At 39.8% G+C, this 502,718-nt stretch overlaps 2 protein-coding genes across 10 annotated transcripts; both read left to right on the top strand.

The window, feature by feature from the left end:
• The first annotated feature begins 88,494 nt into the window (after nt 1–88,494).
• On the top strand, nt 88,495–483,601 carry NCKAP5 (NCK associated protein 5). 9 transcript variants are annotated; one of them, XM_064661543.1, is made up of 22 exons: nt 88,505–88,621; nt 113,473–113,594; nt 114,436–114,551; nt 133,813–133,941; nt 235,917–235,990; nt 277,600–277,663; nt 302,495–302,628; nt 346,566–346,656; nt 361,728–361,877; nt 383,244–383,312; nt 389,508–389,546; nt 395,960–396,079; nt 417,881–417,985; nt 421,452–421,643; nt 422,147–425,991; nt 426,690–426,867; nt 431,142–431,220; nt 450,131–450,445; nt 452,616–452,752; nt 454,822–454,951; nt 457,612–457,799; nt 481,979–483,601. In XM_064661543.1, the coding sequence occupies exons 4-22, from the start codon at nt 133,873–133,875 to the stop codon at nt 482,258–482,260; spliced, it is 6,261 nt and encodes a 2,086-aa protein (XP_064517613.1). In that variant the 5' UTR covers nt 88,505–88,621; nt 113,473–113,594; nt 114,436–114,551; nt 133,813–133,872; the 3' UTR covers nt 482,261–483,601. The 9 variants fall into 9 exon arrangements, with proteins under 9 accessions (XP_064517614.1, XP_064517613.1, XP_064517615.1 ...); XM_064661544.1 differs by lacking the exons at nt 113,473–113,594; nt 114,436–114,551 and having other exon boundaries at nt 88,495–88,621; XM_064661545.1 differs by lacking the exons at nt 88,505–88,621; nt 113,473–113,594; nt 114,436–114,551 and adding an exon at nt 93,796–93,956.
• Nucleotides 483,602–486,092: 2,491 nt separating this feature from the next.
• On the top strand, nt 486,093–502,098 carry LYPD1 (LY6/PLAUR domain containing 1). Its single transcript, XM_064661552.1, has 2 exons — nt 486,093–486,312; nt 500,211–502,098. The coding sequence occupies exons 1-2, from the start codon at nt 486,108–486,110 to the stop codon at nt 500,444–500,446; spliced, it is 441 nt and encodes a 146-aa protein (XP_064517622.1). The 5' UTR covers nt 486,093–486,107; the 3' UTR covers nt 500,447–502,098.
• The last annotated feature ends 620 nt before the right edge of the window (nt 502,099–502,718 follow it).

The raw sequence follows: 502,718 nt of genomic DNA, 5'->3' as shown, positions 1-502,718 counted from the left end.
TCTTACAGGGCGGTTGCCCCGCTCTCCGGGCAGCCAGAGGAGCGCGATGGCAAAAGGCCAACGCCAAGCAAGGCAAAGGACCCAGCCCTGCTTACAGGGAGGTCGCCCAGCGCCAAGCCGGCGGGCGCAGCCGGAAGCTGCCCGCCGGACTCTTAGGGATCCCTGCCCCGGGGATGCCGGGGAGGGGCCTTTGCCCAGAGGGCCTTTCTCCCGCCCCCTCTTGAGCGCGAAGCCGACGCTCTTCTTCTCGCTCTTGCCTCGCCGTCCAACTCCGCGGCTCCGCTTTCTTCTCGGAGGGCTCCTGCCAAGGCAGGAGGACGCGGCTCGGACTCCGAAGCTCCGAGTCCTTGCACCGAAGGAAAGCAGGACCCAGAGGCAGCTGCCCCAGCCACCGCCCGCCCGCCCACTCGCAGGACCCCCACACCTCCACACCACCCCCCCCGACCTCAGCTGCTCTCACCGCGGCGTCTTCCCGCGTCGGCGCTGCCGTCCCGCACGACGCCTCCTCCGCTGTCTTCTCCGACGGCTTCTGCCAGGGCGGGAGGAGGCAGGTGGGCCCGAGAAACACCGGCTCCTCCGTACGCAGGCAACCCGGACCCCGCGCCCCCCGGAGGCACATCTCCAAGCCCCTCCCCGCCCACCCACAGGCCCCCCCACTTCCACAAAACTCTCCAAGCTTCACTTGGACTCACCACGGCGACGCACGGCGCAGTCCCACCCGCTGCGGGGAGCCGGGCCCTCTGGGCAAAGCCAGCTGGGCAGGCGAAGCAGCGGCCAAAGAGGCTGCCGCCCTGCTTACAGGGGCCTCCGGCCGCTGCCTGGACCACAAAGCGCCCGGGACACCAGGGCACTGGCCCCGACTTACAGGGGGGCCCTGGACCCAAAGGCCTACGGAGGCTCCTCCTCTCCGCTTCGGGGGCACCTGACCCGCTCCCCGCTAACGAGGCGGTCGCCCCGCACAGGCTGCCAGCTGAGGGAGCGCAAAGGCTCCCAGACCCGGTCCCTGCTTACAGGCGGGTCCACGCCCAGGGAGCCACGGTCTTCCCCCGAGGACAGGGAGGGCACACGCCCAGCCCCACGCCTGTGAAAGGGTGGGGACCCCACGGGACACCCGCCTGGTTACAGGGGTCCCTCCAACCGCCCGCCGGGCACGGGGACGCACAAAAGCCCCACTTACGGGCCGCCCCCGAGGCCCGGCACTCCCAACAGTGGCCTGACGGCCTAGGCCGGGGGTACAGGGCCCCAGCCCTGAGGACGGGCTGGGGGGGATCACGCTGGCACATCGCCAGCAGGACAGGCAGCCCCGCAGCGCAGGCACACCGCCCAGGCCCCTGGCTACAGGCGGGTCACGGTGCCTGCACCGCCACTAACGGGCTTCGCTCTGTCCTGGGGAAGAAGGGGCAAGGCCGGGCCCCCTCTCCGCCCGCCGGCTTCGAGGGCGCCTCCCGGTTGCTGCACAGAGCCCCCTCTTTCCCTCCTGGGAAGCCTAAGCTACGCTGCCTACATCTCTACGGGGGCTACAGGAGGGACCAGCTCGCTCGCTCGCTCGCTCACTCACACCGACAAGACAAGGACACAAAGGGGGAACGTCCCAGAAGAGGGAGCAAGCTCTGTGCGCCCAACCCGTGTGGGAGCCAGCCCTGCCGCCGAGCAGGAGAGGAGAGCCTCGGGCTTGCCCCCGGGCTGGTACTAATCGCACGGGCCAGAAGGGCCTCAGCGCGCTGAGGGGCAAGGGACACGGGCTGTGACACGCCCCGACTACAGGGGGTCACTCTGGCCAGGGACCGCCAGCAGGCACCGAAGGTGCCAAGGGAAAAAGCCCTGCCCTGCTTACAGGGTGGGCTGGGGGTCGGGAGAGCTCCGTTTCCCCCCTCGGCGCGGAGGCGGGCACTCTCACCCTCCTTACAGGGCGGTTGCCCGCTCTCCGGGCAGCCAGAGGAGCGCGATGGCAAAAGGCCAACGCCAAGCAAGGCAAAGGACCCAGCCCTGCTTACAGGGAGGTCGCCCAGCGCCAAGCCGGCGGGCGCAGCCGGAAGCTGCCCGCCGGACTCTTAGGGATCCCCTGCCCCGGGGATGCCGGGGAGGGGCCTTTGCCCAGAGGGCCTTTCTCCCGCCCCCTCTTGAGCGCGAAGCCGACGCTCTTCTTCTCGCTCTTGCCTCGCCGTCCAACTCCGCGGCTCCCGCTTTCTTCTCGGAGGGCTCCTGCCAAGGCAGGAGGACGCGGCTCGGACTCCGAAGCTCCGAGTCCTTGCACCGAAGGAAAGCAGGACCCAGAGGCAGCTGCCCCCAGCCACCCGCCCGCCCGCCCACTCGCAGGACCCCCACACCTCCACACCACCCCCCCCGACCTCAGCTGCTCTCACCGCGGCGTCTTCCCGCGTCGGCGCTGCCGTCCCGCACGACGCCTCCTCCGCTGTCTTCTCCGACGGCTTCTGCCAGGGCGGGAGGAGGCAGGTGGGCCCGAGAAACACCGGCTCCTCCGTACGCAGGCAACCCGGACCCCGCGCCCCGGGAGGCACATCTCCAAGCCCCTCCCCGCCACCCACAGGCCCCCCCACCTTCCACAAAACTCTCCAAGCTTCACTTGGACTCACCACGGCGACGCACGGCGCAGTCCCACCCGCTGCGGGAGCCGGGCCCTCTGGGCAAAGGCAGCTGGGCAGGCGAAGCAGCGGCCAAAGAGGCTGCCGCCCTGCTACAGGGGCCTCCGGCCGCTGCTTGGACCACAAAGCGCCCGGGACACCAGGCACTGGCCCCGACTTACAGGGGGGCCCTGGACCCAAAGGCCTACGGAGGCTCCTCCTCTCCGCTTCGGGGGCACCTGACCCGCTCCCCGCTAACGGGGCGGTCGCCCCGCACAGGCTGCCAGCTGAGGGAGCGCAAAGGCTCCCAGACCCGGTCCCTGCTTACAGCGGGGTCCACGCCCAGGGAGCCACGGAGCTCGGCCTTCCCCCGAGGACAGGGAGGGCACACGCCCAGCCCCACGCCTGTGAAAGGGTGGGGACCCCACGGGACACCCGCCTGGTTACAGGGGGTCCCTCCAACCGCCCGCCGGGCACGGGGGACGCACAAAGCCCCACTTACGGGGCCGCCCCCGAGGCCCGGCACTCCCAACAGTGGCCTGACGGCCTAGGGCCGGGGGTACAGGGCCCCAGCCCTGAGGACGGGCTGGGGGGATCACGCTGGCACATCGCCAGCAGGACAGGCAGCCCCGCAGCGCAGGCACACGCCCAGGCCCTGGCTACAGGCGGGTCACGGTGCCTGCACCGCCACTAACGGGCTTCGCTCTGTCCTGGGGAAGAAGGGGCAAGGCCGGGCCCCCTCTCCGCCCGCCGGCTTCGAGGGCGCCTCCCGGTTGCTGCACAGAGCCCCTCTTTCCCTCCTGGGAAGCCTAAGCTACGCTGCCTACATCTCTACGGGGGCTACAGGAGGGACCAGCTCGCTCGCTCGCTCGCTCGCTCACTCACACCGACAAGACAAGGACACAAAGGGGGAACGTCCCAGAAGAGGGAGCAAGCTCTGTGCACCAACCCGTGGGGAGCCAGCCCTGCCGCCGAGCAGGAGAGGAGAGCCTCGGGCTTGCCCCCGGGCTGCGCACGGGCCAGAAGGGCCTCAGCGCGCTGAGGGGCAAGGGACACGGGCTGTGACACGCCCCGACTACAGGGGGTCACTCTGGCCAGGGACCGCCAGCAGGCACCGAAGGTGCCAAGGGAAAAAGCCCTGCCCTGCTTACAGGGTGGGCTGGGGGTCGGGAGAGCTCCGTTTCCCCCCTCGGGCGCGGAGGCGGGCACTCTCACCCTCCTTACAGGGCGGTTGCCCCGCTCTCCGGGCAGCCAGAGGAGCGCGATGGCAAAAGGCCAACGCCAAGCAAGGCAAAGGACCCAGCCCTGCTTACAGGGAGGTCGCCCAGCGCCAAGCCGGCGGGCGCAGCCGGAAGCTGCCCGCCGGACTCTTAGGGATCCCTGCCCCGGGGATGCCGGGGAGGGGCCTTTGCCCAGAGGGCCTTTCTCCCGCCCCCTCTTGAGCGCGAAGCCGACGCTCTTCTTCTCGCTCTTGCCTCGCCGTCCAACTCCGCGGCTCCGCTTTCTTCTCGGAGGGCTCCTGCCAAGGCAGGAGGACGCGGCTCGGACTCCGAAGCTCCGAGTCCTTGCACCGAAGGAAAGCAGGACCCAGAGGCAGCTGCCCCAGCCACCGCCCGCCCGCCCACTCGCAGGACCCCCACACCTCCACACCACCCCCCCCGACCTCAGCTGCTCTCACCGCGGCGTCTTCCCGCGTCGGCGCTGCCGTCCCGCACGACGCCTCCTCCGCTGTCTTCTCCGACGGCTTCTGCCAGGGCGGGAGGAGGCAGGTGGGCCCGAGAAACACCGGCTCCTCCGTACGCAGGCAACCCGGACCCCGCGCCCCCGGAGGCACATCTCCAAGCCCCTCCCCGCCCACCCACAGGCCCCCCCACTTCCACAAAACTCTCCAAGCTTCACTTGGACTCACCACGGCGACGCACGGCGCAGTCCCACCCGCTGCGGGGAGCCGGGCCCTCTGGGCAAAGGCAGCTGGGCAGGCGAAGCAGCGGCCAAAGAGGCTGCCGCCCTGCTTACAGGGGCCTCCGGCCGCTGCCTGGACCACAAAGCGCCCGGGACACCAGGGCACTGGCCCCGACTTACAGGGGGGCCCTGGGCCCAAAGGCCTACGGAGGCTCCTCCTCTCCGCTTCGGGGGCACCTGACCCGCTCCCCGCTAACGGGGCGGTCGCCCCGCACAGGCTGCCAGCTGAGGGAGCGCAAAGGCTCCCAGACCCGGTCCCTGCTTACAGGCGGGTCCACGCCCAGGGAGCCACGGAGCTCGGCCTTCCCCCGAGGACAGGGAGGGCACACGCCCAGCCCCACGCCTGTGAAAGGGTGGGGACCCCACGGGACACCCGCCTGGTTACAGGGCGTCCCTCCAACCGCCCGCCGGGCACGGGGGACGCACAAAGCCCCACTTACGGGGCCGCCCCCGAGGCCCGGCACTCCCAACAGTGGCCTGACGGCCTAGGGCCGGGGGTACAGGGCCCCAGCCCTGAGGACGGGCTGGGGGGATCACGCTGGCACATCGCCAGCAGGACAGGCAGCCCCGCAGCGCAGGCACACGCCCAGGCCCTGGCTACAGGCGGGTCACGGTGCCTGCACCGCCACTAACGGGCTTCGCTCTGTCCTGGGGAAGAAGGGGCAAGGCCGGGCCCCCTCTCCGCCCGCCGGCTTCGAGGGCGCCTCCCGGTTGCTGCACAGAGCCCCTCTTTCCCTCCTGGGAAGCCTAAGCTACGCTGCCTACATCTCTACGGGGGCTACAGGAGGGACCAGCTCGCTCGCTCGCTCGCTCGCTCACTCACACCGACAAGACAAGGACACAAAGGGGGAACGTCCCAGAAGAGGGAGCAAGCTCTGTGCGCCAACCCGTGGGGAGCCAGCCCTGCCGCCGAGCAGGAGAGGAGAGCCTCGGGCTTGCCCCCGGGCTGCGCATGGGCCAGAAGGGCCTCAGCGCGCTGAGGGGCAAGGGACACGGGCTGTGACACGCCCCGACTACAGGGGGTCACTCTGGCCAGGGACCGCCAGCAGGCACCGAAGGTGCCAAGGGAAAAAGCCCTGCCCTGCTTACAGGGTGGGCTGGGGGTCGGGAGAGCTCCGTTTCCCCCCTCGGGCGCGGAGGCGGGCACTCTCACCCTCCTTACAGGGCGGTTGCCCCGCTCTCCGGGCAGCCAGAGGAGCGCGATGGCAAAAGGCCAACGCCAAGCAAGGCAAAGGACCCAGCCCTGCTTACAGGGAGGTCGCCCAGCGCCAAGCCGGCGGGCGCAGCCGGAAGCTGCCCGCCGGACTCTTAGGGATCCCTGCCCCGGGGATGCCGGGGAGGGGCCTTTGCCCAGAGGGCCTTTCTCCCGCCCCCTCTTGAGCGCGAAGCCGACGCTCTTCTTCTCGCTCTTGCCTCGCCGTCCAACTCCGCGGCTCCGCTTTCTTCTCGGAGGGCTCCTGCCAAGGCAGGAGGACGCGGCTCGGACTCCGAAGCTCCGAGTCCTTGCACCGAAGGAAAGCAGGACCCAGAGGCAGCTGCCCCAGCCACCGCCCGCCCGCCCACTCGCAGGACCCCCACACCTCCACACCACCCCCCCCGACCTCAGCTGCTCTCACCGCGGCGTCTTCCCGCGTCGGCGCTTCCGTCCGCACGACGCCTCCTCCGCTGTCTTCTCCGACGGCTTCTGCCAGGGCGGGAGGAGGCAGGTGGGCCCGAGAAACACCGGCTCCTCCGTACGCAGGCAACCCGGACCCCGCGCCCCCGGAGGCACATCTCCAAGCCCCTCCCCGCCCACCCACAGGCCCCCCCACTTCCACAAAACTCTCCAAGCTTCACTTGGACTCACCACGGCGACGCACGGCGCAGTCCCACCCGCTGCGGGGAGCCGGGCCCTCTGGGCAAAGGCAGCTGGGCAGGCGAAGCAGCGGCCAAAGAGGCTGCCGCCCTGCTTACAGGGGCCTCCGGCCGCTGCCTGGACCACAAAGCGCCCGGGACACCAGGGCACTGGCCCCGACTTACAGGGGGGCCCTGGGCCCAAAGGCCTACGGAGGCTCCTCCTCTCCGCTTCGGGGGCACCTGACCCGCTCCCCGCTAACGGGGCGGTCGCCCCGCACAGGCTGCCAGCTGAGGGAGCGCAAAGGCTCCCAGACCCGGTCCCTGCTTACAGGCGGGTCCACGCCCAGGGAGCCACGGAGCTCGGCCTTCCCCCGAGGACAGGGAGGGCACACGCCCAGCCCCACGCCTGTGAAAGGGTGGGGACCCCACGGGACACCCGCCTGGTTACAGGGCGTCCCTCCAACCGCCCGCCGGGCACGGGGGACGCACAAAGCCCCACTTACGGGGCCGCCCCCGAGGCCCGGCACTCCCAACAGTGGCCTGACGGCCTAGGGCCGGGGGTACAGGGCCCCAGCCCTGAGGACGGGCTGGGGGGATCACGCTGGCACATCGCCAGCAGGACAGGCAGCCCCGCAGCGCAGGCACACGCCCAGGCCCTGGCTACAGGCGGGTCACGGTGCCTGCACCGCCACTAACGGGCTTCGCTCTGTCCTGGGGAAGAAGGGGCAAGGCCGGGCCCCCTCTCCGCCCGCCGGCTTCGAGGGCGCCTCCCGGTTGCTGCACAGAGCCCCTCTTTCCCTCCTGGGAAGCCTAAGCTACGCTGCCTACATCTCTACGGGGGCTACAGGAGGGACCAGCTCGCTCGCTCGCTCGCTCGCTCACTCACACCGACAAGACAAGGACACAAAGGGGGAACGTCCCAGAAGAGGGAGCAAGCTCTGTGCGCCAACCCGTGGGGAGCCAGCCCTGCCGCCGAGCAGGAGAGGAGAGCCTCGGGCTTGCCCCCGGGCTGCGCATGGGCCAGAAGGGCCTCAGCGCGCTGAGGGGCAAGGGACACGGGCTGTGACACGCCCCGACTACAGGGGGTCACTCTGGCCAGGGACCGCCAGCAGGCACCGAAGGTGCCAAGGGAAAAAGCCCTGCCCTGCTTACAGGGTGGGCTGGGGGTCGGGAGAGCTCCGTTTCCCCCCTCGGGCGCGGAGGCGGGCACTCTCACCCTCCTTACAGGGCGGTTGCCCCGCTCTCCGGGCAGCCAGAGGAGCGCGATGGCAAAAGGCCAACGCCAAGCAAGGCAAAGGACCCAGCCCTGCTTACAGGGAGGTCGCCCAGCGCCAAGCCGGCGGGCGCAGCCGGAAGCTGCCCGCCGGACTCTTAGGGATCCCTGCCCCGGGGATGCCGGGGAGGGGCCTTTGCCCAGAGGGCCTTTCTCCCGCCCCCTCTTGAGCGCGAAGCCGACGCTCTTCTTCTCGCTCTTGCCTCGCCGTCCAACTCCGCGGCTCCGCTTTCTTCTCGGAGGGCTCCTGCCAAGGCAGGAGGACGCGGCTCGGACTCCGAAGCTCCGAGTCCTTGCACCGAAGGAAAGCAGGACCCAGAGGCAGCTGCCCCAGCCACCGCCCGCCCGCCCACTCGCAGGACCCCCACACCTCCACACCACCCCCCCCGACCTCAGCTGCTCTCACCGCGGCGTCTTCCCGCGTCGGCGCTTCCGTCCGCACGACGCCTCCTCCGCTGTCTTCTCCGACGGCTTCTGCCAGGGCGGGAGGAGGCAGGTGGGCCCGAGAAACACCGGCTCCTCCGTACGCAGGCAACCCGGACCCCGCGCCCCCGGAGGCACATCTCCAAGCCCCTCCCCGCCCACCCACAGGCCCCCCCACTTCCACAAAACTCTCCAAGCTTCACTTGGACTCACCACGGCGACGCACGGCGCAGTCCCACCCGCTGCGGGGAGCCGGGCCCTCTGGGCAAAGGCAGCTGGGCAGGCGAAGCAGCGGCCAAAGAGGCTGCCGCCCTGCTTACAGGGGCCTCCGGCCGCTGCCTGGACCACAAAGCGCCCGGGACACCAGGGCACTGGCCCCGACTTACAGGGGGGCCCTGGGCCCAAAGGCCTACGGAGGCTCCTCCTCTCCGCTTCGGGGGCACCTGACCCGCTCCCCGCTAACGGGGCGGTCGCCCCGCACAGGCTGCCAGCTGAGGGAGCGCAAAGGCTCCCAGACCCGGTCCCTGCTTACAGGCGGGTCCACGCCCAGGGAGCCACGGAGCTCGGCCTTCCCCCGAGGACAGGGAGGGCACACGCCCAGCCCCACGCCTGTGAAAGGGTGGGGACCCCACGGGACACCCGCCTGGTTACAGGGGGTCCCTCCAACCGCCCGCCGGGCACGGGGGACGCACAAAGCCCCACTTACGGGGCCGCCCCCGAGGCCCGGCACTCCCAACAGTGGCCTGACGGCCTAGGGCCGGGGGTACAGGGCCCCAGCCCTGAGGACGGGCTGGGGGGATCACGCTGGCACATCGCCAGCAGGACAGGCAGCCCCGCAGCGCAGGCACACGCCCAGGCCCTGGCTACAGGCGGGTCACGGTGCCTGCACCGCCACTAACGGGCTTCGCTCTGTCCTGGGGAAGAAGGGGCAAGGCCGGGCCCCCTCTCCGCCCGCCGGCTTCGAGGGCGCCTCCCGGTTGCTGCACAGAGCCCCTCTTTCCCTCCTGGGAAGCCTAAGCTACGCTGCCTACATCTCTACGGGGGCTACAGGAGGGACCAGCTCGCTCGCTCGCTCGCTCACTCACACCGACAAGACAAGGACACAAAGGGGGAACGTCCCAGAAGAGGGAGCAAGCTCTGTGCGCCAACCCGTGGGGAGCCAGCCCTGCCGCCGAGCAGGAGAGGAGAGCCTCGGGCTTGCCCCCGGGCTGCGCACGGGCCAGAAGGGCCTCAGCGCGCTGAGGGGCAAGGGACACGGGCTGTGACACGCCCCGACTACAGGGGGTCACTCTGGCCAGGGACCGCCAGCAGGCACCGAAGGTGCCAAGGGAAAAAGCCCTGCCCTGCTTACAGGGTGGGCTGGGGGTCGGGAGAGCTCCGTTTCCCCCCTCGGGCGCGGAGGCGGGCACTCTCACCCTCCTTACAGGGCGGTTGCCCCGCTCTCCGGGCAGCCAGAGGAGCGCGATGGCAAAAGGCCAACGCCAAGCAAGGCAAAGGACCCAGCCCTGCTTACAGGGAGGTCGCCCAGCGCCAAGCCGGCGGGCGCAGCCGGAAGCTGCCCGCCGGACTCTTAGGGATCCCTGCCCCGGGGATGCCGGGGAGGGGCCTTTGCCCAGAGGGCCTTTCTCCCGCCCCCTCTTGAGCGCGAAGCCGACGCTCTTCTTCTCGCTCTTGCCTCGCCGTCCAACTCCGCGGCTCCGCTTTCTTCTCGGAGGGCTCCTGCCAAGGCAGGAGGACGCGGCTCGGACTCCGAAGCTCCGAGTCCTTGCACCGAAGGAAAGCAGGACCCAGAGGCAGCTGCCCCAGCCACCGCCCGCCCGCCCACTCGCAGGACCCCCACACCTCCACACCACCCCCCCCGACCTCAGCTGCTCTCACCGCGGCGTCTTCCCGCGTCGGCGCTGCCGTCCCGCACGACGCCTCCTCCGCTGTCTTCTCCGACGGCTTCTGCCAGGGCGGGAGGAGGCAGGTGGGCCCGAGAAACACCGGCTCCTCCGTACGCAGGCAACCCGGACCCCGCGCCCCCGGAGGCACATCTCCAAGCCCCTCCCCGCCCACCCACAGGCCCCCCCACTTCCACAAAACTCTCCAAGCTTCACTTGGACTCACCACGGCGACGCACGGCGCAGTCCCACCCGCTGCGGGGAGCCGGGCCCTCTGGGCAAAGGCAGCTGGGCAGGCGAAGCAGCGGCCAAAGAGGCTGCCGCCCTGCTTACAGGGGCCTCCGGCCGCTGCCTGGACCACAAAGCGCCCGGGACACCAGGGCACTGGCCCCGACTTACAGGGGGGCCCTGGGCCCAAAGGCCTACGGAGGCTCCTCCTCTCCGCTTCGGGGGCACCTGACCCGCTCCCCGCTAACGGGGCGGTCGCCCCGCACAGGCTGCCAGCTGAGGGAGCGCAAAGGCTCCCAGACCCGGTCCCTGCTTACAGGCGGGTCCACGCCCAGGGAGCCACGGAGCTCGGCCTTCCCCCGAGGACAGGGAGGGCACACGCCCAGCCCCACGCCTGTGAAAGGGTGGGGACCCCACGGGACACCCGCCTGGTTACAGGGGGTCCCTCCAACCGCCCGCCGGGCACGGGGGACGCACAAAGCCCCACTTACGGGGCCGCCCCCGAGGCCCGGCACTCCCAACAGTGGCCTGACGGCCTAGGGCCGGGGGTACAGGGCCCCAGCCCTGAGGACGGGCTGGGGGGATCACGCTGGCACATCGCCAGCAGGACAGGCAGCCCCGCAGCGCAGGCACACGCCCAGGCCCTGGCTACAGGCGGGTCACGGTGCCTGCACCGCCACTAACGGGCTTCGCTCTGTCCTGGGGAAGAAGGGGCAAGGCCGGGCCCCCTCTCCGCCCGCCGGCTTCGAGGGCGCCTCCCGGTTGCTGCACAGAGCCCCTCTTTCCCTCCTGGGAAGCCTAAGCTACGCTGCCTACATCTCTACGGGGGCTACAGGAGGGACCAGCTCGCTCGCTCGCTCGCTCACTCACACCGACAAGACAAGGACACAAAGGGGGAACGTCCCAGAAGAGGGAGCAAGCTCTGTGCACCAACCCGTGGGGAGCCAGCCCTGCCGCCGAGCAGGAGAGGAGAGCCTCGGGCTTGCCCCCGGGCTGCGCACGGGCCAGAAGGGCCTCAGCGCGCTGAGGGGCAAGGGACACGGGCTGTGACACGCCCCGACTACAGGGGGTCACTCTGGCCAGGGACCGCCAGCAGGCACCGAAGGTGCCAAGGGAAAAAGCCCTGCCCTGCTTACAGGGTGGGCTGGGGGTCGGGAGAGCTCCGTTTCCCCCCTCGGGCGCGGAGGCGGGCACTCTCACCCTCCTTACAGGGCGGTTGCCCCGCTCTCCGGGCAGCCAGAGGAGCGCGATGGCAAAAGGCCAACGCCAAGCAAGGCAAAGGACCCAGCCCTGCTTACAGGGAGGTCGCCCAGCGCCAAGCCGGCGGGCGCAGCCGGAAGCTGCCCGCCGGACTCTTAGGGATCCCTGCCCCGGGGATGCCGGGGAGGGGCCTTTGCCCAGAGGGCCTTTCTCCCGCCCCCTCTTGAGCGCGAAGCCGACGCTCTTCTTCTCGCTCTTGCCTCGCCGTCCAACTCCGCGGCTCCGCTTTCTTCTCGGAGGGCTCCTGCCAAGGCAGGAGGACGCGGCTCGGACTCCGAAGCTCCGAGTCCTTGCACCGAAGGAAAGCAGGACCCAGAGGCAGCTGCCCCAGCCACCGCCCGCCCGCCCACTCGCAGGACCCCCACACCTCCACACCACCCCCCCCGACCTCAGCTGCTCTCACCGCGGCGTCTTCCCGCGTCGGCGCTGCCGTCCCGCACGACGCCTCCTCCGCTGTCTTCTCCGACGGCTTCTGCCAGGGCGGGAGGAGGCAGGTGGGCCCGAGAAACACCGGCTCCTCCGTACGCAGGCAACCCGGACCCCGCGCCCCCGGAGGCACATCTCCAAGCCCCTCCCCGCCCACCCACAGGCCCCCCCACTTCCACAAAACTCTCCAAGCTTCACTTGGACTCACCACGGCGACGCACGGCGCAGTCCCACCCGCTGCGGGGAGCCGGGCCCTCTGGGCAAAGGCAGCTGGGCAGGCGAAGCAGCGGCCAAAGAGGCTGCCGCCCTGCTTACAGGGGCCTCCGGCCGCTGCTTGGACCACAAAGCGCCCGGGACACCAGGGCACTGGCCCCGACTTACAGGGGGGCCCTGGACCCAAAGGCCTACGGAGGCTCCTCCTCTCCGCTTCGGGGGCACCTGACCCGCTCCCCGCTAACGGGGCGGTCGCCCCGCACAGGCTGCCAGCTGAGGGAGCGCAAAGGCTCCCAGACCCGGTCCCTGCTTACAGGCGGGTCCACGCCCAGGGAGCCACGGAGCTCGGCCTTCCCCCGAGGACAGGGAGGGCACACGCCCAGCCCCACGCCTGTGAAAGGGTGGGGACCCCACGGGACACCCGCCTGGTTACAGGGGGTCCCTCCAACCGCCCGCCGGGCACGGGGGACGCACAAAGCCCCACTTACGGGGCCGCCCCCGAGGCCCGGCACTCCCAACAGTGGCCTGACGGCCTAGGGCCGGGGGTACAGGGCCCCAGCCCTGAGGACGGGCTGGGGGGATCACGCTGGCACATCGCCAGCAGGACAGGCAGCCCCGCAGCGCAGGCACACGCCCAGGCCCTGGCTACAGGCGGGTCACGGTGCCTGCACCGCCACTAACGGGCTTCGCTCTGTCCTGGGGAAGAAGGGGCAAGGCCGGGCCCCCTCTCCGCCCGCCGGCTTCGAGGGCGCCTCCCGGTTGCTGCACAGAGCCCCTCTTTCCCTCCTGGGAAGCCTAAGCTACGCTGCCTACATCTCTACGGGGGCTACAGGAGGGACCAGCTCGCTCGCTCGCTCGCTCACTCACACCGACAAGACAAGGACACAAAGGGGGAACGTCCCAGAAGAGGGAGCAAGCTCTGTGCACCAACCCGTGGGGAGCCAGCCCTGCCGCCGAGCAGGAGAGGAGAGCCTCGGGCTTGCCCCCGGGCTGCGCACGGGCCAGAAGGGCCTCAGCGCGCTGAGGGGCAAGGGACACGGGCTGTGACACGCCCCGACTACAGGGGGTCACTCTGGCCAGGGACCGCCAGCAGGCACCGAAGGTGCCAAGGGAAAAAGCCCTGCCCTGCTTACAGGGTGGGCTGGGGGTCGGGAGAGCTCCGTTTCCCCCCTCGGGCGCGGAGGCGGGCACTCTCACCCTCCTTACAGGGCGGTTGCCCCGCTCTCCGGGCAGCCAGAGGAGCGCGATGGCAAAAGGCCAACGCCAAGCAAGGCAAAGGACCCAGCCCTGCTTACAGGGAGGTCGCCCAGCGCCAAGCCGGCGGGCGCAGCCGGAAGCTGCCCGCCGGACTCTTAGGGATCCCTGCCCCGGGGATGCCGGGGAGGGGCCTTTGCCCAGAGGGCCTTTCTCCCGCCCCCTCTTGAGCGCGAAGCCGACGCTCTTCTTCTCGCTCTTGCCTCGCCGTCCAACTCCACGGCTCCGCTTTCTTCTCGGAGGGCTCCTGCCAAGGCAGGAGGACGCGGCTCGGACTCCGAAGCTCCGAGTCCTTGCACCGAAGGAAAGCAGGACCCAGAGGCAGCTGCCCCAGCCACCGCCCGCCCGCCCACTCGCAGGACCCCCACACCTCCACACCACCCCCCCCGACCTCAGCTGCTCTCACCGCGGCGTCTTCCCGCGTCGGCGCTGCCGTCCCGCACGACGCCTCCTCCGCTGTCTTCTCCGACGGCTTCTGCCAGGGCGGGAGGAGGCAGGTGGGCCCGAGAAACACCGGCTCCTCCGTACGCAGGCAACCCGGACCCCGCGCCCCCGGAGGCACATCTCCAAGCCCCTCCCCGCCCACCCACAGGCCCCCCCACTTCCACAAAACTCTCCAAGCTTCACTTGGACTCACCACGGCGACGCACGGCGCAGTCCCACCCGCTGCGGGGAGCCGGGCCCTCTGGGCAAAGGCAGCTGGGCAGGCGAAGCAGCGGCCAAAGAGGCTGCCGCCCTGCTTACAGGGGCCTCCGGCCGCTGCCTGGACCACAAAGCGCCCGGGACACCAGGGCACTGGCCCCGACTTACAGGGGGGCCCTGGGCCCAAAGGCCTACGGAGGCTCCTCCTCTCCGCTTCGGGGGCACCTGACCCGCTCCCCGCTAACGGGGCGGTCGCCCCGCACAGGCTGCCAGCTGAGGGAGCGCAAAGGCTCCCAGACCCGGTCCCTGCTTACAGGCGGGTCCACGCCCAGGGAGCCACGGAGCTCGGCCTTCCCCCGAGGACAGGGAGGGCACACGCCCAGCCCCACGCCTGTGAAAGGGTGGGGACCCCACGGGACACCCGCCTGGTTACAGGGGGTCCCTCCAACCGCCCGCCGGGCACGGGGGACGCACAAAGCCCCACTTACGGGGCCGCCCCCGAGGCCCGGCACTCCCAACAGTGGCCTGACGGCCTAGGGCCGGGGGTACAGGGCCCCAGCCCTGAGGACGGGCTGGGGGGATCACGCTGGCACATCGCCAGCAGGACAGGCAGCCCCGCAGCGCAGGCACACGCCCAGGCCCTGGCTACAGGCGGGTCACGGTGCCTGCACCGCCACTAACGGGCTTCGCTCTGTCCTGGGGAAGAAGGGGCAAGGCCGGGCCCCCTCTCCGCCCGCCGGCTTCGAGGGCGCCTCCCGGTTGCTGCACAGAGCCCCTCTTTCCCTCCTGGGAAGCCTAAGCTACGCTGCCTACATCTCTACGGGGGCTACAGGAGGGACCAGCTCGCTCGCTCGCTCGCTCACTCACACCGACAAGACAAGGACACAAAGGGGGAACGTCCCAGAAGAGGGAGCAAGCTCTGTGCGCCAACCCGTGGGGAGCCAGCCCTGCCGCCGAGCAGGAGAGGAGAGCCTCGGGCTTGCCCCCGGGCTGCGCACGGGCCAGAAGGGCCTCAGCGCGCTGAGGGGCAAGGGACACGGGCTGTGACACGCCCCGACTACAGGGGGTCACTCTGGCCAGGGACCGCCAGCAGGCACCGAAGGTGCCAAGGGAAAAAGCCCTGCCCTGCTTACAGGGTGGGCTGGGGGTCGGGAGAGCTCCGTTTCCCCCCTCGGGCGCGGAGGCGGGCACTCTCACCCTCCTTACAGGGCGGTTGCCCCGCTCTCCGGGCAGCCAGAGGAGCGCGATGGCAAAAGGCCAACGCCAAGCAAGGCAAAGGACCCAGCCCTGCTTACAGGGAGGTCGCCCAGCGCCAAGCCGGCGGGCGCAGCCGGAAGCTGCCCGCCGGACTCTTAGGGATCCCTGCCCCGGGGATGCCGGGGAGGGGCCTTTGCCCAGAGGGCCTTTCTCCCGCCCCCTCTTGAGCGCGAAGCCGACGCTCTTCTTCTCGCTCTTGCCTCGCCGTCCAACTCCGCGGCTCCGCTTTCTTCTCGGAGGGCTCCTGCCAAGGCAGGAGGACGCGGCTCGGACTCCGAAGCTCCGAGTCCTTGCACCGAAGGAAAGCAGGACCCAGAGGCAGCTGCCCCAGCCACCGCCCGCCCGCCCACTCGCAGGACCCCCACACCTCCACACCACCCCCCCCGACCTCAGCTGCTCTCACCGCGGCGTCTTCCCGCGTCGGCGCTGCCGTCCCGCACGACGCCTCCTCCGCTGTCTTCTCCGACGGCTTCTGCCAGGGCGGGAGGAGGCAGGTGGGCCCGAGAAACACCGGCTCCTCCGTACGCAGGCAACCCGGACCCCGCGCCCCCGGAGGCACATCTCCAAGCCCCTCCCCGCCCACCCACAGGCCCCCCCACTTCCACAAAACTCTCCAAGCTTCACTTGGACTCACCACGGCGACGCACGGCGCAGTCCCACCCGCTGCGGGGAGCCGGGCCCTCTGGGCAAAGGCAGCTGGGCAGGCGAAGCAGCGGCCAAAGAGGCTGCCGCCCTGCTTACAGGGGCCTCCGGCCGCTGCTTGGACCACAAAGCGCCCGGGACACCAGGGCACTGGCCCCGACTTACAGGGGGGCCCTGGACCCAAAGGCCTACGGAGGCTCCTCCTCTCCGCTTCGGGGGCACCTGACCCGCTCCCCGCTAACGGGGCGGTCGCCCCGCACAGGCTGCCAGCTGAGGGAGCGCAAAGGCTCCCAGACCCGGTCCCTGCTTACAGGCGGGTCCACGCCCAGGGAGCCACGGAGCTCGGCCTTCCCCCGAGGACAGGGAGGGCACACGCCCAGCCCCACGCCTGTGAAAGGGTGGGGACCCCACGGGACACCCGCCTGGTTACAGGGGGTCCCTCCAACCGCCCGCCGGGCACGGGGGACGCACAAAGCCCCACTTACGGGGCCGCCCCCGAGGCCCGGCACTCCCAACAGTGGCCTGACGGCCTAGGGCCGGGGGTACAGGGCCCCAGCCCTGAGGACGGGCTGGGGGGATCACGCTGGCACATCGCCAGCAGGACAGGCAGCCCCGCAGCGCAGGCACACGCCCAGGCCCTGGCTACAGGCGGGTCACGGTGCCTGCACCGCCACTAACGGGCTTCGCTCTGTCCTGGGGAAGAAGGGGCAAGGCCGGGCCCCCTCTCCGCCCGCCGGCTTCGAGGGCGCCTCCCGGTTGCTGCACAGAGCCCCTCTTTCCCTCCTGGGAAGCCTAAGCTACGCTGCCTACATCTCTACGGGGGCTACAGGAGGGACCAGCTCGCTCGCTCGCTCGCTCACTCACACCGACAAGACAAGGACACAAAGGGGGAACGTCCCAGAAGAGGGAGCAAGCTCTGTGCGCCAACCCGTGGGGAGCCAGCCCTGCCGCCGAGCAGGAGAGGAGAGCCTCGGGCTTGCCCCCGGGCTGCGCACGGGCCAGAAGGGCCTCAGCGCGCTGAGGGGCAAGGGACACGGGCTGTGACACGCCCCGACTACAGGGGGTCACTCTGGCCAGGGACCGCCAGCAGGCACCGAAGGTGCCAAGGGAAAAAGCCCTGCCCTGCTTACAGGGTGGGCTGGGGGTCGGGAGAGCTCCGTTTCCCCCCTCGGGCGCGGAGGCGGGCACTCTCACCCTCCTTACAGGGCGGTTGCCCCGCTCTCCGGGCAGCCAGAGGAGCGCGATGGCAAAAGGCCAACGCCAAGCAAGGCAAAGGACCCAGCCCTGCTTACAGGGAGGTCGCCCAGCGCCAAGCCGGCGGGCGCAGCCGGAAGCTGCCCGCCGGACTCTTAGGGATCCCTGCCCCGGGGATGCCGGGGAGGGGCCTTTGCCCAGAGGGCCTTTCTCCCGCCCCCTCTTGAGCGCGAAGCCGACGCTCTTCTTCTCGCTCTTGCCTCGCCGTCCAACTCCGCGGCTCCGCTTTCTTCTCGGAGGGCTCCTGCCAAGGCAGGAGGACGCGGCTCAGACTCCGAAGCTCCGAGTCCTTGCACCGAAGGAAAGCAGGACCCAGAGGCAGCTGCCCCAGCCACCGCCCGCCCGCCCACTCGCAGGACCCCCACACCTCCACACCACCCCCCCCGACCTCAGCTGCTCTCACCGCGGCGTCTTCCCGCGTCGGCGCTTCCGTCCGCACGACGCCTCCTCCGCTGTCTTCTCCGACGGCTTCTGCCAGGGCGGGAGGAGGCAGGTGGGCCCGAGAAACACCGGCTCCTCCGTACGCAGGCAACCCGGACCCCGCGCCCCCGGAGGCACATCTCCAAGCCCCTCCCCGCCCACCCACAGGCCCCCCCACTTCCACAAAACTCTCCAAGCTTCACTTGGACTCACCACGGCGACGCACGGCGCAGTCCCACCCGCTGCGGGGAGCCGGGCCCTCTGGGCAAAGGCAGCTGGGCAGGCGAAGCAGCGGCCAAAGAGGCTGCCGCCCTGCTTACAGGGGCCTCCGGCCGCTGCCTGGACCACAAAGCGCCCGGGACACCAGGGCACTGGCCCCGACTTACAGGGGGGCCCTGGGCCCAAAGGCCTACGGAGGCTCCTCCTCTCCGCTTCGGGGGCACCTGACCCGCTCCCCGCTAACGGGGCGGTCGCCCCGCACAGGCTGCCAGCTGAGGGAGCGCAAAGGCTCCCAGACCCGGTCCCTGCTTACAGGCGGGTCCACGCCCAGGGAGCCACGGAGCTCGGCCTTCCCCCGAGGACAGGGAGGGCACACGCCCAGCCCCACGCCTGTGAAAGGGTGGGGACCCCACGGGACACCCACCTGGTTACAGGGGGTCCCTCCAACCGCCCGCCGGGCACGGGGGACGCACAAAGCCCCACTTACGGGGCCGCCCCCGAGGCCCGGCACTCCCAACAGTGGCCTGACGGCCTAGGGCCGGGGGTACAGGGCCCCAGCCCTGAGGACGGGCTGGGGGGATCACGCTGGCACATCGCCAGCAGGACAGGCAGCCCCGCAGCGCAGGCACACGCCCAGGCCCTGGCTACAGGCGGGTCACGGTGCCTGCACCGCCACTAACGGGCTTCGCTCTGTCCTGGGGAAGAAGGGGCAAGGCCGGGCCCCCTCTCCGCCCGCCGGCTTCGAGGGCGCCTCCCGGTTGCTGCACAGAGCCCCTCTTTCCCTCCTGGGAAGCCTAAGCTACGCTGCCTACATCTCTACGGGGGCTACAGGAGGGACCAGCTCGCTCGCTCGCTCGCTCACTCACACCGACAAGACAAGGACACAAAGGGGGAACGTCCCAGAAGAGGGAGCAAGCTCTGTGCGCCAACCCGTGGGGAGCCAGCCCTGCCGCCGAGCAGGAGAGGAGAGCCTCGGGCTTGCCCCCGGGCTGCGCACGGGCCAGAAGGGCCTCAGCGTGCTGAGGGGCAAGGGACACGGGCTGTGACACGCCCCGACTACAGGGGGTCACTCTGGCCAGGGACCGCCAGCAGGCACCGAAGGTGCCAAGGGAAAAAGCCCTGCCCTGCTTACAGGGTGGGCTGGGGGTCGGGAGAGCTCCGTTTCCCCCCTCGGGCGCGGAGGCGGGCACTCTCACCCTCCTTACAGGGCGGTTGCCCCGCTCTCCGGGCAGCCAGAGGAGCGCGATGGCAAAAGGCCAACGCCAAGCAAGGCAAAGGACCCAGCCCTGCTTACAGGGAGGTCGCCCAGCGCCAAGCCGGCGGGCGCAGCTGGAAGCTGCCCGCCGGACTCTTAGGGATCCCTGCCCCGGGGATGCCGGGGAGGGGCCTTTGCCCAGAGGGTCTCTGTCGTGCCCCCTCTTGTACTCGACGCCGCTGCTCTTCTTCTTGTCTCTTGCCTTGCCAGTCTACTCCTGTCTTTTCTTTCTTCTTCGACAGCTTCTGCCAAGGCAGGAGGACACATTTGAGCCTGAGAAACATCAGCTCCTCCCCAAGAAGGAAAACATCCCTACACCCTCAGAGGGAGATCTCCAAGCCACTTCTCACCCACCCACAGCCCCCCCCCACCTCCACAAATCCCTCCAAACTTCACTTGGGTTAGGGCACCAGCAGCAGCGTCAGCTGCAGGGGCTCCAATGGGGGGGCAATGGATAGACTGCTGTTGCGGGGTCAGGGGCGTCCAGTAACTCTTTGGCCGTGCAGCAGCCATGAGACTTCTGCAGAACAATGGACACAGCCAGCTTACTCCTGTCATGAGGCGGAAGTGAAAGTGCCTCTTCCGTCACCACCAGTTCAACCAACAGACAACAAATGCACAATAGTTAAAACACCACCGTGGCACTCCTACCAAGAAACCAACCCACAGCCCTCACCAGCCTCAGAACAGCTTCTATGCCAAAGATGGCCTGATGGAGGAGGAAAATTAGAAATTGACACCCTAGAAATCTTAGCTGAGCTGTGGCAAATTGAACTCAGCGTGACGAGAGAACCAGAAAGAATATAAGCAGTTTTGGGTCCTGCAGAAGAGGAAGAACAGCAAACATGGCTACAGCTACTACTTCAGCTCGAAGAAGAGAATATGGACTGGGAAAGCACACAAAACATATTCCTGCCCAAGCCAAGACCATCAGTGAAGTCAAAGCTACCAATGTTAAAATGGACAATATATATATTGGCTACATTGCTAACAATAGCAGCTGGAACAACACAGTCCACCTACTGACACAACCAACAATCTAAAGGTAACATTGCAAAACACAGCAGACATACAACTATCAGCTCCCATATTTAACTTACTAAGTCACGAAAGGACAACTTTACTAATTGACAAATTATCTACTATTATAAAAGGTTCTTTTGTGTTACAGGGGGGAAGCATAGAAATACTAGGAGGGACCCTAAATTGAGTATTTGCTTCTCACTATTTTAAAATGCTGTTAGACAGTATGCCATACACAACATGGAAAGCCAAACCTAAACAAGTAGCAAAGAAACAATCAATTACAATTTCAACTGCAGAAACGTATAACCCTTTACACACAGTCACTGCAAAAGCCTTGATAAAGCAAAACAAACAAATTCCTCATACAACACAAGCCCAAAGATGCCTCACAAGGCTGCAACATACAGCAATACACACCTCCACATCCATTCAAAACACAAACATGCATAAATTGGCCTATACTCAAATTAAACAATTAGAATGGGAGGCAAAGACAGCAGTATCAAACATTTTTAACAACAGAACAGATGTAACCTCACAATGGCTCTTAAAAAACATCCAAACCTGTTTAAAAAGTTTTCTAAAACTGCACCCCCCAAAACAAAACAGAGACATCATAACCAGCAATAGCCCAGACATTAACCCTGTTTTCATTGGCCAGCACTGAAATCACTCATTCTGTAGAACAGAGGCTGCCTCAGTCAAAGAGGAAGTCAATTAACAGCTGATTTTTCCCAAAGGCAGTTTCATTGCAGCTAAATCACAAGTGGCCCAAGAAACAAATAGCCCTAAATCTGTGATACAGTGGCCTTTCCTTAAAACAGAGATGATGCATTTACACTAGAAAACCATATAAACACAGCCTTGCTAGTACAAAACCCCTTTCACTAATCTATCAATCTCTCAAAGTAGAGAAAAATGGATTTTCATACTTTTTACCCCTGTCTCAGAGTGTAAAAAGATTAGAATTTTTGAAAACCAAGATTTTACAAATGACTTTTTAGTTAAAGAAAAGGATAAAAAACACTTCTTGCATAATTGCCTTTGCAAAACAAGAAATAATGTGTTGCCCCTCAAACATAACAATGGTTTACTGCTTAACAACTGGGTGGAATTAGATTTTGTCATCTTCTACCGCTATTCCTGTTCCTATAAAAACTTTCCTACTAACTCTTTCACTAAACAAACAAGTGACTTGCCTTTTGGTGAGGAAAATGACAAGCAAACCCCTCTCATTTCTCACTCAAAATCTCCTTTCTTACATAATATGGGAAAAAGAAAGCAAAACATAGCAAACTAAAACTTTATTAACTATTCACTCATAGCACTGCATTTTACATTTTCAAGAAAATATAAATTTTACTTCTAACATTTGTGGGTTTTTCTTTTTTGTTTTCAAATCAGTTTTCTTAAAAGTACTGTAAATTGTTTTCTTAACAATAGAAATAAAGGGGAGAAAATAGTTTAAAAACATTTACACATGGAATAAAATTTAGCATCTCACCAATTTAAAGCCCAATATATTCATTAATTCATATTTTTTAAATATAAAACTGGCTGATACAAAACTTTCATTAGGTTTAGCAGTTTCATATTCTTCTAGCTATGTTAAAGAATACAAGATAAACCTTTTATCAATCAGCAAACAGAATTGCTACACATATTATAAAAACTGGAGCAATATAAGCAATTTACTAGGGAGATAAATTTGAATTAAATAAATTTACCCACAGATTGTTTCAGCATAGATTGCATGCTGATTACCAATCAGTTCCTGGACTCAAGATGAAAAAGAAGATTTTAAACCTTCTGTTTTAGTGTAAAGAGAGAGAAAAATTCTCTTTGTTGCCTAAAAGCTCTTGCTATTGCCTTTCACTATGTAAATTGGTGTCATTTTAACCAAAAACATTTAAGTTTATTTCCACAAAACCAGAACACTACAGCTTTAAAAATTTTTTCCCTATTTTTTCATTAATTTCCCAGTAGCTTTATTTGAATTATTAAAAATAAAAGCTATTAGAAGTTATTAAATTCTCAAATACATCCACATACATGCAATTACCATAACAATGTTATTCAAATAATAAGTATAGAATCTTAAACATCCCCATATTTGTTACATTCAAACATTCTCAAAACATTTTGCAATCACAGAAGAACATACATAATGTCAACAAGAGTGCAAAATAGCTGCTTGTAAATTGCAACTACCTGAGAGACTGAATTAAACCTGGTTACAGTTGCTCTAACTGATATTATTAAGAAATGGGGACTGTAAAACATTCAAAAAAAAATTTAACAGGACCAGCAATGGAATCTCCAATACAAAGAAAACTACACAACGAAAGATGTAGTAAGTAAATGGGACACTAAGACCATCTACATCTGGTCAAACTAAAGAAGACAATGTAACAATAAGGTACAAACCGTGGACCAGGACTCTAAATGCTTTACAACTTACTCATATACGCAAGACATTTAAATTGTTTTGTAATTAACCTATGAAAGTTATAACTGATTCATGCTATGCTACTTTCACATCTCGAAGCCTCCTTCCTTCGAGATTTCACTAACCCTCACTTATCTGGAAAAATACACACCACATAATTCCTTGTTAATCACACAAAATTGAACTCTTACATAAGACACATCCATTCACACACATTCCAGATAGAATAACACAACACACACTAGAAAAAGGCAAAAGATACTACCAAATACTAATTTGTTTTGCAATTTCAAACATTCCAAAACCCATAAACACAAACAATGATCCTGTATGTTATTCAACAAAAGCTAAAACACATCTCACAAATCAGAAGATATTGCATTCCACAAACGTGCTGCACTCACCCACAGAACAACTGTAAAAAGAGCACACTGCACACTAAAAGAAATGCTTCAAAGGCAAAAAAGAGGGGAGTTGGTATATAGCCCCCAGGAACGCTTATGGAAAGCATCATATGTTCTAAATTTCTTAAACTGTGATGATACAAACCATAGCAGGTATGAATACCAACATAAAACTCAAATACTTTCATCTTCCAAAGCACCAGTTATGACTAAAAATCTAATATTTAGGCAATGGTCAGGACCAGTAGATCTCAGAACTTGAGGGAGGATATATGCCTGTGTATCCAAGGGTACCAAATTACAAAGCATCTCTTCTAAATGTGTCAGGCCTTATATTAGCCCTCCTTCACAACAGAAACAATCACCAGAAAAAATGATTGAAGAAACTGGATTTGAAGAAACATAACCAACAACAGTAAAAGGAACACACCACACATTGAGAAACATGCTATAAAAACACAAAAAAGGAAGGGAAAGAGATATGGGTCTGGTCCCTATATGTGTAAATCTACATTAACACTTCTTCAAAACAGGAACAATCACAAAGAAGCAATAAATAAACAGAACCAAAACAAACACACAAACAGTAAGCAATACAAAACCAAAACTCCATGATTCAAACACAATAAAGGGTTTAAGAATGCATGTGTTAGCAGGGAATGAAACAGTGGCCACCGGAATGTGAATGAAAAAGTTGAGTGGAGATATGTATGTGTGTGAATGCAAATACACTTTACAGCAAGATATCTTAAACACTCATTCAACAACACTACCTCAAACAACACTACTTCAAACACAACATCTGCAACCCAACACATTTCCCTTTCAAATAAAGACGATGCCTTTACCCAATCACACAAAATTACCCTCAGATAAAAGGTTCTACACATCTACAAACCCTGGGTAATTCAAGGTTGCTTGAATATTGCACAAACCAATAAAGTTGTAAACAGCTCAATAAAGGCCTTGTGATGATAGGCCCTGGTTTTCATAAACAGTTAAGATAAGATTGGTTACATTAAGGATGTTTAAAAAATGTATTGTTTTACAACTTGTTAATTATTTAGAGAAGGGGGATATGTGGCAAGGAATTATGGGAGTTGTAGTTTTCCACGTTCTCACGCATGCTCAATCAATACTTGATTGTCATTGTTTGGAAGATCATGTGACATGTTTAAGCGCTGTATTTAAACCAAACTGTTTTGTAATAAACCTTAATTCTGCCCTGGCACTTGATTGTGTCACCGGCAAGGTTTGTGCCTTATTCACCACCTTACTCACACTTCACCTCACTCATGCTTTACCTGAGATCTTCCCTCAAGACATCCCCTGCATGTGCTTTCCAAGTTCCCTCAGCTTTACCTCTGTGAAACTCTCAGTCCCCTCTGTGTTACCTCACCAAGGGTGACGGAGTTCAAGAAGCTTTTTCCTCAGTAACTCCACTGAAACACCCTGCTGCCCCTGCTGCTCAACAATCCTTATCTCTGTAACAGCCCAAAATCTGCTCTAGAGCGACTCCACAACCTTTTATCGAGCTTCTCTAAAGCACCTTTCACCTGCGCCCGCCTCACGGACCGGGGAGTGGCGGGACACTACGGCTGAGGGGGCTGAGGGGGCTGAGGGGGCTGAGGGGAGGGCGGGAAAAGCAGCGCAGCCTCGGCGACCGACCCGCCCCGTCTGGTCTCCCTCAGGGCACCCTCAGGGATCCTCGGTGACCCTTCAGAGCACCCTTTTTGCCCTGTGTCCCTCACAGCCCCTAAAGGGACACAGGAGACACTCGTGTAGCCGTCGGGGCACCCTCTTCCCCCTCAGAAATCCTCAGGGACGCATCGGGCACCCGCCTCCCCCCCTCAGCAACATGCGGGAAACCTGCTTCCCCTCAGTGACAAATAGCACATCCTCCTTCCCCTCAGTAATACCGGAGGCACCAGCCTCCTTCTCTTGTGACCCTTAAAACCCTCAGTGACACTCAGGACACCACATATTTTAACCCCCAAAATGTCCCCTACTCAGCTTTTCCCTCCAAGATTTTCAGTCTGTCCCCCTCACATTTTACCTGACATCTTCCCTCAAAACATCCCCTGCATGTGCTTTCCAAGTTCCCTCAGCTTTACCTCTCTGAAACTCTTAGTCCCCTTTGTCTTACCTCACTAAGGGTGACGAAGTTCAAGAAGCTTTTTCCTCAATAACTCCACTGAAAGTCCGTGCTGCCCTTCTGACGCTGCTGCTCAGCACTCTGTATTACGTCTGTAATAGCCAAAAATCTTCTCTAGGGCGACTCCACAACCTTTTACCGAGTTTCTCCAAAGCAACTTTCACCTGCGCCCGCCTCACGGACCGGGGAGTGGCGGGACACTACGGCTGAGGGGGCGGAGGGGGCTGAGGGGGCTGAGGGGGCGGAGGCGGCTGAGGGGGCTGAGGGGAGGGCGGGAAAAGCAGCGCAGCCTCCGCGACCGACCCGCCCCGTCTGGTCTCCCTCAGGGCACCCTCAGGGATCCTTGGTGACCCTTCAGAGCACCCTTTTCGCCCTGTGTCCCTCACAGCCCCTAAAGGGACACAGGAGACACTCGTGTAGCCGTCGGGGCACCCTCTTCCCCCTCAGAGACACGCAGAACACCCACCCCTCCTCAGTGATACAGGGCATACTCAGGTCCCTCTCAGTGAGTCAGGCAGCTCCTCAGGGGTACACAAGGGACACAGGGACACAAGGGACACATCTGTCCTCAGGGACACAGATGGCACCCACTTTCCTAAAATAATTTTTTTTTCAAATGATCAAGTTGGGATCATTCACACCTGAAAGTCCTTAAAAAACCCCTCATTTGTCTAAGGCACTTCACACACACTAACCAGCTTTTGAGATTCATTTTGGAATGCTCAGAAAATTACAGAAGCATGAAACCAGTGAATAATTTAGGAATATTTTTGAAGGACTTGTAGTTAAAGGGCCTGTTAACTTGATATGATCCAGGCGAAATAGAGGAAAAAGGCAAACAATTTCAGTGATAAAGAATTAAATTAATACAATTAATTTATAGAAAATAGGCCTAATTTAACTCTTTGAGAGATTACAGATGTAATCCTACTGTGGAGATATCATATGCTTTAACTGTTAGCTTGTTAATCCAGCAAACTCAAAATACTACTGCTCATTTGAAATAGCTGGCACTGTAGCACAAACAGTCTGGAACTGATGGGTTAGAAAAATAATGCCAGTGAGAAATAATCATCAACAGTGAGGCTGTTTAAATTTGTGTCTTCCAAAGGAAGACACAATAAGAAAAGTGATGCCAGTTTTATGCATCCCCTTTAAATATTTTAATATTTAAATATAAAATCACCATAGACAAAATATGCAGATGGCACAGAAATTTGACAGCACGACAGATAAAGATGCTGAAGTCACACAGTCATGGATAGTTTGGTAAAGAGAATAAACTCGTGCAGTTAGCTGCTGTTTTAATATATTCACATGAAGAGCTGTATGTCTAAAAAATAAAATTTTTAAGTATGGAGGGGAGGACAGTATGCTTGAAAACAGCAACTTTGAAAAGTGCTTATAAATCATGTTGAACAACTGAGTCAACACACTGTTGTGTCTGTTGTGTCTGTTGTGTGTGTGAGGTAAACAGGATTAAGAAGACTTTTAAAATCTATTCCGGAAGGCAGTGTGTAGGAATAGGAAAGCAATTTTTTTTATGAAGTCAGTACTAGAATATTGCTTACAAGTCAGGTGTCAAGTGTTTCTAACAGTGGAAGAAATGAAGTCGGTGTAAGAAGAAAGCCACAAAGATTATCTGAATTCTTGAAAAAAAAAAAAAAGCTCTACTGTGAAGGACAGAATGAATGCAATTTGCTAAGCTTATCAAAAAAGAGTTTGAAAGGTAACTTGATTGTAACAGAGAAGTACTAACACACACAGAACATACTATGTATTAAAAGGCTTTTTAACCTCAGGGAAAAGACTCCTGTATCCTAAACCATTCAACAGCCAAACAGGCTGCCGCCCTGCTTACAGGGGGCTCCAGCGCGGGCACACGCCCAGACCCTGGCTACAGACGGGTCGCGGTGCCTGTTATTTGAGTAAGCAAGACTACGTGTTATAAATAAATCCCCGGATAAAAGTTTTGCTGCCCTTTCTGCAAATAGTGTTATTATCCATAAATGGAAGAGAAAATTGGAGAATGCATGTGCGAAATACTTTGTGGTTATTCAGTTTTAGTACCATGTATGCATGTCTATCCCCAATCCTTGTTATGATAATTGCAAGGAATTACTCTGAATGGATCATCAATTATTATGCATGACTGGATGTGACCAGGGTGGGGAGCGATGCTAAATATCGATCATTTGTGTGTCAGGTGTTGGATGGCAGTGTAAAACCATGACAAGAAAAAAGTGTGTGGTATTTTTTCCTTTAAACAAGATGCAGAGATAGTTGATACAAGGGTACAGTATTAATTGCTCAAGTTACATGGTTCCTCTGTAAGTTCCAATTTAAAGAACTCTTCCTTTCACTTGTATGATACATAGCTGGCAGTTGTTAATGAACTCCTGAAGATAAGAAGTTATTCTGTGCTTTTCAATTTTTTTTCTTTTTTTCAGGAAAAGGTATAACCACATACCTCTGTGAAGTTCTATTATGCTGTGCTGATGGCTCATACAATGCTGCAAATTGTTCTATTTACTAAAGCATTTCTAGCCTAAGCATCTGTGGGCTGCTGCCACTGACTGGATGCATGAAATATGCTGTGTGATAACATCAGACTTTCCTTTATTGTTTCTAATTTGGCTCATGTCTACTTAAAAATGTCCTGTGACATTTATACCTACTCACAAATGTAAAAGTTGTTTCCAGCTGTATCAGAAAAGCTGGTTTAAGTAGGACTGGCATAAAGCCTTCTGGCTACAGTCTTTTGAATCTACTTCCAAGGTGTTTTCTGTAACAAAGAACAGAGCAAACAACTTCCAAGTACTCTAAATGTAGCAAGACCATCTGTTGACCTCAGAAATGAGCTTAGTAATGGCGATGTCTTTTCTGTTATATGTCCTGGAACCAGAAAATGCTTAAATTGCCTTTTTTTTTGTTTTTTTTTGGTTTTTTTTTCAAGTGAATTTTAATACCTGTGGTTTGGATTTGAACACATGTCAAGGGACACTTCTAGTGGTCGTTTTAGCTGTGTCTAGAAAAGAATATAGATATTGGGAAAGGGGGTGATAGCTATAGGGAGGGAATGAGCAAGATTACAGTGTCACTATTCCAGTCTGTAAGAATCTCCAGTCGCTGACTATTGTGTCTGTCTCTCTCCTGGTAAATGTCACTATGCAGACACTGATCAGACAGTAGAATGCTTAGGAGTTTATTTTGAGTTAATGGGTTGGTGGAAGTCCAAACTCTGCAAAATGATAAAGAAAACTATTTTTCTACGCAGAAGCATCATTCACAACATAGCCACACCTTAGGAAAAGAGGGGGAGAAATGGACTGTATGGGAAGCTCCTATGCACAGTTGCCAAGAACAAGAAGGGAAAGGAAAACAAGTACATGTCTTGTTTGCGAAAGTGTGTTTTGATGTACCTTCTGTATCACAATGACTGTAGCTCTGTGCAGAATTGACTTAAACTATGTATTTGAAAAGAAAACTCTAAGAGACATTTTGGACAAATGTCCCAAAATACTGTTGATAAGAGACTTGGAAAAAAATCCTATAGACATCCCATCATCCTGAGGGCAATGAAATGTCAATGAGGATAAGTGCAGTAGAAACTGTGGCTTGAGAGGAGAAAAAATCTTTCATTCAAAGCCCATAAGATCACTTCACTATTAATATTCAGCATGCTTTCAGAAAACAGTCTGAGGGAGGAATCAAATAGAGTTTTATGACTTCATAACTTTTACAAGTCTCTTTAAAGCACTCCATTATTATTCACTCTTCAAAGACAGTCTATGGCAATACAGAATATCAAAGGAGCAGTCTGGAAAAAGCAAGTTTTGAGAACCAGTTACTAGAAAGAGATAGTACAAAATGCATTTATTGTTTAGCTTATCAAGACTGTGATACAAGGATTGATTCAGAGGGGAGCAGCCTGCCTTCACAGCATTCTCTGCTGATAAATCACCTGTCAGAAGTCCTAGGGGAACACACAGCAAACACTGGCATAAAATTAGTACACACATCTGTGTACAAATGACGTCTATGGCTGAATTTGGTGGAAAGCAGTGTACTTACATTGCTACATCTTCACAATAAGTCAGGGTAAGTAGTATCTGGCTGTATACCCTGTAGTTCCAGGTTGCTCCTGAACATTGTAGTCTCTGAATAATATCTTGTAATTCACCCAGCACAAGAAGTCCCTAAGAGAAGTACATGATATCTTCCTATTTCTCCCCATTTCAGGGCCAACATTGTGCTTGACAAATTAATATTGGGTGTGATTTTACTTTCAGGTTTTAATAATTTATTTTTGTGTATGTGCTTTACTGCACAGTTCTAAGGTTTCCATTAAATATGTATTTATATTTCCCTCCCCCACAACTCTTTCATTGTCCCTTGTTTTAGAACTGTTTTTGTCTGGGAAGTAGGGATTGGTCAGTATTGTGGGAGTTGTTCTTGTTATGAGTGGACTTATTTAAAGGAAAGCTTGTCTTGCTATCTTCTCTAAAGATGCCTGGACTCTGGAATCATCTAATCTCCTCTGCAATATTCATAGTTTGATCCTTCTGACTAACCATGGTCTATCCTTAGCTCTCATGTATTTCACCCTGACCTCTGAAATCTCTAAGTCAGCCAAGTGCCATACCTTTAAAGGAAAGTTTTTAATAGTAAGAGAAACGAGGTAAGAGTATGTATGCATGTGCATGTATGTGCTGTGGGAGACAAGGATCAGAGGAATTTAGTGATATCCAGGTTCCATCATGAAAAACAAGCCTTGCATGACTCAGGAGTTACCTTCCAATCCTTCCCATATTCCTAGTTTAAATGGAAGCTTCGTATTGTAGTTCTTTTATAGAAACAAAAACTAACTTAAAATTATGTATTTTTTAGGACTAACACATTAATAACAGTCACAGTAACAGCTTTGTCAGTGGTATGCAGAAGCCTTTGCTGCAGGAAGAGTTGTTATATGCAATTTGCTGTAGTGACTGACAAATGGATTGACTGAAGCAAGAAAAAACATGTTGGGAAGAAAGAATATGTGACTTAGACTTTTGTATCTACAAGCTGTTAACATCCTGTGGTGTGTGCCAGTGGGACAGGGAAGGAAGGAACAAGGTGAGGTTGGCCCCAATGTGTACTGGTAGCAAAGCCAGCTGCTGGGCTGTGGGATATAAGCTCCCTGAGAAGTTTTGCCCCAGGATCACTGCTAAGGCCCCTGGAATGCTTCTAGGTGACCGTGGCTCAGCTTGTGACCTGTGCAGTGCTTTCATCTGGCTCACCACTACTTCTCAGGAGGAGACAGGGAGCAGCTGTTGATGGGATGGAGGTAGCCCACAGGGCTGGATCAGTCCTCCAGTGCCTGCAACAGCAAGACAGACAGTGGCATCTGCTCTTGTTGCTAAAGGTGGGAGGCTGCCAAGTTTAACCTTGAGTCTCTGGGTGAGGCTGTGGCAGGAACAGGACAGTGCATCTGGTGATCACTGCTAGGAGGGCTGGGGAAGGAGTGGGCTGGGATGGGAATGGGTTTGGTGGAGCTCAGAGACATGTCTGCAGATAGTTAAGTGGGAAGAAGAGACTCTTCATTCCAAGAGCCTTAACCTGGCCACAGAAGAGCTGAAGGCTGGAATGCTCTTTGCAGTCTCCTGCCAAATGTGCCTGAGGAGACAGTGTCATTCTTTCATCACATGGGCCTGCCAGACCAACAACCCTCTCAAGTAAAAAGAAGCTCCAAGAGGTAAGTCTTGAACGAACTTCAACTTCATAGGACCACTGGTTAGGTAAAGGTGATGGATGCTGCCCCTCTGTGCACAACTTGTAGGAATACAGTGGGAATCAAGGATTTGGCTCTGCATGATTGATTTTCCATGCCTTCTACTTTACTATAATGTGGCCAGGCTACGAGATTCAGCTGCCAGAATAGTTTCTGGAAGGAAGAATCCACATTACTTAGAGATGATTCTTCTGGTTTCCAAGAGTATTTTTTATTCTGCTTTGCTCTGCTTGTACTTGTTAAATGCTGGACTGTAATTGTAATGGGAGGCTGTCACACTGGGATAGGAATTTGAGTGATTCACTGTGGAAGATCTTGTGGAAGCTGTGCACATCCTGAAGCTATAGATGGAGGTAGATAATAACAGTTGTTTTTCATTAAAACTATGAATCTAATACACAAACAAAAACTTCTCCTCTTCCATTTGCAGGCTTGATTGGGAAACTAAAAAAGCTGAAGAAAAAGTGATACTGTTTTCTACTTAAAAACAGGACCTTTTTGTTGTTGTTGTTTGCAAGACTCCTGGCTATTTGACAAAATTATTCTGATTTTTTTTTCCTTAATATTCCCCAAATATTTCTAAACCTTTAAACAAAGGGTCTGGTTGTGGGTAAGTTTCAATAATAGCTTGTACATTATGAACAAGAACATAAGGCATTAGTCACATGAAAAATACAAAGCTCTCCATCTATTTTAGACTTCACAGGCTTATTTACATGGTCAGTCCTAATCCTTCTTTGTGTGTGCACAGAGACACAATAAGTGTACACGGATTGTATGATGTTGTATCTATCACCTGGAACCAGAGCAAGGCTGACCCACAAACACTCAGCTACTTGCAGCAACTTCAATCTTTTTTATAGTGTATTATAAAGGATTTAAAAGGCTTGATCTTTAGAATGAGAAAGGAAGGAATTAAAATTATCTTTTGTTTCTCCCAGTTTTTTTTCTCTCTCCTGATTGCCTCTTTCCAAGGATTTAAATTCAGAGTGGAGCCATAAGTGGTTTCATTCTGCCCTCAGATTTCCCTGCCCTAGAAATACTGTGGCAAGTCACAAAAGCCCAAAATAAAGTCCACAGCACTTTAATAGTGCTATGAATTAGTGATACATGATGATGATAAAGAATAAGGGATGTAAAAATGCATATGTAAAATAGTAAAAAGCAGTAAAAAATTCTTGGATCTAATAAAAAGCATTGCCCTAGCACAAAAACCACTTCTTTATTTAAAAACAGTGAAGTTAAGCCCCTTTACTTTATAATTATTTTTTTATTTAAAATTAAATTTTTATAGTTGTTTATTTCATGACTAGAATGTTTTAATCTGGTGTATGATTCATACTGCTAAGACCAAAGAACTATGAACTTTGTGATTATTCCCTACCTTATTAAATAATTTAGAAATCACTTTATTAACTTCGTAAATTAAACAGTAACAGTGCCTTTTGCAAATAGCAAAATCTCTTTAAATTGCCTTTAGGAATATATCCTAAAAGTTTATCTGTGCCAGTCGTTCCATAATAAAAAATGGTCTTTTACTTGTGACCAGCTGCCACATAGAGCAATACTGAAAGCTTCTTCTAACTTTTCCCAAGATTGTTTATATACTGATGACTAAAATAAAATCAGCCCTTTTGTTTCTATGTCAAAAACGTATTTTAGATCATGTATGCTATATTTATCTATTTTACATAACAAAGATACATGTGACCTTATCATAGTGTTCTGGGATGCAAAGACAGTCATCTCTCTCTCATATTGCTATTGGGGTAAAATAGCTTATTTCATACCTGAAAGTTGTTTTGTATTATTTTCTGTCACTGGATCAGTTGCATCATCCAAGCTAGACAAACATGTCTTTCTTTGGAGTGTTCATTAAATGCTCAGAGATTTTTTTCTCCAGTACCTTAAGCTTGGAATGCTTACATTTAAGCAATCTCTTTCATTTAGTACTAGAGGGCTAAATGCTGATCAGTGACCTCATGAAAGTGGTCACTTTATGGTCTCTCTCTTTCAAAATCTTTCCCTGTGGACAATTATGTTTTTCTTTTCTACCCTCCTGCATGACCAAATGCATTGCACAAACATCCTGGGGTCCAAAACTATCAGCCTGTTTTTTTCCCCTAACTCAGCATCATCAGTGATTCTACTGAAATATGTATCCTAAAACTGAGAGCAGGTTGATGCACTAGCCCTGAAAGTCTAACAGAGGTTGCTGATAACAAGTTAGGGACTTTGTCTTAAAGCTGACTGTTCCCAAGCTTCTGTGGAGGTACAGTGCTGAAGAATGAAATTCCGTCTGCTTAATACATTGTGTGTTATGATATTTAGTTCAAAAGAGCAACAAGTGATTTAGTCTGCCAGTTTTCCTCAGCTGTCAAGAGTCAGACTTCCTATACAATCTGTGGCGAGAAATAGTCCTGACACCAACACAAAGCCAGCCTGCCGTGTTGCTTAAATTAGGCACTCCAGCAATCCTGTATCTCAGCTCCCTAGTTATGAAGTGGAGACAAATATACTTCCTGCAGATTTTTGTTTTGGAGACTATATCCCTCAATGCATAAGAATTGCAAAGGCACAATCTGCTGAACTCAGTAGAAAGGTCTGCAATTTAGAGCATTTGTGAAGTCTTCTAAAATCCAGTTTTAAAACATTTTTTTGCATATATAACACAGAGATAAGAACTAAGAAGTACTCTATGAGTTGTTATTTATTGTTTCAAGTTCTGGGATCAGTTCTGAAGCCCTCATGCAGGCAGACTTCTGGGGTTTTTTGTTCATGGGTGGGAATTCAAGTTCACTAAAGGTAAAATGGTTCTACAATATATACTTGATTCAGGTTTTGAGGGAAATAATGCCACCTTTCCCACTGTTCTACTTGGTACAGCTGCTGCAAATGACTTTTAGTGGTATTTGGAAGTGACTTCGGAAAAATCAAGGAAAAAGAAAAAGAAAATGTACATTAAAATTTAAAATAATATGAAAGTACTTAAAGTGCAAATCATTGAAAGTTACATTCAAGTTTATCTAGTGAGTTATGCTCTCTAATCATGTAAACAAATAAACAGGGTGGGATTTGGAACATTATGAGACCTGTCAAAAATACAGCCAATGAGCAGGAATCACAAAATCATTCATTCATCAAATCCACTATGAACGAGCTGCTAATCACAACTAAACCAAAATTATTGCAGATTATTTTGTTCAATAATTTAGACAGATAAATCCAGAAATGGAAGCCCTACTTCCTTTCTTCTCTAGTAATTTATGTCTGTTAAAAGTGTGGAGAGAGAAGTAGAGGAAGGCACAGGATATTATAAATTCATTAGAAGTAAAAAAAAAAAGAGGGACAGAAAAGCAGCTCCAGTGTTACACAGACAGTGGTTAAACGTTCTGCAGGGAACAGAGATACAGAAGGCCAAATTTCTGTCTGTTATGTATTTATATCAGCAAACCATCAAAGACTGTTTAATATAACACAAGGAACTGAGATTTGATCTTTCTTTTGTTAAGGGAAAAAAAAAAGTGAAGATAAAACCACAAGAAACTTCCTGTTTGATTTATTAAAGTACAAAAAAACCCCCAAATTACTACTTATTCCAGCTGGAATAGGCCCACAAGAAATTTGTTTCTAGAATGGGTGTACCATGGGAATCACATTCATAATCAAGAAACTAAATTTTCCAGCTAATAATGCAGAGTAAAAAGCAGTAACAAGAACTGTGAACATGATGGTATTAAAAATTCACTTTTGCAAGAGGGTTGTCCAGAATGCTTTCTCAGAGAGGAAAGAAATTTAATTGTCATAACTTCCTATGAAGTGCATGTGGCCCAAATGACTTTGTTGTAGCTGCTACTGAGCATTTCTGTTAGGATACAATTTAATTTACATTTGTAAAGATCCCCTTTCAATAGAGGCTTTTATGGTGCTTAGAATGGTATAACCTTGGTTAAAGGTCCAAGTTTTATAGGTGTAGAGCGAAGCTCAAACATTTCGTAAGGTGTGTATAAGCCACCCTCTACCAACCATTAATGCTTTGCATAAAGAAAGGGGAAATTCCAGCTAGTCTGAGATCCGCATTCATCGCCGGGGTAGTCAATGTCCAAACTCTTTAATGGATATCTGATTCTGCAAGTTTTTCACCGTTTCAAGTCAGGCTTTGAGATTTCCTGGTTCTCTATGGAGGACGCAGTCGCATCTGGGGGGTGCTGAGCGGGGCTGACCGCTGTCACTGACAGGGATAGTTCCTACTCTGCTGTGTTCGGTGCATTTGACAGTGACATCTGGTGACCAGAGTAGTTAAATGCAGGTTCGTACTTCAGGGATCGTTTCTGTCAGCTCTTCTTTACCTTCAGTGTGGTAAAAAGTCCATAATCTGAAAGCAAGGACTTGGCAAAGGCACTGTAATTTCTCCATTTATGGACTTCTGGTGCCTCCTTCCTCCTCTCACTGTTCCCAGCTGGATGCTTTCCAGAATGGATATAGCCAATTGGACTAGAGCAGCTTAAGGTTTTCATAGTCTTTCCTGAAGCCTCTGCATTCTGCTTTTATCCCCTTCTGGGAGCAGAGGAAAATCCCCAAACATTTGTAATAACCTTCTTGCTTACTTTTTGTTTATATTGAGATGCTTGGAAGTAGGAATCTACTCATCTTTTGTTCTGGTGAGCATGACAGAGAAGGCTATTCCTAATTTCTAAACTAGAAAACAAATCTCATGAAAAGGATGAAGAAAATAAGTAAACTGGGAGAATGGTGTCCCAACATTGCTATCTGATATACAGGTGTTTGTTCCAGAAAGAGTTTTCACTGTATAGGGAGAATATGGATAAAGACATACCTAGGTTATAAGCAACCTTCTCATTCAAAAGGGAGTGGACATCCCTTTCCAGGCTGTTCAGAGCCTGCATGCAGTAGCTGCATAGACCCCTCTCCTGCTCACTCATCTTGCCTGTTCCTTGGGTAAAGCTGGGAGAGAAATCTTGCCTTTCTCCATGTCTAGTCAATAAAGTAAACTGTTTGTGTGCTGCAGGAATGGAGCAGCTTGTCCTTCAAGGCCTGTTTTGTGTTGCTTCTCATTTTATGAGATGAAACAGTGTCAGATGTACAAGCCCTGAGTCCACCATCAGATCTGAATGTGCCTGGGTTTGAGATCTGGGCTTAAACTGAGGCGTTCCTAAAGTTCAGGTTCATCCAACGAACATGAGTTTATTCTTCAAATCAAGATTTTAGTCCGTGCCTGTCCGTGTCACTGGTATTTGAGCTTGCAAACTTCTGATTTGATATTGTTTATCCCTTTCCCCCTTTAAAAGGGGTAGGGCTAGGGGTGTAAACCCAACAACTGTCCATACATTTTGATTCTTTTCTAGAAGTAAAGAGCAGAGCATTTACCTGTGAGCAGCCCAGGTGGTCTCTAGTGGTGCCTGCTTTGGCACCATATTCTTGTCTTACCATTCACCATACAGCTTTTGCCTTTTTCTTTACTGCCAACTTCATATAATAAGGCCTCGACTCCAGCAACAAAATGCTTGTTTAAAACTGCAGGCCTTTGCATTGTTGAATTTCCTTCCATCTCTGTGACTGCACCACAGGGCTGTGCAATTCTTTTTGCATGAAAACTTGTTCACCATAATTGGCATTACCTTTCTATTCTGTGTTACCTGAGACTTTAGTACGATGCACCTTCTTGGACCATCCTCTCCTTGGACCAATATTTTTATTAAAATACTGAGCAAAACTGAGACAGATATAGACTTCAGAAAGAAAACTCCTTTTCTTCCCAATAATACAAACAGTTGTAATCTCTTCTTACCTACCTAATAGTTATTCTTTTAATCTCATTTTTTTCCGCTTTAATAATTAATCTCCCTTGAGGCAGTGAAAACAATTCTTTATTTAAGTCTATTGAGATTAGTTCCAATACACTGAGCATGTCTAAAAAAGCAGTTTTCTTATTGAAGACACTATAGATTACCACAATCTAGTGTGATAAAACCATGTGGTATTTTATCACAGTTTTCATTTATCTCTCTGTCCTAGATTTACTCATTCTATAGTGATGGTACTAAAGTCTTGTAGAATGTCAGTTTTATCCTCTCACTTGCTACTTTTAAAAATGCACATAGCATGATTTTTGCTGTGGGTCATAGGGTATTGCTGTCAAATTATAGGAACAAATATCCTATCTGCTATACCAGTGATTTTTTTACACCTTTGGATGGAGATAATCTACCCCTTAATTTCAGTTCTGTTGTTATTTTCCAAATTTTGGTAATACATAAGATGTGGTAAATGCTTCACTGCCATGAGATGCCCTACTCTTATTCTCATGAATGTAATAATCCCTACTGTAAACAGAAGAAAAGCTGTACTTAATTTCTAGGTCAGACTAAATCATCCTTTGCCTCCACTGCATCATGACTGGGTAGAGGCCTCACTTCCTTGTACTTTAGCCTTTCTGTATTATGAAGTTAAGAACCTGGGTTCTCTTTTATTTGTAGATTCATCTAAGCCCCTCTGGGTAATTTTCTGTACCTTTCACATCTGAAGAATGCTTTTTGCCAATTAATGCTCTTTTCATTCATGGTATAAGCTCTCTACTTAGTCGTACATTACATTGAACTGTCTATTTTGACAAGTTTTCCTTTCATTTGAGGTTGGAGTTCAGTTTTTTTCATTATTTACACACTTGAATTACTCTGGACAACCTTACCAGCTAGTTTTCTCAGTTTCCCAAAGTTTGCATTTGAGAGACAAAAATATAATAATAGATCTAATTTTTGCTTATCTCGAACTTCTAAGATGAATTGAAGTAGTTCATTTTAAATAAATGTGGATGCACTTGAAAACAAAAACATTGTCCTGCACATGCATTTCAGTTATGTGTTGACAATCCATTCCTTATTAGAACTAGATTTTACAGTTTGGATTTTAAGGATTTTAAGGTCTGGGGCAACATACAGATCCGCTCAGGCCTTTTCCCATTGGATTTCATGCTCTGTGGATAACACAGCTCACAAAGAGCTTACAAACTTCCGAGGCTATGGAAGCAGTGTAGTGAGCATGAGGCATACTGCATGTTACAGAAGAAAAAGGGAGTTAAGAGACAATGGCCATACCAAAATAAAAATATAATTCAGTATGGTATCTGAGATATGTGCTGTATGCAGAGGCTTGAAGCAGGCCATAGGAAATGCTGAGTGCTGTCCATCTTTCCCATTGTTTAGGGAGATTATGGCATCTGCTCTGAAGTTCCCAACCTGCTGCTAGTGATTTGAATGGCTGTAATTTCTCATTGCTTTTTCTCCAGCATCTCTCAGCATTAGGCTATAAATGGAGGTAGAAATCTCATAGCCAGTCTGATTTTCCATGTTTAAAAAGTGAATTACTGTGCAGTATTTCTAGGACCAAGAGAAGATCAAACAGATGAAAATCATTATGCGCATCTAGTGTTAAAGGTGCTTGGCTGGAATGGGAAGCTCCTGTATCTGGACTCTGCTCTGAGGCTTATTTGTCTTTACCTAGTGATTGTTTAATGTAAATTGTGTGTGCAATACTGAGAGATGAGAATCAAATAGAAGTTGTTTCCTTCTGTCTTACTCTTTGCTCAGTACCTCAAGCTCAATGCTGAAATGTATAGGGCAGGTCAATCCTGAGCATTTGCCTCTGTACAGAACCCCAGATAGTCAACAAGTTATTGCTTGAAAAAAAGCATTTTGTTTTTCTGATTGTTGAGTAAGTCATTCTGTATTAGAGTTTTCCATTTGTGCAGGTGAAATCCCCCTTTTATAGACTAAAATCTCACCACTTGCTTATTTAATGTATATATAAGGTATATATAGATCCTAGTCAATGATATTTTTAAGCGTCTAGGGTTGTCCACAGCAGTTCAATCCATAGGCATCATGCCAAAACCATGTTTCTGTAAGAATTTGTTTGTGAAACACAAAAGCACCAAACAAACGGATGAGCAGAATGTATTCACAACTTCTCAGGCTCCATCAAAACTCCAGTACTTACTATGGACTGTCTCTGAAACTTTCAGGCATAAAACAAATTAAGATACTGTACTGTGGGTTTTGACAAATATAGAAATTTCAAAATAATTAAGAATGCAATTTACTGATTAAAAGTGTTTGAAATGCTGTATCAGTTCATGAATCATCTGCCCATTGGTCATAACACACAGGCAAATTAAAAATTAGCTGAAGGATATTAATTAAAGAAGATTAAAAGAAAAATGTTACTTATCATGAAAGAGAATGGAATGTACTCATTGTTGAAGTGAACTTCTAACTCTTTAATATGTATATAAGCTTATGATGAGTGTTTCACTCATAACTGCAGTATGTGAAATCTGAAACAAGCAGAATGTGCTCCAGAATTGGCAATTTCTTACAGGGTTGAGATTCTTCAGTCAACCACTGCTTTTTGAATGGGCCAGTCAAATTCAGAGCCTAAATTCAAAATGGATTCTTTAGTTCAAGATTTTGAGAAACAGAACTTCTGTCTTTATTTTAGTCCTTTAGAGAGATGCGTCCACGATGGTAGGGATATTTTGTTTCTATATGAGCTCTTAAGTATTCCTGTATTTAGTAGCTTTCTGTTTTATAAGAGCAGAAAATAACTCTCTCCATTTCTGTTCCAGTTTCTCAAGAATAACGGTAATATTTGGAGCATGTAGCAAACGTGTCCTAGGTGTAAAATCTCCCTGTAATGCATGAATGAAAGTGTTACCTTCTGCTAATGTAACTTTCAAAAGCTCCAGGTAGTTTTTATGGGAAAGAAAATCTATTTTAGGAACCACTTGCAAGTGGGAGAGAAGAGGAAATGAAGTCTCTTGGGTATTCCTTCTTCTAGCACTATTGATATAAACTTTCCTTTCTCAGGAGAGAAAGGTTCCCATTATTTTTTCATTCATATATGTTTAAATGATAGGAAGAGTAAATTACCCCTACTAACAAAATCTAATACCTCTTACACTTATATTTCATCTTACCAGAATCAAACTCAAATCTTGAGTGCATTAGATAACAAAAGGAGAAGCTGCAAAATACTTTCAAAACTAATTTTTTTACTCAGTGTTTGGCACTTTCAGACATGTTTTTCATCTAAAGTGTAGAAACCAGTACACACAGATAGGTGGTGGCCTGGTCAGGTAAGTGGTGAGTTGCAGCAGTGCACAGAAGGATTTGCACTGAAGGAGCACTGCGCTCTGGACTGCAGCTCTTATCTGCAACAATGTATAGAGACAACAGAATGCCTAAAGGTTTTCCCATTTGTCTTTTTCTCTGATAATAAAGGGCTGAGAAGTGCTGTGAATCAAAGGATTAGCTACAATCACACAGCTGTCACAGTGAACTATTCTGCATCCTGCTGTGCTGGCATTGCTTTGTGTTTAAAGAATGAGTTGTGTTGTGCAGGGACAGGTAAAGGTGTTGTTGCTTCACAGTAAATGAATGCTAGAAAGTGTCCATATGCATGATTTGGAAATGTTTCCTGGATTGCCATGGAAGGCAATGAATGAGCAGTGAGGGAAATCTTTCGTACAACATTTATGGTAGCTTTGAGATTTCCTCATCTGTAATGTTTTTATAATTGCTGGGACATATAGCTGGTTGAACATTCACCCCACTGTAATGTTTTGACACTGAAAAATGTTGATTTCACTAGCCAAGGCATATCTCTGCTTGTCAACTTGTCTGTGAAATTCTTTTGAAGTTACTCATTTTAGTAAGATTGAAAACATGCAAAAATAAAGTTATTCAGCTATTTTAATACAGACACTTTCTATGGAATATTGGGAATGACAAAAATATTTGTTTCAAAACAAAAATAAAACAGCATAGAATTCGGTAATTTTTGCTTAACTTGTGTGCAACGAAATTATATCCTAAAGTGTCAGATTTTCTCCACAGATGGTAAGTTTTGCACGTAGAGCTTCCCTGTAACTCATGATAACATCACTCTGTCAACACTCTAATAAGAAAATGAGCATGAAGGATATCAGGCTTTTGCCACCCATGGGCAAGGTCTGCATGACCTCTGAGGGCCTTGGTTGTCTGTATTTCTGCTGTGTTGACACCCTTCTCAGAGCTTTGGGAAACACTCAGGTGTTTCCTGAAAGGTTTTGAACATCAAGTCTGTTTTGGGGCAAAGAAGCTCCATTTTACCTCCTCTCACTCTAAGAACTCACTGAATATCTGGCTTCAGAGTAGGATGTACATAACTCAAAATTCTACACTGTTCAGGCTGTGCTGACATTTCCTCCCTCCAATCATGGAAAGCCTTCAGTTTTGATGTCCAGCTCTAATCTAACTTCTGTTTCTGCCAAGTATATTTCAGTAGTCTGTGTTTCCTACATTTAAAATTTATCTGTGGAATAGCACTAGAGTGTGCTGGCATGATTACACAAAAGACGTAGTGTAGTGTAGTGTAGTGGGAGCTCTGTCACATGTATTATCAGCATATCTACGTGTTTGATGATAATGTGTATTCCTCTGTATGCAATATTAGTCAGGAAGTGGTCTCATATCAGTCTGTAATTTCTTTAAAAACTTTGAATTTCTTTAATTTTCTTCTGCATCTATGAACACCTCTGTTCTCTTTTAGTTCAAAGACAAGGCAGTTGCCTTTAACCATCTGTAGTTTTTACCAAAACAGAAGAGAATGCAACTAATGTGAGGTGACTATTGCTTGTCTATTAAAATGTACAGCTTTTGGGTGGAGGCAGGAGTTGTAGAGGCATCTCACCATTACAAGCAGCATTCTCATTCTACTGCTCAATATCTCTGTGCTTTCCAAAGAGTTTTTCACTATATTATCTGGAAAGCTGGAGCCCCTGTGAACACTGGAGCTGCTGTATGTGCTATCTGTTGCATTAGTCATGATCTTCTTTGCAGTCACCTTGTGCCTCTCACCAACTGATTGTCTTTCTCTGTCTAGTTCAGCTCTGAGAGCAATCGACAGGCAGTTGTGGGTGCCTTTCCCAACAAGGTGTCAATCTAACTCCCCCATGTCTCAGTCACTGTAATGATTCGATATAAATGTTATGAAGACACATCAATGTCTAAAGAGCTTTCTCTCCACAAAACGCTTTGATGTTTTTGAAATGTACTTCCTCACTCACGGGAGACTTTATTCAAGGTTAAGAAGTTTTAGGAAAAGCTTGAAGCCATTTGCTGTCTAGCTTGAAAGAAGCTGTTCTGTCATGGACTGGGCTAGGCTTAATTAAAACTGCTTCTTAGATTTGAATGTTCAATTCTTAGCAGGATCAACCCCAGTAATTCATCATTAAAAATAATCTGACACACCATTTAGCCTCTGAATGATGATTTTAGAGTTTCTTCAGTTATTCTGAAACTCTTTCTCAACATATCTTGTTTTTTTCTAGCTAAATGAAGTGTAAGGAGTGCTGATATTCCAGAGAACAGTTAGCTGTCCTAGGTTTCTTACCTACTGAATAGGTTCTAAGACAGATCTCTACAACCACTCTGCAGCAAAAACCCCTTGCTAGATGACACCATGCAGGTGGTTTCTTTGCTTTAAAAAAAATATGCATTCAGTTCCAAATCAGGCTGAGGTTCCCTGCCTCAACTACAAACACTTTTATTACATGTAGGTACAAGGTTCCCTCCCTTCCTTAGGCCCACCAGGCTGTTCACTCACTAGTAAGCCTGTTGGCTCAGCAGAAGGGACTAGTCCAGAACAGAAGAGTTGCAAAAAGGGAGAAATTTTTTTGCCAGATAACATCCATTGCAAACTTGTAGATAACCTTAGCAGACTGTAACTCCCATCTAACATCTTTTCTACAAAGAAGCTGTAAAGTAAAAGTGAACTGTGGTCAGCCCCCAGGTACACATTATAGAGCCAGTTGCCTCTTTTTACAAGACATAGCAAATAACTGTGGAGCTGTCCAAAGCCTGGGGCAAAGATTGTTTCTCTGTGCTCCTTTGAGAGGCTGTGCACCTCTTAAAGGCTGTAAGTGAGGTGCTGCACTATAGTGGATAGTTCAGTTTTGGAGTTCCCTTCGTCCTGTGTCTACAAGGGTGTTCTGACTTCTGGAGAAGGGGGTGATGTGTGCTGTTCCTTACAGTGAATTACTGGGGTCCTCTGAGCCTGATCTGGCTCAGCCCTAGTTATTCTTTCAGATAAGCTTTCAGAAATTATTTATTATTTAAAAAATCTGGTGTTTGAAATAATTGTACTCTTCAAGTACGTGGAGAGCTGAGGTGCAGCAAAGAGCAGTATGGGCAAAACAAGTGAAAAAGATCTGTTAAGTGCAGAGGTTTTCTACTTAATTTTCTGCTAACTCATAGAATTGAAGGAACTAAAATCAATGTGATACGTGCAGTTCCTTACACTGAATTACTAGGGTCCTCTGAGCGTGATCTGGCTCATCTCTAGTTATTCGTTTCAGATGAGGTTTCAGAAATAACTTGATTTAACTAATTGGGTGTTTGAAACAATCACCTTTTTTTTTTTTTTTCCCTTGCTGCCTTCACAGCCAGTGCTGCTTCCTCTGGCAGGGAAATCAGCACGTAACTGCAGACTTTGCAGTTGGCTTTTCTGAATATCTCAAACAAGATTCACAGAATGCTGACACACAGGAGATCACACCCTGTTGAATATGTCTCTTTGCTCTTAGCAGCTGTCTTGTACTTCTGTTCCAGCACTTCTATATCCTTCTTTTTTTTTTTAATGTGAAAGGGTTTGCACAACAGTAAGAGAGTACAAAATTTATGTGGCAGCAGTGGTAACTACAGTCCTAAAATGAGCACTTACACTTCAGAAGGAAACATGACCAGCTGGCCCTGCCATATGAGTCTGGCGATTCTTCATAAGCTTGTTTTGACTGATTTTGAAGGTGTCTCTGATGAAGTGCCAAAAATGAAAAGAGCGTTTGCTACAAGGGGACTTTCATCACCTATTTGTTTCTCCATTACAAAGCCACAAAAACTCAAACCAAGATGGCTGTTTTCACCTCTAACTGGGGACCTCAGATGAGTCATTTAATTGAGGTCTATCACTGCTGCCTTGGGTAACGATGTGATGCCACCTCCCAGGTTGATTGGCCACTTGCTGCACAGTAAAAGCACCAGTATGTAGTAGGTTTAGATAAGAGACTTATCTAACACTGCAGGTGCTATTTATGTCTTCTGCAGAGAGCCCTTCTTTGTTCTGGCATTGCTGTTTTGACACAATTTTATCCAAGCACTTCCTGTATACGTGCATTAGCAGCAATAGAAGATGGAACACATCAAACCTCTCTTGGCAGAAAATGCCTTTAAAAATCTTTCCAGAGAGCATTGACTTTGCTGCAAATTCCTTCCCCCCCAGTGAGATGTCTGGGAAAGAACCTCTGATTTTAACACATTCTTTTCTTCTGTAAAATGAATTTTTAAAAGCTGAAACTCCTTGTTTGTCCCTTTTCTCTCGTGTACCTGCACAGCATTGGATTTTTCTTCAAAGTTATATACTTGAGGGTTTTTTTTCCCCTGTTTTTAATGTTGCAAAATACTTAGTTTCAGCTCTAGTCTGTGCCTTGCCTTGGCAAAATTGCCATTAAAAGCCTACTGTTACCTTTTATTATAGTGGCTCAGTCTACAAAAAATACTTAGCAGATATGTATACTATCAGAGATGCCTCAGGTGAGTGAGTCAGCCATGGGGCCCATCAGGCTGTGGGACAGCTGGAGTACATGAGCCAACTGGCAGGAGTACAAGGACAGACCCACCAAGGCACTGTTCTCTGCCTACCCACCTAATCTGAGCTTCCCAGAAAGAGAAGGTGGATTTCTCTTCCCACCAAACTCCCAGACACTGCATCCATGAGACTTTTTTTCTCAGACAAACTTTGAGAGCTGCAGTTTTGCAGGAATCTGGCCCAGACGGGAGGGAGGAGGCTGAAAGTACCAGTCCCCAAGATCTGCATGTTGGCAGCTCTGTGGCAGCTTTCAATGACGTTGGGCTGATCAGGAACAATATAGTTAGGCATAATCTGGAGAAAAATAAAAGAAGTAGTTTGGAGCAGTTTTATTTTAATAAAATACAAATATTCTGTTAGAAACCAGAAAATCAGTCCAGTGGAAAATTCTCAGTGTTTTGCTGGTGCTATTAATAAATTTACCACTTTTCACTGATTTCAATTTTTTCAAATCATTTCAATACCAAACCCACAGCAGCAGATTATTGTATTTATTTATTGTTCTTTTGGTGTTTAAGGAAATCCTTTACTTTTTCTGGCTTGGTTTACATACCTGAAGATATTAGAAAAGGAAGTAAAAACTCCTTCCCCTTGCCCTGACCCTGTTGGAGCTGCTTTTTGCTTATGTGGGGCTGGTTCTGCCGCCAGCCAAGGGCACTCACCATATCATTTTCTCTGCGTTCCCTCCTCAGTCACTTCTTGGAAAAGTGCGGCCATTTCTTATGTGAAAACAGAAGACAGCAGATTGGAAAACTAGAAAAGCAAAGTGTGATCAGTTTTAAAGGACAGCACACACAGTAAAAGAAAATTATGACCAGTTGTGTACAGGAGAAGGATGAGACAAGAATTTATATGTTTTATATTTATACTGTTCTAGCTCCCTTCCAAATGACAAATGGGCATAAAACCCCCTGTGTGCCGATTTCCCTGCAAGAGGAGAGGGACTGACTGGGTGAAAAATAGCCTGTCGTGCCCATCAGTCGTTAAACCACCCGGACAAAGGCCGAGAGAGAGATTCACCGTGGGCGTGGCGGTGCCGGAGTGACCTCGGTGCCGCTCTCCCAGCCGGGTCAAGCCCCGCGGCGTCTCGACTGTGACTTGTTCCAGCGCTGCTCCCAGACACACCGCAGCAGTCGGGAAAGGCAGGAGAGGCCCGGTGTTGCACAGGTACGGAAGAATTCTAAACTCGGCTCCCGCCAGGTGTCAGCAGAGCCCCGCGAACGCCGCCGGCCCCGCCGTGCGGGAGCTGCGGGCACCGAGCCGGGGCTGGGACACAAACACGGCTCGTGTGTCTTCGGGCAGCTCGCTCTGGTGCTGCAGGCGACATAAAGGACTATAGAATCGATGCCACACTGAATAAGGGCAGTGGCATAAGCAATCGCGATCTTATAAAAGCATTTCTTCAAACACGTTTTGATACTCTACAGATCAGGTGTCAATAAGCTGCATTTCTGGAGCGACTCTTACTTCAGTATGCCCACTGTAAATAAGCTCTCTAAAATTCCCTGGCATTCTTCCTCACAGTGTGAGAAATGCTGCAGAGCCTTTAAAGTGCCTATTTTCATGTTTCCCTGCCTACTTATTCCTAATGAAGGACATGAATTCATAATGCATATTGAGATAACGTTAAGATTTGTAGCCTAAAGCAGGAAAAAGTAGAATGCCAAATACTTGGCCTTTGCTGATAACTTGGTTAGTTGTAAAGGGAAGGTCAAAATTCGTATGCTTTACAATGAATTTCTAGCAGCTGTCAGCTGCTTCCCAAAACCTCATGTCACTCTACTTGCACGTGATTTTTATGCTTAACTTCTACATTAAAGAATTTATGAGAGTTTTTAATCTCCCTCTGTTAACCATGGGTGAAGATATGCTGTCTCACAGCCCTTTAATCCTTATATATCAGTCCAAGCTTTTCAAAAGTTGTGTAAGTAGTTATGTATTAGCCTAAATGTGCCTCTTCCCTTTCTCTGATCTGATTAGAACTATTTTGAAACTAAGAAATGCTTTGTTTTAAAAGGTGTTCTGACATACACCTTGATCACACGTTTATAGATAATTTTAAAATATACTATTTTTTTTTTTAAAAAAGAAAGCAATAATGCCACTATGTAGACACAATCAAAACTGTTGAAACTTTTTAGAAGTTGCTTGAGTGTCTGCACTGGCTTATTAGAAGGCAATGATGATGAATAACCACTGTCCTGCATATCTACTTTTGTGTCATAGTACTTTCCATTCGCAGATCTCAAAATACTTTCTTTTCTGTGACTCAAGCGCTTTCATAATCCTCTTTTACAGAGAGTTCTGTCAGATGAGCAACTTCATTAACAAATGACTGGCAGAGCTAGTAGGAAATCTCTCTCATGATACTCTAGAATTTAGGAAAATCAATTTATCTCCTTTAAAATGAAAGTGCATCTTACCATTGTCCTTGATGGACATTTCTTCTTTGAAAGTCTTCATGCATAGTAAATTAATTTCTTTTCAGTTTTTCCCTTACTTTAACTAGAGCAATGCGGAAGTTCTTGGGTATTACAAAGTATTACCCTTCTTTTCCTGCTTGCCCAGGTGTCTGCAGACAGGAGTCATATGTTGCAGTGTGGTACACAGCTGTGTGTCTGTACATGGGAAGTGGTTCAGAGAGCTCCTCTGTGATTACCTCAGGTGAAAACAGGCCCCTGGGGAACATGTGAAGCAGCTGATGTGCTGCCCCTGTCCAGGTGCTCATGCTCTCCCTGCAGAGCTTGTTTTCCATGGGGAACATATCAGAGGTTGTTTTGATATTGAGATTTTGTGTTAAATTAGGACAAAAATTGGATATGATCCTCTTTATGTGAGCAACAGGAACAGGACTGCAGTCTCCATTCCCCTGTCTACCTCCCATATCTCTTCCACTTCAATCGCTCACTCAAGCACAATCTCATTTGCCTTTTGTGTGTGTGTTTTGGTACTTTTTGCATAAGAGATTTGCTCATCAGTATTTGAATTCAAACAGGGAGTCAGTCTTTCAGCTGATCATTCTATTGATCTTCTCCAAAAGATAGCAGTGAAAATGCATTGAATTTAGTTGAAGTGACAGAAGATTTAGAAAGAAGATGTAATGAGGTCTCAGCCTTTTTTCTTTTAGCCTTCATTTGCTAAAATCCTAATATCTTGGGCATAAGTGAGAGAAAACAATATGTATAGGAAAAGGCCTACGTGAAAGAATTAATTTTCTTCACGTAGTGTGTGTGGACCATCTTGACATCTTGCTATGTACATTTAGAGGATGGAGTACTCAAATAAGCTGAGCTTTTCCCTCTTCACATTGATCCAGTAAGGTTCAACATAACCTATCACCTGGCCAAAAGCTCATTACTGTGTTAAGTAAGTCAGCTGCACAAGCAGTTCTCCTGGTGAACATGCTGATCCTATGAAGTTATAAATTATTTCAAATCTCTTTTTGTTGTTGTTGTTTTAGCCAGAAAAATAAGGATGCATATATCACTTCTGCAGGATCATGTGTTTCTTGGGGTCCACACAAATCAGTTTACAAATGAAAGAGTGGATGGCCTTCACTTCCTTGCTGAATCAGTAGCACTATCTGTTTGTGTCCAAAGAGGAGGAGAGGAACAACAAATACTGCTCTAAGAGCACAGAAGGAAGGGGAAATCTTAGTTATGGCACTGTGAGGTGGGAACAACAAGGGGACAAATTAAATGCCCCCAAAACAAACCCGGCCCAGCTTGTGCCTGGCTCTGACTACATCTGTCATTTGTTGTGTCTGGCCTGGGGCAGCTCTCAGGGGAAGAGTGGCCAGAACAAGCAGGGACCTCTATGTCCAGGCACATCTGGCATCGCAGTAGGCACCTGGCAGGAGACAGACCCCAGCACAGTTCAGCTTTTCTGGCAGCTCTATAGGGAGGAGTCTGGCTCTGGAGACAGGCATGCTCACAGCTGCTCTTCAGTCTGCCTTGTGCAGTCAGCCTGAGATCTGTTCCCGTTGTGTTTCCAGAGCTACATGCATCCCATCTTCGGGACTGCCTGTGAGCTGAGTAACTTGAAAGCAATGGGGAGTTAGCACTTTGTCTAAGAATAAAAGGTCTTATAACTGACTTTTAAAGGGCTTCCCAGTGTGTCTCTCCTATAATGCCTGATGATACATCAGTTTTCACAGGGTTTTGAGATAGATAATCGTACTGCTCAGAGACAGACTGTTCTCATTACTTCTGTAGGGAATAATATACATGTGAACTACCTTTCTTTCAAGAAGTTTCAGTGGAAAACTGCATAGATGATTGACAAACTTGTGCCAGTGGAAATTTATGAGACCTTGACAGGTATTCTGTACAGGGCAATGGCATTATACAGTCTTGTGGCTTCATGTGGTGCTTGCTAAAAATGAAACCTGACTGTTCAATTAAAATTATATTAAATGGTATTCTCAGGCAAATGCTTGTCCTAAGCAAAATTGCAGCTAGGGGTCTCTGTGTACTTGTAGGAGGCAGCAAAATGGCAGGTGAAAATGTGCATCAGAACTCATTTGCCACTCTCAGAAGTTTGTCTTACAGTGTACCAGAAGGATTTTCTGATTCCAGATAGGTAAAATACAGACTTTCTGTTTCTATAGTACAGACACTTAGGCTCACTCTTGATAACACCATTCCTTTGTGTGGGGCTGCATTATGTGCTGCATCTACCAGCACATAGATGATTATTGCAGGCATGTTGTTCCTTGGCTTCCCTAGGATTTAAAGTTCTCCTTCTTGGGTTACCTGGCAAGAAAGGTCAGGGTATGGCTGGGTAGCTGAGTCTGTGAGATGCCAATGACAGCTGCTACCCTCTGTAACTTTGCCTAGGAGTGTTTTACCAGAAAGTGTCATTTAATGTGAGACAAAGAGCTCAGTTTAGCCCTCTGTTAGTGGTGCAAGCTCGCTTTTTCTGCAGGTCTCCATATACTTCCTGCTGCAGAGGTCTCAGACACATTACAGTGGCCCTGTATCCATCTTTGGCCAGAGGTAGTGACACTTCCTCTCAGGAAAAGAAATTGTCTTCAGGACCAAAGTTTTGCTGATCAAAGTACTAATTTAGAGCCTTTTCAACAATGATGCACAGTGTAAAAAATTGGCATGCACTTGTGTAAGAGTGAGGAACCCAGCACTGAAGCCATTTGCATGGATTCCGGGCACAACTAGGAACAGAATCTCAGTTTCTTAATCCAGAGTGCAGTGGAGGTTTGAGAGACAGTCTCCCCGATAATGTCTGTTTCATAATAGCATCTGTGTTTTACAGAATAAAATTAAAATGAATTGTTAAAAAGTGCCTGCAGTAGAGAATATGGTAAGTACCCATGAGTGAACAGAGAAGCTGTGTAAATCTCCTGGATTGGTTCAGCCCACAGTGGCTGACATTTTTTAGATCAAAGAAAAGAATACAGAAGTAGGAACATGAGAGCTCTCCAAACGTAGCTGCTCCAGGTTTCTCATTTTGCATGGAAACTGACTCACAATGGAAGAAGATGTTTTTTTCTTTCATTCTTTCTGTACTTTTGGATCTGAAGATAGTTGTCTCTCTTTGAAGAGTGTACTTTGTAGATTCATGAGTAGCTGCAGGTGGCTTGTGGAATCAGGGTGACAATATATCATTCATTATGACACCTTTTGCTGACTAAGAGTGCCTTTTAAAAATTAATTAGTTGATTAATGTGCATTTTTATTAATATTATTAGTTCTCATCCTTCTTTGTACGTGGAACTTACCTAGAAGAAACTTGCTCAAAAAAGCATCAAAAATTCCTAAGTTGCATAAAATGAAGTATCAACCATCTTTCTACTATGTGTAATCTGTGCAAAGGAACCTTAAAACTTGGCAGAACTGGGAATTTCTAATTCTAAAATTAACAACAGAGTTTTTATTGAACAGAGTATGTGAGGAATAAATGGTTTATGTGTAATATATATTCTAGCTCGTAATACTTACAGGAGAAGCCATGCCTTTTACTGATACAGAATGTGTATGGGAAAGTGCTGAAATGGTAAGAGGGGACCAGCCCATCATAACGGGTCACCTCTTGCAAAGTGCTTGTACTCTCCCTTCTCACAGAAGTCCATGGTAGTTGAAGGCATGCTGCACTTTGCAGTAGGCACTTAGCACATCTAATCTAATCCATTTTTAATGTGACTTTCACTTTGAAGCATCGTGCTGTATATGAAAACCAGGTACAGCAATGTGATGTAATTGCTAATGTTTCTAGATGCAGCAAGGTCAGAAAGTAAAAAGTCTTATAGCATGCACCTCCTTCACTCTAGATTGGCAGCTCCTGAAGTTAGCAAGGTAGATAAAGTGGTTTCAAAATTTTCAGCATGTTGATGTAATTCAAAATATTCCCATTTCCAGTTTGCAATAGCAGGGTATCTTCCCTGACAGCAGAGAGTAGGCTTGACCCTTCTTACATTGGTATCAAAGATACTTTTGTTCTCGAATTTTCTGAGGCCATTTTGAACCTTGCCTCTGATTTTTCTAAAAGATGAAATTAAGGGACATGTATTTATAGGGGGACATTGTGACTGTACAGTTGGACTTCTTTATTCACACATCAAAGTGCATTTACAGTTTATGGAGCTGTATTTTATCCATAGGCAAAGCCTGCTTCCTCTGCACGGTTGGGGTATGTCACGTACAAGTGCTCTGGGTGCCCTGAGTCATATTTTACTGTCTGTGCAGGGCATGAGGAAGTAAGAATAACAAATGCAGCCAAAGATGGACTTGCTACTGTGATTCAGTCCTGCTATTTACTACTTAAAAGATGCAAATGTTGCATGTGTGTGCAGCGATATATGCTAGAAGTTTGAATCTGTTTGATGTCTAGCTAACTTGGTTTGTCCTGCAGAGTTCCCTCTCCAAACAGAGTTTGCTTTTCCAGTTCACTGCTTCATGGTGCTTTGAAGAAAACTGAAAAGAGAAGTCTAGGTAATTATGGAAGGTCTCGTCCTTACTTGGTTGTTCATAACTCTTTGAATAAGCTGCTTCTTCCAGCCTTCTTTATTGGTTGGAAAAATATTTGGGCTTGCCCTGCATTAACTACAGTGATTGTGAGAATTCCTTGATTTGCAAGCTGGTTCCATAGAAACAAAAAGGGCTCATTTTCCTTTTCCACATCAAAGCACACTAAGCTTCTTGTCTGTGCTTCATCAAAGGAATGATTCCAACACATGTATTTCTCAGAAAATGACAGGAGAAACTAGGAAACAAAATTGAAATGAAACATTAATTTAAAAGAACACAAGCATCCTAATTGGAGCTTTACTTTAACAGATTTCCCCATGTCTGAAAAATAGTGGCTACGAGCATAATCAGACTTTGAGCTCGACCATCTCTGAATTGTTCATAATAACTCTCAAATTGGTTCACTGTGATTTTGAAATGAATTTAGAAGCTATCATCTGTGTGGGTAATCTAAGGGACCACATCTTGATCCTTTGCTCGAGAAAGATGTATTCATTAAAACTGCTAAAAACAACAGAGAACAGAAGGCATGTCAAGGTCACTGTGATATTCTTATTCTGAAATTACTGCCATAGTCTGTACAGCAACACATATATAAATTGTATCTGGGCCAGCTAAGTTCCCCTGATTCAGCTAATGTTACACAAGGGATGAAGCGGCTTAGAGTATCACTGCTTTCTGTGAGAAACCAAATGCAGTGGGGCTCCAAACCAAGTTCAGCTCATACAGTCAGAAACCCACTGCAAAATGAACATCACAAATTCTTATCATTCAGGGTTCACAGTGGGTATAAAGACTATTGCTTGCAGCTGAGAAGTATGGGCTGTCACAGTGCAGTCAGCAAAGAGAAGCTGCCTCTGTGTCCTTTATAAAGAAAATAATTGTCTCATTAATATTAACACAAAATACCCAGCCACATTCATCAGTTTAGATTCAAGAACGTATTGTGAATGTTTGAATATATTGCAGCTTACATGTGCAAAGACATCCAGTACTAATTCTTTCAGAATACCCCAATGATGGATTTTTGATGGTTTATAAGCAAGAGATTAGAAAAGCCACATGTCAAGAGTGACAAGGAGACAGACACACAAACAGGACGTCTGGGATGGAGAAGCATTTATTAATAAAAAGAGACATCCATACAGTACTGACTGCTAGGAAGTGATGCACACCCATGGAGTGGGTGTGAGTTTCCCATGGAATTAAATTAAATTCCATTTAATCCTGTTTATTATTTAATTAAAAGGCAGGGTACTGGGAGACCTGCATCTCCTCTGTTGGAGCCCTTAATGTTTTAGTGCTCAGCTTTGTGTCATGAGGTGGAAAGCAGCTGCCCAGTGTCCTGGATTTCAGGGCAAAGTGACACCACTGTGTGCTCATTGAAAGGGTGTATATTATTGCATCTTGTTCCTTCATGACTAACACTCAGGAGGAGAAAATAAGGAAGGCAGACAAAGGACTTTTCTATGAGATCCACAGACAGTGTAATCAGAAATAGTTTTTGTACTGCTGCTTTCAACAATCTCTTCTCTCACTTTCCTTTTCTAGACTTGGACTATGCCTTGGTCCAGATTTGCTGCCAGCTCTAGATCTGAAAGGATGGCTGCAGCAAGGCCTAAATTAAGCTCTTAATGACAAAACCATTAAGGAAAAAAAAAAGGAAAGTACAAGAAACTACAAGAGAAACAGGAAAATTTACCGGGGCCTCTGAAGATAGAAAATAGATGATGGCATGACATATGGCATGACAGCAATGGTTTACAGAACATTGTAAGTTAGGATGCTAGTTCTGAGACTTCATCTGCTTCCTTTTGAATCTCTATATTTCCTTAAGGAAAATGCTATAAAATGTCTGTGTTCTTTGGTCAGGCTTCTGACTAATTTCAGGATCTACAGTTTCATACGAAGCAGTTAAGGAATCTTCCTACAAACTTTCCACTACTGCTCTGAGTACTTCAGCAAGGCTTTGCATTTGTTTTTCAAGTGTTCGAGTTTAGAAAGTTAGCAAAAGGATTACCTTCAAGTTCAATTCTTCAGTGCACAGGAAAGCCTGTCATAGTTTACTTCAGCGTGATGAGTGCGCTCTGTGAGCATGGGACAGCTTTAGATACGTGTAAGTACAACAAGTCTGGCAGAATACAAGTCTGCTGCTGACTGGTGTCTTTAGGTACAACTGGAATGCAAATACTAATAACAGGGTGCTGCAATAAGCAATGAGATACGTACCCAGACAGCTGGGTACCCTGATCCGTGGTGTTCCCCCTCAATCACATTGCAATGCTGTCCTGCTGCTTTCTCAACACCTGATGTAGGGGCCTGCCTAAAAGCAAACTCTTCCAAAATTAAGCCAGACTAGACTGAGATGATGCAAGATCCCAGGACAATGGAGGGAAAGGGATATCTTTTTCCAAGGAAATCCCCTTGGTTAGTGAGGTTAGCAGCTTAAGAGGTATTTTCTGTTTGGGAGTGATAGCAATTGCAGATTCCTAATGCAGGAGAGGCAACTAGTATAATTGGTTTGAATTTTGTTTGTCTTGGAATTTTCTGGTGTGTGTTTTTTTTTTTTTTTTAATGTAGATCATGTGATAGCTGCCTGTGTTTTGTTTGACCTCAGGACTGAAGATATTCTGAGCAATCACTTTTTGTGTGGTGCATCTCTTTACTTCCTCTTCTGCACTAGCTGTCTGTTTCCAAACACAATGGAAAATGATGACTAATCAGAAGAGCTGAGGATACCTTACAGGCTGTTTCTCCTTTTATTCACCCTCTTGAAAGAACATCTGGGACTCTCCTTCCAACAGTGCTTTGATTTTTAGCTCAGGAGGAAAGGGAGTAGGATGTTCTCTGTGAATCAGTCCTAACCCCTGTTGGTCTGACAAAGAAAAACCCAAGTTTTTTGACCTCACTGGCAAGTCTTTTCTGTTTATTCATGAATTTTACTGTGGTCAGGACATGGGAAAGATTTTGGCTTTACATGTTTGCACTGGAAAATGCTTCTCCTTTTGTCCATTCAAATGGAGAGAAGGTTTTTGTTCTCCTCCTTGTACTGCGAGTATAAGAGGAAACTGCCCGTATTGCCATTGCTGTTTCTACATTGCCATGGGAACAGATTTGAAGTGCTGCATCCATTAAGTCACTTAATTGAAAAATGGCACAGTTTACCCATTCAAACTGCACTTTTGCCACTGCTCTGTGTACGCTGACCTGTTGCAATGTGGTTTTTGAGCTTAGTCCCAGAAGCAACACAGCTGCACTAACTGCAGTTGGGTATGATGGTTTGGGGTGGGATAAACAGCATAGGCAGGGCATCGAGCTGATGTAGCTCTGCTGCCACCTCAGGCTTGTGTGAGATAGTTCAGAGGTACTGCTGGTATATTCACTGACAGAACTTAACCCAGTATAGCACTGCATTTCATTGCACAGGACTATATTTTAAGACTCCTCATAACACTTCGTATTCAGTTACTCTTTGCTGGTGCAAAAATTTAATGTCCTACCCACTTTTTTGTTCATTTTGAGGTTGGTTTCTGGTTCTAGAATACTGAATCAGACTTCATGTTACTAGAATAAAGCTTTCAAATGTAATTCTTCTGTGGTATAGCAATTATTGCTTGTTAGGCACGGCAGAGTTAGTAGAGAGTAAGGCACAAATTGAGGCAAAATGAGGCCTCCTGAAGAAACTGCAGCGCTTGTATTCTTGACTGTACAATACTTAATGACAAAAGAATTTCTAACTATATATTAGTATGATAATATCTATAAAAAATGTATGAATTTATGTATTCTTACGTAGTGTTGGGGTTTTTTTCCTTTCAATTTTAAAACCTACCTGAAGAGTGAAGAATAGAGGAATAATCATGGAGTACATTCATATTTCAAATGAGACCCAATTCACAGCCTTTTAACCTCATCTACAGGATCTGCTGGTATGAGCATTTTCTATGAGGAATAGCATTACTGTTTCAGATTCTACATTTGCATAGACACAGACTGTAGAATATTGATTATGGAAGTTTACAGAGGGAGCTGTAAGTACTTGATAAATGCCATTGGCATTCTGCTAATTTGTGTTTGTCTCACTTGGTGCTGTAGGTGCCTCAGATAAGATTGTTAGCTGGGTTCAAAAGGGCAATGAATCTGCAACTGGGTTGGAGAAGGTGGGCTGCTAACAAATCATACTGAAGTCACGAGAGGGGGGGGAAGGGAGGGAGGGAAGGAAGGAGGGAGGGAAGGAAGGAAGGAGGGAAGGAAGGAAGAAGGGAAGTGAAGGAAGGGAGGAAAGGAAGGAAGGAAGGAAGGAGGGAAGGAAGGAAGGAAAGAAGAAAGGAAGGAAGGAGGGAGGGAGGGAAGGAAGGAGGGAAGGGAAGGAAGGGAAGAAAGGAAGGAAGGAAGGAGGGAAGGAAGAAAGGGAAGAAGGGGAAGGAAGGGAAGGAAGGAGCAGATTTTTTTCTTTCCCTTTTTTTTTTTTTCCTTTCCCTGGCAGCTCCCTCTTTAGTATTGCCAGCCTTTTCCTAGCAGTAAGTAAAATGTTATGTCTCTTTATCTCTTGGACAGACATATGTAGGATAATTTCCAGATACCTGCCAATGATAGATAATTTAAAACTTTGCTGAGAATTCATGACTTTTAAAACCTCTGTAGGCAGTTACTTGAGAATTTATGAAGAAGGAGCTGTGTATAAGTGAGGAGCTGAGTGGTAGTACTTGGGTATTGGAAAAAATTGAGGGAAGTTCATAAGGATCCTAGGCCAGCAAGAACTTAAAAAAGTCTAACTCTGAAACAGAAGTTGAAATACTTTTATTCTCTCTACAGTTCTGTGGTAGAAATCACTCATCACATCGATTCTAGAGAACATGGTGCATTTCGAAGTGCGAAGAAGGTAATGGTTAAGTTTGAGCTTTGACATTTTAGCAAGGTGCAGCTTACAGTGACACTTGATGTACAGTGCAAATGCCTCCTTTGAGCCTTCTGCAGTGGGTTCTGGGTGAGGGGAATTACATTTTGTAGATGATGAACTGCTCTTCTTCTGGAATCAACTTCAATCTACTTGACCCACAGCTGATACTTATCAGTAGCACAAGAGTGAGCATTGGGATATGTCTGAAAAAATGTTCTATGGATTAAAATGAGAAGCACCCAGTTACCTGAGTCTCAGTCATGTCAGTCTTAGTTTGAAGAGTTCTGAACATTTTGCTTGCAAAGGGTATAAAAGATAATCAGTGGCTTCTATGAATATATTAGGAATAAGGAGAAAAGGGAAAAAAAAAGCAAAGGAAGAGAGGAAATTAAGGGTGAAGCAGACAGGACTGGAGTTATCAATGCCTTCTTTGCTTTGTTCTTCATGAACTTTAAATTTTAATCAGATGCTTAATGAAGTTAATCTTAATAAGGGGATAGACATGAAGGCCAGTACAAGGACAGAGTAGGTTTTGCATTTTGTAGTCAAAGAGCTCAGTGAACCTTAGGCTTGGCCTAGAGTACCTAAGAGGTTCACTGGAGTGATCTCTTAGCTATTAGTATCTATCTGTAAAATTTCATCAATTATATCCCAAAGATAAAGGGAAAAATTAGCACAATAATTTCATTTGTAGGAAAAAAGTGTGGAAGATCTAGTTGATGCTACAGCAGCCAGTCAAATTTCGATTCCTTACAGGTTCTAAGACAATCAAGACTTTATCTTGAAAAATAATGTACTTGTGGTAGAATAACTGAACCACTAACAGGGTGGAATCAGTATCGTTGATATATCTGAGAGGTTTTAAGTATTTTTTAGTTAATGATTTTTTTTTTTGAGAATCCCATATGTCATTTCTCACAAGCCAGCTAGGTAAGCTGCTCTAGAGGTCACTGTCATGACACAATAGCTTTTTTTAAAGCCAGTTGTTCACCTGTTTGAGTCCTAAGCCATGGCTTAGTATAGAACTGAGAAGGCTTGGGAAGTTGAGGCAGAGCAGATAGATCTGTTGTATACTCAGTTCTAGTCAGCATTTTACTTTAACAACTTAGATAATTACAAAATTTGTTACGACTCCAAATGAAGAAAAGAAAGGAAATGAGGCACTCTGAAGGATGGCATCAGAGCGGAGACTGAACTGAAAATGAAGTGCAGTTCTATTTTTGGAAATCAAATACATATGTACCACAAGGCTTTGACTATTTAGCTGTGTGCCAACTACATGATGCAGTTGTTAAAAGGAAAATATCATTCCAGAATGTTGTAGGAGGAGTGTCAAATGTAATTACTCTTCTCACCTCGATGCTGGTGAAGCCTAAGCTGGAATCCTGCCTTCAGCTCTGGGCACCACACTTCCAAAAAGAGTTAGAAAGAGCTGGGAGTAGAGTAATGAGAACAGCAGGTGGTTTAGAAGACATAAGTTTGGAGATAAGTGATGATTATTTCTTCCCCTCACAGAAAAAAAAAGGAATCACTTAAATTGCAGTAAATATTTGCACAGGATTTTAGGTTTCTAATTGGATTTCTAATAGCTGTCTGAGAAGATGCATGTTTTTAGGCAGAATTGAGGTAGTGAAAGCTCACTGCAGAACCACTATACCCCTCACAGGGTAACTTTGAGCATGCTTTTGAGGAAACTGTGATTGGTGCTAGTTTGTCTAAATACACTAGGTTACAGTTTCCGGAGTCCAGAGTCTGCTTCCTAGGCCATCCTGCAGTGTGGCTGGGACTGGCCCCACCAGTGCAATTCCTGGCTTTGACTGTGAGACATTCAGCACATTCCCACTGGGAATGGGATTATCCTGCTGTTATCCATGATCTATTCTGAGCTTTATTTCCCCAAGAGTACTCTATTTTTTTAATACACTTCTAATACCATCTGACCCTCTCCACTGATACCTTTCTTTCCTTCATATTTTCCAAGCTTTTTTGCTTGCTCTGGTTTTGCCAGCCATGCAACTGGCCTTTCTTTGCTGTTCAGATTCTTGCAGGCACAGGACTTTCTCATGGTGTTGGTGCAAAGGGTGTTGGTGTGGGAAGCCAGAAAGGATTTTCTCACTAATGATGACAAAATAATTTTTCAGACCTTCTAAGTAAACCATTTACATGCTGAAAGAAAATGGAATGTAGTATGGAGAATAATTTCATTGCTGTTTTGGTGGGATTTTAAATGACACAAAGCCTGTGCAATTTACCTAGGGAAGAGATAGTCTTGATTTTTTTTCTGTGGAAAGATCCCAGTCTTTTCTCAGAGAATGTTTTCTTACCTAAATTGTTTGGTACAGTGTAAAACAGATGTTCTTTTACTGTTTAGGTTGAATATATAGGATTCATAGTATCTAGGGTTTTCAGGAAGTACCTAAATTCAAATTTATGTGTTTAAACTGAAAAGGGACCTTGAAAGTGTTTCTCTTCCATACATATTTTAGTCTCACTTACCTATCCCTCTAGGCAGGTAGGCTGTTAGTGTTATCTCAAGAGTTGCCATGGAAACAGTTCTACACTCTCCTTCCCTTTCAGTCTGTCTCTCCCAGACCGAATCTGTCTTTTTAAAACTGTGGCCATGCTAAAATGGAAGTAAAACCTTAAAAATTAAATACTGAGAGTTACCTCACCAGCTGATATTGAGCAATTAAATTTGTTTAAATTAGTGAAGCAGTGCCAAAAGGCAAAGTGAGAATCTGTTCCTGGATTTTTAACCCCTTTCTCACCTCTTTTTCTCCAAAACCAAATATAAAACTGCTTTGAGGTCCAGACCAGGTATTTAAAGGTAGAAGTTTTTCAGCAAAGAATGCACTACTTTCAGCATCGTACATCTTCATCCTACTGCTATTCCTGGGTAATGGCAATGGTTTATGCAAACATAATTGACAGAAAGTGCTAATGATTTTAAATTTTGAAGAGTTTTTAACAAAATCTTCAAAAGGAAGATGTTCCACTTGGAACTCAAATACTGGCATATGTGTATAAACTCCACATGGCAACCAGGTAGGAAGGTCACTCACTAAATTAAAAATTTTGTCAGAAATGTGGGTTTATAACTTGCAGACATCAAAGCAATCATACAGAGCAAAACACTCTGTATGGAGGGGATGTGGCTTGTCTCATCCTTGAAGCTCAGATTTCAATAGGGAAATTGGAGCTAAAATGAAAGAACCAAAAAAGCCTGTATTCTTGTGATCCTGTGTCTTGGAGGTGAACTTTTATCAGCTTCTGACAGAAGAGACTCAGCAATACCCCAACAAAAGGTTGGGATTATATGTTTGCCAAGTGCACTCCTGACTTTAAGGACTATTTGACAGAAAGGAACTTTAGTCAATGTAACCAACCAGAAAATGACAACTGTTGGTTCAGTCTGTACCTGGTCTCAGGAAGACCAGTATTTGTGTCTTGTGTTTTCTGATCAGATAGTGGTGACATAGTATTTAGTTTTCATTTCAGGTTTATCTAATAGCAGCCAGGTACTATATTAGCATATTTCCAAAGTAGTGCTCTATGCAGTTACTACATGGTTTAATAGAAAGCAGAGACATTACAATCAATTTTGACTGAACTTCCTTTCATTTCAGAAGTAATTTTCCAGCACCTTTAAAGATGAGTGGTTGATACAAATATAGACTGAGAGTACAGATCATGGACTAGAGTACATGTAAAACAAGTCTGAATTAAGAGTAGGAGGCAGAGCTGAAGGTCAAATGGGCTGAGGAAGTAGGGATAGATACAGAGCAGATACCTTCAAGAATTACCAGTTAGAGCTGGGATAGCATTTAGGACAGAAAATTTGAGCTGGGTTTGGAATTGGAGCTCAAATATATCCAGTTCTGTAGTTGCAACTGACTTGATTTCTATAAAAATCATCCTGCCAATACCCATACCAAATCCTGTAGTGAGAATGCATTGAAATAGAACTATGGTAAAAGCTATTCCCACACTCCCTACATAGTAATGCACTAAACATCTGTTGGATTTCTGCAGGTTTAGAACCATGTTTGGGGTAACACAATTTTTAAGGCAAGATGACACAAGTCTTGGCAGACCACGCTATGTATTCCTATAAAAAGGGGAATTAAAATGATTAGTGCAATTAAAGCTTGTCAAAATAATTGCAATAATGACAGCACATATAAGAATTTATCTGCTTACGCATAACATAAATGAAAAGAATAGGTAAGAAAATCAGCAAATGCAAAAAATTATAAAAATTAATACTCTAAAAAACCAAAGGATCTATCATTAAAGAAGGTTTCTTTTATCTTCTTATGACTACATCTATTCATTTAAACTTGCATTGTATTATACAAACTTCTTTGTATGGTTCAGTGTATCTCAATTAGGATTTTACTGCCCTGTCATAAAGCTCATCCCAGGCTAGAAGTTTTCTTTTATTTCCCTGTTCGTGAAGCCTGCCAAGTTCTGTATAAGCTGTCACTCACTGTATTACACTCAGTGAATGAATAGAAGTTTGTCCACAATGAAGTTGTCCCATATTTCTCAGGGATTTTTAGATCATTTACAGTCTGTCCTATCTTCCTAAATCCCCTGCACAGAGCTTTGGAGTCAGAAATGCACCAAAGCATCCTACAATGGACCTGAAAAAGCAGCAAGAACATCTACCATTTAATAGGTATTTCTAGCAGTGGTTTCATTTTGCTGTCTTTTATATATGTAATTTATAATCACAAAGTATGGTATGTTAGTGAATAAACATGGAAAAACTGATTCACCAATTAAAACTGTAAATATGAAATATTAGAATTGTTGCTAAGAATGCTGTATCTGTAACCCAAGACAAAAGCAAGAGTTAAGTCAGTAATAGCTCCTTCTACTTGTCAGCCTGGCACCACTGCAGTGGTTACTCTTATAATATGCACATGACAGGTGTCAGAGTCATCACCCTCCCCCTGCAGAAGCCTGAATAGACTGTGCCATGCCAGTGGTACGGATAAGGGACACTGGAAATGTCTGCTTGCTTACATGCACATAGATAAGTACGTTGCAGAAAAGCTCACACCAGGTAATAGGTCTTTCTAGTGTCTTTATTTCTGAGGTAAATAGCATTTAGTAATGAATTTCAGGCTCTGAATGCATAATGGAGATATATTTGCTGCTGCACTGCATGAAGACATTAAGCATGAGTAGCAATTTAGAGCATTCTTAGAGAATTCGCATCAGTATAAAAATATAAAAGATCAGAGGGAGTTTTTGACAAAAGGCTCACAAAGGGTGCTCACAGTTCTCTTCAGCTGCAATGGGATGTGAGTGCCCCAGCACCACTGCCTTATATGCAGATACAAAAAGAAGATATAAAACAAAATAGTTTTTCAGAACATTCAGTGTTCAAAAATGGAGAGAATTTGTGAAGTGTCATCTACATCTATGCTGTGCCCTCTATTAAGGTGAATGAGAATGGAAGGAATTACATGTTTGGGTGACTGAAAAGGATGAGCTGTCTTTCTCCTAGTGATACAGCACCTTACTCCCTGTATCCTGAAATAAGTCTTGTATCTGATCTCTTGAAGTTTTGATTTGAATTTTATTTGAGTTTACTTTGTGTGGTGCACATATACCACAGGGTGAAATGAATGCCCATATAGTGTAAGTAAGGTAAATTATTTGCAGTATTTCTTTTAATTAGTTATCTTTTACTGGCAAAGAGCTGTTATTGGAGTGTGTTTCAAGCTGGCTATGTTTGAATGAATTGAAATGTGGTTTACAATTACAAAGTAACAGGAATGAAAAGGAGTTCTGCAAAGAAAAACTTTTCTGAAGCTTTCCTGACATCTGTGTCTTGCCTGGATAGGATATTTTGATATGGTTCACTCTGCTTTCATCTGGAGGGCATTGATCATATTAATTTTTAGTACTGTAAATCAACTACTTTTAGTTATCTCTAATTCTTTTGGAGTTGAGCTTGGCTTTGCATTAGCATCTCAGCGAGATTCAAGCTAAAATTCTGACCCTTCTGAAGTTAAATGGGAGGTTTGGCATTGATGTCAGTATATCCAAGATTTTCACGTAGTGAAAACATTGTCCTTCTCTCATTATACTTAAATGTCATGAGGCACAGATAGATCTTAGCAAAGACAGTTCAATTCTACTGGAGTTTAGCAGTATGATTTTTAAGTCGAGAAGGACAATGATGTTCCATCTCTAAGGGTTACCTATTCTTTTCCTTTAGAAGGAAACACGTGAGTATATGTTGCTGTGCATGTGCTGCTGTACACATACACACAGACAGCTTTTCCAGCTGTGAAAATGGTTAGCAAGGAGCTGTACCTCAGCAGATTGCTCAGGTTCACATGGTGATTAAAGGATATGCTAAATAAACAAATGTTTATTTCTGCAATTGCACGGCAGGATTGGAACTCCGGCTTTCAGGGGCAGCCACACTCAGCTGCATCAAACCACAGCATTGTTCACAGAATGAGTTTCCCTTGTCATGGTCACTTTGAACAAATATTCTCAGTAGAAGTAACCTAGTTAAAAAGAAGAGTCAACAGTAACATTTCACATGCACTCTTCCGAAACAAAACCATTCTGCTGTTAAATTGCACCTCCTTCCTTCGGTTTTAAATTCTTCAATATCTTCCCTCTCTGGATTCCTTCCGAAGGAATTATTGGACAATTTATCATTATTTCTATATTGTCTGCCTTGTGAAAATCAAATATCTGGTCAGAGCCATAAAACATCAGTGTTTTGTTTTTAAAACCACCAGACATTTGCTTAGACATGAGAGCTGGAAATCAGCTGGAGAGAGATCCCTATTCAGTCCTCAACCCTGCAGGTCTTCAATGAGCCACCAAAGAAATATATGGGATACTGTGCACAGACTTATAGGATATCTGGGCTGAACTGTCCAGCTGGGCTTTTAAGGTGTCTGGATTAGATGGAAAACATGCCATTAAATTGCCCTGTGTGAGGGAGAGGTCCGTTCATGTAGGTGAAGGCATACTAACTCAGAACTCAGGGACTGGGGATGGCTTTTCCAAATTGGCAGTCTGGGCTTCGTGCTGTCAGGGCTGTGTGAGAACTCTCAGGAGTTGGAGTTATTATCCAGGTGGGGTTTTGGGGCTCTGTGGGTGTAGCTTTGTCTTGGTCTTTGTCTATAGAGAAAGTGCTGCTCAATTCCTGGGTTTGGGTCCCAGTAGACCTGTAAGGAGAGATAGATCTCTCTGGTAATTTGATCTAGGATAGGAAAAGGTTTTGGAACTGAAAATGATCCAGACAAAATCCCCCAAGATATCTATAATTATATGTGGTAGCGGTCTACTAGATTGAGAAAGTGTTGTGCAGGGAGAAAGGCAATTGTCATCCATTCTCCCACCCTGGAAAAGGGACCTTAATGATTTGGGTGGAAATTGTGTCAAAGAATCCGTGTCTTTCATCCAGCAGCTAGAGATTTATATAAAATCAGTTATTTTTACTTCAATTAGTGATTATGATAAACGAGAGGCCTGTATTACTCGTTTTCCTTGGGCTTTTATGCTTCTTGGATTGCATTTTTAATAACACTGAAGTACCTAGAGGAGGGTTGCAGGGAGTTTCCATCCCTGTATTAGTTGACAGGTCTGAGAAAAATATTTGAAGCTGTATTTCTTTAGTGGAGGATACTTTTTTTTACAAGAGACATGATTTTACTGAAAACAGTTGATCTTGTGTATCTGTGATTTCATTCAAATTTATGAACATGAAAGATGTGCCTTTTTTATATTTCCACAAATATTGTAAGAGTATAATTTAAAATGTTTTAATTTTTTTTACAGATTTAACATGTAATTTTAGTTGGGTTTAGAAATCTTTTAAAGAAGCTTTAAAATGAAAAATAAAGCAGAAAAAAGCTTGTCAAGAATTTAAAAATGTCATTAAGTATTTTGGAAATTTAACAAATAATGTTTTCGCACATCACAATTCTTAATAAAGCTAAGTTTACCCTTTATGACGTGCAACTCTTCAGTGAAAAACTTTAGAGAACAGCAGCACTAACGTTTTTTGTGTTTATCTCTATGGTAGGTAGAGCTCACTTTGTCTTTACAGACTTTACAAGCAACTGTAATTCTGAAAGTAATCATAATCACATACAGACAACAATAGCAACAAAAAAACATTGTGAATCACATAAAGGATGATGAAAGTACTTATCATTAGGTGTTACCTTTCATTTGTGCCTGAAGAACACTGAATTCTATTAGTAATAATTCTTTGTTAAAAATTAGGAGAAAAGTGGTATTTCTGTGTTATTTGGCTGCAGAAACTGACTTAGGGTTTAAAGTTCAGCCTTTGAGGAGTACTGCGGATAGGTTTTCAATATAATATATATTTTTAGAGCTCTGAGATTAGAAAGATGATGCATCTTAAGTTGATTAGAGAGCATCTTTTACAGCTAGAGATGCTGCATGACCACTGTGAGTTGTGCATAAATCTTATTTCATTTTGGCAATGATTTTTATATGTGGTTTGATTTATGTTATGCGGTGGATGCCAAGAGACTAGCAGCATAAATCACGAAAATGAAGCAGTCTAATGTACAATAGCTAGTTACAAAATTCATACTTGGTATTAGATGAAATAAAGTGTAAATACTCAGGAGGTGATAGAGTGCCTTAATCTACAGAGTTAATCCAGCTCCGCATGCAGAAGCTTGACAAGAGGTCTGTGCCAGTTCCTTTGGGCAATGGAACCTTTGGGCAAAGTTCTGCCTGCTTTTGATGTTAATGGCCATTAGGCTTTCCTGACGCCAAGATTTCACCTTGGATCATGATCCTTCCCAAGCACATTTTAATAGGAGGAGCAGAAAGATGTTTCAGTCCAACTGACCAGTGGAAAACAGGGAGCAGAGCATTAGGAAGGGGGATTTGCGTAGAGGTTGTCTGTGGAATAGAATTTTTGTGTCATATGGTGCCATCAACCTATAGCAGCTGGTTGTGGAGTCTTTCTCCAGGGTATATTACAGGAGGCTTTTTTGCTGTCAGGCTTGGCACCTCTTTCCTGCCTGTGGTCACAGGATATATGTATTTGGGATTTGTCTGAGGGAGAGGGCTTTGAAAGCACATCAGACTCTGTTCACCAGAAGTCTAGCAAGTAGTATAAGCCAGCAAAATTTTGTATGTGAGAGTTTATACGAGCTTTTTAATGCTTTTATAAATAAAGAGGGGTCATCTTCCTCTATTTTTCTGGTAAGGATGAGGAAGATTGAAATGGCAGCTCTCTGAGATATGAAATTTGAAAACATGACATAGGCAAACAAGAGTACAGGGTACAGGATGTATGGAATTCTTGCAGCTGCTTTGAAAGAGCACTTTATAAGCCTGTATGGAGTAGAAATGCAATCAAAGAAAGTCCTGGGGTTTCTAATTCCATTTTGAGACTATTATGGGGGATGAGCCTGGTCATAAGCCTGGAAGTTGCAGATAGCTAATTCCCCAAAGTATCTAAACAGCAGGCCCTTTTATGAGGAGGTTAATAAGTGGAAGAATGTGAATGTGAGGAATGATGATGGAGAGATCAGTGAGTGCAGTAAACCAGCTAAATAGGATGTGAGGGGTAAAGGCTGTCAGAAGTAGGTGATGGAGTGTTTTCAAGGAATAGCCAGGCCATCTGAGAAAACGAGAGGAAGGAATGAAGGAATTTCCTAAAGAAAGTATCTATGGAATATATCAGAGATGATGGTTGGATGTGGTGTCAGGTAGTATAGTAATCTATTAGGTTACAAGGAAAATAAGTACATTTACTAGCTATGCAATAATGGGAGCTTTTAATTTCCCAGAACTAGATTAGAAAAATAAAAGGAAGGGATGAGTTACTCTTAGACTTAATGGAAATTAGGTCTTAACACTGAATAGTTAGTGAATGTAACTGTGTAAGTTTGACCTGGCTCTTTTGCCAAGTCCAAGCTGTCTCCTCCCCCCTCCCGCTCTCTCAAGCGAGGAAAAAAAACGAACCACTGAAAAACCCAAGGAAGTCTGAAAAAAACCAGGATTATATCAAAAATATATATTTACATATATTTACAATTATATATACAATTTAAATATATTATACACACAATAGGAACTCCCGAGGGGAAAAAAGGGAAAAGGGAGGGGGAAACAGCAATAAAAAAACCCTAAAAACAAATACCCTCCAAATATACACCGCTAATAGAGAGCTAGGGAACAAACAAATAAAAGAAAAAGGAATTAAATACTTCCCTGAACGAGACAACAGAACCGTGCAAAGCACCAACTAACTCCCCATGCCTCCTGAAGGGACCAGAAATAACAGCAGGTTGGAGCAGGCAGGCCTTGGCCTATATGAGCAAAGACTGTCCGTGGAGAGACCTGTCGCCTTCAGCCACCAGAAGAGAGAAGAGAGAGAGCTCTCTTGTCTCTGCCTTGTTTATGTGTTTTGTTACGCTAAAGGATGATGTGGAATACTTCCTTAGATTTTTGACCCCGTTGCTAAGGAAGGCCTAAAAAAATCCAAAAAAGCCAACCCACTACAGTAACAAAAAGTCCCAGTTTTGGCTGGCTGTTGACATCAGTCTGGACTAAATCATCACAAATGAGTTTTGTTCAGTTTTAAGACAGCAAATTGTGGGTGTAAACCTGAGATTGAGTCCTATGATGCTTATGATGTTAGTGGTGTTTGCAAGACTAAGGAGTACGAAGATAGCAATCCAGAGACAGCTGGAATTATTTCCAACTGAAAATACAGACAGTCTGAAGCTTTAAATCCAGGCACACAAAAAGGAAGAATTGGGGAATGGGGCAAATGTCTGTTAGCGACACACTTAAAGCTGGACAGTAGACACATGCAAAGCAAGGAGAAGGTCTGAATACCTGGTTGAACTGGAGCTTATACAGAGAATTTCAGTATAGATATACAATCAAAAGAACCTCTAGGGCTTGTGTACAGAAGCTCAAGATTAATCTATGTAAAGTTCCATTTGACATAGTTTTCAAAAATGTTGATGACATTCTTTAGGATAAACTAAATAATCTCATTTGTACCATACTGAATCAACTAACAGATGAAATTTCATGACCAGTAGCAAGGATGTTTAGTCAATCTGCAGGAAGATATGGGTGTCTAAAGTTTTCAAACAACTGGAAGAGGAGAGGAGGGAAGCATCTGCACAAGCACAGAGATGTTATTTTGTACTCTAAAATTATGTAAAGTCTTGGATTTTGAAAGAAAATTATTTAATGATATTGAGGCAAACTTGAATTTGGAATAGCAGCAGAAGCAGCTGAAGAGTTTGTGTAGCTGTCCAGTGCCAGCAATGTTTTTATAAGGTGATCATCCTTACTTTTTGCTACATTCATGATGCCTCTAAATGTATTTGAGGTTTTTAGTTCAAAGGACACAAGGATTGACATGTTTTGTGTAGATAATATTATTGTTGTTTCACCATTACCTGGTCTAAGGCAATGGTAGAGGTGGCAATGACACCACTCTTACAGAAATTCACATTAGAGCTTAGCATAAATAGAATTTGAATGCCTAAGATTTCAACCCCCAAACTGGCTAGGTTTTCCCAAATATTAAGGCTGCCTCAAATCTACACAGTGCAAATCATATCTGCTGGATTCCTGCCAGCTCTCTTGTCACATCTTGCTCTTTCTACAGTTCCGGCTCCTTTCAGGGCATAACCTGAAGACTAGTAGCAACTTGAAACACACCAGGCACAAAAGAGTATTTGTAAGACAGAGAGAGATTTTCTTTCAAAGATGAGATTTCAAATGATAGGTGTGGGAAACATCTCCTCCTCTTTCTTTCTTCTCTTTTTATTTATAACTGTTTCATTCCCATTTCACCATTGGATTGGCAGGCTTTGTGCCAGTAGATATATGTTTTTGAAATATATAATTGAAAATACTGTGGTCACTGAATGAATGAAAAAATACACTGCATGTGACATTTGAATAGCTATCCAAGTGCCTTCTCTGGCTGACCTTGCTGGTGAGACCTGTTAGTAAGCAGGAGAGCCACTTGGAAGGGCAAGAGACAAACGATTACACACTTATGTGCCTAATCTTACTGGCAGGCAATATCCTGGAGACATTAATAAGATGTGAGATCACAAAACATCTGGAGAAATATCAGCTGACAAAATCTACTATTTCTGATTCATAAGGAATGAATTGTGTCTGACAAACCTAGAGATGGAGGAAAGCAGTAAATATAAGACAGTGGATTGGCACCTTGAAAAGACTTGAAGAGAAATGGCTACATTGATGTTATGTATAAAGATTTTCAAGTAAAGCTGTAGAAATTACTTTAATAACCATGCTCAGATAAGATGACAGGAACTTGGTCTGGAGGTTTCTTTATGCACAGTCTTTAATTAACCTTTAATTAAATTAAAACTTTAATTCATCTTTAATCCATGGCTGATCTGTGCTCACTAGGCTCTGATCATTCACTTGAACTACACTGTTTCTATGAGGGCAGTATAAGAAAATTAACAAGTTAAGACAGTATGAAGACAATATGATCTTAATTCTTTAGCTGAATACAGCTCTTCATGAATTGGGGCTTTTTGTAATAACTTGAACTTCCGAACAGACCACTTTCCCTACGTCTGTCAGAATCTTAAAAATTATCATCGTTTGTGTTCTCAGCATCAACAAAATCTTCTCTGTGTCACTGTATCTCTAAATAATTATACCCACAAACTTCCAGCCAGAGGGGAAAGTCATGTAGCTAAGGAGAGGAGATTATTCTGCTTGTATACAATATGAGATAATAAATTGCTGTTCTGCAACTGAAAACAATTTAATATTGATGATCTATGTGTGTATGTTTGCAACAGGGCTGAGATCAACATTTAGTTATTCATTAATTTGTTTAAGTAGCTGATACTGTACTAGAGGGAATTAACTCTAACCACCTACCTGTTATTTCATCTTCCTGGAAGAGGCTGTGGGAGATTTTCTGAAACCTACAACAGTTGAAACCTACAACACAGTTCACCATCTATTCTGTCTGCTTATCACAGTCTTTAATTTATTAAATGCTTTGATATCCATTGAGATTTCAACTGCTGCGCATGTAAATAATTTAATGTGGTCTAGTTCATCTTGTAGCTGTTTGTGGGGAATTATTACACTGTTTGCAAAGTGCTGAACAGCCTATACAGAGTTCTAATGCAGTAACTACAGAAATTATCTGTTTAGTACTATAAGGAAGCAGTGTCTTCCTGTAGGTTTTCACAGATGAGTTCCTAGTGTTGAGTCTCTGATTTTATACTAGTGACTTCTTTCTTTCCCCAGCTAGCACATGATTTTGAGCAAGATTTGCTGTAAACATCAAGTCAGTGCAAGTTATTTAGAATAGAACCTGAATAGTGGCAAATGTGTATTTGCTTTCTGATATCATCACTGACAGACATTTGGGAGGCCGAGCTGACTCCCACAAGAAACTTTTCCCTCCCAGCTGTGGTCCTAAATCACTAAAGTGCTTGAGCATATATTTAGCGTTAGGTAGGTGCCTCAGTCCTGCAGATTTTCATAAATTCTAAGATTTGTTTTAAACATAAGTCTTCTAATTGCAGTTGCTTTCCTCAAGTAACTTTGTAAATCCTAATGTCTGAGCTTCAATTCCTCTTCCACTCCTGGAGGAGACTGGAGTTCGTCTTACGCCTGCCAGTGTTATCTAGTGTTTGAGGGATGCCTCCCAGTGGAGGCATCTGAAAGCAGAGCATGATGCTTTTTTTTCCTGGCTATGAAAGATGAAGGCTCCTCTATAATGATGAAGCTTCTTCCATAAATTATAGTAAACCAGTAAATCTTTTCTTTTTACTTTTTTCTTTCTTTCAGAGAAAAAACATCTGCATATTGCAGATTGTTAGAATAGTTTTTGGCACAGAAGAAAGCTTATGATGATGCTATGCAGAGATAAGAGGGCTGTGTGGTATAAAGGTTTGTCTATATTTCTCCTTAAGAAAGTCTACATGCATCAGTGTTGGAGAAAGAAATTTCCCTTCCATGCCTCAAACACGGTGGTGCTTGAGGACGAATGGATTTCCCAAAATGATTAAGAGCCAGTGTGTGAAAAGTACTTCCTTATCTTTACATGAGCAAGGATGCAAATTTAAGAATACTGGCAATGATGGTTTTGAAATCATGACAGCTGTTGCAGGCAAACAGCATTAAACAGCGAGCGGGACCATTGGTCAGGTGAGAGTGTAATTTGGGAAGATTTTTTCAGACACTACCATCCTGTAGTTCTTCTCTTGGCAAAACTGCTCACAGCAGACAAAGCAGAGTTTGTATATTAGAGCTGTTAACTGGGAGTGAGATCTGACCCTGTGCAGGCCAATCCCACAAATGGTGACAGCCGGGCACGGCTCTTCCCAGTAACCCCGGCTGGACAATGGCTCGGTACATATCACGTGTACACCCAAACACAAGCTTTAATTGTGCTGACTTTGCAATCCATGGCACAATACCTACCATTTCAAAAGCTCACATTCCTCCATTTTTGTTGGATTTATTCCTGGTTAAACTTCTGCTTCGCCTTTTATCTCCTCATTATCCTTTATGTTTTTATGAGGACAATGGATGTCATTTTGTATCATCATTACTATTTCTCTCAAAAAGGCAGAAATGTCTTCTCCCCTTTATACTGCAGGAAACCAACATAGCTCTACAAACCCAGAGCCAAAATAATCATATGCTGATAAATAGAGAACAAAATTCCAATCTGGATTTTTCCCCCAAAATGGGAAAAGTTCCAGCAATCAAGGGTAAGCAAAGAACATGTCATGAATTATAAATGTGAAGTGCTAACAAACTGTTCAATAATGTGCTATAATGTTAAATACATAAGATACTAACATAAGTTTTATTTGAAAGTTATATGCCAGTGCCATGATTTTTAATGTGGATATGGTAAGATACGAACTGATTAGAAATTTAAATATTTTATAACTTTAAAACAAATATGTAGTGAAACACGTTTTCTCTCTGATGGTGTGTTTAAGACTAATTTTTGTGTAATTAAAAATGCAGGAGTTTTGAATAAGCAGTGGTGACATAGAAACCATACCCAGAAGCTCTAAGAGGTGAAGTCCTTTGACTTTACAGATGTGGGTAAATCACTGTAGTTCAGCATCAATCCAAATCTGTCTCCAGATTCACTCTTAGACTCAATACCTGTAGAACATATGTCTGCCTTATACATTCAGCACAGTACTGTTACTGATGGGCATATGCAAACTTTATAAAAACTTGGCTCTGAAATCACTAATGCATTCAGTATTGCACAATAACATTCACTTAATGTTCAGGTGCATCCCCATGAGATGTGGAACCTGCATTCACAGAGGGCCATTTGAGAGCTACAAACACAGATACCAGTACCAGAACAGGGTAGCTCTTTGCTGGGAAGTAATTCTTGAGATATATAATGTAGTTCTTCCATATAGATAAAAATATGGAGACTGCTGAATGCACTCTCCATTTTTTGATGATCAAGGGTGAAGGAATGACTTTCTGGAAGATATTTGCTAACTAAGCATATTTTGCTGACTGTATACAGAAGTGAGTGGGTGAAGTTCTGGGGATTTTTTGTTGTTCTATTATGGTGTGTTTATTTTTTTTTCTTTTGTTTTCTTTTTTTTTTTTTTTAATGCAGGTGTTAGATGAGATGATCTAATGGTCCCTTCTGGCCCTAAGGCAAAGTGCAGCCTCCATTTGACAATATTCATGGAGCTCTCTAAACCCTTTTTACCAGGCCTTTGGGGAAGGAGGTTTCTAATGGGGAAGAATTTTATAGAGCAGAAAAGTGTTTGCCAGCAGAAATATTTGCTGTTGGCGGTTGATTGTTTTGGGGAGGAGGGAAGGTTTGCCAAGGTTTCCATTTGAAATGTCTTTTAAATCTTTATTAAAGGTGCCTGTGGCAATATTCAGGCATGTCTTTGTATATTTTTCCCTAGAAAAAACAGCTTTTTTTTTGTTTTCAAGACAGAGAAACGAGAGTTTGCATATTATTTTATGGCAAAGGTAAATTCAGTCCTGTATTTGTATGTCTCAGGGAAAAAAAAAAAGAGAATATGCCTCGCATCTGTCTCATGTCACCTTTCTTGGAAACAATGCTTTCCATCTTTACTAAATACATCCATCTCCTCAGCAAACTGCCAGAGATTTATAGAACCAGGGCTGTACTTTTGTTAGCTCTGTTTCACCTCAGAGGACTGTGGACTGCTCACTTTGGGAAATCATGGCCAGTTTTAAAAAGCAGGCCTAGAAATATTAATAGAAGTAACACAATAACATTTATAAAAGTAGCAGCACAATGTAATGGTGTGATTTGTAACCTGGTTAAGTCATCAAATGTACAACCTGCCAACAACCAAGGTATTTGACAGTCCCTTGTACAGGTTATGCACAACCACCGGCTGGCTCTCTGTCTGCAAAACAACCTGGAAGAGTTTTGGTGGCTTGTGGGCAGGAACACTGACAAAATGTTTGCAGATCTTTTGCACTGCTTGTCCATTCATAATTTAGAAATGATAACAGCTGATCAGAAAATCCTTTGCCTTTGGCCCACTCCATTCAGCAGGACACTTTGAGCAGAAGACAGTGCAGGGAGCCTTGCTGTGCCGCACAATCTGTCACGGAGCTGCTTGAATAACGCCCACGTCAACCTTTTGTCCCCGGCCACAACAGGGACAACTGGCTCTCCAGCACAGAGGTGCTGCTGGGGTGGGTTGTCCTGAGAAGGGACAGATGTCACTAACGAGGGATGTATAGCAGGCACTGTCACTTGTGGGACGCACAATGGCTGCAACATCCAAAGGCCATATGTAGTGATCTCATTAGCTCCCTGATTGCCTCCTGCACAGGCTGTTGGAAATGTTTAAAAGTGGAAGTTCAAAAGGGAAAGAAATGTATCATGTTTGGATTTTCTCCTTCAGTCATACAAAGCAAACAGAGAGCCTGATGTGTTTGGAAGCCAGAATTTTTAGAGATTAGGGCATGTCTTGATTGTGGCTCTGTTGTGTGGCTTTGCTTCACACTGTGTTTCACCACCATCTCCCACGGCCATAGAGTCCAAAAAGGTATTGAAGACATGCAAAGTCCTTTGGGTACATTCAACCTGAAATATTTATCCACTTGGTTCTATTTCAGCCCCAGCAGATATTTATCTTCTGTTAGGAATTTAAGGGAGACATCTGCAGAATTCCTGGGATATCTTTGGATACAGCTGTGAAGAAAAACACATGATGTGGGTAATGTTTTATTGTATTCTTTTCAGTTTTATTTCTCTGTTCTTGGTTTCCAATGAGTATTATAGGCACAGTCACATCCAGCATCTCAGTCTGGTGGGTTTACTACAGCCTTTTGGATAACTACAGATAACTTTTGGAAACTTTTTGATCTTGGTGCTCAGCAGCCCATTGCTCTGTCTTTGCTCTCTGTTTTCATCAATGAGAAGTTCCTTTCTCATTCTTTATGTTATTTAACTATGGTTTCCCAGCTTCGCAGAAGACTTTGTTTCTGCCTGAACTGGGAGATCACTTTTACAGGAAACACCAAGTGGAGAAAATTTCCTGGGCAAGATTTTTAACAGAGGCAATGCCTTTGATTTGGGAAGGATATATTCAATTGCAATTGGCAACTTTGAAACCACAGTAGATCATTTAAATTTTAACTGTTGAACCTAACACAAAGAGAAGCTGTTATGTTTCTTACCTACAACAGAGTATCTTTAAACTGATGGGAAGTAAAAGCAAAAGCATATTTGATGTTTTGAAAAACAAAAGCGTCATTAAACATCTTTCTAATCTTACCATACTATGTAATTTACAAATTCTTTAGTGCAAATACAAACTTTTGTTTAAAAAGTGTGATTTTTTTCTTAGTGATAACTAAAGACAATCATTAGTAGGAATTGCAGTCTGTAAAGATTCTTCTATTTTTCTTTCATTGTCCTACTCTCTCAGATTATTTTCCTACTGGGTAGAAAAATCAGTCAGAAAACTTGATTTTAAATTCCCAGCTTAACTGTTAATGACTAATGTCCAGTTCAGCTTTTTCCTGAGCTTTACTGTCTTCATAGTTCTGTGTTCAGAGTCACCATGGTCCTTATTGCCTCACATCTAAAATCTATCAGCACAGAAAATTAATTATTCTGTTTGTTCTGCACAGACAGTCTTTGCAGAAAAGACCATTGATCCCCTCACCCACATTACAGTGCCTTGCATTCCCTCTGTCTCCAAATGAGAATGCCTGTATAGATTGAATTTAGGATTAGTATAGGAAAATAGTGTGGTATTAGTAAAATATGACAAATATTTCTCTGCCTGAGGTATTAGTTCATCCTGTAAATGTTATACACATGAATCTAAACTGTGGTTGGAAGCCACTCTAGGCCGGCTTTGAAAATCATCGTGGTGCTGGGAATCTCTAAAAACTTTGTGCCTTACTGACTGAATGCAGCCTTGTGTCCTCCAAGTGGTGATAGTTGAGACAGGAGCCATAGCCCCTGTGTGTGTATATCCCCTGCTGGGATATCCCAGGGCAGCACATTAAAATTGGCTGCAGTATTAGTCATTTCCTGGCTGGTCTTTCCCTTTAAAGGAGACACTATCTATGCCTGTGACATAAGAACAAATACTTTAATGTAAATATTTTCCAAGTGGAATTACTCATTATTAACACAGACAGTTCTGAAGGCAAATAAAAACAATATGTGTCAGCAAAAACATTATTATTAAGGAATTCAGTCTTCAAACCACACCATGATTCATAGAGCACCTGACTGATCTTTTTTTGTTTTTTTTTTTTTTTTGCTTCTCAGTCTCTTTTTTCCTCTTCACTAATATAAAAATGTCTTATGGGTCATATTTTCTGTATTCATGGATCTGACTGATACTATGCCACAGGTTTACCAGAAGGCTTGTGTTGGTGTCTGATAAACTGGAAGCATTGGGGAAGATGGCTTGGGTAACCTGTCTGCTGAAATGTGTAAGTGAAAGAGAAATGGAGACGGTGACATTAGGCTAAAATAAGCTGAAGTAAATCTACAAACAGGCCTAAAAAGGGTCCACCTGGAATGAGAGCATGTGGTGAGATGGGAAGACAAGTAGAACTTTTTTCTTTACTTTAAAGAAAAGGCTGAAAGGCTCGTCTTCAGTGGAACCTGGTTGGAGCCTGTGCATTTCAGTGCTCTCTGGTCAATGGCTTTCTGCATTCATGTCAGGCATTACGGAGGGGGAGAATACCATGGGAAAATGAAATAGTTAAATAATCATTAAATAAATTCTGAATTCCCCTCTAGTTTACCCTCAGTTTTTCAGACTGCACTGAGAAACTCTTTTGCAGAGAATGTCAGGGTTTTGGTGCAGGCTTGAACTTCATTTCACTGCCAGAGGGATAGAGCAGGACTCCTGTTTAGCTTTTGTTGGTTTAGACTCACTGTGCTGCCAGGAGAACTTCTAAATTTTTAATTTCTTTTTTTTCCTTAAGAATACTTTTCCATGGAATCCCCTCACTATAGTAGTAGATTTTTATGCTCTTTGGAATAGGTGAAGGAGAGAGGATGAAAAATTAATTAATTGCAAATAATCTAGTCTAAAGTTTTAAATAACTAAATTTTGGGGGGTTTTATTTGGGTTTTTTCCTTTCCTTTTTTCAGTAAATGAGTTTGTGATACCTTCCTGCCTCAGATCTCTTAAATCAGAGCTGAATTTCTTTTATGAGGCCTAAGGGAAAGTTGAAGGTTATGTTCCTTACTTTCTTTTATAAATATGTTACAGTCCATTTCATCTAGAATATGGCTCTTTTCACAGCTGGTTGTTGAGTTGGTTCTATAGGCTCTACTGTAATTTAAATCACTTAATAACCTTCCTTTTTCTTTTGATTATGTTTCTTTTTCGAATATGAAGGGCACTAGTTCATTCATGTAAACATAGATTTTAAAAAGTACACTGTGGTTTCCCTGGACATCTAAAACTGTGTTATATTTCTTTTATAGATCTGGTATGTGCAAAATGAAAAAAAATAGTCTTCATCCTAATCCACATTTTTAAAAAAAGGCTACAAATTCACTCTTAAGTAGTACTCAGAGCAAATAATTCTTTCACTGCTTAGTTTATATCAAAAATATATCAAGTTTTACCAGATTCTTTTCCAACTGAAATGAAGCAAGAGGACAGGAAGGTATATTAAGATGAATGACACTCATTTCAGAGAAATGTATGGCTGATACACTTTTCATTGTCTGAAACTCCTCATGTTCTAATCTCTGTGAAGTGATTTTGTTCTCTATGCTCCCTCAGATCTAATCAGAAAATCCACTATCAGATCTCATGCAGAAACCCATAAAATAACTGCATATTTAATGTATCCTCTTGGTTTTGGTGCAAACTCGATAATTTGAGGAAGTCAGGAGTTTTGTTTTCTTACTTCTACTTTTTAGTAAAAATCATCATTTCCACAGATTTCACAGGTTCTCTCAATCAAAATGCAAGCATTTTGCTTGCAGAACTGTATTACAACATGTTCTTTGAAATCCAGTGGGTAACAAAATCAATAGAAGGAAACAATACCAGCCCACTTACTGGAAATATCCCTAGGGGCACCCTCTGTGCACTTGGGGCTGCTTTCCATCCATCAGACATGCACTGCAACTCTTGTCTCAATTTGACACAGTTGCTTTAAGGTCTTTGACCAAGTTCACAGGTTTATGGAGACAACTGTATTTCCCAGGCACAAATATAAAAATTTGATGCTTTTGCTGTTTGTCAAACAGAAGAAAAGGAAAATGAACACCGAGAAGCACCATGGTCCCATGTGTAAGGAATTTACCAGTGTTTGTGGGAATGATCTAAACTTTGCATGTTTTGCTGGCTTTATCTATGAAGCTTATATCAGGATCCTGGTTTATCTGCAGCTGAAGCTGACAACTGGTGAAGGAGGATAAAAAACCTTTGGGGTTTTGGCCCATCATTAACTGCTTTATAGCAAAAACTTTCAAGCGTCTGAGCTTAAAAATGTAATGTGCGTCCTCCAGTAGTACATGTTTGTTCTTGATTCTATGATCTCTCATTTTCTTGCCAGAGGGGTAGGTGGATTTGCTGTGCTGTGGAAATATGACTAAACTTGGCCTGAAACTTAACAAATTGTATACTCTTTGCTTATAGTTAAACCACAGGTTAGCAGATGTATTTTTATATCAGCAGCGACCCTGAGACTCTGCTTTCTGTACTAGGAGATGACATGAATGCGTGATGCAGCAGAAGGAGCAGAACTCTTCATCATGCAACTCTGAGGAGCCCATCCTTTCTCTCATTCGTCTATCAAAGGTCTAGTTTCCACTCAGGTCATTTTTTTTTGCTACAGCAGTTTTCCAGTGCTCCAAAATCCTTTTGTATAAAAAATTGCTTTTTCTACTCTCTCCTCTCCCAAATCAACTTTACTATTTTATGATCTGGTCAGTTTTTTCTGCATTTTCTTTCATGAAATGAGACCCAGTCCCACAAATGTCCAGTGTTTTATTCTTCTACAGCCAGAATAATTAGGAATTATGGCAGCAACTCCATGGCAGATAGAATCCATCCACAACACAGAATGGAAACAGCTCGGGCAATCTGGAGATTCTCAAAGACCAATATAGCTCCTGTGCTGCAAAGCTGTGGCATCACTTGTCCAGTGATTTGTAGAGCCGGGATCTCTCTGATCATTGACCAAATGAGTGGATCCTCTTTCTATTACATTTTCCATCTAATGGGTACCTCTTTCCTATAAAAACGTTGTTGAGTCCCTTAAATTCCAATTGTGCAACTGTAGGGTACTGCTTTGGTGCTGTAGACAAACAGTATTGCTATCTTCCTGGGTAATGTCACTCCTTATTTCCCTACAACTTGACTTCTTTACAGTATTAGATGAAGTCCCTCTACATTTTGTTATAGCTTTTTTTTTTTTTTTTTTTGAGTGCTATATGGCATGTCCAATCAACTTCCATATGGGGATTTTTAATTGGGAAGAAGGAGGTGGCAAATATTTCCTTTTAATTGCAATATGAGAGCAGAATAAAAATAGCATATCAATTACGTTGTATCTGCTAGGGCTGTTAAGGCTTATCGTCTTCATTTTCTGCTGCTTTCTGAGCAATGAAAAGCAGAACTTGAACAATTTTTTTTCTGGAAGAAAAGTAATAACCAGGGCATGGTGATGATAGTTCAGGAAAGAAGTAATGTGATGCCATTGAGGCCCTGTGCAGCCCAGTGCCCAATTACGGAGGGGGCTAAGTCCAAAGAATAGTGGCAGAAGAACAGAACAATGAAATGCTCGCCACGTGCTCTCGTGGTATAGACAAGTCAATCCATCATGAGTGCACAGCCTTGCATTTGGGAGATCCAGATGATACACACTGGGGTTTTCCTGTATCAGCAGTAGTGTCTCTATTGTTGCCTTTTAAAAGCTCTTTTCTAGCGAGGCCTAGGGCATGATTGAAATCCTTGTTATTGCACTTGCTCTGCCTCAATCAATCTTCATGTGTGATACAAGGCCAACCTGGTCTCAGGCTCTTTATCTGCTCTTTCTGCTTGCACTTGTTAAGAATTGTTAAGAATGCACTTACTGACCTAAGACCTAACAATTTCTTTTATGTGAGCCGTATCCATCTACTACATAGTGGAGAGAACACCTTTTAATTGTGATTCTAATCGCTCAATGCAAAAATATTTGCTTTAACTGACTAATTCCCAGTCAAACCTTCATCTTGCTATGTTTATGGCTGTGTTTTTCTAATGTACATTCCTGTGGATTATTTTGCAAGCCACCCCATGGGTGTGTTAAGCATCCAAGCATCCTTGCAAACAGTTACTGCAGATGTATAGCTATAATTCAGGTGAATCATCATTCCCCTTGTTAAAGTTTTACAACAAAATATTTGGCTAAATGCAAATGGGAGAGGTCTATTTAGGGATCAGATTAAAAGCAACCTAGGTTTGTCATGCAAGGAATAAAATAGCCTTAGACGTGCAGTTTAGATTTAATAAGTCCACAGATGGGCAGTATCTTTAAAAATTAAGTGCTGTTCTACTGTCAAAATTCTCAGGGTCTTATTCACTGTCAATGTGTTATCAATACAAGACCCTCATATAGGATTTCTGGAGTAAAAAGCTGGTGTAAGCAATCATTTGCAGGAACATGGTGTGTTTGCATTTCTGTTGCAAGTGGAGAAGGGTTAATGTGACCTCAACACATGTGGTACTGACCCGGGTCGCTGGAGGATGCATTGACTCAGAGCATCACTGCTGAGGCTCTGCAAACTCTGACTATAAACTAACCCCACACTTGCCCCTGCAGATGTCCAGCTGTCCTTTCTCAGTCCTGCTCTGTGAATATGCTTAAAAGTGCTTTGTCATCAGGAGATACTTCAAGTAATCCATTATATTATTTTGAACTTAGATAAAACCCATCTGTGGGCTGTGTGGCCAAGAAGGCACAGCGCAAAAGCTGTGCTGGCACAAATGTCATTTGATCTGGTGAATGTTTATTGTCTTCTTGAAAACAGAAATGGAACAGAAAATTCAGCTACCCATACTACAGCACCTAAGGGCCTCAGAAAATGGAAGAGTAATGTGGAAGAGGAATAAATACCTTAAACCTGAATTTCAGGTCTAGCAAATTGAAATGTCGAACTTGCTGCTTCTTCCCAGACAGTGGCTGTTTTATTCTTATCCTTTTTTTGTCAACATTTTTCTTTTTCTTCCTGTTGTTTGCTGGTTCATTGACCAAAATGCTATCATTCTGGTTGGAGTGTTTATATATGCTCATGTCCACTAATTTGAGTAATTGTAAATACCACTATCCTACAGAGGTCTGTTTGTTCAGAATTCAACCACATAATTATTTGGTGCAGGAGAACTGGCCATATCATTCTCTGCTATGTTCAGAAAGCTTTGGTGGCTTTTGGAGGAAAAGTGAAGCAACTGAAAGATCTTACAGAGCTCTGCATCTTGCTTTAGTTTTATGACCTTAAAACTTTGGACCTGTTTACTAGTCATGCTGTAACTCTTTGTCCCACTCTCTTTTCTTTGTCCCTATAAACAAAGAAAATTCAGCTAAAAATTATCTATGCTCAGGAAAATTTAGTACAGCATTGTGACTAGAATAGATTTTCAAAAGAATGACATTTCTCAAGTAATAATACAATGTTCAGCTTCTGTAACTGCTTCCAGCAGAGGATTTCATAGCTAAATTCCTTGTCTATTGCTACAACAGTCATCTGAGGAGAAGGTTGTCTCATTCTGTGAGGAACTGAGTGTGGAATTGAAGGAAGAGACAATGACAGTCATTCTGTGGCTGATTGGCAGTTTTCAGTTCTCTCATTTCCACGTCATGGCTGTGATTCCTGGCCCAGCTCTGCTTTTCTAAGCTGGGTTTTCCCCTCGCATCTCCCTGGAACCCAAATCAACTGTTGCACCAGTGGCTGCTGAGAGGACAGACAAATCCCTTGCGCAGAGATCCAGTCACTCACACTCACACATCACCCAGTACAGCCATTCAGACCTTGTCGGCCAAGCCTAAGGCCACCCGTAAATTCACTATTTTAGTTCATATTTTAGAATGACTAGCATTCAAGAGGGGTTTTTCTACCTTGTTTTAGACCCTTCTTTAGCTGAAGGGAATAATTCTACAGCAGCCCTAAAGCAGATGTAAAATAATCAACTCTCAATATTAACGCAGCCCTGCCTCCTTGGTTATATTCCCTTGGCAAAACTCATGGCTTGTCGACAGTTTTACCTGGTGAGGGCACTGAGCGTGTGGGCTGTCCTTTCCTCACCCACTTGCAGTGGAGGGTGAGGTCTGGAGCAGGAATGTCTCTCTTCATCCCTCACAGGACTCTATCTTGGCACATAGCTCGAAATTTAGCCCTTAAGAGGGACTTGTGCCTGAAGCATAGACATCCTATTCATTGCAGGTAACTGTGGGGTAGAGCCCACACTGTTGGGGTAGGTAACTCCTGCTGGTTTGCTGCTCACATAGAAAATACTGACTGGTAGTACCCTTCCTTAGCACACTTTACCTTTAGGTACTCTTTGGAAAACACAGACTAGTAGGCTGCTTTCTCAGGGAGCTTTCTGTGTAAGGCTTTTCAGAGAACTGTAATCACCAAATACCTTTAAGAGATGGAGCCACGAATTAGAAAAGAAATAAGCAGAAAGAATTGGTCCTTTGGGTACAAGAGAGACTGAAGTTTAATATGTGACTTCATGGACAGTCCTCAACTCAGCACGTGCTGCTGTTTTGTTTTTTTTTTCTTTTTAGTCTCTCCCCATGCTTCATACTGGCCACTGAGGCCAGCCATCATCTCAGAGATCTCACTCCAGATATAAAGAGACCAACAACCAAGTTTATATAGTGTTCATTAATGTGGTTCATTACTTTTTGAATGCACTTTTTTCTATACCTACAGATAGTAAGTGGTGAGTGATGCCATGAAGAAAACCAGTTGTTAACCAAGAAAGTTGAGTAACTTGCCCAAGGACACGCTTTGAAGTGGCTGGTTCCACCCAGGTGGATTTTTGTGGTGCACCACTGAAAGCACTTCAGTTTAGCATGAGCAGAAGGGATCACCTATACAATCTTTTAGCAGTAAGCTACAAAATTCAAGTTTTCTATAATAAACAGAGTGGGTCCTGACTGCTTTGTTTCAAGGGATTAGAAATTAGTTCAGATTGAAATGGGAAGAAGTGGAGGCAACACTTATTCCCAGCTGTTACTGTATTTCTCATTTGCTGTACTGAGAGTCTACAGTTGTGTAATTGTGAAGACAATTTTAGACTCTTTTGTACTTGAGAATACGGTAAGTTATGTTTTACCTGTCTGTCTCTGGAGAAGAAAAGCTTTAATTAAGTCTTGCTTTAATTATGTCCCATCTATACAGTACCTTAATGCATTATGAGAACATGACATTTCCTATATCCCTGCCTTCTGGGAAGGTTTAGATGCTGAATCCTCTAATACTGTATAAAGTTCCATGCTGTTATTAAATGAATATGTGAAACAAGATTATTAATATATGCATTGTTATAATAATTGCTAAGTAGTGGTGAAAACCTGAGTGATTAAAGTATGATCTGGAACTTTCTTCTGAAATAAAAGAATTCTGTGTTCACATAGAAATTCTCCAACACTGGTGGTCCTGATGATCTGCTGGCATGGCTGGTGTCCTGGATCAGAACTTCATTTCACAAAAAACAGTATTTTATCAGTGTCACTGGTAACAGTGTACATTACCATTCTGTGCTGTTCCAATACTTAGTTTAATTAAAAATACCTGATCTTTGCAGGTTGTCTTAATTAAGCTAATGAGAATATCATAGCTTCTGATATTTATTGAAAATAATGTCCTTGAAATGAACTTTCAGGCATTATTTTATTACAAGCTGGGAGTGCTTATGAGCAAGAGATTATTAGGAATGTGCATAAACAAAATATGAGGTCCTTAATATCCTGTGCTGAGTATCCATTAGTCTTTCTCAACATAATTATTAACATAATAGAAATTAAAGCTGATAAAAGTAAAAAGAATGAACAGCCATGGACTTCCCTGTGTCTTCCCCAACTTCTGTGACTTAATCCTTAGTGAAAAGTCCTAGAATAGCAGTAGATGTTTTAAATATTTTAAATATATGCAATGGGGAGTTATATGTTTTCTACAATGGAAGAGCAACACATTGATACCTTTTCTATATATATATAGTTTTTTATAGTACTTTTATATTCCTTTTCAAGTTGTCACAGCTTGACATGTGAATCTGCTTGGTTATAAGGTAACCCAGCATGCAGCAACTGAAAATGACATTTGTCTTAATGCATCAAAGTAAATATTTTTCACTTGAAGATGACACATCTCTCCAGGGCATCAGACTGACTCCCCTGAAGGTGAATGTGCATCCACTTAGGATGCATAATTTGGAATGTTTTTGCTCCACCCCTGTTTACTTTTGCCCTCCAGTCAGTTGTGTTGTCCAGACCTGTTTGTAGTCAGTTGCATTATCCCACAACCTTTTGTGTCTTCTGCACACACCTGTCTTCTGCCTTGAAAACATGAACTCCCAAGACCATTCCTTTCATGCTTGGTCCTATTCTTCTCTTCATGGGTAGATCACTGCTTTCCCTGACAGCAGTGATTTACAAGGCATATGATCCCAGCAATTCTGAATACAACTCATATTTAAACTCATATTTTCCCTTTTCAAGTGATATGAGGCAACAAGGAAGTGATAATATTTTGCAGGGAAAAACTGAGAAGTGGTGGTAAGAAGCCCATGGACATATTACAGTAAGCTTCAAAATTTATCTTAATGATGAACAATATGACTTTGTACCCAGACAATTTTGCTGCAAGTATGAATTTAACCTTGGACACAAACTAATTGTTATTTTTTGAAAAATCCTTTCCATATTTAGCACTGTTTCAGGCCTACTTGTAAGAATGTAACAGTGCTGCAAATACCTTATCGCAGGAGTGTGTGCAGCTGATAACAGACCAACAATGCATGCAGCTTATCTGTAGGGAACTGATCTATCAAAGGGTCTCTGTCCTCTCAGCTCTTGGTATTCCATAACATGCCCTGTGTTCCAGTTCCAGTATCAGAGATTTGTTCCTTCAAAGGAGCTACAGACAGATGACATTTGAACTCCCAGTAGACTGACAACGTGGAAGCATTTCTCAGAGTGCTGCTTACTGCAAAGGAGGGGGTTGGTTTCTAATGTCTCCAAACCCCTTGCTGTTGCTCTCAAGAAGGTGAGGTGTTAATGCTCTGTGAAGGTGATTGTCTTCCTCGCCCACTCTACCACTGCACAGGATCAAGGTTGTAATCAAGTTACTGCCATCCAAAAAAATCAGATATCTTTTTTATAAACTCTTTTGTTTACAAGGCCTCAAATTTGCTACTCGGAAGCGTAAGACACATTCATAACTGGTCATCTTGCTTCTGTTAAGCCTTCTTTCCATTGGGAATATGTCAACATGAAGTAGTGCAATACAGCAGGAGCCACGTAATGGAGTCAAACTGTGCCAAGGACCTGGTATCCACAATGTGAGTTTCAGAGTTTTTTTAATACAGTCTTAATAAAGATGCACCCTATACGTGTGAATTGGGCTGAATTGGATCTAGTTCCCTCAAGGAAGAGAGCAAAGGGTGCAGAACCAGATTTCAAAAGAAGGTCAGAGCAGGAAATGTATTTTCTTAAATATATATCCTTTCTCATATACCATAGTATGGTGGGAGTTGTGCATGTGCTATGACACCTTCTGGGTGATATTATAGGCCAGTGGAGCTTAAGTTTGCTGTTTTCCTACACTTACCTGTGAACTTGTCTGGAAATCTTGAAATGTACAGAAGGAAGATGGAGAGGCAGAAAATGATGTAAAATGTGCAGAGGTAATCCCACTTTGTGAGCACAAAGGCTGCAATTTGTCCTCTGCTTTCTTTCTACTTGCCTGCTTCAGCTAGGACCAGGCAGAGCCTGATCATCCAATTACTTGCTTTCACAGTGTTTCACATGGACAGTCTCTGGATTAAAGAAAATAATTGAGTGGCCAGCGTTTTCACCTAGCTTTTAAAAGGTTGCAATAAGCCTTATTTTAATACTTCCACCTCCTGGTTTCTGTCATACTGGCTAGATGACATATTCTTTCAGCTTCCTCTTCAGAAACATCATTCTTCTTGTAATTTCTCATATGTTTCACTAGAACTCGGCTGGGCTGCTGTTTAATAAATCCTACACGCTTGCATTCTCATCCTCCTCACCTCCTTCATTTTTAACCAGGTATCAGTCACACTAATAGCATTATATATCTCCTGAAGATAGTTCTGTTAGACTGGAAACTGGTTCATTGATGCATAGCATTTGCATAAGAGCACACCAGCTTTTCATTCACTGTGGGGTTTCTCCTTTGCCACAGTTTATTTTTACTTGTGTGTACTACTGTAATGTGGCTTTTTTTCCTCTCGTCCAGCTGAATGCCAAGAGCAGTTAGGGAAGGAAGGCAGCAAAGAATTGCCATTAGGCATGGTGGAAGTATTCTTTAATGCTTGATGTTTCTGCTTTTGAAGGATTGATTATCTTTCCTTTGATAGCGCCCGTATTTCTCTCTCTACCTTCTATTTTTAATAGTTCCTGATATTTCAAAGTAATGCCTTTCCTTTTCAGTGTGCTTAGGGCTATTAACTGTCTTAATAGTAAATGCTTCTTATGCTTAAGTTTTGTCAATGCAAGAATTTTCTTGCAGAGCTGCTACCAGAAAATCAGTTCAGTGTACAACTTTTCTGAGGCTTATTGTTGCTGTGACTCGAATATCAGATAAAGCTTGAAAATAAATCAGTCTCCCTCTTTAGAAAACCACACTGGTACTGTTTCTTTGGAAACATTCACCAGTGGCTCACATTTAAATAATGGTGGAAATAGATATTGAAGCTAAATAATGGCCAATTGTCTCTGGTGTCCTATAACAGTCAGTGACACATCAAGGCTTCATGGCTGTCATCACGCAGTCCATGACAACGCCGGGGACTCCCAGAGTGACAGCATGAATGGTGTGCTGACCTTTCCCTTTCTCAAGTTTTCTGCTTGCCACTTGACAGAGGCAGGAGGACAGGAGCAGGCTGTTATGCCTGTTGCCGTTTACCTTCCTGTCTAGAATTCTACATCCACCTACCATTCTTGTTGATAATTCCCCAGATATTTACACTGTAGCACTTCTATCAGGAACATTTTGTATTTTTTAAAACAAACATATACAATCACATATGAAAAATTGTGAAGCTTTCAATGATGCATGAGTAAGTATTCAAATATGGTGTATTTTGTTTGCTTGTAATGATATAGGATTTTATTTTCAATTATAGCTGAGGTCACAAATAGTTCTGCAACTCTTGATCACCTTTTGAACTCGGTTGCAGTTTTGTCATCTGTTTTGGTAGGCTACAGATGAGACAAAGGTATGCGGCTCTCTAATCTGCTGTTTCTGCTTGGATGAGGGTAAAAGAAGTCTGGATTTAAGCCCCCTCTTCTGTTTCCCTTGGCTTTCAAAGATCTAAGATGCTTCCTTGTGCTTCTCAGCTGCTAACCTGAGTCAGCTCTGATCTGGGTTGTAGCCGCAAGTGTCTCTACGTGGGACAATTATAAATGCATGACCTAATGGAGGGAGGAAAGCATTGAGGAGCTGGGGTCATGTCCCAGCTTGGTCATAGGCAATGTGCCTTCAAAAGGAGGAAGGCAAGGATATTTCTGTATGTCATGAATATATTTGAGGATGAAATACATTAAGTGAGTGAGGTACATTGGGTTACCATAACAATACAAACAGAGTCTGGACAGCTGCTTGGCCCTCTCTCAGTGAAATATCATAAGCTAGTTGAAAGATAACAAATAGTTTGGCTTCTCATGTTTTATCATCTGCTTTGGCCATTTCTGCATTTTTTTTTTTTTTAAGTATTTTGTCAAGTGAGTTCCCTTAAGACCTCAGTACACTGAGGGTTTCCACTTCTTAGGAGTATAAGCCAGTTAACCATGGAAATTTCCAGAGTTGTATGGAGTCAAATTATTAAAATATGCACCTCTTCTATGGTATAATGGTCTCTCTCTGTGGCATTAATCCTTCTCCTTTTCATACAATGCACTTGAGATGCTGCTTTTCTCTGTAGGCGGCAAGTATTGTCATAACTTTTCAAGAGCTATTCACCTTTTAAATGTAGAAAACAGTTCTCATTGTACTTCAGATAGAGAATAATCCCTTTTCTTTTGCTCCTTCGTCCTCCATGGTATGCTGATGATAAGTGAACTCTCAAGCAGTTACAATTTCACAGGAGCTTTCATGGATTGCAGAGCTCTGGGTTTTTCAGATACCACGCATTCAATCAGCATCACTTGGAATGTCTCTCTGTTTTTAAATCTGACCTGTTAATGTCGCTACATTAATCCTAAATACTGCATTTTACAGTGGGAATTCTTGTGGTTCTCTCCTTAATGTCTTCTCATTCTTTTTTTCTGAGCAGCTGTTGGTAGCTCTCCCTACTGCTGTCAACTCTTAAACCTCTGCATTACAAACTGCAGGCTAGAGTGAACTTACTGCATTAAATTAAGGCTCTGCAAAGTTGGCTTACAATACACATCAGGAGCCCAAAAATAAAGAGAAGTGGAAAACTGAGCCATTCCTAATGTAATGTGCTAAACTTAGTTTATACTTTGATCCATGAATAACTAGCACATTAGAAGCCTTTAAAATAATATTTTATACAAAAATCCAGCTGGTGACATTCTTTCTGTGCTGCAAGTATAGAAACAATAATACCAGTGTTAGGGCCCACAGCACTGCTAGAGAAAAAGCACAAGAAAGGCCTCTCTGGAAACACAGTGAAGTTTGAAAACTAATGCTGAGTGCTGTAAAACTGAGACTGCTCTCTAAATGCATCAGTTGACAATACATTCTGCTCCCAGTATAAGCAAAAATGTAGCAGAGAGTTATTAATTACATCACTACACCTATATAATAGAGTTCACTGTAGTTATGTAGGAGTTGACGGTATTCAAGCAGTTTCTTTTGATGAAGTAATCGGGCTGCTTCTGGGGTCTGTTTCAGCTGCTAGGGGCGTGCTTCAAATGTAAATGACTGCCAAATGGATTCCTTCTAAATTCCAGCCAATTAAAATACATTTAAAGTGCAGCTGGTGGAGACCAAAAGGCTTATAATTGCGTAAGAAATGTTTGAGCATGAAACAAATCCCTGAAGTTTAGCGAATGGCAATTATTAAATTCTGCATTTCTGGGGAAGTAGAGCAATTGAACAAAGAGCCTTCCAAAACTGCAGTCAGAAGCAAAGATGACACTTTTACCACCACCTTAAAAGAGACAAAACGAGGAGTGTGTTTGTTAGGGTGTCAGTTTTCTACCCTTGGCTCTTTAAACCATGCAAGTTTGGCAGCTTGCCCTATGTGGTGCTGCATACAAATATTGACAGAACAGTGTGGTATTTGTTAAACCCCTTCTTGGGAAGTGAGTGATTGAAACTCTGAAGGAAGATCTGAGAACCTCAGACATTATATTTTTTCTCAGTAGCACTATAATATTTACAGAATGAAACAGAAAATAGTGAATGGGGTGTAATGAATGACCTTCCTTTTCTGCTTTGCCTTGTAAGTAAGGACAGATTTTTTGTTTAATGCTTTAAATGTTATTATAAAAGAGGTTTACAGCTAGTAGCTCTGAAAGATGCCATTAACACTTTTGATTTAACCTCATGTTTTGGGAAAAAGCTTGGCTGATAGAACAGACCTTGTAAATAGGTGAAAGACTTTACCCAGGAAGTAGCTGTGTGCAGATACTGCAGATAATGTGTTCTATAGATGCACAAACCTTTACAGAGTTTTTAGTACACATCTATATTTGAATGTTGGTACTTTCCAGGCATTTTATGGTCATGCTTGCATCTGCCTAGAAGTGAGATTTCTAATTTTTCTGCCGTTACTATTCCTTTGTAAAATTAAATCTTAATTTGATAAGTAGATCATTGTGCTGATTTTAGAAACAAGAAACAAAAATTTTTATAGACAGCTTAGAGTGTTTTTTCTATGTAATATTTTATCTGAGGATACTGACTTTAATATTTTGGTATAAAACAAACCTTTGAAATTAGGTGAATTAGAAGGATTCCCTATGTTGTCTCAGGTTTTTCTTAACTGTATCAGGAAGTAACAAATGAAACTGAAAAAAAAATGTTTTCCAGAACTAGCAAGTATTGTTTTCTGCCTGTGTTGTATCTTATTACATGAAATTCATATGAAATAATTTGAAATTCCTGATTGCTTCCTCTTCTAGCATATCCTAGTCAGTCAGTCCATTTTGACTTCACTTTTGACTTCACTGTGAGTAAAGGCTCCTGCAAAGTTCCTAGTGACAGATCATATGGCAGCAGTAGGAGTTCGGTTAAATGTGCCTTGTTAATTGTTAATGTGTAAGTAGCATAGAGCACATGCCAAAGGCAGGCTCATGAGAATTAACCTTAATGCCAAAATAAGTGTCAATTCAATTATAAAATCAAGTTTTAAAGACATTTGTCAAGAAACATAAACACGAGTACAGAAATACTATGAAAATAACTGTAATGCAGCTAATCCTCCCAAATTTAAGAGAATCAACATTAAAAATTTCTAAATTGAGGGGTTGGTTTTCTTTTTCAAATACCATTATTGACTGAAAATTATTACAGAGGGCAATCTATTGAATAGATTGAAGCCGCTTTATTTGGGTAAGTCCAACTCATCACCAGCCACTGTTACAAAATTAAGATCAATGATAAAAGCAATAAGTATTATGGAAATAGACATTTCTGTATGTTTATGAAATTCATGGTATACAAAAAATAATAAAAATAATGTACAAAAGTTTTAGCAGCACCTGGTCTATAACAACATTAAATGTTTGATACAAGCCCCAAGTAGGAGAATAGGAGAGTGTAAAAAGTAGTTGTAATCTGATTGTAAGGCAGATTTTTTTAATGTTTGAGATCTACAAGCAGTGCAATATAAGTAATTTTTTATTAGAAAACACCAAATAACCCCTTTTTAAAGTTGGCAAATGATGAAGCTGAAACTGCATCTAGAGTCACTGAAAAGCAGGCTGCTAGTTGTCTTTTTTTGATGGAATCTCAGGGCTAATAATGATAAAACTTGTTTCATACTAAGCCTCTGTCTTAAACAGGCTTGACTCACTCAGTATAAATCAAGGAATGAATCTAAGTCTTCCTGCATAATAACATTTTTCATGTCATTTACTTTTCCTTTTTGCATATGTGCAATGATGGATGTATCTCCTAGGTCCAGTGGTTCATCTAATACACCAGTTACCTTAAGGAAAGCAAGAGAGGTGCTTAGAAAGTGTACAAACAGGTGCAGAGGATGTAGTAGCCCTCTGTATTTCCCTCTTGATCTCATTGTACCAGTTCTGGGCTGGAGTTTAGCTGTTTCCAAATTAGAGCCTCCTTTGCCGCACAATTAACTAGAGAGTGAGTGTGTCTTCAGGGGACACACTGGCCTGTAGGCACTGCTGACAGGACTCTGGAGCTTGGTGCAGCTTAGGCTGAGCTACATATGAAACTTTCCCAACTGTGGAGCACTTCTGCACAGGTGTTGAGGAAACAGTTTGGGAACACTTAAAAATTTTTTAGATGTCCCCAGGGTTAAATATCCTTTGGAAAGCTGGCTTTCTCTATTGTTTCCTTGGATATTAGCCCTTAAATTCTGCCAAAATGTGGGCAGGTTTCTACTGAGCCTTTCCCCAGAATGACTTGCTGAAAAGTTGTACAACTTCAGTGTGTCTCCACAGGGAAAATTGCATAAGTCCAACTGAAGGGTCGGCATAATTTATAATGGCAAGTAGATGAGAACTTGCCTGGAGTTTTCCCCGGGGTAGTATTACTCAGTGATTCTGCTACAGTAAAAGCCACTACTACTTCATGTCTTTGGCAGGTCAAACTCTGAAATTTTGGGGTATTTGAACATATACTCTTCTTTATTAAAAGCCTTTCATGGAGTCTGCAATGGTTATACTGCCCACAGGACTGGAGAATGGCTGTTCTGCTGGTTTCCTGAACAGGAAAGTGCTCTTTGGTTTCTACATTAAAACATCTATTAATTTTAGGTAGGATTTACTATTCCTCTTCTTATGATTTTGCTGGTGCTCTAAAGAACTCTGGAAGACAGAACCTGGCCCCATGTTTAAGGGAAGTGGCACAGCAGTGGGAGGATATCAAGTTAATTACTGGATAAAGATCAAAGTTTGACCCAACCTGAAGCCTAGTTAACAGCAAAACTCCCTCTACCTTTGCAGAAGGTGGATTTTTCCTAAGTGTGTGGTATTCTCCAATAGCTGTGAGGATGGAAGCCTCTGCTTTTTATGTTGTGCTGCATCCAACCCCTTGATAATGCCTCATGTATGATGTTCAGGTACAATGTAGGTATTGGCCTAAAGGAGCTGCCGCCCTGTGTCAAACTTTGAGGTTTGGCACAGGTTTCTGTGACAGGAGCTGCCTGACCCATGTTTCCCTACCACTGCTCTATCTTTCACCGTGGTCACTGCAGCTGGTCCTGAGATCCACAGTCCTCCTGGCACAAGGACAGAAAGAAGCTGTATGCAGTGGGAGACTATGGGAGGAGTGTGTTAGCTTGGAATACTTTAAGTGCATCTTCCACGGTTCTTTCCTAAATTCATTATCACTCCAGAACACTTGGTCTGTCCTCACACGTGAGGCAATGTGTACTGGGATTTGACTGTTAGCATTTTGCCTCTCAGTGGGCAATGGTCTAATGGCCTTTATAGGGATTTGCCAAATACTGAAACCACTTGAATCAAAATATCTTTAAAAAAGCCAGAAGGCTAGTGGTTGTTTTCAAGATTAAAAGTGAAAATTGCTGATGTTGATTGCAAACTGAATTTATCATTCCCCGCAAGTTGTGTCTGATAGGTTGCTCATAATATTGGGACCTGTGAACTAAAAGCAAGTGCAACTACTGCACAGTGTCTTTACAGAGGAATCGCTGAGATCAACTAGAATAGCACTCAGGTTTCTTCACCTTCCTGAAACAGTAAACTTTGATCCTCAGAGAGGTAGACAATTCTTGCTTCATTCTTGTCTTACTAGTAATTTGCTTGAAAAACACAGCAGAAGAACATTTTATGTCCATTGCTGGTGGTATCCTAAAGCCACATCATGGATTGCTCTTGCCCTTTGGGCATGTTTGCTATTACAAAATAAAACCTGCTGGGGAAGCAGTTCTGGGATTTTTCAGTTTGTGGGATTTTTAAAAAATAATTTTTTCCTGTTTTCTTTGGTTAGTCATTGTTTTGGTTAGTGTTTTCTAGGGATCACATGTAGGAAAGTTGGGGGACAAGTTGTTGTGAGGACAGACAATTATTACCAAACATAGAAGTAGTGTAATAAATGGTGGAGAATAATGTATACCAGATGTGTATATCATGCTGAATATAATTTTGGTAGGAATGATTTACAGTAGGAATTAGTAGAAGGTAAGCAGGGCCAATCTCAACATATTGTGGGAGATCTCTTTTTGTCAGGGCTCTGTGAACACTTGTTAGTGTTTGTGGAGCTAGTTCTTCGGTAAACTTTATTCCCTTTGCTACAGTTTTATGTCATAAGGATAAGTGGAGCAATCAATAGTCATTGACTAGTCAAAGACACATGATCAATAGTCAATGACAAAACATAAATTTAGAGCTATCCTTGAATTACCCAAATTATGGGACTAGCAATGCTCATACAGGTTGTCCTTCAAATCTGGGAGCTTGTAAGAGCTCTGGCAGTCCTGTCTGCAGAAATTCACCACAACAGTGAATTTATCTCTTAATCTATAGTCTTTAAGAGATCATTCCAAGTCTCACACTGTCTGAGAGCCTGTGGATAAACTGAGAAGATTAACCTCTGCAAAATTGCTGATGCACTTTGCTGGTGGCACAACAGGCAGCTCCCCAGCCTCTCACCTAAACAACAAAATTATCATGCACACAGTGAAGCTGTAGACAATCCTTTCCTTCCTAGAAAGCAAGTCTAATGAAACCAGTATTTTAGTTATCCAGAGTTGGACAGTTCAGGGCAGTAGTCCAGAATCTTAAAGTTGTTGCGGTAACTAGAGTAGATAAATGAGAACATCGCACTTAAATGAGATTCTAAGGCCTTGGTGATCAGTTTGAGTAGCTGTGGTTCACAAAATTGATCCTGGGCCTTTTCGAAATTATTGTTTCAGGCAGACACCCTGCCTGCAGGACCAAGGTTATTTTCCTGTCCAAAGTCAAGGAGTTATCCCCCTCCTGTCTTCTATGGTAAGAGCGACTAAGCAGGAATTCAGCATCATTTTTATATGACTTCTTCTATGGTAGCCCACATGAATGTTGTCTTTGTCACATCAACACAGGAGAACTTCACCTAGATAGGCAGCCTGACTCATTACTGTGAGCTCTGTTTCTGTAGGGTTAGACTGTGTCTCTAGACACCAATTTTTATGACTGTGATTGCTCCAAGGAAGGAATTGCCTTTATTTCTTTTATTTGTTGGAAGAAAAGTAATTTACTTCTATTTTCCAGCCTTTCACCCACACTGGCTTTGTGACTGGTCCTAAAGGAAAAGCCAATTCTTTATTCCTTCCAAATCACCTTTCCAGAGAAAATAATGATAGCTGTGTAGTTCCTGCTCTTTCAACTCCATTCCCTCTAAGCCCATAGGGGATGTATGCAGAGACAGTACAAAATAATACCTATACTTGTAGTATTCCTCTTTTTTTTTCAGTTTAGAAAGGCTGTGTACAGCTCAAAAAGAAACTGACACACTGCAAAAGATTGTATGGAGGACAAAATGCATTCCTGGAAGCATGTTCACATTCAAAGCAACAGTTTTACCTTTGGCAACACTCTGACATTGCAAGGTAGAAGGAACAACTACTGCTATCCTTGTTAATGCAGGTGAATTTTTAAACAATGTTTATGCCTTCTTAATTCCCCTGTGGAGAAACACAGGACTGATTTTTTTTTCTTGCCATTTTTATTGCTAACACCTTACTTTTAATATTGCAACATATATTTAGCATGAATTATTTAACATAAATACACAAATTGTTATACACTCTTTTAACGTAGGAATACATGCTACAGGGAATTTTTAAGTATAAAACCTTGATTTACAAAATCCCACAGAGAATAATGTAATCTTGCTTTCTTTTGCAATCTAAATCCAATTGGGCTGGATAAGTGCTCACCTGAGAGGTTTGGAGGATTACCTGAGCTGTGCAGGTAACAGACACAGTGAGCAGACAGTGCACATCCCACTCAGTGCTGTGGGGATATCTGTGTGTGGATGGGACATGCATTTGCAGCTGTTTTGTGAAATGAGGTCTTGTAAAGTGCTTTGTGATTGCCTGGCCTGACGTGCATGATACAAACGTGATGTATCACTATTGACAGTAAAAACTGAAACAATATTTTATTGACTGCCTCTCAACAACAGAGCTTTATGAGAACAGAAGGCAAGTCTCCTGTACTGCTGTTGGTCCCCTCAGGAGGATGGAGTGCTGTGATGTAGTGCCAAAACTGAGTAATTTTGGAACTAAATATCTGTAAATGGATTCTTTGTTCATTTAAAGGAGATAGAGTGAAGAGTACCAGGCTTCTCTGGGGAATGTCACGGCTTTCTTGTGCAACACAAAGACTGTGTTTGAATCAAGATGTGGGTACTTCTAACAAGATCTTTTCTGGCAACATAAGCCATGCACTACCATTTCTTCAGAACCCAATTTCTAACCCTGAAGTTTTTATCAGCTCTTTGAGATTGCCTTCCATCTCATCCTCTGAACTAACCTTTCCTTCATGATGGAGGATCTGTAATGAGGTGTTTCTTTTAATGATCACTAAGACTTCCACACAAGTTGTACTGTGAGCAGAGGCATTTTTTCTAATGGGAAAGCTCTTGATTTTTCCAAGGCAGCAGACTATCTCTGCACTAGGATATTTAATTGGAGGGATTTTTTTTACCCTATAAAGATATTTCCTTTGTACTCAAGAAAAAAACCCAAGAACAACTGGGGAGAAGAGAGTAAAGCAAACATGAGTAAATAGTTTTTATCATTTGAATGGATCCTGAGATTAGATTTATTGCCACTGGTATATTGAAGTTACTTGCTGAGCCTCAGTGCAGCTGTGACAATTAGTGTGATCCAAGAATATGCTTTATTGACATATTGAGTTGGCTTTAGAGAGTAACTTATTCTTCAGTGTGCTTTAAGACCTCAGAATCTACGTGCAGATTCATTTGGGCTTTGTTAATACCAAGAGGATGCAGCTTCATGCAGCAGGTGCTGGACAGGCCAAGAACTCCTGTGGTGGTACTCCAGGTGCTTGGTTGATGTTTACTCCCCAGGGCTTTTCATTCATCCCAGCCTCGCTGCTGCTCCTGCTGCTTCCACCACCAATATTTTGACAGTCGGAATCAAAAAAGTTGGAAAGAAGTTCAAGTTTATTTCAGAGCAAAGATTTGTTTGATGGATCAGAGAGCTTCAGTAGTGTGGTCCAAAACTTTGCGTGTTATAGAGTGATGAAGGGAAGAACAAGCAGAATTACCTAGAGATTTACCATAAAATCCTGCCACATTGGCTCTTTCTTTTTCCCCTCTACACTCTGTATTTTGCTTACCACCCTGGGGAAAATCTTGTAAGCTGTTTTCCTCTGCAGAACCCCTTTAATTACTGCTTAGTTTTTTATGCAACATTTTTGATCATAGAAGAGGATTGCTTGAACCATCATGATCCAGGGATAACTATCCTGAGAACAGTCTGCTGAGACCTCAGAGTTTTATTTTATGCACTGGGGGTGAAGGCTTCAAGCCCATAGCAAATGCTGTTGCAGATCTCAGTAAGGTCATTTTACCGCTTTGTTCAAGAGAAAACGATAAAATAATTATTCAGGAGAAATATTTGACAGCTCAAAGCACTTTTTCTTTACACCAGAGCCACAACCTGGCAAACAATAAACAATGGGAAAGTTTGTCTCAGTACACAATTTAGCAGAGTAAAAAAACTGGAATTCTTTTAACAAAGTGTATTCTCTTCTCAGATATTTTGAAAGCTGATGTCACTTGTAATTCTTCAGGAAAGAAGAAAAATCCCCACAGTTTGCAGTACATCAATGCAGGCATTTTTTCCCCTGACTAATCTATAAAAAGACATTGTATACAAATGTTGTTTTCTCTGCCAGAAATGCATTCCTGGAACATAATAAAGGCTTTTCTGTTGTCGTTCAGTAATTTGGATAATAGTTTCTCCATGAAGTTTCATAACATTTATTTACCTCCATAAATGATTAGACCAAGTGGTTTCAGCATTCAAATCTGTTATTCTTCTACAATAAGCCTTCTTACTAAAATAATTTTGTAAATTTTATGCCTAAAATAATTTCAGATGACAAATTTATAAGAATAACATAATATGGATGTGAAATAAATCTGTAGCGCTCTGTGTATAAAGGACAGAAAATTTTAATGGAAGAGGCATCAGCTGTATAGATTAAACTAAGCATAACTTTTTCTAGAATTGACAGCCTGGAAATATTACAAATATACAGTTGCAATATCTCTTATTTGGAACAATTAGATTGCAGTAGTTGTAGCCAACAGCACTTTTTTGCTTTATATTTGTAGTGCCTGAAGAGTTGTCTTCCCACAGAACGAGGATTCAGATTTCTGGAAGCCTTCCTAGACTTCTGCGAGGCAAAGCCCACACCTTGGTTTTACTGGCCAAGAAGCAGCAGCAGGGCACAGTGCCTTACCCTTTCCTAGGGAGATCATAAGAACAGCAGCTGTGTGAAGTCTTCCTCTTTGTGCATGGACTTGCACATCATTTGTTGTTGTAACTTGTGGTTATTCCCAAGCTTGGCTCCTGTGGCCATGCCTCAGCTGCATACCAGGCATAGCTGGTGGGCAGTGCTGGCTGTAAGAGCTCCCAGAGCCGGAGGGAAATGGCATTTTCCTGCAGCCCTGCAGTCAGCCCTATTAGTCAAGATGTAATGTAAGTGAATTTGAGGGGACTGTTCATCCCATATGGCTTGAGAAGTGCGTGAAGGAGAAGGAGAGGGAGAGGTGCAACTCAGCTTAATGCATAGAATATATTGTGCTGTGTTATGTAAAGCTGAAGGGTCTGACGGTAGCAAGGCTGACACCTTTTGAGCTGCAATCACTCAGCCAAACTTTGGGTGAAGTACTCGTGACCCAGATCTGGAACTGAGGTAACAGAGACAGATTTAGCCTGACTCTGGTTTTTCCAAATATCTAATGTAACCTATACCTAGAAATATTGTGAGTGTCATCACGTATCTCTCACAATGACACTTTTTTAGCTGGAAGCATAAGTGATTTCAAATATATTGGAGAATGGATGTGTTTTTTCAAATTTGTTTGTTGTGGTTTTTTTTTTTTTTAATACGAGTTTTGCTTTTTCTCCTCTGTAGGCATATTTGTCATAGTTTTTGGTTTTGTGTTAGTTCAATAATATTGTCCCCCAAAGAATTTGCTTTTTTCCTGGAATCAAATCTCAATTTTAAATAACTTCATGGGGATGTTTCATTTTTCTGAGTGGCTTTTAGGCCTCACCAAGCCCTACAGGGCCGAGGTGCCTTTGCACTCCCTTGCATCTCTCCATCCATATCAGTGGCCGCTGGCACTTGAAACAGAATTACTCCACGGAATCCTGAAAGTAGGTTAGACTGATAGTTTTCACCAGCTTCCCTGGAGGGAGTTTTAGATGTGCAAATCCCAGTGAACTATCATCTCAGTGAAATGTCACTGAGACATCAGATAGACAGAGATGACTCCCTTTGCTTCCTCTTGGAAACTTTTAGAAATTGGAAAAGGATCTGTGGTGTCAAGAGAGGTCAGAGTGGATGTGCAAAGTGTTACTGAGTGCTTGTCTTGCCCAGTGCTATTCCTAAAATTTCCGCTGAGAAAACATGTTCTTTTTACCGAGGCAATTAGAATATGAAATAAAAAAGGAGGTCATCTAAATAGGGCCCCTTTGTAATTTCTTACATAATACTGTTCATGGAAAGAATGACTTAGGGCACAGAGGGGTGACAGGCAGTTTATAATCCTTCCCAGGAAGCTGGACTGCTTTCAGCTTTGTGTTGCTGTGTTTACTGAAAAAAATGCTCTTTATATATATTTAGTATGAAGAAAGTAAAAGTTTTAAGAAAAGACACACGTTAACTGAGAAGATTGTTTTCACTTTTCACAAGATTTCTGTCAAATCAGTCTAATAGTAATGTAAATTATGGGAAAATTTTACAGGTTTTAAAATGGTCTTTGGGTCTTGTCCTTGATATTCAATAAAGCCCAAGTCACTTAGGCCTATAGCCTTGGAAAGACTAAGGTATCCTAATTCCCACTTTACCTTCTGGATGCTAACTGCTCTGAATTGCATGAATATATTTCAGCTTTTCTTCACAATGGTGAAGAATTAAACCTTTTTTTTTCACTTGCAGGTTTCATTTAAAGTTACTTCTAAATTACAAAATTGCAAAATTCTCAGGTTTGGGCTTGCTTAGCACACCTGAGGACAAACAACTGAAGAAAAGCCATCAATTGATACATTTCCACAGCTAATTAAAAAATATATCTCTTTTTTTCACTGAAGAAAATATTTTATTAGATAGAGTAGTGAAAACTTTTGATCACTGGAAGTTTTTAGACCTTTTGGCTCATGTCATGTTGGGATATTCCTCCAACCAACCACACAAGGATTCAGTTGTCGTAAATGTGTAGTGTGGTGTTGATACCCTTTTATCTATACTTATTCTTTCAACCCTACCTATAGTGTGTATGCGTACGTACATGCAGATGTGTTCCTGTGGCTATGCAGAATCTGGAGAAATACTGAGGAAATACACTTTTTTATATGAATTGTGTAGATCTTCATTCTGCACAGACAAAATGATGTAATATCTCTTTTGTCAGTCGTACATAGCTACAGCTTTTTAATTCCCAGAATTATTAATCACCTGGGCTTGCAAAAACACCCTCTGGATATGCAAACCTGCTGGTCCAAATACCCTCACTGTGATGTCCCCCCATTTTCCCTCAGCTTCAAAAGAATATTGTCCTCTTGGTGCTCACTTTATGATTTCCTATCTAAGTAGTAAATGTCAGGGCCAGTGGGAGCTACAGATCTGAAAAGTAACGTTCAAAAGGACACCCCGTGATGTTGCAGTGTCTAGGGCTTCCTTTTAGCAGTTACAAAAGGCACATTAACACCTGCTAATAGAAAATCATTCTGTTTCACAGTTCTGTGTGTAATTGGAGTGAGGATTCAGTCTATTTTTATTTATTGTTTTTTGAAATAAGGCATGGGTGTGGCCAGTGAAACAGCATCCTCTCCCAACCCTCCTGCAACACAAAACCCAGAAAAACATTAAAATAATTGTTTGTAATTCAATCCCACCAGCTTTGATGCATTTTCCACCTACCTGTAAAAACAGAGCTCAGAAACTTAATTAATAGACTAAATGCTGACTGAATGTACTAAGCTAAGTAGCAGTCAGCTGCAGGTTAGTCTGGCTGTTCTCTCTGGGGGCTTTGGAGTATTGAGACCTTTGGAAAAGGACCTGATCTTTCCCTGCAAGTTGCCTGAACCAAACACTGAGGTGTTTTGGTAACTGGTCCATCGTTGTCTTCTGTGCAATATTAGGTCTATGTAACAAACAACATATTTTTACCTCTAGTTCCCATAAAAATAGATTTTGCTGCAGTTGGAAAAGTTGTTTTGCAGTTTAATTTCCATAGGCAGAGGCTTTTCACTAGTGCAGCTTCCTATGACATTAGTTTATTCTTGGTGTAGTTCAGTTACATAATGGAACATCACTGAAGCAAATATCTACTAGGTATACAGATTTTTATAATCAGTCCCTGACAACATCTGTCAAAACAGTATGGTAAAATCCTGGCTTATGTTGTCATTGCAGAATGGGATTGTTTGTTTATTCAATAGAAGAAATAAAGCATATTGAGAGGAGGCCAAAAGAGTCACTCTGACTCAGTTACTGAGACTTCCAGCTTCCAGCTACAGGATATTTTGGTTCCAGCATTTCACATCAATAATAAACAATCTTTATGGGAACTATCGAATGATAAAAATGAGATTGCAATTTAAGAGCCAGACTATATATTTTTTGATCTCTTGTATGCTGTAGTTTACATTAGGGTCGATCTCAAGACTGGAAAGAGGCAGGTTCTGTATCACAGCATTTCAAATAAATGTTTTCCAGCTATGTGAGATACTGTCAATAATTCATCACTGTAATTCTTCCAAGATGGTCTGTTGATGCAAACTGTCAGAGCAAATGGTAATAATATGAGCATTTATGTGATTTACAGATCTACAAAATGGCAAATAACTAGAAATTTCTTCCACTGTAAGCATGCATAGGCTCTTGAATGTCAGAAATAGTGTGTGTGACAGCTGCAGCATGTATAAATCGTGGTCAACTGTTTAAAGTGTTCTCTGGATATAAGTACATGCACTTATACTGGCATCTTCATAGTCTATTTCCAACATCTGAGTGACAGATTATACTTTATGTAATTGTGCAGTTTCATGTGTTTTTATTAACTCTTTAATCTCCTGAGGTGCTCAGTGGTTACAGTGTATCTTGATGAGTAGAATTGGTAGAGCTCAAAACACAAACATTTCCCTGCCATGCAGCATCACCTGGGCCTGTGGGTTTTTTAATAATTTAGGTCTTTGGCAACATACTTGAAACTGTATTGCACAAAGTGGTTTGTAAAATTTTTGTGTGTGCTCTCGTTCAGTAAGAAAGCTAGAAATGGTGACTCATATGGTAATTTATTTTTGTGTCTTGACAAAATTCAGGTGAGAGGCATTCTTTGACAGCAGCTACGTGAGTAAGTGCTGGTAGCAAAGGGAAGAGCTTCCTCATGTTTAAGTTGAATTCCCATCTTTGTACCAGCCTTGGTTCCAGAGCTGTTCAGGTCTGTATATGCAACAAAGCACTGCCCTAACAACAAACTGAAGTTGTTCCCACTTGTCCAAACCTTCCATAGACTGATCTTTTAGCAGTGCATGTTAGTTTTGAACTGGCTCAGGATTTATTAGACCCTGCACACAACCAGCCCGTGAATGTGTGATTGGGAACACGAGATTAGAAAATGTATTTACACTGAAAGGAGTGAAGACCACTGGGTTGTTTTTTTTTTGCCTTTTTGTCTCTGGCATAGTATGTAGGTAGAGCTGAGCCTAATTCTTCCTTCTAGCACTAGTATGGGCACTGAGTGCTGTGGAGGCAGAGGGCTTACCTATCTCTTGAACTGGAAACCTGTGTGTTATAAGGATACTTAGCACCTTGAAGCATTTTACCAATGTAGCACTTCTATGGTGGAGGAAGTTCCATTCTTCCCAGGAGTATGTCTGCTGGATGTTATCATTCATGCATGAGCAGGAATGAGGAAAGAGAAGTGAGAGTAAGGGGCAATCTCTGGCATTCAGATAAGGGAGGAGAGGTGATGATACACTGGATTCCCACTTGTTTTCCTCTTTTTATTCATATAATCCCATGAAGGCACTTGTATAGTAATTAGATGAGTGATTGGAAGCTGTAAATATTGGACAGATTTGTGACAGTGTACAGTGTCCGAGACTTTAAAGGCCAATCTGTGCAAAAAGAGTTGCCTATGATAACCCTCTTCTGTGGGTATTGGTGGGGTTGCAATGTCAGTACACTTGGTTTAGTATAGATGATAAATTTGATTTTTGTATGAGGAAAGTTTAATAGCTTTATCTTGTTCATTACAGCAGAGTCTTGTGAGGCAAGAGCTGTACCCCTGTGGGGGCCTTGCCCAGCCCTGATGTCTTGCAGTATTTTCTGCAACTCTCAGTTGCAGCTTAAGTTTCTTTGGAAGGAACTTTTTTTTTGTCTAAGCAAATGTGTCAATACATGCCCTCTGAGAAGCTCTGCTAAATAAATCTATAATACTGTTGTTTAGTTCAATTTATTGTAGTCCATTAATATGTTGTTTTTGAATATGTTTTCAATAGCTGAAAATTATAGGTTTCCATTTTGGATTGTTGAGGGGAAAACCATAGGACTGAAGGAAAACATCTTTTAGGTTGCTTTGGGAAGGGTGGCAAAAAACCCCCAAGAACTGCACTTTAATATTCATTAAAAAGATTGTATTCTCAGTGAAGCTGCCTCTAGGAAATGCTGTTATTTCTTTTCAGTGTTGTGCTAAGAAGAAAAACAGAATTTCTGAGCTCTTGTCTCCGGCTTTATATAGGTTGAAGGTTTATGTTCTGCTTCTGTTTTGATAAATCTTCCTTGCAGGCATAAGGTGTAGAAACTTTTAATTAAAGCTTAAATTCTAGAGCAAGGAGTAAGTGTAGTGGTGAGGTGCAGACAGTTGGTTGTTGTGCAATTCCCAGCCAGAAAGGAAGGATTGCTGTCAGTATGCAGCTGGGATGGCGGGTTAGAGGGCTGGAGCACTCACACAAACTCAGATGGAAGATACTGCAGGTGAACATCTGTCTCTAAGAAGTGTCTCTGCTGCTGCCTTTCTTCCGGCACTTTTGTTGTTTCCCTCAAAAATACTTCCAGAATATGCCAACTTAAGGGCAACTGTTTTTATAGGTGCTCATAGCAAATGAATACTTCATAGTTAGAAGATGTGATATTGAGCATTTTGAAGTGGCTTCTTGGCATTTTCTGGAGAACCAAGTGCTACCTGCTACCCAGCTAGGCCAGGAGGGAGTCATCATGGGAGCTGAGCTTTTTTGCCTCTGCTTTGGCATTGTTTGGGACAACTGGTTTTCTAATTCATAGCACCAAATGCTGCTATTCCCTGTGGAAGCAGGGACACTCTTGTAAGTGTATAAGGCCTGATGATACCATTATTTTAGCTGAATTAAAATTGTGTTGGCTTGAGTGACTTGGTGTCAGACAGCCCCACTCCAGCACATATGAGGCAGCTGCTTGGATAATGAGCAACTGTGGTTTCAGCTCCTGACACCAAACATTTCTGAACTAAACCAGCTCTATGGAGATGATTTGGTGGAGCAGTGAGCTGAAGACATTTAATGTCCCCATATGGTTTAACTCTCTGATCAACTGAGGGAGAATGATGCCAGAGTCAGGGCTATAGGAATAGCTAAATTCAACATTCTTCCTTCTCTTTCTTGAAAAGTGATGGTAGGATTTTAATGACTATACAGAGTCTGAATATGTAGACTAATTTGCAAGATATATATAAAACGTATGTAACCTTCAAGGCACTTGATGGACACTGTCACTTGCTGAGTTTGTCATTCTAGACGGATAAAATCAAATGGCTGCGTATGTATTTAAAAATTGTTGTGGCTGCAGGGAAAATATTGGAGTAATGAGGACATTTTCACTAACTTGAAGATTAGAGAGGCCTTTTTGGCAGGAAGAAAATGTAGTTTGCTTATAGCACCTGCATATACTTGCATGTCTATGATCTTCTAGTTTTTACAGCCTGTGGTGTCTATTCTCTCCTTGATATATTTGCAAAATTCACATGATTCTTCTGGAAGTTCTGCTGGGTGGAGAGGAAATACGGTGCCTAGTACAAACAGTTCCTTGAGAATGCTGCATTCCTACATTTATCTGTCATGTAGAAAAAATGCAACTCAATAACCTATTTTTAGTACAGTTTCTGACAGTATTAATTAAATATATTTTTAAAATCATAACATGTAATATTAAACCAACTCCTGTCATTATATTTACGATTTCTGGTACATAGCCCCTATTAAGTTAGAGTGGCATTTACTGTTTGTCTTGCCAACTATCTGGCCATTGGATATTTCTGAGGAGAGGAGGGGATGAGAGGAAAGAAAATACCAAGCTCATTTACATTAATTTCCACTATATTTTAGTAACATTGGTTTGGTTTAGTCCTGGTTGTAAATTTCTCTTTTGTAATGCATCTGGGTGATCTAATTCAGTCTTAATCTGTCTCAAGTATGATGTCCAGGGTGCTGAGTTTGGTGGAAATGTTCAGATATGTTAGATAGCAGCTGGAAACTACAGTTAGTTAATAGTCCTATTGGCTTCAGCAAAGATGCTGAGATTTAATTCAGGGGGTTCCTAATGCTGCAGGTGGAGAAAAAAAAAAGATGAACTGTAAAGTGTCATCATTTACCCAGGATTGTTAAATATTCAGAGCAAACTTGTAATGACCAAGACAAAGTTCAAAAATTGCTGCAGGCATTTCATGCACTCATAAACTGACTTTTTCAGGGGTAGCGGTAACCCTGGAGGTCCTGCTAGATGAATAAGCTATAATTAGGTATTAATCTGTGAATATTTTATAAATACAGTTTTTCATTGGTATCATTTTATGTAAAAGGTTCCGAAGTGTATAAGCCCTAAAAACAGAAACCTGGTTTTAGGATTTTGTCTACATGGAAAAGTTACTGCAAAATTAGCAGCAAATTGCTAAAAAATAGCTATTCTACACCAGTTCTCTGTGCAGATATTTCTAATGCCCTCTGCGTGGTAAGGTTGCACAGAGTTACAACTATACTGTCCTGTCTTATTTTGCAGCAAAACTTTCATGGACACCAGTCCAAAGACTGTCTAGCTCAATAAAATTACTCTAATTTGTAACTACTCTAAGATGTAATGCTGACACTGCAATGGGAACAAAAAAGTCTTTTATAGTAGGTATTCTTTGAATACTGTGAAATACCCAAGTTTTCTATACAATAAGAATGACTATCATTAATTATGTTGATATTGGTTTAGATAATTACAGTTAGATTGTGTCATGAAAGCACACACCAGCATTACAGTTCTGGCTGAAATCCTGATATTCTGAAATCCTTTGAGTGGCAGAAAGTCCTAGATATTAATTGGGCCTCATTACAGAAACAAAAAGAGATCCTGCTATGTCCTAAGGCTGCATAACAATAATTTCCATCTGTTTAAAGACATCTGCCAAAGTTGAAGCACTGTAGAAATTATTCTTGTCCAAGCTTCTGGGATGTTTGGAAGAGCTCTGAAAGGAAATGGAGACAATGAGCACAGTGGACCTTATTTAAAATTCTTAGACTTTGTCCGTTTACCTGTGGCATCACATAAACAATGCTAACTGATAACACCCACTCATACAGAGCAAGATACATTTCTACATGCTGGGAACTGCTGTATCGGTAAAGTCGGAGCCATAAGGAAGCAGCAACAGGGCAAGGCAGACGTCAGGGAGGCTATTCCAGGTGTCTGCCACGACTGACCTCTAGGTCAACACAAAAAACTTGATCCAAGTTGTTCAGCAGAGCATAAAATAGAGTGAGCATATCTGTGTTAAAATTGCAAAGGCTTCATATTGTCAAGATTTTCCAAATATCCTAAGCAAATGGTTCTGGCTAGTGATAGCTAATCCTTTTCATTAACATATATATCCTTGAGTGTATGAAAGCTAAGTGTACAGCACTCAGCCTTTGAAAGCAGGTTGAGTTGTTCATTGGAATTGTTAAGGTTGTGTTTGAAATCAAGGGAACATGGAGCAGAGCCCAGCAGTGCTGGTCAGTTTGCACTTGAGTTTCTTGATCTTTTGCAGGTGTAAGGCAGTGAACTGGCCTGAGCCTTAGCCCTTCATTTGATCAAAAAGCAAGGGCGAGCCTTACTTCATCTTCCCACAGACTGTTTCAAAGTTGGTACTCAACCTCAGAGCTGCTTTTATTCTTTCAGTTAAGAATGTTGTTGTAGGATGAATCAAATAGAGCTCACACCATGACTAAGAAAGCCTTTTTGGGTTGTGACTTACGCTGTGAAGATAAAGTATTTCCCAGCTTTCTCTTTTTGAAAGCAGAATGGACACTTTTCATACTTCTGTGGTCATAGGGCAGTGTCATGTGGAGATACCTGAGCTGGCTCTGAACCTGCTGTCTGGGCTGGGGCAGGACTGTAGCACACTCCCATAGGCCCCTGCCGAGGGTATTTTCTGTGCTGTGCTCCACGCAGGGAACTAACTTGGCCAAGTTGCTTCTCAGAACCAGAAACTTATTCAAAGCTGCCTCAAACATCTCTGAAAGTCATTTCATAGCACTGTGTGAATACACCAAGCACCTGGCTTCTGCACTTCCATGCACTTTCCACAGTCACATATGTTGGCACAAAAGGAATGGAAAATGAAGCTACATTGACTTGCTAGTATGTTACAGGAATTTATCATGTTTAATTCCAGATGCATAAAAATTTATCACAGGCCTACTCTTTTCTGTTAGACATGTTTGTGTTTATACTAACATCACTGAGCCAAATTTGGATCATGGGATTAAAGTAAACAGTGAATGACATATATGCAGGGATCTGTTGAAGGACTTGAGAAAAGTTCTGTGTAAAATGAGATCAAAAGTGATTTTACTTAGTTCTAATTCACATGGAAGTCAACACCATCTGATTGTATTCCTCTATTGTGGTTGTTTCTTTTAACCATGGATTCCCATTAAAACAGCTCTTTGACAACAAAATTATTCAGTAACTTTATTTTAATGTGTGGCATTAAGTAAGCTGGGTGGCAAATTGTCTTCTCAAACAGATTGACTTGTTTTACCTATGGGAAAGGAACAGCTGAACAGCTAGGAGGGAAATCTGCCAGTTCAGAAAATTTATTGTAACTTCCATAGCTGAGACAGAATTGTTTAGTTTTGAATGCTAGTTTGCTTTTGATGTTTTAATCTAACTGAAGTCTTTATCATACCATTTGAAATTATCCCCAGGGGTTGAGGCTATCACTGAAACTTGCAAAAGTAATTGATACTTATTCAGTGTTGTTCACTGTGTTTATATGACTACAAGATGAGTTTTCCCTCTCTTTACAGCATGCAATAAAATCTTCAGCACAGTAGTGGAGAAGGGAGTGTGGTAAGCCAGCACAGCTTCTGTTTGATATACCTGCCCTTTTCTATCCTGAGAAACAGAATAGAGGCTTTTTTCTTGCAGTAAGACTAAGAAACCTTTCTCCTCACAAAAACAATTTTGTGTTTTTTCATCATCCTTTTTGTAAAGAGAAACTTTGGTCTCCTTCCCTGGAAAGTGTGTAGGTACGTGTTATGAGTTGTTGTATTTCACAGATTTAAAGTAATCGTGGCATATTATTGAAATCCTGGTGTGTGTACAGTTTATAACCATTTTCTACAACAACTCAGGATTTTTCAAGAGGACAGGAAGCCTGAGGACTTGCACTGAAGCACTTTTGTGTAAGACTACATGGTATTGTCCAGGGCTCCACTGGCAGTGCTGGGAGCAGTTATTCCTAGACTTGAGTCTGTTGGTAGCTCCTCTTGGGCTTTAAGCAAGCTGCTTAACCCTTGAAACATTTTACCTGTGACATGGATCAACTTTCTGTGGATTTTAGGGGTGTTAGGAGACCAGAACACTGGCAATGCACTTCAGATAGACTGTTGTTGATAATAGTCATTTGGTAAAATGAGAGTCTTTTTATCAACTTATATTGTATGTCACAATATGGAATTATATGGTATTAAAAAAGGCATGTTGTTGCAGCTCTTAATTTAATAAGTCATATGCTGGGAGTGGTTCTTACCCATACTGCTTTGAAGATGGAACGGAAAGACCCAAAGAGAACTTTAAATGATACTAACAGATCTCAAACTCGTTTTGGATTGTTGTTTTCTTACAGCCTTTTGGAAAGGATGGTGCTGAGCACCGATTCTGGTCGCTGTGGATACGTGTGACCTGGAGTGGTTGGAACCCGTGGTGGCACTGATGTGTTGTTTCCTCAGGTGTCAATTTGGCCAGTGACCAGAGCTCCATGTGGGAACTGATTAACAGTGTGTGTGTGTGTGTGTGTGCTTTGGTAAACAGTGGATGGCAGGACTGACCAGGCTGTTACTGGGTCCTCATCAAGGGATCAGTGGAGCACGTGAAGGTAAATGGCAGGGAAGGTTTGCTCCCTCATCAAGCTCTCTGCAACAAGGGCAGGAATTGGCCTGTTTGTTCAGTTTCTCTATTCTGGCAAATGTAGAAATAACAGTAGTTTCACCCCACCAAAAAAGCTTCATATGGCAAGTACAAGAGCAAAGAGTAAAAGCCTGGCAAGGGAAAATGTAGCCTGGCCAAGTCAGTTCATTACTTATTTTTCCTCCATGAGCAGCAACACATGGGGAAAAGGGAGGAGAGACACAGATTATCATTTAGAGTGAAAAGGTGGATATGGCTTACAAATGGCTGAGAGGCAGATGACAGCTTTTGATTTTTGTGGTATCCCTGTGAGAATATCTCTTTTTAATACTGTGTTATCACATTTGGTGTTGGTAGTGCCATGTGCTCATTTGTTTGAGGGAGCTACTTGGAACTGCTCGCTATATTGTAGATTTTCATAATATGTTTAAAGACAAATTTAAATAAAAGTTACTTCAGATTTGTGTAATCTTCTCTGAAGAATTTTTTCTCTTAATAATTTGATGTGCTGTTACCTCTGAGCTACACAACGTAAAGCTAAAACTCCCAGCCAGATTCTTATCTCCATCTGGTGTGTGCACATGGGAGGACAGTTTATAAAGCCATCTGAAATAAATAAATTGTATTCCTTATTTGCTCTCTTTGATCTGATTACCATCTCCTGTAAAAAAGCAGGAGCTGTGAAATCCATGAAATCCTATGACTGAGAGCTGAAGAAAGCTATTCTAGTGCTTGCTCTCAGCTTGGGAAGATGATCCTCTCTTTGGTGTGTAAAAGTGTCAGGACGGAGCAGAACAAGGTTAAGCATGGAGTCAAGAGCACAGGGCTGTAGAGCTGGCAGTCTCTGGCCAAGAATCTGTGCTCTGACATGTACAAAAATGTAACCAATTGCTTCAACCCAACGGCCAGCTTATTGATTAAAAGGGCGAGTGGGCTTTCATCCAGCAGTGCAGCAGGAAAACAAACAGCTAGGCTGAAAAACAAGACTATTTAACCATCTGAAAGAGCATGGAGCCATCACAGCTGCTGCAGAACCTGTCACGACTTGGCTGCCAAGAAGCCAGATGCTTGCATCAGAGGAATGTGTGTTTCACAAGCTGATACCTCTGCTTTCTGACACACAGCGACATGTCCGAGGAGGCAGGAGGAGAGTGCAAATTAGTCAGCCTTCTCATTAGGTGCCAGCCCTGCTGGAACACTGACACCTGTAGAAATACATGCTTTTATCACAAATAGATTATGGAAATGGCCTTCTCCTGTTACTAGAGCTGCTTTCAATATCCAGCAGGAAATCACTGTCCATATGTAAAGTTAAACACTGCATAACTGATTTAATGATTGAATCCATTGGAATCTAAATTTGCAGAGGCTTACTTGTGTGATTAAGGATATACAAAAGCCCTTGAACATGCATTGGTTTTGGGCCTGCTCCAGAATACACTAATGCCATTGATTTCAATTAATTCTGGATAAGGTCACTGGTGGCTGAATCAATTGCTTGATTCCAGAAACAATAGGAAGGGCAAAGAAGGGATAATGGCTTAACTCATGGACCTAATGACAGCCAGTCCTATGTACTTAAGTTTTGTAATCACATTTATACTATTTCTGAGTTCTCTTGTAAGTCAAAAATCCAGCTTCTGCCTACCTCTTCCAGCTTCAAGTGGCTACGCTCAAAGCAAACTTCTTATGATTTGCTTAATATTGTATTTTACAATGAAGCAATTTGTAGTGAAAGCCAATGTCCTTTAAAGACATTCCATCAATTTTTTCCAATGAATGCTTTTCATAGAATTCTACTGAAGCAAAAATTATGGAACTGAAAAAGATTTAGAAATTGATTGCAAATCACTGCTATAGCAGGAACAATCATATATGCCTATTTTAGTTCTTAGCTCATCTGAAAAGGCTGGATTAAACATTTCATTTTAGCCTTTCTTTTTCTTATGTGCCAGAATAGGGTATCAAGGCTTCATCCTGACACTTAAGGATAGGATTTCCCATAGTGTAGGATGTGAGTTGAAGTATATGTTTCTGTATTAAGGTCCTCTTCCAGGAGAGAGAATATCATGAGAAGAATTGGGGAGGAGACAGGTCACTACAGAAAGCTGTCTGGAAGCTCTTGGAGAGGGGAGCGCAGCAGGGCCAGGCACTGAGAGCACAGCTGGAAAGTACAAACCAGACTGATGATATCCTCAACCCTGTATGTAGCACAAGGGACGATTAGAACACAGTTATTGTTGTTATACATAATTTACTGATTTTGCCGAAGCCTAAATTCATAAATTGTGACAGAGGAGAGAGCTATTGTTTGTTCCAGTGGTAAAACCTACCTTTGCTTAACACCTTTTCCCTACTCTTGAAATGCAGGGGAGGTAAAAAGCCTTGAAAAAATCACCCAGTAAGGTTAAAACCCAAACTATCTCTGTGATCAAAAGCTTGCCAGCCTGATCAAATGGCTACAACTGAAGGCCTGTTTTTGACAGTGAGTATCTGAGGAGATCCATGTGCCACTCCCACACTCTTTCTTTTATTCTCTCTACATATTTCAACTTATTTGGTTCAATTTTATCATCTCTGCCAGCTACCCCAGAAAAGTGTTTACTGTGTTAACTTGTGACGAGCTCACATGCTTGTAGGTAAATGTTTTGTAAGACATGCTTAACCGTATTGGTAAAAGTGAGAATAATAGTAATTTTCAAAGAACATTTTGCTCTTCATTACCCTGGTGTCATTCAGGAGAAATTTCTGTGATATTTTGGGAATCAGCTCAAGACTTCTAACCATATGTAACTCCAAGGAGGGCAAATTCTGCAGCCTACAGTTTATTTTACTGTTTTTTAAACTTGCCCTCCAGTGATCTGAGTATTTACTGTGGGATAAAAATGGAACAGTTTAGGATTTTATATTATATTCCAGTCTGTTGGGATTTTAATGCCCTACAATTTTGTCCTTCTAGACTGAACTGCTTTTCAGTCTGTCAGCCTGTCTATCCTTGCCCCAGGAGTAGTATCAGAGGGTAAAAGAATGGCCTCTGGGCTTGCTGTTGGAGGCTGTACTGAACCACACTGGACTAGCAGCACAGTTGGACATCCCTCAGGGAAAATACTCTTAGGTCTTACCACCTCCCTAGTCTGGCTGTGAGGCCGATCACCTCATGCCACAGCTTTATGGGTCTGTAATGAGAGCGTGAACCTCAAGGCACCTGGGTCCAAGCCATTTTCTGCACTTGTGCTGGTAAGAAGTAAACAAGCACATCAGAACTGCAGGGACTTCTGCAATGCTTCAGAAAAGGTGTTGTGCAGTCGAGGTGACTCGATGCCATCCACTTATTGCATTTTCTGGAAAGATCAGAACCTTCTTCAAGGAGGAGGAACTTTCTAAGTAGATAACAAACTAAAACCAAATGTGGACAGTGAACCTGAAGATAGTATGGATTTTGTGTTATTATGAGACATGGGGTTTTTAACAGATCCTGGCTGTACTGCAAGAGGTTAATTGACAAGCTTTACTAATATCTATGTGTATTTCAATCAGTTTGTTATGTCTCATCTTACCAGTCTGCTCATCAAAAATGAGGCAGTATGAAGGTGAGTTATTTCCTTGGATACATGAATCAGTTCACCCTACTGCACATCAGCCCAGGAGCAACTACTGCAGCTCATTACTTCAACTTCTTTATCTTTTCACTCAACCTGTAGCTAGTCATGGATTGAATTCTGTGGTTAATTTTGTTCTAACAAAATCCACGACATTCCTGCCAAAAATAAGTTGTATCTGCACAGCCAGCAGCTATATATTATGATGACTTAGAATAGAAATTAGATGGATAAGTGCACTGACAGGGTGATCTAATGGCCACTCCCTTAATAAAGGCTGTAATTTGAAGAATGCAGAATCGGTTGTCCACCCACATGGCAATCCTCCTATGGGGAAGAATAACTTGCTGGTCAAACCCACAAATATCAGTACTTGTTTCACTGCACATATATTTCTACAATAACCACCAATTCTGTAAAGGACTGAGATAGAACTTCGATGTAAATCTCCAAAAAGTTGCTTTCGGGCAACTGAAGTCACTGCCTCTGCAGTGCTGCCTGACTAGGGAAATCTGAATAGTATATCTACTGTCCTGATCCTGGTCTAAGTGCTCAGATGTGCTTAGACTGGAAATGCATTAACTATCTTTAGAAATGCATTAACATTCTTTAGTAAATTCTAAATTTTGCTGAATAATACAATTTCTTCCTGGGAGCAGGCTGCAGTTTCCCTTAAGGTTTGTCCTTTTTTATTTCATTAAACACTTGGCTTTTTCAATTAAAACTGTAGTTTTCTCATTTTATAACTGTAAACTCTTTTTACTACGTGTATGTGTGTCTGCATTGATGTCTTGGAGCCAGTCAGTTTTCTTATCAAGAGAGCTTCAACGTAACTGGTGTTTTGCAATTTTATAAATACTTCTAATGGTGTAAAAATGAGTCTTATCCTTGGTCTGAGAAAACACACTGTAAGTCATCATCAGGTTTAAACAAAATCTAACTCTTATGCTGATCTTAAGGGCTTGTTCCTGCTGGAATGAGATGAAGCCTTACGGAGCTGTATATGCGAGCACATAGTCTTGTTCATGTTTGCTTAAATGGCACTCGTGAAGCTGGAACTAAATCTGGATGGTTCAAAATCTGTGTTATTGAAAATTATATGTTAGTGCCTATTATTCCCATAGCCCACTTCACTTTCAAAGTATTTTGAAGACTTCCTGGATCAAACTAGTAAGCTCTTAATGAGCAAGACATAAAACCTCGCTGAGTGCAGTGGAAGAGGAAAAAAACCCTGTTTGTTTGAGGCAGGGTGGTAAATATATCTCACAGTTACACAGTGTGGTGTTACTTGTGTGCTACAGGCTGATTAGCCACAGGAATAAATGTAGGGGATTTATAACAGATCTCCATCAAAAGTACAAACTTGTGTTTTAGACGCAGCAAGTGGCAGAGGTAGCGATTGCCTACATGAGCAGTTCCAGCGAGCTCAGCCGTCACAGTGTCAGCAGGGTATTGCTGCCACTCAGGGCAAGCACCATGAAAATCAGGCACTCTGTCATTAAGGTCACACAAATGTTTTTAATGGCACTCTAGCAGGGAAAAGCAGGATTTCAGCTGGCGCTGACTGCTCTTGTTCAGGTGTGTAATTGCATCTAGCCTGATTTACAGCAGCTGAGGATCTGACCCAAGATTGGTTTTCTCTCTGTAAATACAGACAGAATTTGGGTTGATGCTTTTATGTGTAGCAATTAAAACCACAGTGAAAACTTGGCCTCAGCTCATCACTGAGCTCAAGTTTCGGTTGTTTTGTTGTTTATGGAACATGCAGTCTAGGGTGTTTAGATGTGAGTGGCCAGGTGTTTCCAATATTGAACCTCTTCGTGTGGAAACGTGCACAGATAGCAGAGCTCAGTCTGTCACAAGCCTTGGTGGTGCTCTTCCAGCGTTTGAAGTTCTGACTTGAAAGGACTGACTTCTGAGAAATCAAGACAAAGTCCCAGCTCCTCCCTTTCAGCAGGAACTCTCAGTGACAGAGATTCAGATTAGTAGCTGGACAAGTTCTCAAGTGAGTACCCCGTGCCTCGGTGGGAACTGAGTATGTTTTCAGCTCCAAAGTGTTACTTTGGAGCTCTGAGAAGGAAAGGTCAGTATTTATACCCTTAGCACCTAGTGAATAACTATGTGTGATGCTGTTTCTTGCTTACTTATATACAAAGTACAAGTTTGTACTTTGTTGTTCATCTTTAGAAAGTGAGTTTTCTTCAAAACACATTGTAACTGAAGTCGATCTGTCTTAAAATCTTGCAAAGATCACAGTTTGTAATTCTGTAACTTTGAAAATTAGGAATGAGTTGAAACTTTCATTTTAACATAGTGAAGTCCTCTGCTCTGGGCTTTAAAATCCATGCAGGTTTGCATCCCTAGTAACATTTTTTTACATTAAAAAGAATCAGGAGAATTCAGTGATAAATTCTGAAAAAGGCACCACTGGCATTTTTTTCTTTTTCTCCCTGTGATCTTTGCATGGTGAAGCTGTTTAAGTTTTTCTTACTTTTCTGCTTTCCCTCCAAACACTGTTTATTCATTTTAAGAAAACATCAGTTGTGTAAACAGAAGTTTAGCACTGCAACTCCTACTAAGATGCAAATTGTGCTGCAGGGAAGATAGTTTGGGCTTTTCTCTCCTCCTCGCTTTTCTTTTTTGACAGTCGGTTAATAAAGACTCAACAATAAGCAGCTGCCTGTGATGTCATTTGGGACTTTGTCCACAGAGCTTGTATTTACAAGTACTGAGCAACTACATAGCAGCAGCAATCCCAACTATCAGCAAACTTCATGTCTGCTGTTACCGAAGGACTTCAGTGCTGTGGAGGGTGTAGAAAGCTAACTCTGTTCTTCTAACCACAGACTTTTAAAGCTTGGTAAATAAACACTGGATAAACTCAAGAGAATTTCTGGACTGCAAAGACTTCTTACGGTTCTGAGTTCTCCAGGGCTGGCATGTTTTGACTGAACTGCTGCAAGTAAGACTTTTGCTGTTTTGGTGTTTTTATCATCTCTGTAAAGCTCATTTTCTCTACGAGTGTGTCAGTTTTGCTATTTGTAGTTTTGCTTTAATTAAAAGAGCGGCAAGCATGTAGTTGTTAGGAGTAATTACAGCCATGCATCTGACTGTGGTTCAGGACAAATGAAAACTTCATTCTGGCTTTTGTTTGTACGAGATTACACTGAAGTGGCTCTCTCTTAATTTAAGTGATGAAACTTTAAGATTCTTAAAGTCTCATGAGTGCTGTCATTAACTGAACAAAACCCGGACTGTCTTAAGATTGTTCTTTTATAATTTAATGATATTTATTTGAATATTCAAGATTAAATTGAATTTTTAGTATAAATTTCGTATAGTTTTTAGCATAGTTTTCTTTAAAAATCCTTTTGCTTCTTATGCAGGTATTTTAAAGCAAAATTTTACTAATTTTCAGCTTTAGCCCTTGTTCAAGTTCTGGAGGTGTATAAGTTTTAAAGAAGGAATCATACAGTGCTTTGAAATCTGATGCCTTTTGGATAAAATGAATTTTCAATTATGTGAGAAACAGTAATTTTTGTTTAGAGTGTTTATGTTAGAAATCAAACAAATCCTGTAACTGCTGTGAATATACTGTTTCTGTGCTGCCTGCTGTTAGTGGGACACAACTCTGTTTCTGACCACCAATTAACTAATTTTCAGGACAACTATCTGCAATTGTCATGGAATTATTCCTGTTTTACAGAGGGGTAAAATGACCCATGGATGTGGTTTATTAAAACCTAGTTTACCCACTTCAAAAGTTAGTAACAACCCCCAGGTCTCTTGCTTCTCATTTCATCCTTCACCAGAAGCCCATTCTAAATTACTGCAATTTCAGTTGTAGTGGCTTTTCCAGGGAGTAACCTGATCACAGTACTCTGTATGAGGAACTCTTTTATTACTGTTTACCTCTATTTAATGGTCTGTCGTTGTGAAGACAAAGCACATTTCTGAAGATTGAAATCAGAAAACTATGATTGGCAAGTATATGAGGGTAAGTCAGTAGGAATCAATCAAGTAGGAATTGGAGGATTCTTCTTGAATTATCAGCACTACTGATTTTGGTTTGCTTTGCTTGCTACTGACTTTGTTTACAAGGCCTCTCAGTACCACATAGCAACAGATTTTTGGGCCGTCTATTAAAGTTAGAGTGGTTATGACTGCAGATGCCCCTTCAAGTGACCCTATTTCTACAACAGATCAGAACCTGCCCATCTTTTCTTTTTAGATGTTATAATGTGGCTTGGCACATCAAGATACTGTGCAACTTAGGAACTGTTGTTCTGTCTTTGCAACTGAAGCATGTTCTTTTGGGGGTGTTGGGGTGGGCTGGGGGAACCAACCTAAACTTATCTCTGCATTAATGCCATGTGAATGGCAAAGGCTTTTGTGGTTTTAAATAGGTGCTTAAAGAAGAGCATATTTTTATTCCTTAGGTGTTCATCCTCCTTTTTCAGAAATGGTATAAACAAAATGTTTATATGGTCTTTAAAAGACCTTTTTGTAACTTGGAAATTTTCACAGAATGCAAGAGTGAAGAATGGAGAATTGTGATAGAAGCTTTCCTAGGGATAGAAATGGGTTTAAGGTTGGGTAGTTTGATTCCTATCAAGCTGACTCCCATGAGCCAGACTTTCCTTCCTTCTGTCACCTTGTGGCCAATAATGATGATCTACTGTGGAGAACTGATAATTTATACTTGAAACGTATTCAGGTAATATTGGCAAATGCCTACAAAATCTTTAAAATTATTAGAACAAAATGAGATTAAAAAAATCCTCAGTTCCCACTTGCCTTTCTTCCTTGGATTATTTTTAAGTGCAAATACTAGTCTGAAAAACGTGAATTTTACTACTTTTTAAGAAAACTTCTTGGGCTTCTCTCACAGTGTGCTTGTACATAAATTGTGTATAAGTGTTTGAAGCCTTAGATTTACAAAAGTAGAAATTCTGCCTCAATAAATGTAAAGCAGTAGGGTATAATTCCACTTCAGTCAAGAGCTAATCTTCAGCTAATTACCTTAAAAACAGAAGCAGACTCTCAAAACCTGATGAGCCCATGGGCATCCAATTCTAATTTTCCTCTTTTGAATTTCCCTTCTTACATTTACATTTTCTTTCTTATATACCAATGTAGCAAATTAGGATATAGAGTGAACTCACTTTTCAGCAGAGGGATCCCCTGGTTGGATTTTTCTTGGGTCTGAGAAATCTGCCCAAGGATACAGCATATAATCTGATAACGTTCTCGGGTGGCATTAAAAGGGACAATTGCCAACAGAATGTCAATTCTTTGGGCTTTCTCGCTATCTGAAAAGAAATGGAATAAGTGCAGACTCTAGCCTGTCATCATCTGACAAGTGGGACTGAGGGTTGGGATAAAAGACACAGAACAAAGGTGCCAAAGGGAAGCTCAGCTGGCTGAGGAGCTTAGCACAGCACAGCCAGGGCCAAATGCGGCGGGATGCTCTGCAGCTCGTGTGTGGTTCTGCACGTGTTCAGCTCCTGGCAGGATTGCAGTTATGCTGAAGAAAAATCCATGCCAAAGCTGCCAGAACACCTTCAGAAGTTAAAGCATGTAATATGCATTTTTATTACTGAAACAGGATAAATGTACAATGTAAATAGAACATGAGCCATTAACACTTGTAATACTCTGTTCTGTACTGTCTACTGATACCGCTCGTGTAGCATGCAGAAACCTGAATTACATTAGGTATTCCCTGATGGTTACATAAATTAGTCATGATGTTTTCAGGATGAAAAGTTAGGTAGCTATTATGTGAAAAACAGTGGGAAATCTTTTATGCTTCCATTGCCTGGCATTCAGGTGAATCAGATAAACGTGGTTTGTACAGCAGCAATGGCTTCTGGAAATGAACAGTAATGTTGTCTATGGGCTATGAATGATGTAGACCCTGAAAAGCAGGTTGGATTATAAAGCAATGGATAAAAATTATGTTGCTGAAATATAGTCTATTAGTATTGACATACAGCAAGAACAAATGCTACTACTAAACTGCATGTTTGATAAGCTTTTCACAGGACAATGCTATTTGTTTTCCAGAGCCAAAGCAGCCTTGGATAGTGTGTGCACACAATAGGTCTGGACAGAATCAAATGCATGTCACAAATTATTTTCTTTGACAGTGCTAATTGATTATTATAATTCATCGTTATCTAAATTGTTAAATTCAATAGTTTACCGTATCCTTTTGTGTCTTTGTTGCTCAGACATAATGCAAATAGGAAGAGTTAATTACCACATGCAACAACAGAGGCAAAATTCATTGTTCACTTCACTTTGATTGAAGTTGTGTTGAATCACCGCTGTGGATTTTCAGTAATGGTGGAGAAAAGAAGGAAGCAGGAATTCTTGTGCAGGGAAGTTGCTTTTCATGGTGGTTAGCACTTGTATTTCAAACAGTATTCTTTTTGCTGCTGGACTAAACATGCTTGTTTCGCCTATACTAAGTATTACCCAATTGTGCAAACTGAAATCACATGAGTGAATCAATCCTGTTGGGAATCACTGTCACTCCTTGAGGAATACAACACAATCTGACATAAGTAAAAGGGCTGCATTTGCTTCTAAAATGACTTAGTCCTCTAGATATGAGCACTTGGCTTGTTTCTTCAGTGCTCTGTTGATGGCCAGAGCTGCATCTGGTGGGTAAAAGGAAGCAGTGCTCTCATCAAGGGAATTCTAGAGAGATTAAGGGATGACTTAATTTATGCAAATTCCTAAAGCTCTCTGTCTTCTCTATCTTCTAAGATTTGATGTAACTGCTGTAAAATGTAGGGTCTTCTCTGCTGCTCTGAAATGATCTGGCAAAATGGTACATAGCAGTAAGATTTTGGGGGGTTATTTTGCCAGTAGAGGGCCGTGTTAAACTGGATAAAATAACTCCCTCTTGAACTCACATCTTCAGTGAGGAACAGCTTAAAGCATATGGTTGTTTTCAAGGGCAAAATCAGTAAATAATTAGATCTCTTAGAAGCTACTGAATGATTAATTATTTAAAATCAGAATCGCATCACTTTTACAGTGCAACACAGTTCTGTGTCAGCCTAATTAGACTAAATTCTGGTCTTTAAAATACATCATATCTACCTGTTTATTCTAAATTGTTCAAGGTTGATAGATAGAGCACTAATAAGTCATTAAACTGACGTGATATACAGCAGCAGCATGTGCTTTTGCTGTAATGACACAAATGAGAAAAGAATTGTTTTTCAGAGGTACAATCACGTTTGTTTTTCATGCGGCCTCTAAACTAACAGTCATTATTCAGGCTCTAGTGCTGCAGGAGTTGACCTTTGGCAAAATATTTTGTTATCCTCAATCTTTTATACAGGCCTTTTGTGAACTCTGCTCAGCTCTCATTTTGCTGATTGCATTTAAAGTCATTTATTGCACAGTGTTTGCCCTTCTGGCAGATGTTAAAGGATTCCCTGCCTCCCCCTTAAAGGCTGCTCCTCCGCAGCATCTAATTATAACCTACACAAAAGATTAACAGATGTTATAATTGTCTTTACTCATTGATTAAATAGTTTCTGCATGATTTGCTCTCTCTTCCTCTCATTGCTGATTTGCGAAGTCTTTCTGGGTGAGTGTCATGCATCTGAAATTTGTTAACAGTGGCTGTCTTCAGTTTTTAACTTTTTGGGGTTGTGGTTCAGTTTGGGCAGGTTATAGTTGTTCTTCTAGACAACAAGACAGAAACGTTAAAATTTGGTGCATGAATACTTGCTTTGATTGCACACGTTCCTGTTCTTCCTCTTCCTTTTAACCATTCTAGCTGAAATGTATGTAAAAGACAGACTCATTTTAAGACATTTAAATTGGAGACTGGAGGGGTAAGTGCTGAGAGTTGCCTATCAGTTAGTTTTGTCCCTGTATTTCAGTTGCCACTTGCAGAGGAAATTAGTGGCCAAGAAATTCAACTTAAGAAGAAAATTCCTAGTAGGAGAAAATTTCTAGTAGGACTTTCCTAGTAGGACCATTAGAAAACTTTGGATTCTCTTGGGGTTTTTTTTAATGTGCTTAGTCTCTCTAACTTTTTCACAAAATTAAAGTTACTCTACTCTTGAGCTAATTAATTTCAATTGTGTTTCCATGTTTAGCTGAGGGTTCTGTTCTCAGGTAGATCTGTAGTCCTTGTCCTGCAGCACAATAGTGCCAAATTTAGCAACTGTTTTATGTTCTTATAAATCTTACAGCATCTTGAACTAGGCCAGACCAAACAATGTTTCTTTTCAGAGAGGTGAAACATCTTGCACATGTATCTAAACTGCTGGGGATTGATTTACACTAAAGTGTCCTTCCCTGTTGTTTGGATTCTGTATAAGGTTTTCTTTACCTCTTCCACTGACACATATGTCAGTAATTGACAAGTCCAGAAAAATTTCCATGATGGTCTTGGAATGTCTCAGTTCTACGAAGCTGCATCTGCCATAAGGCATCAGCCTGAAGGGCTCTGCCCTGCTTTGTTCAGAATTGGTACAACAAGAAAGCAAAGCTAATGGAAAATATTTTCTCACACTTTCTCTGACAAAACCTCTGAATGGGTTAAAGAGAAACAAATTAAAGGCTTGAGGCTTGAATTATGGGCTTGGTTATTCAAAAGCCATAATTTTTGTGCTGTTCCCTCTGCCCATCCCCCAAACCCTACTCAAACATAAAACTGTTGTCTTGATTCCTAGTCAGAGAAACCACCTCATGGTGAGATTGGGCATACCTTCTCCTATCAAAATCCTTTTAGCATTTTTTGCCACCAAAAATGCTTGAGCTCTATGTGGATGTCTGAGAATATTGACTCCATTAATGTAGATTCATGCATATGTGGGACATCCTGTGTGACTGTGCTTTGTTGGTGTTGTGTGGATATATATTCTCTTCACATTGAACACCATACCTGGTGCTGGCTGTGAGATTTTGAGATATAACCTACAGGGCTCCAGGTCTTTATTTATTTTTTAATGTTGATATTTTACTCAGAATTCATGAGTTTTAGTAGCCTGAATGATAATCTTTGCAGTGCACAAAAACATTTTTCCAGGGATTCAAAACTGCTCTAGAAACAGAGGTACTTTGTTTGTGGGGTTAACAAAGAACACTGTATTCTCCTTGTTTTTAAATGACATCTCAGTGTTGCTGAATACTTTGCATTTATGAGCTGGGGGAGCAGATTATAGATTCATAATAAGAAAATTCCAGGGTGCCAACTGTGCTTGCAAAGTGTATTTTAATCATATAGACACCTGTCCACTACCAACTTGTACTATTTCATAGAGTCACTGAGCAGCCAGCTGATAGAAATCACTTTTATTTAATATCAACCTGATCTGAGTTTGAAACACTGATCCAGAGGTGAAAGGCTAAAATCCCAATTATCAGTAATCATATTCATCTAATCCTGATATAATGCTGGAGGTAGAAGACCTAGTTGCTCTTTGCAGTTACACATAAGAAACACTTGGAAATTACTAAAAGTTCAGATAAATCATTAAGGATTCTTTATATCCTCTGCTACAAAGGAAAGCATTAAATTGAAACCTGGTGTAACATTTTAATAAACAGCTCTCTGTTATGTTACTTTCTGCTAGCCCCGACATTTGAGATCAAGGTCTTCATCTATCTTTTGGGGTTGCTCAAGTAAATGAAAGAGAGCACCACATGAACTGAAGAGGCAATGGTAGCACAATGTACAAAGCCTCAGGTTGGCCATTCTCCTTGTTTCTCTGCTTGAGAATCTGTAGACTTGTCTCGTATTTAATTATGTGCTTTGCTAAAACTAGTAAATTCCTTCCCTTAAGCTGCAATTCTGTCATGGTGTTATTGACTGGGAATGCATCCCAATGCTCATGGGAAACCAGTTCTGTCATTTATATTTACCAATTTATCTTTAATCAGAGAATTGCTTTTCTTCTCGATTATGAGAAAATTCTGTCAGAAGAAAAAGCTGTAATAAGACATTGATAAGAATTTATCAACCAGATGATAGTTTTGGGCACAGTCCTGAGAAAAGAATGGTTCATGAGGTACACAGCCATGAGCAGCATGGCAATGCAGAGACAAGTATACACCACAACCCCTAGCTGAGGTTTTCCTTGTTCCTGGCAGGGACCTAATCTTACTGACAGGTCCTGTCTCCCTAGTAAAGCGCCGAAGTCTCACTTTTACCCACTGGCTGTTGTCTGTTGTGAAAATATGTTTTGTTTTACCTGTTTCACTTCTTTCTCACCTATTTCACTTATTTGTCTCTACCTGAATTCCAGGTTTGGATCTTGTGTGTTACAAAGGAATTCTGAGCTTGGGTGGATAGAGGAAGGATATGACACCTTCTTGTGAGTTTAGGGCACACCCTTAGGCAAGAAATCCCATGAAGACCCCACCTGGTTTTCTCTTTTCCCCTTCCTGGAGTCCCATTCTTGTCTCTTCAGTAGCTGCAGGTAACATTACTGTGAGCCTACAAGAAAAATCAAGGGTGAACAGCACTAAAGGCTGCAGAAACCTGCTTAAGTCCCCCAACCATTACAGCAAAAAGGGGGCCTCTTCTAAATTTTCTTTTTTAAATGCTGCTCTAATGCTTCCTGGTTTTCCCTGCATGAGAGATGGGTTTAAAGATGTGGAGGGAGTAAAGGATGTCTGTCTCATTGCCTACGTAGCTACTTTTGGTGGCAGAATCCTTTCTGCCTCTTTGTTGGGTTTAAATCAGTTCTAGTTGAATTTCTCCAATCAGATTAATTTTGACAGAATAGCAAATTGATGAATGAAAACAGAATGTCTTCTATTGCACTGGCAGTTTGAAGAGAGGATTATTCCCCTGTTTGGGTTTATGATGATGGGCACATCTAGTAGATAGAGAAGAGTAATGACACACTGGAGCACCACTAATAGAAAGTTTCACTTCTTTGACAAAGAGGATTTAATCATTAAATGGCACTTGTATGTAGTATACATTATTACCTTCACAGTATAGTGGAGAAACTGAGACAGCAGAAGTTAGTTAATTAACCTCAACCTCCAACTTAAACGATGGGCAAACATTTAGGGCTTACCTGAAGTGAACCAAGTACACTTCCTTTCTTCCTTGTTTATACTCAATACTGTTTTTCCCCACTCCACTCCCAATTAATAAAACTTATGCATAAAAACAAATATTTTAAAAGGTTATATTTAGTCTCAAAATGCACTTTCAAATTCAAAGTGGATCATTTAGAACATGCTAGTGTACTAACGCTTTCCCATTCCCCACTGATAATACTTTTTATTTCCCAGCTGAATTTTGAACTAAAGAATAATATTGATTAACTTTGGTTATTGCAAGACTGGAGGAGCATAAACTATAATTGTAAAAGATTTATTTAGTCTGCTTGGCATTACTTCCAAGAAATAATCCAGGTAAAAAAAATCCATTTTGAGACATTATATGAATTGTATGGAAAAAAGTGGATGAATAATCCTGTGCCAATCCAACTGTTGCTACTGCAAGCAAAAATATATTTCAGATTTTAATGAATGATGAACTCCTGAATTGTCAGTCCTTTTATTCTTGTTTGTTTGGGGTTTCATTTTGTGCCACTTTTGCTAGTTTAACTACTTTTACTTTGCATTCAAAATGGACAGATGCTCGAGAGGAAGACTAGAGAATTTTAATAGTATAGCTCTTTTCTTTCTAATATTTTCTGGATAATGCTGTATCCATAATCCCAATGTGCTTGATTATTGTCTGTGATGGCAGTCTATATGTTCACTGCCATTTCGCTTGGTAGAATTGAGCGCAGATGAGCTAAAGACTGAGAGAATGACATAAAACATAGGGGGGCTATGAACATTTTAAGTAGGAAATTCATTAATTTTTTTTAATTTACATTTTTATTACATTTCTGGCAGATGGAAAAATTAGAAATCAGTGTGTGACAGCCAGTCTTCACACTGAGAAACTGGAGTAACTATTGCTGGCAGCTGATGGCATGAAGGGGAAGGATAGAGTAACACTTGTTTTTTTTCCTAAAGCAAAACCTTTAACTCTAATTGTCTCTAATATAATGAACTACAGCATCATATAGAGAGAGAGACTGAGAAGAAAGGCACAGAGCACTCTTTTCTTCCCTATCAGGGTTGTTGGACACCTCATTTCTGGCAGCATGCTCACTTTTAGTGTTTTTTATAGTACTTCATCTTGCCTTATTTTTTCCTATGACAAGTGTTTCTTTGACTCTCTGCATTGGATTTCACTTTAGGTAATTTCTTCAGATACTCAGCATCATTTCCTCCTCTTTATTTCTTTTCAGCCTACTGTCAATAAACCTAATCAATTTTCCTCTGTCTCTAGTGTTAGTATCTGTCCCTCAAACTTGTGAGGATGGTCATTCCTTCTCATTTTAGTTTTCTCCTTGTCATTGTTTGAAACTGCTTTGAAGGGGCTTGTTAATCGTTTCCCACCAAGTCAATACTTTAATCATCTTTGCTGCTATTGTCTGAATTCCATAGAGTTTGTCTCCATCCTTCTGGCCCAGGACTAAATTCAGTGACTGAGATGAGAGTGTTCTAGAATTGCAGAGAAAAAAAGATGTGAAGGGCTCAATATGCCAATACTGTGCAGTGTTCTGTCACATCTAAGAAAATATGGATGAGGACAGGACATCCTTCATTTTTAATGTTTTCATAATAGTTTTCTTGGCCATAAGCTGAAGATTGAGTTTAATCAATCCATTCCTTTTAATTTTACGGTCTTGATATCCCATAGTCCTACATGCTCTGTTGTGTAAGAATAAAGTGAATTTAAATTGGCTGGGATATATCCCTGGAGTTTTTCTTTATGTATTCTCATTGGCGTATAGGGAATACATCCCACAAAAAACCTGAAGGTGGTACAGCTGAGTCGTACCCTGTCACCTTTCTGGTCACATGAAGTACAGATCCTGCTGAACTGTGCATGGGAATTGGAGCTGAATGCCTTTGGGTCTGATCCTTAGATGATGTTGGGCCAGCTGAAATGGGAGTAGACTTCTAACTTCTGCAAAGGCTGAGCAGCTGGGGAATCAGCTGAAGGATTTTGGTGCCCACCCTTACAGGAGCTAAGTTAGTTCTGGCACCTCCAAATTCATGTCTGGTAGTGCATCCCTTACGTGACTTGCCTGTAGCAGTGAAAAGAGGTGACCACAGAGTCCAAGAAAATGTAGCTGTTGATATAGCTGGTCCAGCTGTACAGATTTACAGGATTCTGAAGGTATTTGCGCAGCAAAATTAGTAATATAAGAAAATTTTTTCTGATACATATACATATGGTGCTCTGTGTGGGAAGCACCTGGAGCTGCTCAGTCTGATGAGTCTGCATATTCTTGCTTTTTTCCTTGCTACAGTCTATTCCTTCAAACCAGGGGCTTGGTTCTGGTTTGATTGGAAGAGACTGGTGCTGTCTTTCCCCTCTTGTTCTTTCCCAGGGTGGGCTTTAGTCATGGTGGACTGGAGGAGCTATTTTCACACTATGTAAATAGATGAGTTGAGCCTTTTCTCAGCTACCCTCTTCCCATGTCATGGAGGCATGACATATATTTCACTGTACCTTATCTTCCCTTATTTTTCATAGGACAGAAAGGGATTATGAGCCTGATTTACCCTCTTTTCTGGGCTGGTATTGAACTAATACCTTCATTATGAGGTAATGTAAGAATAACCCCGGGCCCACCAGGACTGTCTGTACAGCAAGGTGAAAACGTGAGACACAGTGTTACAACCTACAAAGACCCAGATTCATTAGAAACAAATTCTGTAGCCCAGACATTGAAATATTCCCTCTGATGCAAATGACTTTTGTTATCTAAGGAGGATGTACAGTGCTGGATGCTGAAGATGTTACTAATAACTGAGGAAACATTTTTACAGTACTTACTTTCTCTTGTGAGTTTTCCTTTGAGCCATGTGAGCATTTTGAAGTGTTACCGAATGCTCTGTGGAGTAAAACCAGATGTCTGAGCACCATCACTACATTAAGATGTTTTAATAATTCCTCATATCCATGAGCTGGAATACAACAGTAAATAAATGATCTTTCATTCCTTTCATCTCTGCTGCCAAGGAGGACCAAAATGAGTTGCAGTCATTTGGGACACTTCATCTCACAAAACTGCTTTCTTTCACCAAAATGTATGTTAGTAAATATTTGTAGCAAAATACTTTATTGTGCACAGACTGCAAAATGAGTGAATGAGAAGCAAGAGAAGTAACAGTGAGCAAAAGCTCCCAAGTCTATTCACTATCTGGTGTCTGACAGTGTGTGTTCAGATCACGGAGCCATCCTGTGACCAGTGCAGACATGATCCCTTTTAGCAGTGCAGGTGGAAGGGGTGGAGTGTGCACAATGAACCGATGATTTTTAGTGGTCCCTCTGGACTATGATTACAACAGATGGGCAGGCAAAAGAGTTGCTGACTGAAATGCATCTGTCTCGGATAAGAAGGGATCTTTAGGCACGTTTCACAAGCTCCTGGTTCTAGTTTCAAAAAGTGAATTGGCAGTCCACCATTGCTTGCAACAGCGATCCTGATGCAGGTCTTACATATAGGTCTGAAATTCTTAGACTTATCTTGAGTAGTGCCTTGATTATACCAATGAAAGAATAACAAGAAGAAAACATAAACTGAGCAAAGTGTAGAAAACTTGTCTGTGTATTTTAAATTCTTTCCTCCAGTTAGTTGTTTGTCAGACTGACTCAGATGCTGGATTTAATTGCGTGTGTTTTTCTGAATATTGGAACATATCAGATGAACCGGATGCCACTGCCTCTGATGAAGATTTGTAATTAAGTGTTTGATTAAATTCTTGTTGGATCTCTGCTACCAGCCAGCCATTTTACTATGAGAAAGAACCAACTCTAATAATGATGTACTAAATTACAGAAGTTGCACCTAGTTGATGCTAGAGGAGTGTTTGAACCTCAAAATCTCCACATATCCCTTTAAATCTGTGAATAGAAACAGTGAAATTTCCTCAGGTCCTAGAGTTCAGCTTCTGCAGGTGCCTGGAAGTGCCTGTTTCTGACCCAAGCTTGGCTGTGGTTCCCAAGGGAGACAAATGTGTGTTGAAGCCCCCAGAGGCAGCTGCTGCTGTTGCTGTGTTCAGAGTATGTTTGCAGGTTCACAGCTTAGACAGCAGAACATTGCTGAAAGAGGCTCAGTGGTTAAGGGAATCCACATTTACCACATAATAACCTATATCACATAATTTATAATAATATATAGTAATAAGTAATATATAATAATGAGTGATTGGAAACTGATCCAAGAAATGGGAGCTTTGGGTCTACGGTTTTCTTCAGCCTGAATAGCCACAGTCTTGCTTGGATATCTCTTTCTTGGTTACAGGTCTTACAGTGTTCTGAAGGATTTGATTTCAGTGCAGGAGCTAAGGATACAGAAACACCATTGTCATAATCTGTTTTTTATTGATGATAACACAGTAATATATCCTTTTTTTCATGCTGTCCTGACAACAGATTCATGCATTCTATCTGCTTATCTTTCATCATTTTTGTCTCAATAATTTTATTGAGTGATATGAATGCTTCATATGTCCCATAAAAGCAAACAGGGGAGGGTAATCCTTTGACCTTTCCAGCATTCTTTGGTGTAATTTACTGGCGATTCTTCTCCTCCCTGAGGCATGGCCCTGAAATCCTATGATAAAAATGGACAGCCAATCCAAATAGAAAACACTGAAAAGGTTAAAGCTTTGATTATGTTAGTCTATAAATGTTCATAGTCTTCTTTTTGCCAGAAAGAAAATGAGGGCTGAAAATGGCAATGGATGAATCATGCTTATTACAGAATACGGAAATTATATTGGTTCAACCCATTCTTGTTAATGCTGAAAGAACGTAATCTTGTGCCCTCTCATTTTATGTCACTGCAACCCACCTTATCCTCTTAAATGAATGCATGCATCCATTTAATTAACCTGGTGAGATACTGAGATATAAATCTTTTAAATGCTTCTCGTGCAATTCATCTTGACAGCTGTCGTAGTAATAACATCTTTAATGCCATATTCTTTATTTTCTGATGTATTGAAATTCCTGGTATTATTTTGAGCACACTGATAGGTTTGCTGGATTTAAGACCTTAATCTTAACTTGTTTAAATCCTAGGAGCAGTGCTATAGAAAGCTTTACTGGTTGTTTAGTTTGCTGAATAAATGGAAGATTATCTTGCATGTAGAAAGCATAAATGTATTTTGAAAACAGTGTCTGAAGCAGGGTGGAATTTATAGCTGAGATGTTTTATTTTAAATGCTGTGTTTCTAGAACATTCTACTAAGGGTCTGTTCTTTGCTGCCAAGTGATCCCCAGTCAAAAATGGCATGATATTGTCCTACATGCTCTACTGATTCTGGTTTCAGGGATGGGATAAGGACAGGAGAGATCTACAGTGTTTGGCTCTCAAATTAGTCAACCCACAGTTTCTTTGTAGACTGCCATGTGTCAGTGCCATTGTACTTTTTTAAAAATCATAATGAATCACAGAATTATTAGGATTGGAAGGGACCTCTGGTGATCATCAAGTCCAACCCTCCTGCCGAGGCAGGGTAAAAGATGAGGAGGTTCCTTGTTCCTGGCTCTGTCCCTTCCTACACTTCCTTGGGGCTACTGGTGCATGGCCTAGTGCATGTCAGGCAGATAGTGGTAGGACAAGGGGGAATGGTTTTAAACTAAAAGAAAAGAGATTTAAGTTAGATATTACATGGCATGGCTGACTCTATGTGATATCTGTACAGTTCCAGGAGTTGGACTTGATGATCCTTGTGGGTCCCTTCGAACTCAGCATATTCTGTGAATATCCTTTGGAACAGAGAGTTTTAGAGATTGTAAGAAATTTGAGGTGTATAAAAATTAATTTTCCCACAGGAAAATGAAGAAAGAGAACAATTATTAAGAATATTATTCTGTCCAGGTATTTCTGACTGACTTGGCATATTTTTTAATATAATTTTCCCAAGCCAATCAGTATCTAGGTATGTAGGCAGAATGGTACAGCAGTGCTGTGTTTGCTGTCTTATAATTCCCATAATATTCTACTCATCTAAGCACTTTAGCTTCCGGCATTGGAATTTTTCTAATTTAATTAACTCATTAATGCTGGCACATGGCACATTCTCCTTCCCTCTCCGCAAAAATGCAGCTTGCTTATCTAAATAGCAACCTAATCCAGTGGGTGTGAGTGCACAACACATACATTAGTGCTAATGAACTGCTGACCAGCCTAAGCAAATACCTGGGAGTATTGGGCATTAGGCAGGCAGGCCTGCTCATGGCACTGCTGTGAAACACACTGGGGCAAAACAAAAAGCATTTAGCTAAGTTTCAGGTTGCAGAAATGTTCATGTCGCTGTAGTTTTCTGTGTCCTGAGGGTTGAGTTTTGAAACATCAACTCAAAGGAGAATTTATGAATTATTTTTCCACTTTGTCATTTCAAGTCATGACCAGGCTAAATATCCTGATGGGAAGAGATAAGGATGTGTTAATGAAACTGTTTTAATGGCTGCCTTGTAGTGACTAGGCAGGATTTTTTTCACCTTTTATGAAGGTGCGGTTTTCTTCTTTCCTGCTCTGATGGTTTGAAAACACTACTATTTGGAAAAAAACCAAAACAAAACAAGGGAAATAATCAAATTTCTTAGTACAAACCTGGCCCGTTTTTTGACTGGCCCATGGCTGGCAAGATAAATATAGTGATTTCATAGAGCTGAACCTAACTGTGATCTGTTGAACAAACATCAGCTCCTTAATTCTGGAATCCTTTTTTTCTTCCAGTTCTGAAAGGCCCTAAAAACTGTACTGTACTTTTCTGACAAAGACCACAACAAAAGCAAGCATATGCACAGTGGTGTTAGTGCCAGAGCTGGCAAAGGAAATATAGCCATACAGTGACAGATTCAATTCAATTCAATTAGGTTCTCAGGAAACTGAATCACTCCACAGATCGGTAATGAGATATAAAATCTTTCACCTTTAGGTCACCTGTTCATTCTAACTAACATTTGCATTGATGACAATCTTTGCTTTCTCATTGCTGCCTCCTGACCTATGCCAGTGATATTATTTTCCTTCTCATTTCATTACTGAGGGATAATACTAGTTCTGGTTATTTCCTCTCAGTCAAAGCCTGGCTGTCAAACAAGTAGGAGTATCAGAGTAGAAAAAAGCATTTAAAGGTGATCACTGTATAATTTTGGCCTCATTCTGTTATCCAACAATTAGATGTCCACATCACAAATCCTGTCCTCTTGTTAACATCTGGGAAAGACAAGCAGACTGCTGAGAGGGAATACCTTGCTGCCCCACGGGTGTTTTGCCTTCTGCCAGCATTAAGGTGTGTAAAGCAGAAGGTGGGGAGGCTGCATCATATCTATCCTGGATTCAAAAAAAAGGATGCTAGTTTGCTGACATTTTTGTTATGTGTCATAACTGTCAAATTTATACAAATTTGTAAGAGAAAGAAAAATAAATACAGTCCATTTCCAGTTACCAAAATGATATACACCGTGTGCTGGTTCCCAGCTGGCATATGTTGGCATAGCTCTGTTGAAATGTAACTGCAGTTTTAAGCTGTCTGAAAATATCTTGGATGCTAAGGAATATAACATTGTACGTTTTCATCAGCTAAAGCAATATACATCAATCATCCTTTGTTACTACTAGAAATGAAGAGGGTATTATAATCCAAAAAATTTCTTGCATGGATTTTAGAGTGCTTTTCTGTGTTAATCACACCATTCCTCCAGGGCATACTTTTAGAGCCATCTCCTAAAGTAATGAACATTCTTGTACTGAGTACTAAAAATACTGCACTTTAGGATATATAATCAAGTTGATGCCTCCGGCTTGCTGGCTTTATGAACAGTGAGGGTAATATCACACTGAAGCAAGATCCCACTTAGGTCTCCCTCTGAGAGTTTTTTCTGTGTCCATACAAAGCGTTCTTTCCCAAGCTCAGTACAAATCTGAAAAGACAATAAGCAAACATCTGGGACCTGCATTCTCTTGGACTGATCCCCATACACTTCTTGAAGATACAGGCTTAATCGCTGAGTGCCTCTAAATTCAGTGTCTTCCCCCATATGTTCAGCACAGATGAACTTTATAATCCCTTAGAAAAGAGTCCTACAGCAGAAAAATTTCCTCAGCACTTGAAGATGTGCCCCCAAAGATTTGGCAATGCACATATGTGAGTGGAGTATTGGTGAAAACACGATAAATCAGAAGGGAGTTTGCAATAGTTCACAGTTCAGCTGAGTTAAATGGGACTGTCAAGGTCTGAGTTCAGATCACTGGGGTCTCTGCTATAAACAGACTGACACAAATTGGTCAGGGAAGGCAGACAAATGTCTACAGTTTGTTCTCTTGGTAACACAAAAATACTATTTCTGATGATTGGGCAAACTGATTCCAAGAGCTTTTTACATTTCAAGGCTCTTCCATCTGGAGAGCTGTTCTCTGCTGAACTTCCCAGTGGATGTGATAGCTCCATTTGGAGTTGTTGTTAGTCTTTTGGTTGGTCCCAGAGGAAGAGAGATTTACCTGTGAGGGTAATTTTTTCTGTGTGACAAGCAGTGCGGTGCACAAAAATAATCATTCCAAGAGGGAAACTTGTTCTATTTTTCTTAAGTACTTCACTCTGATGATCAGTTTTCTTTAAAGGCCTCCTGAGTTGGGTACTTTGAGGCACCAACATATGTCGGTACAGGTGATGCATTGTATTATCTTGTCTGATAATTGCCTGTGATTCAAAACTTTAAGTGGGTTTAGCCTTAGGTGGTTAACTCTTCAGGAGAGATCTGTGACAGCCTGCTAATGGTGACGTGCAGAGATATGAGCTCCCATGGTATGGGGGGAAGAAGTGGAGCCTGCAGGTCTGAAGTTGCTTCACCAGTACATGAGTAGGTCCACGTGCTGTCCTAGGAATGGCTGCAGTAAATCCACTCCCTGAAGTGCCCAAGGCAGCATATAAACTATAGGAATAATTAATATTAATCCTTTCTCCTTTTACTTCTAAACTAGAATTTGGGGTGGTTCCATCAAATGCTTGCAGACAGAAACTTCAGGCACTTATTCATACTAAATACTTGACTTTCTATGGGGATCACTGGCTCCAACTGTAGTTCTCACTCGCTCATTCCTAAGTGGTTCTGTGCTCAACAAAGGCTCCCTTGATGTAAGTCCTGCTCTCCAGGCGTGATGCATGCACAGAAGAATGATACAGAGATTACATAAGGTCTTTCTTTTGCTAATTTCTGGCACAGTCACAAAAACAGTGTAATAAATTGCTGCTGTGTTTGTTTAAATCTATTGTGTTTCTTTTGAGACATGGTAGCTAATCAAGAAACAATGGGAATTATGTGATAGCACATCATTGAGATTCCTTACTAACTGAATTAAATAGCATGTGCAGCTTTAGGATCGGAACTACAAAAAAGCTAACAAGGGCTTACAGGTAAACCTGGAACAAACCTGTAAGGCAGGAATGATCACAGTGCAACAACTGAGATTTTCCTACCGTTGTGGGTACATGTTCTCACTGCATGTGTTCTTTAGATGAAAGGATAGAGAGGCTAATTGTTATCTGCTTGGGAGAAAATGGCCTGAATTTTGGTCTTGAATAAGTATAAATGAGAAGTATAAAAGAAGCATAGGAGACACCAGGTGCTGTTCAATAGAAGGCTGAATTCATGACTGGATGATTTGGTAGCTGGACCACTTACAGTTTCCCCGTGGGAAGTGTTTTAAAAGAGCAGTCGCAGTGTGATGCCCATATTGATCCAAGTTTGCATGACTCTGGGAGCCCTCTGAATTCCAGCTGGTTTCAGAGCCTGAGCCTGGGGCATCCTGCTCTCCTTGCAGGCGGCCTGTGCTTGACCCACATTCAGGCTCCTTTGTGCCCTCATGGCAAAGCATTTGGGGTCAACTCGAGGAAAGAGTTGCGGTGTTTTTATCTGCTTGATATCCCCATAGCGACAGATGGGATCGTTCACAGGTGCAAGAGAAGTCAACTCTATCCATAGGCATGCAAATGTATCTGGAGGGCACATGCAAGGCTTCTTTTGGGAATGCCAGCTGCGCTATCCTACAGCCGAACCCAGTGGTATTCGTGCATCACCTGTGTGTGACCCAAGCTAATGTTCCGAATAAGCAAAAAGGATCAGAAGCAGACCAATTTTACTCTTGCCTAATTTTGTTTTTTTTCAGTCAATGTGAGTTAGCCTAGTTAAGAGATACAGAGTGTTGCCCTCTGATACAGTAAATACAGTCATTATGAGATGCAGGAGAAAATTGTACTTGGTTCTGTGTGAGCATGTCTGCCTGCCTTAATTTAGGCAAGATTCTGACTTCTGTTATTATTCTACTATTTTCTGTAGATCCTGAATAAATTCATTAACTTTGCCCATGTTCCTGAATCACAAACAATAAATATTACCTTAAAATGCAAGCTAAAACTTTAGATAGATATATCAAACAAGAACATTTAGGGAAAGAGAGAGATGGTAGTTTTTACTTATAAGCAGTGGCTTGGTTTTAGTAGAAACCACTGGCCAGGAATTGCCAAACCCTATGAAACTGGAAGGACTAATTTCCTTTTTGATACCTTTGTGGGCTGAATTCCCTGGCTGCTCTTTACAGGCAGTGGGACTGTCAGATTATCACAGCAGAATCTTTGACCTTAAAAACTTAAGGAAAGTGCTGAGGGCATTTGTCTCTCATTAAGGATAATGGGAGTTGAAAGCTTTTAGAACTCTTCAGGATTAGGTCCAAAATTTGTACATCACAAGTAGCAGCACAGATGTGCCAACAAGCAAGGCTTACTGAGAAGTGCAATTAATGTGAAACGAACTGCTTCCCTCCCCCTCCCGGCCCCAGGTAGTTCATTGGCTCTGCAAATCCAGCTTCCAGCCCAGTTCAAAAGAGACTATGAAAACATGGGTGCATTGATAAAGACAGTAGTAGCAGATTTATTTTTTTTTTTCTTTGAGAAGCAACCCAAACACATTGGTAATATTTCTGTTTGGAGAGTTTAATGTTTTTGGCACAGAAAATTTGTTTTTGGAACACAGCCTACTAGAGACACAAAGTCATTAGCTTCTGGGTTATTACAAAGTTAATGAGGAAAGACTGAAATTGTTAAGTAGAATATTGAAATGTGCATTTAATTTTTTTTTTCAGTGATGCTGGAAACAGACTGACATTTCAAGTTGATCAAAAGGAAAACAAATAACCTCAGCTATGGAGAGAAAAAGACAGCTACAGAAAAGGGAATTTGGGAAAAGACTTTCTCTGGACAGCAGTCTTGTGGTAAGAATGAATATTTACTGAATATATCTTCTGTCATATTTAGTTGTTAATAAGCAATACTAATAATTATGTGCATTTTAAGGGTGTTTATCTATTCATCACAATATGACAACCTTTTGTGATTATTAAGATTCTTCAGAGAAAAAGTACTGGAGGAGTTTTACAGCAGCCTCGATAGAAATTTGTCATTATATATAAACATGTCCCTGAATTCACTGAATTTACCCAAGAAAGGAACCCAGACCAATATAACAAAGTTTTAATTAAAGTACTACTCAGCCTCTGTGGAATCAGTCTGTATTGCTTCATACTTAGCTTATGAGAGCTGTAGGTTACTTAGGTCGTATAATCAGAAATGTTTATTTCACTGTCAAGGATACAAATAAAAATTTTTTCATCATAGTGAATGTATAAACTTCTCTAATATCAACTGAAAGATAAACATAAATGTCACATGCTGTAAAATAATTGCTTTTGCTATACATAGGGTTTACATTAATTGGAGATTGCATTCTAATTTATTTTTAGTTAATGTTTTCAAATGCTGACTGAGATGAACAAGGAGTTTTTGAGCAGTACTGTGGACACATGACTGGAAAATGCTCATGAATGCTGAACAGTTGTGTTCAAGGATAAATATACCCATGTCAAGTACTCAGCAGGCTAGTTTGCAAATACTGAAACAAGCAAAACTGAGAGAGCCGAGGAAACCCATGCCATCTCTTTGACATTAATATAGTTGATCTTCTGAGAAAGAAGGTTGTTGTTAATAGAGCTGCCTTTTTTCTTTTTTTTTCTTCTTTTTTTTTTTTTTTTTTTTGGTGTTCATATGGCTGAGATTGATGCTGGGAAGTAATGGAAGCAGTTTAGGGTTCATTAATGAACACCAGTTTGGCTCCTTACATAAAGCACACAAAATACTAAACTTTGCCCAATGCCACTCATAAATAACAAGTCAAATGATTCACAAAGCAGTACTTGATTAGAGGAAGAAAAGGACAGCAGCAGGTTAACAGGGCACCAGAGAATAAGCAAGAATAAGCAATATGTACCAATAGGCATTTGAAGTCCTCATCTCCAGTGGCTCCTTGAGCAGGTATTTCTCATCTCCAGTAACATCCCTTTACACACAGGTAGTGACTGTGGGACCCCAACCCTGTTGCCTGCAATGCTGGGTAGCAAGGCCTCATCCACCCCTGTGCTAACCCCACTGCCTGAGCTGCCCACAGCTCACTCTGGCCAGTCACTCCTGCCTCACCTACATTGCAGTATGCTGCTGAGATTTTCTCCACATAAAAGGCTACAAAGACGTCCTTGAAAATGGAAACTCTTCTGTTTTGTCTCTTTGGTCTGACTTCTGTATTCCCATGATGTAACGTGTTGCCCTAATTTATGGTGATCACATGTCTCAAGCAAATTTTAAGATGATTAATCTACCTTGAATTTTACTCATTATTACAACTATGTAGTTTTCTTCATCTTATGCTAAAACTGTAGTTTGGGCTTTTTTTTTTTTTCCCAGGGTAAAAGGCCCACTGACATAGTAAAAGCAGTGAACACATACCAAGCAGGTTTCAGTCTATCCACTGATTCTCTTCATTCACCTGCTGTTCTCTTTATCAGGGCTAGTGGAGCAGTACTACCTTCCCAGGTTTCTACCCCTTCAAGGACTCTGCTTATCTCCCTTGGGCCTTGGCTACAAGGTCTGCACTTCTCCGGGGTATGTTAGTTGGCCAGTGAAGAAATGTGCAGATCATGTTTTAAAAGGGGTCTGCTTTTTTTTTCACTGTTTCTGATGATGATGAATTACACCCCTTTATTTTGAAAAATAAGATCAGTTAGAGAGATATAAAAGTAGGAAGAGTAGCAAGTTCTCCCCCTGACTCTAAGCTGCCCTCAGAATCCTTATGAGAAGACGTCTAAGCTTCTCCTGTTCAGGACGTGCAAATCAGGGCTCTGATGGTGAGAGGTAACTGGTTTTAGCTTGTTCAGCCTGCAACAAAATCTGCCCTCTTAGCTTGCATGCACTCAGCAGACCATATCATTCTCTCAGTGCTTTAAAACTGTTTCTAGCTTGTGGGTATAGAAGGTAGATTTGATATGAACTCACAATTTTATGTAATACGCTCCGAGTCCAAAAAAAATCTGGAAGGTTTTGTCTGCTCAGAAGTATGTTTATTCCCAGGGCCAACCTCTGTTATAAGTTCTAGGCATGCACACCCCCAAAACAGACCTCAGCCTAAATCCTGCAGCAAGAATGTACTGCTGTGATCCAAACAATCAGCCATGAACAGTCAATATTTATGGAGAAAAGAATACTCATAGAAACTGGGTACTGAAAGCCAAGGGAAATGCTAGCAGTTGTGAATTTTGCACAAAGATATTGCATAGTATGGCAAATCAGTACTGTTTTTCCCAAAATGCTTACAGTCATGTAATGGACTAGATTTGACCTTTACTAAATGTATTAAGATAGAAACTTTAATTTCCCTGTGATCTGCTGTGTGGATGGGAACAAGGAACTAGGTATTTCTGGCTTCCAGTCCCACCTATTGCAAATTTGGATTTGATTTATAGCCAAGATGGTGTACTATGTTTAATTCTTACCCTTCTATATCAGTATGGGCGGAGTAGAGAGAGACTGCCAATGTCATAGGGAATGGTGTGTAACACCATCAAAAGTGCTAGTGCATATTAAAATGCTCATAAGGACTTAATTGGAAGAGAAACGGAAACTGTGGCTGTATGAGAAGCTGACACTCTCTCCCTGCTCTTCAGCAAGTGGTAAGCAGGGCGGGAGATTACACAGCTGAAATCAGTCTTCAAGCACTGCTGGTGTGAATTAATGTTAATATGTGCCAGCTGAAGATCTGCGGCTAATTAGCCCATATTGGTGTGAAAGTATTGAAGGACATGTCAGGGAAAGAGATATTGCAATATTTCAATATTTTGTACATATAAACTGATCATGTCATCAGCCTGACACACCCAGTTTTAAAACAGTGTCTTTTGCTGTGGGTGGCACTCACAGGTTGTGGTTGCCTGTAGAGTTTCTCAGTGCACTCATCCATTTGCTGCTCTGGTGTCTTGCAGGTCAGTGTCTATGAAGCTTTATATTGAGTCGAATATCTGTAACTAGATCAGAGTCATTCATACATAATTAGAAACTTTTGAGCACTCTTCATTGTTTTGGAAGAGACATTTTGAGATTCAAATGCCTTCAGCAGCCTGTTAGTAAATCACACCAGATGTCTTGTGACTCCACAAAGTTCAACCAGGCAAAGCAAAGCCCTTTGTATTCCTCTTGTTTTCCCCAAATTCCTGTTCTATCATACCTCATCTTAATTATTGCCTTCATATCATATGATGTCTGTCTTTATTACCTTGTATTACCAAATTCTAATTGAGCGCTGTACTTTAGTCCGTTCCCTTGCTTGTGTAAGTTCTTATGTCTCTCTTGTCCTTTCTCTTCCCAAAGGTTTTGTGTTTTAACCTCTCAGGCATTCAGGGCTGGACACTTTGCTGGGGAAATCTTGCCTTGATTTGCTCAAATGCAGCTTGTCCTTCCAGCATTATTGTATCTCAGAAGGAATTATGATTTCTGTGTGTTTAAAGAAAACATGTTTCTACTTTTGTACTGTGAGATACAAATAGGCGTTTCTGATAACATTCCTCACCCTGCCCAGCTGCACTGCTTTTCCCATCTGCATCAGATTGTAATCTTCTTCTGGAATGCTTTTTTCCATGATTTAATCTACAAGTATTGCATAGTGATGTTTTAAAAAAAATAAATTCCTCTTCCTACCTCATCTTTTAGACTCTGAATATATAGGCCACAGTGGTAATCTATGGAAGAGTGAGAAAAGGAAAGAGTTGTTTCTGAAGAAAAGACATTACTTTCAACTCCTTAGAATATGGATCTGGGTCTTCGAAATATGACTATGAATTTCATCAGATAGTTTCATATTCAGGCCTATCCCATCAAACAATGAGTTTCAGGCTTCAGATAAGGAGAATCCATGTTAGGGACATCCTTCAAACAGAGAGAAATTTCATAAACAAGAAAACACTCTTCCTTACACCACAGAAACAGTAACTACCCTTTTTATCACCTCAGTTAAAGGAGAAGAGTTCAGTGTTGTTTTATATACTACTCTACCTCTTGCCAGCTGGTGTCTTGGAGGGATAAGCTTTACAAAGAAGGCAAATAGACTTTTTAAAATTAAAAAAATATAGATGCACAAATATGTTCATAAAATGTGCTTCATAGAGGGCATTTTTTTTTTAATTGAGTAATGAAGAACCTTATGAATTAATACTTTACTGGAAGTTAGTAATCTGAAACTGTGTATTTTAACAAGATCCAGAATCCTACCACTATTAAGAAAAGGCAGAGAATGCAGCAGAGGAATTGATAGCACTGTGGCCTAGGTCAAAGGAGCATCTTACTATTTGCTTCAAGGAAATTAGATCCCTATCAGCTTTTAGTCATAATATCACAGATGGTACTCCAGAAATTTCTGGTATAGCCAATGGCTGTTATTGCTCTGTCACCTTCCAGTATTGGCAACATGTTGGAGATTTATTATACACCCACTCATTTACATTTGCAGACAAAGCAGGTAAGCCTGCAGTGATGGTAATGTTTCATAGCTTGGATTCAGATGAAACAGCTACAAAATATTAATTTCGTAGCAATTCTTACAGGTAATCCTATGAGATCAGTTACAGAAAATAATATCTTTGTAATTTCTACCTGATATTTAAAACCCAAAACATATCACCGAAGGAGGAGACACTTTTTACAGTTTCAATATCATTTTATGCTACCTTACAATGCTATTGTATTTTGGGTTTATAAAGTATTCTTCTGCTAATTGATTACAATCAAAACACCACAACTCTGAAAACCAAACAGATTTGCGATAGGAGGACTAAGACTTCTTTGGTTCTAAATAGCAGATCTTCATTCCATCATGTTGTTCTGACATTAACAAAGGTATTTTATTGTATATGTAGTCATAAGATGAAAAGATAGACAAGCATTGAAGAACAAAGTGGAACTCTGCCCTGTTGGATTGCTGTGTAAGAAGTGAGACCAAAGCCATTGCTGTTATTGCCACACTACTTCTGTTTAGCATGAAAGCAAACTGCAAAATTCATAATATTGTTGGAATGTATTTATTTGGAATACATTGCTTAGCTGTCACATACCTCCGTGTCAGATTGTTTTCTGCTAAAGGAGAAAGAGTTCTTTCTGAAGAACATTTTGCTTATTGTGTGGCTTAAATCCTTAAATCCTTTAGATTTAGTTAAAAAGAACAGCTTTATAAAGTGAAACAGTGTGAACATTTCATGGTTTTAATTTTTTTCATGTTAAATCATTTCAGCATATTTAGTTGAAAATAACTAGTGAATGAAAGTAGGTAAATACAGGACAGAAAGGGATTTTTTCTGTGTTCTTTTTTTTTTTGTGCTTCAAACTGGAATACAAAAAGGAAACTAATATGAAAATTCATAGTAAAATACAAAATATACTTCAATAGCATTTAAGCACATGCTTTCTTAATATAGGTAAAATGAAGACATTTTTGATGTGAGAAGGTTTCTTAGCTGATATTTGCAATTTATTATTCAGTGTGTGAGGGAGGCAGCTTAGACAGGGAATGCTATTAAAAAGGCTAATGAAAGGATTGGTTGTATTTCAGATTTTCCCTACAGAAGTTCTTCACTAAAAAGAAAACTGGAAAAACCCCCAAAACTAAATAGACCCCAAGCCAAGCTTTTAAGTAATTTGTGTGGGATGAGGAGAGTATTAGAACATATCACTGCCACCAGGGCTGCATTGGCTACTCTGTTCACTGGGGTGCTCCTTGAAAATAATAAAAGCCCTATCCTTTGCCTGATCCAAACTGTCCAGTTGCCTCCCAGGCCCTTTTGATCAGGAAAAAGTCAATGTTTCAAACTGTGCTCTTTATTTATGTGGATAATTCCCAGCCTGACTACACACGTGGTTGGCCCTTGCAGCTGTGGTGGCATTTAGCTAGGGAGATTTGAGAGCAGAATATCTTTTAGAGGCAGCCAGCATTTATCAAAGTAAAAGCTTCTGTTTTATTTAAAATGAAGCTTTTACTTCTGAAAGCAAGCTGGGGTCAAGCGCTTCGCTGGTGGCTCGTGAACTGTGCCCTGCTGCTTTCATTCTGGTCACCCACTCCTGTGGGACTCTGTAGGATGAGCTTTAACGGCACCACTTTGTTGTAACAAGGGTAGAATGTAATGTAATGAATTGTACTGGGACATGGGAGTAATACCTTCATCAGCCTGTGCTTCTACTGGTTTCATGGGCACAAACACTGAGTTGAATTGGAGGGTGTTGAGAAGTGTGCTTGCATTATGTGGGGCTGGGAGCCAGGTGTTTGAGGGTTGAGCCTGACATCTGTCACCTCTAATCAATTTCTAACTCAGTTTAATAAATTGCTAATTCAGTTTTCTCATTAATAAAATTCTGATTCGGTTTTCTCATCAATAAATTTGACATTGTAATAATTTCTCTACCTCATAAGTATTCTAGGAGCGGTCTGTTATTAGCATGAGTCTGTGGCTTGCTTTGATATCTTCAGATGAAAGGTGTCACAGTGAATGTGACGTTACAGCAAAGCTGTGAAAAGTGCTGCACCAGCAAGGCAGAAAGGGAACCCTTCCTACGTGGGAAATAAATTTAGTGAAGGGAATAGCCCTGGTTTTTTTCCTAGATGACTGTGACATTCACAGTTACATCACTGTGTAACATAACATAACCCAGCATTTTCAAACAAAAGGTGGCATTAAAAATATTGCCTTGTCAGGTGTCTGCTAATGTTCTAACTTTTGTAGGCTGATAATCCTTTCCACCTAAAAAGTGCTGCCATATTCCCTATGAATCTGCAAGTATTTTTTAATCCTCTCAAAACTTGGATTTTTATTTGTGTGTTAATTTATAATTCAGAATTTTATTCATCTGGATACACCATCAATAAGAAAACCTGTGCCAAGGATTTAATCTGGCACTGCAAAAGCATTGGAAAAGACACACAGTGAGTCTCAGACAAATAGATTTCAGTGTTTTGCAAGCTAAAACATTCATAACATCCAGTGCATACAGCAGGAGTATAAGTCAAGGAGAATGGTTTAATAAAGGTGACAAGTGGGGAATTCTGAGGTAGAAGACAGAATACAGGAAAGAACACTAGTGAAGTACAGCTTGTGTTACTAATTCAATAGGTTAAGGTTTGCACATTCACAGGGAAAACCCTAAGTTAGGGAATTGACACAAGGACTGAGTAAACTGAATTCTAAGAAAAATCCACTCATAAAATCATTGGACAGTTTAGGTTGGAAGGGACCTTAAAGATCATGTAGTTGCAACCCCACTGCGTATTCCTCATGACAAAGTTAGCATCATGCTATTCTGCTAATCTGACAGTAAGGACGTTTGTTCCAATGAAGTGGTATCAACTGTCTATAAAATAGACAGTCCTGAAATCTGCTTGAAACTTTTTAGAAAAAGAAAATCCCTGTGTGGGTAGAGTGTGTAAAAACCATCTAAACAGAAGAATAGATTTTTTTGTGCACACCCCGTGCCTTTAACACCAAGACTTCGAGGAAATGGAGCTATCTATAAATGTAGTGCCAAGAGCACTGACTTGTCTGCATTTGCATTTTCAATAAAGTGAAAGTCGAGTCAAGAGCTCTGGTGTTAGGCACAAGCAAACACAGAAGAAAAGGACCATCTAAACGGGTCAGTTTACAGCAGAAACTGGGGAGAGGTGAGGAGAAAAGAGAAACCACTGGTGTGGGACAGCAGTGCTTAGGGTTGATGTTAGCATATCCCTAATGCTAACAATGCGGGAAACTGTGGTCTGCATGGATTTAAGGGCATCATTTGCCAGCACAGCAGTACTTCTAGGGTACTAGAAGTATAATCTACATCAGCTTGGATAAAGAGCATAAAGTCACTAGTTTCACAAAGAAAGACAGATGATGGCACTTCCATGTAGCAGTAGTGGAGATGACTGGTTTGGATTTCATTTGTGGAAGACAGATTCAAAAATAAAGAAGTGTGTAAGGCAGCGGACATTCTGGGAAGCAGTTAAGTTACTCTAAGCCCCACTTTTGAACTCTGAGGAGCAGCCTGGCAAACCTACCATCATAACTAAAATATATGGGGGCTGTGAGTTCAAAAGGACTCTATGAACCCAGGGAATTATATTAGAAGACATGAGTGTTGGATCTAATGTAAAGAAATGGCTCCATTAGGTGCCAATGCCATGGAAAGAACTGAAATTCGTGCTTGAAGTGGTACAGGTAGTGACCTATTGCTTTGATTAAAGCTTATACCAATAGAAATCAATGAGCTTTTTCAGAAAAACTGGAGACGTGGATAAACAGTAAGCAGTAGGAAGGTGCTTGAAGAGAGACTAAAATTAAAAAGCTCATACACAACATTGAAACCAAGAAAACAGTGCATGGAGCACATTGTTCCTGAGCAACAGTTTGAATAATATTCCTGCTGTAAGATACCTCAATGGTTTGTTTATTGATCAAAAGCACTGACACCAACACAGGCAGAAGTGTACTCCAAGAGAGGAATTGTTTACCATTTGTTGCTGCACATCAGAAGTCACATCAATAGGTATATATGGTGACATGGTGACAGCTGAAACAGAACTCATGTCCCTAGAGACTGTGCTTTGACAAACTGCTGGCTTTTGCTTTCTCATATCTTTGGCACATAAACCTAAAGTGACAAATATGAGACTTGAAGGTTAAAATAAAAGCTTTAAGAGAAATTTCTGTAGCTGATCTGCCCTTGTTCATTGTCACAGAACTGGATGCAAAAGTGAAGGAAAAGTAAGAAGTGCAGAGAACAGAAAAGATGGTTTTAATCATGCCTGCAAATTAGCTGCCAGATGGACCAGGAAAAAAAAACAGAGGGCAATGATTATCTGTGGCCTTTTAAAAAAGCTGGGAAATTGGTCTACGTTGCTACAGAATCTCAGCAATTTCACTGACAGACTTTTAACATGAAAATATTAAATCTTCACCAATTTCTAAGAAGCTTTTAAAGACACAAACTTGGCTGCAGAGGAGGAACTAAAAATGAAAATGAAGGAAAAAGCAAGAGACAAATGTCTGCATGAATTCTGAGAGTTATTCAGGAAAGAAATTTCAACCTAGTACAATACAAAATTTGGGTGTATCAAGAAGAAATGGTGTTAAGTATTCAACTTGACAAACTCCAGAGACTGAACTGTGAGAAGTTTGTGGTAATTTGCATTTAGATAGCAAAGCTTGGAAGAAAACAGTCATAATTTCATCTCAGTACAGAGGAGACAATGTGCTGAGACCTAGTTTTCTTAAATATTATTCAATCTGAGACATAATTGGGGGTACATCTCCCTCAATTTGGGAGAAATTTTGCTGTGGAACTATTTTACTGATAGTAGATCTGTATTTTGGATGGAACCCCATGTCTTGATTTGGAGTTTTGATGATTTGCAGTGTGCATGCCAGGCTCTGCTCCCCAGGGCCTTTGGGAGAAGCTGGCAGGTGCCTGCCATCTGGTCCATAGCCAGCTCAGCAGCCTCCTGCCTTCTTCCCCGAAGATGCCAGTGAGGATCAGGCTGCAAGCAAAGGAAGAGAGCTCAAGTGTTGTGATCCTGCTCCTGGCCGTGATCTTGGGCTGCTCTCTCCCTTTTCCCTTCCCCTTCCCCATCAGTTACAAAGTGTAGCTGTGACAGATGTAAGTCCAGCCACAGAAGAGGAAAGGTCATGGAAAGCTTTGGATTTACTGTGAGTGTGCACACACGCTGTGTGTGCCACACGATTATGTGCCTTACTGTGACATGAAGGCTGTGTATCATCAGACTAGCCAGGGATAAGCACTCACCAAGGGAAATGGATATACCAGGGACCCTTATCTAGGTCTGGTAAGCTACCAAATGCAGCAGTGTAATTGGAGGCTTTGCCTGCCCAGATGTTAAGAGCAGAAGGCTGCCTGTAACAAGAGATCTGAGGAGATTGGGGTTACCTAAATAGGGATTTTATTGGCAAACCTTTTAAAATGCTTCAGGCCTTCAGCAATTAAACATAACGCACACACTGAAAAGCACAAGTCTCCTCTGTCTCTCCCAGTTGTCTGATTCTACTTGAAGACAATCCTGGGGAAAAGAGACAGAGAAATTATGTCCTGTGTTGTTATAATTCCTTTACCCTGCAAGACCAAGAAGTCCTGCTAAGTCAGTCATGGCATCTTCTCACATGTCCTGTTATGAATATTATTGCATCCTTGAATCTACATTTCTCTCACAGACTTGCGTGCATGTCAGTGTACAAAGGGGAAAAAAAATGTTTGCAAAAAGATATGTAGGCATTTCCAGATAGATTTATTTTACAAATAGGTATGGTCAGCTTTCCCCAGTGATCTTGAGTTTTGCTAATTTTGTCCACTTACTCACAGTGATTGTGAGACAGCCTCAAATCAAAGCTACAGCTTTGAACTGCCTTCAAACCAGTATTTCCAGCCTGCATTAAAAATCCTGAGATTTTTATATTTGTTTTAGTTCCAGATGGAAAGTCCTGTTTTTGTTCTAAATATATATATATATATATATATACTTTTCTCCCCCGGCTCATTTAATTCTCTGTCTGTGATAGATAATGTACACTGTTTTGCTTTACAAGTTTACAATTTTCATCTTTAGATAAAATGTGTCTTCCTGAAAATTTCAGTTAAATCACTTTATGTTTTGCCTTTATGGAATAAGTGTTTCCTCATTAAAAATCAAGCTGCCAAAGAACTGGCTAAATATTTCATGTGGAAAATATTCTTCTTCATGCTGTCGACAGAGCTATGCAAGACTTTGCTGTGTAAATACGTCTTTTGCTGGAGGAAGGGACACTTGAGGATAGGTACCCCAATTCCAGGCATTTTTCTGTTCTGGGGAGTCTGTAAGTCCTTGTTGAGCTCTAATTGCTGCAAATGGTTCTGCCAGCAGCTTGTTCCTGCTTCTGTTCCTGCACCTCTGAGCCTGCGTGTGTGCTTTGGCTTTTAGGGCCTTGTGTGACCCAGATAGGAAATGAGCTGGGATCATTGCAAAGCATTTAAAATAATTGGGTATCAACAGCTGGCTTTATGGAAAGCTAACAGTGTGAATCCAGAGAGTTTTTATGATTTCAGTGGGTATTTTTCCTAGTGTATAAGGCAGATCCAAGTAATTTTGGCTGGGAAACAATTTCCCAACTTATTTCTGTAATGATACCTCGGAGTTTTTCATTATAGTGAAAATCTCTAGTAGGTCTGAAGGGAAAAATTACCTCCATTGTTTCCAGACACCCAATATGTTTTCTCTGTGCTTGAATTTATGAGTTTTGGCAAAGATAACTCATGATATGATCATGTTTCAGGGTAGTGGTTTCTTGCACTGAATCCCAAACGAATGTGTAACTGTTCAGAAGGCTCCAGTGTGTCTTTGGTGATGTACAAATACAGGAGATTGCTCTCCAAAATCCTACCAATCTGTTTTTGTCTTCAGTGTATTATTTACTGCACAGTGTATTGGAAGAATATTTTTGAAGTACAATTTACTTCCTAACTTCTTTTAAAGTTTTTATGTCATAAATTGCAGTCCTTGTCAAAAAGAGCAATATTTGACTCTTGATGACAATTCTGTTGTTTGTATTGCTTTGTAAGTAAATTCAAATATGCATGTTTATTAAAGAGCTTTCCTGGAAGACAAGTGCTTGAACCAAATGACTTTGCAGAGTGTAAAGCAGAATTCCTCTCAGATTGAACCATTAGACTGGGGCAGAACAGGTATTACCATCCCGAGAAATTTGTTTCATTATTTTGTCTTTTTCTTTTCAACTAAAATGATTTTTTTTTTTTTACTTAGAAATGTTGAAAACATCTCCTTTTAAACTGAATTTACTTTCCTCCCATCTTTGCTGCAACGCTTTCAGTCATCATTTGTATTCCTTGCATTCCCCTGCTGCCCAGCTCCCCACCTGGAGCAGCAGGTTACACAGCTGTCATCCTCTGAAGTGCTGTCTCTGGAGGAGAAGCAACCCCAGACTCTGACTGGTACACGGGATGGAGGAGGTGGAGGCACTCAGCAGGTGAACTACAGTGCTCTCTGTGGCCTTAAGCACACCAGGCTTGAGAGTAAAAAGCAAAAGGCTTCTGACTCATACTAAGAAGGCCTATGTGGGTATGTGTGTGTGCATTAGATTCATGTAAACTGTCCTCAGAAATCAAACATTTTGTGTTATCCTAAAGGAAATCTGTTTTATAAGAATTATATTGTTATTTTCCTTCAAAAATTCTGATTTTTCTTGTGGAAACCGTGGTCTCCTCTGGAGTAGTCTATAAAAAGTTCCTGAACAGCTTTTGTAAAGCTAGCAAAGATACTGTTTTTAACTTTAGCCAGTCTATCTATTGCCTTACTCCACTTAGTAGAAATTTCAGTGGCATTGATTAGATAAATATCTCAGGCAGGAAGGTACATACTGCATAAAAGTTAAGGTGACAGAATCTACCATTGCAAGTGTTTGCATCTTATCTCACTGTGTCTTTTATATGTCTTGAACTCTGGAACAAAATGGGCTTTTTTCTGATGTACATCTGTCTAAGACAAAAACTGAGCTGATCTCCTCTGTTTATTCTGTAGATATTTTCATTCAAACATTTTTTAGTTATCCACTAGCATCTCATGCCTGTTGCTCCTGCTGTTACTGAAGGTTGGATAGGAGTTTTCTCTCATGTTGTGTCTTTGTAAATTGGATCATCTTGTGATACTGAACCATGCTGGTTGTCACTGGCTAAGCAGCAGGTTCCTCCTAACCCTCTTCCATGTGTGGTTCTGTTTGATAGGATTCTTATATACTTTCCAACCACCTTGTAATCTCAGTTTCATCTGCAGCTTCAAGCTTTCCTTTGAACACCACATCAACTACATTGTCAAGGCTTTTTTTGTTTTTTTTTTTTTTCATCTGTGTAGGAATTCAGCAAAAGCTCAGGTCTCGCTGTCTCAGCAGGACAGAGAGAGTTTGATTTATAAGTGGATAACAGCACAAGCTGAATTATTGCAGTAGCTGGCTCACAGCCTCCCAGATTGGCTTCTACATGGTATTCTGAAGTTTGTGCAAAATTCACTGTATGTTCTAAAGGACATACAATTAAATGTGTCTGGAAATCAGCACACCACACTGACACAAGGCACTGAATTATTTTTGAATATGGAATTGTTTATACCTAAAAAGTTTTAAATATGCTTCCCTCCCCACGTGCCTGTGTCCAGCTTTTTTATGGCATAGGAATGAATTTAATGAGTATAACATACATCACTGAAGAGGTTTATCTCACCTTTGCTCACTTACTGTCCTTGAGGGACTTGGTCACTGCTGGTGTCATGTTGTTGTTTCCTTCTGGTGTTTCCCTCTGATTCCTTTCAGAGTCAGTCCTAAGTGACCTGGGAATCTCCTTCAATGAAGGCTATGTGTTTCAAAGGAGTTAGGTTTTTTTGCATTCACCAGTTTTATGATTACTGCTTAGCAATTAAATTAATCCTTTTGATTTATAATTGCTTAGTTCTGCTGATTGTGAATTGACTAATGACTGCAGACGTATTGCTTTGGGCATTCCTCTTTGGCTACTTTATTTACAGAAGTGGGATGCTGGAAACTTTCAGACATCTTAAGTCACTAGTTCCTTTGAAAGACTTAACTAATGTGTCTTCACCTCTTCAGAAACTACATTTACAAAAATGTGTTTGATAGGGAGTTGCTAGCTGCAGCAATGCAGCCTTACCTACCATATCAAGGTAAAGATTCGTAATTATGCACAGATCAAACTATTCTTCATCTGCCAAAACTTTGCTAATGCAGATTTGACAATTAAAACTACTTTATTATCTATATAGAATAGTTTATATGGCACTGAAATTACAGCATCTATTCTTTTGAGTACAGAATTAACTTTCTGAAATGAGCAATTATATTATGTAATTCATTTTTACATCAAGATTAATTAAAAAATAAATCCTTTAGGTATTTCAGGACTGTGAGATAATTTTAAAAATTATTTTAATAGTGGAATTTAAACTTTAAAAAAGTCAGACTTACTGTAAGTACATTTAATTTTTTTCATACTGTTTTTAATAGCTAAAAGTTTCTTCTTCAGCAGAATCTTCTTTCTTCCAAGTGAAAAATACATACTCCATGTTCTTCCTTTTGCATAAAGCAGAGGGCACAGGTGCTTTTTTTTTTGAAAAATGCACCATTCAGATTAATTATTACATCCTATTGGGATGGGACAAGACTGGAAAGATGCCTGTTGTTTATCCATGAGCACTGGGACTCCACTACCTGCAGAGGATGAACAAGGCAGAAGGTCAATTCCAGAACTTCTGGAGTTTAAGGGCAGACTGAGTTAAGGCATAATGTGTATCATGTTGGTCAGTCTCACATGTAACACCAGGCCTTTCTAAGGAGGATGTGACTGACTTCTCTGCCTGTTACTGACTATAGGTGTTGCTGATATTGGATCAAGGACAGCGTCACTCACAACTCCATAGTGCTGTTTGGGACCAATTCTGGGCCATACAAAAGGAAGTCCAACACAGCCTGCAGCTTTCTTACCCACCATGTCCCTAGTGGCACTCAAAGATGTGGGCTTCTGTCAAAAAACCAGTTTAACCCCTCTGAGCCTGACTTCAAGACAGTCTTAAACAATTGTAGTGCCCTGGACTGTGACAGAACAATGCAGCCAGGACGAAAAAGTTTTAAAAATTAAAATAACAAAATACAGATAGTTCTGTGGACAGAACTATGACGGATCACAGTTATAGCCACATGGTTTTCACTACCACAGATAACCTCTGTGCCTGTGAACTTTACACCTTAATATGCATATATCATCTTAAATCTTTGACTCTAAATTTGTAATGCTTCTTTTCCAGATAATTAAGATATCCTTGCAATACTTTTGCCTGTAGCCTTCTGCTGATAGTGTCAACTCTAGTTTTAGCCCTTTTGCACTGGCTAATAAAAACTAGTTGTATAGTTCTGTGGCTCTGTGCAGATGTGCTCTCAGGTCAGCCCTCCCACGGAAAGCTCAGTCGATGTGGGCTCTATAGGAGGGATGGAGATGAGGGGCCGTGTTAGGTCGTGCTGGGTCAATGAACTGATTTGAATATGCTTCTTGCACTTAACTCAGTGAGGAATGTTTGAAGCTCCTACCTGCGAGCCTCAACTTATCTTGTAGAGATATATGAATTATTAACAACCATAAATGTTTCTAGTCCTTTTGTAAAACTAACCTCCTGTATTTATTTTCGTGATGGTCTGCAATCTGAAGGTGTTAAGTGTAATCAGCTGAGGGCAATGTCAGGTGTGCTCATCGGGCTTTATGTGTGCTCACAAATGCCCAAGAGAAGCAAATTAAACAATGTGATATGAAAGAGTTACTATGAATTAAAACTGTGTTGACCCAAATCCTAAGATCCAAACATTTCTTTATATGTTTAGCTTAGGGCCTATCTCAGATAAGAGAGGAAATAACTAAGTGAATATATTGTCCCCCTGTGGAATTCAGGAGGTTTCTGAGGTAAATGCTGTGGATGAACTTTTAATAGAGTTCAGTAATTTCCTGACCTTGGCTAATGGTGGTAACTGTAACTGGATCTCTTGCTGCAGGGTATGACAGGGTGTCCTGGAAAGTCGGGAGTTTTTCCTTTCCTGGTACTTACCTTTTACGGAGATCCTGGTAGTGCAGGAGTCAGTAGGCAGTTGGTTTGATCTGTGCCTTGTCAAGTGTGTTCCTGTGGAATTAAAAGAGAAAAAACAAATTCCAGAGGTAGAATTCAGTGTGTTAAGTATATGAAATAAAACCAAATTTAGTACTACAACCAATATAAATTTTTTTCCCTCAAACGAAGATTAAAATTTAGGGCGTATTTTGAGAAGTGTCTCAAAGCATAGAATTTTGGAGATAGAGGTTTCCAATTTCAAACCAGAGATGTACCTTATTTAAAAGTTGCAGAAAAAAAATCCAATTTTGTTGCAAATAAATAAAGGGAAACCTTATAACTCTTGTTTACCTTGTTTTGAGTGTGCGAGTTTGTAATTTCAGGACTGGAGACTGAGAGGTATTTTTATCATTGCCTATCATGCTCATTAAAATACAAAGCACACTACTTGGGCTTTGAACTTGTACTTATTTGCATTCATATACAAACATATGTAAAATGCTATGAAAATATCAATCCCTGCAGGCAAGATAGGGAAAATATAAATATATGTTTAGACTCAAGCCTGGAGGCAGCATGAAGATGTTTGAGGGACGGTGTGCTGGTGAGTTCCTTCAGTCTGCCATCACAGTGGAGATAGGGGATGGAGATCCATGAGACAGCAAAGGCACAAGGATTAGTGAGATGTTAGGAACCACATAAATGCCTGAGAATGGTCATGTAGGAATGAGGGCTTCTTGCCCCCCCAAAAAGGGGTAGAATCAATAACCCAGCTGAATGAGCAACAATCAGGAGGCGGTGGAAGCCATCGTTCAGCAATAAATAGTGTTGCCAGCAGGACCAGAGCAGTGATTATCCCCCTGTACTCTGCCCTGGTGAGGCCACACCTCGAATCCCATGTTCACTTTTGAGCCGCTCACTACAAGAAAGACATTGAGGTCTTGGATTGTTTCCAGGGAAGGGCAATAGAGCTGGTGAAGGGACTAGAGCATGAGACCCTGAAAGGATTATCAAGCATTGGAACAGACTGCTCAGGGAAGTGATGGCATCAGCATCCCTGGAGGGATTTAAAGGACATGTAGATGTGGCACTTGGGGACATGGTGGACTTGGCAGTGCTGGGTTAATGGTTGGACTTGATGATCTTAGTCTTTTCCACCCTAAAGGATTCTATGATACAATATATGTGTTTGGAGTCACTTTTTGTGTGATCTTGGAGTATCAGAAGCAATTGTGAGATAACATGCAACCTGAGGCAGTTCTTGTTTGTTTGAAAAGCAGGTGAAATGATACAGTAAGTTAAGACATGGAGAGAAGGGCCATAAAGTTAAATGCTAACCAACACACTCCCTGCCTTGTTAATCTGCATATTACAGAAGAACTTTTCTGTCAACCTCCTTTTCAAAATTAGGCTTTCAGCTTGAAGCTTCAAACTGAAGAAGAGACAAGGCCTGATTTGACCTCCATATGCTTCAGAGTAAATCAAGCATCATTTTAAGGAAGTCAGTGAACCAAGCTCTTATGTGATATAAATTGGCACTGACGATAATCAGGCTATTTCAGTTTATACTAAGATAGAATCAGCTGCAATTAAGAGCCTAACAGTCAAGTAAGTGTGACTAAAATCAGGTCAACAGATTAGAAACCTGAAATATTTCCTTTTGCTAGAGCTGCTTAAGGACAGTTTTGAGGCAGTTCCATGAAGGGCAAGGTGGTGATATTTCTACAGATTGCTGCTGATCTGAGTGAAGGCAGGATCCTGGCCCTGTAGCTCTGTGAAATTGCTTTGTTCCATCAATGGAAATCTCATCAGCATGCTCTTGTCTCTGGTTTTCATGGATCTCCATCAGAGAAAGAAGTGTCAATAGCTTAAGCACTTAAGACTTTTTCAGTGTTTGGAACAGATTTCTTGGCTTGTATAGCAACTTCAGAAATCAAGTGCTCAGTGTAAGTATCCTTCCAATCATCCTAGGGATTCAGTTTGGGTTCAGATGTCTTATAACCTGTAGGTATTACAGGTCCTCTCCTGTATCAGTCAGCTGAGAGCATGAATATTTTCAACCCTTGGCTACACAGTCCTTGAAACAACTTATGGTGTCTTATCTAAACATCCCTTGCACAGTCTCTGATGTATGAGTCAAGAGGATGAGTGTCACACAAGATATAAAATGTGTTACATTAAATTTCCCTTTCCTTCTGGGAAAACCCATAAAGAATGAAAATGACTAATTTCCCATTTTCAATTTCCTTAACAACTGTAATGATTAGAAAGATTTATTTAATTAAAACTGAAGAGATTCTCTACAGTTTATTGGAGGAGACCATTTGTTTCTCATGGAGGGCATATGATTTTCAAAGATCAAAATTTTTGCCACTCTTTATAGAAAATGAGTTCCAAGAGTTCCATGAATTGCAGAAACTGGGCTTGGACATCCCTCAGTGTCTGTACTACATGCTAGGTTGGCATGGGAGAAAATGAGTGTCAAGATTAATGGTGCTGAGTGAAATGGTATTTGCTAAGTTGCTACATGATATTTGTCTGCGTTGGAAGGATATGTACCATGTCAGATGGTGCTGTTTAGCTTGCCCATAAACTTGACCTGAAAAAGCCCTGTTCCCATGCCTTGCCAGTAAGGCCTTCTTGGACTCCTGGAAGGGAAAAGAGTGCTACAGAGAGTGCCTCTGTAGCACTCTCACTTCCCACAGACATCTACCCTGTATCTGTTTTACTTGCCCAGAGAGCCTGAATATTCTCAGGATGGAGCTGTGAGCTAAACAGATGTGATGGTTTCATAAAACATCATGTGTTGTGCATTGTTGGGGGAAGGATGTTCCAAGGTCCTCAGAGGAATAATACTCTATCTTTAAAGTTTGCAAAGTTCATTTCAATAAGGCTGAAAAGTAAAGAAATGATGTGACAATGCCGTGGTTAACTTGGACAAGCTCTGTTGAATTGAACAAGTCAAGTAACCGGTGTTGTTTCATTGCTCAGTTGGTGTTAAATATTCCCAGTGTGCACACAAGATGTGGCAGAGACATGTGGTAAGGAAGGCAATTAGTTGTGCAGAGGAGATAAGCAGCGAGCTGGTGCTCGTTTTGTATACACTGGGAATAGCAAGGTAATGTAACGTGTGCTGCATTTCCACCTGCAGTGCTTCTCAGAATTCTTCACACTAATTTCTGTGTGTTTAGTCTGAAGATTTCCTTAAGAAACAGATTGATTACTAGCAGCCTGGATTAGAAACACTGCATTGGAGAGGGAGTTTGCACAGATTGAAACAACAAAGAACAAGGCAATGCTGAATCCACTGCGCACAAACATGCCTCAGTGAATAGCACTCCCTAAGCTTATTTAGCACTGTATGCTGCAAAATATGCTAAACAAAGAACAAATTGCTGCTCTAAAGAGCTCGCAGACATAAGAACCAGAATCCAGATGATACAGTGAATAATCTGTGCCAGATAAGCCTTCTAGCTGAAATGTTCAGAAGTCCTTAATTGGAAGGAGCAAGGGGATGTAAGTGGGAGGTATGTGTATATCATTAGCAAGAGACCAAATGTCTCCAGCTTTAACTAATGTTGACTACAATAAATTAAAATAAAAAGCAACAAACTGACATTTGATTTGAAGCCTGAGATGAGTGTTAATTTGAATTTTCTTGACACACCTGGCTTGTTTCGTAGTCTCAAGATTACTTAATTGGACTTTCTGTGCTTCAATTTTTTTTATTTTAAGAAATGTCAGGTTATTACAAGCTCCAGAACAAAATAATGGAAAAAAAAACCCACAAAAAAACCCCAAACCCTTTTCATGTTAGATGCTGTTAGAATTCTATGACTTCAAATGGAGTTTGACTCACTCTGCCTAAACATCCCCAGCTCAACCTCTCCTTTTTTTCTACCCAAGCCTTGCCTTCAGGTCTTCCTTCAAACATGTTGCTGCTGACAGGTACCCTGTGCTGCCTCTGAGGTGTGGATTTCTTGGGGGTGATTTGCTGCCATGGAAGTTCAGCTTTTCAAAACTGCAAAGTTTTGGGAGAGAGGATGTGCTCTTACGTAACTTTTAAGTGCAGGTGATTGTCTAGGAAATGGATATACAATGTTCATTAACTGATGCTCAGCCTTGATGGAAGGATCCAGGACAGGGAAAGTATGTTTAAATATGAGCCAAAAGCCTGGACATAACAGTGGTCACTGCAGCATTGCGTTAATGTGTTTTCTTGTTATGTCTCAAGAGCTCATGAAGCAGTGCTGCTTAGGCACCCATTGAAATCAATTTTAAGGAATTTCAGAGAATCATAAGGTGAATTACACTCAGTTAAAGTACAAGGATACAGCATTCAGGGTTTGCTTTTTCATATTCCAGTCAGGTAAGAAACTTCATTTTCTAGTGGGAAATAGAATTAACTTCTCTAAGACCTCTTGAAGTCTCTTGTTCATTTAAAGTTTGTGTTGTCTTTTCCCTGATTTAGTGCTCCCTCAAGCTGAAGTTCCTCTCCCGCTGTGGGGAGGAGAATACAATATTTAGGGAGAGACCTTAGATCGACTATTAACTCTTTATGTTTGGGGAATTTGCAGGTTGAAATACTGCCATACGTAGTATCCAATGTTTCTCATCTCAGTCATTCTCCTCACTGGAGCTGGTCTTATCTTTTCATCATAGAATATATCGTAATGATGGGTGGTTGTGGGTATAATAAATCTCATGGCTGCTTTTTCTATAAGTAATCTGAGCAACTTGACTGTAAATAATGTAAAAAATGTGACCTTTGTTCCTAATCCTGCAATTTTGAAAAAGCATTTTGAGGGATGTTTTAAAATGTTTTCTGTATCCTATAGCATTGTCAAATTTACAGTTCACTCCTTGCTTCCCTAAGCTTTTAAAGCAATAACACTGACAGTTCAAGCAAGTAGAGTTATTCAGTTCTGTGCAGATCCTGGGATACAATGAAATTATGATGTCAGGAAGATTCAAGCCTTGCTTTAGTCAGCTGAAAATATTGACAGAAAACAAATAAAATCCAGCTTTTTCTGGTGAACCCAAGCATCTCTTCTCATTCACCCAAGCGTTCTTCTTGGATGTGGGCATGTGAGTGGAGAACATTGTTTTATCAAACACCATTCTAGCTGTAGAATTCCATATTATGCAATTCAAAACATCTTTAATATTTTGCTTTCTTGCGGTTTTCTATGATGCCCACTGTAGAAAGTATTTCTGAGATAAACAAGCAATAAATCTGTCACTGAATGAATTCTGTTTGTTCAGAGATAATGATTGTCCTTGCTGCAAAAGCTGTACCTTCAACTTCACAGAAGATGCAACTGCAGAAAGAGAAATTGCACTCATTTTTCTCTAAACACATGTATTTTAAACCTGTGTTTTTGAGAAGTGCGTGTAACAAGTATAAAATTCAGAATATTTTTTCTGTAATGATAAAATAAATAAGTAAATGAGCATAGCTTAAAATTTGGATTTTTTAAATCTAATTTAATGTATTCATTTTACATATTAATGTTTTAAAGCTGAAATTATGGAATCCTTGATGGAAATTAGTCTTTGGATTCAGCATGCCTATAATTAAACCAGAATTGATGAGCTCAAGGAAAACTTTTGCCATCAATAGGAGCCAGGGGAGGACAAAATGATTAAAATTGTGTCTAAATCCATCTAGTACAGACAATGATGTTTACTTGCCAGTAATTCCACTACAGTTTGAGAAGACATATTGCAAATTGTGCCTGTTTTCTTTAAAGTATACAAAAAATAAGTTAAGTGGGGATTATTTGGAGGGTGAGCTTTGTTCTAAGGTGCACAAGTGGGATGGGACTGGAGTTTTTTAACTGTTGAATTGTTTTGCAAGTGGAGGAAGCCACAGAGACAACAGGTTGGCATGAGACCCACTGACCAAAGCAGACAATTACATGGGCTCCTCACCTGGCACGCTCAATACGAGTTTAGGTGTGCAACAGTTTCATTTGGTCAATGGACATGTGCTTACAGCTTCACGTGTGAAAGCAATCAGGGAAAGAAAACAAGGAATCCAGCATCTGTGTGTGGCCTTTCAAACAGCAGACAAATGGCTAATAAAGCACTGACCCAAACCAATTGCTGCCAAATGGGCACACACAGAATGCATCCAGCCCAGCAGGGAGAGGGGGAAGCCACCTTTGTCAAGCTGCAGTGTTTCCACACACATAATGAAGGAAGTAACTGCAGTATTTTAAATATCACGAAGTTACAATTTTACGGATGAGTACAAACCTATGAGTATGAGCCTATGGGTACAAGCCATTTGATATGGTGGAATGTATCACTTGGTAAAATAAGGAGACTTGGGTCATGACCAGTTATCATCAAGGCCTCTCTGAAAAGAAATTAAATTAGGTTTGCACAGGAATCCCTGGAAACAGTAGAATTGGCAAAGGAACAACCACTATCATCATGGGCTACTGCAGGAGGATGGTGGTTGTGGGACACCTTGGTCCAGGGACAGGTTTTGGAGGATTTTTCTGCCCTGGCAGAAGAGGAGAGGTCAGAGCTGTGGAAGGGCCTTTTCTTCTTGTGGATGCTGCAGCTCTGGGACACACAGGGTGTTTGGGGAATAGACTCCCCTGCCTGTCCTGTAGCCAGAAAATGTCCCCCCAGTCTGACCACAGTGAAGTGATTCAGATGAAAGCCCCAAGTGGGAATTAGGAAAGCTCTGCAAGAGAGGTCTTGTATTTGGGATAGCATCTGTTGCAGTGGGCTACTGTTAATTTGCTTAAAATGCAGAAAACTTGCAGCTTGTGGTGAATCTTCTCATATGATAAATTGGCCTATGTTCTGGATTTTTTGGCACAGGCATTTCTGTCTATATACTTGGTTGAAGGAAGGAGATAATGATGCAGTTTTTGCTGTGATTTTCTTGCTGTAAATTTGATGCTATTAGTGTTTTCTTGTTTTTCATTTTGCTCGTGCGTCATTGTTTTATCCCTATGAAATAAGGATAAATATATTCTCTATGAATAAGGATAAAGGTAATCTTAGAAGCAAGGTTTATATAGTGGTTTTATACTATGATTTTTTTCTAGTATTTGAGATACAAAAGCCTTGCTAAACTTATTTTTGCACCGCTTTCCTCCATTTTCTTTCCCTTCCCTACTGATGTTTCTAGACCATACAGAACTGGAAAACAGCAGTAGGGAAAGGCAGTGTGGGCTGCATCTCTAGCAATGCAGCAATATCAGAATATTTTTCTCTTTCTATAACTGTGAACAAAGCACTGTTTGCTTTTTGTTCATGACAAACAGGCCAAGTGTACTACCCTGGACAGACAGTTGTTGGGTCTAGCCTCAGAACTCTATGTTTTATAAACACTCCCCTAGGAGCTGCATTTTCTGTTAGACCTGAAAACAACATTAAATTCAAATGCAACTTTCAGGCAACTTTCCTGCGTATTCTATCAGTCCCAAATTCCCAAACATTGCCAGGAGTAAGAGTAATACAGAATACAGAGATGGATTGGTAGGACAGCTGGTCTTTGTCTCTGCACAAGGGTAACCCAGATTTCACATTAGCAAACAGATACTTCAAGTCATATTAGAGATTTCTAACATCTCTAGTCAGACCTTGTAGCTCTATCAAAGCTGCTTATATGATTGTGGCCATCTGTGAATTGCTAACGGACTTTTTGAGCTCACAGCATATGTTTGTGCAAACATATATAAAATAGAGCATAGAAAAGTGTGTATTAGAAGGGTGATGGTGAAGAGGATTGGCTCATCTCCTTGGTGAAGGCTCCATGACTGCTGTATAGCTGAGGGCTTTAGGGCAGTGGCTCTATGCTTGTAGATACAGCCTGGAAGAGTTGATGTATGAGCAGATAAATGAGTATTAAGGCTTATAACAAATACTGCCAATTTTTAAATTTGAACAGCACAGAGTTAACCTAGCTTTTGCTGTCTGGAATGGGGCAGCCAGCAGATAACCTTACTCTCCTTTTAACTTTACAACTACCTCAGTAGTCTCAAGAGTTGCTTCAGCAGGAAGAATCAAGCATCTCTTATCAGTTCACTCCACTGGCTGAATTACTGAATAAAATTCTGTGGCCCTCATTATTCATGAGGTCAGGCTTGAAGATAATGATGGTCCTGCTGCCCATGAAATCTAGTACTTCTGCAGTTCTAGAGGGTTAAGGATCAGAAACTGGATTTTGGTGTCATGCCCTGGCATTACCTGTCTTCATTATTCAGGTCTATAATGCTATGAAGCCACAGTATCCCTAGTGCTATTCCCAGAGGGAAAAGAGATTTGCAGGATTTTATTATTCTTTATAAGCCAACAAACAGGGAAAGCAAGATGTAGCATAACTTTTCAAAGATGATGGGCAAAATGGAAGTGAAAAAGAGAAACCAGTAATTAGTATCTGCTTCCAGTAATGTCCTTTTAGTGTAGCCAATGCTCTGTCTCAGTTTCATCTTCAAGCTGGCAGTTTATACCTTCCCTGTAGTGCTTTGCAATCCTTTGAGAGTGCTCTGCAGGACAGGTTATCATCATGGAATGTCACTTCTATTTTATGGGTAGAAGTCACTACCAATAGTTTGACGTATGGACAAAATTTCATCATCCCTAGTGGAAGGACTGCGTGAAGAGTAGCTGGAAGCAGCCTATGAAAAGTAGCAAGAGAAGTTGTGTGAAGGGAAGCAGGAAAGTCTAGGGAAGAACTTAGGCAGAATTGTTTCACCATCTAATGCAGCAGCCAATTGCCTTGAGCTCCTCTTCTTTCACTGACATTTGGGATGGAGGGAAGAGCTGCTGTACTTTTAATAGAAATGATGCCACTTTAAAATTCCTTTGACCTTTAGGCCGGAAGGATATACTGTACTCAAAATATTAATTTAAAACCAGGATTTTCCAAAAAAAAAGTATGAATAGTGGGTCAATGAGAGGGCTATTTCAAAGAACAAAGACGCTTTTAATATTTATTCTGTGTTAAGCTGGTTTGTAAAAAATCTATCTGTTCCTGTTCTCTTTGGAGTAATGCATCAGATTGTGACTTGTTTTGTCTGCTTGCATTAATAGCATTGCTTTATCATAAATGTTATAACAAAGTATGACTCATCTGAGTTTTCTCATGCCTTCAATGCAGGACTGTCACAACGAAACCTTAAAGAATATGTGCCTTTTGATTCACCACTTTATCAGCACTGTCCTGATCCTCCAGCCATTTTTAGAGCTATTTGTTTTATCTTTGCCATGTATTGCTTTGCTTTTGCTTTTAGAATCCCAGTGGAATTTTCAAAGGCCAAGGAGATCTGGTATGAATGAAAGAAAAGTGGAAAAAGGAAGAAGAAAAGTGGGATGTTTGAAACATGTCAGCTTGTTGTATCATGTCTTTCACGTTAGGGCCAAAACTCAAGAAGGGAAGACAGGGGAAATCCACAGTTTCATTTTTAGCTTGAATTTTTCAAGACAGAAAAGTGTTCCAAAGAACACCTGGGAAACTCTTTCTGAGGGCTGTCCCATCCAGTGCAGGCCACATGATGAATCTAAGATCAATATCTTTATCACTTTGTATTGTATCCAGTAGAATAAGAAAATATAATTCTCTAGCTCTCTATTAAGATATAAAATACCAGATAAAAAAATAGGAATTTTCTTGCTGAAATGTACCACATTTTTATTTATAAAGGTCTCTGGCATTTCCCAGTTAAGCATAGGAAAATTCTGAAATGTGTGCTGAGACATTTCTTGCCAAGCTCTATTTGCAGTATTTACATCCACTGTGAGATATCTTAGGTTGTACCATTGACAGATCACAGGAAAATTACCTTTTCCTAGGAGAAGTGGCATAAATGTCGTGAACATGAGCTGAAATGGGAGATTTTTTCAAAGAGGAGCTATAGGGCACAAGTGGGGTGAGCACAGAAACAAAAGCTAGGGGCTTATCTTCATACTGACTTTCTAGCTAGACTCTCCATATCCCAAAAATAGTTATACTTAACCCACAAGGATTTGTGAATCATATTCGAACGAAATTGCAATGTATGAATATTGTGCCAAATTTCTATTAGCTATTTTGAAGTTATAAATTTTTTATCATATAAAGTATGCTAAAATTGTTCCCCATCTCCTTCTTGCCTGTTTCATTTAAACAATGTTGACAGCTAGAGCTGGTAGAAGCATTCTGAATTAAAATTAAAGTCAGTGCAAAAATAAACCAAACTGTCTCTGTAAAATAATTAATTCATTTTGTTGATGAACTCCATTTGCCATACACTCTAAGTCTTGTTAAGTAAAGATAACAATATAATAGATTACCACAATATTCAAACACCTGAGACAGGCATTTCTTTATAAAATTCAGGGAATAGACTCTTCTCTCATATTCTGTCTCCTTCACTTTCTGTATGTATATACATACAATTATAAATTATAAATGACACATTTTTGAGGGCAGAATTTGATTCTGAGTTAGATACAATGTGTTTGTTGAACTAATGGCTGTAATATTTCTTTTGAAATGCTATATTCTTTCTATTGTTTCTATTTTTTTTGCCCTGTAGGTAATCAAAACCATTTATAGTCAACTGATATTAAGTGAGACATGACTGTAGTGTTCATACAAGTTAGGAAAACTGAAAGTTGGAGTTGAATTTTTTAGATTATCCTCTGTTCAGCAGTCAGTACATGTACTGTTGACAAAAGAAGAAATCACTCCTCAAAAGGAGAGGCATATATTTTGGTTGAAGGTCTTGTATACATACAAGGTCTCCATGAAAGTGGCAAAGGACTCAATTTTATTGGCAGAAGTAGTAGTTTTGACACAAAAGCCTTTGAAGAGATACCATTGCTCAAAAAAGCTTGTGTGTTAGACTGGTAATGCTTCAATATTGAATATCTAAGGGTAAAATGAAAATCAAATAAAAGTGTGTTTGGAGCTACTCTACAGATCTGTTCCTGTGTGTGTTGGAAGTGTGATTCTCCACATGCTGAGGAAAATACACATCAGTGTCATTTCTGGTGCCCCTCATGCACTGTGTGTTACAGTATGTAGTAAAAGGTCTTAGAAATGACAGAATGGAAAATTCTCTTGTGTTTTACAATCTTTGTGCTCTTGTTGGGATGGTATCCCAAGACTGTGGGGATGCATCTGTGTGTATGCTGGGTTCCTCAAATCCCTACGGGTTTCCCAGTTTCAGCTGCAAGAATGGAAGAGATATATGATGAGAGAGAGGGAAACCAAGGGAAATCTTGGTGTCTTTGAGACTGAGTAGCTTCAACTGTCATTCCTGTCCTAGGTACAGTCCCTTGTCTCTGTCTGGGTGTGCCACCTTTTGAGTTTGTGCTGGCTAGAACAATGAGTCTAGAGCTTTTGGGACTTAGAAAAGCCATTTTGGCATTAAGTAATCCTGTTTTCTGAAGTGGAATTTGTCTCACAAGTGAAATGGATGCCAGACATCATGTTACCTGTATACTTTTCTCTGCCATTTATGTTGTTTGCTCCAGACACCTGAGGAACTTATGGATGTAGCTGTGTGAGAGACGGGAGCAAAGCACACGTAAGAATAATGAAAAGTTCTTCTTACTGTGGCCTTTGAAGGGAGTGCGGAGTCATGTGCTTACCTTGATCTGTCCAATTATTTTAACAGACCTTTAAAAACTAATTTAACATTACTTAGGTCACTTCCTATTTGTGCTGAAAATGTCTGCAATTGCATTTAATGCATTTATAGCATGTAAAACTGTTGAAAACAGCAAAAAATCTAATTGAGAGAGGTGAATTTTGAGTCAAACTTAAACCAATCTAATTTATTTTTTCTTCTTTATGATTGCCTACCTCCCTGAAGGTCCTTTTGCATCCAATAATTTGTAACTCCTATAAAGACACAACATCCTTTGCTTGGGCACAGAAGGCACAGAGTTAGCAGAAAAATGTAGGCTGCCATCTGAGGCTGAACAACTGACAGCCTGATGCCAGGCCAATAGCCTGGGAGTTTAAATCTGGACTAGATACTTCAAGGCCAAGAGAAGCCTTGTTTGTGCACGTGTGTGTTATGTCCATGCTGTTGCAATGGCAGCTGCCTCTCTCTGTGCTAAGAAGTTGTGTGAGTGATTCAGAGGCTCAAGGCAGGAGTCATGATGTTGGCTTGTCCTTTGATAAATTCAGTCCCCCAAAAGCCCCACAGAAGTCCTTACATTACTTTCCAGTGGTGTTTATAAGAACTCTTCAGTTTCTTTTCTGTAATTAAGTATCCCATGGTAGGGTATTCCCTTGAGGAAAAGGAAATGTATGGAGCAAAGATGCTGCATGTTAGGGTGAAGCTGTCCCTGGAACCTCAGTTCCTGTAGCATTTAGGCTCTGTTAATAAATACAGTGTCAGCACAGCACAGATCACATTGACTTCCAGAAGACACAGCTCACCTTCACAATTCAAATGATCCCATGTAATTCTTCTCTTTTAGAATCAATTGGTTTTAAATGTTATTTTTTCACCCCATTCTATTGAAAAATTCACTGTTTCAGCATCAAACCATGTCAGGGGATGTCACTCCTAGTTTTGGGCGAGGTTCTTCACTGAATTTCCTTCCCATGCCCCTAAAGAAGGCATCTGTGCTGTGCTCTTTTCTATATCTGGTGCAAGTTTTAGCATTTTTTTCTTTTCTTGTACTGAATGGAAAGAAGTAATACAGAATGCAGCAAAACTACCTCCTACTGCTTCACTAGTAAATTATTTCAGAAAAAGCTTGTTATTGCTCATGGAAGAGGAGTAATGATTTATTGGAAAGATGCTTTTAACCTGTAGTTAAAAAAAAAAATCACATTAACCTGCAGTCAAGAAACACTTAGTTTTTTAATAATTAGATCTCAACTCTGGATATAGATCCTGAGACCATTACTCTATTATGACACCATCTTTGGAACATGTCAAGCAGTTAGGATTTGAACTCTGTATTGTATAACTGTCTTTTTGGTGTTGATAACAGCTGTAAGAAGGTAAAATTTGTTTTCCAAACAAATTTTTATCTCTTAGATTTCATTTCAATCAAGCCTATTATTTCACAATTTTATCAAATGAATGCAGGCTATCTGCTAGTTGCTCTTTTTCCTGTGGGATTTGCTTCTTATAAAATGTAATTTGTATTCAAATAGTAGCTTCTGGAGTATCATTTTTACAAAGGAATAAACTGACTGTTGAATTAATGAACCTTGGACTGTGAGAACATACAGTTAAAGATACAATTCTGTAGAAACCTCCTACTTTAAAAGATAATTGTCACAAATCTTCCCTGTAATAATGGGTGACATGCAGGTTTCATGGTATTATCACAGCTCTAGAAATATGCAAAATCAAATGGTTAAAAACAAAATTATTAGGTGTTACTACTCCCAGGGTATTTTCTATATTGCCAGGTTTTTCAGACCTGGTAATCCAAATTTGCATAGCTGATCTTGCCCCAAAAACTGAGGGATACTGGCTGTGTGCCTGCTTCACCAAAGAAAGATTGTTCTTTTCCTCCCACACCCCAGCACTACACCAAGGCACAGCTCTGGTGGGGATGGGATCTGTCCCTTCTGGAAGAGGTGATGAAGAGGCCTTTCCTCTAGGTGACTGAAAAAAAGGAAATTTATTCAGGGGTAAGACCCTGATTTCCTTTCCTGTCTTAAGATCATGGGGAACACAAACTGCGTGTCTTCCCCTGCCTACAGTTCTCTGAAGCCCCACTGATTCCCTTTCCCAAAATGCCTAATGGAACTTTACTATTCAATAATATTTTAATACTTTCGCTATTAAAGATTTCTTCCTCTGGAGCAACACTAGTTTCTTGCAATTGCTGGTTAAGTCTTGCTCACTCAGCCTTCTAAACATGGATTTGGGGTAGAGCCTAGGAACCAGGTTTGTGAGGCTATAGAAGAGTTTGTGCTCAAATTAGGTGATCTTGGGCATAATTCCTTCCTGCTATGTGGAATGACAGGTTCTGTGCAGAATTACTTGAGACCTCTGTGCAGCTGGTGTTACATGTACATGGACAGTAATTGATGCTCTGACTTGAGAAGAGGCTGTAAAAAAAATTATAAAGCTGTATTGCTTTCAGAGGTGGAGAATCAGACTTCCCTGAGAAGTCTGGAGCTGAGCTGAGCCGAGCCGAGCCACAGACTTCACTCTCCTGTGGCTTTCAGTGAACTCCCACCGAGGTTTTCATCACCTTCTCGTGTTACTGCTGCCTGGGTGAGAGGAGAGGAAAAATATTGTTATAGAATAATATGCTGTAATTCTTAAAGGAGAAATTTGCTTTAGGGCAGGGTGTGAGATAATCAATAGGTTTAATATAGAGACTTCCAGATGATAACTGGAGTTTCTAGACTTGTGTCCGTAAACAAGCAACGAACTTGTATGAGGAAACCTGTAGGGTTAGGAACTGTATGTTTGAGGAGTAGAACACAGAAAAGCAGGGAAATCCTTTCTTTTGGCATTGTACGCGGGGTTCAGGGTTGGTAAATTTTACCCACATTAGTTAGTTAAAAGAAAGGCAACAGTAATTTTATTTATAGCCCAAATGGATGAATATTCTAAATTAGGCAAGAGTAGTGACATGAAGCAAAATGTTTCATTCAGTTGGTGTTAAGAAAAACAAAAGCTTATTAGGAAGAAGTTGTTATAGGAAGCTAGGTTTAAAAAGAAAACAAAATTGCAAAGCTTATAGTATCTTCTTGGCTGAAGTGACTGCTGGTAAGAATGACTCAAGCAATGGCCGGGAATACACAGGCCCATGGCAGACACAATTTTAGAGTCAAGTTGCCACAAAATCAAACCAAAAATGTATATTATAAGGGGGGAAAAAAATAATTGAAGATATGCGCAACATCTGTTATACTAACCTGCCAATACAATAGTTTCAAGTGATGGGATTTGTTTCTGGTGAGCCATTTACTCAGCACAGGGACAGTAGCTGCAATATTTCTGTGGTTTATGACCTATAAATGCTCCTTTGCTGACATTTTTGGGAACTATTTTTCACTCTAGCTTAGCAGTTCTTATTTCAAATGAATTGAGTTGCTCTTTTAATCTACCCTTTTACTCCTCTTGTTTAAAACCATATTCAATAATTTCTTTGTAAATAGATTCAAAGCAGAAAAGCAGATGATTTCTGAGCAACTTGAAGTATTGATCTAGCAAATTCCTGGAACAATCACAGCTTGAGCCTGTGGTTCTTCCAGTGGCCATTGCTTGAAGGCAAGAAACACTGACATCAGTTGAGAAAGAGAGTTGGTTTGTTTTCTGCCTGGTATCTTTTAAGTCATGGCAGTTGATTTCAGAACTATTGCCCAGAAGCTGATAAGCTTGAAAGCCCTGTTTTACAAGTGACCTTTCCTGTGCAGGAAAGAAAAGCTGAATATTTTAATGGGACTTGTCGTGATACAAAATGGTTGTGGGCTTACTTGTTGTGAAGAACATCACAAGAATCTTTATCCAAATGAATAAATTATCAACTCTTGGCACAACATAATTATTGAGAAAAATAATTGGCCAGTAACATTTTTATGGTTCTAAGGACTCTTCAAAATTTGTGAGCATTTCAAATGCCTTTAATTATCTCTGTGAACTCCTGAGCCTTTGCTGGTCTCACGTCTGCATAAATAGACCTCTAAATCTGACTGCTGCAAAACCAGGAAAACATACTACTCTTCAGCCTTTCACCCCAATTTCAAATCAATGTCTCCTAAATGTTATTGTGTTATGGTTTAAAAAAATAATAAATAAGATTGATAATATAATTCTTGGACTCACTGCAGACTCTTCCTCCCTTTAGTCATTAGGAAAATATTTTCCCTAACTGATCGTGTTGTAAAATGTGTTATTTCAAACCACAGATATTGACAATTATTATAAATCAAGCTGAACAGACATAATTAAAATTTAATTTTAAGTTTGTCAAGGCCTTTGGAAGCATATCCTGAGGGCCATCTATGTCTAGGTTGTGGCTTGTTTCCAGATGACTTTGGGCCAAAAGTTGACACTGTTGTTGAACCCTCTTTCAAAAACAATTCCCAGGCACTTCAGAGGGTGAGTGCCTGAATAGCTTGTAGAATTTGTCATTAAATATGAATTGTGGGAAGAAATGGTTCTAAGAATTGAGATAATTTTAACCAATATTACTCTCTAATTCTTCTGATTTCCTTTCCAGTGCTGACAAATTCAGTGCATTGCTACCATGCATTTTCTGACAGCCCAACTGAAAAGGATGAAGCGTCAAGGAAATAATATGACTCTCTAGGGGTTTTTACTGTGTTTGACATGTCTGTCAACTAGGTGGTCGTGTGGAAAAAAGTCAGTCTGTGTTTGGAGAGCATTGTTGAATTTGCCATACAGTTCCTCAGGTAGCTCTCTGAATCTCTCACTCACTTCTCTGGTGCCAAATCTTGTCCCACTGCTCAGACTGAATAGAGAGGACTCTTTCATATACCCTTGTGTGAGTGTGTGCCTTAAAACCATACACTGTGTGTGAGGACTGTTGCATCTACCTAATAAAGGGATGCAGCTGTACCATGAACTCCTGCTAAGTCAGTCTAGCTTTTAGACTTTATTTCTGAGCAATATGATTTACAAAGCATCAAATGTTCTTGAAATGCGTGTGGGAATGTACATTTATAGTGAATATCAAAAATCTATGAGTTGAAAACAGTTTCTCTAAGCTTTCCTCCTACAAACTCTTTTCTATATTTCACTTTTTATTCCTTGTGCCTTTTCTCATTGGCATCAGCTGCCTATTTGCAGTATATAAAAAAGAGTGTGCAAAAGCCTACAAGTTCAAGGCTTTACTGACTCCAGCATAGTTGTACAGATAATATTCTGAACACGATTGGCACTAGGTCGAAGAATACACAAAGTAATTTCTTGTAAGCTAAGATCTGAGCTGATACAGCTCCAAGATAGTATAGGCAGATGCCTATGTAGTTACTAAAATAATTTATTTGTAAAAATAAAAAAATCCAAACCCAAACTCTTGCCTGCTTTTAGCTGTATGTTTACTCCTATTGATTCATTCAAGTGCTGATATAAATTTTCAGTGTAAGTTTGCTTAGCTTAGATATAAGTAAATTAGTATTATTATTCTTTCTTTCAATATGGGCACAATCTGACAGTTCTCTCAAAAGAAATTCTTCAAGCAGAGCAGGAAGACAACGATCTGAAACTCTCAATGGCTCATAAGCAACAATATTTAACTACTCATGTCTTAATTATTTTTAAAAAACATTTCTTTGGGTTATCTTATAACTATTTATGACATACGAAAAGCAAGGGATTACTTATGAGTTAATAATTCTAATGCCTCTGTGATTTTCATGGGAAAAAGCCAGCAACCTTAGAAACCAAAGTGAAATGCTCAAAATTCTTAGAACATCCCTTTCTTTTTGGTTTTGAATTCTGAAAGCAACAAAGAGATCATTGGAGGTATTTATTGCTCAGTCATATTCCACAACTGTATTTTAATTTTTAAAAAATATGATTGCTGTAGGACTGCTGATTAGATAAGTGTTCAATATGTTCAATATATTCAGATCAGAACTAAGTGCTACTGTTCATGGATGAGGCATTATGGTTACTATAGATAGTTTAATGCAAATGTCAGCTCAATGTTCAGTAGCAGTCAAGAAAGAAAATTGAATTTAGGAATTATTAGAGAAGAAATTGAGACTAGAACTGTCTGAAAGTGTCCTATGAAGATATGAAGATATACCTGCCATCTTCTTAACATTTTCCCTTTGCCAGCTTGTGCTGGCCACTTTCAGAGCCTTTGATCTCACCCAGGGTTTCTGTCTTTTCCTTTTCTGCTCCTTGAGACTCAGACAGTATTTTGTCACAAGTTACATTGCTGTAAGGTTTTTTTATCATATGGTATAAGATTTTCTTTGATTGTTTTCTTCTTGATCTATTAAAAAAAAGATATATCAAACAATGCTGAATGTAAGGAAGAAAGGGGATATCTCTTCTTGAAAACTTATTCCTAAATATCCTGTACCAGTTCTGGAGGAGAAAACCCACATTTGAACTAGAAGATAATTGTTGTCTTGTGATCAGCCTGATTGTAGACAATGAAACTTTTAGTGTGTAATGTCTGGCTGTTGCTTGGCAGTCTACAGCTGCACATTAGCTTGTAAAATGCTTTTCAGTTACTCTAATAGATAGTATTATATGCAGTTTAAATGAAGTTATGCATATTTTGTAGGCAGCAAATATATTATTTAACTGGAAAGCCATCTTGTACTGATGAGCAGTCTTAATACTCTGCATTTGGATATCAGTGCAACATGAAAAACACTCCAAAACAGCTGCTGAATTGGTTTCTTACACTCTGACTCTCCTCCTGCCCTCAGTCACAATCCATAGAGCAGAATGTTTGAGAATGTATTTGGTAGGACGGGGTCAAACAAATTACCCTTAGAAGATTAAAACTTTAATTATTTTGATTAAAGATGAAGATTAACTCTACCATGACTCCAATTGTGTTTATTAATTGTGGTAAAATATCATGTGGGAATTAGAATCGGTTGCTGCTTCCGGTTCTGGACCAAAAATAATGACTGAGTACATATTTGAAAATTGATTTCATTAACAAAATCTGCCACCAGTTAAGCATTAACCAGATAAGAAAGTATCTGTGAAATTGGTGTGGTATAAGATTACTTATCCTGCATTGATAACTGTGCTTGCAACCTGAGAACTCTGTCAGCAGAACTGGTAACTTGTGGTTACATTGGCATGGCTGTCGGGGTGGTTGAATGCCAGAGGATTAGAATTGATGAACCTGGTTAATGGAAAGCCCTAAAGGTTACTCAGTCGTACTTATATCATTCAAGACAATCTCAATTAACTGATAAGAGTTATTGTTTAATTTTATTTTATTACTCAGTTAAAGGCAAAATTTCACTTTGTTTTCCATTCAGTTAAGTGGTCTCTTTAGGTGGGATTAGTGAATTGGTGAATTCTTACAGTGCTTTTCACTCCCTCAGTCATCCACTGTAGATAGTCTGATTATGCCCATGTTTATGGCCTGCATCATCCCATGATCAACCCTGGACTTCTCTGGCTTGTTGCACTTGTAAATGAAGGAAGAATATGGCTTCATAACAAGAATGACAAACCCAATATTAGTTCATCAGCTAAAACGGTTGCCAAAAATGCGGGTGTTTGAGGCGTTTCATTGAGTTAACTGCTGTTACAGGAGCAACAGACATGAAGACAGTAATTTTAGCAATTAGGATGGTCTGTATGTGAAGTGATTCGTAATATGCTTGTTTGTATCTCATCAAAGCAGATACTGGGTGTTATTATCTATGAATGCTAAATACAGTGATTAATTACACGAAAACAAGATAACTTGCATTTTTATGATAAGAAAATGCTGCTTCCCTTTGTCACTATAATATATGGTTCTGTCTTCCCTCGCTTGCCTGTTTAGATATATTGAGATAATACTGATTACTTTATAGTTAGTTATGTGTACCAATGAATATAGCCCAACAATTACGTACATTTCAAAGCATCTCTTTTCACTCTGCTGGGAGCAGGAATTTGGAGCTATTAATCTAGATTCATAGTGGAAGAATAGAGAACCTAGTACTTTTGCTATGGTGCCAGGACTCCTGGCATATACTCTAAGCCCTGAATACTGGAAAAATTAGAGACAGAAAAAATATAATCCACCTACTGTCTTTCATTAAGCCGCTTAGAAGTGTTAAGCTTTAACCACAGGGAATTGAATCTGAGATGGGGAGTGCAATAATACCAGATACTTGTGCCAGGCTGGCAGAAGGCCCCTCCAAGGACCATTTGGGAATCCTGGCCCCTTCAGGCTTTCCTGGACCTGCACTTTCACAACCGAAATTGCCTGTGGTTTGGGCAATTCATGCTGCCATTGCACAAGGTTGTGCAAGTTCTGTGGAACTGGAGGGGACACTTGCACGGCTAAATAATGTAGACAGGGAAAATAACCAACATCTCTGTACTAAAGAGGTTATGGGCCTGGTTAAATTTTAACCCTTAGTATGTGGGCCACAGAGAGTGTTATTTTGCATCCCACTTCTCCACTGGTACGTCTCAGACTGATTGTTCAGTCACTGGCAGCCTCTGCCACGCAGTGGGAGAGGAGCAGCCTGGGCTGTGCCCACCACAGCGCTGCACAAAGCCTGCACCATGCAGAAAGAGGCCTTTTGCAGCTGCAGTTTTACATACTCATTAACCATGTAATCTTTAATTTTATCCACCCTCTAGTTTCTTTAATAGGAGTATGTACTGGAGCTGGTCTTCAGAAAGAATGCGGTTAATGCTATTCTCATGCATAATTGTGTATATTCATGGGAAGCACTTTGGTTTATATTCTTGTGGCCAGATATGACTTGGATCATTTTTTATCAGCACATTGTCTGTGGAGGCCAATGTTCCTTAGGAAAGTGGACACTTCAGAATTTCATTGTCTATTTGAAGGCGACTGTCTCCAGATCACATGCACATCAGTTTGAAATATGTCTGAATCAATGCAGATCTTAATAAGCATTAAAGCCTCAATTTTGGTTTTATAACTATGAAACTGAGGGGAACAATAAAGCAGCGCCACAAGCAGCAAATAGGCTATTTTGGAATGCATGTGATGTGAACATGTTCTGCAGACTATGTCATGCCTCTACCGAAGACAAAATATTTTTTTCAAAATATTTGTTTTAAAAGAAGGAAAAGTACGCAAATGAAGTCTATCAACAAGGCAAATAGCTACCAAAAACATGCTATGCATTTCTATAAGATATAGATACAAATTTACTGTAATATACTTGCACTTGCAATAACAAATAGAGTGGCCCGAAGTATGACAGAAAATAGAACAATATGATTAGGGGAGTTAAACCCTGATTTTTAGATGCACTAAAAAATGTAGTGTATGCTCATTTATGTGCAAATGTAATGGAAAAAGGCTGTAGGTAAAGTGGCGAAAGCCTAAACAAAATAAACACTTAATTTTCTTTTATTGTACTTTGTGACTATTAATAATATTACGGTACTAAGGCAGAAACATTAAACTAAGCAGGGGAGCAATAAATGTTCCTAGACTGTGCAATGCTGTTGATATTAGTGTCTAATAGCTCCAGAGTTCACATAAAATGCAGATTGGAGTACAAAGGAGATGTTTAGTGGAGTCAGCAGTGGCAGTGAACTGTTTACAGGTGAAACTAATAACCAGAGGGCAGACACAGCAGGGACATTTTCTGCAAAAAGATATCTTACAGGAACTTTTTGAAGCACTTAATCAGATTGTCCTCAGGGAAGAGATTTGATAATTCCAATTTATTTCTCTTCAAAACTAGCTTCTGAAATCATTAATTATAATGTGCCGTCTTTCCACTTATAAATATCATGAAAAATGCAAGGACTATAGGGTATCCTGATATAAAAAAAAGTCCACATTGATATAAGAACATCATGCTGAAGTTATGAGACATGACTTGATACCACACTGTTGGGTACATGAATGAGAAACTGGATTTGTGGTTAATGAACCGTAATTAAGTTCACTCACTGTGACATACAGAAGAATGTAATACTCGACAGTAGTCACACTGTGTTTTGTTTTGCCTTGCAAATCTGGACACAAACTGTTTCCCACATCTTTATCTGAGAGACCATAAAGAAAGTACTGGCTGCAGAGGAAATAAATAGCCATATATTTAACTGAAGAAAGGAGATCTCCTCTCCTGTGCTCTCTATGCTGAATGACAGGGGGCAATGAAAGTGCAAAACTGACACAGACAGTTAGAGAGTACTCATTTCAATAGTGATGTATTTTACCAGTGTCAGTAGGAGAACTGAAATGAAAATGGGTGTAAAATTGTATTAGTGTGTAATGTGATTATTAGAAGTGTTTTTATTCTGAACAGTACATAAATAGTTATTATTCTTGTTATTATTTTGTACAATATATTCTGTGTTGATTGCCCAAATTGAGAAAGTATAATACTTTTGCCTGATTTAGAGCAGCTTATACATTTCTCTAGCTTTTCCCCACTTGATTTGATTTATGATTGGAATAGTGTGATAGGTTGCCTGAGTCATTAACGTATCTTGTCCATGTACAAAGTTGCACAGTAGATAAGTACTGATTATGGCATCTCTGTAGATGTATGGTTCTTCAAGAGAGAGAATACAGTTTAGGGACTGGATGACCAGCAATAACAAAAACCACAGTGAGGCAAACAAAATAAATTGTACAGATTATTTACAGTCCTATCCAATTCTGCAATGAGCTGCCCTGGTGAGTTTCTCAATGCATGAAGGAAGCAGAAGCTCAAGCAGGGGATTTTTTCAGTGAACAAAGAGCTGGGATACAGTTAACCTCTTAGTAGTAATTTCATATAGCAGAAATGGAAACAAGAATCTAGGTTGGGGGGGGGAAGGATTCCCATCACTTTCAAGATCCGGATCATTATCCTTTGGAGATGAAAGTACATCCTGGTGATAAGTATTTAGTGGCAGAAAACTCTCCTCCCTGCCTTTCAGAAGTCACTGGCTGTCTCTGCTTTGTCTCGTGTTACAAGTGCAGTCCATTAAGTTTTTACAGCAGGACAGCACAGTAGCATCTCAGAGGTTCGTTACATGTTCTGGCAAAGTTCAGTTGCCTGGAAACTGCTTGTGAATTTGGGTCAAATTTTCCTTCTCGTTTCAGAGAAAAAAAAAAAAGCAAATCAGCAAAAGAGCTCTATTATTGAGGGAAAAGGAGATGATTTTGTCCTGCTTTTATGAGGTTCAGTTCTCTCCTCTGCCCTGAGAGCATCGTGGCCTCCAAGCGATAGGTCATTATGTTGCAAGGGGCATTCACAGTCCCTTCTGTTGACTCTCTTCTACTTTGTATAAATAATTGAGTGTCCATTGGTACAGGAGTAGGAATCTAAATCTTCCACTACAGAACAAGAAAATCTTTCTGGCTAATTAAGTATTCTGTGCCAAGTGGGGAAGCTTGAACACAAAGGGAGGGAGACACCCATTCAACAGTCACTTAGCTCAGGCTCACTCAAATTAGCAGATCCAGTGGCACCTCTTCAATTCACCATTTTTTTTCCAAACTACAACTTTGTTCCCAAGCACGGGATGTCTCCAGCATTCTGGGTGTTATGCTTTCTATAATTTTATCTCAGGGTGTTGAAATGAATGTCTGGCCTCACTGTCTGGAGAAATGAGATGCTGACAGGGATAGGCAGCTGCGATGCACTGTCACATCAGTACAAGAAGAACCTGAGTAAAATGTAATATTCAGTGAGTATTCAATTGAAAAAGCAAGTTAGGCTTGGCCAGTGCTGTACCGAAAGACACCTCTTCAGATCCCAGAACATGTTATATCTGAATAAACTGAATGCAGTTTGGCCTGGTCAAGCTCAGGATTTCCAACACTGTCAGTCTTAAAGGAGCCTGTAAGCATTTAAAATAGCAGCATATTTGTCACCACATACAAGCCATCTCTTTGTCTAGGTAATTCATTCAGATTATTGAAATGATACTTCATGAACAATGGCTTGACTCTGCATTTATTTATGTTCTTAAGCCACAAACTGTCTGGTATGCTGCATTTTATACCTTTATTTTTTAAATATATTCTTATCCTGGTTACATGATAGCACTTGAACTGCAAATTGTATTCATAAAAACAGGAAGCATTCCAAGAACATTGGCATTTAATACGTTACGTTACAGGTTTTGATTTTAAGCCAAACTGTTGTTTTTTTTGGCAACGTAATGCATTTGAAATATTGATGCATTAGAACTAACTGTGTTGTTCCAGCTTGAGAGGCTTATTCTGCTGGATCACCTTCCTAAATGTGGTCCTTTCTTTTTCATCTCATTAATGATGCAGGACTTGCACGCACAGGTCAAGAGGTGACTTGACCCTCTTTTGCCCTTAGCAGTGCACACTGAATTTGTGTAGAATCAAACAGGAACTCCATACTGGAATGTAGATATTAATACAATATTTCAACAAATGACACATACTGATAATTTTAATGCATCAGGTTGTGAAAAATAAGGCAATGGTGCTTCTAGAGCTCATTGTGTCCTTCATACTCACAAGAAGGATTCATATCTATTTCATCACCATTTTCCACCATCACTTTGGTTCTTTCAACTACCAGCACAATGAATCTAATTTCAGAGCTGACAAATACACGTGTTTGCATCAGAGACAAATGCTGCAGTTACAAATTTTCTGGCAATTGTTTTGTTAGTGTTTGAAAGAGAACAGAGTGGAGATCTTTCCTACAGGGCTGTTGACTCAAAGAGTTAAAAATAATAAATACATTTTTTTCAATAAATTAGGCAAATGAGACCTCGGATTAAATAATTGGATATGCAATTACCCGTATAGTGATTCTGATTATGAAGCTGCACTTTTCAGTTGAAAATTCTGTCCTAAGCAACTTCTTAGAGCATTCATTTCAAAAGTGCTTTCAATAACAGATTTGAACATCTTTGACCAACAGAAAGAAAAAATTTGGTTACCTGTTTTATATAATACATAAAGCCAACACTGTAGACAATTTGGAGCTGCAGTATATGAACTTGATTCTTCTTTTGTTTATGTGTTCATCTTGAGTTCTATGTATTCATCTCTGAGTCCACCTGCACCATGCAGCACTTAGAATCTACTAGCACATGGCTGTGTTTGAAAGTTAGTACAAATGTGCTTTATTATTTATTATCAGATATAGTTTCTGTTGGATATATCTCAGAACTGAAAATAGGTAGGAATGAAGACCAAAGCTGTGAGATATGACTGTGGTGTTTAAGTGAAATTCATCCCATGGTGAAGATGAGAGGTACAATGTCCATGAACCACTTACACCCTGCTGATATTCAGGTCTGAGGACAGAAGGGAGAATTTAAACACTTTCCTGCTGGCTTTTGTTAACATTCAATTTCCCACAGCTGTGGAAATTTTCATCATTTGGTTCACAGCTTCTCTTTCTAGAGAGGTTTCTCATAATACCATACTGCAAAGAACAGAACTGAGGGGTTAAGTATCAAAGCAGGGAAGTAGAGGAGGAGGAGGAAAGAAGTCATATTGGAAATTACAAGACTCTGGAAGAATGAGATGTAGCAGATTATTTATAGTTATGCAAAAGTGGAAGTCAAATACAGCCAGGAATCTGCTGTAGTTGGCAAGGGAAACAGGACCTGACCCTGCATGAGCAGAGCACAGGATCCCATCACTGACTGAATTAATCCACATTGCTAGAATGTGAGCTGGCCACTACATCTTTTTTAATTTTGCTGTTGGCTCTTCTGATGTCTTATGAGTCACAAATCTTTTATTAGCCTTGTTTCACAGAGAGCAAGGGAGCGACAGTGTTTACCTATCTCATATGGAAAATGTGAGGCTTAATTAATGTTTGCAAAGACCTGATGGATCATCCACAAGAAACGTTACATATGTGCTGTGTTATTCTTATCCATTTCAAAAAGTTCTCCCTCAACCTTTGCTCACCTTCTAATGACCTTTTAAAACTGAGCAAATATTATTGCAAATGGCTCAGGGCTTTGTTTAATATGGATTACATACTTTTCAGGGCCAGTGATGTGAGGACATATGTCACTTAGGGGCCCAATAAACTTGTATTCTGTGCTTTCATAACAAGTACCATAAGTTGTCCAGACCTGCATGAATTGCATGATGGCTCTTTGAAATGAGGATAAAAACTTTAGGAAGCACAAACCTGTGAATCTGGGCTCACAGTGTACAAGGTGGACTTTGAATGCTGTGGATGAGAAAAAGTATGTTTTCAATTCCTGATGCATCAAGACTGAGTGTTTTTCCCAAAGCATGGTAGAAAACAGGAAATTCTCATTGATGGGAAGAAATACGTCTAATTGACATTACTGATATCCTGTGGAATGACTTGAATTATTTACGATGGCAAAATCATTGTTTATACTGTACTCACAAAATGGAGGCAAGGAAGGAAATGTGAAGAACAGTGCTCCTTATTAGGCACAATAACCATCTATTTTTAGGGATATTCTTAAAAGAAACACAAGGTCTTTATATCCAAGATATGTTTATATATCCACACATATGGCTCAATGCACTAGTTAGCAAAGCTCAGGAAGTGGATCCAGCAGAGATAGGGATAGAGGGAAGTGACAGACAAATGTCTGAAAAACCTAAAAATAGGGTGAGTTGCTCTCTGTACACTTGTTGGTACCATACAGAAAGGAGAATTGTGCTTTTCTGTGGCACCTTGGTTTAGGATCCACATTCTGGGTATTTGTGGCAACCAATGTTGTACCACAAGATTTTCTAAAAATCACAAAATATAATTTTCTAATCTCCAAATATCCCCCTTCCCCAGTGTGAAGTGTGTTGATTTTGGATGTCACTGTGCTGGCTAAAGATTAATTAACGAGTGGGCTGGAAGCTGGTGTTTGCCCACAGACCAGTGACCAGAACCTAATTACATTCAGTCTGCGCAAAGCGAGGCCAGTGCCAAGGCTGCATCATGTCAGTGCATCTGAAAATTGTATCTCTCATGTATGCTGGAGTGTGAAAACCTTTTGTTACTAAGAAAAGCTGCCTAAACAAGCAGAGGGCAGGGCTGGTTAAACCCAGTGGAGAAATCTTTAGACAATGAAATTAAGCTCTTCCCAAGTGTTGTTTTTTGTTCTGGCCTTACCAAGTCATTCCCCTTGGCTGAGCAGCTAAAACCATTGGATTTGTGATCTGCCTGTGTAAATACTTGTGTTGCAGAAGTCAGCCCTGCTCTTTTTTTTGTCCCCTAAGCGAATGAGCCCTGTGGGCCTTCTCCAACCAAACTCCCTGTGGAATTATTGGACCGTATTCTTTCCAGCTGGTTCATGAATCTATGAACAGCATCTCTGTGCACCTGCATATGAGGCACCTCATGTCCCCAGCTGGATTTGGGTAGTGAGCCCTGTAAAGATCCTTCTTCCCCTGGGGTAGCTGGGCTTGGAGTTGCAGGTAGGAGGAGCTACAGGAAGACAGGGGGTCAGGCGCAGGCTGCAGCTTTTTTCTCTTTATTTTAAGGGTGTGCCTGTCTGATCCCTTTTTCTAAGCAGAATTCAGCCTTTTCTTGTGTTGTGGGTCTTCTCCAGGCATCTGTTGCCTTTGTGTGTTTTTCTTAGAAGTTAGCACATCTAAGACAAATGCAAACAAGTGGCTTAAAAGGGCACAGGTATTATATAAAATAAAGACCTTTAGCTGAATCCATGGTAAATGATCACTGCTGCTTCGTATCATTTAACAGGAAACACATGAAACGGTGTCGCATGTTTACAAACTGGGGATCCCCACACACTCATGAGGCCAAAAGAGAGTGCTGCTGTGGTAATGGGATTGCCCATGAACTTGTTTTTCCAAACTCTGAAAGTAATGAGCACTATCACACACTCATAGATTATTTAAGCAGATTCCCTCCTGATTTACAAACCTCTCAGAAAGTTCTGATAATTAATAAGCTTCCAAAAAGAAATTGGGGGAAGTATCTGCACTGTGTATGGCACTTTTCATTATCGTAGTATTTCTTGGGATATAAATGATGGCTTGCATTCGGTGAAGAGCCATCAGAGATAAATTCCTCCCATCTCTATGAGAAGGAGCAGAGTCTGCTAAGTAGAACCTCATTTCCCCAGAATGGCAATATGGGTGTTTATGAGCTAATCAAAGGCAATGCATCTACTGCCCTTTATTGAAATCCTTGATAGCCTTGCAAAACAGATAAATTTTTCTTCTTCTCCTCATGACATACATTTTGTCCCTTCCACTTGATGTAGGCAATTTCCCTCAGCACAGATGGCACTCTCGAGTAAGTCCCCACTGGCAATGTCCATTATGCTGTGTCAGGAAGCTGGGCAGTGAAATGGGGACAGACGCTGCCTGTTGTCACTGCTAGATGAGCAGAAAGGATCCCCTTGTAAGCAGATGTGGCAAATTGAAAATGGGATTAGAAAAACGCATTTATATTTTCTGTTGGAAGAAATTCCCAATGTATTTGGCTGCTCTGAAAGCTGGAGGTAATGTGGCTTTTGTCCCTTTGGTGAGATAACCCTTTAGTAAAGGGAGGCTGGAATCTGGTGCACAAGAGCACTTAAGGCCAGAGTTCAGTAGTCAAGGAAAACAGCAACAATGAACAGTCACAGATAAAAAGAGGTGATTTTCTTTTCTGAGCCCTGAGGACTCGTGATCCTGGTCTGTACTCATTAGGATAGAGCGTAGTGTAAATTCTCAGTAAGGAATTTGGATCTGAGGAGGTTTTGATGGCCTTTGAATGAGACAGTGGTACTATAGCTAACAGTAACATACCTGTCTTCTTTCTATGATCTTCCAAAAACCCTTTAAGGAAGCAAATAATTAACTAAGACCTTTTACCTTGATTACAGCAGTTACCAAAACATGGTGAGAGCAGAGAAGAGCACATTGAGATCTACATCAGCATATGTAGCAACATATCACTGACAGGGCCTGTAAAGGACCAGAGTTCAATTCAGAAAAGCAATGTATAGAAATTCAGAGCCAACAAGCTCAGTATCAGAGAAAAACAGGCAATTGCTCAGGGAAAGTATTTATTCTTTTTCCAAAATTTGCAGCACAGTCGTTATTCTGAGAATGGAGGATGAGGCTCAAGAGAGAATATGTGACAAAGAAAAGTCAGATTTCTAGTGACTGCAGAGATGAAAATGTACTGAAGATATTAAATTCCTAAGCAAAGATATGTACTTTACTGTGTTTGTGGTCCTGGAGTAAGATTGATCTTACACATCTAATGCAGAAGATGATATTTGATATCTTCTCCTTGGTTACAGAGAAATTCTTTTACCATTTTAATGTTTAAAAGATACAATTCTTGCAAATATTGTCGTATTTTTGAAAAATATTGATAAATATTTAAATGTTTGTGATTTGCTTTTTTTCCCTAAGTTTCTATAGAACATACTAAGTTGGCCAAATAAAACTTTGCTCTCACAGAGTGGAAGAAAATTTTCATTTCAAGTGTTGCAGTAAAGACTGATTTCCATTTCCTCAATCAGATAAATCACTTGTTTTTTTAGAGGAAAAACAATTCTTAAATATTTAGTCCAGCTTTAGGTAGGACTACAGGAGCAAGAATTCTTTTTTTTTCTTGCATTTGTGGAGAATATTTACTAGATTGTAGGTGCTCTAGCAAACATATGTAAAAACCAAATCTTAAAGTAGCTGGAAAATCCTTTGACTGTATTTGGGAGCAATCACAAATAGAAATCTCAGTTTTGATCACATAAAGGTTGAACTGGAGGCTTTCAGGCTCTCCAAACTCAACTGGGTTGGGAAATGCCTCATGAAACTTCTTGTTTAGTCCATGAGACCAAACACTGAGTCAATATTTAGACTGAGGGCTGGGTCTTCAACTGGCACAATATCACTTCTTCTATTGATGTGAACTGGAGCTGGACAGACTTTGCAGCCACTAGCTCTCATGGTTTTTTCACTTACCTTGTGGTGTTGGGTTCAAGGTTTTCCTTTCATTCCTTGAAAACTAGACGTGGGGAACTACATGCAGTCTCCATTTGCATGAAGTGTGACTAAGTGTCTTGCCTGTCTGATATTAGAAAGAGCCTTGAAAACAATGGCCTGGAAGCCCTTAAACTATAAGGCTAAGAAAACAGACCCCAGATTTATCATCTCAAATAATATGGTTTATACAGTGATGTCAAGATTTTTTCAAACATAGGGCTAAAGATGTTCAAATTTATCCCAGTGGAGAATCTGATCCTAAATATTAGTCAGGGGACAAAAATGAACTGTTTATGCAATAGACATAACCTCTCTCTTTCTCACTGTCTCTGTGTCTCTGAGCTGACTATTCCTATGGAAATCACCAGTCTCTTCTACAAGCTCATCTTATATTCTGTCTTAGATATCTACTTACAGTTGAGATCCGCAGGATGCTGGCTCGTTCCCGTTTACTTTGGAGACAGCAAATTTTGGCCATAGGACAGCTTCAAGTGCCAGCTGGCATCAGCCTTGACACAGCTGTAGTAGTGGGAGAATTTACTTACAAACAAATCTCACTATTTGAACTCTGTGTTACCATCCTGACAAATTGTGAATGTGCTGAAACATTTTTGCTAAACTCAGAGGATGCTGCCGAAGCTCAGATTTGTATGACTCAGAGTCCAGGAGGCAGCCAGTTAACTGAATCCCTGCTTTTCACTGCCCTTGAAATGCTTTATTCAATTCCCATTTCTAAACACAACACCCTTTCACCTTGTTCACCTATAGGAAAAGTAGATATTTGATTCATGCAGTTCTTTGGACTCCCTAGTGGAGACCTGCAAGAATCAACAGTTTGCTTCTGACCTGAGGTGCTGTCTGCTCTTAGATATTTGTTAGTTACTGGTAAGACTCACTGGGAAGGATGATGCATTATCCAGCTTTGCCTTACATGGCTGTGTTCTGCTGTTTGACTTGGGTGTTGCAAATAACCTGCTGTTTAAAAACATGCAGAGGAAATGGCAGTATTCCTGCTTAGTTTCTGAGGCTGAAACATGGAAAGGAAAGGATACAGATCCATATATGAGTATCAGCAAGAAAGCAAATATTTCTTTTATTAAAGTCAGTCAGTTAATATTAAGCTTCCTAAGGGCATTCAAAAATAAATATATACTTTACCAATACTGTTATCATACAGTATTTTCATTGCCATGGACTTATCTCTCTTCTGTTGGATTTTCTTCTAGAAATAAGAGATTAAGAGAACACAGCCTCATTTAAAACCAATTCCCTGAGCTCAACTCACCCCTTCTGCTTTTACTCATTGGAAAAACCCTTTGTAATCTGGTAAAGCAACAGGAGAGATTGAGCAAGGAACTCATTTTGTGTAAAACAATGTATTCCATCCTCAAAGCTTCTCTAGCTTTCAGTCTTTGATCACTTTCAAATCAGCCCTTTTCTCTGACTTTACAGAACAATATTAAAACACCCATTTCTTCACATGGTGGAAGCTGTCCTGCTGCAAATATTCTCTAGACATTTGCAGAAAATTAGGGTAGAGTCTTCCCCAAAGGGAAGAGAGTGATAGAAGCTGAAGTACCTGATAAAACAGGGTTTGAATGTAGCAGAATTGAATGGAATCATCAGTTTTCTACTCTGTATCTGCATGGTCAGAATGAGAAAAAGTGATAATTAACAGTATCATGCCAAATATTATAAAATTGATTTACAAAATAGGAGAATGGAAGCATATATTTGAGAGTTGTCATGTTTGCCTTGTTGCTCAGACCTTTTGGTTTGTGCATGGATGGTTTCATGCTTGCTGAGTATTGAGAGTCCCAGATACTCACATGTCTCCTCGGGAAAGCAAAGAGAGAGCAGCTCGTGTGTCCTGCCCAGCCCTGAGAGCAGAGGCTCTGAGAGAGCAGGCAGCTGTCACTAACTCCAAGCTAGGAAAAATGCTGCATCTGTACCGTGTGCTTGTTGTAGTTTTAGAAAATAGTTTGGTTTCAAAGTCTTCGAAGAGTTCTTACTGGCCTTGATCTACACTGCTTTAGAAACAATAGTCTGCCAGCTAGAGCTGTATTTATTTTTATATACAGCATATGCTAACTGAGAGACCTGTCAAAAGTCTGTCTAATGGAGGTCTAGTGGTTCCTCAAGTCCCGGGAAGCCCATTTAAAACCCTGTTTTACAGCTTCTTGATTCTCTCCCTCCCAAGGGCAGCCTAGTGGTGAATGTGAAGTGTATCATAATGGATGTTTTCCCTCAAATCCTTCAGCTTTAAATCCTTTCTTTTTCTAATTCTAGTTCATCTGCACTTCCCCTTTTGTGCTATTATCTGCTGTCTGTGGAGACCTAGATTTGATCTAGTAAGAAAGTGCTGTGTGTCACAACAGATACTTTACACATCCTTTAGGCTTCTGCTTGGCAATAAACAAATAAATAAAGTCAGCATCGGTAAAACTTCCCAGACAAAGACCAGAATTATTTTGTTTTCCTTTTAACTTTACAAAGAAGCTAAGGAAGATAATGCAATAGCAGTATGTTCATAAATATAAACTTCTGTAAACATACTTATATCAGTGTTTATGTGAATGTACTAAACTTGGTAATTTCAGCATAGAGGCTCTTTGCTCTTCAGACTTTCTCAGACATTCTGCCATCATACCCTGGGGCCAGGTGTAATAGATGCTTCTTATTTGGCCAGTTTAGGACCTCTACTGATCTTTCCTGCTGTTTTGTAGCTACTAAGGAAAATTAGTTCCTTGATAAAGTATGAAAGAGTCACAAGCTCAAACAGCTTCCAAAGAAACTAATTTGTCCTCCAGCTATTCAAGTGCACATTGGCATTTCATTCTCTGTAGCTGTGTCTGTGATGTGCATCTCTGACCAAAAGGTTCAGCTTCCCTAAATTTGTTTTGCTACCTTGTGATTTTAAATTAATATACCAGTTAATTATTTATAATATTTTATCTTAATATATATATAGGAAGCATACCTTGGTCACAAGCAGTGTTGTCAAGAATTAAGTGTCTTTTTCTCCATTTTATTTAAATCCAGCAAATTTCTACTCAGTCCAGCAGTGGAGATGAAAAAATTACTGGCATTTGTACTGCCAGCAAGCATGGTTTGGAGTTTTGCAGGAGACAGTGGTCAAATTAAGCAGATCCTGTCTATTCAGAAGCTATTTCATACCACAGTGACCTAAAGTGTTGCACAGCTAACGGTGCCTACACTTAGGTCTGGAGACCCTCCTCTGCTGCTTCAAGGAGTTCTGAGTTAGAATCTTGTAGAAGAAACCTCTACATCCCCTCTGCCTCTTGTCAAAGGTGACTATTCACAGTCAGCAGGCAGCCAGCCCTCTGGCAGTAAGTAGTTTCACATTTCTTGAACTCTGCTTACAAAAGCTGGCAAAGGAGCCGGAGCACCCTAGAAAGTTTGGCCTTTTTATAATGTTTGTGCTGCGAATGCTCTCTCCAGGTGCTGGGTAAGTGATATGCATTGACAATAGTCACTCCACTGAACAAGGGTTTTTTTTGTTGCTCCTGGTAATTCATAGTCTGCTACTGCTTTGCTTGCGCTGATTAGGCTCACCATAATACCCAGCATTTTCTTTGAGACAAAATCTTTTTAAATCTGTGTGGTTTCCTCCTAGTCCACCGTACCTCCCAATGATATCAGCCTTTCCGAGCAGCCTAAAGGAGAACTAAGGGAACTTTCTTTCTTTCTTTAATGACCTTCGGCTAACAGTGTTTGGTTCAAATTTTGTGAGTATAACATGTTGCTAATTACACAGCTATTTGCATTTGTTGCCTGCAGCCATCCTTCCCTGGGCTGTGATCTCTTTCAGTCTCACATTAAGCCAAATTTGGCTTGCCAGTATTTAGATGCTCGATTTTCCAGCCTTTCACAATATGGATATCACAGGAAATTGTGTTTGTAACTCTTGGGTGACACACTCACCTCAGAGCCACTACAGAACACCAGAATGAGCTAATACAGCACTAGCTGAGGTGCTATCTCTCGGGTGAGATAAGTATAGGATGTATAGGATGAGGCACTGAGGAGATAAGCTTCTACAAGGGCTACTGTGTCTGCCCTTGAGGAATAAGGAGATGTGGCTGGGAAGAAGGGAAGGAAACAACAAATTTCCTCGTCATTGTCCCTTCACATCCATGAAAGCAGAAAAAATAAGAGAGAGGTCAAAGGAGGGTCTTTTCTGCCTTGAGAAAATTAAGATTGCCTTGATGGAAGGCAATGAAGTGCAAAGAATAAAAGAAGTGTCCACTGCTCAGGTTACAGTGTGGGGCAGAAGGCAGCAAAAGTTTGACAAGGACATGGTGATGCTCTGAAGAGAAGTTGGCAGAGGAGGAGAACAGCTTCCTTCTTTTCTCTGTTAGTTTAAAAAAAGCTTAGTGGCCTTGTAGCAAATGCCCTTGTAGAGAAGGATGACCTTCAGGTCACTGTGAGCTGCACAGGCAGAGTGTTCCCACTCATGAGAGGGAATGCTGGACTGCAGGACTAATTACCCTCTCCACATTGTGTGCCATCAGTTTAATTAGCATTGCCACATTCAAAAATATTTTATGTTTCGGAGACTTTTTTTCGTAATTGATTCTCTCTGCAAAGATCAAAAAAGAGGATATTGAGAAAGTATTATTTATTTCTGGAAATGCTGAACTGCTCACTGCATTCTGGGAAAAGCAAGTATTTATTTTTCAGCCCAAGGACATAGCTGTGTGTAGGACAGTGGTGAGGGTTTTGAATTCCTTCATGCCTAAAAAAAGGGAACTATAGTTGTCAAACAATGCTGTAAACAAGGTATTGGAGTGGCTGGGACTACTATAAGAAAACCAAAAAATTTACTGCGAGTGACATGTAGGAAGTGATGTTTTATTTTCATAGATGCAGTTTTTTCAACCATACATACTGAAAAGAAAACTTTAATAATTGATGAACATTTGTTATTGTTTCTCATGAAAAAGTAATGTTTGGTTTGTTCTGTGATGGGACAGACATGGCAGTGTTGGCATGGCAGTTGTGTCAGGTGCTGCATGAGGTACACTGTTCAAAGTTTAATGAACACATTCTAAGACAAAGGAAAACACTGCAAGCTTAAAAAATATATCTTCTTATTCAGCCTATGGCACTAGTTGCAATTTATTTAAATGACACCGAAAACCAAGGGCACCTATTCAGTCTCTTCTGACATCTACTGCAAAAGATGCATTGCCAATAGATCTGATGAGAGAAAAAGGTTTATAATAGTGCTTGGAAAGGTATGTTGTCCAATCTGTAAAACCTCCATACTTGGATTTTAAAATGCTTAATGTGATTTTAAATATGTTCCCACTGAGGTCAATGGAAGTTTAATCAGTGACTGATTTCTCTGGGAACAGAGGCCAAAAGTAAGCACCTTCTAAAATTCCCCACAACAATTTCTGGCACACAAATGTGGCAGCTACCAAGACAGTTCATTTTTCACCCAAACGCAGAGCATGGGCCACTTTTTGGGTTTTTTTTTAACTTAATTTTGTGCAAATTTCCACTGGGAGCAATGGGAGTTTGACAGAATTAGCTCAGCAGTCCCTGTGAGATGGTAAGACCTCAACTGACATGTCTGAGTGAATCTGTGAGTTCCATTTGCAGTGTGCACCAGGAAATGTTCTCTTATGCACGTGAAACCATGGGCATGCTTAAATGGGTTTCAACAAAAGGATGAAAAATTTTCAGTGAGACCTAAAGGTTAGAGGTTACTCTTATTCCCCAAACAATACAGGATGTTCAGCAACATAAGTATAGCCGTCAAGGTCCCCATTTCTTAAAATATTTTTTTAAGAATGCAAAAATGGGGATTTGTGATGGAAGCACTGGGTAACTCCTTGACAAGGATGCTGTGGCAAAGGCAAGTTTTGGAGACAATTTCCAGAAACCACATGACCACTGAAACAGCTGCTTTGTACTGTGCTGAACTGCTCCACAGATCCATTTATTAAAGAGCTAATTCTGCTCTATGTGAAATTTTTGGTCTTCAGCTCTGAATACCGTCAGGGGAGACATCAGTTGGCAGCAGATGTGGAAAGCTATTCATGTTGGCAACCTGAACAGCTTGGCTGGGGAAATTTGTGCAATACTTAAATAAATAAATAATGAATAAGGAGTCAGAATTGCATTAAGTAAACAAAGATTTTCCTGTACCAGGTTTGTAATATTTTCTTCTGAGGCTCATGGTATTTTATATTACTTAAAATATTAGGCAGATTGTGATTATTTTCAGGTTTTCTGCACTCCTCTTTTTGTTTACAAACTTTGAATATAATTATTGATTTTTGAAAAAGCAGAAAACACACAAACTTCAACACAACCCTGAAAACATTCTCAGTGTTTTGGTTCCATAGTAAAAAAACCATTCTAGGCTCAAGAATGTAGTCTTTTCTGAAGACTTTCTGATGTCTAGAAATCTTGTTCAAATCTGCAGATTTCAGGTGTTAAATAATTTTCACTGAAGTTACATTAAATGATAGTTTTTTGAAAATAGTAATTCAAGTACGCTGAAGATGACCACCTGACTAATTGATGTATGTTATCTTGTAATCCCAGCAGCTAGGTGAGCTCTATCACACAATATCCTTGTAAAAAAACTCCCCATTGTCTGGTATCTGCTCCCTGCCCTTGACTGTGTGTGCTGATAGTGGCGAGTCTGCAGTTTCCCCAGTGAAAAATAACAGTTAATAAGGTATAATTGGAATGTCTCTATTTTTCCCTTTTTTAACCAATTAAAAGGATGTAAAAAGCCACATTAAAATCTTCTGTCAAGTGTTCTCCAATGTATTTCCTTCTGTTGAGGCCACAGGTTATCTTGAACTCAGTGATCTGAGAAGGAGTTTTGCACCAGGATCTGGCTCACAGCCCCCAGCAGCTGAGTGCTTCTAATGATAGTATCAGAGAAAACTTCCACTACAGAGCTCCACTAGTTATGAAATATGGGTCAGCAGCTTTGTCTATGACTATTGCGTGTCAGTTAATATTTATCAAAGACAAAAATATCTTGCTGCAAGAGGGTAGCATTTGTTCCACTAGTTCCAGAGACCAATTGTGCATGGTTTGGATTTCAGACTACACAATCTCTTTTGACTGTTTGAGGCTCAGCATCCATTGCAGTGCAGGCTGAGGGTTTCAGAAAGCACTGGGGAAGGGGGTGGGGATTTAAGTCGCTTGAGCGGTTGTATATAGGTTAAAAATCCCTGTATAACTAGAATAACCATGTGTATTGCACATCACTGGCTGATAATTGTCCCCTGAAGATTAGTGCCCGTCGAGCTGAAGGGCAGATGTGAACTTCTGTGGGCTTTTGGTGATCTGAAATCATCTCAAGCTGGACAAGACAAGACCCTGTACATCAACCCTGAAACAGAGAGTTTATTCTCTTGGAGCCAGAGGTATGGGAATGGAACAAAGCAGTCCTGAGTGCCACCAGTGCATGTGTGCTGATGAAGCCTGGCCCAGCCCAAAGGTCAGAGAATGAGCAGAAAATCTTCCCATTGCTTCAGTGTCCTTTGGGTCAGGCACAGTGACATAATGATTTTAATCTGATAACTTATTATGAGAACTCAATGTGTGCATCCATGTGCAGATAGATATTTTCAGACCTTATTTATTAATACTGACTAGATTACTTTAAATAACTTTACAGGGATATAAACATCCTGTATTATCAAAGACAGAGGGAAAATTGTCCATCAGCCACAAAATTCCAGAAGTTCAGCTGTAGCTGAGGTAGACTGCACCTTCTTGTACTTTTACTGCTCCTTGAGTCTCAGTTTGAGTATCATTTCTACCATGAATTCGTTGAACTAACCTCTTTGGCTCCAAAGTTTTTTGTGAAAAACTTAGAGGGAGGAGAGGGAAGAAGAAATCTGTGAGGAATATTTATATCTATTATTCTGAAACTTGTAGCTTTTTGGAACAATCAAAGTTAAAAATCGACATTCCTGGCTACAGCTCCCCTCCCACCAGAAAAACCCCAACCCACAAGCAATGAAACATCAAACTAAGACATTGTAACATTCTTTAAAAAAAAAAAAATCTAACTTCTGAGACAAAATATTGCATTGCACTGGTAATAATTGACTTTTTGATGTTAACTACTGTGGCTTGAAGCGCCGTATGGGATTTGCATTATTGTTTTTGCTGCTTGATATTATTAGTACCTTTACATTTGGAAAGCAAAATTGTGTTCCATTGAGGACAGCGTTGGCAGATTGCCTGTGCCTAAGAGACACACTTAATGTGCAAATAAATGTACAGAAGTGGAACAAAACAAGAATTCATATGAGCCTGTTTGTAGCAGAGTGTAGCTACATCTTCAGCAAGTCAAACAGAACTGGCTTGTTTGCAATCAGCAGAATCAGCTCTGGCCATGGTAAGGTAGCAAAAGGCAGAGGGTGGTTGCAGCCACATCTGAGGATGGGATCAGCCCTAAGGAAGCACTTCCTTCAGCCTCCTTTTAAAAAAAGTCCAAAATACCCTATTATTTTATACTAGTTTGTTGAAAAGTATGTGTAAATTGGAATTCCTCATATTGTTGCGTACAGTGTTTTTATTCTGTGGCCAATAGTCATCAACAGATGCTGAAAATCCAATGAAGCCCTTGTTTTCTGTGTGTGTTGCTGTGGAACACAGAAATCACGGCTGTTTGTTTACCATGGTGGTTTCTCCAGTGCATTCGTTTGGCAACTGTATCACCTCTATATGATAATGCATTCAGGAAGAAACCTTTCAGGCCAAACAAATGACTTCGATAAGCTATCAATATGTGATTAAGAGGCTGCGTTGGAAGCACACCCACTTAGCTGGAATCAAAGGAGTAGGGTTTAGAACGAGAGAGATAATCCAACTTGACAAACTAGTTAAATATTGACAAGAAGCAGAAAGGCAGTAGCGCTTGGGCTGAAGAGAAAAGCACACCCTTGCTTTTCTGACTGAGCACAGACAGGATTTTTATAGCCACAATGAATGGCTGCAGGAACCCAAAAGATCCAGCGTGGCCTAGTGACCTGCATGGCTTATCATTCCTTCAGCTGTTAAAGGTAGGTCTGCTCTCCCAGAAAGGCAGCTCCTTGTGAGGGAGCTGGGTGGGTACCTCAAAGCTGGTTTAACTTCAAGGGGGTATTTTTATTATGAGTCGCACAGTTGCATGCAGGCTTATACTATTCAAAATTTAATGACTGAAAAATAGACAGTAAATATAATGCTGTACATTTTCTGCCTTGTAAATTGGAACGATTATACGCATGTGTGTGTGTGTTCATTTTAAAATGTTTGTTTAGTTGATAGAATTATTATAAGACTGTGTTTTAAACCAGCTATTAGTTAATGGAGAGAACTCATCATCAGGGGTATTAGGAGATTATGGCTTCATTTACCATAATGCACAGAGATAACCCAAGTATTCTGCTCTTTATTTATGTGTTTGTTTAAATTATTTACATACTTTAACCCATTCCCTAGCATTTTGTCTTTCAACAAAATCCTTTTATAATCCAAAAGGTTGAGCAGAGATGCTGTTCCACATGATAACTGAAGAGCCATGCAAATAAGACCTGACATATTAACTGCCTTGGATTCCTGTAACTTCATATTTGGAAATAAGAAAATGTAGTGTAGATATGGGAAACAGCCATGTTTGCTTTTCCAAAAAGGTAATTAGTCAGCAGGCAGCAGGAACTTCTGAAACAAAATAACCAGAGCCAATCGTCTTCCCTCTATTGCCCCAGCAGCAGTGAAATTAGGACAGAGAGGAAAATAAAAAATATGGCGGCATTTTGAGTTATTAGCACAAATGGTTTTATAAACAAATAAAATATAAACTAAATTGCAACAAGCACACAAGAGAGCAAGCAATAAAATATTGATGGTTTATTTTATCATGTGGTCTCTTTGGGAGATGTTTCTTAAACACACGATGATGTACATGTCAGAAAGTGATTGTTCCGTACCCCCATAACTACAGCATTGTGCTGTACAATTCTGGGGAGCCATATGGCCTGAACATACCATACAATTCGTTAGTGAACATATTACAGCTTTATATAGCCTCAGAGAAATGTGGCAACATGTGATGTAATGCTCACAGACAGTAGTTTGTTGGCCCATTTACCAGTGCTTTAAATAGGACAATGCTGGGCACATTAAATTTTATGGATTTGCTTCCAAAGCTGGGAAAGTCCCTGCACTCTTTTTTGTTGGCAGTCCCTCTGTATGAATTGTTACAGGGAAAGGAGGGAGTTGTGGAAGCAGGAAAGTCTAACATATATATACAAACTGATGTACAGTGGACATTGCCTGGCTCTGCAAACACTGGGTGAAACGCTGAACTCCAGTTGTGTTCTCAGACAGAAATCACAAACATGTTCTTGATAAAAAACTTGGAGCCTGTCCCATGGTGCTATAGCCAAGGTACCAAATTGAGAAGGAAGCCATATGTGACACTATTTGATTAAGGATTAATAAGTTGTGGCTTCATCTAATCAGGAACATGTAATCAATTTTGCTGCCTTATAACATGATAACCTCTCAAATACCTTCAGGTCCCAATGTGTATAGATCACTAACACCAAATCATTTCTTGGTTTTTTTTTTTTTTTTTTTTTTTTTTGTGGTTTTTTTTGTGGTTTTTTTTGTTTGGTTTGGTTTTTTTGTTTGTTTGTTTGTTTGTTTTTTTTGTGTGAGTTTTCTAAGTGTACATTGGCATACTGTATCCATGTTTCACAGAGTAATGCAGCCAGCATTTGGTAAAAAATGAAAAGCATTCGTTGATTGCCCTTTGGACAGATCCAGAACCTTTCCACATGTAGAGCTGCCTGGGTGTGACTCACTTCTGTGTTACTGGAGTTTTCTGCTGTTACAGCTTTATTGAGATCAGGGGAGTTACAACAGCTTAACCCAGAATTTCACAGTGGTGACATCAGCCTTGTTAATCCGGGAGGGAATTCTGCACATGGAGAGGCTGAATATAGTTTTTCCGAACGGAAAAATGGAGGTAGAAATCCAATCCAGTATAAAAAACTGACATTATTATGTATAGAAAATACTGGAATGGTATCTGGTCTACAAACAATTTTGTGATAGAACATTCCTCCCCAAGAGAGCCTGATCATCTTAGGTGAATCGTTCAAATTTGAAAGACTGGGATATCAATCCCCATGTCTAAATAAAGGTGAATAAAGAGAAAAAGGAATCAACAAAGTTGCTCTGAGTTGGCTAGAAAGGAAGGAAATATTGTGTCAGGAGATTTCTGTCCGTTAGAGTAAGAATCTTACAATAACCACTGCTAGGGACCTCATTCCATGCATACTTGAATGTTAGCTCTGATTTGGCTTTGAATCTGAACTCAGACTTCGTTCTCATGCTGATTCCAGAGCCCAAATATATTTTCTCTATCCCATTTATTTTCCCAGGCCTCGTTAATTAATAAGATCTGTGTGCATTCCAGTCCAAGTTCCAGATTTTGACATCCTATGGACTTCAGTTATTTAAAGCTCAATTCCCATGCATAAGTCATAGTAAACAAGAGTCAGCAGGAAGTTATCATTTGCTGCTCAAAAAAATAGTGAGTGCTAAATTAAATAAATAGCATGTCTTTTCAATGTTCTGTCACACAGACTAAAATCAGTTAGGACTTTTATTGAATCTGGCCCAGATTCATTACGAAATAAAATAAATATAATGAAGTTGATTTGATTCTTCTGTTTGTTTCACTGCAGTTGAAGAAAATGTTTGCTTATGGATGTGTATGAAACATTTTGAACAAACCCAGAAATACTTTTAATCTGCATCTCAGAAACTTGTAAGGAAGTATTGTAGCTTGGGGGAAACTTAACTTTGAATGATCAGACTTAACATATTATTTTTCACTGCATTGTCACTTAATGTCATACTCCTATTTATGCAGTGAAAACCCTGGAGCTATTCTGTGTGATTGAACTAAACCAAATGTTTGGCGGGAGAATGGGGATTTTCAAAATTAGAAATTGCTTCTTTTGGTGTCTGGTTTTGTTTAACTATGGAAACAGAAGCTTAAGGGGAAGAAATTTTACTTTGTGATTAAATGGCTGAAAAAAAATGGCATGTAAAGTGTCCTCAGTGAAGCAAGATAGCTTGAGTTTTCATGCTAGCCTGAAAAATAATAAAACATCTGTTTTGGTAATGGTTTTCTTTTTTTTTTTTTTTTTTTTAATTAATTTAAATAAAGCCAAGGAGAACAGCAAAGATGTAAGAACAGATTTCAAAGCCAAGTTCACAAGTTGGCTTTAAAAGTGATTAATAACCACTCAACATAAGCAGGCAATATAATGTAATCACACTTGTGTAAGACATCGGGGGTTCATCAGGTTCTCCTGTAATTCTATAGAAAACAGTTGTTTAGTTATATTTTATGTTTCTGGTGTTCTTTTTGTTCCCTTTAGCACTGAAAGGAATTTTGCCATGGAAAGAAACACGGAATTGCCCGTTAATGCAGTATGTTATCCTCACTCAGAGCCAGCCACCTTCCCACAAATAAACAGGGATGTCCTTGGTTCTGTGGCAGTAATTTAACACTGATCCAGTTGCTGCACTTTCTTGATATTCCAGTACGGTGTACTTCTCCCTAATAATAATATCTCTGATTGGATATAGTTTCAATTCAGGTTGAATTTTGAGGAAAGAATCTTGCAATTTTTATTTTCTTTGGTTTGTGTTCTGATCCTTGCCTTGCTTAGGACAGAAATAAAATTGCATGGCAGCTCCTCCCTGAGACTGGGGTTTTAAAATCCAGCTTGGGGATTTTAGTTTTGAAATGTGACTTGAATCCTTTTCAAACTTCTTCATCTACCATGTTATTTCTCCTATGTAATCCACTCTTCAGGCTCCAAAATATGACATAAATTCATATTTTTAAAGATGGATTATGTGGAATATGTTGAATATCTTCAAAGCTTAATAGGAAAATAAATTCAGGAGACAGCAATGTGTTTTTAGAAGCAAGAATGGAAAGGCAGTGTTTCAGTAGTGTATATTAAAGGCAATTTACTCATTAAAATAAAAATAATGGAAGATTTTATTTATTTGTTTATTTTTAAATAAATCTTAACTGGGATTAAGGACTCTTTCTGTTCCATATGAGAGCAAAAAATGGCTTTGTGAATTTTTTTCTACTTTATAGAAGACAATCAAGTAGCACCTTACAGGTACAACTATTGTCACAAACAGCAGGCAGAGCCTGTCTGACCCTTCAGTGTATTCACCCTAGATAGTCATGTCCTTCTGATATGCAGTTTGCTGGGATTCCATATGGTGTATCTGCAGACTGCCAGACATATGGGAAGAGAAAAGCTTGGATTGCACATATGATGACAGACCAGCTAAAGCCTTCAGATATTCTGTATTAAGGTCCAGTTGGCTCAAAGGGTTTGTTTTTCTCCATGTCACATTGGAACGTGCTGACAGTCAGGTGAGTCACTGCAGAGATTTCTAGCCCTATTTACTCATTATTGGACCTCTCCTATTTTTCATTCACAGGTATTCAAGAGCAGAGAAGTTATTTTTCGTATACAGCCACAGGCACAGAAATCTACCTAGTTCCCCAATGATTTTAAACAAACAAACGTCTGTTTGGCAAAATATTTACTAGTCAATGCCAGTACCTAATAAGGCACATACAGACAATACTGATTGAAGGAATTAAAGGAAAAACAGGGGAAAAAAAGACACTCAGTGAATGCAACTGATGGCTAGGAAGATGATTTTAAAGGGGTTTTGGTAGCTAGCAAACTGTCTTAAGGGCTCTGCTGGACAGGACTGTATGGCACAGCTGGTGCCTGTGGACTTCAAGAACAGTGGTGCTCATGCCCTGTGTATGCTCAGTTTTACCTGCATTTAAGTATGTTACATCTTTTTCTCAAAACTGAAATTTTGCTTCACACATTATATGTACATGTATTTGTGGAAGTCAGTACCAATATTATTAATTTTCTTAAACCTGCTACCAGTACAGAGGTTTTCACTGGTGTATGTAGGAAAATGAAGTAGCATGAGATACAAGTCTCTTTTGCAGAAGCTTGGAAGTCCAGAGGAAATAACTCAGGTAAATAGACCTGATCTGGGAAAAAAAATCCAATAATTTAAAACATTTTTTAGGTAGGAGTAAGAGTCCTTGCTGGCCTGTTTGCAGGAACAATGCTTAAAAGTAGACAACTGTAATGCAGACAGGGAAATCTCTTCTGAATTATTCTCCGCTTCAATCCTGACATACATCTAAATCCTGGATTTGTCCTTGTTTTATAAAATGTGTTCTCAAGAACTTTATTATTTTTACTTTTTTTTCCCCCTTGCAGTGTAACTTTCAGAGTGTTCTCAATGCTAACAATGCTAAATGCACACAGACACCCCTGGGTTCCTGGGTGTAGCTGCCAGCCACACTTCCAGCTCATGCTGGAGAGGCTCTGTTCAGACACCTCACTTTCATGCTTGGTGTTAGTTATCTTTTCTCTCTCATGCTGTTCTGTAATCTTTGCTCTCTTATTCAAGGTCTTGGCTGTATTTCTGTAGGATTTTTTAAAAAAGTTTGACATCCTGAAATCACATTTCTGACATCATCTAAAACTCTTTGCCCCTCATCACTGTCCTCGCCATCAGTCACCGACACAGACAGCTACACTGCCAGCATTGGTTCACCTCTTCCTCAGCTCGTATCAATTTACATCAGTTCTCTACATCACAGAGGGTTCAACTGTGGCTTGACATAAGGCATTAATTTAGAAGCCTTCAAAACATCTATGAACAACTTTTCTATGAAATATTTTGTCATAGTAATCAGAACTTCTTTACCTTTCCAGGGAGGTATTAGGAAACCTAGCAGATCTGCTAATGTCTGGTTCTCATGTTGTTTGAAAGATGACTTAGTGCACTGGCATTTTAAATGTAATGACCTAAATACTCTTTCAGCTGACTGTAAAGTAAATGGGCAAATGAAGCACATTGTTGTTTATGCTTCATTGTGTAATGTTTTAATTCTCTGTCATGTTTGGTGACAAGGACTTCAGCTTAACCCATACTTTTAATAACTTTGTTGAAAATCTTAATTAGAATTTTATAATCCTGAGGAAAATCTATCAAGTAGCTGTTTTTTTCCTTCTCTAAGTTCTCTGAATTCACCTGCCTGTGACAAAAGTTCAGATAAGAAGTAGATTGCTGTGCTGTGCAGTGCTCCCCAGTGCTTTGACTGGGCCAGGGTAAATCAAAGGCTGAGCTAGAGCTGTACCTTTCAGCCTGCTCTCAGCACATAATGTCACCTTTCTGTCACCAGCCCAGGGATGATGTACAGATGCTCTGCTGATTCCTGGGCTTGAAACCTGACCCTCAAGAAAGGCTCAGTAATGACTCACGTCTTAGGTAGGGAAAGGTCTTGTTACTGTCTGAGCCAAGACTCCAAATACAAGGATGAGATCCCACTGAACTTCACAAGGGAAGGGGGAGACTCTGTTGGGTGAACTCTCCTCCATTCTCCAAGAGGGCATTTAAGACTGGGGCACATAAAAGTCTGATGTCTGCCCTCCATAACAGTGGGGCTCAGAGCCCTGAATGAGGTTTGGGGTGCTGCACTTCTGGTGCATTTGGAGCCTTCACCAAATGAGGAGGGAGGTGACTCACAGGGGACTGCAAAGTAGCCAGTGTGTTGTGAAGGGCCCGGAGTTGGACTCAATGACCCTGATGGGTCCCTTCCAACTCAGCATATTCTATGATTCTATGATAACAGAGGTGAGAGGTGCCTTGCTCTACTCACTGTATGTTTGGTGTCTGATCTGGAGACTGCAGGCAAGCAACATCCAGACACTTATCATCCCGAGTCCAGAGCTGCCTCTGGACAGCGATTCCCTCTGTAATAATAATCAAACAAACATGTTTGGCAAAATATTTGCCATTACATAATAGATAGGTAAATTCTAGCTCTGCTTTAGGGGTTTTTCTGAAACTGAGTGCTTATCTAAAAGCAAGGTATTTGCTTCATCCATTGCAGCAGAGCATCCTTTAGCTAGGATCCTGCCAAGAGGTCCATGTTGCATAGCAAACTGTCTATTGTCCAGCTGAAGCTCCCAGAGAGACTGGTAGTTTGTGGGTTTACCTGTAAATTTTAACCTTGACAAATGCTTCATGGATCGCAATGAGGAAAGAACTAGTGTAAGAACTGTGGAGCTGGGGCCCTGTAATAAAGATTTGTGTGAAGTACAGAACTTCAAGGATTGAAATGTTAAAGATATATATATAGCTATAGCTATAACTAATGCACAGCATTTATTGGAACATGCCTCAATAAATCTTCCTTTTATTGGATAATTAACTACAAGGAGAAGGGAGAGTGGTAAAATTATAAATGGAAAGTCTTTTATTTGCCAAAGCTCTGTGTTTTAGACATCTTATATAGATGGTTATATACTGTGCAAAGACAGACCAGGGATAGAAAATCCCACTGGCATCACTAGGGTTTTCTGTTCTCTCCTGACAGTAATCTATGCTTTCTTTACACCATGATTAACAGTTTTCAGTTACTTTTTGTGCTCCCAACTTGAAATTAAATAAGACAAATCATGTTTAAAAATCAGAATGCATTCCGGCAGAGAGATACACTGGTTACTCTTTCTGTGCTGTGCACGAAGCCATGTGATCTGCTCAGCAGGATCTCCAGTGAGCAGAGCTAAGACCACAAGTGGATCTGTGCAGTGGAAGATGTGAAATTGAAGATACTGACTGTTTAGCACTAGAAAATAACATAGTGTATTAATAACATTGTTTCATATGTTATTAATAGTTTCCTCATTTCCCTCTTAAGGACACAAAACAGTAAGACAACTTCTGGTCCCCTGCTCTGCAGAGTAACTTATAGACATGCACTCTGTTAGACTCTTTCCAACTCTGCTGCAGGAGTAAATAAATTGTAGCAGCTTTATAAAACCCTTGACACTATTCCAGCATTTAAAACTTCTGTTTATCCAGGATTCAGCAAGGACAGAAATTACTTTCGTGACAGAACTCTAGTAATACTCCCTGCTAAAGCTTGAGTCCTTGAGATATCATTCATTAGCTCTGAAATTTACGTGTACTGTATACTGGCTTCAGGCAGAATAAGACAAACACTTTTAATGAAGGAGAACTGGATTTTTCTCCTTGATCCATGTAAGTCAGTGTCTGATGTTATCTTGGAGATAACTAACAAACATTGAGTTTAAAATAGAATGGCAATAAGCTGCTCCCTCCAGGTCAGGAAGCCGTCCAGAGCTTCCCAGTGTGCTGGTCTGCACCCAAGGGGGCTATGCTTCCATGTGAATGTAAATATGTCCAGGGAATTGTAAAGAAGAGGAAGTTGAAATGTAAACAAAATAGTAAAAACAGCACAAAGAGCACAGTGAGTTACCAGGAAATGACAATACTTTCAAAGGGAATTGAAAAGAAGGAGATGGAGAGGGCACAGATGACTGCAGTGTGTCAGTGGACATGAGTTCCCATGGGGAGAAGGGTGAGGGTGGAATGGGACCACTGAGCCTAGCCCTTCTGCCTGCCCATCCCTGCAAGAATCTCAGCAAATGAAGTAGTCCTGGAAGTCTGCTCTAGAGAAACTTGGTTTGGTTTTTTTTTTTTTTCTTTTATTAAGAGAACTCTCAAAAGCATGTGAAGTAAAACTCTAGGTGGTATCAAGCTCACAGAGAACACCAGACTAAAATGACAACAATACTTTCTGTTTTCAGCATGCTTTTCCTCTATTTGGAAGTCGTCAGCCTCTGGCAGCTTAGGCAGTTGTTTTACCTTAGCTGAGGTCAAGGGTCTTACTGTAAGGACCTGGCTGTGTTCTGGCTTTGCAAATATAAAATAAGATGCAGGATGGCCATCTCCTAAGTCTGAGCTAACAAAATTGTAGTTAGCCATGACGTGAGTATATCCGCAGAGATAAAAGAAATTCCACACAGAAGAACAGTTAGTGCTTGTCATATTTCTCTTCACAGCTTGTATTACACTTAAGTACTTTGCAGTGCTTGAATACTTTTTAGCAAGCAATAAGTTTTTCTAATATGAAAAACGAGTGATAACTTAGAAGTTACTTAATGAGGAAGTGTCCCATCTGCCTCCTGGGATCCATCGCTTTACTTCAGCACAGCTCTTGTCTCTTCAGATTGGTCAGACCAGAGGGTTTGGATACCTACGTACCTACTGTCATATGTTTAAATTGTCTCACCAGTAGAATGTGTTGTTTTGGTTGGGTGACCATAGATCCTCAGTGCATCACTGACACTGGCAGTGCTTCAGTCACATAGTGAAGGAATTAAATACCTAAAAGTAGTTTGTGACCATAATAAAGAAAACCACATACCATGGGATTCGGATTAAATATAAAAATCTTCATTTGATGAAATATCTAGATAATGATGAAGGAACTCTTCTGTGCCACAGACTGTTTTGAAATGTGCATTTGACTACTATGTTAATTCATTGTAACACATTTTTTATTATAGCAATGGATGTATCAATCCAACTTTAAAATCTTGTCTTTACTCGAGTCAAGGATCTTAACTGTGTATCTGAGGGTGCAGAGAAGGCAGGCTTTCCAAAGGCAAAGAAAGACCCATCTGGATTTCTCAGCCATGTTTATCAGTTCACTGGTCTGTTCTAACCTGGATAATGAGAGGTTCCAGAATTAGACTGTTTTGTATAAAAACCAATTTACTTCATGATGAATGGATTCTCTCCCCTCATACTGTAAATGAATATCAGCAGGGTATCTGTAGAGTACATACTTTACTGATGATATCTTATAGAGACACTCAGTAATCTCTTCACCTTTTCAAGCAGTATTTCAAACACACATAGACAGATCTAATCTGTATCACTGAGTCAGACTGTGTTGATTGTTTTCTAGAGTAAATAAATTAGGCTGTTCTGATCTGCAGATGAATTGCCATGGTGGGGCCTGTCTTAAGCAAAAGCTACAGGAATCTCCTGAAGTGTGTTGCAGTCTGCACAAAAGATGTGATCTCCAGAGGAATGCAGTACTGACTTTTCATATTTCTTATTTAATCTGAGTTAATGTGACCGAGTATGCAGGTACACTGAAGATCCATTTAATGCCTTTTTAAAATGCTGTGTACAGGTTTTGTCCAACTCATTTCAGTGATATGGGAGGTACATTTGGCTGTCCTTTGTGCCCCAAAAGATGCTCTGAGAAAAGAGGTAGATGAATGAGAAGCGTAACAAACCTTTTGTGAGCTCTTGTCCAACTGCCATTTGGATTTTTGTGAGAACAAAAGTTTGCTTGGCTTGGAGTTTTTAGTTATTTGTGACAAACCAAATTCAGGTGCTGTACTGTCCTGCACTTTCTTGACTGTCTTTATAGTAATATTTGTGATCTTGGCACACCTTTCATTTCAAATTAAGTGGAAAATCTCCAGCACTGAGTCTGGTTTTGTGTTTCATCACATAACTTTCAAGCCACCATAATCTACAGTGAATTTTCACTAAAATAAGATACATTTCCTTGGCATTAGTGAAGAGAGTAATAAAATGTGGATTAGCTGCTAAAAAGTCTTACGAAAACTTATTTTCAGTATATGAAAGGGAAAGAAAATTATTACTCTGTATCCACAGTGAAATGGAGAGAAATAATTTTAAAATCAGCTCAGGCCCTTTCTCGCTATCTCTAACATCTATGATGCTCCATGCCCTTTTTACTAGTGTCAGATACAGAAAACTCATGAATGATGCACCTTTGTAGGCACAGCTGCAAAAGCTTCAGCCCTATACGTGTTCCTGTGAAGGTTAAACAAATAAAATAAATAAAACAAGTATCTAGTTCTCGAATTTCTGCTGAAAACGAAAATTTAAGACCCTTTTGGCAGTGTAAGGTTGAATTTATTACAAGAGAAGTTCATGATAAAAAAAATCCTCAAATTTTCTCCGAAACTACAGAAAATGAAGATTTTTCAGTTCCTCAACTTCTTGTAAGGTTCTTGCCCACCTTCAGGAATCACTGGGCAATGTTCTGTGTTTTAGCTTCTTTCAGTTTCTTAAAAGATGCTTGGATTACATATTGCAACTACCAGTTGTGGTGATGGCGGCCATATAACATTAAAATAAAGCAACAGCTCAAATTTGGGCTATTTCCCCTTCACAAATCACGTGTCCGTCTACAGACATCATAAGTTGAAGTGTCCTATTGAAATTCTTGCTCCTTTTCCAGTATGATTTTTGTGGTTTTTTTTTTTTTAATTTGCTTTTTTTGTCTTAAATCCCACAAAGCACTTCCTGGAAATGGCAACACAATTATGGCACACTTGTGTGGAATATCAGAACAATATCTCCAGACATCTTTGTAATCTATCAAAATTTCCTCAGTACCCCTTTCACTAATTATCTCTGCTAATTCACTCCAAAGCGTGGAATAATTGCAAGTTTCCATGTGTCCTGATATTATAGGTCACTATGATTTTCTTCTTCTCTCCAGTGTGTTTATTAGCCCTTCAGCCTTGTTTGTGAGCAAATTTGACCATGGTTGAACTTATATCAAAAGGAGCATTCAACAAAATGCTATTTGTTAGCCCTTAAATTCATTGTTTGTTAGCTGACTTGCATTCCTGCACAGACAGAGAGGCACAGAGGGAGCCTTGGCAGGAATCAAGGGATTCTGCTGGAGGACTGATGAATGCACAATTGATGCTTTCTGCAGCAGCACGACGACCTCTTCTTTTAATTGCACTCTACTGAGTGGAGCTGCTTTGTGCACTTGTGGGAAGTGCCCTCTGGCAGCTAATTTTTAAGCTTCATCTCCCCACCAATTGATAGGTTGCCATCGAAGCTATTGGACATGCACCTGGCCTACATGATGTGCACATTCATGATTCATAATATTGATTATTACAGAACATTGTATATAGGAATGAAGCTGAATAGCCTGAAAAATCTACAAGTGGAGTGTCAGCCCCCATAGCAGCGTGTGTCATTATAGGCATTGTCCTGGTTCTCTATTCTCTATGTGACTCTCTGTAGAACAGACAGATCGCCCAAGGTCTCAGCCCCTCATCTTTGGAAGACATCAATTGACTGGCATCTTCTACCTTTGATATCACTTCTTCTTTCAAAACAAACAGCTGCATCCCAAAGGGGAGAGAAGCTACATTTTTTTTCCCCAGAAGTCATGTAAAATATAGATACTATAAAGTAAAGATAATATCGGCTCTTTCCAGAATTAAAGGTCAGATTTGCTTCCTCAGTGTTAGATCTACATCAGTAATTTCATCCCACATGTAACCTACTCCAGTGGATCAGTTGAGTGCACAAATGGGCACACAGACTGTTTCTCCTGTAGAATGAGAAGGGAAAGATAAAGTAGATTCTTTGTTATTTCTCCTTGTATATGCCCTGAATTTCCTGGATAAACTGGTTGAGGGGACTATATAGATTGCAGCTTAGGGAAGAAAAAGCTGCAATTGTGTTTTTCCATGATTTCCAATTCCTACCTGTCAGTGGGCATATGTGCATGTATGGGATGTGAATAGGGGATACTAACGAATCTCAGCAGTTCATTCTTTTTTTCTTTTGCTCTTTCTGCTTGCTTTGATGAAGCAATCTGGACTGCATCACTGAAGACAAAAATGTTAAGCCTTGTAAGTGAATAATAGATGTAAACTATTAATTTTTCTTAATTAACCCAAAAGACTGAACTGTGGAAATACTTTCTCTCCTGGTGACATTGATCTAAGAATGTGAATACAGTCCTGACTTGCAAAAATCTCATGTTTAGGTGGAATATATTTAATGTGCTATTGCCAATGAGATCAGACCCCTCAGATCCTCCTGTCTGGGAAGTGCCAGGCAGGAATTAGCAGGGCTGTCACCTGCAGGACAACAGAGCTGCCTATCACTGCTTGCTTGGTGCCACATTGCAGCTGGCATTTCAACATGAAGCTTGTTTTGGAAATGTCAGTTTTGGCAGGGTGGCCGTTCCCAGAGATCTTCCTGTTTGGGATAAATATAACTGTACAAGGTAGGAACACAAAAGAATGGTCTCAAAAACCAATGTTGGTGCCTATATATGAGGCATGTGATGGGTTCACTTGTGTTCAAATGTTCGTTTTTTGGTTTGTTGTTTTAGAGTTTTGCATAATTCAGATACAGAGGTAGTTAATGCCTGTACCTTTGAAAGTAGGGTGCATGTGTGGTTCAGGGCATTGGCTGAGCCTGGGTGACATGTAGAGTTTTCTTTGCTGTCATTTTGATTGTGTAATTTTGAGGCTTGGAAAGCTGATACTGAGCAAAGACGATGCACCCCAGAATGTTTGTTCTGTCATGAGTAAACTAAAAGTTACAAGATGTTATTAAAAGCTGTGCTCTTTTCCAGGTCAACTTTAATGCATATGCAAAATGATAGGCAAAGCCTTTAGCTTCTCCTTATTGTGCTCAAAGCACTGAGGTGTGAAATAATACTTAGAACTGATCACAAATGCATACCATAGTCCACCTAATGTGATAAAACTCCTTTAGGTATAAGGCACAATTACATGCAATCCAAACACAAATACATGATGTGTGTAATTTATAAATTGGATAATAAAATAAGTGTTCATTGTTACTTTAGGACTCTTGTGTTATTCACAATGTCTATAGATCTTAATGGAATAAATGTATTATCTAAAGGTGGAGAACACTAGAGCTTATTTTGGCATAAATTGCTTGATTATTGGAACTTCCTATTAGTATTTCCTATAAAGTTCATTTATGGAAATAATTAGAAACAAACTCTTCAGATCCACTTTGCCAAACTAATCTTCTTTACAAATTGCCACTCTAAAGTAATTTGTGGCTCTCTGTGCTGAGAAACTTTATCACAAGGAAGAAATGCAATATTAGGTTTGAAAATTAATACATGATAATCTTCTGATGAGTATTGGACAGCATGTAATGAGCTTATGTTTTTGCAAGTGAGTGAGAAAAATATTGCTGAACTGAAGAAGAGCTGGGATGGGTCTGAACACTTTTGAATTAAATTTCACACCTTAGAGGATATGTTGAGTTCTAGTATCTGTTTTGCCACCAAACAAGGTAAATAGTGTTGTGAAGCTTTGAAAAGGCACATTCAGATTTTAGGGAACCAGGGTTGAATAGAGACAATCAGGAGTAGTATTTTAGAGACTTGAAACAATACTGGAGTGTTGTCCCCTGGCTCAGACTGAGGTAAGATAGAGCTGTAAGAGCAACAAAAACTCTTGTCATTTGGCTGAAAACCTCTACAAACATAGCTAATTCCAGCTTGCCACTGGAAGTGTAAATGTAGATGTAAGTATACAGCCCTTGCCATAGATGGGGTGCTCATCAGCAATTTCTCGTATATTTTATTTTCTTAAATACTTTCTCATAAGAGGTAAATAATTACCATTTGCTGCACAGCAAAACGAAGGGATCTAATATGCTTACTGAAAGGAAGATAAGAATTTCAAAACGTAACTAAGTATACCTCTTGAGGAGGAGAAAAGATCAGCAACCAATATCATCACTCTGTGCTTTTAAGAGAATTCACATATTTGTTTATTCTTTCCATCTTGAAGTCTGGGTCTGTGATTGATGTCAGCTGGTAACATCACTGTCAGTTGCACTGCAACTTAAACCGGACATCACCAGGAGTTTTTAAATGTCGTTTCTGCAGAGTAGTATCACAAAGCCCAATTTCTTACAGAATAGCAAGTTGCCCTCTTCACTCAGCTCTGGCACTTTTCCAGTGTAGCAATTGTAAATCTTTGGCACTTCAAAGTCCACCTTTTTTTTTCTTTTTTTTTTTTTTTTTCCCCAGACTATAATTTACTTAAGAAAAGGTAAATAAAAAAATCTTGTGCCATATGCAAAACGTTTCACTGATAAAAGTGCCCCAAATTAATAGGTCAGAACAAAAGCGACCTCCTGCAAGAGTGCTGCTTGGTGAGACGTGCCAAGAACATCGCCCAAAAAACTGAATCCCCCTATTCAGAGATGAGGTGGAAAACTGAGGTTATAGATATACTTTAAATACCGGGATGATTAAAGGGGATCTACAGGGACATTTCCCAGGCTGACTCAACCCTACCTAGTGCAGACCCTTACTAAAAAACCTGGGTCTCATCTGTAAACAACTAGCTTTAAAGAATTATTTATAGACAGTGGGCAAACACTGCACAGAGCCACAGGGCAAATGGTGTCCTCACATTACCTGCTGATTTCTCTTTTATCCTGGAGGTATCTGCTTTTCTGTCCTCACTCAGTGTGGAACTTTGGAGACTGAATGGCAGCTTTTCTGGATAAAGCAGAGGATGAGACTGTCCCTCTTGCTGTAACCTGGAAATAATTCACCAAATGAATTTTATAGGGAAACTTATGATCAGCCAAATAAACTCTTGTTTGTGGGAGCTAAGGATGGGGTATGACATTGTGACCATGCTGAGGCCAATGTGGCTTTAGACGTTGGTCTATGCAGGGATCAAGATTTTATCCCAGACACTGATCCTTACCCTACCTCCCAGTAGCTCATGATTGCTTTCTACAGAAGGCATTTCTGAAGCTGGGGCAAAAGTAGATTTGCCATTCCAGTATCTGCAAATGACAACAAATAGTTCCTGTGAATGGATATTGATGCCAAATAATACATTTTTCTCATTTCTCTACCGTAGAACTACTCCTGACTTGGGTTTCATTATTTCTAATCATGTGTAGATGCGTCTTGTTCATAATTCTTATTTTCTGCTCAGAACTTACTCTTTTAATTTTTTTTAACCATCAAGTGACCAGGAATTATTTCTTGGAAATCCAGAAATAGTAGCTGCTGCTTAGAAAGAAGTGTAGGAGAACTTTAACTCGTATCCTCATTTCTTCATTGCAGATCAAGATGGGTCTCTTTGCCTATATGAACATGATAAGGTGTAAAAGTCTTCTCCTGAAGATATGTATATACATGATGGTTCCCCTTTGAATATTTCTTTAACATTTGGCCAAATATGAAGCTTTTCCTCAAGGGTTTTTTATTCCAGTATAATGACATAATAGGATCTGAATACTGGAAACAGCAAATCCTTCTACCAGGCTTCCAAGGGCTGTATGGACATGTTTCTCAGTTGTTACAGATGTAAATGATGGCTCTGTGCTTCTTATAGGTTTGTTTATTTAAGCCACTGCGTATTCTACAGGAATAAGAGATTCACAATACATTTCTAAAATCCTGCAGAAAATACAGTTTTCCATTAAATTTCATGCTTCTTTCCAGAAGAGCTCATTCCTTAAATGGAGAGCAGGTCAAGGAAATCAATAGTGAAAAGGAGCATTAAGACCTCTTTAGAAAATTAGACTTCAAAGCACCAAATATACATTAGTAAAACTTTAAATTGGCTTCATTAACTTCTCTAAATTATGCATGCATTAATAGGATTCTTATTATTAATTCATGTAATTGTTTATACTACTTTTCTGATGGGGCGTTATTTATTTATTTATTTATTTATTTATTTATTTATTTATTTATGCTATTCCAGCACTGCATTGATGAGACTCATTAAATGTAATGGCATTTGGAAATTTATCACACAGATTAAAAGCCCTTTCCAGATCACCTCTACTCATCCTTTCTTTTGGAGAACATTTTTGGCATATATCTTGGACGCAGGGAACTGCACAATTTATTGTATGCTTCATTTCAAAACCTGTATGTCTGAGGTGTATAAGGAAGGCACACAGTTAAATTTTTAACTAACGTTATTCCCTTTTCTCTCATTCATTCTTATTTTAAAAGAACTCTTTCAGACTTCTGTGTTAATTCTAATCAGAAAAAAATGTGCTTAAAAATGCAGAGTAGTATTTTATCAACTTCCTTCAAAAGGTGCTGTAGAAGAGCTTTTCCAACACTAAAAAGCTCTATTATTCAACACCATCATAACATCAATGGTATATAGAATAATGTATTCCCAGTTATGTATAATGAGGCTGCAAATTCCTTCGAGGGTTCTGGCAACATTATGAACCACCAGAACAAACTTGATTTTTTTTTTTAATGTCATCAAAGTCAGGGCAATCAATTTATGCAGCTTTTGAAGCAGATTACCCCTTCAGAGCATGGTGGGACAGCAATCAAAGTGTTGCAAACCTCAGCCAGGCTGGACGGTAAGCGTGCAGTGTAGGGGATGGGAGATACAAAAGAGTCATTCAAAGTCCTGTTGCTTCTGAAGTGTAAACCACTGAGTGAAAGGGTGTCATATGGATTTTTTTTTCAAAGACTTGGCTGTAGTAGGTATATTTTTATCAAAAGTCAGTTTTTAATTAAAAAATCCCCATTTCAGATGTATTCCTGTGCTCATAAAGAGCAATTCTGAGCAGTAGGTTAATATAAGATCATGTGGGGAAGCTAGCAGTTGCTCTGTATAAAGATACATACACCTCAGGGTGTGTTTGTCCTTCTGTTACAAGCTGCATCTTAATGTTTTTTTCTATTACTGGTGATTTGAGAAATGCTTAAGCCAGCAAACACTCAATAATTGCATAAAAGTAAAAATTGCAAGGTGATCTGTAGGAGGGCAGCAAAAATGATGAGGGTCCCTTATGAGGAATGAAAGAATGGCAGAAGATGATGAATGTTTTGAAGTTTTTAAAGATCTCATTATTTTTCTGCCTCGATAATTTTTGCCCCTTCCCTTCCATTCTGTGATACCAGGGTAGTAAAGGACATCACACCTTCACTAAGTTAACATGTGATACCAGGGTAGTAAAGGACATCACACCTTCACTAAGTTAACATGTGAACTGCAGAGTCTGTGACTGTTGGAGGCTTTAGATTTTAATTTGGAGTTGTCACATGAACAGGTTTTCTTAAAATAGCTCCTTTAATTGCAATTTCTTTGCTCCCAGAAACTTCCTGGTTTTGTGCTATAATTCCTCTGCCAGAAATGGGATGGATTTTCCTACCAAACTCCTGTGATTTCTTTGGTTGGATCTACCATGGTGGAAAAGTTTGGTGTGTTTCTGTTTTCCTGTCCGCTTCCTATGCAAATATGCATGCTTTCTGAGATAGTCCCAGGCTGAGGAAGGAGGGAAGTTGCTATCTGGGGTGAGGAAGGGCTAACCCATGACCTTGGCTGAAAGCTGTGTGTTACCCTTCAGCTATTGTTCAGCCCGAGCTGGACGGGCTGAATTGCTTGTGACTGATGCGCAGTAATCAATCACACTGTGAGCTTGCCCAGCTCTGAAAAGGACACAGAGTCGGGAATGGGGAACTTAATGCTTCAAAGCACTGGTGTCTACGTAATTTTCAAAGTTCTGTCCACTCAGTTGTACCTAGTTTGAATTTATACTGCACCGGATCTCCTTCATGGGAAATAACGAGCACTGGCTATAGACATTTTCACCAAAGGAAAAAGTTAACTTTATAGACACTTGAAAACTGCCTCTGATGCATTCTTCAAAAACATGGACATCAATATCTTGGGAAACCATCACCTTGCACCTGTTCAAATCCATCTACCTAAAAGAGGGAACATCCTTGTCCTCTGTGCAGTGCACAAACTTTTCTGTTTATGAAATCTGTTTGGTTTGTAGCTGTGAATATGAAGGCAGGTAGTTTCTCCTAATCCCCGGGGCAGGGAAGAAGAAAGATTCAGTGGTCATTAGTGTGCAGAATTATCTCAAACACAATAGATTTTCCTCATGACAAATCACACATAATCTCCATAGCAACCTCACATGATTATGCGCAAGATTTCAATGTAGCAACAAAAATAAGCATGGCAGGAATTGTAAAGAACACTTATATAGAGTGAGACAGATGTGGGAGTAGATGGTGTATAGAAGACTGAAACACAACTGTTCTAAGATATAAAAAATGAACAAAAGGTAGAAAGCTTGCCTACTTTGTATTTGGAGAGTAGTGATTAAGTCAGTACATTATCTTGAAAGTGGAGATGATGGGCTCAAATATCTCCTCGTAATATAGAGGTTCCTGATAGTGCCAAAACAGTCTGAGGAATGTTAGCAGCAGTTTTATCTCACTTTCATAGGATTATTACAGCTATAAAAATGATCTCTGAGTTGTAAATTGGCATGCAAGAGCTAATTGCAGCAGTGTTTATTTGTTGAGTTTTTTTTAAATTTTGTTGCAGTTTGTTTGGACAGATTGATTAAAAGTATCTTAAAAATATTATAGGGAATTTTGTCATAATCCTTCTTTATTTATCTATATCTATATCTAATCTATATCTATATCTATATCTATCTAGATCTAGATCTATATCAATCAATCTTTTTATTATCTATCTATTCTTTGGAATTCAGAGATTGCCAATACCTTCCTCATGAGCAGATTTCTAGTGAAAGAAGGACTTTTCCATAGCTTTTGTTTTCAAAACTGCACAAGGATTTCGAGAGAGAATGGGAGAACAATTTTTTAAAATTTTTTTATACTTAATGCAGTGGTTTTTCTTTCTTCCTATGCTGATAGTACTTTATACAGCATCCTAAATTAACAGCCAACTCACTTGTGATGTAATCATTCTGTGTCATTAGCAAACACATTAGCAGTGTAAATGCAACACATGGATTATATATTCTGCTTCTGTATTCTTGTGCTGATGAACCCAATGATCCCATTGTTGGAGTGAGTACATCTCAGAAGTGAGGGCATCTCAAAGGCCCTAAGTACTTCAGCTTCAATAGTATTTGAGAATTCCCAGCAGTAGATTCCATAATTAAGTTCATGCTTCGAGGGCAAAAATTCTGTGTCAAGATGTATCTATGATTAAATCATTCTGATGGTGATTTTCTTTCAATTATCATGGCCTGATCCAGACCTCCACATCTTACCTGGCTCTTCTGAACCCAGTCAGCTTGACTTCATCTGATTTTGACTAATGTCATATGAAAACCGGTATAATTACTTTAATTAAAAGTTTGGCTAAAAGTATTGGAGAAGAAGATATAGCAAACTGATCCATAAAATTTTATTCAACTATTTCCATTCAAGTAATGTTATGTGCTTTATTTAAATTCAGAGATTTATTTCAATCCAGAACAAATTTAAGACATAATAATAGATAACTTCTTACTATTAATATTTTATGCAACTTCATTCCAAGTTTACCTTCCTCAAATAGCAGATTACAGGAATAGCAGAGGTGGTTTTGGTATGTCACCCTATTATTGTCTCCACATTGCTAATTTGTCTTATTGAAGACTCTCAGTTTTGCTCACAGATGAGAAAAGTTAAACCAAGTTTTGACGATCATTCCTAATCCATGTTTTTCTTGTCCCTGACTAATTAATAATTTTTAATTGGAATAATTTTTAATGCTTGTGAAAGTCCTGAGTGAGAATCAAATCAAGACATCTTTCTGCTCTTACACCTTCTAGAGATATGATCCTTTCCTCTTCAGGTCTGCTGGATCTTTCCTTTATTTAAAAATGTTTGTGTGAGTGAAGTATGTAGGCTAAAGTGGAATAGCCTTGGATTTCTAAAGATGAGCTCTGCTAACTCTAAGCAAGGTTTATCCCAAGATTCTCTGAGTTTCAAGTGCACTGACTTGCAATAATATGAATTAGTTGTTTTGAACCCTCTTCAATCGAGCATTCAAGATTACATTAGCTTCTATTTTAAATTTATGTCACTTTGATTAAATTGGTTTACTAATATTAGGTATTAATGAGTTTTAGATACTTTTCTTGCATTCAATATATACCCTTTTCTTACTATTCAATTAAAATCCTTTCCAAACGAAGCAAAGGTGACTAAGACAAATAATTGAAAGTTTGACTAAGATTTTCTAGAAACAAGGAAGCAAGTACCGCATCCTGTTGAAGTCTATTAACATTTCATACCACAAGATGTTCCATCTGCTAATATAAAACATAATAAGGTGATTTGTCAGTAGATATATGCTGAAGTTCTTATTTCACTCTCAGTCCATTTTATTTGCATATAAAGTGGTACATTTACACTCAACAATAACTAGTCCTGAAGGAATGATATTTAAGAGGAGAATATAATTAATCTATTCAGGTCATAAACATTTTCTTCAGGGCAATGGGTAACCATCTAAGACAACCTTAATAATCATTCATGGACATTACTAAAATACTTTGGAATGAGCTGGCAAATCTGAGGATAGACAAAATATTGTCATTTTATTCCAAGGACATATTTATGCTTGTCTTATGCAGTTTTTTGAAGATTATATTAATAAAAAATTCCTTTCTAATTTTTGTATTTGGCTTTGTGTTGATGTTGCATTCCGTTCCATAATGTGTCTAAAGGATGTAGGTATTGTGTTTCCTGTTATTTTATGTCAGATCTCAAAAAGCATACAGAAATTTTGCTGTTTTTCAAATATTATGACCACCTTACATGGAAACTAGTTATAAAGCTCCTTAGCAGCTCTAATTATGATAAAAGGCTTTCAGCAGGTTTGCCAAACAAGAAGGCATTTTTCAAGTACATTTTCATGCTACTTCATCTTGGCTGTCTTGACATGTTTTTATAAACTTTAACTATTTCAGAATTCTTGGAAAGTTACTTGGATTGAAAAGGAGGAAGAGAGGAGGGAATTGGATAGTGTGTAAAGGAAGACTCTGGTTTGCTGGAGTATTATACCCCCTTTAGTACCATGCAGGATTCTCCTGTCCTCCTCACTGAGCATGTTAACTTAAGGTGCAAGGAGGGTTCATAATGATAGCAAATTACATATGGAGGGAATCAGTACAGAAAGACAGATTTGTGTGGCCATAAATGAGGTCCAAATCTGTTTAATATTTCCCATACTGCAGTTACCACATTTTCTCTAAGAAGCAGTGTTTTGCACTGGGGTCTGATTTAAACCTTCTGGCCCATTTCCATAACTCCAGCCCCACAGTTTATAGTCATAAACTAATTCGTATTCTTGGAGGAAGGGTCAGAATATCTGTGGTTCACCCAGTGCACTCACCCTCTGAACTAGAAGACAGCTCTCTCACCCTTTGCAGGCTGAGCACATCCTTTGTCTTCTGCTTTCAATATCTAGCAGACTTGAGAACGGGGGCCCAAACCACGTGCTTTTGCAAGGAGGTGTCCCAAAGTTCAGCACAGTCTGCTCATACTCACTATGCATGATCTTTGAGAATTTAATGAGAAAACCCTTCAGTTCAGTTCTGCTGTTGTTGCAGCTTCCAAAATGTGGGCTGTTCCCTCCATAGGAGACGAAACAATGCTCCTGTGCCAAGGTGTACAAAGTTTGGTAATGGGAGATGACAAATGGGTTAATATGTAGAGGGTGTGTGTGAAAACATGGGGGAGCCAGTCCTAGCTACTTGAGGCCATGTATACTCATTTTTACATAATAACTCAAAAAAATGAAAGAAAAAAGGAAAACAATGCTAAGCAGTCACAAAAGCCCACAGTCAATAAAGCATTTTCTTAAGCCACTATATGGCTGTGGCACAGGCCCAAGCCTGTGTACTCAGTTTCCTTTAATGCCAAAGCACATTGTTCAGGGAGCCCCATGAAATAAATGTTTTACTAAAAAGTATTTTTTAAAATTAATTTTATTTTCTTAGGCACTAAAGGGCCAACAGATAATGTTTAATCCCAGAAAGTGAGTAGACTGAGCCACTTGTGAGGCATTATTATTACCCTAAGATGAATTTGCTTAGCACACAGATAAGTCACAGAAAAGTAACAACCACAAGAGTGAATGTGAAACAACTGGTAAATACTGATCACAATATAATGCAAACCTTTCATATGTTGATTAGTTGTAACTAATTTCTGTGAGTTTATCATCTTTATAATTGATTTTAGATATTTTTTGGGTGTAGCTAAAGAAAGCAATAGCCCACATTTGCCAGTCAGGGACCACTCAATTATTGCAGATGCAGCAAGTGATTCAATCTGGTCTTTAAAATTCAGATTTGCTTTAATCTCATGTTCCCAACAAATTTAATCTGTGCATAGAGTAGAGTCAAAGGGCTGGCCACAGCAGATGATCAATTTGTCATGCTCTTATTATCACTGCACTTCAACTTGGAGGGAAGCAGAGTTCGGTTGGAGCCTGACAGACAGAGGAACCATGGCTGTACCTCCCTGTGTTGTATGGCAGATGGGTTGGTGCTAGTGTGTATATTTTGCTCTGTGTGAGGGAGAAAAAGTATATAGCCACTCTGTTTGAATCATACCATTTTCTCCGAGATTGGATTTTTAATAGTCACACATCTAATTGGCCAAACAGACGGCTGCTCAGATGAAAATGAGAGGACTGTAGGGACAGAGCTGCCTTTCTAAAGGCCACACATCTATTTTGGATATAGGCCTTCTCTGAAAATGTGTTTCTAATTTTGGCATATCAGCGGGAAAGAAATTCTGAGCATAAGCGGGATGGAGTGAAATGTTTTACTTTATATATATATATTGAGTTCATGCTCTTGAGGTTTAGCAGCTTTTAAAAACATAATCACATTTATCCTGTGAGCTCTTCAGGTTCTCTCACTCTTAATTTTCCACTGACACCTGTACAGCTATCTTGCCAGGCACAGGACGATGCACACTCAGTGCCTCTCCTGAGCAGGTGTGCAGTTCTGATATGGCCAGTCTCCAACAGCGGAGGGACACTCACTGTCTCATCCTCTCTGTGCTGTCCTCTGCGATGGGTTTTTACCTTCCTGATGAAAAATCAAGCCCTTGTGTGAACACAGCGAGGTGGATTGCAGGAAGTAAATGGCAGAGCTGGCAAGGAGAATGGGACGGGATTTCCCGTTGGCTCCATCTCTGAAAATTTCCACTGGCATAAAGTGAGCTGCAGCAGCAGTAAAACTCATTGCATCTGGACTAACCCTGCAGAAGGAGGCTTTGTGTCTGCAGTGTGACAGGAGAGGCATGGCCTGCAGAAAATCAATGATGAGGCAATTGAGAGCAGTGAGCTGTTCCTACAAAGTGCAAACTTTTCAATCACTATTGTGGCCAGATAATAAGAATCTTTTCATTTACACTGTAGAAATTTGTTCTAGGCAGCAGCAGAGGTGTAATAATGGACTTTGCTTCTGGAACTGACAGCAGTGGATTGAGGTAATCCTCAGGTAAAGACTGGTCTCTGAGATTTTCCCCCTTATTTTATGAAAGGTCATATTTCTTTCCTGAAACCCAAGTCCTGTTTGAGCTTCCTGAAATCTTGAGCCTTCAGTGAAAGAGCTGCATGGAACCAGTGCCCAGGAGTGTTGGCACCTCCTGCCTAAAGCCTAAACCTGCCCCACACCATCGCCAGTGACAAAGCTTATAGAAATGGGAGCTTATATGAATGAGTCACCTTCTCTTTGTCAGCCCCAGCTCCCTCGATGGCAGCAGCATCCTGTATTACTGTTCACCCTATTCTTGTCCTGGTGGAAGGAGACAGCAGTGCATTATATATTGGCGACTTATAAGGAACAGAAATTTTTAAATGCTTAGTTCAAAGATAAAATTCAGCTGGATTCAGTGCTGCCTTTTACATATCATAAACCCTGAGAGAAATGGAATGGGTCTTCGAGGGAGTCAGGGATTTCCCGAAATCCTGCAGTAAAATTTGCCTGTTCTTTTGAAAGGCTTGTAGTCAGTACTGATGAAAAGAGAGGACCTTGACTTCTCCATCTCTGTCCTCTCTTCATTTTATGCATTTTAGTTTGAAGAAATGGGAAGAGATCATCTGGCACATAATACTTAGGGAATGTAGGAAGATGGAAGACTTTCAGGTTATTCTGCTTGGAAGTCTGGGGACAGCCCAAGATTAAAAGCCTTTCAGAAGACGTCAGCTGTGAAGGGTGTGCTCACTTGTAATGGGGTTCTCTTGAGAAATTTAAACTCCCTCCTGAGACCCTGATGATCTGCCTTCAGTGTTTCTTTCTGAATGCCTGCACTTTATTATCTCCTACGGAGCTCCCAGGGCTCCCGGTGAAATTTGTTCAACTGTTTGCAATCACACCAACCCGCCCGCCCATCCCCATGAAGTCATGCACAAAAATTGCAGGATGTCAAATGTTGTTGGCATTTCTTCATTGCCTCTGGAGCCCAGGATCCCTCTGCTAGCCCTGACCCAAGCCCAGGCTTATTTATGACTTACAAATAGAGCAACGAATTTGTTTTTTATTAAGTAAAAGCCCAGGGGACCTGTTTTAAAATTAAACAAAAAAACCCAAAAATGCACAGGAGCCTAAATATCTATCATTTTTGTAACAGACAAGGCTCTCCAGCAAATCATAATACAATTGATATGCTGCACAATTTATGATACAGGCTAATCATGTCAAGATGTCTAAAATAGACTGTTAGTTCATTTGTAGCCTTTCCTGTGTTGTCAAGGATCTAATATATTTGCTAACTATAATAAGGATGAAATGCATAGTTATTGCAAAAGGAAAACACTTTTATTCAAAATATTCTTGGTAAAATAGGTATTTTGAAGTGTTTATGGTCCAGATGAATTGCATGACTATTGTTACTGGTCCTGCTGTTTCAAATATTTTATTGTTAGTGGAGTAAATGACCAAACTTTTCATCAAGCAAAACAGAAATTAGACACTTAAATTATTTCTCGTCAATTAAATAATTAATTTTTTTTTTTTAAACATAGGGGCTTATTGCGTGTTAATGTTTAACCTGACACTAACAGCCATCAGGATGAAATGAGACATTCATAGTACTTGACTTCTGGCTAATGTGCCTCAGAATGTCATGAGAAGACTTACATCTCTAACTACTGTGCCAATAAAATCTGCTTTTAATCTCAAGAAAGTGACCATTCCATAACACCAAAGTTTAATCATCTGACCGGAGATGCCCTTATAAGCCCTGATTTTTGCAACCTATAGAGGGAACAGAAAATCAGATTAATTTAAAATGTTCCAAGTTGTTATTCCCAGACTAAAACTTCAGTATCAATTATGCAAAATTCAGGTGCTTTTAGGGGTGTTCTGTAAAATTAGAAGTTTATATGAGCAAATTGTTCTACAGATGTACACAAAACCATGTATTTGAACATACTCAACTGCATCATAAAATAATAAAATTGCTTATAATGTAAGGATTTCTGAAAGTTGGAAAAAAAAAAAAACCCTAGCTTTTTGTTTGTATTACATATTTGAATAATATAAATCGTCTGACAGTTGTTCCCCAAGGACCTATTGTTGCTGGGGGTGGGGAGAGGGGGGCTGGTTGTTTGCCGTAGCAGTTTCCAACAGGTTTCCTATCAAGCTGCTCCCAAGCAAACAAAGAAGGTATATGGAAGAAGGTTAGGTAAGGAAGTGCCTTTACGTTTGCTGCGCCAGCTTGCTTTTTTGTCTTGGTAATAACACACTATACCTGGGCTTGTCACCATGTGAAGATGGTGGTATGATGGCATTGTGGCATCTGCATTTAATTAAAATTCTAACTAGATTCACTGAGTGGAAAGGCTGTATAAAATAATGCAACTGCAGCCTAGTCTGGTTACTCTTACAGGCTGTATTTTGCCTTACATTGCTGGAGCTGTCTAGACTTCTGGACAGTTAATGACAAAAATTTTACTGTAATGACATTATCATTTGTAAACTGGCAGAAATGTTCTAAACAATACCCAACATCATGTGAAGGTCTGAGGTTAAGCATCCACTTATTTTAATAGGTTTATTTATTTCGTTTGGCCCTTAGAAGCTATCATCGATGCTGGACCATTGCTTTTAATTGCCTCAGTTAAACAGCACATTTTGAAGCCTGCAATTGTTTATTGGGTTTATGATTGTTAACACATTGGTTGTACAACTAATATCAAGAAATTTTTTTCTTTTTTACACCTCTTGAATTTTCAGCCAGGCAGGTGCTTGAACAATAAGTAACACTCAAGTGAGCTGTCCCATGGAAGACAAATTTTCATAGTCAGTTTTCTTATGCAGTGCAGAGGCAGAGAATAGCTGCAGAGTCACTGGTATTTAATGTGAGCTGGCAGGAGCACAGCTGGTCCTGACAGGTGTCACAACACATAGACCCAGCACATATACAGTAGGCAGCCCTAGTGATCGTGGTTGGCCAGCACTGAAAAAGGCATTGGCCTCTTTATGTTCTGTCCGTGCATCTGTTCTTAGCATGAAGGTGTGTTTAGTTCCCTATAAAAAGGAATAGGATTCTTTCATGAACATATTTCCATGCACTGCTCTGCGACATAGTGACCACTTTCAGAACAATTCTATTTTTTTTCAACAAAATATATCTCATACAAACCTATATGTAAACTGTCTTCACTTAGATACAGAACATCTATTTCTTTTGTTTTGCCTAAAGTAGAATAGGTTCCTTTAAATAGAAAGTCATGTTTATCTTGGATAAACTCCATGCTTAAAACTTCCTACAAAATACACTAAGGTGATATATAAACTTTTTCATTTTCCTGAAATAATGTAAAGAGAAAGTTCTTGACACTCTATGTCAGACCTAAAATGCACTCAGGCTGCCAGCAACAAACCTGCATCCATTGGGGAACACTTGTGTTGAATTGCACAGCCTCTGAGTTAAGTCACTCCAGTGTTCTGATTTTTTTCCCTTCTTGTTACAAGGAAATTTTGTTGATATCTATAACTTTGTGAGTGTGCTCATTTGAGTCCCTTGTCTCATCACTTAGGGCCATTATGTTGGGTAATTCAGCAGCGTGTACAAGTAAACTGGTGCAATAATTTCTGTAAGTTTGAGGTAGTGGGGCATTGACTTGGGAGTCTGTTACCTTGAACTTGTTAATAAACATCTGCCAAATACCAACAAGAGGTTCTTAGCAAGCAGTGTGGAATATGGAGAACTACAGAGATGCAATTTATCCATGACTAGTCTTCATCCTGAAACTGTATAAGTTAACCTTAGATTGACTCACTATGCTGGTGAAGTTTTTTCTGATATTTGACCTGTACTGGGCAGTCGGGCAACAGTAGGTGTCGTATAAAATCCTCCAGTAAGTTAATCTTCAGTGGTATAATGTTGCCCTACTCTTTCATTTCTCACCCCCTTTGCAGCCTGTTTGTTTCCAAGTATGCTAAAGACAAGAATTATGACATGAGAATGAAATGCAAAATCTCATCAAACTCATGCACTCAGTTGCTTTGGTACCTCAAACCACTAAATATCTAACAAATAACACTGTGACACTGGCTTTTTTCCTTTTCGTTAGACATTATCACTATAAGGAAAGTTCTGGTAAGAAGTCTCAGATTTTTTGATGAACTCAGATTTATAAAGTAATTTAGAGATGTAAAGAACTATATAAATGCTAAGTGTTATTATTCATGAGTAATCAATTGAACAATTAACATAAAGAATGGCAGTCCTCTTACTTACACTTTTGATGTTAAATGAAGAGAGACCAATAATACATAATGAATGAAGATAAAGCCAAATGAATTTCTGAATTTTGGTTGTAGATGAGTACATACATCAAAGAGCCATCTGCCCACAGAGAAAGGATTAGTGGTCTGCTACCATTTTTATTCACAGCTGGCAAAAGAAGGGAAATATAGTATTTCTCCTCTGCAGTGTCCAGTACAGACCTGTTGTAGATATGACCATGATACCAGTTGTGACTCAACATTGGAAGGCCATACAAAGTTAGAAAGCTGAGGATACGAAGTGGTGTTTCAAGAGCCATAGTAAACCTCATGAACTTTCATGGGCCATACTGAAATGTTTGTGATTCCCTGATCAAAGTGGGTGTAATAATGACTCTGGAATTAAAAGTCAGTTTTTCCAGCATGTTTTAAGAAAAGAGAAACAGAAGAGAAACAGAAGATAAATCAAGTGAAATGAAATGAAATAAAAATACATCCATATGCTGTAGATTTTGGCAGCTTATATCCAAAATGATTTGGAAAGGAAGAACCTAGCCTTGTGTTTATATTATCACTGAATCTTTTGGTATATCTCAGCGAAGACCATATGCTGTATCACAGCTTAGTAAAGATTTTATAGGTCAAGCTGTTAAATACCAATTTAGTTCATAGGCTGCAATTTTGAACAGTTACCTATGCCAGAGTGTTTGAATTTAGTCAAATACTAAAAGCCCTTGTTTCTAGCAGATCATGTGAAGGAGAACATATAGTCTGTTATGTAATATTCCTTCTTCAACTCAGATAAATTGGGAAAGTATACATTGAATGTACATGCAACACCATGTACACTCATGGTAAAACAAAATAGAGAAAAGGCTGTCCTTAATACAAAACACTGCAAATAGAATTAGGTTTTTTTTTTTAGCAAACAGCACAAACCTAGTGTTTTTCATACAGTTTTCCTTGCATATTTTAGTGTTATATATATAAATTTAAATGCTAAGTTGCAGCACGCTATGAATGCTATAGACTGTGTAGTGGGTAATACATGTCACCTTCAGCCTTCAGAACTGGAGAAGGATTTGGGTCCTTTCTGAATCTTGACAAACACTATCAGCAACTAAACAGTGTTTTTATCTCCACCTCTATTAGCATTTCAGCAGCAGAGTTGATAGGTGACTAGTTCTCAGCTGCTGTTAAAGGAACAGCCTTTGATGTATCTGAACTGGGGAAGATTTTTCACTTATTATGTAAATACTATGGTCTGAATCTCTCTACTCAGTACATAGGGGCACAATTTCCCTAACGTGTATTCACTGAAAATTCGTGTGTTTTTAAGATAGAGAAGATAGCAAAAGTATAATTATTATCCGAGTAAACACATACTAGACCTTTGTGGCCCATCCAACATGGTTAACATAAGACAGATATTTAGAAAATGCCTATAAATGGACAGCTCTGTATTAGTATGGTCACTACATTTAGTGCTTCATATGAAGAAATGGCTTTCCCACTTGCACTTACTTGCTTTGTTAGAAATGAGAATATGCCTAAAGGTGTATTTTCTTCTAGGATACCACAGTTACATAGACTAATGTAACTAAATGTGTTTGTAGATGATCCCTATTTTAAATATTAAGTAACTTTAATTTATATTAGGGAAAATAATTCTTCATTATTGTTATTATTATTGGCTGGAATCACATGGTAGTAAAAATTGAAAATCCTTTTATTACCTGAAATGATGCCCAATACTGATTCTTTCCCTAGAACTGATTTGAGATCCTCTTCCCTAGATGCTGATCAGTAGTGTTAGAAACTTCCTTTCATAATTAGTGGAAGACTCATCATCATCTTCATGAGTAGGCTTTGCAAATGAAGATTTGGGAAGGGCTCTACCCATATTTGCGTGCTGGTGACTAAAAAGACCAATATGGGATAGACAAGTCTGGTTGCAAAAGGCACAGCAGAAAGACTCCTTAGGTGGTAAATTCTGTGAGACACAATTCTTTCTGTGCTGTCTTTTCTCCTCGAGAGTGATCCTGAGTGCGTTCTCAAAAGCATCTGCAGCGTTATGGATGGTGTGCCTCCTAACCTCCCAACTGGAGGCCAGAGTACACCAGTTATGGTGATCAACATGGCCAAGGTTGAGATCTTGTTTCAGGGAGTCCTTGTATCTCCTCTTCGGGGCTCCTCTCTTGCAGCAGCCGGTGGCAAGTTCACCATAAAGCAGGATCTCAGGGAGGCGGTGGTCCTTCATCCTTGAGACGTGCCCTGCCCATTGCAGCTGTGTTCCCAGCAACATGGCCTCAATACTTGTGACTGCTGCTTGTTCTAGAACAGACATATTAGTCACATAATCTGACCAGTGGACGTTTAGGATTGTATGGAGGCAGCGTTGATGGAAGCAGCGGAAGACTAATTTTTTTCTTAAATTCAGTCATACTTCTGCTTTTTTCCTTTCAAGTGTTTGTATAAGTTTTCTTCACTTCTATGGGAAAAATAATATCTAAATAACAATAGATTCATGAGAAACAAACTTTGTATATTGAAAACTACTTTAAGAGAACGCACCTGCACATTCTTCCATGTGTGAATATACAACTATACATATATATACACACAATTTGTGAGTTTGGTTCTTTCATTGCTTTTGGCCAGCTGCAAATTTAAATTTCCTGTTGTTTTATTTCTCATTTTGATTTTGAGACTTTTTCTGTTTGGTAGCAGGAGATTGCACAGAGAAATAGCATCTGACAGTGTGCAAATAAAATACCTGTCCTTTTGCCAGACAGGTTTACAGACACATAAAAACACACAAAAGGAATGAAAACAACTGCACAAATGCAGGATAGACATTAATCTTGTTTCAGTAAAGCTGAAAAGTGTTTAACTGGCTCCTGGAGTAAGGGGGGAGAGGGAGAACACAATGTTCTGAGATGTCCTGTGCAGGAGCTAGGAGCACATTGTTAACTTTTACTTTCCAGTGATTAGACACAGTTACAGGAAAGGCACTTGTGTTTAGCATCTTCCCCTGTGCTTAACAGTCTTTGAAGGTGACATCCAGGGGGATCCCAGCTGGGATTCCTTAGTGCCTAACCACTTACACCAGCACAGAGCAGGATGTTTATATTTTTAAGCTCTAAAGCTCTACACAAATAGGCCTGAGATTTAGTGAGGACACAATAATTGCTTTCCTTTCAACAGCAGGTGACATATTTCCCACTGAGCAAAATATAATCCTGCTGCTTTTAGTCATAACATGAGCAACAGGAGAAAAATAGACGAGAAGGTGGGAAATGTCACCAGTTGTGTCTTGGAAAGGATGTTTGCAGGCATGAGCAAGCCTCTAATGCACAAAATTAAAACACTAATTGACAGATGAAATTTAACAAGTCCAAATAATGGTGTGAAATCTTTACTGTTCCTTTTCCTTGCTGTTTTTGCCCTGGGTAGCACACGTTGACTAAGCAGGGAGAATTTTTGTGTGCCTCAAGCAGCGTGAGGGCAAATAGCAGCTCCATGGGCTAGTCCAGAGAGAGGGTGAGCACTGAAAAGGCTTTGATAACACTCTTCACTTTTAGCAATACAGACACATGCTGTTCTATCATCTTAATTGATACTAGTAAAATTATACCTCTTTTACTGAATATCTGATATTGATATCCCACTGCATCCCTTTCTCTGACGTTGTTTGCACAGACCCTGAACCCAGAATTCTTTTCCAAACTCAGTCCTGACTTCAGCCTCAGTTAGACAGAGGTTTTTCTCTGACCTTGGGCTGGCCTTCGTACAGCAGTAGAGCTGGGCTCTACATCTGACTGTCTCTCCAGGAGCTAATACGTGGTGATGAAAAGAATAACTAAATTGGTAGTAAAAATGGTGATATCCAGCCTAGTATTGTACTCGGGTGTCACTGGAATTGCAATGCCATCCACTGGAAAACAGCCTGTTTTGCAAACTTTCCCAAAGTGTTGAGGGGATGCAAATAATCATTACGAAACTATCCCATACAGATTGTAGGTTAGTAAATACTTCTGGAGTTTGCAGTCATGTTCAAGAATTTCCTCTTGATGGATATTAATGTATCTCATATCTTTGCTGTGCATAACCATTTTCAGATAAAGCAGTTAGAGCATATCAGTGCTATAAATTAAAAATTAGATGAGGAGGAAATCCTCAGATCTCCCAGGAGAATAGTACATCTCCACATTATTCCAATTCCAAGCTACATTTATGATGTACTATATCTGTTAAGAGTTGAATGCTGCCTATTTTAAAACAAATATTTTCCTCATGTAGCACTAATCATGTCTAAATGAATAATTATTGATTTGTGGAAAACAGAAAACTCTGCCATGATTAATAACTTAGTATTGGATTTGAAAGAAGAAGCTCTAATCAGAAGCATTTTAGGAGATAAATAATCTAAAGGTCTTTTTCATTAAAATTCAAAATATAAAACAATTCAATATGGCTTGAGATCCATCAGCTGATACATATTAGCAGAGGCAGTGCAATCTGCCAAAGCAGAAAAAAATCACTTGTGCCTGAGATGTTGCTGGAGCTGACTGTGTGACTCTTATGGAAAGGGCCTCTCCAATGTTTGAGGCCATAAGATCAAGTCACCGAACCTGAACTAAATAAACACTTCTTGAATTAGCTTTTCTTTGGGTGGTTGTTTTTGTTTTTGTTTTTGTTTTTTGTGCATGTGTGTGTGAGTATGTATGATGCACATACACACTTGGAGTGTTTGGGATGTCAGGTTAGGAAGATGGATGTAATCAGGCTAAAGGATTGGAAGGACGGAGGACATCTTGCCTTCAGCCATGATCTTGCCAGAGAATGGGACTTGTTCAGTGACTGAGTCTTCCCCAGTATGGAGATCAATCTGATAATCTCTGTGAACTTCTTAACTTTTTTCAGCATTGCAGGAGAGCCTGAAAAGTTATGCAGTCTAAAACAGCAGACTCGTTTGCCTTGTCTTAATCCTCCTGTGCACCGTATTTACTTTGTGGCTAGACAGATTCTCTCATATTCAGCATGTCCTTCTGGCCCCAGGCATCTGATGCGTGAATATAAAGTAATATAAGGGGGGATTCAGCAATCCACAGTGATTGTGTCTTTCAAATATGTACAGAGGAAGGGTTTTTTTACCTTATGTGGTATGAATGCAAGTATCAAAGGACAGCTGAGCTTCCTTGCCCCCCCCCATCTCAGAAAGAGAAAAGTAAAGCTGTTTGGATACACAGGAAGGAATGGGGAGACAGATTTGAAAATTTACGAAAAGTCTAGAGGCATTTTAGAAACCTCTAAGGAAGCAGAATGAGTTCATTCTCATTAAAATCTCATTAGGTGCCCATCTACATCTTTAGCTGTTTAGATGGTCTGAAATTGTGTCAGAGGAGGTTTAGGTTCGATATTAGAAAAACATTCTTCAACCTGGTGGTTGAGTGCTGGACCAGGCTCCCCAGGGCAGTGGTCACAGCACCAAGACTGACAGAACTCAAGAAATATTTGGACAATACTCTCAGGCACATGGTGTGACTCTTGGGGAGGGTCCTGTGTGGGACCAGGAGCTGGACTTGTAGGTCCCTTCCAGCTCGTCATATTCTGTGATTCTGTGATCTAACCATGTGCTGTTTTGATTCCTTTGTCATTTGTGCTTCTCCTTTCAACAACTGGAATGACACAGGTAAGAGTGGGTGGACTGAAAGACCCAGGATATACTGAGCCCTGAGATATGCTTGTTTAAGTAAACATTGCAAGGTTAGGCATAGTCTGAAATCCTACCCTGAGCATCCTCATCGGGAGAGACTACAGCTGGAGAACTGGTTGGGATGCCAGGCCTAGGGCCTTAGCCACACCCCAGGTGCATGGAGGAGGCCTTCTCTTTTAAGGCCCTATCCCTTCACTGCTACCACAAAAACCTTTTGCTGGAACAAACTTCTTTTATAAGAGTCAGAATTCTAAAGGATGACTGGAAAAAAGCAAGGTGAGACAAGAGAAATGGCTCTGCTAACCAGCAAAACTTTTGAGTGCTTCTCTACAAGTCTTCAATCTTGAAGTGTTGAGGCACCTTCCTGCTCAGAGACTTTGCCATGCTTTCATAGCGTACCACTGCCCCCACATCCAAACAGTGTCTGTATGACACTTAAGTTTGTGACAAAATTTCCATTGAGTCCCATATGACCAGAGGATAGTACTGTTGTGTAGTGAGGTGTTTGATATCCAGACAGAAAAAGTTGGAAAGGAGAAGAGGAGGAAGGTTGTTATTCAATGTAAGGGCTTTTTCTTCAAGAGGGAAATTGCAGAAGCCCACATTATATACTTTTATACAGAAATAATTCAAAAGCTTTATACTAATTAGCTTGCTTTTGTTCTTAAAGCTTTTGTAAGTGATTTATGAAAAGTGTTATTTCTATTACTCAGGCATATGAAAAGAAGCAAATTAACTTATTACATTATGTGGACAGTCAAAAGAAGAGTTAAATGGAGCATATGACTTTCCCTTAAAACATTAATTTTCTTGGTGTTTTCTTTAATTTCCTTCATAATAAAATGTTCACAATAGCCACTGGGTATTACTCTATGAAAGATAAATTAGATCATTCCTGTTAGATGTAAATCCTCTCCTAGACTTGTCATCAGGATATGATTATTGTAAATTTCTCCATACATGTTAAATGCCAATCCCTGAACACATTTCCTGTTGGAAAACAAGAGATTTTCAGTGTCTTTTCATTTAAATACTGTCAAGTTGATGGCTACAGAAATGCTTTTTACATGAATGATTAAAGACTGTATCTAAAGTTTGAAAATTGGTTTTTCTTCCCTGAATAAGTTTAATTCTGCAGCATCAATGAGACCTGCAGATGCTCAGCACTTTTCACAGAAAGCCAAACATTATTTGGGTACGGCTCAGTGAGTGCAATGGTTCAATCTTATGACTACCTTGGTGTCTGTAACACCTGAAAACCACACTGAGCTGGTAGGTTTCTCTTTATGTGAAAAGTGAGAGCTGAGAAGCTTCTACTGTTTCTGCAGACTTCCCCAGGTGGGAGCTGGACATCTGGGACACTGTACACACCACCTGTGAGAGGCTCTGGCGGGCAGAGCCTTCCACATTAATCAACCCTTTCAATAATAATACCTTTCAAGGGCATGTTAGTGAGATGATGAAGGTTTGAGAGGAAAAGAAGCAGGCTGGGATCTCTCTTAACTTTTAAAGTTTATTGAAGTTGGTAATTTTTTTTTCTCCTGTGATTTAATACATGCTCAATATTTCCAATCTAGTGTAAGCACGCAAACATCCTAAGGCTTATGGAAACTAATCTAAATCATCAGCTCTTGTGAGGATCATCCAATAAATTGTCTGTGATTCATGCATGGAGCACCTACACAGTTCAGATGCATATTTCAGCCTTTCTGTCGTATATCAATTATTGCCACCAGTTTTGAATACTCAGAAACATGAGATGCTTAACAAATTCTAAATAACAGCAGGAGATCATTATATACCAGGGTGTTTTTGTAAAATAATTACTATCCGCAAATGACACTTTTTTAAACCAGTGTTTGAAAACCTTTTGGTCCAATTACTATAAAAATGATGCACTAACAGTAGAGAGAAAAACCTGATTACTTTGTGTATCTCATCTGTCTTCATTTTGGACTGACATGCCCTCAGTTAATTCCTTCAAGGTCAGCATGATTCCAGCTGAAACTGACCCATAACACCCCTACACTCTGGAAACAGGATGTCACCCTAGTGGAAAAAATGCTTTTAGGGGCAGGATTGATATGTGTTTGTTTTTTGTTTTTTTTTTTAATTTGTCCTCTATGTCTCAGAATAGTGGGAGCCAAGGCTTCTGCAGGAAATTGTGTCTATGTCTCTGGCTCCCAAGAGAGACACACTGTCTAAACATCCAAAAGTCGGCAGTAGAGCAGCGGGTACACTAACAGGACTCATCACTTGTTGCTGTAGATTTTCCATCTGATGATGATAAAGATCTTTAAAATGTAATTCAGTTAAATATTGCAAAGAACTTTTCCAGTAAGCTGCAGCTAGTGAAAAAATTATATTACCAGAAATATGAAGGTTTACGTTTATATTCCCACTGTTAATTCACATTAAATTCCCTGTGGATTTAAAGATTCATGTGGAAGAAACATAGCTAAGTATATCACTTTCTATTTCACACATAAAATTTAAGGCATTTTTAAAGTTACATTTTTGAATGCTAACTGGCAAGATAGTATATAAAACAAAAAGCTATAATGTAGTCTGAATTGTCACTATATATTCTGTGTAGCAGCTGACAATGAATATTTATCTAAACAAATATTTTCAAGCCTTTCATACTACAGTTTGTGTTTGTTTCAGTCTGATTTGAATAAACAGAATGTTTTGCAATAACTGTAACTAATATCTCTAGGCACATAACATTTGAGATGGATCTGCAATTCAGTGCTGCAATATTTAACTGCAGAAATGTTAGTGTTAACCAGGAGCTAAATTACAGCTTTGATTTCAGTGATACTTCATCGTACCTGTGAATTCTATGATGCTGAATGAAATTAAAGGTTCACTTTAATTTGTATGAAAAGGAAATAGATTCTCGTTAAATGGAGCAGTGTCATTATATTTGTTTAGCAGCTACCATACATGGCATGCTGAAGTCACAAGTTTTCAGGAGACAAACCATTAATAGCGTGCCAGATCACTTATAAAAGCATAAGATAATAATGATTATTAATACAATTGTTATATATAGGAATCGAAGAGGGAGTTTTTCTCTGCAACTTAAGTGAAGAGGAGAAGCTTCCAATTTCTATTTTATGGAAGTCTTTCTGTTAGGCTGTTACTCCTACACATTAAACTCAACAGTTGGCATCCATATTCACCCAAGTACATCATCTTCCTGCTCCAGTTCTGACGGCAGGTCAGTAAAGGCTGTCCCACAAGATCCCTTCTCTGTGCCTCACAGCTGCTCTGGGAACATGTCTCTAACTGTCAGATTTCCATCACAGGAACCTTTTATCCTCACCTCCTTGCCTAGTGCACAGCTCTCTCCGGCTTTCAGAGGGACACAGAGGCTGCTGCATGGCCACTTGAAACGTGTCTGTAACTGAGGCAAACTGGAGGAGTGGAGAGTTGTGCTCAAATAAAAATCCCCAGGAACTGTGCCTGAGCCAATGCCCCATGGTGCCATTGGGCGTCTCCCATTTGGTCCATGTATGTTCCAGTCTTTGGAATTGCCACTATCCCAGACTGGTATCTATGGCTGGAAATGTTTATAGCATTAGTGAGGATAATGGGGTTGGAGTTGCAACCCGGAAAGAAATTGTCCTTGCAGTGCTTTTGTGCTTTCTGTTCCACTCAGAATTTATTGGGAATTAGTGATTGTAACTACAGGCACTGCTTTGGCTTAAGTGTTTAACAGGCCTACACAACATAAGTGTATGCTGTTTGCTGACACAAATGTTCCAGTTCTTATTTCCTTTCTGGGACTTTACTGAACTCTCTGCTTACAGATTACCATTACAGCGAAACATTTTCCTTCCACTAAATCCACTTTCACTAAATCCCTACACTATACGCTAAAAGTTTATCTCCAACCAGTATCACATGATGCTGTCTGGCCTACACACCACTTAGGAAATGCCAAACTTCTTATGACTAATCCCCCAACCCAGAAAGTCGGGTTCCATTGTGTGCAGGGACTGGGAGCTCATCTTATAAGCGGCGACCGTCAGTGGCTGTCAGAGAGCTGCAGCACTTGGGATCAGAGCTCCTCATGGGAAACCTGCTTTGCAAAACTCTTCAGGAAGGTCAGCTTCCTCCCGTATTGAATTGAATGGTTACCTACAAGAAAATATATTGAATGTGGTAGTGCCTTTTTTTTTCTATTATTTGCCTACCTTCAAATACCTTCAAGCAGGGCCAGTCCTGCTGCATTTATGAATGTTTTTATTTTCTTGGTTATCTCATGGAAATTAGTTGGAATTTTGGTTGAAGAAAAAGAGTGATTCACGCAACAGTTTACAACTGATTCATGCCTTAGGCTCCTTTGCCTACTGCAATCAGTCAATACCCAGTGTTGAACCCGCTGCAAGCCCTGGTAGTGACAGTGACAATATTTTGCTTCAGGCAGACCACAAGCTGACAGAGCTTCCTGTGAGCATACCTCCTGCTTTGTTTGTAATAAACTATGAAAATGCAGAGGTTTATTTGTGTGTTAGCTTCTGATTAATTTCTTTTTTTTTTCTGTACAAACACAGAGTGAAAAAGCGAACCAATGAACGGGGGATATTTAGAAGCATATTTATTTGCATGTTCCATCATTTTTCCATGTATTTATGTTTACGTATCACGCAGAGGAGATGGATGGATGTAAGTAGTTCCACTAAATTCTGTGTACCAGGAAGAGGTGGAATACTGAAAGCAGCTTCTGAGGTTTCCTGAGCAATGCTACCTTATTAACTTGGAGATAAATTTTTCTTGACTATATATATGACTTGATGATCTTGGAGGTCTTTTCTAATCTGGTCGATTCTATGATTGTATAATTCTATGCATCGGTGAGACGTTGCAAACAGGGTCATTGATATAGAGATTAATTTTCAAAATGTGCTATAAGAAGTTTTCTCCTCAGTGTGAAAACGTTTGTGGCTAGACCAGAGTGTGGCAGGTGGGCAAAAGGCGGTGGTAGGAGAAAGGAAGCAAAACCTATCTGGGAAAGAGGTTCCAGCCTCCGGTGCAGTACATCACCTTCTCTCTGCTCATCTCCAGATTCCCTGTTTTCCATCAATGCAGACACTAAAGGGTTGGTAATTCAGATTTTGCTAAACCCCAGGTTACCCTTGTCCTTAGAGCAGGAATCAGAAGCTGGAAATCCTCAGAACTTTTTCTCATCTTGTTTTGTCCGCTGATGGGTGGACATATTTTGGGATCATCAGATTGATATGCCTACAGTGTTGTGTTGGACTTTTAAACTTTTATTTATATATTTTATGTATGTGAAGGGAGCTTACAAGAAAGAGGGAGGTGGACTAGAGCATGTAGTGACAGGACGAGGGAGAAGGGATTCAAACTGAGAGTAGGTTGAGATTAGATATTAGGAGGTACTGGAATAAGTGAACCCAGAGAAGTTGTGGATGCCCCGCCCCCACAAGTGTTAAAGGACAGGTTGGATGGAGCTGAGCAACCTGGTCTAGTGAAAAGTGTTCCTGTCCGTGGCAGAAGGTTTTGGAACTGGATGGTCTTCAAGGTTCCTTCCAAAGCAGGCCATTTAATGATTCTATGATATATAGTGTATATTTTATAGTTTTTACTATGGAATTTTACTGATTGAACTAATGAGCATCTACTGCTTCTTTATTTAGATTGTTTTTAAGGAGAAATAAACCCATATGGAAATAGGCTTGATTTGTGTGTATGTACATTGTTCCTCATCAGAAGCTGCCAGAATAAATGTGAGGACAAGTGATAACAAAGCAATTAAAGAAAATGGTAGAGAAAACTTCAGATCCCGAGGTATTTGTTGTTGGATGGATGACAGTGGTTATTCCAAGTGAGTTAAAAAGTCTGATGCAGTCCGAGAATGAAGCGTCTTTATCTGTGAATCCCAAATATCTCTAATAACCTTAGAATTCAATTTCCACAACTCTACAATAGATTCAAGGAATGTTTTTCTATCCTTGTTATAACTCCCTGTCTTCTTTAGACAGTGGAAGTCACATGCAAGTGCCATATGTCTACGTAAGTCAGATGCCTCCTATCAGCAGTTCTTCCATGTGTTGTGGTTAATTTATATTCACAAAAAAAATCACAGAAATGATTCAGAAATTGTAATTACTTGTTAATGTCAAAAACTGATTAATTAAATGCTCTGGTGTTTACTCTGCATTATTACGGCTGCTAACATTTCTGGGCATTTTCATACAACGTTGGTGTCTTTGCTGGGTGAAGTTTATTAATGTAAATTGGATTTGACATAAACAAGACTACAGCTAATTATTTCATGTAAATATACACACTGTGTAGCAGCAAACTCATAAAATCTGCACATCTTCTTGCACTCTTTTTTGTGGTTGTTTTTTAACTCTGAATGCCTGTTTTAGCTATAGCAAATTCCTGTTGCCCTAAATAACAGTCACCTTTTCATTTGTGGAATTGCCGGGCTATAAACTTTTGTGCCACTCTGACACCCCCTTAACTTACACACGGTCATCAATAACTTTTAACAACCAGGAACTCTCACATGTACCACTATGCTAAGCTCCACTTTGTTAGTTTTCTATTTCACTATATAAAGAGGTTTTATACTCACTGAGGACAAGAACTTTCCATAGGCTGAGGTAAATGGGAGAGCAGCCCCAAGCCTGTACAGGAGACACCATCAGGGTGCTCTGATACAACCACTTGTCCATATTCCTGGCAAAAAGGCAGGTTTTTCCAATTTCCTGCTGAAATCTTAGGCTGTTCCAATGTTGCTTTGTGACTTTTTGGTAGTTTAGAAGCTCAAAGAGTTCTTGGTGCTTTTCCTTCCTCTGGGACTAGCACAGGTGAGCACAACCCATACTCTACACTGTCATCTCCATTTGCTATGGTTCTTAATCCCTACCTGTCCCCCAGGATCAGGCCCTAACAAGCCACCTGAACCTCATTCACAGTGAGTGACACTCAGGACAGATGGGTATCCATGGAGACTTGGCCTTTATGGAGGCTGTTTTGGCCCCAAATATAAATCATTGACATCCACCTGTCGATGCTGTAGGGGACATTTCCTCCCACCTATTGCTCAAAGAAGCTGTTAATGTGTATTAAAAGCTCAATGATTTAGAGGATGACTAATAAATGCAAACTTTATTGCTATGATATCATCCTTTTCTATTTCAAGACGATTCTAATAAATTCCATATTTGTATTTGCTTTTACTGATTTATACTTCTTTTGGGGAAAGAAAATCAGTTAAAAATGGCATGGATTTGCCTGTTGGACAAAATATCCAGTTTCCTTTCCTTACACAGCCAAACAGAATAATTTGCCCAGTATTTAGTAGAAATTACAAACCTCCCATGGCCCATAGATACTTTCAGGCTCCAGGAATGCTAAAGTTTTGGAGTAAAAGGCATTTGTACAAAAAAATCTATTTATAACTACCCAAACCAGCCAAACATCTGGAAATCTGAATGGTGGTGGTGATGATTCTTGCCAAAGAACCTCCTTGTCTACTAAGGCAGGGAAGAGCCCTTGCAGAATAGTGGTCCTTACAGTTCTCCTGCACATGCATGCCTGAGCCATGAGATTTGCTGGTCGAAAATGTCTGACTGGAAAACAGATTGTTTTATGGAAATATAGCATAAATGGAAAATAGCATAAAACTATAGCATTCTCTCTCACCATCAGGTATCACTGAGTACCAGAGTACCCACGTTTTACACCCGAGCCTGAACTTTTTTTAGGGACAAACTGGCATAAGCTCAAATGCAGCGGGGTTCTGCAGATCTGGATAGCATTCCTTTGAGAACTATCCCTGCATCCCTGTATTCAGAGAGCACAGGGTGCAGAATCTGTCCATCAGTTAACGAGCTTGTGCTATTTCAGGCTTTATTAAACTCTGCTGCCGTCTCTGGATCGTGCCTGTTAATAGAGTGCAAAGCGGAAGCCAGGCAGCAGCAGGAGGAAAACCCAGCTGATTTTTTACAAAAACAACTGGCTTCAGATGAGTTGGTAAATCAGTTTTGATCACTGCAGCTGAGATGCAATATGAACTGTTCACTGAGGCTTAAGTGACGCTGAACAATTAAGAAATTTGCTCAACATATTTATTAAAATAATCATTACTGTTCTTACCGTAATGATGTAATGTGCATGAGGGCTCTTGTCAGCCTTCTGCTCCACTGCAGAGGCTCTCAATGTCAGTTATTAATAAAACTGGCAATTAAAATAACATGTTGAAATCAGGTAGAAAAAGAATAAATCAGAAATAATAGCAGTTTTTAGAGATCATCTTTTCCTAAGCCACACAGTTTTACTTTCATTGCTATTTAAGACCAAAGGTGAGCAGTCTAGCCAGGTGTGGTATTGAAGAGAGTGACAGAAATATTAATCCAAAGAGGTTTTATCCTTTTTTGTACCTGATTCATTTTTAGTGTGCAGCAGATAGCTCACTCAAATCTCAATTATATTTGTTTCATACGTGAAAAACAGTCCAGACAAGAATACATTTATATAAATATATATATATGTCCTCTTAGGCTGCTGGAAAAGAATATTTTCTATCAGAGGTTTATGCAGCAGGATGAAAACAAAAATAAATATTTTACAGAAGTTATAATAGTCTCTGAAGTCACTTTCCCTAGATCTAAAGCTTTACCCCAGGGCACTCTTCCAAGATCCTTCGAAAATGACTTGTGTCTCCGCACTTAATGTAACAGCTTATATATCCTCTTTGTTGCTTTGTTAACATCATTTCCTAATTGCAACAGTCTGCTGTTTGACTGCAGACAGCTTTGTTGTTGTTTGATTTCTAATAACCATTCCCTGTGAAAATGCAACTTTCTGAACTGTAACAGATGATTTTGGGCTCTCCGTGGAGTTCCTGGTCTCCAGGGCTGGACGGCTGCAGACACTCGGGGGAACTTGTCTGTGTGCTTGTCAGGTTGTTCGTTTGGTGTTTTTCTCTACTCCCCAGTGCCCAATGTCTTCCTCTGTGAAGCACAAGAGCCTGAATCCATGCTGGTGGTTTCCTGTCTGGTCCACATACAAATATTAAGGGAATAAGGGGTAGTGTTGTGGAACAGTGTGTTAGGGCTGCCTGGGCAGTGTCCATTCCAACCTAACTGGGAGCGGAGTCAGATGTGCCAGAGAGGAATGGGATGCTTCAGGCTCTGCAGGGCTGAATAGAACATTTTCTTCCCAGCCCTGATTCAAAACTGGTCTGCCTAGTCTATGTCCCAGTTTTCCTGTTTTCTGCACAGCTCAGGCATCCTAGCCACGCACTCAGGGCTGGATGGAAGCTTGAGGGCTTGTTCGGGACAGGGAGAGCAGAGGCAGGCAGGGCAGCTGCCATGTCCCTGCATACTTGGATGAGGTGTGTGGGTTAAGGGGAGCTGGGGTGTCCCTGCTGCAGGCTGACCCAGTCCCACTCCATCCTGCCCACCTCCCCATGCCCCCTGCCCAGCACAGCACCGAAGCACGTGGTCCACGTGGTCGCTTCCAGCACGTGAGTAGCCCTATTGAATTAAGTACGTAATCAAGTGATTTGCTGGTATCCTTAATCCTTTTCACATATCGCTAAGCTCATTAAACTCTCTTTGATACCAAGCTGTGCAAGTTCCTTAAGACAGGCAGAGACTACGAGCTATTTCTTTAGCTTGAATTTATCACCTCCAGTTTCCAGCAAGGGACTCCTGAGCTGCAAGCCTAAGGTTGCTCTAAGCTGCAAGTCTAAGTGTTTGCTCGGTAACAATGGATGGGAAAATGTTCTGTGGGCTGTATAATTTCTGATACCCTGCCCAGCACAACAATATGGATATGCCAGAACAAATACCCATGTAACCAACCAAAATACTGAGCAGTGGATCCTGGGCCTCAGTGGAGGCACTTCATTTCCTTTCTCTTCCTTGTTTTTTCCTGACAGCTGTCCAGTTAACAAAGAAAAGAAAAATAAAAAAATTAGCAAAACAATTAAGTATTGCAAAACGAGATATTTAGTTCTGTCAGAAAACATATTTAGGTGTATTTGTAGGCTTGTGCTTCAGCTCAAACCAGTGATAATTTGGGTAAAGCAATTCTCTAATGCTCTCTAAATTAGATGAGCTGGTATGTGACATTTGCATACCAACTCCTTCTGCATGCCAGAATACATGCAGCTGTTAGAAAAATTTTCTACTGCATTTAAATGTATTACAGAAGGCTTTTTCCTCAAAACAGTGGAGTTATATGCCATCACAGGATAGAGGAAGGAGTGAAATTCTCCTGTCTGGAAGCAAAGTAACTGAGAAGAAAAGGGGTAGGTTTCACTCATTATGCTGAAAAGGATTTTTTATTTTTTTTTGCATCACGAACTCAGTAATCCTGCAAGCTGGGAGGAACTACTGGAGGTTGGAGTGGGACTCAAAGCAGAGCCAGCACAGCACAGGCTGCCAAGGTCTGGTCCAATTGTGAATAACAGCATGGATGGCAATTCTACAACCAGCACAATTGCTATGTAATGTCATCAAATGTATAAAAATACTCTAATTCGAAGTCTCCAACTTCAGATTAAAAATGCTGCATCATTTTGGAAATGTTGACTTGGCCTTACACAGCCTTACTCCCTCCAGCTTTGCAGGTGCTCAGTGTCCAGCCTTCTAGGGTTAACAGGCAGAATTGTAACCCCCTTTTGAAACCCTGGGGCTTCTGTGCTTTCACGGCCTTTCTCTTCTATTTGATTGATTTGTCTTAATAGTGTTTACTATAAGCACCAGTTGTGTCTACCTCAGTGATTCTTATCCTTACTCAGTTCTTGTATCTTGTGTCTGTTTTGATAAGGAAAAGGTACTTTTCTCATGTATCTGTGGGTCACTTGGATCCTCCTTCCACTATTGCAAACTCCTGGAGTCATATGCTCACATCAGAAAATGACGGTCCATGTAATTTTTCAGACTCCACAATTAGCCATGCCACTCAAAGCCTACATGGTGCAAGCATTTGTGTGACATTGCTCCAAGGAAGACATAAAATACTTATATTACCCCTCTCAATGTGATCTATTGGTTACTGTGAAATGTTGGTACTTTACTGAATTGTGTGAATTGTCTTTGTGAAAACAGAGTCATAGAATCATATAGGCAGGAAAAGACCTTCAAGGTCATTGAATCCAACCATAAACAAGTGTGATTACTTTGGGGGTTTACTCACATTTTCTGCTATCACTGAATGTGCCAGGTTATTCTAAATCAAAAAGTTGCTGTAAATCTCAAGTGACTGTTTGCTATTTGCTTCACATTGAGAAAATGATGACACTGGGTACTGATCCAGGGATTGCAGAATTTGGCCTTTTGGGAGAGATGATAACAGAAAAGAGCAAAAACCTGGTCTTAGGATCAGAGATGTCTGAAGCAGATGGCCTGTTTCAGACACAGCTGGCACATGAGTGTGCCAGAAGAAAGGAGGTACTGCTAACCACGATCTTCTGATCAAATCATGGTTGATTTTTTTACATCACTTTTTCACACTGGCAGATCACATACTCCTGAGTTGCAGGTTTTCAAAGAGCAACAGAATAATATTTCTGATTTGCCACAGGAAAAATTCAACATTAAAGCAGCAGTCATACAAAATAAACATATTGCTTCCTTTTCCCCCATTGTCTTTATTTCTAGACAACATTTTTGAGAAAATTGCTTCAGAATGAGTTTTTTACATTATTGTGGTAGAATTATGCAGAATAAAACTGCTGATCCTATCTTTGCCTGTAGGGCAAAGTGCACTGATGAATAAATCAGGAATATTGTTTAATATTACATTAAAAAGATGTAAAGGTATTAATACTAATTTATGCCAGATTCATTGTAGTAAAAAAATTAACTAAAAAAGGCAACTTGTTTTAAAGAACTTGATACTGCAACTAATCATCATTATTTATTTGTACAGTATATTTTTGTGAACTCTAATATTGCAGAATGACTTTACTTATATTAGCTTAGAAGAAGCTTGCTGCTAATTGCCACTGAAGTTGATGGTGTTTCTTGGGATTTACATTATTTAATGTTTTCTGAAAGAAACATCTACAAGATACTTCTATTTAGAGCAATTAGAATAAAATTTAAGCTTCGGGCAGCCTCAGAGTTTAATGGAAATTTTCACAATAACCAAAGCTTTTCAAGGATATGACTGAGATGCATTTCCACAGGCTCCTCAGAAGCATCGTTGAACTCATCTGTGCCAGGGACAGATGAGATGCTTTGTGTCATGATAACCTTTGAGGAACCTTTCTCTCTCTCTCTTGCTCTCTCAGTCACTCACTAATTCTCTCAAACAGAACAATAAAATAATTACTTGGAATAAAAACTTGGAACAATTCCAGTCCTGAAAAATAAAAATGTATATTTTTTAAAATATTATGGTCATTACAATCAGCTAACATTTATCTTTACCTTGAGAAGACATGATGAAGTAGTGTCCCTGTGGTGGCTGTCTCATATTCCTGGTCGTGAAGGTAAATGGCTCAGAAGAACCAAATACTCTGCAACAAAAATCCCTATTTTTACACAAAACAAATAGTAATAGTAAAGAAACAACTACTAACACAAACAAGAACTCCACAAAGTGGTTTTGTGATGAGTCTGAAGGTAAAATAGTGGAGCTATAAAAATGGAGTTTCTTTCTCCAGAAAGTGAAGATGGATTCTTTTCTATATAGTACTCCAAAACTTGTTATTTCCTGAAGTATGAGGCTTGAGACATAATTTTGCTTTGCTGAGATATTTCAGGAGAGTTATATTATTACTGATAGGCTTTCAGAATAATAGTAATGTGGCTGTGTTGGTACTGCTGTCATACAAATATATCATATCATATCATGTTATTCTGTGGGTTCATTCTGAAATATTTGATATAAATAACACTGATGTTCCCTTCCTCCTGGAAATGAAGTGGTATATTTCTATTACTGATAGATTTCTCTGCTGAGAATAAACATCATCTCTTTGCATCGAATTTAAAGAACAGGTTTCAATAAGAAAAAAATCCAAACTGTTCATCTGATCGAGATTATTTATCAAAAATTTATCTAGACATAAGTACGGGGCTTTCATATAGCTTATATCGCAAGTTATAGCATCTGCAAAAGTGGAACTGGAAAATTATATTGGAGCTGAATTATAGCTTCATTTTCAAATAGGGTACATGCTATAATATTTTTCATACTGTCCACAAAATAAATATTTGAGTCAAATATTCAGTTCACTTTGATTTATGTCTAAAGTAAACAAAATGTGCACTGAAACAGTGACTGCGCTGCTAAGAAGTTATTTTTCAGTCTGGATTCAGGAAAGATTATTCTGGGCTTAGATTACATTGGGATACATAGTTACATGTTCACTAATTCATTTGTGCTGCTTGTGTATCCTCAGCTCCCTTTGTCTTCCACTCAAATAATCTCTGAAAAGTGCATGGTATGAATCCCAAAGTGGCTTTAATCTAGATTTTTACATCACTGTGATTTCTATGTACTTGGGATAACTTAGGGAGCAAAATGAAAGTGGACTCCACAAACTGACTCATTTTATTTTTGATGTTGAAAAGCTAACCTTTTAATAATTTTTCATTTAGGAATATATGGACTCCAACAAATACATAGAGCATTTAGTGACTCAGCTGGAAGAACAACGCTGGAATTTATGGAGGCAAGTACTATGCACACACACATTTATTTATGTTGCTATTTTGGAAAAAATACTGCATTTCATAGTTTTCATTTTTGAGTTAAAATAAATGATTGGGTATTCAGCTTCTCCATTTTTTAATTCCTTGCAGACTAGCAAATCTTATTTAATGAAATAAGTAGGGCATCACACACAAGTTGAATCTTGCCTTTGATAATCAGGGCAGTTACATACATGCACAGGTTTCTTCATGTTAAAGTTTCTAAGCAATGGATGCTAACTCTACTTCAGATTCTTTTAAATGGACTGAATTTAATAAATTGTCTTATATTCTTGAATATAAGTGTTTTCACTGAATGACACACAAACTACAGCCCAAACGTCAGCACAGCAGCATGAGCAACTGGGAGTCTTGAAACTAAAATAAACACAGGTTTACAATTTTGCAGTGCTCTTGATAGTCCACATTTTCTATTTCTTCTCTGTTCACGTTGCGCAGAGTTCTCTCTGGTTCAAGCAAAGCAGAGGGCACTCAGGTTCAAGCAAACTCACATGCTAGTGTGTTTTTCCATGCTGCCTACAGCAAATAACTTCACAAGCACTTCTGAAGATCTCTAACTCTGCGACCCTCTGTAAGTTGGTTGTAAGACCTTAAAACCTCTGTGCGCTCCTCTGGTTTTGTACTTGTCATCTACTCACAGATGGAGGTCCTCAGCTCTTGCAAAAGGGTCCTCCCTTCATTCCAGATGTAGTTTCCTCTTTACAACGGGAATTTTATTGATAAAAGCTAACAAAGAAATTACCTAATCTTCAGGAGCCTCAGAAGTCTCACAGCCTTAATGAGTTAATTATATCTTGATAATTTTTGAATTAATTCTTCCAGACTTACTATTTGTATAGAATTGTCATTATCATAGCTGGTCTAAAAAGCTCTGCACAACGGCAGTGTTTGCTTGTACCTCGTATTTTGAAGTATTTAGCACCTATTTATTAACTACTCACTCTCTCATGTTTTTTCTAGTTATGAGCTTAACTCCTACCTAAGTCAACATTTAATACAGCAGAAATGGAATAATACCAGTGATGAAACACTTTCAACATTCACAGCAGTTTTTTTCAAATGCAATATTTAACTTATTTTTTTCTAAAGAACATATGAGCAGTGACAATCTTTTTAAATACATAGTCAAATATAAAGTAATCTTTGGGGAATAATTTAATCTTCATACTGAAGCCTATTTCACCTTAGTTTTGATCAAGGGAGAAATAATGGTCTGTTTGATTTTTCAGCTGAATGCCTCTCATGTACAAAAAAATCTTAACTTTGCACATGCCAATACTAGTTGATATGCACCTCACAAACCTCTTGACCTATGTGAAATAAAGTAGCATTATGGCATTTACAGCATACAGCATTATAATATGGACTAAGTCTCATTTATACGTGAAACTCAGAAAGTTTGTGCTTAATTCCTACCTTTTTTTTAAAAAGTAGTCAAAGTAATTGGCACAAAACCCCCCAAGTTTTCATTTAAGATTACAGAGACTAGTTTTGTAAAAATGAAGGTGATAACATTATATGCAGATGACACCACTGGGTTAAATATAAATGAATAATAAAAATTTAAAACATTAAAAAGTCTTTGAAAAGTAGCAGGGGTAGTGACTTCACTTTATTATGAACACATTCAGATGTGTTCTGAAAATTCAGTGGTTTTGGAAAACTCAAAGCAGTAATCTATTTTTAATATTAATTTATTTTCATTCTTTTTGTGGGGTGTTGGCACAAAAAGTTAAGACCTGTAATGAGCATTACAAGAAAAACCCTTCTGGTTTTGCCGGTCCGCTTTGAACACTTTATTTCTCTCTTTTAAATCTCTAAGAAGTTTCATGGCAAGGATTATGCTAATAGCTGGCACTACACAGGGGCAGTGCTCGGCTGTCTATAGCCAGACAGATGTCCTAATAAATCAGCATAGCCGTCTTCTCAGACTTCATTATGCTCTTGATTTGTGACTACCATGATTTTAACCCAGTGGGTCACTGGGTGCTGAACCTGACATTGACCAATAACCCCCACTTTACTCCAGGCGAGCTCATAAAAACGACAGACACAAATTGTGACCGTTTAGCTCCTTCAGCATTACTTACAGCCGGGACAGATTTATAGGGGCCAGGCTAAGACAGAGAAGACTAAAGCCGATGTCATGGTGTGCATATCAATTTTACATTTCCCTTACATTTCCACAAGTACAATGGGACCCAAAAAGACATGTGGGGGCCAAAATTTCTTTTCGTTTTAGGGGATGGCTGTTTATACACGGCATTAGCATCTGCTGTGAAACATTTATTGCTGTAATTGCTGTCCCAGGAGAACTGACTATGGTTAGGTCAGGTTTTATAGCTTTCTACTAAAACAGACCTCTAGCCCAGCTTCAGACGTTTCGTCCTTAAAACCTTGACAATGAGTGAAGGCATCTCACTAGTTTGTGAAGATGCAGACTTCATTAACATAGCTTTTCTTATACTGAACATTTCACAGTAGTGATTTTCACATGAAGAATGATGAAAATGATGGCATATTTGACTCGTCAGTGGTTCCCCCTTTCTCATGTTTAAACAACATACATTTATCCAGTGTGAGACAAATTTGACCTATCGGTGTAAATCAGCAACATTTATCACTGGAAGTGATGCACAATAGTGGCTGTGTATCCCCATGTATCAGTTTGAAAAAAAAAAAAGATTATTTTAGATTTCTCTGCCCTATCTCATCTGGAAATAACTTTAAACAGGACAGAATTGGGTCAGGGGTGAGGGATCCCCTTGCAGTGTTCTTTCTTACACACCCATTTAATGTTTGAACTCAGCTAATGGGTATTAATATGTATAATTTTTATGGTAGATCACATGGACAATCAACATGAAAAGCAAAAATTTGTTCTTGTGATCTTTGCTAATTGACCTTGACAGTAGATAATAATTTTTAAGTCTTGATGCATAGATCAGTGGCAGCAATTACTAAGCCTCTTGACAGAAGAAAGAAGTCATATTTCAGCATAGGATGCTTGCCTGATGTAGCAGTTTGAGCTACATGCAGGGGTCAGACCCTGGTCTTAAGACCTTTCCAGGGAATTTTATTAGTAGTGCTACTAATAAATGCTGCCTTGGTGAAAACATGAGGATATGTTACATTTCAGACATGACCATCATATAATAAATGAATGAAGGCTCAACAGCACTTTCTTACCTTATTACAGTAATGTAAAACACAGAGGGGAGGGAGCAGAAATGTACATGAGAACTGCATGGCATTTCTCCAGTGCTGTGTTTTCAAAGGAGTATGTAATTTGCTCTGCTTTCATCAGCAGTATTAGCATGCTTCTGTTCTCCTGTTTTTAATGCCTGTGTACTAAAGAGGTGCCAAGTATTAAACAGGTTGCTTTTGCTGTAATCATGAACTTCCATTGGGAGACCGTAATTGCTAACAAACAAAATAGCTTTGCAAGAATTCTTAATGGTGAGCACAGATTAAAATAACAACTGTGATTAGCTTTAAACTGCTTGACTAGAAAAAGACTAATCTTAAGGGAATAAGTTGCATGGCAAACAAATGAAAAACCCTATGTACGATATTACAGTAATGAAGGCTGAGAAAAAAACAAATGCTACCCCAGCTAAATAAGGTCATGCTCTGCACAAGTATCTTTTTCTTGCCAGGGGCTTAGTTACTTGACCCAAGGGGAATTAAGGTCTAAGCAGCCAGGTCTTGGGGCCAAAACCTCATTTTAACCCAGTCTTGAAGTTTCTCATAACAAAAGTTGCCTCTGGCCTATGATGCTAATGTGAGTAATAGACTGCATTTGAAATTAATAATGTCCCAAAATTGTTGTTGTAGTCTAAGATCAGTGGACAGAGATTGGTGTGGTATGGTCAGGTGTGGTAAGAGCATGAAGCTTCCTTCTACTTTGCTTCTTGATCCACCTGTCTAGTCACATCATCTTGGTAATGGATAAAGCCAGGAAAAAGGTGTTTCTGTGCTATTAGCCACTAACCCCTGTCTCTCATCTCTTTGTCAGTGTTTTGTTTTGCTGGGGTGGTGTTTTGTTGTGGTTTTTTTTCCCCTACATCTCCACAGCACTGCTGGATATATATGGTAAATTTGTAAAATCCATGAAAACATTGATGTATTTTTTTTTAGTTTCCTTAGTATTTGTAGCTGGGGCTGACTGAGGAAGAGCAGAGGTGAGTTTGGCAATTAGGGGTCACTCAGTCACCGCAGGTATTCAGATGCTTCCAACTAACATTGTAACATCATATATGCCTCTCTAAAGCTGAGGCTTCTAATTTGTGACTTTAGGTGTGAAAAACCACAAAAAATGTAGATAAAAATCATATAAGGCTACCAACTCCTGTAACAGAGCTCATAGTGCTGCTTCAGATGAGCATTTCTACCAAGGATTAGTGTTTAAATATGCGCATGAAGATACCAATTAAAAATGTATCTGATTTTTGGCCAAATGTGCTTTTCTTTAGATGAGTGTAAATGTGGATGGTTCAGTGAGCAGTGCAGATGTAGTTCCAGGCCACAAAAAGCACTACCATTGTACTATCTGTGAATGAGAACTGCTCACTTCCCTTGGCTCCCCGGTACAATGCCCATCTTGCAGCACGGTTGCTAAAGATACTTCTTCAGGACTAAACTTGGTTAGATTGACTAACAAATGTAGAGAAAAGCAAAGTTTTTACTGTTTGCCTTATAAATTGTATTTTTAATAGGATCATAGAAAACTAAGAGAGGATAGTTTAAAGATTACAAATGAACCTGATGGACTAAATAAGTCCACTATAAATATTGAACATGTAACCAAGGGAAAAGGCTGGATAGCTGCTAGACCACTTGTTGCTGTTGCAGCAGAAGCAGTGCATATTTGAGTATAATTTATCTCAATGTTCAAATCAAGACTGATCACTGTCTTTCAGACAAATATAGATGCCTCACAGAAGTTTACACCTGTTCAAATTTTTTATTAACTCCACTAATTAGTCATATAAAATAATTGTCCTCATCTGAGTAAAGTTGATAGTAATTTTATGTGCAGCTCTTTACCTGGTCAGTAAGTAAATCTCTTTCCACAGTGAGTCACTTTAACTCTGACAGGGCATGTTTTTGTGGAGTATTTACTAAGCTGACTTAAAATTAAGCTCAACTCAATGTGCTGTGGTATATGAGAAATATGACCTAAAATGACTTTGGCATTATACATTCATAGCAAGTATTAATTTTAGAGAACATGACTCTCAGCCTGTTTCCTTTAATTGGAAAAAACTCCCATTACACTGCCCATCAGTGCTGCATGAGTCAGGAGTGAAGAGTCAAGCCTTAGTTATTAAAGTCATTACATAAAGGACTGGGAACCGTCTGAACAGAAAACAGTCTTGATACAAGCAAATAACTCTGTATCTGTGCTAAACTACCCAGATTGTAAAATTGCAAGCAAAAGATGGAAAAGTGGTCCTTAAAAAGTAACTTCATATGGCTGTGTTTATAAAATTAAATAAATTAACCAATGTTAAATTTTTAAATCTTAATAACATTCTGTAATTAATTAGGGATTGGGATATTTTTGCACAGATGCATGCTTGTCATAATAGCAAGACTGCTGGAGCCATGAATTGATTTGTTTCTCTTAAATTATAAAATGGAAGGCCTTGAGCAAAATATATTCTTTAGATATATTTGGTAGAATAAGGATCACAAATGTTCCCTACCAAGTTGAAAGGAAAAAAAACTCCAGCAGGGAAGTATGTGGAAGGTCTATTTGGCATATGGGTGTTTGTTAAAAGCAAAATGCATGAACAGCCCAGATAAATTAGATCCTCATTTGTATGCTGGGAAACGAAATGTATAATCCCGGCATGGTTCCGCGTTTGGTTTAGATTTTTTTATAAGAACAAATTCTTCTGTGTATGCAGATATACATATTACTGTAGTAGCTATTTAGGGTTAGGGGAAAAAAAATATGCTTTGAGGTGATTTTATCTGCAGCTAAGTGTAAGTGGCAGGTTTTTTGTCTGTGTCCCCTGCGGTGCAGGGAAGCTCAGGTAGCAGCACCAGGCACGCCATGGACGCGCTGCACAACTGCTGCATCCCTGCGTGGGGCAACACGGGCTGACCCCAAAGTCTGGCCATGTGGGGAAACCTTGGGGCACCTGCTCATCTGAAACATCACACTCCCCAGTTCTCAGATATGAAGCCAATTAACAGATCAACGTAATGATCTACAAGAAATGAATACGCAATTACCAAATGGTGTTCTGATTATCTACTCCTTTTTTAAAAATCAAACTTTTCCAAATGGAAACTGTCTGTAGCTTCTCTTTATTATTTGGTGCTGTTTACTCTTCCACTAATGTCTTTGCACAGCCATGCTTATCCAAATTGAATCATATTTCACTCCTCAGATAATCCCAATTATTTTATTGGCATTATTCGCAGAGCAAAGAATAGTTTGTACAAGTAACAGTGACATCTCTCCGAAGTCTTCTCTAAAACTGACCAACTGTATCTTTACACAAAGGCCTGGTTCCTATTTGGCAGAGGAAAACCTATGGATTTACATCAAGGCAACAACTGAGAATTTGGGTTCTTATAAACACAGGATGTCAAAATGCATTATAGAAATGAGCAGTGCACAGACACAGGCTGTGAGATGCAGTTTTAGATGGGGTGGTGGGTTTATGGAAGAAGAAATGGAGAATTTATGAATTTGTTATTTTTAAGAAATGGTACCTCACCGATCGGTTTCACTAATGAAGTCTACAAACAGGGCAGTCCTGGTGGCAGATGTAGAAGAGGCCAGGGAGAAACTGTACATGAAGTCATGCGAGTTGGGTTAGCACCTTTCCCTGTGAATCAGTTTAACTCGTGAAAGAGAAGTTAAATAATCAAGTTCAGCATTTCTATTTCATTCTGTAATGGTCAACCTTTTTTTTCCCCCTAAATTACATTAAAGCCAGAGTTTTAAGACCCCAAGTGAGAACAGGGCCTCTTGTTCCACACAAAGTGAGAAATGGTTTTCATCTCCTCAGCCCCAAGGATGAAACAAGAAATAAGGTAATTCCTTTTTAATAGAGAAAAGTAAGTAATGGAGTTTATACAAGAGATCTGTATGTAAGCCAGAGTTTTGCTGTGTTCTCATGTCACAGCATGGGAATTGTGTGTGGTCAGCCTGTTCACTCCAGTCTAAGGGATGAAGTTCCTGCATCACTGCTTGAATCTTTAAAAGGTTCTAAGGCTTAAAATATGATTAGTGGCAATCTTATCCCATGTTCTGTGATGGAGTAATGTTTTCTTGTGTTTACAGTTCACAGCATGATGAGGTGTAGAAGAGGAGACCTTTCTTTGGAAGTGTCCTCTGCAACTCCTGTCCTTGGCCCTTGTCACTCCACAGTATGAAGTAAATGATCAATGGATGGGTAGTGGGACAGGAAGAAGGAGAGAAGGGCTCTGCCCTGTTCTCTCAAGGCAGTTTGTTTTAAAGTACATTGATGTTGCTGTGCTGATGCAACAGTTTTTAACATAGAGAAAACCATGGATGTAGATCCTGTGTCATCTGGCTGGGCCTGTTAAAGGAAAAATATTGCTAGAGTTGAAAGCAGGACACCTGTGCAACCAAAATATTGCTATGACATCACCTCTTCCTGCTATTTAGTGTTAAGCTTGCACTGATCCATCCATCCACTGTCATCTTCCTGCTTTCTACTGCGACTGTCACCACCTCTGTCCAGGCTTTGTGTGTGCTTGGCACCTAAAGATCCAAATGTAGTGGGGTGTATTTTTGCAGAAGTGGGTTTTAAATCTGTAGCTAGCCTTACCCAGGAGGCTCACCTCACCTCCTGCCTAGCTCCAATGCTGACTGTAATCGGGCTAGAAGAGCTGGGGGAGGTATTTCACAGCTTTCTCAAAGTTTCCCTTGATTCTGTAGCACTTGGCTGGCTTCCTGTTCACACGTGGTGCAGGAGATTCAAGGTGTGCTTCCTGTCAATTCTGCCTGCTATATGAAGCCATTTTTATTTTAACAAATTAAATTTTCCATTGCTTCACTTGTTAATGAAAGGACATAATTATGTTACAGAATCACACAATATTCTGAGTTGGAAAGGACCCACTAGGATCATCGGGTCCAACTCTTATATAGCAACCCAGATTTTGTGATATCACTCATTCACTTTTTTTTTTTTTTAATCGGGAGTAAGTTCCAACATATTCTGCTGTAGGGAAAATATTGTGCATTTATAGCATAAACCTGTATAAACATTATTGTAATGGATTCCACTAGAGACAAGGTTTCAAATATAAGGCAGCATTTATCACATATTAAAGACTTGAGCATATTTTTTTCCTACTTAAATCAGCACAGCTCAGAATTTTCAATCTCTTGCTTATGTAGATATTCCCCTGAGATTTTAAAAAATTAGTAAAAGCTTGCAAAATGCAGGCCTTTTAGTTTTATTACCACCTGATTAGCTAGGCAAAATCTAGAAAGTATAACTTAAATAAGCAAAAAATAGAAAACCTAGATTGATCTCCAGCAAATGCTTAGCAGTAAGGATATGCCAGGTTTGCAGGATATTTAGCTTGCTTTAACTTTAAAGATGGCAGAGGGAGAAGCCTATCTGCTTCCATGTACTGCCCGAATTGACATGTGCTTGTACTGCCCAGTACTAAGGATGTTTGAAACTACCTCACAAATTATTCCCAGTTCAGTTCCTGATAATGCTAGAATAAATCCGCTACATTCCTAGTCCTCTACCAGGCAAGTTGTGAGCCTCCTAAGACCTTCTGAGAGAAACAAGTACATACAGCGTGATTCCTGCAAGGCTTCCTGTATTTTTATGGTCTTCCACTCTTCCCAGTTGAGGAAGAGAGATCAAATGCAAAGGAAGTACCTCTCTTCCTGCAGAGCCCTGGGAGAGACTGGTCCAGAAACATGCATCAGAGGTTGTAAGCACTCTCAATCCTTCTTCTCTTCTTCTCTAATAACACTGTTATAAATGTTTGAAAAAATGGCCAAATGTTGTCCTTCTCCCCGGGACAGTCAGGATTTCTTTTCACTTCTGTCCTGCAATGTAGAAATGTGAAGTGGCAGCACTTGACCCCATATTCAGCCAATTCAAAAAATACTCAGAATTCCCATGAAGGAATTGTAAACTTCCATTGAGATCCACAGAGAACTTTCATAAAATCCTTTTTAGGCTGAACATACTCAATATCACCAGGAGCTGACGGTAACACATGTCAGCACAAGGCAGCAGCCAGACTGCACATCCCCCTGTAAGTCCTGCTTACCTATCTGTCCTGGGAAATTCCAACATGGTTATTGGGGACCAGTTTGTTCTGGAACCTCTCCTCAAGTGATGGACTTTTTCTGCCAGCACAGGGCGCTCCATGAGTGTCCCTGTCAGCTAATATTGCACAGCTTTTTGTGCGGTAGCCTGGCCTGGCAGTTTTCCCGGACGTGCAGGCAATCGGCCCCATATTTGAATGGAAGTCCCCAAAAGGGCAGCGCTGCCTCAGGTCTCACTGAACAGTGCCCTGTGTCAGGCTGAAAGAGCAACTGTTTCTATAAATGACGTCAGTTCACGCGATTTCTACCCTACGCATGTTTAACAGGGTTTTGGAAGCACCACCGGTGTTAAGTGCCAGCAACCTTTCGGTGGAATATCTGACAATCTAATATTACATCACCCATACACAGCTTTAGCCCTATGTAAGCAAATAAATCACTATTAATAAAAGGAAAAGAAGTGAGTAAAACTTAACAACTGCATTTCTGGAGGTTTCTATCCACCCAGGTTTTTAAGTATGAAGTTTCTCTGTGAAGCAGAGACTGTCTTAAAGGTTACACAGTTATTTTTTCATTATTGATTTCTGTGCAAATCAGTCACTTCCAACCTATCAACATGCCCGTTCTTTTCCGGGTCTCTCCCATTTGAAAGAGCTGCAAAATGCAACAGTGAGCAGCGGTACATCACCTCCATACACACATTATGCCACTTGGGAATCAGAAGTCAGTATAGGAAGTATCTGACCCTTTAACAGTAGTTTGGTATCTCCAAGAAAACTAAAAAATTCCCCAAAATTATTGCATCTGTCCATGCCAGCTGTTAGGCTGTTTTATTTAAAACTATGGCTACCAGTAATGTATCAAGCTAGTGCTATCATCTACTTCATTTTAGTGTTTTGAAGTATGAGCACTGCATTTTTTCTATCACTCCGAAGCAATGGTAAGCCAAGTCATGAATTTTGTTTGAGGACTGGTGTATAATCTTGTAAATGTCTATGCTAGACAAAATTGTGCAAGCCTAGGGACAAGAAATAATTAATGATTTGGAACATGTACTTATTGCTGTGTATGAAACTGAGATATTATTAATCTTAAAGAGACACAGAAGAACAGTATCTCAGCTGTCAGATATAGTACAGCTCAATATGCATAAAAACACTTTCAAGTTGTAATTATAGCTTTAAGTTGTAGATAAATACTGGTTCTTTTTAATTCTAAATCACTTCAAGTTACAGAGTAGGAGACCAATTCTGTCACTCTTGATTCCAGTGGATGTAAGCTCAGGCCTGAAAATAATTAAAGAACTGGCAAATTTTTTTTCATTCCTTTAGTCCTGGTTAATTCAGCAGATTCAGTGAAACCATTCCATGATTTCACTAGGAATTCAGGAAAGGAGAATCATGGAAAGATAGATGTGGTCTTTAAATAAAAGCTTTCTATGCAATACTTTACAAACTGATAGAAAGACTTTTGACTAGACTAGGATAGTATTTTAAGTAGTACCACACCTCGGAAGGGACCATAATTAGGCCAGTGATTTTACTGCATCTTGAATACCAGTTGCAGTTCCGGTCTTCCACTTCAGAACAGGTGAAACAAAACTGGAGAAGTTCAGAGGAGGGCAGGAAAGGGTAATCAGAAGCACAAGACGGTTTTCATTTATGGAACAACTAAGACTCTTCAGTCTGAAAAAGCAGTAACTTAGGCAGGGGAATGACAGAGCTAAAACGTGAGCAGCATGGAGAGGAGCTGATTGTCTGCTACTTCTTTCAGTGCAAGAAATACAGGCTACCAGATGAAAGTAACAGGCAGCACATTGAAAAACAAATGAAAGGAAGAGATTTTTCATGTAAACAAGGATCAGAGCATCTGCAACAGGATACCATAGATTTTAAAAGTGTCTGTGAGTTCAGTTGGCGATTGGACAGTCATGGAAGAAAGCTAGTGGGATGTGCTAAACTCACAGAGGGCAAGCTTGGGTCAGGAGATCCTTGAGCTCCCAGGTGGCCGGAGCCACTGGCAAAGTGATGTATCTTCTCCTGGATATTTGGGGTTTGCCACTCAAGAGAAATGAGACTGAGCTACACAGACCTTCTGGGCAGATCCAGTGCAGCCACTCGTATGTTAGCCAAGTCTTAAAAACCATTTAGCATTTGCAGTCTCAACCACTAATTAGAAAGGAATCTGAGTAGGCAGTTTAGGTTGTCTGTGGAAGCAACAGGCATTATAGTCTGACTATATTTTATTGGGATATTATTTTTTCCATTTAAGCAGAAAATTAACATATTTTAAACACAGTAGTTAAAACTTCTTGCAGAGTTGCTCAAGGTATTTCCTTGCACAACAAAGCAATTAAAACACATCAGCAGACATTATTTCAGTACTATAAGACTTGCAAAGGATCATGGTTTAAACGGTGAAACCCTGCTCAAATGGAGAGTAAGAATCCATTTGGAAACCCCAAATTCGACTGGATTTGGGAATGACCTCTTATCTGCCACTATGCCCAGTTCCTGTCTTATTGCAGCTTTCTGTCACAGAGTTTTGTTGTAAGAACACCCCTATAGTATCTTACTGTGATTCACAGCATAGCACACGGAAGTAAACCCAAGAACTTTTTCTAGCCTGGGAGACTTTAGATCATCCCTCAGAAAACTGAGCGATTGGGTCTTATAAGGAGAGCAAGGTGCCTGTCTAAGCTAATTGTCCTGTAAAGGACCAATTTATAAGTTTGAAAGATTCAAGAAATTTTGGAGGTTCCCATTCTACATGGGAAAAAGGAATTGCCAATCTGGAAGAAAATCTGCATAAACAGACCTGGTTATGGGTTTATTCAAGACACCACTGCCATATATTTGGCTGCAAAGATTGTTCTCTGTAGTGACACAAGTTTAGGTTCCTTCTGGCACACACTGCATTGTCTTCAGCCGCAGCCAATCTGTTAAATAAAACCTGAGCATTATCCAATGATTTACTCATTGAGAGTGTATCACTCCTCTGCTCAGAAACCTCCAAATTCAAAATCCAGAAAAACTTCTGCCACTTTCATTCTTGAAGCTTTACTTCTCCAGTAGTTCTTTCTCTGATTCACAAACACAGCTCTACCCCTTGATTCCTGTCTCAGCATCATACATGAGGATTTATGTTGCACCCTGCTTCCTGCAGTCTCTTTACTCCAGTGTACCGACTATGTCTCAATTGCGTCATGTCGGGGTTTCTCACCTTGTTTTAAAGATCTGTCTCATGCTTTCTCTAGTTAAAGCAGGAAATCCTTCCTGAATTCTTGCTCACTCTACACTTCGGTTCTCTTACACGTACCATGTCTACAAATAACCAGATCATGCATAAGATCTCTTGTAACCAGGAAAAATTTTTTACTTGCAATGTTTGACTACCAGATGCCAAGGCTTTCAGTGATTCTTTTGGAACTGTTTCTTCTTACAACACTCGGTTTAAAAGCGTACCATGAACGCCTGAGAAATCTCCATCCACCTGAAGTCTTCTACCTGCGTGTTGCACATCAGGCCCTCAGCAGCCCCAGGGCCAGGACCTCCCTGGGTACATCCAGTCCCTTGGCACGTCCCAAGTCATCACCCCGGCGGTTCTGCCACTCCGCGTGCCCTCTCTCCTAATTTTCGAGGACAGCCGGGGCAGTACGAGCTCGAGATGCGCATTTCACTTGGGGCTGTGCGGAAGGAGGCTTTTTCTCCATGATGTGCAAACGCACGTGCGGCTGCCCCGGCGGAGGGGCTGCGCTGCCCGGACCCGCGGGCACAGGGGCCGGAACCGCTGGGACGACGCTGCGCGGCGCCCGGACAGCCCGTCCCGGTCCCCAGGCAGCCCCCGCCCGCCGCCCCCAGCCCGGGGGCACCCGGGGGCCGCCGCAGACAATGGCCCGGCCTCCCCCACCCCCCCGCCGCGGCGAGCCCCTGCTGCCGCCGCAGATTTGCCGGAGCCATTCAGTTGCGACCGATTGCGATCGCGGCAGATGGGCTGGATCTGACAGCCCCGCTCCTCCGCGGGGCCGGGGGCGGAGGGGCCCGGCCGCCGCGCTCCCCGCCCCGCCGAAAGTGCCACCCCGGGCACCCGCCCGCCCGCCCTCCCCAGGCACATGTTACGCGTCCCGCGGCTGCGGCGGCAGCGGCAGGAGAAGCCGCCGCGGCGGAACAAAGCGGAGCAGCCGAGCGGAGGCGGCGGGGCGGCCGGCCCGGGGGGCGGCAGCCGCTCTGCCCAGGTGGGGAGCGGCGGCGGGGGGGTCCCCGGCCCGCCGGGACGCGCGGCCCCCGCCCGCAGCAGGATGCTCCACCGCCCACCAGGTAAGGAGCGGCCGCGCCCGCCCCCCATCCTATCCCTCCCATCCCTCCCTCACCTGCCCGCCGCGCCTCCTGCCCGCCCCGCCGCCGTCTCCTCCCCTTCCCCGGCGGCCCTTCGCCCGCCCCGGCGGCGCCCGCCGCTCCCCCGCCCGAGGCCCGGGGGCTGTGCGGGGCTGTGCGGGGCCAGGCGCGGCCCGCGGGCGGGGGGAGGCACCTGCCGCCGCATCCCGCCGCCGGCCCGGCCTCCTGCCCGCCCCGCTGGCCGCGCCGCATCCAGCGCCGGGAGGATGGCCGGGTCCCTGCGCCCCTGGGAGCCCCGCGGCCACGCTGATCCCGAGTCGCCCGGAGCCCGCACCACCCCTTACGCGTCCGGCCCCGCCGCGGGGCTCAGCCCCTCCTCGGCCGCGGAATGGCAACACGCTTTTTTTTTTTTCCTGCGTTTTTCCCCCTCCCTGAGCCGTAGGGAAGGAGCCCGCGGGGTCTGCGTTCGAGCCCTGTTGCTTCAGAGGATGCAGATTTTGTTCCCGTTCTGTGCCTCTGGCAGGAGCATCCTAACGAGCTTTATGTCTGTTTTATATTTACACTCGATCGTTTAAGGCTTGACCCCGTCACATTGCACTGATCGCTGGATGGAGGTTGTACTGATGGAAAAGTCTATTAGGCAGAGATCTTTGTGAAATGAGTTGGAGTTAAAGTACACAAAGCAGTAGGGTGTGAGGTAAACAGAGTGCTGAGTGACCCACTGCTGGCCGTGAGGCTTTTAGATGTAGATTCTTTGGCTTTAGTAGGGTGTTATTTCCACTATCCATCTTCCGAGGTGGGGTTACCCAGGGAATGACTGAAATACGGTAGAGTAAGTGTGAGTGGGCCTTGCAGCAGCAGAAATGCAGAGCTGCACAAATACCATGTTGCAAACTTTATTTTGTATATTAGCAATTCTTTTTTTCACATGTAATGATATAAAATTGACTCCCTTGTTGAAATGGTTTTATAAGTGTTCGCTGCCCATCCCTTAAAAACAGATATTCCAGATAAGCCCCTTGTTTATCATTAGAAAGCTAGCAAAGTTTTTAACAAGAGAAGTAACATGAAATAGAGAAGTGATTTACATCAGAGGGGTTGGCTGTATACGTTACCGGATTGCAGATAAGCTATGTAAGTAAACAGAAGCACAGTGCTCTGTTATTGTGCATGACTATGGAGATATCATGGGACTCTTTTGCTAGTTAATAGCATAAGGCTTCGTGGGAACTGTTTGATCTGCAGGACTTTTGCTTGGCAGTGGTTTACTTAAGGTTATTACATTCTGTTTGGAGACTTGTATTTGCTAGCCATTACTGCATTCTTAGCTCCAGGCTTCCCAGAGTTACAGGTTAGTAGGTCAATAAAAATTGCACTGAAATGCTGGAATGGGCAGTCTAGAGTTTTAAATGTGTTTGGGGAATAACTAGGCAGTAATCAGAATGCTGAGGATTTTTTTTTTAGTGCATTTTTATGCTGGTCATTGGTGATGAACCAAAAATACTTTTTTTTTTTTTTGCTGTGAATACCACAAGTGCTTTTCCATTTTTTTTCAAAGAGGAAACAAATCATATAAGCTAAATACAGCATTCCCTTTCAGCATAAAACAACCAGTGCCCTTGGTTGAATTTACCAGGACTTAGTTCCTTTTGCTAGTGAACACTGGGATTAATGCCACTGGCATTAGATGGGGCTTGCCAGTAGCAAGAATAAAAATGCCATCATGCTGTTGTAGATTTACATGTTTCTTTTAAAACTTGAAATTTGCTGTGCTGTGCAGGGAAGTAGTATGGAAAAGTGCATTATTAGATCGCCATTGTGTTACAAATACTCTAATAAAATTTTGAGGCATCGAGGTTAAAGCGCTCGCAGAGCTTGTTGTGGCCCAGTGGATTTCAGGCGTGCGGAACGAAGCCCAAGCCTGGCTATGTGCTGGCCCTGCCTGAAGCTCTGCTTGTTCCCGGAGCGACTGCAGCGTGTGATGTAATCCCTGTTCCGTCAAATCCTTGAAACTGGTGATTGACTGTGTCCATGGAGCAGTTCCATTCATGTCACAGCGTACAATTTACGCGGTTAAGGTGAGCCATATGGCGTATCCCCCCAGCACAGTGGTGTGCTGATCATGAAGGATGAATTGGATGCTCAGTGCAGAACTCTGATGAAAATATGAAAAATACAAAATCTTCAGGGTGGTTTCGGCATCTCTCATATACTTTCCCCTTTTCACTGAACATCCCAGACAGGAACATTATAGACTTAGTCTCAGAAATGTTGCATGTTGTACTTTTTGGCTATTTCAATCTGGTCTCTTTTTTAGAGAGTTTCGGAGGAAAGTTATTCCCACTTCAACTTTTTCCCCATCTGCCTTTTTGCTGTCAATTTCATGAAGCACACACTTATTGACAAGTTTTGCCTGCTGAAGTATAAATGTATGCTTTGTAGTTACTTGGTGTCACCCTCTTTCTTAAGTGAGGAACCTCCCTTTCTGTAATAATTAGTAATGGTTAACTTCTCTTCTGAACCATGTAGGGTTAGTTACAACTGTTGTAGAGTGTTACTGCTACACCACAGCTTGACTTTGCCAGATAAATCCCTACACAGATAAACCCAGCAGCAGCAGCCAGGTGTTGCGCATAAATCCACTTCTTACACTGATTAGTTTTCCGCTTAAGACCCTGATTTTTCAACCAGTTAAACACCTGCTTAACCTTACAGTTACAGCACTGAAACAGGTAGGCTGCTCTGTGCATAAAGTTAAGCAAGTTTGTAGTTGTTCACAGGATTAAAGCTTGCAAAGAGATGCAGTACAAAAAAACCCATAACAACCCAATCGACTTTTGCTTTGCTCCAGTTCTCAGGAATTATGGTATGTAGCTGCTGTTAGTTTGGTTATTGAGGTAAAATGTAATCATGTGGTCTGATGGAACTTACTTGGGACTAATATATAAGACACAGGAATAGTATTTCTCCTCTTGGCTGATGTTTCCACGGAGGTTTGAGGCCTCTTTTTCTACCTGAAACTGCACTGTGGTGAAGTTGAGGCTGTCAGAGCCGTAATGTAGAATTGCCACTGCTCAGAAATCAGATGATGAAAGGGCAATTTTAGTAATATTTGTGTAAAAACCTCAACCAGAAGCCAAGTAGGTTTTGTATTTATGCTTCCATTCTGAAGAAGGTCTAGAGGGATTATTACTGCAGCAAAATTCTTTTTCTTGGTTCTAACTCTCTGATATTTTGATCTCATATACATTGTGTAGTAGAAACTCCTAGGAATGACCAAAGAATTAATAGTATTAGGATATTAGACAATGGATACGGTGTCAAGCTGATGTGAGTGGAATTTTAAAAATTACATATAGTTTTAATATATTCAAATGTTTTAAACATTAAGAGAAAGACTGGGTGTTCTGTAGCAAGACTTATGTATGCAAAATTTTTCTAAAAGTCAAAGATCCTGGAATTGTCTATTTGTTTGAGAATTTCTTTTTCTTCTATACTTACCCCTTGAAATGAAAATGGGAAGGTTTTTTTCCAGCGGAGAGAATCTTTAAAGTACAGAAATTAATGACTCATAAAGAAGAGTCAAGTACTTCTACCTCTTTTGCTGTGGTGTGTGCACTGGCGGTTCACATCTGAAACAGAAATTATTCCTAGGAACAATCAGAATGCCAATAAGAAGGAAATGAAGGAAAAACTAAGATGTGGAAGAAAAAGTTGGATATGTCACAGAAGGAAAGTTCTCAACACTGCTGTGTGCTGTGAAAGAACAAAAAGAAATGTTCTTCTTTTCCTCATCTCACTTCATAGTATTGGAGTCAAACATTTACCAGTTGCTATCCCTGTACATCTCTGTTTCACCTTCTAATAATTTTCCTTGCATTGTGTATAAACCCCTTTAAATAGGCTTTTGGCTCCTGGTGGCCTGTGTTATTCTAAATAGACAATGCAGCTGCTCTCTCATTATGCCCACTTGAATCCTCTGGACTTTTCATTTCTTCTCTGTGCCAAGGTTTTACCCATGCTGTTTGTCTAAGCCACTACACGAAGCTAAAATCCTTATCCCATTGTATGTTTGATGATAAAACTGCTTGTGACTGAGTATACCACATCCATATTCTGAGTGTTTTGGTTTTTTTCTGAAGATGAACTATATGCTTTAAAGATTTCAAATTATAATTTCAGGTTTCATTGCCGTAAATACAGTAATTCCTGTGGCAATAGACATTGACTGTTACAGAATTTTCCTTGTATTTCCCTTTCTCCTTCTTTGAATTAATTGCCTGTGTACCTCTTCTCCATGCCCACTGTGTATGTTTGCATTCCAGTGAATGTTCCTAGTCTCAGGTATAAAAGCCAGCTGGCAATTTTTAAAATGATGACCCCAGTGAGTTACTGAAGGGTAGCAGTGTTCTGACTAAGAGCATAGCTGTGTGAAATGTGGTAAGAGGAGAATGTAGGCCAAACCCAGCGCAATAAATGCATCTTTCTGTTGAGTTTGGGAGAAGCCCAAAGTTACCAGTGGAGCCACACTCACCATGTGATATGTCTTGGTCTTCTTGACATCTGTAGTAAAGTGATTCCTGGTGGCTACTGAAAATGAGATTGAATTGCAGTCATTCCTCTTAATGTTAATGGGAATCTGACATGCCAACTTTCAAGCGTATAAAAATATTTTTTCATGTAAATAGCACATGTGGTAATAGAATGGACTGCTGGGAATGCCTCTGGTATCTAAGCTCTAGGTGGGTGTTTGCAGTTCATAAAAGCAGGAACAATTTGCTCTAAGTTTTGCTGCAGGACTCTCTGCCATGTAACATGGGCTTTACTACTACTGCTAGAGCTTGTATCTTGTAGATGAGTGAGTATCCAGTCATTGTTTACAGCACTACCTAATGTGGATGAATAATTACAGTGTTATAGTATGTTGCTATAGTTTGATTTTTATTTTTTTCAATGCTCACTCTTGTTAAATAAGTATATTTACATTTTCTTTGACACTGTAGTAGAGCCTAGCCAAGGACTCCCTAGGGGCATAGGTAATATCAACTGACATGACACAAATAAAAGAACTTGATTATTTGCTGTGATCCCTTGTGGGTCCAGGGTCACACCTCCCTTTTCTCTCCTCGTTGGCCCAAGAGGTTGCACCAGCTGCAGGTCCTGGACATGCACCAGGGAGTCACCTGCTGGGGACCTTGCATCTGCGTTATATCTGGGGTGCTCTGGTTTTTGTCCTGGAGCACAACTGCAGGGGAAATCAACAATATCATTAATGGTGTGCTCAGGACCTTAAATGTTGACCCAAGACAATTTTTCACCAAAAATGTGCCCTCATCACACAAAATTGCCAGTGCAAATGCACTTAATGAATTAAAATATCATCAGAGAGAATGTCCCCAAAACTCCACAATGTATCTATGAAACACAGGTCAGCAAATGATGAGAGAATTAGACTACAGAGTACAAGGAAAAATAAGGAATCGTTAGTCAGAGAGCAGGAGTAGATTTCTTTTGAAATCAGGTCTTGTATTTGTTCTCAAAGCCTGACATTCTCACTGGGTCAGATATCTGAAGAGTTACTTCAAAACTGCTGAGACTCTCTGTGGCTGGCATTGGGTCCTACAGGTGTGTAACTGCTGTATAAGAGGAACCTACAAACGCTGATGTCACCTCACTTGTGAACATGGGCTGCCTCTCTCCAAAACCTGTATCTGAAACCCAGAAAGTCCAAAACATCCTGAGGTTTCAGGTTCCAGGCTCCATGTAAAGCAGCTCCTGGTTTGAGCTAGGATTTGTGGGGCTTTATGGCTCCCTGATAAGGAGATAGGATTTGGTTTCTGAGATTGCAGCTTCACAGAGGGTCGAACACTGGTTCTGGTATTTTGATAGGAAAGATGTGGGTAAAAAAAGGCAAGGATGAGTGGCAATGTAGATTGTGATCAGTGTTTCCAGAGAATGAAGTAAGACCAAGGATAACTGTTTTTAAGCCAGGAAAGACTGTAATAAACCTGCGTGGCAAGGAACTGGAACCAGGGGCAGCAGTACTCTTAAAGAAGAGTAAGGTGACCAGGTGAGAGGAGGGACTGGGAATTCAGCATGATCTTGGCAGGTGGGGAGGTAGAAAATTACCTTCTTGAATTTTGATTGACTTCCTCTTGGAAGAAAGTGGTGAAGTTGTGTTCAGGAAGAGAACGGCAAATTTGCATGAATTAACTAAAGGCAGGAAATACTTAACTGCAAATTTGAAAAGCTGTGTTAGGACACTGTCAGAACTAAAGGAATGTGCAGTGGAACAGCCTGTTAGGTCTTTAGATTCTTAACACAGGTGTTACAAAGTGTGAAAGCAGAGTAGAGAAAGATATTTGGATCTGCAGCAGCATGTATTTCAGTGAGAGATGAAACCAAGTTGTAAAACTGTAGAGGGTAAGTGTGGTATTAACAGATGTTAGAAATCTTTTATTTTACTGGGACTGATTTTCTGGGGTGAAGATAATTTTTCACAGCTGGTTAAAAAGATTTTGGTAAAAGCTAATGCTAATGCTCTAATTCACTGATGAAGTGTGCACCATTAAAGCAAAGGGTGACAGTGGTCACTGATGGTGTTACTTCATAGAGTAATAAAAACATTATTTATTTATTGTGCATTTTGTTGTCTGATTTTGGGTTTTGTGCTAGGGTGGAGGTTGGATAGGTTGGGATGTATCAATATGTGAACTTATCTCTCCCTTGTCATGTAAAGGCTTTTCTAAGAAAGATATTTTTAGCAATGCTTGGATAAATATTATTAGAGCCTGCATTAATCTCCTTAACATCTTCACTTGGCAGTGTGTAGCTGTGATAGTCTTAAGGATGGTAGGAAAGACAAGGTTTTCAGTCATGGGTGTCTCTTATGAGATTACCACAGGAAAAGAAGTCAGGCTTTTGGCACATAAGCCCTATTGTCCGTCCTTTCAGTTTGTTAATCTCCTCTTTTCTTTTATGATGGCAGCATGGACCACATATTTTTGAGTCAGATCCAAGTTAGTTGAAACAGGACCTGATTTGTTTAGTAGTAGCTGGATCAAACCTCAATACGAGGCATGTAATAAATAATTCTGTTGTGTTTTGCTGCAATCTTCTGCTGCAATCTTCTGCTGATATATCTATGTAAAGGTAACAAGTGAATTAATGAGAGCTATTGTTAGATCTAAAATATAACCCATAGTTCCAGTCAGGCATGGATTTATTGATGGCGCTGAGGGGATCTAAGCATGGCATGGCCCTCTTCCCTCCCATTCTCCCCCCAGACAATATTTCAGATGCAGAGCTCTTACATGACAGGATGAAATCACAACCCACAGCCCTGGGTTTCTCTTTCCCATTTGAAGCAGTAGTGAATTTCTCTCTGCCTGCAGAAAACTTGCCCCCTGTTTTTTTGGTTGTTTGGTTTTGTTTGTTTGTGGGGGTTTTGGTTTTGTTTTGTTTTATTTTTTTTACAGTGCTATTACAATTATCCCATCAATGAGGTCTGGATAGGATATGTGAAAGCTCCTTTCCCATATGGTGAGGCTCTCAGTCAACAAGTGAAACAATTTGGATTAAGATTGCATTGAAGGTCTTAATTTATTTCTTTGACTGTCTAATATGCAGTGCAAGTAAATACATATTTCTGAGACTACATCTGCTCCTTCTTAGAGAAAGCTGCTCAACACTGTGCTAATTTGTTAAAAACAAGGAACAGACATGAATTACTAGATCTTCAATAAATACAGCTCAAACATCCTTCCTCTATAAGGGAAGGAAGCTTTCATCTGTGGGAAATCATACAGCACTTGAAGGATTGGTGAAGGTCATGACTAAGATTACAAGGACACAGACCATTTGATCTTTAGTTGTGAGCAAGAGAAAATGCAGAAGAGAACGTGATTTTGAGCTACTTGATATTTATAATAATTCATATTGGTTTAATAGCCTGAAAATCACATGCTTTGATTCAATTTGAAATGAGTTGGCCAGTGTAGTAGTTGGGTTAGAGAGATACATCTTCACTGGGCAAAATGGGGCTACACCAGCACAATCTGCTGGAAATCCATCCTGCCTGCTTGTGTCTCAGCATTTACAAGGAGATCCTCCTGAGGTAAGGAGGAGGTGGAACATAGCTTCTTAGTGGAATAGCGGGATGGAGATCTAGACATCCATGGATGTTTGTAATCTGGGAGCTAAATTAAATTTTAAAGTTGTATTTTAGGCCCATGCCTTAATTTATAGTTATCTTCTGTCAATAGGCATACACTTTTTTGAATGAGACCATAATTGATTTGTGGATGCTCAGGGGTTACCAGGATAATAGGCTAACAGCCAGCCCAAGGCCTCAAACACACTCATGTTTGTTTTTGTAGGGCATGCCAAAGTACAAGTGTTTCAAGCCAAATCCTTCAAGAGGTTGCGTTTCCACAGCCCCCAGCCCATGACCCACACCCAGCCCATGTCACGGGCACTGAGGAAAATTTGGCTCTTGATTGAACATAAATCTGGTCTGTATAATTCTGTCCTGCCTGGGTAATTCATTTAAATAAGAATGACAGAAGGAGTTTTCCAGAAAAACTGCAGAAAGGTATCAGAGCACCACAGAGTTGCAAAATTGTATAGCTGAGTGAAATACCAACCTCTGTAATGACAGAAATGTGTATAATCTTGAGGTATATTCATACTTCAGCTTCCTTCCTTATAGGTAGGTTTCTTATTGACTAAAATATTTCATTACTTTTTGAATACCATTCTGGATGGAAGACATATTTCTTCAAAAGTTTGAGTCTCATCAGTGACCTATGATTGTTCTACAGGAACTCTTCTGTGGCTGCCAGTGAAAGTTGCCACATACATTTGCAATAGTCAACCTCTGGCTCCTTTGTATCTTACCTTTTCAGGGAAAAATCCTTCATAATCTCTCAGCATTCATAAAAATGATGATTTTGTCAGACTGTATTAGAAATCACAGCTTTTGTTCAGACTAGCTATATGGGATAAAACCCTTCCGAAAGGATAAGAGTTTCAGTTAGTGAAATGTGACAGTTAAATAAGATTAAAGATTTCCTCTTTGGCTGCAAGTATTTGCCTGAGTATTTCTATCATAATAAGTAATAAAATATTTTCTATTAAGAAATTGGATGATTTACACATTGGTATTTTAGATAGCTGTCTTTTTTTTACATTTTTATATGTTCTTTTTGACCGGTAATCATAATAATTATCAATATGAGGACAGTTCAAAAGGCTCTGTATTATCCAGGCCTGTAATAGTGCTATAATGTCGTACCAGCTTTACTCCCAACAAAATCAATGGATATTTTGCTGTAGCTGATGTGCAACAACGTTGTAGAGGTTGATAATTAAGACTGGTGCCACTGACTAACCCAGTAAAAGTAGCATTTTGATTTTTCTTGTGTTGTACCGGGATGGCGGCCAGTTGGCCTCTGAAGATAGTTTCCATAGCTACTGTCCTACAGAGAAAGAAAATGCTGCCACAGCATTTTTCCTTTAGACCTTTATAGTTTTTATGCAAGCTGTCAAGACAATTAATTTTCATCAGATGTATTGGTTATTAGCTGTTGAAAGCAGGGGGCATGGGTGGGTACATATGAGGAAAAAGAGCATTAAACTAGGTAAAACATCAAGAGATTTCTTTATGTACACAATGTGAATGCATTTCAGATTTACAAAATCACATTACTGAAGCATCTGATATGCTAGAATGCAATCTATGCTCAAAATGACAAGGTCCTGAGATTGCTCAACTTTATTTCTGAAAATAAGCAAGGCTGGCACTGACTTTGGCTTTTGCTTCTTATGAGTGTCTTGATCCAGATTTTCAATTCCTTAAAAAAAAAAAAAAAAAAATAAAATCCTTACCTTCCAGGAAAGCCTTCAAACTTTCACTAATTTAAAAGAAAGACAATTTTTTTCTGTCTGGTGTGAATAGAAGAGCATAAAAAGGGCAATAAATGCTACAGCATTACTTTGTGTAACAATCAGCATTAAATATGGGATTATTTCTTGCAGTTAGTCTGGGTAATGTCTTAATTTCACTCTGCAGTGAGGCTCAAGGCACGTTATTTCAAAGTTGGGGCTGGTTCTGGGAGTCATTAACATGTGGTTCTATTACCAGCTCAAACTGCACATTTCCTGTAGATTGCTGAGGCAGAAATAAGTATTTGAGTGCTCAGATCGTAATATTTGAGCAATTTATGAAAATTTATGACACCTTTTCTCATTTTGTATAAAATAACGGAAGGGGCTCTGTCAGCTCTCTGTAGTTGTGGATCCAGCTGATGTTACTGTGCTCTAACCTCTTCAGAGACTGTAATGTTGGCTCTCACTCCCCAGGTTTGTCCTCTTCTGTGATGTCCAGGGACAGTACACAGATATTCCTGAGTGGCTTTGACCATAATCGACTTCAGGGTCAAACCAAGTTTGCTTAGGAGAATCATCACCAAAACACATGTATTAGAATTTGCGAGAGCTTGTTGACTTCAGCAATGTTAAAATACCAGTGAAAAGCAGAGCGCTTTGGGGAAATGCAGAAAGAGAGGATGTGAAGGGAATTAAGATAGTCATAGAGAGGATGGGCGTTGTGGGGTACAGTTAAATAGGTGAAAGCAAGGCTCTGCTCTTCAATGTGAGTGGTTGGTGGTTGGCCAGGGAGCTCCTGGGAAAATCCTCTCACCGTTGAGGAAAGAGCAGATTCATAACCTAAATGAAAAAGTCTGGCCAGAGCATGATTGTGGTTGGAGGTCTCTGCTGAAGAAGAGATAAACAGACCAAAAAGCCTGGAGAGTCAGAGGGACATTTTGCTTTGTGGCAGTGACAGAATTTTATTCCCCTTCGTCTGCAGTCAAACTCTCCCTGTCTGGTTCCCGGCTGGCCAGCTGGGCCCCGGCAGAGGCGGTGTGCTGTGTCCGAGGCTGCGGGCGCTCTGGCTGCGGGGATCGCGGGCTGTCAGGAGGCGGCGGGGCGCTAATTAAAAGCCCATCTGGGGGATTTGCGGCCGGGACTGCGGGAATGTCCCGCAGGTCCTGCCGAGCCGCTGGGCTTTCCAGCAGGTGCCTGAGTCATCCTGCTGGCCCAGGGAGCGGGGCTGAGCCCTGCTGCCTCTGGTCTGCCAAGGGCTGGCGAGCCCCAGCCTGAAGTAATTTCTAAACCCGGCTGATCTCCAGCTCGAGCGATCCCGCTCTGGCATTGTCCTGCTCTTAAAAATCCGGGCTGGTTATTTGTCTGGGGTAATTCAGCTGATTAAATACATGTCACTGGAAATGGGCTGACTGAAACCAGCCATCTGGCTTCCTGTTTAAAGTGTTAAATTACTGCTTGGTATGATGGACATAATTTTCTAGCGTTTTAAATACTTCATTAATACTTTTGATGCCGTCAGGTACTTTTGTGCATTTACTTAGAAACATTCTCCTCATAAAGGAAGGTTGATTAGTATTGTTGCAGGGAATGCTCCAAAAGATATTGCTGTTTTTAAAGAAAATACATCTTTGGGAAACCTTGTAGATCATGATCTGTGTATAGGGGAAACTGAAAATTATTCAGTACCTATCCAGAAAATAAATTGTTTTCTCTATCTGTCACTTGCAATTCTGAGAAATTGGAAGCTCAGGATTTTTAAACAAAGCTGTGGTTTTTATAGGTGCACACAGAAGCACTGTCTATAAATAGGTATGGGTTTTTATGATGTTTTCACAGGACAGTGCTGGGGGAAGTACCTGTTGATAGACTTCATGCACCTTGAGAGTTTATCTTTTCCTGCATCTGAGATTGTGAGAAAAGCAGAAGTATGCTAACTAAAATAATGTTGATTAGCAAGTAGTTGTATTATCTTCTAACACACTGGGGCGTTGCATTGATGCCAGGTGAGACCTTCGTAGACAGACGTCTGTGGAAGCGCTCCTGGTGCAAGGCCTTACCTTTGTGGCCAGAGCCAGCAGAAGGGCAAAAAAACCCCTCATGCTTCCTCACTGACAGTGTTTAATGAAGGGATGAAATTAGATGATAACAGCTTTCATTGTCAACTATGAAAACTGTTTTTGTTGGATGTACAGTGATGAGCAGGTACTGGTTTTATAGGAAGGAATAATCTGCAGTCTAAAAACATATGGGTTTTTTCTGCTTCACTAAAAAAATCCTTAACATGTCTTCTAGATAATTTCCAAATGGCAGATGAAACTAATTAAGACAATATCTTGTTAAGAAAAATATGTCAACATGGAAGCATCTTAGCGTATCAAAATCTGCTGGTTCTTGCAGCCTGATGAAAAAGGAGAAGCTGATGTGTCCTGCTTTGGAGACTTTCGGGAAGGAAAGTGAACAGAGACATCTCTTAGATATCAATCCCCTGAGTTCAGAGCAGCTCTAAACACCTGTGTAGCAACTTGGACCAATAGAAATATATATTGTGCGTATACAAGTACTTTCAACTCTTTATGCACTCTTGTTAAACCATTGTTAAGAGCCACAGTTGCAATTTGGCTAATGAACCCGGGGCATTGAGGAGATTGTTTCTGTTGGCTTTCTCTTAAGAAAAATGCAGATTATTGGTGTTGGATCTTAAAGTAGTTGCTTGTTGCAGCCCCATCCCAATGCTTTGAAATGAAGGGAAACGTATACCTTAGGTGTAATCAGAAAAAATTCAAGATGCCCAACACTTTCTGTTGAATGTTTTGATCTCATATATACTAAAGGCTTGGCCATCTTGTGAAGCAGGAGATTTACCTACAAAGTTTATCACTAATTTTATACATGCCTGTTTTAATTCCTACTTTATTAACCTGGATACTTAAAGTGTGGTTCTAGTTTTATGATCTCTAATATCAAAGTAACTTAAAACCAAGATTAGGCTTGCTTAATTGGAAAATGCCCCTTATTGGATTTGTTTTCTTGCTATAGCTTTTGACTGGGGAATTAAATTTTGAAATAATCAATACTTTGATTTGGAACATACCTTTTCCTGATTCTGTAAATGAGGTAATGCTCACTTGTGGCAATGTTACGTGAGCACTGTGTGATTTTAATTTTGCTTCCTACCAAGGGTGATGTAGCTGACTGTGGTGATGACTATAAGTAATTTCAGAGCACAGTTCATTACCCAGATACAATCCTGGAAACCTTCTGCTGTGGCAAATGGCAAGGATCTTTGTTCAAACACCAAATTGGTTTTAAAACATGCTATTTGTTGTGAAAACTGGGGAAATGTAGATTTGCCTAAGTGTCTGGTTGGCATTTGAACTGCTGAAAATTGTTCCATTTTAATACTTCAGACAGTTAATATTTTAAGTATTTTTTAATATGCATTTAATAAGTTTGGAAATTCCGGAACACTAACACATTTTAATCTTTATTCATCCATATCTTTTAAATTATTTGTTTTGTTTGCTGAACTTCCATTGAAGTTGATGCTATTTGAGCTTTCAGAAGCTGGCCTCATTCACAGAGCAGATCTGGCTGATGTCTCTGTGGAAAAATAATTTAAACTTCCCCAAGAGGTTTTTGGATTTTTTTTTTTAAGGTGTTTGCTTCCCCGGTTTAGATTTTGAATAGGAAGACTTTTTTTCTTAATTGTGTTTATTTGTAAAATGATGGCGGTACCATTTTCATAATGGTCACATCACAAATAATTGGAAAAGTTTTAAATAACAGTTCTGACCCAACTTTGTTGAGCTGTACTATCCAAAAGATAGACAGTACCCAAGTTTCACCTGACAATGTTTTTTCATTTAATATTCAGAGAGCAGGTTTTAAAGATGTACTGAAGCAAGTTCAGGGCACCAGAGGATGTGATTTTTAACCAGTAAAACAGCTTGAGCATCACAAGTGGATCTTGTGCCTGTTGCTATTCAGTCTTCTCTGTTTCATTCTGAGGCAGCCACTGCAGTTATGATTTGACTGTACGTGAATTTAAAAAGCTTCATAAATATAAAAATACTGCCATTGCTCCACTGATATGTCTGGATTTCATTTTCAGTGTTGTTAAGTGTTACATTGGTGTATTATGTGGTAAAACTGTCATTGATAACTTAGTTTCTCCATCTCTACTTGAAGGTGTTGGGAAGCATTTTGCATATATTACCATATGCTGCTTCCATTATTTAAAGTGACAGCTATAATTTCTATATTGGAATAAGCTTGTGTGCAGTGGCAGCCTCTGTGTGAGCAGTACAAACACTGCTCTTTGAGCAGCGCTCCCTGTCTGGGCTGAGGTCCCTGTAGATCCGTGTCCTTTCAGCAGCAAAGCTTTTCTTCTCCTCTTCTAAGTCTACTGAGACCACGAATCTTGAGTTTGAGGTTTCAGTTAATCATCTAATTTGTTCAAAACACATAATCAGCCAGAGGCCACTGCCTTTGACTTTATCTAGTCTTCTTTTATAGACAAGATGGTAGAAGAAACAATTATATCATTAGCATGGAACTGATTTTATTGCTGTAAGGCTGCATGAATATGAATTTGTGTGTTGGGTTACTGAAGGATACTTCAAAGTGATTTTCACCATGCTGCTTGTTTTCTTCCTGGCATGGTGAGATGTGGTGTAGAGAACATTAGTTTGTTCAAGGCATACTGAAACACATTCCCTAGCCTGGGGGAAGTCCATCAGTTTATAACTTTTTCCAAGAATATTTCTTACAGCATCACTTTAAATTAAAAAAAAAAACAAACCCCTATTATTAGCTTTGATCTGTTTTTTTCTTCACAAAACTAGTAGGTTATGGAAGTCCACAGAGATTTTTAGGAAAGTCTGAATTACCTTCTCTCTCCAAATCTTTTCATTCAATAAATAGAATCACATTCATGAAACTGAAAACTATGTGGCAATTATTATCTGTTGGTACCTCTTAAATATGTTTTATGTAGACATTTGAGCGATGCTCTCAGAAAATAATTATTTCAATTATTTTATCTGTCATTTCCTGAGACTCCTATTGGAAGACAACTCCAGGGGCTGTATCTACCCAAAACATGTGCCATAGGTGATGTGTTTGTGCCAGTAGCTCTTTGCAGGTGACCCAAAAACCAATTGTTGCACATCATTAAATAACCCGTTGCTCTTAAAGTACAATTAATGAGAATAATTTTACAAAATATCATTTTGGCACAATTGATCTCAAAAGCCCTTTAGGAAACTGCTTTTTACTTTCAGAATTACAAAAAATGGATGGATACCTGAAATTATTTTCATAATTGGTTTATTCCTTTTTTTTTGCACTACTGCAGTATACGTTCAAATGATTGAATAGATGCACTAATGCTTTTAATCATAGAAACCATGAATATAGACATGTAAAACTGAATAGCTGATTTCACAGCAAATATGGAAGCTATACGGTTTATATGTGGATGATTTCCCTTGTATGGACAGTATCTCTCTTTCTCTTCTCTCTCTCTCTCTCTCTCTCTCTCTCTCTCTCTCTCTCTCTCTCTCTCTCTCTCTCTATATATATATATATATATATATATGATAGACTGGTTTGGCATATTCTTGGACTCATTCTGATGAGTTCTTGAGTACAAAGTACTCTGTGTTACTGGTCTGTAATCCCAGTGCCCAATTCTCAGTCTACAGGTGTACAGGTAACACTCAAGGAAATTGGAGCTGTTGTTCTGCTGTACCCAAAGGTGTAATCTCACTGTTCAGTTTGTTTGATTTTCTGTAAAATGATGTGAGAAGAAAATCTCTAATCTCTCAGGTGAGTTGATAGAGGAGAGCAGTGATGGGTTGCAACAGAAAACACTGCTCCAGGGGCCTGATCTGAGTTTCAGCTGCTCTGGCCTTAAAGTGGAGACAGTTCCCAGTAGAAATGTGTCCACCTGACTGAGCACTATTTCTGGGTCTTACTAGAATAGTATTCTTATTCTTGAGGGTGCAAAACGAAATTACAAGAAACAACAAAAAGAAAACAATTTAAGCAGTGAAGAAAAGGACTCTTTCTGAGCAACTTTGATTCTCTTTTGTATTTTCTCTGTGAGTGGAAGGTCATTGCACATTTGTTAGTGATTTGTACCAGAATAAGTAAGTATTGAAAAATTGTGTAAAGAAAAAAAATCAAGAGAGAGGACTACAGTGAACAAAGCACAATAAAATCACTTTGATCTTCTTCCTTAGCCACATGATTTTTTCAAGGTATTTCAGTGTTCAATTAAAAGAGGACACGAGTGACATCTGGAAGGTTAGAGAGTTTGCAATAAATATAGCTCAGAGAGCAAAAAGAAATAGTAAGCGCAGCCTGTTAAGAAAATGTGAAGTCCTCATGCTGTGGGCTTTCTGGATGGATAGAAACACATCACACTGCATAACACCCCCTCCAAAAAAAAGAGATTACAAAGAATACTAAGAATTGTTGTGATGATCTGGGAACAAAGGATTGAAAACAGAGGTAAGAGGTCAGCCAGTAATGAAGCAAGATCAGACATCTTTTTTGAATTGTAGGAGAAAAGTGAAAGGTTTTGTAGAGAGCTGGGAGAAAAACCTTTCTAAACATTCTCGCAAACAAATGAGAACTAGATGTATCTCTTGGAGAGAACAGAAGGAAAGGTAGTTATGAAGAAAGCAGGAGGTTCTAGGAGTTTGGTTGAGCTTAGTGTTGAAATCCTGTTGGGCCTAGTATCCAAAACAATGTGTTTGGATTTTGTGCTTTACACCCCATTTTGTCCTTTTTTTTTTTTTCCTTAAGCATTTCTGCCTTTTTATTTCCTTAGAAATACAAGATACAAGAGGTGGCTTAGTGGTGTGTTTCTGGGATCTCTGGTTTGCAGACCCAGTTGCCTGTAGCCTTCATCACTCTTTTGGAAATTCCTTGAGTTTCTAAAGTAATTTACTAACAGGGTGTGGAATCAGCACTTTCCATGAATGTTACCCATGGAATTTAAAAGTAACTAGAATTAGGATTAAGCAGAGACCTTCCGATGCTGGTAAAAGATTTGTGTGGAAGGAATAGGTGCTGTGAGAAGTAATAGCAGTCTACTGCCATTTCTTGCTGTTAGTTTATGTCTGAGGAATTTTGGTTATGAAAAAATGTTTCCATGGTTTTCAGCTTTACGTGAAACAAGGGTTCTGATTTCATTTTCCTAGAGGACAACCATATAAATTTCAGCTAACACCCTCTCAGACAGCCTCAGGGAATAAGACTGAAGGAGTGAGAATTCTTTCGTGCTTTGATGCATTAGTTGGGAAAGTTACACTCCTGTTAAGTGTGATGCATTTTATGTTAATAAACAAAGATCATTAACTGAAGACTGAAGTGTTGCCAATCCTGAATCTTTCATGAGCAATAAATTCTCATTAAAAATCCCTTAGGGAAATGCATGTCCTTTCAAAAGAATTTCCACAGCACATCATCTCCATATGACAAATCTCCAGAGAAAAAATATATATATGAGCAACCAGTGATTGGGGGATTTGTTAGCTCAACTTCCAAGTCCTTTTCAAAAAGAAAACCTTGTTTGCTTGCTTATTCCTTTGTTTTTCATTTTTCAAGGTCGTCTGAAGTCCAGGCTCAGTGAAAATAATAATTCATTTTTGCTAGAAATGGCTCACGGGGTGAGGGATTCACAGCTAGTTCTGTTTGGTTTACAAAGCAGAGAATTCATCATATAGCTGGAGATACCTTCTGGATTCCAGATATTTACTTAGGAAAATGTAGTGGGTTTCTGTGGCTGGGTTTTGGTAGCGGGGGGGGGAGTGCTACAAGAATAGCTTCTGTTAGAAGCTGCTGGAAGCTTCCTCTGTCTGTGGAGCCAATGCCAGCCAGCTCCAGGACAGGCTTTCTGCTGCTGGCCAAGGCCAAGCCAATCAGGAACGATAGTAACGCCTCTGTGATAACATATTTAAGAACAGAAGGTTGTGGTGCAGAAAGAATTCCAGCCAGGGAAGAGCAAAGTGAGAACATGGGAACAACAAGGTAGACATCAAGGTCAGCGCAGAAGGAGGGGCAAGAGATGCTCCAGGTGCTGGAGCTGATTCCCTGCAGCCCATGGTGCAGCCCATGGTGGAGCAGCTGTGCCCCTGCAGCCCATGGGGGACCATCAGGGTGCAGAGACCCACCTGCACCCATGGAGGAGCCCATGCTGAGCAGGTGGATGCATGAAGGAGGCTGTGACCCCATGGGAGGCCCAAGATGGAGCAGGGTCCTGCGGGAGACCTGCAGCCCGTGGAGAGGGAAGCCCACGCTGGAGCAGGTTTTTCCTGGGTAGGACTTGTGGCCCCTGTGGGGGACCCATGTCAGTACAGCTCATTTGTGAAGGACTGCACCCCATGGAGGAGTGACCCACGGGACAGCAGTCTGGGGGGAATTGTTGCCCGAGGGCTGGACTCACGCTGGAGAGGTCCATCAAGGACTGTCTCCCGTGGGAGGGACCCCACGGGAGCAGGGGAAGGACTCCTGTCTCTGAGCAGTGGCAGAAACAACAACTGACCACAACCCCCATTCCCTGTCCCCCTGCATCACTGGGGGGGGGAGGAGGGAAAACATGGAAGGAAGGAGGGGTGGAAGGAAAGTGTTTTAAAGATTATTTTATTTCTCACTTTTCTGCTCTTAATCTTGTTAGTAATAAACTTAAGTAATATCCCCACTCTGAGTCTGTTCTGCCTGAGAAAGTAATCAGTAACTCACCTCTCCCAGCTGTTATCTCAACTCATGAATCCTGAATCCTTAGCTGTTTTTTTTTCTTTCCTCTGTCCAGTTGCAGAGGGAGAGTGAGAAAGTGGCTTTAGTTGGTACCTGGCATCTGGCCAGGGTCAACCCACTACAGGAAAAAAAAGCCCCAAAACTAACACAAGTACACAATGCAATAAAAATGGTATAAATCTGTATCTGTATGTAGGGTTTGATACTGCAAACCGTCCAGAAACCCCAACTAGAAACACAAGAACTGAGACTCCATCTAGTCTAGAGAGCAGCTTGACCCAGAGGAAAAATGAACAAGATACAGCAAGTGAGAATTTACACACTCACAAGCTGGAAGACACTGCTAAGAGCAATTGCACTGAGGAGAAACAGCTACACTTGTCCCAGTGATGATGCATGACCTAGAGCTGTTTGCTGGTTTGAAATCCAGAGTATAGGAGAACTGCTGAATGACAGATGGAGGGCAGGCAAGGTGTGCCAAGTATCCTTACACATAGTGGTTCCCATCTAGTCCTTTCTCTCCTTTCTTTCTTGAATGTGCATTTAAAAATATAATCTTCTGATACCTGTGTAGGCAAGAACATCTCTGCTGTTGCTTTCAGTGTCACAGGGTCACAGAAATAAAAATCTGACTTGTTTGGAAGCAGCATCAACTTTAGCAACATATTTCTTGTGTTGGTGACTGATGTGTTGCCAAGCCCTTGTCAGCTCTACTGAACAGCCCTGTGTCACCGACTTTGGTGCTTCCAGCAAGAAGAGCAGGTGTATTTGGGGATTAGGACCAAAAAAAGCATCCTGTGAAATGAAGAGTGGCAATTGTGTGTTTTGGAAATAAGACGGATTACAAGGTGGTGACTTAAACTGTTGTCTGTTCTCCATGGGCCAAACTTTAATGTAGCAATGACCCCGTGCCTCTTTGTTTACCCACTTGACAGCTGCACTGTCAAGCTACACTGGGAGGTGTCTTATCATCCCATTTAAAGAAGTGGAGCTCCTGGGCCATATACTACTATGGGAGGATCAGCTGAATTAGCAGTGTACCAGAGGGAAAGGTGATAGTCTGAAATTTGCTTTCCACACTGACCTGTACTGGAAAAGGTCATAAGAATGATGTGGTCGTTCTGAGGATGCTGTCAGAAAGAAGATAAACACTACAGTTAGTGTTTTAATTAGAGAAGTGCAAACTTTAGGCCTTGTATTGTGAAAGGATTCTCAGAAAGAAATTTGGTACCATTTTAGAGCACTTTAGGGCTTCGATTAAACATCCTTTCATTAGTGTAAGATACTCTTTAAAAGTAGCACCTGAAAAAAAGAGCAGGCATTAATTCTTATAGTAAAGGGTGGGGATCTATGTGCAACAGCTGCCTATATTATAATTTAAAGTTTCTTTTGCTGAATTAATATTCCAAACTGCCTTCTATTAGTCCTTTTCTTCTTTTTCTCTTTTTTCCTCTTTGAACACCAAGGTTTTCCATGATGATAAGTCTTTGAGTACTTGGCAGCTTGCCTAATATTACGAATTCCCACTGTATGCTTCTTGGATTGCAACTTATTGGCAGAAATAATACAGCATTAAATACAAATATTACTGTTAATGTAACATTAAAATTGATAAATCAGTCACTTACGACAAGAAATTCCAAACTACTGCATTGTGAATTTGTCAGAAGTGTTTTTGCTCGGTACTTTATGGTGTGGATTTCAGAACAGACAGTGAGGTTTATGGTTAATGTACCACTTTTAATAATAACAAATTTTGTGGGACAGATCCAGTCCTCGTTTATTTGCAGTAGTGGGTTTTAGTAGTTTAACTGGGATATATTGAATCAAAAGGTTTAAACAGAGAACAAATCTATACAGGAATTGGCCCTGCTAAAACCTTAATTTTGCTTTCCTATAAATACAAGATTTACATAATGCATGGACTATTGAATTTATAATGTGAAAACTTGTACTTTAGATGTATTTTGGAGTTCAATACTCTAGTGCTGTTTACTTGGCTTTTCTTAGCATTTAGATTTTGGTGTTTCATACTCGAGGTTGCAGTTGACAGCCAGGTGTAACTTCCTTGCCTGCTGCAAGATTTGTGTTTGGGCTATTTTTTAAAATAAATCTCTAAGTATCTCCCACTACTGCCTGCAGACTTTAAAGATGACTAGGAAAAGGGGGGGAGGTTTCCCCATTTCCTCCATTTTTGTCTTTCATAAAAAATTCAACTTTTTTTCCCCAACCCATTTTCTTCTTCCACCTGGAATCTCAACCCAAAAGAAAGACTTTAGAGGAATATATATCTGAAAAAAATTGCAGCTGAGTGCATTATCTCATGAATAATGGTCATAAGTGAGATGATCCAGGAGATTTGTGAAATGATTGCTTGGTATAATTCATAATTATCTCAATGATTTGGCATTGTATCATGCAGACATTAATCTTTTCTCCTGCAACCAAATGTGTGTGTCATGGGGAAAGAATCACTTTTTTTTTTTCCCCCTGTTTTTTTCTTAGTCAAGAAACTGCATTGATTGTGATGGTTGATACTATCTCCGTGTCTTGCTTGATGGCTCTGTTTATTGTCATTCTAATTATTTAGCAATTACTAATGAAAGTTATTTAAAGGTCTCTATTTATAAAGCTTTTGCTCTTCACTTGCTGTCTTCTTTACATCACCAGGGTTAAAAGCCCTCTTGAAGCTCAAGAGAAAAAAACCCCAACATTTTAAACTTTAGGTCTAGACCACTCTACGTCTGTTGGCCGAAATATGTACAAAATTTGAGATGTGGGCAGCGTTGTGAAATCAGCACTAATAATGGAAGAAGGCACTCCAACACTAACAGATAGAAATATTTGAAATGTTGTCTGAAATACCAGTGAATCATTAAAGTAAGAGCCTTGCACTCATAATTTCAGTGCTGAAAACAATAAATGTCAATGAAGTAATAAAGATTGTCATCCTCAGAGAGAGGATGCTCCTGTTGAAATGCATTGCCATCCATCCCCATGCACGTGCTCAGGAGAGGAGAATTACCCTGCTCAGGTGCCCAGCTGACCTCGACTGCTGAGCCCGTGCTGGGAGAGTAATTTGTCACAAAAACAGCTTGATGATAATCTGCCATGGACTCCTCATAACCTTTCCTTTCTAATTTCTTTGCCATGGCTCTGCCTCTCTTTTTTTTAGCCAAAGACAATGTTTTTGCTTTTATAATGAAGGCTCTGCCCTCGCAATGTTCTTCTCTTTGCCTTCTCCTTTCTGAACTGTTATCCTGTGATTTTTTTCCATGGTATTTCTTTCGTATTTGGTGTTTTGTTTGGATGCTTCTGGAAAGTAACTAGTTGGTCAACTTTGAACTTCTTCGTCAGATTAATACACATTAAAATGCACTGGAAAATAGTGAGGAGCCCATGGGGTTAGCTGATACCTATTCTAGATTATAGTTATAATTTTAATTTTGTTTTGCTCTTAGTGTCACTTAAAGAAAATACAGTTTAAGTATGTTACTACCTGTTTTGCTTCTGTGGATTTGGCAGAATCATGTCCTGTAGAAGAGAAGTTTAATGTAAATTATATTTTCTGTATGCTTATCTTTTATTACAAATAAATTAGCAGTAAATAGGAGCCTGTGCCTTGCTGGTGGCTCATCCAATTTATTCTACTTCTGCCTGACAGCATTGGTACTTCTGTTATTATAACTCCAGTCTTTGCAATTACTGTAAAAACAATTAAATGAAGCTCGTCCTCTGCTCAGCTTTAAATTTACAATGAAGTTTTGGGGTTTTTTCCCGCAAGATGACTCTTTTATTGCCAGATCTAGTTAAACCATTACAACTCTAAAAGCCCAGTTTCCCAGTGCACACGAGGCTGACATTTATGAAGCACCAAGTGCCTTCGCCGTCCGTGGCCGTCGGTCAGAAGGGCGGTTGCGGCATCGCTGCCCACTGCGATCGCAATAGGAGCTGAAAGAGGCGCATTAGTTCACTGCAGCCATTCCACCCTCGGCTCTTCCCTTGTCAGATCTCATAGACTCGATGAGGTCAAGCCTGGTCAGCATTCGGATGGGAAACCCTCCCTGGAAAACCGAGAGTTGAAGGAAGCCAGGCTTGTGTCTCTCTGCACAAACCAGCGCCCTGCCCCTAGGTCAGTTGTTAGCACCACGCTATGTTTAATCCATGTTTAATGGGGTTTAGTTGTGCTTTTTTCTGGTTCATTTGAAAAACAATGCTGTGGCTACAAGTAATGATATGGGGGAAGAAATTTAAGGAGAAATAATTTTGGTAGGTGATAAACAAGGGGTGGTTACAAGGCACAGTGGTTTGGGAGGCCTTGCAAATTCAGATTCTGAGTCTCTGCCATTTTTCTGTTTGCTTTTTCCCTGTAAAAACAAAGTATTTATTCACCTTCTGAATCTCACAGCAACAGCAGAGAGTGGAGACTTGGTTGGAATTTCTCTTCTCCAAAATAGCACAGAAGGACTTGCCGGCATGTAACTCACCGATAATAAAACAAATATTCAATGTATTTTGAAAGCTTGACTTTGTCAGTGGGTCACATTGTGATTTTCTGGCTTTACAAATAGAGGAAGGTATAAAATGACAAGAAAATCTGGGGTTCACTTTGTGGTGCAGAACTAACCGCTTCCAAATGAAATTGCTTCAGAGCGAAAGTTTCCAAGACAGGATGAAACATGTAGAAAACACTGTCCCATTCTTGAAAAAAAAAAAAAGGTGACTAGAGAAACAAATGAGTAACTTTGGGACCTGTCATACCTGTTAGATTTTGTCCACGTTCATTCTTTCTGCAGAGGAGTTTACTTAGGAAAGAGTTACTTAGGAAAGAGAAAATAAGAGAAGTTTGAAATCTGCAACTGTCAGTGCTGAAAATACAAGACCTATCAATGCACACTGACAGGTTGTGGGGCTGTCCTGTGTGATCAGGACAGGAAAGGACAATGTCAGGGTGGAATAGATCCCTTCTCTTCCCAGTGGGTCATGGAGCTTAAGGTTTGCTGAAGCATTACTTTCAGTTTTAGATGATGTTTCTAGGACATTTTCCATTCTTTTGTGTCTTGTCTGTGTTATTCGTTAATGATAAAACAACTTTTCTTCATTAAAATGCTAAAATCATTATTTACCACTGAAAATATATCCTGATTCTGAACGGCTGAGGTCTTGGCAAATGGATAAAATTCAGCATATTTTAACTTTATCCAGGGGCTATTTTAAGTAATACCTTTCTGTGTTAGATGGAGAAGCAAAGCCTTGTATCTAAGACCTTCTGAATTTGAAGTTTCAAAATAAAAATGAAAATTAAAATTTAGGAAGCTGATGTTCACTGCTAGAGCTTTTGGGTTTGTTGTATTGATGTAAAGTGGCAATACAAAGAGGAACAACTAAGAAAAATGGAGTCTTTCATGTATCCCGTGCAGTTTTTATTGTGGCGTTTGATCTGACGATATCTGTTACCATATCAGGAACATTATCAGCATTTGTTCAGAATTAGGGGATAGGTAGGGGCTTGTGATGGGAAAGGAGAGAGAGGAGAAAATTTACTTTAAGGAGAGCTGTGAATTTGCAGAATTATTTAGCACATTTATGTTTTTCTTGGACTAAATGGGCTTTCCTCAAACTGTTGTTTTTTAGAACAAGCTCCTGCAATCTCTGCTACCGATAGTGAGACTTGAAATGTATCTTTCTTCCATCCACACAGTGACTACTTGTGTGCTTGGTTCCATCTGGAAAGGGTATAATTGAATCCTTGTTTGACTTCTTTAATTATTTCTTTGCAAAGTCCTTGGCTGGGAATTTTGCCACTTACAATACAAATATTCAAACTTAAGAGCATAAACTGTGCTTTCAAAGAGCATTTTTGTAAACCTTTTATCATTTGGAGGTTTTTCAAAAGCAAATATGAGAACTTCTCAATGAACATGTTTTAATTTTTTAAAATCCTTGGAGAAGATTTTGTTTCCTTCCAGGTTGGCTGCAGTTGCTAATTAACTTTGTTAATTAATCAAGCTATAGGGATGAAACATGCTTGATTAAAAATAAGCAAAACTATATAGCAACAAAACAATGCTACTGTTTTTTCCTATTTAAAAGCGAAGATTAAAAGAACAGGATTAACTTTGAAGCTGCATGTCAAATGTTCTTTGCATTTGAAATATCTGAAAGGCTAAAGTGGCTAAAAGCTTATTATTATACTAAAATAATTATTGAATTGTAATACCATGTTAAAAATTGGGGCTGAGAGTAGTCACTGAAGTTGTTGCCTTAATAAGAACTGACTGAGATGGTGGATGGTGACCAAAGGGTTTATTTGATCTGCTTAGACATGGAGCATGACAAGTTCTCTCTTGTCACATATCTTGTATGAAAACTTCCAACACTGCAAATTGGTGTTAAATGCTGTTGGCTTGTAACAGGATTCTGACCACATTTCTTGCCCATTACACCCGTGTATGTTTATATAGAGGTAGTGGGAAATGGCTCAGTGTGGGCGATGGGCCAAGGGCATCACAAATGAAGCTCCCTGGAGTAGTCTCAGGATGACTGTGATCCACAGGCACGCTGAGCCTCTGCTGTGCGCCCTGCCCAGATGAAGGTAACCATCTGTGTGGGTCTGGCTGTGAGTGCACAGCTCCTTCACCTGGGCACTGCACGTGGGAGGGATGAAGCAGGAGCTTGGAGTTTGCTTGATTCAAAGTTGACTTATTTGTAGACACTGTTGGAACAGATGGCTCCTCTGTATCCACTATGGCAGATTTTTTTTTCTCCTACATGATAGACTGGTTTCCTTTCATTTTCTGCTGTTGAAAAGTGGTTTTGTTCCTAATATCAGCAATGTTATAAACATTGTATGAGAATGCCAGTCTTTGCTCTCCTTCACTGGGAAAATTGCTAAGGAAGCCTTTCTGAACCTCAGCCAGGATCCTCACCCAGAGAGGGAAGCCTGGCATCGTTAGGAGGAGCCCTCTGTGTGAATGGAGGTTGAGTAGAATTTACTCTAATAAAATTCCAGAAATGTGAAACTGATTCCATGTTGGAGGTAACGTGGAGAGAGGGAAGTGGGAGTATTCCTGATGTAGAAGGCATAACTAAATAAATCTCTCCAGATCACAGGCAGGAAGTGTATGGAGGAGTGGTGTGAGGAGGGGTTTTGCTTGTTTATTCTCTCCTCACCCCCCGCATATTTTCTCATAAAATATCTTTAGGCATTTGGTTTGCAATTAAAAGGTCAAAACCTCCTCAAAGGGAATATTTGCTTTTTCCACTAGAACATATTAGGGCACTGAAGCAGTGCAAAAATGCGAGGGGCTATTTCCAGCAGATGAACTAAATCCTTAAAATAGGATTAACCAATTTTGTAATTTGCCTGTGATAGTATCTGAGCAAGGAAGAGGGAGGGTTGTACGTGTCTTTTAGAAGCTGTTTTTAGGATACCTGTGTTAAGCTATCAGTGCTGTGTTAATGCCACTTCTCAATGTTCCGTAATTTTTCACATGTGCAAAGAAAGATCTCGATATCACGCTGAAGAACACAAATGCAACTTCTACAGGGCTGTGGCTGTATCATCTTCAACTTTTACCAATATTAAGTGGTTTCAACAACATACCTGTTTGCAAATCACAATATTAGCAGTGCCTGGGGTTAACGTGATAACCAGGCTTTGCCAGCTGTGTGGGGATTGTTGTGAGGGTTTAGCAAGCATGAGGGGGCAGGTGACCATTAGGGAGACTTAACTTAAATGCCACATCTACCGAAATAGAGAGGGGGAACTGGTTCAGTGACCCAGGCATACGTTGAGCTGTGGCTAAGTGACAGGAGTGCTGTCATTCCACAGTAATTAGGCAGGTACACACAGATCTTCCTGGGCAGAAATGGTTCCTGAGAAATGGTTTAAAGGGTACTTTTTTTTTTTTTTTGGAAATTTGGGAATAAGATATTGTAGAGCAGTTTGTTTTTCATGCTGAATACGAGTGACCCAGTCAATGACAGGAGTAGGTACAGAGTCCTCCTTCTGCCATAGCATGGCACCTTTGAGGGGTTTTGTGGGACAGAGTTTCCAGCCCCTGTTCTTCTTTCCTGCAAGAACTGGAAGACATGGCAGTGTGATTTCCAGACTTGGTACTTCCCTGCAGTGCACAGCAGGAAGGTTTTCTTTCCTGACTCAAACTGTGTCAGAAAAGCCTGATGGCATGGCCAGTGGGCTCATGGCTGGAGCCCTTCGTCAGCAGTGCCAGGCCAGTCCTGCCAGCCCTGGAACAGACGCTTTCTGACCCGGGGTCATGTCACCAGGCCTGAGCCACTGACACTCTTGTATTGGCACTACACTGAGCAGTCACTGAGGCAAAAATTTTATATATCCCAGGTAAGTGCCAGGATGCTGCACTGGGATAGTTCAGGTCTTTCTGGTAAGTCCCAGTAGAATGAGAAAATTTCAAATTTTATAATAGATGCTTTCTATATTAATGGTAGGTTGATTAAGTCCCATTTTTTCTCTAAAGTATCTTCTGCTTTGCTGAGCTTCCAGATCAAATTCTTGTCTTCCCATACCCTTCCTGCAGTTGTCAGTTCCTGCAGTACCTTCCACTGACTAGGTTTAGCAGTTCACATACTTGGTATGTTCTATGTTTCCACAGTCCATACACTGTGAAAACATCTTTCCTTTTCTATGTATGCTAAACCCTACTTTTCATTCCTTTCTTACAACTTTTCAGTGTACTTGAAAGTGTGTTGTGATTGCCAAATCCTTAATTAAGCAAATTAATTGTTAGTTCAGTCGAGCTAAACATTTGTGTAAGGATCTTGTATGAAAAAAAGGCTAATTAAAAAAAAAAATCTAATAATTTAGTAGTTGCAAAATGCAGCACAATATGTTTAGGTATAGAATAGATTGTTTTAATTTCAATTTTATTTGTGTATTTATTGACGATCCAACAGCCTTCTGGCTTATGTAATATGGTGCAGAATAAAGCTGATGTGCAAGGCTATAGGGAAATAAATAACACAATCTGACTTGCAGTCTATTTCCATATCGCTGGCATGATGAGCTACTTTGTTGTTTGAATGGAGCAAATGATGTTTGGATTCAGTTGATTTATTGACAGCTCTGTCAAACTGCCACAAAATGAAACAATAATGCAGCCACTAAATATTGCAGGGAAATGTGAGGAGGAGAGCAGGGCCTGCCGGGAGGGTTACCCCAGTGATGTGCAGGAATGCCATCCTGATGGGGAAGCGCTGCTCTCTCTCCGATAGGGAAAAATGAACTGCTATTCACACGCTTTTCTTTCCGTAGGGAGAAGCTGTCTGTGGCTCGGCTGCAGCGGGAAGTTGCACAGAGTAAGAGTGAAGGAGCCATGGTAAGCTGCAGCCACTCGCTGCTTTGCAATTCTTGTCTTACTGCCTCAGGCCGTCGGTACGTTTGGTCTTGCTGAAGGTGGTCACCGGAGCACTAAGGCTGTCCTGGACATAACAAAGGGTTGCTACGATGTGTTCATAAATGTGAGGAAACTCAAGGCTCTACCTTGGCTTCCTTGGAAAAAGCATGGTAAAGAAAAGCTGTTTCCTTTTCCTGCTGATGGTCCTTACTGGAGTTGGAAGCAAGGCAAGCACAGAAATGCAGTTTCAGATCAAAATGTGGTGGATTTACTTGCCTGTTAAATCTTGGCCAACTACAGAAAAAATGGAAGAACACAAGCATGAAAGCTTAAAAAAATCCTCAATCTGATAATTTTGTAAATCATGTAATGCTTCTTGTATCTTCATTTTTCACGTAGCAATTCATGAGATTAGCCTTGTGAGCAAAAGATGAAATGGCAGATTTTTGGTTAACCGCAAACCTCAATTTATAGAGTGCCTTATCTCTTCAAAACAATTTTCGTTAGGAGCCAACATGTGCTGAGTGTGCTTAATTACTTAATATCTAAGGAACCGTTCCCATCTGTTAAGGAGTTTGTATGTCCCTGTCTTAAGATAAAATGTCTTAAGCTTCCATGGGATAAAGCAGACCCATTCAAAAACCTTAAAATCCAAACAAGTCCCCTTGAACATACTCGTGGAACTGCTACTGAGCTGAGTGAGTTGCATAGTTGATTGTGAAAGAATTTTTGTCCCAAGTTTGTCTAACTTAGTGGGGAGCAGCCGTAGGAGGTCTCTGGAGAGTGGATGCTCCATGAGCTGTGGGATGCACGGTTCTTAAAATCCCACCTGCTTCCAGTGAGTGCATTTTATAAATCCTTAGTGATTAATACAATGAAGTGAGATTTGGAGGGACCTAAGTAAGTCTCCTTACTTAAGTAAGGAAAAACCAGTTCTGAATCTATTGCTCTTACCATGGCCCCACCTGGCTCTGTAGATCTGGGAGTGCCTCGTGGGGGCTCTACTGGGACAGGGGCTCTGAATGGGCTCTGAGTGCCTTGTAGAGAAGGGAAGGAGATGAGTAGGGTTTGCTCAGGCAGGTATAGCTGATCTGCTCTGAGCCCCTGCTGCGTGCCCAGCTTGGCTGTGGGAGTCTCTGCCCTCTCCCATTCAATGTGTCTGCCCTGGGTCTGCGAGAAGGCTTTGTTGGCCACAAGAAGATTTTGAGATGGGGTTTAAGAGTTGGGAAGCCTGGCACAGAAGTCCTGGAGGAACTGAGAAACAAACTTTTATCAGGTTAAGTTGCAATCCAGGAGTCCGTGACTGAGATAAAACTCCTGCTGCCTCCAGGAGTAATTTTGCCGGAGGAAGAACGGCAAAGATCAGGCATTGGATTTGCAATTGCATTTCAGTTTACAGTGTAAATAAATGTCAAAATCTGGGAAGAGCTGTTTACTCTATTTAAAATATTTTCTTTTAATTTTTTTTAAACTAGCATTCCCTTGGAGGCATAGCAATAGTATAATATATTGAGTGTAAAATATACTTAGTGGGATAATCCAAAACTTTATGAAATGAGCAATACTGATTAACCTTCTAGAGCTAGTAACACTTTTGGCATATGTACCAACCTCATGGTCTCATCTGCAGAGTGTCAGATACTTCTTGTGCCTTTCAGTATGGGCTTGTGGGATTAATCACATCTCCCTGCTAACTAGGGTGTATTTTTGCATAATTTGTTGGGAGGCCAACTGTTGTAACCCATTAGGAGGTGACAGGTAGCTCTATGGGTGTGCAGTCTTCCCTCAAGGTAAATACTGGGTAGTTTTTCCCCTCTTCCCTGAGGGATAATATCCACAATTATCCTGCAACTAGAGCCGAGGGCAAGTGCGCCTGTAGAGACAATTTCTTTGAAGCAGTTGATGTATGGAAAGTTCTTTGTGTCTCAGAGCTCGGAGCTGGTGATTTTAATATGGAACACAGCAGTCATTAATTAACATTAATGAACTTGCTGGGCTGCGAGCAGTACGAGAGCAGTAAGGGTCCAGGGGCTGGAGTATCTGAACACAGTGGGAGGCCGGGAATGAAGTAAGTTGTGTAGCTGTGTTGCCAGGGTGTGCAGCGAGGAGCCGGCAGCACACACTGGGTTTGGAGCAAACACCTTACAAACATTCATGGCGAAATTTCGGCGAGGGATTCTGAGCGAGCAGGCTTTTGGCGAGGCTTCCTCTGGAGAAGTGCTGGCAGCCAGCAGCCTGCCCGCAGGGCACTGGAGCCCGTGTGCTGCTCTTTTTGGTGTGATGGATGTTCCCTGGGGACAGCATGGAGTCCCCTGGGGCTGGCAGTGAGGAGGCCAGGCAGTGGTACCAGCCAGCCACAGGGCACCCGAGGGGCTGTGCTGTGCTGTCACCGGCTGCTCCTCTGGATCAAAGGGATGGCACCCCCCGCAGCCTCTCTGCCAGTGACGGGCCACAGCTTTATTTAATCACTAATTAGCTAATTGCCTTGACTGGCTCCCATTTTGGTTTTGTTTATTGTGCTGGTTAGATTGGCATGAAGGTTTTTGGGGAACTAACTCCTTCATTTGAGAAGAGCGCAGGTGGCAGCACATGCCACCTTTAATGCAGTCCTCAGTGTCTCACTCAGTCTCGTGGAGAGCATTTCTTACAGCAGATGAGAAGCATGGCAGGAAGCACGATGGGCTGTGCTGCCACACTGCTGCCCTTTGTCCCAGGAACTGTGCAAATCATTACACAAGCCTTTGGCAGGATGGCACCTCATTTAATACCCTCTAATGTTTCCTACTTCTTTGAAAAAAAACCCCATTGTTTGAGTTTTGCTGTCACAGATAGGTCATGAGGGTAAGAGGTGAGCATGTTATGTAAACCGCACTCCTAAAGGGTGAGCAGGGTCAGTGAGCAGGGAGTGTGTGCCTTGTCCCTGTGTGTGCTACCCTGTCACTGGCATGCTGCAAGGACATGTGGTGCAGTGGGTTTTCCCTGTCCTTCTTGCTCGTGTTCACCCAGCATCACAGGAACTGCTGCAGCCAAGTATAAAATCAACGACAAATACAAAGCACACACTGTAGAAACTACTTAAGCTGTGGTATCTTTGCTCAGAAATGGGTTTGTATATCTGTTAGAATAACGTCAGGTGAGCAATGATGAAATGCATGTTTATGAGGAGATGTTTTTCTGAGGACATTTCAGCTGAAGCTGGAGATCAGGCAGTGTGTGCTGTGTGTGGTACCAGTGTGTGGGCACCACAGCGCTCCCCAAAATGATGGGCTTTTAATATGTCCCAGAGTTATGTTCTTCATGACTGATTTGTTACTGGAAGGTACTATAGAAGATGAAATGAAGATACTTCATTTCAAATAAATGTTCATCACCAAAAATGTACAAATAATCTGTCATATGTTTCTTCCATATGGTTGTATGGAAAATCTGATACCTCATATATTGGACTGAGTATGTATTTATGCCTTATTTTCATTAGGAGAACTGAATAATTCAGACTGAATACCTGACAATCGCTCAGGTTTCTTTATTTTATGAACCACCATCAGTAAATATTGATTATCCATTATCAAAATGCAGAATTACTTACTGCTAAACCATCTCCTGAAAGTTTAAGCAGCACTGAGCCAGGATTGCTGTTTGGCTTTTCCTGTCATTCACAGTCTTTAATTTCACAGTGTGCATGTTCACAATTTTCTTAGTCATGTCTCTTCTGACTCATTTTATAAGGAAAAAGGAGACAATCAGTTTGCCTGGATACAGTTCTTACTGCATTTGATGGGGACTGTGCAGGTGTCTGTGGTGACAGAGATCCCATTATTCAAATAAGCAGCTTTCAAAGCAGATCACAAGTTTTTTCAAAACATAGTAAAGACTAAAAAATGCTTTAGTCATCAAAGTATTTTTTTATTTTTTAAGTCCATGACTTTAGACCTTTGGACACAAAATATGACCAGGAAAAGTGTTCATTTTGGTGAAGTTTTCTTAACAGTGAACAGTGCTGGGTTAGAAAAAATATGAGAAAAATGCTGCCACAGTTTACATGGCAGGGTTCTCATGGCAGAGTAAGTATTGTGTTAGCAGAAACTAGTTTAAAAGCCTAAAGAGCGCCAAAAGTGTACACAATTATATTGTGTTTTAATAACATGGATTAATTTAATAATTAGACAAAAAAGTTACCTTTTTTTATTTGATACTTGTATTTATATCCATGTTACACAGTTTAGTTAGTTTGTACTTCCCATCCAAGTCCTTTGATTTGACTCTATTTTCCATTAGTTCAGTGGCCTGTAACCTACATAAAAGAAATTGTACCACTCTGGCAATTTAACTGTGAAGGTTAAAGTGGGATGATATTGCCTTTTATATCTACATGGGTTTCACTTAGGGTGGGCCCTAGGCTCTGATTTACCATGTGTCCTGCTGCGTTTTTAAGTGATGCAAAGTGATTATCATGGGCTCTTCCCGGTACCCGTCTATTCCACACCTGCACCCTTTTGTTAAAAACCCACCATGTTAAGTGAATGCAAGGTCCCCATTGAATAGGTTTCCACCCTCTGGTAATCCTTCTGCATTAGATTGATTTATGAATGTATCAGATTCTTTGTTAGCATGTAAACCACTAATTAATTTAAAGCTCTCTGTGGAAAAATTAAAGCCCTGGTTAAGGCTTTCAACAGGCTCAGATGGTGCTAATAATGGAAAAACAAGTTATATTAATGAGTTTTGATGTGATCAGCACAATTCTTGCTTTACAAACAGTTTTTGCAGTAAAATAGTGGAGACTGCAAGTATTTTAAATAAAGAGTGGAAGAAGGAAAAAGAAAAGGCATCAAAAAACTCGCAGCGTCAGTAAGATGTCCCATTATTATAAGGAACTGAGTCACTTCTGCTTGTTACAACTTTCTTAAAAGTAACATGTTTAGATATATGTAACAGCCTCCTAAAAAACCATGGGAAGTGCAATCCAGTCTTTTTTCCAGGTTGAAACAGAACTTGTAATCAGCTTTGAAAAGATCTGCCTCTTCTCATCAGGCACTGCCAAACTGGAGCGTTCACATGGAGATGGATGTGTTGAAGTGCAGAAAAGGTCTTTACTGAAATGGTATTAAAATCAGTAGAAAGTCTGATATTCTCAGCTTTCCAAACTCCTGTGGGTTTTGTGTGCAATTTCAGTAGTTTGCTCTTTCACTCAAATTCAGGCTTTTAATGCGCATGCTAGTTCTTGGTGAGAAGAAAGAGGAGATCAGACCCTGCCTTGCTAATGCTTTGTTGAGGTGGGTGACATGAAGTTGAAAATAGAAAGCCAAATCTCCATCTTTTTTTTTTTTTTAGGTAGCTGAAAATGCACAGTTACAGAGGCAACCTATGACTGTAGGAAATTGTGCCTCTCCTGGGAGCCACATTTACCTCTCCAGGCCCTCAGCGCTGCCAGGGCTCTGAGACTCAGGCCACCATCCTGGCTCTGTGCTTGGCACCACAGCTGGTATTAATGCTGCCCCATTAATCAGCTAGCAGGGAGTCCTCTGAGCACGAGCATGGTCAGCATGCTCAGAGGCCCAGCTCTTAACATCTGCACTATGTACCTTGTTTTTACAGAAGAGGGAGAATCCTGAGGTTGCTCTTGAGCCAGGGTCTTACAGATGGCAGCACAATGTGCTGCCACGAGCGCAGAGGCGCTCGCTGTCACCAGCATGATGAATCTCTGCCAGTGCCTCCGGCAGCGGGGAAGGCTGTTGTTGCAGGAGCACCCTGGTCATTTAAAAGTAGAGGATATTTAGTAATAAATGAAGTGTTAAAGATGAGCTACGAAAGGCTAAATTGTCTTTCCCAACTTCTGGGTCCTTACATCTGTGAAAGAATCTATCTGTGTTTTAATTAGAAAGCAGCAGAGGGAGAGGCAAAGGAGCTGTTTTGAAATGTTGCTTTGAATGTTAAATATCCCAAACCAGAAAGATGCAATCTGTCCCTTGTTCTGCCCTCTCTGTGAAGCTGTGTATTTGTACACAGCCAGCCATCCTGTCTGGCTCCTTTTTCTGAGAAACTTCATCATACAGACCTCATGGAAAACTCAGTGACACCAGCAGTAGTTTTAGCATCCATAATGATTATTGAAATTCTTTACAAGCCTAGTTTAATGCTCCTGGACCTCATTAGTTGTTCATACTTCATTAAGCCAAATGTCCTCATCCACAACTTTGCAGTTTTATTTTCAGTGGTTTTAAGATAAAACCTTGTGTCCTGAGTATTTTCTTGTCGTTTGCTTCAAATTTGCAAATATGCAGATATTTTCATGTTTTGTATTTTAAGGCTTTTATGAATCCTAGGGATTCTCCATGACTTAAACTTGATGATACCTTTCAACAGTCGTTTTCCAATGAGATCCTGATTGCCTCTGCTCAGAACCGGCTGCCGTTCAAAGCATGGGTTGCTCTTCCCTGGTTAATTCAGTTCTGAGTCCGGTTTGTTCGCCGAATCGCACAATAAACGGTTACAAAGGATTTCCTCGCAGTTCGCGGGGCGGCAGCAATTGGGTGAGCGCTGCTGGGTCGCGTCCGGGCGCTCCCGGCTCCGCCCGTGCGCCAGGAGAGGGCGCTGCAGCCAAGGGAAAACTCTCCCGGTAAAACACACGGGACCGGGAAGGGGCTCCTGGTACTCGCCATTCCAAGGGGAGCGATGCTCCGTCCGCGGTTTTGGTGGTTTTTGTTCTGCTCGCCGCGGAATGCTGTCGTAGTCACAGGCACGGAGAGACCAGCACTATATCCAAAGGGGCAGGAATAAGTTTTGCCGCTCAGCTTGGAGCTCACCGAAGTGGTCTGTATCCTCAGCAAGCTGCTGCAAGTATTTAGGAGATGTTAAAAAAAAAAAAAAAAAAAAAAAAAAAAAGTCAAACAGAATTATGTAAAAATCACTGAACATGAAGAAAAAAAAAAGAAAATACATCAAAACGCATTTATATAATGTTTGAAAGTAAAACGGGGGGCAATCTGTAGAAAGCATGTCATATCAGCTAAACTGCCCTCCAGTAGAAATTGCCATTTATAGATAACAAAGGCAGGGGATGTGTAAGTACAGAAAGGGCACATGCAGTCTCATAGCATCTATGGGTGGATGGAATATTGGAATGGCAGTTGGCTCCAGCGTGAAGCAAATCCTGCTTTATGACTAGAAGCAGATGTATCCTGCTCTAGGCAATACCTCACCCCCTAATAGGAGTGATGTGCCCATGCACTAATAACAGTGAATTGCAGCCATTTTCATATCAAAGGTTAAGCTTTGCAATCCTGAGCTCCTCCAGGCAATGGCAGGAGTTGACTCGAGTAAGCCACACACTCAGTGGATTAATATTTTTGCAAGGATGACCTGAATAGAGCCACTGATCTGCAGGCTGAAAAGGCAGAACATTTTTGGTCTGGTTTTATCTCTTGCAAGAAAGGGATCTCAGGGAGGACAGAATTTGTCACAACTTCTGAGGCTCTGAAGAGGAAAGGTGAATGTGTGCACTGGGCCAACAGTTTGAATTTTATGCAAACCAGAAGGTAAATTTACACAGATTAGTAGTAGTGAAACTGCTGTGATATACTTGGTGTTACAACTTCTTTCTCAGTGTAGCTGGGGAAATTAGTGTATTACAAGAAGTAAAAGAAATAACTAGCTTTTATTTTTTTTTGTTGTTTTTGTTTTGTTTGGTTGGTTTTTTTGGGGTGTTGGGTTGTGGTTTTTTTGTTTGTTTGTTTGTGGGTTTTTTTTGTTTGTTTGGGTTTTTTTGTGGCCAGCAGTTAAACTGTTACTGTAGAGTTTATAATACTTACCAGCAACTGTTACTGTAAAAGGTCTCCATTGCTAGTTTAGAGAACAGAGAAAAACCCATTAATTTATCTTCTTAAGACTTGGTTCATACCTGTTCAGTTTTTTTAAAATAAACCTCTTTTCTAGTGTTTTCGAGTTTTACTCTTTAATCATGTAGGCCCACTTGTAAGACCAAATAAAAACTCGTATTACTGATTTGAGTCAGCTGATTCAAAACTGGTCACAATACCCATTGCAGCAATTCCACCCTTTTCCTGATGTTTCCATGTTGGTATCAGCTCTTCTGGGGGTTCTGTGGGGTGCATTACAGTATTTCTCATGGTGATTTGGGCTTGTTACTGATCTCCCTTGTAAAGTATAGCTAAAGCAAGGCAGAGAGAATGAAGTAGTGCAGAAATACCAAATTCCCAACTTCTCCTCAGTCAAATCAAGCCCACTGGGGAGGTGAGCATTTCTATTGCTGGATAGGAGTAGACAGGAGTCTTTGATTTCTTCAGTGTTGTTGTCTTGTAAAGCATCACTCTGATGATTTCTATTTTTTGTGACATATGGCAGTAGTCCCTGCACAAACCAGGGGTCCAGGAGAATAACCTTTTTTTTCTCCAAATGGGACAGAAAAACTTACCAGGAGGGAGAGAAAGTTTCTGTATAAAGAGGGACAAATTTATGTACCAAGAGTTTTGCTCAGTTGTGCTGCTTCCATTAAATGCCCATTTATTTAAATGCATGCAGTGTTCCCAGATCTTGTTTCGTGAAGTTACTGCTGACCCTTGGAATTAGTCAGCTCAAGCAGTGCTTTAAATTACCTCATGTTAGAGTGAAAACTCTGCAACAAGTCTTTGTTCAGCATCCAATCCCATGCAGCCCTGATCCATAACTGCTCCATGGCACCAAGAGAGCATGGTAAGGTACTGTTGGCCTGTCCCTCTGGGCAGAGACAAAACGTATGTATACAGGTACAGAAAATAATCTGTTGCAGGTGAATAAAAGAGAGAAAGCAGAAACTGGGAAAACCTGTTGGCCCATTTCTGACTGCTGAACACTTTGCTGGTAGACAGGAAAACCAGTCACAGCTCATCTGAGCAATATTTAAACTTGTCAATATTCTTTGTGCCATTAAGTTCAATGAGCTTTTTTGTTCTTTTCTCTTGGCAGAGCATAATCATCTCTCTCTGCAACTTCTCTCCAAGATTTAAAAGAAATATTAAAACATAGTAAGGAAATAATATCTTCCTATACCAAAATTATGTAACTTTGTACAGATTCATATAACTTGAGCAATTGTGAGTCTTCCTTTCTTTCCCCTCCCTACTACAGTCTCATAAACTTTAATTCAGTTTTTGCTTTGTCAGGAATTTGCTTTTACATACTTTCTGTTTGTTTTGGCTCCATGTCCATTGCATTGTGATAAGGCATCTTTTCATATTCTGTGGGATCTTTCATAATGAAGATCTCATGACATAGTTTTCCAAGTCTGGAACTGGTGATCAGACTTGCTTGCATGTCCTGCAAGAGGAGACTGTCTAGACTGTGGGAATGACTGTGATGTTTGGATTGTGTTATTTCCATACCGCTGGGCAGGATGCACTCTGTAGTTAGTCTGGAAACTAATGAAAGTGCCAGGCCTGATACAGGACCTTACCTGGCTGTTAAGGGGCTTTCCTTCATTCTCCAAACTGTATGGATAAGTTGTGCTTTCCATGCAATACCTTCCTGTGTGAATTTAAATAACCAGGTGCTTAAAACCCCTCTTTGGTACATTCATTAAGGGTCTTGTTCTTTAACTTCGGTGTCCTACAAGGCCTTTGCCACCTAAATCCTTTATAATCTTGGTAAAGATTTAATTTCTGATCTAAATTGCTAATTTGTAAAACAAGCTGACTCTTCCACTGTTTGTCTGTTACCTGTGTAAGAAAGTGAACTCTTTGGGGAAGACGCAGAGTCTTACTGGGCTTTTAAATTGTGCTGATTGCTGCTTGGATGCTGGGATGCTGGTGTCCCATGAATAGTCCCAGCCCAGTGGCTTGGGATGAATACTGAGAGGGGATTTGGCTCAGTATGCACAGTTCACACAATTGTCATTTTGTAATTACATCTTTACGGTGCACATTGGTGATTGGCATCCATGGTGACATTGCTTATTTAGAAATGATTTCTGAGTGTTGGAGAAAAATTATTATCTCTTGGGAACATCCTGTTCCTGGTAGTAAATATTAAAATGTGCCCTGCGGCAGCGACCGGCACAGTTTTCCGTTTAAGGAACTTTTTCCGTGGATGTTGCTAGAGGCAGCGGGTCAGAATTTCCAGGTGGTTGTTAGAAGTCTTGTTTTATGTGCTATTTCCTGATGTAATTCATAATAAAACACCTCAGAAGGGAAAACTTGTGATGTAGTAGATATGATCAAAAAATACATGCACTAATGAGAAGTTGAAAATTTCTTTCATACTAAAAGTAGACCTTGAGAGTTGTCTGCTGAGATAGTCCAAAGGCTAATTTGCAGTGGTCGTATCTTCCATCAGCCGATAAGGGAAACCTGTCCACAAACTGAAATCAGTCAGAGGAGGTGAGTGGAAGTCGAGGTGTGAAGAACACATGAGATCTAATGCATTTTAGAAGGAAGAGCTTGAGAAAGAACATAAGCAGGTCAGCAGAAACACCCTTGTGAACCCCAGGAAACAAGGATATCAGCTCTGGAAATGTGTTTAATCTAACAGAGACAGGAAGGAAAAACTTTTCTTAGTTTTGCTCTTTTCGTGTAGCTACTGACTTACAATTAGGTGCCTGGGCAGGAGCAGGACCACCAGTACTCGGTGGCATTCATGCCTGTAAATCCACAAAAACTGAAAGCTGAACCAAACCCTTCTGCACCTGATTCCCAGGAACCCAGCTGTGCTTGTCTCTGCTTGCATGGACAGTGCAGCTTGGGTGGTTCTTCTCAGCCTCATTTAAACAAGTTTGTTCATATTTTTCCTGTATTGAATTTGTTATCAAACTTGATGACTTGAGTAGGTGACAAGAGCTGTTTGTTTTAGTAATATATTACAGGAGTTCCCAGAAGCACTGGCGAAGAGCAAATTTCCTGTACTGCAAATGTGCAGCAGAATTTATTTCTTTCCAAAGCTTAAAGACTATATAATTACAAAGAATTTGCTAACCCGCTGTTCATACTCCTTGTACCCAGTGGACAGACAAACTGGTACAGCTGTGAGTCAGGAAGCCTCTAAAGCCTTGCTGGACTGTCCTGATCCAGGGTAGAGGGATCACTCTCCTGCTTTTACAGAGCATCTGCCCCAGTGAAAGATGAGGGAGCTGTGTGTGGAAATGATGTGAAACCTTGGTGTGCCGGCCAAAATGTACCAAAAAATTTAGAATGACTCTCCTGACTGCTGTTCCAGTGCTCTACATGGTAGAGAATGCACATGGAACGTCCTGAGTTTTAAATATGTCATTATGTGTTTTATTGTTGAGCAACAGAACTCAGCCTAATAGCTGGTGATTTTTTTAAACTAAGGCTGAAGGTGTGGAAGGGGCAGAAGAGGGGAGAGCTGCACTACTTGGTTTTAGTAGCTGGTATTTTCTGTAGAAAAAGAAACATCTTAATATTTTCCTTTTCAAGACTTTCAAACTAACACTTGCATTTGTCAACATTGACTGTTAGGTTGAAAAAAAATAGATTTTTTTTTAATGTCTTAAATGAGACAGGTATATGATTAAGTGCAACTAACAGATTAATTAGAATAAAGTATGGTTAGATACAACAAAACAATTAAATCCTATGTAAAAAGATTAACATGAAGATCAGAGAAATAAGTGTCGGAGTGTTTATATCTGTTTTTGACCTTCTGCTGCAGAAGTGTATCCAGACTACCTGTTCTAGTAAGAAAGGGGACTAAAGGAGTAGAATGGTGGCACTTAGAGTTGAGCTGAATTTGGTCCCTGGAAACACTAACAGACATTCAAGTGAACCCATTACTGAGAAGTGACACTGCACAATGATATCAGGTGAGACAAAGTCTTTTAATTACTCCAGTTTGACCCATGAAGAAATTAAAAACAGCATGCAAAATTGTTATTTTATTTTTTTAAGTTCTGCCAGGTACCAGACTTTCAAACTCGGGTTGCCCTCTGCAAGTTGAGTCAGTTCTTCTTCATGTGTGCATTGTCAGCAGTAATAAAGATGTTGCAGTGGCAGCTCTGTTAAAAATACCATCGAAGATATGGCAGACAACAGAAAAACCACAGCACTTGCCAACTGCCTGTAGCAATGCCTGTAGTGCTAAAGAGATGAATATGAAAAAGAGACACATTTGTCAGAATACTAAAGTGATAGGACTCTGGAATACATGCAAGGAACAGCTGAGTAAATAAGGTATCTTTTTTTGCAGTTACTTACCGACCATAAATGGACTCTACAAGTGAACACAGAAAAATTGTAATAAGATCTGACATGTTCATGAGCAATGCTGTAAAGAGCCTGAGGAAAAGAAATGCTGCATGGAAAGGTAGCTAGCAGCAATGTAGTGATGCCAGAGGTGTTGAATGTGTCAGCTGAGAAAGGCAAATAGTGGAGAGTATGTGAAAACTAAAATACTGGTATATCCCAGATCTGTGGGGGTCTGGTGGCACTGCAAACCATTCTGAGCCACTTCTCATGACTGGAATGGTTAAGTTCTACTTCTCTCAGCCTCAAAAATTTTCTTTAGCCTTAGATCTATTTCAGTTAACTCTCTGATATCAGCAAGAAATAAAAATACATTAATGAGAAGTCCAGAAAATTAAGAAGTCCTAATGCTCTCCAGCATCGGGGCAAGAAACGTGGTATTTTAGCCTGTGAATAAATCCCATAGCTCCCTGGAGGAACAGAGAACAGTTCCACTGACCAACCCATAAAAGCCAAATAAAACTCTTAGAAGTGTGGGGTTTTTCTAATGCTTATCCTGTGTGTATCCTGCAGCCTAACTGCTATCTCGGTAATACAGATCCAAGTGGAAAAAGCTTGATTCAGCCCCATGCTCATTTGTTCTGTGAGGATTCAGTCCTTTAGAAAAGAAACCATTTATATCATCTAAAGAACATGTTGGGCAGTTACAGAGGAGGCAAGCACACAGGCTGTGCAGATAAGCAGGAGTCATTTAGGACTTTGCTGTGTCCCTGCGGGGGGTTACTGTCACCCCAGTGGAGGGGATAGGGATTGTGCTGGTGCTTCATCTTCTGCTGTATTCCACAGCCCACCAGGTTACTTCAAACATGCCAGGGGGGACTCAGCTGAGCTGTCTGCCTTGTACCCTATGCTGAGCCTCAGGCAGTTCTCTGCAGACTGGAAAGGCTGGTAACCTCCAGTTAGCAATCAGGAATGATCAGTCTGGGGCAGTGACTTCTTCTACCATTACAGTTCGATCTAGAGGAAACCTGATGACTGGGCCCTCCTTATTAATTGTACTCTGGGCCTATGTCACTTCATCGCACACTTCAGAAAGCATAACAATAAATAATGCAGATACTGCATTGCTTCATATGGATTCTGTAGGTTAAAATCCATGCCAGGTGTAAACAGTGTAGCCTGAGTGACATTACCGTTCATTGACTTTTTACCTTGTCTTCTGTCCTTTCAGAGACTATGTTTTAATTCTGCTGGATGCTATTTCACTATAGCAAGTTCCCCTTAAATGGGCACGTGTCAATGTTTCAGAAATTAGAGTCTGGTATGACTACAAATTCATTCCTTCTCTCCCCACTCTGTCTAGACTTCATAGCCATTTGCAAGTATGCCAAAAATACTGTTCTGCAGTAACGTTTACATAGTGGCCTATCAAAATATTGTTACCTGGTTAAAAGGAACTTGACAAATCTTGTGAGTCTGAGCTGACCACTGTCTGCCGTAGTTCTTGGGATTATCTTTTACACACACTCCAAACAATGCAGACAAGACCTGAAAGATGCCTGCCTTTTAAAAACCCTTTTGAAAAAATTTCTTAATTTTGAAAGAGTATCAGCTGTGGGATACACTTTACAGAGCTCAAGGAATATCGTCCCTCTTTTCTCCTCAAGTCTATGTCTAAGCTGAAATTTCATTCAAACTGACAGCAAGTATCTGTTACTTACTTATAAAAGAAACACATACCAAAACTTAAATGTAGTCTCAGCAAGTGCAAGTGTGGAAACTACCCTAAATCATGTGGCCTAGAGCCCATCTTGTGCACCTCTATGATGGACAGTTGTTTCTAAAGCATTGTTGTAGGTCACAAAAAGTCCAAAGAACTTGTAATGTACTCAGAGAACTTCAGGCAAATCTTCTGGCCCTCACTTCAAGACTTCTGATCCAAGGGGGAGTTTCTGACAACCAAATATAGGCAATATCCAGTGAGGTCTGCCATGTTCTTGAACCTGGATTCACTATTTCTTATCTTTTTGAGTGGGGAGTTCACTCCCATGGCCTCTTTGTTTAAATAAGACCAGAAAGTGACTGGAGAGGCTTGAAGTTTGTCATCAGTAGAACATTCAACTCTGTGAGTGTAGCTCTTGGAGTCTGTGAAGTATTTAGATGTGTAAATGCAGGCCAATACCTGTATTACTACTTTATGTTCTGGTGCCAGTTTTGTTTATTCCCAGATATAGTTTTGTTCTTATGAAAAGCTCAAGTTGCAAAACCTCTGCTGTACTTCTGTGACCAGGAGCTTTCGCTGGTTTTGCCTGACAACCTTTTGCCTTCTGTTTCTTGCGTTGCTACACGGATATCCCTTCAGGAAATGTTCAAGAATGACAGATCTCGTAGAAAATTGTAGGTGAATCAAACAATTGACACTTTGTTGGCCCAGGTGGGTTGGCTCTTGCAAGTTCTTGTCTACGCACTCTCTTTTGTGCTGTTTCATTGTTCAAACACCATTATTATAAATCTTCTGGAATCAAACAAGTGGGAAACATAAGCGGACACAAACTGGGGATTTCTGCTTGTTTGCAAGTGAATTAAAAAAGCCTCATTGTAAACAAGTTACATTGGTTATGAAACTTTGTTTTTAGTAAGAAGAGATTGTATATATCTGATATGAAAACCAAGCAAAGAGCTTTCTAGAGCTTTCTAGAAATCTTAATATAAACGAAATCACCTTATGAAAAAAGGTGCAATTATAATTATAATCTAAGATGTTTCAGGAAAAATTTTGAATTATAATTAACAATTATAGTCTATGATGTTTCAGGGAAAAAATTTCCTTACATCATATTATTTAGTAATCCCACTATTTCTTATTTTGTTATCAAGAGGTTTTTTTCCTCACACTTCTAAATACTAAGTGTTCATACAGATTATGTCTATCTTAATAGTGTTCACAAGTTTTTATTTGAACTTGAAAAACATTTCATTGTGTTTAATTTAGAGAAATGAGATTTCTTTAATTGCTGTCTGTAGAAGCTATTAGAAGCTTAATTACATTTGCTAAATAATTTTTTAAAATGTTATCATTTTAAGATTACTAATTTTTAAAAAAATCCATGATCTGACTATGTGGGACTTCCAGGTTAACTAAGTATTCTCTCTACACCCCTCCAACTATAAGAAAATAATGTCTAAAATGGAAAAATTGATCATGATAAGAACTGAAGATCAATGCAAGTCTTCAAAATTGGGCCATAAATTGTCAATGTGAATAAATGACAATATTTTTATTAGGGAGGCAGAATTTTCAAAATATGTATTATTTGCCTTCATTCAGCACTGCAAATATGATACAAAGATGAGCTTTAAGAAGCTGAGAGAATAATGGCTACTGGGGTGCAGATGTTTCACCTATACAAAGCCTACCTGTGTGTAAATTGCTCTCAGGCATTGTGTGTAACCACCATGTCCATAGATATGTCTCCAGGAAAGGTGCTAAAAAGGGCCCACATAGTTCATTTCAGTCTATTAGCTTCTAGTAGACTATGAGAGGGATGTTTTTGGTATTTAATTTTTTTTTTTCCAAGGTGGCTCCAATTTTGTGTGTCCTGTCACTGGGTGTTTCATGGAATTAAAGAGCTGCTGGGCAGCCAGAGCTTCCTTTTGGAGCTCTTTGAAGTGATGGGCAGACAGTGGTTCTCACTATCTAGCTCTGTGCCAAAAGATTTTATGAGTTATTTAATTATTTTTTTTCTTGTAAAATAAATGTTATCACAACTCGAACTATATATACAGAACTGCTCATGTAATAGCCTGCCTAATTCAGATTAATTGCAGGCTCACAATGATAAAGGAGCTTCAGCACAGCAGTTATTCTGTCGCACAGATGCAATTAAAACCATACCAATGCAGTATAAATAATGCTAAATTAAGTTGCTGTCCCTCCACATGGTGGCAATTTTGAGCTAGTGCACAGTGAAAGCTAGCATCTTATTTTGTTCAAAAGAAGTAAATACACCAAGAAACATTTTTAATTTATTTGAATCGCTCTGGAGCAACACTATCACCCAAGAATGTAGAGTATGTAAACTACTGTCACTAAAGTATCAATAATAATAATAAACATTTCCTATCTTGCTATTCATCTTAGGTTCAAGCAAAGCTTGAAGTTTACATCTGAAAGTCATGGCATACATGTGCTAGTCTGATTTGAGGCCAAATGTGTTAGCATATAAAAATTTCATAGTGGAAAATAAATTATTTGCTTCAAATTATTTAATTTTAACTGTTTTCAAGGCAGTTTTAGAAAATGCTAATAGAGATTATTTAGTGTCAGATTTTCCTGGTTTGTTTGGGCAGCCTGTTATTTTGGGAGCAGAATACTGTTCCAAAGAACCATCACTTTTTCTTACTGGTATGAAAAAATCTAGAAGATACCAGCCTAAAATTAGGATACTGCTTTTTATACTATTTATATCTTGCTGTTACAGAGCTGTAGTAGGAATAAGTTTAGGGAAAATGATTGCACCATAAAATAATTGGGGAAAAATATAGAACTTTAATATAAATCAAGGAAATTTCTTCTTTACCCTGTGTAGTACAAGTCTGTGTCAGGTGAAAGATAATTCATTTTGAAGAGATGTGGAAATAAAGTTACCTCTCCCTCCATGAACCCTCCAAGTGCTTATGTTATTGCTGTTTATACCTTAATGCTTCACTGTGCTTTAAATACACCTGTAACTTCATCCCTGGGAAGGCTTTGGGTATTTAAGTGTATTTGTCAGTATTCCCAGTATAGCTGGAAACTGTAACAAGGGACAAAGGCATATTAACTGCCACTGTCAGAAAGGTCTGGTTTCAATAGCTGGCTAATTTAATAAAGTCTTGCTTCAGTAAAATGATTCAGCTGTAAGCAACCTGTAAAAACTGTAATAAGCACAATAAGCAATGCACTTCTTTTTCCCCCATTCTTTTGGGTAATGTTTTTTCATGCTGACAAAGTCCACTACAAGGAATGCTGCAATGTTCTGCAAAGTTGTTTGTCAGTGCCTTGGTTTATTTTTGCAGAGAAGTATTGATTACAGAATGAGAAACATTTGGTTTAACAGCGATCGATGAGTAGCAAACAAAGGACACTGAAGTTTGACTCATTTTAATTTGAATGAAAATACAGTACCCTGTGCAGTTTATGATGGAATAAAAAATGACATATGCTCTTTGTTCTTGTAATCACATTTTTTCTTGTCATTTGTGAGTGAAATAAGTTCAGTCAGACAGAGGACTGTAGTCTCCTGTGTGCTGGTTTTGGGACCAGGTGGCACAAAAAGGGAGTTTAGAGAGAGAGCTCCAACCTTGCGTAGTAGCCCAGGCCTGTCCGGAGGGTGACAGGCAGGTCCAGCTGCCTCTGGAGGTGACCACACCAAAGAGATCACCCGCCTTCTGTGTAAGAGGGGTGAGGGTGAACCACCTTGGACTCCTTGGCCTGTTTTATTTGCAGGACCCAAACACAAGCTCTCACAAAATACCTGTAACATGGAGAACATTTGTACTTCCCTTTACCCAGCAGCTTCAGCCGTGGGTAGCTGGAGCTCAGGTACATTCTTGACACTTGAACAAATATCATTCAATCTCCATGTGTTATGTTGGGGGAATTAAATATTCATTGCATTGGAAAGAATGAGTTACTTTGTTAAACCAACTGGGAGACCAAGTAGCAAATTCTAGTTTCTGTTTCAATTAATATTTCATAATTAATTCTTGAAAAATGGAACTGTTCCACCATCCCTCTCTCATTTCTTGTCTCAGGCTTTTCTATGGCTCCTGTCTGCAGCAGTCTTGCAAAAGGGTGTACAAGGGTGATAAAATAGTGGGTTTGAATACTTTGAATGTGCATATTTATTCATAACAGTATTGACTTGCTAGAAAAACTAATTTTGGTGTGCTTCTAGTAGTTGCTATTTGCTTACTTCATTCTGTTTTCGTTGTCCACTTTCAGGGCTATATTCTCTCTGGCTTGTAGGCTTTCGTGTTGTAAACCAGGCTATGATTCTGTTAAATTATGACTTTTATGGCAAGGTGTCAGATGCATAGCATCAGAAAATGCATTAAAAATAAATAAATAAATAAATACTCAGTTTAGGTTATCAATTACTTAATGGTACTTCAGACTCTAAACAAAAAATATTTTAGTCTTTTCTTCCCATCATTTAAATTCATTGCAAAGTATCTGTTTGAAATCAATATTAATTACACAGAAATTGTGACCCTCTTTAGCAAATGCTTTAAAATAGTTGTTAAAAATTTAATGTGAAGGTTATTAGCCTGATTTTGAGCAACATTAAGCCTGTGTTAAATATTCTCATGTAGAATTTTTTTGACAAAATAGTGCTCCCATGTTAGCATAATTAGTAGTACTATAGTAAACCCCTTCTTATGATGCACTGGGGAAGCAAAGAAAAAATTCAAGAATAAGAGGAATCTTATTTCTACTTAAACACTTGCCCTTTTCCCTAGCTATAAGGAAATCTTAATGACTTGAGGTTACATGTGTGCTCCTTCTAAGACATTTCTGATATTTGAACTAATCAGTCCGGTTATATCTAGCTGTCGTGAAGACTTGCTTTTCATAAGACTTAAACATAAGTTAAACAGAAGGAGGAACCAGTTTCTATGTAAGTGTTGGGCTGTCTCCCTGATGAATAGCAATGCCCCGTGTAGCATGCATGGCATGTGTGTACCCAATCCCTCTAATTCTTCACTTGTGCTTAACTATAGCTTTAAATCTTGACATGTAGACACATTCTTCTTTTACGTGCAGTAACATTATTGATCAAAGGAGTGGTATGATGACAGGTAAAAATAAATTAAAAAGATAAAAATAAAATACTCTGGTGTGGTGGTCTGCCCTCAGCCTTGGGTCAGCCACGCTCTTGCATCCCTTTCTCAGTGGGACCCAGGGAACAAGAAATGACAGAAAAGCTTGTAAATCAAGATAAAGACAGGGAGATCACTCACCATTTACTCTCACAGGCAAAACTGACTTGGTTTCCAGTAGATTAATGTATTGCCAATTAAAATAGATTTGGATAACATTAAAAAAAAAAAAAAAAAGAGAAATTTAAAACAACACTTGCCAAAGTGCAGTCTGGGGAGTCTGATTCCCCTACAAAGCAGCACAGGGGGATAGATATGCAGGCTGAAGTCTCTCCATGACCATACCTCTGTGCTGGACCTTTCTCCTCAGAAGCTTCCCCAGCTCAAGTGCAGGCTCTCCACAGGCTGCAGCTCTTCAGGAAATGTCCCCATAGTCCTCTATGGGGAGACATGCAGGGAAACATCCACCCCAGCACTAGGATCACTCCTCAGCCCCAGGCAGTCTCTGGGCTGTCTCTCACACCTCTCTCCTCACTCCTTACCCCTCAGTGCCAATTGACCCTTTCTGAATTTCCACGAGTGTCACTGATGTGCTCAGCTGTGCCCTGTGCTGGGGCTGTGGCAGAGTCAGTGGGAACCTCACAGAGAAGCTCCCACAGCCAGTGCCTGGATACAGCTGTACAGTACATCTGGTCCTCTGATGTTACAAAAAGTAAGATTATGGGGGTGGCTCATGATGGAGGGGCAGGGAAAGATGCTTTGAGGTGGAAAGGCAGCAAGGAACAAGCTACTGGCTAAGCAGCTTTAATAGGGAGGGCATGAGGACATCACCACTGTGGAAGGGAGAGAGGCAGGTCCAACAAAATGTGGGGGACTGGAGGGTTTTAGAATGAGAAATCTGCTTGAGTTACTGAAATGCTCGACCCTTGTGGGAAGGAAGTATTTCAAGGAGTTGGTCCTACCATTCCAGTGAAACATCTGCTGATATTACCTGCAGTGACAGGTAAAGGAGTTAAAACTCCAAGTCCCTGACTTGGAAGGCTTGAGTGTCATCCATGTCTAGATGTAAAGTTAACAACAAAATAAACCTGAAAGGATAAAATGGTAAAATAGCAGTCTTTCCATAAAAAACCTTAATGCGCCACACGTTCTCTCTGTGTGCTGGGTGTCAGACTGTTCAGAAACGAGTGGCCTGTTATGCACCATGTGCTGCCATCTGCCTCCCTGGGATGCCACCCGCTCCATCCTCACTCGTGTCTCCTCACTCAGCAGACAAGACATTTGCAGTTTGATAGAATGTGAAAGAACCATGTGCTGACATTTGTGACGTATCCCACGGGAGTTAAAGGAGACATAAATGGTTGAGTTCCTCTTAAGACACTTGTGTGGCTGCATGGGGTCTGTCCTTAGACCAAGAGCACGGCTGTTAACCAGTAACTCTGAGAATCAAAGTGTTGTCTCTTGGTCTCTTCATGGGGTGCTGAGGAACAAATTGTATTTTGCTGTCAAATGCATGTGTTATTTTCAATATAGTTATAAATAGTTTTCATGCGTTTTGTTTTGATCATGAGTATCTCAAATTGGATTCCTTCCTTAACTTTGAGAAGATGACTTAATGTGTGGTACATGTCCCTGACTGGATGAGAAATGAAACATTTTGACACGAACATTTCTACAGCTACACAAAAAGGAGCTCGCTGAAGTGCAAACGCTGGTTCATGAGCATAATGAGTAGCTGGTGGAACTTGATTGCTGAAATGTTCTTGAAAAAGTAATTGCAAATAGTATTTGCTCAATGTTAAAATATTCTGGTACTTGCACAAAAGGATCGGTAGAGTTTACTAACCCTGTCTTTTCTCTCTAGTTTGTTCACATAAAATTTTTGCCTGTTTGTAAAGTTATCAGAAATTTGACTGGGTGACGTGATGAAAGTCAGATTATCTGGAGACACTGAAAAGAGGAAGAACGAAGTAAAGGTTATGCTTCTAAGAGGAGAAGGGTACAGCTGTGCTGCAGAAGGCAAGGAGAGAAAGCAGGGGAAAATGCTTTGAGCAGAGCTCATGGAGAGAAGAACCTGCAATTAAAGAGGAATTGGCAAGTGGGAACATATAACTTCATTGGAAGATGGCAATGGTGTTAAAAGGAACTGATGCATTTCACAAGATACTTTTTTTATTTAACCTTTTCTTCCCATGGCACTTTCTATTAAGCTTATGTTCACTATAAAACCTTGAACTAGTTCTGCATTCATTTCTTTTCACACACCTTTATTTTTCACAGGAATAAAGTGGGGTTAGCACAGAGGAGCTTATAAAGGGCATTATGACAGCACAAAATTTCTGCAGAGTTCAGGGATATGTTTTCTTCTTCCAGGAGACAAAAAAAATCTCAGTTTAATCCTGGCCTTTCTGTACATTAGGCTCACTTTTCTCTTTTGACACTTCATTATGGCTCTTCTGGGTTTGAATAAAAATGTTCTCTTTCCTGGTAGATAAGGTCACTACTGCTGGGAGATACTTTCTGTGTGTAGTGTACATGAGTATTTTGTGTCCTGGAAAACCACCCCAAGTGTGGGTGGTCTCTTACTGCTTTTTCTCCCCACTTTACAGTGTGTAATGTCTGTGATCTGGCTGAAAGCAGATCTGCTTTCTGCCTGCAAGAAATGGCAGAAGTGCCACGAGGTTGTCAGTAAATTCTTGCATAGAATCATGAAAGTGAAGGCCAGTGGTGTGGTCGCTGTGCAGTTATTCATACAGGAAGATTTTGGTAGCTGGGAAGAGAATCCAGAATTTCAGGGCCATAGGTCAGTGTAGCCTTATGACTTGACCTTTCTGGTCTTGCAGCCTTATGATTTGTTCATTTTTCATCCCTTACCCTGAAAGGGGCCTGAATTTTGTACAGTAACAGTATGTCCTCATATAACAAATACTGTGTTTTGATGCTTCCCCTTGAGATGGCTGAATTGGAACTGGGCATTTAACTCATTTCAGAAGTTCCTAATGTTTAGAGATTTCATTCTTGTGACGTTATTGTTCTTGTAATGTGAATTTGTTGCTGATTTAAGAGTTCTTTCCTTAAAGTAATTCCTACATCCTTTCTTAAGAAAAACTCAAGAAAGCCCATGTGGATGTGCTGACCTTTTTGTGTAGGATGATAATACAGATTTCCCCACATGAATAGAAGGAGTAAATGGTGGCAGCAACATTCTCTGACCTATCACCATGAGGTAAATGAAACAAAGAAATAGCTTACATAGCTCTATGACCTGTAGGGAAAAGTTTGGGCTTGTGAATCTCTGCTGTATATCCAATGGTCTACTAGAAAGTGTGGGTTTGTGATTAGCAGGGGTGTGGCCACGCGTGGAGGTACAGCACATTCATTCCACAGGAGAGGCAGGGACTGTGAGCAACTTGCAAACACCCTGGCAACGAGATGGAGAACAGGATACTCCTCTGCTGTCACCTTTTGTCTGTCTTACCCCAGGGAGATCTGCTTTTGCACATAATGTAGAAGGAAGATTTATTCGAGGAGCAGAACATGGTCGGTGTACCTGACATACAGAGGTAGTTGCTGTATCAGAATAAGGTCATTGTGGTTACAGTGACACTGAATGAGCATTGAAGGCATGGCTGAATCTCTGGTCTTCAGTCCATTGCCATAGTTAAGCTGTTACTGCATCAGGTATTTCAGGCACAACCTGATGCTTTTAGTCAACTCGGCCACTCAGGTGTTCATAGCAGTACCTGAGTTTCCTCCAAAGGAAACAGTTTCTGTAGGGAAAGTTGCATATTTGGTTTTAAGCACAGTTTCCGTAGACACCAGTATCTTCTGAAAGCTTTTCTAAGTCCTGGGTGGTAATTATATATTTCTTTTATGCCATTTTCCTTGCTACCTCTGGGAGCTCTACATATCTCTTTAGCAGCAGTGAAATTCCTCTATAAGAGAAGATGCTAACAGTCTTCAGCAAGAGCCTCTGGAGCAGTATAAGTTTGAAGCTGGCACTGATGGGATCTAAGCTGGAGAAATATTGTCTGCTGTGAATATTCTTCCCATATCATTAGCCTTGAGTTATCCTCCGTGAGCCGTACTCTGTACGGCTGCTGTGTATCTTCTGCCTGCGCTGAACTCTCTGCTCTTCTTCTTGTGGCACAAACCAAGGATTACTCAGCACCGGGTAGGATATGGTTATATAACACTAAGGACAGTAATTAGACAATTTAGTTAGAACAATGTATTTTTTTGCCAGTAATTTGTTTCTTGGGCGTTTTCCAGGTATTACATATGGCCAACCAGACAGAACCCCTCTGTTCTCTGAGTAATTCCCCCCATTTTTTCACAAGCATAGAGATATTTCATTTAAACCTTTGCAACCTCCCTTTGTGGCATCTGCTTATTTATCACTGTCTTTAAGATCTGTTTTCCACTTGGTAATGTTCATATTTTTGGTCCCTTGGTTACTGCTATTGTAAATTATTATCCAGTAAGATTTATAGCTGTGAGATTTGTACAAATAACCTGTCTCCCCCATTTAATGGCTTAACACTAAGACACCTTTGTTATTTACTAATGAAGCTGTACGAGTAATTTCTATATAAATTTTTGCAGGTGTGTCATGAAAATTTAGGTCAGCAATGGAACTATGTCAGACTGTCTGACAGGCTACAAATTGCCCTGCACTATAGGCACAAAGCATATAGGTGGTGAACCCACTGCAGCTTTACAATGATTTAACCTGTTCTTAGACATTAGAACCCCATCACTGAGTGAGTATAATGTAGTACCACTTAAAATGCTTGTGGGTTTTTTTAACTGATTTGTTATCACATTTAAATTCACAAGGAAAAATTTAATTTAATTTAATTTCCGTTTAACAAAGTCATATGGAAAAGGCTGTATATACGTTCTTTACTTCCAATAGCATTTTCTTATAACTTTTAAGTTAATTTCACTACTCCTCTTCAATTACATTTAGCTACTTTTGGGAGAGGGTTTTAAAATCATTAGCTATCCTTTTATATGATGTTCTTTGTTTAAAAGAAAAAAATATTAGGCCATAGCTTATGTAGATTTATCCGGGTAGTGCTGTATGTTGGGGCTTGAGTTTTTTGGTCCCATGTTTTAAGAATTAGCAACATCCATATGCTATTTGCCTCTGAGAACTGTTAGTAAAATTAATGACACTTTTATCACTCTCATATTTGTTTGGTTGCTACTCAGTTTTTAAAAACATATTCATTGTCATAGTATTTCAGTAAATAGATTCAAATACACTCTATCCTGCTGATAGGGATCCTTCTCTCAGCCAAAACAAGAAAACAAGCGGCTGCAGAGCCAAGTCCTTTCCTGCCCACGAGGTTGAAACATTAAGGGATGGGTGACAAATTGTCCCCTTGATTCGTTTCATGCTTCCCATGTCTGCACTCAAGGAGGAGTAATCGCAGATCTCAAATATAATTTTTACATTTATTTTGAATGGAGATGAAGAAAAAGAGCTTGGAAAGAGCAGGTGGGTGTTTACTTTTCAATATGCTGACATCTGTGAGTCGAGTAAGGGTAGCTCAGTGTGATGGGATATTCTGAAATATAAAACGAAACTTTCTATCTCTATGTAAAATTGCTGTACAAAACTGATGGGACTGGATTGTTAGGATCATTATTTTGATTTTTTTAATGATTTTTCCTGAACTAAATCTTAAATTTTTCCTAAAAGTGTGTTTTGTGTGTATAATTAAATAAATAACTTTTTGTGACATTTCAGCGTGAGAAGCTGATACATGAGTTGGAGGAAGAAAGACATTTGAGACTTGAGAGTGAAAAAAGATTACGGGAGGTGACACTGGAGTCAGAACGGAGCCGGGCTCAGATGCGTGGGCTGCAAGAACAGTTTTCCAGGTATGTTGCAAAAGTAAACTGTGTTCAAAATGGGAACATACTTTCCCCCAAATGGGAAGAACATACTTTGGTGCAGAAACATTGTTCAGACCTGTTGATAACTTGAATGGATATAATCTAAGGCAAAAACTGGTCTTCCTCTGAGTCTCTGTGAACATAACAGGCACTTGGATAAATGATTGTTAGCATCCTTAAAAGGCTTATGCCATCATTCTGTGTGATGAGGAAAATTTTCATTTCTAGAAATTTTGCATTTGTTAGAATTCCCAACAATTTTCTAAGTGTAGATGTTCACTTCTTGAAAAGTACATGCCATTCGTAAGTCAGTATACGGTTGGTTGTTAATTTTAAACGACAAGAATGGGTTTGATCAATCTGAATAAAGAGAAAAGAAAAAAGAAAAATTATGCCATTTAGCATCAGGGTGCTCATCCTGCTTGGACGTGCTTTGAATTTCTTCTTGCCCTGCCTGGGCCAGAGCTTTGGGCTAGACCAGAACTCCACTTACATGAGAACCAGCTTAGAGTTGGGATTTAAGACAAACCATTCAACTGACAGCTGTAAGGTTTCGAGATATTTATTGTTTTCATGATACATGATGAGATCTTGTACATCAAATATGTTTTTTTTATTGTTTTTGTCACATGAACAGAAATGAAACGATCAAAAAAATCAAAAGATACAGTGGCATTTTATGTTGCATATTTTCCATCAAGACTGAATATTAACTTATTCCCTTGGACCACTGAATCATTGAAAAGTACAAGTTCAGTTTAATAAAGTAAAAAAAACTGGGGGGTGGTGTTTTTTTCAGTGGTTATGTTTGTTGGGGTCTTTAGGGCTTTCTGTTTGGGCATTTTTTATGGGTTTTTTCCTCAGTGTTTGCCATGCGGCTCCTCTGATTTGAATCTGTGTTTCTAGGCAACACTGCAAAAACCATTGATAGCAGTAATAAAATTTGTTCTCATCTGTTATTTTGTGTTTGTAAAATTTGCATTAATTCTCTTCAGAATCCAAAAAACTATTTAAAAAAAACACAAAGTGTTCAGTTAAGTCTGAAGTTCTTCAACAAAAATGCTAAGGATATTTCTTTTTCAGTTTTCTGTTGTTCCTCTTCTATGATCCTTCATTTCAATTTTACTTATTCTAATGAGACTCCTGGAGTAATATACACAAAATAAATCCACCCTATGAGTATTCTTGCTTAGAATATTTTACTCTATTGTATATTAATCTTTGTTTAAGGGAGAATTTCCCCAGGTCTTTTTTTTTAGAACAGTATTATTGCTACACTAACTAGAAACCTTTGAAATAAACTTTGAGGATGATGGAGCCGTGATTTAGAAAAGAAGGGGTGAGGGGAAGCCAGTCTGCAGAGTGATGCACCCAGTAACTCCATAAAATTTTAACTGTTACGTATTCAGACTCTTCATTATTCCTGTGAAACTGCAGTAGTCTGATTAATTTCTACCATGTTTCTGAAAAGAATAACTATTTTATTAGTTAGGATCCCTGAAGTCCACTATCTTCAAATTAATCCATTCTTTTTCTTCTGTTACTATTTGCAGTTGAGCTTGCTCTGATCTATCAAGAAGCAGAGGGATGCAAGTTCTTTGAATTAAAGTTGTTTGTCTCTTTATCTTTGTACCTCTGATTCAGATAAAGGCGAATACCTTCTAAATCAGCATTATGTTCTTTTTAAGGCTGTCTGCACGTTGGCTAAACTGTTTGAAGGCAAACTTAAATATCACTTTTCATTAATGGCAACTTGGTTATTCCTGTGAGGAAAACTGCCTTTGGCCTCATCACGCTGTGGTTTTATTTTAGTGTAGACCAGATGCTAGGAAGGGAATGAGTCACTTAAATATTTTATTTGCTTTTAAAAAATATTTGTTTTGATGCATATTAAAGTGGGAGTTTTTTGCTGATATTTAGTAAAATATTAAGATATTTGCTTGCACGAACAGACTTTCTTCCTAAACAAGTGTGTTTTTTTCTTAATCTGCTTGAACAAATAATGAAACTGGCAACTGGATAATCTTGTACTACTTAGAGATTCTGTATTGTTTGAAGGATTTGAGACTTTTTTCCTCAATTTGAACACAATTAAATGGGACAAGACAGGTGGTGATGGGAGATGATGTTAAAATCAAGTGAATTGGAAGTACTTTAGAAGAAGATGGCTAGAGAATAATACTTTGCATTTAAACATCCTGTCTTTCAGAAGCAAATAGACTAAAGTAAGGACATGTATGATAACATAAATCTTTTAAATATGTGTAATTCCTGAACTCAGTGAATATGCATACACATTTCTACATACAGATGCAGAGCAGTGGTTTAAACTGATTTGGCAAAAGTTTCTTTACATTTTAAACTATTTTCTTTGCATGTTTGAAAGAATGAAACATGATAGTTGGTAAGCTGTAAGTTGATCTTTGTAATCAGGGGAGAAAAGCTGCCTGTTCCTAAATGAAATTGTGTGAAAACTTTACTCTGTCATATAAGCACATAGTTTAAGATTGAGAACTTCAGAAGGTGAGGAGTTTTCCTATTGATTGACATTTCTGTTCTTACCAAGTAAGCAATATTTCAGGCTAGGAGTCTGAAATAAATCGAAGTTCTCTTTCTTAACATCTGAATAAATCTGCCAGAGCCTTAAAGTGACACAGTAGTTATTTTGATAAATATGTGATAGCTCCTGAAAGAGCTTTTAAAACTAAGTTTCTTTTCCAGAATTGCACAGTGGTGCGTCTCTGTAGTTTTAAATTTGCTTTCTCATTTTATTGGAGGTGAATATGTTTAAGGTGTGAAGAAACTGTGCAAGAAAATTTTTTAATGCTGAAGTTGTGTTTTTACACTGTAGTTGGATGCAGTTATTTTTACGTTGCCTTAATATAGTCTCACCTTGAGTTGAAGTACTTGATGTTTTCTTTCTTAAACCCACTGAGATCTGTTGCTTTGCTGCAGCTGTTACATTCTGTAAGGCTCTTTTTTGCACAACAATGCATACTTGCATTTGCTCAAATGCACAGAAACTAACCCTATAAATGCATATCAGCCCAGTTTCTACCAAGACAGTGCCATACAGTCTGACTATCTGGTTTTGAATGTTGACAACTGCCATTGTGTGTTACCATTTAGGTTAGTGATGTGCCTGCTGCCTCTTTATCCAGCTAAATAAATTAGACTAATTCTTTTTGGTTTGGTTTTTTGTTTGTTTATTTTTGGGTGGGTTTTTTTGCTCTCTCACAGTTTAACATTAGTTCCTCCTTGAACATCTCACATCTTGGACATTAGGGAAGAAAATACGCTGTGTCTCATGTACCTCCTTGTTCTTGGTTTCAGCTGTGCTTTTCCTGCTTTCAGCATTTTCCTACAACAGTAGGAACAGAAATACAACAACTTCGCCTGAAGCAGTAGGTGTGATTCATAGTATCGTTCTGAAAAGCACACTAATAGATACAATATAAATTGTTCGCATTTCCCTGCTGTACATCAGTGAGCAATAGAAATTGTTGTCTGTTGAGTGCATACAGTTCATGTGACTGAACTGGGATTAAATATTAAAGCAGTAAAAGAGGTAGCTTTGCTTAAGTTACTTTGATTACTATTTTGGTCTGAATGAAATAGGTTTAATAAACGCTATTATAAAGTTTATCTCTATACAGTAATTGAAAAGGGTGTTATCAAATCTTAAAAATCCCTTTTGGGTAAATTTCAAAAATCTTTCAGTTAAGGTTGTGGTGTTTATCGATATCAATGTGTGTGACTGGAGAACTGCCTCAGGCTTTTAAGAATAGATGTTATTGGAAGAATAGGAAATGGTCCTTGTTTGATCTTCCAGGGTCCTGTGAATGGGATGAGTGCAATTCTCATTAGACTGTATTTCAGCATTTCCCTCACATTAATATTGGCTGTAGGGTTAAGCCTGTCACTTCTGACAAGGGGGAAAATGACTACTACAAATCCGGCAACACTTGGCATAAAAGGACTGTGTGGCTGTTGGTTTAGGCACATCCTTCACGGTTTTCTCCAGTTATTGTTAATTCCCCTTGCTCCATTCTGTCTTGTCAGCAGATGACTGGAAATGATAACTGTTTCCCCAGCAGCTGTGATCAGGAGATTTTTTGCATTGCATCAGTATGTTGATGTTGCATCATCACATCTTAATTTCTAACCTCTGCTTGACCTAGAGGTCAGACCTCCTTGCACTTTTGTGACCTTACTGACATGCCTGGTAATCCACATACAACAAAGACCCTGTCTGGGAAATATAAACTAGTAGGACACATCAGTAGCCCCTGTGTTTGGTAAGTTTGTCGAATGTCCACCATTAATAACATTTTGATCTCAATTCTGGAGAGATTAAAATGCTCTCCTAGCACCCATTGATGGTATTCGTTTGATTCTCTCATAGCAGGGATGAATCAAATACTATGTGGGAATTCACTCCTTTTCTCAGAGGAAGATAACAGAAGAAGCTGTCTACAATTGAGCTATTTTGTGTAGTTCTGCGGTCATCTTCTATCATCCTCCCTGCAAGCCCTGTTTGTAGGGTTATTTTGGGAAGCAGATTGCCCCAAAAATGGAGTTTGTGTCAAAGGCTGACCCTGTCATCCTGCCCTGTGCACCTGCTTCCTGCTTTGCTGCTGACTGTGAGATGGCCACTGTCAAACACCTTGTGGCAGGTTGACCTGGACTGGCTGCCAAGTGTCCACCCAGCTATTCTCTCACTCACCATCCTCAAGAGGACTATGGGAGAAAACAATAAGAAAAAACCCTCATGGGTTGAATAAAGGTCAAGGAGATCACTCACCAGGTGCCATCAAGGGGAAAGTAGACTTGACTTGGAAAAGATTAATTTAACTCATTGCCAGTTAAATACAATGTAGGATAGTAAGAAACAATGACAAAACTAATAATGCTCTCTCCCACCTCTCCCTTCTTCCCAGACTCAACTTCATTCCTGTATTCCTGACTCTTTGACCTCCACCCTGAGCAGCATATTGTGTGGTAGCATTATGGGGGAGCTGATGCAATCAGTGCAAAACACTTGGTCTCTGCCACTGCTTCCTCCTCACACCTTTTCCCTACTCTAGTGTGGAGTCTGTCCCACTGGGGTCTGTGACTGCTGGGAGGCCTCTCAGCTGTCTGCTGTAAGGGAGGTGAGACCGATGCCTACTCAGGCACGAGCTCTGGAGCTGCCACTCTCCGTGTGCTGTCACTGCAGGACTGCTGAGCCCTTGGCTGAACTCACTGAGCCTCGGGACGTGGTGTGAATGCTGCTTTACTGGGGCTTTGACCTAATGCTCAGGATATCGATCCTGTCTTTGGATTAGAATTGACAGAGTTAAAGAATGAAGTTTCTTTTAGATTAACACTGAAGGGGTGAGTATATTAGTATTTTTATTTATGTACATGTACAACACTTAGGCACATATTTCATCTCTAATAGTTACTCAGAACTGTCAAGCACTATTCTAAGTAAGATCAAGGAGCTTTTGTGTGAATAATTTTCATCTGGAAGAAAATAAGGGAATGGTTTTACTAAATCCATGAAATTAAGCCCAGAGGAGATTTCCCCAAGTTGTATATGGAGTTTGACCCCACTCAGTTTCTGGGCTACTTTGAACTAAATATTCTGGTTTCCTGTTGTTTGACCAATAACTAGTAAAAAATAAATGTTATGATTTTTCATAAACTCTTCAGTTCTGTGTATGAATACAGTGGTTTTGAAAGTACATACACATGAGAAATATCTTCAAAGAATTTGTTATCTAAATTTTCTTCAAAAACTAAATTTCCATTCTCATGCTAGAAGCCATCAGATTGAAACACATGTTTTCACATGGAAGTTGAGAAAGAACCAAAGCAATGAGGTCAGAGTGGCTGCAGAGGACTGAAGAACCAGTGTAAACTTGAAACACAGAAGGACCAGACTTGAAACACATACCAGGACCAGAAGTTATAGAAAACTATATTGCATAATGTATATTGACTTGTGTAACACTTTTAGAGAGCAAAGGATTACTTTACTTCAGGCATTGTTAGAGATGCACAGAGAAGTACATGCAGTTCTCCATCTTCTGTGGACTCTTAAGGCACTGAAGCTACATTAAGAGCCAGCCCTGTTTCAGAACCCTGATGTGCTCTAGTAAATCATGTGGTGGTGTTTCATGGCAGCTCTTAGTTGCTGAAAGCTTCTTGCAAGGGATCCAGAGAAATGGGTAAATTTTATCTTTCATCTGTGTACTCAGAAAATCCTGGGTTTGGTTTATATATATCTGTTTGCTCACAGTGTGCATCATACTTATATTTCTGTAAGGTTGCATCTATTGCCTTTTCCTGATTTATCAGAGCATGAAATTATATTCTGCTTCCTCTGTTCTAGCTAGCACTATAATTTAATAGGATATCATCAGTTTTTTCCCTTTGCATAATGTGATAGATTAAGACAAAAGTAGCACTAGGTTATAGTGTAATCCTTTGGGTTGCCCTGTCTTTTAAAACACACAGGACAGAGACTAACATAGAAAATTATATCAACTTTTCACCATAGTTTAACAGTATAAAATTAACCAATGTCCATATACAGGTCCAAACATCACATAGAATCTATTCCATACATTGATTTTTGTGGTAAAAAGATGGTTTGCATATTCTTTGCACTCCCATACCATAGTCCCGACCAAGCAGAAACTATATATATTAGGTAGCACGCTACCTAATATATACCTCCCTAGATATGTATCCATCATCTCTCTTCTTATATGGCTGTTTCATTCCCAAAGTGAGAGCTGATGTTGAAGAAAGCTCCCAGAAGCTTGGGAGTAAGAGCAGGGATTCCTGTGCAGATGTAGTAATTGGGTTTATAGAACTTTTTATGTCAGAGGACAGTGAACACTTTATTTTGGTGAGATTGTGAACTTCCTTGCTACTGGTGTTTAAATAGATTGAGATTCGTGTGTGATGTTTATGTACTATGAAATCCTGTACCTGTTGAAGTTCACAGCTCTGTGTGTTTTATTGTGCACAGGTACGTTTTTGCAGTTATTTCTAGCTACAGATAATTGTCCATTGTAAAACATGTTTAAATTTATGAAAGGACAGTGCTGATACAGGAACTAAGTGCTATGACTGAGTAATGTTGCTGCCCAAGAGCTGTGTGATCATGTGTGGTAAGATGTTTCCAAGACAGATAGAAGGTAGATCATTGTCAGGAAGACTTCTGTTACTTATTGTGATTTGCTGATCTTATGAATGTATTTTTGAAATTGCATTGGAGCATGCAAAGTTGCAGACTTTCTTTCCTGTGTAACTTGCCACAGTTTGGTTTCTTTCCAATGTAGGAAATCAGAAAAGTCATAGATGCGTCACGTGCTATTCTACAGTTCCTTAATGCCATAGAAGGTAAAGAGACGACTCAAACCCAACACATTCCTTCCCATGATTAATGACATTTCCTCCATGACCATTCTAAGGGGATTCCACAATTTTTAACACATGGATAACCCTTGCATCTTTGTTGCTGCATGGATCTCCATCCCCTACCTCCACTGAGACAGCAGACTGGAGGATGTTGCCAGCACACTGTCCCTTAAACACTGATGTGCTGCCCCCAGGCTTATCTCCAATGAGATAAGCCTTTTTTTTTTTATTATTATTTCCTGGGAAGGGAGAGGATATGATACAGAAATGACAGAAAGTTTTGAAACCTCCATTGCATGTGCCTTTCACAACTGGTGGTCTTCCCCATCCTTCTGTCTGTCATACGTGTGCTGTCCACACTTTGAAACTAATTTCTTCACAGTGAGACTTTCTACTGGAGAGACACATATTTTTAAAATCAATATGTATAAAACTGATCTTCTGATTTCACGATTAGCTTGAAGCGGCCACCCAAATAACATTGGATTATCCCATTTTAGTTTATTGATCCTCTCAGACTTGTGGTTCCTTTTGTCATATGGTTGGAAACCCATGTCCAATATGCAATTTGCAGATTATAGACTGTTTCTCTTTACTAATGGATCATAGAGAAACGTGAGTTTATGATCACAATTTTTGTGGTTGTTTTTCTGTGAGATGCTTGAGATGGCTTGTATTAGTAATTTTTCTGTACTATAAAACTTGTGTTGTAAACTGTAAATATATCTTTAATGCGCAGTGATGTGTATTCAGATTGATGGTGGTAGGTACAGGGCAAATTAAACCATGAGGGAATTCTATGATTAAAAAGCTGACATAAAATCAAATTATCTTCATAGTTATACTTCTCCTTTATGAGCATGATTGGAATCTTCAAAGGTTCATTGGTTGACTGAGTGTAAGTTTTACCTTTACAATTTTACAACAAACTAAACCAGGGAGCCTACACTCCCGTTCTAATTGCAAGCAGATAAAATCTGATCCAGAAAAGTGCTCACCCTTTTTAAGGTATTGGTGTGTCTTTTGCACATCTGATCTAGTAAGTGTCCATGGTGGGGGAGTTGGAAGTAGATGATCTCAAGGTCTTTTCCAACCCAAACCATTCCAAACCAAACTATTCCATGATTTTATGATTCTGCTCTCATTCCACACGGAAGGAAAAGTGTTTCATGTACCTTTGGGGAGTTGAGTGCCTTAAATAGCACAGAGCTACAGATTTTGAGGTGAAGATCATGAAATCCTGACAGTTGTCTCTCTGAGTAGAATAATAGAGGAATACTTTGTTATGTACAGATTTAAAGCAAGGTTTTCTGGTTTTCATGTTTATATGAGGCAGGGAGGAGAAAAGGTCTTTCTTGAAAGTACTCTAAAGGAAATGGTATAGGAAAACAGGCACAAAATCATCCCTGTCTTGATATTGCCTGTTGTACCCAAAGGTGGGCCCTGTAGATTGTGACTTTTGCTGTCCTCAGTGATAAACTTTTGTAGAACCATATCTTTGCTCACGGTTTGCATAGCTGGCTTTCTAATGCTGGTGTGCAAGTAAAGAGGTGGTCTTTAAATGTAACCAATACATAATGTGTAAATATAATGAGTTTGTCATCTTGCTCTGCATAACCTTTTAAGTATCTACACTAACTAATGAAAATAGAATAATTTATCTGCCTGACTTGAGGTGGTAATGCATTTTTTCAACCTACTAGCAATTCATAGTCTGCATAGGTAGGAATGTTTCACAGGAGAATTATTATGGTAATTTTAATTTTATCTTAGAACTTGTAATTATTGCACAGTATTGTTCTAATGTAACAGGCCATGCAGCAGTTCAGTTGTTTGTCAGTGCTTGAAATTGGGCAGTGCAACTTAAAAATTTAGTTTTAATCTTATTCTTTTTATCAAAATGTTTTGGGTATGTGTTTTGTCTATGCGCACATTTTAAATATGAAAATAAAAACAAATAAATAATCACTGCAGTAAAAAGTTGCAGTGAATATAGTTAAAACTGAAAAGATATTGTGTTAGGTGCAAACGTTTGTGGGGTTTTGTTTCTCAGGGCATATGATAAACATGAAGAGAATAGGTTTGGATTTGTTTTCCTTGAATAGGCTTATAGAACTAGTTCTGATTATTCATCCCTTATTCTGATACTACATTTTCATAGATATTCTACAGGTGCATCCTCATGGATTTATGTCCTGAAGGCATAAGAAGTTTGTTTCAGCTGCATGGACGTTGCTTGTGCATTTCCTTGATATATGTCACATAGAGGAAAATATGGGACTCAAAAAAGAAAAGATGCTTAGTTTTAGTCCACCAGTATCAGTAAGGAGAGCTGTGAGGTCTTTCTTCTGCTTCTCACTGAGTCTGAATCTGGACTTAGCAGAGGGAATGTCCCTGGAAAGGAATAGGCATCTCCCTTCTTAAGGATGAAGACATTCATTGAGGACAAATGGAACAGTTTTGTCATCTGACATGATCCAAACTATTCAAATAAATAAAACTGGTGGGCCAAATCCTCGCCAGGTCCTCAAAGGTGTCAGCTAACCACACTAAAAATGCAGTGAGAGTCGAGTGACCTCAGTAATTACTGTGGGCTTTACCTGTAAGAGGTTTATTGCTTACAATCTTGGTATTTTTTGCAGTGTCATTAATCATCCTGAAGTTATATGACTATTATTGTCATATAACTCCATGGGGATTCTGTTACAATTTAGTAACAATTACTGTCTGCTAGTTCAGATAGCTTTTGTTGTACAGCATTGCCAAAAATCTTAATGTGATTATCTTTGGTCATAATGTGTGCTTCAGATTGCAGATACTGTAAGCAAATGTAAATTGATTTGACTGATTTTCTCAGTGTAACAGGGTTTTAATTCCATGTGCAGTGCCTGCCCCATAATCTCAAATTTTACTAATTGGGCACTACTATCCTTCAGTCAAATTGTGTATTAAATAGCATTAATTAAATATGTATTTCAGAAAGCATTTATCTAAGCATGAATTATAATAACTACACATACGTTATCCTGAAAACAATGTCCAAAGGATGTCTGTAGAATGTTGTGTCGCAAAAAACAATGAACTCCTCTTGTGAAAACCAGATAATTAAGGATATGCTGTAAAAGGATGTAGAGAAACTACAAATCCTGTTCAGAACTAGTCATATCATAGAGATCACTGTCTATTTTAGGTTGTTGATCCACACTCTTAGTTTACATTATACTTTGGAGAAGATTTTTCTTTTGCATCATTCTGTTTTGAGACAACTGCATCCCAGTTCAATTGCTTTCTTCAAGATAAGGGATTTTACTCTTCTTGGTTTTTACCACCATTCCAGATAGGAAGGAAAAAGTGTCATGCCAAGGAAGAGTTGCATTTGTCATGAGAAAAGTGGTTAGGAGGAGATGGGAGATGGTGAGGCTTAACACTGCAAGGGAACAGAGATTTCTGTAGCCTCTTGTTTTGGCACAGGAAGTTGTGCTGCATTTTAGAACTTGACATAACTTTTTCTGCAATTGTTTTTAATCCTTCTTTTTGTCCTTCTATGTTTTTGGGATTTAATTGTCCATTTTTTCATGCTAGTACACAGCAGAGAAAGCATATCCTGCCGTACATCATGCCTGGATTGGAAATCCAGGCCAACTGTGTGTTTTGAGCTAAGTTTTCATTCTCTAGGAATACAGATTAGATCATTAAGTTGTAGTACCCTTATCGGTGTTAGCAAGCTGCAGTGTATTAATTGAGTGAATGCGGCATGGGTTGATACACTGTCTCACCTGATCAGAAGGTAACATTTTTCTGTCTTTAGCTATAGGTTTTATCTTTCATCCTAAGCCTTTTTAGAGGCACTGTGTTGATTGTGGTTTTATTGCTATGTTTCGTTTGTCTTCAGTTGACAGATTTCTTCCGGCTTGTATCTGCTAACCGCAAGAAAGCTAATCATGGGTTGTGTCTAGATGATAAGCAAGTAACAATAAGCCTTTGTGTATATTAGTTTTTACTGGAAAAATCAGTAAGAAAATGGAAAATTCTGACCAATTCTACTACTTTCTGAAAGGCAGGTAAGGCAGAGCAAGGTAATGAGTAGATTAGGAAGCCATGGAGTTGACTGACTTAATTACAGTTACAATTACAGTATATCAAAGTAGGTCTGTGTTAAAAGTGGTCTACAGTGGAGATCCCTCCCACTGGCTTGTTGGATGCAAGTTTATCTCAGAATCTTCTCAAGTACTGTACATGTCTGCTGCTACGGCATTTTTATTCTCAAACTGCAGAGAAAAAATACAAAACAATCCAAATCCCAATGCCTTAAAAGGTAAATATCTGTCAAATTCAGTTCTTATATCTTAGTCTCAGCCCTTCACATAGAAAAGAACTCATTTTGTCTAAGCCTATGCAGTAGCGAGTAGTGGGAGGGTATGTTATATTGGTGTGAATTTAATGTAGAATGTTAAAGAAATACTGAGTTTCACGGAGGTAATTTGGATTAATTTCTGAAGTATTTGTTAAAGACAATTTTAGTGTATACAGGGGAGAATAATGGGCCACTGGTTTCACTAGTTTTGTACTTTAGTGGGTATTCTTGTTGTAAAAATTCTTTAAATATTCATTCAGCTCTTTTAGTTATATACTGAATTGTTGAAATTTATAGCATTGAAAAATAATGAGCAATGTTTTTCTATTTTCTATTCCAGACTTGCCTGCAGTTCACTGCGAGCCCTATGTTGTGTATTTTATGACATATTTAGTGTTTATTGCAGTGCTATATGTATATTCTCAATCAGTGTGTTTGTAATAGCACAATTATATGGCAACTGCAATGTGAAACACAGACATCATGATCCATTGTAGTGCTGGCAGGATGAGAAATGTCAGCTGAGGTTGTTGTAAGAGGTTTCCTAATCCTGTTGAACTAAAGAGTGAGATTCTTTCTGAATTGTTGCCATCTGGAGTATATAAAAATTTGAAATAACCTTTTATCATTAGGTTGGCACATTTTACTGGAGCAATATTGGCATTGATGAAGTTCTAATGAAATGAAATACTGTGCACTGAGAAAAACTCTGCTTCATTATTTTGTCTAAGTTCTTTAGAACCCTCCCCTCCAATTTATGAAGATTATTGAGTAGTTATAATGTTTTAAATCTAAAAGATAGAGAATCTTTGTTTACAATAAGCCAACATTTTAAGATGGATATTAATCTAGTTATAAATAAAAACCAACATTGTATGTGATGGAGAATAATTTGTAAATCATAGTATAATCAGGTAATTTAATTCACTTTCTCTATTTTCTTGACTTGCTCTACTTATTTGACAGGTATTTGTTGCCCATAAATTTTTCAGTCTAAAATTAGGCCAAAAGGCTTCATGCCCCACCTTGTCAGAAGCAATTGTGGCATATAATCTTTCCTTAATCTGATCATGCCCACTGCAGAATAGTTGTTCTGTCCAACTGTTGCCATTGCACATCTGTTCTGTACTGAACTGCTTTTATCTGTAGTGCATATAATAATGCTCAGTTTATGCATCTTGGCTCTTATATCAGGTTCATTTTATAAATACCTATTGACTAATCCTGTCCCCACCAAATTTGGGCTTTACCAGACTAAATTTGCCCAGCTTGGTTATCTTGACTCTTTCCTAGGCCTGTTGTGATACGAGTTGATTCATTCTTGTAAGACGTGCACTGAACATGCATTTCACATTGGTCTGATACCAATTTCACAGGTATTGCGTGCCTGTTACTGCCATCTTTCTAGAGCAGTTGCATTGAACTTAGTTGCTGTCTTTTGGATAGGAGGAGAGTGTTGCCAGTTAAAAATACTGATTCCGATGTTGGAATCTTAATCACCTTGAAACTTCAGTTTGTCCCTTAGTTCTCCTTTTGAAGGGTTAATCATCATGTTTTTCAGAGAACTAGATGACAGTCCTCTTCACTGTTCAGATTAAACAATATGAAGGCTGAGAGGTAGTGCTGGATTTAGAAGATGAAGGATTAGGACTGTTTAATTGTTTTGAGGATGTGATTTCGTTCTATCATGCTTAAGTTGAAGTGGGCCAGTGATTTTGTGATCCCATAAATATAGTAGATAAGAATATGTTTTATTTTAAGCATCTTGTTTGGTCTCTCTATATTCTTATGTAACTCTAACAGAAATTTATGTCTGCAGTATTGAGATTAATTTAATGTTTAAAAAGTGCTAGCCAATTCTTGTGCTAAATCTGTTTACTTCTGCTACACAGATAAACTCCAAACATTGCTGATTATTCTGTAAATTATATTGCTCTTGATTTCATAAACGCATTGGGATTAAATAAAAGAGATGAGTATCTTTTATTTCTTAATGTTTTGCATTTAAACTTTTCAGTTAAACCTCTAAATGCACCTGCTGTTATCTGTTGTGTGTATGTACTATTGCTCAAGCTGGTAATACACAAGAGAACATTTTAGGCGTTCTGAGCCTTTACTTGATTTACCTGCTTTGTTATGATTTTCCAAGACAAGTGCCGGTTTTACAGTTGACTAATAACCTGTAAAGCAACAGACATAAATTAAAAACAAAAATAGCAGTACTCCTCCCACCAGAATATTTAGAGGTAAGTCCAAATTGGAGTGGTGGCTAACGTGTACCTGAGCTAGCATTCAGTGGGTCACAGCACCAGAACTAGTGTCTGCATCAGTATATTCTTTAAGCCTGTTCCCCAGAGAATGTTCTCTTGGCTGCCCTGCAGGGAGCTCCTTGATGCAGTGCTGTTGGTCAGGGTCAAAGCCAGCTCATTGAAAGTTAGCTTGGTTATCTGAGCTGCAGCATTGCTTTTGGTGAAGAGCATGCATCTCCTGCAGAAATAGCATTCAGCAAATTATGCAGGAAGATAAGCAGAGAGGAGAAATAATCACAGTTTCTGAAATTTAAAATCTGCATTTGAAAAATACATTCATTTAATAAACTGTACTAACAGTTTCATTGCCTTCCTGGTCCATGGAAATAGAGAAGATTTGTAAAGATTGGTAGTGTCTCATGTTACAGAAGCTGATACAAGTCTAATGAACTAATAATTCAAACTATACGTAGCTTGAAATCTTATGTTTCTGACCTGGAGAGACATTCATTTCATGTAAACATGTTTCACCCTTTGTTTTTCTGTATCTAAATCAGTTGGCTTTAAAAGAAGATTATGAAAATGATTAAAAATCTCTTGAGATTTGTTTCCTCTGTTGTCTTCTAAATGGAAATACTGATGTTTTACAGCTAAGCAAACAGAGAAATTATGAACAATTCACTAATAATACAGCTGTGAAATTATATATAGCATTAAGAAATAGAATAGGAAGTATTTAAATGCCGAAAGAAAACCTTGGTAACTGAAACTCTATTCCATCTACCAGGTAAAAAAAAGATATGTGTGCGAATGAAAAGACACAACTGAACTCTAAACAGATGCCAAGTCTTTCACAGACAGACTGCATTTAATGGAAGCCATAGAAATGTTTAAGTGGCTGCTGACCCCATTATTTCTAACCCCATACCCAGTATCAGATCATCAGATTTCATGTCTTTCAAAGTACTCGTACGTGTATGCTCATAAAAAAATCTGCCTTGTGGACCTCTGAAAAGAGCCCTGTATATATGTAATCCTGCATGTTCTTTGGTATTGTGTTCTTAATGAATGAGGAAAAAAAGACCATGGTCTACCTGAATCTGGTGTGATTAATCAAAATTGCAGACTTCTATTACAAAATGGGATCTGTGGGCAGAGACGGTGATTATACCATAGTAAACGTATGCCTTTGCTCAGACACAGCCAACTAACTCCCACTGAAAGGGATCAGAGCAGTCAGTGCTGAGGAAACCGAGCAGGAAAAGGGGAGACTCTTTGTATTTCTTGTCTCCCTTTCCGGAATCAAGAATGGTAAATTCAGTTAACTTGTGCTTAGTGAGGAAGCAATCACTGAAATGTTTGTTCTCAGTAATTTTAAATGATATTTTAAAAAGTGTATTTGAAAACAAAGCAGGACTAAGCATTTCTTACAAAATTTTAGGTTTTGTGATGGTTCTTTAAAATTTAGAAGGTTCAGAACAAGATCACAAGAGCTTCCATGGGTGTTTAAAAAACAACAGAATAAATTCCTCAGTGATATGTGTGTAGAGCAAGGTCTCCTCTCTTTTAAGAAAATAACCTTATAAACAGGCCACCTGATAAATGTTTGTGTGTTTATTTTTAAGGGGGGGGGGTTGGAAGAATAGATGGCTTCATTTTATCACCTTTTTTTATGAGTGGAGTGAAGGGTTGAGAGTGAAAAGTCTTGAATTCATTACATTGTTCACTGTGGGCCTCTTTTGCATGGATTCTTGATGAAGCAGGTGTACCTGGGGCATGTGTCCCTGCAACCTGAGGGAGTTGAGAGCCAAATAACCCAGCAGATATCCGAGATTGGGATTTCAGTCCCCATCTTCATGTGTTCCATGGAGGCAGCAGAAGAAAATACCAGGAAAACAAAAGCAAATTTGTTTGTCATAAATATATGTAAATTTTTATACATGGAACTTCTCATCTGTAGAATTCATAGTGTTTTGCAAAGTAAATCTTTGTTTTTTCAGTAAAGCTATGTCATGCCTGAGACAAAAGATCCCAATCTTGACTCTGATGAACTTCATAAGGTGCATAATAGCATTGAGTTCTCCATCAGGCATTGAATGCTTGCCTAAAAAACATAGTGAAGTAGCAGTTGATCAAGCCTATTAAGCAACATTGAATGCATTTTTAAATACTAAAAAAATATTGAAATCTCACATGAAAAATGGGTAGATGGGAGAGAACATTGTTGCTGAATGTCAGGAGACTTTTCCTATCTGAATTTCCAGGCTACATGATCTTACCACCAGTATGCTACTGATAAGACCTTTTACAAATACATTTTCTAAAAACCCTAAATTGAAAAATACCTGATGCACATTTCCAAAGATGCCTGTCCAGTGTAATGAAGTTTTCAGTCAGCACCAATCTTCTTGGTAATCAAGAAGATGAAAGCTCTAGTTACCTGGTGCTCTAAGTCTGTAGGCTCCCAAATCAGCTTAAGAAGAAAATCTTTGGAAAGAACAAGAAAAAAAAAATCAATCTGCTATATAATTTTGAGTAATTTTGGGTTTCAGAATTCATTGTGACATAGATGATGCTATTTCAGTAAACAAGTTGCAGGTCCAGTACAGAATATTACTTAGTGAAAGCATGTTCTGATTGAGTTCTGTTAAAGCTGATTTAAAGGGTTTATTGTATTAAATACTACAACAGAGATACCTCACTTTCTGATAAACAGAGTAATGGCAGATCATATCTTTGTAATTTCTGAACACAGTAGATTATTATAAATGTCATTAATTCACTCTGATATATTTTTGCAAAGAGAACAAACAGATATGAAAGAGAAGTTAAAGAGCAAGAATATTAAATAAAAGATGGGGGCAGGAACTCTTCTTGTCACATGCCTGGCTTTCCTTTTTGGGGTTTAAGAAAGTCTGGCTATTAGGATGTGGATTAGTGGAAGATTCATTCTTCTTCCTGATGTAGGTCAGACACTAGCTAACATGTGGTGAAGAAAAAGCCTGTTTTCCCCAGCAGCAAGTGGAAACAGGAGCTCTGCGGACTTTGAAACAGAGGACCAGACAGGATGAGTAGTTTTGATGTCCGGTGTGCTATGCAACAGATTTGAAATGTATGAGTAATGAAGGCTTCATGCAGAAGAATCTCTACACAGTGTGGGGCCACGTTAATGCTTTTTTTAAAAGCAGCTCAGTTCCTGAGTAGCCCTTTGTGAGAAGTGATTTGTCCAAGTCAGAAAAAGGAACTGGCAATGTCCCGGAACGTGCACAAGAGGAGTGTCCCCGGGAGAACCTATTCACAGGAGCCTGACTTTAATTTCATGCTAAGAGAGGCTGTTTGCAGGTATTGCATCTTTCTGGAGAAACTTTTCTTATTGATTGTGTTAAGTCTGAGAGAATTTAAGATGGATGAGAAGTTCATAAAGCTGATTATATACTAATAGTTAGAGTTCACACTTGTGTGCAATCAATTTGAAGAGGTCTTACGACCCCTTTTGCAGCATTTAGAATGCTGGTCAGAAGAACTGTTTCTTCTTTTAGTGTTTTTTTTATGTGAAATCTCATCATTTTTCATGCCATGAAAAGCATATGACTCTGATGTGTAGCATTGTGTGATTTATACAAGCCACAAATTTAATTTACCCATGGTTTAGATACTTTTATTTTAATAGCTTCATAGATTTATCATGGGCTAGTTTCATTGCTACAAAAGTGTTCAGGCAGCTTTCTTAATCTCATTTGCAATTGTGATAATGCTATCGTTGACTTAAAAATGAATTTCAAAATTTTAGTCATCTTCTGTCTTCTCCTTCGTCTCAATTTTAGTTTGAATTTTAAAATTCCTGTTATTTGAAAACCTGTCATGACAATAATTTCTGAGAACTGGCTGCACATAGACCAGCTTAGTTTTATGTGCATCTTAGACTGCATCTTTAGAAGGTTTGCCTTGTTTAGAGGCAAATTTAGACTTGTCATTAAGCATGCATCCTATTTATAATTTTTAATATGTTTTCACTGTTACAGTTAAAATGTTTTGCTGCTCAATTACAAAATTGCATGTTTGTTGTTTTTTTTTAAAATTCCTGCTTCCACTGTCTGAAGCTGCTCAGTTTCATCATCACAGGTGTAAAATGAAATTGCAGGATTCTTTCTACGCTATTAAGTCTCTGAGTTAAGTCAGTGGAAAATGTGTGCATGTTGTAGTGGAGTTAGTTGTACCCATCGAAGTTAACTGAGTATCTTTGTCATGTATAACAGTAGGTTTTCCTCTTGTCAGCTCTTTCAGATACATCACAAAATTACACTGGCTGATATTATTTTAAAGGAGTTCACAATGGAAATTTTGATAATGGGAGTATTGGTTATATCTTCAAAGCACGACACTTGGAATCGTATTTTCATTTCATTTCTAAGGAAAGATTATATCTACCCCCTGCGGGCGTTTTAGTAACTAATCTGGATGAATCAAATTCTTCCTGCTGGGTGTAATTAATTCTTAGGCCAATCTAATGTTTTGTACACTGCTTGTTTAGTAGAGATCAGCTTGATTACACTGAGCCGTGAACTTTGAAATTTCTTTCTGATTGGATCAGCCAGCTGAAGACATCCATCCATCCATCCTTGTGTTTGTCTGTCTGTCTGTCTATCTATTTATCCATCCATACATCCATCTATCTATCTATTCTATCTGCCTTTCTGTCTATTCTGTCTTTCAGCAGGTGTATGTGTTTTCCCAGTGATGGCATCAGGAGTCTGTTTTCCACTTATGTGTGGGAACATCGTCTCTTTATTCTCCTTCCAGTCTACTGCCAGTACTCTGGGAGATTAGATTGATGCAGAGGTTTGGGGTATTTCCTTTCTTTGTCTTGTTAGGTTAGGCACTTTTCTGAGAAGATTCTGTTAATAGATTATTTTTTTTAAAAAATCCTCTGGCCATATGTAATATCTGGGGATATTGAAAAATAGATTGCATCTTTTATCTGCACTGTTATCCTGTGTAAAAATAGTTGAGGTGAGATGGTGAGAGGTTTGTTTAGACTACAGGCTGGATTTTCTTTCCTTTTGTTAGGTAGTTTTTGATGTACAAATATATAATAAGATGTTTAATTCCAAGAATTATATTCTTCCCCATCAGTCCCTTCAAGATCAACTTCTGCAGTTAATTTAATTCTAAATGCAATTTTGGTCACAGAGCACCTCTAACAGTGCTGCTTACATGGGTAGGTTCCACCCACTTAGTGTAATGCAACAGTAAAATGGCAAAATTTATCTATAGGCATTTCTGTATGTCTCAACACTGCATAAAATCCTAACAGAGAAGTTTTGTGCTAAGTGTGCAGCCTTTCTTTATAGCTGGTGAACTGTATTTCTGGGGATTGTTTCAGCTACAACAGTGGCTTTTTTTGGCAGGTGAAGTTAATGGTTTCTGACAGGAATCACTATGTAGGCTTGTTTTCTTCAGTTTGAGCTCTCATGTGTTAAGCTTTCACATGTCAGACTTAAAAGAACTTATCTGTATTTACAACTCCAGGAATTATAAATAGGACAGTTTTTGATAGCACTATTTAGGGTTATTTTATGAATTTTCTGTTCTTTGGCATTTCAGTTTTTTCAGTTTGTCATCTGAATCATAATTTAAGCCTGCATTAAAGGTACTCATTTTTTAAACCAAATTCTACCAATAATATATTCTTACATGCTTAAAATATCATGAATATCTTTTGGTTTTGCAGGGAAGTTACCTGCTATAAAACGTGGTGTTAAAGCATTTCCCATTGCAGTGCTGTGCTCAGGAGATCCTTCATTGACCATAAGCCTTTGTTAAAACATAACTGATGGTGTTTGTCTCCAAAAATGAGGACACTATATAGGGGAAATCCAAATTTATCCAATTAGTCATACAAATTTTTTTCCAGTTAATCAGGAGGTCTGCTTCTATGACTCTAAAAGGCATAGCAAGTTGAGACTTTTTAGAGAACTATTTTAATTGAAAGGGTAAACCTCACAAACCAAAAGCAAATGTCAAATGTCACATATTTTTTCCATGGCGGACTGTTTGACACCTGTAATTCGTAATTGCTGAAATATGCACATAAAAAAAAAAAGGATGACAGTAGCTTTTGTCCATATAATTCCCAACTTCCATTACCAAGTGAAAAAAGTAAAAATATTTTATGTAACTGCTATAAAGTTTGTCATCAAATGTCCTACAAATATAGTAAAAAGCAAGAAAAAGTCTTTGTTGCAGTTCTGCAGTTAAATATTCTAGCTGTGATTCTAAACTGTGAAGTTGAAGCTTAGTGCAGTATAGATGAGTGAAGTCCTACATACTCAGATTTTGTGGAGAATTATCAACTTGTCCAAAGACAGATACACGCCTGCATCTGTTACTGAAGCTACGTGAGAGTAAAAATGGAACCTGCTTCATTTATAGCTTTGCAGAAGAAACACATTGGGAATGTGTTTTTTGATAAAGAAATTGAATCATAGAATCATAGCACCACTGGAGAAAAATAAACCAAGATTCTTAACCAGAAAGAACAAATGATGCTACCTTATATTTCACTAGGAGCTTTTTTTTTTTATGTTTTGCTCTTATGGATCTGATATGCAATTAATCTAGATTGAAAATCCCCCCATAGTGGAGTACAAACCTCTTTGGCCAACAAGACATATAGAAACAAAAAGACATGAAGCTACTTAAGAGCAGTCTAAACCTAAAATGTGTGAACTGTGCCTGCCACCTTTCAACTGTGAAGCCACACTGTTAGACATTATGTGAACAGAGGTAGGTAGATATTCTATGATATATTTTTTGGCTCTCTTTGCACTTACATAATTCATAGGCATACATTAACATGCACATAAACCAGCCTTTCATAACACTTCAGAATCCTGTCTTTGTACTGAAATATATACGTGAATATAGATTGCAATAATCCCTGTGGCTATTGCTAAAGAGAGGAAGTTGCAAGTGAGGAAAGTAAATGTCTTCCATCTGAGGATGAATGTGGCAGCTGATGTTGGAGTAAGTTATGTTAATACATGGCTAGCATTTAATTTGCTGCTCACTGTCATTTTGTTGGGAGTCCTTAAGCAAAAGCTTTGCCATTTACAAGAAAATCATATCTCAAATACTTATTGTGGTTTTGCACATGGTCCTGATACCCATACTATACTACCTGATATTCAAACTTTATTTTTTTCTATTGAGAAAAACTTCCCACTGATTTCAGCAGAGCTTCCTACTTCTGTGATGCAAGTTGTTCTCCATGGCTGGTTACGCTTATAACATAAATGCTATTACAATTAAAATTACTTGAATTACTTTTATTCAAACCTTATTGGCCATTTAAATGGTTTTCAGCAGCTTTTTGATCTCATATTCCTTATGATTACCAAGGTATTGAAGTAAGATCTCTTCCATTTACTTGGATTTGCTCAATGTAGCCCAAGCCCAATGCCTTTGCTATTAAACTTGTTTCATGGGATGGCAGGCGCTGAGAAGGGGAGTTATGTAGTGAGAAAATCAAACCCAGTTGTCTTTGCTTTTCTGTGAGAAGTTCTGTTTGCTTTTACTGGAAGAGGGCACTTTATTCTCATAGAAATGTGATCTGATTGATTCGCTAATGATGGCTCTCATACAGCAGAAATCACAAGCAAAATAAATACCAAGAGAACATGTGGCAGTCAAATATGTTTTCACTCAGCACGTTCTTTGGTAATGTCCTAATTTGTTTCTTAAAATGTTTATTTTGCTTTTTATTTTAATTTTCTTTTCAAGGACTTATAATTCATCCTTTTAAGTTGCACGCTGGTGATCAGCATCTATGTGCCTTTAGCTCTAATGAAAAAATAAACAAGCTGAAAAAAGCATGAAAATACACTCCTGGGAGAACTTTAATCTTAAACATCATTTCATATTATGTTGTTTAGTAATAGTAATAATAGTAATATTATGTTGTTTAGTAATATGGAGGCATAAAACAAAATTCTGCTTCTTTATTAACTTGTTTTTGCTACTGAACATGTTTGTTACTTTATTGTATGATTTTCATGTGTATTGGGCTGATGACAGTTTTCTTAAGAGACCCCAAAATTTCATGTACTATCCTCTGAGTATCTGTACATCTGTAACATTTGGCAAGTATATTTCTTTCTACAAGCTCTGTCAGGCTCTAAGGAGAGGTTTATGCTTTTTGCTGTCTATAGGTACACCTTGATCGCAACATTCACTGACCTTTTTGCTTTATGACACTATATTAGCATCTCTCCAGCCAGCAGTGTCTCAGCATGACCATCTTGTCTGTTCCACACCTCTCCAAGATACACATGTATGTGTGTGTCATTCTTGCATAGAGAGTAAGAGGAGAAGAGGAAATTTTATGGAAATTACGTATGAAAATATGTAAACAATAGTAATATTGAGTCTTTATCCTATTTATTAGCTAGTTCTTCTTCTGGAAGAAGGGAGGCTTGTGCTTAGTTTTCCATTTTTACTGCTCTAGTTAACTCTAAAAGTGGCAGAGAAAGAAACAGGTTGCAAAATTTCAACAGATAAATCTGTGCTTGGGAGCGGAAACTGGTAACTAAGACAAACCTTATCTCCAAAATGGATCACTGTGTTGCTTGCTCTCTGAAGTACCTCGAATTAGCATCTTTCATGCTATAATTGGCATTAATAATGTGTTGGGATAGAATTGAAATGCCTCATTGAGCTGCATGCTCTCTAAATTTTTAGTGAGTGTCCCATACCATTTACTGCGGGAGACTCGTAATGGCTCCATACTGTTTCTGGGATAGTTTAAAGGAGTTGCAGTCCTAATACAAGGTCACTGCAAGTCTTGTACCTATTTCTCTTCCATTAGTATTTCATAAGCAGGGAAGGACAAGAAATGAAATGTGTTTCCCAGCTTATCAAAGCTGTGAGGGAAGTTGCTATTAATTACTGGCACAGAGTGATAATATTAATATCTTTGCCTGGCTGCTCCTGCAACGCACAGTATCATATTAAATGGAGTAAGAAAGCATTTGCTGTCTTTATGGAACACAGGCATGAATTAGTTCCACTTTCTCTGGGCTTTGTCCATCTGTTGTATACTTGGAATTTAATATAAAAAGTAAAGGACTTTCTAAGGAAATAAAAATATACCTGAAGAGGGAATAAAAAAAGCCAAAATTAGGTGCTCAAGTTCCAACTATGACACAGAAATAAAGGTGCTTCTGAAGGGTGATTCAAAAAGTCTTCGTGCTGAGTGAGAAACCAGCTAGAGCTGAGGGACAGATGGTATCACTTCATAGAGCTCATGTATGTAAACGAGTGCTACAGGTAAACTACTCAGAATTTGTCTTTTAACTATTTGGAAGAAGAAATGATGGGGGAGAGAGTCCTCTCTCCTGACCACTTAATGAAAGCAGCACTTGAGTCAGAATTGGAAGACTCAGTATCTATACATGGCTTAGACTGAGGAATTTTAGCTGCTCTGCTGTCTTTAAGGAGGGTGTCCCCTAACTGGCACATGGATGATCTCCTTGTGGAAATGTTCTCCTCTTTACTCCTAAAACTGGTGTCCTGGAATCAGTTCATTTTGCATGTGTCCATGAAACTATGCAGTGGCTGGATAAAAATTGCCCCACATCTCCTGGGTAACTGTCCCAAACATTAATTTCAAGATTCTTCATGCCATCTTCACACTGACCATGGCCTGTAGTTAGTATGTGTTCCAGCTACAGAGCTGCAACATGGAAGGTCAACATCACCTTTCTCTCCCCACCTCATATGGTTGTCACTATGATTTAAGATAGTTTCAGTCCTTGACATAAGTGACACCTCTACTCCAAGTGCACCTGCCACATCTGGTGCTCTTTGATGACTCTAGTGCTGCTCTTGTCCCTTCTAAAATCAGATTCAACTCTGTCTCAGATGCACAAATGCACTTATGAATCCAACTCACAGTGATTTTAGTGATGAAGTCCTAAATTGTCATTGGCATAGCTGGGCTTTTTCCTGTATGAGTTAAATTTGGCCAGAAGATTTAAAAAAATTGCTACAGTGTTTAATGTTTCTGCCTTCTTTATATTATGCACCATTCTCACTTGATGGCTGATAGCAAGGAATATAATTTTTTAGGTACATATTATTAAGATGGTTTATGCATTCACTTGTAGCCATGTATTAAGGGAGACTAGTCTCATAATGCATTTAAACTACAAAAGCAAATAGTATTAAATGATTAGGAGATGAGCCAGATGTAAGCATTACTAAAATTAGGGATTTTAGAAAGTGAAACCAAGGTATGGGCAAAAGAACTGGAAACTTTATTTTGAAACCTACCCTTTAGGCAGCTCAGACAATGAAAAATTATCATTCAGCCAGGAAGAGTTTAAATAGCAAAGAAAGCTGAGATAAGATTTACCAGGCAATTGATGGTCATGGCCTGATGCCACATGGTCCTGACGGAATGCACAATCAACTATTTTGTTTTATTATGTCTGCTTCAGATACCTGCAAGGTTATAATAATACCCTGGGAAAATGAATTTGAGTACCTACGGCTAAGTAATGACATGAATAGTAACAAGAGATGATAGGTGCAGTGAAGAGATAAGTATTCTTGCTTAACCACTGAACCTTATTAACTATATATGTTACAGTATACTTGGTGCAAGTGCTTGGTTAACATCTATTTATTTTCTAACAATTTGTTAACTGGGAGGTGCTTCACAAAAACTACTTGGGTACATTGAATAAAATTAAAGCTGTTGTGTTTCTACTTTCTGTGTGCTTTCTAAAAGTATTACAAAATTTTCATATGGAGCAGTGATGCAGATGTGTGAACTATTTGTGAACTTACGGTCTGTTACTATTAGAACTCCCCATGTCACTGGGGAAGATGCAATGTTTGAATTTCTACCAATATGCAGTGGAAAAATTTCTGTAACTATTTTGCCTTTCTAAAATGCTTTCTTTGATTCTTGTAAGTTGAAAGACATGAATTCACATTGCTTTTCTCTTCTTTTACATAGAAATTAGTGCTGTCGTAAGATACTTGCCTTGGTAATAAAGTTACATCACTCAAAGCATCACCATAAATCTGATTGTGTCCCATTGAACTCAGTCAGAACCCTCCCAGTTTCCTCACCAGCTGTTGGTATCATGCAGGGCAGCCACTCTTACAGAAACTAAATGACCTCCCCAATACATTGCAGGGGAATGGCAAAAATAGAACTTCAGTACTGGCTCCCAGCCAATGACTCTATTAATAAGTGAAAATTGAGGATAGAAAAATGAGCTGAGAACTTCCAGACAAGACTGGCCAAATTGAGAGCTAGGAACTGGGCTATACATCACACAGATGTTGATGATTTGGAGAAGCAGAGGACCAACTAATGAGAGTGTTCTGTGATTGCTTCGTGTTAATGAAATGTGAATATTAATGTGAAAATAAAATAACTGTGCTTTTTTTTTTAATGGCATTTCCTTATAAATGAATATCTGAATAATTTTTTTTGGGAAGTATCTGTTGTGGCTAATTTAGGAAAGCACAATACGTGGGCAGTCTGGTTGGTGATACTTCCGAGAAAGGGATCCCATGAAAAAGTTGAGTTTCCTAATGGTATCTTTTAAATAAGGATTTCAAATAAGATTTTCAGATATTGCTGATTTCTTTTTCAATTGTTTACTTGGACTGGAAAGAGCTGTGTACTGACCTAGCGCTGAACCCCAGGATTTAGCTGTGTCTGACTTCACAGACGTGCTTTTGTACAATGGGCTCCTGTTCATGCCTCAGGTCTTGTTACATTTGTTGTCATCGAACCAGCAGATTTAATATGCTAATGATTTTGATGTTACAAAAATATCTCAGGTAGTGGAAAAAGAAGCATATTTTGCCTCTTCAGATGTCAAGATTAAAAGAAAAATCTATTTAACTGCTAAAAAATTTCCCTTAATCAGAGTAACGTGTCACAAACACTAGCTGTTTGTTCTGCAGTGGTTTATTCCTATGTTACAAGAATTACTAAAAGAGAGAAACAGAGTGTTTAATATGAGGAGAGGGAGGCATGGAGGAGGAAAAGAGGAAAGATGTAAGAAACATGCATGAAGAATTCTGTTCTGAACAACATTTGATTGTACTCTTGCTTAGGGCAAAATAGAAAGACGTTGTTTAATGTGTTGCAAATAGGCAGTATACTAAAGTCAACCTATTGCTGCTGATGTTGAGGTCAAAGCATCTTTTTCTTCTTTATTCCAATACTCTGCTTCTCGTACGAATCCAAAAAACTTCGTCTATTTTCTTTAAGGAAAACAGTGGGGATAGCATCCCCCCAATATAATGGACTATCCTGAATGACAAGTAGGAGGCAGGAAGGGAAACAAAAATTTCCAGCAGTGTCTTTCTCTTGCTTGGAAGATCTGATCTTCCTTACACAACTGCAGAACGATTTTGTTCACTGTTAGGTACTGTTTTGAATTGGCTGTAATAACTGATTATTCTGAACCATTAGAGTGGAGGGGTAGCCTTTGTGATGGCTAATCGTAAATGTTGACTTACCGGTCCCATTTGAAAACAAACTGCTGAGCCATCCTAATGAGGTTTTCCTGGAGTGTGCACACATTCCAAATAATTGAATTAAATGGAATATGAGTCCCATGTAATTACAGCCAAATTGATTTGATTATATTCCCCACAAGGAAGGTAGATACAAAAGGTTTCAGTAATTTTAAAGCTTCTTGTAGTTTGTAGATGTTATGTCTCTGTTAATTGTCAGTTTTGAAAAGTTAATGACATTGGAAGCATTTTTGGAGTGCTTATGTCATCTTCGAATCATAGTTTTCAGCAATATTCACTTAATTCCAGATCCCATTTATTCTTTTCTGAGGATGGTTTTGTCCTGTGATCTTGGGAAGGTTGGATAGCAGCCTGTGACTGCAGGCTAGGGGTGGATCAAAAGGGCGGAAGTTTTTCCCTCTTGCTTTCAACCTCTGAAGACATTTTTAGTAATTTTTTTTCTTATCATTCAGTAAATCAATATTTGCTTATAAGAGTGAAGGCTGAACAGAGAAGAAAAGGTATCAGCTTCCTAGTGCATTTTTGTATTGGTGATCACTTCTGCAGTGCTCCTTGTGGGTATCTGCATATTTCTGTTTATAATGTATGGAACAAAAGAAGGTTCTCTGTTTAAAAAGTTGTAAATTACTGTTAAACCTGTGTGAATTGCTAATTAAATAGGGGTGAATGTGTAAACTTTGAAAATCTGTACTCCACTGTGTGTTGGACTGGACCCATAATAACGGAGTGATCAACAAAGTGATGTCTTAATAAATCTTTAGGATAATGCAGAATAGGCTGTCAGAACATCTCCTGGAGAATATGTTATTGAAGTTTATTAATAGATTTTTATTACGTGTTCCTAAGTAACATATGCCTGCATTATCTAGTTCTAAAGTTAGAAAAACATGGCATTAAGATCCCAAAACTTGCTTTTTATAGTGGTGAATATACTCAGTTAGTTAGTAACTCAGATAAAAAGAAAGTGCAGTCATAAGTTCTTGTAAAAGTAATGCTAATTCTCTGAGATACCATTTTCTTAACTGTAGAAATAAAAGCAGTCAGAATACTTAAGGAAAACTGTCCAGCAGAATTTTTTAAATTATATGGGAATTTCTTCTTGTTTGCTGTTTTTTTACTTTAATTGAATATTAAGTTCATCTGAAAATTTGGGCTAGCTCAGGATTTGACTAAATTAAATCTGCCTATCATGTCTGTGGCAGTATCAACACTGCACACAGTAATCCAGCACAGGGACTGAGCTTCTATAGGGATTTAAATATAGGGCACCAAAGTTGAGGACCTGATCTTTGCTAAGGCTTGTGTTCTAGGAGATGACCTGAATTAGGCAGCTATTTTAAAAGCACATATGAGTGGCTTTCTCTGTCCATTATTCCTGCTACATCATGAAATACAAAGACCTAAATGCGTGCATACTCACCAAAAAAAAATAAAAAAAATATTAAATATATTTGGTGGAATTAAATTCACTTTTAACGTGCATGTCTTTTTATTTAAAGTACAACAATTTTTTCTGAATGTGCTCTCCTGTCAGTATTGATACATACCATGTATGGCAGAATTATTATACACTGCCAGAGGAAGGTATGTCATCTTATGGTCTTGAACACAGAAAACTCCCGAGAAAAAGAAAAGCAGCAAAAGTGGACACCACTAGGTTAAAGTGAATTCTTACTTATTTCTATTACTAGATCCTCTAAAATGTCTGTATACAAATGAGATTGAAAATCATATTGAAAGACCTTGGCTCAGAAGATGATTTCATGATTGGTATAGGATGGTACAGTTTCGGCAGTAGCCAAAGGAAGCATTAGGTTTTGGTGGTGCAATGTTTTGAGAAGTCCACGCAAGAGTGATTTGCTGTATTTTTAGTTTATTTTTTTAATAGGCAGTTTATATTCCTTGGCCATTGCAGTTCTGGTTGTGATTCACAACGTTGTCCAAATGTCAAATTTATCTTGCAGAAGTGAAGCACTACTGACCTTGTGTTTATAGTTCATAAAACTTTAGCTATCATTCGTTTATATATGTGGCATTTTATCTCAATTTTATGCAATGTGTGGGCAGAAATATATAAATTTTATATGAGATGACATTCATTAGTATATATAGTTGCGAGTTTTAATAAAGCATGAGTGTTGTAATTCAGTATAATCTGTGCAGTCTGCATGGCTTGAAAACCTCAAGCAAAATTTTTCATCCCAAAGTCAACATGGGTGAAAAAATAGACACCGATAAATTTTATCCCATGGTATTTTAAAAATAATTAAGAGTTGGAACTGGTTGTACTTTAGTAAAGTTTAAGTTCAGCTTTCATAATTTGAATAGGTTGCATTTTTTAAAATACTTTTCTTCAAAATCAGGCTTTCACATTTATGGTACTTTCACATTTTTATATTTCTAGACATTAATATAACATGGATGATAATTTTTCTTTAAAGCAGGTTTTATATATGGATTCCTGTGTTTATATATGTTTGGACTCTGAGGGTAACCTGTTCATTTCTACTGCCAAATGAAGTATCTTTTTGATTGTTGAAAAGTGGCTTTTTTAATATATACTTAAAATACAAGCATTTTTAACCCAGCACAATATTACATCATAAAATATTCATTAGCTCAGATCTATACTGAATATATATTTTCAAGGCCCAGTTCAGAAGGAGATGATACTTTTTTCCCCGCAAAATGATTATATTTCGTGGTTCTGTATTAACTGATGTGGAGAACGTCGATGATACTTTCCTCCTGAGCATTTTTAGAAAAGGTACTCACTGACACACGCTGATTTATGTTAGGTGAGCTACTTCAGTTTTCTTTTCGCTTCTGAAGTTTCTCCAAAATCCTATTTAGGTGTGAATAATGTTATTAAGTTTGCGTCACTTCTCTAAATTATCTGTTTCCCTTAAGGAACTAAGTACTTGGTGTTCTGCTGGAATTTATATGAAAATGCCATCTGAGCAGGGTGCTGGTATTGCAGCAAATTTCAAGTCAGGATGTCAGGATTTCTCCTTGTTCTTCCTCAAATACCTATTGGAAATGGATGTGTAGGCTCCAGTTCTGACTCTTTGAACAGAATAGCTTTTCAGATTGCCTGTTTGTATCTGGTAATCCTGTAAAATTTGTTTGTATGTGTTTTGATGTTGTTTGTAACCATGTGCTTAAAACAACTCTCTTGGCAACAGCAGCCTTTGATAAATAATAAATATTCAATAGTAAAATGAGTTAATTGCTTACATCTTACATTGACAATAGCTTTTTTCTCTCTCTTTAATTTTTCATCAGTGGTAGACTGAAAGATTTGCTCCCAAATGAATTCAAAATCCAGCAGCTTTCCAATTGTTCAAAGAAGTGGAGATATAATCTATAAAATCAAGATGTATTTGGACAAATTTTAAAATATTTGCCTTTAGAAAACAGTGTTAGGACTCAGTGTAAGTGATCACCCCACCAGGTAAGGATTTGTCTCTTTTCCTCCCATGAGATTATTTTTCATTTGGAGATGCATCAGTGTAAATATCAAAACAAAAAAGCCCGTGTGAAGAAGATTGTGGCCTTTACTGTAAAATGAGTTACCATATTCCTTCAGCAATTCCAAGTACTGTTGGATTTATAATTTTTACATTTCCAAATAGCAAGGTTTTTTTTTGTACATTAATTTATGGCCTTTGCAGGCCAAGCGATTTCTCAGAACGTGCAATGTGCTTAGTGGCATCAACAGTGAGTGAGAGTTTGAGATGATGAAGATTAAGGAAGTCTATTACACTTTCTTGTGGGATTCTGAAATTACTTTGAAGTGAAACATTAGCAATGAGCTAAACAAAGCTAAAAAAATACTGTGCTAGGACTGCTGTAATAAAAAGGCTGTCAGCATCTTTATAAGAATCTTGATTGTTTAGAAGACACTAATAAAACAAGCAAATATGGATAATTTACAAATTGCTATTATAGCAGTTACTTTAAAAGTAATGTGAACATGGATGATCTAAAGTAATTGAGTTTAATTTTAGTTTCATTTTACACTCAATGCCAGCATTAGATGTTCTGCAAGATGACATTGCTTTCATTTGTGTCAGGTAGGATTTGACCTGTCTGGATCACGTCTGTAATAAACATGATCTTTTTTCCTTCTAACTACAGAACATTAAAACCTGAGTGAATTATTATAATTGTGTCATGAAAGAGCTTAACAGAGCAAGCAGGAGCCTTAGATGCACCCTCAGGTTATATTGCCTTTGTATAACTGGCTGAGAGTTTGGCCTTTCCGCCTGCCCAGCTGTGGATATAAAAGGATCTGACCTAACTTCTCACATTATTGGAATCCCCTGTCATGCACAACATTTCCTGCCCTATGCAGTGGTTTTGCTCATCATGAAAGTAAACTGCCCTTCCTTTCTAAAGAACAAATGGAGTATTTAAAGCTGTGGCACTGTGAGATGCTGCTGTTCAGCATTTACCCTGCGTTCCCAGGATGTCCAACCCAGCCTCTCTTTCATGTATCATTCTGGCTTCTTTTTTGTTGTTATTGCCCTTTTCGCCTCCTGGACATGGATATCTAAATTGGTTTTTCAGAAATCAGTCTCCTGCATTGTAATGGTGTATTATAAGATAATGATTGTTTTCTTTCAACTTTTTATAATATTTAATTAAGGATTCAAAAGGATCTTTTCCTTTGTGTTGATTCTTGCTTATAGGGGAAAAAGAAGTCCCTCAGGAGAACCACTAAATTATTTCTTAGTAAGGCAGGCTTGTGAGGCTTTGTTTCCACCAGATTAGCTGAAATACATGCTGTCTGTTCACTTAAGTCACAAAGGCCCTGATTTTATGAAATGAACTGTTAAGTTCAATGGAATGGCTTCTGCCCAGCATTAGGCAATTTTGCAGTAATTCATACCAGTAGAGTCTGAAACTGGTAGACATGGCAGATTCTAGAGTCATCTAATTTTTCTGCATTCCACTGACATGAACCCAGAATCTTGAAAAATGCCGAACTTCTCGTCTTACAGGTATTTCCCAAGGTTTTCATAGTAGACCACCATACCCACTATCTGTTCTGTAAGTCCAGGAAAAAAGTACTTATCTAGTTCACACAGAAACATGTTATTTGCTGAGCCAAATTTTTAGATATCTTAACATAAATGTATATATTCCTCTGGTGATCTTACGTTTTCACAGTAGCACAAATTGCATGGATAAGGTGACAGTTTATAGTAAACTGGTGATATTAATATTACATCTAATGTAACTTTCTGAAACTAGAAATGTTGATTAAATATGCTCTGTTTGCTCTTCCTTGATTAAACTTTTGCCTAGTAAATGTATTGGTCTTATTTTCTTTGCGGTAATGCTCTTCCACTTAGCGCAGATTGAAAAGGTTGAGGGTCTGTCCCCCGAGATGGAAATTCCTGAAACTTTCCATGTACCCAAGTATGGTTTGTATTCCAAAGGATGATGGAGTATGATCTACTTCTGGGTGCATGAAATCTGATTAAAGTTGTATTTTCATGTATTTATTCTGAATGCTGCTTGTGAAAGGTGAAAGCATTGAAATTAAGGTCTTGCCTTTATAGAGCATGGGTGGCAAGGATTTACATTTCTTAAGACTTTGATGTTACCTCAGATCTGACCACGGAAACAACCTGACTCCTGAAGGGAGAGAGAGAGCTGATATTGTGGCTTTTTTCAGTGTCTGATGAATCTTTGATTAACGCTTCACTCTTATTTATAATCATCATACAGCTGTTATGAAATAGAATCTGTTAAATCAATTTTCAGAGGAAAGCTATGAAACAAAGCCACAGAGGTATCCTACGACGGTGGGAAGTCTTTGAAGAGAGGCTTCTCGAGTCTTAGGCTGACATGTAAACTGCTGGCTCTTCCTTTCTGAAGCAGAAGTGGTTTGAGTTGATTTTGTTATCTGGTTTAGATATTTTGGAAAAAGTAAATCCTAAATAGTCATGTTGAATTTTTTTACAGAGGAAAAAAAATCCCTACAGGAAACACTGATGAGCTTTGCAATAAATACTGCTTTTATAAATGACTCAACCTATGTTTCATTATAGTCAAGTCCTATGAGAAGTAAACAGGGTAATGTTCAACTAGTGCATTATTTAGAGATTTTTGGAGTACGTTTTGAAAGCCTCATACAGAGCTCTGCCCACAGGATTCCCATTAAACACAATGGGAGCCGCGTGGCTAAAATCCTGCAGAGCTGTTTGAAAATGTATGCCGTGCTGTGCTGAAGACAGATGATTAAAGAATGAGTGCTTGAACAGGGAGGAAGGAGTGATGTTGTGATTCTCTGTTTAGGGCTGTAGTTAAACTGAAAATCCTTCTCTAAACCCTACTTAAATGATCTCCTGTTGGAAGTCGTAGCTAATAGCTCTCCTGTGTCTGCAAAAGAAATACCAATAGGGTACAAATGGTTAAACATTTGCACCTCAGAGATATCTAGATGTCCTTTCCCTTCTCTTCCCTTTATGTTTACCTTTTCTGTTGTTGTCCCACTTTATTCTTTTTCTTACATCTTGCTTAAATACTCATGTCCTTTTTTCTTCTCCTCGGAGTTCTCTTGCATCTTTTATGCTATGTATTCTCTTATTTTGGTCCTCATGTCTTGCACTGTTCTCTTCCTCTCCATTCTCTCCTTTAGATGCTTTCTCAGTGTTATTTTTCTGTACTTTTCTTCCTTGTTTACATGTATTTCCTTCTTCTCTCTTCTCCTAATCCAACCCTTTGTTTGCCCTACGTTGTGGCCAAAGTAATGAGATATGCCTTTCCGGACCCTTTTACTCTCCCCACCTATTCCTTTTGTTTTCCGTATTGATAACTGGCCATCCCTCTAAAATGTCTTTTCCTCTTCTCACTGGATTTCTGACATCATAAAACTTGCTCCTGAAGCTGGGAGGTGAAAAAAATTTCAGATGCTGCCTCTGGTATAGAGGCAACTTTCTGCATGACTTCAGGAACGTGAAAATGGGAGCATTTGGGGCGGTTTCTTTATATTTTATTGCAAGTCCTACATACAGAAATATTCCCCTGCATTTATTCAGTTCATCTCCAGGATAATCCAATTTAAAGGGATGAGCTTCAATAGTGACAAATCCCCTCCCCTCCCCTTTTAATGCAGTTGTTACATTTTTCTTCTTACATCTCATTCTCACCTTGATATTATTCTTTCCCTCTTCTTTTTCTTTTATCTTTTGCTTTTGATAGGCTTGTACACATATAGAAAGGGAGAACATTAAAAGTTATTAATGATAAAATATATCTGGGTCCTTCTTGATTTTTTGGGACAAGTTCATAATTAATTTGATTCAGCTCTTCTTGTTTGTTGGCGTCAAAGCTGATGATGCTGTATATGACACTATTGTAGCATTTATTCTGTGTGCAATGTCCTGTATTTTTACTGCCTCATAATCAAATGCTTGGTTGTAGAAGAGCTGTCAATATAATTTTAGAGAGACTACCACTACCTAATGACACAGGTAATTAAGCCCTTGGAGACCATAATTCTAACCATATATTACTTGTTCAGGCCATTGCTGCTGGAATTTGGAAGTCTGCAACCACTAATCTTTCATTCTTACATCTCTGACATGACCTGTTTTTGTGGGTGTTTCCCAACCACCTGAAAATTAGGCTGCAAGAGTAATTACTTGTGCATCTGAGGTTTCTTTGGTATTACCTTTGGTATAATCTGTCTTTGTGTTTGCTGCATCTGTCCTGCAGAAGGAAAAACTCCTTTTGAGCTGGTCACTATTAGAATAGGAAACTGGGTTGTTCCAGGGCAATGCTGCAGGAAACCCACCTGGAAGAAGGCATTCTTTATGCTCAGACATTCACTATCCTGACAGTCATTTCCAATCTCTGTTGAGGCAAAACAAATGGAGATATTTTATTTATATTTTTTTTTCATTCCATAAGTTTGTAATTTTGGGTGTAATGTGGAGAGTTTGTTGTGTGAGAAGGTCACACGAAAAGGACATCAGGGCGTTACCTGCTCATGAAGACACTTGATCATAGCTGATCAACTAAGACCTGTCTCATACCCTCTGCTTTGTGAATGTTTATTTGAAGATCCAAAGTAAGCTCTCTGCTGAGGAGAGAAAAGGAAAGACAATTTTTAGGTATATGTACTCATTATCCCCCTTAGGAATTAAAATATTATCATATTTTTTGTAGCACAGACATCACTTGGAATATTCCTACACATTTAGACCCACTCTTTGCTCTTCTTACATTTAGAGGCTTTCAGGAAGTCACAGCTGAATTGAAAATCTCATTTTTTTTTTCCTTTTCTTACTGCAGTCTTTTTGAGCTGAAATTTGGAAAGGCTGAAGTCCAAAAATTCAAAAGAAATTATATTTATTAAGACTCCCTGTTGTCTTTAAAAGTATTTTTAGTCAAATCTTATAGTTGGGAACCAGAGGACTTTTTCTTGGTGTTCCTTGTGAACATCTGAGGTGAATCATTTTAGGGGGATCCAAGTTCAAAGTGGGAAGGTTTCATCTCATACTTGGGTCCTGTGTAGTTACATGTGCAGGTGTTTGGCCTTTGCAGTTGGCTGTACAATGTCAAGAAGGGGTTGGAACTGTCATATGAATTTGACTTTTGATGTAAGATTTAGTTTATTGAACCAAACCAGGAATGATTTCTTGAATGTTTGTTTATTTAGAGTAACTCCATTGGTAATTAGTTTTTTTAAGTCATTAAATTCACAAATAACATTTTAAGTGAAAAAGAATCCAAGAATTTGGTAAAACTTTACAGTCTTTGCCTCTGAAGTCATCAGAGCATTTTGTTTGGTGTTCAATAAGATGGAACTTTCTGGGCAACCTTAAGGGTATGCATACTTAGTAGCCACTTAGTCAAAAGAATTATATCTCTCTGTGCAGCAATAATATGCAAGCCCACTAGCCACTTAATCAGAAGAATTATATATTTTAAGTGTTTTGCATATAAGTGTTTGACTGGAAAGTCAGAGAGGCTGAAACCAAGTAATGATAATTTCTGCAGAAGGAAAAAAATAACTCCTGTCATTAGCTTTCTTACAGCTACTGTTTGTACTCTGACAGCAAAGGTGGGTGTCACCACAGCATTTTTCAGTCAGTGCCTGAAAGGTTCATGATGGGCTGTGTAGCATGAAAATGCAACAGCTTGTTTGCATTGTGCAGGGTTCTGCAAATGCTCCTTGATGATAGACCTCATTTTCATCTCACATTTCTCTTGGATCTACTTCAACCCCACAAAAGCTGCCTCCCTCCACTGAGCATCTTCCCTATTCATGGGAAACATGCAGAAATTTATGTAGCTATGTCAAGGTGGTCTTGGTACCATCTTGAAACTGTGACTCAGAATTGAAAAAGAGCTTTTTAGTTTTGAGCAGCTTTTCATTCCTGTAAGTAACTTAAAGCAGTAGTGGTCTGTCTATATCAGAGCGCTTATATCCAAAATTAAATATGTGTATTTGGAGGACCTGATAGATATATCTATCTAGCTATACATTTGCAAATATGGGAATACAAATATTTGTTTAAAATGTAGAAAATAAGAAAGAAGTAAGAACTCACTATTGTTTGAAATTGGAAATATTAGTAGTCTGTTTATATAGTTGTCTGTAATTTTTTCTGAAGCTTTTCGTTGTGACTATTTCTGGTGCCTCCAGCATGAATATATGAGCATATGTTTAAACTGACATGAGAAATAACTTTCTGTATGTGTCCAGTTCCATCCACTTATAGTTAATGAAAATATCTCCTGTCCTGAGGTCCCAAATATATCATTGAGGAATTGTAGGAGGGACAGCCTTTTCAGCTGAAAAATCTGTTCAATTGTCTATGAGAAGCTTTTCTGTGAGGCTTAGTCTTGGACTGTTTTTTGTTTAATCCTCCATGCCTGTAACTTACAAAATTCATATACAGGGCTGGTGATGGAAGACACCCATACAGTCCATATGGCATTTGTCTATCTGTCAACACAGAAATAAACATTACCACTGGTTTCTGCTGCAGCTCAGAAGCTTTTTGCTGTAGATAGAAGTTTGATGAGTGAAATCCGTATGACTGAGACAATGGAAACACTTCCAACATTTCCTGGCTCAGATGGTAGTTAGAGCAGTTTCAGAGAAATGTCAGGCCTGCCATTGCATGATAACAGAATTTAGACTTGTGTGGGAGCAGTGATATGCCAGTGCTGAGGTCTTTCAAAATCCTACACTACTTGTCTAAGGCTCAAGGATATTTTAAGGATACCTTGATAATTTCCACTGGGTTCAATGGTCAGTTGTTCTATGAGTAAAAGTTGTGCTTAGTCTTCCAATTCTATGTAATTTTAAGTAGTGGTATGGTCTAGGGGACTGATTAGGTTGTCCATCAAAAGAAGGATCCTCCTCGACTCATGTGATTGGAGCTTGAGACTTGTTTAATTTCAGCATTTCCATGTGATAGTTGCTCTAATCACCCTCAAGATACTTATGATGCTTGGAGTATGGTTTTGGAAGGAGTGTTTTGGATGAGTATGTGAAAAGAGTATGGCTTGTGCAGTTTGGGTTTCCCGCTAGCAAATGCCACAAAGTTGAACTGGCTGTCCCAAACCTGTGGTGAAGAAACAGTGGTAATGGTGCTGCAGGAGGAGGATTTGTCTTGATATTTCTGGATTGATAAGCACCTCTACTGATGAACAGAAGGAATAAACATAAATTATACATTATATGTGTGTCTTTCTGTTGCTATTATAAAAGATGTTATTACTTTATTTTCTAACTGAAGTATTAAGGATGGATATTGTGCATTCTGCAGGCTTTGCCCAGCACCTTGCTATAAGGGATATACCAATGCTATATCCTAAGCAGAACTGAAAACCCCTTGGGCTTGAAAACCCCTTGGGCTTGAAAGCCCCAGCATTTCCCATCTGTCAGTTCTCTTAAGTTTATCACATATCTGTTTTCACTTCTCTCTTTTTTTAATCCATTTCCAGTTCTTTGGAGAAGCTTGTGTCTGTCTCCTGGCCACCTGCCCTCGAAGCCATGGGCAAATAGCCTGCTGCAGGGTCTTTGCAGGAAGTGCACTGTGAACACCAGGCTGGGACACAGCCCTGGGAAGGAGGGACCACAGTGGCTTGCAGAGGGTGTCAAGGCTGTCGATGTGGTTGGCAGGTCACTGCACAGTCTGGAGATGAGCCTGCAGAGCAGGGGAGAGCTCAGTGAGGAGAGCAGGCAGCTCTGTCTATTGCTAATGGAAATCCCTGGGGCCAGAGAGGAGTAAGCAGAGTCTGCAGTTCAGATGGCCACTAATTTAATTGAAGCCAGATAGAAGGAAAGACACTCCTATAAAGATGCAATAAACAGGAACTGCTGTTGATGAGCTTTTTTTTGTTTCTGTTTTATCTTGTAAATCCACTTTGATAATTTCCCTGTTTAAAAAGATGTGGTTCCTTTTCTAAAATATGGATTTTTTAAATTTGTTCAGGAACAGGGGATGTGTGTTGGTTTACTTTGAAGCCTTTCGGTAGTTTGAGGAACTCACTATAAGTAGAAAGTCTAATCTGATCCGTTGCAGAGCTTCAAATGGAGTGGGGGGGGAGATGCAGCTAACCCCAAACCTGAAACTTAAAACTATGAATGAGTAAGAAAAAAGATTTATCTGGGAGCTGAGTTAGAGAGAAGGTTTTTTTTTTTTATTGGAAGTTTTTTTTTTTTTTTGTTGGAAGTGTTTTTTTTTAATGAGTTTGGAGAGAGAGATAGGAGGCTTGGACAGAGGCACATAGTTCTTCCACCAAGACCAGAGAGATTGCAGCCTCCAAAGAGACAGCTGAAGTCCAGCTGGTGAAAATAGGGGCTGGTTCACAGGTGAACCAAGAGCTGAAAGAGCTGAGAAACTACATGGGAACCTGCTCCTTCATTTGTGATCAGGTGGTAGGGAGGGCTGAGGCAGCTCAAGGAGCTGAAATGCAGACCATGTCCTAGGAAGTCTATAACTAAAAATAGAAGTCAGGAGACTTAAACTGGAGACTGCCAGGAGAGAGGCAGGAAGCTTCACTCTCTCACAGGTAAGACCTGGAAGAAAATACCCACCTGAGGATTTTAACTACACTGTAGTAAGTTAAGCTGAAGATAGAGAAAGATCTGTTATTGATATTTTTCTCTAAGACTTTAAAAAAAGTCCTGCACCTGGTGCATGGCATAATAAGAAGAAAAAAGGTGATATATAAACCTCATCTGCTGCAGTAAGATTCTGTAGAAACCTTTGGACACATATCTGTAAGACTAGGTCAGTATCAAGCTGAAGAAATTCTTGTGACATACATTCAAAATAACCAACCAAGTACTGTCACATCAGCTTGAGGGTGATGACAAGGGAAGGTGATAGCACCTAGCAAAAGGTAGCTGTCAACCTGTGGAAATCTTGAAGAAAGTAGGTCAAGGGAAAAGAGGTTGAAGCTGTCATGCACCTTCTAGTGCTGGAACAACTACGTGCTGCCTTGGAGGGTGAACTGCAAAAAGGGCTGTGTGGGACATGGCTGAACAGAGCACAGGCTATAGAGAGCATTTATTTATAACAGAACTGGGAAAGGCACAAAATGAGCAGGTTTTCTGACCATGTCATTACTGTGGGATGGCACAAAGGATTTGCCTGTTTTACGAAAGTGATGGTCCTGAGAGAACTGAGAGGAAATTCAGGACCTTAATTGCCCAGCAATGATGCATCAACCCCATCAGAGTCTGCCCAGCCTGGACTGGCTGAAACTGTGCTCTGGCACTTGTTGTGAATTGCATCAGCAGGGCCAGGCTGGAGATGGAGGCAGCAGAGCTGTCACAAAAATGACAAGAAGCATTAAAAGCAAGTCTACAGCAAAAATACAGAGGAAGTTTCCTTCTACCATCTTGGACACATGAGCATCTGTGCACTGTGAACTGCTTCCTGGGAATGATGTTTCCTCCTTTTCATAGGTTCCTCTTGCCCCCTTGAATAGAAACACACTCAGAAACAAACCCAAAATAAATAACTGTCCATAGCAATTGGACTGCTTTCCTGGTATTCTCTCAACAGCAGAGGGCAAATTACATATTTTATGTGTAGGAATGACTGATTTTTTTTTCACGAGGAACAGTAGTAAGAACCTGAACATCATAAATTCAAGTCCTCAGCTCTTGACCCTGATGTGTAATTAATTTCATAAATTACTCAATTCTGGCTTAAAACTCTTTGGATTTCTCATCCTGTTGCTGTACATAGCAAACTGATTCAGAGTCTCACTTTCACAGTTATTAAGAACATCCTAATTCCAGTCTAAATGTATTTCTAACCACTGTATTTCCAACTCTTTTTGTCAATCATTGGCCTTAGGCTGATGTAGTTTTCTTCACATTTTTCTCACTGGTTCTTATATATAAATTATACATGGTCTTTTAAGTCCTTGGTCTCTTAAGTTTAGCAGGAAAAGTTTAGTCTCTTCTCGTGGCACAGACTGTCATTTCTTTTAAGCAGCTTCAGAGCATTCCCTTCATGGAGTCAGCTCTGCATGAACCGCTCCTAAGCACTGATGATTGTAATTGCAGATAATCTTCCAAATGGAGGCTTGACAGTGCTTTCCACAGTAGCATTTAATATTTTATGTTCCTTAAACTCTTCTATTTCATGAACAGATTCTGTTTTCTGAATGCCTCATTTCTTTTCTTTTTGTGCTTTGAGAAATTTATCCTTAGGTTAGCCATGGTGGAGGAGTGTTTCTCTACTATAAACTGATATTTTGCCATGACACTTAAGCTTGTATCAAACATGGGTTTCATTTACTTTTCCCCTAGAAACTCCCCCTAATTTTTTTTTAAATAAAAGTTGAAAGGAACACTTCAGTTTAAAGGAAACATCAATATTCTATTCAAATAATAGATGTAACAGAAAATTTAGTGATACTGAGATGCTTCACATGAAAAGACAGTAGATAAAATACTAAAGAAAGGGGAAAATAACTGTTGTTAAATAGTGCTTGAAGAATGTAGACTCGGAAGTGATGAACTTTAGAAACTGGTTTTGCAGATTTTAACAGCTTGATAGTTACATAAGATACAGAGAATCCTTGACAAAGCAGTGTTTTTAGTATAGTCCAGCTAATAGGCAGAATGCACGTGTGGGGATAACTACCCTAGATGTAATTGGAAAGTGCTTGATGTTGGAGTGGGTCCAGCTGGGATATTAGAATCACAACCAAGAGGAGATAACCTTTTGTGATTACCAGAAGGGGGGAAAAATATAGGTTGATGCGTAAAAATAGCCCTTCATAAAGCTCATAATTTTTCTGTTTCAATTCCAAAATTTGCTGTCCTTTGGAGGCCATGTTCATGGAGCAAAACATGGGATCTCAAGCTAAATTTATAGAGGCTCAGCTATTTTTACATTCTTTAAATAGAGTTTATACTAAATCAGCCCGGCATGTACTGTCACTGTGGAGAGTATTTTAGATCATAATATAACAATCACTTTTCAATTAAGGTGCCATGCTTCAAAGATTCTCATTCATAAGAAACAAGTCTTGATTATCCTCCTGTTTGGTTAGACAGTCCTTCCTAAAAATGCTAGTGAAGAAGCAGCAGCTTACAAACTGCAAGAGCACTGGCCATCAGAGCTTTGCAGTAAATTTGACTGTAAACATATTTCACTTCCCACTTTCTTTGGCAGAAACTAGTTTTCTCTAACCTTTTTCAGATATTCCATGGATACCTAAAGCTTGTAAGATCCTCCCACTGGTGGTTCCATAATGACATGACCACACAGACACTGTCTCTTGTTGTGCCTGTGGTTCAACTTCATAGCTGTCAACTCCTACAAACTTTTATAATAGCTGCAAACAACAAAACAACAGAAGTCTCAAATGTGTTTAACTGAGCTCTTCGTCATGTTGCAAAGACTATTCTATTGCTTAAAAATTTGAGTGCTGATGGGAGGTGTTTCTATTTGCCCCAAGAAACCTAGTGCTTACCAGACTCTGTAAGACTGTTCAACAAGACAGGCCTGTGGTCAAAAAAAGATAATCTGAGTTTAACTGAAGATTAAAGAGCCTATTGAATATAAGAATTCTTCACAATTTTCCTGAGCTGGTTTAAGTGATCATAGTAATATGCAGCTAGACTTTATTTTCACTGATATATTAGGTATAAATTGAAAACCTGTGATTTAGTGCTAGTTGAATCTATTCTTTTTCCCATTTTTGCTTGTTTATTAATTTGGAAGAACATTGTGAAGGACTAGAGTTGGAACTGCATATGCATAGATAAACAGAATTAAGAATCCTATTACAACATTAATTTAAAAATGAAATGATGTGCATGTTAAGAAATTAAGTCTTTCAGTGAGGACTGCACAGGAATTTATGTTACAAAAACCAAAAGGATTAGTTCTTTCATGTAAAAGGTATCTGATTAAGGTCAGCCTATGAGCAGAAATGGTTCCAATCTGCAACTGAAAAACTGCACCACTGTCTGCACTAGAGATTAGAGCTGGCTTGTTTTTATGCACATTTGGTCAACAGATGGTCCAACTATTCTGTGGGCATTCTGGCAATGTGGAAGTCTGCACATCAATGACAAAAAAACATCATACAAATAAGTAGAATGTCAGTGTTCATCTGAGTAGAATGAACACCCAGTGCTGGCTTCTTGAAAAGTAGCATAGTGGGCTGACTTGAAAGGAGAAAACCTGGAATAACATCATACTCTTCCTAAATTAGCCAGTGTCAATTCATTCTGAGAAGACTGAAAGAACAGAAAGACTATAAGGATCCTATAAAAGATAGTGTTATTGGCCTTTGGCCAGAGCAGTTAGCTAATATTTGCTGTCTTGCTGGATTGTTACCTTAGAAATAAACAAATAAAAAAAAAGATACACAGTGAATACTTCTTCTGCTCAATTGCATTTGGAAAGAATACTACTCAAAAGTCATGTTTCCCTAAACACAGTAGACATAAACGACAGCAGGCAGTTTCTGGTCTGACATGCCTAGGAATACTGGCTCTTTTTTCAAGGTCACTGTTTTAATATACAGGGTATCTGGCAATATGACTTAAGGTATTCCTTTCTCTCTTCTGCTTTCACATCACCCATATGCCTGTGCCACAGCAGTTTTCCCTTCTTCAGCCCCTATTCCAGCTGGGCTGTTTTTCCAACTATGTCAAGGGACTGAGAGTGCTTAAAAGGAAAAGAGCAGAAAATATGAAAGGAAGGGTGAGGAAAACTGTTGCATCTGCACAGCTGAAGAAGAAGCTCTACAGGGCTGAAAACCTGTGTAGGACATGGGAAGTGGGAAGATGCATGAGGACCTTTGGCTGGAATTGGCACTCAGAATTTTATGTTGGGAAACACAGCATCTTTGTTCTTGTGCCCATCACTGTTTTGGCTTTTCATACTTTTCCTCCTCTTACTCATACTCACAGAGCTGAAACCAACTATAGTTCCAGGTCCCTTATTTGTGGTCAGCCTCAGTGACATCTCCTAGCCCAGGGGATTTAATTTCTCATCAACCTTGAATGGGACCAGCGTTTTATAGGTGGCTTCCATTATTCCCAGCAGTCCTATTGCGAGAAGGAGCAGAACTCTTTATTATGAGCAGCCTCTGTTCAGCAGGGTTAGTGTTATTATCAGTCCTACCATGCTTGATGAATATGTGTAGATCAAAGACAACTTTTGATGTTGTCTATTAACACCTTCTAAAATGGAAGTGCAAGCCTTCCTCCTTTCGCTGATGGAGTTGAGGTTGATTAGGTTTTCATGAGATGGTGGTACCAGATTGTAGCCTGCACTTGCTTTTTACATCCCTTTGAAAGAGCAGAGAAGGGTGAATGTGTTCAGCATCTGTGCCCCCATAAACCAATGTACTGGCACACTCTGCTGCACCTATAACACAGCAAGTAAATACCAGTAATGTAATAGACAGTCTGTCTGAATTGCACCAACCTGACTATTGGCTCGTAATACAGCAGGTTGTGGGTTTTTTTAATCTTGACTTATTGTTCCTAAATGACAGTAATTTTATCATGGTGTTTGGTTGCACTGTTGACAAGGTGATGTCTTTTGCCCACATTTGGTTTTAGTGTTTGTAACTGAGCTCCTATAGGATTTTAACAAAACAACTAATTACTGTGCATATTCAAAAGATAAAAGAGTGCCCTTAATGTGTTATTCATAACGTGGAGCATGAGAACATTACAAGGCTAGGATGGTCTTTAAATATTAATTTCATGGTAGCCATGGATGCATTAGGCTCTTGTAAAGAACAAAAACACTGAATGCAACTCGTGAATTTTTTCCATACAGTTGACTTTTATAAATATTTTTCTTTTCTAGAATGGAGGAGACAGTGAGAAATTTGCTACAGAGCCAAGGATCCACAGGCCAAAATGGAGAAGGAACTGTCAATATCATGAAGGTATATCAGGTATTAATAACTTATTACCTGTTTTCTTGTGATAAAAAACTTCTTTAAAACAGAAATCGCACTGCTGAGATAAATGTCTGGCATTGTTTCCTCTATTTGTTTATTAGTTATGAATACTTGTAAGTGGTAGTTGGTACTACATACATTTTCCCAGGTATTCTCTCACCAGAGTTTCATGTTTTTCACTTTTATTGTCATTGTGTTATCTGCAGTTGTTGCTTATCATAGTTCACAGGGGACAGAGAAACTACTTTTGAAGACTTTATTAAACCACTTAATATTTTAAGTCATATGTTCCAGCATCTCTAGTAAAGAGATGTTTTTGATAACTTGACCTTCAGATTGTGATGGATAAATTTATCCACTCATGTTCTTATTGCGTGTGAGGCTTCCATATCGAGCTCCGTGGTTTCTTATCACTGCTTGTGGCAGGTGTGTTTTATCACCCTCACTTGAGGTAAAGGGTGATTTTATTGAGAGTGCCTCAGGAAAGAATTTAGGAGAGAAAGATTTTAGATGTTTTTCAAAGGGAACCAGCTCTGTTTATAAGACAGGAGAGTTTTACATTTCCCTAATGTACTGTTGTATTCTGGAAGCAGTGAGCCTGAGATGGTGGAAGACCTTTTTGAAAGTCTGGAAACAGGAGTGAGATACATTCCAGTTAATCAAATATTTGGCACATGAATTCTTTAAAAAAAAAACACTTAATGAAGTCAGTCCCATGCCTTATGTTTTTAAGTAGAATAAGCATTCTTATAAAGCATAAAATACGAGAATAATATATTAAAGTCTATACTAGGTAGTGATACTTCAGAAAAAACACTTTTCAAAAATTCTGGTTATATTAGTCCATTCTTGCAGCTGATGGATCTAAAGTAAAGCAATATAGCTAAACAAAAATGTATATTAAAGAGTATTTATCACTGTAATTAAATTTTCATTTTAAGCTTGGATTGAAGAGAAAGGAATCTTTTAGATTAACCTTCTAAAATAATCAAATTTTCTTGTTAAAATGATAGCCTGTAAAATTTAATTTCAGGACAAATTAAACTTTTTGTTAAAGTTATAATAGAACATCGTGCTCTTAGAAACTGATGCCAAAGGCATCTATATTTTATCTATATCTATCCTTTTGGAATGCAAAAATGAAACTCAGTTCCCTTTTCTTAGTTCAGAGTTGAAATCCATACGTCCTTCTCTGAATTGGGCTTGATGTCAGTCTCTGCTTGAGGTGGATTACTTGTCTGTCTGTTCATAACAGACATCTGGAATGATTTTTTATCTGCTTTTCTGTGTGTTGTCTTACTGTGGAAACCACAGTGAGGTGGTACCACAATTAGGTTTAGCTTCTTTGGGTTTTGTCTTTGCACTCTCAAGAAGCAAAGAAGTACTCCAGTTTCCTTTCATCAGACTGAGGGTTTGGGGGTTCTTTCTTTTGTGCACTAAACTGGAAAAAAAAGTAGCTATGTGGTTTTTGAAATTTGAAATTTTGTGTGCTGCTTTCCTAGAGGGGAGATAAACTAGCCATTCCAATTTCAGTGCTTGTATATTTCTTTGTAGTTTTTTCCCTATATTTTATTTGTCTCTTGATTTTTGGGGAAAAAAAAAAAAAAGGTTATGGTCCTGTCTTTTTCTGCTTTGGGGCCACACTAACATAGAGATTTGTTGTCTCCACCCAGCCAGGAGAGTGGGCACCATGGTGTGTTTTGTGTAATATCTCTTGGGTTATTTCTTGACCACCAACAGAACAAGGCAGTTCTGCCCAGTTAATGATAGCAAGAACAGTTCTTTGCTTTCCTTCAGCTCTAACAAACAGCCCCCTCCACGTAGCAAACTGGCCCCTTTTTTTCCTTCTTTCTGCAAACGAGGTTTTGTTCGAATCTGCTGGGTGGTAGTCAGGTCAGATTCCCCAAACTGGAGCCTTTCTTTCTTATAGAGTGAAGCTGCCTCTGTCCCAGGACATTAGAACACCTGTTACTCTGGGATTATTTTAATTCTACACATTGCATGTTCTCTTCTTGTTCCTCAGAACATTTTCACTCATTTTACTCAGCTTGTTTTTTAACTATTTTTATTTCTTCCATATTCTTCCATTTTATTTCTTCCAGTATGCAATCTTCTTTGCTTATGAATTTCCTTTCCTAATCCATGACTCAGAAGCAATGGGTTTCCCTTTCCTGGAGGAATAGGTAGGCTACTGCATCATACACCAGTCCGTGACTGGTAAAACAGATCCAAAATGCAGAACGTTGTCTCTTTGACTCATTCATCCTCAGATCACTTTTGCTCACTTTTATGACAAACTTCTGAACAAATAGCTTGTTTTCGGGGAATTTCGAGGAATGGCTCTGTCCACCTGCAAAGCAGTGCATTCCTGCCCTCATATGGCTCCCTGCTATGTAGGTCAGGGTTGGGTTCACTCGGTGTGTGCTCATTATCCAGTCACACATAAAAACTGTGATGTAGTCAGCAACCGTGTGTAACAGTAAAAGCCCGCATCTGAAAGACTCTTCAGAGAGTTGGCAAAGAATCTCTGGTCTGAAATGTTTACCAAGAATTTTAGCATTGAAAAACATGTTAAAAAAGCATTATGAGAATCATTAATATGTTATTGAAACCAGCTGTGTGCCGGTCCTGGAAAAAAATATTGTGTAAATAGATGATGAATTTTATTGTAGATACCGTGTCCAGATTTGGCAAGGTACATCAATATTGCAATACAAGCACTTTATTTGTATCTTTCCAAATGTATTCAGAGAGGTTTTTGATATATTTGCAAGGGTAATTCACAACTGGGAATAGAACATGAATGTTTCTTAAAAGCACTGATGTTTCCAAGTTTTTGGGAACATGATAACCATATTGTCAACATGTATTTGTAAATGAAGTATAGATGTGAGCTAACATGAGGAAAAAAATTATGATCTGAATTCCAAGTGTTATATATATATCTTCATATACATACACAAAACTTATTGAATGTAGAAATACTAACACTGTTTTGAAAGCCATCCTCTACAATCAGTTACCTTACAGAACATATTCTACATCTCAGCTGTTCTCTGTGATACGATCAAAACTATATGATCACTCAATGCAGTAGATAAGGAATTTTACTGCAGATTCACAACCATGTATTTCATAACAAATGGGGACAAATGAGGTGATCTCCAGTGGGACTTATCAACATATGTCCCTTATTCTCTGACAACATGCTAAGTTAATTTTAGTGTGTGAAGCTTGTTCAGGTTAATATCTGAATAGTCGTAAAAGGTAACTCTGTGCAATAAATGCTTTTGATCTATTGGCCATTGTCTACATATTTGATTTTGCAAATCTAATTATTGTTCTGGGATGTATGAAATTGAGTTCTTACTATAATACCAATATGCCTGACTCTAGAATAAATATTCTTGCTAATGAACATTAAGTGTTGCATAGTGATAATGTTAGAATAATAATAATAATAATAAGGTGGAGCCTAGAGCATGCAGTGTTATTGCAACATTTTGTTAGTTCTTGCCATTATTCTTATTAAAGCAAAATATTCTAACCCTTTCCATAGAGGTAGCTGCCCTGTGGGATTTTAATTTGCTGGATTTACAGGTGAGTTTTGTGATTTCTTTAGGGTAAATGAATTTAGAAGCAGAATTTTAAATAAAATTCTCCTTTGTTATCATTTTACGTAATAACTGGGGGAAAATTTATAAAGAATGCTCACATAAATGTAGACAATTCATGTGATTTGAATTGCCATGAACCATATTTCTTGTTTTACAGTGTAGTTGGCTAAAAGACTAGTATGTAAGAGCTATGGTGTTTCCAAGAGACATTGCCCACCTAAAACGAAGGTCATGAAAGGCCAAGCCAATAACTCATGTATTAATGCTATTCTCATTCAAGATACAATACTTTATCCAAAAGAGAGAGTGCTCCCCAGAAATAATTGTGTGCAGTACTCTAACCCCAGGCATTAAAACAAACACCCCACAGACTTTCCTTCCTAAGTTTGTCCTTTTGATTTGGATATCAAAACTAGAGTCTCTTTCCTGTTTGATCACAATACTGCTTATCTAGGTGGAGTTTTATCTGATTACAGATCACCCAAAGACTTTCAAAGGTTTTTTAACTCATTTTGACTTTGTGTCATTGTGCAGTGATCAAAATAGATGAGGCAGAGAATTTGTTCTAAGTTCACAATTTGTTATAATTCTGGAATTGTCAATATGTGCACTGAAGCTCAGGACAGACATGGTGCAGTCACACTGGAGACCTAAAAATCATATATAAGTAATACAGGGACACTTCAGGTGGCATTGTTGGCCAGATCAACCCAATATTTTATCTGCATGCTTTGCAATAGTCAAATATGGAACAGTTGTTGTGACTGTCACTTCTAATTTGCACAGCCGTTGGTGTCAACAGCTCTTTCATGACAAGAAAAACTGTAACTATTGGCAATATAATTTTATCTTAACACAAAATTATACAAGCCTAATGTTCAGGCCGTGGATATGTAACATTTTATAGATAGGGCATGGCCATGAATTGAAAAAAGAGCACTAGTTGAATTCCCTAGCTAAAATTCACACAGGATTTTTAATGCTAACTTGTATTGCGGAAAGTATTTCTGGAATGGAAGTGCCCACAGAAGACTGCATCAACCAGGCCTCCTAAGCTACTCAGGAGTACATTACTAGGCAAACATTAGCAGTTTTGTGTCTCATGAGAAGGAAAGAAGAGTAACCTTCTGCACTCTTGGGAGTTCCACCGGAAATCCTGGGCTGTCAAGGACACAAGCATTTGCTGCCGGACTGCTTTTCCATACAGAGAAATCCAGGGCTACCTCATTAACAACTAATTCCTTATGGCTTTTCATCTCATATATTTCCACCACTACACAAAGATTCTGGTAAATATTTGTTCCCATATTGAGGTTGGATTCTTACCCCCAAAAGAGAATGATGCTGCTCCTCAGATACTGTTCAAAATTACAGTTTTGTTGCAAGGAACATATGTGCCAAGAGCTTTCCCTTTCTGGTTGTTTGTAATACAGTAGCACAGCAATGGAGCTATGTTTAACACAACAAAGTCTCATAACTGAAATGTGCCATTTGTGTGCCTGTTTCTCAGAAAACAAGCTGTTCTTTCCTTCCCAGAATCATATTCTATAGTTATAGAATGATTTGGACTGTAAGGGACATTAAAGAACGCCTTGTTCCAACTCCCTACCCGTGGGCAGAGACACCTTTCACTAAACCAGGTTGCTCAAAGCCCCACCCAACCTGGTCTTGGCTACAGCGCAAAACAAGGTATTAGTAAAATTAAAGAGAAAGCAAAATAAGGATGTCCTGTGTTTACACAAAAGTTACCTATATATTTGCACGGTCTTTGACTATACCCAATCACCCACAGTTTTTGACTGACTCTGTAATTCAGATGATCATCTTTCTTGCCATCAGGGGTTTACTTTGAGAATGCAATGCCAGTCCTTGAAGTTTGCAGAAGCAGAGATGAGGTCCCAGATGTAGATTGCCACATTATACAACTGCTTTAACCCATCACACATCGTTCTAACAAGAGGTGAAGATTGACTGCTTTGATGATACTATTTTATATTATACTGACTGTAATTCTAGATTTAAATTTGCCTCTACTATATAGTATTTCTCTTTTGCTGTATCTGTCTTCTAGTTCTAACTTTTGGAGTGAATCAACAAAAGTCAACCCATGTACATTGCCTGAATCCTATCCATCTGCAACAGGCATAACAGAAATTGTAGAGCCAGTCTTTGGGAAGCAAGGTGATGATGTGGTTCACAGCCTGATCAACACAGGTCATCCTGATGTGTACAGGGACTTCCCATTTATGAACAGCATGTTGTCGGTAGCCCTAATCTTGCCCTTAATGGTGTTCTTCTGATTGCCTTTTTTCTAATTCAGAGGATATATTTGAGAGAAAAGGGTATGGCTCTCATATGACTCTGCTTGGTAGTCCTCAGAGACTGGAGTAACCTCCTGGAATTTATAGCAAACTCCAGTTTTAAGATTATCTGCCTGCTGCTCGGAGAGATGCTGATGTCTTTGTGCATGAAGGCCAAGTGGTGACTCCTTATCTGCATGTGTTCCTCCTGCAGGATAAATCAGGGCTGCCCACAGCAGGACTGTGCTGGCACACAGGCCCAGGGCAGCCCACACTGTGGCTGTATGAGGAGTCCATCCTGTGCTTCCCATGGGACCCAGCGCCACTTCCCGCCCTGCTCGGTTCCTCATTGGAGCATTGAGACCCCCAGGGAGTTGTCATTCTCCCATCTGGCCACTGCTCTCAGAGTTCCCAAGTCTGTAGTGTGCCTCCTGCCTCTTGTCCAAAAGAAGATCTTAAGAAAGTCTTTCCTGTCTGTAGCCTCTCCAGATCCCTGTGAGGATCCAGATGTGCTCTGCTGACACAACATTGCCCATCCTGGGCTGGTATTGAAGAAGTTGGGCAAGAGGGTCTAGCAAATAAATAACCATTTTTGTCTATCAAATCACTTGTGTTTTCTGAGAAAGGATACTGAATAAGAAATAATAGAGGCCATTTAGTGCCATCAGCTGTCTAGTGACAGAAGTGTTTGGACACAAAAGTTGTGAAATTAGTTTGTATTCCTTGTTATTCCGAAGCGGGGTCTTATATGTGGCCTAGTGACCTGCTCTCTCTCTACTTCCACATCTCCCTAAAATATGTTGTTCATTCTGCATTTTGACATTGTTTCATTGGTATTCTCAAACAAGCAGAAAACAATGCTACTTACTGAATTTTAAGAATTTTGAAAAAAATCTAAAACTTTACTTATTTTCTGAGGCCAAAAAGGGAGATTATTCTGTATTCACAACCATCTCATCTTTGAAAATTATTTTAATGGAAGAACACACCTAGTAGTACACCAGTATATTTATTTTGGAATGAATAGGTACTTCTGGTCAGGAAAACTTAATCTGAACTATAATAACATATTTGAAAAGTTGAAGTTTTGATCTGATCTGAAATGATTGTTCCTACATTTTATTTTTGTGTAAAGATGCATTCTGATCTTTTTTCAGAACTTTTTCTGCAAGATTGGGAGACAAGACAACTATTCCCTAGCATTTGCAAAAAAATTACCAGATTATGTAATGTATACCAATTTTTTTCCTTAAGTCAGCTTCTGCAATTGTGCTTGTGGCGAGAACTAGTTAGTTCATACATTGCTCTCATTCCAAAATACTAGGGAAAGAAAATTGGCTTATTTCTAGCAATTTAAATTCCAGAGTAATTCTGTTGCCTTAATTGCTGTTACATAAAATTTACTGCATTTGAATTTTAGAATAGCTTGGCTTATTTGTACTTCAGTCAAAGGTAGATATTTTAATACCATCACTTTAGTCAAATGTAGCTACTTTAATACTTAAAAACCACTTCACAAAAGTTTAAGTGCTAATACAGTTTTCCAGGAAGGAAAGATTATCACTTTAAGTATGGTACTATAATGAACCAATTTATAAGAGAATATCTGCATGAAATATCTGCATGCATATTTGTCTCATGTTACCATATATACACATATGAAGAAGAAATAGCTTAGCTTCTAGAACAGGTTTTTTTTTCTGCCTGATAACTTTATAATCAGTGTAACTGAAGCCTTCCATTTCGAGAAGGAATGTGCCTGAGACCTGGCTTGGCAGAGTCCCCTCCAGAATGGTCAGTCCTTGATTTCACTTCTGACAGGCAAAGTGCTGGAGGTGAGGGTGCTGTTGGTAATGTGAATATCCATTCACAGCATGGGGTCAACAGCAGTACTTGGTCAGTGACCAAGTCGCTTTGACACCCACGCTGGTGACCTGGGGACAAGAAACCCTGGTGTGTTGAGAACACTTAATCGTGAAGTTCACTGTGAAGGTTTTCTGCTTTAATGATCCTTTTTGATCTGAACTGTCTCAAAAGAAATGCATGTTTCTGGTGCGCGGAACAGCCAATAAAAGCATCATCGGGAAATTTATTAATGTTACTGCAGAACTGTTCAAGAGGGATGATAGCTTGGACTAGTGAGGAGTGTTTTGAGTGAAGAGTAATATGTAGTACATCTAGATTGATACGTGAATGGAAGGAGGCACATATCAGAAACATAAAGTACGTACTTTGTTCTCTTATCCATCATATGTATTTAATCTAGGGAACGTTACTGCTCACTCTGCTCACTTTGTAAGTGAAATCCAGAGATGAAAAAGAAGAACTTAATATGTTTTTCCTGACAACGGTAATGTTAAATCATGAACGATTTGGGGTGTTTCTGTAAAATTTTGTGATTTGTTGCATTCCTTTGTTTTCCTTCAGTTTTGGTCAGCTTGTTCTGAACAAAAGCTCTTAGCTGAACAAAAATATATTATTACTACACTTGCTGATGTGTTATCTAAAACAAAGCTATATTTTAGTCTGTCCTTCCATGGGGAGAAAAGAAAGCAAGAGAAAAGAGCTGAATACATAGGTAGAAGTAAGCTGGTAAACCAGAAGTCATATTTGTAGTCTTAGAGATCATTTAGATTGCATATAATTTTAGTTGCCTGTAATTTTTTTTTAATCTAACTTGTTTGTTCTGTTACAATTTGGGTTTTTTCCAGACTTAGGTCATTGTGTTTAATGGGATAAATGAAGAAAATAAAGAAAATTAGCAAATAAAGAAAGTTTTTTTTAAAGTCGTGCATGGAAAAAATATATTCAGGTCACAGTAATATCAGTGGCTACTCCTGTACTGAGCATCTTGCAGGACACACTTGGTTAATTCCTCGGTCTCACTTTACATTGCTCTGGCTTAACATACATGTCTTTTATATATCTCAGGTTTCACTAAATGAAATAGGTTATAAAATATGTCAGAAGATACTGCCAATTTTCAAAGGGCATATTAAGAAAGGTAAAGGTGATGGTGGGGGAGAAAGGGGAGCAAGGGACCCCTGGAAAACAGCTTTAACCTTGTTGGAATGTCAAGTCAGTAGTCGTTGGAGCAATTGAGGTATTTTTTTCAGCTTGTGCAGTCAGACTGAGCTACTTGTACATAGCTTGAGGCTATTTTTTTTAATGACAGTACAAAGAAACCCTCATCTAGAGTTTTTATCTTCATCAACAGTCATTTCATAGGGCTCATTCTCAGTGAATAGTGGTGAACACTAGGAGGTCTGCAGTGGAAAGAACACTGAAAAGGCATCATCTAAGAATACATCAAGACTATAGAATGGCCTTGCAAGGAAAAGCATTCACAATTTATAATAACATTGTTTTGGTTTAACCCCGGATGGCAACCAAGCCTCACACCCTCCTCCATCAGGGTGAGAAGAGAATCAAAAGGGTAGAAGTGAGAAAACTCATAGGTTGACATAAGAACATTTTAGTAACTGACTTATTATAACAACAACAGCAAAGAGTTGTAATGCAAAGGAAAATAACAAAGATAGAAACAAAATAAGTGATCCAAGTTACTGACTGCCAGCTGACCAATGCCCAGCCAGTCCCCGAGCAGTGGACCCAAGCCAACCTTCCCCCTAGGATATTGCTGAGCTTGATGCCATATGGTCTGGGACATCCCTTGGGTCAATTGGGGTCAGCTGTCCTGGCTGTGTCCCCCCCTTGTGCACCCCCAGCCCCCTCACTGGTGGGGTGAAGTAAGAGGCAGAACAGATCTTGGCTCTGTGTAATGTCTGCTCAGCAGTAACAAAACATCTTGGAGTTATCAGCACTGTTTCCAGCACAAATCCAAACCAGCCTCATACCAGCTACTGTGAAGATAAATAACTCTACCCCAACCAAAACCAGTGCATACATAAACAATTCTGTATATGGATTTGTAAACTGCAGTTTGGGCTTGGAGGTCAGAGTCTGCCTTTATTGCAGAAAGAATGTTAGACATGTAGAGTAGTATGCTCTTCAAATTCAGTAACTGAAAACTAAGATAACTATTCAGTAAATACCTTGTTTAGAAAGTCCTTTGGAAGCTTTGGAGACACCACAGAAAGTGCTGAATGTTTTGAGATGCTGAGTTAGTTGCATAGCTTGGGTTCCATGAAGACTGGATTCCTGAATCCATATTACCACTGCCTCTATACCTGATCAGTTAATAACTACATTGTGAATATTTTTTTTCTCAAATGAGTGGTTATGAGCAATCATAACTGCTATTTAATTATATATCCTACATATATTTTATTCCTGAGTGATTAATGGCTGATTAAAATGTGTTTTTGGAAAATTGGAGGCATGACTCTCAGAAGAATTTGAATTTGTGAACGTTATAAAACCTTCATTTCTATTAAGTTTCAGAAGCTGAAGAATTAAAAGGAATTTAGAAAAGAAAATCCCACTCAGGCATCACAATCTGACACCCAAAATTGAAACAGACATCTTTTGTATCTGAGGGATCCCTTACTGCACTGCATCTGAAAAACTTTACTTCTCTGGAGGACTTGTGTTTATCACATGAAAATGATCTTCAGCTTCTACAAGCAAAGATGTCATCTCTAATTATTACTTACCATTTTCCAGACAAGCAATTCATGTCATCCAACACTCATTGGGAAAATCAGCATTTCAAAGATCTTCTTTTTTTAATTCTTGTTTGCTTCAATCAAAATTTTGTCACATGTCCTCGTGAAAGATTAGTGTTTATAATCAGTGCTGTAAAGCCCAGATCCAGTTATATCTAGTATTAGATTATGCTATGTTGTATTATTATAGCCACTTGTCCAGTGAACTTTGCAATATCTCTGTGATTCAGGAACCTCCCTGCGTAACCTGTTCCAGTTACCATATGACCCCCTAATAGGAAGAGAAAACAAAAAAGGGTCTTTCTAATGTCTAATTGCTATTTTTCATGTTCTAAGCTGTGTCCATTGTATCTGGACTTTTCATTATGCCACTTACAGGATATGTCTGGCTCCATCTTCTCTCTTGCCTGCAACAAGTACCTTCCTCATTTCATATCACGTATTTGTTGTTACTACCACAGAAAGAGCCTCAATTCCAATTAGTGCCTAATTGTAGTTTTCACTATAAAAAACGAAAATCTAGAATAATTTTTTCTAGAAACTTCTTTTTTTTCTTTTTGTCACCTGACTTTTACTCTTCTTGGTTTGAAATTTCACAGTTCCAAATTGAAATATTTTAAAGTGAGCTCATTTTTCCCTCTTTTTTTCTGTGCGTGTAGGTGTGTGGTGTCATTCCTAGAAAGCATCTTAGACAGAAGAAAAGGCAAACGACAAACTACTGATGGTACTGCCAGTAAAACTTTAAAAGTAACATAATTTCTCAAATAATAATGGTTAAGAAATAGCTGTTTAAGTGTCCCTTTGACACTTTTTTTCGTCGAAAAGCTTATATTTCTTAGAGGAAAGGCATCCCAACGACTAACTCTGTGTCCAGGGGATCAGCAGACTTTTGCCTTTCTTGAAATGGAGAAGGTAATTTCTGAAATAGGCAGTTAGTTCTCTTATCTTTTGAAAGCTTCCAGATGATATTTTATATCACTATTGTTACTCCTTATTTATAAACAGTGAAAACATTTTCTTTTTCAGTATTCTGCAAGGTAGGTGGAAGAGAGAAGATTGGCTTTACATTCTAGAAATTCCCATAAATTATCACTTGTAATTTTAGGTGGATTACTTGCTCTCATAATTTATTGTTTTTACTTTATTTATTAGTGGAAATGGGGAGCATTACACTGCTATTTCCTAGTTCAGCTAACTGAAAACCAGCTTTCTGATAAGTCTCAGTCAGGCCACTGCATTGTACAGCTTCATAGATCAATGTCTTTAGTGATTTATATCTTCTCATTGATTCTAGAAAGCTTGCCATTTCCAGGCTGCAGGGACTGTTTCCATCTCTTGTTTTCTATTGGCTATAGGGCCCATAGTGTTCCATCAAAGGGTTCATCATCAGTGCACTGTTTGTTTGATTTATAGACCAAACTGAATACTTAAAAATAATGGTCAGGGCAGGATGTCATTTAAGATTTGCAAAATACTGTTGGTTTCAGAAAAGCAATGACAGTTTAAAGCAGCTTGAGAAGCTTACACAATGTGGGACTCAGTGGGAAGTTTCTCATTAATTTCTGTGGGAATGGATCTGCAGTGAGCAGCATAATCCTAGTTTCAGTAAGATTTGAATTTTTAGTATTTTTATTGTCTCTGTTGACATAGAGCACTAGAGATGTAGATGAGCCTTTACTGTGGAATTTTCATCAGGCTGCTGTGTTTGCATCCTCTCATGGTACAGGCATGTGTCTTAAATTCATTTGTCTGGGGAGACCCAGAGCAGGGTTATTGCTTTTTTTTTTTTTTTTTTTTAGCTGTCCAGCTTACTTCCAGAGCACCATTTCCATCTGTTACCTTTTCACAGAAATTAAACTGCACTCATCAGCAGGATAGCACTTACTCTGCCTTTGCTGGACTCGGGACTTGGAGAGGATTTTGTTATCCAGATTGAAAACCCAGCCTGCCTGTGACTGTGCAATACATGAGGTATACAGCAGGGGTGTCTTTACTTGAGGTAACACAAGAACTATAGGACTCCAGGGAAAAAGAGGAATAAGCTGCTTTACACCATTGTTTCCTGCCTTTAGCCTGCTCACTTTAGAACTCTCTGTAGGATTTGACCATCATCATGCAGGAGATAATTTCCTCATGCAGATCTCTCTGCCCCTTCCTTCCTTCCTCCCCCAGCAGTCAGCTGCCTTTGATATTAACAGATTTTGCACTCTCCAGAGGTTTCTGTCGTTCCAAAAGCTTTTCTCATCCTCCCTCTTACTTGACTTGACTTTTGGCACAAAGGGTGCCTGTTTTCTTTGCTTCCTTGAGTGTGGATTTTTCACTTTATCCTTACTGGATATCACCCAGGTGGAACTGGTGAAAGTGTCAGGGCAGTGCCCTCAGCACATGACATGTCTAAGCACAATTTCTAAGGTTAGTAGTGTTTTCTTCTGTTCTGCAGCTTTTCCAGGTAGGGTAGGTGACATATCAGGGACCTTTTTAGTCCGTGCCTGAAACTCAGTAATAAACTAGTTTTGGAACTATGTGAGCTGCACTTCAACACTCAGCGGGGGTAACAGTACTAAGTGTCTTGAGGTATTCTAGTGCACATCATAGTAAAACAGGGTGTGTGTTCTTGATTATGCCACTCCTGTGCAAAGTTCATCAGATTTTGTAATTAGAAGATGAATAGGTTACTTCTTTATGTGGCTGGGATTTACGCTGTGAGAAGTTATATTACTCCCCTTTCTGTGATAAAATGTCATAAACTGTGCTTTCTTCTATCTGTCCTTTGAAATTGCTGCCCTGACTTTGTGCAAGAAAGGTGTCCCTGTGCATATGTTTATGTTTTCTTCTATTGTTAGCCACATCTGATTCATATCACATTCTCTCCTAAAAATAATTGTTTGTGTATGAATTGTCATTTTTTGTCATTTTTTCCCTGTGAATTCATTGAAGTGTTTTATCTCCATGCACTCCTTGGGGCAACTTGAAGTAAAAAGGGTTTAATGGTTCCTTTACAGATCCTTGCTTGTTGCATCAGTGAGTAGCAAACAGGAAAAAAATCCCAACTACTATATTTATGGCTCCTTTGTGATCAGGACAGCACTAATGTTGGAAACGTGATGGAATGGCTCTTTGACATTTATGTTTCGGGGGTTAAGAATGAGATCTGTGCCTCATGGTTTGTGTAAGGGTATTCAGTAATTAAGCCCATAGCTTATAAAATTAATTCTTAATTAAAGTTTTAACACAGTAATAATCAATTTCTAAGCTAGTTAATATTTTAAAAAGACATTGTTATAAATGTGATCTGCAGTGCTGATTTTTAATTCAGTTACACTTATGGGTTTTATTTAAGATAATGCCTTGCTATTAACTCTCAAAGAGTTGTATTTGCACAGTTACTCAGGCTGGATCAGTTCTTCATGAAAATGCATACTTTTATGCTTAGACAGAGTTCATGTTGTGCAGTAGTTATGGGAAATGAATCCCACTTATTGACTAACCCAAAGATCATGAAAGTATGAGCCTTTGTATGTAAGAATTATCAGAAAGAAAACTAAATGCTCATTGAAAAACTTCTCTAGGTTTATGTTGACACCCAGTATTTAAATACTGACTTACCTGACATTTTCCATTTTTAATCTGCTCATTAGTTGTCACACTGGATCTGCTCCTGTAGTTAGAGAAGGTGGTTTACAAGGTAGAGCCTGTCCCGTTGGTGTTGTGCTCCAGTGATAGTCCACTCTCTACATCTGTGTAGTTCTCTGTTCCCCTTATGCCTTGTCATTTTGGGCAATGTCAAGCAGGCATTGCCTGCGTGAAGTCTTGGTGTTTTGCTTGCTCTGTCTCACTCTCTCTCTCAACAGAGAACTCAGACACATAATTAATGGAGTTAGCAGGATTCACTGTTCAGTCCTATCCTTTTTATAGACCTCTTGTAAAACACAGTTCACTCAGCAGCAGCAGCAGCTAATAACAACTGAGTCTGACTGGCTTGTAACAGACTGGGGCACTTCTGGAGTTTTTACTGTCTGTTTAGTTCTCTCCAGTCATATGTTAGTGTGGATCTTAAATCAGTATTCATGTAGTAGCTGGATTCTCAGCCCATTATTTAGTAATTCAAATATTAGCTCTAGATGAAGAAAGGTGAAATACATTAGGCATGAACATATGTTAGCTTTTCCTCAATAAAGTGTTTCATGTCTCAGTGGCAAAATGCTTCCATTGAAAGCTGGTATGTTCAATTTTCATTGCAATTTTTAAAGAAGAAAATGGAAGTTATTTTATTAAAAGGATAATGAGTTCTGCTTTTCAAAAATCAAAGTAGATGTAGAAGTTAAGTTGTGAATACACTTGCAGAATTGGCATAGCAACATGTTTCACAGACCCTTCATGACTCCACTTATTCAGTACTTTAATCATGTCACTAACAACTTGCTATTTTTTTATTCATATAAAGGGGAGAATTGAAGATATTTGCAAAGTTAAATTCGTTTGCACATGTGAATAATGACATTTTCAAAAAATCATTTCAGGAAAAGCTGTCAGAAGACAGTAGGAGATGTAAAGAAGGCATGGAAAAAATTCACACACTGGTAGATGAAGATTCAAGAAGTGAAAGCAGCAGCACTGAGGAGGAAAAAGAAAAGACAAAATTGCTATTGGAGCGTTTGAAAGCTTTGGAGGTAAGAAACACAACAATTTCACACATAGAAGACCACCCTTCCCCCTTCCTCATTCATTTATTGGCACTGAATCACCCTGTAGTATTAATCTAATCTTTCACAGTTCACCTGATTTCATGTTATGGGGTATTTTTTTTACGATTCATTTACCAGGGATGAACAAGAAGCTTAGAACCACTAAAAGGATCCCTCTGTAATGTTGAGCACCAGATATCTTTAAAAAGAACTTAATACATTATTTTAATTCCATCAAGATCATTTAACAAGAAAAATTGGTTTTGCTCGATTTTTTTTTCAATTATTAATATTGCAAGACCAATATAGGTGGTTTAACAACTGTCATAAAACCAGTGTTACCTCTTTGTAGTTTAATGCTCAACTTTTAATTGCTGAACTGCTTGCTTGGAAGAGCTCAGGCCTTTTTACTGCTGGATTGCAGAAAATCTATTTCCTTGTAGACCACATGGAAAACTGCACACTCTACGTTTTGAGTTGTTTCTGGAAAATTAGGATCTGCAATAATGCACCTTGTGGTAGTTTCTAACTAAAGTTTTAAAGTTTCCTTAGGCAGCCATGGACAAGGTGCAGGTAAAACTGTAACCACTGTATACGTGAGTTTATTTTGTGCTCCTTGATAGAAGCATGGGTTTCAATATCTATGACTGTGCATATTTTAATTTAATTTTTAAATACTAAAAAGTCACATTTTTAACTTACCAAGTGTCTCCTCCCTTCTTTTCTGTTCAAGTATCTATGTAACATTATAGGTAAGGATAAATGAATGCCTGAAAATGATCATAGTGACATTTTGCCTGTGTAGGGTATTGGTAAAGAAAGAATCATCACTGGGCCTATACATTTGTGGTTAAGTGTGAAGGCTCTTTCACATGATAATTTTTGGATTGAGTTGTACTCTGATCAAATTTCATTTTGAACAAAAATTCTCTTGTTTTTTTTTTCTTGAGGACTGACTTAGTTAAAAGTAAAACATGAACGGTTATAATCATGTTTGGATCTAAATACAGAATCTGAAATCTGAAAGGTATAGACAGTCTCTGCAGTTTTGCCTTAAAGTCTTAGACTGTTTGTAAAATAAAACTATGTAATGTTAAATAATTTTGCCCGGGGGAAAAACCACTTGCTACTAATTTTTTTAGGCCATAAAACTGACAAATGTACAGTTTACTGTAGTCCTGCTTTATCTGTTGATGGAGAACGGTTATGTGTTCCTTGTGGTCTTTTATTTCCAAAAGTGTTCTTGGCTTTGCCTCACTCCTAATCAGTCTGCATGACATTTGCAGTTTTTTATGTCATCAGTTGGTAGGAAGGTGTTCAATAGTGTCACAACCTTTATCAGTTCTGGCAAATTGCCCGGATACATAAGGTAGCCCTAAGGACAGGCAGGATCTAGTTCAGGAAGGGCAATGAAGAAGTCTCCTCACTGGTGTCAGTATTGTGCAGTGGCTTGTTCAAAACCACATATTAGCAAATGTCAATACTCCAAGAATTAATCTGCATAAGTAGTCTAAGGAGCTGTCAAAGTAGAAAGAGGAGCTGCAGGGCCAACATTAATTGTGATCCAATATAATCAAAACAAATTGTTGTTAATTGTCTGTTGTTTAATGTTATGTATTTTTGCACTTTATTTGTCTCTTGAAGAATAAAAATTGTAATGTCAAAGACTGTATGGTTTATTAATTGACATATTTTTAAAGTTGTATGCAATTATCAGTTTTAATTCTTTGCTATTTTCAGAGTAATTATTCTAAATATATTGTTAGTCTATAGAGAAAGAAACAAAAAATTAGTTTGTTAGTTCCTGTGCTGTGGGTGTCAGGATCTTTAATCTTACTTTACATGATTAGATGTTATTGTATCATACACAATTAATAAAATCAGAAAAGCTAATAAGCTGCTTACTGAAGTTGGTCCTCCATCTGCGCCCTCTAGAATCTGAAAAGTGCCTAAAACCAGAAGGTGTTAAAAGTAATAGTCAGAATGTGGGACCTAATCCATTAATATAATTTCATTAGTATCAGCACTATTGAGAAAGTTTTTGACATCTCTTCCTATTAGTTTGTTTTTTTACTCAAGTGTAGCTCATGAAAAGCTGTAGCCTTGTCTGTTAGAGCATTGTAGGATTATTCTTCAGGAATTTCTGGCACTGTGATGAAAACTGTAGTCATCCTGTTGTGTTGGATATGGACCAGGAAATTATCAAATCTAAGAATTAAAAAAGGGATGAGGCTTCATTTTCACAGGAAACTTTCTTTAAATGGCTTCCATATCATGGGAGTATTGTTTAATATTTCTTCTTTTTTTTCTTATATTTGGGTGCAGTCAAATGTATTGCCAAATAAATTTCAGTACCCTTTACGTTTTATTAACTTCTGTTTAACCTAGAAATTTTCTCACTGAATAATACAAATCAGTATAATAAAGTATCTTTGTAGTCAGCCCAAGTAAAAGTTATCATATACTTTGATAAGAGATATCTATACATATTTTCCCATTGCTCCTTTTACCTATAATTTTTTTAAATCCTTTATCATTTACAGCAAATTCTATTTCCACTCTACTGACTGATAAATACCATACGTTTCTAATCAAATGAAACAGATGACAAATAGCAAATGGTTCATACCATCTTGTATCCTATTTTATGTAGTTGAAATTAATCATGATTTCCTGGATATCAAAACTCCTTTGTGCCTTCAGCATTTTTACTTGGCTGCTCTTGAAATGCCATTTAATTTACTTCAGCAGTTATGATCAAATGCCTTCTAACTCTTCAAAAGAAAAAAACATTCTCTGATAACTTCTCTGTGCATTTGGAGTGCTGCAAAAAATGAAATATTAATGAAGTATGGTGCATAACTTGAACTCTGTGGTGGAATTTCATTTAGTTAATCTGCTTTCATCACCAGAGGAATTGCAATTTTTTTAAAAAATTGTAACCAGAAATGTATAAAAATATAACGTATTCTGGACATGCATCAACCCCCAACCAGCAATTTCAGGTATGTGCAGGTATATACACAGTTACAGTAAAACAATAATGTTATATTTGCAAAGTCATATACATACAAGTTGGAAATTTTTCATAAAACCTTAATTTGCTCTCCTGGGTATCTTAGGTGTTATACAGACTCTCACTGCAAGATTGTCTATTACTATTTCTTGTTTCCGGCAAGAACAGTTTACACATTTAGAGTCCACAGAGGAAAGCTTTAAGAATATTCTGTATTAGAAAAACAGTGTCTGTAAAGGCCTTAAGACTGTCCCAGAGCTTTGTTATCCAATATGGAGCCATGGGTTCTCTGCCCCAATTTAGCCTCAAAATGACTGAAATACAGGCTACCCGAGCACCTGCATAATTGCAAGTGATTTAAACTGATACACAGCATTAATGTCAGTCTTAGTCTAAACATGTCTGTAAAAGCCATAGTTACTTTGATTTTAAAAATTTAATCAGTGATAAATACTGTGTCAGCTTTGAAGGCTTATTTAAGTCTGTCATTTGCACAGACATTTATGCAGTGAGGATAATTCGGTATGAATTAGCTGTGTCTGACTCTATGAAATGTTCCATCTCTTTTGGACTTCCTTCTTTGCAACTGAAGTAGTGCAACTTTCTTAGAAATCTTTTGGTTGATTATGAAGAAGGTAAGCTGACAGGGATTGCTTCAAACTAAAAGACTAAGGAGTACTTAATGCAGGTTGTATTGGTGAATGCTTTGCTTTGACAATAAAAAAGGGATTCTGTAAGACGTACAAGTTTTTCTCATGGTGTTGTGTCCTCTCACACTTCATGTCCTCTCAATTCCTCAAGAGAAAAGGGGAGTGTAAGTAGATATTGGATGAAGACTCAAGAAGACTGGGTTCAGTTCCCATCTCAGCTGCAGATGTCCTGCATCCTCAGCAGGCTAATCTATTTGTGCCTGTTGGGTATGCAGTTCCCAGTGCCCGTAGACAGATTTACCCACCATAGTCTGTGACAGTGCATAACCAACACCTTGCTAAAACTGCAGTATTTACATTCAAATTAAAATAAACATTGTCAGCAAAGAAGCGGTTCCCCTGTTTTGCCAAGTGTCCCCTTCCCTTTCTGCAATGGGCATGAGTTCTGTTGGCCTCAGAAAATACTGAGTAAGGACTGCTCACAACCCTGCATTTTTCACCAAACAGCAGCCGCTGGGGTAGCATTAAATTGTAACCTCGAAGTTATCAAATGAAAAGCCTAATTCATATGTGAAAATCTCATTGCTTGCGGGTGAGTGGGACTCAATGAAAGTTTCAGTAAACTAAGCTGCAGTAGAAGCAGTATCTGCTGGGGTAGAGTCACGAAACCACTCTAATTTTAATTAAAGAATTTTGCCCTCTTGCCCTTTGCAGTTCATCATAGAAAGATGTGTTTTGTTTTAATAAATTGAGCTTTGGGAGAAAACTCACTCAGGATAATAAGCTAAATGTTCAAATATATTAGAGGGGTAATTTCCCTTGTATCATCACCATTAAACAAATGAGGAAGTATGTCAAGTATTTCCGATATTATGTTTTTACTACCCTGCAGAGGAAGAAAGACATGATAGCAATGAACTATGAACTATAAAAAAGAAATATGAGAAGGGTACATAATTCCTCTTAGTGGATTGAGAAGATAATTTTGAGTGGGATGCTGGTGGTTTTTACTTTGCTCTTACTTCATTTTCTCTTTTTTTTTTTTTGTCTTCTTTTTTTTTTGTGTACTACAATGTACAATGGTAAGAAAACTAATAATTATTTTCTTTTCCATGGAAAGAGACATACAGGATGATACAGGGGCAAAGAGCCCAAGTTTCTGAAAATAACTGAGGAAAGACATCTTGTTTATTGAAAGTCAGCCACTTCACTGGTGTATAGGAAATTTGAATCACTTGACTTAAAGGCATAGAAATATAATGAAACTTTTAAATATTTTCATAGCAACGTTCTAAATATTTTGCAGCAACCGGTCCTGTTCCAGCCAGTGTATTTAATCTGGTTCATCCACAAGCCTCTTCTTAGCCCAATGCCTTGGCCATCCACATAACTAGATTCATTATGCTGATCAGTCACCAAAGGCCAACCTACTTAATTCTAATTATTGGATTATTTTACTTTTAAATTTTTTCAGGAGGAGACTTTTATAATTAGTTTTCTGAACTGTGCCTAAGAACTCTTTTGTTTTTTATAGAGGACAATGAAGCAAGGAAAGTCTTATTTCCAAACTTACAGAGTGGCTGATAATGAATCAGCACTGACTTGCATCACTGGTTTCAAAAACAGCCAGTTTATTCCATCCCTTTCCAGATAATAGTATTGGCAAACTGTTTTAGCTTTCCAATAACTGAATAAATTTTAAATTAAAACCAAACACGTACCATCAAGCCAAATATATTCTATAATCTGTTGCTGCTTGAACTCGTCTACTGTAAGTCCTCAATGGCTCAGTTGTTCCTAGTCTTTGGGAAGTAAATCTCATGGCTGCTGCCTGTTTCTCCTTGCCTCTATGCCATCTGTACTAGCCCACTCCTGCTGAAGTGTTCAAAAGCAGGTCTTTCCCAGATGTTTGAACCTTCCTCCTGCTGTTCACATCGTCCACTGTGGTTTTTCCATCCATCCTACAAGCTACCCATGAGGGTGTAAAGCTCCATGCTCCATAGTTGGCACAGACTCTGGATAGCTTTCAGTGGTCAATGCACTTTACCAGTTGGGATATGGAAATAATATCGTCATATAGATGAAGACTAATAGAAACCTCTTCTGGGCAGACAGTTCAATTCAGTTAGTATGTGGGGAGTTTTCAAGAGAAGATAATGTATTTCTTGCAGACATGTAAAATATTGATCTTTCTATTTTTCTCTCTCCTTTTACATTTTTTTTTTTCCTAAGCCAGTTGAAATTCATGGCAATTTCTTTTTCAGCATGGAAAAATCAAGATGTTCTCATAGAGATATGAATTTACACAGAGATGTTGAAAATAGCTCTACCCGCTGGATGTAAGAAGAGCTGTTCAGATTGACTCTGCTTGTCATTGCTGTAACCATTTGCTGCTATCATTAGAGAGAGACTGCCAAGCCACTGTTCCACCAAACAGCTCCATCTCCTGAAATGGGAGAGTGCCTTAATATAAATAACTGTACATTAACTCATTGTCTCCATGACTAGTCAGAGACATGGAGAAAGCCATGCATATCTGCATTTTCCTCACTATTCAGTTCAATGAAAGCTTTAAAATGATTTCTAAAATCAACTCTGGTGCCTCCTGGGAATTTTAGTGTGACTAACAGCTGGTAGACTTTTATTTTCTAACTAAGTCTAAGGAAAATAAAAGAATATTGAATTGCATCTCCTATGATGCACTGCAGCAGTGGTTCAGAAGTTGAATGTTTTGGGTCACAATGTGTAGAGCTTCTCAGTTTTTGGCACATGTTGAAAAGGTAAAAACTTTCAGATTGACTCTCTGTTTTCTACTATGCAATGCTCACGAAGCAGTAATCAATTAAAATTTGCTAACTCAGCCAAGTGCCCAACAGAATATGCTGCAACTAGTATTCCTGCTTTGTTATGTCATAAAACTGCGTTTAATTGTTTTAAGTGTACCATCGTGTCATACCCCATCAACTACTTGTATAAAGGGAATTTTGCTGCATATCAGAATTTTTTGCCTTTAGCCTGCTCGTGCAGTAAACTCATGTTTTAATGAAAATTACTCACTTTCTGGCTTCAGATATTTCAGTGAAGCCAGAAAGTGAGTAACTTCCGTATCACACGCATCAGTGTGTCCAAGTGAGGTACAAGGCACACTGAAAAGGCAGAGTGAGTAACTTACACTGTTCCTGATTTGTTCCTTCTCAAGGTAGAATGATATGAAATGCCCTTTTCCAGGGCAGTGAATCCATCATCTTCCAGGTGGAAGAAAATTTCTTATATGCAATTATTTACTTCGCATTAATATTTTAGTCAGGATGCTGTTTAAAATATGCTTTAGTTCACATATAGTGTTGATTCTTTCCTAAATTATGTTGCATGCAGTTGTAAAATTATAGGATCCTCAAGACAGTGTATTGAGATTTGGAATTTTTACCAAAAAAACGAGAACATAGATAAACATTTAATGTTCATTTTAGCACAGCCAAATGTAATTACATACATTCATTGTAAAAGCAGTTTATAAATCCATTTTTTTCTATTATATTCCAAGTTCCAGTCCAATGGCTCTTTTCTTACTGTTATGTGCTACAGAGAAAGCTCTGGGCTACTTACTTGACTGACATAACAAGCGGTCTTTAAATAGTTCAAAGTATTGAATATGGGTGCAAGAATAATGATCTGGTGCCAGAAGGTCTGAGGAATACGTGTAGTTGGCGAAGAAAAGGTAAGTCACAGAAGTCAGGGAAAATCATCTTGGTTTTATTAGTCCTGTCAGATTTTCTCTATTGAAATGAATGTTAAGTGTATTCTGCAAAGAGTCCTTGCTAGGTTGCATTGAAGGAATCTGCTATTTCAGTCTGCCTTTTATATTTTAATGATAGTTTTTCAGTGCCCTTCTTTCCATGTGTCATGCCTTCTTGGAGGTAATCGGTAGATAATGTGACTTACCTTTTTTAGTGATCAGGCATGTGGGACAATTGAAAATTCATTCTCCTTGCTGAATGAAATGAAATTTTCCAACACTGTGTTATAGATCTAGGTGACTGTGTTTATCCCAACACATCTATCATTTCGGAGAGTGAGACTCAGAAGTTTTTTTAAATAGTTTCTCTCAGCTGTTCACTCTGGGCCCAGCTCTACACAAGCCCTTTCTGTGAGCTCCTCATTGCTCACAGTGGCATTTGTTTCAGAGGAAAGATTGTGGGACAGAGATTTTAGTATCACATCCTATATTTTTAATTTACATACTAATGCATGCAATATGGCTGAGAGTAATGACAGTTCTACAGTTCATAAACTAAATAAGTAGTTGCAGTTCCTTTCAAACTAATATTATTTTAAAAATCCCGCTATTCTGTGGATGTTCTCCACTAGTCACATAGGAAATCCCAATTAATTTACCTCAGCTGTTAGAGCTGAATCCCTTACAACTCTTATATAGTAAAATAATTTCTCTTTTAATTTCTCTATACTGACCTTGGAAAATGCTTAAACAGTAATGAGGTCTGCGTAGTGATTCACTTTTTCTTAATTTGGTAGTGATTTCTTTTTTGTTAATTTTGTAGAAATACAGGGATTCTAGGCAGGTATGCTTACACTCACACACATTAATGGAGCTGTGCTGAATTCTAGCATGTAAGGGTCTTGGCTCCTGTGTTGGGAAATGTTTAACTACACATATGAAATCTGTGATCAACATACTCTTGAAATTCAGTATTTGCTGGCTTTATTATGCAGAGGTTTGTTTTATCATAAGGACAGTCTTTTCTTTCTTCCTGTGTTTTGGTTTTGTTGTTGTGGTTTTTTTTTTTAATTTGTTTTGTTTTGTTTTTTAATTATATATTTTATATATTGCCCATCCCTGCCAGTTGTAAGTTGCCTTTCCCCAGGCAGATCCTCCATTCTTTTTCATCTCAGGCTGAGCACCGCCCCTCTGCTTCCCACACCAGGCAGCTAAGGCAGGGTGTGTGCCCCAGGACAGCCCCTGCTCTGCCATGCAGAAGTGACCTTCCCACTGAGACCAAGAGCTGCCATCTGATATTTTTGACGTTTGGGCCCATGTTTCCTGTGCAGGTGGACACGTGCTTAGATTGCCTGGCAGGGCTCTCCAGTTCCGTCTGGGATATACAGGCACATAATGCCATCTAGAGGGCACAGTTTCTTCCCTTCCCACAGGAATACCTGTGATCCCTGCTGGCCTTCCATCTCATGTGGTGGCAGTGCTCGTTCACCTTTGTGATTCATGGATTTTCCTATTCGTCTTCCGGGTTGTGTGTACTCGGACTTGGAAATCATGTAGGAGAACAGAAGCACTTACATGGTAATTACAGCTGTTTCCCTTCAATAAGCCAGCAGGTTTCCTTCTTGTCTTCACTCAAGTGGTCTTTCCCTCCAGAAAAATCCTTCTGATTTTATTTTAAGTGCTCTGCGTGTCAATGTTTAGGTTCTTCAGGAAAAAGTTCTTTTAAATAGAGGAAGCTGGTAAGACCTGGGGTTTTCATTCATCTTTTTGTTATACTGTAAGAAGAAAAGTACTTACATATTGGCTACTTTGCCAGACAAAATCCTCTCTGAAGTTATTGAAGCAACAGTTTCAGGTCAGCTAAGAAGTAGATTTGAGGGTTGTGCATTATGTGCGACTGTTGTGTGTTGCATCTCCCCTGTTGACATACTTGTTTAGCATTTCTCTTAAGAGTTAATGATAAGCTGGAAATGAGTGGAGATAGGCTTTTCAGTGAAGAGGCCATGTAGCTGAAACAGCTAAAGATTCTCCTTACTTGCCTCCAATACCTCTTTTTTTTTCATCTTTTGAACTTTACAGTTTGCTTCTTTAGACCTTAGACATGTGCCAGAGAAAAGCCTGTTGCCTCCTCCTTGATAATTTCCTTCAGTCCTGTATCGTATTTGATGTCATTATACTTTAACTGCTGTTACCAATAATGACTGTTATAATATTTTTTTAATAAGCAATGAGTGTTCTTTCTGTAACCTTAAATCTGATCTGTATCATCAAAAAACAGAGTTTTATTAGATATTGTAGTGTCTCTCCAGTGCCATGCAGAGACAGCTGTTACGTACATACATCCATAAATTTGACTCAGTTAAGGTAGGAGGCATGAAAGAGAGAAAAAGGCTGTGTTACAAGCTTTATAAACAGCGTAGGAATGATGTGTCTTCCTATGGGTTGCTACTGCTGCTGTGCTTTTCACACCTGGGGTACCACTGAATCCCATCAACTTTGACTTAATGTACGTGCCATATGAGACTGTTATTGTCAGACAAAGCTCGGTTTTTTTAAGAACTGCAGGTTTCTTCATTCTCCAAAGTGTGTAGTCTAAGGCTTTTCTTGGACCTCCCAGGGCTGTAGTTTACCAACAAATGTAAGTAAAAGGAACAAAATCTGAGATAAATTGTATATGTTGAAGAGCAAAACTAAGTCAATAATTGAGGAAGTGTTTAATATTACACAGTAGCACTTAATAATATATAATTATAATAGCATTTACTTTCCATGTAGCTGGCTTGAATGTATATGTTTCTGTACAGGTTCATATTTTCTGTTTTCATGAAGTACAAAGCTATAAATTATCCAAGTAGACAAATGGCTCTGGAACATCTCTGTTATGTGTGGGAAGAAGTCTTCCCAACAGGCTTCTCTTTTATGTTGCTGTTATGGGATACATTCTTTTCCTGCCAGTTGACTTCCTTAGAGCTATCCCTATTAATTTAGGAAGATAGCCTGTTTTAATTATATGTCTACCTTAGGAGCAGTGCAGTGTAACAGGAGCAGACCCTCAGAGCCAAGGTGGCATTCTAAGGACCTGACACCCATATTGTGCACATTTTGGGGAGTTCACTTTGACTGAGCTCTAGTTAAGCCCATCAGCAGCTGGGTCTAGTTAAGCCCATCTTTACATTTCATGTAAAAGAAACCCAGTCCATTGGCTCCAAGGCCACACCATAGTGGGAGCTGTAGTCTGGTTGGAAAAATCACCTGAGATCAGGACACTCACTGCTCACCCAAGCCAAAAAGCTGATGTAGGTGGACCTGAGGTCAGCCAGCACAATAGGAGACATTTCATATAACTTGTTAGGATCACAGTCAGGTGATGCCACGTCAGACAATTTCCAAGGGATCCTCATCCCTCTGCATTCATCTTCTTTAAGTGAGCACAGTCTGCACAGGGCAGAAAAAGCAGACAAAACTCCACACTGTTGAAGCTTTTAAAAGACAGAATTTGGGGTCTGACAGAATTTGGGATCTGATTTGTCGTTCTTTTGGGCCAAATAAAATTGCTCTGCAAATTCACTCTTCCACCCTAAATGATTAAAGATTAAATGAATCAGAGCTTTCCATTTAACAAATGTCAGTGCAGAAGCCAACGTGCTGTGTATTGCTGTGTGGAGCGAGTGGCATTGCCTGCTACTTGCTGTGCCTATAAAAACAAAAGAGAAAAATGTTCCAAGCTCCCAGGAGAAACAAGGTGATGTTTGCAAATAGAGTTTCATTTCAGTTAGCGAGAAATGAGCAGTAATTTTGTGATTCAGTTACTGGGAGTTAGCTATTGGCTACCAAACAATTGCTGCGCGTTATATGGCATTTGATTCTCTCCCTACCTGTCCCGCTCCGCTTTGCTTCATGCTCTCTTAGCTGGGAGGGAGAGAAATAACAGGAGCCATCAAAAGAAGTTCATTTTGAAATACCTGGGGCAGTTGACTTATGGGTGACTTCTGATGAAGAGAGTGAAATTGCAGGAAACATTGCCTTCAGAAATAACCCAGTGCTCCCCTGTAGTTAAAACAGAGAAACTTGTTATAAATTTATGCCAGGAACTGTGAAACAGTCTACATTAATAGCTTATAGTGCTGGAAACCTTTTAACTTGAAGTCTGTAAAGGAATAGAATAAAGTGATTCAGCATAGGAGAAGGAAAATTTTATATTTTATTATGTTTTTAAATATTTTGTGACAGTATCAATTATAACATCACATAATATTTTACATCTATTGCATAGTATAGCAAAGAAAAGTAATTATTTTTCTCAGAATTCAAATAACAATTTTTAAAATGGAAAACCAGTTGTACCTTTTTTTTCCATTTCATAAAAAGTCATACATGCTTCTTTGGAGGAAAAAAAAAAAGATTATCCCCCTTGGATAGCAGAAAACTGGTATGAGTTTCCAGTCATGCAGCCAGTGAATGTGACATTCAAATATATGGGATCAGTGTTTTCGGGACTGTCAGCTTAAAATCCTCTTATTTCATAATTACTTTTGTTTGAACTAAATGAAGAAACTTAGGATAAATAATTAGGAAAAAATATTTCTTGATAAATATTCAGCATCCACTTTCTCTGAAGACAGAGCAAAACATCTGTTGTTTTACCTTTCAGTGAGCTCCAAAATAATTGGATATCAGATACAATTGTGTTGTAGATTATACATTAAATGACACATAGAAAAAAACCAGAATGCAATAAAGCTCTGAATCTTGCTATCATCAGCGCCAATGAGCACAGTCAGTTGCTCAATTTCCCTGGGGAAGGGGAATGGGTGAATGGGGAGGAGGTTAGTGTTGGTGTTCCTACAAGACAGTGGCAAATTTAGCTCCAAATTTGAACTGTTTATTAAAATTCAACAGCAGCCCTTCAGATCAGGTTCACAGACCAGCCCAGAAGTACCATTTACAGAATTAAAGCCATTTTTTGCATTGACCTATGAAATCATATTTTATTTTTGTTCTAATGATATGAGAAAAGATATATAAAAACTACTTTAAAGGAGAATAACTGCTATTGAGAAAAAGAATTTATAGAAATTAAAATAAAAAAAAAATCCTGAATATACACGTGTAGAGCCATTCTCTCACTCCTCTCTGCAACTGGACAGAGGAAAGAAAATGTAACAAAGGGTTCATGAGTTGAGATAGGGACCAGAAGAGGTCACTTAGTGATCACCATCATGGGCAAAACAGACTCAAAGTGGGGTTATTAATTAAATTTATTACTAAAAGAATCAGAGCAGGAGAATAACAAGTATAATCTTAAAGACACCTTTCTCCATCTCCTTCCCAAGTTCTACCTCCTCCCCCCAGTGTCACAAGGAGATGGAGAATGGGAGTTAAGATCAGTTCATCACAAGTTGTTTTCTGCCTCTGCTCTGAGAAAGGAGTCCTTCCCCTGCTCCCCATGGGGTCCCTCCCATGGCAGGCAGTCCTCCAGGAACCTCTCCAGTGTGAGTCCATCCCACGGGCAACAGTTCACAAACTGCTGCCACCTGGGTCACTTTTCCATGAGGTGCAGTCCTTCAGGCACAGGCTGCTCCAGTGTGGGCCCCCAGAAGGGCCACAAGTCCTACCAGGAGAACATCCTCCACTGTGGGCTCCTCTCCCCACAGGTCAGCAGATCCCTGCCAGGACTCTGCTCCAGCATGGGCTTCCCATGGCTTAGCTTCCTGATACTTCATTTCAACGTTTTCTACCTGATTCTCTTGACCATAGTTTTTAATTTATCTCAGTTTTTAAAGAAAAATAAGTCACTTTTTAAAAAAATCAATTGGATTACAAAATTATATTCTATTCCTGGATTTAATAGTTTAGTGTGATCTGCCAAAATTTGAAAAGGCAAATTAAATTTGCTAAAAGAAATATGTAAATTCTTGAATTTCAGCTTTTGAAGAAAATGAGCTTAAGGCCTTTGTGACTTATTCCTATGCATAGATATTGAGATGTCTCCTGTAAAGACAGTTTGTCCCTTGGTTGTCTTTTTCCTTACCCACTTCTCAGTGACAAGAATCAGTAGTAGTATGGCCTGTTTGTGCTATGAACACCTCAGCAGGACAAGTGGGGGAAAATAAGAAGTAGTTTCTGTTGGAATAAAGATGCCCAATGACTAATTTTCGTACAGAGATCTGAAATGTCCTATTCAAACTCCACATTAGATGAACCTTGAAACTGAGTGTGCTACTTAGGGAGGTGTGGATAATGGAATCACAGAAAATACAAAACTGTCACTGTGCCAGTAAGCTCATTGTCAAAATTGCAAAGCTTTGAAGGATAACTCATTTACAGTAAATTCTGAAGTGGCCTTTTTATTGCTTGAAAAACTATCCTAGAATGTGTGAGTTTTCCTCAAGATCTGAATTAAAAAATAAAAAAGAAAAAGAAAACTCACCTTTTTTAAACTTTTGAAAAAGAGGTTGCCGTATGTATCATTTCAGAAGGATTCAAAGCCAGAATTTTGTTCCTAGTTTCAAACTTCTCTAAAATGTTTCCATTCAAAGCAACGCAAATATTTTCTTTGAAAATGACTTCACTGTTTTTTATTGAGGTTCAGCATTGTATATACAGATAAACCACTTCTGTAAAGTGGTCTTAAACTATTCTTTACTGATTTCAAATAATTACTATTTCAAAGGATTAGAATTTCCCTTTGCAAGAAAAATTGAATGCAACTGACCAAATGTGATGTGATTAATTCATATAGGAGTTTTCAATGCAAAGATACTTATGGATGTGCTACATACCAGTTGATGTACACAAAATACCATTTCAGATTAAACAGGTCCACACTGCTTGCCTTTGTCTGCCTGTGTTAATTGTAGGAATCAGTATCACTTACAATTTTAGGATCTCATACTTTTTTTTAATGGACCAGGGATTTTATTTTTAGTTCTCTGAGAGAGGAAATAACTGCCTGTTAATATTACATGGGAAAGCACAGTAAGTCTGTCAGAGTGAAATGCTCTCAGTTCTTAAGGAGAACAGTTCCATAAGGGAACAAATCATTTAAAACAAGAGAAAAAAAAAAGAATGAGATGGAACAGCTGCCTCTCGTTCACAGTTTGCAAGGGGAAGGATCACTGAGTGTAAATATTGGAAAATCAGAAAATAAACAAATTTTACAACACACACAATGTTCCTTGCATAAAAATTTAGTCTTATTTCTAACATTTGTGTGGTGGCATCATGGCCTGTGATGTGGTGTCCAGGCACACACTTTTAGGGAGACACCCTGTACTTTTGGAACAGTGGCGGTTTTGAGAAAGGTGGATGAGCTTCATCATTCCTCCCTCCTGACTGGCCCAGTCAGTGTTGCTGACAACATTGGCTTCACACAACTTCATGCAGAGGAGGAGTGAAAAAATGGGAGTCTTCCTGTGACTTTTGACTCTCCAGGCTTGTACTTCTGTGCTTTATCAAGTGTATATGCCTTATATAGGCCATGTATGTATGTCTTTAACATTAGGAAATAGGGATTTATACTACCTGTTTTTGCTTATTTAGATCTCTTTTACTCCTTGTCCTCAAAAAAAATGTTTTATATTGTGATCATTTGGAAAAATTTTGGTGAAAAAAGGAGGACATCTTTCATAATTTTAATCTGTTTGTTCAAAGGCCTATATTGACAGTGCTTTACCAGTGGATGTATTGTAAGTCTATTATTATCTCTACCAGTAGAGTAGAATTCTTCTACTGGTAGAATTTGCTGTTTTCTACAATTTGCATGCTGGTAAACATACAACACTATTATTGATATATCTGCTAGTAGCCTAGATATTTATTTGCTCAAACACAAGCCTGTGGTTATGATGCAGTCTGTTTTGCTAAATCTATTCCTAACCTTCTCTTTAAAATGTCAGCTCCAAACATATCTGTGGTGTCAGAAGGGAAAATGTTGAAGGTTTTAAAAGCTTGTCATTCTTAACTACTTTAGAGTTAACAAAAAGAAAAAAAGACAAATATTGCAATTCTTGAACCAGCTGAAAATTGTCAGCCCCAACATCTGGAAAATGAAAAAAAAAATAAATAAAGGTATTTCACAGAGGAATTCCCAGGAATATGAGGGTTGCTTTAGTCATTTTTTAGGACACAGTCTCATCAGCAGTGTATGAATCCCATTTGATTTTGGTTTGTTTGATTCAACCCCTGATGTTCGTACATTTATCAAATATAAGTAGATTTGAAGGATTAAACTCAGTTATACCCTTCTTTCAAAAGGGAGGCTTCATATTAGATTGAACACTGTTGTTTCTTCTTGTATGAACTGGTAAACACTCAACAGACAGGAGAAGATCTCCATGGTTATGAGCCCTGTCCAGGACTCTGGTTGGAGTCTTTCCCTGTGACTTGCTGAAAATCTGTAGATAAATGAGCAAGGTCTGTGTCCTGATCTCTGGCAGCATGAAGTTGGCACTAATTTGAAAGCTGTTACATAATTTCTTCTGTAAATTCATGTTTAAATACATGAATCTGCTCATCAATAATTGGTGAAACATCATATTCAGCTGCACAGACTTTGGGCTGCTTTTCATTAGGAACATTTAAACCTGAATTTTTAGTTTTAGTTTTATGATGTTGAATAAATATTTTCTTATTTCTTGCATACATTAGTAGAAGGTTATACTGGTCCCTATGTGTCTACAAACCCATTGGTAGCATGGCTATAACATAGCATGGTGAGACAGACTGCTTTTGAGATCTGTCAGTGGCTTGTTCTAATGTCATTTTGTAGCAGTAAAGAATTTAAAAAAATATTGTTGAAATTGTGAATTGCAAGAATGATCCCTACCAGTGCTGCCCAGTAAGGCTTAATGTGGCCTTTTTATAGACAAAATTTTAATTGACACGTGCATGATTCTGTGTTTTCTTATTTAATGTCACATATGTATTACTTCTATGCCATGTTTTAACTGAATGGGAATTGAACAGTGGCAGAGTATTTCAGATAAAATGTTTTGAGTGGGGTTAAAGATAATAGTCTATCACAAAAAAAAAAAAACCAAACCAACCAAAAAACCAACATAAGAAAATAATACAACTGAGAAGGTTGAAGGCGCCCTTTTGTTTTGTAGCAAGTGTGAGAAGACTGGCTGTCATCATATCACTACTTTGTCCTTTTAGTGGTTTTTTTCCCCCATCTCCATTATCCAGAAGAATTGATTAAGAGCAGGACATTAGAAAAAACTCCACACTTTACTTAAGTATCAGTCCACTAAATTTACTGCATCAGTAGCAAGCACTCCCCAGTGTCAGTGTCCTGGAGACAATGGAATTGGCCAGTGGGAAATGGTTTTTTAGTCCTAGAATTAAATTAAGGCTTTTGTTGCTACAATTATGTTGATTTAAAAACACAGATCTACTTTTCAGTACTTCTGACCAGCATAACTATAGTGTTAAACTTTTCTCTGGCAATTTGTTGGATTAGTCTTTCAAAGGACAAATTTTCTGCATAACGGGGGCTGAATAATAAAAAAAGTTTCCTGTGGCCAAAGACAAGGTAATGGTTCAAGTGGTAAACCCTTCCTAGAGCAGCAGCTTACCAAAAATGCTCTAAGGACCTAAGGAAAAAGTGCAACAACATTACTTCTTTCTTTGCCAACAACAGGTTTTGACCTCTCATGTACGCTGCATGAAGCTGTGACCACAAAATATGCCAAATCAGAGCCTGAATGCAAGAAAAAAAATTGCTGAGTACATTTGAAGTGCTTGGACAGCTATTAATACACTGCACTGGGCATGACAAATGAGTGTCTGTGTAAATCAATAAAGCTTTCTATAAATGGACAAATGGTTTAGTATGAATAACAAAGGAGTGCACATGGTAACTGTGTTGTAGCATTCTGTCAGGGATTTTAAAGTTCACAGTCATAACTTTGTTCCTCTTGACCTTTATTGACAATACCTTCAGAGCATGTTGAGCTGCTAACTAGACATACAACCTTTAGACCTTCCTCTCCTGCTCATGACTAGATGATCTTTAAAGGTCCTTTTTGATCCAAACCATTCTATGATTCTGTGATCTCCTCTTCCCTCAGTGCAAAATACTACTCTTTGCTTTCTTCTCTCTTCCTTTTGTTTTGTCTCAACTTTACAATGGTTGAGTAAGGAAAAGTATCTTCTATGCAATTCTCTTTTATTCATGCTTCTCCTTTTATGCATTTGAGTAGAAAATTCAATGTTCTGTCTAATTTCATTGTGGTTATAAAACTTAGTGCAAACAGCTGCCCTGCAGGAGAAAATAGCGTTCTTCAACATCTGTGGAAGAGAGACAAAGTTATTAGCTGACCCAGAGATAATTTTTATTATTAGTAGAGCCATGTTTTTCATCCTGAGAAAGGAATTAAAATCAGAGTTGACAAAGTCTCATGTAATGACTGTGCCTTAATAGTGGTATCAATTCAAGGCAACCTCTGTTTTGTTAAAGGACTCTGAAGTTTTAGCTTTCAAATTGGTTTTCCATAAATTCAGTTTCACAGAAAAATGTTGTCTCAAATTTAGGAAGTTGAAGGCTATTTAGCATCATCCAAGTCATGATTTAAATCTTTAAATCTTCAAATGTTTGGAGAGACTCTAGTGCAAAATACTTCCTCCACAACTGGAACTAGGAAGGGCCTCTGTTTTGACATTTTAGGATCCTTGAATGTTTCATTTAGGTATCATTATGCCACAGTTACTTTTGGCTGACTGAATGATGCTGTACTTCGAGAGCTGTCCCCCCAAGAAATTACATGTGTGCCTGAGGTGCTGGTGGCAGGCACTGAATGTTCCTTGTCTGCAGCAGTTGGCTGGGCTGCCTCACTTTTGGTGTCAGCAAGGCTGAGGGACAGAGATGGTTCATTTATGTGTAACATAAAATATACATAAATTCCTAGAGGATAGCTATGCCTGAAACTAGAAATCACTATAGAAATCAGTTGATATCTAAGAACTATTCTCAGCAAGCTGGATTTTTCCTGCACAGTCCCCAGCCAGGTTATGGATGGGATTAGTGGTTGCACTGGGGTCAGTACTGCCACTGCCCCCAGGTGCCTGCAAGTGTGCAATAGCTTTCAAGCTGTTTCAAGCTGCTTTCAAGTGAAGGCTTCTTACTACAGCTTAGCCTTCTGTAAGTATGGCCTGGAAATAAAAACGAAAATAAATTCAATAGCAGTTTCCTTCAAGGAAACCGACTTTGCTTAACTGGCAAAAGATGCCCAGAATATGCAATATGGGAGGCAGTTAGATCCCTCTGAGCAAAAATGGAACAGCCTTACAATAACATCAAAACCCAGTGGTTTCTGTTAAATAAATGAAGGTTTGGATTAGGAGGCAGGGTTTTGAGACCACAAGTGCTATTACAAATTTTCAAAATGAATACTTTTGGGGGAATGAGGATTATTATAAAGTATTCAGTTGCAATATAGAGTGATTTAGTGCATCAAGTATTGGTGTTCCCACGTCGTGGGAACTAGCACAGATTCTTAAGCAAAATCAGTTGAGTGTTCCCTTCTAGTCCAGTCCTCATTACAAAAATGCCAAATAAATAGTCATGATTTGCTTGGCAATCAAGAAGCACAGAAGTCAAGCTAACATTGACTGCATTCCATCCTTTCACTACACTTTTGAAGCCAGTGGTGTGAGAATAGGTTTTATTATACAGATGTTTCCACTGTGGCTCGATAAGAGATGAAATGTACTATTTATTTATAATGCTTTCAAGTTTCAATTTCCTAATTTTAGTAGCCTATTTGTAAAGGAATAGCTCACTGAAATCAGAGATTCAGAACAGATCCAAGAAGACTTTTCTTCCATTTTACAGCCTTATAGCATTCCAAAATATGGAATGAGAGAAGCATGGGGAGCTCTCTGTGTATTTTGTATAGCAGAAGTATGTTTTGTAGTTTTTAACACATTTCTGTGTGGGAGGAGCCTGTCCAAACTATTTTAGGATAAAATCATACAAAATATTTTTATGTTAATGAAAATGAAAATTAAAACCTAAATCCATAGGTATACCAATATGCGTGAGTTAAAGTCTGTGCGAACTAATCCTATAATAGTTGCTTCAAAACAGTAAGAAGTATTTGTTTTGGATGGCATTTTAGGGGGATATTCATAAAGAAAACATCTGAAAATCTTTAACTCAGAAATACATTTTTATGCAGCAAATATCTCTTTATTTTACCAGTCAATCTGCAAGAATGTGCCTGTAAAAGCAGACAGAACTATATATGATAGCCTCTTCAGTGTGAAGGACTATTTACCCTCCAGCCTCTGATTTCTTACTGTTGTTTTTGCTTTTGCAGCTTCTGCTTCTACTTTGGTACTTACTTTTACATCTGCACTTTTTGCTGCCTCATCTCACAGTGCTCTCTGCAGGATCACCCATAGACTCTTTATAGCCATATGTTGAACCCATTCATAGGTGACATTGAGAAAATATGATGCAGAGCATTTTAGCACCTTTGCTGGCTTAATTGTACCCTCGAGATAAAGCACTGATTCTGTACAGTTGCTTATTTAATAAGTAAACTCTATATACCCTTGTTTCTTCCCACACTTTATTTTTTTACTCTTTTTCAATATGCTGGATAGTAATACGTTTGCTTTTCCTTCATGATCTTATTTTTATGATTTAGCTCAATTTGAAATTATTTTTAATAAATCAATTTATTGGACTTGGGATTCTTATTTTGTTGAATCATTGTCTCAACAAGGAAGAGAGAAATGTGCATCTTTCCATAGAATCTTTCCATGCAGTACATTATAAAACTATAAATGTTAACTATATTTAGGACTGTTGTTTTGTGTAACCACAATTCCTTCGAAACAGCATTTGTTTAAGTTTTATAGGTTGACAGAAGGTTAAAGTGAAACAAGAACTGTAAATTGCATAATGGTTATAATTATGTGAATGCATTGATTTTGGTGTTATGGTTGTGTGATGTGAAGTTATGCATGGGAGGCAGAGGGATTCCTAGAGCCAGTTTTAATAGATTAATCACAGATTTTTATATATATTGTTTTAGTTTCTCAGTCTTTAAGAAATAACTAGTTAACACTTGCTCTGATGCAATTGTATGTAGCACACTTTGGAGTTTTACTTTTCTCATACTGTAAGAATTCCTAAAATCAATGCATATATAGGAAAATACTTTGGTTTACTGTAATTTACACACCAGATTGTGCCATTTCGAAGTTTTAACTATAATAAAAAACATGAGCATAATGGAAATTAAAGATAGATGAAAGGCCATACTGTAAAGGAAACTTTATCATATTTAAAATTACATATGTGAGGGAAAAAAATTCTGACATCAAAATTACATTTAGATGTAGTAAAATACCTCTCATTCTTTAAATAATAGGACTTTTTTTTAAGTAAAGACTAATAAATGTCTCAGGTTCAGTTAAAGGATGTAATTCACCAATTATCTATAGAATGACCAGTGCACCTGGGGTTCCCCACTGCACAAACCAGGCTTATGAAGACCTGCCACAGTTAAAGTTTACATACAATTTCCTTTTGTTTCCTGTGGTGGTAGCTGCCTGTTTATTTCCAAATCGTTCTCAGATAGCAGGTTCACTCTAAACAGAAAAGGGAGAGGAAGAGAAGATATGTCAATATCTTTTATAATGTTTCATTGCCAACTCTATTGCACCTGGCAAGATGAGATCGCAGACACATGCAAAATATCTGCTATGATATTGTTCTAAATTGTATTGGATAGAGTGAATAATCTCAAAAATTAATGTCACTTATGGTTTTACTCAGAATACCAACTTGTAGCAAAATAAATTGGTGCATTTTATTCTGGATCTTGAAGAAGTACAATAAGTAAGCCCCCTGAGAATTTTTATGAGTTGTCATGTAGTACAAGACATCCTTTGATTAATTTACATATTTATTTATTTATTCTATTTTCCTCTAGGCAGAGAATTCAGCACTGGCTCTGGAAAATGAAAATCAGAGAGAACAGTATGAAAGATGTCTCGATGAGGTAAGGTAGATAAAAAGGTTGGTTTTACCTGGTACTATAATTAAATGAATACAAATGAATCTCTCCTTCTCTTACAAGGTTGATATTGTTCTGCAATTTTCCAGTATTACCTCATTCTAATTAGTTCCAAGAACATGTGTCTGGGAGTCAAATGTATTGTTCTCCATGACCTCTGCTGTAAATCCTGTTTTGACCACACCTCTTCACTGAAAAGTTGACATCCCTGTGACCAATATTTGGAACTGGTTTGCTTTCATTAGGAGGAACACATTATAATTTGCCTATTAGGTGTTGTGTACCACCTCTTTTCTGTAGAGTGGAACATGTATGGCAGTGGCTTCTTCCATCAAGAGTCCTCCAGCTTTTCTATGTAATGTATTCTGTAATTCTGGAATTTTAGTCTCTCAGCTCCCCCTTAGGGTTACATACACAGCTTTTTATGCTGGGTTCTTTTGAGCTGTTGGCTCACTTCTACTACATGGCTCAGCTTCTGCTCAGAGCTTCCAGTTCCAGCTGCAATATAATTCACTCATCGCTTACTGTCTGAGCACTCCAGCAGTGTTTACACTCCTGAAATGTCTAGCATCTCCTATTGCATGGAGCTTTCTCCACATATATAGTGATGCTTACTTGTTCCTCCTATTTATCCTGAAATAAGGCTCTTCTGAGTTTAAAATAGTTTTAAGACTTTTAGTAGCTGGAAGAGTTGCTCAGCATAAATTGCTTACCCATTCCATAATGAGAATGTGTAGTGGCATAAGTAATTAGGTAACATGCAAACAGAACAAAACAAAAACTACACCAGCTGCACCTTTGAGAAAAGAGTGCGTGAGCACGCAAACCACCCAGAGCAGATGACAATTCTTGTCTTCATACCAGCCTTTTAAATTTTTAATCTGCATTTGCTGAAGTGTTAGTGGCACGAGCAGCACAGCTCTAGTACAAGAAACCTCCTCATCAGTGCAGATTTTCATCAGCAAATCTGTACTTTTGCCTCTATGGCATATTTTTATCAGGGAGCTGGAGTAAAAGACTTGCAGATACAGTTTCGCACTAGGTCATGCTGCCTGTTCTGTGGCACTGGGATACCAGCAGAGCATTCATCTGCATTGGCCTGAGTCACTGCTTTCCTTGCACACTTGAATGATATATGGATATCTTGGTGATAAGGATGAAATTACCATATAATTACTAACTTCAGTTTAAATTACAGAGCTTGACTTAAAATTATTTTCTGATTGTCTAGGACAAAATCTGCTTACATAATTAATTTTGGAAATGAGTAAAGCACTATAACTGTCCATTTCAGCAAAACACTCCAGGACAGAGGATATGATTTTATTCTGTTTACAGTAACAGGATGAATTTCTGACCCAGAGCTGTGTTTTTTACACACTCTGTCAGTATAAAGATCAAATAATCATATCAAACTATGCTCTGAACTTTAATGTCTTCAGCATTACATTGCATGTTTTCAGTTCTTCTGTATTATCACAGCGGTATCCATCTTCTCCCACTATGTTAACTTTTTTCGGGAGAAAGTGCTTCTCATCACCTGTGGATTTGTACTTTCCTGCTTTATTTTTTGTTTATCTTCTCTCTTTTTTTTTTCGTGTTCTGTTTTGTGTGCAGTGACCTCTCTTGTTCTTTCCCCATGGATTGCTATCATTGTTTTCTTCTCCTTCCTCTCTCAGCCCACACAGTGCTTTGGCAGTGGCACTGTAACCAGCATTGTTTTAGCTGACATAAGCTAGGACCTAATCCTTTCTGGTCACTGAGGTGAAGAAGTGTTGCCAGTGACTGAGGCAAGAAAATCGTACTTAATAATTGCAAGTTCTGCAGGAGTCCCAGGTTAGCATCCCCCTGAGCACATTGCTTAGCGTCCCCCTGAGCTTCACAAGAAATTGTGCATTCTTACCATCCTTCTTTATAGTAACAATGATGAGAATAGGAGATGAGACATAAATGTAATTATTTAATAACCCAAAAAATGATTGGAGAACCTTTACTTCCAACTAAAATCTTTTGAGCGTATTTTGTATGTGATGAAGTCCCTTCTAGGCGGGGATTCTTACTGGAGATCTTAAGGACATAAAATGCTTTCAATAAATACTTAAAAAAAAAAGAAAGAAAGAAAAAGAAAAAAATGTTCCACTTGAAACCTTCTTCCCTTTAAGATTTTAAATTTGATGCTTCCTTTGTTCATAACTCATCTTAAGCCAAACCTACTTCTCAAAGGGGAAAACCTCTTCAGACCTTCCCCAGTTAGGGCTTCAGAAATTCTTCAGCAGCTTTTAGGAGCAGATGTATCCTCTGCAGCTGTGTATCTGGCTGTGCTGCATCCCCACTTTGCCCCAGGGAGACCTGGCAGGTTTAAAGGGAGAAACACAGCTGTTCCTGAGCACACAAGGCTGTGATGACACCCAAACCTGAGATAGCTAAACCTGTCACCAAAACATTTGAGTGCCTACGACAACCATTATTTTAATTTTACATCTGCAGTCCCATTAGTTGTGAGTGCATTGAACTTCTCTTGGGTTGATGCACAAGGAAAGCTTTCCTCCAAAGCTACCACCTAGCCATGCTACCTGGTTACATGTTTGGGAAGCCTGACATGCCCTTGAGGTAGTTGAAGTTGGGAACATCGTTTGATAACTACTGAGAGAATGCTGCCATTTTTCACTCATCACTCAGTATTGTCAAATTGCAGCTTTTCTCCCCTGGGCACACTCTGCAAACTCTGCTCAGAGCATTCAAGCATCATTTCATCCAGCCACCCTTCCAGTATGACGTGCTTGCTCCCTTGGGCCTCACAGCAGTGTGATGAGGCCTCTTGCTATGCACAGTGAGCTTTCTGCCAAGGTGTTGGTGGCCATTAAGCTGCATATGAAGGAAGTAAAAATAGCCATTGTGATTTTTCTGTCTGTCTGTAGGTAAAAGATACCAGAGCTGAGTTGTTAGAGCAATGCTTGTCATTATTTTATCTCATTTTTCTTTTTTTAGTCTATTTTACATAGTTCTTTTCGTTCATACAATGCCCCACATTTATGTATGAGTGCTTGCCCCACACATTGTATGAGTGCTTGCAACTGTGACATAAAAATGCATGCTCTGTAATCATTTTCATGATAAAATTCAATGAAACTCAAATTTTCAGAGAGATTAAATCTGAAAAACATATGGATCAAGCTGAACGAGTCCTCTATGAATTTTAACAATTATTCACTGATTTTAAAATAATTGTTCATCTCTGAAGTGTACATGTAAAAAACTTTAGAACAGTCTTTGGAAGAAGATGTCATTGAAATGTTCCAGTACTTGATAAATAAGAAAAGAGCTCATTTAATTTCAGATATACTCCATAAACGTATCTTTCTGTCTCTGAAAAATTTAATGCAAAACCGAGGATTGTCCTCTTGTACCTTTGGGCTTTGAGGTTAACATGCCTAATCCTAGTTTCTTATCCTGGAATTCAGCTGTCAGTTTATTGGTAAGTGGTAATGTCATGGTTATTCACATCACTGTGTCAGCTGAGAGTCTGTCAAGCTTCACCATACTTATATGCAGGAAATTATGCAACTTAGGGTGGATGATATTTTTGCTGATGTTTTAAGAATTAACTAATCAAAAATGTAAAGTTATCTTAAAAAGGCATTCTATTTTTAAGATTTGAATAAAAAATGAGGTCTTTCATTTTGGTACATGTGAAATATCTTTGTGCATGTAGAATCATACATTAAAGGCAGCTGTGTAAAATATCAGTACTTGTAAAAGGTATAACAGATGTTACACTGGAGTCTCTTTTCCTTGATTCATTCTTTTATACATTTTCTATTAAGAACACTTTATGGCATATATATGTAAACATAATTAAATAAGGAAAAAATGAAGCTGGATCTTTTATCTCTTTCATTGCAATCCAGAGAAGGAAACGTCACCTAAGGATCTTGGCTATTAAGTCCAAAGGAAAGGCAGTCAGTGTGAAAGCACTTCTGCCGAATAGCATACCAAGCAACAGCCATCTCTATTCTGTTCCTTGTTTCACCTTGATTAACTGCATGAATCACAGGTCAAGTAATTTTACAACCTGCTTTTTACTGGGATTGAGCCACAGTTACGCCTCATATAAGTGGGAATTTCACATTTGCTGCATCTCAGAAGTCAATCCCTCTGCCTTCAATGGTCCCAGTTTCCACAGGTTCTGACAGTAGTGACTGTCAGTTTCATAGGGCTGGTTCATGTTGTTCACTGATATCCATGGTGTCTCCTGATACCTGTAAGTTAAAATGAAGTAGATTGTTGAGCTTAGCAGCTTATTTTCATCTGCTGTAGGAGTGGAATGGCAACCTCATTTGAAATGCAGTTTGGCTGACTCCACTTATTGACTGCTAAATTAATTTTAGTAACTGCAGAACATTTCACTGAAGGCTTCCTACCTCTGTTCCTGCTGAATACCAAAAATACAGACCTGAAAATCTTGAATGGTAATAGCAACATAGTTTTTCAAGCTGTTAGATACTAGAAAAAAATAACGCCATTTTGTAAAGAAACTAGTTACATATCTCTCTTATTGACATCCATGGGAGCTATGGATCACTGGCAGGTACTTCCATTTAGATATCTAGCTTCATACACTCAAAAGCTGGAAAATTTGTCATATATGCATCAGCAAGTTCAGGTTTTACCCATTTGGAAGATTATGCCATTTACACTCCTCTGTACAATATGTAAAGCTGTAGGAGTCATTTCGTAGGCTATTCTGTTGTGAGTGACTAGTACACACTTCAAAGAGCCTTTTAGTTCTTCCTTGGTAAAGTAACTCCGTGTCAGAAAGTGAGGAAATAATGTATTCGATATGGTTTGTTCAATTTTCAGGTAGAGCAAACAGACGTTAAAGGTACTTGCCAGAAGGAACACTGTTGGATGTGGGAGCCTGAGAGCCTGTAGGGCAAGGCACACGGGTTTTCAAAACCGTAACATGTTTACTTCTGTTGGTTATTACTGTTCTAATATTAGTCTGTGTCTTCTGTTAAATCATGTATAGAGCTGTTTTATGGGATCGTTGTTCCACAGGCTGCCTGAAGTTAGGGACCAGTTTGGAAAAAAAAAAAAAATGATACTAGGCAATTTTATGAGCATATGAATCAAATGTAACTTTTGGATCTAACAGAGCTAAATTATTTACAGAAGTGAATTAACTGTAGCTCTTTTCTCCCGACTCAGTTCACGTCAATGGTGTGGGGGTTTTATTTAATTTGCCAAGAGGTAGAAGACTCAATGCATATGCTTTACTGTAATTTCTGTCAACAGAAACGAAATCAGAAATCTCTTTTTGCACAGAGAGAGATCTCTACTTGCTCTGCCTAAATGCAGGAGCAAAAACATAGGCCAGTGCTTTGTGTGGTAAAGTGCATATTTGGTTTTGAACATTCAGGACATCATGAACAGAAAATTTTATCTCAGTCCTTTTTTCTCTCCTTCCTTCTTCCACTTCCCCGCCCCTTGCTGGATGGTAAATGTAAATTAGAAAAGATGTATAAAATAAATAACTTCAAAAATTCCCTGTTGAATATATAGTTCTCCTAATCAATGGTGTGTAATCTCATTCGAGTCAATTATGCTGTGTGGGGTGAGTGCCTTCCAACCACATTTTGATGACAGTAGGTACTTGAATTTTCTGTGGCACTTTATGGTTTCTGCTTGTCATGATAGATGTACCATTTTGTCAATATTTAATCAAGAAACAATTAAACTTCATGAAAACATTCAGGACTCCATTCTCGGCTGGTAAAAATCCTCTCTAGTGAATGCTGTCAATCCTTGCTGATGCACACCAGCTACATATAGAACCGTGAAAGTTTAATCTACTCCAAAGTTAACCAAATGTCCATCATGTCACACTGCAATTGATACAGTACACATTTTTTTATAATGAGGACTAGCACAGAAGTAGTCGACATGCATTTCATATATTCTTACTAGTAATATCTACTAGTATTATTCTTACTAGTATTGTATATTCTTACTAGTATTATCTTACTGGTATTATTACTAGTATTATATTAAAATACTTGTACTAGAATTGGTGGTGGTTGTAGGTAGGAAGTAGAATGTAAAGCCTCAAAAGTAGGTATTTTTATGCAAAACCACACATAATAACATACTTAATTTTTTTTTTTTACTTATTTCTTTCAGGTAGCTAATCAGGTTGTTCAGGCTCTACTTACTCAAAAGGTAAGTTGTGATTTTGGGTATTGTGGTGTAACTTAGTTTGCAGATGTTCATTGCTCATTTGAAAGATACATATATATTTATGTAGCATACATTTTTTAAACTGTGCACACATTTAGTTACTGAGGCTGCCACATATCAGGCCCAAAGTCAAGATTCTGTAATCCAAGAGAAATGAAAATCCATGAATCTGGACATCTTTAAGGCTTGATTCTGTGTAACCCATATTCAATTTTTATTGTTTACCTAAGTATTGACACAAAAGTGTCTGAAAATCCTTCTTCCAGATGATGATTTTTGCATTGCCTATCCCTAATGAGTTGTGTTGCTCCCACAGTCCATTCCTGTGGAATGTGAAACAGATGAATTACTGTGCATGTCAATAGCTGGCACACTCACATTCACTCACATTCCTGGTGTGAGCCTGTGCCTCTCTGAGGAAAAGACAAGGCTCCTCATATGGAATGGCCTTCAGCTACTCAACTTATGGTCTAGGGACCCACAATAGAGAATGTGTATTTTATCTTTAAAAACCTTTTATTGTCCTCCTGATCCATTCTCCTGGGTAAGCAAGGTAAGTACTTCAAAGGTAAAATTCTTGTAGGGTGATAACAAACCCAGCAGAATGAAAAGATTCACTATGGCTTCTATAATGGTCTGTTCTGGATTGAGTCATGTCTGAAGTTTCAGTTAAAGATGATTCCATGATTTCATTTTGTTGAAGGGGAAAAGGGGGAAAGACAAACAAAATATAAAGACCTGTAATAATAAGCTATGAACACTTCAGTATTAATGAAATGATCTTCTGTGAGATCTCGACTACTTGATGAATGTGGCATTATTAAAATGCTTTAGATCATTTAGTTTTAAAAAGATGATTCTGAAAGAGACATAAACGCAGTCTTTTAATGCAGACAGTGCAAAGCAGAATATAAACTGTTTTGTCTACACTTAATGACAGGACAAGTAATAATGTTTTTAAAATGCAGCAAGAAACACCAAGTTAAAATAATCAAAAATCTCTGCCATAAGTGCAAAAGCTTTCTAGATGCAAATAGTTTTTGAAGACGCTCCAAAGACTCCCTCATGGACATCATTCAGTCCAGCAGAATGTTATTCAGAATGCCTCCTGCAAAGGGATGTCCCTGAGGGGGACAGTGGGGCAGGCAGGATGTGGAGCCCCAGGGTCAGGGTCAGGCCTGGAGGCAGTGGTCAGGGTCAGGTATGTGTTTCCTGGGCAGGTCTATGGGGAGGAGAGAGGTTCCAGCGAAGCCGAGCCGGGGAGTCAGGATGCAGCTCAGGATGAAGGAAGCAGGAGGCTGGGTACAGATATAGCTGCAGGGTGGCTGCTGCACAGCTCAGATGTGGGCAAAATGACCTTTAACGCTGCCAAATAGACTCCTAAAAGTGGGAATGTGCCCTGCAAATAACATCTGCACCCAGAACCATCTGCACCTAAGTGAACTGTAAGTAGGTGCAGAAAGTTTCATTTGACCACCCACTCAGGGGGAAGGCTGGATACCCTTCTCAGCTCTCTCTTGGGCAGATTTTTTGAGAATCAATTTTATGACATCCTGTACAGATTAAAAGATGTGCAGGGAGATGTTCTGACCTCATTACATCTGCTCTGGGGTATCCTGTCCTGAAGACAGACATAGATGTTCAGGTCACCTGTAGGTGTGTGATGCAAGACTCTGGAGGGTGCCGTTGCCCATTACATAGATAACACATTCCTGTGACCTGAGTTGGCATCAGGAATACAGAAGTAATAATATTCCCTAAATCTGTTCACCCAACAGCTGTGATCACAGAACAGCCACACAGTTTTTACCACAGGTTGGGGTTGAAAGTGTCATTGTTCAATCCCATGGTTTTTAGATGCACAACAAAGCCTTTTACTCTGGAAGAGGGATATTGCCTTACAGCAGTTGGAAGTGTTGCAGCTTGGAGGTGGTTTGTGCAAGCCACAACATCCAGGGAAGCTTGCACTGTTGCTGCCTGTACTGTGTTACTCTGTGTACACATATGTGCATGGTCTGTGCGTCATCGGAGAACTGCAGAGTCTGCAGAGCTATTGCTGTGACACCTTTTAGAAATATAACTTAAGCCATTTTTAAAAAAAGTCTCAAATCTGTTTTTCAATGCACTTTCAATGGAAACTGAGTTATTTTCTCATGTTAATATACCCAAAAGCCTCATACACATTTTGTATTATAAAACCATATTTGATGAAATATTTACCAGAGGGTTAATCTCAATATATTAATCTCTAGTTTGGGAATATTATGATTGTTTTCCCAATGAAGAGAGGAGCTTCCTGATTCCCTTTGCAAAGGTGTCAGACATTTTGATGACTACATACTTTCTCAGTAATGAACTCTCCCAAACCCATAGGAACCGAGGAGTTCATATGGATACCATAAAACCAGATTTGAATACGTTTAATAAAGTGATTTACTTAGGGTTGATGGGGTTTAACAGCTGCTTACCTATTACTGAGTAATAACAGGTAATTTAATATCCATGGAAAGAGGAAAGAGGGTACTCTTCTAAATGCTAATGAATATTAACTGTTATAGTGCTCCTGACACCGTTCATACAAGTCCTTTTATAAGAAAAGACTGGAACACAATAGCATACAATAAAGAGGAAATTGCACTCCTCACACCAGTCCCAAAAAGGTAGATATCAGAGCCCAAATAGTAACTAGTAAACAGATAAATTCACTGTCATGCAGCTGAGCAGTAAGACAGAGCCAGTCATGCCACAGAGAGATAACACACCTCTGGGGCATGGCAAGACATGGAGAAAAGCTGAGAGCTTTCAGAAAACGGAGAAGAGTGATTTTGTACAGTAGCGCACACTGTATAGGCTTTGCTATGAGTTTGAAATTGTCCCTCAAGGACTGATTTTTGCTTAATTTAAATACATGCTGTAATGTAAGGAATACAGCACTGTGCACTTGCCAGTATGTGAAAGACTGTGATTCCGCTGAGGGAATCTGGTGACACGAATTGAGTGAGCAAAGCTTGAGTGATTTAACAATGTCACCGAATCCTTGAAATGGAATTACAGTCTTCAATGTTCACTTTTCAGATATATAATTCATTACAATACATATAGAATTTCTCTAACATGAGAGACTTTTTTTTACTGAGATTATGGATAAACTGTATTAACTTGAGATTTGTACTGAATTAGCCACACAGCAAAATTTCACAAATCTTGTGTAGCAAAATTCTGTGGATTTTCTACCACTTATGGAAGATTTTACTTCTAAAAAATTTAGGAAGTCAGAAAAACAACAAAATTATTTGAGGCAAACCTGTATGTTATGATATTTACTGAAAACATCCATTCTTTCTCGTTCCACCCAAAGGCTTCTCATACAGCATGAGGTGATTGGAGTGCTGAGAACCGTATATTTATTTATATTTTTCCATGTAAGACCTGTATTAACAGTTTGAAATTTGAGTTACACCACTTAATGAAATAGTTTTGTGATCTGTGTATCTATTTTTGCATATTACTCTCTTCCATAGGACTGTATTCAGAAGAACACTTTTTTACTCAGGGCTCTGTATGAAAGTTATTTCTTCTTCATTTTCATCAATTAAATAAAAAGTGAATTAAGCATTAATTAAAACAGAAAGAAACATGTTCAGAGGAAGAGCAGTGTTTTTGTGGACCCTCTAATGAGGGCATTGGATCCCATTTTGGAGAAGAGTGAGTCTCATTCAAACTGAAGAGATAAAGCAAGACTAGAGGGATGCTTGGATATTACTATAGTGAAACCACAGGAATACCTTAAACATTTGGGAGATTGCTATCTTAATAGCTAGTCGTTTTGCCCACAGGAGAGGAATAATAGGCTTCAGACATGTGATAACTTTATTAATTGGTAATTTTAGGACTTCCAACTTTCTAAACTCAGACTTTATTTTACCAAAATACTGCTACCTTTATGTGCCTCATTTCTCCTCTGGGCTATGAGTGGCATTACCATTGGAGGGTTTATAGCATCTGGGTGGGTAATCTACTACCTTATATTTGACTTTTTACAGAAATTCTAAAGTTTGAACCATAAATCATCCAGTTTTAAAACTGTAACATAGGAAGGTTTTGAGCAGAGGCCTTGCTAGGATTTAAATTTTTTCTACATTGTTAGTTTCTGTGAATCATTTTTCCCTTTCAGAGCACTTAATAATTTTGAAATGTTAAGCATTGTAACAGTTGTAACAGCCAAGGCTCAATTTTAAAGTCTCTGATTTGTAAAAGATAGATAATGACGGGTCTTGATGCTTGCAATCTCTGTTCCTAATAGAGATTGCCATGTGTAAGACCAGGGATAAGTGGTCTCACTAATAGAAATCAAAGCTTTAGGGCTTCACAAAACATCAAACTCAAGATTTTTGGGGGGTTGTGTTAGAAGGCTCTAGCAATTTCAGTTGAACAGCCACTTGACAGCCACCTAAAACAAGTGTTGTGAAACTATTGAGAGAAAATAACTTCTTGTGGTAGTGTCATAAAATCTGATTCTTATGGATAAAAAGATGTTTACAATTTTCTGGAAGTCTCGAGATGAGCATATTTTATTGTGTGTTCACCTCTTTTAACCTCAGTGCTGGTTACAGCGGAGACTAAAGCAACTGTAGGCAAGAATTTAAGCTGCATCTGATCACAATTTCCTCCTCTGATTTGTTATCTCATAAAGCCAGGTCATTGTGTTGTTAATGGTATTGACAGGACAGCATATGGGGATCCAGAGGCCTATTTCTCCACCCTCATATGGTGGAAAGTAATAGGAGCTAGGCAATACCACAGGGCAGCAAATGTCCTAAATTTAAAGGAATATGGGGAAGTATTTTGGAGATGTAAATTTAAAAAAAAAAAAACAAAACCAACAAACCCTAGATACAGCTGCAGCTTATTATTTTTAAATGTAACCTTTATTAGGAGACTGCTTTTCCTGGTTTATGAATCCCTTACACTTCAAAATGGACAGCTGTACAGATTATGCTGAAAAGCATAGTGTCAGATTCTCCTTCTCTCCAAAATCCTCTCTCTGAAAGAATCCTTTATTCTTCCAAATGGCCAGGAAAAGCAGCTTTTACATTGAAGATAGATAGATAGATATTTACTATATCTGAAAACCATTAATGGCTTTAATGGTTTTGCAGTTCACCTCTGCTTCTAATGGTTAATCTTAAGGGTTTTTCATAGAATCCCAGAATTGCTTGTATTGGAAAGATACATCGAGTATCTTTAAGATCATTGAGTCCAATTATTAATCCAGCACTGCCAAGCCCATCACTAAACCATGTCTCCAAGTGCCATACCTACAGGGTTTTTAAACACCTCCAGGGCTTGTGACTCCACCACTCCCCTGGGCAGCCTGTTCCAATGCTTGCCAACCCTTTCCATTAAGAAATTTTTCCAAATATCCAATCTGAACCTCCTCTGGTGCAACTAGAGGCCATTTTCTCTTGTCCTATCAGTTGCTATCTGGGCAAAGAGACTGACCCCCACCTGGCCACAACTTTGTTTTAGGGAGTTGTAGAGAGTGAAAGGTCCCCTCTGAGCCTCCTTTTCTCCAGGCTAAACATCTCCAGCTCCCTCAGCTGCTCCTTATAGGACTCATGCTCCAGACCCTTCACCAACTCCATTGCCCTTCTCTGGACTCCCTCAAGCCCTTCAATGTCTTTCATGTCGTGAGGGGCCCAGAACTGAACACAAGACTTGAGGTGTGGCCTCACCAGTGCTGAGTTCAGGGAGACAATCACTGCCCTGGTCCTGCTGGCCACACTATTTTTCATACAAGCCAGGATGCCATTGGCCTTCTCAGCCACCTGGGCACACACTGGCTCGTGTTCAACTGCTGTCACCAGCACTCCCAGGTTCTTTCTGCTTTCCAGCTCTTCTTCCCCTAGTTACAGTGGGGGAAGTTACAGACCATCCACAACAGCCACAGCAATGGTTTGGTTAGTCCCAAAAAAGGAAGGAGGGGATCAGACTTCTAGATAGTACCTTGAAGACACAGTACCACTTTGAACTTCTGCCTGGTTTGCTATAGATTATGCTTTTTCCTTAGCTTAATGCTTATTACGATAGTCATATATTCATTGCTTTTTGCTTTGTGTCAGCTGCAAAATGAAACACATTGCTAGCAAAGTCACTTTTATCCTAACAGAAAACTCCAAAAGAAGGTGAGAGGTAACTACTGTTTGTCACTACAAGATTTTTTTAATGTTATCCTGGATGATCAAACAACTAGAGAAAATGAAGTAGTACATTTCTGATTTATACTATTTTAAAAGTTGTATGTTTATTTCTTCTTAGCATCTGACATTACTTAGAGCTTTTTAAGTGCTTCTGTTACCTGCTTTCTAATTTTCCTGTTTTCCCTTGTGCTGCAGGGTTTGAGGGAGGAATGTATAAAGCTGAAAATGAGAGTTTTTGATTTGGAACAACAGAATCGAACATTAAGTGTGCTTTTCCAGCAGAAAGTCAAACCAGCTTCTGACCTCCTCCTTCAGGTAGGAAATGGCCTTTGCAGAAAACAGGCTATGAGCTTTATATTTCTTACAATTATAAAATACTTTTCTTTCTTTTAAGGTTATGTCAATAAATGGGAAATGACAGTTTATAGATTTAATATATTAGAAGAATATCCATTATCTATAATCTGATCCCATTGAAATTGAAACTGTGTGCCAATGAACTGCGACTAGATATTGTGTGCAAATCTGGAGAGAGGAGCACACCTGCAGAGTAACTTACTTTTTTTGGTGCTTCTTCACTATGATAAATGGAATTATATGGGTTCATTATCCCTCTGCAGGGGAGAAGCTCGGATTCCTTAACATTCTGCTTGATGGTGAACAGTGTAATTTCCTGTGAGAAGACAGCCCATTTATTTAACTTTTGCCATATGTGATACTGTTCTGGTTTCAGCTTACTTGCGAGTGCTTAAGAACATCTTCATAGGCTTGGAGTGATTTTTTTTTGCCAATGCTTTATGGGAGTATATAGCTGAGAAACCAAGTGACCTATCTCCCACTTATTTGCCATTCTGGAATACTAAGAGATGTTTCAGTATCCCTTTTCATTTGGCAAAGTCCATTATTGTGAGTGAATCCATCACTTTATCACCCGTTTTTAGAAGTAGAATTGCTTTGCAGAAGTTCCAACAGATCTGACTATGAGCTGGGAGAACAGCAAATGAGGACTAATTAAACCTTTGCTGGTCATGTCAGCTACATAAGTGATATTAAATGTGCATCTTACTTAAATCCTTGCTGCTCTGCATCTGTATCTCAAAGTAAAATTTGGCCCTTGCTCTGTTGCTCAACAGCTGAGGTCTGCTAACTCTCATCAGGCTTGTCTGTTTATTTAGGAAATGAGGTCTTCTCACAGCTGCTGTGAAAGGCAAGGGAATCCCCATGGTGAGGGCAAATAGTTGTAATTACTGTGGAATTCTAAAACACAGGCAGGGTGGTGCCAGGTCACCATCACAAGGATCTGGATTCTTGAGTTATCCTCAGGTTCTTGTTCTGTCTCTTGATTTTTTGTTGATTTAGTTATTGCTAGGTCAGGACCTTCTCTCTTCTAATTTCTTGTCCCTTGCACCCTGATTTATTTCACTGTTCATCCTTCACGGACCCCTGTATAGAGGACTGATTTATGTTTATGCATTCACAGTTTCTGACCCATCCACCACAGCATGGATCCTTATTGCTCACTTCTGCTTTTGACAGTCACATCCCCTGCTCCTTCTTCCTGGTTTAGGGTGGTTCTTTTCTTTCTTTTTTTCCTTTCTTTTTTTTCCCCCTTTCTTTTTTCCTTTCCTTCTTTCTTTCCTTTTTTTTTCTCTTTCTTTCTTTCTTTCCTTCTTTCTTTGTTTTTCTTTCTTTCTTTCTTTCTGTCTGCCTGCCTTCTTTCCTTCCTTCCTTCCTTTCTGCTTTTTCTATCTTTCTTTTTCCAAAGTGTCTAACTCTAGTCTGTGTTAGTTTGGGGTTAGAGTGCACAGAAGTCATACTCTGTACATTGATCATTACATATATGGCTCCTATTCCCAATTCCTTGTATGGCAATAATAAAGCCAGGTTGTTCTAGGAATGTTATGGAAGTGTTAGCTAGCGTCTGAAAAGTGGGATCAGTGCTTTGACTTCAGTTCTTTGAAATTAAATTGTTTGACAGGTGTGAAAGAAGTTGAAAGAGATGAAGTTGCACCAGGTAGAAGAAAGAAGCAAATGAAAAACAGGTTTTCCTGAGGGATTCAAGCTATTTTACATCATTATTCTTGCACATATTGGCAGGAACTAATGTGTATAGGTTCCCCTCCCCCTGCTTTTCACTTGATTTATCTTTATTGTCTGAGGACAAAAGGGAATTAAGTTCATTTGCAAAGTCCTGGTCTTCCTGGAGCAAAATTTGCTGTTACGGTTCTTACTGTTGCTGTCAACAGGTTTTACACCCCCCCCCCGGGGAAAAAAAAAGCAGAGAACAAGTTGCAGTGTACATCAGAAAAAGAAGAACTTCTGTTAAGACATTTCATATGTCCTTTTTTTTACCAAAAAAATACCCCAGTAAATTCGTGAGTTTCCAGAAATATAATTATCCTCTAAATGTACTTCAGACTTGAATAATGGTGTGAAGTCTGTGATCTTGAAGTCTGAAATCTGAAGCATATCTGAAGAAGGGTATTTTCTTAGGACTGAAATTAAACAAATACTGTTGTGTGCCTGCATAGAATTAAAGCACAATTTGGATTATGTCTTCTTGGAAATGCACATAGAGCTCAGTTTTAGAGCAGTAGGTAAATATTGGTTTCAGTGTGTCACTCTACAGGAAAGTTCTAAATATGTGCTTAAGGACATTCCTGTTAAATCATGACCTCAATCAAAGTGAATGGGCAAATACTGCTAACTAGGGGCAGGGGGCAGGTGGTGTTTTCACCTTTCCTGTACATTCTTATACAATACAGTTCAATTTTATTTGATGCTGATCTCATCCCAGGAGTAGTCACACTTAGTACAACTAGAAATTTTGAAGAATGCCATAGTAGAGGACAGAATCTAAAATAAGTAGTATTAGTTACTTTTTCTGCGTATCAGCTTCTGTGATTTGGTTGTATATTACCATCCAATTATTCTGTATTTGACATTAGAAGACTTTTGTATTACAAAGTAAACTTATTTTTAAACCATAAACATTTTGACTTCTCAGATTTCAACAGAAATATAGATTTCTTTTTTAAAAAATTAGAATAGATTTCATCATTACCCTAGGTTTTTTGTATGGTTGATTGCAGAGCAAATAATACATGTTTCGTGTGTCTTAGAAATTATATTGTTCACAATTTTTTCAATGAAATAATTGATACAAGTGTTATAAATTTGACTGGAGAGTAATGGCCCCCATGCCATACCAATTGCACTGGTTTTGTTTTCATCATACTTCTCACACAGTTCAAAAAAACCCTGATTTTGCTACCAATTAAAAAAAAAAAAATCATGTAATATGGTTTTCATGGCTGCCTCAGGAATCCTGCACCATAAAAATGATATTAAAAGTATTACATTTTCATGCATTTACAAGTGTAAGTACTTATGAAGTTGAAGGTCCTAATAGTATTTTTAAAGCAATATGTATTGAGGCATGTGATGATGTGTATTGCCATGTAAGTCCTTTTCTGCCAGAAATTTTGGTGTGCTTACTGCTTGTAGGGAGTGACACAGATCACTCCTGTCATGAAAAGATAAGTAATGCAGTCTCTGCTGCAAAATGTAAGGAGGAGAAAGAGGTAACTTAGGGGTTTTTTTTCACCTCTGATGCTGTAGACAGTTTTAAGAGCTACCCTGTCTTTCTGGGAACATTCTTTCTAGCTGAAATGTGTGATTTACAGAACCAGTATTAGAGTAGATAAATAAGGAGAAGGCTGATCAACTTTATTATTATTATCATTATTATTATTTTCAAGCAATCTCTCTGAAACAGCTTTTTTTAAATGATGAAGCCTTGGAAAAGTGTTTTGTGTCAGCACCACATGAGAAAAAGCAAAAGTTTTAGTTAGAACCTGGCACACAAGAGTAGCTTCTGCCCAAGCAGCCTTAATTTTCCTCTTTTAATATGGTTACTAAAAAGATATTAAATACTCCCTGTCATAGCAAGAGGGGTTTGGGAAATAAAACCAGGAACTCTGTTTTAGTGAGCCACCTTATATTTCATCTGCAAGTGGGAGAAATAGTTGGGGATAATAGGCAAAGATTTAAAACTGAGCAGAGTAAAACTCATTTGAAGTGAAGAGAGAAATCTGTGGAGGTGATATACAGAAGGATGCTGAAGGGATAAGACAAATCCAAAGAGAGGATGCAAGAGGAGGAATAAGAAGCTTTAGATGAAACTTATCCCTTCTGCTTTGCTCATGGCCATGTATAGCATCTATGAAAAATGTTTTAAATGTCAATATCACTGCATTTCTGTCTTATTTTTTCTAAATGATGGAGTGTTTTCTTCACAGAAAATTTAAACTACTAAAATCACCAAATTACAGTGTTTTTCTGCCTCTTAGGTGTGGCACCTCACAGAGTTGTTTTGAATGCATTGTGTATAGACTGCTCAGTCTTGAGGCACAGATCTATTTCTTTTAGCTATTCTCTTTTTCCACTCATACCTGAAAGCATAACTACTGGCATTGAACCTAATTTGGATATTGCATATCCTTCTTTTACAACAGTGAAGACTTATATAAAGTTACTGAGGATATCAGGGGTCAGGATTTGCCTTCTGACAAAGAAGCCAGTATTTTTTTTTTATATTATGTATCTCTGTTTGCACAAATTCAAGATGTTTGCCAGCTGAATTGTTCCCATGTGTGAAGTCCTACTTTCACTTTTCACCCAGAAAGTTACTGTCATGGGGTTTCTGTTATAAAGCCTGCAGGGAATGTTCAGTGAAAGGTATGAAAAAGTGGCAAGTATCAAAATTTATTGAGTTGATTTATTTGATTAAATAAGTAATAAATTTTTCATAGTTGGGAAAGTATAAGATAATATTTCTAATCATAAGATTTACAATGTCTCTGATCCTAAGCTATATTTTCATTGCCGTTTTATTTCCATCATAAAAATTCTACTTTATCAACCCCAGAACAAAGCAGGAAGGTCTCTTGAAGCATCTATTTTCTCCTTGTGTTTCTCTGGCCACATTAGTTACATTTACCATCCATACTGTTTAATTTTAGGTCTAAAATTTTGTCTAAAATTCTACAGCACAGTGCACTGAATTCTCAGAAGGTCAATTTAAATAATAATTACTTTATTATAACTGCATTCATATTAGCTCTTCTAATAACCTGAAAACTATACCCTGATGTACAAGGCAGAGTGTAGCTGTATGTATTTTGATGGAAACAGCTGTACAACTTGGCAGGAAGGGGTAAATTGCAACAGCTGCATTATTTTATATGGAGAGAAAAAGAGGGCAATTAATTACCCTAACACCTGACAAAAGAAAACAGAATATCTGGGCTCAGAGTTCGACCTTTGGTTCAGACATCATTAGATGTGATGATGTCTGATGCAGGAGGTTAAAAGCAAAGTTGCATCACTTTACAGCAGTGTGATATGTGTAATATTCAAGAATTTTAGAAAGTAGGTATTTAGGGTTTGAAATGAAAACTAAATATCATCACACACTGTTAGAAAACAGTTTGTCAGCATTCCAAAGTACATTTCAGTAACTGGACTGTTACATACCGAGTAGCAGTAGAATTCCCATCTCACATAAGCTGGTCCTGCCTTGTGCCTCCAGGCTCTTGGGAGAGCAGGCAAACTTCATACCAAGATGAGCAAATTGTATTGAAGTCGTGAAACTCCTGCAGTTGGGCTGCTTATTTGCTTACTTCACATTTATTCCTTTGTATCCATTAGATTGTCAGGATACGCTTATCTGCAAATCTTCTGGAAAAGTCCATCTCCAGAACAACCTCTGTCCTTTTCTTCTCAGTAAACATATAAATCTAAATAAGGTGTGGCAGTATTTGTAGTGATATTTATTTACTCAAAAATCAGGACTGGTGGCTTGAAGGAGAAGTTAATTCCAGATCTGCTAATTGATTCAGCAATAATGGAATACTGCTTAAAAGTTAGGACAATCTCCAGGGCTGTATCAACAGAGAAAAAGGTAATCACATAAATGTAAAGCATGTTTGAGATATATTAAGTTTAAACCAGTACATTAACCTTTATTCAAGAATTAGGTTGCTAGTAGAGCACCTATTAAGAGGTGTAATGGTGGGTTTTATGCTACTTGTGGTTATCGGAAGATTCCAGGCTGTAGCCCTGCTTGAGTGCTTCTTCCAGTTCAAGGCTACCGAAGTGCACACTTACTGTCCCAGGAAAGAGCCTTCAGCCTTGTAGCCATGAGAAATTATAAGAATGCTTCTGTATGTCAGGAATCAAGACAGTGATCTATTATGGAACACTCAAAGCTTTTTGAGATTTTCCAGAACAAATTAAAGGAACATTTTCTTCATGTGAAGATGCTGTCATTGTTTCCAGTCTTACATTATCACAGTAAACTGATATCTACTTTCTATTTGTGTCATGTCCTCACTCACCAATAACATCTGAGAAGACAGAAAAGCAAAATTTGAAAGTCTGTGTTTCATCTCAGCTTAAATCATCAACATTTAATAATACACTATAAACCATATTTCTTACTTGCCCTGTTTGCAGTGCCAAGTATATGCTGAAGAAACATTACACAAAAAAAGGATTCATGAGAACCAACTGGTTAGATGAATGAGTTACCAAAGTCAGCGATGAGAGAAGGAGGGGAAACACCCCCCTCTGGAGAAACTCCATCTAACCTCCTTAAGCCATATGACTTCTAGTTTTGAATACACAGCAGTAGCATAATATCTGAAAGAATTTGGCAGTGCATCTGATATGCTGCCAGCTCCAGAAGGAGCTCTGACATAAACAGGTGTTTGGGAGAGTGCTGGGAATCGTTGGATGTGATCCTCAGCAGTGGCTCTCCTCAGGCCATCTCCAGGCGTAGGGACTTGTGCTTGTGAGTGTGTAAATCACAGCCATGGTGTGTAGATCTCCAAGCAGCCTTGTGGGATCCCTGGAGTGAAATGGCTTCTCTTGTCCCTGAAGAACACCACTCTGTAATATGGGAGAATCCTGTCATGCTCTTTTCCGACTGAGGAAACTGTAAGACTCTCATTCTCAAAACAAGACATTCGCCAAAATAATTTGCTGGATCTAAATCTAATTCAGGCTGATAAAGGAACATCACAAAAATTTTTGTTATAGGCCATGGCATGATGTATGAGAGGAGAGGTAGGGTAGTATCCCTCCCAACAGTTCAACCTAAAGCAAGACCAGAACAATATTTTATTATGAGTGAGTGAGATCAACTGACCTGATAGGTCTGCTCCATCAGTAATTTGCATTTTGGTGATTTACCTTCTTGTCAGACTGTTTTCCCTTATTTCAACACCTCAGTTCTTAGCAATTTGCTCTCAAACAAAACCAAAACATTAGCTAAAGCTCCCAGGGCATGTAGTTCTGATGAGAACTGTAATAGTTTTAAGAGAAAATTACTCCCAACTGCTAAGCATTCCTATGTCCAAGTATTTTAACTAGCCTTGAGAAGTTCCCCAGAAAAGCACTGAAAGGCTTTCCATATCAACACAAACATGACATTTTGTGATACAGTTTTAAATAGACAATTTTCAGATACCAAATCTAAAAATGAGCTGTTTCCATTATTTATTATTAGAATAAATTGCTACAGCGATGCCAAAACCAGTAAATCAAACGAGCAAATAATCTTTAGGAAAGCCACAAGTGATCTTTGGTGAAGTATTTATGAATGATTCTGACTGAGGAAAGCAGGTTTTTTTTCAGGTTTTGAAGAAACGTATAGGCATTGTTCTGAAGAGCAAAGACAGTATTTCAGAGTAAGCACGTATCAGGAAAATGGTGAGGCTGTATTGATGTGACAGGCCTTAACAACAAAAGTAAGATTTTTACTGCCTATTTTTAGACAAAGAAAAATAAGCAGCTGACAAAGGGTGAACCATAGATTTCTCTTTATTCTATGCATAGATTTTTATTACCAGTGATGATACACATGATGGCAGGAATCCAATATAGCATTTGAAACCCTAAGCAAGTGTGTGGACAGAGTCATTAAGTACAAGAATGTTTTTCATGGTTTTTCCTTTATTGTGTACTTTCTGTATGGGAATAAATTTAAGAAAAAAGGAAGGAATTCCACGATAGGAAATAGTATTGCTGTCTTCCTTTCCAGACTTGTCCTGTGCTTCATGCTTCTAATAAACATTAGAAAAATATGCTTTCTTTATTCCATGCAGTTATATGTACAATGCTTTTGAATGATCTTTCGGCCTGTTCTGTTTGTTGACTGTATTAGCAAGATGTATTAGCAACTTATCATGTGAATCCCTACATAAAAGGTCAAGTGTAAGTACAGAGGCTGCTTTGAGGCAGCCTGTATTCTAGACTGTAAACCTAGTGAAAACTCCTTGAGTTACTCATATGTTTATGTTTTGTATGAAACATAACATTTTTTTGTCTGCTATGTTCCTGGTGTTGAAGTTTACAGACTTTTTTTAATATATAGTTGTATTTAAGTCAGGAGTCATTCATTCAGGTTCCTTTTCTAAATGGGAAAATCTTTCTCACTGACATTCTGATAGCAAAAATTAGCATGGATTTGTTCTAATGTTATCACAGTATGAGATGTGGTCAGTACAAACCATGTGTTACATATAAAAGGGCGAGTTCATGTCATTAGGTCAGCTTTTAAAGCCTCCTAATTTTGGATTTCACAGTGGAATTGTAGCCACTGCAAGTCCTACTTAAATGTAGTATGCTCAAACAACAGGTGTGCTGGGTAATTGTTTTCTCATCGTGGTGCATATTTCACACTCCGTAACTCCCAAATGAAATACCAAAAGAATGTATAAAATTAAATGATTCAAAGATTTAAAGGGCTCTTTCTTGTGGTAAAGTGGAAATCTATTGAAATTCTAAAGCATTACAGAAATATAACCTTTATTATTACAGATCTGTCATTTTCTTCTTATTGCACCAATGGAGTTAACTGTGTCATTCATTTTTGTTTTCTTAAGACTTTGAGACTTAAATGAAGGGTAACTGTGCAAAACTGTATATGAGACAACAATAGATAAAGGATTCATTTCATCTCTTATTACACGCAATACATATAAAACTTCGTTTATATTTTGCTTTATAACTATGGTTTTGTTACTATTGCTTAAGAGCAGTGGCACATTGAATACAAGAAACAATATGGAATTATGGCTTTTTTACTGAGAAATAGGTGTTCCAATAAGTACTCTGCTTGGTGACATTTAAACTGTTCAGATTATATCAGGTCAGTGTAATTTGCTAGTAATATAAAATTACACATTCCATCAAATGAAACAAACTTACATTATGCTAAGTGGGTTGAAGCACATAAGATTACTCAATAGGTATTTTCTGTTGCCATCTGTTATGAAAAAATTAATTTTCCTGTGATATACTTTATATTTTTTGTATACTCTTACAGATACTTTGCATAGAAGAAAGAGTTGCTAATTAGAACAAAATGTTGCTCATAGTGAATCATAAAACACCTACTGAACCAACCCCATCTTTTAGTATTGAATTTTACTAATGCTCTCCTTTGTTTCCCAAATGACCTATCTTCTTTAATGATGGTTTGGATACTGGTAAGATTCAAATCCTCATCCAAAGGCCGTGGCACTATTGACTACATCTCTGTTGACTTCGCTGAGAATGTGAAATACTGTATTGCAAGATAAAATCAGCACGTAGGTGCTCAGTGAAACTGAAGAGTCCATTAGTGCCTTAACTCTTAAATTACCATCTGGGTATCTCTCTTGATAAGGACAAGCTAAAAGGAAAAGTTACCCTTGTCATTAAATCTTTAACAATGTGATACTGACAGACTTGAGTCTTTCTGTATTTTTAGCATTTTTAGACTGCATTCGTGCTTTTTTCTTTCTCTAGATAGGGCAAGCTGTGTTTCATTAGTCACTGACTGATGTCTGGGTGCATGAAGGTGCAGTGCTTTTTCTGTGTCCTGTACGCATTACAAGGGCATCTTCAACATTATGAATTAAACTCCAACTTACTGCACTGGAAGTATGGAAAGACTGCCAAAGTAATGGCATCTTGAATAAATATCAGTGCTTTAAAAATCTCAAACATACTCCCACTCTTCAGGTCATCTTTCTGATATACAATTTCAGAGATGAGCTACTTAATTTTTGTAGTGTTTTGATCCTAGATTTTTATATTCAGTTATATTTTAAAAGCAGAAATCCTCCATCATTTTTTAATAGGTTTCCTATCACTTAATATTAACTCCTTTTCTCTAAATAAGCCTTGTGTATTTTTTCTGTACAGTAGATGCAGGCACTGGCACAGGTCTAGGCATAATTATTATGAATTATAGATACTGCAAGTGTGAGCACGAATCAGAGATTAGCACTGTATTTTAGAGGCTCACTTAGATTTATTCCACTAAATGATCCTTGGGAGATTTTGACAATAATCAGAAATATGGGTACTCTCTGCTCTGCTACCAGTCTTCACCAGTTCATGGGGGAACAACAAATAGAATTAACCATTAATTTAGCACTTTAGGTCCTTCATGCACACAAGACCAGGCATTGTGCTGAGCTCTTTTAAAAATCTAGCTACTTATCTTGTGCCAAAATGGGAGCTGACCCCTTTTGAAATTCCTATGTAATACCTCCTAAGCCCTGCTTTTATCTACCATGAAAAAAACGATCTATTCACGAGGGCACAGATTCCTAATCAAATGTTGGTTGGCACGGCTTCTTCTGAGCAGAGACAGCTGCTGAGAGAGTTTGCAATTCTCAGCCATCTATGCTAGAGGTAAAGCTCCCAGCTGCTCCCAGCCCGGGGCAGGTTTCCTCTGGTAGTGGGAAGAGGATTCTTCTAGGGGACTCTTCCAGGGGACTCTTCCCTGCCGTCATAGCCCAAGCACTCACAAGGCCAGTCCAAGTCCTTGGAGGGTGTGGTACCTTCCCTTGCAGGAGCAATGACTGACGTTTCCCATTTTCCATTTCCTGGTATTCTGCTGGCAGGGCAGTAGGAGCAAGGTGCAGATGAACATGGGCAGTGCAGGTCTGTGTCCTCATATCCTCCATGCATCCAGTATGGTGCATGGTACCAACCCTCCCTGTTGGTACCAGCACTGGCTCTCCCACCTCACCTGTGTTTCAGTTTTAGCAAGTTTCTCAGCTTGCATGACCAGACTGATTGTGAGATCCTTCTGAAGTTTATCATCATTCCAGAGTAGGCTGGTGGAATTCCAGAATTCTAAAGACTTGAGATGCTTATTGAGATCACCAGATCTATAGAGTTGTACTCCATCTTGCACACAAGCCCTACAGGTTTTTTATATCAGGATAAATGTTGCAGAACTTGAAGTGGCCTTTTGAGATGGCAAGTGGTCAGACTTGAGACTTCCAAAAATGAAATTAGTTTGGTTGGTTAGACCATGGTGCTGATAATACCAACACCATGGGTTTGATCCCCATATGAGTCATTCACTTAAGAGCTGGACTTGATGATCCTTGTGGGTCTCTTCCAACTCAGAATATTCAGTGATTCTGTGATACCAGAACAAAGGTACGCTATGACCCTCTAGAAACTTTGTTTCTGAAAAAACAGCAAAAGTTGGGAAGTCTACGGGACAATTCTCGACCTGTCAGAAATTCTTTTCATTTCAGTAGTAGAAGTGAAGCCAATAATTCCTACTATCTGGGAATCTGCCCACTTACTCTTTCTAAATTATACTTTAAGTAAGTACTTTTTAGGAAAGAAGATAGAATCAAATACCTTGTATCCAGGTATTCAAGATAAAAGTCTCTCCTTATTAGAAATTATTCTGTCAGAAACAAAAACAATGCATTAGAGTTGAAGAAAAAATACGTATGTAAAAGCCTTAAACTAACAATAAAAGTATTTCTTGAAATTCTCCTCCTACTTTTAAATTCCTTTTAGTTCATATGTCATTTCGACAATATTACACACACATAGGCACACAGGCACACACACACAAAAGAGGGTGGAGGGACGGAGAAACCTTTTAATGCATAATACTGAGGCAAGGAAAATATGGCTTGTTCAACATTAACCTTGACAAATTCATGCTCTTGTCATTTAAATGAATGAACCTTTCCAGAGTCTAGATTGCTGGACCTTGGGAAACAGCAGTGAGGAAGGATTGCAAAAATGTTGCTCATCTCTCTTAAATTATTTTTCTGAGTAAATGAATGATTTCATTGAAATCCAAATAAGGATGAATCTGCTCACTTGAATCACCTGTTCACAGCCAATGAACTTTCATGTGAACGGTGCTTACCCTTCTCGGTTGCCATGTATTGATCTAAAACTTCTTCCCTGAGCCTTCACTCTTCTTTTCCTCCTACAGGCAAAAGGTTAGAGTTAGATAATAGTATTAATTTTCCAGACATCTGCACATGTTTTAATAGCCTTTAGAAGGTTTGAAATGGTTTCTGTTTGACCACCACAGGGCTAAAATGCCATTAAGACTTAGATTGTAGCAATACATAACAATCATAGCCCTGTAGTTCAACCTGGCAATAAAAAAGCTAATTTATTTTATCGGAGATTTAAATTAATGTGATGAACTCCTTTCTCAACAGGAACTGTAATACCACTCTTAAAAAAAATACCATGGCCCTGCATATTTTCAAAACCAGATAGAACTCTTGTGGCAAACCTTGTATATGTATTGTGTGTGCTTTTTGGAGTGTTTGCATGTGTGTATGTGTTCATATAATACTACTTACTGTTCCTGAGACCGTTTTGTTTTTTCTGTCGTATCTTCATTGCTAGTCTCATTTTTTTACCATCTAGCTCATAGGCTCAGCAAGAAGAAAGTGATTAATAGGGCAGTCTCCAGTGTTAGCGTTGGGGGTTTTTTACCACCTTGAGAACTGGAATTTTCTTGTGGACAAAAAATATTGCTGGTTAGGTAGTCAGTTTAAAATAGCTTTTAAAACAGACATATGCATTTTAAAAGGAGATTTTTGAAAATCTGTGAAAGAAATACTTAGAGCTCAGACAGTTATCATTTCCAGCTATATGCCAGAGGAAAGCTTCAGCTTATCCCATTATAGAGTGATAAAGCAGCATTTGATGGCAGCAGCTTCTGTGATGAAATGATCATGGCAGCACTGAGAATGAATCTAATAAGGGAATTGATCTGTAGATTCCAATTCTGTAAGAGCCAACATCGATCAACATAAATGTCAATAAGAAGATCGTACTGAGGTCTGCCTAATTCCTTTAGATTATTTTGGGGCATAGTCAGAAAGTGAATGTGAAAATGAATTTTAAACTGTAGGAATCAAAAAAGCAACGACCAATATTATGTTGTGCTACCAGAAATATCAGTAACTTTCATAGTATGAGCAATTTAGCAGCATGTTGGAATTAGTAAGTAGCTTTTAATCATATAAAGATTGATAATGCAATGACTGTTGCAGAAGCAAGACTGAAAGTCTGTACTTTTCCCCTGTGTTTTTATATTAAAGCATTTCTTAAATACAGTGAAATAATAAAAAACAGCCCACCTTTGTACTGCTGAAATGGAGATAGCACGTGTAGGGCATGCCAGAAAAGATTAATGGTGTAGTTCTTCCTTGTTATAGGAGTTCAGTATAAAGTTGTTTCCTAGACTCATTCTGACAATGCTGGAATGTTAAAAACAAAATGGTTTTGTTTGTGAACAGTGTAACAACAGGAGATGTCAGGATGTGCAGGATTCTTGCCTTTTGCTCTTTGGTGTTTCCTTAATTCATAGCACCTACATGATGCTGGTCCTCATTTAGCACAGTGGAATTAACATATTAAGAAGCATTAGATCAATAGAAAGACATTTACAAAAATAAGAAAGAAGATCTAGATATGTACTTAATAAGAGGCTCGACTCTTGCACAACACTATTCTCACAGCAGTGCTGTTTTACCATACTCCAAGGAGTCTTCCATTTGCAAGCTTGTTGAAAACATTTTTTCATTAATTATTCACATTCTGACTAGCTGATTACCCAGTCATTGATGTAAACTGTTGACTTTACAGTAATTACTAACCACAGGGAACTTTATACATACATTTTCCTAAGAAATTAAATTAGCTCATTTTAATATTATTGCAATATTTACAGACTCCTACCATAGTGCTATTAAAATGAGAACTAACACTTTGGAATCTCAAAGCTTGAAAAGACTGATAGATTTATAAAATGAAAACTAGGATCAGAGAGGATTACTTTGTGTCTTTCAATGTAACTTTCTTTTAAAGCAGTTTATGAAAATTAATAAAATTAAGGATTTGGAACAGGAGCAATTTTAGCCTTACATTAATGTTGCCAACTCTCTGAAGAATGCAGAGAGATTATGTTATTTGTGTTTATATATCAAGTGCCTGCTTAATACATCCGAATTTATACCCTAGAATATAAGTTTCCAACCTTCTGAGTTACTTTGGAATCTAATTCACTGGGTTTTGCCATCTTTGGATGGCTCAATAATAATATAGATTTGCAAGGTTGGAAAATCTGCAGCAGACACAAACGAAACCTTTGTTTTACTTTTTGTGCTGAATTTGCCTTGTTAACAGGATTTTCTGATGTAGTTTTAGCACCCTAATCTTCCATACAAATGTTTGTATATCATACACTTGTATTTGTCTTGGATGTTGTCTTAAGTCTCAGTAAACTTGCCTAGAGGATTTGCCTGAAAAATTGACAAACCACTATTAATTCTGGGTTTGTATTTAAAGTCTGAAATCTTCTGTATATGTTTTTTAGCAAAGCGTGCCTAGTAGGAGGGAAAGCCCACAAAAAAACAGATGGAAAATCAAATTAGGACTTTCATGGAAGCAATTCAAATCCACTCACTTCACTTGAAATTTATGGAATAGCTGAAAGCTTCCTCTTTTTCTTTTTTTTTTTTTCTTTTTTTGTTTTTGGTGGTAAGAACTCATTTATCTTGCTGAAATATATTTTTCAGTTAATCCTTTAATATTCATTTATATATAACTCTTCCTCCTATTACCACCGAGCAATACTGCATGTCTGTGATTGTTTCCTGTATTTTACACAGCTGTAGGTAAAACCAATAAAAGTCTCCAACTGTTTGCTCATACCACTGTAAGAGTTGTCCTGGGGTTCACTTACTGTGTAATAATCCCCTCCTCCCATCAAAAACGAATACAACCAGCTATAGTGGTGGTCTCTGCGATAAAGCTGTTGAGAACCCTCGCAGCAACATACTGAGCAAACTGAGGTAATCTGTCAAGACAGACCTTAAGAAAAAACAGAATAATAAATGTGAAAGCCAACATCCAGCCCTGTACTAAATACAGTGGAGTTTGAGACTTCAGAGTTGCTTTACCTGAGCTGTATAATGTTGCATTATACACTTTTGTTAAATATCAAGTATCTTCACTGACAGCTTGGTCTGTTGTAAATGGTGTCTGTAGCAACCTAGAAATAGAAAAAAATAGGTCAGTGTGGTGCATTAGCTTTACAATCAGAAGTTATATGTTCTTGCCTGTGCAGAGCTATATTAATAGCTTTTAGAAGTCTAAGAAGTAATGAAAATATAATTACCTAGCATAAGGGAGGAGTATTTTAAACAGTTGAAGGCTGTTTCTCACTCCAGTTTTAACCCCAATCCTGTACATGGTTAAACACGGCCCAGCAAGAGGAGAAAGGAGTTCCTTGACAAGCTGACCTCATATTGCATGTTCTCCTAAATGTCTCCTGTGGCTAAGTCCTGTTGCCCATGTTGCACAGCTTTATTCACTTCCTCAAGGTGATGTCCTGCAGCAAAACAATAGGGTCAGAAGGGAGCTGTAGGGAACCTTTGCTCCTATGCCTCACTGATACTTCACTATTTTCTCTTCCATGGTTGCTTGATGCAAAATTTTGGTGCTTAAAGAAATGCACAGGTACAGATCAGTTGGTAATAGTTGCTATAGGTACAAGTGAAAATATGAATCTAAATATTTGTTGCGAAATAATCTCAAATAGTCAAACCTGTAACAAATTTTATAAGCTGTATAAATACAGAAGGATTGTTGAACTGTCATGTTACTCCCAGTGAACATGAGCATGGACTCAGGACATGACCCTAATGCTGAGAGCAAGAAAAGTCAGTATCTGATTCTGGTGTTTCTTCCTTTGAAAATGTTGAACTTCCTCTACTGTGATTCCCTTCATCCAGGAATAACAGCTGTTTTCCTATTTCTTCATCCTTTAAAAGAGTCCATCCTTGGTTTCTTTTTAACGTGCTTGTGAAAAAAATAGAGAGACGTGGGCCTATATGGATGTTCCATGTAGTTTATAAGATATGTCCATGTTTTATTCCCAGAACTGACACCAAAAAACCCCACACATTATTAACTGTTTACTTCTGGGTAGAAATACAAAAACATGGTTGTGCCTAAGGGACCTTGTTTCATGCTGAAACTGGTGAAAAGTGGTAAAAAGGACAGGAATGCTTCTTTAAAGACACACTGTGTTCTGCAGCTGAACCACAGTAATGCTAGGCTTCATGTTAGTCTGAAATACTTATAAGTAGTCAGAATCAGAAGTAACTTTGCAATGTTAGGATAAATTACAGTTGCAAAGCAAATTATCAAAGATTTAGAAGGAAAGAAGGTGCCTCTATTTTCACAATTAAATGTCCTTTAAATTACCCTAAAGGATATAGGCATAAAAAGCAATCTGGGATGGCATATACCCTGCACAGGAACTCTGCTGGGAAGCTGCCTTTTTTCAGATGCAGAAAGCAGCTGGAAAGATGAAAAGTTCCTAACCCAGCTGGTTAATTAATGGGAAGTGCTTAATGTACAAATTGCTGTTGCCATTATAAACTGTGAAAATTGAAAGAATAATTTTCATAGAATCATAGACTCGTTTGGGTTGGAAGGGACCTAACAGCTCACCTTGTTCCAACCCCCCTGCCACAGGTAGGGGTGCCATTCACTAGACCAGGTTTTCATTTACACAAAGTTAAAACAGTGATGGCCATGAAGTTCTGTTTATACTAAATGAATAGTAGGAAAGTAGGACATAATTCGGAATTTTCTATTAAATACACAACTTCCATAGCTGGAAAAAATTATTATAATCTTATTTTCATGACATCAATTATATACAATAAAATATCAGGCATTGCTGAATGTGCACAGTATACAATTGAAAGTACATTTCCTATGTTAGCAATTATTAGAATTAAATAAAATGGAAGCATCTTTTTGCAGCTTTCACTTTTTCTTCATATTTGGCTGCTTTTTTTGACAACTACTAGTTCTGTTCACTCTAAAAATCAGAATTACCATATGTCAAAAGCTTATGTATTGCAAACTCTTATTTGTCTGAAGGCAAAGTCTATTTCTACTTTCAGAGGTTTTATTATTTTTTCCAGAACTATACTTAATTTTCTTCATAGTTCCAGAATATTTAGTGGATGAGAAATTCAGACTTTGTGTTTTGAACAGCGCATTTTCCTAATCTGGGTAATTTATGATGGAATAGGTGAAGGATGTTTTCTCATCTCCAGCTGAACATCCTCTCTGGAATTTATCTAAGGACTGCAAAAATTCAGATTTTGTTTCATGAAAGATTATACTTCCACATAAACTAATAGTATGTAATAGCACAACTAATAATATTTTTTACTTCTGTGGTCTGCTATCTATGTGTAATGGAAATGTAGTATAGACTACTATTTCTGTAAGATCTTTGAAACTAAAGTTCATGCTAGATGTGGTTTGTTCATAGCTGCTTCTGATGGATATGGCAGTTAAAGATGAACAAGGGAACAGGAAAGTGAGATAAATCAGATGATTGTGAACAAAACAGCCAGCTAGAAAGAGCTCTTGTCTTTCATGAGCCTCTTATATACCTATATTGTTATATCAGCACTCTTCTTGTATTGCACTTCTTTTATGCTTTTAAACTCATTTAGTACTACAGAGGTAAATTTGCAGCAGTGGTGTTGTTGATTGTGGACTTGAGGGGAATATTCTCTGTGCAGATAATTATTAAAAATGAGTGATGTGAAGGCTGCAGAACAAGTAGTCCCTGCCAGCCCAATTGCAATGGCCAGGCTATAGAGGAGAGCAGTCCAGAATGTGCCTGTTCAGGTTTGTATCACCTGGATAACAGGAAAGACAGGAGAGGGCCACACACACCAAACAAACATTTACTGCTCTGGCACGGAGCACCAGGATGAAAATGTCTCCTCAGTACCTAGAGAGAATTCTTTTCTTGTGAATGATGGACTTTGGCTTATGTGAGAAAAGCAAAGCCAATTGATTTAATAGCAATTAATTCATCCAATATTGGAGGCTGTGTACTGTTTGGCATAATTCTTTGAAAACTGTTCTGGCAAAGCTGCAAGCCATTAGACGTTCAGAAGGGAGATGGGAACTGATGGATACTCTGCACAGATGTGTCAAGAGGCACAATAGTTAGGGGTGTCTCTCTGTAATATTGCCTCATGCCAGCAGATATTAGTTTTCTTTTATCTTCCTAGAAAGCCTTAATAAGGATGCTGCTGGAGGAGGGGGAACTGGCCTGCTGTTTGATGGATCAGTTATCTCCTGCCAGATAATTGTATTTCCTATTGCACTTGAAATAATAGGTTTCCACCTAAATTATCAATTACTTTGTTTTTATTTTCCACGTGGGCTATGGGAGTTAATCTCAACATTGAGCCACAAAGGGCATGGCCTTTTCTGCATCAGTCTCACAGGTGAAGGAGGAGCTTTTCTTCTACTGGTCATAGGCAGCTGCAGAGAGGCCCCCTGTGTTCTGCCTCACCCTCTGAGCCTCTCATCACCCACTTTCTGGAGAGATGTGGGTCCAGTCAAGATGCTATGAAGTTATTAGTCCACACCTACCCTGGCAGCACTCAGCACAGGGTAATTTCCAAGGAAGTTGGCCCAGTCCGTGCTGTATTCACTTCCATAAGGGTTTTCTGGTCTGCAGTCCAATGATCCTGATTCTTTCTTGCTTTCAGAGGGGCCCAGACACTCCCCAAGGTCTATAAGTATTGCCCAGTTTCCCCCTATCATTATATAGGGCACCAACAAATAGGGCAGATAACTTGAATTTATAGTTGTAACCCCTTGGTTTCATATTTAAATATTCATTTAAACTGGTGTGATCTTTTCTGTGGAAGTCATTCTGTGCTGTGGTCTGCCTTTTGTTGCACTGTATCATGATAGCATCAGCAGTGATTTTAATACTGTACCATTTTCAAGGCAGCAGTAACTCCTTGATCTAGTTATGTGACTGTCATCTGAAAATAACCGTAAAGGACACAGTACATTTTGTGTATCTGAGAAGAAATCAGAATGAAGATACATAGTTAGCGCAATCTGTTACTTGATTTTAAATGGATCATTAATGAGTTTTTTTTAACAAATACTAGTTTTTCCCATTTTTGAGTTTGAAAATGGAGAAAGGAACAATAAAGGAAAGAAAAATAATTTTCTTATCCTTTTCTTTTGTAATTGGATGACTTGCCTCAGTGCTATGTGATTATAGTTAATTAATGATCTCAAACTTTATTATGCTGTTTGTTAATGCTAGTCATTGTGCTGGCTGTGTCTGTTAGTTTATTTGCATATGTGTGGGGAGGAATATTCCCAATGTGATGATCTTGTTTGATACAGAAATAAAATCACATTATACATCTTGAGAACACACTTTCCTTCTTTGTTAATCATTTCTGTCTGCTGATTCACCTTTGTTATTACAGTTTTATAGTGTCATAGAGTTTAACCCTGGCAAAGATGATTCAAACACAGCATGACCCCTGTGCAGCCCAGCCCCTCTGGTCACTGAGCCAGTGGGAGGGACCCCCATAACCCAGAGCTGTTTCCAGCCTGCTCTGCTGGGCTATGTCTGATCATTTGCCAAAAATTGTTTGTTTTCTGCCTGCTCCAACTGGGCTGATCTCTGCTCTGATGTCTGACACAGACAGTAACACCAGCACACTAAATTCCATTAGATAACATTGTAAGGGAATATTTCATTTCCCTTACTGAGCTGCATATATGTTCATTTTAAGTAATAAGGTATTTAAATAACTTGCTGGAAAAAAAGGAAGACAGTTTTACAACAATAAAACTCCTATAACACTATTTCTATGATACCTTTTTTCTGGGAAAATAAATGTTCAACTATAAATGTGCATCCATCTCAGATGTCCCCAGTCATCAACTCTAATGCACAGATCTGACTATTCTAACTTCCACTAAAATATCTCAGGTGACTGGTTTCACTGGAAAAAGTAATTCATTCCTCTACAAAGGACGAATACACCACTTGTTCATAGCAACAGTGACTCTTGGTTCTGAAAGCAGTGGAATTCTCTGGTGGTTCAGTGATGCAGTTGGAATTATTGTCAAGAGTAACAAATGTACAAAGTCAGTAAAACTGTGAGTTTGCAATGCTTTTACCTGGAGCTTAAATCTTGAACAAACAGCTGACAGTACTGCTAGTAATAAGACTTTGAAAGGTGCATGCTGAAGAACTAGGAAATAGGATCACTGACGTTAAGAAACACATAGCCTGGATGGAGTTAATATTTATAATGAAACGTTATCTTGGATACTGAGTGCTTGTAGCATTTTAATCTATTGAACAATATATTGGACAAAATATGCTTTTACAGAATATTGATCATTGAAAATATTCTCAAAAATCCTTCTGCAACAGATCATACCTCCTAAAGAATCCTAGATGAATATACGACTCTTGAGAAATGACTCCCAAATATATAATTAGTAGTTTTTAAAAAAACTTGCTAAGTTTTCTGGAATAGATCCCTGAAGCACAGCATGCAGATAATAGAGGCTGTAGGAACAGCCGCCTGCTTTGTTCTCTGGCAGATTAATTTCTGCAGTGAGTACCAAGAGAGCGGGCTGGGGAGTGGTTGGGTGTAAGATACTGTATGACTCATGTTTCAGGGCCCTGCAAAGAACTGTCTTGCTACTGCTGCTACTGCACAGTTTGTAAAGGCTTTTGTGGCTGCAGATTCTTTTTCGCTCTTTGACCAGTCTTTTCGGATGGACAGGGGGACGAGACACTAACACAGCCTTGACAAATCTCCATGGTTTGCATCCTCCACAGGGTCCCCTGGCAAAGCACCTGGCAGGGTCTGCACCATTTGTTCCTCTAAGCTGAGCATCCTGGTGCTGAGCAGGGGGTAGATGTGGTCTCTTAGGTTGCAAGCCTGGAGAATTAATAGGAAAACAAGAAGAACCTGACCCAAAGTTTGTTTGTTTTTTAATTTTTTTTTTAGTCCATTTTCATTGATTTCAATGGACTGTGAGTCAGATCCATACTGCCTGTTACATGGTATGTTGGCCCAGGGACTTATAAGACTGCAGATATTTCTTCTCTTGAAGTCATCGGCCAAGACATTCACATCAATCATGGATTTTATTGAAACTGCAATTAAAACAAGTCAGGCTTAATGCCTACTGAAATCCTTAGAATTCGTATACAGGTGAACATGGAGGGAAAGGCACAAGCACAGCCATCCTCCCGAGCAAAACTGAAAACAGAACTGTGTATATAATTGAACAGCATGTGAATATTAATGCACAAAATCCTCTGAGTCCCTAGTTCCCTGATGCAATTATTTTCTATTCACATTAATTGTTCCTAACAGATGACATTAATGACTTTGAGTTAAAATGTGTGCAGAGGAGGCCTTCAGAAGATCAATGCTGGTTAAAAATAGGGTCACTTTTGCAATCATTCAAGCAAGGTGTAACAGCTCGTAAATAAAACAACATTAACATGTTGATTGATTTATAAATGTTAATTTTGTAGTTCATTTTTATGCTTTTTCCTGAAGCCTGTCAAACTCTATGGATAATGGTGGGACTCGTTCATTTGTCATTGTTGCGTGTGAAGTAATGATAAGTTGCAAAACAGTGACTAGAAGAAAAAGTAGAGTTTGTTTTGGATGAAGAATGATCTGTTCTCCAGACAGGAAGTCTTGGACTAAGTAAGCACAAAGAGCAACGTTTCAACTTGGAACAAATCCTCTTTTACCTCGGGGTCTTCATTTCCCTTGAAATTGAACAGCAGAGTTTGGAATTTTAAAAATGCTGATCTGCTGCATATTTGACAAATGCTTATGCTTTGCTCGTTCCCTTCTGCCCCCCCAGAAACTCCATTCACGCATCTTAGACCTCTCATCTGGGGATTTGCTTTCAGAAGTAGAACGGAACAGAAGCCTGATGCAAGCTCGAAGTGCTGATGCTCAGATTCACGTGAGTGTTTGTGCTGTCCTTGTACCCCTCATTTGGAACCTCCTTTTTGCCTCTGAAGTCTGATGCCAGGGATGAGCCATAAAGCTGATCTCTGAATTGAAACCCTGTTGAGACAGATAACAATACTTCTACTTCCTTCTGTTCTCTGAAATTCAATATTGTGTCCTCAGTTGATATAGTAAGCAGATAGTGTCACTGTGTGCAAAAAAGCGTAAATCTTAGCAATGTCCCCAGTATACCTTTTTGGCTATTGATTACATCTCAGAATCTCTGAGAAATGGTCAAGGAGCTTTTTATTAAAGCCCATGCACCGTATTATTCATTCTACTTTTATGATATATTATGTATGAACTTTTAAAAATTCATGGGCTCTGCATTTTTTTTTTCAGGCAGAGTTAGCTTTGTGCTTATTTGGCAAAACGTTAGCCAGCGTGGCTTTCATGTTTCATTGTCAAAGAGAAAAGAAGCTTAAAAAACAAAAGTCACATAGAGGGAAACAAAGAGTACAAGAACAGAACATTGAACCTGCTTGTGCCTTTGATCTTGAAGTATAGTAGTGTCAACAAAAATGTAATCTCCTTTGTAATACATACTTTAATGAAAAGGCATTGTTTCAAAGGTTCACAAAAATGCTAACTACCCTTTGCATTACATTTAATTAAGCCTTCAGGTTAGGCTTTTCTAATATAGAGTTTTGTGTCTTTAATGGTCTGATTCTTTCAATTTTCTGTGATTTCTAGTGAAAATTACGTTTTTAAGCAATAATACTACATTCAGGCCTTTTTACTCTAATTTCATTAAAGGTAATGACTAAAGAATCATGATTACAAAAAATTAAAATTTCACCATGTCAGTTAATAAACCCATGTGCAAGTTAAATGTATTTAATTAATGCATCATAAACATGCTATTCAAAATACTCTCTTGGATAATTTAGAGAATAAAGGCAAATTGCAGGAGAAAATTCCACTCTTGTGAGTGATCTGAATGCAATCTAGAAATTGAGTAGATATCCTACTTCAGAACCTGGAGTGACATGATGTTTTTGTCACATTTTCTCCTCTCTAAAACATTAAAGATGATTACAGTAATACACTGTTCTTTTGCTTTTGCTTAGGCATCTCTATTTTTTTCATTGCTGAAACTGTAGGACCATATGCCTTTCTCCTCTCTTAGGTGCAAAGGAAACAAAGTGAGGGGAAGGAGAGGCTCAGACTAGCTGAAGATGACAGGAAGGCAGTACTTGTCACTAGACTCTTTTCTCCTACAGGAGACTCTTAAAGGAAAGGATTTACAGGCATCCTTCCCTTAAACACTATGATGGCTGGGACATAGGCCAGTATGAGGAGCAGGAATTTGACATGACATGTTTTTCCAGTGCAACAGCTGAAATGCAATGAAATAGCCAGAACAAGCAGATGCTGCCATTGGCCTCTGCACAGTCACCCTTACTGGGAATGGTGCTGTCACAGCTGAGGAAGCTGACGAGAGAGGGTCTCCCATGGGAACCACCATGTCAGAAATAAAGACTAATTTCTCTCAACAAAGCGAAAAAGTCTGCTTCAGAGCCAAAGAAACAGACATCAGCCTGCCTCTGATGCTGAAAGATGTATTCTTCCCAGAGCCAGTGGATTTAAAGGCTATTCCTTCTGCATCCATTTGACTTCCTAGGAGAACATGTACCAATAACTCCCAGAGGTGAAATGTACTCTTGCTGCCTCTAAGTGATTTTCCCATTCATAGGTTTTGCCTGTGACAAAGAATAATGATTTGCCCTGTAGTTAGGTTTGTCAAAAACAGAACATTATGATGTCAGTTGAGCAATGAACAGCTGTACTGATGAACTCCTCAGCAGTAAAAATTCTGCTCTCTCCCATTCAGCTGAAAAAAGATTCAACCCTAGTATTAATGAATGGGAGGACATGGGGGAATAAATGGAAGAAATAAGCAGAAGGCAAAAAAACATGTCACCGTATGAGAAGTGCCTACAAACCAAGCGTTGTTCCAGAGATTTGCATGTACACCATGTCTGCGGTGTACACACTTTTGATAATTGTCTTATGGGTTCAATAAATTCAGATTCCTTGTTTCTTCCTGAATGTAAAGGTAAATTTTCATTAAGCAAAATTAATTTGAGGTATATCTACATAAAAAAACCCAATCGATATTGTTTCAGCTTTCAATAAATATTGTTTCAGCTTGCCTTAATGAAATCCAAAGGAAAGTTTTATGAAACAGTCATAGAATAATAGAATCATTTATGTTGAAAAAGACCCTTAAGACCATCAAATCCAATCATTAACCCACCACTGGGTGGAAAGGTCCTTTAGGATCATTGAGTCCAACTATTAACCCAGCACTGCCAAGTCCACCACTAACCCACATCCCCAGGTGCCACATCTACGCATCTTTTACATCCCTCCAGTGACGGTGACTCAACCACTTCCCTGCTCCAATGCTTGACAACTCTTTTGGTGAAGGAATTTTTCCTAATATCCAATCTAAACCTCCCTTGGCACAACTCGAGGCTGTTTCCTCTTGTCCTATCAGTTGCCACTTGGGAGAAGAGACCCACCCCCACCTCTCTACAACCTTTTTTCATGTAGTCATGTCTGGTGTTCCTGGTAATTAAAAAGATGTCTGATTCTGTAAGGAAACTGGAGAATAGCACAACAGAATAGTGCAAGCACTTAACATTAAAGAAGCTCAAACGCTGTTAGGCACAAGAGTATTAGTTCGAAAACAAATTAAAGGCATCCCAGATACTCCTACAGAGGTTTAATATTTTACCTAAAGTGCTATCTACTCTTCATTACTCTCTTCCTCAAAGCTGGCACTTAGTCACAGTCAGCTGAAATTGCATTTGGAGAGGGGCGATAACTACACAAGTACTAAAGGCAGCCATAAAGTGTCAATAAATTGCATAAGCAAGAGGCTTCAGCTGTCTGCAAGCGACACAAAGATGGATTGTCCTACGTCAGAGAGTTTCTTAGACAAAGCTTTGAACTAGATAGGAAACCAAAATTAGACTGTAATGGAGAGATTCCATTCTCAGTGGAAATTCTGCTCAGGATACTAAATTAATTTACCTTGTCCATGGTATACAGCCTCATCTGTTAAATTGTGGGGCTATAATGCAGTTGTCAAGATGTACTTGTATTCTTATAACTTTGTTTTCTGTATCTTACCAGAGCACGCTGCTTATGTATAAAGCATAATTCAAATAGAATAATCTTTAGCAAAAGAAGAGCAGAATACTAGTTCAAGAGTAAAGAAGAAAACATTGAGGAAATGAAATTGTTAGCAATTTTTGATTTAGTTCTCTGTATTAAATTTACCAGATGCTATCAGTGTAAGAGGAAGGTGTCAGTGGCTTACTTGCTTTTTCTTTGCCATTCTTAATCAAGGGGAATTTAAACGATCTTTTCCTACCCACAAGATATTTCTATTTCTTCTCATATTTTAGGATTGCCAGCAGAATGTGAAATCCAGTATACCTGTCTTGAAATGCCAGAGTCAATTAAATGTGACAGGTTCTAGTCGCCTGTATCCCCGGAGCAGCTGCAGCAGCAGTGAACTCTCCCTCTCAAGTGCTTGCAGTGAATATTCCAGTGGTTCCTCCTACACTTGGAATGATGGAAAGACATGCAGCAGAAGGGTAAATCAAATTAATTTTCCTAATTTATTAGCTTAAGTTAGTCTGAAACAAGATTAAAGGAAAAGCTGCCTATTTCAGAAATTTTTTTTCACTTTCTTCTCTCTTTTATATTGAAAACAGTTGCCGCTAAACTCAGTAAGAGCTCTCACTGCAATATCTCCTTCCCTGTCACTCCCCCCCACTTAATTTTTTTAGCAATTCCTTTGTCACTCCAGTTTGCTTAGTCTCCTCATTAATTCTGAAATTTATTGTGTCTTTCATAGTCCAAATTGCTCTTCTTCTTTATCTTAATCCTTCCATTCATATTGTTCTTTCTACAGGTTTTAAATGCACTGCAGCCTTCACACCCCTATGAAATCCTTTATTAAAAAAGAACTTTGCTCTTAATAGCAATGGATGAAATGTAATGTCCTTATGCAACTCCTATATCTCTTTACCAATATGGTAACGCTTTTATTGACAGCACTTGTGAGTAATGTGTGAGCTTTATTTTGTTTCAACAGTCATCTGTGAGATGGGATAAAAGAATAAGCATCGGTTCCTCGCTCCCAAGCAACCTCTCGAGTCCTGCCGATGATCTACCTCCAACTCGTGTCAAGGAAAACCACATCTTAGAAGGGCTGAAGAAATTACAGAAGCAAAAAATATTACTTGAATCACCGTCAGTAATATCAAAATGGGGTTACAAAGATTGCATGAACTCTAATGAAGGAATATATTCCCCTGGAGTTAAGTGTGGTGGCCATAATGAACAGACTCATTGTAAGCCAATGGAAATGGAAAGTATTTGCATTGAACATAACAAAACTTTCTCTTATGATTCAGATTCACATGATGATGCAGATGATGACTCTTCCTCCTTACTGTTGCTGCAGGAATTACCAAGCAAAGACTGCAGGACCTGTTGTAACAAATTAACTCATAGCATTTCTGACAGTCTCTTTGACTGGGATCCTAATAGGAAACATTTTCCAGAAAGAAATTCATATTTTAATTCAAAAGAAAGACCTGAAAAATTGACTAGTTTTGTCAGTGGATTTCAGGGAGAAGTAAAATCATGCACCAGAACAAAGCTGCCTGAGTTACAGTTAAATCAAAGCCATGCTAATATAGGCTGGAAAGACCTTAATTTTCAGCTTTCAGATACTGATGACAATGAAGTCTTGGATGAACTGCATATAGAAAGCAGCGATGAGAAAAGTCCATCAGATTTATTAGCAACTCCCTTTACTGAGAAGTACACAAAGGCCTCTGATGTGCTCAAAGTCACGGAGAATTCTCAGTTTGTATCTACTGACAAAGAGGAAAAGCAGATACCTGTTCACTCAGACATTAGGCCGAAGACATGTAATTTCATTAAACAACAAAAGGTTATAAAAAAGACCTCCTCTGAAGAGTGCATTACAGTAATATTTGATGCTGAGGATGGTGAGCCTATTGAATTCAGCTCACATCAAACTGGAGTTGTCACTGTAACAAGAAATGAGATTTCAATCAACCAGCCACAAACTATGTCCAGTGCAGAATACACTGAACTTACACCTCAGGGAATAACTGATTTGCAGACAGGAACCAATGCTAGAAACTACACTGCTTTAGAAAGACCAGAAGAAGAAAATGAGAAAAATAATCTTGAAGATAATACAGGGAATAAAAATACAGTTGTCTCCATGACCTGCAGTGAATCTTCATGCTGTGGAAGAGTGACACTGCAAAATACTTCACGACAAAAACTAGTGAAGCCAGTGTATGATGCATCATACAAGGCCAATTCAAGCTCCACTGTGCATGCAGGAATCAGTCAAAAGCCAAATGTAACTAAAATACCCAGCAGAGGTAAATTTTCTCCACAAAAAACTGTGATCTCAGAGAGTGGGGAGACACCTGTAGCCCTATCGGTGGGCCCCACAGCCCTTGAAAAATCACCTGCTCTGCCACCTGTAAAGCTTTCAAGATTCAAAAAGGCACAAAGTCCACCTCGTCATTTTGACTCAAAAGTTGACTTTCAGGTTCCAAAGCCCCCTGCCCACCCCCTGCCTGACTTGAAACGTCCAGGCAGAGGCGATGGGTCAAAGTATCCAAAGAGTCAGAGTCCAGCATCACCACTGTTGCCTCAGCACCTTAAAGAGCCAAGTAACTATGGAGAACCTCCAACCAGAGACTTTCATTGTGATTTAGCAACTGTAGAAGCCCGATCTCCATCCCCACCCCTTCCTCCAGGCAGGTCAACATCCCTGTTGATTCGGCCTAATTATGCTCATTCTCCACCTATAGCAGTAAAGTTAGGAGGAGCTGGTCCCACTGAAACAACAAAAAATATACTGAAATCATCACCATTAAAAGGAACTATGAACTCTGGCTTTCACAATCAATCTAGTTATGAAATGAAAGCAAAAAATGTATCTTCTGGGGCCAAAATTGAATTATCTTACCTTCAAGAAAATGCAGAAGGAATTATGCAAAATAAATGCACATCTCAACAATCCCATAGTGCATGCAAAGGACTTTCCAAAGTTTCCACAAAGCAAGTCTGCCTAAAAAACCCTAATCAGCTGGGTCTCCACAGGAATCGTGACTATTCCAGCACAGATTTTCAACCAGCCAAGTCCTTTTCTCTAGGTTGTCCGTCACTGGAAACAACTTCTTCACAAGACACATATTCCAGGAAAAAAAGTACTTCCACTGACAGTGGGGTGGATCAGCAACAAAAGATGCCAAACATTCTCCCCACAACTCCTCAAGGTCATACAACCAGCACAAGTGAGCCTTTATTATCTCAGGTAAACAAATCCCCGCCAACACTGTTTCGTGCCAGTGATCCTGCACACGCTATTCAAAACTCTAATGAGAAAGGAATGAAAACCCGTCTTCCTGTAGGACTGAAATTATTTGTCAAATCTCCCCAGCTTCTCCGCAAGAGCTCTACTGTACCAGGGAAGCAGGAAAAAGACAGCATAAATGCAGCTTCCAAAAGTAATGTGAGTTCAAGTAAGTACAAGCAAAGTGAATCTGTATGTGTAACCACCGGAGGTGCAGCATATGCTGAATTAAAAGACTCTAAGTCTGATACTGAAGTAAAAAATAATTTTACTGTGGGACTTAGCACGGATACAGCATCACCTCATTCACATGAAAACTGCAGCTTGATGGTAGACAGAGTAGATGGATTAGAAAACAGATTAGTTAAGAGATCTGTTTCTTCTAGCAACAAGTCGCACTTGAAGCCAGCTCTGGGCATGAATGGAGCAAAAGCTCGTAGTCAGAGTTTTAGCATTCAAGCAGGGGAGAAGCCGTCTGCCCCTCTGACAGAAGGTCTCGGAAAAGTGCGGACTCAAATTATTACAAACACTTCTGACAGAGGAAATTCTCTAACCAGGCAGAACTCAGCCACGGAAGGACTTCAAATCAAGGCTATTCCTGGGTCAGCAGTGACACCAGAGACTCTTTTATGTACTACTAAACCCACAGAAAATTCTTATCCTAGACAAAGTTCTCTGGGAAATATGAGTAGTTGCAATAGCCAGCATGGAAGCCCGAGCAAACTGCCCTTCAAATCATCTTCAAAAGTAGACTTGTTTCATAACACTTCAAAATGTGATGGAAACAAACCATTTTCTCAGAAAGATGCACGCAGCCGATCTATGCAGAGTGAGAGGAGCACTGAAAGTTTTAAACACGAAGCTCTAAGTAAAAAAAGTGTTCTGTCAGCAGAATTGGAGTTAGAAGCATCAGCTACTGTATCTTCTAAACAAATTTTGTCCTTTCAAAGCTTCGATGGAATAAAATATCCTCAAAAACTGGAAGCAACAAAATCACAAAGGCAGCAAATGTCTTTAAAATTAGCAGAAGCCTCTGAGAAGGTTAATGATGTTTTGAGTTCACCGTCTCTGCAACCTACAATAGAGGAGAAAGTCATGTTGTGCATCCAAGAAAATGTGCAAAAGGGTCAGGGACAAACCAAATCTCCCACTGTGGAGACTAAACAAAAGACTGGGCCCTCTATAGCAAGTTGGTTTGGTTTTCGAAAGAGTAAGCTCCCAGCACTGAGTAGCAGAAAAACTGAGGTTCCTAAAACTAAGGTAGAAAAAAAGGATGCAAAAGTTTCAGGGTTTGGAATTAAACAGGCAAAATTAGAGAGAAGAAAAGAAAAAAAGAAAACTGAACAACACTGTGAAATAGAAAATGAAATTAACAGGAAAACAGACAATGGTGACATTTTAGCCATGGAGAGCAAAATTATGAAACCTTCCCAAGACTCCACCAGTGAGATTGATTGTGAACAAGTCAGAGGTTCGACTGAAGCTACGTACTCACCAAAAGACAGTTTTGTGAAAGAGCTTTTAAACAGGTAAAACTCTGGAACACAAATTGATATGTATTGATGTACTTACAGCTTTACAGATGCCCAGATGCTAAGTTCAATGTATGTTCCTTTTATAGTAAGAATGCACAGTAGCAATCAGTAGGTACACAGTTGGGACTTTAATCTCTACAGGAAAAAAAACATTAATAATGAGATGATAATTTTGTTCATGTTACTTTGTTAACCAAACCACTGGTCTTTGAAATTAAAGAATGGCGAGTTACATCCAAGTTGATAAAAATTCAAATGATTCCAGAAATCAAGAATCTAGGTAGATGGTATGTAAAGATAGTGGATAATAAGGTACATGTTTTGGTATATTCTAGCTTCCTCTATTGTAACCAGCAAGCATATATTTGGTAACTAGTCAGAATTAATTACATTTCTAGCTACCACAACCTTTGGTCACAGAAGAACTTAGCAATTGTTATACTGCGTTTTCACGTTTGCCCCACAGCAGTTCCAAATATAATATAAATCATTATATGTGAAAGGCTAAATTGATATACTACCTCAAATTGCAAGTGACAGGTTTGATCAAGGCTGGTTAGAAACATTTATCACTCAAAGGTCTAGAGACAGAAAGATACAGAGGGGTTACTTTAAACATTAAAGGAATGGGAAAGTAGAGTGATTGAAGAAGGGCAATGTAATTTATCAGAGGAATCACTCTCTACCTGCAGAGTTGATAAGAAAGCAGCTCAGCAGACAGAAAGTGGATCAAATAATGTTTCCTACAGGAGTGTGTCGAAGGGCAGCTCCCAGGGCTCCTCTCTTCATGGCAACTCTATCAGCTCTCAAGGAAACCACAAGAAAAACAGCAACACAAAAGCTGATATGGAAATGCAGAATCAGACTCTGGTAAGTGCTTTAGTACACGAAAACATTATTACTTTCTTTTTAACTTTTGGATGTGTTTCCTATCGCCAGTACAGGCAAACAGGATAACAACTGTTTATATATAAGATAGAAAGATTTTGTGTAGCTAGAGAATTGTGAATTAATACAAAAGTTGGCAGCTTGACTATAGGCCACATTATATAGCTAGTCATGAAGATCCTACTGCTTCTGCTGGCAATTCAATTCCAGTGGAGATATATGAACAACGATGTTATAATCATACTGTAGTAGAGTGAAGTAATAGGACCATTCTCTTTTTTTTTTTTAGTTTTTTTCCCCTTTCCCTGAAAATTGCATGCCAGTGTTAAGCATTCCTCTGAACATTATAGAAGTCGTTAAGGCTGAGAAGAGCACTACTGATAGGGAAAAGGCAAAGTATTTGACCATGTTTGGGAATATTTGTCACTTAAGAGGGAGCATTCAAAAGCAAAAACATACGTTTGACCTGCATCTCTTTTTGTGCCGTTAAAAATCTCCCTGTTGATGCCCTGTAGTTAGTCTTATACTTCAATAAGATACTAACTGTACTTGATAATTTAATTTACCCAGAGAGTAGGAATGTTGCAATTTAGAAGAAAAATCATTTTATTTTCTGTTAGCTGCTAGATTCTGGTTCTTGAAAGGTTGTGTGACTAGCTTTACTGCACTGGGAAGTGTTCACAGAGAGTCTAGGACTGTAACTTGAAGTCAGACTGGATGCGTGCCCTTCCTTGTGAAGCTTCTATTAATTAACCTTAGAATTTAATGAGCAATTTCTTGCCTAGCAAGGTCCTTTCCCATGATGTTTCAAAGTCTAGGCACCAGGAGAACAGAGATGCTTTAACTCAATAGCATTCTTTACTCATTCCTGATAGCTGTCTTGACCATATTATAATGACGATTATTAACCATAATCACAATTTTAACAAAAATTCTTGAAACTTTTGCCAAATATAATGCTTAATATGAAGCTGAGGCTATTACTTTTGTTGTTCTGACAGAACTGAGTTACTGAAGTGCAGCACATACAACTATTTCCTCTGAGAGGATTTGAAACACAAATTCTTTTGGATGTGTTGCAAAAACATTGCAAAAAGCTTTATAATGGGAACTGGAGAAACTCTTAGCTTAGTACTGGTGTTTAGGATGCATCCCATATGGGGTTTCAAATTCAGGCAAATGTGGGGATTTTTACTTTAATACAGATGTCTTTCCTAAGAACATCTGCAAGGTCATTTTTTACAACTTATACAGAACATATGCAAAATGAATGTGTTTGAAAACTTTCCTCCCGACTCCTGTCGTAACATCTCTTCTTTGAAAATGTAGATGCCTCCTGCATTATAAAACCACAAATTATAAGCATATCTAAGGCTGTCCTTGTAGTGTCACTGAAAGGAAAGAGAGAGAATGAAAGTCTGGAAATGTGCAATATGCAGGAAATTCAATCCAACTGATCTAGAACTTTGATAGCAAAGCACAGCCCCTTATCAGAGCCACTCAGTTTAACTATGCCCCATTTAATATGGTCCTGACAGCTTAGGGTATATCTTCACTGTACAGAAGTAAAAAAACCTCTACACATTGCTTCTACAATTTCTTTCTAACTTATTATTTTCTAATGCTGCAATAATTTGCTGTGCTTTTTGTCTGTCACTTTGTGAAGTCTTTTTAGCTTCTTCAGTAATAGTCTTTTAAGTATATCTTCAAGAAACACACTTCATTTTATGAGGGAACTACAAAGCTTGTCCTTACTGTACACAAACAATAGAGACATGCTAATTATACTACTTAGTTTTTAAGGACGTATTAGTCATAGGGAAAAAGCATTACCTCTGCTATACCATACACTCTTTTGTTAGCTGGAAAACAAAGTATTTTTATATGTTTTTGTAGATTAATTTACATTATATGCTTCATTTTTTTGAGTTTCATATTGTGTTTATTTTGGCACTTCATTCCTGAAAGAAATATCTAGTGCCAAAAGACCGAGGACATCTAGAATAGTGAGATTTAAAATGTGCTTACAGTTATTAATGTTAACTTATGAAAGAGATATACCTTAAGATTCCTCAATATGTGATATTTCATCTTGTCCTCCAAACTTCTAAAAGAAAAACGGTGGAAAGTCTTTAAATTCAAAGTCCATGCATCTTATTACTATCATTTCCAGTTATTCTTTGGTGTCTGCTCACTTTGAAGCAGATTGCAAAGGACTGGGAGATAGATAGCTGTGACTGAAAACAGTTGCATGCAGTAGAAAGGCCTGTTGTGCATTTTTTTGCTCATAAAAAGACAAAATTAATGATTTTGGAGAAAAAAGCATAAATCTTTTGAAAAGCCCTAAACTAGGAAGATTTCTTTTATTTTTTTAGAACAATGCAAAGTGCATTCAGTCGTACAGTTCAGTGTGGAAGGTGCTGTATTTCAAAATTGCATCTCAGATATATACTGCTTTAAATCCTGGCCAGAACATTTTTAACATTAATTTTTCTAGCAAGTTTTTCCTTTAAAACCTATTTAATTTTTGATGATTAAATCACTTTTCTTATGATATGCCAGGTAAAGACTTGAGGCACTATTATGCCATAACATATGCACCAATTACCTCTGATTTCTGTTCATGCAAAGAATGTTATTGCTGGACTGCCACTGAATTTATGGAAAAAGCAATGTTCCACCAGTGGTGGCCTTGTGCATTCACCTTCAGAGGGATACACTTCCCGTTAGCGTTCATCAAAAAAGCACTTTACTCTAAAGGCCAGCCAACAGAAATACATAATACTTTAGCCTACAACAAGGATATTCCACATTCTCCAGTACTTTTTCATGTCCTTGGCTGGAGCTTTAGGTGAGAAACAATCATTTTTGTGCTGTGCTGCTTCATTTCATTTTTGTGATTTTATTACAGCCCTCTGTAATATAGAAAAGCCATGGGCTTTGCTTTGTGAGGTGGAAGCATGGCACCAAAATCAAGACACCAGGAGTTTTGTGTAGCACTCTGTGTCTGCAGTCTGTGTGTTTGGGGAGTACCCAGAGATCTATCGCAATATTGTGAAATGTCACAGCAGCAGCCAAGCACAGTCTGCAAATGTGAGAAACTGCGCTACCCGAAATTTGATGCCAAATGATAACTTGCCTCCTCATTTTCCATAGCCTGAAGAGCATCATTTCAGAAGACAAAAAAAAGATGTAATCAAATCTGTAGGATTAAAATATTGTAAATGTACTTTAATAAATCTAGAGAGCAAGTCTTTCATGTCTTCCTTAGGCTGGTCATAGGAGGTCAATAGGGCTACTTGTGTAAGCCAGACAAGCAGAATATATGCTATGATCAAAGATATGTCATGCAAATTATGATAAATTCTACTGGTTTAGATTACAGAACAAATTTAATGTTATTGCAAATGTGCTGTAAGTAGCTTAAAACAGCAGAGAGTGATTAGCAAATAATTTAAGATCTCTGAGATATTGAAAGTTATTGTTTTCCATAGTGCTGGCTTTCCCCTTCTCATCACCCTGAAAGTATCTCTGTTCCTGTTTGATTTATGTAGCATGGCAGAAAAATATGTCTCTGGATCTGAATTATGGCCTCTGATGGCATGTAATGGAGGGGGATTTCACTATATGCTAGGGAGGCACTCAGATTATCTGTACACTTGGGAAATAGGAGTGCAGAAGAACAGAACAAAAATACATCTTCATCTGAAAAACTAGAATATCTAGGGGGTTTGAATAGCACAAACTTAAATATCACATACAGGCTCTTAGAGTGCACTGCATTCTTAAATGAAGTTTTTCTCTCTGTTTAGCTAAAAAATGCTTTTAAACAGAGGTGGAAATAAAAATGCTGAAGTTCAGTGTTTGCAAACTAAAGAGATACCATACCACATATCAAGTTCACTTTTTTTTAACATCTGAAACATGTCATTTCCAGAGAGAAGCAAAAGGTCAGGAGAACTGAGGTTTTTTGGTGGTTTTTTTTTTGTTTGTTTGTTTTTTAATGTAGGAAAAGACCTTTTCTTTTGAAGAATTGCATTTTGCAAGGGTATTTTTGATGGCTGCATATTGCGACTTTGAATGAAATTAAAGTTGCTATACTCAGATATCATTCATAGAATGGGACAGTTTATATACTTCCACTCATAGCTGCCCTGTAACTTTGGTTTATTTCTGAAAAATATTCTGTAGTTATTGTGAAGCAACATAAACAGAGTCACAGATGTTCTTCACTTTTGTTGTTGCACTATGTACAGGCAAAAGTAGTCACAGAAAACCTGCAAGAAGAAGAGGAGGACACCATGACAAGGACTACATGTCAGAGTCATGTGATAGGTACAAAATTATATTTTACACTGCATTTTATTGCTGTCAGTTCTTGGAAAAAGGCATGTTTAATTCTCATTACTTTATTTGTTTGCCCACTAATGTCAGCTTTAGTTTTCATTTAGCTCTGTTACTGGGTAGCCATATTTCACCAACTGTGTAACAGATGAGTACATACCATTGCCATTGTGGATCGATGCAATGCTTGAATGCTTGCCAGAAGGGCCTTGGAGTCTGGTTATGAAAGATCATTTCAGCCTCTAAAACTAGTGGGTGACACATAGTGGCTTAATTAGAGGGTTGGCATGATACTTTCAGTGGGAGTAATACTAATATACTCTAAGTCTGTCATCTGGCCCTGAATTAGTAAAAATCCGATTAAAATTCTGAATAGAATTTTATCACTGTGATAAAATTGATCACAGATCAATTTATCACTGTGATAAATTGATCTGAAGGAGTAGCAAACAGGTGTCTGTTCAGAAGGACTTAAAGCTGTTACTGAAAATAAGGTTGCCTTTTCTCTAAACTTTCAGAAGGGTGGCACCATCCACCCTGCTTTGTGATTGGCATGTGCTAATTTTTAATCTCAGGACATGTGAAAATATCTAATGGGCAATGGAGGACAAAACAGAAGTCTGTTTGAGGTTTTTGTTAGAGCAGTATGTCATCAATATAAAGAAGTGACTCTGAACAGAAAAGGTTCTCCTTTAACAAGTTCCCTTCCTAGACAGAGACTGCAGCAATAGTTAAAATCTAATTCCATGGTTTCAGGACACTCTTAAGTGATTTTTCTAGCCAGAATCTCATTCATTTCACAAATACTGTCAACCCTGCAAATGAGGCTGTACAGATGTATCATGTTGAAACACATTTCTCTTTGGAATATTAGGAAAATGTTTGCATGCTTTATTGACTTGTGCATCCTTTCCAGTCCCAAATTCAGCCAAATAAACTCTGGCTGTCTTGCCTGAAGGAAAGATCCCTAAAGTCTTCCCTCTCTATGAACCCAACCATAATCTGGCTCCATTACAGCAACTAAATAACAAGAACTTTGAACATCGCAGCGTAAGACTCTGAGAGTTGGTAGGCACTAGCCCTGAAAATAGAAATATGTGCTTCTCACTCTGTAAATAAAGAATTTACTTTCTGTTATTAGACATTGACCAGCAGATATTAACTCACTTAAAATGGTTCAGAATTATTTTTCCTCATACTGAAATAATTATTTTGCCTCCATCAAATTGTCAAAACTTTAATTTTGAATTACATGAAATGTTTCCATTTAATTTTTTGATCTAGATACTGAAAATTAAAATCAACTATTTGCAGTGGGGTTTTTTCTTAAAATATTTTGGTGCTTCCTTGTGGTACATCAGTGTAATTGGTGGTTGTGGCTGAGACCAAGCTGCTATATATTTTGATACTTAACTTCGTAATATATCATGTAACAGGTCCCTTTTGAGGGTGTTAATATTTTGGCCCTCCCACAGGCACCAAATCTGAGTCTCTGATGGGACACAGTGGTTATGAAATAGGTTGGTTTTCATTCCCCAAAATGAGACTTCAGTAGTGCCTTGGGTTCACAAGGCTCTCTGTTAGCTGGGAAAGGTCATCCCTGTGGACAGCCTTCCTGTCCACCAAAATCTTTTTTTCCAAAGAAAATAAATAGCTTTTTCTTCACCTTTTTAAGGGCTGATGACATGGATAAAGTGACAGGTATCTCTGTGGCCCAGACCTATACAAGTCCACAGTAAGCAGTGCTACAGAGAAGCCAGGCAGTGCTGCCTTTAGGAAATTCCTATAATTCCTACGAAGACCTTTCCATTCATATAATTTAGCTGAATTTTACCAGTTGCAAAAGCATCTTCTTCTCTCTACACAATGCCATTTCTTAAATGCTCAGCACAGGATGGCCAGCTACCCCTATTCTGCCTTGTCAATCCATCTAGAATAACTCAATGAGTTTGAGGATCTAGTTGGTAATGGGAAACATTATGTGCGATAGGTGGTATTGGCACAGTAGAAATAATAGAAGTCTAAGCAAATTTATTAACATTTTAACAATGAATCCTAATGCAGAATGTGCCAGTCCTTACTTATTTCAGTAGGACAAGCCCAAGCCTACGAAATTAGAAGCATGGATCTGAGTGTACCTCCTGAATACTCCTGTATCAGTATCATGCTGTGTTTAATTTCACTCTCATCAGGCTAGGTTTTATCTTGCGTTGGTATTTTTGCTACTGTATATCTGTATTGTTCTTTTTGGATAGCGAGCATTTCTAGATCTTGTTCAGATTCTTTTAAAATTCCTTGATAGAGGTTCTGGCATTTTTCTGATACAAAGGTTTTCATAGAAAGATACTGACTATTTTTACTGCTGAAACTCTTTACAGCTTTCAGAAACATTCATTTGGAACATTTACCCCTTCAGCTTGCCATTTTTAGTCAAAAGCATACACAAGGAAGAACTTTTGAAGATTATAAAGAACTTGTTGGTGTGGAGGATTACCTGAGATGTAAAAGATCCAAATTTGGCTTTCTTTGTTATCAGCTTCTGATCTTCTGTTCTCAGAAGGAAAAGGGAATAATACAGGAAGGATGGCTCTGTAAATGCTCTGCCTCACTGCTGTCAGGCACATGACAATGAGCCAGGTCCTTAGTCTGATCAAAGGGGTCAGTTCATGTCTTGGTGGAGGCTTTTGGTCAGTTGTTTTTGTGCAACAATTTCACAATGTTGGAGGTTCTTCCAGAACAGGAACTTCTTAGAAATCTTGAAAATTTCAGTGGGCTGTAAATTAATTTCTAACTGGATTTGTCATCATCATAAACAGTTGTTTTATAGAATCATAGAGTCATCATAGAATGGTTTGGGTTGGAAGGGACCTTTAAGATCATTTTGTTCCAACCCCCCTGCCATTAACAGGGATGCCTTCCACTAGACCAGGTTGCTCCAAGCCCCATCCAACCTGGCCTTGAACACCTCCAGGGATGGGGCAGCCACATTTCTATATGAAGCAGTCATTTATATTGTGCTATACTGTACTTCAACATATATTTAAAACATTTTGAAAGTTTTAAAAAATATGTTACACTCTGGATACCTTTGCTGTACTATCAGTGAGGAAGTCAAATGCAGCCCTGGCAGCACAGATGCTACCAGTGCTCCCACCCCCACAGACAGCAGACCTAGGAATCCATGAGGAGTGTCACTTTCAGGATCATTCATCTTCAGAGCTCTTTTCTCAAGCCCTTTGCAGTAAAGTAGTTGGGTTTTGAAAGAGGGATGATGTGGAAAATGCTAAAGTACCTAGTAAGGGGAAGGACATAATAAAAGGGTTGACTTTCCCTTCATTTCTTGAGACTCCCCAGCTCAGACAGGTACAGCAGGGTCTCCAAATATTCCTATATATAAAATTCTTATATTGAATATAAAGATGATGCGTCAAGCTCCTGACAGTATTGTTCCCATGTAAACATAAAAAAGCCTTTATTTTACAAAGGAAAAGAATTCTGTTTCCTTCAAGACACTGCAAGTGTCATTGTTTGTCTTGAATTTTCCTATTGTCACAAAGGCCAAAAAACTCACAAGACAGTTACAGATGACACATAGAGAATGTAATAATTGGACATCTTGAGAAGAATAAAGCATTTGTTAAAAAGTTCAATGCTTCATTTTTCAAGTACTGTTTCAAATTAGCAGCTACTCCTAGAAAAGTATGATTGCATAATTATAATGCATTAAGAGTTTTCATTGATAAACAGCTTCAAGGGAAAAGACAAAAATCCACGGCACAAGCAAACAAATGCTAATTACTGAAGAGTTCATTCTTGCAGACAACTTCACATGGGAATACTATGGTATGCAATAAGAGTATTTTTGGGTAGACACAAATTAATAGGTTATTTTCTTTCTGGTAATATATCTCTAATGAACAGGAAATTTAGTCATAATTAATCATATCATTTTTCAGTGTTGATATGAACCTATACTGAGGCTGAAGTGAAAGACTGAACGTGCCGTTTTCTCAGACATCAACACTTAGGTGATTTACCAAACCCCATGTTTGGAAGCTGCATGATGATAATTTTTCTGGGTTCAGTTTCTTTTCTCTTTGTTACCCCATATGGGTGACAAATTCTCTAGAGGAGCAAGTCAGCATGGAATATGCTTTTTGCTAATGATATGCTTAAGCTTCACACAAAACGTAATCTCAGCATAAGGCTGATGAGAAGTGTCTGAGAAGGTTTCAAATCTATTCTTAAATTCATACTCAGGTTTCAATACAAAGAAAGAGTATTTTTTGTCACAGATATTTCTATGTGTGAATATGATTATTCACCATAGTGGATTTCCAGCAGTCATTCCATCCTTAGCAACCTAAGTGAATCAAACAAACTCTTCTGGTCTAAAGCACCAAAATGCAGGGAGTACATGAAAGCATGGATAGTTTATCTAAAGAAATTGTTTTATTGAACTGGAATGTTTTTGGTTTCAAATGTTATATTTAATATGTCACTGATTGAGCTAAACAGGTAGATTCATTGTTTAATAAAAGCCTGTTGAGTTTTGACATCAAGGGCGCCACTGCAAGTAGTTTTTGTCCTCAAAATGACATCACTGGTAAAAATAAAATGTATTTTAACAATCTGAATAAACCATCAGTTTGCCTGAGCTTTGTACACTAGAGAGCAAATATTGATAACATGATAATTGGTAGTAGCGATCCAAAATACATCTGGGTACTGCCTACTGAAGTTGTGTGGGGAGTTAATTCCCTGAGGCAGGCTGGGATTAGAATCCACAGTAGAAGGATTCACAGTTCTTGGAAAGAAATTACATAATTGATCCCTGATGTAACTGCATTGACCCCTGTTGTTCGTTTGGAGAATTTCAACTGAAATTCAGAGATGGGCAAAGGTCGTGAAGATAAATGTAGTCAGAATTTTTGAAACTTTGAAGAAAGATTTGAGACTAATTTTTGTCAACTTTCCATTAGAGGTCCAGGTCAGTTGCTAAAAATTGATTCATCCAACATTAAATGGAAAACTTGTAGATAATACAGAGAAAATGCCTGCAGAGACTTAAAAGTGTTTTAAAAGTCTCTAGCTAGATAGAGGGTTGGGCTTCCAGACTATCAAAGCAACATTAAAAGTGCATTGTAGACTTTGCTGCTTTGTGCTAGAACAAAAACACACACCGAGGTCAAGGGATTCTTTTGTATCTCTGCTGTAGCCCATCGCTCGATTCCATTAAAGTTCTTGATAATCATCTGCCTTAAGGCAGGCTTTATCATCTTTCTTTCTGCTTTCCAAGAACAACCTTATAGAAGGGTTTTGCAGTGTAATTTAAAGGCAATCTGGTCAGAAAAAAAGGAGAAACTTTTTCTTTTTTTTAAGAAACTTTTGGGAGACTTGTCTTCTTTAGAGAGCATTTGGTTGAATCCCTCAGATGCCCAACGGCCCAAAAAGGAAGTGTTGTTGGTGTTTTATATGTTGCACTGCATTTTAAAATCCACCCCTTTAAGCTCTATATGCAGCAAAGTGATCAAACTATTTTCAGTAGAAGCCAGGAATGTCCTTCACAGCAAGTTTTATAGGTAAGCTGCTAGCTACTTGATAGCAATTTTACAGATATACTGATAGCAAATGTAGGACATGTAATATGTTGTAGATGGAAGTAGGTTTGACTTAAAATGAAATGTCAGCATTTCAATTATTTGTATCGAGGTATCAAATATTAAATATGATAGCCCTGGCTTTATATTGTGATATTGTTTTATTTAGCACCCACTAGCCATACTATGAAATTATATATATATGAAATAAAAAGCCACACTTCATGAGGAGAGTTTTCTATGAGGGGTAGACCTGCATTCTTTCTAGTGTCCCAGATAAATTTGTTTGTCTCTGATTCCTCTTTCCTTTCTGGTTCTTATGTATGTTTTTCCCACAAATATACACATTTACTGCCGAGTGGTGGTCACTCTTTACTGCTTGTGCAACACCCCAGTATTGCCTCATTATCTGGGCCACCATACAGAGCCTACCTTTTAGTTTCCATACCCATAACCATTTCTAATCAACACTTTCTTTGCTCCAGTGTCGTCTGCCCTTTTTTCTCTTGGTTTCTTCCTGAAATCTAGATCTGAGGAACACTGGAACTGAGAAAGTTGGTTTCAGATTTCATTTTTGAAAGTGCAATTTAATGTACATACTCACAGTGCTCAGATATACAAATTATCCAGTGTCCTATTCCAAAGCTTGATGAAAACAATAGCAGTTTATCTGCTCGTTTAAATAAGCTTGCATCAATCTTCCAGTAAGGGAAAAACACCAAACACCCCACCTCTGCTGAACCAAAGACTTGGTTTTATACACCATTATGTAAACTGCTACAACTTTGGGTGTTCTTACTAGTGTATTAAGTAAACAGCTGTTGAATTCATGTTTTCTCATTCTTGGGGAATGGAAATAGATATGAAGGAAAGGAGCCTGATTAATGTGGTAAATACATTAAGTTTGACATGCATCATCCTAAAACATGTCCATTAAGTCTGACATACCTGAGCAAACACATTTACATTAAGGAACCCTCAAAACCTGGAGACAGATTAGGTCTGTAATGAATTACTGAGATAAACGTAACAGGATAAGTGACAGAGGAAAGATGGTGAACAAATTGAACTGTATTACTGCCTGTGCATTTAGTAAAGAGAGGTGATCCTTATCACTGTGGAGAGGCAAAAGGATAATCCAGAAGTTACTTAAATGCCCGGCAAATCTTTGGACGCCTCTAATGCATTTAATGAAGAACAATATTCAACTGATAAAATGTCTTCTGACCGCAAAATAAATCTTCTCTTGTCATGAAGTCTCAATGCCTGAGAAAACAACTTATCACTGTCAGTGTTAATTCCTTTCATCAAGCCATTGGTAGAAGCTGAGAAGAACCATTTAGCAATCATCTTATCACCGATATAGCAGTTGAATTATTCATTTACACACGATCAGATAAAGGAAAAATGTTTGCTATATCTTCCCCATCACCACCCAGCAAAGCTGTGGAGTACCTAGAAGTCTCTACATGTGAGGTTGCTGTCTGTAAAAGTCATCAAGGAAAACCAGTTATCACTGAATCTGTTTCCAATCTGGGTTTGTTCCTATTTCAAAATGTTACGTTTTGATACAAGGTTTGATAAGGTATTAGATTTTTCATTAGTCCCCTATATGAGCAATGGTACAAGTATGCATAAATTTGTTTGGATATCAGTAACAAAGCCATTTTCTAAAGCCCTGTGTGCATGTAGAAGCTGAGAGGTAGGTGTTAGATCTGTAGGTGCTGGCTGTATTGCTCAGTAAGCCTGCTTCCTAGGCTAGAGCCTTGAAATGAGAGTTACAAGGAGCAGGCAGCTTAAAAACATAACTTGCTATATCTAACCATCTTGGATGTTAATACAAAGGATTAGGTTCCCAATTGCTAAAACAATGATGAATTAATAAATTGTAAAATAAACCGCTGGCCTCTAGCCAGGATCCAAACTTATTCAGAAAAAAAACCAAACCAAAACAAAAAAAGGCTCAAACCAAGATCACAATCTCCTTATGTATCATGGTCTCACTGTCCTCAGAATACTTGAGACAGGAGGTGTGTGTGAAAGCACACAAACCGAACTGATCTCAACTGGGTAAAAAGCAGTTACATTTGTACTTTGACTTACCAAAATACCTCAGTCATTTCCTCTAACTTTATGCCACTTGATGCCTTCATGTAATATCCCCAAAGCATTTACATTTTCGATTTCATGCAGTTATCAAGTGCTCTTCTTACCCTTTTGTACTTCAAAATCTGCATTTTCTGATCCTTCAACGTGATTGAAATGACCTGTGTCTCTGGTTTGCTCACTTTTCTGAACCAGAGTAGCTAAAATGAGCCATCACTGAGGGGAAATCTTGTTTAATAACTAGTAGGCATTGCAAGAACAACTGACTGGGTTGTATGTAGAAACATACCTGTAGGTTGGAAGTCCTCCTGTTCAGACACTTCATCAGAATGGAGAGACCTGAGACAGGAATGGCATTATGTGAGTTTGGGCCACTAGAAATGGGATGAATACTGTCTGCTGTACTGTGTTCTTGACTCATTTGGCATTTGGACATTTCCGCAGGGTTTAATTTTGAAATGATTGTCTGGAGGAGCCTATGATAATAGAGTGAAACTTTCTGTGTATTTTTCTAGTTGATACTTACTTTCCTGGAAGATGATGGAGAGCCTTGCCAATGTGAATAATAAGAAACTAACATCCATTAATGTCTTCTAATTTGTGTCAGCTTACCTTCTTCACAGTCTGGCAAAGACAAATCATTTCTTTATACTTTAAAGATAGTGCACATAGCATTTGTCTAATTGCCAATTCTTCTGTAGCACTGCTGCAACCTACTGTCTAGCTTCTCTTCCTTCTGTGGGGAGAATTAATATTTTGGATCAACACTTCCTTATTAGCCACAATGATTAGCTGCTAATTTCCTTCTTTGTCATTACATTTATTCATCCAGAAATACCAAATTTTATCACTAGAATGAGAAGTGGGGCTCTTTATACATTATATATAGGATACAGTCTAATTATTATTCAAGATACTGAAAATCTGCTGGTCTCATTCAGGCTTAAAATGTCAATTAAACAGGATGGTCGGGTTCTTTGACTCTGAAGTTAATGCTTCTGTGTCGATTTACACTACTTTACAGTCTAACCCAATCTATATTCATTTTTATCACTCAAATCTGGACTGTGCCTGATTATCATACCTATTACAGGATAGTACATGCCAGTATTCTCTCTAACAGTATGAGTTGTTCTATTTGAAACTTTTCTACTTTTACATGTATTTTGCTTCTGGCTAGGGCCATCCGTAGATGTGTGTATGAAGCTTCAGTCATGCATTTCCCATTAACTAATTCATACACCTGAAGTACAACTGAGCAAACTGAAAATCATTTTGATTGAGGGTGTGTTGAGTTATTTTAAACGTGTTTCACCTGTGCTCATGTGGACTTTGTGCTCCTTTTCTACAATGATACCTAGGATAAGTTTTATGAAAAATAAAAATAAAAATTTCACCTGTATTATCAATTATGTTTGAGCTGGCATATGCCTTTCCAGATTATCAGTCTGAGGACAGGATGCCTATTCCTATTTTTTTTGCCATTTTTAATTGAGTTTGAGGAGCTTTGATTCATGTCTTCAGTCTGAGACCTGAGTTGTTGACATTTGATTATGCAATTAGCCATCATAGCAGATCATAGAAAAACAGACTCTTCAAAAAAATCACTGTAAGAGAGAAATAATACCTATAGAATTAGTGCATAGCTTTTAATACTAGGTGAACTCAATTACTCACTGTTTGAACAATTCACTGTTAGGAAAAAGAAAATCAACCAATATATTCATAATGACTAATTTCTCTACTTCCTATCTTTAACAGGCACAGAGGTGCAGTATTTTGTTTCAAAATGGTCATTCTAATGGTGTTTTTGTAACACCATGTAACATGGCAGACTTTTTTTTTTGCAAATAGTAGATTTTCTGAAAAAAAATCTCTGTTCATTCTTCTGGCTTTAAATCATGATGGTATCTTACTAACTCCTGCTTGCATGCAGTTGGTTTCACAGTGATTCAGCTGGTTTGGAGGAGCTGAGCTTGAACTTGGGTACCAAAGCGGAAGGATTATAGTACACCTAAAAGTTACTCAAGGCTCTCTGCACTCACTCTGTTAATGAGTTTTCACATCATTAATTAAGAAATAAAATCAGTCTGTTTCAGGTGTGCGTGTATATTTTTAAGTGTTTGTTAGCTTTAAGTAAAGCCATGTGCAGAGCAGAAATAAAAATAAATTATTTAAAGCTTCATTTAATATTCAGGTGCCTTTAATTTCAACATTTTTTGTACTAACAAACAAAAAGCAGTGATGTTAAAAAATAAATATAGTATGTTCTCTCATGCATTTGCAAAACCCAGAGCTTCCTATGCACTTAGAAATGGGTCCATGTTTACCAGAGACAGCATTTGTGCTTAAAGCACAATCCCTAAGTCCTATCTGTTGGGAATAGAAAATCAAAGAAAGTATCTCCATAGGAGTGAAAGTAAACTCCAATTTATAAGAGAGTTGCTTAAGAGCAAGTAAATTAGTGCTTCTATCCTGCTATCCTTAAATGCTTCCAACGCACTAGTCAGTGAACAGAAACCCTCAGTGGAACAGCCAAATGCTCCCTTGGGCACTGTGTGTTGCCCGTGTTTCTGAGATGCTACATGTGACCTCTTCACTCTCGCGGTCTAATGCAGTTATTCTTAAAATAAACCAGCTGCCTCTAATAATATTAGCAAAAAAAACAATCTTAATGCTTCTTGTAAGTATTTTTCAGCTTGCTATTAATTCCTGAACAACATCCAAAAAAGCTAAAAGTATCTCTACACAAGCATTATTCATTGAAGAGATTACATGTTGGTTATACAGTGCCTGCCAAACATCTATGTTCTTTATCCTCAGGATAGCAGTGTGATTAGCTCTGTGTTTTAATATGAAGAACTGGGGCATGAAGAGAGAAAGATAAAGGCCTGTGGTTACAAGGAAAAGGGATGGCTGAGGAATATGGCTTAGCACCTGGGTAAATAACAAACCATCCTTTCTTGGGCTTTGCTACTCGTAAGTAGAATTCCTGAGAGCTGGGATATGTCTTTTTTGTTAGAGAATCGCAGATGAAGGGAAGCATCCACTCATGCCTTGAATGAGCAATCCCCAGTAAGATGTTCCTGAGACAGTGTGCAATTGTTGGCTAGCAACCTTTACATTTCAGAGTACTAAGGGAAACAGAAGGCTTTGCTCAGTAGGAAAACAGAAGGCTTCACTCCGTGAAAAAAGCCTGGGAAAGCCACGTTTCTGCATTGCGGCAGACCTGTTACTTACCTTGGATTCACACCTTGCTTCAGATGTGAGGAATTCTCTTTCTTCTCAGCTGTTCCTCATCTGTAACTTTCTTAAAGATAGTTGCAAAGCTGTAAGGCTGATTGGCAAGTGCAGATGTAAAACCAAAGGGGGACATAGAGCCAAAAAAGAATGGGGATAGCTCCCCAGAGTATTTCTAGGCTGGCCTCATTGACAGCCAGGCTGCAGCTGCACCTCGTTTAATTACCTTTTACACAGAGCTTAAAGTTGCTCTTCACATGAGTTATAGGTCTCAATATATCTTTTCTAGTAGGACTAAAATTGTATCTATTTCTAATATCCTGCCTCCTGAGAACAGTGAGTAGATTTTTAGGAATAAAGTATAACAGCGTAATACAGAGAGATCATTCCAGACATCATTGGTTGTGAGAGTTCCCCAACTGGAAAAGTACATGTAGACCTTTGTATTTAATAGACACTGAGACCTGCAGTAGAAAATTGCAAGTTCCTTTTCTAGCTCATTTTGTTCTCTGTAACAACCCTATTCCACATAGCTTGCCACCATTACAAGCATGCAGGGAACAGATCTAAATGCCTGGAGGAGGATGGGAAGCACTTGTTAAAAAAAAAAAATCCATAGATAACTCCTAAATTGGAGTACAAGATCATTAGTGCTCACTAATAATTCAAACTAATCTTCTGACTTACTATTAGAAATTTATTTTAAGGTGGGACTGGAATTAAAATGAGGCAGCAATTTTCTGTTTCAACTCAGAAAATACATTCCAGAGATGGGATTGTGGTAATGGAAAACTGTGAAGGCAACTGACAAATTATTGGATAAGTGACATATTGAAGTTTGTGGGTTTTGAAAAAAAAGCATGACTGGGAAGAAAATAGAACACTGAATAAGTTCGTAAAATCTGTATTTATTTTATTATTAGTTTTATAAATAGGTATAAATTGTAATTCCAGATTCAAGCAGCAATGAATGAAGTTCATCTGTAGATCCATCATTTGAAAATACACAGTACAATTCTCTGCCCATTTACCCTTCCTTAGCATACATTAGAAATAATCCCATGTCACCAGTACAATGCCCATGGGAGCGTAGGGCTATGAAAACTTGGGTCTTTTCTAGTTTTACCTAGGATAGCCTTTGAGGTTTTTTGGTTCTACATACTGGTTATATCTCAGATCCAGATAGAAAACAATAATGCACTCATCTTTGTCTAATTGGATCAAATTATAGTGTAAACCCAGAAGGATTAATCTACTTAAAATTGACATTGATTTGGCAGAAATACATTCATTTTTTTGTGGTTGCTTTAGCATTGCAGATGAAGAGAAGGATGTGCAAATAAAGAGATCTGTTTTGCCATCTGTAGTTTAAGTTCTTCCTGCCAATGCCACATGTAGCTTAAAGATGTTTATTAACTTTTAAAAGAATTTTACAGGGCCCTATTTACATTTGAAGTATTTTTCTGAAAAATAGAAAAATTATTAATTTTTAATTTGGCATGTTTCAAAATACTAGAAAAAACTATGCTCCCTTTCTGTTTCAGAAGAAAACAATTACGTTATCTTGTTCCCTGTGTCAGCTTAGTAGAAAGTCTTGAACTTTGTAATGCAAAGGAAGTTAGAATTTCTTAGAATTTCTTAAAATTTGTGTATTCTGCTACTGATGGGAATTACATCCTTTCACTTTTACTGTTGTAGATACTCCTTGAAGAAAGCCCATTCAGTGTTATGTACCTCTCAAAACCTTTCAAGGCTTGAGTCTGTACTGAAAACAGCTTGCTGGAAATTTCCCAGTGAAACTGTTCTTGATACAGTGCTATTTTTGACTGATATTTTTTTCCTGAAAATGTCTGCTTTCTAGGGAAAATTCTGGTGGTTACTTTAGGCTTCAGCTGAAATTCGTGTCAATCATGTACAGTTTTGTAGGCCAAAACTCGAAAATTTATGTGAGGAATATCTCAAACCAGCTGTAGTGGTGAGCACAGGGGAGGATTCCACATTTTTCATGAAGTGGGATGCTTCTTTGAAAGAAAATATGTCCCTGTGCTATGAGTATTATACATAGAAAGCCTTATGGAAGCAGAACTACCTGTAATCTTTTTGGCCTAAAATACACTTGTCCTCTTTGTTGCTTTTCATTCTTTATGTTAAGATAGATTGGCCATCAAAGTTAAGTAACATAAGCACTTCTGTCACTTTGCCAGCTTCAAATAGAAGCTGTGAGTTTGTGTGACATTTGAAGTAGAAATCATATCTGTTTGCAGTAGTTGCATCTGGTATCCATCAGTATGTTTCATTAGCAGCATCATGGTTCTACCTGATGGGAAATGGTTGAGGTTATTGAGCTGCTTCTGGAAATCTCAACCACTCAAGCAGCACTGAAAGGCAGCTGCCTTCTGTCAGTCATGGCACAAGTGGGTAGAGAGGCAAAACTGCACTTAAAACATAATAGGGCCTGTAATTATTTCTTCTCAGGACTTGTAAGTCCTTCCCTGTGTGCCACCATCCAGAAAGGTCTCCTCTTATTGTGTTTAATTTAAAATGGGTGAATTGCCTGACCATTTTGAATGATATTATGTATGCACAGGTATTGATGCCTCATTTTAGCTCTGTGGGTAAAACTGGATCTTGTGGTTTCCATAAAGATTTTTATGGATGATTCAAAAATCATAATAAAACTCACATATTTTTTTAACAAGATGGTCAAAATAACCATGACTTATTTTATAGGCTTCTTAACCGTATGTAGAGAAGTACTGGTATGTGATTTGTGAAGAAACTAAGCATCTGTGAAACTCATTTAAGATACAACATAAAAAGACTTTATTAGAATGTGAATCTTTACTTTACCTGAGGAAGCATTATGAAACACTCTCCAGTTATTCAGTTAAAGGTTTGTTTGCAATAACATGTAGCATTATATCCCCCTTAGCAAAAGCATCTTTTCACATTATTGAAGAAAAGCGTATTCAGAAGCTGTATTTAAAGGTACATCATCACCTTATGTCTTCTATTTTATGACATTCATGAAGTCTCTTGGATGTGTGCTTGGACTCAACATAGGTTCAACATTAGAAAGACTTACATGTCCCTAATCTAAATGAGGGACGGATTTTGCTCCATTGCTTATTTTGAGTAATACCCTATTTTGCAGCCAGTGGTGTAGAGCTCAGCCTGAGGGAAGTTGGACCCGCATTCCTTGTTTTGTGCTGGAAGCAATTCCCTTCATTGTAGCTGTTCTATGTTTTCTTTGTTTTTTGTGGTGTTTTTTTTTTTCCAAAATTGGCTTTCCTTTCACATGCATTATATATAAAGAGGAACAGAGAAGGGGGCTGTATAACAGCACAAAGCAGCGTGGTACCAGCTCAGACTGAGAGCTCCTCTTGCCCTCACAGAGACTAATGCCAGTGCTTCTGAAGGAACACAAAAGCAAGGTCAGTGCTCAGCTTCTCTGGGTATCCTCTTCCAGTCTCCAGTGATTTGCACCCAGGATGGTTTCTGAGCTAGAGGTGATGTGCTTTTGGTAGCTTCATGGCAATTGTTTCAGAAGAAGTAAACAAAAGTTGAAGAATAATTAGGTTTAATGATCTGATGATGGCATTTAAGATGCATTTTTAAATAATCTATGCTCTGGAGAATGCCTTAAGATACTTTAATGAACTCCAAGTTGTCAGTTCTTGACAGTGGGCTATGTTTACTTCTAACTATTTAATTTTTGCATTTCAGAGGAAAAATTTAAAAAACCCACAGAAGGAGCTGCTATTGCTATTTTCCCCAGTGATGAGCTCATTTTTAGAATTCCTGATACCTACCAGCCTGAGTGTATGTCCCTTTTCTATTCTCTTCTTGTCCAGACCCTCAGAATGGTGTACAGTTTTCACAGATTCTTTCCATTCCATCTAATTTGGGTGCTGACCCCATGTTGAAGAAGCCATGGTGGTCTGCTGATACCAGAAAACATTGGCAAAGCACCAGTGATAATGCAATGTACCAAAGCCTGTCCAGATGTAAAGCTACCATGTCCAGCTGATGTAGGGCATGAACTGTATGATCATCTTGCCTGTAAAAATATTAAATCTGAAAGTTATTGAGAAGTAGGGAGCTCAGCAAACTTTCAAAAAACTTTCTATGCAGTGTTAACACCTTTTGTTGAGAATCTTCTCAACATTAAAGGTCTTCCTCAAATTGCCCACAGAGCTCTTAGCAATGGCCTGTCATCGAAAGATTTCCATGCTTTTAGGAGTTTTCTTAATCTCCAAAAAATTTCTGTAAATTCTTTCTTATTTCTGTTTTCAGTTCTGGAAATCTTCCTCTACAAGAGGACTTCCAGGGGCCTCATTTTTGGCCCAGACTCAAGTCCACATGATGGGAGAGAGAGAAGGGGCTGTTTCAGTATTTCAAACTTTTGATTCTAGTCTGATTTTTCAGTGAAATGGCTGATAGTGAGTCTGTCTGTGTCCACTATAAAAACTAAGTAGCATTCTGTGAGCTTCTTTCTTTCCTGGCAAAGAGAGAGGAGCAAAAAAAATCAGAAACAGGCAAGGAATTTGGCTGGTCTGCCAGGAAGACTTTGCAAGCAAATGTAATTAAGCTCATATATAACTCTTTTCAGGCTTTAATGTTTTGCAGAATCATTTTTCATCTATTGAGTAGCACTGTCACAGCATCAGAGATTTAACTTTTACATATTTTCATTATGTAGTCTTGTGCAGCTCTCACTGATAACAGTCATTTGAAGTGTCAGTGCTGCTGATGAAATCAGATGGGCCATGAAGATGTTTGAAAGCCATCACTGAGATGTATAACGTATTTTTTTATTTTGCGGTTGCTTCATAAAAGTTTAAAAACAACACAAGATAATGTATATTCATTCATTCAATAATACAAATTGTTATGAAAGATACTTTTTAATTTGTATTATATTGCTTTAGGGATGAATTAGTTACGTTCACTAGTGAAAAATTAACATCCACAAAGCATTTGGTGGTGTACTCTGGATTTAGGACTAAGTTTTTGAGGATAGTTCAACATATCTGAGTCACAGAATTCTTCAAAAATCTGTCTTTAAGTGTCACAATAGGAGCTGCTCAGTATTGAGCAGTTTGAAAGGCAGGCCCTTTTGTGGTTTTCCAAAACTAAAAATTAGTGAGCTGTTTTAAAAATCTGTTTTCCACCTGATGTATTGCCTTTATCATGGATAAAGTCTCTATGAAGGAAGACCATAATCGATTAAAACTATTTTTCCTTTTAATTAAATGTGATACTGCTGGTGTGCTCCTACATCACTCTCCCAATTATTCTGAAAACAGCAGGAGATTGTATTTTCTTGGAAGTGTAGCCCTCAGTATTCATTTCTCTTGATTTTATGCAGTTGCTTTCATGGTTCCTTCCTAGATCTACACGAGGTAACAGTGGGCAAGACAAGTCCTTATGTCATTTTAAGAATATGACCTCAGAAGAAAAAATATTTTTCATCTTCCAGTTCTCCCTGAGCAAAAGCTGTAGCTTTCCTGTTTGATATACATTTTGATCCTACTTAATTTTCCTGTAATAATTAGGAGGGAATGACTTTTTAGTTTCTCAGAAAATGCTCAGAAAGGAAACAACACTACAAGATCCTTCAAAGTCCCTGTGAAATGGGTTACAAAATCAGGTCCTACATTAACCATACAGATGTAGACGGGAGACTCTTCAGACTTTTATTTTCAGGAAGTTCTTTTTTCTGTGGTGCTTCCAATTTACTCCATGTCTCTGCTGAAGAGCTTCTGCCTCTCCAACATAACCAGTCTTGCACAAATGTCTTTCTTCTGGCCAAGAGGCAACTAACAGAAGTCCTTTCTTATCCTGTGTTATTCTATGTTATATAATATCTATATTCCCTTATTTACTAACTCTTTCACTGTCAGTCTTTAGTTGAAGCATTTCCAGTCCATGTTAAATACACTGTTTAAAATCAGTTAGCTGCAGAAAATGGCATGGGCAGACACCTAACATGTTAACTTGCTTTTTTTCACTCTCAAGAGTAACAGTTAACCCAATCTATCTAGTATTTCACTATTCAAAAACAAAACAAAAAAATATGCCAGAGGAAGGATTGCCAAATTAAGAGACTACAGTACATGTGTTGCCTCCTTTTGGTGCATCAGAACCAAATATAATTGTTTGGGGTATTATTTACGTTTCCTGGATAATCTTCAGCAACTTCTAAAATCATTATGGCACATTAGCTCAAAAATGTGATGTAAAATGTAGGTGCCAGCTAGACGTGGCTCCCACATCTTATCTCCTTTTACCTATGGAGAGAATTGATTGGGATGCAGTAATTGTGTGAGGGAAATCAGAGTCACTTGTTGCCCTTTTAAAAGACTGCATATCATGTTTTGCTCTTGCAGTTCAGCCAGGCCCTGTAAGATTAAGGTGCTCAATATGACTTTCAGTCCTTCTTTGATTCTGAGTGACAAGGAGAAGGTAATGAGGACCACATAAACATAGGCTGCTTCGCTTTTGACAAGAACCAAGAAATATAAATAGACATTTATCTGTAAGTAGTTTCTTACTTGCTATCAAGTAAGGCCCATTAGAGATGAAGATATTTAACATAAATGACCATGGTAATGCTCTTAGTTCAAAAACAAATAGGCAAAACCCATAGAGGAGGAATATTCCCAAATTTCTGAGAGTATTAGAAACACTACAGAAGAAAAAATAATTAAAATGACTTGTCAGAGGACTGCTAACTACAACAGACTTAAATAACAAATGGACATATAAAAAAAAAATCAATATCAGAAACACAGAAGATAGAGATGGAGAAGATATATGGGGTCATATTCTGCATCTCCTGCTAGGGTACAATTGTTCACTGCAGTATATCTTTTAGCTAGTGTAGCCTTAAATTGTTCAAAGCAAAGGAAATTCCTCTGCTTCCTTTGGGAGTGTCTGCCACAGACTGAAGATCTTGCAGTCAAGGGATATTTCCAGACATTTAACCTAAATTATGCTCATTTTCCAACCATTAGTGCTGAATTTCCCTCCTTGGTGTTTATAGCTCTCAGAAGGACCTTGCCATCATAGTCCCTTTGACATTGTTTGCCCATTATGCAAACAAAAGGGAAGTCTCTGGAAACCAATAGAGGGCAGGGGGTGCTGGTACATCCTAGTTGCTAGGATAGCAATGTGCAGGCATCTACACTTGCATATTTCTCTGTTCCATGGTTAGTACAGCACCTTTCCAGTAGGATGAATAAGCTGGAGGGCTATGTGGGACCACAGTGCTTCCAAACCAATTACTTTAAGGTATCTCTGACTGGCATTATTTTGGGAAGTGTACACTTACCCAAAATGGGACGTGCAGAACCAGGGCATAACAAGGAAAATAAAGGCATGGCTCTTGCCATCCAAGTTTTTCAGGATGCTCTGAGAGATGGGTATCTCTGAGAAATTCTTAAATCTTAATAATAAAAATAAAAATAATAATAAATCTGTAAGAATAAATGATACATTTTGATTGACACGGTCTTGTATGAAGCAATTAACAAAGCATAAGTATGGGAAGGCCAAATTTCTGTGGAGTGCAGGTTTGTGTCAGAAATACAGTACACTACTCAATCCCTCATATTAGTACTCCTCAAACTTTCTGTAGGCCTTCAAACTAAATCATTTAAAAATTCAAGCTGTAATCACTGAGACATGCCTGTCTTATTCATTATCACACCATTACTCTGAAGCAAGACAGTGTCAATGTTTTGGCACCTGTTGGTTGGTTTCACTGCACTTGGATGTGGTATTTCATTGTATTCAGTTAGACAGACATAGTTTAAAAAGCATACAAGTGACAGATAACAGCATACTCACAAAATGCAAAATGTTTTCCTTTCCTTGAAGCCTTCCCTTTAAAAGGCTCTTTTTTCCCACTGTCTGTAAACATCAGCAACACCTATTTCCCTGTGTCTTAGAGTCTTGCTGCCAGATGAGGACACTGGACAGTGGGATTGGAACCTTCCCCCTCCCTGACTCGGGGAACCGATCTACGGGGCGGCACATTTCTAAGCCAGAATCAACGTTGGAAACAGAAGCCCTTGCAGCATCTGAGCAAGTTCCTCCTTCAGCTTCTTCAGTAAAAGCCAAAACTCTTGAGCGAGAAGTGCCTTCAACAGCTAAGAGCCAGGAGTCTGTGGAAAGCATAATTAGTCACTCAACATCCGATCCGGCCATGACTGCCAAAGGTGTACGACCTTTTCAAAGTCGCCTTCCAAAACCAGCTTCCTCAGGTAAAATGTCAATTATACCAAAAATTACTTTATTTCTGGCCTGTCGTCTGTTTTCATTAGCAGAAATCTTATAATAATGGCAATTGATAGCAGAAATGTTAAATGCAGAGCAGAAGATACTCTTTTTATGAACGCATAAGGTTAACAAGTTTGTGACCTGAGCCATATGGAAGTTTTGTTGCACGTAATGCTTATCTGAGGAAGAAAAATTAGTTTAGTACTTAAATCCTTTTCTCAAGAAACAGTACTTGAAGAAAAAACATATGCCAGCCTTGGAATTTGACTTGAATAAGAATGTGGGTGTTCAGCAACATTCAGGATCAGACTTTGTGGCAAAGTACAAAGCATAGCCATGTTGTGACACAGAAAAGATATATTCATAAAGACTGGCTTTTGATACCAGATTTGAACTAAAGACTCATTTGGCCTCAATGCATAAATTCTGTCCCAATGAATATACGGCCTTGACCTCAAACAAAACTCTCGTTACTTTACTACATCACACAAATACATTTCTATATACGAACATAAAATACCTTACTTTCACTTGTGAGCTAAGTGTGTGTTTAAGCTATAAAATAAAAGCTGACAAAGGAATGAAAGTACTGGCAATCCATCAAAGCTCCAGCAAATAACTTGGTATTAGTAAGTAGTTCCATTGAACTCTGTGCATTTTTTTATAAAAACATATTGACTATATAAGTTTTTGAAGTCTTTTTGAGTTATTAATATATATGTTAATAACATTAGAAATCACATAGCATTTATAACAGGAGAATTTCCATAGTCAGCATGACAGATACAGTACAAAACACAGTAGAAGTAATTAGTTTAATAGAGAAGAGTAAGTACTGTTTTATCTTGACCAAGTGCAATGTCACATATTTATTGGGGTTATGGTGGTTAGCACTTTGTCAGTGTATTTGTTGCTCCTATAAAAGTAGAGAGTTTTTAACTTGCATAAATCTGTATCACTCTATAAGAGAGATTCTGTGTAATTAGCATGTAAGGTTAAATATCAAGTTTGAGCTTAGTTTAAGACCATCAAATATGTGTTCTGCTAATGAGCTGACTTATATTGAGCCTGGGAGGAAAGAAGCCTCTCTTATATGTTTCATAGGATGCATAAGAGAAGGATTCTAATTAAACATCTTAGAATTCAGTTGATTTAGCAATATTCCCAGTGCAGTATTGCAATAGTGTAATAGACTGCAAATACACACTGTATGCTTCATTGCAGACTCCCCTGTTTTTTTCAAATCAAAGCTAAATAAAATACACTTTAATACTTAGTATTTTTAAAATAACTGTACTGGTAATTAATGGTACAGCTTAGAAGGATTCAGAAGGGAAATCCTAGTTATAGATTATGTGCTACATGCTTGAATAGCCACATGTGTGACCTCAATTCAGCAGTGTGCTATAGAGTAGAGCCCATGATTAAACACTGTCATTATAACAAATTGAACAGAAGCTGCAAGCATTGAATTGCTTCATAAGAAGTCAGTAGCAGTAAGATTGTTCTGATCTTAATGCTAATATTCACTGCACCAACCTTGTAAGGTTTGTATCTTAATTAAATTGTCATAAAGAGATGTTTAAAAAAATAGTATACATCAGACTGTGGGGTCAACTCATTCTTTACTAGAATATTTTCATTCTATTCTTCTCTCCCTTACTTTCTCATCCAAATTACAATTATCACTTTATTTCATATACACCATATATCTTCTTTGATGTTCTGATTTTGCATAGTACAAGTATAGCAAATAAAGAAGCTGGCTTTCTGCTAGAAAGGTACTTCCAATTATATTTATGTTAAAAGACTGTTCTCTGAGAACATAAAATAGCAAAGCAGATCCTACAATGCCAAGTAGTTATTGATTGTTGTTTCTTTTTTGAAAGAGTGTATATTTTAAAACTAATGGAGGGATTTAAATTCATGTCTTCCTCTTCTCTTGTTAACTGGAAATGGTTTTGGATCAAATTCTGCCATTGTAGTTAGAATTATTCCAGTAAGTTAGTAAGTTGTTCCTTTGAGTAGTAGGATATTATTTGACATAATGAAAGTATCATGACTTGCCCCCAGTTTTTACTGAATTATAATTGAAACACTATCATGAAGATGCTGATGAGACCTGCAATTTAAATAATGTCTCCCTTAACTCAGGAATAATTAACCTTGCAAAGCAAAGTGAACAAGAACCAAGTTCTGTGACCTCTGCCTCATTAGAGCACACCGAAGAGACTGTAGAAAATAGAAAAGTTCTTCCAGAGTGGACCACCAAGAAAACTACTAAAGCAAAGGTATAAGTTAAGAAGTGGCATCTGTTAAATGAGATAGGTATTGTGGCCAATGCATAGGTATCAGAAATGGCTAATGTTTTTAACATAGTGGAAATAGTAACTAGCAATCTAACAGCTATATTCACTTTCTTAACCTTCATTTGCAATCTCATTATTTATTATTATTATTATTATTATTATTAATAATAATAATAATACAGCACCTAATAATAATAATACAGTACTTTGTCCTCATAGTTTACAAGCATGTTTTAATTAAAATCCTCACAGGTGTTTTTAAACAAGGAAATGGAGACCTTTTACCCTGTTTTTCTCTTACAGAAAGTTGACCTTGTTTGTTGCTTTTCCTGACATTTAGATTCATTTTTTCCCTAGCCTAGGTTTTCTTGTCTGTATGTCTGTGTAGTGTGAGGGCTTGAGCAGATATGCTCTGAATGTATTTTGAATGGGAAAATATTCTTAAATGTTTCTGTGGGGTTCTGGTTAATCCTGTGATGATCTGTCTGTTCCTCAGTCTTTTCATGAAAACTGCAGAAAGACCAAACATGCAAATGCATACACATGTGTGAAAGCTGCTGTAGCTGATTGCCAAGTTTTTCATATTCAGCAATGTCAGACTGTCAAATCCTGTGAGAAGTGCAGGGTCAGCAGGGTAGCAAAGAGAAAAAACCTGAATAAAGTGGGTGTTAAGCAGGCCACCTGGCAGACTGCTGGCTAATAAACCTTACTCTACAAGAGGCTAAAACATTTTGTTATGTAGCCTTCTTGCATGTCTGCTTTATCCATTACTTACTGAGCTGGGGCATCTCACATTTTTATGTGGCCCATGCTCTGAATACTTAGAACAGAAACAGAGGTAGAATTACTTGTCTTATATATGTCATTGACCAACTGGTAGTGAATCCTCTGTAGTGCAATAGTGTTGGCTTACATGTAACAACCACACAAGTATAGTCTTCACCCTGAGACAGTCTTAACTGACCACTCCCAAAACCACCTTAACACCATACATGTGTTACTGCTAATTAGTCTATCTAAGAGTCAGAAGGTCAGTGTGGGTGTTGCTGGCATGTGAATGTGTCTAAAATCTTTTGGGACTACAGCTGACTTGCAGTCTCTAGTGCTGAGCATACATGGCTGGTATCCTCAGGTCTGGTTCCCTCTCCACAGGGATGTGAATCCTTATAAATGAATGTCCTTCTGCATCCGTTAAAATCTGCAGCATGGATGGCAAGATGTGGAAATTAATATCACTCTTTGAGAAACAGAATTAAAACCCCTTTCGAGCCACTGATAGGCAGCTGAGGTTGGGATAGTAGGGGGTATTTGAACGTGGCATTAACTCAGCAGTATCAGGCTTAGCTTCCCCCTACCCAGTTTGTGGGTTTTATTGTATTGAGCTGCTGCTTCTAAAAGGTTTAAGCCTTCAGGCCTTCCATGATTATGAGCTGTCCAGAGCTGTCAGCACTCCTCTTTACTTCCAGAAGAAAATCTTCCTGAAAAAGAAATGGCATAGGAATCAGCTGGGAATTAAGGCTCTCCAATACTATAATGTAAATGCCAGGACAAAGGACATGAATTTAGGAAAAATTTAGGATTTACTGGTATAGAAAGCATGAGTATTGCCTACTTGCCATCCTAATTGTCTCTAGAGTTGCTTGCAGTAAACCATTTGTGGTATGATAATTTTGCACGTTACAAATAGACTGTGTTTAACGTACTTGAGAACTTTTAGAATTTAACTTGGTCAGTAAAAGTATGTGAAAATGTTGGTAGATTTGAAAAAAAAAATGTTACAGTGAAAAACAACATAAAATCTGGACTGTTTCTTGGTAGATTGACTCAGGAGACTTAGCAGGACAAGAATGTGTTATTTCCCCAATGTCAGACTGATGATAACTTACTCAAAGGAGAGGTGTTTAGCTAAACTGGTAATGCAGACTTTTTCCAGTTGAACTATTCATTTATACTGCACGATGAGTATGAAATGTTCTACTCCTAGTACTATCTTCAGCATTATTTTGATATATGTGCATCATCTGATTACTGTGATACCCTTATTTGTGCAGGACAAAGCTCTGAGGGTGTGCACTTACTCTACAAGCAGCACTGACACTGAGCCAGAGCCAGAGTATGAAACAAGTTATTTTAGAACTGCAGAGGAGACTTTTCTGGAGTTAACAAAGAACAACAAACAAGGTAATTGAAAATTTGTACATAAAAATGTATATCCCTCATCTCCACTCTGACTCAGCAGGAGACAGTGTCCTTCATTAAACTTTCTGTCTAGTTTTCACTTTCTAACATCAAATCTTTCTTCAGTCTAATTTTCCATTAGCTTTTTATTACTTTTTGCTTTTTATTATGTGTATATCTGTTTTTCCCTTTCTTCCACAGTTTTTGCTAGCAGAGGCTTACTTTGTGGGGTTTTATGCATAAATCTCTACAATGTAAATAAAAATAATTACAAAATTGAAAGGTGACTATAAAGGTAGCTTTCTTTTTTTTGTTTGTAATTATATAGCCAGTTGAAATAATGCAGTGATCAAGACCACAATTTTCCAGCCTCTGCATCAAAGTGATGTTGGTTATGGTGCCATAGTGATGTCTCTCTCCTTGCCCTCTGTTTATATATTGCTGTTTTCAAGCACCAAAGCTTTTTGTGAGAACCGATAGCAATTTGGAATTTACTGAATTCCTGAAGATAAAAATACATTAAGAGAAGTTCTTAAGATCACAGTTTCTGTGTGTTTAATAACTCATGCTGCAAGCCACCTTTCAGTGCAGATGTGTGCCCTCAGGGAGGGGAGGAGAGGGCGGCTCCTATCCTTGCTGGTGCAGCTTCCCTGGAGGAGATAAATTCTGGCAAGTGCAAAGGCCAGTGCAAGGTCTCTGCACCGCTGAGGCCCTAAGAGCTTGAGCAGTTCTTGAGTGATTCACAGGATTTGTGCTGACCCTTGCACAGCCGTGAGCATGACCTGGCAGAGATTAACCTACAGCAGATACCGCGGTGACGATTGCATTAAAAACACCGTGGACGGCTGGACAGGCACGCTGTGCTCTTCAGTGTCTGCTGGGAGTTGGGCTTAAGCAGCTGGCATTTTCAGAGCTAATCCATTTTTTGTGATTCCATGAAAAAGAGAGAGCTTGGGACCGCTTATTCACATTACTTCTGTAACTTCCTGGTTTTAATCTGTATGAAATATTTCAAGTCATTTAACTCAGCCCATAAACACTTCTTTTTATAGATTCTGCTGTTTACAAATCATGTTCTAATATAAGAAAGGTGTGGGTTTTTAAAGAGTTAGATAAGCATTTTTTTTTCTGTATAGATCACAATTTGCAAAAAAAAAAGGATTTTATCATGTGTTACCAGTTGCATTAAACAGCAGCAGATTCCAAGTTTAATGATACCTAAGTATGACTTGATGTCACCATTTTACATAGAAGGTCATTAATTTTGTGTATATGTCTAACTTTTGGGTTAGTAACAGAACTAAAATACTTAATTGTTGTTGAGACAAATAGAAAAGAAGATTATAACATATTATTGCAAGAGCATTTCTGCTATAGTCATTCCTCATGGTCAGGATTTCTGTTCTGTGCTCTATAAATGCAGTTCTCACATTGTATTAATAACCATACTTTATCCCATCCTGTGTTCAAAGATCTTGGCGTCTTTATGCGCGCAAGTGATATAACCTCAAAACATCCACATGAGGCTGAGGCAGGGGCTCCAGCAAACCAATTCACAGAGAATATTTTTATAGGAATAGTTAATTATATTTATTAGCTGAGTCCCCAAACTCACTGGTTGCACAATTATAATCTCGGAGTGATTTTCATTTTTCATTTATAAGCAGGGAACAGAAAGACTGAGTGCCCAATGCGAAGGCTATGAAGAGTCAATGATAAGACCTTCATTGATTTAGTGGGCTTTGGATAAGATTCCCAGTGCGTTGCCCAATGTTATGGAGAAGGTCAGTAGAGTAGCAGGGAATATGCCAAATAGTCCAGATTCTTCTCTTTCGATCATGAAAAGGTTTTGATTTGAATTTCATAAATTATTTTTTATCCTGATGTGATTCTGTTGGAGGCATTGGAGGCAGAGGCTCTCCTAATGCTGTAGGTTATAGGGCAGAGATGAAGTTTGTGTAATGAAGTGCAAGGAAATAAACTTAATGCCTCAGCCTCATGTGGATGTTTTGAGGTTATATCACTTGTGCGCATAAAGACGCCAAGATCTTTGAACACAGGATGGGATAAAGTATGGTTATTAATAAGCGTCTGTCTTCATTTTCATAAGCTGCAGAAAATTTCTTTGGTTTTGTTTCGATCTTCTGAATGAGTTTTGAGCCTTGGACTTCAGAAACTGTGGTTTTATTCCTAATTACTTTGTGCTACAGTAGGATCTATAACAAATGGGTAGCACCTCTTTCTTACCTTACTAGTGTATTTTTATGCTCTTATATTCATTAACTAAAAATGTAGTGAAAAGGAAAGAACTATCAGACTTAGCACATCTGCTATGTAAGGCTATTAAAAGACAAGAACAAAGCCTTACTGCAAATAAATAAGTAGGGTCCCCTAGATCTGCCAGATTAACCATCTTGTCTATAATTTAAAAAGAAAGGAAAATAATGTTGGTTTTTGCATGCCATCTCCTTCACCTCTAATATTGGTATGAACAATCTCCTGTATATGCATTGACTGGAGAATTAGGAGATAGTATTTTTAATGGTTTTATTGCATTGAATTGCAGATACCTTAAAACATTTGAAATATATCTAAAATTTGTAAAAATACATTACAGTCTATGTAGACTGCTATAATGATATTATTTGTTACATCTCTTACAGCCGAGCAGGAAAACCAAAATCAGAGGAAGTCATTTCTGGGGAACCCAATGTCAATTTTGGATTTATACCAACACAGTCTCTATGGCCATTTTGGAGAGGATGGACCTGAACAATTAACACATTACAGTTTAATTGAGAAGCTGAGTGGATCTTCCAGTAAAGACAGCAAGGGCAAGGAGAACCCAAGTGTAAGTTACTGTAATTTTTATATTACTTTTCATTTTGTTCATTATCTGCCTTTTGGTTTTTCCTCAGTGTTGATTGATTACTGAAACCTGGCAGACTAGAAAATAACAACATGACCTACAAAAGAGTAAAGATCTAAATATTTTTAGAACAGAATGTTACATTTGGATCCTCACCTGTCATAGAATTAGACTTCCAAAACTGACAAGTAGAGACAGTCTAGCACTTCACCATTAGTAAGGAACTGAAATTTAAAAGCTAGCAAGAAAACACAAAATTTATCTTTTAAGGCTGCTCCTTCACATGTAATTAGATAGTTTGTATAGCACAACATGTAGTAAATGACTTAAACTTCTAAAGATGTATTCCTGAAAATTCAAATGAAATTATGCTACAGAAGTCAACTATCTTCTCATCTCTTTTGAAATAACTTTTGGTGTTAGCTATGGAATTCCTGATTTCAGAGCTTTAAACATTATTGTGACGAAGATCATTCCTAATCTGATTGGTGGATCTTGATGCTTAACTGAAACAATTTTTTTCTTCTCTTACTTCGTGTGAATCCACTTGCTTTTCTGTCTCTAAAAGTATTGAATCTGACATCACACAGTCTCAGCAAGCCTGAAAAGCAACTTCTGAACCTGTTCTTTTCCTCCTATTTTCTCGTGCCTTCTCTTCTCATCCTCTGACCCTCTCACCCTCTCTCCTTTGATCTAACAAGCCAATTTTTTTTTTTAAAATAGGGGCCCCTAATCATGATCCACTGTAATCATTTCACCTCCGTGTTCAGTCTCTTTTCCCAGCTCTTCTTTTTAGACAGAAAGTCTTTTGTTTCTATGTGGAGCACTCAGCACATTTTGGGTATGTTATAGTATAAACAAAGGTGGTAGCAGAAAATAATGAATCAGCTGCTGGTTTGTAACACCCTGATGTAGTGCATAAATGAGAAAGAGTTTTTATCTTTTCCCACACCCCAGTTTTCAGTTTCAGAAAATGACTGTGCCTTGTAACTTTGAGGTGCTTAACTCTAACCAAAGATAGAGTTTTACAGCTTTTAGGAATCTGGGCCAAATATGCAGAAGGAATATGAAGAAACAAACTGTCTGTACCTCTGCTTATTTCAGCTCTGTTGGCATGAAAGTTCTGCTTAAGTGAATATTAAATTGACTCACAAACTTCAAAAAGAAAATCCTGACATGTATGTGCCTTATTTCCCAATCAACCAAATTTCATTAGTACCTAGAATATGATTTAATTTTAATATATTTCGGTCATGTTAGAAAGAACAATTTTAAATAATCTGGCTTCATAGTTGGGAAGAAAGAAAGAAAAAGGCAGCAGAAGGGTGTTTAAAAGGATACATGAAGGAAAACAAATTGAGCATCCACTTAGTTCCTCATCTTGAACATCCAGAAATTCATAGCCTAATTATGCACAGGAGATGAATTATATATGTATGTATATGCATATATATAAAATCGCATAAAAATCAGTTCTGCCTTCTGAAGGCCAAGGTCTTGTGCTATTAACAGAGCAATTAGATTTGTTTCCACTGTAGAAAAGTGGCTCGGAGTTGTATCTACTTTTAATTAATTCTTTTCATGCAGTCCTTGCATATGACATCTCTGCAAAGTACCCAATCAGCCTCAAAGCCTAAACAAAGCCCATTGAACTGGCCTTAGGATCCTTGCAAAACTCCATCATTAAACTAAAAGGCAACAAGTGTAACTCAGCACTAGCATTTTTCATGCACTATGTTTGGGAGCTCTGGAGTTTACTTTTTAAGGATCAGAAACAGCTCTCAACACAGGGTGGCCTCTCGGTGAACAGTGAAAGCTCAGTAAAGCACTAGAGATTTGCCTATTAGTATTAAACTTTTCAGAATGACAAATGAGAGGCAGTAACCATGAAAAGCAGGTTGTCCTGAACTCCTTGTTTGAACCAGCACAGCAAATTTTTTTGAGTTGTAGGTTGTCCAACCTAGGAAAATCCACAGTCTGATTAAATTAGAACTGTGTGATCGGGAACAACACCCACAAAAAAAAGGGGAGCACCAGAAACAGAGGCACTTATGGCCAACAAATCTTAAAAAAAACCAAAACCAAACAACAAAACTATAAATTTTGAGGGTGGAATAATGCAGCTTTCATGTAGAATATTTGCCATTTTGAAAAATGAAATGCAATGTGCTTTGAAATTAATTTCCAAGTGGTGTTTGTGAAGCCTTTAACAAAGAAAGCAGATGTGTGTCAAAAAAGTGTCATGGTGGGCAGAATGAGTTTACACTGCTTGTCAGAAGAGCAAGTGTGCTGTGTCAGTCCCTCAGCCCAATTAAATTGGGCTGTACAGCACTAGGACAGTACTGGGGGCTCTAATGAGACAGTCTGGCAGGAAGCTTTGTTAACCCAGACTTGTCATTTGATTTATCTCCTTCTCAACCAACATATTCACCAGTCTTACCTCCAAAGTTTATACACAAGTTTTATCAGCAAAAAAGTACTGCACAGGAGTTTCAGAAGAGAAACAACCAATGGGCAATTAGTACGATAAAGACACACTGAAGGGAGAATTTGAGGAATGAAAAAAGGCTTTTTCATGTTGACAGGAGAAATATTTATTGTTACAGTTTCTTACCTTCCAGGTCTTAAACAGCATCCTGGTCAAATTCTCTTGACACTAAGACCAATTTTATGTTACTTTTATTTTGACCCAGGAAACATATTCTGAAATAATGCCATCCTTTTGTACACTGCAGAATCATGGACAAGAAAAACAATTCGCAATTTCAAAGAAAGAAATAAGATGCATTGACTCATAGATTTAAAACTGTCAAATTAATAGCTATGGTTTATTTTCCTCAAGTAGGATTTTCAAAACAAGAAACATTAATTTTTATATGTATCAAATGACTTAATTTTATTTGAACAGTAACTTCTCTGATTTAATAAGCAATATGCAACGCCTGATCCAAAGTCCACTGCACTCAGCCCATGGGAGACACTTCGTCAGTGAAACTTCAATGAGCCCTGCATTAAACAGCTGTTCTTCCTTGCAGCAGTAACTTCTTGAGCACTTTACCCACATCATGATTGCTACCACATTTTTACAATGAAAAAACTATTTCACATTTCATCATTTACTTTACTATTTAGACTTTAAAAGCTAGTGGGTTTTTTATCTTATAAGAATTCAGAAAACAAGATAAATTTCCCTCCCCTAGGCCCATTGCTTATTAGCATATTTTATGATCAAATAAAAAGCAACACAAGACTTTTTCTTGTCTTTGTTTCCTTGAAGTAACTGGGTTGGTCAAAGATTTTATTTCTTAGTCATCCTTATGGTCCCAAAGCATTATGAAAAATAGGTTTACTTCCCTGTCCTTAGCCAACCATCACATACTTCTATTCTGTAATACAGCCCTCTTCTGTCCCTATGTATTACTCAATTTGAGTCACCATCAAGGCTTTCTTGTTTTTCAAGACATGATTTGAGCACTTTGTATAAAAGATCCCTTATGGAAGGGGGTGGTACCCATCAGAAATTTCTGATTCCTCTTGTTTTCCCTCAGTTGTGAAGAGATACATGAGAAATCTGACATTTCTGGCAGAGTTACCTTGTTAATTGCATCAGCGCTTTAACTGGGGGGCTCATTTAACAGAAGTGCAATGCGAAGTTGTGAGTTGCAATGTGAAGAATGTGAGTTCATATGTGTTGTACAGATGATTCATGAATGAGATCAAATGCTCAAATCACTGTGTCTTGAAATTCAAGTAGATATTAGAGAGTGCTGGCAAATACAGGGAAAGGAAAAATTAGAGAAGCTGCTGTTTAGGCTGCACTTACAAATAGGACTGACCTGGCAGCATTCCCAGATAAACTCAAGGTTTTTTTACAGCTGAGTAAGCTGATTGGGAGTTAATGCTGTATGATTGACTTATTGTGCTCACAAGCCTCCTATTAACAGAGGAGAATATCCACGAAAGGACTAGAAAAAAAGACTAAGAAATTTTGATAACTGCACAACACTTGCCATCCTCAAGGATCTCTGAGCATTAAATTGATACTGTAGAGGGTGTTCCAGACCTCCTGAATTATGGCAACAGTTAGAGCAGCCCAGACACCTCTGCAGGCTGCACTAAACAAGAGTGAGGGCAAAATAAAGAAAGGCTGCTGCTTGCATCTCATCTCCTGCAGAGATCAGAAAGTCGAGTCAGGGTATGAACAGGCAGCAGCACACTGGGTACTTTGTACTGTTCACCTGTTTAGGCAGCTCTTGGAGAAAGTGCCAGCATTTTGTGCCTGATTTGGGTTCTCTGAGTCACTCTCTGAAGGTGCCTTATTCTCTCTGAAAGAGAGAAGCATCAAGTCCCTTTTAAAAGAGACTTTCCATATTTAAGTGTCTGAAGTAGTTCTAGGGAGACCATGTGCACTTTGCTTTTCACAGAGAACTAATTTTTTTCACATTATCGGATGTGCTTAGGGAGGGATTCTGCTTATCACACGTGAAAAAGCCTAAGATAATGATTTCGGTCCAATTAGCAGTTGGGAAGAACCACATCCTAAGACTTCAAAGTGGAAAGGAGGTATTGACCTGTGGAACCACTTGTTTCCTTGCCCTGACCACAGCTGGCTTATACTGAGTACCAAACTTTCAACCCATGGTTAGAAATATGAACATTGCCCCAAACTTTTCCTTGTCTGGAACTAGTAAAAGCTAGCTATTGTAGCTACCATTTGTATTTTAGAGAGTGAAGCTGCATCAGTGCACATTCAGGTGAGCACTAAATAATTGCCTGCTTTTTACTTTCAAAATAACAGGAGTACCTGCAGTTGTGGCAGCACTGGGTGATATTTGGCTAGTTGCTTGGTCTCAGGATCTATTTCACTGTAAATTGGTAACAGCAATAACTATCTGATGTTACAACCAGAAGAGAACAGCAAATGCTCCTGGTGACCTCGATCTTAGCTTGTTTTGTAAAATGTGTGTGTTACTGCAAATACAGGGTTTGAAGCAACTTACAAATTATTATACTAGAAAGTAATGGAAGGTAGAAGAGGTCCCTTGTCAATAAGAGAAAGCATCTAATGGGCTGGATCAAATCCAGGAATTAGTTGATAGTAGGTTTCTGTGTACTAATTGTACATGGAAATTGTACACAGTTCATACTGCATATCAAGCACAGAAATCTCGCCTCCTCTTTGCTATTTTTCTTGCCAGGCTTAAGAGAGAGGAGGAGAATGAGGTGAGGAGGTAATCAGTTTTATTTGCTTTCCTAGCCCTGATGAACCTAAGATGTTAAGGAAGAAACTGCCACTACAATTTGTAAATGGGAAATAAGTCTGCAGTCTCATTCACTTGCCTTTTGTGTTTTAAGATCATTGCTTTTCTTTCAAACAAGGCATTAGTATATCAAATCATTGCATATGTTTAGGGATGTGATCTATTTTTGTAAACATTTGGTGATATTTAGAAACATTAGCCTAGAAACATTCTAATTCAGTCAGGATTAGATACCCTTTCATCTTCCCCATCACAAAAAGTGAAAATGGCTTTTACTGTATTTATGTTTTATATTAGCCCCTGTTGACCCCTGAATGTGGCCTGTGAGCTACACATGTTTCTATTTGTCAAAATTGCCTCAATAGACTTTACTCACTGACAGGTTGGGATTGTAAGATTTCCTTTCTATTTAATCAAAGGGTTTTGATTCTTAGCTGAGTGATGCAATACTTGTTCCATCAAAACAAGGACTGAGTAATTACCCAACTTGATGTAAGATCTTTTTTCAGGGGATTATATAGGAGTATTTGACAACATAAGTGACAAAAACCACAGGAGCATGGTCTGAAAAGAAAACAGATTTGACCATACCACCCATGGGAATAATACAGAATTAAAATATTTTTTCCAGCCTCAAGTCTGACTCAACTCATGTAGGGAAAAGCGAAATTAGAAATAAGATAGGACATCTGCAGACATCAACAAACCACACATATCTGCATGTTTTTTTCCCCTCCATTGGGCAAGTTCACATTCCAAGATCTGCTTCCAAGCCTTATATTCATCATGAGGTCTCATTGTTTCTAATACCTTGCCATCAAAGTTGCCTTCAAAAAGTAAAGTGAAGAGACAGCAAAACAAGCAATTTGAAGACTAGCTAGGCAGTCTTCTGGGACCAAAGTCTCACTTGACACGTCTCACTTAAGAGAAATGTGGTGTGGTGTGGAAGAACATTCTTACAGCCAGCCTGAGGAACTAGCTTGGCAACAATAAAAAGCTGCAGTTATACAGAGACTCATTCCACTCCCTGTGCCTTCTAGGTGAAACACTGAGATTTCTTATGCTGATGAAAGTTTTTGTAAAAATTTATGCAATAGGGAATGGCTCAGCAAGGAGGATGATAACATTCTCCATAACTTTTTAAAGTTTTTAAAAGACTTTGGCAAGACAAAACAACATTTGGAACTCAGCGTCCACCAGAGAAAATAACTTCTTTAATGGTATGCAAGGGACATTTTTAGGAAAAACATACCCTAAAAAGAACTGGAAGCTGTTATCTGCTGATACAGTTCTGCTTCTAGCACTAATGACCTCAGTAGTTTTAGTACTGTGCCATCAAATCCCATTCTGACTGGCCCTCCAGCTGGCATAAAAGCTCTATTTTATGTTTGGTTAGTGTATTTATGGGGACGGGTAGGTGGCGACATTTTAACTCAAGTATCTTTTAGCACATAGTTTTAAAAGAGTATCTGGGTGTCAGTGAGGGACAGAAAGTCTTTGGCATAGTACAGCAGCCTGTGTGGCATTTTAGAACACATGGTGTGCAAGGCTAGCAGGAGAATGATTTGGATGTGTGAGAGAAGGAGAGGAGGAAGTGAAAAGCTGCAGCTGTGACAGGAAAGATGAGAGCTTAAAGCATCGCTGGCATGAAGGTGCAGTTCCTAGCGCCTGTGGCACAGGGTCACTGAGCACTAAACGCCCCAATAACTCGCGGCACTGAATGAAATGTGCCTGTGTGGTTTCTCGAGTGCCACATGCAGATGTTTGGGCTTGTCTGATTCAGGGCAACACACCCAGATGTCCTGTGGCCACAGCTGGAGCGTTGTGCTCACTGAGTATAACCCCTTTGGCACCGTAAGGAGGGAAGAACTTTGCCCTTTCTGAGTGGGAAAACTTGCTCAGTGAAGCAGAAACCCCATATCCCACCACCTCAGCAAGTAATTTCAAATTTCAGTGAGAACCTTGTCTTTTCAGCATGTAGGAGCTGCATAACCACATTACACAGCAGCCCAGATGTCGCAAAAAGCCCTGTAGTTCATTTGCTGGAGTCCCTGGAGGGACAGTCCAGAACTGCTCTTGTACAAGTGCCCAGAGCAACACAGAGCTGTACAGAGCTAATTTACAGTGAGCCTGCTTGGGCACAATGTTAGCACAGCTCCTGATGGCCTGGTTACTCCAGGTCATTTCTCAGCAGGGCTGAGGAGCTGAAATAAGCAGAGTGTTGATAAGACCCCACTGCACTGGGTTCCGGCCCACTCAGCTTGTTTATGCTGTTTCCACATCACTGTGCCTCACAGACACATCCCAAGCACTATTTAATGTCTATTTGCCTATATAACTGGAGATTACATACAGATTTAATAGGCCCAGGGGCTTGTAGGTGTAAGTAGGTAGATCTTTTAGTCTAATAAGAACCAAAAGTACATATGAAATAAAAGTATCATTTGCTAGTGATTTCCCTGAGTGGAAAATGTTCCGGGCTCTTTTTCAGAGGTTTGACAGATGGAGCTGATGTGATTTGCAGCATGGCCCAAAGTGCACTCGTGTTTCTGCCATTTGTAACCAGATGCTCTTCAGTCCTCTGTCTTTGGAAATGAAGTTGCAGGTTTCATTTCTCTCAGTGTTGAATTGGAATATTATAATAATACTGTAGGCCAAAATGGAATTCAGGGCACATTAAAAAATAAAAAAAAAAAAAAGAAACAAATGATAAATAATAGTAAGCTTGTGAGATAGTGTAATTGTTGTAATGGTAAAAAATGTATTAGTAATAAAGGAAAAGGCTAAAAAATAGATTGGATACAATAAACATTGGATTGACTCAATCAAGAAAAGAGCAGTAGGGCAGAGATGTATTCAGTGAGCTGTTTGTTTTCTGAAGCTGGAAAATATTTTGACTCCAAGAGGAGCATCTGATTAGCAGAGTTAAATGAGATGAATAATGCTTTAATATTTTTGTGAATTGTTTTCCAGCTGAAACTTGCCTTCCCCATCTATAACAGAGATATGTTTTGCATAAAGCACTCAAACATCACGCAGGGAAGGGTAGGAAATGACTGCTCTTTTAGTGTGAGAGTTCCACACTAAGCAAAATACATGAGGAGTAAGTTACACAGCTGACAGTAGCGGGAATTGTAGCAATATACAGAGAATATATTAGCAAATTATCTCTTTTTGTAAGAGGATGCTTTTTATTTTCCTATGCACATGAAAATAATAACCTAATCAACATGGTTTTTGAAAAGAAGGCAAATTTTATGTCAAATATTAGCAAAAACCATATTGAAATAATGTTTTGGTCTTTATAGCTTGTTCCACTAGCCACTTTCATTTCCCAAAAGTGATTTGCCTTTTATTTAAATGAGAATTTATATTAGACTTTATGCAGTATGACACACAAATTGTCTAAATTCTTAAGAAAAATATTGATAAATATATTTTGCAAATTCAAACATTCTACTTTATAGGAAATCCCAAAGTGAAATATTTTATTTCTTAGTGTATTTTTAGGCCCTTGTATATGAATTCCAGGCTTGTTCAGCATCCATTTTAATTTAATGGAAAGTAATATTTGTATTTGATAAGAGAAATAAACATGATATTTAGCAGACTTATCAGCAATAGGTGACACAGGGAACTTTGGGAAGTTTGTATGTAATTTAAATGTCTAATTATCTTTCACAAGGGCTAAGAAGAGTGATATCAGTTTCCATAGCACATGTCAGAGTCCACCCAGCCTGAACTGCCCATCAATCCATCAATGACTGAGACACATCCTGATGGCTCTGCTCCCATTAGTCACCTTCTCTAAATTTCTCCATTCTCTGCCTGATCATTAATAGAGGTCACTAAAAATTTTGCATACTACAAAAAGCTGTAGACTTAAGAACTTCCCTTAGCTACTCCAGTGTTATTCTCAGCAAATCAAACCCCAGGTGATTATTTGAAGAATTATCTGAATAATTGCCAGTCAAACATTTTAAAGTGATTTTTCTGACATCCCTATTACATATGCACATATCCTATGGGTTATTGAATTCTCTGTAAAGCAAACTATAAGACCTCATGGGTTTGGGTGCATGAAGAGTAAAGAAGAAGTGGGTGGAAATGAAGAAATTAAATATGAATATGGTATGTTTCTGTGCATTATAAAATTAAAATGTTAACTGTGCAGCAATAGTCTATGATATTTCTTATAGCAAAGAGAAAGGTCTAAACTTCACCAAGAGATTGTATCCACAGAAAAGTTACCAGATTGGAAAACCTATTGGTAATGTGTACTAAGATGAAAAACAGATTTCAAATGGTAGAGCTTTTCAGACAATGCCTGAAATTGAGGAGCAGAAGTAGCAAAGAAGCCAGCACATGCTTCTTGGTCACTCCTGCAATAATTATTTTGCCCTGCATGGACTAACTGAAGAGTCTTGTTTGTGCCCCCTAATCAGTAAAAATATAGGCCATTTTTTTCACACTTCGTTTCCTAATGGCTGTGCCTAAATTCTTATTTAGACACTTCAGCTGTCCAGTTTTCAAAGGTACCAGAAATCTGCAGCTTTTTCTGATGTCTCCGACAGATTTACATATTTGGATCCTGTGAAAATCATGGAGTTTACATAGGTGCTTGAAAATTGTTTTAGATATTCTCCCTCTAACTGGCAGAATTTTGGTCTGTAGTATCCTGCTTCTGTACATTGGCTCTGTGGGCAATGACATGGAACATCAGCAGACGTTTTCCCTGAGTTAAAAGGAAGGGCAAATACTGTGTATTTTTAATCTGGTCCTACTATGTTCTCATTAAGAACATAAAATAATGACATTCTTCATATTTTTAACCCATTTCTTTATTGCATTTTCCATAACATTAGTGTATAAGAGACTGGAAAATGCTAAAACTTTCATCTGTATCATTTTACAGAATATTTTTATTATTACTGTTATAGGAACATCATCATCCTATCTTTTAATGTTTCTTAGAACCCCTATAACAAGCCAGGGCACAGAGAGTTCAAGATTTATAAAACAGCATTTCTATAAATAAAATCCATTGTAAAACCTGGAATCTGTATTATGACATCATTAGTAGCACAGTGATGAAAACAGGCAGCAGAGCAAGGCAAGGAGAGCAGTCATTACACAGAAGCTGTGTAATGTGAGAGCTGTAGCCTTCCTGATGAACTACTATAGACTGAATAGTCTTTGGGGGTTCTGTTTGCTCATCAAGTTTCATCACTTGTAGTGGTGATCCTAGAACATGGAGTGACTGGCTATGTAGGAAATTTAGATATGGAGACATTTATCTTCTTGTCTTGTTCTACAAGGCAAATACTGCTGAGTTTCTTCGTGACATTACATAAAAACTACTTGTTTGTTCGATTAGTGTGTTTTCTAAGTGGAAAGGGGGCTAACGTTGATGTCACCCACTAGCGTCACATGCACTGCATTTAGCTCAGCGGTGTCCTTCTGTTCCTGTGAAAGTGTTTGGGAACCCACACTCTCTCCTCCACAGCCAAAAACTTCGATCCAAAGTAGGGAATGCTCTGGACTTGGGATTTAAGATATCTCATGCTATTCCTAGGGGAGACATCTGTGCGAGATGGAACTTTTGCCTTCATAACCTGTTTCTTGAGTAGGTTATGAGGCATGGGTTCTGGATGTCAAAGGATAGAAGAATCCAGATCTATGAATGAATCATTATGTAAAGAGTTACCATTCATATTTACTCAGGGGCAGAAACCACTCAGTATCCATAGACTCTAGGACACAGGGCATGAGTGGAAGCATCTCCATAGGCTCTGGATAGCACAAAACCCCTGAGCTTTTATGCAGAGCAGGGCAGTAGAAATGAAATCATCGTCAACTCCAACTGATATATCACGGCCTGCCTTGCTGTTGCTGGTGGTATTAGCATTTGCTAACCTGTGCTAAGCCAATTTTGTGAGACAGTTGGGAGTTTGATAAACGTATTTCAAATTGTATTTTGGAGAAATCTCAAGCATGGGGAGAACTGGTCATGTTCTGTTCATTGCAGCAGATGGCATCCCATTTGGTGTTTGTTAGCTTTGTTTGCAGCTCAATATTTTGTTTCTAGGGGAACTCGGTAAGTTAAATAATTTATCTCTCTATTGCATCAAGAGTCTGATCCAAAGTCTACTAAAGTCAGTGCAAAACATTTGATTGGCTACCACACTGACTGGATAAAATGCCAGGTCCTGTATGTTGAAGAGCATTTCAGATGCTCCCTAGTAAGAACAATACAGGCCTCTGTCTTTCCATTGAGAATTTTTTTGACTGCAAATAAAAAAAATATTCAAATAGTGACAAAAAGCTTAGCAGACAAGAGTACAGGACTGTGAAGATAGGGTTGAATGTCCAAATTGCTAAACCTCTCTTCCTATTAAATTCTCCATTTTTAAATAAACAATATAAATAATACCTTCCAGCTGCATTTGGAATTTAATCTAGTACTGTTAGCAGGCTGCTTTGAGAGCTTCCAAAACCCCATAGCTGTACTAAGCAAATAATCATTATCACTTAATATTCTCATCAAGCATTCTTACTCAAGATGGGATCTTGCATTACAAGGACTGACCATAAACACATTCCTCTTCTGATGAGGAATTTTCAAAATGTCAGAAGCAAATTCACACTCTGATCCTGCAAAGAGTTTTGCATGACCAGAACTCTACTGCCTTCAGCAGTCCTGCTGACCATACAAGGATCCTAACCGTGTCTGCACATGGTGGAAATTTCTGTTGCGTTGTTACAAGGATTTGAATCCTGAATATCTAGGATATCAAAGAAATCAACACTTCAATTTTTTTTTTTTTTTTGCATTGCAGTAAATATTAAACATCTGTTAATTTTCAACAACATTTTTCAAAGTACTTTTTTACTAGTAGGGCCTGGAAACTGCTTTATTCTGTATTTTTATCCAGATTTTCTGTTTGTGTCATCTTTGGGCATTCAAAAAGTACATATTAGCTGTACAGTGTGTCTGCATGAATTCCAGTTGTATTTTAGTCCTCCTAGTGGCCTAATATATTAACAATATTATAATGTGTAGTTAAGGCATAGGAACATCTTCTATATCACCAATATCTCACTAGTTTGCAGCATTAATACTGCAGTAACACTCCTGTATTGCTAAGGTCAATAAATCTTCTAAAGCATTTGTCCAACAAATCCATCCATGTGGCTGTCACTTCACATGGACATTTCTGGTTTTATACAAAATTGTAGCAAAAATCAATACAGAAGATACTACATTATTCTGTCACTGCAGGAAGCCCACTGTGGGAATGGGACCTTGTGCTGGTTCGTCACACCAAATTCCATCTTAGATTATTGCCAACAAAGGCTTTTCTCACAGCCAGACAAGGAGGATCAGACACCACAGAACCAGGGTTCCCAATTTTCATGGTGCTTCCTTTCTCCGAAAAAGCCTCCAAAACCTTTCCAAAATAACACCTCACATTCTAGGAAGGGCCTTTTGCAGCCTGAGTGGGCTCAGCACAAAGGGTTATCAGCCTTTTAGATCCTGTTTGTTATCTGCTTAATTTGAACCTTGCTGATATCCAGGAAGGCAAAGGTGGAAAGACAAAGGGCAACACACTTGCCCTCGACTCTTTTTCTGTTCCAAGGCTGTGCCCCTCAAAGAGAGTTTGCAACCACTGATGCCTCCTGCCAGATCCCAGTGGAGACATTTTGTATGCCTGGTTGAGCTAGAAAGTAGGATGGAGGTTCTCATGACCAGAAACAGATGTACTTTTGTCTAAAAGATGAAGCAAACATGTCTAAATCCATAAATTAACTGAAATTTCCCTCTGATCACAGCCAGATGATATGTGTTAATCAAAATGGATATCACTGCTTTAATTTGGCGAGGAGGCAAGTTGAACACATAAATCTCCTGGCTGTAGGAACTTCCATCTGTATCTCCAGCAGTGGTCATCTTGGTGCCCAGCATTACTCTATTAAACTCCAAATTCTTATTTCTAGTAATTCTAGTTCTTAATTCTCTTGATAATAAACAAACAGTGTTTCTTTTTGAGCATCCGTTAGAGCGAAGAAAAGGACTATCATCTACCATCAGCATTTAGGACATACCCCTGCATGTACCCCTCTCTCTCTCTCTCTCTTGTTTTTTCTGGATTAACCCACATGGCTGCTGAGTCACAGCGAAGGACTGTATCCTTGAGTTGTCCAGTAAACATCAGATTAGTTACAACCTATATTTTTTCAATCAGATTATATTTTAGTCCACTGGCTAAATTATTAAATTTAATGTTGGCCTGTTTCTGTTCTCGGTGTTGTCTCCACGAGCACAGGCATGGTGCTTTCTCCTGGTCACCATGCTGGACACCCCAAACAACAGGGATTCTTTCAGGTACCAGGCATACTGCAGGGTTTGAACATAGACCAGGTACTCCATAAGCCATAAATCAAATGAGAAGGGCTGTTCCTCCCCCCTGCTCACTCATGAGACATGTGAGAGGTCTGAGGGATGAAACATAGTTATCAAGGTATCAAGTCTTATTTCTCATGGATGCAGGCATGATGGTTTATGCATTTTGTACACACAAAGCATGTATTTTAAGAGTGGCCCCAGTGGTTGGGAGAAAACTGCAGAGAGAAATTGTTGCAGAAAACTGCAGCAATTGTGGAGGTGAGACCAGGTAAGGGAACGAAGAGGATATGAGACCTGTCTGTGGTGCTTTTTTGATACCAGGAGCATGTCTGTGGGACATGGACAGGAATGACAGCAATGGAGTAATACATCAAAAGTGATCTTTGTAAGGCAACTGATGGGTAACACTGAAATCAGGCCTTGCAAGTGGACACAGCCAAGAACTCTGCTCAGCTGGATTCTGAGGTGCCTTGCTTGCCTCAGATCATACCAAAACACTTCCCAGTTCCACCATTTTGACCCACTTTGTCCTTCCTTGTATAAATGGTGGGGAAGTCGTTCTTGCTCCTCTCATGGGTTATGCCACATGCTAGCACGTGCCGTGGTCTCTGTTCCCTTGTTGGCTCTGTTTATCCCCTTGTTCAGCATCTGTTTCTATACTTGTGGTTCAGGTTTTAGCAGGAGGTGCCCAGGGTGCAGCTGTAATGCTTTCTTTACAGTGGACTTAAGTTCTGTGAGAACAGGCACAGACTTGGGTCACAGACTGAATTTCTGAGCCAGCAGCACATCACAGTGGGCACGTTCCTGTGGCCACGTGCACGAGAGTATTGCTATAACAGCCCAATGCTCTTCAGCACTTTGAGTGGGGGAGCCATGCAGGCAGACACCTGCAGCTCCCCACGCTTTCACCAGGAATCCAGGAGATCCTGCCAACAGGCCTGAGTTAGCAAACATGTCCTCAAGCACATCTGAAACCCAGCCATGAATTTCTTAGCTTTTAAATTGCATTTTTTTCCTGATTGTCTTCCAACAGTTTTTGGGTTGTTTTTTTAAATTATTGATTAATTTTGGGTTGGCTATTTAATACAGTGTTTGGTTAACTAATTCCTGTAGTTGTTTATAATTATTGCCTTGCTATAAAATCATCTTAATAGAAGGTTAGAGGTTTTTTGTTTTCTTTCCAGTAGAATAACAAGTTATTTTATTATTCAAACAAGGCTTACTTCCTGCTGTTTTCAATAAGATTTTTAATAAATATGTAAATTTAAAAATTAATTTACTGCATACGTTTGGCAGCATGAGTCTTGAACTGACAAAAGTTTGATGGATTGTAAAATTATCCTCCATAAAAATCATCAGTCATAGTAAACAGAATTTATCAGCCTCTGGTAATTTTACAGCTTTTTCTTCATCTTATCTTCTGTTAGGAACTCACTTAAAATTGATTATAATACAGTATGTTTCTAGAAATGTAATTCATTCATAGATTAATTAGATTTTAGGTTAATATCCCATCATGGAATAGGACATGAGCCAACAGTGTTTTCCAGTTGTTACAGAACTGCAGTAGAGAAACCTTGATTACTGTTCCCATGTAGTTTAACAGCCAAGACCAATCACTAATCAAATTCAAACGACATAAAATGGAACATCCTTCATAGCATTTATTTTCTGGCTGACTTATACTATAGGCTTTTTATTGATACAACTTGCTGTACTGAAATGAACTAAAAATTGCAAGAGAGGATTTATCCTTCTACTTTAATTTGTTTCTGCAGCCTATATCTGAAACTCTCGCTCGGATTTTTGTGCATGTTGTGCTGCTGTCCCTAAAATATTCTTCCCCACAGCAGAGATAAATTGTTTGCATAAATTTAGAAAGTACATGTAAATAACTGTACTGTTATGTCGGATTTGATGGCAGATGAACTTAAAACATAGGTTTCTGTTCTGCAATTCATGCTTTGCTTGAATCAGTACTGAAAACTGTGTGGCTGATAACGTCAGCTGGAGAAGTGGCAAGTGCAGCCATGGAACCAGCATCATTATTTGCATCTATCCTGTCACAATTTTCTCTGATTGCAAAGGAACCTTTCTAGTCTCATTGCACAGTGTCAGAAAACAGTATGCACCTAGTTCAGGCTGCTACAGATTTACTGGGAAGGTAACCTGGGCTACAGCCTCTTCCTCTGCTGCCTCCAGGGGCACCGACCAGTGCAACATGTGGCAGGATTGCCCAGGAACAGCCCCTAACCCTCACTCAGGGAAGGTGCAGAGGAGGGCACACCTGGTGGGTTTCATTGAAGGGAAAAGAAAGGGCAATGGGTTTTGGTTAGAATCATTAGACATAAAAACCTCTGATATGTAGAGAGTTGATTAAGATCTGTAGTGGAAAGGGAAATGACAACTTCAGGCTCCTAAAACAAGCTATGTTGTTGGGCTGGTGTTTAAGCATGCTAATTCAGAATTTTTTAAAACTGAAGAAGCTCCTGCTTCCAAATTTTAAAATATGACCTCTGTATAATTTCTCTTCTGTGGGAGCTCAGCAGATGTTTCATTCTGATATGTGTTATCATGTAGGCAAACATGGAGGCTCCGTCCATGGCTGCTGAGCATGCAGTCATGAAGGGGTGGACTGATGGGCCTGGAAACATTGGTTGTCTCTTCTCAACTGTCCTCCTCAGAGGCTAAAAATGAAAAAAAAAACTATTTGCTGTGGAGCTCACTCCTTTGTTTAAACTACCTCCATGAATCATCTTTAAAACTTGTAAGAAGGGTCGTTCCCTTCCCTTCCTCTGCAGGTCTTCCAGCAGAGCTTCATGCTCTTTGAACTCCCCTCTAGCCCTCAGTGCATACAACAAGCCAGAATTCATAGCTGGGAGAATTATTTCTACATGGTTTCTTCATACTGCTGATTTGCTCTTGGTCCTGCTACATAACCTTGCTACTTCAACAGTCGGAATCAGTGATCTCAAAAGCCTTTTCCAACCTAAACAATTCTATTATTCCATGGTTCTTTATCTGCTGCTTCTGTTCTTTTTGCCCTCAGGCCAGCTGATGTACCTTGGATAGTCACATGCTATGAATCTAGTCCAATACACAAAAGAGAGGATTACTAGTGAGGAAAATCATTACCTACTGCCAATTACCATTCGCAGTACGGTCTTGAAGTGCAATTCTGTTTTCCATCAGTATGCTGGGTGACTGACATTCAGACATTGCAGGCCAGGAGATGAGACATCACTAGAGAGCAAGAGGATAAGAGTCTTCGTAATTACCAAAATAAATTGTCATGTTCAGAAAAAGCCAAGGGTGGAAGATGAAGACAGGTAAGAACACAGCTAATACTTAAGAACAGTAGTCTGAGAACAGTTCAGTGATACACAAAAATTACTCTAATTACTGAAAATGTCAGTGAAATTATATATTGTATGAGTACAATCCTGCATTTACTGAATTTGAGAGGATTTTTTTCCTTCAGTCAAATGGGGGATAGAATCTGTCTCTGTAAGAACTGCATTTGCTATTAGATTTTTTTTTTAAAATTCTTGAACTATACTTTTATCCCCTTCCTGCTTCAGTTCTGAGTAAGTATCCCAATTAAGGAAAAAATCATCAAAACCTCTAGTCCAGGATAAAAATTGTAGCTCCCTTTTTTATATAAAGCCATGAGCTTTATTGAAACCATGAGCCACACTTTCTTCAATGTAAGGATAACTACTTTCATTCAGTAGGACAAACTGCTGTATATTTAAATGCTGTGAGGTGAAACAATCTATGAAGACTGAAACAGTGAAGTTACTTAGGACTGCATAGTTCCAGTACCATTTGGTTATCACTGGCAACATAACCTTCCACACAGTTGTGTCAGGGAATAGTAGTGAGCTTCAAATGGTTAAGTCGAGTTCAATAACTTTGTAACCAATCTTATCTTTCAGTATGACTTTTTTTTTTTACTGCAATTTTTTTCAATCACTAGAAAATCAGAACAATTTTGCTATTTAGCTCTCTCTACAAGTAAAGCTAAAAGGATCTTTTGAGAAGTGTATCCTATATGTGTCTTGTTCATTTTCAGTCCATCAGGTTCTAAAAACTGAGTATCAGCTTCATTTCTCACCATGGATATTTCTTCCTTAATGCCTTGTGGTGAGCCTCTGATTGCACTAAGCATTGCTTTTAGTGGGTAGATTCCCTCTGTGGGAAGCAAAATTGGTGATTCTGCCAATGTGAACAGAGTGAGGCTCTACTTTGCCTTCTGGAGAAAGTACTGGTGTTTAATTGCTTTTCTTTTTAATGAATCTCCTCAACACACTTGACTGAGCACCAGCATTGTGATCGTTTCCCAAGGTATTGCTACTTAGAATTATAGGTTTTTACTGCTTTTTAAGTAAACTTTGTCCATGCAGAGTTGATGCAGCCAGTGGCCATTCTGAGGCACTATGAGAAAACAACCACATTTGTGCCATTCAGTTCATAACTGAGCAGAAGGTGAAAAGATAAACTTACCTATCTGGCAACCGGGACCTCAACATCCTGGTTTATTAAATTATCCAAAAGTTCAAAGAGCACTGGTATAAACCTGATACGGTCAGTCTTGTCATGTCAAGAAATATTTATATACTTTGTAAATTATGAAGATGATATTCTTGGCTTTAGAATGCTGAAGGTACTGAGTCACCTCATCATGTTATGAAAATTAAGGCCCAATCACTAAACTATGTTTTATCTCCTAAACCACGCAAGAATTTGAGCTGTAGGCAATGTAAGTCTCAACTCCTCAGTCACCTGTTCATTAAGCAATACCAGTTCTTGTCCAGATCTGTACTTATCAATCATACAATGGTCATGCTAATCAGCTTTATTTCCTCTAAGGTAATTTATTTGCAATCCAGGATCATCAGAAATGCTGTCCTTGTGATACTTAAATGTATTTGTAGATTGTTAAATTCTGAAATACAGGAGAACTGAAATACGGTTCTCATTGTTATATTACCCATAATGCCATCAGGGGATGATACATAGCTTTGTATATATGGCTTTTCTATCAACTGCTGAACAGACTAATGAACTTAAAAATGCTTCCTATCAATGCATTGTTTCCCAGAAAAGAAACTAGCACTTATTGTTTATCATGAAAATCTGATGGTGTGTCTCTGAGAATGTCATTGTCTGCTATAGCAAAATAATCATGGTATTTCTGCTCAAATGGAAAAAAGAAGAATGATTCATTATTTCAGAAATTATTTTACTGTCAGTCCAAAAAATAGATGAAAGCTTCTGACAATATACAAGGGAGAGGCAGGCTTACCTTACTATTTAGGGTTATGTGTTAAAGAGAAAGAAGTTCAAACATCACATTTTTAGCTCAGCAGAGGTCATGCAGTTACAGCTTTCACCTTTGTAGTTTGTTGGATGTGACTGTACAACTATTTTCACTGCAGAGTGTTACCTGTCCACCTGATGTTAAATGAGATCCGGAGATTGTTCATTTTCCACGGAGAGCCTACCTGGCATTCTGTCCTGGCTAGATGACAGACAGCTACTCCCTAGCAGTTCAAACCCAACCCTTTTCACGTTACACCTTCACTGCAAATGGTCATGTAACGCCACTGAATTCAGTGAGAAGTTACTTCTGATTAGACCAGTGTATGTCTGATCAGAATACTGCTCTGTATCTCGGTGCATCTGTTTTACATAAAGCCATGAACATATTAAAATTGTCCTACTAAACAGGTTATGTATGAGCAACTTGTGTAATGCTGCAACAGCATATCCCACTTAGGCCCATTGTGTCATAAAAACAAAGCAGTTATAGGAGTAGAGGATATCTAAACTGGTAAAACTCTGAATTTAAAATGAGAAATAGTGGCTCAGTGGGATCAAGTTTACTGTGAGCATATGCAAACAAAGTAACGAGCAATTTTTAAAAGGTAAAAATCCAGAAAATTGCTTTCCTTCACAATAAAGTTATGAGTAATAACTAAAAAGGCAAAAAAGAGAACATACTTTGTATCTTCTATTAGAGATCAGAACTGAAATGAAAGATGTTGAGTTATACAATTAAGTATCGATTTTGTTGATCTATATTTAATTCTCTTAGCAATTTCATTGGTTTTACCCAATAGCATTTTGCAGTTATACTTCACTTGAAGCAATGCTCTTCTTGCTCTTTTGTTAATCTAAAAACTAAATTGCCCAATGCATGAGAGACGTAGATAAAGTTCATTTTGTTCTTTTGTGTAACTGATTCTGAGCCCTTTAAAGTGTTGGTTAACTAAACTTAGACAGCTGGAAAATACATTTATGCTGCAGAATGGTTCATTGCTGATTCTGGGCTCTAGTGTGCCTTAGAAGTGTAGCCTGACCCCAAGACAGTCAGAGCTGCTGCATGTTACCACATAGAAGAAATGGCCTTGCTATTGCTTTCCTTCCTGCACATGAGTGTGGGATCCTTTGTGCCTGTGAACCAGCCCATCCTTCCCTGCTCCTTCCTATTACACCTGCAGAGTCCTTGTGCCATTCAGAACAGCTGCAGCTGTGACTGGTCCTTGATCACACAGCACTGGAAAGGCATTCTACCCGCATGTAACCTCTCATTTTTAAAGTTTACAGAAAACCTAATTTGATGTATTAATGTAGAAATAACACCTATTTATAATGTATCAGTGTAACTGCAGGCTAGTTTTGTTTTCCTAATTTGCTGTGCTTGAAGTGACATGCCAGATTTTATTACATCACTAATGGGTTTTAGTTATTCCCTTTAGGATGTTGCCAACGAGGAAACCTTATTCTGATTCATGACTCAAGAGTTTATTTCAAAGTGATGTGACTCATGATGAATGTCTGTATTATGTCAGATGAAGTTTCTCCTCTTCTGACAACTGGTCACTGCTCTCAGGTGATATAAGGCATGCCACACTCACAAGTTAAGGAATTCCAGCTGTGGGAAGCTCTCCACGTACACTGTGGAGTAGAACAACAAATGCTTCCCATGCCCTAAGGCCATAAAGGTGCAGGTTTTCTATTAAAAAATAGACTTAGTATAAGTAGAAAAAGCTATCCATTGATCTGCTTTAGGGTGATGGGCCAGTGCTGTTACTCTTGTCTGCACTGAGCTCGTTTTGGGTTGATTTTTTTTTTCTTTTTTCTTTTTTCTTTTCTTTTTTTTTTTAACTTAGACCAAAATCTCTGACTACATGTTTTTGTCTTTTCCCTTAAGTTAATACTTAGGAAAACATATAGTGTCCACACCAAATGCAGCAGTCACCTTACTCAAAGAACAGATGCAGAATAGTCAGCAGAAAGTCCCTACTAATATAGGAAAGATTTGACTGGAACCATGACTCAGAGGTTAGGTGCTCTCTACACTATTACCAAATATCACCCATTTCTCATGGATATAAAACACACCTAATCTGCTGCCTAATGTTCCTCCTGTCTGCAGAAGCAGCTACTGATTCACATTAGTGCAAGTCTCAAATGTATTAATGAACTAATTACTTTAAAATGCATGATATTAACATCTCTGGGCTAACCCTTGTTCTTTTTTATACCTCTGACTCTGCTGAAGTCAGTAATAAATTGATATGAACAAAACTAAAGATACTACATAACCACATACAAAACTTACCAAAAAATTTTAATAAGAGTTGCTTTGGTTTTTCCTTTTGATTCATCTAGCAACTTCTGTGACTGCCATGAAAAATAGGAAGTGTAATTAAGGATGAATCTAAATAAACACTTTGGTAATTTCTTACAAATCATATCTATAGTAACTACAGAAAAATTTTTTAACTTGGGTTAACATTTGTTCTGACACACCAAGGTTACAGACATTACTAGTGACTTTTCAACTCTAGGAATGTACATAATTGTGTTATTGTGGGAGAAAGTGATTTATTGATTATGCAGATTCTTACATTACCTCTGCTTAAATTTTTCTTTATTTTTGCTCATGAACCTCAGGCTGTGAATGAGTTTTCTTCTATGAGTTACAGAAAGGAAACGTTTGAGGGTTTTTTACAAAAGCATGTAACTGGGCAATAAGACATCTAAATAGGACACCTGTATGTCCAAAAAATATCCATAACTTATTTCTGAATTGTTTCTTGTTTTAGTAATAAATTTTGCTACAACTTTAATTCTTGATGTATCGTAGATATACTGTTCACTACACTGTGTACCTTTTGCCAGTAGGTTTCACTGATGGGCTTCAGTTCCCTTCAGTTTCATTTGACACAATGATTTTGCTTAGAATTTGTAGAGAATATTTTATTCTCTGCAGTTTCTCTAAAATATTTTATAAACTGTTATCTTTATATTAAATGAGAACCTAGGGTGTGATTAAAGTAGGATTGTAGTCTAGGTTGTGCTTGTGGGGTATAAAAAACTATGGATACATATATGCAGAATATACCAATTAATTCAGCCCTGTCTTTCCTGTGATGTAAATCTATCCTTTGGTAGGATAGCCAAAATCCTACTTTTATTGTTGCTTCACCCAGACTGCTCTGTACTGCAAATTCTCCAGGAGTCTGTGCTCCTCCTGCCCAGGAGTCAAAATTGTCTCCATTTGAATCAATAGGAGTTTTATCACAGACCTTACTAACACCAGTATTGAGTCCTGCAGCCCCAAGTCTGTGCTAAGTGGTCACATCCAATTTATCCAAAGGAAAGCTGTGAAGTAGGAAAAATACAGACAAAGAAATGTCATTTAGTCTGTCATATAATAAAATACTTTAGGTTTTGTACTCTGAAGAGCAAAAAGTGCTAATGTGTTATTGATGCCATGGCTGAGAATTTTCTCATCTGGCCTACAGAGAAGTGAAACAACTCTTTCAGTATTTTAAATGAGGGCAAAGGGAAGAACATTTTAAGCTGAAATTCTGAAAAATTTCTATTGAAGGGTCCTAAATTTGTGTTCATTCCCATTACCAAGGGTTATATTCCTCTATCTCAGAAAACATTATAATTACAGATATTGAAAACCTTGGTTTGAACTGTCATCTAAAATCAGAATCCAGCATAACATGCCCTAAAACCTTTTAGACTGAAGATTAATTAATGAACCAAACAGAAAATTTTCATTTACTAAGACTTTAGGGTCTCCTGTTGCTTTGCTTAAGTCTGCTTGAAACATTTGCTAAAAATACTAATCTAATCCATGCATGGTCAGCTTATGAAATATGACAAGATCAGAGCATAAACAGTCATTGGACTGGCATTTCAATTTTTAGCTAACTAGCCATAAAAACAAGCAATCAAACTATGTAACAAATTGTCTTTCTCTTGCCCAAGATTTCCAAGGAGAAACAGCACAGCATGCACAGCATTTGACTGACTTGGAACTTGAATTCTTCAAAAAATTCTAATGATCCTTTACAACTGTGTATGTAATGATCCACAGCATCCATACTTCTGCCCAAGCTATGTTTTCAGTGTGCTTAAAATGCCATTTCATTTTCTATCTAAAACAAAATATTAATGTCTTGGATTTACGGTAATTTACTGATTCAGTCTTTGACATCTGATGGCCCTTCCAAAAATGAGAAATGGCTTTGCACTCTGATGGCTTATCTCAGAATTCTTGAATCTTATCTGTCCAAGAGGTTATTGAATGTTGATTGTAAAATGTTGAATGCTATCCCGTATTTCTGTGCTAATATTATCTGTGAGAGGAGTCAGTTACTCAGGTTTTGAAACACCCTGTATACGAACAGCAGGTCATTTTTATTGAGCTGCTCCCTACACAGCTCCCTAATGATTCCTTGGTCAGGGCTCTGATTGCAAATACCAGTAGCTAACAAAGGGATAAAATTGCTCTGGTACAATCCTACTGTGCGTTTTTAATATAATGTGCTAATACATTGTCCGGTGTTCCCACAGAATTGCACCACTTCACCGAGTAGGCCTGGCCAATATCTGATTGATTCTGGTCTGTGGGGATCGGCCCAGTTCAGTATAATTTCCTGTCTTGCTGCTTTCTTGTCTGTTAGAGAGGGTTTGGGTCTGTGAAAATCAATAGCCTTGCACATGCAAAATGTGAGGTTATTCCCTAGCAAGTTTCATTCGCATCCTTGATTTATGGAAAATGTTGTTTTCTCCTCTGCACTTTTTTTTTTTTTAAACTCTACTTAAACAAATACCTGTTTAAACATACCCCCCGAAGTATTTGTACAGGAGAAAATGTAAATTACTTTGAGGATGCTGGAGAAGTTTAACATGTGCATAGCTGGGATCTGCTACTTATGACATTAATAGCACTTAACTGTTACGTAAATGGAGTCCTATTTGTCTCAGCAGAATCATTAAAGTTCTGATTTATCCTAAAATGGACTCTAATGTTCTATTTAATCATAACAGATATTTAAGTGTCTAAGAGTCTATTTCCTTTCACCCTGTGAACTTTGGAAAGATGGTAATTAATGGTGTACAATAGGATAACTTTATTTTTATAAGAAATATGTTTCTAATATTTCCCTCACTCATTACAGAAGTTGAAGCAAACTGAAGAAACAAAAGAAGATTCCCAGAAAAGAGTATCTAAAATGTCCCTGGAGTCTCTCAATAAATTTAACAGCAATAACATGCTTTTATTAGAAAAAGAGAAGAACTGTCTGAACAAGGTTGAAGGACAAAGGGAAGAAAATGGGAAGAAAGAAGAAGCTTCCTTAAATAGCTCGGGTCAGCACGAAGTGGACAATTTGGAATCCTTGAGTGATTCCCTGTATGATAGCTTTTCCTCTTGTGCCAGCCAAGGCTCCAACGACGTGTAGAGACACTTCCCAGTGGGCTGTGACTGCGGCACACAATGGACCTGAAGGGGAGCAAGGAGTGAGGGGGGGAAAAGAGACAGTTGTTGAAAATTCCCCCTCTGGATCGTGGCACTCATGGCAGGGTGTTCTGACTGCCCAGCACACAGCAATAAGGCAGGGAGGCGGCGTGGTGGCACGTGGGACTCAACGCTGAACACAGCGAGCGCTTAAACAGAATAAAGTCTTAATTTTGCACTTTTGTGAATATTTGTACAGTTGTAAATACCTTGGGAAAATATATTTGTAGGGATACACGACAGCAATAAATATTACATTGGTGCTATGCTCCTGTAATGGCATATTACTAACTTAAAGAAATTGGTGTTAATATTAACAAGAAAAGTTAGTAGATTTTTTAAAAAAGATTTATAATTGTTCTAGTCTTAAGACTGTGTGTAGAAACACTGCGTTACCATAAACCTGAGCCTGCCAGACTGTCTGCAATAAACTTTCACAGACTCTGTTTTACAAAATGTTTTATTTTTTACTTTTAGTGCAATTCCATACAGGTGATCTAGGGAGGCATGCATTTCAGTTATTACAACTTCACAACAGGTGTCTTATTTCAAAAGGGTTTTGACTTTTGACATGGCAAGAAAATGAATAGATTAAAAGTCTTGATACTGCTGGCATTGGCTTCATCAATCATGCACATAACTGTTTGAGAGATCAGGGTCAAAGCAATTCACTGCTGACACAAACGGGAGTCTTATAGGAATGAGAACTACATAAACCGCCCTGTGCTTCTGACCGCAACATAGTTTTTCAACTTCCACCTCCTCTGTACTCATTTGCCATGAAATTATGAATGTACCATACCGTGTTATCTTTTGTAGTCTCTGTTTGGTCTTAATTAAATTCTAAATACTAAAATTATTTTTTAAAAACTGAAACAACTCCTGTTTGTGACACAGTACAATAATATGTTGGTGCTAACCAGTACTAGTTCAAACATATCTAGGAGCAGGGCCTGTTTTGGGTGTTTTTTGTTTTTTCTACAGAGGTTGTTTATATGTAAGGGAAAGTCTATTTCAAAGGTTCTGTGTATTTTTTCTAGCCGTGAAGTATTTATAACTGCTTTTTGTACAGCAATTGTAAACTAGATATATTTGGGGTATTTCTAGACTCTATAGTTTCTTTAGCACATACCTGTTAATCTTTGAAATATTATATGATCAGTGTTAATATTTTGTGCAATTTGTTATATTTTAAGTCATTTCCACCGTAAAATTGCATCGTCTTTTTCGACTTCTAAGAAATTTTCATTGAAACATCTTTTGTAAATAAAACTTTTCTTGCGTACCTGTGCCTGCAGAGGCGTTCTGGGAAGGGGATGGTATGACACTCTGAACGTGAGGGTGGGCTCAGGGTGGGAATCAGCGTAGCCAGCTCAGGGAGGTACAGGGGGTACCCGCCGAGCCGCTCCCGCTCCGGGGCAGGCTGGGTTCGGGCGTTTAGGGGAATTCGTGACACGGGGATTTTAAACAGCGATTTAAGCTTAATTCAGACTCTTCATCTCACTAAGGCTGTGAAACGATCACGGAGAAATTACGTGGTTATCTGGGGAGGAGACGAACCACCCACTCGAGCTGGGTCGCAACAAGGCGGAAAAGACCATCCCACCATCGACGACCGGAGCATCCTGAGCTGCCCCTGCCGCTTCCGTCGCCCTTCCCTCCGCCGGGGCGGGCTCTGCCCGGCACTCCGACGGCTCCTCGCCGTTCCCGCCGCCTCAGCCCACCCCATCCCGCCCCCCCACCGGCTCACATCGCCCCATCTCGACCCGTCAGTGGATCCCACCGCCTCAGACTACTCCATCCCAACCCACCATCAGCTCCCATGGCCTCAGCCCACTTCCCCCCGCCTCCGGACTCTCCGAGTCCCCATCCCGCCGCGCGTCCGCGGAGGAGGCGGGGGACTGCCCGCCGCACCGGCACGTACGCGGCTACCGCGCCCCTCTCCCCCATTTTGTCCTGCTTGAATTCCCTTCCAGGGGGCCGGGAGGAGGGAGCAGTGCAGAGGCGCGGCCCCTCGTGGGGACGCGGGTTCTGCGAGGCGTTTGCGGGAGACGAGCGACGCCTCGCAGCGGGGCCCGGCTCATCAGTGCTCCGGCTGCCACCTGTGGGCTTCGGGCAGGCGGGGACACGGAGAGGACCGGGGCGAGCGGAGCCACCGCGCGGGGTCTGTGCCCCGCTCCCGGAGGGGAGGGATGGGCGGGGGATGCGAACGAGCCGCCCCGGCGGGCGGAGGATCGCGGGGTTCCCCCGCAGCGCCGTGCGAGCCTCACGCCGAGCTGACAATGCAGGGGCAGAAGCGAGGGAGGTCTCCTCCCTCGCTGAACTCTTCCCGTCCCCAGAGTGCGCCCAGCGAAGTGCGGGGCGGCTGGTGGGGATCCCCGCCCCGCTCCGCCGGCATCACATGGTGCTGGGGGCGGGAGGGGGGGGAGCCGCCCCCCAGCTCCCGCTTTCTCTTACAGTTTTTTCCAGTCTCAGCGCTCAACTCCGGCGAGGCTGGAGCGCGGCGCGGGGCTGGGCAGGGCGGGAGCCGGGCGGGCTCCGCCGCCTGCTCCCGGGGCGCCGCTCCCGCAGCGGAGGCGGCGGGGAAGCGGCACAAGTGCGCGGCGTCTCCGCTGCTTCCCTGCTTCTGATGCCCCTTCGCGACTGCACGCCAGCCCGGCGGCCGCGGCTCCGGGAGGATGCGGCTTTTCCTCCTCGCTGTAACTTTCTGGGGATTGTGCCTGGCTCCAGGTAAGGAGCTCCGCGCCGCTCCCCCGGCGGCGCGGGCGGACAGCCCGAGCTGTCCGCCGCTGCCCGCAGCGGCCGCGGGGAGGTTTCGTCCCCTCGCAGCCCCTCGACGGAGCTGGCGCTGTCCTGCCCGCAGAGAGCTCCTCGCTGCCCGCCCGGTGTCCCCAGCGCGGGGGGCCCGCGGGGCGAGGTGATGCTCCGCAGGCAGCTCCCGGTGCGGGACTCCGAGGATGCCGCTTGCTGACCGCGGGCGCCGTGCACGCCTCTCTGGGCGAGGGGGTCGGCGGCCAGCGGGGTCAGTCCCGCCGCCGGAGGGCACCCACGGGGTTCTGCGGGTCCCCGCTGCGGGGCGAGGGGTGCGGGAACCGCTGGCGGAACGTCGGGAGAGGCGGCTGTTTGGCGAGCCGCACGGAGCGTCTCGTTTTGCATGATAAAGGAGGGGAGGTGAAGGATGCTCCACCGCTGTAATTGTGCGCGGCAAAATAGTAATTAAATCATTTGTAATTAATGAGTAGCTAAGTAAACCCGTCGGCATAGATAAGAGCCGAAGCGTATCTATTAGCCGGGTTGCTCTCTCCGGGGCGCGGGTAGTTTTCAGCCCGCTGTGCTGAGGGGCACCCCCGAGGCGAGCTGATGGGCGATGGGCAGCGGCTGCGGCCCGGTGTCGGTGTCTGTGTCGGTGTCTGTGTCGGTACCGGTGTCCGTGTCCGTACCCGTCGCCTCCTGGCGGCAGCGTCCCCAGCGCCGGAGCGGCCGCCCCGCGGAACGGAGGGAGCATCATCACACCAGGTGCTGAGCCCGTAGCGCTTGGGCTCAGCTGAGCGGACGGCACGCTTGTTTTTCTTTATTTTTGTCAAAGGGATACTTTCGCTGAGCTGTGGAGTAGTTAGAAACAGCGAAATGCGAAGAGGGAAAGAAAAGGAAGATTCCTGGCACGTGTTGGTTATTTGGTTTGGTTTTGTGGTTGGTTCTTTTTTTTTTTACAGTTATTTTAATATTATTACTACTGTTCATGCTGGGTTGGATGGAGCTTTGAGCAACGTGTGGCAGGGGGTTGGAAAGACATGATCTACAAGATCTCTTCCAGCCCAAAGCATTCTATGATTTTGAACAAAATGTTATCTGTTCCAGGTTTGGCCTTGCAAATACAGTGTTACCAGTGTGAGGAGTTCCAGCTAAATAATGACTGCTCTTCTCCAGAGTTCATCGTGAATTGTACAGTGAATGTTCAAGATATGTGTCAGAAAGAAGTAATGGAAAAAAGTTTTGGTGAGAATTTAATAATTATTATTCTGTTTATTTGCTTTGGATAGCATTTGTTGCTTTTGGTTTCACCCATTCACAGTCTTCAGTTACGGATGAATCTGGTGTTCCCACCTAAAGGGACCAGATTCAATTTCTAATACTACTGAGTGACTTTGTAACTCAAAGAAGTTAATAATTTTCCTTCAAAACTGGTGTAAAAACTGAAGGATGCAAGCTAAATGTTGATACAGCTGGTTAATACACAGTCTTATGGGTCTCAGATTTAGTTTTCAGCACTGGAAAATTAATAACAACAAGTTGGTTTAATCTCATTACAGTTAATTACATGGGCTTTTTCCCCAAGAGATGGAAGAGCATTAAATTAGTAATTCCCTCCTTTCTTTTATTTACTCAAGCAATTTATATACTCTGAAGGTTCGTCTTAAGGGAAGGAAAGTATAGTCATCTTTTCTTTCATCCATTAAAGAAACCATCAAACAAAAGGGAAAGAGGGATTTAAAAAATACCCAGTAACTTGGGAAAGTTTATGGAGGGAAGAGGAGGAAGGGCTCAAATGGATTTCTTTGCTATACCAATTTTCTAAGTTGTTTGTTTTTTTTTTTCTCTTACTGTAATTAATATTAAAGTTCTCATATTTGGAGATAAATGTGTTCAGGAGGAAACTAGCCATGATTCTGCATCTTGCCTCTGTTGTCTTTTGAGCTGTGGTACAAGTGACTGGGTTTTATTAAGTATCGTGGAAGGCATTTGAGATTTAGAGGGAACTGTCAGTGTTGCTCTAGCTTTCTACATGAGTAGAAGGCAAGAACTTTATTAGGGAATGGCAAGGAAGTGTGTTTGTGGGAGTTGGAGCTCATGCAGCCCTCCTTACTCCGACTGCAGGCAGCCGTGAGGACGCCGGGCATTAGAATGGGCATCCAACAGTAACTCACTGGGGAGTCTCAGCCTGGACATGGCCTCTGCAGCAAGCAGTAGTTTAGGGAGCAGGGAACAGGCTGGGACTTCAGAATCTTGATTTAAGGGGAAGCTGCTCTCTGGGATTGCACATCTTGCAGCTGAGGGCAGTGCTTTAGAGCATGGAGTTCTCTGATGTAAAGAACTCCTATGCTGTTAATGTAGATCAAGCTGTAGCCTGTCCTTTCTCAGCAAGTCCTTTGGGAACAGCAGGATGCCTCTCTACCTACAAATGTGTGCAGCCATCCGTCTTGAACAGTAACAATGGTTCTTGGCATCAGCAAACTACTCAGCAGTATCTTCCAAGTGCTTATCAGTCAGCTAGTTCCATGTGCGCTGGCCATTTCAGATCAGCATGTAATGAATCCTAGATAAATAATAACAATTGTTGTTACCCATCAAAAGTAGCTGACAGCATTTCATCCTGGATAACACCATCTACAGTGACTGTTGCTGTGAAATACTTAGAACCTCTCCAGCATAGAGAAAAAGCTGTATGTTTAAAGAAAGATTAGTCTCTTTCAAGCTGTATTTTTCTGGGGTATTATATTTCAAGTTTACTTGGAAAGGGTAGTGGGGATATGAGATAGTTACGGCTTGCAAGGTCCTTTTAAAGCCTGAGTATCTCTAAATGATTGTTTGAAGGCTTTGCTATCTCCACCCCACAGCTTCTGTAGTACTTCAATAGAATGGAATGGATGTTGTGGTGATTTGGAGGGCTGTAGACATAGACAAAAAAGTCAGTCCTCATTTAATTCTTAACAGGTGTTTGGTGTTTGCTGTTTGGAGTTTTTTAATACCTTGCCTGATTCCTTCATGTTTTTATTTCAATACAACCTCAGCCTGTATCAACTTCCAGAAATCTGTAATCTTCCCTTCAGGTGAGTGTTAGAAAGGTGTTTTCAGCTGAGTAAACCCCTTGCAGATTGAAGTGCACGTCTTCTGGATAAGTCAGCTTGCACACGTTCACTCACAGCCACTTGTGTGCTGCATGAGGAGGGTGGGATAGGTGGCTGTGCATCTCTCCTCAGCCTGGCAGGCCAGGCCAGCGTGACTGTGGTACACTGAAAATACAAACTGGAACAGTTTTAATACATTTTAGACACACATTGATGCATAATTTGCAATTACTCCTATGAAGAAATGGTTTGCAATATAGGAATATGGAGTTCTTAAAACAAACTTCTTGGTGTTTTTTTTTTCTGTTTCTGCAATTCTATGTTTTCTCTGAGCAGATCCTTGGATTTTTCCTTTAGGACGTAACTAGCATGCTGTGCATAGCAGGTGCCACTGTTCTATTTAATTTACTTCTATAAATGCAGTTCTTATTAATTTTAAGCTTAGAGATTGTAAATTTCAGCTAGTTAATGAATTGAAATTTTTAACCTATTTCAAACAGTGAAATTTACATTGCAAGCTTAGTTTCTCTGTTATCCTCAGTCAGTTTTAGAGAGGATTGGTTGTAAAACAGATATGACTTAGTTCATCATCCTTTATTGGTTTTTTTCCTAATTGATATTTAAATGTGTGCAATATAAATGCCTTACTTTCACAAGTTTTATTTAATAATTCATTCTACTCCTAACAGTACATTTCATAACTCGATTCTTTTGGTTGTTGCCTATTACTAGAAACTGAAATGTTTCAAATATTGATTTTAATTTAGAATAGACTTGAGTTTGAGTTTTTAACCCAGAATATGAAAGATGTGAATTTGCATTTATTTGACAGCACAATCTCATAATTAGTTTTTCCTCTTGACTAGATACAGTCAAAGCAGTGTAATGTTTGTATTTTAACCCATTTCTGTCCTTAATAAAATATAGTTGTGTCAGTGAGCGAAGTGTTATAAGTTCTCTCAAACCTTATTTAAAAGTTAAATGCAGTATTTTGAGATGAAGTTCATGGTGTGAGTTGATGTAGCCACCCTTCCTGTGCAGTATGCATTAATCTGTGTGTTTTCTATCAAGGGGGTTGCTGGCTTACATTCTGTGGTGTGTCATACAGTCCCCAGTGTGTGGCCAGTGACTCTTTTCCTATGTATTTGTTAGTGTTCATGGAGTTGTGCTGTGGCAGCTCTGTGATTCAGCTTTGTTTCTGTATTAAACTCCCTATGGTAAAAGCAACATGGTGGTGGACTACAACTCTGTGCAGCTTTTCCCATTTATGTTGCAAAAAGTTTCTTATGCCTGATCATAGTTAAACCATTCCCCTTCAGTTGCTCTAAAATTAGGGTTAGTGCTTTAGATGTCACTGTGTTCTCTCAGAACACTATCTCAATTTCTGGAGAACCAGCTCCAGGTGAGAAATAGCAGCATAGGCATGTTCTTAACCCAGAGCTTAAAAAGTGGCTGTTAGTGTGGCAGCCTCTGATGTGAGCAGCTAAGAATGCAGGTGTTAGTAACTCATATTTTGGATTAGATCATCTGGCATGTTATCTCAGCTGTTTGTAGTATCTGGTAGGAATTTACTTCATTGCACATCTTAAAGTGAATTGAGAATTGAGTGATACACAAGCATGTATCAGATTAAGTGATTATGTGGAATAGTATAATTCTGCCTCCCCTGTAGACGTGCACTTTGCTGTGGCAGTTTGTGTTTCAGTTGCACTTTGGGGATCTGTCAGTGCACAGAACCGGAGACTTCGTCAAGTAAATGATAAAATTTTCTCACTTTAAGATGAGTTGTATTTAAAAATTTTGCTAGAGGAAGTTTTATGTTTATGTCAACATACTGTTCCAGTGGGAGATACAGGACAAGATGGTATTTTGCCTGTGATACAGAATCTTACAACCTAGTATCTTAATTAAATCTTAAAAAAATCTTCAGGGGGAGGAATGATCAGAATGGAAAGTGGCACTCGATACCAAGTAATTTTCTCATGTCTCAGAAATTAATTGTAAAGGATAAGTTTCTAACGCATTCTTCAAGTGAATAAGCAGATGTTTGAAAACTGTGTAGCTTAGATGTTTGACAAAGGATCAAAGTTCTTACAGTAATTCCATTTGCAGATACTTTGTGGAAATACCCATGGCAGATTTCCTGCTCCCACTTGCCTCTCTCCTTCCTATGGATTTTTAACTTAGAGGTGTCGGTGTTCCTTCACTTTTAGAATATATGTAGGAACGAATAAATCCCGCAGTATATTGGGATCAGATGAAACATCTTGGTGATGTGTAGATGAGTATATAATGTGTATATGCTCATATATCATAGAAAACACACTGATAATGGTAATTATCATTACCATTTGCCTTTTACTGAGGGCAAGAGCTATCAGTGTTTAAAGGCTGATCTAAAACCTACTTAAGGCAAAATGCAACTTGCAATGTGAATACATCAGAGAAATAAAGCAGGAAGGATGAGATGATCAGCCCAGAGAGGTAGCCAGTCTAAATTTCTTGGAATTCTCTGTAAGTAAACCTGCCCATGTGCATGTTTGGAACAATTGTGTTCCAGTGTTTTGGAACCTTGTGTTCTAATGTAGTTATGAATGTACTTTTACTAACTTTTGCTTTTGTAAGATTAAAAAAAAAAAAAAGAACTATGGTAGCAAGACTGATACTTTAAAATGTCAGGAATTTTTATTTGCAAGCAAATTTGGAAACAACCTTGTTATTTCTATTAATCTGCAACAACAAACTTTTCTTATTTGTTTGGTGTACAATGGTCCTTTTAATATATTTACATAGGATGTAATCCTGCAGTGTAATTAAAGCAACTGCTGTAATTGTGTGCTTAAAAGTAGTGCATGGGAACAGCATGAGCAAGATCATGATCTCAGGATTGAATTATAATTTTATTTTATCTATTTTTTTGAATTCTTTTCAGTATTTGCTTTCCAGTTGTTTGTTTTATCAGTGTCTATGTTGAGTGATGAGTTGGCCTATGGTAATTTCCCTACCTGTGATTAATACTCAGTTTTGTTGCACTGTGTTGATGCCATGATTGAGTTGCTTTGTGTGTGGCTGTTAAGGATTACATAAGCACTTCCTTTTTTCTGTATAGCACATACTTTTTTCTGTTCATGTATAGCATCCATTAGTACTAGTACTAATTGCATACTGGTATCAAGGGGAAATTGTGCTCTGGTGTACTTTCATTGACAAAATGATTAAAACAGCGAACAAAGTTTAATGTCTTCAGAATCTCTTCAGGCATTAAAGTTTTATAGGTAGTAGCTCAATCCCCTGTATCCATTTAGAAACAGTAAGAAACATCCACTGAGCTGCTGCTGGATTTTTTGGTTTGTTTTCTTCTACACTCTGTTGTTCAAAGTGTATCAACATAAAATAACTTCTGAATTATTTTTATTCAAAATGAAGCATAAAATAATAAATCTTTACTGACAATGTAAAAAAAAAAAATAAAAATGTTGCATGGGACAATTGGTATACCTATAACATCCTGTTTTGTGCTACCAGATGCCCAGTGAAATGAAGACATAGTAACCAATGTTGGAAACAAGCAGTTCACTTTTGATATTGAATTTTAAAAGACTTACTACGTATGTGGGTAATTTGCACTGTATGCTGAAAACTTGGAGCTGTGGATCTATCACCATTCAGAAAGACTTTTTTTCAGATGCCAAAGCCGTTTGCTTATTGTAAATTTTTTCAGATCTTTGGGTTGCTCAGAAAACTTGCAGCCACATATGCCATGAGCTGACCCAAGTGTGTCAGCTAAGGAGGAATTATGAACAGTAGGTAGTAGGTTGCTGTTCTGGCTTTCTTTCAGTACAGAAAAGCTACAGTGGAGTTAAGTTCAAGCAGTTTATGATTTTCAAGTCATGACAAAAATCCAAGTGCAGAAGTGATGAAGTCTGTATTATTTTAAGGAAGATGTGGTATCTGGTCCAGTGAATTTCATTTTTCACAGGACATGGACAATAGCTTTTTGTTATTTTTTTTCCTCAGACTTGTATAAAATGTATACAAATTAACTTTGTGATGATACAGTGCCCACAGCTGGGTGTCTCTTAAACCCCTTTGAGATTTCCTATTGTATTTTACGTGCATTCTGTTTTTCCAAACCTTCTTGTGGTCTGACCCTATCACTTGTCTTAGCTCCCAGTGACCTTATCAAAACATTGGCAAATGAGTTCTAATTAATCCAAAATGGTTTTATTTCTGTTTTTCCATCATAGTCTGGATATTTTTTTGAAAACTTGATGAAACCGGTTTTGCCAAATTACCAATAAGTCTTTGAAAGTGGAACAAGTTATATAAAACCCAGGCAAATCCTACTCTTAAATTGAACAGGCTGTAAAACTGTAAGCATGAAAATAGCTAAATATATAAAGGGGGAATGAATTTCCAAAGTTCTGGCGTGCAAGTGTCAACATATGAGGCATTCCATTGAAATTGGTAAGGACACTAATTAAGAATGCAGCAAGACTATTCATGTGTAAAATTATTTATGGGACTTATTGCAAGGGTACAGCATTTTAACATTTGTAAAGACATAAGGGCTATTGCTTCATTTCAGCAAACAAGGATTGCCAAGGAAAATGGTTATATGGGATTCTGAAAATTGAGTCCTAAGTTTACCTTTCTCTCTCGAAGATCAAGTATATTTGGATCTTGATACCCAAGGACATTTAGATCTCGATACCTTTGTATCAGGAAAGAGGAGATGATGGAAGGCTGTGAGCTGCTTTTGTTGGGAAGATTGTACGTTTTAGTGCTTGACTGTAAGTCCACATTAGTGAGCAGAGAAATTAATAAGGGCAGTAGGAAACAAAGGAATTTGATATGCAGGTGAAATTTGAGCTTTGACCTCTCATTTGTAGCCTCCCATGGCTTTAAAAAATATTTGACAGTACCACCATTAGCTGCTGTACTTAACTTTCTCAGCCTATGCATTTTTAAGCATTTTAATGCTTTGCTTCAGCTTTGCGATGCTGCAAGCAGTGACAAAGACTACTTTGTGCTGTTTTCTGTTATTAACAATGCTGGTTTGTGTCATATTTCCAGTACCAGAATTAGAAGGCATGACTTACAAAGAGATATCATGGTAATCTAAACCCTTGTCCTCTGTCAGTCAACAATTGTCCAGCTTTCTTCTGAGCTGATTTAATTTCTGCAAAGTGTCATGTCAGTGAGGGTCAGAAGGAGAGTTAAAAGGCCAGCCTTTCATTGTCAAAAGCTTCCTGTTAGTTCCTGAAAAAGAAGTACAGCTTTTAAAAAGTGCCAAATGTGTGGAGGATTTGTGACGATATTAAGTTTTCACAGAAAATTGTGATGAAATATGCTAATTCAACCAGGTAGAGTCTGGCGGGATGTGGGTTCTTTCTGTTTTGTTTTATTTTTCTTTTACAGAATTGTATACTCTGCAAGAGCCTAATGACGTGAATATGCTTTTATCTTGTCTACTGAATGCATCAAAGGAGGATCAGGATGAAATAGCTGCAGTCCTAAGACACAAGATTAAAAATCAGGAAGTGCTCGACATAGCTTTGCAATAGATTTCAAGTCACATAATTTCAGTGCCTTTTTTTTTTTCATCTGGAAAACACTGACTGTGGTAGCTTCCAATATTTAATTAGCTGGTATTAGCTGTTTATAAGGCAATTAGTAAATTTCATGATAAAATGTCTGACAAGGTGCAAATTATTTAAACCCCTTCTCTCCTCAACTTTCTCTCCGGAGTTCACAAGGATAGGAAGAGTTACTGTAAAATGAAACACAGAGGACATAGTTGGATATGGTTATACTTTACACTCAAACTGTTTGTTTTGGGTTTTTTTTAACAATGCATTTACAGTCATAGATGAAAGGCTATGTGTTGAGGAATCTTAATTTATCTTTTATACCAATAAAAACATCGTCTGACTAAAATGGCAGTTGTTTGGGGAAGCACAATGTCAAAAAAATGATTGATTGCTTTTCAACATTCAGTCACCTTCTAAGATATTTAGGACTTTATTAGATAAAATATTTATAAGCACTTTCTCTAGAAAACTGCAAATCACGATAGGAACTTTGGAGTCTGTCTCTGTCTGATAGGCATAAAACCTAATATGGAAACTAAAAAATATAATTTACAAACCTATTTGTCTGAACCTAATTTTGAGCATTACTGATACAGTAAAATCCAGAAATAGTCACATTTATATTATTTTCCTTAGAAAGGGATGTTTAAATGTTGTTCTTGCACTAGTATAAGTTCTCATTTTAGTTTTTGGCAGACGTCACAAAAGAGCTTTTGTAACTCCTACTGGGTGATGCATTTCACTCGAGTGCAGGGTAAAAAAGTGACAGTTTAGGGCAAAAAGAATAAAGGATGAGACATATTATTATATCACGAAGCAAACATGGATAGGCAGAACAGACATTGTCTATGCACAATAAGAAGGAAAACTTGCAGATTCACAAAATCAGAAAATTGAATGTTTCAGTGATATAAGATGGTTGGAACCACTCAGGATATTAAAATAAAGGGAATATTGGGTCATAAACACAGTCTTTGACTTGTCTTTATGAGAAACAACATTAAGAGAACACCCAAAACAGGTCACACACAAGTCATGACAATATGCTAATGTGAGAGAGAGGACAAATTTTGGGGGCTTCTCATGGATTGTGTGTGCTACAATATGAATTGTCCACTGTTGGCCAGTTTTCCACTACTTGCTTGGAGAAGATGGGGAAGTTTTAAATACCAAATTTAAAGTTGAATGGAAATTCTGCCAAAGTTCACACCTCAGACTTGTCTTATCTGCCTTGTTAGCTTTCTCAGTAACTTATCTTAAGATACAGAACTTTTCTACATGCCTGAAGTTACAGCTCTGTGTTTGCCTCCAGCACACGGTCCAGTCTTGAAAAGATGGTTTGTGACTGTTCAAGGAGGCCTCATTGCTGGGCCCTAGTTGGTCACAGACTACTTATTATGCTCCAAAATATTTGATGTTGCAGATCTACTCAGAGTATGTGGAGGAGATTTTGCTAAAGCAGTGTTTGCGGAATGAGTTGCAGACTTACCTTATGTGTGCCTTTGAAGCTGGATATGTACATAATGGTGTGGAAAAAGCTTTCTTTAAAAATGAGGAGTGTCAGTCATAGCCCATAAGGTAGAGAGCATTTCGTGTGGAGTGGGTTGTCACACTTGGAAAAGTTTGTGTTGGGCAAAGGACATTGTCTGCTTGACTGAGTCAAGCTTAGAGAGAAGAGTTTAGTGGCCATGAGGCCATAGACTGATCAGGGGTGAAGCAGAGGGCTGCAATTTCCTGCTGAGCTGTGCCATTGCAGAAAGCAGCTTCAGAGTAGTTAGGGTCATGGGAATGGGAAGGTGACTGTTTTGTTAGAAATTAGGTCACTGGTCTCAGTGGTCATGTCCTAGTTGTCTATTTTGGCTTCAGAGACCCTCTGCATATTTTGCTGAAGGACGGTCTTGGGAGTACAGGTGCAAACTGAACTTGCATACTGCTTGGGGTATGGTTGGCTCTTAAAAGTTGGAGAGTCATGCTTACACTGCCTCTTTTTTGTCTGTACCTGCTAGAACAAAAGAATTAGAGGTGCCTTATAAGATCCTTTTCAATCAGTAAGAGAAAAAACTTGGAGCTTCTGGTGCCTTCTGCATACACATAGTGTAAGAAGTAGGTGTGATGTCACCTTTTTTGGTTGTCCTAGTAACAAGTTAAACTGTTATTCAAGAGAAATGTACTGGGCTCTGCAGACAGGGTAGATGGAAGAACACGCACTTTTGGATTTGAATAAATTGTAGCTTGAATTGTTTGTTGCTATCAAGACAGAATGCATTTGAAAACGGCCAAAACAGTGCCAACGTGCAGACACACAGGACTAGACTGGATGTATGTGAGAAAATCAATATTGCAAGCAGAAACTATAGAAAAGCCTTAAGATTTACATCCATCACTTCATTGGAATAAGGCAGAAATAGTAGTTTGGGCCTTGACACTGTCTAAATATGTGATCACTTGTGGGGCAGAGAGAGATGTAACAATAGGCAAGTTGCTTAGTCTAGGAATAAATTCTCAATGTCAAATTTAAGCCCAAAGCTGCTTTAAAAAAAAACCTTGAAAACAAATGTAGTTGTAGTAGGTACTTGGTGACAGGAGAGGGTGTAGAATATTAGCGTGTTATCACACAGCTATTCTAGTTCTGTGTACTTCCCTCTCTTCTTACAAGTACTTGTACTTGAACTACATCCTTGGCCACCTCCACAAACCTTGAAGCGAAAATGAAGGAAAATCAATTTGTCAGTAGTGGGTACTTCACAGTAAAATATCATTATAGTGCCTACATATATGCATAACCACGATGCTGTTGGGGGGCTGCTGAATCCATGAAAAGGGAAAAATTACTCAGGGCTAATCCATCAAGAGATTGGGCAGTAAATATACTAATTGAGTAGTAGTAAATATAAATTGTGTACTAGTTGTTGAAGGTAGATAGCTGGGAATGACCCCATCCTGGCAAAAGCAGAGTGTAAAACGTAGTCTCCTCACCTAGCCAGCTACTCAGAACAATCTGAGATAGAAGAAAAGCTTCCAGAAAGATTTGCAATTATTTTTCTGGGTGATATGTTAATGAATGTATCAAGCTGATTGTTCAAGCAAGAATACCTGGTAATTAGCAGTTATGTCTGTGGTATGAGTCTTATGAGGCAGATAACCACTTTGAAGAACTGTCTGCAGTTCAACCTGCTGGTGGCAAATGATTCAGGAAGATCTCGGGAATCGTTTTGGAATGGTTCAGCAGTACAATAATCCACTGCAAAGGAGGAGTTTGAGGAGACATCTCTAGATATAATCCAGAAAGGATGCTGCTGTCCCGTCTGAACTTGGGGTGAGCTGCAGTTACTGGGGTCCATTAACCTGTTTGCTGGAGCAAGGAGATTGTGTCCCTGCCATCAAACCACAGAAGTCAGTTATACTAATTTATATCCTACCACAATTAATCTGGAATCACTATGTGATAGGAACAAGGTTTAAGAATAAGTGAAGTTCACAGCCCAATTGTTTTAAAAATGTCACTCCTGTAGTGCTAACATTATCTCTTTTTTCCATCAACCTCTGTCTGTTTGCATTTGTAACTTGCTGTAAGGATACAGCAGAACAAGAGAAACAGCAGAGCCTTTCTATGCTGATCAAGTTTGTTTCATACCCGATGCTTCTTAAAAAAGCACTTAGTGTGATAAGCAGCTGATTTGTAAGATCAAAAGAATCTATTAGTACTTAAAGACAAAATTTTGGATGGAAGGGCATGTCATTAGCCAAGGAGCTATTGAAAAGCTGATAGAAATACTAACTTTTTTATTTATGTAAAAAATCATGTTACAATTCAGATTAGAGCTGGGAATGGGGATAAAGAGTCATTTGGGACTGTAATTTTTCCTGTTGTAAAACACATTTACAGAAAAGCCACAGGAGAAGAATTACAATTTTTTTGCTGTTAGATTATTCTCTCTGTTTGGGTGTGAACGTGGTTCATCTGTTCATGAAACTTTGAGAAATAAAATTTCAGTCTGTACAGGAATACTGTGTTTTGACTTCAGAAGATGCTCAGGATTGTTCTGTGGAATTGATCCTGGAGAACAGAGCTGTTGTAAACACATGGAGTTAAGGTGCAGGACTTTAATTTTTTGGAGTAGAGGTTTCCTGGAGTTGCCTGGTGAAAACCATGCCTCAGAGGGCATCATCTAATTGTTCACAGCTCTGAACAATTCTAATCTCCTAATCTATGGAAGAAGTGCAAAGTGTGATATTTCAGGGACCCAAACTAATAAATCACTTATTGGTTCAAATTGTGAACAGGACTTAGCAGGAAACCTGTGAAAAGGAAATGGCAGGAAGAGAGTGATCTATAAAATGACATGAATAGAAAATATGCCAGTGTCAAAAGCTTTTTGGAGGCTTGGTCTTTGAAGGGAAAGTCAAATTCACTGCTGTTGATATGGAAGACTGAGGAATGATAGCTGGCTGTAGTTACAGAGAAATAATATGTGATGGGGAGATGTGAGATTAGGGAACAGAGGACAATCACTATGCCTAGTTTTACTGAATACAAGATTCCTTTCTCAAGAGGAAGGGGGAAGGAAAAAAGTTAATTGTAGGCATGGGAAGGGTCATATATGCCTTGGCTCTGGGAATACTGCACGAGGAATGTGGAAAAGTACCAGGTCCTTGTGGGGAACATCAGCTGAGATTTTGGTATTGTAAAGCCAACCAGTGGCAGCACCGTTGAGGCTTCTTGACAAGAGTGGTTTGTCAACAGAGACAGAGCTCCCGTCTTTTTGCAAACTGTAGTAATAAAGGTTACTGCAGTGCTGCTTGATCTGTGTGCCTTTGCTGTTACAGAGAGAACAGCCTGTAGCTCCTCTTCCTTCTCGAGAAAAGGCTCTACCTGCTGTGTTGATTGATTGAAACTCACTGGAGACAGAGGAAGATTTAACACTCACTTGAGGGCTTCTCTTCATAAGTTTAACAAGATAGATAGCCTCAAAACATGTTTCAGGGTTGAGATTTGCAGAGGGAGAACACAAAATAAGGAAACCCTTGCATTGTTGGGATGGCAGCAGTGTTGTGACAGTATAAAAGAATTGCTTTAATTAAAAGTTTCTGAAGACAGGAAATCCTTCTTTCTGAGCACAACCCAAACAAACAGTGTTCTACCCGCAGCCTTCAGTAGTGCAGTGCCCATTGCCACTGCAGAGGTATCCACTGGATCATGAAGGTGTTGTAGTGTTTGTTTCCAAAGTCCCTGGGGACTGAACAGGTACCTGCAGGTATTGCATGTTCGGTACCTATGGGTCATATTCCTGCTTCACTCCCTCCAGAAAAATGTCTCCATCATTGTGGGTTTGAAAACATTCTGGGACTATGACACAGGATGGAGAAGCACCATTCTTCAAGAGAATCCTGTCCCATGCTCTTCAGGAAGAAAAAAAACCCAACTTTTTGAGAATCCCATGTTCAAAAGGAACAGTATTTTTATTCTTGGAAATATTTATCTCTCCTTGTAACTGCAAGGCAATATGAGCAAACCTCCATTATCTATTTCTGTTATGTGTCTGTTTTTCTAAGACACAATTTCTACTGTATCAGTTGCAGGAGAATATTAGAGTAATGAGTGGTAGAACTGCCATAACCATTTTCCACTGCAGCTTGAGAAAACACAACTGTGTATTTTAAAGCCTTTAAAAGCCATGTTCAAATAACAGCTGTGTACATTAGAATGTATTTTTTTCAGTTAAAAACAATTTGAGAAATTATAAATTAGATTATTAATTAAAATTAATTTAAATTACATTAAAAAAGAGAAGACTTTCAACTCAGACAAGACGTTCCTATAGAAATGGAAATTTTTGTTGTTGAGGTTATTAAACTTCAAAGACAAGCAAGAACTGAGATTACCTGGAAGAGCACTTATAGTTTTTCTTTAAAAAAAAAATTAAAGAGGAAGGGGAGAGGATGAAAGTTTTGCTGATATTCATTCTCCTTTTACTCTTGGTTTCTTGTCTGTGTGTGGTGAAGGAACAAGAAAAGGAAAAAAAACCACTCAAAAGACAAATTAACAGCATAGAAAGCTGTAATTACTTAGACACCTTAACTCAGACTTGTTCAGCAATAGAAACAAAACTAATTTTCTCAGTAATTGCATTTCAGTTATAGTTATTCAGACAGTTTATTCTGAAAGATGAAAAATTGCAGTTATAAAATGCATCATTTGATATACATTATGTAAATCAGGTCTGTAATATTTTTGGTTCCAACCAGAATCAAACTAGAGAAATCCAAAGCAGAGTGACTGTGCTGCTCCTGCAGTGCAGAGTTGTTGGTCGTGTCACCACTGAGGTGTCTGCCTTAATCACCAGCACTGCTTTGGGAGTGTAAACTGGTTTTGCAACAGTTTTCAAGCATGAACCCTGTTGTAAAGGAAAACCATGTTCACATCAAACTAAGTAACCTTTGTTCTGTGTCACAGGAATCATGTACCGCAAGTCCTGCGCGTCTTCAGCCGCGTGTCTGATCGCCTCTGCTGGGTACCAGTCCTTCTGTTCTCCAGGGAAGGTGAACTCTGTTTGCATCAGCTGCTGCAACACTCCGCTCTGCAATGGACCCCGGCCGAAGAAGAGGGGGAATTCTGGTGTGGTGCCAAGGGCACAAGTGATAACCACTGTTCTGCTTCTTAAATTTACTCTGTTGTTTTTGTATTGCTAAACTTCAAGCAAGTTTGGTGGTTTGTTTGTTTTTTTTTTTTTTTGCCCCAACACAATTTGTTCTGTCTCCTCCTTTCTTCAAAGACACTGCAATTATTTTCTGTTTGTTTCCAAATCCCTGTCAACAGCGAGGGAAGTTCAGTGGTTGTGTGGAGAGAGGGGCTGATATTTTTGGCAGCTAATGAGTTCAGTTAGCAGATTGAATTTCCAGTGTGCGCTTAAAAATCCCAGCAGGATACAGAACTCCTGCTCTTTTTGCATAACTGGAAACAAACCCATCTGTGTTATTCCTTTTGAGATGTAGTCACTTTCCTGGGTCATTTTAATTTCCGTGTTTTTTTAAGTTCATTGCTAATCATTAACTTTGCCTTATGAAGTCATACTTGATGTTCACAAAGGCCGTTCTGTGCGTCTGGACCATGCTCTGAGCTAGTCTCAAGGGGCACTGCTTCCAGGCTGGGCTCTGGTGATTCAGGACCTGGCTTCTGTGGACTGCAGTCAGGTGTGGGCTCCTTCTGGAAGGTGCTTAGGAAAACTTTGGTGTTGCCCTTGGTGGAAGAATTGCGCCTCGACGACATGAAGAGCAGCGGGCGTAGGGACCGGCTGCTCCGCGCTCTGGAGCTCTGGTTGGCTCTGAGGAACTTCTCCCTGTTGGCGTGTTGGATGGTCAGGCGGCAGCGCAGGATCTGCAGGAACACGCTGCGGAACTGCTGCGAGGAGATGTTGTACAGGAGGGGGTTCACCACCGAGCTGAGGTAGAAGAAGATGTCGGCGATGGGAAGGAGGGTGATGTACGCTCTGAAGTAGGGGACAGTCCAGTCCTGCTTCGGTTTAGCAGCTGCCATGATCCTTCTCACCTGGTTTGGCATCCAGCATATCGCCAGAGTGGCAATGATCAGCCCTGCGAGCAGAAAGAGGAAGAAAGAGGTGTGCATACATGGGGGAAAACACATAAAATACGATCAGTTCTGCACTTACTTGTTAGGAAATAGTACCAATTTTTCAGTGTTTGCTTGACAGCTTTTTCTGCCAGTAGCACTTTTTTGTTTGTTATTTTTAATAACTGTTACAAGGTCATTGCAGCACATGCTCTGACAAAAGGCCACATAGTGCTTGGGTAGTGTTTCTTTGTACATGTTGTCATTTTTTAGTTTTCAAAGTGTTCATTCTCTGATCATCTGTATCTTTGAAAAGAATGTATTTTATTTTGGTTTTTGGTCTTACATTTCTTATGTCTTTCCCTTTACTTTGAAAAACAAACAAAATAAATAGAACTTATAGCCATATTAGATCAGGCAATACCCAGAAGAGATCAGATTCTTGTTTGTACTTTACAAAAAAGAAAATGTATGCATAATAATATATTTCGTGTTATTTTTGGTAGATTTCCTCTTACAGAAGCTATTTTTAAGTAAAATGTGTATGGATCTTTTTATGGTAATTAAGATATGTTGGGCTTTCTTAAAAATCAAATTCCAGTGGAATTAAATGATGAATGTAAATGAGAAAAACCCGAACCTAGTCATGAAAGTGTAAGCAGTTTCAGATTATAAATTATGCTTAAAAATGTGATATCGGACCATTTTGTATTTATATGTAAATATAAATACATGTTGCTGCATCACTAATGGCATTAAAAAGAGGGTGACTGAAGTGCTGGGTGTCTAAAAGTTCTGCCTGTGTGGAGCGGTGTTCAGTAGGGTGCAGTGGTGGTGCCATCGTCAGAGCAGCAGCCCTGCAGAAACATATCAGTGACTTGAGCTGGCTGTTCCCAGGCAGGAGACGGAGCAGGGACAAGGCACCTGGATCCTCAATGGCATCCTCACTGCTGGTGTGTGTCAGTACTGGAAATCCTGACACCTTACAGGAGATACCAGGTACACAAAGTAATTCCTCTCACTGCACCCCCACTACTGGCACACAATGCAGCCACCAGTTTACTGTCCTCACTTTGTTTTTCTCTTTGCAGGAAACGTGCCTTACAGGAACACTTGGAGGGAGCAGAAGGTGCAGGCTGGCTCCTTCCCTGCTGCAGGCACACAGAACAGCAGGGAGTATCCTGATGGGATAGTTCTTACTTGCGCAGACTTGTGTTACATTGCTAATCTCATCCAGTGTCTGACCTCTGCTCTCAACAGCAGCACAGAAGCATTTTAATTCTTACCTGTCTAGACTGAGTCAGATTGCCCCCACTGAACAGGTCACTGTTGGAATGCTGTTCTGAAATAGCACACACTGACTTTTGAAGCCAGGAAAATGATACTTCTCTAATG

Source organism: Pseudopipra pipra, chromosome 7 (genome assembly GCF_036250125.1).
Source record: "Pseudopipra pipra isolate bDixPip1 chromosome 7, bDixPip1.hap1, whole genome shotgun sequence".
In the NCBI taxonomy this organism is placed as follows: domain Eukaryota; kingdom Metazoa; phylum Chordata; class Aves; order Passeriformes; family Pipridae; genus Pseudopipra; species Pseudopipra pipra.
Note: the sequence above shows the minus strand (reverse complement) of the source record. Positions and strands in the feature narration are given on the sequence as shown.

Excerpts from the sequence above, each read along its gene's own strand:
- NCKAP5 (XM_064661544.1), top strand. The coding sequence starts at position 133,873 with ATGGAGAGAAAAAGACAGCTACAGAAAAGGGAATTTGGGAAAAGACTT. Across the intron at positions 389,547-395,959 it reads AGGCTCTACTTACTCAAAAG|GGTTTGAGGGAGGAATGTAT; the intron begins GTAAGTTGTGAT and ends CTTGTGCTGCAG. Across the intron at positions 454,952-457,611 it reads AACAAAGAACAACAAACAAG|CCGAGCAGGAAAACCAAAAT; the intron begins GTAATTGAAAAT and ends CATCTCTTACAG.
- LYPD1 (XM_064661552.1), top strand. The coding sequence starts at position 486,108 with ATGATCTACAAGATCTCTTCCAGCCCAAAGCATTCTATGATTTTGAAC. Across the intron at positions 486,313-500,210 it reads AGTAATGGAAAAAAGTTTTG|GAATCATGTACCGCAAGTCC; the intron begins GTGAGAATTTAA and ends TCTGTGTCACAG.